We start from the raw sequence: 564,008 nt of genomic DNA, 5'->3' as shown, positions 1-564,008 counted from the left end.
GGGATATACGATAAGGGTAGCAAAGAAAAATAGACGAGTCATGTTTAATCAAGCTCCATATCACAATGGCCCAACAGAGTATGAAACTTTGACCAATGGGCATTAAAAAATGTCATCTAGAACCACTCATTCTCATTGCAAAACACAGTTAACTCTTTCTTTTCTTTTTTCCTCTCTGTCTTTCCTTCGATCTTCCCCTCCTTGCCCCCCACCACCTTCTCTTTCTTCCTGTGGTGTTGGGAATGGCACCTGGGGCCTTGCCCATGGTAGGCAAGCCCTTCACCACAGAGCCATGCCCTCTGCCCTATAGTTGCATGTGGGCACCTTCCCCTCTTCTTACCTGGCAGAAGGGAACGCTGGTGTCTCTCTTCCTATGAAGACACCAGTCCCATCATGACTTCATCTAACCCTAACCACCTGCCAAAGCCTCCCCCACCCTCCCCCCACCCTCCCACCACCCTCCCCCAAAAACCCAAACAGCACCACACTGGGGGTTAGGGGTTTGACAATGGAATTGGAAGTGGAGAGGGTACGACTCAGCCCCTCACAAATGCCCCACTGCATTTAGGCCCCGTATTTGGTACTGGAGATACAAACATAACCCTCCATTCTCCTTCTCCTTGGGGGAAAGGTAGACAGTAAATAAGTAGACAAATAAAGAAGATTTCTTCATTCCTGGACATGATGGAACTGAGCAAGGTTCTGAGACAGACGAAATCTGGACAAGAGAAGTGAAGACTACGGCCTGTTTCAGGACCAGCTTTAAGATCAGTGTGATTCAAGAGTCACAATTATAGGATGAGAGGCACAGGAAGAGACTGTAGTGGCACCCAAGGGCTGGATTATTTCTTTTTAAAATTTTTACTTATTTATTTATTTTTTTAATTACTGGAGATTGACCCAAAGGAACTGTCACTGAATTACGCTCCAGACCTTTTTATTTTGAAATCAAGAGTCTCACTACAATGCCCAAGCTGGCCTCACATTGTGATCCTCCTGCCACAGCCTCCCTAGTAGCTGGGATTACAGGTATGTGCCACCACACCTGGCTGGCATTTTCTTAGTGGTTAGTTAACACTTGGGTGGTGTTTGACAATGGTTACAGGTTAAGCTTAATTAGCTGGGTGAGGTGGTACACACCTGCAATCTTAGGAACTTGGGAGGCAAGACACAAAGATTGCAAATTTGAGGCCAGCTTCACCAGCTTAGTGAGATTTTCAGTTAACTTAGCAAATCCCTGTCTCAAAATAGAAAATAAAGAGTTGGGTTTGCAGCTCAGTGGTAGAGTGCCCCTGGGTTCAGTCCCCAGTACCAAAAATAAAACAAAAAAATAAGTTAAACTCAATCACCTTTAACACTGCATGGGGTTTGTTGATAGTTCAGCTTCCTTGATTCTTCTTGCCTACAGGAATGCCCTTTGAAGCCAAGACACCTCACTACCTATGACAATTTAGGAAGAGTCAGGGCAGATACTGCCACCTGCATGGGAGAAGTGACACCAAATCCATTCTCTACCTGAGGCAGGTTTTCATTCTTGTATTAATAACAAATTCTTAGACTGTTGGACACCATACTGACATCAGCAGGGGGTGACTGGCCATGCGCAGTGGTGTGAGCAATTGAAAACAGAAGCTGTTGGCCTGGAAACCAGACCCTGCAGGGTGAGATGCAGAAAGGCTCTCTAGCAGGGAGGCAGAGCCACTCACGTGGGTGGGGATGAAAACCCACGCTGCTTGCCTCCCACATGACCAAACCAACCCTCACCAGCAGGCGTGGTCATCCCTCGCCCAAAACAGAGGAGAGGAGGTCTTTGTACACATCTCCAGTGTCATACCAACAACATTCTTAAAAGGTAGAAAAATGTGCTTCATGGAGCTTTTGGGAAAATTCATGACCATGCCATCCCCAGGTGTTGAAGAACAGCATTCGATGTTCTCCTTACCCAGAGAGAAGCCCTGAGTCCACTCTGGGCCTCTGTGTGTTGCTATGAAAGGTTCCTAGAAAATAAGATCAAATGAAATGCAGGAGCAATGTATGGAATCGACAGTTGTGACCTTCCGGTATGCAGTTTGGAGGTTAAGGTTCAGTGACTTTAAGGACTTGGTATGTTGTATAGATCCCCAGGGAGTCAACCAGTTGATTATGGAAATGAGGAGTGTGTTGCAAAGCTAGTGGAACTGTGCAGTCTTCAAGGAGAGGAAGAATAACATTTCTTGCAAGGGTCTCATCTAAGGAAATGCAAAGGTGGCAAAAGAGAAGGGATACTCGAAAAATGTAAGAGGGGCAAGAAGAATCCAGCATTTCACAGGACAAGGCAGACCTGGTGTCCACTTACCTGCCAGACGGAATCCTGAGAAACACAGAAAAGATCTTTTCAGCTCTTGGACCTGGAGTGTTAAGTTCCTGGTGCCAATTCTCAGGAAACCCCATGATTGCCCAGGGAGCGTGTAGATATTTAGTGAATATGGTGACCATTTTAATTCTGGAAATAGGAAATGGGTTCTTTTGGCTGTTTATTCTTTCGTGAATGGGGCGATGACATAGAACTATTTTAATATCTGTTGCTTATAACAGAGTCTAATTAGATCAACTACCAAACAAACAAAACTTTATTGATTTTTTTGGTCTTTATTTTTATTATTTTTCCCATATTTTTATCAGTGCATTACAGATGTACATAATGATGGGATGCATTATAAAATATTTGTACATGTATACAATATAACAATATAATTTGGCCAATATCATTCAAAGCTTTGTTATATCATAGTACAGCATGTCACCTGAATGGACATGGTTATCACGCCAATGTAGTATTTAAAAGCCATATATTTTTACTATATTTATTTAGATTGTTTTTACCCTGAAGTATTTTCACTTCAAGAAAAAAGGAGGGGCCAAGACACTGAACCCCAGAGCATATTAAGTATCCCTGGACTGTGCCTCCATAAGCCCTTCACAATGATTCTTTTCATGGATTTAAAGAAACCAGAAGACAGAAAATGGGTGAGGGAAAGAAAGTGAGTTTGCAGAGTGTACACACTTTCTTGAACAGTTTGTTCTTTTTGCCCCACCCTGCTTTAGTCATTAACTCTTAAGATCAAACAGGACTTTATATTGGGAGGGACATTAATGAGGAGACTGTACAAATGGAAAATAGCCCCGACCTAAGCAGAACTTCCGGCTCAGCAAAGGGACTCTAGACAGAGGCTGGGGCCTCCCTGATTCCTATCAGTTGCTTCTTTGCCTCTTCTGGCTTCTCTTCTGTTCATTCATTCATTTGTTTGTTCTTGATTCATTCAACTTCTGGGTGCCAAACACCGGCCTAGTTGCTAGGGAACCCTCTGCTGACTTTCTCAGGCTCTCCCTGGTTTTCAAGAATAAAGGGGGTCGAGCTTTGAGCAGCTCCTTCTGGTGTGGGAAACAGACAAGTTCCACTTGGGCTTGCTTTCCTTGAACGGGTCTAATGGGCAGCCTCACCTGCTCAGAACACCAGCTAGGTCCCATAGCCTTTGGCCAGACCTTCGTGGAAGGCTCTGCCTCAGGGGCAGAGCCAGAAAGGGACACCACTCCAGAACCACTGTGAAATGAGAAAAGAGGATTTAGAAGCCAGCATCATGGTGCACACCTATCATCCCAGTGGCTCAGGCAGCAGGATCACAAGTTCAAGGACAGCCTCTGCAGCTTAGCAAGGCCCTGAGCAACTTAGTAAGAGCCTGTCTCTAATTTAAAAAAAAATAAATTAAAAGGGCTGGGGTGTGTACCTGGGTTCAATCTCTGGTACACCCTCACTCAAAAAAAAAAAAAAAAGATTCAGAAATGTAGCTACATATTGCAGAATGCTCCCCAAATCATTTATTTGGAACATTAGTTTCCTTAATGGTATGAGGTATTCTTTCTGGTCAGAGCCTGGGAGCAGGCAAGTGACATACTTAAGGTACAATTTTTTTGTATGTGTGGTACCGGAGATTGAACCCAGGGGGCTTTTACCACTGTGCTATACCCCCAGCCTGATTGATTGATTGATTGATTGGAGACAGGGTCTCACTAAGTTTCCTGTGCTTGCTTCAGATTTGCCATCCTTCTGCCAGCCTCTGAAGAAGCTTGGATTACAGGTGTGTACCATCATACCTGGCTATTGGGGTACTTTTTTTTTTTGGTAGTGAGTTTTGAATCCCTGGTCACTTTACCACCAAGCTACTTTGCAGGTCCTCGTTTTATTTTTTATTTTTTTGTTTTGAGACATGTCCTTGTTAAGTTGCTGCAGGTCTCACTAAATTGCTGAGTCTGGCAATCGTCCTATCTCATCTTCTCCAGTGGCTAACATGCTCAGCTGTTAGGGTACAAATGTGACTTGGTCTCAAGAGTTTACAAATGTTTTGCAAGTGGATATTTTCTTAAATAGGGGGCCCTGTAGGTCTCATTTGCCTTATTCTAGTTCTGGCTCTGGCCTCTGTTCCCTCCAATCCTGCCCTAAAGAGTCAAATAAATTTGGAAAATGATGTTTACCATCTATGGTAGATTACTAAATGCCCCACCTGCATCTTCTGGTTCATGCACTGTGCACATGCAGTCCAGTAAAGACTCTGAGAATTCCTGAAGTAAAGAAATTCTAAGACTCTATTTAATCCTGCATATCCCACATGGATTAGATTGTCAAATTCTTTTTTTTTAAAGTTTTATTTATTTATATGTGACAGTGGAATGCATTGCAATTCTTATTACACACATAGAGCACAATTTTTCATATCTCTGGTTGTATACACAGTATATTCACACCAATTCGTGTTTTCTTACGAGTACTTCGGATAATAATGTTCATCATATTCCACCATCATTAATAACCCCATGCCCCCTCCCTTCCCCTCCAACCCCTCTGCCCTACCTAGAGTTTATCTATTCCTCCCATACTCCCGCTCCCTATTCCACTATTAATCAGCCTCCTAATATCAAAGAAAACATTCAGCATTTTTTTTGGGGGGATTGGCTAACTTCACTTAGCATTATCTTCTCGAACTCCATCCATTTCCCTGCAAATGGCATGATTTTATTCTCTTTTATTGCTGAGTAATATTCCATTGTGTATATATATGCCACATTTTTTTTATTCATTCCTCTACTGAAGGGCATCTAGGTTGGTTCCACAGTTTAGCTATTGTGAATTGTGCTGCTATAAACATTGATGTGGCTGTGTCCCTGAGCACTAATCTCTAAGGTATATAAAGAACTCAAAAAGCTAAACACCAAAAAAACAAATAACCCAGTCAATAAATTGGTCAAGAACCTGAAGAGACACTTCTCAGAAGATGATGTACAATCAACAAATACATGAAAAATGTTCATCATCACTAGCAATTAGAGAAATTCAAATCAAAACCACTCTAAGATTTCATCTCACTCCACTCAGAATGGCAGCTATTATGCATACAAAATAAGTGTTGGTGAGGATGTGGGGGAAAAGGCACACTCATACATTGCTGATGGGGCTGCAAATTGGCACAGATAATATGGAAAGCAGTATGGAGATTTCTTGGAAAATTGGGAATGGAACCACCATTTGACCCAGCTATCCCTCTACTTGGTCTATACCCCAAGGTCTTAAAAACAGCATATTACAGGGACACAGGGACACAGCCACATCAATGTTTACAGCAACACAATTCACAATAGCTAAACCTAGATGCCCTTCAATAGATGAATGGGAAAATTATAAAATTTTCTTTTTAAAGAAATACTTATTAATGTCTCCTGAGACAGTCATAAATGCCAGGTGGGAAATACCCCAGGATATTTATCTATGGAATATACTCTTTATTTTGAAAAGTTTTCTTAGCTGCAAAATAGTTGGTTAATCAGCTTTGAGTTACTGTGACAAAATATCTGAGCAAATCAATTTAGTAGGAGGAAAGATTTATTTCGGCTCATAGCTTCAGAGGTTTCAGTCCATGGTCACTTGGACCTGTGGCCTTTGAGCCTGTGGCAAGGCAGCACACCAGGGCAGGAGTGTGTAACGGAGGAAGGTATTCACTGCATGGTGGACAGAAGTGAAAAGAGAGAACAGGGGCCAGGGTCCCCAGATCCCCTTCAGGACATGTCCCCAAATGATCCAACTTCCTTTCACTAGGTTCCACTTCCTAAAGGTTCTACCATGTCTAATAGCACCACAGGTGGGTTACGAGGCCTCTGATAGGGGTCTTTGGGGGGTATTTCAGATGCATGTGATAGCTAATAGCTATTTTCTTTGCTGGGTATAGATTCATTTGCAAATGGCACTAAATCCTTGGCATCTGAATAAGGAAAGGACTTGGATGTTGTTCATGCCTGTTATCTTCTAACTTACTGGTTCAGTGATTTAGCCAGCCCTGAGTAAGCACTTACTATGTGCTAGGAATGCAAAGACGAGTAAAATGGAATCTATGGAGTCTCACTCCGAGGGGCTCAGGAAGAGCAGAGACTTGCACAAGTCTAAGCCCAATTGCAGTTTGATAACTACTGCAAATGAATGTCAAAACTCTCCTTAGGTCATCCTTCCAAACCAAATTAGTTGCACCTTACAGAGAAGAGTTATTTGTGATATTTTAAAATCCTTTCTATAACATCTGGCAGGGACTATGCACATACTAGATGTGCAATATTTGTCAAATAAATGGCACACGAGGGGAAATCTTGCAACTTAATTGATGCATATTAATAATCACTTGCAAAAACATGTTAAAAAAAGAAAATCCCAAGGAGAACATTTGCCTGTGGCCCTGGGTTTGAACCTCAGAACTGGGGATGGGATGAAACCCAAAGATTGTACCCCCTAAGTTTGGTTCCCCATCTGTGGAATAAGGATAACAGTCCTACTTTCCCAGGGTTCTTAGAGGGTTAAATAAGAATGTACCTCAAGCAGTTATTACGTCCCCTGGCATGTAGCAGGTAGCCAGTGAACGATAGTCACAATGACTACAATACACTATGCTTTTTATCCACAAGGTTACTATAAATGGCACACTCTGATTTGACAAAAAGGTCACGTAGAGCTTTTTTCGGCTCCATCAAATGTTCTCTTGCTGGCTGAGAACACAGTTCTGAAAGGTTGGGCGAACACATGGGCTTTTACAAGAGAGCTGGGTAAAGACCTTGTAAGATTAGTGGAATGGCCTTCTCCTCCCCACTAATCTCAACGCACCCTGTGAAACCGATCGGAGCCACATTTACCTTGATACCTCTGCCTGCCCCTGCGCTGTTTCCTAAACCACAAGAGGCAGACATATTTCCTGGGTGACTTGTTAAGCACACTGCATCTCTTGCAAAAATCTCTGGGGACTGGGCCCAGAGAGCGGCATTTTTTGACTTTGGGGACATTTTAGGCAGCCAGTGTGACGTCGGAAAGCACTCTGCTATGGCACTTGGCTCGATGTCTTAGAGTTGACCTTCCATGTTTATGGAAAGAATGAATGACGGAAGAGAAGGCAGGGCCTTGAGCAGACATTTGGCAGAGGGCTTCATGCACACACGCATCTACACCATGGCCTACCAAGTGAAGTTCAGTCTGTGACATAAGATGGTGCCGTCACTTAGAACCAGGGGACCAGGAGCCAGAGATCTCTTAAAGGAGCTGACACCGAGGACCTGTGAAGCAAAGCAGACTGCTTCTCTTTTTGCCGGCAGTCGCCAGGCAGAACAGCACAGCTGCTCACTGTAATAATTTGGATTCTTGGTTGCTGGTTACAGACAGCTCCAGGTTTGCATCATTCTGCCCGGAGGATCCCAGGGGAAAGTAAGAGCATCCATAAATAAGTCAAATACCTCCCGGCAGCCATAAATAAAACAGGAGGGTAGGAGCCTGATTGGTCCAGCCTGGGCCTCCTGCCCTTCTGGGGGCTGAGCACTGTGACCAGGGAGTAGGGGACATTGTTGGCCCGTCGTGTGTTACTTGTCCATCCTTTGGCCAGGAGGCAGATTCTCATGATTGGCAACTACAGCAAACACCCATCGAGTGAGAGGAGGTAGTTCCTTGAGGTATGGTTGCTACTGCCAGAGAAGTGGGTCTGCTCCAGCCCTGCCCCTGACCTGCTCTAACCAACCTGGGCAGCTGGCCAGCCTTGAAGGCATGCATCCTTTGTCCAAGAACAGAGCTTCTCATGCCTCCTCGTTAAAGCACCTTTCATCTTGAAATAGCTTTGAAGATAATAAGTTTTTATTTCCTGTGACTCGAGGATCATAACTCAAAGTAGCCATAGTCAGTCTAAACATCTCCTTTACCCTCTTCCTCTTCTTTTTTATCAGTATTGGGGGTTCTATCAGGAGCTTACTACCTCTGAGCTACATCCCCAGCCCTTTTTATTTTTTGCAAAGTCATTGAGGCTGGCCTCAAACTTTTGATCCTCCTGCCTCGGCCTCCTGAGTTGCTGGGATTCACTGGAATTACAGGTGTACACTACCACATCCAGCTCCATCTAAACTTCTTTTAGAAGTTTCTTGTTTTAAATGAAAAACATTTTATGAATTCTGTAGTATCCATTTAGTGTTATAATAATGCTTTTCCCTCTATGTTTATTTTGGAAAAACTTCAAGCCTATAGAAAATTGAAAATAAAATTGTACCAGCAATACTCATTACCCTTCAGAGTCAACAGTCAGCATTTTACCATATTTACTTTCTTTCTCTCTTCCAAATGTGTATGAGTGTATAAATATTTATATATACGATAGGAATATATATATATATATATATATATATATATATATATATATATATATATGAAGAATCACACAAAACGTACATATTTACTTTTATATATATATATATATACTTTATGCATATATATGTATACATATATATGAAGAAATACACAAAACACATATTTACTTTTTTTTAAAAGAAAACTTTCCCCCATAGCTTTATTGAGGTAAAATTAAAATACAAAAAAATGCACATATTTGAAATATGCTGTTTGATCCATTTTTATATGTATACAAACAATACAATCAATATAAAATCAGCTATGCATCACCAAACAATATAAAAAACATTTCCATTACTTTTTTTAAATTTGAAGTCATGCAGTGTTTCCTGCATGATTTATTACATTTGAAGTCAATCACCTTAAGATTATAGAACCCACCCCCACATCAAGTATTTCAAAATTAAATGGCGCACTTATATCTCTGAGGTCAGGCTGAGGAGCACCCAGTAATTTTACTTTCTAAACCAGTTAAGAGTTAATTGTAGGACTGATGATAATGCACCCCTTAATATTCCAGCATGTATTTTGAGATAGCCATGTTGGTTCTTGCAGGTGTCCTTACTGTCCTTTTTTCTTTCTCTGCGATTGGGCCCTAAACCCAGGGCTTCATGCATACTAGGCAAGTGCTTGACCACTGAGCTACATCCCCAGCCATTTTTATTTTATTTTTGAGGTAGGGTCTTGCTGAGTCACCCAGGCTGACCTTGAACTTGTGATTCTCCTGCCTCAGCCTCCCCAGTCTCTTAGGTTACAAGCATATACTTCTATGCCTTGCCTCCAGCATATATTTTTGAAGAACAAGGACATTTTCCCACACACCCACAACATAATTAACAAAGCCAACGTTTTCAACAATAATGTAATATCATTCTCTAACATATAGCCCCTACTCAGATTTTCCCACGTCAGTAGGTCTTTGATGGTGTATGTGTTTTTTCCTCCTGCTCTTTTATTGATAGGTTGCATTTAGTTGTCTTATTTCTTTATTTCTTCTCTCTTGGTCTTCCATACCACTGATATTTTTGGAGCCCAAGTTCCAGTTGTTTTGCCAAATGTGCCTTTATTTGGAACTCAGTGATTCTTTCCTTGTGATTAGCATCAACATCTTTGGCTGGAATGCTCCGTACTCCTCAGTGCTTCCCCCGGGGGCACATGATATCAGTGTGCATGATCCTTTGGAGATGTTAGCTTTGATCACTTGGTTAGGACTGTGCTTGCCAAGCCCACCAATAACGCAGTACATTTTTCTTGTATAATTAATAAGAAATCTGCATGAGATCCTGTGAAAATTCTGTTGTCTCAAACCTTCTGCCCAATGGTGATTTTTGCTTGAATCAATTATTACTGTGGTGGTTGTAAAATGGTGATTTTCTATCATTTATTCTGCATTTATTCATTGGTAGTCTATTTAAAAAAAGCTTTCCCCAACATTTGCAATTTTAGTAACAATTAGCAACAATAACCCAACACACTGTAATATATTCCTGTCTATTCATTTTGGTGTTCATATTGACCAAAATGTGGCCAAGGGCCCTTGCAGATTGGCACCCCTGTCCTTTTGAGATAGCCATGTTGGTTCTTGCAGGTGTCCTTACTGTCTGAAGATGTTCCAGACTTATCCTGGTACCATCATCATCCCAAACCCTGGAATTACTCATTTGTTCAGGGAGCCTTGATTCTTTTTCATAGAGAATGGTATCTGGATACCAAGTGCTCTGTGTCTTTAAAATCTCACGTGTTGGAAACCTAATCCCTAAAGCCACATGCTGATGTTATTTGGAGGTAAGGTTTTTGGGAGGTACTCAGGATTAGATGAGGCCAGGGAGTGGAGCCCCCCTGAAGGCATTAATGGCTTTATAAGCAGAGGAAGAGAAACCTGAGCTAGCAGACTCGTGCTGACTCACTATGGGACACCCTCTGCCATTTGTGATTCAGCCAGACAGCCCTCACCAGCACCATGCTCTTGCACTTCTCAGCTCCAGAACCAGGAGCTAAATAAACCTCTTTTCTTTATAAATTACTGGCTCTCAAATATTTTTGTCATAGCAACAGAAACAGAGTAAGACACCAAGGTATAGGTGGTGGGTGTGCTCATTACTGTTGGAATGATGCTGCTCCCAAGCTATATCAGAAGACAGGATTAGGGAATAGATGTATATATGTACATACACACACAGAGATATATCTACAGCTACTCTATGTTAGAAACTATGAATTTGTATTGATTGCTACCATTCTAATCCAAAACCTCAGGATTCGTTCTATTTTTCTCCCTTTCCATATTTGCAGTTCAGTACTTCAACAGTAAGAAAATAAAAGAAGATAAAAATCAGTTTTGAAGACTGTATCTTCAGGGATCATTCCTTACCAGAGTAGTTTCTCAGAATGCAAAGAGCACAGTGAGCCTGAGGAGGGGGTGCAGTGTTCGCTCTCCAGGATGAAGCCTGCTCTTGGTGTTGCTTTGCTGCAGCTGCCATTTGTCACTGATGATTGTTCTTTCCTTCGTTTTGCGGGAGCAAGAAGAGGAGGGTGCTGCCTGAGTGGTCTCTGTGGAAAAAGAAAAAAAGGAAAGAATTAATTTTTGCAAGCATTGTATTATGTGCACAGAATGGAATTCTCCTTGGTAATAAAAAATGAAGGAGCTAATGCTCAACACACGACATAGGTGAGCCCTAAAAATTACGTTGAGCCAAAGAATTGGACGCACGAAATAATCAGCTACACATCTCCAAACAGTTCCTTTATACAAAGTCCAAGGACAAGTCAAACTAACCTGTGATATTAGAGCTCAGAAAGTGTCTGCTTGTGGAGCAGCTGGAGCTGGAAAGGAGCATACTGGGATTTCCTGGAATGGTGGAAATGTTCTAGATCTTGTCTCCAGGGTGGTTACACAGAGGTATTTGTCAAAATTCATTAAACCAAACATTTAAGATCTGTACATTTTATTATGTACAAACTGTATCTTAATAAAAGAAACACATAAAAATATATAAAAGACTTAAAAGTTATTAAGCTTCACTCATAATAAGAGAAAGCAAATTAAAACTTCACTAAGATACCAGTGTAGCTATTAAATAGGGGGAAAAAAAATCAAAAGCCTGACAACATATACCGTGGGTCAGACATTCTCATTTGCTGGTGGGAATGCAAGAGAGAACAGTCCCAATGGAGGGGAATTTGATACCATCTAAAAATAGCTACTTTTACCCTTTGTGCCCCCAACCTCACTTCTGGGAATTTATCCTGAGTATATAGTCTTATGCTGGATTTCCATGCACACTTAGGTCTATTTCTGGACTTCCTATTCTTTCCTACTAGACTTGTCTATTTATGTTTCAGCACTACACAGTTTTAATTATAGAGCCTTTAAAATATGTTTTAATGTTTTTAAAAATGAATTTATTAGTTCTAATCAGTCATACATGACAGTATAAAGCTCTTTGATTCATTGTACACAAATGGGACAGCATTTTTCACTTCTCTGACTTGGCATGAAGTAGATTCACACCCTTTGTGCAATCATACATGTACCTAGGGTAATGATGTCTGTCTCATTCCACATCTTTCCTACCTCTTTGCCCCCTCCCCCTACCTTTGCCCCATCCAAAGTTCTTCCTCTTATCCCATGCCCCCCTCCCCCATATGGACCAGCATCCACTTATCGGAGAAAACATTTGGCCCCTGGTTTTTTGAGATTGGCTTATTTCATTTAGCATGATATTCTCCAACTCCATCCATTTACCTGCAACTGCCATAATTTTATTCCCTTCTTTTTAAAATACTTTTTAGTTGTGGATGGACACATATCTTTATTTTATTTATTTATTTTTATGTGGTGCTGAGGATCGAATCCAGTGCCTCATGCGTGTGAGGCAAGTGCTCTACCACTGAGCCACAACCCCAGCCCTATTTAATTCTCTTTTAATGCTGAGTAATATTCCATTGTGTATATGTACCATAGTTTCTTGATCCATTCATCATGAAAGGCATCTAGGTTGCTTCCACAGTTTAACAATTGTGAATTGTGCTGCTATAAACATTGAAGTGGCTGCATTACTGAAGTATGCTGTTTTTAAGTCTTTAGAGTATAGACCAAGGAGTGGGATAGCTGGGTCAAATGATGGTTCCATTCTAAGTTTTCTAAGGAATCTCCATACTGCTTTCCAGATTGGTTGCACTAATTTGCAGTCCCACCAGCAATGTATGAGTGTGCCTTTTTCCCTACATCTTCATCAACACTAATTGTTGTTTGTATTCTTGATAACTGTCATTCTGACTGGAATGAGATGAAATCTTAGAGTGGTTTTGATTTGCATTTCTCTAATTGCTAGAGATGTTGAACATTTTTTCATGCACTTGTTGATCTATTGTATATCTTCTTCTGAGAAGTGTCTGTTCAGCTCCTTAGCCCATTTATTGATTGGGTTGTTTGTTTTGTTGATGTTAAGTTTTTTGAGTTCTTTATATATCCTGGAGATAAGGGCTCTATCTGACATATGTGAGGCAAAAATTTACTCCCATTCTCTAGGCTCTTTCTTCACCTCATTGATTATTTCCTATGCTGAGAAGAAGCTTTTTAGTTGGAATCCATCCCATTTATTGATTGATGATTTTATTTCTTGCACTTTAGTTTTCTTGTTAAGGAAGTCGGGGCCTAATCCGCCTCTATTAGGCACAGGGTTTCTGGTCTAATTCCTAGGTCCTTGATCCACTTTGAGTTTTGTGCGTGGTGAGAGAGAGGGGTTTAGTTTCATTTTGCTGCCTATGGATTTCCAGTTTTCCCAGCACCATTTGTTGATGAGGCTATCTTTTTCTCCAATGTGTGGTTTTGGCGCCTTTGTCTAGTGTGAGATAACTGTATTTACGTGGGTTTGTCTCTGTGTCTTTTCTGTACCATTGGTTTGTTTTAATGTTTATCAAGGTTAATTTTCCTCTCTTTGCCTTTCTTTCTTTGCTTTTTCTGCCTATTCTTGTGTGCTTTATTTTTTTAAAATGCAGTGTATTTGAAGGTTAGAATCAACTTTTCTAGATATAGAAACATAAGAGTGCCTTTTGCATATTGAAACTACAGTAAATTTATAATTTAGGGATAAGTGACATCTTTACGATGGTCCTACTTTCCAAAAACAGGGTATCTTTCCATCAAGTCTCCCCTTACATTTTTTTATGAAATCTAAAGATTTTCTCATGTAGTCTTTGCACATTTTTTTATTAGTACCTAAGTATTTCGTCTTTATTGTTCCTGTTGTAAATGTAGTTTTTGCTTTTATTACCCCTTCTGTTTATGTTTTGTATGAGGCTGTTGACTTCTGTTACTTTTATATCCTGCTCTATTATTGAATTATTTTATTGTTTTAGTCTTACCATTTACCCTCTTGTGTTTTGAATGCATGGTCTCATAGCATCGGTAAGGAAAGCTAATTTTACTTCTTCTTTTCTTATTCTTGTGCTTCAAATCACTTCTACTTGTCTAGTTGCTTTGGCTGATATGTCCAATATGGTGTTAAGTAGGAGGAGAGATAGTTGGCATCCTTTCCATATCATCTGACTTTAGTGGTAATTTCTCTAGTTTAAAAAAATAAAATAAAAAAGCAGCTTTTGGATGTAGGGTTTTTGTTTTGTTTTGTGCCAGGAATTGAACCCAGGGGCGCTTATTCACTGAAGCACATCCTTAGCTATTTCTATTTTTTATTTTGAACAGAGTCTTGCTAAGTTGCTTAGGGTCTCACTAAATTGCTAAGGCTGGCCTCAAATTTGTGATCCTCCAGCCCCAGCCTCCTGGGTTACTGGGATTACCGGTGTGTGCCACCATTCCCAGCAGCATTTTTCTTTTATTTTTTAATTTTTTATTGTTGGTTGTTCAAAACACTACAAATTTCTTGACATATCATATTCCACACTTTGATTCAAGTGGGTTATGAACTCCCACCTTCACCCCATACACAGATTGCAGAATCACATCAGTTACACATCCATTGATTTACATATTGCCATACTAGTGTCTGTTGTGCTCCGCTGCCTTTCCCATCCTCCACCCTTCCCCCTCCCCACCTCTCCCCTCCCCTCCCCTCCTCTCTCTCTACCCCCTCCACTGTATAACCCTGAGGGTCTCCTTCCATTTCCATGCAATTTCCCTTCTCTCTCCCTTTCCCTCCCACCTCTCATCCCTGTTAAATGTTAATCTTCTTCTCCTGCTCTTCGTCCCTACTCTGATCTTAGTTACTCTCCTTATATCAAAGAAGACATTTGGCATTTGTTTTTTAGGGATTGGCTAGCTTCACTTAGCATAATCTGCTCTAATGCCATCCATTTCCCTGCAAATTCTATGATTTTGTCATTTTTTAATGCAGAGTAATACTCCATTGTGTATAAATGCCACATTTTTTTTTTATCCATTCGTCTATTGAAGGGCATCTAGGTTGGTTCCACAGTCTTGCTATTGTGAATTGTGCTGCTATGAACATCGATGTAGCAGTGTCCCTGTAGCATGCTCTTTTTAGGTCTTTAGGGAATAGACCAAGAAGGGGAATAGCTGGGTCAAATGGTGGCTCCATTCCCAGCTTTCCATGAAATCTCCATACTGCTTTCCAAATTGGCTGCACCAATCTGCAGTCCCACCAGCAATGTACAAGTGTACCCTTTTCCCCACATCCTCGCCAGCACTTGTTGGTGTTTGACTTCATAATGGCTGCCAATCTTACTGGAGTGAGATGGTATCTTAGGGTGGTTTTGATTTGCATTTCTCTGACAGCTAGAGATGGTGAGCATTTTTTCTTTTAAATGTGCTGGGAAACATGAGCACCCATGTCTGAAAGAATTTGTTAGGCATGCAGGGCTTTGAAGTTTTCTCATCTGATTTATATTTGATTGGTTCTTTATTTATATTTATTTATTTATTTTTATTTATTTATATTTGATTGGTTCTCTCCTTCCCTCCATTTTACTCTAGCTACCACAAATGAGAGAAAACATTCAATCTTCAGGTTTCTGATTGACTATTTTCACTTAGCATGATATTGTTCATTTCTATCCATTTACTGGTAAATGTCATAATTTCATTCTTTTTAATGGATGAGTAGGACTCCATTGTATGTGTATACCACAATTTTTAATCCATTCATCTACTGATGGCATCTGGGTTGGTTCCATAATTTAGCTATTGTGAATTGTACTGTTATAAACATGGGCATGCCTGTATTGCTATAGTACAATGACTTTAATTCTTCAGGATAAATACCAAGGAGTGAGTGGTCTAGCTGGGTCATGTGGTAGTTCCATGCCTAGTCTTTTGAGGAACCTCCATATTGATTTCCTTAATAGTTATGCTAATTTACAGTCCTATCGATAGTGTAAGAATGTTCCTTTTTCTCCATATCCTCTCTAGCATTTATTATTATTTGTATTCTTGGTGACTGCCATTCTGACTGGTATGAGATAAAATATCCATGTGTTTTTTTTTAAACATATATTTTAGTTGTAAATGGACCTTTATTTTATTTATTTATGTGTGGTTCTTAGTCTTGAACCCAGGGCCTCACACATGCTAGGCCAGTGCTCTACCACTGAGCCACAGCCCCAGTCCCTCAGTGTGGTTTTGATCTACATTTCCCTTATTTCTAATGATGTTGAACATTTTTTCATATATTTGTTTTGCCAGTAAAGTATTATTAGAACTCAGGTATTCATATTCATTTATATAGTAATTATGGTTGGTTTCTTACATTTGTTAAATTGAATGGTCATGAGAGAGACTTTATGGCTCACAAAGCTTAACATATTTACCATTTGACCTTTTTTGTTTATTTTTTCTTGCAGTAATGGGAATTGAACCTAGGGTCTCCCACATGCTAGGCAAGCCCTGAGCTACATCCCCAGCTCCTTTTTAAAAATGTTTATCTTTGAGATAGGGTCTTGCTAAGTTGTCCAAGCTGGACTTGAACTTGTGATCCTCATGCCTTAGCCTCCTGAGTCACTGAGATTACATGTGTGTGCTACTGACTCCTTTTGGAAATTCTGCCCAATGCCTTTGTTAGAGTTCCTCAGAATTCTTTCTTAGATTTCAGTTAGCATTCAGCTGATCTGTCTTTTTTTTATTCCTTTGTTCTAATTAGTTATACATGACAGTGGAATGCATTTAACACAGTATATAGAAGTGGGGTCTAACTTCTCATTCTTCTGGTTGTACGTGATGTAGCATTACACCAGCCACATAATCATATATACACATAGGGTAATAATGTCCGATTCATTCTACTATCCTATACCCCCTCCCCCAGAGGATCTGTTTTGATCCTGCTAATTTCCAGGCACTGTTCTAGGTCCGTAGGATATATTAATGTAGAAAACAGATAAAGAAAATCATGCCTGCTCTTTGAGAAAAGTATAAATATACATATAACAACATGAAATTATTATAAAAGCTAGAAGCTCATAAATGCTTTAGAAAATAAAATAGAGTAGGGGGTAGCTTGAGGGAGAGGGAGAGTTTAAAGAAATATGCTCAGAATAGGGCTTTTTGAGATGGTGATATCTGAATAGAGCCTTAAAAAAGATAAGGCAGCAGACATGTGGACATCTAGAGGAAGAGCTTTTCAGGCAGAAAGAATGGCAGTTTGAAGACCCGATGGCAAGGATCCTGTCTGCAAAGCTGGAGAACCAGAAGAATGGAGGTCCTGTGGTGGGATGGAGTAGGGGTGGAGTGAACAGCAGGACTGAGGGCTCTGGATGCTGTCAGGCCTCGTGTGACCCAGTGGGAGGCCCTGGGAGTAAGTCAGACCAAGAGGGCACCAGTGGAAAGGAAGAGGAGTGATCATCTCTGTTAGGAACTTGTGCTCCGTGGCTGTAGTTACCACTCAGGTAACCACACCCTCCAGTTTGTTCTTTCCAGCCCAGATCTCTCTCCAGAGTTCCAGACATATGTGTCTAAACTCCTGCCATTCCTCCCCTCTTTTAATGTTCCATATGCACTTCAGCCTCTTCTTAATTTTTTTAGGTGGACACAATATCATTATTTTACATTTATGTGGTGCTGAGGATCGAACCCAGTGCCTCATGTATGCTAGGTGAGCCCTCTACCACTGAGCCACAACCCCAACCCCCTTAGAAAACTTTTTCTCCTCCCGTGTTACCTTTATGCCACTATGAAAGCCAGGCAGCCACATCTTCCTATTAAGGTGTTATCTTAAAAAAGCCACTGTCAACACATAGGTTAGTGGACACTCTATTGACCCATAAACACTCCCCCCACCTTAGCTCACCATGATGGTTTAATTTATTAGATTTTCTGTTTATAATGGTAGCTTAATGGATTGGGCATGGGATAAGGTAGGTTTCAGTTGGGGCAGGATGATGAAATGCTACCTTAGGACACAGCTCAGAGCAGGTTGCCACATGGGTGGGGCACTGGAATCCCTGAGAATAGACAAGGGGAATCATAGACTGAATTCCTTTCATTTTGTAGTTTTGTCCAATAGGGATTGCCATTGGGCCAGATAATTTTGAGATGGTCACTTTTGTTAAAAATGGTAAAATTATCATGTAGCTTGTATGCAAAAATTAAGGCTCTCCCTATATTTCAGAATCTTAATATGGAACTTCAATTTTCTTACATCAGGATTTTTTTTTTTTTTTTGGCACCAGGGATTAAACCCAGGGGACTGAACCACCAAGCCACATCCCCAGCCCTTTTTATTTTTTATTTGAGACAGGGTCTTGCTAAGTTGCTTAGGGCATTGCTAAATTGCTGAGGCTAGCCTTGAACTTGTGATCCTCCTGCCACAGTCTCCTGAGACCCTAGGATTACAGGTGTGTACCACCATGCCTGGCTTCCAGGGATTTTTTGTCTGTCCAGACCCATTATAATTCAGGGATTTATTATTCATTTATTTTTTTAACTTGTAGCAAAGGAGCTACTTTGCTCTGGAAACTATTTAGTCAGAAGTATGTGTAATTTCTTTTTCCATGATCCTTGTTTTTTCATCATTTTTGTGCAAAGGAACTTAAGAAATATCTTTGTCTTTTGTATCTAATTCTTCCAAGTGTTTAAAAAAATAATAATAAATACAAGGGAAATAAGTTCTCCTATATTATATTTTTACATTATACTTCTATGTGGGAAAGAGTCTTGTAAAAATCATTAATGTGAAACTAACTAGGGCAGTGAGAGCTATTATTTTTTATTAGAATATTAACTTCAAAATAAATGTTTAGATGCAAGGTTAACATAGTTAAAAATGCAATTAAGTCTGATTCCTTGACACTTGAAAGCTCTTTACATATTTATCATTTATTCAATAAATATTTATCAAAGGCTCACTCTGTACCACCAAGTATGCTTGTGCTCAGGGTGAACATAAACCAAGACAAGAAGCCACCATGGGGCTTGGTACTAGTGGGGAAGGCAGACAGTAAATATGTAAAAAATAATTACTGTTTGCAATAAGTGCTGGGAAGGAAATGAACACAGCAGCAGAGACAGAGACAAACAGACCTGGGGAGGCTGCTTGAAGGAGGATCTCTCTGAGAAGAGGGCTGTGGACTGAGACCTGAAGGCTGAGAGCATCAGCCAGAACTGGAAAATGCCCCCAGGAGAGGGAGGGAAAGGAACAAGGGAAAGGGGTCAGGAAAGGCCAGTGCTGAAGAACAGAAAGGAGGCTGCGTGCAGTCCCCCAAAACCCAGAGGCACAATTAGGCTGGAGAGAGGGGTGGAAGCCAGAGTGGCAGGGCTTTGTAGGCCTCGTTTGGTGGCAAATTCGGATTTTATTCTGAATATGATAGAAGGAATGAATGATGTGATTGATGCTGTCCTGTGCTTTTTTTCTTAAAGTTGCAAAAACAGATACACATTTTTAACCATTTTTAAATGAATAATTCAGTGATATTTAGTCCATATCATGGTACAATGTTCCATCCACGGATCCATCTCCAGAACTTTTTCATCTTCCCCGAATGAAACTCTGTCCTATTAAGTAATCATTTCCCATTCTCCCCTTCTCTTGTAATCTGTATTCTCCGTTCTGTCTTTCTGAATTGGCATGTTCTAGATACCTCTTATGAGTAGAATCATTCAATAACTGTTCTTTTGTCTGGCTTATTTCATGTCGCTTCATGTTTTTAATATTTATTCATGTTGTAGCATACATCAGAGTTTCATTCCTTTTAAGGCTAAAATAATATTCCATGGAATGTACATGGTACATTTTGTTTATTTGTTCATCCACTGATGGGCACTGTCCTCGGTTTTTTAGTGGAGGTTATCTCAGTACTTTTTATGGGAAGAAATAACAATGTTAAAAAAGAGTTGTTCAATAAGGGTGCATCTTGCAGGATTTAAACCCAAAATAACAATTGTTTAAGATGATACCAGTTTGTTTTAATCCCACATAGAGGTAGATAATTCAGGACTACTGTGAGATAGCTCTATAGTTACAAGACCCCAAATCCCTACTTGCTTTCTTCTCCATCATTAGCACAAGGCATTCATATTCAAGTCCATCTCATGGTCACATTATAACTACAACCATCTGCGCACTCAACAGCTCGCCCCACTGTCTGTGTTCTTACTCCAGGCATCAGGAAGAAGAAAGATGGGAAAACAAAATGGCGCCCTTCCAACTGAGTGATGTTCTGTAACAAGCTCTCCGGCAAGCTCACTGGCCACCCTTGCCTGCAATGTCTGTGGAGTCTAGCTGTGAACCTTGCCACACCCAACACTATCCCAAGATCTTCCAGAAAGGAAATAGAAAAGAAATTCTTGATTTCCTCCTAATGGAAGTGTTTCTAGTGTTTTAGACTGTTGGATACTTCTGATAGTTGAGTTTTAACATTATAACAGCTCAACAGCCTCTTTTCAGCAGGAACCAGTGTGTGAAAGTGAGCTGTCTGCCATTACCTGACTCATGAATTGGCCCATGAGCTATTTCCCTGACCTATCAATCATGTTTGGAATATACTTTTGAGTGATATAACTCAGAGATGTGTGGATTTATAGCAGAAAAAAAAATTTTTTTCTTTTAAATTTTTAAAAAATATTTTTAAATTGTTGATAGATATTTATTTAATTAATTTATTTATTTATATGTGGTGCTGAGAATCAAACCCAGTGCCTCACACATACCAGGCAACTGCGCTACTGCTGAGCCCCAGCCCCAGCCCCAGAAAAGTAATAATTCTTAAGCAGTTGCAGTGGTTTTTCTCTTCTTTGCTTTCTTCCTTCTTTTGTTTTTCTTTTTCCTTTTGGGTGCTGGGAATTGAACTTGGGGCCTCCCATATGATAGTCAAGGAATGTACCACCAAACTCTTTTTTTTTTTTTTTAATAAAATTAAAAAGAACTCCGGTAATTTTGGGAATTTTAGGAGTGGGCAGAGTTTAAAAATAAAAACAGCAGAAGAAATTAAAGGGAGAATCTCCAATCAGATGTCCTTTCCTCTTGTTAAAAATAAGTAACACTATTTTTTCATGTTTTCTTCAGCCCACTTAAGAAGCATAAGATGGATTTTCTTCCTCTTTTATTTTGTCTTGTGTGCTAAGGTGTGATTTATATAGAGCAAAGCCCCAAAATCTGAAATGTAAAACTAGTTGAATTTTTAAAATTTGCATTTACATTATGTACCTGTGTCACTGCCAGTTGGATCAAAATATAAGAAATTTCCTGCTTCTAGAAGTTTTCCTCAAATTATTTTCCTACCAGTTGATTTTCCCCTAAAATGCAACCACTCATCTGGTTCTTATTATTAAAAGTTAATTTTGTTTGCTCAGTAAAATACATCTTTTTAAACCTTTATATAGAAGCTTGCGGAGAGGTTGTAAGAAGAGTGTGAAGAACATTTTCACACCTTTTACCTAGGTTCAACTGTGGTGAGCAGTTTTGCCTTTGTTTCCCCCGTTCCTCTCCTTCCCTCTTCCTATCCCCCTTCTCTCTTCTTCCTTTTCTCTCCCTCCCTACCCCACGTGACTTTTTGCTGAAGCACTGGAGAGAAAGTTGCCTACATCATGCTTTTTTACACTAAATGAATCAACGTGTATTTCCTAAGAATAGGTTGTTCTCTTACGTAACCAAAACAGAGTTATCAGCTGTGTTAGTCAGCTCTCCATGGCTGTGACCAAAATACCTGAGAAAAACAACTTAGAGACTCACAGTTTGAGCAGTTTCAGTCTGAGGTTGGCTGCCTCCATTATTCTAGGTCTGAGGTGAGGCAGAACAACCTAGCAGGAGAGCGAGATGGAGGAGAGCCACTTGGCTGCTGGGAAGGAAGGGGGGGGGGAGAAAAAGGGGGGAGGAGAGATGGAGGGAGGGGGAGATGGAGGGAAGGGGAGATGGAGGGAAGGGGAGATGGAGGGAAGGGGAGGAAGGGACTGGGGTAAGAAATATCCTTCCAATGCATGCCTCCAGTGACCTACTTCCTCCAACCATGCCCTACTGCCTACGGTTGCCATCATCTTCCAGTGTCCATCCAGCTGTTGGTGGATTAATCGATCCACTGATGAGGTCAGAGCCCTCATGAGCTGGTCACTTCCCCAAAGACCCACCTCTGAATGCTGCTGCATGGGGGACCAAGCCTTAACACAGGAGTCTTCTGGGGACAGCTCATATCCAAACCATATATCAAAGGAAATTGAGTAACATAATAATATTTTTATTTAATCTACCATCCATATTCCAGCTTTGTTCATTGACTCAATTATGTTCCTAGTGTTTTATTTTCCTTGTTCAGTAGGCTATATAGTGTAGGATCCAGTATTGCTTTAGTCGTCAGATCTCTTCAGACACCACTCTGAACCAGTTTCTCAGCCTTTCTTTGTCTTTTAGGACAATGACATTTCAGGGTTGGGAATGTAGCTCAATGAGTGGTAGAGCTCTTGCCTAGTATGCACAAGGCCATAAGACCAAGGAAGCAATGCCTCCTCAGAGTCAAGTGCAGAGTACAGTCCCATGATGTCCATCTTTCCCTCACTGATGTTAATTTTGATCACCTGGTCAAAGCTTTGTCTGATTTTTCTACTGAATCCTTCTATTTTTTTCTTTACAATAAATCAGCAACTGTGGGTAGTGAACATTTAAAGATCATGCAAATATTCAGCTCTCATCAAACTCATCCCTTGTGTTAGTCACCTTTCCGCTACTATGACAAAATACCTGAGTAGTCAACTCACAGGAGTAAAGGTTTATTTTGGCTCTGGTTTCAAAGGTTGCTTGAACATGGTTGCTTGGCCCTGTTGCTCTGAGGCTGTGACAAGGTAGTGTGTCAAGGCAGTAGCACGTGGCAGAGGTGGCCTGTTCACTTCATGGTGGAGAGAAAGTAGAGAGACAGGGAGGAAGGGCCAGGGTCCCAATACGCCTTTCAGGGGTATACCCCCAATGACTTCACTTCCTAACTTCCTTCTATACTAGGCTTCAGCTCCTAAGGTTCACCACCTCCCAATGGCACCACAAGCTGGAGACCAAGCTTTTAATACATGGGCCTTTGGGGACACTTATTCAAACACCCCATAGATTTAATATCCATTGAAATTCTTAATGTCATCTGTATCTGTATTAATTCGATGATGGCAAAATTTATGATTTTCTAATTCTTGTATTCTTCCCCCCGACCCAATACTGGAAATTAAATCCAAGGGTATGCTACCACTGAGCTACATCTCCAGCCCCCCCCCCCTTTTTAAAAATTTATTTTTAGATGTAGATGGACACAATATCTTTATTTTATTTATTTATTTTTATGTAGGGCTGAGGATCAAAACCAGTGCCTCATGCGTGCAAGGCAAGTGCTCTACCACTAAGCCACAACCCCAGTTCCCCTAGCCCTTTGTGTGTGTGTGTGTGTGTGTGTGTGTGTATTTTAGTTGTCAATGGACTTTTATTTTATATATTTATATACAGTGCTCATAATTGAACCCAGTGCCTCACACATGCTAGGCAAGTGCTCTACCACTGAGCCATACTCCAGCCTCTCCCCAGTCCTGTTTTAGTTTTTATTTTGAGACAGGATCTTGCTAAACTTCCCAAGATGACCTTGATGACATTAGGATTTGAAACCTCCCAGAAAGACCAAGCCAATGTCCAATTCCTAATTTCTCTTAACCTGGCTCTTTATTTGGCTTGCTACAGAATTGCATTTCTTTCTTGGTTACTTTCACAGCCAGTTTTGGCCATGGAAAAAAATTTCCAGGAATCAGGCTTTTAAGTACATCTAGTACATAATACCCAGGTATTTGATATCCACTATTTTGACCATTAGAGGATGAAGCAACTTCAAGTTTGAGAAATAATCATACATGTATACTTGTGTAAGATAATTATTCTGAAGAAGAAAACTGCATTACTGACTTGTAGAGTCGTTCTTTGGGGGAAGGGGAAGATATAGTTACAATTTAATATGATGTTTCAGATAAACACTCTAAAGACCAGCATTAGAAGTCACCTGGGAAAAACTAGAAGCAATGGGGGAAATATGATGTTGATGTTATGAAATGGAAGCTGTCCTTCTTAGCAGCATGATACACAGATTGCCAGTAGACCATCACAAGAAACATTTCAGCTTTCTTATGTTACTATAGGAGGTTGCTTTATTTGAGAATAATTTTCTTTTTTTATTTTTAACAGAAGAGTTTTTTTAACATTTATTTTATCTGTTTATTTTTATGCAGTGCTGAGGATTGAACCCAGTGCCTCACACATACTAGGCAAATGCTCCACCGCTGAGCCCAAACCCCAGCCCCATTGAGAATCATTTTCTGTTCTTTAAAATTTTGTATACCCTGGCTGAGATATAGCTCAGTGATAGAGTGCTTAACTAGCATGCATGAGGCCCTAGGTTCAGTCCCCAGTTGCACCAAGCAACCAACCAACAAATTTTCCTAGCACCTGGCACGGTGGTACATGCCTGTAATTGCAGTGACTTGGAGGCTGAGGCAGGAGGCCAATTCCAGAAACTTAGCAAGACCCTGTTTCAAAATAAAAATTTTTAAAAAGAGCTATAATGTAGTTCAATCCCCAGTATTATTTTTTTAAAAAGATCCTATTAGGACCTTTCTTAGAAAGTCTCTCTAAATGGTTACCTTTCCACTCATGGAAAATTGTGATGGTAACTTCAGCAGTCATCCTTATTCTCACACCTATAACTCAGACTAGATCTTGAACCTGTTCTGAGACACTCCTTCCTCATCTCACAAATCAGCTATGCCAATTTAGAAAACAGTTTGACACTTATTCTTTTCTTTGTTTCTTTTCCTTTCTTCTTATTTATTTTTTGTACTGGGGATTGAAACTAGGGGTGCTCTACCACTGAGCCACATCCCCAGCCCTTTCTTTTTTTTTTTTTTTTTAATATTTATTTTTTAGTTGTATTTGAACACAATATCTCTATTTTATTTATTTAGTTGGTGCTGAGGATCGAACCCAGGGCCTCTCATGTGCGAGGCGAGCACTCTAACGTTGAGCCACAACCCCATCCCCAGCCCTTTCTATTTTTTATTTTGAGACAGGGTTTCACTGAATTGCTGAGGCTGGCTTCCAAATTGCAATCCTCCTGCCTCAGCCTCTTGAGTTGCTGGGATTATAGGCATGGGCCATTGTGTCCAGCAGTTTGGTAGTTTTGCAAAAAGTTCCATGTTCCAAAAAGTTCTGTGAAATGACCAACACTTCTCCTAGGGATCTCCCCAAGAGGAATGAAAATACGTGTCCACCCAAAGTGTTGCACTTGAATGTTCAAGGAAGCTTTAAGCGTGGTAGTCCCAGGCTGAAGGAACCCAGACATCCACGGCTGGTGAGCAGGCAGATGCCATGTGGTTTCTCCATGCGGTATTGGAAGAGTGCTGACCCATACCACATCCCAGATAAACCTCAGGAATATTATGCTAAGAGAAAAAAGCCAGAGACGAGTGAGCGCATACTGTATGACCCCGTTCACAGGAGACATCCAAAAGGCACATTTATAAGGACAGAAAGTAAATTCATGGGCTGGGGCTGCAGCTCAGTGGTAGAGCTCTTGCCTAACATGTGTGAGGCACTGGGTTCGATTCTCAGTACCACGTATAAATAAGTAAAATAAAGGTCCATTGACAACTAAAAAAAATGTTAAAAAGAAAAGAAAGTAAGATTCATGCCTTACTAGAGCAGAGCTGGGAACAGAGATTAACTAAAAATGGGCATCGAAATCTTATTGTAGGGATGGAGCTGTTCTAAAACTGACTTATGGTAATGGTTGTAGCATTCAGTAAAGTCACTAAAAAACATTGATTATACAGTTGAAGTGAGTGAGATTTATGCTGTATAAAGTATACTTTAATAAAACCGTGAAATCAGTCATGAGGTCAATATCTAGATCAGCAGCTTGGGTAAAGTGCTGTACTTACTGTATGTGTTTGGCTGGAGCAGCGTCAAAACACTGGCATCACAAAATAAATGAATGAAATATTTAATTTAGAACTAGAGAGAAAACTTATAATATTGTTGATATGTCTTGTGTGATCTGTGACAATTATATTTCAAAAGCCTCTCAATTTATTTTAAAGGGAGTTTAAAGTCCCTAAAAAACATTTGTTATTTTGAGACAGGGTCTCACTAAGTTGTTATGGCCTTGCTAAGTTGCTGAAGCTGGCTTTGAATTTGCAATCCTCCTGCCTCAGCCTCTGGAGTTGCAGGGATTATTGGCGTACACTATCACACCTGGCTGTCATACTTTTTAAAGGTCCTCTGAGTAGGCAGTTTAAAAATACACTTTCACCATCCATTAATTCTCAGACCTGATGTCTATTACCTTTTGTCAGTAAAACTGAAAGACCAGCAATTTTTAGTTTTTATCTTATTTTGTTTATCACAAATTTACATGGTACAAAATTCAAAATGAACAAACACTTATAGTGAAATATTTCCCTTTTATTCTTGTCCCTCAGCCATCTTGCTCCCTTCTCTGCATCTAGGTGTTTTGTTTTTTTTTTTTAATTTTGTTTTAATTGTAAAATGTGCAGAATGTAGAGTGCACCATTTTATTTTATTTTATTTTTGCAGTGCTAGGAATTGAACCCAGGGACTTCTGCATGCCAAGCAAGTGTTCTACCACTGAACTACATATCCAGACCCATTTCAGCCATTTAAAAGTATATAATTCAAAATACAAGAAAAAACAAAAAAATATATATAATTTATTTTTTCTTTTAATAAGTTCACAGTGTTTTGCAATCTTCATCTCTAATTCTGGAATATTTCCATTGCCCCCCAAAATGAAACTCTGTACCTCCCAACTCCCCTTCTTCCACCCCTTGGCAATCACTAATTTACTTTTTATCTCTATGGCTTTGTCTATTCCGGACATTTCATAGAAATGGACTCATACAATCTGTGCCCTTCTGTGCCTGACTTCTTTCACTTGGCCTAGTGTTTTCACGGTTCATCCAAATTACAGTGTGGATCATCCCTTTGTATGACAACAGTGTTTCAGTGTGTAGATGTGCTGCTTATTCTTTTTTTGGTACCTGGATTGAACTCAGGGGCACTCCATCATGGAGCCACATCCTCAGCCCAATTTTGTATTTTATTAGAGACAGGGTCTCACTGAGTTGTTTAGTGCCTCCTTTTGCTGAGGCTGGCTTTGAACTTGGGATCCTCCTGCCTCAGCCACCTGAGCCACTAGGATTACAGGCATGTACCACCATGCCCAGTTTGTGTCAAATATTCTTATCAAGTCATCCATTGATTGACATCTGTGCCTTTTGTTTCCTCTCTTGTGCTATTATGAATAATGCTTCTTTGAACTTCTGTGCACAAGTTTTTGTGTGGGCATAAGACATCAGTTCGTTTGAGTGCATTCCTGGGAGTGGAATTGCTAGATTATGTGATAACTTTATGCTTAACTTTTCAAGAAACTGCCAAAGTGTTTCCACAGTGGCTGCCCCATCTTATATTAGAAGTGTATGAGGGTTCTGATTTCACCACATCCTCACCTGCACCTGTTACTTTCTGGTTTTATTTTTGTGTTTTTCCTAGAAGATATGAAGTAGTTTCCTCTTGGTGATTTTTACTTGTATTTTCCTAATGACTAACTGGCCATTTCATGTACTTACTGGCCATTTGTACATCTTCTGTGGACAAAAGTTCTTCCAGTTCTTTTCCCATTTTTTGAATTGTATTTGTTTATTGTCAGGCAAGAAGAGCCATTAAGTATTCTGGATATTACACCCTTATCAAACATATGATGTGTAAATATTTTCTCCCATTTCATCAGTTTTCACATTCATGACAATGTCATTTGATGCCCAAAAGTTTTTAGATTTTGATGAAGTCCAAATTTATCCATTTTTTCTTTTGTTGATTGTATTTATGGTGTCATGTTTAAAAAACATCACCTGACCTAAAATCACATACATTTATAAACGTGTTTTCTCCTAACTGTAAACATAGTTCATAACTGTAGTAGTTTTACAGTATTTGTAACCCTGACATTTAGGTCCCTGATCTATGTTGAGTTCATTTTTGTACATGGAATGAGTTGGGGGTCAATATTCATTCTTCTTGCATGTAGATGTGCAGTTATCCCAGCACCATTTGTTGAAAAGGCTATCAATTTCCCCCCATTAGATTGTCTGAGCACCCTTGCCAAAAATCAATTGACCCTAGATCTATTGGTTTCTTTCTATTTCATTGATCTGTCTCTCTCTCCTTTGTTGGTATCACACTGTCTTGATTATCCTCATTCTGACATAAGTTTTGGAATTGGCAGTTGTGAATACTCCAAATTTATTCTTCTTTTTCAAGGATTCTTTTGGCTCTTCTTTGGAGTGCCTTCCATATGAGTTTAAAGCTCCAATTGTTGTTTGGGCAAATTGGAAAAAAGGCAAAAGATAATTGGAATTTTGATAGTGATGGCACTGATTCTGTAGATCAATTTGGGGAATATTGTCATCTCAACAATACTAAGCAGTCTAGTCTATCAACATGGAAGACTTTTCATTTATTTAGATCTTTAATTTCTTTCAATGATTTTTTTTTTTTATAGTTTTCAGTGTACAAGTCTTTCATGTACTTGGTTATATGTGTTCCTGAGTATTTTATTTTTAAGGCATTACAAATGGAATTGCTTTCTTAATTTCATTTTTGTTCATTGCTAGATACAAAAATATAATATTTTTTTATCTTAATCTTGTATTCTGTAACTTTGCTGAACTTATTAGCTCTAATAGGTTTTGTTTGTGGATTAAGGATTTCTATATATTATATCATGTTATATACAAATACAGATAGTTTCACTTTTTTTCTTTCCTTCTTTTTTATAGATTGTGTATTCTTCTAGAGAGAGTTTATTTACATATAATTGTTAACATAAATGTTAGCTAATTACACTGGTCTGCACCTTGCTTTTTAATCTAATATTTTTAGATTAAAAATAGCTTGGGGCTGGGGTTGTGGCTCAGGGTAGAGCACTTGCCTAGCATTCGTGAGGCACTGGGTTCGATTCTCAGCACCACATACAAAGAAATAAAATAAAGGTTCATCAACAACTAAAAAATATTAAAAATAAATAAATAAATAAAAATAGCTTGGAAATCATTAGATCAGTACTTTATTTCCTCATTTACAAAATAAAGTTGCTTAATTTTTTGTTGTATGAGGTACCATTATTTATTTAATCAATCTTCTATTGAAGGATAACCTGGTTATCTGCAGTATTATCATCTGAATTAAAAATCAACAAACGTTTATTTACTCCCTAATATTTAATTAACACTACTATTGTGCAGGCACAATGAGAATTATTAAAGAAAATAGGGCCTGCCTTTTATTTGCTTCATTTTCCCACTTTCATTTATGGAAATTCTGCAGCCAACTATGGTTAGTACCATTTCTTTCAACTTTCCAAATTTCAAACACAAAAAAGAATTGAGAGACTTGTATGAGGAAAATCAAATAACAATTACTTAGATTCAACAATAATTAACATTTTGCCATCTTTATCTGAAATGATAGGTATATTTGCTTTGTTTGCTGAACTACATGAAAGTAAGTTGCAAATTTCTTAACATTTTCTCCCCCCAATAAGGATATTCTCCTACATAACTACAATATTATTATCACCCAGAAATTTTACACATTCTTCCTAAATAGCATCACTTATCTCATCCGTATTAAAATTATCCTATTTGTCCCCCAAAATGTCTATTATAGCTATTTAAAACTAGGACTCTATCAAGGTTCCAAACATTGTCTTTTGGTGGTTACCTCTGTTAAGTGTCTTTTACCTACTAAAACAGTTGCCATATGTTTTTTTATTTTTAATGATACTGATTTTTGGGGCTTAATTTTTTTTTTTCAGTGCAGGAGACTGAACCCAGGGCCTCGCACATGCTAGGCAAACACTACCACTGAGCCACATCCCCAACCCTGATGCTGACATTTTGAAGAGACTAAGCTACTTGACTCCTAGAATGTTGTACATTCTGGATTTTTCTGATGGTTTCTCCAGGGTGTTATTTGCCTTACTCTTTTATTCCAGTATTTTCTGCAAATTTAGAGGTTAATTCTGAATTTTTAGATCAGATCCAGGTTAAATATTTTTGAAAAATTATTTAGTAACTGAAGATACATATACTCACTGCATTCTATCAGGAGGCATATAGTGCCAACTTTTCCCCTATTAATGATACTATTTATCTTTTTTTTTCCCCAGTACTGGAGATTAAACCAGGGGTACTCTACCACTGAAGCCATACCCCAAGCCCTTTTTATATTTTTATTTTGAGACAGGGTCTCACTAAATTGCTGATAACCGGGATTACAGGCATGCACTGTTACACAGGGCTATCTCTTGAGTCTAGTGGTGTCCACCAGAACTTTTTGTTGAAGAAACACATTTTCCCCTTTTAAGCTGTGAAATAGCCACTTCTTTAACCATGATCATATGTCAAAGATTTGGGGGAGTTGAGATGAGGGGAATCCATTGGTTTCTTTTATTCCTTATATATCTCAACTCCAATTAGTGGTTCAGAAGGCTTTTAGGTACAAATAGAAATTGCGAAGTGGGAATACATTGGATCATGGGGCTTTCTATAACCTGAAGTGGTAGGGTGTGATCGTGATGTCACCTTAGGGTCACTGGAAAGGTTACTGCATTGCAACTCAAGATGAGGGACCAAGCTTTCATTTGCTAATCCACCACTAATGGATCAGTCACCTTAACCCATGTAACTTCTCTGGGTAATAGTCCACTCCTCTAAGGCTTAAGATGGTCTTTATAGTTCCCTGAACCTTCAACATCAGCTGTGGAAAGCCCTAAGGGACTTGGTTACATAAAAAAAGGCCTCTGAAGAATATAGACCCCTAACACAAAGATTGATCTGCTAAAAATTTCTGTTCATCTCTTGATTTTGCTGTAATCTTAGAATGTGAAGCTCTCAACACATGTTATACTTCAATAAATAGTTTTTTAAAAACCACATATGCAAAAATGCATTTGGTTCAGGCGAATGGCTTCAGAGGACCATATGGATCTAGTGGTTTCATGGGAACGGCTTCATCTTTTATAAAAGGATAATTTGTTTATTCTGCTTTGGAAGATTTTCCTCACCAGTGCCCTGATGATCACCATAGTCCCTTCCATTTGTAAAATAAAATCAGGGCATATGAACTTTTCAAATATGATCCCTTTCAAGGGTGGCAATCTGACCTAGGTGTTTGTCCATTTTTAACAACACAATCATCTTGCAAACCTATCAAAGAAGTCTGGTTTTTGTTATCAGAAACTTAACCTTGTATATCTCTGGCTATGCACTGAGGTTAAGAACAAAATACTTAAGAGGGGATTGACAGATATCAATAAATGAGGGGTGATGAAGGCTGGGGATGTAGCTCAGTGGAGAGATTGCCTAGCATGCAAAAGGCCCTGTGTTCTATCCCCAGCACTTCCCAAAGAAGGGGGGACAATAATGAGTTTTTATACTTACTAATGAGTAGAATTCACATATATCTGCAACAAATGCCCTTTAAGGTTCAAACAAAATGCACTTATCTGTCTGAAATGAAGCTCATCTTGCACAAAATAAGAATTTAAATTAGTTCCATTTTGCAAAAGGTAAAGTGATTGGAGATAATGAGGACTTGCATTCATCCTGAATACTACTGTGGTTTCTCTAGTGGCCAGAGGGTCGCTGACAAAACTCTTCAGTGCCTGATGTTGAAATGGAAGTGTTTTGCTTCCCTGTGTCCTGGGGAGCGAAAAGTCATCATGCAGAACATCGAAGTTCTACAATGGCACAGAAAGACAGGGGAATTCAGATTTTCTTCTTCAGAGTCACACAGTGTTACAATGTCAAACAGAAATCAAAATGAGCTCCTTTGAGTCCAAAGCCTCAAAGACTGTCTTCACTTAGCTTCCAGGGAAATTCTTACAAACCCAGAGGAGGCATCATCAGGGCTAAAGTTTATCCCATAGAAACAATCTTTTCTTTAAGGATGCTTCTGGAACCATTAGCACTTATCTCTAAAATTATTCAGAAAATGACTCAATAGTCTGTAATTTATCTTTGCAAGTGTGCATTCTAAGAGCCAACTCCAGTAGTTCCAGTTTCAAACCAAAGAAATACAAGCAGGATTGTGATTTGTCACAATAATAAAGGCAATAATTGGTGACCAAGTTTCATCTAATTCCAGATTTTCTAATGACACTATGATGTTAACAGTGGTTTGGCTTCTAAAAATGATGTAATAAACACACTTTTAAAAAATGCAACTGTTTATATGATCTCATTTTAGGTTACTCGAGATATCTTTAATGCATATTGAACATTATACCCTTTATTTGATTATGTTTGGATGCATCTGTTTCTGTTAAACCTACACTGAGTTAGGTTCTTGAATTATGATAGTGAATTTCTTATTTTGATAGTTACTAATTCATTTCTTTTACTATTTTCTAGGCAGTCTGGGCTGCCAAACACAAGCTCTGCGGGGCTTTCTAAAGGCAGGGAAGGATTAACTCTTTAATATAGTCATTTGATTTCTGCTTTCTTCACAGGGACAATGTGTCCTTAAGACATGCCCCTAGTTTGGGGCCCTCTCTTCCCCTTCCTTTAAACTCCCCAGTGTTAGCAGATATGCAGAGATTCAGGGATATAATTGCTCATAAAGTACCAGCTAGTACTCGAAAAGATCCCAGGTTCATAGTCTCGGAGCAGCCCACAAGCACCATGCATCTCACCCTGCCATGGAGATGGCATGCAGAGTCCCATTTGCTCCCCAGGTCTGTGCTGACCACGCTTCCCTTTAAGGGCCAAGCCATGTTACATTCCATGTGTTCATGCACCCTCCTGCACCTGGAGACCCTCGTCCCAGTCCTCTGCCTTTCCTATCTTCAAAGCCCAACTGGAATCCCTTCTGCGGGGAAGCCTTCCTTGCCCAGCCTCAGGTGGGGTGTGGGCCAGGGCTGCCATGTTGCACACCTGTAGAGGGCGTCCTATACCTTGTGTTTTGAGTGGCTGTTGACCCCTCATGGAGGCAGGCAGTGAAGCAGCCCTCCCCTCCGGCCCCTCTTGGCTGCCCTCGCAGCACCCCTTGCGCACTAGTTCCACTGATTTCACGGTTGGATTACGTACTGGGGAATGAACCCAGGGGCACTCTACCGCTGAGCCAGATCCCCAGCCCTTTTTATTTTGAGACATGATCTTGCTCAGTTCTGCAGACTGACCTCAAACTTGTTCTCCTTCAGCCTCAGTATCCTGAGTAGCTGAGATTACAGGTGTGCCCTGCTGCACCAATTAAAACCTTAACATAGTGTGTGCCGAGTAAAGGTTCATAAAGGACTGACCTGCACTGTTCTGTCCGGTGGCCCTGCGTCCTGCACTCTTGAGTACAGTTTTCAACAGCCAACGCTGTGGTCTTGCTTTGGAAGTGGGGTGCTACTAAACCCCCTTATGAATGTCCTCTCCTGCCAGGCCTCAGTGCCTTGATGGCTTCTGAGAGAACAGGGCTACCCGAGGTGCTGGAGTGGGTGGGAGGGGTGAATAAATCCAGGAGCCCAGCCTTGCTTGGCCATGAGACCAAGTAAAAAAACAAAAAATAATAAATAAACTTAAAAAAATCATTCCCCCTTTCTATGACCCCCTTCTTTGAGGTTAACCTGTTGGTTCTAAGTTCAAATTTTAGTGACAGAGATTTATATAGTCAATAACATCAGGTTTAATATTTATTTTTTGAGTGTATAAGCATATATGGAATTATCAAAACCACTGAAATCAAAGGATTTTGATTCTGCTTTGTGGAAAACAAAGCCTTCTGCTGTAGTACATTTTTCCATTAAAAAAAAAAAAAAGCTGATTTTCAGAGTCCTGCCAACAACACTCTAAATGTAAGTGCTAGATTTGCAAATAGGCTTATATTCATATTTAGAGAATATGCATATTCAGAGACTTATTATTCAGGAAATATTTGGTTATCTTCAGACTAAGTAAAACTTATGGCTAAAAATAAGAGGGGTAAAATATAAATAGTGGGGAAAGATAGGGAGCAGGAACAGCAGCCACGACAAGAATAGGGTGGAGAGGAAGAGGAAAGGAAACCTGGGCGTTATTTTCTGTTTGGGTTTTAGATCTTCACCACTACCTGAAATGCAGTTCCATTCCATTTATCAGACATTAATTGTGCCTAGCACACAGAGGATCAGAAAACCGCGTCTGTCCCCATGTTCTCAGGCTGGGACAGGGAGAGCACCAGGGAACAACAGTGGGCCTCTCCAATGTCCTATGCTCTACCATTTCGTAGCTGCCACCTGGTAGGTAGAGAAAAGCTTGGGCAGCAGTTCCAGGAGTGGGCTCTGATTGGTCAAAGCCTGTCATGTAGCCCCACCCCATTTCCGTGATTGGTGCAGACACCCAGCCCTTAGCCCTTGCAGCATTCCTCTGCCCAAGGTGGTTGATTCAGGAATGGTTGTGTGACACCTTGCATTGATTTAAGCCAATGAGACCCAAAATGGGCTTTCCAGAAGGTTCCAGGCAAAGTTCATTGGCTCCTAAATCAGAATACACAGTAGGGTGTTTTTCCTATAACTCCCACTGGGCATGAAGAGTAGGCCCCCACTCTTCTTGCTTCCTGTCTCAGGATAAAAGTTGTGCACACAAACTGATAGTGTCAACAGAACCACAGAGAAGTGGATCAAGAACCCGAATCCCAGCTTACTTACACCCACCCTGCCTTTTAACTTTTAGTTATATGAATCAGTCAATCTTTTTTATGGTTAAGGCAGTTCGAGTTGACTTTTCTCTTTCTGATGCAGGCCCTAAGCACATTGATACCTGTGACACTTATCGATATGATGTATAGATTCCAAAGAAGAAAGCAGAGTTCAGCAGGGATAGGATCCTGTAACTAGTAATCATGGAGTGGAAATAATAATAAAAATATTACCAACTGAAAACTGAAGTGGCTTATGAAAATGAACTGAAATCCAACAGAGTAGCAAATATTGAATAAGAGAAACTTAAGCTGGAAATGAATCATAGAATTCGAGACTTAAAAGAGATCTCAAAGGTTAGACAGGAAAACCCCTGTATTTCCTGTACAAAAATAGGTCCATAGAGGTTAAGTAATTTGCCCAAAGTCATACAGCTGTGATGAGTATAAAGTTGGGGGCCCAGTTTTCTTGAATTCCGAATGAGGTTCTTTCTGCTACCTGATGTAGTTTCCTGTCTAAAGGTATGAAATGAAATAGGCAATTGGTATTTTGAAATGTCAGCATAGGAAAAAGAGTGAGGAAAATACTGCATTTTTATTTGATGGGAATTTGGGAAGCTCATAATAGAAAAATTTGGATATTTTGTTTTTAAATAAGACCGTGGCCTTTACTAAAAGGTTGGACATATGTTCCAGTTTGGAGCCACCTGGGGTAGCAGCATTGCTAAGCACTCCACCCAAAGAAAGGCAGTGCTGGTCGAACCCATCATCATCCAAACCGGAAACAGCCTCCTACAGCTGTCAGTCAACTGGCTCTCTCTCAAGTTGGACTCCATACATTCTTTGATGAGATCAAAGTTCAACCCACCAGAGTCAAACAAGTACTATATTCAGCCTGGTGTTCACCCCAGCAGTGGGACCGAGGAATGTTTTTCTCTTTTCTTCTACATATTCGGTGAGATAGGCGATTCCCATAGAACTATATTGTGCTAAAACTGCAATAAAACCCATCTCCAGAGTGAGAACTAGGCCCTGTCTCAGGTGCTCTGTTTTAATTGCTCTGAGATCTTAAACATGTCGTTGAATCTCTGCCTTCGTTTCCTATTCTGTTAAATAACTGCCCTGCCTGTCTTTAGGGTTGCAAGGCAGATCAAGAGCAGGATTGTGCAAGCAGGGGTGGATTCTACAGCTCTGTTGTCATGCTCTGCGTCAGGCCCCTCTGTTTGGGGATTGAGAGCCAGAAACCACTGGAGTCACCCAGTGCACCTGCCCCTTCCTGAGAATGGTGAAAGACAGGCCCCAGTACAGAGGAGCAGAGTCACATTCAAAACAGCCACAGGATCAGTTAGATTCATCCAGTAACTGCCCAAAGAAGTTGTATGCTGATGCTGGGTTCTGCCATTTCTTTTCAGACAATGCCCCAAATATAGTAAAACATAAAATACCAAGAGAGATCAGTGTGAACGGTTAAGGCTAATGAAACCCATTTCAAAAAAATAGTTTACAGCCCCATTTTTGCTTTTTAGCTAAAGAAAAAAAGATGTTCAGAGGACAATCAGTTTAACAAAGGAAACGGAACTCTTCTTTGTGGATTTGCATTAGTATTTCAGCCAGCCAATAAATCCTTCTCTTTTTTCAGACCTTTTGTGAATTCTTCTTTACTCTGAGTTCAAGAGCCCTGCAACTTAAGGGATTTGCTCACTCTCAGGGTCTCCTGGGTTCAACGAGCCATCTCTCTGCTTAGCCAAATAGATGTTTGCCATCTCACCATCTTTCATAGTAACCTCGTTTTTATACTATATTTTATGTATTTCTCTGTTTGCAGCCTTCTGCAGTGTATACAAATATATGTTCTGTCCAAGAATAGAATAAGATGGAGTGTGTTGAGGAGAGACAAAAATATCAATAAGGAAATAGGGTGTTCTGCCAGACATGTATATTCAATAGCCAAACTCAGATGCAGGGGGTGGGAGGCCAGGGAAGACTCAGCTTCCTAGCGGCCAGGGCAAAGATGAATCATTGCTAACTGGGGATTGCTGATTGGCTTGCAGTCAGCAGCCTGTGCTGAGCTGGAGAGAAGGGGTGGAAAAGAGTGTGGCTTATAGCCAGTGCTGTGTAGTTCTGTGGAGACATTGAAGAAAGCATGTAATTGCACCCTAAATTCTGAACATTTGCTTTAAAAATATCCATCCACTGAGCCCAGCAAAATGGAGGCTTCACCTTTCCCATAAGTAGCTGATGATGGACAAACTCAACTACTCAGAGCCTAGTGGGTCATATCTGAATTCAGAGGCTGCATTTGCTCCTACAGAAGCCACTTGGAGAGTCTGCTGCCCTCGGTAATTTACTGCCCTAGGCAACTGCTTTTTCTGACTTTCTTCTTCTCCCAGCTGGAATCATTGTTCCAACTTATTTGTATGATAAGTTGTTCCTTGGATACTCAGAAGTCTATTCCCAGAGCTCACTCATTAGTCAGATCTGTTTTTTCTTTTTTTTAACTAATCAATTATGTCCTCTTGTACACTAGCTAATCCCAAGAAAAGTGAGTGAATTTGGAGCAAAGTATTTAAATTGTCGTAATAGAACGTTTCCATGAACAGTGCTTTTGCAGACTAGAGTCTAGCTGTGTATGTGAATGAGGCGAATAGTTCTGGGAGCCCGGGAACAGGTGTTTATCCTAGACTTCCTTCTCTCTTCAGGTGTCCGTTTGGCCACTGTGCTGCAAAGACTCAGTCCTTGTTGGCAGTAGAGACTATGGCTGGGTGTGGTGGTTCACGCCTGTAATCCCAGCTATTTGGGAGGCTGAGGCAGGAGGATCAAAAGGCCAAGGTCAGCCTGGGCAATGTTGCAAGACCCTGTCTTAAAAAAGGGGAGGAGCAGGAGATGTAGCTCAGTGGTAGAAGGTCCCTGGGTATAATCCCCAGTACCACAAAAAAGAAAGAAAGAAAGAAAGAAAAGAAAAAAAACAGTAACTGTAAAATGGCAGGACAATAGATGTACAGGGTGGTAGGGTGGAGATATAGGAAGCAGCCAATGCCAGCCAGCCAGATTGATTGAACAGTGTCTACAATCATTACTTCGTGATAATTTATTTAGTTACCATCTGCTTACTAATAATGTTGTAAAAACCAGGACCTTAATTCAACCCCCACAGATTGTTTGTTTTAAATTATTTGGTCTATCTAACAACTGGTGAGAAATTACCAGAAGCTTTCAGAGAGAATTCTTTAATTCATTTACACAGACTTGAATGTTTAAATTAGATGAGCATATCATCACTTTTATTTTAAGTCACAGTTTTCTTCTCTTGTTTTGATCTGCTGTTTGACTTTTTGCCTTGCCAACCCAGATTCAACTGTCTTCAGAGATGTCTTTTGCTATCACTTAAAAAAAAAAAAATCAGCTCTCTTTTCTTTGGATAATTCTGGAACCCAAAGAATTAAAACAGTATTGTCTAGTTATGCTGTTCACTCATGTTCAAACTTCAGAAAGCCAAATCATTTTCACGTGGCTTATCAGGTTTTGTAGCAAGGTCGCCATAAACATATGTTCCTTGGAGAGTGGTAATAATTTTGTCTGTTTTTCTTTCCTGTTCTTTGTAATATAGAATGTGGAGGATATACAGGAAGGTATAAATGACTTAAGATTCCAAATACCTGTAAAATGCATCTTCTAGTCAAAAGATTTTTATTATTTTTGTTGAATTGTATCTTTTGGGAAAAGAAACTATTAATCTATAAAACCAATGTCTGTTTGTCATAGTGTGTTTGCTGTTGCTATAACAAAATATCAAAAGCTGGGTGATTTATAAAGAAAAGAGGTTTGTTTTTGTCTAATGATTCTAGAAGTCCAAGAGCATGGCACCAGCACCTATTCGGCTTCTGGTAGAGGTCATGAGCTAGCTATGAACAGTGGGAAAGAAGAAGGAACACATGTGCAAGGGGAAGTGAGGGGAGGTGCCAGGCTTCCTTTACTACAAACTGCTCTCATGAGAACAAACCAGCTCTTTTTATTTCCTCTTGGTATTGAGGATTGAACCTAGGGGTGCTTAACCACTGAGCCACATCCCTAGCCCTTTTTATTTTGAGGCAGGCTCTCCGTAAGTTGCTTAGGGACTTGCTAAGTTGCAGAAGCTGACCTCAAACTTGCAATCCTCCTGCCTCAGTCTCTCCAGCCACTGGGATTATAGGTGTGGGCCACTGCTCTCAGCAAAAACTAACCAACTTTTGAGGGAACCATATCTGTCCCTTTGTAAGGACAGAGCCCCTGCATGAACTGATTACCCTCTCTGAAGATTTCAGCAACTCTCAACACCATCATTATGGGAAGAAAAACTGAACATGAATTTTGTCAGGGGCAAACTAAAGCTCTATTAAAATGTGTTCTATGGATTCTTTTTATTTTTTTTCTTGTCCATCTGTTGCCACAAACTTACAAATGAGAAATAGCAATTATTATGACGGCAGAAGAACCAAAGCATGGTCCTTCCTACTTTTGAAATAGGCTATAGTGCTTTGTATTTCTGCCTCTGAAGAAGGAAAATCATTAGTAGAAATCTCCATGCCTCTAGGAAGTAGATAATTTTATATATTATTTTTATAGATAAAGATAATGAAATACTAAGAGGTTAATTAAGTCCTGGAGTCATATCACCCAACCCTGAATTAGGATTTCAAAGTTCAAATTCAAGGATCAGAGGTATGATTTGCCACTAAACCACATCAGTAGAGATTGCCACATGCTGACGCCAAGCTGCATTTATTTGACGTAATCATGGGCATGCAGGTGGGCCTGGCCCGAATTTTGATCCATCTTTCCCACCGCCCCTCCCTTTCATTAAACCCATGTAGATTCAAAAACAGGGTTTTAGCTGTCTTGCTCTCCCCAAAGTTTCATCTCTCAAATAAGGGTTATAATACTAGTTCTGAAGAAATATGAAAGTGGGAAGAACTTGGTAAGTGTTTAATAACTGTTAACTATCATTGTCATTATGATCCATCATAAAGGAAAGAAATGGAGGCCTTCAAATGGTGCAATTGGAATGAATCCTTGTCCTAGTATTTCTTCTGAAAAAGAGAAGGTTCTGGGCTGGGCGTACAGCTTAGCTGGTAGAGTGCCTGCCTCACATGCACAAGGCCCTGAGTTCAGTCCCCAGATCAAAAAGGAAAAAAAAAAAAGGAAGATTGGAAGGGATAAAAGACTTGTGTGGCTATACAATGCTTAGAGCAGAAATCTTATCCCTTATTACCTATTATCTGTTACTATCTATCTACTTCCCATCATCCACACGTCTATTATCTATCATTTTCTAGTTTCTGTCTGTTATCTATTATTATCTATTACCCAAGAATGAATTTTTTAATCCTGTAGCTGTCTATTTACCCCTGGCCAATTGACAAGGGTCAAGAAGAGTATGTCACAGGAAGGACAAAGAAGAAACACCCAACTGGTAGCTAGCAATCACTTGTGAAAGCACCAAAATTTGATGATATTTTACCTGAACAAAAGGCAATTTTGTGTGATTCAACCTAATAGACCCTGAATCCAGACATATCCAGACTAAGAGTTCAACACCGGAGCAGACAATACATTCTCTGGGTTTCTTCTTACCCTCTTTGAAAACACAAAACAAACCTGAAGCAAAAAATAAACAATAGAATGGGACATGGTGATTCACTAGAGTTGTTGGAAGCTTGGAAAGGATAATTAATTCAGTACAGTCTCAGTGTGTTACCTTTTCCATTTTCAAAAGCCATTTTAGCTGTAAAAAGTGGCATTTACTAAGTATATAAGTAAACCACAAGTGATATATAGATTTTCAAATTGTAGCGATTGCTAGTGTGAAAACTCACTGTCTTTTAATGAGACGAAGAGCTTTTAAAAGTTGAGCATAGATCAGCTTAACTTTTACAGGACCAGGTCATTTTTAATAAAACTCTCTGCTGCCTTATATTCAATTTTTTTGGCACCAGGGATTGAACCCAAGGATGCTTAACCCCTGAGTCGCATCCCCAGTCCCTTTTTAACTTTTTATTTTGGCACAGAGTCTTGCTAAGTTGCTGAGGCCAGCCTCAAACTTACAATCCTCCTGCCTCAGCCTCCTAAGTCACTGGCATTACAGGTGTGCACTGCCACACCTGGCCATGTATTCTCATTATGTACTAAATAACTCTAAGGAGTATTTTAATGACATAATTTTATGCCTTCCTTGTTGTGTTCTGCTTCCATGGCAGTCACTTAGCTAATGGAACTTTCTAGTGAAACTCTGGCTTCCCTGTCAAGAGGAAGAAACCAACATGCTGTAATTACTGCTATCTTCATGGCTTAGATTATTACACTCCTGTCCATCTGACTTTCATGTACACAGAGCATCCAACCATTATAATGTCTGTGTCCCACGCACCAAGACAGACCAGCCGACCGCCTGTTAATGACCTCACTGCCTGCCCTCCAACACACAAACACAGTACAGTGCAGATCAGGGCTCAGAGGTGACACCTTTCACACAATTCTAGCTGAAAAAGTTTCCCAAATCATATACTCTGGCAAATCATCAGCAATAACGAGTCAACACTATGTTCAGCTGGATCTCCTCTGGAAAACAGGCTGGAACATTAGCAGGAGGTTTTCTGAGCGGCTCCCTGTGGCACCTTTGCTGAAAAGATGTTAGACCAAACAGCTGCTGATATGGAAACCGGCTGTTTGAACTGTAACTCAGTTAGATATGTTAATGGGGGAAGGCTATGATACTGATATGGGAGGCAGGAAATGACTGAGCATTTAGTGCTTACGATTTGCAGCATTCCCGGAGTCAGGAAGATGGTGTGCATGGCATTGTGTGGGCACCTATGGTAGCAGAGTCAGTGAGACTTAGAAGGGACATTTTCTTTGTCCTTCTCTCTGGTGAGTCTGGCATTATAAATATCCACCTGTCCAAGATTCTGCCTGACAGCCATCATTGACAGGGACAGATGAAACATTTTGCAACACCTTAGGAAAACAATCCTATCAGCGTTTTAGAGCTTAGTTTTATTATCCCACTTCCTAAAAAAGCCACAAGACCTCATTAGCCCTGGAAGAATCTGGGTAAACCTGATGGAATTTGGCCCTTTAATGACGCAAAAGGATGCATGCATGGATTTTGCAAGTTCATAGTTCCATATATGTAAATACTGGGTTTCACCCCTGTTTTCCTTGTTTGGATTTTTGGAGACAAGACAAATGCACATATTATCCTGTGGAATTTCAGAGAAAAGCTCTCCAGAGAGCTTTAACAAAAAGTTGAGTTTAAAACAAGTATCTGGGGTTGGAGGTGTAGTTCTGTGGTGGGTGGAATGCCTCCTCAGCCAGCACGAGGCCCCAGCACCACACCCACACACACACACACACACACACACACACACACACACACACAGTATGTAATTGCACTATGTGTTGCAAGAAATCTAGCCCCCCCCCCAATTAATCCGGAAGTGAAGAAATGAATTTTATATTTTTAAAGAATTGCAAAAAAGAAAGAAGAAGCATAAGAGATCATTTATGTCTAAAATATTTATTAACTGGTCCCTTGTAGAAAAAAAAAATGTGCAACCCTCAGATTTCCCTACTGTATGAGGGAAACTGCCATCTCAGACTAGGCAAAGGTGAGTAAAACTGTCCCTGCCCTGAAGTAATTTATTATCTAAAGGAAAAGGCCAGTAAGCAAGAGGTAAAGAAAGATGGCGTTAGATAAGGGCTTCTAGGGAACAGAGGCCTGGGTTGGTGGAGAAATAGGGAGTGGCTTCTTAGGGAGGTGCTCTGCAGATCAACCTTGAAGATAAAAAGATGTTGTAGGATAAAGGTGGGTGGAGGGGGTGGGGGTCTGAGACCCAGAATGCAGAGGTGTGTTCTGGAGCCCTGAGAATTCCTTCTCAGTGGGGGACTGGAGGATGGCTGGGAGGTGGGAAGGTGAGTGAGGGTGATGGGATAGAGCCATGGTGGGCACCCCCTACAAGGGAGAGAGCCACTCCCTGAGAGGCCCAAAGGACCATCCCACCTCTCCTCTGGCAGTTACCCAGAAGCCTTTTATTGCAATCATTGAAAAATTAGGACAAGCATGGCTTGGTGGCACATGCCTGTGGCTGAGGCAGGAGGATCATGAGTTCAAGTTCAACCTCAGCAATTTAGCAAGGCCCTAAGCAAAGCTACGCAGTGAGATCCTGTCTCTAAATAAAAAGGCCTTGGCTTAGTGGTAAATGCCTCCGGGTTCAATCCCCAGTACCTAAATAAATAAATAGAGCTGGGATGTGACTTAGTGTACAAGGACCCCTGGGTGCAATCCCTGGTATCCCCCCCCCCCAAAAGTCACTAAGTGGTCCCTGTTGGTAAATGAATGGCTTTGGCTGTGTAAGTCCATGAATAACAATATATGCACTTACCAAATCATCACTAAGAAAGCCCTCAGGGTTTCAATCTATTCATCAGACTTCTTCAAAGTCCTATTTTGAGGCAGCTCAGACTGACAGAGACAGCCTAGCCTGGGGAGGCTGCCAGGAACGTGGAGTTCTGCCTCTGAATTCGCCCTGACTCAGGGATTGCTCTCCACTGCTCCCTGTCTCAGTTTCCTCCCCAATGAAGTGGGGTCCACAGACCTCAGCCACCTCCTAGGAGTGTGACGCAGAGTAATGATGTCTGGGGAAACTGCAGAGGGAGGGGGAGAAAGCTGTCTTTCGACAGTTTGAGGAGGAAATAATTCAATGGTCAACATTAAAATACGATTCCCTTTATGGCTTGGAAAAGCCAGGGCTTTTCAAAATAGAAATGATTATTGATGAATGATGAAAAGCCTACAGATTGCTACAGGTACCCAGAATCTACCAAATTCTCTGACAGTGTTTTCTGTAGAAAAATCAGGTCGCCTTTCATTTGTTCTTTCAGTTGGTTTATTGATGGGAGAGAAGATTCAAGATTCAATCTCAGCAGCTCTCTTGACCATGCGACCACGTGTCTTTTCTACCGGAGCTTACAACTTTTGGAATATTCTGCTCAATGCCCCTGAGTAATGTCTAGTTCTCAAGGAGCAGAGGGAAGACTTCCCTTCTGCACCTTCTTTTCAGATTTTCACAGTCTGTCCTGGAGCAGGACGGTGGCAGGGTCCGCACACCAAAGGGCAGCCTGGCTAGAAGGCTACGTCCAGCCTCTGCTGCTCGCCCTCCGAGGCTGCGGAAGATGCCAGAGTCTCTAAGAAAGTTGCACAAACTCTGACAAACACCCACACTGCACCTGGAACTGACTCCTGGCATCTGAGCCGTGCTCTGCTCTGGAAAGCTTGGGTGGGGAAAGATTTCTTAGGATCCTGACAGTAACCACTTGCCTGCCTCCCTGTTTCTTGTTCTCCCTCCTTTTCTTTCTCAAAGAAATCATTACTTAGGTGGCTAGAGAGGAGAGAGGGGCCAAAATACTTCCATTTGCTATTTTGCTGAGAGGACAGCAGCTCAAAACCACAGAGCCCTGAGTTTGACCCTAGAACTCTGTGGCTAATGATGACTCATCTTGATAATTATCAAATTGAATCTTCTCTGCTGGTTTGATAACAACTGATGAATGGGAAAAGAACCTCCATGGAGCGCACATGGCTGATAATTGGCCTCCCTTATTGCTCTGGGAAGTTTTCTTTGGATTACCTAAATTTCCCTATATGTTTAAGAAAGTTAGGTTATCCATGAGATCCTCCTGGACTGTTTAGTTAAAAAAAAAAAATTAAAAATCGGGGCTGAGGTTGTGGCTTAGTGGTAGAACCCTTGCCTAGCACGTGTGAGGCACTGGGTTTGATTCTCAGCACTGCATATAAATAAATGAATAAAATAAAGGTCCATCGACATCTAAAAAAAAAAATTAAAAATCAAACTGTTTGGAGGCCCTTGCAGAATGCTGCTTGTGTCGAGAAGGGAAAGAGGCAGAAGGAACAGTCAGAGGTGCCTGGAATAGGAGAAAGTGCCTGCCTATAAAATCTTGAATTTCTGTGGCTTTTCTTTGCAATAGAATTGCTAAATAGGGAAGTCACTAGAACTTGACTGCGGCATTTCTGCCTTGGGAGCTCAAGGTTACCAACGCCCCTGCTAACTGGTTGTCCATCCATCACTTTTCATCACTTTTTCTTCAAAGTAAGGCGCGTCTCCCAGAAAATCCGCCTTTGTGACTCAGCAACATTCCAGGTCCATGGGCACTTTCTCTGCATTCCAAAAGCAACACTGGTTTTGAATTCAGCTGCTTAAAAGAACCACCTCTCCAGGCAGCAGCTTGAAACGTCCTTAAAGTAATGATTTAGGTTATGGAGGGGAAATCAGCCTCTTTTTAATTGCTTTAACTTTTCATGTAATTAATTCTTCATCTGGTTGGGTGTGGTCTTTTCAACCCAACACTCTGCTAAATTAAATCTCAGCGTTAAAGTGGAAACAAGACAGAATTTCTCTCCACTTCAATCATGTGCCTTCTGACATTGGATCAGTCACAGATCCATAGTAAAAATCATGTGTGCAGGATCCATAGTTCTATTCCAACAGGAAGGTGTGTATGCATGCACCCCCAAATTAAATTGTTTACAGCAGCGCTATTCCTAATACTGAAAAACTGGAAACAACTCAAGCATCCATCAGCTGTAGAGCTGAGTAAATGAATTGTGATATATTCATGTAGTATGTAGGAACCACTCCTGTGCTTACAATGAATTTCACCAGTAGCATGCTGAGCTAAAGAAAGCAGCCACAAAGCCATGCACACTTATCAATGCATTTGTATGAATATCCTGAACAGACAAAATCTGTGGAGATCTATTTTGTTAGAAGCATGAACAGTGGGTATCTTTGGGGAGAGGGACATAATGAGTGAAAGGGGTAAGAGGAGTTTCTGGGGTTTGGTGGTAGCTAATCAAGTATATATTCACTTTGTGACAATCATTAATGATAATGACTTGTAAAATTTTTTCTATACATGATATACTTGAAGTAAGTTTTGCATATGTACATGTTTAGTCTTTTCAATGGTCTGAGTGTTTGTGCCCTGACCCAAATCATATATTGAAGTCTTAACCCTCAAGGTGCTGGTAGCAGGAGTTGAGGTCTTTGAAAGGTAATAAAGATGGTTAGGTCATGAAGGTAAGAATGAAGTCCTTATAAAAGAGGCCTGCGGGGCTGTTCCTCCCTTCTGCCATGGAGAACACAGTGAAAGATGGCTGTCTAATGAACCAGGAAGTGGGCCCTCACCAGACACCATATCTGGCAAAACCTTGATTTTAGACTTGCTAGCCTCCAGCACCACGAGAAAACAAACTTCTGTTTATAAGCCACCCAGTGTATGGTATTTTACTATAGCAGCAATTCTGGAATGAAATGAAATAATCATTATTACCAGTTATGTTTGGTGTTATTTTACTTTTCATGAAATGAGATCGTGCGAATGTTTTTAAGCTGCAAATAACAGGAGACTCTATTCGAAATAGCTTAACCCAGACAGGCACTGTGGCACACACATGTGATCCCAGTGTCTCAGGAGGCTGAGGCAGGAGGATTGCCATCTCGAGGACAGCCTCAGCAAATAGCAAGATGGTAAGCAACTGACTCAAAATAAAACATAGAAAATGGGCTGGAGCTGTGGATCAGTGGTTAAGCACCTCTGGGTTCAACTCCCAGTACCAAACAAAACCAAATAAAGTGACTTAAACCAGGAGCTGGCAAACTTTTCCTATAAAAAGACAAATAATAAAGATTGAGAGGCTGGGGTTGTAGCTCAATGGTAGAGCACTTGCCTAGTATGTGTGAGGCTCTGGGTTCAATCCTCAGCACCACATAAAAATAAATAAATAAAATAAAGGTATTGTGTCAAAAAAAAAAGATTGAGGTGCTTGGTGGCTCATACCTATAATCCCAGCCACCTGGGAAACTGAGGCAGGAGGATTCCAAGTTTGAGGTCAGCCTCAGCAATTTAGCCAGATCCTCAGCAATTTAATGAGATCCTGTCTCAAAGTAAAAAAAAAAAAAAAAAAAAAAAAAATTTAAAGAGTGTTGGGGATGTGCCCCTGGATATGAGAGAGAGAGAGAGAGAGAGAGAGAGAGAGAGAGAGAGAGAGAGAGAGAATATGGAAGGTTGATTTTGTGTTGGAGCAAGAAAGCAACAAACTTGTAAGCAAGTGAACAGCCCAGTGTTCTAATAAAACTTTATTCACAAAACAGGTGATGAGCTGGATTTGCAGTTTGCTGGCCTCTAGTTTAAACAGTAAGTGGACTTATTATCTTACATGCAAGAAGGAGTCCCAGGGGAGCGTTAGCTTGGGGGTTGGTTAATTCAGTGGCACCACAACATACTCTGGGATCTAAATTCTTTCCATCTGCTGCGCCTGGCTTTGTGCAGCTGTGTTCTCTTGGGCTCTCCCAGTGGTGAGAGGGCGATGGCCCTCCACGCTTATCTTCACACTGTCACCAATCAGTGTGGGTTTCTTTTGCTCAATTCAGCATAGAAATCAGAAAAAGGCACAGTACAGCTCATTTCAGTATTACCATCTTCTTTCGGTGTTTTCAGCTCTTATTGTTGCCAGTGCATCCAAGTGTTCTTTTGCTCCATTGGAGACAGAAATCAAGGAAAGGCAGCAAACGCACCCATCAAGGCTTTACTGGGGCTTTTCTCCGGTACCAGGCAAGCAGCGCATGGGGTCATGCTTCTGGACCCACCTTCTGAGGATGCAAGGAGCAAAGCTGATATTATAAAAGGGGGCGGGTGTGTGCAGATGCATAGTCAGCAGTTCACATGATCTCAGGACTCCTGCACAAGTTTTGTCAATTCTTTGCTTTTGGCTCCAGGGTCTGCAATGGACTTAAAATTTGTTCATGCGCAAATGGGTTCATTTGCATCATGCTCCTTAAAAATGAGGGAGGTGGTTCCTACAGTCTCCCTAGGAAGTTCATGTATCTGTCAAGTTCGGGCATCTTGTGCAGGTGGGGTTGTGGGAAAGCTTGGAGGAGGAGTCAGCAGCTCCTGAACCTGGTCATTGTTGGAAACTTTTTTGAAAGCAGCCTATGTTAGGAGGGAAACCTTAGTGGGGGAACCAGGGCACTCCCTGCTCTGTCACAAGGTATCCAAAGGTCACAAAGGTCTCTCACGGGTCTCCTTTTTAGGACCAAGGGGAAACTTTTTAGATGCCATCACAGAGACTCGGTTTACTTTCTAAGACTGGGAAAGGAGATGAGCTATGTGTTTAGACAGGCAATTCACATTATGAGTTTAGTTTCCTATTGCTTTGTAACAGATGACCACACATTTAGCAGCCTCACATAACATCCAAACCAGTTCACAGTTTCTGCGGGCCAGGAGAGCCGGCAAGGCGAAAAGGTGCTCTGCTCAGGGTCTCAAACGGCTGCAATCAAGAAGTCGGAAGCCTTTATTTCCTCCTGGAGCCAGGAATCCTCTTCCAAGCCTATGTGATTTTGGGCAGAATTCAGTTCCTTGCAGCTGTAGGACTGAGGTCTCTGTTCCTTGCTGGTGGTCAGCTGGGGGCCCTGGCAGCTCCCAGAAGCCACTCACTGTTCTGCGCCTTCCACAGGGCCCTTAGAATAAAACATCTCATTTCTCCAAGGTGGCAGGAGAACAACTCACTCCAGTCTGTAAACAAGGCCTCCCAGAATGTAACCTAACCAAGGGAATAGGCTCGCATTTTAGTCTCACCCTGCCCCATCCCCACTGCTGAGAGGAGGGACCTCAGGCATGTATTTTAGGAGACTCCACAGAGAAAGGCTGAAGCCAGGAGTGGGGAAACTCCCAAAAAGGGACAGATGTACTGTAGTGTTTTGTTTCTTTGAGGGGTTGGGGGGCTTATGGCTTCTTGTCTTAACTACTCAATGTTGAAGCTCAAAAGCAGCCATAAGTAATACATAAATAAATGAATATATCTGTGTTCTAATCAAGCCCATCCTGGAATTCTGCCCACCACCAGCTCTCCCCTGAAAAATGAAATCAGGGACCTCACTCTAGAAAACCACACATCTAGAAGAAATAGTCTTTATTTGGCACTCTCTAGGCTTAGTGGATGTGTGTGTGTATATATATACATACATATATATATATGTGTGTGTGTGTGTGTGTGTGTATATATATATGTATACACACGTATATATAAACATGACAGCTGGACAATTATATATATATATATATATATATATATATATATATATATATATATATATATATTCTATCTATCTATCTATCTATGTATCTATCTATCTATCTATCTATCTATCTATCTTGTTGTTGTTAGTAGGTGTTGAACCCCGCCATGCTGTATCACGAGCCACATCCCCAGAGCTTTTTAGTTTGTATTTTGAGATGGAGTCTCACTAAGTTGCTTAAAGTGTCACTAAGTTGCTGAGGCTGTCTTTGGACTTTCAATCCTCCTGCCTCAGCCTCCTGAGTCGCTGGATTACTGATGTGCACCACTGCACCTGGCACAGGATTTATATTTAAAGCACAAGATTGTAAATGTACCAAATGAACTACTGTACTCTGTACATAGACATAATTAGAGTGGAAAAGGCTTTTAATTATTTTAAATTTTATTTATGTTAGGGGTGGGTAGATCATTCAAAACCTTTAAATTTCTAAGGATAAATGGATGTACAGTGAAAATCTTCTTCCCCAATTGTCTTTGGGGATAGAAATGACTAGTTTCTTATTGACTTCTTACTTTGCATTAGATCATGGAAGTCATTTTACATTAATACATAAAGAGCTTCCTCATCCTTTTATCAGCTACATAAATAATATTCCATTGTACAGATACAGAACCTCTTACTTAACAAATCCCTATTAGTGGGAATTTAGATTGTTTCTCCTCTTTTGCTATTATAGACAAATATGTATTCAATAACATTGTACACACAGCATTCCATACATGATCAGGCCAGACCAGATGCAGGATAAATCTCTACATGTGGAATTTCTGTACCAAAATATATGTTCATTTATAATTAACATGATGGATTGTCCCAGTTTATATTGTCACAATGACGATGGAGCATCTGTTTGACAATGCTTTCTCCAACAGTGACTTTTACTTGTTTTTTTCCCCCACTCAGGGGAAATGGACTCTTGTTGTATTAGAAGTGAACTGTATCTTTTTTTTTTTTTTTTTAGTTCTGGGAATGTGACAGGGCCTCATGCATGCTAAGAACACACTCTGCCACAAAGCTACACTCTTTGCCTTCCATTTGTATTTCTTTTGCATAAAATTTTTAAGTTAAAATCTTGATATTTTCTAAATGATTTGTAGAGCTTCATAATCTGTTACATGAATGGCAGTTTGTTCCTTTAGTTTGTTGTTTTTCTTTCAGCTTTGTCTGTTTTTTGCTTAACTGGCTTGTTTTTGCCATGCAGAAATGTTTGAGTTTATGTGCAAATCAATCTTTTATGAGTACTGGCATGTATTTTCTACTTCTGAAGGCCTCAGGCCCCAAGATTATATTTAAAATTTAATATTTATCATGGCACTCCCAATTTTTTTTCTTTTTAAAGGTATCAATTCATCTGGAATTGATCACATGGACATGTGTGAGTTTGGATCCAATCTGATTTTTTTTTCTGCCTTTACAGGGCTGCCCAGTTGTTGAAGTGCTATTCTTGAGCAGTCCATATCTCTCCATCTGATAAAAGATGCCATTTCTTTTTTATTTTTAAAGATGCCATTTCATAATCAACCAAACTTCTTTTTATATTTGAGTCCATTTCTGGGCTTTGCATTTCTGATCCATCAAGCTACCTTTGTAGGGGCTGGGGATGTGGCTCAAGTGGTAGCGCATTTGCCTGGCATGCGTGCGGCCCGGGTTCGATCCTCATGCACCACATACAAACAAAGATGTTGTGTCCGCCGATACTTGAAAAATAAATATTAAAAAAAGCTACCTTTGTATTCACACATCATAAGCTTTTGATTGTTGTAGCTTGACTTATTTATTTATTTAACAGAATACTGGGGACTGAACCCATGGGTACTCTACCACAGAGCCATATCTCCAGCCCTTTTTATTTTATTTTGAGGCAGGGTCTCCTTAGTTGCTGAGGCTGGCCTTGAACTTGCAATTCTCCTGCCTCCCAAATTGCTGGGTTAGAGGTATGTACCACTATGCCTAGCTGTTGTAGCTTTATATCTTAATATCCTATATAGCTAAGAGACCCCTGTTTTTTCTTTTCAGAAGTCCTCTACATTGTCTTGTTTCTTTATTTTTCCAAAGTAACGTTATAATGAGCTTGTGTAATTTAACAAAAACTCCTTTTTAAATTGAGTATTTTGCATTTATACATTAATTTGGGAAGAATTGACACCTGTATATAGTTGTGTCTCTTTAACTAAAAGCACATAGGTTCTCCCATTTGTCAAGGTATGCTTTTTTAAAAAAATTTTAAAATTGTAGATGAACACAATGCCTTTATTTAATTAATTAATTTATTTTTATGTTCTGCTGAGGATCAAACCCAGTGCCTCATACATGCCAGATGAGTGCACTACCACTGAGCCACAGCCACAGCCCTGTTTCTTTTGTAAGCCCCAGTAGTGTTTTAAAGTCTTTCTCATTAGTTCCTATTCTTAAATTTATTTATAGGAATATAATCTTTTTGTTTTTAATTAAATAGGGTCTTTTCTCCTGTTTCTAGCCTAATATTGTTTCAAGGATTCTTCTTTTTTAAAAAAATATTTTTTTTAGTTGTAGTTGGACACAATACCTTTATTTCACTTATTTATTTTTATGTGGATCTCACAGGGTGAGGTGAGCACTCTACTGCTGAGCACAACCCCAGCCCCTCAACAACTCTTTTTTTTTTTTTTTTTGTAGTGGTGCTGGGGAATATGAACCCAAGGCCTTGTGCATGCAAGGCAGGCACTCTACCAATTGAGCTATATCTCCAGCACCCCTGCCCTCCACCCCAGCTCAAGGATTCTTAGGATAAATCCTATCTCAGTAAGTGATTTTTTTTTTTTTGGGGGTGCCAGTGATTGAACTCAGGGGCACTTAACTACTGAGGCTGGCTTTGAACCTGTGATCCTCCTGCCTCAGCCTCCTGAGCTTGCTGGGATAACAGATGTGAGCCATCACACCTGGCAGCAAGTGAAAGTTTCTAAAACCACCATTAGTAATAGCACTTGTAATTTAATTCTGTCCCATATAGTTCATTGGTAAGGAGGAAAACCCTTCCCCAAATTCATACAAGTAAAATGATTTTAGGAAGAACTTTAAAAAACTCTCTAAATTCTTTCTTGACTCTGTGTGTGTGTGTGTGTGTATGTGTGTGTGTGTGGTGCTGGGGATTGAACCCAGCGCCTTGTGCCTGTGAGGCAAGTACTCTACCAACTGAGCTCTATCCCCAGCCCTTCTTGAACTGAATTTTGAATCTTAAAATAGAAACCATATACTTTTCTTGTCCTCACAAGTCCCTCATGTCTGTCCTTTGCCTGGTTGGGTACTCATATTGTTTCTTGGGGTGGTCTTTCTGATGGCTTACTCTCCTCTCGGGGAAGGGGAACCACTCAGCTGTTCCGGTTCTTTCCGAGCTAGATCTTCAGAGACAAGCTGTTCTAGGAATTGGAGCTCCCAGCTTGAGCAGCAGAGGCAGCCGGCGCCTCCCCTTTCCCCCACCCTGATGAGAGAGCAGAGCCTGGGGAAGCAGCAGGTACCACAGCTCTGCCCAGAACCGAGAACATTTTCAGCATCAGCTGGGAACTGGAAGGTGGAGGCATTTTAGAAGACAGCCATATTTGTTACCTGGGAGGGTGCAGGAGTAGACTGTTATGGGAGGAGGGTCTAGACCCGGAAGGACACAGGGTGGCGTGGCCTGGTGGCCTGGGAGTTTTCCTTCAGTGAGTGGCCATGTTATCATGTCATTCTTAGGTACTGATAGCTTGGGTCTAACCATGGAAGAACCAACTGGTTCAGGAGAAGAACGAGTAGGGGTGACTTGCTACTCCTCCGTTTAGTCAGGGAGGGGACTAAAAGCTATAATTGCCTATTCCTATCACCTCCAAGCCCTCTCACAGGCCATAACTCCACTTCCCACATTTGCTTGGGCTACCTGGGGTGAGGGTCTCTGTACTTATTGGAAGGAATCAAGAGGCCTCTGCACATTATGCTGATAAGGAGTAGAAAGGCTGATGTCTTCGGAGTGCCCAGCCCTGCCCGACACCCTGTACATGCAGTCCTTGACCGTCATCCTCACAAGCCCTATAAGCTAAACATACTATTATTATTATTATTATTATTACTATTATTATTATTATTATTATTATTATTTTGAATCAGCAGATGAGAAATCTCAGGTCTGGGGAAATTAAATAACCTGCTCATGGTGACACAGAAAAAGACAGGGTCTGAAACCAGGTGTTTGACCTTGACCACACCTTTTTCCAACATGCTGAGTGAGCTCTTAGGAACATTATAGGTGGACTGGGATGTAACCCAGTGGTAGAAGTGTGCTTAGTGTGCAGGATGACCTAAGTTCAATCCCAGCAGCAAAGAAGAAGAAAAGAAAATTACACTCAATGGCAAACAGTTTAAAATAAAGAGGAACAAAGGGGGTTAAAGTATATACTAGGGGCTGGGGTTGTGGCTCAGAGGTAGAATGAACTCTCGCCTACCATAGGTGAGGCACTGGGTTCGATCCTCAACACCACATAAAAATAAAATAAATATATTGTGTCTACCTATAACTAAAAAATAAATATTAAAAAAGTATCTATATATGAAATACTTCCTCCTATAGTTTTAACTTGAGTTTCACTTATATTGATGAGGTTCAAGTCTACAAGGGTTGGTGTAAACTTATGGGCATGTTTTTGCCTTTGAGTGACAGATACACTCAAACAGACACTGAGACATAAATAATCAATCACCTAGAATGTTTATTCTACACTGCTTTAAAGAGCATTCTACTTGCGACAATAATTCTGTTCTTAGAGTTGATAACATTCTTCCAGAGCTGTCGGCATGTGTGTGTGTTTATGAATAATGTGATTTCCTTGTGGGTGTAAATTTCATCCTCTCTGTGATTCCTGTGCCCTAAACATATTGCTAGGCAACACCAAGCAACACACATCCCACATTTTCCTAATTCTGTTTGATGTTTCACAAATGGACTTTTGCTTTCATCTGCAAGCAGAATAGCACAAGTGAGTTTAGGAATTTGGCTTTTCAAATAATCAGGTGTCCCCTTGAATAGAAGCTAAGTGGCATAACTATCAGATGCTGGCAGAAAAGGGGACACGGTCTGCATAAGTCTTTGTTCTAAGACTTTGGCTGATCATTCCTTACTGATGCTTTGCATGACTCCTGCCTTCCTGACTCTCTAGATGACACAAGGACAGAGACAGGGCTGCTTTCTTTCCTAGGACTTGGGTTTCCTAAGACTTGGAAGGTAATTTTACATGGGGAATACTCTTTCTGATACTGGTGATGTTGTGCACATATAATTTTCCAGATGAGAATCTGAGGCACATCTTCTCTGTCAAAATCAAGAACAACATTTTCAGGTCAGGATCCAGAATGCAGCAGAGTATAACCAACAGATCCCACATCAGAAGCTAAAGGGCTTTGAAAGCCCCCCTGCCTTCTGTGTCTAAGGAAATGTCAAAGAGAGGCTTCAGTAGGCACGGAGAATGTCAGGTTTGGGGCTACAGTAGATAAGTGTAGGGCCCTTCATCACTACAAAAAAAGATCACAGAGAACTGATTGCCCCACCCCAAAATAGAGCAGTTTAAAACAACAAGAAACACTGACTACTTCATACAGTTTCAATGGGCCTGGACTCGAGGAGTGGCTTAGCAGGGTAGTTCTGTGTTGGGGTCTCTCATGAGGTTGGCTACTCAGCCTGCAGTCCTCAGAAGGCCAATCTGGGGCCAGAGGATCCATTTTCAAGATAGTTTATGCACTTAGCCAGCAAGGCACTGCTGGCTATTGGCAGGAGAGTTCAGTTGCTTACAGTGTCCTCACAACACTCTCCTTACAGTATTCTCCAGAGTGATCAGTCCAACAGAGAACAGGGCAGAAGCCATGGTATCTTTTCTAACAAGTGCTGGAAATCATACTCTATCATTTCCACAATATCCTGTTGGTTATAGGCGTCAGCTCTATTCACTGTGAGAATGGACGACATAGGATGGGAATCACTGGGGGCCTTCTGCGAGACTGACTACCACCAAAATTTTTGTGCATACAAGACTGAGAAGGGCTGGTTGTGGTGGCACACACCTGTAATTCCAATGACTCAGGAGGCTGACGCAGGAGGATTGTGAGTTCAGAGCCAGCCTTAGGAAATGAGCGAGGCTCTAAGCAACTTAGTGAGACCCTGACTCAAAATAAAAATCAATTAATAGGGCTGAGGTTGTGGCTCAGTGGTAGAGCGCTTGCCTAGCATGTGTGAGGCACTGGGTTCGATCCTCAGCACCACATAAAAATAAATAAATAAAAACAAAGGTATTGTGTCCATATACAACTAAAGAAATTTTTTAAAAAAATCAATTAATGAATCAAGGGCTGGGTATGTGGCTAAGAAGTTAAGTTCCCCTGGGTTCAATCCCTGGTACCAGAAAAACAAACAAACAAACAAACAAAACAAAAAACCCAAAAAACCAATCCCCAACATGATAGGAAATTCTACAAGGTATAAAAGAGTGTCACTAAAAAAAGTCTCTTTTCCTATTATGTCCTTCTAACATCTTAATTTACCTTCCTGGAGGTGATCAGTGTTAACTAGTTTTTTATTTATGCATTCCTTCAGCAACATATGGATATATAAAACATATAGGGGAAATATATATGTATTTTTAAGGCAAATTAAAAAGATATCTACCAAAAACCAAGTTGACTTCTGGTCTAATAGCCAGTTCTCCTGTGAAGATTTAAACACTTCACCAGTTGCTTATGTGTCTCTTTGAGAGATAGACTGTTGTTTTGACAAGTGGCTCAGGTGATTCACATAAGCTGGTGTGTTGTCCGGAATGCCCCTAATCTATAATAATAAGTTGAATCAGCTGGAAAACCTCACTTGGTCATGCACGTGCTGGTATCAGTCAGACACTGTTCTGGGTACCTTGCTTATATTGTGCACTTAGCCATTTGCAGAACCAGGCCCCTCAGTGGTGAGCCCAGAGCCTAGCACACAAGAGCTTGCTGTCCACTAGAGTCACCAGCCACTTTCAGCCGGTGTACCCAGGGTTTCACAGTCGCTCCCTGGCACCAGGGCTGAGAAGGTAGACATTTCCATACTGAGGAAAAAAGGATGAGGGGGTGGGAGCCAATGGAGAGAAAGGTGTTCCTGGCAGAGGGAAAAGGATACAGACAACACTCTCAAGTTTATATCCAGGACATGCTCTCAGACAACCAAACAGGACAGCATTTTGGTGTTTGGGTACAGAAGACCTTAATATGAAATTAGGGAGGCAAACAGATCAAAATAAGATGGGGGCAGGGCGTGGTGGCGCACACCTGTAATCCCAGTGGCTCGAGAGGCTGAGGCAGGAGGATCAGGAGTTCAAAGTCAGCCTCAGCAATTTATCAAGGCCCTCAGCAACTTAGTGAGAACCTGTCTCTAAATAAAATATTAAAAGGGTTGGGGATGTGACTCCGTGGTTAAGCACCCCTGGGTTTAATCCTAGATACCAAAAAAAAAAAAAAAGCAGGGTGGGGGGTGGAGGAGGCTGGTAAATTATCTCAGCAATAGAGCCCTTGCTAGCAAGCAAGAGGCCTTGAGTTCTATCCCTAGCTGCGCCTCCCCACCTAACCCCAAGCTTTAGAAGATGAGAAAACCATTATGGCTGTGAAGTCAGGTGTTCATTTTGGAATGGTGGTATCAGTGGGGGAACGGGTGTTGGTTTTTAAAAACGAATGGATTGGAAGTGGGTATGTCTGGGGGATAAAAAGAATTTTAGGAGGTTTTTGTTAAAATTCAATTAAGAGACCAGAGTAGCCTGAATTAGGTGGCCATTATAAAGACAGAGAAAACTGGAAACACTTGGAAGTCATTTAAAAGGTGGTTCTGCAGGAGTAGGCCATGGATTGAAAGGGGGCCTATCTAGGACCTCCCAGATTTCTAGCAGGGGTTTCAACTTTTTTTTCACTACAGTAGGAACCCCTAGCAGGAAAGCACTTTGTGGGGACTATGTAGGAGGGTGAAGGATGAGCCTGACATTTTGAAACTGGAGAGAACAAATTGAGTTCTGGAGGCTCACAGACAAGTAAGAGTCAGGTGGCAATAACTAGCCTCCTGATTTCTCTTTAAATCTTGTTGAGTTTGCATCCCGCCCCTCCCTGAGCTTTTCTTGCCTGAGACTCTCCTGCCCCTCATTAAGTGGGTTTATAATCTCAGTCCTTGCACCTTTCTGAACCTGTTGGCGTGACAGGCATGGGTACATGGGAGCTTCTGAATGCTAAGCTTCCGCACTTGGAAAATTTGGTAGTAAAGGTAATCTTTGTCCAGTGGTTATGACTGGTTTCATGTTGACCGGAATAGCTTACAAAAAACAGACTCATCATTGATTTCTGTTATTCATTTGTTCCAGATGGTGATGATACCTCCTTCGCGTTACACTGGCAAGCCGGGGCACAGTGGAGATGTTCTCAACCAGGTAAGCCTGCGGCAACCATTTTCCATGCCTTTTGGAGTTTGAGCTGATATTAATGGTGTTTAAGCAAATTCAATATATGAAAACACTCACCTTGGCTTTATGCCGTGAACCACCAGCCAGAGGCCTTTTAAATTGTGACAGTGACTAACAAAATAAGATCTTTGCTATTGTGGAGAGAAATCTGAAGAATTTTCTCCATTCTTTGGTTCTTGCTGAAAGGCTCATTGTATGCTCTCTGGACGGTGTGGGTCTAGGACAGATTTCTCTCTGAACTTCACAGCATGGGTGGAAGAGAGTAATTTGGCCTTTCGTTTTTCCTGGCAGCCGGTGCCAGTCCATTTATATGGTATGTTCACAGGAGAGCTGACAAGTGTTGAGAGGTTTTATTTGATATGCATTTTTTAAGTAGAAAAAACCTCCGTAAAAATAGGTACTTGTTAGCTAGTTTTCCTAGTTAGTCTTGCAATCATAACCAAATGCTTCATTAAGGAGTTTCACCTCAAATAGACGAGTTTGGTTGAATTATCTGGGCTGTATTTAATTTTCACAATGAAACCATACACTGCATGGACAGTTTTTAATGATATAACTGCAAAACCACTTTATTTTTCCTGTGTAACTTGTAAAAGTCGTTCCTTCTAAAATGGGGCTGCTTATGCTAATTTGTTATAGTTAGTGAATCGCAGGCAGCTCTGTGAATTTACTTTTCTTGGCAGTTCTAGAATATCCTGCCATAACACATACTGAAAAACTGTTTGACGGGTTATGAAAATCTGGATGTATTAAAGGTACATCTTGTGCAAACCATAAAATAAATAGATGATTACATTTTAAAAAATCTGTTATCTTATCAGGTTAAGGAAGTTACCATTATGCCAATTCAAAGAAAATTCAGTAGTTTTGAATGGAAGATAGCCTTTCTGTTTGTATATACTGTAAATATTTTTAGTATCCAACCCTAGTACAGTTCTGCTGGTCTTTCTGCAGATACTGGGCTATCAAATGGAGGTACACTGTGTTTTCTAAGTAGCCCACCTTGGAGATGGGTAGCTACTCCTTGCTCTAGTTGAGAGTCTTGATAAAGCTCAAAAAGTCTGGTTTTGGTGCATATTTGATGCAATATATTTTGTATCAATAATTGTCTGAATGATTTTGTGAAAAATATAGTTTGAGTTTTTTTTTCTTTTTTTTTACTTTCAATGTAACCATCCAAGTTCTATTTCTTTAAAGGTACTGACTTACTGGGCCTGTCCATATTCATTTTGTATGTGATTGCTTCATTAACGATAAATGAATTGGTTATAAAATTTGGTTCCACACTGTGTTACCTTTTTCTAACCAACCCTTTGGAAACAGTCACCTCTAGGAACGAGTAATTCTAACAGGAGGAAAGATCTTGGGAAGAAATAAATGCAATTCATTTGTTCAGCAAATAGATACTAGGAATCCACTATATACAGGGCCCTTGTTATGCTTACTTGGGCACGGGGAATACGCTGGTCTGAAGGGGAGAGATTTGATGTCTGTCCTTGCATTCTATCAGGGAGATAAACAGAAATAATATACAATTAATTATTTAATAATTATGATATTTATTGGGTGAGTTGAGGGTATATAACAAATAGGGTAGAGAAGTGAGCTTTTTCTTTAAGAGTGTGTGCATATGTGTGGGAAAACAAAGGGGCTTGAATCCAAGGGCACTTCACCACTGAGCCACATCCCCAGCCCTTTTATTTTTTACTTTGAGACAAGGTCTTTCTAAGTTTCTTAGGACCTTGCCAAGGTGCTAAGTCTGGCCTCAAACTCATGATCCTCCTGCTTCAGCCTCCCATGCTGGTGGCATTATAGGCATGCATCACTATGTTCAGTTTGCATCCAGCTTTGAAAACGGTTCTTGAAGTTTAAATTGTGTTTGAGATGAACTGGAATAAAATCTTAATCATGCCAATAAAAAAGTGCTTGTATTTAAATGTAAAGGGTCAAATATAATCTGGAAACAAACTATGCAGTGTGATGTGAATCTTATATGGGCAAGAAAATATCCTTTCGTACATTGAACACAGTATCTTAGAGTTTGAAGGAAAGATTTTTAACCTTAGGATAAAAGAAGGATTTTATATTCACTCTAGAAGGAGGAAAATAGATTTTTAAAAAATGCAGATGGTCAATTAACTTCAGGCAAATTTCATGCACGTGATGAAGATGTAACTTAAACATTAAAAAACTTTAAAATGGTGACGTGCTTATAAAAGCTTCAGACTGATTAAAATACTCTAGTGACAAGGTTGGCTCCTTGATCAGTGAATGTTCTCACTTGTTTCTAAGCAAAATGAAGCTGAAGTATAATGACAGAGTTAGACACAGCAAGTCGACATTGACTAAGAAAAGTCAAGTATATGATTAAAATAATTTTGCAAGTTTCTCTCAATAATGAATTCCAACCAAGCTGAATTACTTTCTTGTGGGAACTGAACCCAGATCCTCACACGTGCTAGGCAAGTGCTGGATCACTGAGCCACATCCCCAACCTGAAGTGTAATTAATTCTAAATGTCTAGTACAACATGCAGTTTTAGAAAATGTCTCACTAAAGAGATATATAATCAGTACTAAATGTAACTATTTTGTCTCAGATTAGGTAAAAATATTTGAACTTAGTTTGAAGTTTTATTTGTAGTGTATTACAGATACATTGTGTCTGCTATCTCCCAAACCCCCACTTATTTCTTGCTAGTAAATGGATGGAGTTGGAGAATATCATGCTAAGCAAATAAGCCAATCCCAAAGAACCAAAGGCTGGGGGTTGGGGTTGTAGTTCAGTGGTAGAGAGCTTGCCTTGTACGTGTGAGTTACTGGGTTCAATCTTCAGCACCACATAAAAATAAATAAAATAAAGATATTGTGTCCATTTACAGTTAAAAAAAAAAAAACAACAAACAAACAAAGGCTGAATGTTTTCTCCGATATGCAGATGCTAATTCACAATAAGGAAGGGGGCTAGAGAAGAATAGAGATACTCTGTATTAGAGGGGAGTGAAGAGAGGGGAGGAAGTATGGGGATAGGAATGATAATTATAATGATAATTAATAATGAATCGGCTATTATTACACTATGTGCATATATGATTACACAACCAGTGTAAAACTCTACATCATGTACAACCAGAAGAATGAGGAATTAAACTTTATGTATGATGTGTCAAAATGCATTCTACTGTCATGTATAAGTAATTGGAACAACAACAAAAAAAAAAGTAATTAGAACAGGGGCTGGGGCTCAGCGGTAGAGTGCTCGCCGAGCATGTGCCAGGCACTGGGTTCAATTTTCAGCACCACATTAAAAAAAATAAAGAAAGGTATTGTGTCCAACTACAACTTAAAAATATATTAAAAAAGTAATTAGAACAAATAAAAAAGCTTCTTTAATGTATAAACTTGTGATAGTAATATCACAAGTATATGCACAGAAGTAGAATCCTTAGCCAAAGGAGTAATCATTAATAATTTTGATAATGCCAAAATGTCCTACATAAAAGTTGTAGTGATTTATACTTTAATCAGAAATATGAGAGAATGTTTATTTTCCATGTGATGTTATCAAACGTCTAGAATTTTGTGTATGTGAACAACTGGAGAAATTGCCATCTCATTTTCTTATAAGATTTTCTATTCTGTTAGTCTGAATTTATAAGGCACTCTTTTATAGTAGGAAGATAAGCTTTTCATTGGTAATAAATTACAATCTTTTAAAAAAATCATCTTATTGCTTATGGTGACTTTTCTTCATTTTTAAATTTTTTTAAGTTTTTTATTTATATATGACATAGAATGCATTATAATTCTTACTACACATATAGAGCACAATTTTTCATATCTCTTATTGTATATAAAGTATATTCACACCAATTTGTATCTTTATACATGTACTTTGGATAATGATGTCCATCACATTCCACCATCATTTCTAACCCCCTGCCCCCTCACTTCCCCTCCCACCCCTTCGTCCTATCTAGAGTTCATCTATTCCTCCCATGCTCCCCCTCCCTACCCTTCTATGAATCATCCTCCTTATATCAGAGAAAACATTTGTTTTTTGGGGATTGGCTAACTTCACTTAGCATTATCTTCTCTAATTCCATTCCTTTACTTGCAAATGCCATGATTTTATTCTTTCATTGCTGAGTAATATTCCATTGTGTAGATGTGCCACATTTTTTTTTATCCATTCATCTATTGAAGGACATCTAGGTTGGTTCTACAGTTTAGCTATTGTGAATTGTGCTGCTGTAAACATTGAAGTGGCTGCATTACTGTAGTATGATGTTTTTAAGTCCTTTGGGTATAGATTAAGGAGAGGGACAACTGGGTCAAATGGTGGTTCCATTCCCAATTTTCCAAGAAATCTCCATACTGCTTTCCATATTGTCTGCACCAATTTGCAGGCCCACCAGCAGTGTATGAGTGTACCTTTTCCCCCACATCCTCACCAACACATATTGTTGTTTGTATTCATAATAGCTGCCATTCTGGCTTGTAGTGAGATGAAATCTTAAGAGTAGTTTTGATTCAGTAGACAAAGGCGCCAAAAACATGCATTGGAGAAGAGATAGCCTCTTCAACAAATGGTGCTAGAAATGAAATTAAACCCCTATCTCTCACCATGCATGAAACTCAACTCAAAATGGATCAAGGACCTAGGAATAAAACCAGAGACTCTGTATCTAATAGAAGAAAAAGTAGGCCCTAATCTCCATCATATGGGATTAGGCCCCAACTTCCTTAATAAGACTCCTGTGGCACAAGAATTAATATCAATAAATGGGATGGACTCAAACTATAAAGTTTCTTCTCAGCAAAAGAAACAATCTGTGAGGTGAATAGAGAGCCTATATCTTGGGAGCAAATCTTTACCTCTCACTCATCAGATAGAATAGTAATCTCTAGGGTATATAAAGAACTCAAAAAGCTAAGCACCAAAAAAAAAAAAAAAAATCCAAATTACCCAATCAATAAATGGGACAAGAACCTGAACAGACACTTCTCAGAAGATGATATACAATCAATCAACAAATATATGAAAAAATGTTCATCATCACTAGCAGAAGTTGTTTATGTAGTGGAATTCATAAAAATTTTCTTAAGATACTTCTTTATTGGTACATTATAATTGTACATAATAGTGAGCTTTGTCACATATTTGTACATGCATATAACATAATTTGGTCAAATTTATTCCCTGATACTTCCCTTTCTCTGCCTCCGATCTCTTTCCTTTGCTCTACTGGTCTTGCACATGTGAGAGAGAACACAGGACTCTTGACTGTCTGAACCTGGTTTATTTTGCTTAAGATAACGCTCAAGTTCTAACCATTCTCCTGCAAATGATTTGGTATCTTTGTGGCTGAGTAGAATTCCATGATATGTATATATACCACATTTCTTTACCCACATATCTGTTGATGGGCACCTGGGCTGGTTCCATAGCTTGGCTATTGCAAATTGTGGGGCTGTAAACATTGATGTGGCTGTGTCACTGTAGTATGCTAATTTTGGCTCTTTTAGATAAGTATTGAGGAGCAGGTCATATGGTAGTTTCATTCCTCATCTTTGGAGAACCCCAATACTGATTTTCATAGTAGTTATTCTGATTTACAATCTCACCAATGGTGTGTAAGTTTTGTTTTCTTTGAAGAATCTTCTTTTTATTTGATGTCATCCTATCTGTTAATAATTTGATATTATTTATTGAGCTTTAGGATTCCTGTTGAGGAAGTCACTGCCTGCACTTGTGTATTAGAGTGTTGAGCTCATATTTTCTAATAGTTGAAAAGTTTATGGTGTAATTGCAAAAAATTATAAAATTTTTTGATAGTTGTAGATGGACATTATGCCTTTATCTTTTTTTTTTATGTGGTGCTGAGAATTGAACCCAGTGCCTCACACATGCTAGGCAAGTGCTGTGCCACTGAGCTACAACCCAGCCCTCTTTGACCCATTCTGAGTTGACTTTTGTAGGGTGACAGAGATGGATCTAGTTTCATTGTTCTACTTATGAATATCCTGGTTTCCTAGCAGTATGTTACAAAGACTGTTTTTGGCACTTTTGTCAAGGATCAGATGAGATTGTATGTGTGGATTTGTCTCTATGTTGTCGTCGTCTTTTAAATAGTTGTAGATGGACACAATATCTTTTTTATTTATTTTTATGGGGTACAGATGGAACCCAGTGTCTCACATGTGCTAGGCAAGTGCTCTACCACTGAGCCACAACTCCAGTCCTGTCTCTGTTCTGTAGGTCTGCTTTTATGACTGTACCATGCCATTTTTGTTACTACAGCTCTGTAGTATAAGTTGAAATTGGGCATTATGATGCCTCCAGCCTGCCTGCCTGCCTGCCTGCCTGCCTGCCTGCCTTTCTTTCTTAGAATTGCTTTGGCTCTTTGAAGTCTTTTGTTCTTTCATATGAATTTTAGGACTGCTTTTTTTTTTTTTCTGGTTGTGTGAAGAATGGTATTTTAATTTCATTGAATCTGTAGGTTCCTTTTGGCAATATGGCCATTCAAATTTTTCTTTCATAGCTTTTGGATTGGTTGGAAAATAATAGTATATTCCAGGGTCATTCTTAATGAATATTCTATTTTATGGGGCTGAGGTTGTGGCTCAGTGGTAGAGTGCTTGCCTAGCATGTGTGAGGCACTGGGTTCGATTCTCAGCACCACTTATAAATAATATAAAGGTCCATTGACAATTAAAAATAAAAAAGAATACCCTATTTTTTTTTCTAGGGCTTGGATGCTTTTCTGTGTTTTTTTTTTTCCTCTCAATTCATTTGGAATCTGTCCTGGCAGATATAAGGGGCTTTTCCCTAGAGTTTTACCCTGTTATCTCGGCATCAAATACTAAACCGATCTCCCTCAACTCCAGGCTGATTTGTGATATAATTTTTAACTCCTATCTATTTGGATCTGTTTCTGAACTTTTATTTTTCTTTTCTACTTTTTACATACATATTTTTACATGTTTTAATTCTTAAAAGTGTTGCCATGTGGTTTCTGTTTTTAGGCTCCTTTTAGGTAACTGTGGTGTTTAACAGGAAAATCATCCTTAAGATACAAAATTAAAGGACTGGGGTTGTGGCTCAGTGGTAGAGCACTTGCCTGGCATGTGTGAGGCCCTGGGTTCAATCCTTAGCACCACATATAAATAAATAAAGTGAAAAATCCATTGGCACCAAAAAAAAATCTTTAAAAAAAGATACAAAATTAAAGTTCGCCTTACTTGCTTTCCTGAACAACATCTTTAGAATTTACATGGAATGAAAAAAACATGTTTGCAATTATGTGGAAAATATTATTCATATCAGAACCAATTCTGTCAAAGTTGAAATCTTGTGAGAAAGAAAAATCTCCTTCACCTGAAATCCCCTCCATGCAGAGGAACCTCCATATATTCACACCAGAAACATTTTTTGATGACACGTCATGTATTTTAAAAGTGAAAGATGGATCAATGGGGCAAAAGGTTGGAAGTATTTTCGATCTGTGTCAAAATACCCCAGTGTGGTGAGTTGGAGACTTAACTTTAAATGGCATTTGTTATAGGGTGGATTATAATGAAAACATGATGCTTGCAGGTTTCAGATAATCGTGTGCAAAGTCACGTATGAAAGTGGGAAAGAGAGGAGCAAAGAGATGTCCGTTCTATTTGCACTCCGTGGGGAATACACAGATTATTTCTGGTGCAATTTAATCTGGAAGATTATGTATCTTAAAAATGAGATCATGGGGCTGGGGTTGTGGCTAAGTGGTAGAGCACTTTCTTTGCACGTATGAGGCACTGGGTTTGATCCTCAGCACCATATAAAAAATAAACAAATAACAAATGAGGGTATTGTGTCCATCTGCAACTAAAAAATAATTAAAAAACAACTAACCATGAGATCAAATGGAAATCCCTGAGACACCAGAATCTTACATGTTAGTTGTAAGCATCAGGCACATAGATGGCATTTGATGCTGAATGATTTGTTCATGTTCTATTCCTGACTTTCCTTAATCAAGTAAGGTCTGTTGGAAAAGCTTGAAATTAGTATTCGTATAAACAGGGATGGATGTGCTGAAACCAGCTGGCATGCTGTAAATGAAATCAATGGAGCAGAAACTTGGAATTTTTTCCCTTGGTTACTTTGCTAGGTTATCACTATAAATGGCCCAGACCTAACGCAGTGCTGTCATTCTTCCTGGGGAAGACATTAACAGTAGCATTTTACAGGGCTTAATGTATGATCTCCCCAATGTATGATAAGTTTAATATAAACATGGATATTTATAAGAATAAAATGACTCTCTGATACTTGGGGGAAAATTACATAGAAACAATCATGACTGGTCATATAATTGTAATTTTCAGGATTATAGTGAAAATACGAGGCCTGCAGGATTTGAAGTCTTCCTGGAAGAAATAAACAATTTCATTAGTTTCAGAACATGCAGTTGAAGTTAGTCTTAGCTAGATTTTACATTTGGAATTTAAATTAAATAAAAATTTGGGAGGCTTAGGCACAAGTTCAAGGCCAGTCTCAGTGACTTAGCATAGCCCTAAGCAACTCAAGTGAGACCCCTTCTTGAAATACAAAATAAATTGGGCTCGGTGGCACAAGCCTGTAATCCCAGTGACTCTGGGAGGCTGAGGCAAGTTCAAAGCCATCCTGAGCAACTTAGTGAGGCCCTAAGCAACTCAGTGAGACCCTGTCTTTAAATAAAATACAAAAAAAGGCTGAGGATGTGGCTCAGTGGTTAAACACACCTGAGTTCAATCCCTGGTACAAAAAAATAAATAAAATAAAGCTACTCTTTAAATTATGGTCAGAATATCTTTATTCTTCAGAATATTGACCCTGAAATTAAAGAGAACACATAAAAAATATAGATCTGATTTCTTTGTTGTAGACACAATTTGATCATTTGAGGGGGGAGGAATCTCAATAACTATATACTGTATAGTTTTGCCCATAAGCAACAACACACATCAGTATAATTAAATGAAGTTAATTTTAAGCCCTTGCTCAGTAAATGTATATTACTGTCTTTTTCATATCTAAAAGGACAAAAAAATCACTTGAAAATGTTCAAACTTAAAAATGAATATGAGCACTGAGCCACTTTCTTATGTGAAAATTGACCAATGTGAATTTTTTTTTTTTTTTGAGTATATAGAAATAAGTGAGTCAAAATAGGCACTAGAAGGCTGGAAGATTGACATGCTATGCTCATTTAAATGTTCTATTGAACTCTAAAAAATAGCATATTGGGGGACTTGTCCATATAGTAGTGAAACGACCTATGTGAGGTAACAACTGCAGTAACTGGAGAGTTGGGAAATGCCTGGGCGGTTACCATTGGTGAAGAAATTACTGCAGTAAGGTGGGAGAGGGGAGGGCAGCTGCAGAGTTGCTGATATGAAGCACAAGAATGATTGAAATCGTGGGCAACAGGTGATTGTTTTGTGGGAAAACAACAAGGCAGGAATTTCAGCCTTTTTTTTTTTTTTAAATAGCTGTCAATCCTGATATAACTTTCATTATTAGCTGATTTTATTGCCTGAGCACCTTGGATCTCTATCCTGGTGGTTCTTCATTAAAACTGTATGTGAGAAATGAAAAGCTCTTTTTTAAAAAAGAAAAGAACATAGGCATGCCAGGCACACATGTAATCCCAGTGGCTTGGGAGGCAGGAGGATCACAAGTTTGAGGCCAGGTTCAGCACCTTTGAAAGGCCCTAAGCAACTTGGTGAGACCCTGTCTCAAAATAAAATAAAAAGGGCTGAGGATGTGGCTCAGTGGCTAAGAACCCCTGGATTCAATCCCTGGTTACCCCAGCCCCCATAAAAACAAAAACCCATAACTCACTGGCATAAGATAAAATTACTCTTTAGCTAGTGCATAACAGAATATAGTCATACTAATTTAAACCTCCTCTCCTAACTTATTACAGAAGTTCTAAGGTTTGTGTCCTTTTTAATGGATTTAGTGAGTGCTTCCTATGCTTAAGGGAAGAAGGCTTGGTCCCTTCTCTTTCAGCAAATTATTTTATTTGGGTGACAAAAATCTATGTTCCCTTATATGTAATATTTAAGTCTATATTAAATATCTAAGATGATTCAAGTCTCAGAATTTCAAAAAGAGACTATGTGAACTGTCAGCCCAGGCAAGTTTTCCTGAAAGAGATTAAAGTCAGGTCTTTTCTCAGAGAAGTGAATTATTTGTGCTTAGAAAAAAAATAAAGGGCAGGATTTATGGGACTCAGAAACTTCCTACATAATCTTGGAAACAAGTCTACCTGTCATGGAGGGCACTTTGAGGGTGTAGGGCGTGTGCTCCCCACCTCAATCTTTTTTTTTAAGCCCCCGGAAACTTAACTTTTTCTTGAGTTAGTGGCCAAACATGGCCTAGGTAGGGACAGAGGTGGTAAAGAGAAAGGCCAGGAAAAAGTGGTAATGCATATTTCTGGCTGCAATTCATTTCTAGGAATAATCTCCTCTTTTGAAGAGAACCCCTCATGGTCAGAGTCCAGTCTCCTGCTTTTCACTCTTAACTTCTGCCTCAGATGAACCTCTGAAGTCCAAAATGCAGCTCTGAATTCTAGGAATGTTCTGACCCCTTGCTCTGGTCCCAGAATGAACGTTTGCCTAGATCAATACTCAGGTCATTTTCAGTCACTCCGTACACACTATCAGACTGCTGGAATCTAGATCTGGATTTTCTAGAAAAGTATGCTTTTTTAGGGATGTTAGCAAATGCAGAGTCTCAGGATATCTGCCAGACCCTACCTCTGCTGAAGGTTTTATGGCAAAGTGGTCTATTCTTTTAATCTAATTACAATTGAAAAGCTAGGACAATTTACCGTGGTCAATACGTCATCCTAACCCTCATTTAACAAATATCAGTTCTAAGATACGCTTCTACTACAATGGTTTATTCTTCCTCTGAGGAAAGTGTTGTAATGCCTCACTTCTGTTTTCGGACATGTAGGCTGCTGCTTGTCTGGTGTACTTCTCTGCCATCACATTTTTTCTTTAACTTTTTTTTTTCTTTTTCTTGTGCTGGGGATTGAACCCAGGGACACTTTGTCACTGAGCTACATCCCCAGTCTCCCTTGCCTTTATTTAATATATTTATATATTTTTATAAATAAAATATATTTATATATTTTTAGTTGCAGGTGGACACAATACCTTGATTTAATTTTTTAAATTTATTTTTATGTGGTACTGAGGATAGAACTCAGTGTCTCACACATGCCAGGTGAGGGCCCTACCACTAAGTCCCAGGCCCATCCTCAGCCCTTTTTATTTTTTATCTTGAGACAGGGTCTTGCTAAGTTGCTAAGACTGGCCTAAAACTGGTGATCCTTCTGCCTCAGCCTCCAGAGACACTGGGATTACAGGTGTGCTCTACCACTCCCCGCCTACTATAACAAATCTTCTGAAAAAAAATATTATACCCTCCAAATGATACATGGAGACATACATACATAGAAAATATAATTTCAAAATAAGGTTTCATAGCTCAGAAGCTTTATTAGTAGTGACATCTGATGTTTTTCTAGCATTTCACCATACATGCTATACTGCAGGTGGACTAGCTTTAGTAGTTGGAAGTCACATAATTATGATCATGGCTCTGCCACTTACCAGACATGGCTTGGGCCAGCGTGGACCTCCTCTAAGCCCCAGTTTGACCTGTGTCCTATCTTGACATCATTATGGGTACTTGGTGGAACGACCTATGTAACTCACAGGGACTAGGTTATAGTAAATGTTCTCTTCACATTACTTATTGCACCACTTCTTTTTTTTTTTTCTCCCCAACACCCTTGTGAGAAAGTAGGGCATGTGGGATTATCATCATTTTACCAAAGGGAAATTGTGCTCAGAGAGATTAGTTGAAATGACAAGTGACTCTTTAGTTTTTAAACTGAGTTTCAGTTGCAGTCTTACTGCCAGGACTGGAAAAGGCAATCAGGTGAGTTTCCTGGGATCTTTCTCTAGGGTGGGGCAAACGGAACCAGAAACACCCGTCAAACCACTCCTGTGGGGTTAGCAGAAGCCCTCAAGATCTGATACTGTCAGCTCTTCTATACAGTCACATACATAGCCAATGGCCTCAACTTCAACTTGAGCTGAGCATTAACAGGACAGACCAAACTCATTCTTTACTTTTTTTTTTTTTTTTTGAATGCTGAGTTGGGGGGGTATGATGAATATAAATGGTAATAATTCCCATCACTTTCTCATCTCTAAATGAAAATTACTTGTCTGAGAACTTCTGAGAATGTGTAGCTATAAAAGCTACTTTCAAAACTCAGCTTCCTTGGTAATGTGGCTTTGAAAGGAGGCATACAGAAAAGCCTTCCCGCTGGAGGGCGATGGCCCTTGCCTTATTTGGCCAGGAGATATGTTGATCTAGTGGCTTTGTTTGACTGACAGCTCTCATCGGCTTGTAACAAAGATGTGCTCTGTGATTCCTCTTAGCTAATATATTTCTTGTTCAAGATTAAAGTTTCCTCTTCACAGAATTCTTTCACCATTCTCTGGCATTTAACCTAACACTTTTTTCCTGACAATTTGAAAACAAATTAATTACTTTTAGAATGAACCAGAATGTTAAAATGTTGCAGCCAGGAACCAACTCCACATGCTATTGTTGTGCTTTTTGCAAAAGCGTTCTGGGATTGCTCAGCTTTAAAAGTGATAAACTATGAAAATGAGAAATTCCCAATAAGCAATTATAAAAGGGGAAAGAGTTCTTTATTCATTGAGTTCTGTTAGCATTATTTTTGTCTATAGCTATGAAACATAAGGAGTTGACCAGCAAAATCTGAAATAAAATTGTTGAAGATGGTTTAAAATGCAAACATTTGATATATCCCAAAGTTTTCAATATCCAACTATTTGGCAAACATGAAAGTTTAATCAACAGTATTTGGAAAGCCAATGTTAAAATATTCATGAAATCATATTTTCAGGTTATGATGATAACATAGCTCAATTGTAGAGGAAAACAAGCTGTAAAAACAGGGTTAGAAATGATAACATAGAAGTCTTCAACAGAGGCAACATAATCTTCAAGGAATTTAGGGATATTTTTTACTGGACATTTATTTTTACTTTTAAATTTTAAGAAGCTGTCTCACAAAATGACTACAAGATGCCACAGAAGCATAACATCTTTCTGCAATTGGTATAAGTCCTGGGGCACATTTTTGCGGTTACAGAAATGTTAGTTCTGTTGTTCATACAAAATCTTCAGTTTGACTCATTAAACTTTAACCCTTGTGTGATTCCTGTTGGAATTAAAGTAAGATGCCACATACTTCCTGTCTTGACCATTTGAGTGTTACTGGGCAACAGTTAGAAAAGACACCATGTCCCTTTGGTATGGCATTGCTAGGGTTGAGAAAAAAGATGCCAATCAAGCTGTGCTGAGAGACTGGAAATCACTTAGGAATAAAAGATACTACATGACTCTGTGTGTGTGTGTGTGTGTGTGTGTGTACACCTGCATGCATGTCCATGTAAAACTATAAATTGTTCATATTCATCCAAATCCTGTTACAGAACATACATAACTAATTTTTAAGACGGTAGCAACCAGAACAGATTAAATTCCTAACATCTCTACTATGCTCTCAATATGCTATTTGTGTCGAATGTAAGCAATGATTTGAACAATTTTTTTTAAAGAGAGCAGTTTACAAAATAGCAGTAATGGTGTGGATTATTCATACTTTTCTTTATTTCTAATCCAAATCCTTAGGGGAGAGGGAGATTAAACTATAGCCCCACACCAAGTCATCTGTAAGGAAACTGAATTAACATTTAGAAATATTGCAACTAGCAATGTGTTCTTAAATACTCAAAGCTCTTAGAATTAGAATTTTTTTAATATCAAGGTTTATAGCCCTCACATGAAATTCATATGCAGAGTTTGGAATTTGAGTGAGGTAAGATTTTGCTATCCAAACATGGCAGACCCAACCTAGCCTCTCCAGAGCATTCTAACAATGTGATGATGTTCTCCTTCCTTGTTCGGTTCCTTGAATAGACCAACAGTAGAGCATAAGGTGTGCTGTATGACTTTCAAAGTTAAGGCATACCAAGTAACACAGATTCTGCTGGAATTGCTCTGTTGAGGGTCCTGGGCAGCATCTAAAGGCTCAGCCAACCTGAAGCCACCAGGTTGGAAGGCCATACGGAAAGGCTCCGTAGAAATACCCCAGGAACCCAGCCATCCTAGCCCTCGCTGTTCCAGTCTTTTCCCCCAACACCCTCCAGTTACCAGAGAGCCAGGCTTCAAGCCATCCCTTGCTGATGCTGAATGGAACAGGGATTATTTGATCCCATGGACCCCTTCCCAAACTGCAAAGTAGTCAACTAAATAAGGACAGCTGGCCCTCTGTGGTAGGTTATGTGCAAATATTACACCTTTTTATATAAGGAACTAGAGTGGGTTCTGGTATCTAGAAACAATCCCCTGTGGATACTAAGGAATGATTGTAATGTTTTCTGGGAGTCTTTGGCATACCATTAGATAGCTGGCATATAAGGATTTGAAGAAAATTTTGTTAAATGCTAAGCAGGAGGATCACAAGTTCAAAGCCAGCCTCAGCAACTTAGTAAGGCCCCAAGTACTTTAGCGAGACCCTGTCTGAAAAGTTTAAAAAAAAAAAAGGGTTGGGGTTGCAGCTCAATGGTAAAGCATTTGCCTAGCATATGTTGGGCATTAAGTTCGATCCTTAGCACCACATAAAAATAAATAAATAAAATAAAGGTATTGTGTCCATATACAACTAAAATATTTTTTAAAAATTAAAAGTGCCAGGGATGTGGCTCACTGGTTAAGTACCCCTGGATTCAATCCCTGGTAGGAGGAAAAAAAAAAACATTAACATTCTCAAAATATGGTTGGCTGATCATCAAATAAAGAAAATATAATTTATATTACAAATTAATTGTCTGAATTAAAGTAGAAAATCCTCTTAATAGGAGTTGTTGACATACATGGAAGCATTGGTTGTATAGGTCTCTTAATAAGACTTCTCAAACCTAACCATAGACATGTGTTCTGGTTTCTTATTCTGATGAGTTTATAAAGTAAGGCAGAGGTTGCAGCATTCTTTGAGTTGTCTACTTTTGGTGATTCTCTGGGTCAGGAACTGAGGTAGAACTTGGCTGCTTAGCTTAAGAAGACCTCCTTCCCTCTCATCTGCCACTCTACCCAGACCTCTCCCAGTCTATGCATTGGGGCTCATCACTCAGAGTAGACCAGCTCAAACCCTTTTTTTTTTTTTTTTAAATGTTATTAGAGATTGAACTTGGGCACTTTACCACTGAGCTATATCTCCAGTCTTTTTCTTATTTATTAACTTATTTTTGAGATAGGGTCTCATTAATTTGCCGAGGCCACACACTTGCAATTCTCCTGCCTCAGCCTTCCAAGTTGCTGGGATGACAGGAGTGTGCCACTGTGCCAGCTCTTAATGAACGGTGTGTCATGCACGCACTCGTAAGGTGGAAAGAAATTGACAAAGGCCATTTTGGAGACAAATGGGAAGAGCAATTGGCCCTAGATAGGGAGAAAGTAGTTCTAATCCTGATTCTCCCATTAAGTAGCTATGTGGTGTTGGCCAAATCAGATGGTACTTCATCTGCTTGTTCAAATGACAGGTGAGGAGAATGTGGAGCTGGACAGGATCTTGGAGCTTACGGCACAAGTTGTCATCATCTATATTAGAAGGTGTTGGGAGGGAGAGGATATAAACAGTCACTAAGACTTAATCATCCATTTGTGCTCTTCTGAGCTGTGAGCTTGGGCTATTAGCTGTGGACAAAAGTGACATCTCCCTCATAAGTCAGCAAATTACCTCTGTTTCTGAGGACTATTCTTTTATCTTCAGGATTTTGATCCTGTTAAACTTCTTATTCTTCAATGAATTCACAGGGTAGGAATTCAAAAGAGCGTTCAATTTTTCAGTAACTATGTAAGGAGTTCCAAGTTTTAGGATTTGGAAAGGAGTTGGGGAAAGGATCCTGGAAACCAAGGTATGGCATAGCCAACTCAACCCTTGAAGAACATTATGTCGGACACCTGCAACAAGATGAGACCCTCAGAGTGAACTGAAACAGAGTTTTTGTTAAGAATTTTCAACTATGTGCTTTATAATTTTTGAAATATACAATTCCTTCAGTTATTCTAAAATATAACTACATTTCATTTTAGGAAAACTACAAATTGTCACAAGGCCCTCCTGAATTAGATCTTTGATCAGTATTTAATGAGGTTTGTTATAATACCTATGCTGCGTACAAAGGGCTCACATCTTCAAGACCTCAGTAAATTACCTGGTAAATTAATTTTGTGGGCCTAAGTTTAGGGGTAGCATTTGAGCCCTAACTGGGTATGCCTGCTTCAAAAAGTTTAGCAACAAACCCCTGGTTGAGACAGAGTCCTGTGAACCTGGCTCCAGTTCCTGACTCCTGCATTATGGAGACACAAAAACAATGGAAACTCAGATCCACTTGAGCTTAGATTATTTTTCTGGCACTAAGCTACCAACTCCTCCCTATGCTGTTCCTATTCTATGGACAGGAACTCTCAGGCCCTATTTAACCAAAATGACTCCCCAAATGAGGTGTGGTAATTTTTTTTTTTTTTTTTTTTTGGTCACCATGAACAATATTCAAATCCTGGATGCTCAGAAATGTAGTTTATTATAAAACAGAATAATCTGGTAGATCTGCCTCCGACTCTATTTTTTTTTTTGTATTCTCTAAATTCTCATTGTATGTCCTTAAACCAAAATCTTTTCCTCCTTTCCCTACTACCTGACACTTCTTCCCACCTCATTTTAATTTTTTAAATATTTATTTTGGCACTGAGTATTGAACTCAGGAGGGCTTTTTCTCTGAGCTAAATCCCCAGAACTTTTAATTTTTAAAAAGTTGACATTCATCCTGCTAAATTGCTGAGGCTGGCCTTGAACTTGCAATTCTCCTGCATCGGATCTCCTGATAGCTGGGATTACAAGCACGTGCCCTCCCACCCCATTTCTACTGCATTTCCCCTGCCAAAATTTCACTATAGACCATACAAACCAAATATAGAAAAGATATTCTTTCATGTTATGAACAAAGATGTAAATAGAATCAGTTGGTGAGCAGTCATCCAGCAAGTTGGGGAACCAAAAATCAAATCAGTGAGGGTATTTGTTATTCAGTTCTCATTGTTCCTCAATCCTTGTACCATGCTCTTTTCTCCTTTTGGACATTAATCTTCTAGTACTCACCATAACAGAAGATGGAGGGAAAAAAGGGACTAGTAGCAAATCTATAGTATTAAAAGGGACACGAAATCCGGGAATGAGTAGCAGCTCTTCAGTGACTTCCCCATAATATCTGCACCCAGGTGTCAACCTAAAACACTGTCTACAGAAACTTATAATCAAGCCAAATTAACTGCTGCCAAATGTGATAAATGTGGGAAACATGTTCCCTTAAGCCCTATCCCAGGAATGCCCCCTGTTACCACATGTCACCAGGCCAGCTTCAAAGCACTGCTAGAAACATCAGTAAGGACACAGAACTCCCTGTTCTGAAAGACCTGTGGTATAAGCATATGCACAGCCCACCCAAGGTGTGTATTTCCGATTTTTAATATAGCAGTGCAGTCTGGATATAGTCTTATCCTCCCTGGATGAAAGCACCCGACATAAAACTGCATGAGAATCCATGTAATTGGGTTAAGTTCATGAATGAAATCTGAAAAGCAAAGTTTCTAAGAGCAGGTCACTGGCTAACAGGGTGGCTTCAAGTGAGAGAATCTCAAAGTCGTGAAGGCTAACAGGAGGCCTGAACACGTGGCCCACGGAGTAGATCAATGGGTGATGATGATGCTGCAGCGTGTGCAGTAGTAACTTTGAGCTGAGGAGTTGCTTATGTTCTCCCTAAGTGTCGGGGTAGTCAGAGGGAGAGTTCTAATGATTTGCATTTAGTCATAAAATGGAAAAATCTGGAGCTGCTCCTTCTGATTTCTTTCTCAAGATGCCAAATGGGCAGTATATACAACCTGGGAGACCCGCTTCTTTCCTTTTTGGGAGAACCGCCCCTGCCTCCAACGTTACAGGCCTCTCCTCCGCCTTCCTCCCAGATCTTGCGGCCTTAGCCTCAGCGTCCTCAGCCTCAGCGTCCTCAACCGCATCCCTCCCCTGGCCCAATCCCTGCATTGCCAGGGCACACATCTATGGAGGCGGAGGTGCCACCACCACGCGGAGCAGGGCCTGAGCAGCTGCAGGGGGCGTGGCGAGCACCTGCACATCTCTGGCGGCTGGGCCATGTGGAGGCCCACGTGAGCTGCCTCCCCCTGGCCCACAGCCAGCTCGCGCAGGCGCACAGCAGGGCTGGGGCTAGAGCGGAGGTGGCAAAGGGGTGAAGGCAGAGGAGGGAGTGCCTGGGAACCGGCTGTCTGAGTGTGGCGATTCCTTGCAGCTGGCGGCGGGTGGGGCTGCGGCTTTCACCGGCAGATGAAAGCGACTGATGGGGAAACGACAGGGAGGGGAGTGCCCAGGTCCTTTCCTCTCAAAGGCTGCGGGAGCTTAGGTCTACTGGGTAAGCGAGGCAGAGGTTTGAGGCAATATTCCTAAATGAGTTGCAAAGATCGGGCTTGAGCCCTTCTCTGTCTGACACCTCCCCGTGACCTTTGGCAAGTCACTTGGCCCGCGCCTCGGTTTCCCCAGTCTTCCTGAGGGCCTGCGGCCTGAGACTGGTTCAGAAAAGTCAAGTCGCTAGCTGAGTACTGAGTGTCCAGCCACCCCTTCACCCTGGGACCTGGGTGCCTCGTGTGGGCGCTGCCGTGCGCTGCGTGCCAGGGGTCCCTAGTGCAGGGCTCCGAGTTGGGGCGGAGGCGGGGCTTGGGGGTTGCTGCGAACTTGTCCTTAGTTTCCTCGCCAGGGCACAGAACCTGCTTCAGAGGTAATGAAAAGAGGTGATGTCTGTGACGTACTTCCTGCAGTCCCTGGCGCAGAGTGTGTTCCTAACCCAAGGTACAGGCTTTAAGCCACGCCAGGAGCTGGTAGATGCAATTGTTCTTTTCAGAGCAGCCGATGTCTGGGGAAGTGGAAATCCAGACCACGTGAGCTGGGTGTGCACACCGCAGAGCAGAGGTCAGTTTCCACTGTGTCGGCTAGCCAGGGCGAAGGAATGCAATTATCATTTATTAAGCACACTCCCATTGATCCCTACCAAAGAAAAGGCTTCCCAACCTTGCTTTTCTAATATCTCTAGTTCAAGCGCTGCTTTAGGAAAGTTAAAGGAAACGTTTCATTGACTCCCCCCACCCCAAATTCTCACATTTAGTCCTTTTCTAATGAACAGGAAGGAAATGTGATTGATCTTTGTGGCAGTTATTGTGTATTGGTAGAACTTGGGATACATTTATCAGGATTTAAGAGTTGGCAAAACCAGATGCTTTTCAACAGTTACTGTGACCCATGTTCAAAGCTTGAAAAATATTTGTATCAATGCCTATTGCACTATCAAAAATTCTTCTACCTCCTTCCATTTCTCAAGGTGGTCCTTGAAAGGTTTTATTACTTTTTTTGTAGGCATGTGTTTGACCTTAATTTCACCTTCTCCTACAAATAACCACTTTAAGATCCTGTTGCTACAAGAATTAAGGGAAAATCCATTTGCAATATTATTTAGAGAAGGATAACCACACCCTGTTTCTACAGAATGTTGAGTAAATCAAACTACTGTTCTTTCTGGAAAAAACCTGCAGTTGAAACTGGGATTAGGGATAAAGAAACCCAGCTGGATTGTACCCTTGATTGCTGGTTTCTGGTCTATTTATCATACAACATGTTTTGCTAGGATGTGACTAGGGTTTTTTTTTTTTTATATATATATTTTTAGTTGTAGGTGGACACAATGCCTTTATTTAATTAATTTATTTTTTATGTGGTGCTGAGGATCAAACCCAGTACCTCACACGTGCTAGGCAAGCACTCTACCACTGAGCCACACCCCCAGCTCTGTGACTAGCTTTTTGTGAGCCTACCTTGAGTACCCATGATATATGACGGTTTGCATCTAAAATATGTACAAGTAGCTGATTGATCCTGACAGTAACAAAAACTGCATAGTACTGGTATAAAACCAGACACAGAGATCCACGGTACCTAATAGAAGACATGGAGACAAACCCACACATCTATAGTCATGTGATCCTTGACAAGGATGCCAAAAACATACATTAGGGTAGGAGAAAACATACAATAGGCCTGGTTACTTACAATGTTTCATTAAGAAGTACTAGTTACCTCTTCCATTTTTGTTTTAAATGAGGTAAATAAATCTTCCAATGTTATTGGGGAAGGAGGGAGAAAGTACTGGGAAGTGATACTGGCCAAATTATATTGTTATATTGTGTGCATGTATAAATAAGTAACAACAAATCACACCAACTTTGTATGTATGCAACTATAATGCACCAATAAAAAAAATGGTGGGGGAAAAAGTAATCTATCAGACTTTGGGCACCAGGGATTATTTATGTGTGTGTATACATACATATGTATATATGTATGCATGTGTGTGTATACATATGTATACACATACCCATGTATACAATGTGGGCATCTTTGTTCAATTTACAAAACTCACTTTATCTCCTTTCATCTGTTTCTCCTTTATCACTTTGATATTGGTGTTGCTTAAACCATTAAGAAATGAGGAAAAAATTTCAGAGAGGGTAAAGGGAATTGCCTAAAGTCATCTGAGTCCAAGTCTTGCCTTTTATAGTTATAAGACACTGTAGGCACTAATTTTTTGATTGAGCCCCTGGTCAGCATAGTGGACTGAGAATCGGTATGCCTAGATGATGGTCCCCACTCTGCCGTCTACTCCTTTTGTTCTGTAACTGGTTCTGCTAATAAACTAAGAATTACAGAATCTAATAATAATGGTAGAGAGTGATGAATAGAAGGAAGAAGTGAAGCAGCCCAGTGCACATGGATGTATCCGTCTAGTGGCGGATTCAGCAAAATTGCTTCAGTTGTTAAGTGCTAAAGAACACACAACCCAGATTAAGGTTCTCGTACAACTTCCCAGGAGAAGAGTTACTTTAACTGAGACCTGGAGCATAAATCAAAGTATTATCAAGTGAAGTCTGGCGGAAATGGATTTCCTAAGGAACAGTAGGAGAAAAGACACAGGGCAAAAGAAAGCACCCATCGCTCCAAGGCCTGGAAAGTGTGTGTGTGTGTGTGTGTGTGTGTGTGTGTGTGTGTTGGGGACAGTGGCTTCCATGAAGGAGGAAGTGGTGAGAGATGAGGATAGATAAGGAAGGAGGAGTGAAAGGACTTCAAGTCTGTGAATAAAGGTTTTTGGAGAACGGGGTAGAGAATGAGCTCTATATATGAAATAAGAATTGTAATGCATTCCGCTGTTTATATATTATTTATATATATAAATAAAAAGAAAGACAAAAAGAGAATGCTTTAAGTAGGAGGAACAACTCTTCAGAGACAGTTGCATAATCCAGGTAGGGAATAAAGGTTACCTGAAAAAGAGTAGTAACATGACAGATGAGGTAGGTAAGGAAAAGGGGCAATATTTGAAAAAAATTTATTGGGAGAAAGTTAATGGGGTTCTTTGATAGGTTTCATGGAGGGGGGAAAGAGAGCAATGCCCAGGTTCTGGGCTGGAAACTAGGAGAATAGTACTACTGTTCTCTGAGAAATAGTACAACAAGGGTACAAATTTTAAAGAAAGAATGTGGGTGGGAAGATCAGTTCAGGTTTAGACATGTTGAGTAAGAGGTAACTGTGAAACATGCAACCAAAGCGGTTAAGTAGAGTTCTTAGTGGATCTGTGACTGGGAGGTTTGACTTGCAGGAAGATTTGGGAAGTTACTGAAAGGATAATATTTGCTTCTAGCTATCTCATTGGTGTTGGGAAAAGAATAGAAATGTCAAGTATTCAAGCTCTTTTTGAAGGAAACTATTGTTTAGTTTGCATAACAAGTCTATAAGCCACTTCTAGAACAAGAAAAAGTCATATCACATAGAATTAGAGCTAGTACCTTGAAGGGTTGCCTAATACATACAGACATATAAATTTAAAAATGAGAGAGAGGAGAGATGATTTGTTTTCAAAACTATGGCAGTGATTGTCAGTTTGGATTAAAAAATCAAGACCCAACCAGTTTGCTCTGTAAAAGAACCCTGCCTCATATATTAAGAAAAAAAAAAACAAACATAGATATGTTTAAAGTAAAAAGATAGAAAAAGTTATGCTATATGAAAGACGAATTAAAAGGAAGATGAAGTAGCCATCATCCACAAAGTAGACTTCAGAAAATATTATCAGGAAAAAAAGAATATTACACAATAATAGTCAATCAAGAATGCACAATAGTCATAAGTATTAGTGCTCTAAATCCCCAAACTGAAAGATCCAAAGGTAAAAAAAGATGAATTCAAAATTTTAGTTGGGAATATCAATGTTCCTTCAGTAATCTACAGAACCAGGAGGCAGAAAATCAGTAGGAATATAGAAAATCTAAATAGCCCTATCAGCCAACTTGATCTTATTGGGTTGTAGGGAATACTTTATATAAAAAATGGCAGAGCATGCAGCCTTTTCAAGTGCATATGGAAATTTACCCAGTTAGATCATATACTGGGACATAAAACAAACCTCAATAAATTTAAAAAGATAACTCCACATCATAAACAATCACAGTAATGAGATCCTAATTGGAACGAGTTATACTTATTCTATGTATATAATATGTATATATAAAATATACCCTACTGTCATGTATATCTAGAAAGAACAAATTAAAAATATTAAAAATCATATAAGATACATTTTCTAATCATAATAGAATCAAACTAGAAATTGATAATGATATATATGTATGATTCTCAAATATCTGGAAACTAACTTCTGAATGATTCATGAATCAAAGAGAAAGGCATAAAGAAAATTCAAGTGGAATTTGAATGGAGTGGCAGTAAAAGTGCAGCACATTAACATGTGTGGGACTAAACTACAGCAGTGCTCAGGACAATGCATAGCCTTAGATCCTTATGTTAGGAAACTAAAAGGCCCCAGTCAGGGTCCAGAGCTGGTATCTTAAAGAGAAGAGCAAATTCAGATCCCCAAAGAGCATAAACTAGGAAATAATAAGCAGAAATAATATTCAAAATAAAAATAGAAATAGTTAATGAAATCCAAAGCTAGTATTTGAAAGATAAAACAGATAAACGGTAGCCAGACTTGCTAGGACAAAAGAGAAGACATAAATTTCAGCATAAAGAATGAAGAGGGGAGATCCATCAGTGTGAATCTGAGAGTGGCTGCAGAAAAGGAGTTGGAGGTGCGGAGGAAGACAAGGCAAGTCCAGCTGCAGGGGAAACGGGGGCATTCCAGGAAGGCGTGCCACCTGGGAAAGTAAGGCACTGGGAAGCGGGAACGAGAATACCTCTGTTCAGGTTCTGGATCCGCCACCCAGGCCAGGGTAAGGTCTAGCATTTGTAACACCTGAAAAACGATAGCAATGGAGAATTACCTTATACAGAAATCAAGATATGGGCAACTAAGTGGGAAGCTATCGGAACAAGGTTTAATAAATTTTTGGAAAAGAAAGCCAACAAACAAAAATAACAGTTGAATTCAACAAAAGATAGTTAGTGGACTCTGAGGAATGTGATGATGATGACTGAACAAAAAATGTTTGGAGACTGGAACTTGATGGGAGAATTCTAGGACAGAAGTTGAGGTCAGATTTAATGTTAATTTTTATTGTCTGTCCACCTTTAAAAAACGTGTCATGAAAAAAGAGACATCATTATAGATCCTACAGTTGTTAAAATAGGGAATATTATGAGCATTTTTTTTTTCATGTCAATAGATTTGATAACTTAGTATTTGAAAGATAAAACAGATAAGTATTAGTGGACAAATTCCTTGAAAGAATTTAAGAAGGGATAGATTATATAAAATCTTTTCCATAAGAAAAGTCTTAGGGCTTCATGGGCCAATTCTACAAACATTTACCAGTTCTACACCAACTTTTCCAGATACAGAGAATGAGTGAACACTTCACAATTTTATGGAGACCACATTATTTTGATACCAAACCAGGCAAATATTTTATAAGAAAAGAAAATTATAGCCCCAATTCCTTCTTGAATATAGGCACAGAAATATTTTATTTTTTAAAATATTTTTTGTCAAGGGATCTTTTTATTTTATTTATTTATTTATATGTGACACTGAGAATCAAACCAAGGGCCTCACACATGCTAGGTAAGCGCTCTACCACTGAGCCACAACTCCAGTAATACAAAAATCTTAAACAAGTATGGTCAGCTTCCCATATCCATGGGTTTAACCAACTATGGATCAAAAATATTTGAAAAAAATGTTTTACCTGTACTGAGCATGTATGGGCTTTTTTTCCTTGTTATTCAAGATAACAATACAGTAAAACAATTAATTTTAAGCTAATGGGAGGATTGTGTAGGTTATATTGCAAATCCTATGCAATATATGGGACTTAAGCATATGCAGATTTTGGCATTAATGGGGTGTTCTGGGACCAGTTCCCCACTGGTACCAAGGAGTGATTGTTTTAGCAAATAAAATACAGTCTGTAAAAAGAACAGAAAAGCCTGGTAAGGTGGTGCACACCTGTAATCCCAGTTGAGGAGGGGCTGAGGCAGGAGGATCATGAGTTAAAAATCACACTCTGCAACTTAGTGAGGCCCTGAGCAACTTAGCGAGACCCTGTCTCAAAATAAAAAGCAGGATGGGAGATAGTTTAGTGGTTAAGTGGCTCTGGGTTCATGACAAAGTGGGTTTTATTGTGATAATGCAGGATGGTTCAATATTCATAAGTTGGTGATATGTTAATAAACTAAAAAAGAAAAATATAATCTCAATCGATGCAGAAAAAGCATTTAACAAAACTATCATCCATTTCTGATAAAACCTTCAGAAGACAAAGAATAAAAGGAAACAACTTCTACTTGATAAGGAGCATGTATGAAAAACCTAGTTAATATCATACTTAAAAATGAAATACTGAGGGGCTGGGGTTATAGGTCAGTGGAGAGCACTTGCCTAGCATGTGTGAGGCACTGGATTTGATCCTCAGCACCACATAAAAATAAATAAGTAAAATAAAAGTATTGTCTCCATCTAAAACTAAAAATATAAATATAAATGAAGTGCTGAATGTTTTCCCTAAGGTCATAACAAAGCAAGGGTGTTGGCTTTCATCATTCCTATTTAGAATTGTCTGAGAGGTTCTAGCTGATGCATTAAGGCCAGACAAGTAAAGAGGCATACAGAGTAGAAAGGAAAAAATAAAAATGTCTTTATTTGTACATAACATGGTTGTCTGTTACAGAAAAGTCTAAGAATCTATGAAAAGCTAGTTGGGTAACACTATTACTGGATTTAGTATATTGTTAAGGTCATAGGACACAGATTCAGTATATGAAAATTAATTATGATTTTGTATGCTACCGGCAAATGTTTTGACCTTTAAAACTTATGAAAGTACTATTAAAATAGCCTCCAAACAATGTGAATACTTATGGATATCTAACAAAATATGTACAAGAGTTATATGCTGAAATCTACAAAACAGATGAGCAACATAAAAAAAGACTATTCTATGGCTAGATATACTTTATTCATGGACTGGAAGGCTGAATATTATCAAAATGTTCTTCCCAAATTGATGTGTAGATTCATTGAAAATTCATTGAAAGACAATTTTTGTGGCAGTCTATGGCTATTTATAAAACTTCAATACAGAAGTGGGGAAGGTAGCCAAAACAAATTTAGAAAAGAAAAAGAACCCAATTCAATCAGATCTCAAGACTGCTTCTTAAAAACTACATTAATCAAGGCAAAATGAATATTTTAAAAATTGTGGTTAAATAACAACACGAAATCTACCCTTTTGACAAATTTAAATATATAGCACTGTTAATTACAAGCACAAAGTTGTACAGCAGGTGTCTAGAACTTTTTCATCTTGTATGAATAAAACTTTAGACCTAATGATCAGTAACTGACCACTGTCCCCCCACCCAGGCCCTGGCAGCCACCATTCAACTTTTTGCTTTAATGAGTTTGACTCCTTTGACACTTCATGGGAGTAGAATCGTGCAGTGTTTGTTCTTCTGTGATTAGCTTATTGCACCCACAATAATGCTCTCATGGTTCATCCATATTAAAGTACATGAAATAATTTCCTTTCATAAAAAAGAATAAATTATCTATTATCTCTATATTATAGATTCATATTATCTATATATGTCATAGATAAATCAAGATAGATAAATATATAAAATAGATAGGTCTTTATATTTATCACATTTTTTTAATGGTTAACCATCAGTGGATGACCAGGTTGTTTTTACGTCTTGTCTATCATGAAGAATGGTGCAAGGATTGTGGTGGTGCACATATCTCTTGCAGATCATGATTCCAATTCTTTCGGACAGATGAGCCAGAAGTCTGATTGCTGGATCATTCAGTGGTGCTATTTTTAGTTTTTTTTGAGGAACATTTATACTATTCTCCATAGTGGCTACATCATTTTATATCCCCACCTACAGTGCGCAAGGTTTCAAATTCTATACATCCTTGCCCACACTTATTTCCTGTTTACTTTGTTGTTGTTGTTTTTATAACGCCATCCCAACAGGCATAAAGTGACATCTTGTTGTGATTTGGATTTGCATTTCCATGATGATTAGTGATGATGAACATCTTTGCATATTCCTCTTGGCCATTTGTAGGTCTTCTAACGGAGAAATATCTATGTAAGTTTTTGCCCACTTTAAAATTATGCATAGTTTTGTTTAGCTGTTGAGTTGTTGGGTTTTTGGTTGGCAAATATTTTCTCCCATTTTGTAGGCTTGCAGTTTTATTACATTGTTTGTTGTGCCAAAGTTTTTTCAGTATGGAGACCCACTTGTGTAGTTTAGCTTGTGTTGCCTGTACTTTCGGTGTCATATTGACAAGTTTCTCCAAGGCCCTTACAGTTTCAGGTCTTATGTTTAAGTCTTTAATTCATTTTGAGTTGATTTTTTTTTTTTTTTTTTTGTGTGTGTGTGTGTGTGTGTTTGTGTGCGTGCGCACATGCACATGATGTATGATAAGGGCCCAGTGTCATTTTTTGCACGTTGGTATTGAGTATTACCTGCATCATTTGTTGAAGAAACTATCCTTTCCCCATTGTATCATCTTGGCACCATTGTTGAAGATGAATTAGACATATATGAAGACAACATAATATTGCTAAAAGGGTAGAAACACACAGGTCAATGGGACAGAGTAGGGTCCAGGAATAGAAGCATATTAACACAGACAATTAATTTTTGACAAAAGTACTGAAATGACTCAGAAAAGATCTTACTCATTTTTATCCATGGAGAAAAGATGGTTGTTCTACAAAATGGTGCTGGAATAAGTGGGTATTTATATTTTAAAGAACAAGACTTTACCCATACGTAGTACTCTCACAAATATTAACTAAAGACGTATCATAGACCAAAATGTCAAATCTAAAGCTATGACACTTCTAGAACTTACTGTTTCATATACTTTGTGTGTGTGTGTGGCCATGCTATTTAAACTAATTAAAACTAAATAAAACTTAAAGTTCGGTTCCTCACTTGTTCTGGCCAAGTGTTAAGGCCTCAGCAGCTACTCTGTGTGGCTCTAGTTAGTGCATTGGTTAGCACAGATTACAGAAGATCCCTATCAGCACAGAAGGTTCTTTTGTGTACTCTTCTTTGAGAAAATGTAGGGGGAAACTTTGGAATCTTAATTAGGCAAAGATTTCCTAGGACTCAAAAAATATAAACAATAAAAGATAAATTGGAACTTGGCAAAATTAAAAACTTTCTAGACTTCAGGGAACTTAAGAAAATAAGACATACCAGAATCAGGAAAAACATATTTGCAAAACATAATTAATAAAGAACTGGCAATCAAAACACAAGAAACTGAATTTTCAAAATTTAGTAATTCAAGAAATGTGACTAAAACATTTGAATAGACGTTTCACCAAACAAGAGAGATGGATGGCATATTATTTAAATTTTCTAATCTCATAATATGAGTATGCTTTAATATATATTTTTTTAATCAGTAAGGATTATCTTATGGAGAAGTTTTGGATTTTCCTTTTCTTTCTTTTTTAAGTGTAGGGGTTGGACCCCGACCCTTGCTAATGCTAGGCAAGTGATCTACCACTGAGCTAGACCCAAACCTGGATCTTACTCATTTTTAAAGTGCTAAGCCTCACAAAACCTGAGTAAAAAGATTTTAATGTATTTGTCCATGTATTTGTCTAAAAAAAAAAAAAGTAAGCATCTTTTTATGGTTGTTTTTGATGTGTCTTAGAGCAACAGGCTCTTAAGTAATCATATGTAGCTTTATTAGTTATATGATCTTTAATGAATTGACTCGTTCAGCCTGTTTGGACCATGAGAAAATGTGACCTTTCTGGTTGAATTTAAGTCACTCAGAGCTAGACAAAAACCCCAAACAACAACAAAAATATATATACACACACGTGTGTATATACACCTTCGAGCATTGTTTTTGTCTTAACCTGCCTAGGTTTTATATGGGTGAACACGGTACTCGGGATAGTGGCCACAGTAAACATGTGTCCTAACCACTAAGACCTATGCTACCAAACATGGCAAAAGGACTTTGTAGGTGTGATTAAGCATCCGGGATGGAAGATTTCCTGGATCATGCAGGTGGAAGCCAAGCCAGGTACTCCAGGGTTCTGGTGAGGGAGGGAGGGAGGCAGGAGGGTCAGAGTAAAGCAGGATGCAGGAGATTCACCTGGACACTTTTGGCTCTGGCAGGGAAGGCAGGCAGCCCCAAGAAGCTGCAAAAGACAAGGCAGTCTTTCTCCCTAGAGCCTCCAGAAGGAGCCTAGACAGAACTACATGATAATAAATTAGTGGCGGTGTCTTAAACTGCTAAGTTTTTGGTAACTTGTTATAGCATCAATAGGAAACTAGTGCAACATGACATTTACAAGTTCTAAAACACAGGCAATAAGTAAAAAAAAAATTTAAGTGGTAGCACACATTTAAAAAAAATTTCAAAGTCCCATTGCCAGCTCTACCAGGCTCCCTAGTGAGCAGATTTTTGGCCCTTATTCTTGTACCCAACTCTGTGAAATACGCTGTTCAAAATGTGTGTGCACTGAATGTGCTAAAAAGGCTGAGTGTTGTGAATCAACCCGAACATGAGGGGCGCTTCTCAGAAGGTGGGCTGTGGGCCACCTGCCTCACAATCGACATTGTAGGTTTCTACCACAGTGTATCCATTTACCAGTTGATGGACATATGGATTGTTTCCACTTGGGATAGTGTTAATAATTATCTGTCTTTATTTATTTGCTTGTGTACTAGGAATTGAACTCGGGGGCACTCTAGCACTAAGCTCCATCCCCAGCCTTTTTTTTTTTTTTCCTTTTTGAGAAGGAGGTCTTGCTAAGTTGTTGAGGTTGACTTTGAATTTGTGATTCTCCTGCCTCAACCTCCTGAATTGCTGGAATTACAGGTGTGTATCATTGCACCTGGCAACAAAGTTGTTTATAGTTTGCATAGAGGTTTTTGTGTAGCCATAAATTTTCATTTCTCTTGGGTAGCTGCTTGGTGGTTGGGTTTCAGGATCAAATAGTGTGGTCCCCAGCACTCAGATTGTAGTTACTGCCTGATCTTTAGTTCTATATGCCACTCCTTTTGGGGCCATTGCTAGCTATTCTTTCCTCAGTGGAATACTTCATTGTCCTTGACTCCAAGACCCTCAGACAGATTAAGGGAAGATCCCCTTCAAATGCATTGAGCTCCTTTCTGGGAGGAACTGTGCTAGGTCCTGAGGATACAGAAATGATCTTGTGGCCACTTTAGCCCTAAGAACCCCGACCTTCCTTGGCATCTTTTAGAACTCCAATCTGATACTTAAGAGATTTCCCCAGACAGGTGATCAGGGGAGGTGGAGGCATGGGACCCCAGCTGGGTGCACTCAGCTAGTGAAGCCCTAGAATGTGGAAGAATGGAGATGATTTGTGAAATCGGGTGATCTGGCTGTGAATCCCAGATTAGTTCTGTGTTGGCCGAGATTTCTTGTTTGGTAAGATAGGAATATATCAGGAAGGAAAAAAAAATGCTATTTTAAAGGCCAGTTTGCTCTGTGAGTTGGCAGCTAAGGACTGCAGAATTAGTCTTTTGGGCCAAGGTAAAGGGCTAATTTAGATGGGAGTGGGATCTACAGAGTAAATAGGAATTTCTGATTTACCTGAAACTGAAGGTTTGTTTTTGTTTGAGCAAGAAGAGTGGGAGAGAGAGAGTGGCCCCCAGCAGGCTGAGAGGTTGTCTGTCCAAAGGAAGGGGAGGGAGCCCTGATGGCTGTTTTAAATTGTTTCCTATTTCTTACTGCAATTTTCTTGCAGTAAAGGTCTTTTCTTCACAACATCCACATATTAATGATGCTTTGGGGGCAGAACAGAGAGAGGGCTGGACCCACCCTGGGGGTGAACTGCAATAAAGAGAATGGAGATGTAGCCAGGTTTGACAGCACACACCTGTAATCTCAGCAACTCTGGAAGCTGAGGCAGGAGGATTACAAGTTGGAGGCCAGCCTCAGCAATTTATCGAAATCCTGTCTCAAAAAATAACAAGGGCTGGGGTTGTAGCTCAGTGGTAAAGTGCCCATGGGTTCAGTCCCTAGTAGTTCTCCCTGCTCCCCACCAAGAGAGAGGGGGAGATGGTGAGAAGGAACAGAGATTTGGGTTGAAATCAGGATTTAGGATTAAAAAGAGGCAAGGTATCATTTGAAAGGTTTAAGTACCTTCTAGGGTCCTTGAAATTACTAAGGAAGGTTCTGGACCTTTGTAGTTCTGTGCAATATGGTGCAGAGTTTGTATTTGAATGTTAAATGAAAGATGGTGTCTCTGATATCTGAGTCACCCCAAGATACTACTTGCCAACGTTGGGAGGTTCCATAAACTAAGGAAATACATATCCCCAAGATAAAAATTCTTTCCTTGCAGATTCTTTAGAGAATTCAGATTCAAATTCCACATTGATCACAAATATGAGGAATAATTATCTGGAAGTCATGTGCTGTATGATTAGGTTTCATTCTTTATGAATTATTCAGTTCGAACCGATGGTTAAAATGGAATTTGGTTGAGATAAAATTTTAAAATGACTGGATGTGACCCAAACATGTCATGTGAAGACTACAGATATAGGATCCCACAGTAACAACATCAGAGCAATTCAGTAGGAACAGAAAGTAGCTTTTGGTCATGCAGTTGTTAGCTGGGGTTGTGGATAGGAGAGAAATAGGACATGGTTATGCTGCGAAGGAATGGGTGATAATGTGACTTGAGTACGTATTGGACATTTGGCATGTATTGTCTTAATGTTCATCATGTCCAAAGAACCAAATTCAAGTATTCTTTACTCTTTGGAAGGGGGGAATTGAAAATGGAAATAATTAAATAATTTGCTCAAGGTCATAACATGGAAGTGGTTGAGCTACTAAGGCTTCTCAAGTTCAAGGTCTATGTTCTTTCCACCCCACTGTGCTGCCCCTGGGCTGTGGTGCACTCAGCTCCTAAACCCTGGGTGGCTCAGGTCTCCAATGTCAAACCAAATCTTAAGCTTTCTTCTAGAGAGCTTTGACAGAGAATGCCCAGCTTTTCTGAGATGCTGTTGGTGATACATTTGTGAAAAAAGAAATAAATGTCTTGCATATGCTGAGGAGCGAATAGATTAAAATCCTGAATTTTCTTAAGTTTCATATACATGGGACCAGCTATAAATATAAGTGTGTGTGTGTGTGTGTAATTTTCTTTTTTTGCTGAGGTCAATTACAAAAAATGCTGGCAAACTCTTTCCATTTGCGGTTCTTGCATGCAGTGAGCACTGATGTTGTGGGACTCTTTGTGTTATTGTTCAGAACCCACCTTAGGGGTTTTCTCAAACTCTGCAATCTTATTCTATAGTGGTTTTTAGCTTTCTTTTTCTTTCCAGGCTGGGCGGATGAGGGAGTTTCACTTCTAGGTGTGAGGATTCTCTTTCACACTAGTTTGTCATGAACTTAAAGAATTGTTAGTTTCTCCCTTGTTTTTTTTTTTTTTTTCTTTCTTTCAAGTGGCACTCCAGTAGGCTAGAGATTTGTTGTACCGAATGAGTTTAAAATGCCACCATGGGGAGAGTCCATAGGCATTGTCTAAGCTGATCAAATAAATGTGAAACACGTGACAGTGGTCTACCTTTTAATTTTCTTTCTGTTGCTAGGTTTTTAGGTCCAGACCTGAAGGCTAGTGACGCTTCTGAGTTGGCCTTTAGGTTATGAGAGTTGGTCAATATGGCAGCTGGTGCTCAAGGTGGAAAAAGTATTTGTTAGGATCATAATTCTCCTAATTATAATTGCCATCATTGCTCTCTCCTGTCAGATAATTGATGAAGCCTAAGTCATTTTGAGTTGCAACCACCCACAAAAACCACACACATGGTGTTTTACTCTAAACTTGACTTAAACCACTACTTTGTGATGCAAAACTGGTGGAATTTTGGGTACTTTCTGTAAAATCGAAATCTTGATGGGGGTTTTCCAACATTCTAGTTGATTTTAGCAAGTTATCAGTGTAAAGAAGAGCAAAGAGTTTGCTAATAGATACCGACTTCTGCATTTGGACAGAATACCAGCAGACCTGAAACTTTTTGCTTAGAGGCAGCCATCCTGATTGGGTGGAGAATGATTCTCCTTTGGAAAAATGCAGCTAACTATGAGGTATTTACATATGCAATGTATAGTTGTCAGAAGTGTTAGAAGATCACCTGGTTCTTATCTCTGCCACAGAGTTTTCAGTCTTCATAAGGGATTCCTAGTCAATACTTTCTAATTCGTAGATTCTCTTATGAGAGACATTTGAAAAGAAAAGTGAGTCAATTTGTGTTGTCCCACATGTAGGAATCGGGGAGAACTGTTCTGGAAAGTAGTGACTGATAAAATAGTAGAGCTCTGTTCTGGAAGGAAGACAGCAATCGGAAGAGCTTCGTATTTGTCTAAGCCAGGATATCCTGTTTGTTTTGGAGCCAAGTCTCTGGGCAAGTTACCTATTTGGGGCTTAATTTCTTATCTTTAAAACAAGTTTCATTCCTGCTGGGTGCAGTGGAACACATCTCAGGAGGCTAAAGCAGGAGGATCTCAAGTTCAAGGCCAGCCTTACCAACTAAGCAAGATCTTAAGCAACTTAGTGAGAATCTGTCTCAAAAATAAAAAAAAAGGGATGGGGTTGTGGCATAGTAGTAAAGCACTTCAGGGTTAAATTCCCAGCCCCCCCCCCCCAAAAAAAAAGAACAAAAAGTTTCATTTCTGTAATGTGGCTTAGTAGATCATATTTTCTCAAAAGCCTCCAATAAGAGTCTATCTTTATATGCTTTCTTATGTAAGGTGAGTTCTATTATAAAGTCTTCTAATAAACACAAATTTTTTTCCCTTTCCTAATCTGTAAAAACATCATTTTGGCAAAAATCCAACTTCTTTCTAGAAGTATGTTATTATATTCTATATTGGTTTTGAGGATGGAACTCAGGGGTTCTTTACTATTGAGGAATAGCCCTTTTTATTATATTCTGAGACAGGGTCTTGCTAAGTTGCCCAGGGTGGCCTCAGACTTGTGATCCTCCTGCCTCGGCCTCCTGAGCCACTGGGATTACAGGTGTGTTCCACTGTGCCTGGCCTGCTCCTAATATTTTTAGAGGAGTACATTTTCCTAATTAATGGTCTTCTGATTAGACTTGAAATAACTATCAGAAACTTTTAGGCTATTTCCTATTAATGCTTTATCTAAAGTATCTACAGGAAAGGATTCAGAAATCAAGAATTGAATTTTTTGAAACAGGTTAATTACTTATTGAAAAGATCTTGATAGTTTTCCATTCGCTTATATGTAAAGCTTTGTTTGGTTAGCTGCTGCAAAGACTGAGTTGCTGATCAGCTTTTGCAAATAAAGTCAGCTTGCTTTATTATTTGATAGGAACTAGTAATTTAAACAGAGTGAAAGTGTGGGTTTTACTGGAGCAAAATCAAGTAGTCCGTTTTCAGAAAGTACAACCAAATTTTAAAAATGTCAAATGAAGAATAATGAATAAAGAACATGGACTTGGAAGGAAAACAAAACAAACAAACAAACAAAAGCAAGCATGTTTGAGAGGAGTAAAGATAGAGCGAAGAAAAAATAGAGCTAAGAAAAATCATACAGGAGGGGATATCATTTAGAGCTTTAGGACCATAGCCAGAATGGCAGCTTTCCTTACAGAGGGAAACAGGTTTATAACTGTACAATTTCAGGAACAGAAGAAGAAAAGGGTAAGACGCCATAAATGTTAAATGGAATGGAATTTCTAAGACCTGCTCTTTAGCCAGTGGTATTAGAGAAGGAAATCTGACAGTGTTTAAAACGTGAGCTGGTGTGTGGCAGCAGACTTTTGTTTTGGGTACTGCAAATTGAATCCAGGGGCACTTGACCACGGAGCCACATCCCCATCCCTTTATTATTTTTGAGATGGGGTCTCACTAAGTTGCTTAGGGCTGCAGTAAGTTGCTGAGGCTGGCCTTGAACTTGTGATACTCCTTCCTGAGCCTCCCAAGTTGCTGGGATTACAGGTGTGTGCCACCATACCTGGCTAGGTCAACTTTTAAAATCAAATAGAGGGAGGCAAAATGGCTTTCTTGCATGTTAGTCCCGTACCCCATTTTGATGCTGGGTCTGATAACACTCCTGTCTGGACAGGTGACTCTAAAGGCTAGGAAAGCCAAGAGAGGTGTTGGGAAGGTGGTGAGGGAGAAGATGGGCAGAGTGGCAGTTGCATAGCAGGGCCACAGCCTTGACCTTAAGACCTCGTTTTGGGGGCAGTCACTCCAGTGGTGGCACCCTGACTCCAAGGGCAGGACTTGCTGCATGCAGGGTGGAGTGACATTCCAATTTCAGTGATGCTGAAGCTGGCAAACCAAATGAAGATTTGTATCTTCAGTGACAGGATTCAAATTAAACATGACAAACCTGTAGAAGCTGCCACCTCGACATGTCACTGCAGAACTTTCCAGAGAACTGGCAGGGGCTTGGGAGACAAACCACACATGCTGCCACATTGTGTCGGGCAGCGGGAGACATCAAAGAGAAAGCCTCGGGGAGAGCAAGTCCTTGCTGGCTCAGGTTGAGCACTGAAGCCGTTCTGGGTTCAGATAAAAGCAGGCGTCTACTTTGGGCTGGTCTTATGATGGAAAAATTTGGTAGAGATACCAAAATCGTTCATTTTGTATCGAATTTATAAAGGAGAAGCACTGGTTATAAAAAGTCATCGTTTAGCTGTAACTTCATCCAGATCCAGTTCCCAGCGTTGGGTGGGAATTATTCATACTTATCAAAGTATAGCAAAAATCGGTGTCAAAAACAGCAGCCAGCGTGATCACTGCCTTGAGGAGGGACAAGTTCTTCTACATTTGTTTTCCCCCAAAGCCAACTCTGACATCCAAAACAAAAACATTTTAGACTCTCTGCTGGAGGACCCTGACCAGGTGGCCCGAAACCAGCTGTTAGTGATGCTTACACGGGTAGGTACCAAGAGAAAGATCCCCAGCAAAAGTCCAAACTAAGGGTGAAGGGAGAGAAAGGAGAGAAAAAAGGGAATCTCACTAAAATAGAGGAAAGGGCTTGCCTCGCACGCAAGAAGCCCTGGATTCGAGCCCCAGTTCCAAGAAAGAGGAGAGAGAAGTAGACAAAGGGGATTGAGGGGGAGGAAGGAGGGATCAGGAGAGGGAAGAACAGTGAAATGGGTCTGACTGAACGTTTGTATGTGCATGTGTGGGTATTCCACAGTGACGCTCAATACCAAGTACATCCACAGGATAGTAATTAAAAAAACTATAAATAAAGTACAGAAAGATCAGTGGGGGGGGGGGGGGCGAGGGCAGTGCTTGGGACTGCATTAGAGCAAATTATATTCCATGCTTTTGTGATTATGACAAATGTATCCCAATATTATAAATAATTTTTTAAAATGCAAAAAAAAAAAAAAAAAAATCCATGGGAAAAGCCTCTGAGACAGAACATGCCTGATTTTTGTCAAGAGTATCAGGGTACCCATGACAGCCAGACTGGCAGTCAGCATCCTAGATGAAAAAAGGAATAGTGTATCAGATACTCCCCAATACTTGTTCCAGTGGTTCTCAGTCACTGTCACTTTTTTTCAACATCCAGCTCAGCATTTTTGAATCATTTTGATAACCAAACCAGCTGGGGTTGAAGTTGGTCCTAAAGAAAGTAATTCACAAAGAAACACCCAATGAAAGCCACCAGTTACTGCATATGATTCTGCATCATTTATTAAATACTTTCATATATGCATTTACAAACTTGACTCATTTCAGAACTCTGCTTTCAATACATTTTTTAAAACATTTTTGCAGAGAGATTCTCTAGTAAAAGGAGACCCATGTACAAAACTAGGCAACAGGTATAAAAGTTTCCTTTCATACTTTCCATCCATCCCGAAAAGAAATTATGTGACACAGAAAGAAAATCACAACGTGGCTCTTCCAGAAGAATAACATGTCAGTGTCCAACTCTGGGTTCTAAGGGGCTAGTTCCCATTTCACCTTAATTTGGCTGTATATACTTTTAATTATTTTAGCTACAAGGGCATGTTGGTTTGGATGAAGGAAAAACCGTTTGGACTAATACTCTAGAAACCATCCAGTCCTTGTTTCTCTATCCCGTGACATCCAAACTCACCCAGGAGATGACGATGATTCCCAACGCTGTGTAAAAAGTTCCCTTTAAAAACATCATTCCTCACAAGCTACAGTAGTGAGCACCTACTGTGGCCTCTGATTTAAAGAAAGAGTTTAAGTGATCAATTTAGAAGCTTAAAGTATTCTTGAAACTAAAGTTGCGTTTCTTAAAATGAACGCCGGCTGAACAGCTGATAGACATGGAGCGTTGTCAGGCACGGATGCCACTAGCTACGACAAACAGCTTCACCGTAGGATAATTACATGGTACAAAATGCCCAGGGGCCTGAAACTCACTAGTAATATAATTTTGGCAGCAGCATCATTTGATATTTAACCATTTATTACATAGTATTAACAAACACACCAGCTTCAAAGATGTGCACTCCCTGTAGGACACTGGGGAGTTACAGACTTATTGTGATTGCATAATTCATATTGCACAGTTTTATAAAAAACATAAATACTGGCTATTCTAGTTTTAAATACAAAATACATGTCATATGCTTTTAAATCTATAATCTGGTTCAAGTGCAAATCAGGTGCTTTCTTTAGTCCTTCCAAAAAAGGCATTTTTAATATTTTTGGCACAAATGAAATGTCATCATGCCGTTCAACAAATCTAATTACAATACATATATCCAAACCTTTAGAGTAGCAATCATATACATACAGTATAAAACTGAGTTATTTACAAATATACTAAGCATAAATGTCACCTTAGTGGGTGAATCAGAACTAATTAGCCATACCCACGCTAATAATAATTAAAAAAGGTCAATACAGTTCCTCTCTCATTTGCTTATGCTGGTTGCTGTGGGTTGACATTCATGTGAGGCGGATGTCCTAGAAGACCAATTCTTTGTTTCTGCTTCCTTTGTTCTGTCATCTGGAAAGTTAAAAAGTTTCATCATTAGACCCAGACACTTCCTGTACGTCAAATCATATTCTGAACCATAGATTCACCTCTGTGGTTACGGTTTGTACTGAAACCCACTTTCTACAAATAGTGTACTGTCACCGTATCAAACACAGCTTCAAAAAGGGAATCTTCCGAGGCAGAATGGGGAATTCTATGACCTCGTCATGCAATGGTAACAGTCACAGGTACAGCTTGCTCCTTGTTTCACAAGGAAACAAAAAAACGGGAAAAGCATAGGATTCTTGATTGTTTCCCGAACCCATTTCCAAATGACTGAAGGACTCATTGGAAAATGGTGGCTCTGTACGACAGTGACAACACGCCATACGACCCAGAAAAGCAGCAAGGTCAGAATCCCAGGGTTGAGAGAGAATAAGTCCACGCTCTTAGCTGGGTTCCTCTCCCCACTGATGCTTGTTGAGGTTGGTTAGAGGGGGAAAAAAAAAAAAGTGACAGAGTCATCTGGGAAGATGAGTAATGTCCTCACAGCTCCCTGAGATCCAGAATAACCAAATACTGCCCAGAAGGCCCTGGCCACCAACAGCTGCTGAGTGTAACTGAAGGCCAGGAGAGACCACTTCCTAAGCCAAGCTCCAATGAAAAAGGGGCTTGCGCAACCCAAAGCAAAAAGGGAGGGTTTCCAGTCTGAAGTGCTCCTGAGGATGGGGCGCAGTCTCGGGAATAGGTAGGGTCTACTTAATCTTCTGCATTCTGATCTTTTCCCTTGACCCAGTTGGTGCTGGCTCTAGGAGGGCTGGGGATGTGGCTCAAGCGGTAGCACGCTCGCCTGGCATGCACATGGCACTGGGTTCGATCCTCAGCACCACAAACAAATAAAGATGTTGTGTCCGCCGAAAACTAAAAAATATTTAAAAAAATTCTGTCTTAAAAAAAAAAAGGCTCTAGGAAATACATATTAAATTGTTGTATGCAAGTGGCTTAAGGTCCTACTCCAACCTTTCTGGTTTCCTAAAACTGGACAGGAGTGAGGGCGGAGGAGTAAAAAGAGCGTAGAGGCTTTGGAACGAGAACTGTTTTTTTTTTTTCACATTTCCAGGTCATTTCTATCTATCTCAGAGGAGGATGGAGGCGGATAAGTCAGGTGTGTGGTGCCCACCTATAATCTCAGCTACTTGGAAGGCAGGAAGATGGCAAGTTGGAGGCCAGCCACAAAACCTGAGTGAGGCCATAAGCAACTTAGTGAGACCCTGTCTCAAAAATAAGTCGGTCTTTGTCATTTTTCCAGTATTAGGGGTTGAACCCAGGTGTGCCTTGCCACTGAGCTACATCTCTAGCCCTTTTTGTTTTATTTGGAGACAGGGTCTTGGTAAGTTGCTGCAAATGGCCTGGAATTTGGGATCCTCCTGCCTCAGCTTCCCAAGTCACTGGAATTACAGGCATGGCCACCATGCCTGGCTTAAATCTTAGTTTTTACTTGAACTGATTTTTGGTACAAAATATCCTGAAAGAACAGAACTTACCTAGCTTCAGTGTGAAATGGTTATTTTTTTTTCCTTTTTTAGAACATCAGTTATCCTCTCAAGTAATTATTTTTAGGCTCCTGTGGAAATGCTTTCTCTCCTGGTAAATCTTCTTGTCTAAATTATAATAGACTTTTCCAAAAGGAAGCTTTCAATAGAAGCTTTTTGTAGGGTACTGAATGAGGATGTTTCAGATGCCTCTAAAGTTTCCTTGGGTGAGTGACAACTCTTGAAGAGAAGTGTCACCCACTATACTACATTCACTGGTTCTGTTAGGTTAAGGACAGCTTTGCGTGCACAAGGAATACATTCCCCCATTGAATTCAAACACCAGCCATTCAATCCTTTCACTGCCTGATCCCTCAGACATTTAGCTTGGAGTCCCTCTACGCCAACTATGCCCTAGACAGGTAATCCTGAGAGGGAATCCAATAACCCTTAACTGGATAATCCCAAGCATTCAGATGGATTTAGTAAGCCTGACCGGCTCATCCCCTACAAAAAATACTTTTCTGAAATTTCTATTTAAAGCTGCTGAGCTCTTTTAATTCAAAGCTGGGTATTAAAACTTTTTCTGTCATTTTTCTTTCCATAATTATTGGTACTAGAGATAACCTTTCTTTTATGTATACATATTTACCTCCCGGTTGTTAAATCGGTGCTCCTTGACTCCTCAATTACTTGGTCATTCTTTCTCTTAAATTTACAACCTCTAAAACACTATGGCCTCCAGCAAGGGAGTCTTAAGTTGCCAGCCTGAGGTCCTGCTCAAGCTTTCTAGGTTTGCCCAAGTCATCACATCTGCCAACCCCTAATGCTCCCCACTGAGAGAGGTTAGTGGCCAATTCTTAGGTAATTCTAACGGATCATTTCAAATACCAAGTACATATCTATCCAAGATTGTTGTGTTGTCCTAAAAAAGAAAATTGTGGCTCATACTGAAGTTCAAGAGCAATCCCAGAGGCTTTGTTAGAAAACAGATCAAAGGGCGTGCAGAGACGGATGTAGTAGGTCCAAGGTGGGGCCCATGAATTTGCATTTCTAACAAGTTCCCAAGGGACAAAGACGCCACTGGCCTGGAATATGTTGTGAGAACCATTGTTCTAGAACAGCTTTTCATTAATAATTTTCAAAATCGGCCACAATCACTTTGGGTACACTTTCCTATACTTGAACAAGTTGAAAGAGCCCGGTATTTGGGGGTACATAATCTTTTTCTCATCTAAAAGGTGGCATGGGAGAAAATTCTTGATAGCTAGTGTATATAGCAAGCACACACAATGTCTAATCCTGTTTTGATCAATCTCATTGGCTTTTTAGGTAAGATGGCATTTAAGTCAATGCTATTGTCACTTAAGTGATAGAAGAGAAGGAAGTGGGCATTGCTAAAGCGTTTGGTCTTCTTGTCAGTGGTTATCATCCAATAACAATTAGAGGTCAGGTTTAGTCTTACAACCCTTCTAAGGAACCGGGCCAACACTGTTGACCATCCAGGTTTGCCCAGCCCAGTCCTGCACGGCTCACATAGCTTCTGGCTCTGTTATTTTCTCAATTCTGCCTATTCACACACATGCTCTATGTATCTATAGATCTTACTATAACAGCATTCTGATCTGTTACCTATATCAGAGCAAATAGTTGATCCTCTGCCTAACGTCACAGGGTTCTCTCTCTGGACATCTGAAACAAAGCTATCCATTAACATTCACATCTAAAGTAACCACAGTTGAGATTTTAACATCAAAACATATTTAGAAAAGTCCCACTTATAATACAGGTACACTCCTCAGAGTTCCCACGTAGTTGAGAATGCGCAGTGGAAGCAATGCTGACCTTGGTATATAAACTAGTTTGGAATGAAAAGGAGGAATAAAGAATTCTAGTCTAAACCAGAAGCAAAGAATACTGTAGCTGTACAAGTCAGATGCAGCCACACATAGGCCGAGGGCACAAATGAGCACAGCCTCTTGGTAGCAAAGGCTGGCACAGGAGGAAGGTTCGCCCATGACACTAAAACACCAGTCTGGTTTATAACTTTTTTTTTTTGTACTGGGGATTGAGCCAGGGTGCTTAACCACTGAGCCACATCCCCAGTCCATATATATATATATATATATATATATATAAATTTTTAGAGACAGGGTCTTTGGGGGTTGTGTAAGGCCTCACTAAGTTGCTTAAACTGGCTTTGAACTTTTGATCATCCTGCCTCAGCCTCCTGAGTTGCTGGGATTACAGGTGTGCACCACCATGCCTGGCTCTATAACAGATCTTAATAGTGTTTGAAGAACTGCTTTCAAGTTACAATAGGGTCCTTATTTCAATCATTCTAAACAGGAGATATTATCAGAGTTGCTTTTTACAGTCCTGAAAAATTATGCTCCGAAATGATGCGCCTGAAAAACTGAGACATTGAACTGAAGCGTTTCTTGAATACAAATATCTATTCAATAGAACTGTGTGGATGATGGCGTTCAGAATCTGGGAGTGGCTGCCTAGCACAGACTGCTCCTCTCCCTACCCTGGGCTAGGTTTCTGCGGTCTCGACCCCAGTCCTCTCCCTAGGCTCAGTCGTAGGCATCTCCCTGTTGCCTTATTCCCAGAGCGATCTGTGCAGACCTCTGGTGTACATTGCTTAGGTTTAAGCATAATTCATGCTGAACTTCCTTATCTCCCAATTTAGACTGTTGGTTCTGGAAGGCAGAGGCTAGACCTCTCATCTTTGTGTCCCTGTACCAACTGCTACACCTGACCACTCTGTGGTTTTCAATGTTGGTTGATGCGGCGATGTGGATTAACCAGAACATTCTGCCATTCCTGAGCGTGCCATGCATTGTCATGCTTTTGCTCATGCCAGTTCCCTTCCTGAGAAGCCCCTTACTGTGTTTCTCTGCCAGCTCAGAAGCCACCTGCTTAAGGCTGTGGAAGCTGAACTCTTCCCTTTCAGCCTCACTGTGGATCCGGGACCTGCTTCTCAGCTCCTCACACCACACCATAACTCTGAGAAATCTACTTCTCCATCTCGCTCGCTAATTATGGGACCCGAGAGGGCAGACGTTGTTTTAGTCCTCTTTTATGATCCCAGCATAATATAAGGAACATGAATGCATTCAGTAAGTTCTGTTCAATCCTCCATTCCACAACTTGGGACCATATTCTAATCTTTTTTTAAAAAATTATTATTCCTTAAGCAGTTAATGTTGGTAAGATAACCTTTTTGCATGAAAAATGCCAAATGCTGTAACATGCTAACATGATCCAGATTTCCAAGCACTTCTTATATTCCTAGCAACGATGGGTGAGTGTCCTACGGGAAGCCAGACGCATTTTCTAGAAAGTTAACCCTTTGTTCAATATAGGCTCTTTTGCATTATGAAGGAAACATGCAAAAAAGAAATATTAAGGTCTTACATTAGTTCTCCTCCTTGGAATAAGGATGTAAGAGAATCACATTTAGTATTCAGAATCTCTTGGGAGGGGAAACTTGAAGATGAGATGCATGATTAATACTTACTTAGCATAACAATCCTAACCAACCATTCTTGGCATAACAGAAAAAGGACCAACCACCTGTGGACTAATAACATTCTATAGGAGCAGTTCCTCCCCAAGTTGGTCATTTAAGACAACCACCACCAAAGAGGTCAGGGACAGTAAGGATTAAAACCAGAGCCAGCCACATTGAAACCACCCTTGTCCCATTACGCTGGTTTTGGGCTCAGAAGATCTACAAAATATCTAAGTGATGAAGCAGCTTCTGTTTTCCCACATTTTTCTCAGTGAATGGTGTTCTTTCATGGTTGTTTTAGAAAATATCTATTACAGAGTTTCTTGTTCGTTAATCATTCCAGGGGCTTAATTCAAAAATTTTCCCTTTTGAGGGCAAGAATTCTCACAATTATTTCAGATCCAGGAGCTCTCCAACATATATATCTGTGCGATTCTTTTTAAATGCAAAACGGTTTAAGAAATTTTGTTATAACAAACATTAAAATTCAAATCTACTCAACATGCAAATGCACTAAAGGTTTGTTAGAAATCATAGAATTGAAAGAAAACACTGACTGGTTCATTTTGAAGGAAGCAAGTGCCCTCCCTGCAGAAGCTATGCTGAATTTTTCTGCAATTCTGGGCACCTTAGAACTTAAGCAGAGCAATCCTGTGAAAAGTGCTGAAGAATGTGTTACTGATTCTTCATGTTTCTTTGTAGCTTTTGCTATCTTCTAAGAAAAAAAAATAGTTCAATCTCAAAATCTTTCTCAGGGAGGGGCGTGCTTTCAACTTTAAAACCAAAAATTGAAAAAGCCCTGGGATTAAGCAGTATAAAACCATTCTAGTTCTAACATCTATATTTAGTCAAATCTTAAGTTTAATAGGAATGATTCTACATTGTATTTAAAAAATGCAACCCCCATTCCACCAATGGGCAGGATGCAACTTGTGAAACGTTAGGCCTCTTTTTTAAAAAAATTAGAATTTAAACAGTGAACAAGAAAATGGAGTACAGCAACAAAACAAAGCAAATCAAAACAAACACATACACAACACAAAAACAAGCCCACGCTGGGGGGGTCAGGAGCTCCCACCCTGGCCCTGTCCCCTAAAGTTGCACAAGTTTCCTAAGAGCCTCCTGTGTTCCTGGGGTGAAATGACTTGGCTCAACTCTTGCACCACGCTCACTGGTGTGCAAAGCAGGCACAGAAGCGTCTGCCGAGTCGTCCTCGGTGCAGCAGCTTCTCAGCACCCAAAGGACTGGGAGAGGCTGGAGGGAAGGGCTTGCTTGGTTTTACCACAGCAAACCCCAAAATATAGCAGTTTTGTATGACAAATTTTAAGAGACTCTCTAGTAAACTGGAAATATCCAGTTCCTCATATTAAGATATGAGCCCTTGAAGAGCATCCAGGTGTGACAATGAGCATTAGTCACGAATGAGCAAGAACAAACTTGGGCTGCCGTGGGACTTAGGAGCCAGGATATCCCTATAGCTGTAGTTCTGGTGCCACGCACACCTAGCACACATGATGCGTGTCACCAGACTTTCTGGTGAGCCAGTTCCTTCATTTGTCTGTCCTAGATCAGTGTAAGCTTCTTTGGGAACCTAATTTAAAACATCTGATTAAATTGAATATCTCCAGAGGGAAAGGATGAGAACTCCAGCTTGGGAGGGTCTTTAAGAAATTGCCCTGCGGACGGGCAAGGACACAGCACCACAAGTCAGTTCAGTCTTGCCAAGATCTGTCAAATGTTGCACAGCAGGGCAAACAGTTAAGAAGCAAAGTAATCTAGTTAGATCTTGATTAGTCTTCAGGTATTATTCATTTTAGGATGCCACCAAGCTCAGGGCTGTAGGCAGCCTTCATCAATAAGGTCTGCTTTCTTCATTCGTCTTTTTAAAATTTATATCTGAATACATATGGAAAAAAATCAGACCTGAGGCCAGCTGGCATTGGGGGGCGCTTAGTTGGGAATAATTTAGTTTCAAAAGGAATGGAACTTAGTGCATAGAGCCTAATTAATAATCCTGCTTTATCTTGAAGAGTTGGTGGTAGATGAAGCCTTCGCCAGTTATGTACCCAATCACCTGGGGGGTGCACCCTGCAACTTACCTCCGGGGCCAAGTTGCCTGGACCAAAGTTGCCTGGACCAAATTCATCTAGTCTACAGAGAAAGCTTTCAGAAACTTAAAATGCTGAACGGTACCTGTCTGTACATGACTATCCCTGTCAGCTACAGAAATGCAAGATCAGTCTGCTAAGGAGCAGGGCACAGGCCATCCTATAACTAGGTAATCACCTGGTGACAGAGTGTTCAATTTAAGGGGTTACACAGGGTTTGGTTTAAATCTGCTCCCCTTACCTTAAAAGGTAAAGCATTTATCATAGGTGCAGGAAGGGCAGTACTTCTGTGGACTCCCACCCTCTGGGAGACCTGAGATTATGTCTCTGTCACTTTCTATCACATCCCCAGCACCTGGCAGCCACTTCATAAGCATTTGGCAAACGAATGAACCAAAACAGGCTTTTCCATGACTATAGTTTATCCCAGGATGCCGAATTTACATCTCTTGGATGAAGATTTGAGAAATCTGAGGGCTAAGTAGCCAAACAAGAAAGAGCTTTTCATTCTGTCTCCGCAAAGAGAATGTTTTTTTTTGGTCCAGTACCTGGGTAAAGTAGTTTGCATTTTGACTTTTTTTTTTTTCATATTAAAACCATGTCCTTAGCAGCACTGAAAGCAGTGGCCACTCCTACTGGCCTTATCTTGTGATGGTGCCGGGTCTGTCCTCTCCTGCCCAGTCCCCCACTTTCAGGCTAAGTACTTCAACATGGTAACATGACGACTGCAGAACTGTCCCCTCCAGTCCCATTTCAGGGGCATGTGTGTGTTGGGAAGTCGGGGTTTCCCTCCTTTACCTGGTCCTTTAATTCTGACAGCTGTCCAGAAAGATTAGTGACAAGCTTCATGGTGGATTCCAGCTTCTCCTGCAGGTTCCTCAGCTCGTTCTGTTCTCCTTCGGAATCGCTGCTGACCAAGGACATGGCTCTCATCCTGGGGAACCAGTCAAGGTTTCTTTCCTAGAATCCACATGAAGGAAAAAGAAAGAGTGGGAGTTAGTAGAGGGGCAAAAAGGCCGCCATACCATGCCGTTTGGACTACGTGGCGTCTCTATGTGATCTGTCCCTTGTGAAACAAATGTGCTATTATACTTTTTAACTATTCAGTAATGATCTTTTAAAGGGAACATAATGGACCTCTTAATTCCTAGAAAAGGAAGTTGTTTTAACATTTAACTCAGGGGAAAAGAAGGTTTCCAAATTAGAGTCCTGATCTGCAACTCTGAATACTGCTGCGGGGGCTCTGGTCTTTTCACAGGATATGGCTGGTGATGAGTTCTGTTTTAAATTGTGGTAAAATGTGCACAGCAGACTTGAGCCATTTTTGAAGTGTACAGCGCAGTGGTATGAAGTACATTCACACTGCTGTGCAAGTATCACCACAGCATTTTTCTTTCTTTTTTTTGTGGTACCAGGGATTGAACCAGGAGTAATCTACCACTGAGCTATAATCCAGTCCTTTTTATTTTGAAGCAGGGTGTTGCTAAATTGGTGAGGCTGGCCTCTACCTTGCCATCCTCCTGCTTCAGCCTCTGGAATTGCTGGGGTTACAGATATGCACCACCGTACCTGGAAACCAGAACATTTTTCAATCTTCCCAACTGAAATCCCAAACCACTGATGGCAGCCTCCATTTTATTTTCTGAATCTGAACTTGCCTACTCTAGGTAGCTCATAGTATGCTGCATATTCTTAAACTTTTTAAATTTTATTTTATTATGTGGTACTGAGGATTGAACCCAGGGTCTCACACATGCTAGGCAAGCATGAGCTGAGCTATACCCTCAACCCCCTATGCTGCATATTTTAAAAAAGTATTATATGGGCACAACTGTTTGCATACATTGTGGAAGTGAAACGGATTTTAACAGCCCACGGGTTCGGGCATTTCAACAGATAAGTGCAATATAATGTGCCTGGTAAAGGGATCGTTGAAGAGGCTGAAAAGAAGGCCTGGGGACTCCCCAATCATTTTCCCAGTTTCAGAGCTTATGGATACCACCCTACTGGTTTCCTGTTCTTCCCATGCTGAAAAGCTTAATGGGAGCTGTCCACTGTAGGAGGCCTCCTTCCCCGAGGGCACAGTGTTTCTCACTGCTGGTGAGAAACACTTCCTCCCCACCACATACGCCTTCTCCTCCACAGCTTTCTTCATACCTAGGCTCTATACAAAGAGGCAGGTATGAGCACAAGAGCAGCTCGAGCCAGAGGAAGAAAGCTGACTCATTCCAGATGTATCTGGTGTCCTCCTCACCTGGCCCATTTTGGTCTTGGCAGGCTGAGTTTAATAGACTTTCCAGAAGTAATCATGCTTCTACCTCCCCAAACACGCACAATGAGCATGCTATCTCTGCTTTGTGTACACCAGGGGTCAGGAACATTTTTTTTTTTTTTAATATAATGAGAATGTTGACAGTCCATGTTCCTGGCTTTGTGGACCACATGGTCTCTGAGGACTACAATACAGAGTAGTTGTAACAAACAACCACAGACCATATATATAAGTGGATGGTGTGGCTGTGTTCCCATAAAACTTTATTTTCAAATATTGACGATGGCAGGCTGGGTTTGGTCTGCTGGTCAGAGTTTCCAACCTCTGTTATACACAGAAGGCTTCAACTGGGTGTGGTGGTACATGTCTATGATCTCAGCAACTAGGGAGGCTGAGGCAGGAGGCGCTCAAGATCAGCCTGTTCAACTTAGCAAGACCCAGTCTCAAAATAAAAAATAGAAAGGACTGGAGATGTGGCTCAGAGGTGAAACATTTCTGGGTTAAATCCCCAGTAGCCCCCCGCCCAAAGAAAAGTAAAATCCATGAGGCATATCTAAATATTATGATTCAAGTGAAATGGTTAAACTGTGTCGTGACCTAAGGCAACCTCACAGGGTAGAAACCATATAAGAACTAGTTGGAAAATGTCACAACAGGCACAGCACACTGGTCACACGGCAGCACATCTACTTTAGAGTGTTTGCTCAAGACATCAGGAGAGTCTCGCAGGCAGGAACTCACTAGCCCGCCTGCATCATGAGGGCCAGGGCCACCTTTGGGAAAACACAGCAGACACTCTGCCCTGGTTTGTAGAAGGATGGAGCGACACTGTGTCCTGTGTGCACCCTTGATAAGACATGTGAAAACAGCACGTCGGAATCGCCTGCAATGACTGCAGGAGAGGAAAGAGATGATCTCTGCCTTCCCAGACTTTGACATAAGCACTTCATTCACAAGTGCCTTCACGTACCCCTCTGTTCATTTCCCACCACAGAGTAACAGACAAAAGATCATTTCACAAAATAACAGTTTTTAAGCTACCATGTTAGAAACATAAGTGTTTCTCCACTGGTAATCAGTTTTCCATGGTGTGGCCATCACTAATTAGATTCACTGCCCCAGTGTCCACCCTTCAGACCTGATAGCCCCATTTTCCCACCAAGGAAACAGCCCACATTCAATATTGGCGCAACTTGGAGGAATGGAGCTACCTTCTCAGAAGAGCTCCCTCCCCCTCCTGGGCCAGCTGTGGAGTGGGGATGGGGAGCACCCACCTGAAGAAGCCAGGAGCCCAACCCAGGCATAAGAGGTCCTGGACACCACAGTGACTGCTACTAATCCCAGAGGAGGAGACAAAAGTCTCACTTGCTTTGTCAAAGGCGGGAGCCCATAGTTAGCCCATCAACTGGGATGTGACAAAACGTACTGCCAGGAGGGAACTTAAGAGATCACCAGTCCCACCACTGTAAGTAAAGATGCGGAAATCCGAGGCTCTGAAAGGGAGAGTAGTTTGTCAGGGGCTGGGGAGGGTAGGGGTAGGCGGCAGCAAGAAACCAATCGCTATTTTTCAAAGCAGATCCTAAAAATTATCTAGTGCTTAGAAATCATAGACTGCTCCAACTGAGTATTTTTTTTTTGGGGGGGGGGTCGGATATTTGATAGTTATATGAATTTGAATAAGAAGTGTAAACACTGGAAAGTATTTAAAAAAAAAATACTTGTGGCAAACTCAACAAGCACTTCAGGAACCCTCAGTGCTCTGCTTCATGATGAGGATACAGCAGAGAGCAGTAGGAAGCCAGTCTGGCACCCTGGACCCTCTAGAAAGGAACAGACAGAGCAGACAAGAAGGCAGCCTCAACACATCGGAGAGGGCAGGAAGAGGTCCAGTCACTCTGCCTGACACGTGTGGCTGCCATTTCAGGGAACAGCCAGGACTTTAGCTGACTGAGGTGCAAGTGAATCTGACATCTCCTGGGTGCATTTGTTTAGCAAACCCTCCAGAAAAATAGAAAGTGAAGATTTCCAGAGTCCACATGAATGACATCTTCAAAAGTCTCTGGAAGATCCGTGCACAAGTCTGCATACAGAGAAAGCTCAGGGAGCCACGTCTCCTTATTCTAATGACAAATGATCAGACAACGACAGATGAAAATGAGAATTGTTCTGTGGCAGATTCCCACCTGCTTTCACAGTGTATGTGGTTCCCTGACCCCAGGAAGAACTTTAGAAAGGTGTTTAAACAAATTGGTGCAACGTGCACAGACTTCCTCCATTTAAGAGCTGTTTAGGGAACTTGCACAATTTCTGTGCCCAGCCCAGGCCTGAGAGCATGAGGAAGTACAGATGGGAAAGACGGGGTCTCTGCCCTGAAAATGTCAGCTCCCTAGCTGAACCACCTAGCTGGCACCAAGGCCTGAGTGCCTACAGGTGTTCTGGGGGGGAGGTGGGGACCCTGACACGAGGATGACTGCCACTCACCTCATTGTTGAAGCAGAGGCTCTCAGATCCTGTGATTTAATTTTTTTTTTTTAACTTGATTTGTGCTTTTGTCAGTAGGACACCTATAATCCTGGGGCAGGAAGGCACTGCCCAAGAAGACATATAAGCACACGCAGAAAAAAACATCTTTCTAGAGTGTCCATTTTAGTTGATGGCAGATGATTGAACATATTTTTATATTTAATTCAAAAAATGCCGTGCAACTGACTCCAACTTCAAAATCTACCCCTTCACAGGGAGGCTGTGCTTGCTGGGGACCACGTATGAGGGATAACCCTCTCTCCTCCATTTCCCAGCGTACCTTCAATGCACAGATAGGAAAGGAGTTTCCTGGTCTAGTTATTTACCAGCCCCCTGCTACAGGCTCCTCTCCAAAGCCTCCTTATGAAAAGCTGGGGTGGGTGGGACCCCTCCAATATCCCAGTCTGCACAAAACAAACTGCAGGGAATGGTACGCCCTGGACAGCACACACAGAAGTGGGTAGATCCCGGGTGTTGCCACTATTTTTTATATATATATCTTTTTAGTTGTAGTTGGACACAATACCTTTATTTTATTTTTGTGTGGTGCTGAGGATCGAACTCAGGGCTTCCCAAGTGCTAGGCAAGAGCTCTACCTCTGAGCCACAACCCTAGCATTTTAATTAAACATCCTGGGCTGTTGAGTCAAATCTCCAATTATCAAACAGTAGCCAGTAGTTAAATTAATTAGCGATTCTAGCCAAGCTGTCCTCTCCCTTTCCAGCTGGTTTTGCCTCCTGCTCAGGAAGAGAAACTCCACTGACCTGACCCACCTGAGCACAGGGAATCCCAATCCCACATGAAAACGTTTAGACTCTCCCAGTGCCTCGCACAGGAGCAGAGACAACGACCGAATCCAGGGACCTTCTCTTTAGCTAAGACTTTCAACATGGTGAGCTTGTGTGCTCCATCATTCCAGGGAGGCCTGTCACCCACAGCTCTCCAGCTAGCCGGTGTCCCAAGGTCCAGCATGTTTGCACAATCCCATGTCTCACTGTTCTGGCTTCTACTGCCTTTTTGGAAAGTGCTGTTCAACAAACTCTGTTTACACAGGGATTCACCTTGGGGCCAGTGCGTGTGGCTGCAGGGCTGGGAAAGGGTCTGTGGGTGGCATGCGTCTCTGCTCCCCTCCCTCTCCTCGCTGCTGGCATCTCACATGCCAGTGTGATGCAGCCTTGTCTGCACGGACCTCCTGGTCCAACCAGGGCAGTTCCTGTCACTGCTTCCTCTGTCAGAGCAGACAGACTAACTGAAGCCACAGCCGGAAGCAGGCTGACCACAAGCGCTGGGTTCTGGTTACTTCTTTTCTAGGTAAAGTTGGAAAAGTCCCTGCAAAGGCACACCCTGAAGTTAGGAGGTGGGGGCGGCACTGACCAGCCTCTTGAAACGTCCTTGACTGGAAGGAGGGAGGAGGAGGAGGCTGGACTGTAAGAAGCAAACACTCTGTTTGCCATTCTGAGAAGTTTTTTGTTTTTCCCCCTTTCCAGGTTCAACTGAGAGGCTATTCTAAGAAAGACTCCTGAGAATCCCTCACCTCCGTAGACCAACTCTGCCAGGTGGAGAACCCCGCCACCTGGACAGGGGAACACTAATGGTTGTAACGCTTTGTTCTTCTCTAGCCAGATGAGAGAATGAGGTGTTTTGGGGGGGGGGTGCTTGATGATGAAAGGGTCATGGAAGGAAGATGGTTTCTAGGAAAAGGGAGAAGTTGCTTCTTTACTCCTGAGAAGCCCCTCTGGGAAGATTCTAGAGGAAAGACTGTCTTTTCAGCGGAGGTGGCAGCTGCGTTTCTGACTACCTTACAAACAGGAAGAGGGATAGGAATGACTGTGGGGGGTGGTGTGGAAATAGGTTCAGTCTCCCCACGTGTTCACACACACAGAGGATCCCTGGGGGGCGGCTGAACTTCGCAAAGACAGGAATACAGAACACTTGGTACATGTTAAGCCCCTTTGGTGAGTTAGGATTGTTATTACCACTGAAATAATTACCAGTTAGAGCTAATTTTTCTAAGATCACAGTAAAAGAAAAAGCCACAATCTACCACTCTCAGTAACAAACTAGGGTTGATCTCTATGCTCAATGAATAAAATTAATCCATGAAAAAATAGATCCCAGCTCTTGGCACAGCAAGATAGTGGGGGCGACTAGGTGGAGCACCGAGGCCTTTTCAGCACACTGTAACTATTCTGTGTGATGCCCTGATGGTGGGTCCATGTCATCACACATTTGTAGCCTGTGTACCACCAAGAGCGAGACTGAATGGAAAATCTGGACTTACAGTGAGCTGTAATCCCAGAGACTCCAAGGTCTGGGGCAGGAGGATTGCAAGTTGGAACTTCAGCATCAGAAAGACCCTGTCTCAAAAAAGACTAGGGGTGTAGCTCACTGGTAGAACGCCCCTAGATTCAATCATCAGTACCAAAACAGTACATAAAACAGTGCAGAATTCTAGTCTAGCAATGTATACCACAGGGATATGAAATAGGGAAACTGGGGGGGGAATAGAAAGAGAAGGGGGCATATAGGAAATCCGTACTTCCTTCTCCATCCTTCTGTTATTCTGAAAGTCTATTAAGAAAGGTTTCACACCTGGGGATTTGTTGTCTACCCCCAAATTCAGGTACCAAAAAGACAGTTGACTCAAACCACATACAATATCCCTGTCACACAGTCCCTATATTTCTACAGCAGCCTGCGACAGGATAAGGATTAGTGCCTGGAATTTCTAGAAGCCAAGTGGATTCTGAGGTGTGGTTCTCCCAAGTGTGTACCAGAGAGTGAAAGGGGCAGCTCATTTAGCTCTTGGGTTTTTGGTTTTGTTTTTTGAAAGCGATCACCAGCTACTGCACTGAGATCACACGGCTGTGTCCCATAACCTGGAAAGCATTGTGCAAAAGTGTCAGTCAATAATGTCCCCAGCCCATGGTCACAAAGCCAGCATCGAGGGAGCACTGCACTCCAGGTATGAAGTCGAGTTTCAATGCTTCTCTTCTGTACAGCTTCTATCTCTGGGATTTCAGAGACACCAGTTTCTCTTTTACCAACTAAGCCCCAGAAAGGCTGTCCAGGGTACTCACAAGGTGAGGTGTCAGTACAGTTCTGTTTTGAGCTCTGAGTGACATTACCAAAACAGGCCACATTATATAATCTTCAGCTAGGCAGTAATGACCAATTACCCTTCCCAGACTCGGTTAATAGCTGTTCTTGGACGACAGAGGTAACAAAGCCGAGCTCCTGCCAGCAGGGAGAGCCACACCCACTTCTGATGAAATCCCCAGAAAAGCCAGCTGCAAAATCATTCTTTGAAGTCATTCTGGGGCCACAGGTGCACTGTCCCCTGGGCACCTGTGAAAAGGCAGGGCTCACCACCTTGCGTGGCACAGCTGGGTCTTAGGCACCTGGGGCTGCCATGTGAGGAAACCAGAACTCACAGAGGGGGACAGAAAGGTGGAGGGCAGGGCTGGCCCGTTGGAGATGCCTAACAACAACCAGGCTGACTCGCCCCTCCCCAGTCAGCATCCCAGCTGGCCCTGGAGATTCCATTTGTGCAACTTCCCGGCCTTCTCAATTAACTAAGAAACTTACCAGAACATTCTCAGTGGTGAGATGGGGGATTTTAGCAATCTTCATTGGTTTTCTCCTATTCTTTTCTGGTTTCCATTTGTTTCTAATCTTGCTCTTATTAATTTGGTACAAAATACAGTTTTTAAGCCCACCTAGACAGCTTTCCGAAGTTCTTTACTCTTATTTCAGGGGAACGCACTTAGGTTTATCTTTGAAGGTACACAAAGATAAGCAGTCACGAGCCTCGCTAACAAGCTGTTCCACAGGACAGAGCCTTGCATCTGATGGGTTCATAGATGGGACAACTGAGGACTGCAATGGTTTTACTCAAGGTCAGCCCTGCTGGACACACTGAGAAACAAGTGCTAGGCAGGTGTGATCTTGATCACCGTCCACAGGACTTCATAAGGAATCAAAGCAGCTGTCTGCTGCCCTGAGAGTGGTTTGCCAAGTAAGGCCATGCTATGCCATCTCCGAAGGGTGACAGCTCATCCTCCAGGGACCATTTCTCCAAATCCGCCCTGTGCATTCTGACCACAGTATTTACTAGGTCACCCAGGCCTACCTTCTCCTCCTGGATACCTTGCTCCAGTTCCAGACCCTGAGGCCTGTGCTGCCCTCTGTGCTATTTCAGGAACTCCTGACTCAACTTCGAAAGTTGCATCATGGAATTTCAGAGCTCACACGGGGACTGCAGCCTCTTTGGTTCAGCTTCCTCACTGGACCCACGGAAGCACGAAGGTCTATGTAAGGTGAAAGCTCAAGTCTGTCCTCCTCACGTTCCCCGGGGACATGCTAGGAGGCTTCATTTCAGAGAGAATTTTTACAGAATTCTGAATCTATGTATTTGATAAAGACAGTCAAATCCAGAACATTTTCCCAGATGAAGTATTTTTATGGATGCGAACCTCTCAGTAGCAGAGGACCCTGCGGTCTAGCTCTGTCAAAGTCAATTTTAGAATAAAAAGGAAATGCAGGCAGTAAAAGTGATTAGGATGCCTGGAATCCAAGGGGCCAGTGGGCCAACTCTGAGCTTCCAGTAGAGGAAGCCTCAAGGTATGGAGGAAAGAAAGAAAGAAAAGAGCATTTTTAGAGTTATCAAACCTGCCAAGTTGAGGACAGTTCATGTTGTGTATGCATTTACAGACAGGCGTGGCTGAACCTGCGTTCCCACTCATATCCTTGGATGAAACAATCAATGGGGAGAAACCAATTCTTTTCCATTGCCAGATCTAACCCTTGCTGTGCACAGGCCCCTGACCAGTAACCTGGCCCTCTGTGCTCTGCCTTAGTGCTTTGCGCTTCTGCTCCTGTCACGGTTACAAGCCGGATGTCAATGCCTAGGAGCTGGGGTCAGGTGCTAAGTGCTTCATGATAAAAAGAAAGGTGTTCAGAGTGTGGAGGGTGAGGCGACTGCATCCCCTCTGGACTAGAGGGTAGGACATGTTACGAGGCTGGGTGGGGACAGTTAAGCTCAGCAACTGCTCTGTGCAGCTGCCACCAGCAGGAACCCCAGCTCAAGTGCAGAGGGTGGGGCGAGGGCCTGGCTGGAGGGGAGGCAGCTCCAAGGATGCTGACACACTCTTTCCAGCCACGGTGAAGCGGGTGCCAAGTTGCTCTCCATCTCTCTCTCCTGTGATAGTCCTGCACTGCTGTGGTGTCAGCTAACTTCAGCAGGCATTCTGAGAATTGTATTTAGAGGGCGGCACAGGGTGCCGCACATGGCTCTCGGAGCCCAGATGACATTTCAACCAAGGCTCATGGCCTCCTAGGTTAGTAACGAAGCTGTTGATTGATACAGCACTTGCCAACACCCAAACATCCAGATCCACAGTCCCAGAACTAAACTCCCGTCCCCCCAGCATCCTCTCTGGAATTCTAGAATAAAAGTCCAAACCCTTTATTGTCATCTACATGAAGCAAAGGTGTCAGTGTCACCTGCTGGCCTGACAAAGCATAGAGGAGGTGCCACCCGGGGCATGGGAACGTCTAGAGAGTGAGGCACACAGCCTGCAGGGCTCGCCCTCCTCTCCCCTGAACTTTACACCATCTGGCAGGGACTCTGATTTCTAATTTCCTTGAACTGAGACCCCTCAGGATGGCGGTGCCAAGTTTCATGTGCACTTCCTTACAGTGGCCACCCCTGTCGCCAACCTTTCCCTCCGACATCAAGGGCCCCACTCCCATCTCGTCACGATCCATGAACTCTGAGTCTCTTTTCCCCCCGTGGGTCACCTGGACTACCCCTCTCAGCAAAGCCATGTCCCCACCGTGCATAGTGCCAGTCTGCAGATTTTTATAGCACCAGGCTCCCTCTCAGGTCAAGAAAAGGGCAAGACTTTGGCCAGTTCTGCTTTCAAACAGAAAGGAGTGTCATGTAGGTGCTCAGTTCCCATTTTGATCCCCTGCCCTTGTTAATGCACTGCCTTCTCTGAGCTTGCTTCCTGTGTCTTCTCATCAAACAGATTAACACAGTGCCAGGGCCAGCTGTCCCACTGCATCCTCACAGATGTTCAGTGGCACTTAATTTGCTAAAAGAATTTAGTTGCTTGGAAAACTGACCCAGGAGATGTTTTGATGCATAAAGACCCGCATATTGCTTTTCTCATGCGAACTGTGCCAGGCTTTTAGGAAAGTTCTTTTCCAGGAATGCTGGCTTCTTCCTGCCATGCCTGAGCACCCCACGACCTGAGAAAAGATGGAGTAGGGAACCCTCTGCCACTGTGAGAAAGAGTCAGCCCTGGGATTAAAGGCTGAAGGACCAGACGCTGTTTAGTGACTAGGGAGTCCTGCTCATGGGGATGAGTCACCTGGGCGTGGAGCTCGTCTGGCTGTGGTTCTGATGAGTCGTCTTTCCCTGGGACTCAGACACCACTCTGCCCTCCAGATCTGGCCACCAGAAGACACATATTCCCTGTCTCAAATTCAAGGGAGGCAGTGGAGCTTATGATAATTTAACCAGTCAAAATTCCCCTATATTCTAGATCCATCTGTGGCAAGAGCCACATGCTCCCCTTTCCCGCGACTCCTGTCCTTCAGCAACCCCTCTGGTGCTTGATTGAGGTGGTCGCCTGAGGAGCTGTGCAGGGGGAGTGGCTCTGAGAATGAAACCAGTCCAACTAGAAGCTCCTGTGGCGTCAGCCAGCATCCCCAGGAGATCCTCTTTCACACCCTCCTCCCTCTCCCCACAGGGCCTTTTCTGCCTCTTTAGAGGCTAATTCAGCCCCAACAGTCTGGGAGTTAGGCCAGTCTGGGTCAGAAAAAACAGGTGCAGCCAGGCAACCAATGCCGCAGGCTGTTGACACATGGGGCCTTGTGTGCAGGTATAGGGGTGGTCTCGCCTGCAGGCACACTGGATGTGTGGGTCTGCACACCCCAGGGCTGAGTTCTGACTCCAGCTCTGATCCAGCCGAGTGGCCCTAGAGAAGCTGCCCAGTCAACCTTCTGGAACTTGATGTTCCCATCTGAAAAGTGGCCGTAGCGCCACCTGCTACATCAAGGGGAGGATTACACAAGATCTTATATTATCTATTTTGCACATGAAGATTAAAGATGACCTGTTAGTGGGCTGGGGACATTGTGCAGTGGTAGATCTCAGGATGTACTAGGTGCTTGGTCCCCAGCGCAGCAAAACACAAAAATAAAACCCTATCATCTTTTGTTATCCAATCAGCCCTAGCAGTAGCAAAGCAGAGCCGGCTCTCCCAGCAGCCGCAGGGTTCCCAGCCACTCATGGGGAGGTGGCTTCTCCCCAGTGGTCTTACTGCCCTCATTCGTGGTGATTGAACATGCCCTCCTGGACAGCAGTGGCCGCAGCAGCCCAAGATACCAGCAGAGGAACAATACTCTGTCTCTAATGCAATTCCCTCAAAAACATGACTGAAAGAATAAGACGTGTTACTGGGGGAGAATCCCAAAATACAGAAGTGAAATCGACAGAGGTCTCCTTTTTCACTTTTCTTTACATTATCCTCTAAAAGCCAAGTTGGGAGTCTCCAGCATCTGACTTTTAGTAGGAAAAAGGGACTGCTCCCTCTTTCCTGGGAATCATGTTCTTTTTCCTATAAAACTGCCATTTGTGCAGAATTTCAACACTCTTGGGCAAAGTGCTCATAACGAATTTCTCATCCAATAGCACTGCCTTCCCAATGACCATCTGCAGATTGACCAGCACAAATTCTGTTCTACTGGCACAAAAGGTGCTAAAATAATAGGAAAAAGGGGGGTGTGTCACCTAAATAATCATGAACGTTTATTTATTAAGATAAGGCACCACCCAAACTCTACAATAGCATCAAAATCCACCTTCCCCTGTGGAAAGGGAACTTGGCAGTCTTCTCTTTCTCTGGCTGGCCAGGGGTTGTGTGAGGTCACTCCACAAGCCCTCTCCTCCTGAGTGGTGCTGTAAGAAACAGCGGAGGAGCATGAGCCTGAGCCGGCCTGGCCTTTGAGTCACAGCAGCACCTGCCATCAGGTGCTTAAGTCAAGGAACAAGTCTACCAGTGAACCAGGTGGCACCTCACAGCACACCACCCCAAGAACCTGAGACCACTTCTCCAATCAAGTGCAGCTCAGATGCCCGGCAGGGAAAGCACGAGGAGACCACCAGACACAAGGACAGAATCCATAGGTATCCTTATTGGGGTCCAAGAGGAAAGTGACATTGGCAACTATGCCCTGCCTCACAGTTCAGGGACAGTTAGAGGAAGACACGGGTTTTCATGGGAGCAGGTTCTGAGAGACAGATGCCCATTCTGATCTCTGTGAGCAACAGCTAACCAAGGTGTCTCACACAGTCCTGGAACTACAAGAAACAAAGCTTCCGGTACCTCTTCTGTCACCCACGGCCCTCTGCTTCCATGATCTGAGGCCTCCCTCATGAGTGCCCACCACCCACCAGGTTCTGACGGTTCATCTCACTGCCACCCTCAACAGATGTGAGGAGAGATCAACCTTGATTTACAGACAGGACGCTCAGGTCAGTACTGGCCCAAGTTCACATGGCTAAGGAGCAGCAGGACTGAAACTGAAAGCTTGAACCTCCTGCCTCCAGTCCAGTCCCTGGGGAGGAAGAAGTTGGTCATGTCCATCAGCCTGGCCCTGGTTTGGTCAGGGACATTCCCATCTTCCATCAAACACAAGAGGAGATGATGGGAAGAAGACAACATTCCATCTCCTGTTAATTTCTGGGTATGTAGCTGCCACAAGGTTCTTAACTAAGACACAGGTCCTCCTTTCCCTCCCTCCAGGGATGGCATGAAATACACTCTTTCCAGCTCTAGCGAGCAGCAATCCTGCCCCCGACTAGGAGTTAGTGAGGGTGACCCATGTGACCTGGCCAGCCTGTCTGTTTTGATACAGCCAGACAGTGAGCAAAGGAGGAAGTGCACCTTGGGACCTGGGTCTAGGCTGGAGGGGTCCGTCCTCTCCTCCCCTTCCATCCGTGGTTAGTCGTCAGTTATGCCCCTAGAGCGAGCCTGGGTTTCCCAGAACCCATCTCAACACAGTCTAGGCAGATTCTACCAGCTGGATGAAACCTATCTGCCAATCCTGATGCCACTGTCTGCAAGGGGCTGTTCTGAGGGCACGGGACCTCCCACGCAGCACTGCCCCAGGCCCTGGCGGCTGGCCTCTGGCAGAACTGAACTTCCCTGCCTCTCACATTAGGCAAAGGGTGGCTTTCCTGAGGGCCACATACTCCAAAAGGACCTGTCTCAAAGATTTGTTTTGGGACACGAGGCCAGGAGAAGGGTGGCACCCCCCCACACACTTTTGTTTCCTCTGCCCTCAGTGATGGTGAACTGTCCCTTCTCTCCGATCCAGGACGCACTCCTGGCAGGCTTGAGGGTGGCTCTAGGAATAGATCACTTGATTTTTTTTTTTCTTCCCAGGACCAGTGCAGAACAGGCACACTTCCTCAGAGAGAGGCTCCTGGGGACTTCAGGGTGTGACTGACTTGGGTCCACCAGGGGGCAGGCAGCCTGCTCTACTGCAGCTCTGAGGGCCCCAGGACTCCCGACCCTGCCAAACAATTCAACGGAGCACCTTAGCTCCTACCTTCATTTGTCTAATGCCCTTTCGGATTCATGAGGCATCGAGATCAGACACCACTGAAATCAGTGCTGCCCTGAGCGGCACTTCCTGTCAGCTGGTGGTTCCAATACTGACTGTGCCATTGCTTAGCGCACAAAACACCTGGCTGCTCAGCAGCTTTGACATTCACACATAAGAATTCTTTGATGCCACAGATCCTGAGGCTTTCTGTCAGGACGTCTCATACAATCAAAGAATGGTGCTGGCAGAGCAGTGCTCCCAAGACCAGGAGCCTCAGAGCATCCCGTGCAGAAGGCTCTGATGGCGGGTGGCAGGCAGGGTCACCCTGGCTCTTAATCCTCATCAAGTGACTGCTCACAAGACTCATTTAAGTCTGCACAATTGAGACAGAAGCCCACAAGGGCACGAGAGTTTCCTGTGACCGTAAACTAAGGTGATTAACAGAAAACATCAGTACTGGTCCTGGAGGGATTTTTTTTTTCCTTCGGTAGCAGGGACTGAACCTGGGGTGCTCTACCACTGAGCCACAACCTCAGCCCCTTTAGAGATGGGGTCTTGATAAGTTGTTTAGGGCCTCACTAACTTGCCGAGTCTGGCCTTGAACTGCACCACCCCACCCAGCGCCAGAGACATTTTTAAAACATGGGGCACATTCAGACACTGAGAGAAGGTGACAGAGTAAGGAGAGAGAAGAGACATGTGACAACAGTGGCTTTTCCATGCAGGTGCACAGATTGGTGTTGGGCTGAGGACATGGTTTGATTTGCCAGTGTCACCAAGTAGAGGAGGAAAAAGCACCTGAGGGCGTCTCAGAGAAAGTCTCCTATGGAGGTGGCACCAGCTCCCCTCCACAGTCCCAACATCCCGACACACCCTCCGGCTGCCTCCCACGACACGGACCTCAAGTGTCTTCTCTGAATCCTGGCTCAGGACCTTCGGGGCAGTTAACACTCAAGTCACCTACCCAATGCTGGGCTTTCATGTGTAAAAGGAGACACCATACCCTTGTTCTCGGACGTTTCTCTCCCCTTCCTTCTCTTGGTTCATTTTTTCCTCCTCCTCTTTTTCAAGTCGTCTTTGCTGTGAACCCTCATCCATTTCTCCTCAACCCCAAAGTCCCCTGCTCCTCGATGCCCACTTAGGGTCATCTTAATAACTGAATACAGTTATTACAGGAAGTAAAAGAACCAGGCACATGGAAGCGGGCTGGATGCAGGCACACGACGAAGGATGCTTCCCTTCACCATCCAGGCTGGACCAGGACCCATCCTGCCTCTTCTGTGGGCTTCAGAGCCCCCCACGGAAGTAGATGGAAATGGCCAAGCCCTGGCACTGACTGCCTAGTCACAACTGGAGTTTTAGTGAGATCGCAGGTGATTCATATATACAAGGAACTGGACCCTGAGGACCTCCAGGGTACAGACAGCACAGGACTCCTACATTGTGGACACCCCCAGAAAGCCCTCCAGAACCTGGGGGTTCCAGCCATACTACCAAGTGACTGCTGCCTGCACCACACACACCAGTGGTGCTCACAACCCCCGAGGTGCATGCCGCATTGTGACAAGACAAGCTTCACAGTACATCGTGCACGAGAAGCTCAGTTCCGGGTGGTTCCCTAGTCCTTGGGATAGGAAGGAAGGCAGTGGGACGCCAGTCCCCCCGCCCCACCCCACTGAGAGAGCGAGTGCACAGACCCCTGACTTCACAGCTCTGCCACCTCACGTCACCACACACCCCTGCACATTGTAATGACTTTGGAAAGCACAGGTCTGAAAGCACAGCTGGCCTGGGACCCCCACAGCACGCATCTGGTGCTACCACCAAGCTCTGTGGGCGAGAGCTCTCAAGCCCTGCAGCAGCCTGCCCTCTTCCTGGGATGAAGTGGCCCATGTCCCATCAGCAAGAAGACCGAGTGGGGACACAGATTACTCCAGCCTGTGTCCCTGCCTGCTGAAGAACAGCGCTCAGCCCACGCCGGCCAACTGTGCCCCACTGCACGGAGTGAGCGTTTTGCTTTTACAATGTCTCAGGGAGGCCAGGTCTTATGGAGGGGCGGGGCATTACCAAGAGGAGGGCCGCCTTAACAGGGATGGAGAGTTGGGCCTGGCCCCAGCCCTAGCCCCGCAGAAATGGTCCTGTGCTGACGTTTCTGAGTCTCAGCGCCTCCTCCTTGGATGTGGGCTGAGAGCCACCTTCTGGGAGAGCACTCGGCCTCCATGGTGAGAAGGGCTCTCAGTCAACAGCTGTATGAGCCTCTGCTGCACAGCTCACCCTCGGGCTGGGCGGCCAGCCCTGCCTCCCATGTGGCCGGCTTACCTTGATCATCTCTGCCACATAGCTCTCGGGCCCAGTGTACTCGGTGGAGTCCTTCACCTTGACTAGCACGATGAAGCACAGATAGTGCCACATGTTGTGCTCTTCCTTGATGTGCTCCTCAAAGGTGACCGTCTTGTTGTCAAACTTGTCTCTCTCCAGGCCTAGAAGAGACACAGGAAAACCCACTGAGCAACTTTGAAAGATCCATCGTCTCATGCCAACCTTTACAACACATTCACTTTATGATGGGAAAACACAGGCGGTGAGGTCTGACCCAGCTGGGCGTGAATCCCACCTCTGATGCTCAGTCTCTTCAATGGGCCTTAGTTGCTTTGTCAGCAAAGGGGAAGAAGACTGCCATCTAGGTTCCAGGGGTGTTCAGGGTTGAATGAGAACGTGTGAGGTGCTCCTGCCTGCACAGGCAACCAGGTAAATACCAAGGTACAGACACATTACAAGATTTTGGAGGTCAGGGACCTTGGCACATGCCTATAATCCCAGTGATTCAGGAGGCTGAAGATCACAAGTTCAAGACCATCCTCAGCAAGAAATAAAAGGACTGGCGAGGTGGCTCAGTGGTAGAGCACTGAGAGGTTCATTCCCCAGTACCAAAACAAAAAACCCAAAATATACCAAAAATAAGAAAATTATCCCTCAGTCACCATTGTGATAACAGATTCAGACAGGAATCATCAGCGATGCCAAAACTAGTGGTTGAAAGTTTCCTTTAAGAAATAAGAGGATATTTACTAGTGTCAAAGTATCTCCCCATAAAGATAAGCTTCATAGTGGAGAGAACTTGGCAGTTACCATGTTAACCAGGTGATCAAAGTGAACAACACCAGCTATGAGACGAACCCATGTCATATGTTCCTGGTATGACACGCTGACAAGAACACATCTTTGATATTCCTGTAAAAAATGTATAATCTTGACTCTACTGTCAGGAAACACTAGAGAGACCCAAATCAAAAAATGCCAAAGGAGGCACAAGAAAACAGGGCGACCACATGCTACACATGACCTGGATCTTAGAAGGGTAAAATTCGAAGAGGGTCTACAGATTAGATGATAGTTTTAAATCTGTTTTGATTTCCTTATTTTGGTAATTTATATTGTAGATAGGAGAATGTTCTAGTTGTTAGGAAATATGTAACTGAGACATTTGGGAATAAGAGGACATGTGTCAGCCACAGACACTCACATGGTTCAGAAAAATAGTGTGTGTGAAGCAAATGAAAAACAATAAGATCTGGAGGATCTGGGTGAAGAGTATTTAGAAGTTCTTTGCACTAGTCTTATGACTTTTTCATAACAAATTATGTCAAAAAGAAAAGCTTTAAAAAAGTTTTAAGTGGGGGCAAAAAACAAGAACTAAAAAAATTCTTTCAAAAAGAAATTTAAATCTTTAAAGGGGAAATACTCATTTGGTTTTTTTTTTTTTTTTTTTTTTTAGTGTCCCTACCAGGGAACAATATACATACTTTATGACTATATTATGAATAATCCTGCAGTGATTACTCAGTTCCTATGTTTATAGGATTAGTTTTCATTTGCATATATTTTCCTGTTGTTATACCGAAAATGATTTTTTTTCAGTAGCCAAAGCCCTCTGTGTGCACAGCTCGCTACCTGGCCTCGGATGCCTAAGCCAGGGTCTGTGCTAGGTGCTCACCTGAGCGCTCTCCCACCCTCAGTAATGCAAGCAGCACACATGGCTGCACCCATATCACAGACGAGGAGAACAGGCTCAGAGCAGCTCAGTGACTGCACCATGCTTCATGCTGGTGAGTGGCAGATGCTTAATCAGAGTCCAGGTCTGGGGCCCGAGCCCTGAACTCTTCCACGCACAGTTTGATTCCAACAGCAGTGAAGATGCCTGCGGGCTGGAGGGGACACAGGATCTCCCTTCTAGTTCACTATGATGGGAAGCTCAGGCAGCCTGACCCCAAAAGACCCTGAGATGCTTTTATTTAAATAATGTGCAGTCAGGTTTCTGCTTCCCAGAACTTCATTCCTAAAGATAAAGGAGCAATGGCTGCATAGAATTTGTAGGCACTCTGAATACTTCCCAGAACAGAGGTGAAGCACAGCCCTGTTCCTTGGGGAACACAGTCATTGTCACTGTCCCACAGAGCACCCAGCACAGCCCGCCATGTCCCCACCTGGCTGTCCAGAGCCCAGGAGGCCACTCACCACAGATGAAGCATGTAGTCTTTAAGATCTCTTCTTTCTTCTGCTTCTCACTTCTCAGGTCAGCAAAGGTGTCAATGATGACACCAAAAATGAGGTTCAGGACGATGATGATGACCATGAAGAAGAACAAGAGGTCATAGATCACTCTTGCAGCAAAGAGAGGTTCCTGGAGAAGAGAGGCATGGCAGTTAAGTGCTTCCCTCACTGTCTCCTGCAGGGCTTGGGGCCCAGCACCAACTGGACTGGTGTCCACTTGAGTGGAGGTTACACTGTCTCTTTTCATACGCTGGGTCTGTCTATACTGTGAATTCTCCAGGTATTGTCTGGTACACCCAGGAGGGTTCTGGAAATGTCTCCTTTGGGCCAGACTCGAGCCTGAAGGAGACAACCATTAATTCTAGGGTATGGGGCAACGTGGCAGGCCCTTCCCACGCAGCGTGGCCCCAACATGAGAAAAGAAGGAGGGAGCAGGGAAGCCTTGCCTAGCTACTTCTGCAAGGCTGCTCCTCCCCCTTCCCAGCTCTTCCTCTGTGCCTTCAGTTGACACCACCACCTGCCCCCACACGCCCCCTCTGCCCTTCCTTCCCCTGGGGATCCACCTACCTCTTTGGATGGCTTCCTGAGCACATCTCCTACTCCGCCCCCACTCCGCAGCCCATGACTCAGGACAGTGACAATGCACATCAGCAGCGTCTCGCACGTGTGCTCCTTATCCTGTTCTGTTTCTTCCACAGGGACCAGCTCTGTCAGTGGGGCAAGTCATGACACAGTTAAAACATGAGGGGAACAGCGGTGCTGTGATTCTGAAATGACGCTCCCGAATGTTGTCTGAGCAGCCAGCAGGTGCCAGGAAGAACCAGATGAAGGAATCAAGAGTCAAAGACCTGTTTTACAAAGGGGCCACTCTGTTCTCACCCCTTAACTGCCTGCTAACTTCTCAAGCCAGGTCAGGATGGCCCTCCTTCTATGTCCTGCCTATGAACAGAGAAGTCTTTTGAGGTCTGGTAAGTTGTTTACCACTCTGGGTTACAGGTATCTTGCTTCTCAGATGAGGGTCTGTCACAGGATCCAGGTTTCCCTATTATGGTTCAGCATGTGAGGTGTCCCAACTGAAGCTCAGGTGTGGTACAATGCAAGAAGGTTCAGAGGTGAAACAACTGGTATGAGAGCCTTAACATAACCAGTGCATTAATCCCACTAGGGATTACCTGGGTGGCAACTGTAGGTGGATGGGATGTGGCTGGAGGAGGTGGGTCCTTGGGGGGGGGTGCCTTCAGGGTTTATATTCTGTATCTGGTGAGTGGAGCAGCTCTCCCTCCTTCCTGGTACCATGCCCTTCCGCCTTGCCTCACCTCAGTCCAGAGCTATGGAGTTGGCTGTCTGGGGACTGACACCATAAGCCAAAATAAACTTCCTCTCCTCTGCATTGTTCTTGTCAGGTCCTTTGGTCACAGTAAAACATTGGGAATGCTGTGGGCAGGGCTTAGTGAGATTGCACAGCAGGTCCACTGGCTTTACCCTGGGTTGTTCTCTCTCACTGTTTATGGAGAATGCTGCCCACCTCGTCCCCTTCTCCAGCTGCACCAAGGACGGTCTTGTTAAAACACAGACCTCATCTCCTCCTGCCCCTTTCAGCAACTCCTAGCCCGACTAGACCCTTCCTGACCTGGCCCTTTGCTTCTATTGTTGCTTGCTGCTCTTGTTCTGCATAATCATTTCCCCAAGTTTGCTGGATTCCACCATTATGCCTTTCCATAGACTACGCCCGCCACCAGGAGCACCTGTCCCCCTCTGCTCAAGAGTCCCCTATTTTAGTAGATGACACTGGTCCTGATGGTGTGAGTGTGGGAGCCTGTCTTCTGTATTCTGTCCTGACTCCCAGCACTCGGCATTCTCTCTAGTGATCCCTATTGACCTGCTCCCCCTACTCCTCTGCTGGCTCTCAGAACAACACAGGACAGGAAGATAGTGGGTGCTGGGATCAGGTGAGCACGGGCCTGCCTTCCCCTTGAGCCCCCTACAGCTGTCACCAGCCTTCCTCTGGGCAGCATGTTTACTGCACTCTGCCTACAAAATCGCCCACATCATCTCAGCATCTGAGATTCACATGGGGCCCTACCTTGCTTGGGTCCAGGAGAGGAACAGTTCTCCCCCGTCTCCACCCTGCACACATCAGAGTACAGAAACTCGCCTGCCAAACTCTCGCCGGTTTCTGGGAAAGAGAAGGAAATTTCATGATGAAAAATCTGGCAGCATACAGTTAAAATGTTTGAAGTCCCCAATTCACGGCTGATTAAACAATTCTTTACATAAATAACACCCTTCAGTCCTGCATATAAATTCAAAGCAAGAGATGCGATTTACACTTTCATTTGGTGATCTGGATGGGAAAAAAGCCAAAAATGTCAATTCCTGTAGGCTTACTAGAAATATCGCACTTAAATAGCACCTCTCTGACTTTAAAGACAAACAGCTGAGACTTTCAGACAAACACTACAGTATGTACAGATTCCAGCAAGATTTAGACCAAGACTGCAGGGGAGGTTTCAGCGGGCACCAATGGAGAGCCAAGGTCCAGCCCAGGTTGGTTCAGAACCCAGAGATGGCCAACAGTAAGTGCCACAAAATGTCAACTGGAGGCTGAATGACATGCCAAGAAAAGCTTCTGGAAGGGAGGAAACCAGGCTCCTGCCTTCGCGGGTCACCGTCAGTTTGTTCCCGAGATCAAGGAGCTTGATCCAACGCCTGTCATAGTTCACTAACCAGTGGCAGCTCTGTTAAGAGGGAGAAGAGAGCACTCAGGCACCGAGTACTGTTCCTCACTCTCAAAACTGGAAACCTCTTCTGTTTTTGCTATACATAAAAATAATATCAGCTCACTATAAAACCTGCATACAATAAAAAAAAAAAAAAAAGGCCCAGGATAGCCACTGCTAGCAATCTGATAGTATATCTGTCTACATTTTAAAAGATACATATAAATTTTTTAACTTAAAGAAAAAAAAAAGGCTAGGCATGGTGGTACAATCCTATAATCCCAGTGACCCAGGAGACTGAGGCAGGAGGATTGCAAGCTTGAGGCCAGCCTCAGTGATTTAGTGTAGCCCTAAGCAACATAGACCCTGTCTCAAAATAAAAACTAAAAAGGGCTGGGATGTGGCTCAGTGCAGGGGTAAAGTGCCTCTGGCTTCAATCTCCAGTACCAAAAAAAAAGAAAAGAAAAAGTCCTACCCTTGTTATCCCATAATTTCTCATGGCATCTTCTGTGATATTTTTCTAAGATGCCTTATAAAAATGGACCCTCAGTGCAGGAGACTCCACCCAGTGGATGGACCATAATCTAAGAAAACGCTCCCTGACACTTAGGTTGTTTCCAGTTTCGCACTGCAGAGAACCTTCTCCCAGGTTTTCACATGCACCATCAGCAGGGGTTTTCCTTAGCCTAAATTCTCAGAAGTAGGTTTATTAAGTCAAGAGGCTGCATATCTCGATGTTTTCAACATACATGCTCCAACTGCTTTATGGAAAAAGCTGTGCTGGTTTAAAACAGGACGTTATTGAGCGATCGTAACGTCTGGTCACTTGTCCTCAGCATGTGACACACAACATCCCCCTTCCGGCAAAGGGAGAACCAAGTTCTGTATTCATGACTCACACTCTGGGCATTAGAGAGGCCTACGATGCCAATGGCACTGTTCTCTAGCTGAGCTATAACCAGGACATATCCTTGTAACGATAAAGAGAGAGAAGATCCCAGACCTACCTGGAACAGCTGTTTCATTGGGCAATCTGTCTACTTCCAAGATAAAATCGTCCTTGAAGAAAAGATAGCCCACGATCGAGAACAGGTAAACCAGGATCAGAGCCAGAACCGCAGTCAGGATGATGGACCGTCCATTGCGGGTGACACTTTTAATGACATTAAGCAAAGTCTCTTCTCTGTACACTAAATCGAACAGCTTCCAAAACAAACACAGAGATGGCACGTCAATTTTTAAGAAGCCTCTATATTACGCACACATTACTACCCCATGGTGAAAGCAAGGCTTACAGACCATTTACACTCTTGGACACTGAAAAGCATTATCTTAACATTTCACATCTTTTTTAGATGGGCATAATACCTTTGTTTCTTTCTTTCTTTCTTTATATGGTGCTGGGGATCGAACCCAGTGCCTCACATGTGTTAGGCAAGTGCTCCACCACTAAGTTACAATTTCAGCCCAACATTTCACATCTTGCCTATTTTCACAGCAAGAACTGAGATGGTAAAAAAAAAGGAAAAATAAGCATGCAAGAGGGGGCAAGGACGTAGGAACAATTTCCAGTGCACATGGAGCAGGCTAGGGGTCCTGGAAATCCAGCACGTATGATGCAGAGAGTAAAGGGATACATTTGTTCAGGACATAATTACTGCTTCTATTAAGGACCAGCCAGCGTAGTCCCGGCCCTCCGGAAGCCGAGTGTCTGCTGGGGAAGGCAGACATCATACAAGCTGCTGCAAGCAGTGAGGACCTTGGGCCTCCATAATAGGTTTGGATCTTAGCTCCTCACTGCCATCTTGGGCTAGATACTGTCCCCATCCCTTTTGCAGAGCAGAGGATGCAGTTTACAGACAGTAAACAGGCAATGTGTATCCAGGGCTCAGCATTCATGCCAAGTAAGACAATACATGGTAATTATCAGTTTCCTGAAGAAGAGACTGGGGCAAGGTCACATAATCAGTAGACGGCGGGGACAGTCATGGTGTTGACCTACCGGGAGGCCTCAGCCCTTCTGTCCTCCCCAGGGTGGGGGAGACCCCTGCAGTTTACAGTCTGGGCCTGGCCTTTGCCAAGGGAGCTACCGTTTGCAAGAAGCTGGCTTCCTGACAAGTGCAGGATCCTGTTGAACCATGGAGGTCTGAGAGGCCCTGGCTAGATTTCCAAGAGCTGCGCTATAGCTCTGCAGCAGGGGAATGATGGGGAGTTACAAGAGGAGAGCTCTATGGGGTTGCTCTTAGACGTGAAATCTAGTGGGTTATATGGTTATTATTTTTAGTTTTAAATTCTGGGTTTCCCTTTGTTGCCCTCAGCATGTGACACACAACATCCCCCTTCAAATTTGTGATCCTCCTGCCCCAGCCTCCTGGATAGCTGGGATCACAGGTGTGCACCACCGGGCCTGGCTGGAGTCTAGTTTTCAGCACAGCCTCTGAGCTGACGCTGAAACCTCTCTCAGAGCTCCAGCCTTTGCTGCGGTTGTTGGTCACCATGAAGCCATTCAGTGGAAAGGGTCTGGCTCCTGACTCTGCTTCCCATTTGTTACGAGATGTTGATTAAGCCATCTAGCGTCTCTGGACCTCAGTTTCCCACCTGTAAAAATACGTGGACTGAACTAACTGATCTCTGAGTCCCTTCCAATTTAGAATTGTATCATCTGAGGTCATTTTCTGGTCAATTAGCCTTTCTGCTGCTCTAACACCAATCTGTGCTCTAAATACTAGCTCTGCCAAGAGAACTGGGCAAAGTTGGGTCCTTAAAAAGAAGCGAGGAAGATGCACTTAGTCAACAGGAGGGAACAAAAGGCTGAGCGTTACTGTTAATGCTGGTTAAATATTTTCTAGCAACTCAATCCTAAGAGGCCAGTAAAAACACTGTCACACCATAACAAAAGAGACTTGTTTTCCATGGTCAAAAGCAATGGCAATTACACAGCTCCCAATCACAGAAAGCACAAGTGACTTTTCAACCTCCCCCCTTTTTTAACTTCTTGAACTTCTGATTTTAAAACAATGAACATTTACTATTTATATAAAGGAGAACCTGATTATCTTCATTTGCCAAGTTACTTCCTGCTCACATTTTAAAAAATATAATAGATGCATATTTTTTTAGAAAAATATTATACCATAATATTTTTGGTACATAGCCAAAATCCCGTATGCCCAGCAGTAATGAGCATTTTCATGTCAAAAATGATCTCCTAGTATTTGTATGGAAAAAAAAATAACCAGTATCTTTTTTTTTTTTAAGTCGTCAATATTTTAAAAATTATGTGTTGTTGTAAACAATGCTGTATCTGCCTCTATACAAACTTGTCTATTTCTCTTTGGTTCATTTCCAGAAACGAAAACTTGGAGTCACATATTCTAACATAAGCACATAGCCTACCACCGTCCAGGCAGGCAGGATCCATGCATACTCACACCAGCAAAGAATCATCCCCATGTCATCCCCAGCGTCACCAGTACTAACCACAATAGTGTTTTTTAACTTCCCCTGACAGACATCACAGGTAAGATCTATGGTGGGACCTGCAGTCATTTTAACCATCATGTCTTGGTTTAGCAGTAAAGGTGAACGTCTCCCTGTGTTTGCTGCCCATCTGGACTGCTCCTCTGGCTAATTACCTACTTATGAACTTTGTACATTTCTTCTTCAATGTTAATATTTTTCTAAGGACTTAGCTTGAATGGAGGCCCAAGGTCACAATCAGACAGTCTCTTGGGGGCTCCTGGCACTTTACTTGGCCACCGGATTCCCCTCCCTTCCAGTCTGCTGGGTTTTCTGTACTGCAGGTCTCTCTCCCTTTACAGAAGCCCAGCTTCTGTGGGCGCCTGGCTTTCCTTATTTGGGGAATCATGTGAACAGTTCCACTCTTCTGTTTGTGGTTCTTACCAGGTATGTCCACCAGGTCTGATTTCAACACCAAAAGGGACAGACATATCACTTGAGGCCACTGACACGTCAAGGTTCAGAGGGCTTAGAGAGGTCCCAAAGCACACAGAGAGCCATCTGTCACCATCTGGACCAACCAAGTTCCATTTTTCTAAAGGTGAACTGAGCTCAGGCAATACGGTCTCAAGCTCAAGTCTCTCTGTAACTTTCTGTGACCAGTGAGATTTGATAACACGAGCAAAATGGAACACGGAATTCCAGTGTCACTGAGGCGGGGACCTTTTCACATGTTCCAAATGAAAGGGGAATAGACTTGGGGATCTACAGTGTTGAGGTGCCATCCTGTGTCTGCCACTGACTGACTGGGTGACAAAATCCACCTGATCTTGTCAAGCCTCAATTTCTTTTCTCCTATATTTTAAGACTGGTTCATTCGGGTTTACGTACTGGTGGGATCTGTATTTATATATCCATACATGCACACAGTATGATGATACGATTTGACCAACATCATTCCCCAGAATTTCCTAAAGGGGATCTCTTGCCTCTCGGGAGAGACCCCTTAGCAGGGACATGAGACACGACCAGCTGTGCTCCTGCCACTGGCAGGCAGGACAGGATGATTTTTGGATTGGCAGATGTGGGTCTCCTTGACACACAAGCTGAATCTCCCTCCAGAAACATTACTGCATGATACAAAAAGGCTCAGAAATGGACACAAGGCTCTAAATATTTTTGATACAGACCAGGTAATGGCAATAACAAGGGCAGCCTGAGACCTCTTTGCCCAAAACCTGATCACAGCCAGACCTGTTTTAAAATGAGAAAAAAAGGATCCACTCCATTTAGCCCACCAACATCCACCACTAATGGAGTAAGCTAATCCTGGCGAACTCTTCATGGCGCTGTGGATGGGAAGGGGACAGAGCAGGACAAGCAGGACAGAGCCATCTGTGGCTAGTGACCCTCGGGCTGTGCTGTTCTATGACGTGGACATGAACAGTGGCACATAATCCCTGCCATGGTCCTATGAGATGTATGCTTCTCACACCTAGGTGGAGAATCTGAGGCACAGAGTCCCATGGGTAGCACCTCCCTGCAGAGCTTTCCTTCTGTTCATCAGTACGAGGCCTTGATCATTTTTATATACATGTTCCTAGTCCTGGTGTGTATAATAGTCATTTTACAGTGACACAGGCCCAAGGAGATGGTTCTCTTCCCCAATTCTACAGATCTAGGTTACTCTTAACTACAGGACAGGAAGCAGTTACGTGATCTGTAATTTTAAAAAACCTGCTCAGAAGAAAGGAGTCAGAACCACTCATGTGATAGACCTTAACCACGTGGTGCAGTTGGAACAAAAAGAATTTCTACTGAAAATATCTCCTGGGCCTTGGCAAGTCATTCCTACTCTTATGGTCACTGCATAGTTCATTGAGAAATGGATCCCACAAAGACTGCACAGGACAGGCTCATGAATATTGTCCTCAGTAGGTGCTGGCTCATCCTGAGAAACCAAGATGGATGTTGAGGGGACAGCTCCTGAATCAGACAGTAACCCTCGTACATTGGTGCCAGGTGACAGGTGTGCCGTGCCTGGAGCACAGTGTGACTCTGCACCTCAGATTCCCCAAAGGCTGGGTATAAGGGGGCTTGACCTTGCAGGACCAGGCATATCAGTCGCCATTACAAGGAAGGGTCTCTGACGAGAGGAGGCATAGGACACGTAAACATCTTAACACCTGGTACTCACCAGCAAACTGTAGAAGAATTCATGGACGAAGAGTCCCATGGCACAGATCAACAGATACAGCAAGTGATATAGGAACTCGACATCTAGAACCATGGCTCGGTAGCCTCTGGTGAACGTCCCACAGTTGCCCACGAAGCTCATTAGAAAGATGATTTTATTGCAGACCTGAGAACCAGGACAGAAGAGTTAGATGGCACAGACCATGCCAAAGTGTGTGCGTGAGCCCAGGGAGATTCTCACGCAAATGCAGTTAGGTTCCACCGCCTGACAAGAGCTTGCTTTGGTGCCAAGTGCCCACCGTGTCCAAGAACCATTCTGTAGTTCCAAGTCACTTCACTACTTTGCTTTTTCAGGCATATTACAAATTGCACAGTAGTCAAACGATGTCATGTGCAATGGTAATCAAGTAGCATTTGTATATGGCAAAAACAAAATTAACACATACTGAGATTATGATTTTCAAAATGAGATATGAATCATTTCTAACATTCTTACGTGAGTTAGTCAAACACAGAAGTCACCTCTACCCACGAACTTCATGATCAGCATGATTAGAAGTGTTTTCTGAATCTGTTACATTCTAGGCATTATAGGGTTGCAATTTAATGAGAAGCAGGCAATTCTTGTCTTTCAGTGCTTCTAAATTTATAGGGAAAATAAGAACTTTGGGGGGAAAGCAAATAAGTAATGTCAAGATGAGTTCAGTTTCCCGGCCCCTTCTTCTGGGAATCACTTCTAATTTCCCTGGGGGATCCATCCCTTTCCAGGAATCGGTTCTTGAAGTCTGGGTGGGGCTCCACCCTGAGCAATCAGAGTACTGGAATCTTCTGGGATTGTGCACTGCATTGTTCAGGGATAGGCACGTGACCAAAGGGAGCCAATAAAGTCTACTGAGCCCTTCCCGGGCATAGCAGTACAAGACAATTTTGTCTCTCCCCTTGATCTTAACAAGACAAAATAACCTCTGGAGCTTTTGGCAGCCTCTTACCATACCACAGATCCAGAGAGCACAACCAGTACACAGGACACACAGATCTGAAAGAAGGGACATAGCAACAGGCCCTGATGCCACTGTCTGAGCTCCTATAATCAGCTATGCCTGAAGCCAGGCTCTTGATTTTTTTTTTTGGTCAAGATCAACCAATCCATTGTCTCCTCTGCATAGACTTTCTGGTACCTGTAACTGAAGGAGTCCTAACTGATCTGCTCTGTACAACAGTCCCACCTTTGCTAGAAACTCCGCTACTAAAAGTCCATCGCTTCAACAGGTTGATAGAAAAACTTGAATCGGAGGAGGCTGGACAGAAAGCACCTTGGACACCCTTGGTAAAGCCACTTTCTGCTACCCCAGCTCCCCTGGCCTCAGGTGCTGGGAAAATTCTGCCAGTTAACCTGGCAGGTCAGTGTAACAGAGCCTCTCAGCAATCAGAGAGGCAGTACCCAAAGAGAACTTCTGGCTTTCTGGGGCTCCGATGTGCAATCTGCGTTTTTTTTTTTCCCCCCCAATATTTTCATCTTTGCTGATGAGGGTCTTCCCTAGGGTGGGCACACATTGCCGACTCTGGATGATGCATATTGATGGGGTTTTGGGGAAGGTCCAAGGAGGCAGGGAGGGTACCAGGATACTGGTTAATATCACTGGATGCAACAGCTCCTGTCATCGCAACAGGAAGGAAAGCAATCCACTTCCCCCGAATCCACTTGATCCTTTAACTTCCATTGCTACCCAGCAAACATCTCCTGTACATGGGTGGTCTCGTGCTGTCTACTCCCTACCCACTCTGCCTGGCTGGCCTTCTGTTTGCTTCCAGCTCCACCCTGCTACAGAAGCAGCCCTTGTCAAGTCCCCCAGGGAGGCTGCCATCTTCTATCTGCATCTTCCCCTGTCTGCTCTGAGCATCTGTCTGAGCTCCCCACAGCACAACAGGGCTCACCACCCCGTCCCTCTCAGGACAACGGCACGCTCAACGTGCAGGACACCAGCCCGGCCTCCCCCAGCTCTCAGACCTCCAGCGTTCCCTCCTCTCTTTATCTACGACCATCTTCCTTCTCCCATATGCTTTTGGTGGTTGGTCTGTCTCTCAGATCTCCTCTAAATATTAATAACTGTCTGGCTCTTTCCCCCTCTAGCAATTATTATTACACAAGAAAATTGTCTAGTTTGAGACTTTCCCATAAGCGATTTACGTTACAGAAGTGATGACCACAGGATGATTAAAGTCTGGAGTAAGAGAGAATGAGGCAGTCCAGAGAAGACGACCTCTAAGACACTGAGGTCTTCCTTTCCATCCGCCTATCGACGCACCCACCCATCCAGTATTTCTTCATCAATAGCTTCCTCTTGCTGTTGGTGATCCCCCTCCCCACCAACATCTCTCTGCCACTTCTGGCCAGGCTTTTCCATATGTGACAGTTGACAGGATTAGCACATCTTGTCATCTCAAGCCCAATAAGTCACCAATGTGAATGTGTTTTCACCACGAAAACTCAATATTTTCATGACTTCCTTTTAGCTTTTAGCCAGTGTTATTCTTCTCTCAGTCACCCTTGACTGGAAACCTGAAGTCCTATTGGTCTCCTCCGTCACACAATGCCTTCTTGTCCTGAAGAAGAGGACCCAGCTGCACCTCGGTCGGGGAATGCCCTGACTCTGAAGCCCCACCCAGGACTCTTTCCTTCCCATCAGTGTATACTGTACACTACGACCTGGGCTCAGGCTGGCCACACCTGATCAAAATCACCCCAGGGCCTCCCTGCCTCCGGAGTCCACACACCAATGATGACCTTTCTGAAAAATACCTTCGTGTGTACCAATGGCTTGGCTCAAAAACACTTCTCACCAATAGGAACAGAGTTTCCCAACATCTACTCAATGCAAAACCAGTCCCCAGTAATACTTAAAACAACAACAACAGAAACAATCACAGGCAAACATGGGAAACACAAATATGTGAGTTCCCTTTCCTGGAGACTCAAAATCCATATAAGTATATTAAAGTCTCTGAAAAGTCCTCTGGTCAGAGATACCCTTCAATTTTATTTAATTTCTCACAATGACTTGACTACTTTTTTGTTGTTGTTTTGACCCAACATTTATCAAGTCGGGTCATACTTTAGAAATGTGGACCTGAGGATGAAGTCTAAAAGCTTCTTCCTAAAGGCGACTTATACACACAACCACGAATGAGGTCCACCTCAATCTCTAACGATCTCTGGCTCACACCCAGGTGTCCTCGCTGCTCTGCGCTGGCCAACGAGGCCTACGACAACCAGAATGCTCTTCTCGGTTCCTGTTCTCTGGCTGTGCCCTTCAAGACACAACTTAACCCTGATTCCTCCCGCTAAGCTTATCTTCTCGACATGGTCTCCTCTCCAGAGTTCTTGCTGCCCGCGCCATAAAAAGACCCAGTTGGGGACATGGTTACCTTATTTGGTAAAACCACCTCCACTGTTGCACAGGGACCTCAGCTTCCTTATACACTTGGGATACAAAACTCTGGACGGTACTTTCAGACACCGATAGTATCTCACATGGCCAAATTTCATCTTTCCCCTCACCAGACACCCTGTCCCATGAATGGATTGACGTCACTTACCTCCACCTCCCGATTGCTCCTGAAGAGGCACCGGACTTCTCTCCAGCGTACCAAAGCAGCATTTCCCCCAGCACCACCGACTCACTAACTGTCCCTGGTGCTCTTCTTACCTCTCCAGCTGCTCCACCAGCTCTGGACACTCCCATTCACCTCTCTCCTCTTTTCTACATGGCTCCCACCAGAAATGGTGCGGGGTTAATATCTGCTTGTTTGACTTATGGGCAAACCTTTGGCCAGATTGTCGAAGCTACCTGAAATCTCAGCATGTATCACCCTATCTGCCTCACTCCCGGGAGGGATAGTCCCTAAAGTTGAGCCTGTCGACGCCTGGATGATGCACCAGGAGGCTCGAATGCCCCAAGAAGGCCGAAAGGGAGTGTGCGGCCGTGACCATCTCTTCCTTTTGTTGTTTTATTTTTGATAATGGGGGACTGAACCCAGAGGCGTTTTACTACTGAGCCACATCCCCAATCCCCCCACCCCACTTTTTTTTTTTTTTTTTTTTTTTGAGATTGGGTCTTGCCTATTTGCTGAGGCTGGTTCTGAACTTATGATCCTCCTGCCTCAGCCTCCGGAGTCACTGGGATGACAGGTGTGCTCCACTGTACCCAGTCCTTCTGCTCTTTTAGCAGCTGACATAGGCAAAATCTTTCTTTTTCTTGGATTGAAAGCTGAGGCTAAGATGCCAGGCACCCGAACGGAAGGCGTTAACCCATAAACAGCAGCAACCAGGACACTCATACTTACGTTGAACGCTCCCAGCAGAAACAACGTGGGTTGCAGCCCAACCGAAAATATCAATCGTAGAATTGTGGAAGCAATCAAGGCCCGGATGCCATGGGGCTTGGGTAGGGCAATGACGATGGCCAGGGAGATTAGCATTGCTGTCCACAGGAGGCCTGACCAGTGTGGCTCCAGCGTCCCTGGAAGGCAGAGCAGGGCTCTCAGGGATCAGTGCTTTCCTGGAGTGTGGGCAAAGGTCAAGGCAGCTCTGCTAACGTTTTCTTCAGTCCCCGCCTAGCCTTGTCTGTTCCAACTGTCGCCTCAAACTCTCTGCCACAGATACATGCGGTCACATCTGTGTTTTCAGACTTCCCAGCCACCACCACACGTTTTTCCCCACGTGGGGAACTCTTTCTTCCTATGCATGGTAGGTTTAGCTGAGAGGTGACCCCTTCTGGGAAGTCTCCCCCACCCCTTCCTCCTTGCAGAATTTACAATCCAGCTGTTCCCTCCAGCTCCACATCCCCCCCCCCCCATTCTGGTCATCCCTGCAGACGCTACGTTCTAATGATCAATGTGTGTTTCTCTCACTCTCCAGACTCTAAATTCCCCGAAGGAAGTGTCTGGTGCCAGGAGGCCCTCACCAAAGGCTTGTTCAGTGACTACAACTCATACCTGGGTCCCGACTCAACTCTCAGGCAGGACCAACAGGAAGCCTGAGCTTACTTTCTATTAAAAGTGATGCAAAGGAACACTGCAGGTCCCCTGCCTGAATCGGATTTCTTCAAGGGAAAGAGGAAGACAATTTCCGTATCATGAGCATCATCCTACAATTAGATTATCCCTGCAGTCAAAGAGACTCTACCACTTTTTGTCATCTCTTGCTATTGCAAGTTCTATTTAGAGTGTCCCACGAGATGGCTTGGTTATATAACACAAGCCAATGTGGCTAAAAATACAGTTCTGTAAAACACTCATTAAAAAAAATAAAACACCCCTATTGCAAATGCTGTCACATCTTGAGTCTCCTTCGGATGTAAACAAGTAGCAATACACGATTAAGGCCACTTATATAAAGGGGTTTCACATCGTCAGGACGGCTGGGATTGCAGCACCGTCCAGGGAGAGACCAGTACACAGACTCCGGCTCTTGCACAAGCTGCTGGCCGCCCTCTGCACTGAGGCCACAGATGCCTGCACAGATGCACTGTCTCCCCCCACAACTCTTCCCCCAGATCCAGCCACTTCGCTCCCAGCCCCTTAACATTCTTCAAAAGGAAAAGCTGATTAGAAATGAGCACGAAGAGTCACAAGCTCTTCAGAAATCCAAAGTGTCACTTTGTGCACATTTAACAATTACTGAACATCTTATTGGACCCTTGTTGTTAACTGTCATTTAATCTGTCTTCTCGACTATGCTGTGAGGTTGCTACTGGTAGCTCTACTTTTTTTTTTTTTGCAGTGCTGGGGATGGAACCCAGGGCTTTGCGTGTGCTAGACAAGAGCTCCGCTGTTGAGCCACATCTCTAGCTCTCCACTTTACTCTGAAGGAAACTGAATCTTGGGTTACATATTTTGTCCAAAGAGAGAGTGTGAATGGCTGGAGTTTACATGTCTCTAAAGTTCATGGTGTGTAATCATCATTTAAATAAAAAAATCTACCCATACCAGGTACAGTGGCACATGCCTGTGGTCCCAGCAACTTCGGAGGCTAAGGCAGAAGGATTGCAAGTTTAAGGCCAGCTGAGCAACTTAGTGAGGCCCTAGGCAACTTAGCGAGACCCTTTCTCAAAATTAAAAAAATAAAAATTGCTGGGGATGTGGTTCAGTGGTTAAGCACCCCTGGGTTCAAGCCCCAGTGTCAAAAGAAAAAAAAAAAATCGCCTAATTTAAAGGTTGGATTTGGTGAGTCTTGGCAGTGTATGTAGCCATGCCAGTTGAAACTGGGCCCACAATTGAGATACAAAATATCATCATCCTAAAGTTTCCTTGTACCTCTCTGCTTTCCATGTTTTGCCCCAACCCCTCCCACTGATGTGCTCTTCTGCTATGCTAGTCTTTCATTTTCTAAAATTTTATAAAAATGGGGGGAAGTACACAAGTAGGTAGTCTTATGCACCTGAATTCTTTCACCTATCAAACTTTTTTGAGTCAGTCAGGTGACTCTACTGATATTTCATTATTTTTATTGCTCAGTAATATTCCATAGAATGGATACACTATAACTTACCTATCCATCCATCCAACAATGAAAGGATATGTGGGTTACTTCCAGCTTGGAGCTGTTATGAATAATGTAACCAGAACACTCAAGTGAAAATCTTGGAGCAGATATGTTTCCATTTCTCTTGGACTAAGGTGAGGAAGGAGACTGCTGGGTTTTAAGTATAGGTGTAATTTTATAAGATACTATCATACTGCTTTCCCAAGTGACCGTGCATATCAGCATATGGCATATGAGTGTTCTTCTGGTCCCACACCATCACCGGTACTTGGTATTGTTGGTCTTTTTAGTTCACCCATTCTAGTAGATTTGCAGTGATGTGTCATTGTGTGTGTGTGTGCGTGTGTGTGTGTGTGTGTTTAAATGTCTTTTTTCTTTAATATTTATTTTTTAGTTAGGTGGACACAATATCTTTATTCTACATTTATGTGGTTCTGAGGATGGAACCCAGTGCCTCATGCATGCTAGGCAAGCACTCTACCGCTGAGCCACAAACCCAGCCCCTGTGTTTTCTTTTGTTTTTAATATTTTCACTAATCATTGATGGATCTTTATTTGTTTATTTATTTACATGCAGGGCTAAGAATTGAACCTAGTGCCTCACACATACTAGGCAAGCACTCCACCACTGAGCCACAACCCCAGCCCTCATTGGTTTTAATTTGCATTTCCCTAACAACTAGTAATGATGAATGTCTTTTCACGTGCTTATTTGTATGTATGTGTGTTGATGTTGTTGTTATTATTATTTACAGTGCTGAGGATCAAGTCCAGGGCCCTGCACTTGGATAGGAAAGAGTCCTGCCACTGAGCTATGCACCCCCGGTCCTATGTATCTTCTTTTATGAACTCTCTGACCAGATACTTTGCCCATTTATTGTAAATGGGGCAGGCTTTATATTATTAAGTTTTAAGGATTCTTCATATGTTGTGGATATAAGTCTCTAATTAGATACCTGTTTTCTAAGTATTTTTCTCCCAGTGTCTGGCTTACCTTGCATTTTCTTAAGCACATGAACACCACTTAATATCTCAGTCTAATACATATAACCATATATGCAGATCCTGAAGAGGCCAATGTAAAAACCTGTCTCCCCACTATAAAAGCCGTGTTAAAAAAGAGTGCTGGATTCCAAAAAGCAACTCTAGAATTTCTAGACATCTTTGAGACAGCTGGAGAAATCTGAATTTGGACAGACTATTACAGGATTTACTGTTAGTTCTGTTAGATATGATAATGACATGGTGATTATACAGATTTTAAAATATGCTTATAAGTTAGAGAGGCACACTGAAATATTTATGGTCAAAACAACAAGATGTCTAAACTTCTTTAAAATGTTTCAGAAAATATAGCAGGGGGATAGATGAAACAAGACTGGCAAAATGTTTATTTTTAAAGCTGGGCTGATAGGTACATGTGGGTCATTATATTGTGCTGCCTACTCATGTGTGTATAAGAAAACTTCCATATAAAAAAGTTTAAAAAGTAGTACTGCATTTGCTTTAATCATGATGGCATGCCTACAAATTCAGGAAGCATCTGAGCCTGCCCAAGTGTCACGCTTTTTAAAGACTTAGCTACTCACCAATTCTGATTTTTGTTGTTGTTGTTTTGTGGTGTTGGGGATTGAACCCAGGGCCTTGTGCATACGAGGCAAGCACTCTAACAACTGAGGTACATCCCCAGCCCCGACAACTCACCAATTCTGAAATGAAAGGGGATGGAGGGGGCTGGGGAGATGATACTTTTGAAAAGGAGCTTTTAAGGCCACTGCTGTTCTTGGCAGCCATGTCTGATGAGCCACAGAATCACATGGCACACACTATAAGGTCATTATTCACAACCAAGAGGGACATTTTGGAAATTCTGTTCTTAAGATGCCAAAAATCCTTGTGTGTGTGTATGTGTGTGTGTGTGTGTGTGTGTGTGTCTTGTGGCAGTGGGGATAGAAACAGAGACCTGTGCATGTGGGCAAGTGGTCTACACTGAGCTGTAACTCCAGCCCCTAACAGATATGGATCTCAAAAAAATATTTTCAGGTCAATGGACCAGATGTTATTTCTAGTCAGGGTTAATACAAGCCTTCTCCTCCAGAGGTTTACTGGTTAAGTATAGCAAATGCCTTCAACACATGTTACAAAAGGAAAAAATAACCTGAGGGTGAACTGATGTGCTTTAGGTAACTTCAGTCACTATATGGTGGAAGGACAGAAAGGGCCCCCTTAGGTCACACTGACCTCCCTTCCCTCCCAGGAGATCTGGTCCTGCTGTCCCACATGCCCACCCCATGAAATCCTGAAGCCCATGTTTTCCAAACAGGAAGCCTTGTCTCCCATGGGTTTTTAAGATGCCAACTCAGAGGGCACCATGTTAGAGTTAGAAGGACCCTCAGCAATTAGCTCATCCAGTGGGTCTCAAATTTGATGGGAAAGAAGCAGGAGGCTCCAGGGAACCATGACTAGGTTACTAGTTTTCCCTGAATTCTGCAGGAAGTTCAACAGCCACACTCCCAGCCTCTAGCTTGGTGTCAGTATCCAGAAATGCAGAGGCACGTGACCAGGAGCCAAGGAAGTGGCCTGCCCGGAGGTGGAATGGCAGGGCCAGGCCTGGGCGCTAAGTCTCTGGACTTCTTTGACCACGAATTCCACTGTAGAAAGCTTAACACTGAAAGGTGAGGCCTGTCAACCCACTGTCCCCAGATGCTGGCCTGAGTGCTGCCACAAATAACCAGAGAAGAAAATGGTTACAGTGAGTAATAAAAATCTCTTTGAAACATTTTTTTTTTTTTAAATCAAAGGTAAATACAAACATAATCAAGGCAGTGGCTAAATAACCTGTTTTGACGAGCAGGAGTCGGTGCCTCCATCACAGCCAATGGAGTTCTCCACTGAACCCTCTCCTGTTCACACCCCTGCCACCTGGCAGCTTAGTGAGGGCAGACACCCCTCAGAAAATAGCTTGCAGCCCTGTGTTTCTGTCAGACCTTTTCAGACATGGGTGCTCATGCTTCCTGAAATAGCATTTAAAAGAAAAATGCTGCTCGGCTCAGTGGCCACACCTGTAATCCCAGCAACTCGGGAGGCTGAAGTAGGAGGATTGCCAGTTAGAGGCCAATCTCAGCACCTGAGCAAGGCCACGTCTCAAAATAATAAATAAAAAGGACTAGGGATGTGGTTCAGTGGTGGAGTGCCTCTGGGTTCAATTCTCAGTACCCCAAACCAAAAGATAACAACAAAAAAATGGGGTTAAGATGATATTTCAAGTTCAATAACTCCTTCTCTTTCTTTCTTGGCTAAAATACACATACATAGTAATAGATTATTTAAATTATTTTAAGTTAGACTTAAAACTAAAAGCTACCATCTCATTCTTGCCTGAAAATGGGGACCTGCGATCCTAAACGTGGCATAAATGCTTCCAGGGACAGTACTAAGGGTGTAGGTCACAGCTGTCCAGTTGCATCTACTCATTTTTCAAAATTTAAGCCATCGGTACCTCCTCGCACTCCTTTAAACGGGTAGAAGAAGGCCACGAGCAGGTTCATCAGGACGGCCAGGTTGAAGGAGATGCTGCTCCAGAAGGACATGTTGCGGGCACACCAGTAGAGGACAGGCTGGGCTGTGGGAGGGCAGAGGCCATGTCAGAGAGCTGGAACTCCACAGCCCCTCCTCCCCTCCGTCCCCTCCAGTCCACTTGTGCCACTGGTTTCCTTCTCAACAGTAAAAATGATCATTTGTTTCCAAATTGGCACGCAGTGACATCTCATCGGTTTATTTCTGTTTGGAGAACTTGGGAACAGAAGGCCTATTGGGGGACACTGAAGAGGAGGAGGAGACAAGTTGGGACATCTGAAAGCCCTGCGTGCCCCAGTCAACAGCACCAGCTGCAGGGGCTGGGGGTCATCCAGGGTTCATGCACGGAGGGCCTAGTTCCCCTCGGGCTGCTGGGACCGGATGAGATGCCCAGAGAGACCCAAGAATTCAATTAGGTCTCTAGAAATGTCGGGGAGACACAGCACTCAGAGTTGGTCCAGTTGGGCCTCAAACAAGGACTGGTCCCCTTTTCACATCCCTCCTGGCTCTTAATGACCCACAGCAGAACAACAATCCCCTTCCCAACACTGAGTCACTTGCCGCTTCCCTGAAGCCTGATGGTCACTCTCAGGGGGCCGGGGAAGCAGGAACACAGGCTGCCGACTAGGTGGTCAGCTTGGAGTCCACGTTCCCAGCGGCTCCAGGAGAGAAAGGGTGTGGCACCATGTGTCACACAGGGGCAAGGCACCCTGTGGAAACCACTGCCTTCTCAATCCATTGTGCCCTACGGTGACACCATGTGGGCTGGATATTCTCAGAATAACAAGGCTGTGTCCATGCTCGGCGGCTCCAGGGCACCTTTTCCATTGGTGCCAGGGTAGAGCTGATTTCAGTGTAGCACTAGCATCTCACTCAACATCAGCCTCCCCAGAGACAATGGAGCATGTGGGCAGGGGTCCCTCGCATGCTTTTTTTTTTTTTTCCCCTCCTTCCCCAGTGAAGTCATCATTTAACTTCAGCACAGAGGCCAATGACAAACCCTATGGCCCTATAATGATACTTGCAGCTGCCAAGCCTTTGGAAGCTTCCCTTCTGAACTAAGTTAGGGTCCAACCAGACAGATCCCTGGGTGCTTAACAATCGCTCACAGCAGGTCTGTACTTGGTAAGAGGCGCTGTTTCCTAACTGCAGAGCCGCAACCCAGCCTTCAGATTAAGAGGCCTCATTTTACACACAAGGGAATGCCCAGCAATGCGTGGAGGGTGTGGCAATGCCATCACCCAGGGGATCGATGCTCTGGGGTCAGTGCCGGGGATCAAGGTAAATGGCTTGTGTGACCACTCCAGAAAGGCCGACCAGGATCCGGCCAATCACTGGGTAATACTTCATCTTGAGGAAGCGAACTTGAGAAGAAAGATCATCTGGCTTTGAAAACAAAAGCAACTGCGATTCTTTTGGGGCTGATGTCCCCTTTCTGATCTAGATACGAAAACTCCAGAACTAGAGGGAAGAGATGAACGGTAAGGAGGTGCTGAGGCTAAGGAACAGGCACAGAGTCGCAGCATCTCTCCCCATCATGGATGTACCAAAAGCAGGTGGTAAGTTGCGGGGTTGGGGAAGGAGCCGGCAAAGCCCAGGATGGTCAGAGAGCCAATGTGAGTGTCCATCGTAGGATACCTCAGTACAACCTCGAGAAATGTGCAGTTCACAAGTACATCTTATTTTTATAAAACTAGCATTCTACTTAAATTGTACTACCATTTTGAAACTGAACAAACATTCAGCCCTTTAAACCAAGTGGCATTAATCCAAGAGCAAGAAGGTACATCGAGACCCACCTGGAGGTGCCATCTCTTATTTCCTGGGGCACGTGGAACAGTATTCCATCCACCTGCCTGGACCCTCTCCTTCTTCCCTTCCCTGTCCTTTGCATCCCAGTCTGGTGATGGTTCTGTCTATACAGGTGCTGTCCCTCAGGGCTCCCTGTGCTCTCTGTGAGGATCTAAAACCATGTCCACAAGGTCTCTGATGCTCCTCCCTTCACAAGGTGTGGCTAAATTCCCCTCCCCTGAGTGTGTGTGGGGCCAGCAACTCACTTCTAATAAACAGCACACAGCACAACTGCTGGCACCTGACTTCTAAGGGTAGTCACGAAGGGCTCTGTGGCCTTCCTCACTCTCTGGACTCGGCCATTGGCTCTGCTGGGTTGTGAGAACTTGCAGCAGATTCACCCAGAGGCCCATGTGCAGGGGAACTGAGGCCCCTGCCAACAGCCACCTGAGTGAGCTAACAACAGGTGGATGTTCCAGTCCAGGCAAGTGCACAGATGGTGGCCCTGGCTGGGGTCTCAGTTGAAACACTCTGAGTCAGAACCATCCCCCTAAGCTACTCCCAAATTCCTGACCCCAGAAAGAGGTGAGAAAAATCAATATTTATTTTTTCAAGCCACTAAAATTTGGTGGGTAACTTGGTACACAGTGAGGAAATGCAATGAACATGCATTCTACAGTAGGCAAAATGATGGGCCCTAAATGTCCCTATCCTAATCCTCAGAGCCTGTGACTGTCTTACCTTACATGACAGAAAGGACTTGTAAGTCCTTGCATGTGAAAGACGGAAGCAGGAGACTCAGAGCCAAAGCCATGCAGCACAAGAAGGGTTCTGCTAGACACTCTGGGCTTTGGGGAGGGAGGGGACAAAAGCCCAGGACCTCAGGCAGCCATGGCTCTACCAATTTGATATCAGGCTCGTGAGAATGGTGTTGTAGGCACCAGAGTTCGTGGCCACTGGTTTCAGCAGCAAGAGGAGACAGATACATCTCCCCTTCCTGCAGGCTCTCTGGCTGTGCTAAGTCCCCACTTCCCATCTAGATGCTATTCCGGTCCCACCTGTCCTCCCAAGTCTTCCTTTCCCATATTCACATAACCTGCCACTGCCTGATTACAGGCCTAATCGTAATCAGCTTGGTATGGAAGCCACTTAAAATATGCCTGTGTTCTCTGCCCCCTTCCAGAGGAAGGAGCCATGACCTTCGCATGCTGGGTTCTCCACTGTAACCTGCAGCATGTTTTCTATGTCCTTGGGGGCTAAAAGTTGCCTGGATCAACAACATCCTGCCACGTACAGCAAGACAGTGGGATGCCGTGACCCCAGATGGGCGAGTGATTTGACTCACTATACCTAGGACACGTTTTGGTGACACTCTTTCCTAGCCTTTTGCTTAAAGGAACTGGGCTTTGCTAGCTGACCTGGATTCCACATATATGCGTATAAGCAGCATTTCCCAGCTCTGTGCCCATCAGAGTGACAGTCACAGGGCACAGGCGTCAGCATGTGCAACTCTATCTCAGTTTCCTCTTCTAGTTTTCACAGCCCAGTCTGGACTTCACCAGAGCTGTGACCTTCAGGAAAGGATGTCAGAGCGGGAGGCAGAGGCAGGATGCAGGTGGGAAAAGGGTGTGTGTGTGTGTGTGTGTGCCTGCGTGCCTGCTGTGTGTGCTGGGTAAGCAAAGCAGAGAACAGGGTTTCTACAGGGCAGAGCAACTAACTGGGTGTCTCAGTTGTTGCAGAAGAAAACACTAAGCAATGTTAACAGTGGAGTCTCGGCTACAGATGTCCCAAAGCACAGGTGACGTTCAGTAAAAGGTAAAGCTGAGCTGCTATGTGAGTAAGCCAGAAAAGACCTCTTCTGCAGAATTACTAGAAGAGAAGACAGACCCTTGGAAGGGGAGAATGCATTTCAACTTCACTGCACTTCTAATGAGTATACTTCTCCCCTCCCTAGATACGCAAATCATGTTTAATTCAGTTATTATTTTCAATTTCTCTCTTACCAGCGGATAGCTTTGAAGCCAATTAAAATCTTCCAGTTGACAACTATACTTGTGTTTAAGCTTCACAGAAACAAAAACTGTTTTCCAAAAACAGAAAGACTGAAAATAAAGGAAGGCAGGAGTGACACTGTGATATGAATCTGGGAATGCCGAGATGGCCATTCTGGAATAAAAGGAGTCCAAGAGGTCATCCTGCTCCTCGCCTTATGGATGAAGGTCTGGGAGCAGTTAACCCACCTGCTGGGGGCCACAGAGCTGGTGGGTGGCAGAGAGAGAATGGAACTGGACATCCTCCTCCTTGGGGCTGAGGTCCCCCCAATCCCCCCAGCTGGAGACACCTTAACAGAAAGGTCTCTGTTGGTTTACCAGATTTTTAGAGAGACTAACACACACATACACCCCCTATATATATATGGATTGACGAACAATTCTGGGAGAAGAAATATATCTGATCCACTCAGCAGCCACATTCACTGATAAGTATGAAATTAATCGATAAGGTTTGGAGGCATGAAATCGGGACCATTCCCTAAAGCTGCGACTGTGGAACATCGCGCTGACAGGCAGAAGCCACAAAGCAGTTCTCTCCTCTCTCTAGCACAGAACCAGAAAGGTGAGCCCGAGGCAGGTGGGGCTTTTCTCCTCCTCGTGGCAGGGGCATCTCTTTCTTACAGCCCAGCATGGTGCTATCAGGAGCGCCAGTGTTCACCGTGATGCCCGAATTGGAAGAGTGTCGGAGGAATCCACAGGAGGCTCCAAGGACAGGCTGACAGCGGTAGAATCGCGCCTGTATCCTCTGAGGTCTGTACCAAGGAGGATACCCATGCTCGCTGCTGTGAGCCCTTGCTCCCTGGGTCAGGCTCGAGACATGTGGGTACAGGATGGTGTGGCCCAGAATGTTTTAAGATGCCCCTTAGAGACGGGGGAGAATGGAATAGGGATGAGGTGAGGTGGGAATAGGACCTTTTGGCCAATCTGCTTGGACAACCTTCTTTGTCACTAGCAAAGCTAAGGATGCAGGTGGGTGAGGAGAAAAGCAAAGCAGCAGCAGAGGAGGCATGTCTGGTCCTCAGATTAGCAGGGATCAGGGAGAGGACGAGAGTTCCCCGAAACTGACCTATGACACATCTCTCCCCAACCCCAGTCGCACCCCATAGAAAGAGCCAAGAAGATCACAGTGGTAGCTGGACTTCAGCGTTTCAAATGAAAGCCTGGCTCCTGACAGACAGAAATAAAACAGGATCCTTTTTGAGTTGGCCACAACAGCTGGTGCCAAGCTTGTCGTTGGGGCTGAAGGACCACATTAAACCCCTAATGGAAACCAGGAGCAGGGGAGCCCCCTGCGGAAGCCCTATAAAGGTGCCTACCATGAGTCATTTCAGCCAGGCCTGCCTGGGCCTCTCCACGGAACTCGCTGGAGGGCAACGATGTGTCGTACATAAAAAGTTATTCTACTGCTCATAAAATGATTGAGAGCCTCAAACCTGAGCTCCTCGGTATGAGGGGAAACAGGGGAGTCTCCAGAGCAGGTGTGCTAGTAAATGAGCAATCAGGCCGAGTGCACTTCCTGCCCACTGAACCATCCTGGGCGCTCAAGGGCCTGGTCTTTCATCGCTCTCTTTATTTATTTATTTGGTGCCAGGGATTGAACCCAGGGATGCTTGAATCACTGAGCAACATCCCCAGCTCCTTTTTAATTTTGACACAGGGTCTCGCTGAGTGGTTTAGGGCCTCCCTAAGTTGCTGCAGCTGGCCTCAAACTTGCAATCCTCCTGCCTGAGCCTCTTGAGTTTCTGGGATTACACCATGCCCCACCTCTATTTCTGACATGGACATTACAACAAAAAAGGGCATTCTAAGTCATCCATGGAACTTCCACACATCCAGTCAGGACAGATGCTACATGAAGGAAGCCTCTCTGGGGGAACTGCCACACTGAGGCTTGGCCCCATTTATCAGCAACTGAAGGGCCACTGGCCTCTGGGAAAGCACATAGATGACCCCCACGTGGCTTCTCTTGGGAGGCAGAGGCACCCCCCAGCTCGAGTCCATGAGACGCCCAGGACCACAGCTCTTAGGAACAAGTCCCCCGCGCTGGGACCCACCTCGCAGCTTCTTCTGCCAGTTCATTTCGTTGAAGAGGTCTTCCGAGCGCAGAAAGAAGTCGTTGATCTTGCTACCCTGCTCGTCCCGCTCCGTGGTGTAGTATATTCGCAGTTTTGACTCCTTGGTTAGGAATTCACATATGCTGGGTACTGGGAAGACAATCTGTTCCATCGTTCGGTCTAATCGGACAATCTGGGGTAAAAACAAAGGAGAGACTCAGCGGTCGCCTCCGACACCTTGTGCAGGCTGCAGGCTGCTGGAGGACTTGGGGTTCGAGGTTCAGAACAATAAAGAACAAACTTTTCAGATTCCATGACTTTGGCTGGGCCGTCTCTCTCAGACTAATGTAAAAACCAGTTCTGGTTAACTCTGCTTTTCTAACCTCAGATCCCATTCGTTTTAATGTGACCAGCTTTTACCTGAAACTCACATTGCGTTTCACATACATATTCACATGAGGCTGCTATTGCCCGACAGAACTTTCTCTAAGATGGGATGGTTCTCCATCTATGCTGCCCAGGAGGACGGTGGGCTACAGGTGGCCTCTGGGCATTAGCGTGCATGCTTACTGCAACTGAGGAGCTGAATATTCCGTTATATTTCATTTTCTTCTCAGCAGCCACACAGAACTCTCACACTGGACGGAGCACTGATGGGCCACGGTGTAACCTAAGATCCTTTCTCAGATAGCAAAGCTGAGTTATTCTGCCAGAGGAACTTTATGCAGAGACCTTTGGTTTACATCCCACTACAGTGACCTCCTACCTCTTACCTGTCAGGGCATCTAAAACATATGGTATGTGAGCCAAGGTGTCCACGTGATCTGGGATGGCCTCATTGTCTTCTAAGCTAGCTTTGTTGGGCCCCTGGGGTGCCAGTTACCTTAGACAGGTTCAGGGAGCAGAGAGGACAGTCTGTTCTGATTGTCCAAATTCTAGGACACTGTATAGTCCCGGGCAGGTGTAGAAATTTCAAAAGGACAATGGGCCACAGGACAGAGGAGGCATGACCTCTCTTCAGTTTTCCTGCTCAGAAGGTGGAGAAGTCAGGTGAGGCCCAGGGCCAAGGCCCTATAATAAGAGCTGGTTCTTATTCTCCCAATTACTTTGCAGCAAGAGACACGACTCAGGTCACGGCGTGGTGCTGTTGTGGTATGGGTGCAAGGTGCCCCCTAAAAGCTCTTATGTTCACGCAGGAATCCGCAGGGTGAAATGACTGGACTGAGAGCTGCAGCCTCAGCAGTCCATCCTAATGGGCTGATGGGGTCCCAGTGACTGCAGGCAGGTAGGGTGTGGCTGGAAGAGGTGGGTCACTGGGGGTGTGCCCTGGAAGGGTGCATCGTCCCTGTGGCCCCTTGGTCCCCTCTCTCCTCCTCTGCCTTCCTCCTCCCTGTCTGCTTCCTGGCTGCCATGAGCTGAGCAGTTTCCCTTAGCTGGGACCTGGTGTCATGATGTCCTGCTTTGCCATGGGCCCAGAGCAATGAAACTTTCTAACCATGAACTGAGATCTCTGAAACTGAGCTCCAAATAAACTTTTCCTCCTCTAAATTTTTCCTATCAGGTATTTTGGTCACAGTGACGAAAAGCTGACTAACACAAGTGGGAAAGTGTCCCAGAGGTGGGACGGGTTCCCAAGCCCTGGCTCCATATTCTCTTAGGGACGTGGTCTGTAGACCAGTGCTTCCCAAATCTAGCTGGAACTCAGGTTTCGAAAGCCTTTGTTCTCACACTAGTTCTGCCCACGACCTAACCTCATAGAACTAGAATCACAATGTGAGGGGTTAGTGACCAGAACCTGCCTGGGATCCAGCTCTCCAGGTAATTCTGATGCAAACAGGGGGCAGGGACCATTCTGCAGTGTCCTGCTATGGAGAACCTGTCTGCTCCACACAGTCAAGCCACTGGGAATCAGTCCTGCCTTCTTCTGAAGGACACCATGAGAGACGTGCATCTGGGCTCAGGAGGAAAAGGAGCAGGAGGAGTTCCCGAGCCCGGGGCCACCTAGCCTGACTCCAAGTGAGGACACTGGGGCTGTAAAGAAAGCCCCAGGAGGTGAGGAACTGTTCCCTGGTTCCCTCAGGTAACCCCAGGGAAAACCTGAGGGAAGGGGAGGGTGTTGGCCAAAGGCAGGGACATCTAGGCATTTCTGTCCTTTTTTAAAAAAGCCACTTAGAAGTGGGAGGCGGGAGAACTTCTCTAGTGTTTCTCCAGCCTCTAGTGGTCTTCTCCCCAATAAACAAGGAGCTCAACAAAATGACCTCTAAGGTTCCGGTCTCCTCTGACATTCTACGGCACCAACACCTAACACGTGTCTTCCAAGGGTTCCAGAGGACAGAACTGGCCCTGTGGCCAAGCTTCTTGACATGCATGATGAATCAAGAATATGTGCTCACCTACTCTGGCACATGAGTGAAATGATACATTACATTAGGATGGCCTCGAAACCTGATTCATCAGAGAAGAACACATGAAAAATCTCCATCTTGAACATGCTCACTGCTCAAAGGAATGTGCTGCTAGTCCTTGTGAATGTGAACCCTCCTTTCAATGCTGATGCTGAGCTTGGACATTTCCTTGTTGGCAAAACGTGACACATCATCCCTTACTGCCGCAGGCCTGGAGATGGAAGCCCGTGTTCCCTGGGATGCTAAGAGACAATTCAGGGGACATAAAACGCATCCCCAGCCTCGGGGGTCAGACAGACGGGGATTAAAATTCCAGCTCTGTCACTGAGAGTTGGAGAAGGAACAAGACTCCCCTGAGCCTTACGGCAGTGGTTCTCCATGTGAAAAATGGGGACATTACCAACCAGTTCAAGGAGGATTATTAGTAAGACCTTTTTTGTTTGGTTTAACATGCAGATGTGACTGTAGTGTCGCTGAGTGAGGCTCCCCAGTGGTCCCATCGCCCTGGGGTCCAGTCTGGACTTCTCCCAGGGATGGTGCACCAGATCTGCAGGCTCGGGGCTGCCCCCTCCCTTCAGCTCCCTGAACTGCAGCCTCTGGGCCTTGCTCATCTCCACCCTCCGGAGAATCTCCCCTCCCCGGGTCTGAGAAGCTCCTCGCCGGTTCATGAGGATCTGCACTCAGAGGCCACTTCTTTAGAACAGGCCTCCTGGGCATTGCAGTCTGCAGCATGTCCCCTCTGCTGGGCTTTCATTTATGCCACGTTCTTGTGGCCTGGCCACAATCTGTCATGAGATGTCTCTGTACGGCTCTGCTCAGAGCCCACCTCCTCTCCAGCCCTCAAGCGACACGACCGTGGGCCATCACTGGTTAATCCACACCTTACGCAAGACCTGGTATAGAGGAGGCGCTCACAGCACCTTCACTGCTCAGATAAAGAATGTGCACAGGCCCGGCACAGGGCATTGCTCAGTGGAGGCCTCAGCATTGAAGGTCGGCGCCAGGCTGACCGTGCTTACCTCGATCTGCGCCGTGTGCTTGGCATAGAACTCCAGAGCTTCGTCTCCATCCACCTGGCCGCCAGGCTTCAGCATGGTCTGAAGTTCTTTGTTGTGCCGAGCCAACTAGAACGCAAGTACAGAAACACAGGGGCGACGTCTCCACAACAGGAATGCATGAGCTCTTTCTAGCTACGAGTTTCAAACAGTGCATTGCAACCAGCAGCAAGCAGAGGGCAAAGGAGCTGGGAGGCTTGCTACCTTCTCTCTAGGTGCCTCTGCACAGGGGTCATTTGGAGAGCCTGGTAGAAAAGTCCTAGAAGCTCATACAGGGTCCTTGCTTCCCCTTGATTTCATTTCTTTTCTTTTTTTCAGGGGGTGGGGGTAGCAGAGATTTAACCCAAAGGGACTTGGCCTCTGAGTCAGATCCCCAGCCCTTTTCATTTGTTATTTTGAGACAGGGTCTCGCTAATTGCTGAGGCTGGCTTTGAACTGGTGATCCTCCTGCCTTGGCCTCTGGAGCCGCTGGGATTACAGGCCGTGCCACTGCATGAGGGTCCCCTGATTTCTATTTAGACAGGAGGGTTTTCTGGACAGTCCTGCAGAGCCTCCATGTGGAATGTTCAGAAGCCCTTTTGGAGGTCAGATGCTAATCATGGGGTAGAAATGGGGTGGGGACCTACCAACCTCGGGCCCAACCCCATCATTGCTTATAGCCAGGTCTCTGCTCGAGGGACAAAGGGGACAGGAAACAGGAGCTGAGTTATGGCCTGCCCAGACCCCCCCCAAAAATCCAAGAGACATCAGCACCCAGAAAGAGGAGGATTAAGAACCTCCTACAGGGAACAGGATTAAGAAAGGAGACACTGGGATGCCAGGGCACGGGGCATCACCCTATCCCCCAAGGCAGAAGGAAGTCCTAATGACAAGTTCCCACGGACCTCACATACGGCTGGGGGGGAAGCTGGAGTTTACTCCTTTAGGTTGTTGAGAAACCTGGCTGTATTTATAAGAAAGGCTGGGACGCCTTTCACAGGACTCCAGACGACATCATAAACCACCGACTGTTACTGCCCAGGGGTGGGTGCTTATAAGGGGGATTTCCAAGTCTGTGACCCCAGCACAGAAAAGTCCTGGGCCTCAGATCAGATGCCAAAACTCCCGGGAGCCACACTCTCATGAGTGCAGCCGGCCCTCAGAGAAGGCTGTCAAGGAGTGCCAGTCCCAGGCCCACAGCCCTCAGGGAAGGCCCTTGGGCTTGGAGTGGTGGCCTTGGGCGCAGAGTCTGCAGGGGCGTAGGAGCTCATACCTGGTGGGCTAATATGTAGATGTTGTGCCCCACGTTCCTGGGGGAGGCAGCTCCATCCTCACCGTTTTCTCCATCCTCAAATTCGACTTCGCCTTGCATGTAGGCCTTCTTGATCACTTCCACCTGCAAGAAGGGCCGAGGGGACCCTCTGAAGACTGGCGTCTGTAGCACCCAGGTGGTAATCTCCCCTCCCGGGCAGATGCTGCTCACCCAGTGCAGCAGCATTTCCTAGCGGGCTTGGAACTCAGCCTCAGAATCCTTCCTAACACTGCTGCAAGCAATCGAGACCTTTACCCTCCACAGACAAGGAAGCAAATTCATTCACTCTACTTGGAGCAAGAGATATTCTATGGCTCCTAATTTAAAAGGGGGCAATGGCTATAAAAGCACTTTGAAAAGGCAAATATGATACAAATGTAAGTTAGAAGCCTGAATTTTCCTATCTCCACATTTCTTTCCATCAACTCTCCCTAATCCCAATTTTGTCCTTTTAGGAAAAATCTGCTAAGAAATCCATTTGTTTTTAGAACAGCTTGTTTTCTTTTCTTTTTTTTTTTTTTGGTGCTGGGGATTGAACCCAGGGTCACTCCACCACTGAGCTACACCTCCGGCCCTTTTTGCAACAGGTCTTGCTAAATTGCTGAGGCTGGCCTCAAACTTGTGATCCTCCTGAGTCACTGGAATGTGCATAACCGTGCCTGGCTGTGAAATATTTTTCTTATTCAGTTCCCTTCCCCCACAAGCCTACACTATGTGAAAATAATAGACAACTAGTAACATCTATTGACCGCTTCTCCTTGGTGCCAGGCACCGTGCTTACTATTTTCATGTTCTTTTTAAAAATGTAATGCTCATAGGGCTGAGGCTCTAGTTCACTCGGTAGAGTGCTTGCCTCGCATGCGCAAGGCCCTGGGTTCAATCCCCAGCACCACCAAAAAAAAAAAAAAAATTTAATGCTCACAAACATTTTATAAAGTTATCAGAGGTTTCATTTCTTTATGGACAAAGACAGTAAGAGAAAAGAACACTGATGAAGTACAGTTAATGAGCTCAGACGCCTTCACAGTGCCACAGCTCTGTCCCTGGTTCTATGCACCTGGCTTGGCTCATGCCCCCAGCATCCTGGAGCCTTTCTGTCCCTATCTTGCTATTTCCACTCACCTCATCTCCCAGGGAGCAGGAGCTGAGTCTGCCTGTATCCAGACCCTGCCCTAGTGCCCAGCACGGTGCCCTGGCTGATGGAGGGCCTGGCCAGGATTTATTAAATGAACAAATTGTTCAGGATTTCATCATTTAAAGAGTAAGAACACCTCCACCCCCTAAGTCGTACGAAAGATTCATTTTTTTTGTTTGCTGGTGTTTTGGCTTTTTTGATGGTTCAGAAGGCAGTTTAGCCACAAGGCAGAAATCTGGAATTATTTCTCATTACCCAAAATCAAGCATGTGGAGAGCCACCCATTTCTGCACCGAGGCCAGTTCAGGCACTGGGTTGAACTTTGGAGACAAAGCCTCCTTCTCTGAGCTTTGATTCCTGCCAAGTTCCTTCCAATATCCAATCAGGCAGACAGCATATTGTGTAGGATGCAGGGCCACAACACGCACAGTGCACACATGCACACACACTCTGGATATCTGAGCGTCCCTCTATCTAGACACTTAGAGCCATGTTTGTTCCAGGAAGTCCGACTCCTCCCGTGAGCCAGAATGATGTTCTCCAAGCACAACGGGGCCAACCAGGAACTAGAGGCAGCCACAGCATGGGGTGCTGACATTTCCCCACCCAGGACAGGCCAGAAGAGCCGGGTGCTTTCTTAGTTCAGGAACGGGATCTCTGCAAGGTCATGCTGACCCTACTCAAGAAAGATAACCCCAAGTCCCCAGCACTCCCAGTTATACAAGCTGTTACGCAAACGCACAGAGGACTCCCAGCTCGGGCTGAGACCTTACTCCCTGACCTCGGAGATCAAAGAACTGGGCTGCTCTTAACTTTATTTAAAGAAATACATGAAGGGACTTTGGCCTGTGCACATCTAGGTCAGCAGGAGGCAGAGCTGTTTTAATGCCCTCATTTAAGTCTGTCAGCTGCAGTTTGTTTGTATGGGGAAAAGTCCAAAAAGAGAGCTCTGCCCTCTGCTCATGTCACCATCTCTGAACGCTCCTCGTCTGACAGTCTGCAGCCCCAACTCCAACCTCGAAGTCACAGCCCCCTGTGAATATCACCCCTCAAAAATAAACCAGATCGTATTTTCTCCAAAGAAAACTCAAGCCAAGAAAGCACGCCAGCCATCCAAGAAACTTCTCTTCCATTGTCCAGACCACTGGCAACAAGAACGGATGTGATCTCGTCACCCCCAAAGACGTGGCAAAAACATCAGCAAAGAATAGGAGTGAGCAGAAAAGGAGCTTCGATTCACAGAGGACTATCATGTGTCAGGCACTGCACTAGGTTAGATGTGAACCTTCTCATCTAGTCTTCAAAACAACGCTTTGGCCCAGGTGACTTCATCTTTCTTTTATGAATCAGGGAAGTGTGAGGTCGGAGAGGTCAAATGGCTGCCAAAACCTCACAGTAATGCATCTGAACTTGGCCAGTGAACTTGACCATGCTCTGCACCCAGTCCTCCATGAGTGGAAAACAGAGAGGGTGGCTTCTGGATGCTCCAGGGACAGGGAACACATGTCCAGTGCCCTACGCTTCACCTCCCCACCCGCTCAGGGGCCTGAATTGCGAGTTTTCTTCATCCTTCTGGTTTGAGGAATCTTGAAGAAAGCTTCCTTGAGCAGGTCCCAGGTGCTGCTTTGATGTTCCCAACTCACCAGCTCCTTCGGCCGCATGTTGTAGAGGATCCTCTCGGCATTCTCACTGTCGTGCCTGCTCTCCATGATGGCCAGCAGCAACTTGGAAGCATTGTTCTAGTTGGAGAAAAGCCAGGGTGAGAGGCAGGGGAGATGTGAGGGCGGGGGACTCAGGTGTGCAGCCTGGCTAGACAGACAGGCATCCACCTGGTGGGGAGAGGACAGCACAGACGCTCTGCACCAGGCAGAGGAGGTGCTACCTTCAGACCCTGCGACATGCACACAATCCGATTCAGGTCAAAGAGATGCAGGTGTCAGCTAATGGAAGACTAGCAAGTATTGGAATTCTAAACCTGGGTGCTGGCGGGTGCCAGTCACCCCCTAGTCTCCATGGGGGATCAGTCCCAGGACCCCTGGGGAACCAAAACCCAGGGATGCTCAGGTCCCTTATAGAAAATGGCATGGTCTGTGCCTATAACTGAGAACATCCTTCCAAATACTTCTTCTCTGGACTATTTATGATAATACATAACACAACGTAAAGTATAAGGTCAATAATTGTTGCTGTGCTCTATTTTTTTTAGGAAATAATAACAAAAAAAGACTGTACATTTTCAGCACAGGTCCATTTATTTTTCCTCAAATATTTTTGATCCTGTGGTTGGCTGACCCTGCAGATATTGAGAGGCACACGTGGAGGCCTGACTGGGCTGTCACTCTTGGTGACAGGGCTGTGCACAGGCCCATGCCGACTTGATGCTCCTGAGGAGTGGAGTGGCAAGTTCTCTGCAGGGGCAGATGAGTGTAGAGACACTGCTGCTCAGCCCTGCAGGCCAGAGAAGATAGGCAACCAGGATAGTTCTTCGTGGTCTGAAAATATTTCCATCAGTACCCATAACTCCAAATACCATGAGAGTATAACTAACACACTTAACCAGAGTGACCCAGAGGAACACTGCCTGCCTGCCAAGCTCTGTGTTCCCATCCTGTTAACAGTGCCCATGTGGCTGCACCCTGTGGATCTTGGCTTGACCTCACTTGAGGTCCTGGGCCACAAGGATTTGTATGCTTTTTGTTTATAGGACTCCAAAGATCTTGGCTTTTTTTTTGGGGGGGGGTGTTCCTCCCCAAGCTTCACAGCAGCTCAGTTAGGTTGCTGTGCTGTCATAGGACAGAACTTTCTATAATTATCCTCAGATCCTCAGACTGTTGAATTAGTGGAACAGGTCACTGAAATGCTGCCCTGGAGCACATGAATGTCTCAGGGTAGTCCAGTGGCTGATAAACGGTGTGTTTGCACGATGCTCAAATCAGGTGTAAAGCAAAATTTCTCAAAAGGAGATAAAAGCACTGCCCCCACCCCCCAAAAAATCCATATACCCAAATCAACTAATTACACTCTCCACTGAAGTACTAAAGAAAAAATAAAAATAACTGTGCCTTCCATGCAGCAAACACAGAGCAGTTTTCCAGTGAACGCTGTAGTTCTGGGCCCTTCCATGATAATGATGAAGTGCTCAGTGCTGTATGTGGCTGTAAGCAAGGGTACAGATCTCAACTCGCCCCAACATGGGGACAGCTAGGAGGAAATGTGCTCAGTGACAATAACACCTTTGCACACACCACGGTGGGTTTCAAGTATAAGTTTCAGAAGTGAACCTCTGGATTTTTTGGGGGGGTGGGGGGTGGGTAGGGTGCTAGGAATGGAACCCAGGGTCTCGTGCATGCTAGGCAAGTGGTCTACTGCTGCTCTACACCCCAAGTCCTAATTCTTTGGATTCTGTGAGAACCTTTGGAACCTCAAAGCAAGGGGAGAGTTTGGGGGCTCACTCAAGAAGTCACTTTCTGGGATGGTATATGAGTTGTTCACATATTTCAAAACCAGATTATAAACCCTGCAGCTTAGGGACCTTGAAAGCACTGCTTTTACTCTGAAAAGCTATTTCAGTGTTTACAGAGAGTCAAAAGCTGGTGGTGCTTTCGTATCAACTACGTGAAGGCTTCCATCCACACATGGGTCATCATGGGCCTGAAGGCACATTCTCAGTGTACTGTCCTTACTTTAAACATTACTAGCCACCCTTCTGCTAATTCAGGACTCAATTTTTAAAAAAATGTATTATCCTGATTAAGTAAAAATGGATTTTTTGAGGTACTAGATTGGTTGAAGCTTAGTACAACCAAACCTATCCTTTTTCCTCAAAGGGGGAAAAATCTAGAAACCCCAGAGAGAAGAATCTTTCCATCGTCTCCCAGCCTGTAGCTTTTGGAATGCGGGCTTCTGGTTCTTGGATGCCAGGTTCGCTTCTCATCTCTGAGTGACATGTGACCCAACAATTGAAAAGCTGGTACCTGTCCCAAGGCCCTTATTTGGATAGTGCCACATTTCAGTGAGTACATGTGACTTGGCTCTTTCATGCAGCTCAACAGAACCGCCACTACTACCTAGCTCAGGACCCTGATTGTGTCACGACGCAGCACCAGCACCCCTCCTCTCTCAGGGCTCTCAAACTTGCCTTCAGTTCTAACACGAGGTCCATGCGCTTCTTCCCCAGAGGGTTGATGTCGTTGAGGATCAGGGCTGTGATGATGTCGATGCCATTGGACTCGTGGGTGGCGATGCAGTTCTGGGCAGAGAGACACACAGACATTCACACAAATGCCGGACGTAAATCAGAGGTCAAAGGCCAACAGGCTCAGCGGCTATTTCAACACAATGTCTGCTGCTCCCAGCAATGTCTCTAGGGGAGGGCTGCAATTTTCCGTGAGAAAGTGGTAAAAATAAAAGACAGATGAAAATCTCTAGTTTCAGAATTAACAGTAAACAGCAGGAAAGTCCCCATGCATGCTAACTGATAAATTGGTCTCATCTGATCCAAATAGTGCCGTGCAGTAAGCTTTTGTTCTTAAAAGGAAAATACAGTGCGTGACTGATACCAGGGTTTGAGCCCTTTTTCCCCTTTTAAAGTGTATTCCATTCCCCCTGACGTCACTCATTTTGTTTTGGTGTCTTTGCTTAAGGCGTAAGTTTGGAAAGCAAACTTCTGGTTTAATTCACACAATATCAAAATTAATCATCTTGCCAAAGCACAACCCCCTGCAGCCTCTTGCTTTCCAGGCCTCTGTTTGGCAGAAAGGCAAACCCAAGGTTTTAAGGAAATTCCCTGCAATGTCAAAGACAGCCTTTCCCTGAAGCCAGGGGCATTTCTGTGCTCCTTCTCCTAGCTAGGACTGCACCATCGGCTCCATCAGGACACCAGGAGGGGAAAGCAGACCTAGCAAAACACTATTCTCACATTCCCAGGCGACCAAGGCCAGGTTTTATGCAGGCCACGAGACGTCTGTGGAAAACTATTCTCCTTGGAGTGAAGGTCCTGTCTCTCCAGGTAACCAGCACTGCACGCCTTCCCGGCCACCTGAAGACTTGCTCTGCCCACCCCAGCCAGAAAGGAGCTCCAGCATGGAGTTGTGAATCACACTCGGTCCCGCACCAAGGCTCAAACTCACCCCCTCTTCAAGATGCCACCTACAAGCCACGACCCTACCAGGAAGAGAAGTTCCGGGCTCCATTCCACAGCACACCTCCAGGGGCCAGAGACCCATCTGCTTTGCCTCAATATCCACAGCGTTATCATGGCAACTAGAAATGTCCTCATGTTGCTTTCAAGCTGTTTTGTGTGGAGACCTTGTCTCTAAGTTCACATCCCCTTCAAATAGCCTCTTTTTAATCTTTCCTGGTATTTACAATAAATCACCATTTTTCTGGTGCTAATGTAGCCCCCCTCTTCCACTTTATCACACCGACCCCTAAAAAGTCAAGTTAGAGCTGAATGTCCAACCAAACCAAACCAACCCAAGAGGCCAAGGTCAAGCCCTCCAGAGTCTATCATTAGGTGAAGTTCTGAAGGCTGACAAAGTGGGAGCAGTCTTTCCACCTCCAGTCCCACCGACTCCCTAGGGCAGCAGACAGATGTGAGGTGACTTCTGAACCAGCTTCTTTTTTTCCCCCGTATTTCTATCGGTGTGTTTTAACCATATCTAATGGCAAGACTTGTTGTTACCTATCTGTACATGCACAAAACAAAACCATATAATTTGGCCAACATCATTTCCCAGCATTTCCCATTTCCTCTCCTCCACTGATCTCCCTTCCGTTTTCATGAGACCTGAACTAGTCTCATCAACACTTCCAAAATGATAAAGCAATTGCAGATGGAATCACCTGGTTTTCATGGCAAGGTCCCTGACAGTATTCAGTCAGACTTTCCAGGGTTTGGTTGATAAGCGCGACATTCTTCTCGTTGATGTACAGTCCAAGGAGCCCAAGGCCACCAGTCGTGCTCCCACAAATACAGTCCAGAAACTGCAGCGTCTCACACACCAAATTGTAGTTGGTCTTGTTATTTTGGCAACGAAGGAAGTTCTGCAGGTGGAGGTGGGGGAGAGAAGAGGGTCAGGGTCATTGCCATGCTGACAATCTGTAACAGGTTGTGCCCTGGACTGGTCAGCAATTAGGCAGCCAGATGCAGCATGGGATAGAAGAGTCTGTATGATTCCCATGATGGTCCACTAACCATGATGGACTTAGTGAGTGGCAATGGCCACGAATGGTGTGGCTTGCTCTCCAGGGTATCTGCTTGGGATACAGTGGAGGAGGGCTTCTCCTTGTAGTCCAGTTCCAACTCTTCCAATCTTTTCGAGTTCTCATTTCTCCATTTAATTCTTACCCCTCTGTACCCCTCCCTCTACCAACCTCCCACTCAGTGACGTCTGACATTTTAAAGGTGGTTCAAAACTACACTAGGATTTCATCTCCCTCTAGTCAGAATTCCAACCATCAAGAACACAAACAGTAATAAGCATTGGTGAGCACTGGGGAAAAAGGTACACGTGTACATTGTTGGTGGGACTGCGAATTAGTACAACCACCCTGGAAAGCCATACGGAGACTCCTCAAAAAACCAGGAATGGAACTACCACATGACCCAGCTATCCCACTCCTCTCTCTATACCTAAAAGAAGTAAAACCAACAGACCATGGTGACACACAACACGTGCGTGAGGGCTTACAGGAGCACAATTCCCACCAGCCAAGCTAGAACCAGCCCAGATGCCCATCAACAGATGCATGGGTCAAGACAATGTGGTGTATGTACACAATACACAATGGAGTTTTAGTCAGCCATAGAGAAGAATGAAATTATGGCATTTGGAAAAAAAAGAAAAAAGGGATGGCAATGTAGAACATCATGTTAAGTGAAATAAGCCAGATTCAGAATGTCAAGGGCTGAATGTTTTCTATCATCTGTGGAAGCCAGAGAGAAATAAGGGAAAAAAGTGTGTATGCGTGTGTGTGTGTGTGTGTGTGTGTGTGTGTGTGTGTAAAGATATCAAGACAGGGAAGATAAGAGGAGCAGAAGAAGGAAATTGGGGGGAAGGGAAGAAAGGTGGGAAAAGCAGAATGAAGGTAGGAAAATGACACTGTGTGTGTATATAAATCTACCACAGTGAATTCCACCTTTGTGCATCTGTATCACTACCAAGAGCCAATCAAAATAAATTTAGATAAAGGAGTGAAAGGAAGACCAAGAGGGTAGAGGAAGGAGAATATCAAGGGAGGGAGGAGGGAGAAGGAAAGGTAGAGGACTTGGGAATGAAATGGAGTATATCAAATACCCTGCACGTATTATTTTTTTTTTCCAAAATGAACCCAACTCTTATATATAACTGTAATGCACTAAGAAAAGAAAAAAAAGAGTTGATGGTGCGGCCTGGGTGCTGAACCCGCAGAGCCTAGCAGTGGGGACAGTTCCCCACGGTACTAGATGTTACAGGTGGTTTATGGGCCATGGAGGGAGCCTGGATTTCCTGCTTGGCCATTCCCATTCTTAAAGCACGGGGAAATAATAAGCGTGATATTCTTCATCTCACGGTTATAAAAGTGACACCTTATTTACTGCAGAAAATGAAAAACAGAAAAAGATTAAAATCACAAGATGACATGAACATAACCTCTGACTTGGTAATTCCACGTTTGTGAAATGCTCATTTTTACTAACAAAGTATGTGCATGGGGTGCTCACCACAGCACTGTTGATAATGGTGAAGAACTATAAGTAACCTCAAGGAGCCGGGTGTGGTGGCACACGCCTCTACTCCCCCCAGCTTGGGAGGCTGAGGCAGGAGGATCACGAATTCAAAGCCAGCCTCAGCGACTTAGTGAGACCCTGTCTCAAAATGAAAAATCATAATTTTCAAAAGACACTGGGGATGTGGCCCCCGAGTTCAATTCCTGCTATAAAAAACAGAACAAACAAACAAAAACCTCAATGCCTACCAACTGAGGTGTAGTTAAAAATAAGTCAGGGGCTGGGGTTGTGGCTCAGTGGTAGAGTGCTTGCTTGGCTTGTATGAAGCCCTGGGTTCAATTCTCAGCATCACATACAAATAAATAAATAAATAGAGGTCCATCTATGACTTAAAATAAATAAATAAAGACACACTACCCATATCATTCATGGTTGTAAACTAGAAAGACCAAGTCGATCAATGTGTGTCATAAGGAAAGATCTAGGGCACACTGTTAAGTTAAAAAGAAATTGGCAAATAGGTTAATTGGTGACACAAACACATTTGTATTAAATGTTTCCTTTTAAATATAAAGAAAAAAGACTGAGATGATGCTTCTTGGATAGGAGAAAGAGAAGTCTGAACTAAAACTATTTTTTTATTCCTTCTATGCACTTTTTATTTTTTTATGATTGTAATGCATTCCACTATTGTCATGTATGTAAGAAATAAAAAAAAAAAAAACAACTAAACGTGTATTTTTGTTTGAACATTTATAAAGAGGATATATTCACATATTCCTGAAGTCAAGGATTGTTTTTCTCAGGACCACAGGCAGCCAGAGGAGGGTTTCAGACCCATTTTACCCACTCCTCTGGGAGGGTGCTGTTGCCTCAGGGCCTGGAGGAGCCCCTGGCCAGGTCTGGTGGAGGAGCGATGGGTGGAGAGGGCCTCCTTCTCAGCAGCTCCTTCAAATTCCAGTCACTGTTCCCACCACACCCTGCTCTGCTCAGTGGGGCCACCTGAATGACCACACCTTCTCTGCTTGGTGACAGCAGGGTTCCCACCACGCCCCTCTCTGCATTGAGCTTGCTGCTCATCAAGCACTCTGTTCTTTTGCTTCTGGGGCTCCAACTGAGCCATCCCCCTGCCTCCTCCTCCTCTAGGATGTGGCCAGCTCCCAGATGCTACAGCCCCACCTCTGTGACATAGCTCTAGACGGCTCTCCCCAGAACCATATTGACAGCACTGAGTCCCCAGGCAGCTGGCACGGGGGCTGGTGCCTCCTGGGCACTTTACAAATGCTGGCTGAATCTCTGCATTCCATGGGACAGAGGAAGGAAAGGGCCCTGGGGAAGCCGCCTGCTAATATTTCACCCATGTTTCCAGCTCCCCATGGAGGCCAGCTAGCTGCCCTTTCTCCAAAGCCTGTCCCATTTCCCAGGGTTTCTGAGGTGACTTGCTGGAACCTCCCATTCCCTAATTCAGACCCCTGTCCTCTTGTCCTCTACAAACACAGAGGGATGCTGTCAGTGCACCCAGGGGCTGCTCCCACGTGCTGCCAGTACCAGCCACCTGCTGTGCTGGAGAAGTCTTCCCATCAGCCAGGCCAGGCAGAGAGAGAGTAAGCAGGGAAGGGCAGGGAAAGAAGCGAAGGCCCCAAGCCCAGGCTTAAGTCTACCCAGAGATCTGGACCTGCTTTCCTTAGAGCAGCAACTGCCACTTGGCACAAACTCCGCAGCTGCCTCTCTACTGCACATTTACCAACAGCAAAGTTAAGGTTGTACACAGGACAAGAGGCCCTGGGCAGGAGCCCAGGGGCTGCCACTTCAGAAGGCCCATTCCTTCTCTCAAGTCAATCTGCGCTTCTCAAACCAGGGAGCCAGAAACCCCTCCAGAGACAACTCCACCTCCCTGGGACCCACTGCCCGGACGGAATGCTACAAACAGGTGTCAGTCACAAGAGTGGATCCCCACGGAAAACCATCACAGGGGAACTGGACTCCTGAAAATCTGATTTCACTGGGGCAAGTTCACCACCTGAAGGATTTCGTGGAAGGTGTTTTTGTTTGTTTGGTGGCCCTGGGAAATGAACCCGGGCACTCTCCCACTGAGCCACATCCTTGGTCCTTGTCATCCTCCTGCCTCAGTCTCTCCAGTAGCTGGGTTTACGGGTGTGTGCCACCACACCCAGCCTGACTTTGTGGGAGTTTTGACCTACATCCTTGTGAACCCTGGGTCCAGTTCACTGGCTTTCTCAGTGGGCCTGTGGAACCTTGGGAGAGGTCCCTGGAATGCCCCCACCTTCCAGGGCTCTTACAGATGGAGGGGGGAACTCTAGCACTCTCTGGTTTCCACTCTGAACAGAGCAGCTTTACTCTCATCTGCTCAGTGCATTTCTGCATAAATGTTCTTCATACAAAGGATTCTATGGCTTAAAAAAAAAAAGGAATTTGAAAGCACCAAATTGGATCATCTTTATATACCTTGAAATTAAATTACCAGGTCTTTTTTTTCCCCAATATATGAAAATATCTTTTACCCCCTCCCCACAGCACCGTATCCCACAGAGCTGCAGACAGGAGAATCAAGTTCTGGAAAGACTTCATTAGGAGGAGCTTCTGCCTGTGGGCTTCCTGGGGCGCTAGTCTGAAGGACAGTTGTGGGAAGAGCTACAGTATGAAACTACAATTCTGAAGACTTCCAAATAAGAAATAATGAATTTTAGGCCTCACTCTACCCCCACTGCGGAGGAGGGCGAATGTGCTGGTGAGGGAGAGCTCGGGAGGCGGAGAGCAGGGCAGGGGCACCACCCAGGACCATACTGGGGAGGCTTGCGGCTCTGCCCTTGGGTGGCAGGAGGGTCCACCTGGGCAGCCCTGGGCGTGGTGAGCGCAGAACTCCCACATCAGCACCTCTGAGAAGCCTTCCTGGGCTGCGCACACGGGGTGGCCCCCTTCCTCTGACCCAGCGAATGCCCTATGATGAATTCGTGTAACACCCAGCACTGGCTGCCATCTCTGGTGGGCCCAGGGGCTCCCGACCAGACGAGGTCCCGTCACCAGGTACCCCATAACTGTTCACTGGCACAATCATCCCATCCCTGCTTCCCTACTGGTGCCCACTGGTGATGTCACACAGAGGAGCAGCACAGGGAACTGTCACTATGCTTAGTCTAGAAATGGCCCCAGAAGCAGGGTGGGCCCTTTACCCACAAAGATGCCACACCCAGCCACCTTGGCTCTCCAGGGCACTAACTCCACCTTCACAGGCCTCCTTCAGAATTAACGGGGTCCCTTATAAGACAGAGGGGCAGATGACATCTGGGCACAGTCACTTTTCAGACAGTGGGACCAGCTAACTAGGCGACAGTCACACCTGGGCCTCGGGGCAGGAGCGTCTTGCTCCACTTGACTGAGCCACGCAGGTCCAACCAGGACTAAGGTGCTCTCGGCCACAGGAAGGGAGCTTGCAGAGGGGCTAGAAAACTGACAGGCGGGATCCCACACGCAGGGGTTGACAGAGAGCACGAAGGTCAATGGCTGACATCAACCAGCAGCAGGAGAAAGACCCCGGCCCCGTCTGGAGGGCCTCTGCCTCAGCCACTCACACCCCCTGGCCCTGCGGGTTCAGCATGGCCACCTGCGGAGTCTGTGGGCAACCTCTTCCTTTTAAGTCGTGGGTCAGACTTGGCCAGACAATGACCTCAGATCTGAGATGCTTTTTCCAAATTCTGGCTCTTCCTTCACTCCTCTGCCTTCCTCCATAACAACAGTCCTTCCTACCTGGCTGATCCCCACGGAGATTGGGTGGCAGCAACTCACAGTGGCAACACCAAATGATCTGCCACAGTCAATGTGTGACAGGCCATTGCGTCACCTGTGGGAAAGCTAGCGATGGCAGTACTTATAGGTGACACCTTGCCCTTGCCAGATGTGACTAGTGTCATTTCAGCCTCCTACTGTTTTTTCCCCTTTTATATTCTAAGCTCAGAAACTCCCAGTGCTGACTGTGATCCTGGGAGGAAGCATTCCACGTGGGAGGAGCTGTCCAACACCTTTTCCTTATTCATCCTCCCTCCATTCAGGCAAACGCAGGTGGTGTCCTTGGGCTCAAGAGTTGGCAGCCAACCCAGGCAGTGGCCATGGGCCCAGGGCTCCAGGATGCTCTCCTGGGCGGGACTGGGCCTCCACGTACCTGGGCCCATTTGGAAGAAAAAGGCCAGTCTCTGGAACCCAGCTGTGGCACTTTGGCTGGGAAACTCTGCAAGGGAGTTAGCGAGCCTCTGATGCAGCGTGTGGTCAGCAGCTCCGGCCTTGGGACACCTGGGTCCAAGCCCCTGTCCTGCCCTCCCTCCCGCATCCTCTCTCTGAAGTACGACAAAGTATGTAGTTACCCAAAGCATGGCACCCAGGGCACTCAGAAGACCCAATAAACCTTGGCTATGGTTATCATCCCCAAACAAGAAATGAACAAAGGATTTCCAAGAGCAACGATTCCTGACTATCTGTGGAAACTCTGGAAGGCAACTACTCCATTCAACTGGCAGCCATGCTTTGCTTGAGGATGGGGATAAGTGCTGAGAAACAAGATGTTAGGCAATCACTTGGTGCCAGCGTCACAGAATACACTCATGTAAACCCAGATGGCACAGTCTACTACCCTCCCGGGGCAGATGGCACCTACCATCGCGGGTATGGTCTGCCACTGACCGAGGTAACGTTGTGCAGCGTGCGACTGAGTTCATGAGAACTTTCTATGCACCTGATTTTGTAAGGCTAACATCTTCGATTTTTACTTGAGACCCTAGATGCTGCACGGCGACAGGCTACAAGATCCCCTCACCCACAGGCACCTCCCCTGGATGGGGACCGAGGCCTGGAGACTCCAAAGTCAGCCATCCACGCTGCAGCTCAAGCTAGCTATCCGCACGAGAGGTGCTTAAGTGTGGGAGGAGGGTGGCTGATGTCCCTCACCTGCCTGGGCCCTCACCTGCAGGTCTCGGTTGTGGTTTTCGCAGAGTAGCTGCAGGAAGCGCAGGATGGGCTGCATGATGGTAATGACCGCGCTCATCTCCAGCTCATCCTTGGTCTTGTCGGTGGTGGTCTGGGTGCCCTCCCCGGACTGGTAGTGGTCGTCGGGGTCGGCCTCCCTCCGGAAGGTGGTGAAGGCTTTCCTGGTGGCAGCAGAGGCCTCCAGGAGCTGATCCCGGACCTCTTCTGTTATCTGCGTCGTGGGCTCTTTGGCTGGAAGGCAAGCATGAGATGGTCAGTACTGGACATCCTCAGGAGCGCCATTCTCCTTTCCAAAGGGACCTCAGAAACCTGGGTCTCCACTGGAGACCTGTGAGGCTGGCACAACACCCTGGGAAGCCACAGACTCCTCTCAGTCCTTAGGCAGGATGAGGGTGGAGTGGACCCTGGCCAGCTGCTCCTGGTCCCCGTGTCCCGTCTAGGCTAGGCCCATGTCTAGAGAAGAGCTTGGTACAGCTCTGTGGACCTCACGACCAAGGCTCTGGGTCTCGGGTCCTCCTTTGCACCCTGGTGAGCACCAGTGAACTCTATCTCAGGCAGCTGGGAGAGGCTCACCATGACGCCAAGTGATCACCTAACACTGGTGGTCCTTTGTGTGGCTTGTCCGACCCAGTCCTCAGGATCCCTGAGCTAACTGTGGCATCGTCGTTAGGAGCACAGACGGCAGTCGGATCGCCTGGGCTCAGATGCCAGCTCCACACCTTCCAGCTGCATGTCCCTAACAAGTCAAGGACCATGTCTGCGCCTCTGCTTCCTCATTGGTAAAATGGAGACAGCGTTCTACCTAGTTTGCAAGGTTGGCTTGAGCTTTAGATGAACTGAACAGGAAGAGAGGCTCTGCTATGCTTTGGATCTGCAAAGTTCCCCAGTGGGTTAAAGGCTGGATCCCCATCCCAATGTGCCATTGGAAGGTGATGGAACCTGTAAGAAGCACAGCCTCTTGGGACATCTTAGATTCACTGGGGGGATATCCTAGAGGGGGACTGGAGGGCCTTGGTCTTTTCTGTTTTTCTGCTTCTTGGCCACGAGGTAGGTGCTTCTGCTCTGTCACATGCTCCTGTCTGACATGCTGCCTTAGGACTGGACCAAAAACAAAGAGGCCAATTGGTTATGGACCAAAACTTCCAAGTTAACCTTTTATCTTTATAACCTGATTATCTAAGGTATTTGTTATAGTGACAGAAAGCTGGCTAATATATGACTAATTCATTTCAGTCTTTAGGCATCCTTCATGTTTCTTCCATTTATCCCCATTCTAGACTAGTTGTTCTCAATCAAGGGAGATGCCTTCCCCAATCCCACTCAGGGAATAACGACATTGTATCTGGAGACACATTTGGCTGAGGGTGGGGATGTGCTACTGGTATCTAATTGAGCAAAGGTCACATATGCTAATAAATACCTTATATAGCTGGGCATGGAGGCACATGCCCATAATCCCAGCAACTGGGGAGGCTAAGGAAGGAGGACCACAAGTTTAAGGCCAGCCTCAACAATTTAGCAAGACCCTGTCTGAAAATAAAAAAAATAAAAAAGGGCTGGGGATGTAGCTCAGTGGTAAAGCATTCTTGGGTTCAAGCCCTAATACACTAAGAATTTTAAATAAATAAATACCCTATAATGCACAAGACAGCCCCTAAAACAAAGAAGCTTCCAAAGGTCAACAGTGCTATGGTTGAGAAATCTAGCTCTAAACTTGAAAAGCAAGACTCACAGTGGTTAATTTATTCAAGGTTGTCTGACTCCCAAAACTGTGGGTCTTCCACTCCGTGTAGCACTACTGGGAGATGACAGACAAAAAGCTCTGTCCTTTAGAAAATAAGGAGAGATCACCTGACCAAGGACAGACACTGGTAGCTTTGCTTACTTGTTTGTTTGTGTGGCACTGGGGATTGAACTCTGAGCCACATTCCCAGCACCCCCTCCCTACCCACATCTTTTTAAAATTTTGGGACAGGGCCTTGCTAAATTGCTAAGAGTCTCACTAAGTTGCTGAGGCTAGCCTCAAACTTGTGATCCTCCTGCTTCAGCCTCTGGAGTCACTGGAATTTCAGGTGTGCACCACTGTGCCCAGCTCCCTAAGACACCAGTTTTAGAGTATGCATTACTCTAAGACTGCATGGAAATGACAGGAAAAGAATATCCACAGATTCTCTACCAATAAAACCCTCAGCTTGACCAAAAAGAATGACCACAAATTTATTAAACAAGAGTAATTATGACTAGTGTCACAGGACTTCAGCTCATGTCAACTAGGGAGAATTACTTCAAAACCAGAGCAGTTGTTTTCTTCGGAGAATTTGGGTGGTGATGCATCCTAGAGTCTAAAAATGATGGAAAAAACTTACAGGAAACCAAGCCTCCTCTCCCTTTCCTAGGCCAGCAGATGGAAGATGGGGAGCATTACCTTTTTTCCGGGACGGGGCCTCCCTGTCCGCCTCGTCATCTTTCTTTTTGTTTCCCAAGTCACTGGTGTTCACAGTCACAGTTGCCTTGATTTCCTGCTGGGCCATCTTCATTCGGTCATAAAAGACCTTGAAGAATCTCTCGGACTTCTTATCTTCTGTCAACCGGCAGAAAAAGGAGTGCTGGAGGGGCAAACACACAGAGTTTCAACACTAACAGGCCCCCGTGAGCCCCACTGGCCGCCACACTGACTGGAGACCAGAGCCAGCCCCAAGCCTTGCAGAGGACCCAGGGTCGGCCCAAGGTTAAACATGGTGGCCCAACTCTCACTCTCTGGGTTGAGCATCAGAGATCGTCAACACAGAGTTCTAAACCTGTGGTGGTGGAGGAGGCACATGGGCTTTGGAAGCCTGCCCGGGGGTGGTGGGAAGACTGCAGCCTGCTGAGAGCCGCTCCTCTACTGCAAGCACACAAAACAAGGCTGTTAACAATGGAGACGGAAAATGGTTTTGGAGACGACTGCAGGGCCATCATTTGCTCGAGGAGTCCCCTGGGCTCCTCCCCAGCACAGAGCCCCGTGAACAATGCACGGATGACTCAGATGGGCCACCTGCCCCACAGGCCTCCATAACAGGTAAGGATGACACATTCTTAAGTCAGACTGAGTCAAAAGCACCCGGGGAAGGCCTGTGAGCGTAGATGCTTAGAGCTGGAGGGGCCGACGCTGGGCTGCAGCCATCTCAGAACCTTCATGGAAACAGTGGATTTTCCAGTAAGTGTCGAAGGGCAGGGAAGAGTGGTTAGAGGAAGAAGCTCCAAATGCACAGGTAGCCCGCCTCTTGGAAACGCATTTGCTTTTGGACCCACTGCAAGCAATAGTATACACTGTTGATATGAAAACACAATATGGTATTTCAACTTCATTTATGAGTATTCTCTTTTCACCCCCTTGCAAGTTCCACACTGTTGTGAGTTATTTACATAAAAATACAATACGGTCATTTCCAGCGGAATAAAACAAAGCTCCAAACAATGTATTTGCTTCTCCAGGTCGATCTTCCTGCCAGTTTTGCATCTTCCCGTTTGGAAAGATGGCGCTCCCCTGCATGGTGGTCTTTGGCTTCCAATCTTGGAAAAAAACTCAAGCCTTACCAGCCCCTCGATCCCCTCAGGCTCCCCCACTGTAGCCTATATCCACCTGCCAAGGGCTGATTCAGTCACCACCTGACTACCACACCTTCGTCTGCCACCATACAACCGCAGCCACTCTGGCCCTCTGACCCTCAGGCCACATTGACTGACATCTGTCCCATGAGCACTTCTCCATCAGGTCCCTGCTTCTCCCCTCCCTGGTGTTGACTCTGATGCTTCTTATACAGGACCAACTTCCTACCTGTGTTCTCTGGTCCTCCTGCCTGCCAATCCCTCCCGAATGCTCCCCCAGGCTCCATGTCTGCAGCTACTTAGCCTTGAACCAAGCAGAAGTCTCGAGTGTCCTCCACTGTCTTTTACTGCCTTATTTCCTGCTAAGTTTCCTACTGTTCCTTCCACCCACCATCACGGGGTAGGCATCATGAGTGGTGCATGGTGTCAGACACAAGAGAGAAAACAGTGAGTGCAAAAAGAAAACCATGAAGCCAGAAGCCTGGTGAGGAACGGACACAGTACTGCCAGTCACCCTAAGGACCACTGACCACGTTATAACACAGCCTTCTGTCCCCATGAAAGTGACCCAAGAATGTGCTAGTGAATGGTCCTGTGGCAGACACGTGATGCCACTGCCCTAGTGTCTTGCTCTCCCTGGGTCCTCATCTTCTGGTCTCACCACAAATGTCACTTTCTCAGTGAAGCCACTATGAATGTCACTTTCTCAGTGAAGCCATCTCTAATGCTCCCAGGCCAACTGCTGTGTTCTATTCTCTTCACTGCAGAACACTGTTGAGTCGCACGGCTGCTATATTTATCGTTCAACTGCTCACATCTGTCTCACACAGGGCAGGTGCTTCACCTGTGATTGACAGCTGCCTCCAGAGCACCCTGAAGGGGCCCGGCACACGCAGCACTCCTTAAATGTCTCATTAAATAGCGACTCTAATAACCCAGAACGTGGTGGCTCCTCCTAAGTGGATCCCCCTGCTCAGATCTGTATACGGAGTGGACATGACACAAATAAGTGCCACCAAATAAATTAATTCTGGGAAATTGCTCAAATACCCGAAACCAAGTTTCCAACCCTTCATCTCTTTTAGAGCCAACACACCCACAGACACAAGATGATGTACATGAGGGCAGAGAAAGCAACCTAAAGCTGCCTAATCTCAGGGACCCAACTTCTGCACCAAGACCCATCTTCCCACACCCAGGGTCACAGGAGGCTGCTCACTAATGTGGTGGGCCACCAGAGGGCTGCCGCCTCAGGACACACCAGTCACCTCTCCAGCATGGAGGCTGCTTGACAAGCGGGTGGGGACGATCTGGTCATTCAAGAAAACAAAAGCACTTTCAATAAGAAACTAAATACGACAAATGAAGCCGGCCACCTGTCATCTACAATCGCTCAACCCGGCTGCAAACCACGCTGCTTAGCATCCAGCCAGCCCAGCCAGCCCACGTCAGCTGACACCTTCAGGGTAAGGGAAGCGCCTCTGAAATGGGAGAAGGGCAGGGGACGGAGGATTTTGTGCTTCTATATATGTTTCTGCAATGGACAGTATGTTTATTCTGTATTATTTATACCGGTCCTCAGTAATCCCTTAAGGACTGGAAACAGTTTTACCAACAGAAGGTGCTCAACAAAACAATCCAATGGATAACAGGCTCCAGAAGACACGGAGAAGATTAGAAAAGCAAAATTAGAAAAGGATGGGGATGGGCAGAGTCTCGATTCAGGGGAGTCTCGGTTTGGCTTGAATCCCTGGCCACAATCAGGCGGAACCGAGAGGCGTATCAGTTATGCCACTGGAGAAATGCAATCAGCACTTCAAGGGGAGGTCAGCAGGAGTGAGCAGGATAACAGGGCCCTCCACATGGTTCCTGGACCTGTTCAAATCTGTTCTGTAGTAGCCTATTTGCAGGACTTAGGGAGAGGGGGTGCTCTGCTCAGGACTTGCATGCTAGGTGGGACCTAAGACCAGAGCAAGTGGGTACGTGGACTCCCAGCTTTGGTCTGCCTGGCCACATGCCCACTTTTCTTCCTATTGAACCTATTTCAACTCATCTTCCCTTCCCCAAACCAAGAGCTTATAGTCACAAGGAGGTTTTACCTCTCCAAATCTTTCCCTCCATCCCACCGGGCAGGGGTGGGGCAGCCCTTTAGCATAAATACGGCCTGGAGCAGGCAAGGTGGGAAGATAGTGAAAGAAATCAAAATTGCGGTTGCCTCAAGGGGCATGCATGGGAAGGGACTACAAAGGCAGCAATGGAAACTTCCAGAACAAATCATCTGGATGTGAGTGAAGGTTACACAGATAACCACCAGAATAATGTCCCCTCTAAGGCATCCACATGCTCATCCCTGGAATCTGCGAAAGAGTCACCTTACAGGGCCCAGTGGCTTGACCCAGCAGAGGGCACAAAGGCTGCTCACCCACCTCACCACGAGGAGCGGATCCCGGATTACTCAGGGGGCCCAACGTCATCACCAGGGCCCTTCAGAGTGGAAGAGGGACAGATGCATCATGAGAAGGACCCAACTCTCTGCTGCTGAATTGGAAACAGGGGGAAGAGGCCATAAGCCAAGGACCGTGGGTGGCCTCCAGAGCTGCAGGCGCCTCCAAAAATGAGGACAGCCCTGCAGCACTCTGGTTTCAGTCTAGTGAGATTCATGTCCAACTTGCAAAACAAAAAATCCAAGAACTCAAAGCCACTACATTTGTGGTCATCTATTGCTGCAGCCATAGCCAATGACACAACAGGCATAAAACAGCTGTCAACTGTAACTGAGCTCTACCCTGAGCTGGCTATTAATCGTAAACCATATTACAATAAAAAGAGAGGGAAGAGATACTTTGCTTTGCTTCTGGAAAGCTAGGGAACTACAAAAAGATGTGCAGACAAGGAGCCGCCTTCAGAGACCCCCTGACCCCCAGGGGAACAGCATGCACCGGCCCCACGGCCAACCTGTCCTCAACCTGCCGTTTATCTCCAAATCACATTTTATTCCAAAGCCCTTCTAATAGGTGCTGCCTCATCTGAGCCCGAAGAGATTGCCAAGCCAGATAGCATCATTCATAAACCCGTCAGAGTGCAGAGCAGAGCACCGGGGTCAGGAGAGGCCGGTGGCTTGTGGCGTGGCCCGACATACTCTCCACCTCCTGTCTGCATTCTCAACCCACATGAGCCGCCCGGCCCCTGCCAGACAGGAGCAGAAGGTTGGGAAAGCAGAGGAAGGGGAGCTGGTGGGGGGCAGATGCTCAGCGCCAAGGCCAGACACCACAGACAGCAGGCCTGCCCGGGACATGCTCAGGGGAAGGAAGTGGGGTCAGGGGCAGGGCGAGGAAGTGACCAGTGGCCCAGGGCATCTCCACAGCAGCGGTGGGAGAGGAAGCAGGCATGGCTGCGGTCAGCCGAGCTTCAAAATAAAACAAAAGAGCAGGCGAATGCAGATCACGGAATGTGGAAGCCGGAAGCCCTCTGCTCTAGCAGTTTCCAAATGGTTTTCCCAGCAGGGAAACTCCTCGCTCCCCTTCCCAGATACATCCTCTATAAGGACGCCAGCTGGGCAGGAGAGAGACAAGGCAGAGTGACTCCCTTGAAACAGAGGGAGGACCCTCCGTCACGACATGGGAACTAACTCTGGACTCCGCTCTGCAAACCACCACTGGAGACCATCCTTCCACTTTTCAAGATAAGGAAACTGAGACCCAGGCAGGAAAAGGGCCTTGCTGAGGCTGCAGAGAGATCAACTCCTCAACTTCCCAAGCGACCCTCTCCACCCGCCTGGATGGGGGTAGTTTAAAAAAGCCTGCGCTGACCTTCTTGCCCTCTGGTAACTGTCACCAGCACTCAGGTGTCCCTCCTTGGGCTGACTAAGCTGGATAGGGACCAAGGAACAGAGGTCTTAGATTAAAAGGATAATCAACTAGCTCTTCATATCAAGTCTTGAAATAATAAGATATTGGTTAATTAGCCTAGCAGACACCCACTACCGATGCTCAAGTCCTTTGCAAAGAAATGAAGCCTGCTTTCGGGCAAGAAGACCCCTGGGATTAGGGCCTAGCACTCTATAGACAGCAAGAAGGCAGTGGACAGTGGGTGGGGTGGACACTGCTTTCTTTAGCACAAGGAGGTCACAGCTTCAAGTAAACTAATCGGGTAAGGGATCCTGGGGAGAAGACTAACAGGAGCTAAGAGACTGGACACAGACCCTGGAACATAAACCAACAACGGGCAACATCCTCTGCATCAAAAAGAAGGAACTTCAGGGGAAAGACCAGCTTTGATCTCTAAGGACCATGGTGCTCCCTAGCAGACCAGGCAGCCTGCCCACACCTGCCCAGGCAGAGGCCACTCTGATGGCAGGAGTCCCTCTGTGGGTATCTCAGCTAGGGGATGGGGCAGTGGCAGGAAGCAGACATAGAAGTGATCAGAAAGTCACCTGGCAGGAGAGGGAGGGCTTGAGGACAGCAGCCAGAGCCAGTCTAGCCGCGGGACTTCGTTCCTACCATAAAGGAAGGCGTTTCTCCCTGCGGCTGGTCCACCTTCTGGAAACACTTGCTCTGGGCCTTGGGAGAATCCAGAGAATGAGATTTTCCATCTGACTGCCTTCCAAGACCTGACCCTGGCCAGCACAGCCTGTGGCACTCGCTGCCCTTGCGTGCTTATCTGCTGGGACATGAATTAAGTCTTTAGGCTAAGTCCAAGAATTCAGAAAATGTGGCTGCCGGGCAGGGAGCCAGCACCCAAGTGTCCAAGGGCTGATGGAAATTCTTCCCTAGAGTCTTTGCTTGCTCTTTTCACACCAGCTCTGGGACTTGAGAGGACATCTCCACTAGAACAACGTGTCCCTGCCCTGCTGGAACCAAGTGATGTCAGTGGCCACCAAGATGTGGGTTAGGCCTTGGCTCTCCACCCGTGATGAACTGAGAATGCACCACATCCCAGGGACCCTCTGTCACCCTATTACAGTGATAGCAACTGAATGTCTCCAATTGGGCAGGCACTGCCTGAGGGCTTGACACAAACAACATCCCAGGAGTAAGTGCCCTTATTATCTCTGCTCTACAGATGAGGAAACTGAGGCACCCAGAAGTTATGGAACTTGCCAAGTTCTACATCTACAAAGTGGGGTCATGCACCTGACCCTCAGCCCAAACCCTCGACCACCTTCTTCGTGCAACAGTTCTCAGCTGAGCACACATCTCTGTCATACCGTGAACACCTTTTGGGTTTTATAATCCCCCTCATCCTCACCCTCCAAGTCCCTCCAAGAGGCACAGTCACCCACTGCTCTCTTAGGGAACAACTGCTGGGACAGGTTCTCATGCCAATGCTCGACTCACCCAGGACAGATGACACATCTGTTCATAGGGACTCCCAACAACCCATCTGCTATTTGAAGGTTTGCCGAGGTTGGGGGCAATGAATTGTTAACAAAGCCACTGTCACACCGTGACTGCTGTAGGTCTTGAGTCTTAGAAACTAAGGAAAATATCCAAAACTTAAAGATCAGGAATCACAAACTAAGTAATAAAACAGCTGGTCAGGCCCAGAGCACATGGAGAACCGGAGGTGAGCAACCCTACATTTCAGCCTTGATTCCTCACTGGCCAAGATTCTGATCTTGGGAAATTTACTTGTTCTCATTTGTGCCCTGGAGGCTCCTTATCTGAAAAAAAATGAGGGTCAGACCACCTTCCTTGTCTGAAGCTGAGGGTCCATCAAGGTTGAGGTTATGAACAGTAAGTATAATATTGTTACCTAACAATAATACCCTGTTCAAAGGAAAGGCTCAGGGAAAAAAAAAAAAAGATGGATCTATGAATGAGCTAGTGTGTTGGAAACACCAAAATCTGATACTAAACAACATCCATTGATAAACAATTCCAACTGGGCCTGGTAGGTCAAAATGGCTTCCAAATTGACAGTGAAACACAAGGAACAGCAATTCATTGCAGCTTTCGCAATATAGGAAGTTCACAGAGAAATCTGGCTGGAATTTCTCTAGCTACAGAGACCATCCAGACTTCCGTAGATGGACAGGCAAACATTTTTTTGCTTCTATTCTCAACATTCTCACCCAAGGACAGAATTTAAGATCTTCCTCTTAGATAGTCCCCAGTCTTTCAAGGTGAACTTTCCCCTGGTATTTGCAACGACTGTGGTCTTCAGGGTCTGATAATGAATAAAATGGTCATTCAGAATTGAACGTTCCCTAGGAAAAAATTATGGCACACTTCAGAAGTCAAGTTTTCCAAGGTTTGATGGGCTTTGACCAGTGAACATCTGGAGCTCTCGCTTTACCAACAACTTCTCTGAGGATGCCTCCAGCTTTGACGAGTCCAGAAATAAAATGGACTTCAAAGTGGAAAGGGAGGAGGTGAGCAGGGAACCAAGCATGCATTGGAAAGGCTTTGGCATTTCAACATCGTCGTCCTGAAGCAAGGCCCTCCTTCACCCAATGGAGCCACCTCTTGACAGCTTAGAGGCAAGCACTGTTTCTATGACTCGGCCAGGCAAGACTGGAACAGATGTCCTGGCCCATGCCTGAGAGATGGGATGAGGAACAAGGAGACCTTCAATCAGGATTAACAGGGACACTGGACCTCAGGGTCAAGGCCAAAGCAGTGGACCTTCATGATAGCTCTCTGTGTAGATCAGAACACAGATGCTCTCACACACATTCATCAGCACCTCAGTCAATAAAATTAAAAAGGCATATCTTAAGGCTGGGGTTGTGGCTCAGCGGTAGAGCACTTGCCTAGCACATCTGAGGAACTGGGCTCGATCCTCAGCACCACATAAAAACAAATAAATAAAGGTATGGTGTTCCTCTCCAACAAAAATATTTTTTTTAAAAAAGGCATATCTTAAAAAGCCCCCAACTGCATAGGTAAAGTGTTAGCGATCGCTAATATTTAACAGTCAAACCAAATACATTTCAGATAGGAGGCTTAGCCACATTGCTCTGGAGGACCCTGCCCCAGAAACAGGAAGTTAAGGAGACTCCAAACTTTCTCTAGGTTCAATTATCAACACTTGTATGTTTCATGGGGATCCCCTGGTATAACTGTCTCCATGAAGAGAAAAATTGAAATCTTCCAAGGGAAAACAGAGACAACCCATGGAATGCAACATACATGTAACCCCCGCCACCCGCCACCCCCAAATAGACGCAATCCAAAAATTTGCAGGAAATGGAAAAAGCGACAGTAGGGGCCGCTCTGGTAATCTTCCATAAATGCAAGAAGGATTTTGGTGGCTCTTTGAATGAACACAAGGCTTGTTCTTAAAAGGTACTTTAAATCTTTTAAAGGTACTAGCCTTCAGGAAGGACTTCTATTACAACTACTCAAGGAGGCTTCAGAATCTTGGTCCATGGACATCCCAGAGGTGAAGAGAATGAACCACCATCTGAATTGTGTGTCTGGGGCTGCAGGAGTCACTGGCCAGAGGCTAGGGCTGATTCTACAATCCATCGGGCAAGTCTCTTAGCAGTTTGGGTGAAACCCTCAGGTCCCCAGCAGCTTGCCCACAGCCCTGCCACAGGCGGTGCTCTGGGGACACACAGAGGCCTCTTCTCATGAGGCCTCCAATCTATACCATGAGTCCCTGAAAGATGCCTGTGGTGCTTGGACATCCCTCTCCTCACCCAAGAAATGCATCCTGCACCTCAGCCCAGGAGGGTGCTGGGGAGCCAGGAGCAGGGAGCAGGGCCCAGTACTGGGGCCTGGCTGCCACCAGACCCTGTTCTTTCCCACATCCCATGGTGGGGGCGGGAAGGGGAGGTGTCCCAAACCATCAAAAACAGGACTGAAGCAGAAGCTGGAGGGTCTGAGGAGTTGGGGGATGAATCCTCTGGATCACATTTCCATTTTCTGTACCCGAGGGATGACGCATTAGCACTAATCCATGTTTCCTGCCCTCAAAGCTCCAAGGTTCCCAGGGAGTTTGACTTGAGATCTACACCAAGGTCAAGAATCATCCTGACCCACACATTTTCTACATTTGTGCAGAGTCACAGGCCTGAGAGAGCACCAAGCCTCTCTCCTAGAGGCAGAGACCCTATATCCTCACAAGGGGTGGCTGAAGAACTGAAGGAGGAGGATCAGGACTGTAGGAGAGGCCTGTTGAGAGGAGTCAAGGACAAAGCACAGGTGAGAGCCCCTCTAGCACCTGACACCTGGCAGGTGTTCACACCAGCCACACTCCTTCCCTGCTCTCAACACACCCAACCGCACAGCAAGGCCACTGGACCATAAAATGCAAAGAAAAATAAACACACCCCGGCCTGCCAGAGGCAAGGACACTGGTTCACGAACAAAAAAGGATCAGCTGAAATGACTGCCTCTTTGACCAGGACCTGTAGTCACCCTGTCAACATGCTCCCAGCCCCAACAGACCTCTCCCAGCCCCGCAGGCCCATTTCACAGTGCGCCAGCCCATCAGGACACGGCCTGGTGGCTGCAGAGGCATCGGGCAGTAACACATGCTGATGGCAAAACGGACGGGGGCGCAGGATGGAATTACACAGCACTCATCCGTGTATGCACTGCTCTGTATATTATGGCCCTGGCAGGGGTAGTGTGTATCCCAGCAGGTGACGGGCCTGAGCCAACCTGGTGCCCTTTAGAAGCACTGACTTAGGGATGGCCGGGATCACCTAATTGAGCCTCCCACCTGATGACAGGCGTATTACTGTGGCCTACAGTCACTTCGTGTCCCACCACCTTGGCCTCCTTGGCTCCACCTGTGTGCCAAACCCACGGCAACCCAGCTGTCCAAAACACTCATGCTCTCTGCTCCTCTCATCTGCAAGGGCTCTGCTGAGAAGGAGCCTCCCTAGAGAAACCTTCCTGACCTTCCTAAGTGAACCCTGTGTGCTCGCCCATCGAGGGCTCCCAACCTGCTATCCACTCGATGAACTGATTCCCAGCTCTCTGCCGCGCCCCCGAGTAAACTCCTGGAGAAGCTGCCTCATGTGGAGCCAGTCCCCAGCTGTATCACAGCCACCTCCCACGGTGCTCAATAAGTACCAGATTACCTCCTATGATGCTCAATAAATATTTACTATATGAGCAAATGAACAATAATCCTAAGGGTGGTGTCATTTCAAAAATGTCAAGCTTCACGTCTCCGTCTCGGGAAGCTGAAGTTTAACTCAGTGACCAGAAGATTCCTCTATGTGAAAGCTGAAAGTCCTGCTAAACGGGGACAACACAGAACACCAGGGACCAGCTGAAGGCGTCGGATGTGGTACTGGCACCTCTCAGAGGCTTATCAGGTTTTTGTTCATAACTCTGGCTGGGGAGCCTTAATCCACCTAGTTAGTGGTTCACTACTGTGGCCCCACTGACATAAGTGCCCACATCGTTAACAAGGGAGCAGGTAGGACAATCATCCATGGATCTCCCACCTCAGAACCTGGCTTCCTCCCAGGATGGATAGCTACAAGCTCCTGACTGAACAGGTAGTGGGCTTGGGCTGCAGGCAAACAAAAACATGCTTCTCAAATGCTGGATGGTGAGGGCAGCTCAAACACATCCTCCATGAATAGCAACAGAATTTTTGAAAACCCTGAATTCAGAGGAAGACGCGTCCTCATATTAGGAGTCAAGCAGGTGGTAGTTTGTAATGAGAAAACCACCGGCCGTCACTCATCGGTAGAGCACTCGCCTAGCATGCACAAGGCCGGAGTTCCATCCCAGCCCTTCAAAATAAATTAAAAAATTAAATGAATTAAAAGTTGCAACCATAAATTTAACCCTGCTGTTGCTGGAAGAAGTCCAAAGGGAAAGTCCCTCCAGTTACTCAGAGCAAGGCAAAAAATTACCTACGAGGTCTGGAATCTGGGGCTATTTTATGCAGATGTCTGTAGCACAAGTTAATAAGGGGAAGTCAACCTGCCTTTGATTATTCCAACAGGCTATTGCTGAGGATTGCAAAACTCTTAAGCAAGGCAGGGGTGGGTTTGGCTTTGCAGATTTTTTTAAGTTTTCTTTAAGTCTGTCATCATGGAACTACTTGTTCTTTTGTAAGGATCTTTCATTACAGAATCTATTCTGGTGGGACAATATGAAGCCTCCTCAGAAGGCTCTCTGATCCCCAGCAGCCACAGTTTTGCAAGTTCAATAGGACGGTGCGTTTGGCTTTCCTGAAGAGGATCTGATGGAATAGTCATTGTCTTCATTCTTTCTTCTTTTTTATTTTTTTGCAGTGCTCAGGATCAAATTCAGGCCTTGCACATGCTAAGTGTGTGTTACCACTGAGCTACACCCCTAGCCCACCCACTACTTTTTCTTTTCCTTTAAATATGGGTTGAGTAATTTCAACTCACAACCTTCAGGCAACAGTTGCCCAAACTCCAGGAATTATCAAACCCACTCTCTTGTTTTCATGTGGTTCTATTTTATGCGGGAGGAGACCGGAGAGGTCACTCTGCCTGAGGCGAGAGCACAGAGAAGGACATACTGAAACACAGCAGCTCTCCTCCTCCAGGGCATAAGCACGGTGGAATGAGCCACGGAATCCACCTGGTTCCAGAGCAATCCAGCATGGGAGAGAGGGAAGATGGCCAGGACAGGCCCCTCTAATGGAGTGAGTGACCTTAAAGAATCAAGGAAGAAGAAATAAGGGATGGTGGGAAAAATATACTTTACAGGGGGGAAAAAGAAAACCCCAAACTCTTGTGATGTCCTGGAGCTCCACAACTGGGGAGCTCTTGGGAGGGAAAGGGAAAAATATTCTGTTTCCGGAGGCAGCTCCAAGAAATCATGAGTAGGTGCAAGAAACAAGGAAGCTTATGGATTAAAAAGAAAGGAAAGAGAAGAAAAGGAAGGGAGGGGGGAGGAAGGAGTCAGGGAAGGGGGAAGTGAGACTTTTGAGAGACAGGGGAATTAAAAAATACCATGGCAACAACTCAGTCCACCTACCCTGGCCGCCCACCCACAGCCGGATTCTTTACTGACGCATTTGAGAACAAGCTGGTTCGTACCAGCTCAGGAAGGTGAGCAAACCCATAGAGCTCATTAAATCCCTGTGCAGCCACTCTTGTCTGCCTGCAGATAGTGAGCAAGGAGGATATAAATAGAAGTTATATAACATCTCTTTGTTGATTCCTGTGCTCACCGAAAACATGCGGCATGACCCGGTTTTCCTTTCCAGTTTGCCGTGGCCTGCTGCTTGAGGACTGTGAGCCACTGAGGAATCCTCTTAGAGTTCCAACAGCAGGATGCTCCTGGCCAGCTTAGAGGAGCTCAGGGTGGGTGCCCAAGTTAGAAACCCTCAGGGCCAAGTCCTCCTCGGATTAAAAAAAAAAAAAAATCCACTAGGTATCCTTAAAAAAAAAATAAGTAAAAAGGTAAGGAATCTTGGGGCCACCTCTTAGAACATCTCCTCATGAAAATAAAGGAATACCAACTTAGCACCCTGGGTCCAAGAAAACCATAAAAAACGGCACTGGGGTTTTTCTAAAGGAGGCCGAGATCCAGCTCTGCAGAGCTGAGGGTTTCTAAATACGCCCGACAGAAATAGTTGTCTTTTCCTCTTTAATAGGCAGGACAGGTAAGAGTCCAGGGGACTGAACGTGTCTGCTCCCCAAGATGCTGAAACAGAAGACAGCTGCACTCAACGCTCAGACCAAGGGCCCCCAGGTCCAGTCCAACCTGGCCAGACCCTCCAGGCCTGTCGAGCTCCCTCTGTTTCTTCCCCCGGGTGGTTTCAGAGGAGCCTGCACTCATCAGATAGGCTGAGGAGCCCCAGGATGGACTCCTTATCTAACCTGTTGATGCCACCAGACTGCTTCAGAATCGGTTACCATGGGAACGCTTCCCTCATGCGCATTCCTTAAGACACTTTGCAGGTGCTGCAGAATTTGCTGCCCTTGGTCTCAGTTGGCTTTCTGTGAGTCCTCGGATGTGTGTCTCTAACCGGGAAGACGTTCAAAGCTGTCACCAAAGGATTTCAGAGGCAGCTGTCTTTAAGGGTTAGGCAGGTAGGCCGAGGCCAAATGGGACAGGGGAGCTATGCTGACCCCTCACCCCCAAGTATGTGGAAGCCCCCTTTAGCATTCAAATCTATCTGTGAACCAAAAGATCCTGCAGGACTCTAATCAGCTCAGACTGTGACCTTAGCAAGCCATAGTGTGGCTGTCATTCCTACTGTGGGATGTACTTTCCCATCAGAACTAGTGGGTGGCCAAAAAACACAACAGTGCACGCTCTCAGGCGGGGAACTGGGTATCAGAGGCGAGCAATCAGAACATCAGGGAGCTGCCATTATAGTATTAGGTGTCTAGATGATTCATACAATGACCAGAGCTAGGGTTTGTTTTTGTTTTTAGTTGAAGGAGATAAAGAATCAGCAAAAAAGGGCTGCCGCTCAGTGGCAGAGAGCTTGCCTAACGTGTGAGGTCCTAGGTTTAATCCCTAGCACCGCAAAAAAAGAAAAAAATCAGCAGAACGTACCCAGTGTTACCTAATTACAAACCCTCTGTTATAGTGTGAGGAACCAGACACAGAATTCAAGGGAGGTGTTGCCAGACAGGACAGGAGGCCATACTAGCTGCCCAAACCATGGTCTGAGGTCACCGAAGCACCTCAGCCCATCTCGCCTGAGCCCCTGTGCCTTCCCCTATTCTGCATCCCGCAGAGAGCACATGTTCTCCCTTCTCCAGGCTGAAGAGTAAGGATCTGGCAAGAACCACTACGTCTTCATGTGCCGACAGAGCAATGTTGCCAGGTAACAAATGTAGAAATGTACTCTGAAAACTGTATGTGACAATATACAACCTCCGCTCTGCAACTGATAACCGAGGGAGTGTTAAAACACCATGTTCTCTTAACACTTGGGCTTTTGGTGTGAAAATAAAATTAAATGGGATACTTCCTCTTGTAAATATGACACAGGCACACAACTGACACATGCATCCACTAGCTGGGAAGAGAAGAGCCGCCTGAGCAGCCATCTGCAGTGCACCCCTCTGTGTCCACGACGGATTCCAGAAAACCAAGAACTAATGGATCAAGAGCCTTTCTGAGGGACAAGTTCACCTCTGACCAAAGAAAGCTGCTTCCCTCGTGCAGGTTCACGACTACCTTTAAAACTCACTGGGTAACTGGGCAGCACCGACTTGCCTCGAAGATCTATTAACCCACACAAACCCTCAACGACGAGAGACACTGCTCCCCAGCAACAGGGCACCACAGTGACTACAGACCACACGCTGGTGTCCTCACAAGGGACCCATGCAAATGAAAGCTTGTGTAGCATGAGAGGCAGTCCAGACAGACCTGTGTTCAAATCCCTGCTCTGCAACTGGGTGATCGTGGATAAGACACAAGCTCTTCTGAGACTCAGTTTCCTCCCCTGTAACTGGGACCATCCCATGTAGCTCAAATAAAGCACATACCAGCACCACAAAAGTTATGGGCACAAGATAGAGACAAGAAGTACGTCCTTCCTTTGCCTTCCCCCAACGTGAATATTCCTCAACCAGCAAAGGCTCAGATTTGGGGAGAATCTGGTACATTTAGCATCGCTGAGCAAAACGGGCAAACGCTGAGATCTGATAAGCCTCACATTATGCCAATGAACATATGCTTCTTTAGATGCAAATAAAAAACAAAACTCGTTGGTAATATAATCTAACTTTTCACAAGAGCCCTCATTAAATGAGCTGCCCTTAATCTCCATGGAGCGAAAGTTACGCAGGAGAGTCTTCTCATTAACTTTCATAGACCCAGAACCCGGAACTCGCAGGAGGGGAAGCAGCGAGCACGGCATGTATAATTTTTAGGTGGCAAACGAGAGACACCTGGTCTGAAAGAAAAAGCGTTTCGGTTTCCTCCTCTCATTCACAGCCAAGTTTATAAACAAAGTCAACACATGGGCCGTCAGAACTGTCTTCTGATGTATCAGGAGGAGAGGGCGTCCTCCACAGAGGGCCCACCACCCAGGGGAACACAGTCAGGAAGCCTCAAACGCCACTTTGCCAGGTGAAGAGGAGCAAGGTCCTTGAAGAAGCCACATCAGAAATGGTGGCGTCTTTAAAAATAGGGAAGCAGGGGTCAGACCTCAGGCTTCAGAAGGAAACACCCCTGAGGCAGCTACTGGCTAGCTCGGAATTCTGAGCTAACAGCGTCACCTCTCAGGTCCTGTATCCTCATTAGCAAAAATGGGTCAGATCAGCACCAACCTCAAAAGGCCACCTAGAAGAGGACGTGAGCTCAGGTAGAGAACACTTCTTAGCCTGGCTCCTCAGATTCTGGGACCCATCATTAGGATCTATAATTATGATTAAGAAGAAGAGGAAATGAGCCCAGAGAGGTGTCTCTGACCTTGCAAGGGTATTTCTCCAAATTGACATTATGTATTTATTTCCCCTGGGCTCACATTAACTTACTTCTCTCCCACTCCTGAAGAAGTCCCCTGTCAAAATGGTAACAAGCATTAAGACACATCTTCATGTTGACATTCAGGATGGATAAGGAGAGCTAAAGTAGCACTGACCTCACAGGGTCAGACTGACCTCTCCTCCTTCAGGGAGTGCTAAGAGCCACAGCCAAGTAATATGATGCATGGCATTTTTGGTTGAAAGGTGAAGCCAGCAAGCCATTGAGATGATATGATTATGTTAAGATCTGCATTCATATGGATATTGGACTCCTGCTGTCCACCTCGGCCTGCTACGGGACTCCTGGAGAGTTCCCATTGGTTGGGGAAGTGCGGTAGGAGGGAATTCCGGAGGAGGGACTTCCTGTTGGGGTCCGGGAGAACACCAAGTGGGTCCGTCGGCAATCTTGCCGGGAGCGTAAGGGGCATTGGCGGCAGTTTCAAAAATAAAGTTTGTTCCTGCTTGAGTGGCTTGTGATTTTGTGCCCAGCCAGACTGCAGCAAGGGAGCACCCACCAAAGCCCATGTGCTGGGAAGTCAGATGGGGAATAATTCTGGAAGGAATTACAGTCTTGGGTAAGTAAGTGGGAGAAGGAAGATACACAACCCAAAAGTAACCAGAGCTGTTATTCACAAGCAATGACTATGTGTCAAGCACCAAGCTGAGCCAAGCTTTCTGCGTATGATCTCACTGGGTTCCCAGAAGAAGCGACAGGATAGGAATGTGCACACTGATCAGTCACACGCAGGCTGAGCACCCTTCAGCCACCACTTGTGGAGACATCTCCAGGGCACTTGGAGGTGAAGACAGACTTGGACTTTGCTTGGTGTGGTTGGACCATCAACCCGGAGTGGAGAAGCTGTCACTGCTATAGTTAAAAAAATAAATAACAAAAAAGCACTGTCCAGAGGTGGAGACCATTACCTCTGCCTCAGGGGGTCAGGAGGAAGTTTTAGGGAAGGAGACATTTCAACCAGGACTTGGGGAGCCTGCCAGGCAAAGGGGAAACAGGCATGTCTCACTGGGATGCAGAGAGGCACCCCAGTGCATGGCCAGGCCTGGGATGGAAAGGAGGCAGGCACAGTGGAAGGACCAAGTGGGGGGATTAAGTGCAGGATCCCAGGCAGTGCCAGATCCTGCAGGATGCCATGATTTCACCAAGGTGGCAATGCATTCCATCCACTAGGGAAGCTACTGAGACAGGGAATGAGGTGGTCAGGTGTCCCTGGGGGGACTCACTGAAAATATTGATCAGAGAGAAACACCCAGAGGCAGTGGAGCTGAGGGAGTCTGTTTCAGTCCCTAGGTGAAGGGCCATCAGCCCCAGGACTCAGATGGTCCTGCTGGCAATTGGTATGCAAGGTGGTGTAGAGGACAGGCTCAGAAGCCACAGGGTCTTGTTCCTAATCCTGCTTCTTCCATCCCCACCTTGGGTACTTCAGGCATGATATTTACTTCACAGTGCTGATGGTCACTGAATGCTCTAACCGGGTGCTGGCTGTCACACCACCGGAAGGCAGAATGGGCACAAAATTGGTTCCTAGAGAGAGAGGTAGCTAGCTGGGATGACTGGGGCCCACTGACAGAGACATGGCATCAGGAGTGGCAATGAGCTGAGAAGAAGGTACACTGGGGGTCAGGCCAACTTTAAATTCACAGGTGGAGACACCCAACAGGGACTGGAACAGAAATCGAGAAAGTGGCAGAGAAGTGGGGCCAGGAGCTAGATCTTTGGGAACTGCTGGCATGAATGTTATCTGGAAGGCTTGGGAGCAAATGAGATCACGAAAGAAGTATGCAGAGAAAAGCCAAAAGGGCTGCAGGTGAGATTCCCACGTTTCAGATATTTTAAGGGTATTTGTCTGGGGGAGCCTGGTGTTAACCACCGAGAAAACCTGTGTGGAGGCTCAGAAATAGAATGTGAGGCCAACAGGAAGTGACTAACCTTAAAATGAGATGCATTGGGTAGGACAGTGGGGAGGGCTTGGAATATCACAAGCCTGGAATCTCAGGTATCTCCACTCAAGCTGTGTGTAGGACGATTCCCGGAGGATGACCGCCTTGCCTGCCTCCCAATCCCTGTCGAAAGGCGGCAAGCAGGGGCGGGGCACCGTGAAGGGAAAGGGAGGACCAGCCTTAGGAGGACACGGTCCTCTGAAAATGAACCCCATCTGACCCACCCCACTCCCTCAAAAAAAAAAGGAAAGAAAAAGAAGAGATTTCTCTTTCCCTTAATTCCCACTTAGCTAAATGACCAAAATATCTTGGGACTAAGGACATGGCTCTTCTAAAGAATATTTACCTAAAACCTGTCATCGCCATCCCCGGGGCGAGGAAGACCACAGACCAGAGGGGTGAAAGTTCTTTCCCTTAAGCAGCTTAATATGGAGGTAATAAATTGAGCAAACCCAGGAGCTGAAGGACTAAATGGCAAATCTCTTAGGTGTCGTCAGCCACATGGTTGCTGTCACAACTGCCTAACTCTGTCCTTGAGGCACAAATGCAGCTGCAGATAATCCTCAAGGGCCAGCCCTTGCTGTGTTCCAATAAAGCTTCATACAACTCAGTCACCGGCTGGATCTGGCCCTGGGGCCACCGCTGCCCATCCCTGGACATGTCACAGAGAGGACATAGTGGGGTCAGCTTGGCAGTTCCTAAGAGGTGTCCCCTACTCAGAAGTCATTAGAGAAAGTTAGGAGGGGCACAGAACTCTTGCTGTACCTGCAGGACAAGAAAGAGAGGGCTGGGGCTCAGTGGTAGAGCGCTTGCCTCGCACATGTGAGGCACTGGGTTTGATGCTCGGCACCACATAAAAAAATGAATAAGACAAAATAAAGATATTGTATGTGGGACACCACCCATAAAGCTACTTGAGTGGTCTTTAAAAAAAAAAAAGAAGAAGAAGAAAAAGAAAAAATGGCAAGCAACCTAGACCCAGTGTGGACCCAGGCACATAAAATGAAACGCCAGCTTAGTAGCTTAGTTTACTGCGGATAGTTTTTTTTTTTTTTTCTCCCTGCTGCTTATTCAAATTTTGGAGACCACAGAAAACAAGAGGGCTCTTTTGAAGACATCTCCCCTTAGAAACTCCTTCCTGATTATAGGTTTCCCAGGAAGGCAGGAAGATTAGAATTCTGCTTCCAAAGATCTCCTCCTCCCCCACAACTGCAGTCCTCAGGGAAGATGTACATCGAGGTCCCCTCCTGTTCATGTGGTTGGCTTGCCACTCACGAAGGAAGAGTTGCTCTATGAACGCAAAAAGGGTGAACTCGTCCACCTCCAAGGGACAAAGGGACTACACTTCTTCTAACCCAGGTGAAGCAGGCTGCTCACTGCTGCAGTAACATCCTTCCTTGAAATGCAAAACCGAGGGTCAGTAGGTTCAGGCGTCACTGCGTGTGTGCTGACACTTCAAGAGTCAACATTCATGACAACCAGGGCTGGGCTGAGCCGCTCAGTGCCCAAGAACGGTAACTACTTTTGGAATTTGGAGCTTCCATCTCAAGACCTGAATTAGACTGATAATCCTAAAGAACTTGTTCAAGGACCCTCTGGTTTCCTGGGGATGGAGAAGATGGTAAAGTGCTTATGTCCAAAACACCAGAGGGAAGGTACGGGGCCAGGGAGCCCTGGGCACCACAGAGAAGCCAGGGCACTGTCTTCCTGCCTTCTGCTTCATCCGGAAGGAACGCAGGTCTAAGCCACTTGTACTAAAGGCAACCAAGTTTCCCAACCCTCTGGGTCTCCAAACTCATTTAAAATATACAGACAACGGGAGGGAGTTAGGGAAAATGAGTGTACAAACAACAGGAAAGACAGCATCCTGCAGGCTCACTAATGATAAGCCACTTCACAACACAAAACAAAAACCAGAAGTAGAATTTTTTTTTTTTTTGTACCAGGGACTGAACCTAGGGGCACTTAACCACTCATCCACATCCCCTGCCCTTTGTTATATTTTATTTAGAGATCTCACTAAGTTGCTAAGGCTGACTTTGAACTCAGGATCCTCCTGCCTCAACCTCCAGAGCTGCTGGGATTACAGGCATGTGCCAACACACCAGCCAGAAGTAGGATTTTTTGACAGAAAACAAATGTCATAAAATGAAGACTGCCTCTGAATAACAAAATGTCACTTATCAATAAAAAAATAAGCACCATGGATCTTGGGTGTGCTGCAGGAGTCGGCACATGGGAAGTCCTCTCCGAGATCACTTGTCCACTAGCTCCCTGAGGTAGGCGCTGCCACCAGCCTGCTCTCCAAGAACCAGACAAGGAGAGGTCAAGGACTCTGCCCAGAGGCCTAGGGTAGAACTGGGGGCAGAGGCAGGGACTTGGCCTTCCCACTCCACGGAACTTAGACCAGCAGCAGCCACTCTGCAGGGTCCCCTGAGCCATTCAGTTGACCCCTAAGTTCTTTCATTACTCTTCTCAATCACCCTGTGATGGGAGGACCAGGTCTTTCTAACCCTCATTTTAGAGGATAAAGAGTTCCAAAGGGGTACTGGGAACAGCCAGGGTCATCCGAGGCTGGCAGGACAGAGCAGGACAGGCTGGCGAGGGCCCTGCCTGGGAGGCCGAGGTCCTCTCCCCAGACTCCCAAGCTTCAGGCCACCATTTCTCAAAGGAGGGCCAGCACCCCAAGTGGGGCCCCCACACCCATCCTGGGGCAGACCCCTCCTGGCTTCCACGCAGGGGCTCAGCCTCCAGGGGAGTCTGCAGGAGACGGCCAGCTGCCTTCCTCCCTCCCTCCTCATTGCCAGCAGCTCCCTAACCCCCGCATGCTGGGAAGAGAGCTGCTGACTCCCCTGCTGGCCAACTCCTTTCCCACATGGATAAAACCTGAGGTTAGAAAACACCACTCACACTGACTCATCTCTGACTTCCCTGCCAAAAACAACACCCATTTACGTAACTCGCTCACACACCAATCTTTTCCTCCTTCTCAGGGTGACCGCCCTGTCCAACCAAGGCCAATCTCCTCCCAAGCTGGCCTTCCGCTGCCATAGAGGCAAATCAAACCACCCTCTCCACCCTCATCTCCCTGCTCTGTGGGGTCAGGGGCAGCCCAACCCACGTCCCTCCCACGCTGGGCTCCGGAGACGTAGCTCTTGGAAGGGGTGCGAGATGTCATCTCTAATACCCACTCTTGGGCTGATTTCTTAAGTCAGTCTCAGAAAGCAAAAGAGTGATTGGGGGAAGGCCCCGGAGAACCAGGGATCCCTCTCCCAGGACCCAATTTGCAGGCCAGCTTCCTGAAGGAGAGCCTCTCACATTTTCCATCTCTGGTTGCCTACGTGCAGAAAGGAAAACTCTGTTGGGGTGTGTCTGGAGCTTAGACCTTGGCAGAGAAAGAGCTGTGGGCAGCCACTCGATACATAAAATTCACTGAGCTTCTGTAAACCGGAAGCGAGTCGTCCAAGAAAAAAATTTAAAAAATATGTACTCCCTCAGTCGGCTCTGAAGTCCTCCACAGCGGGGCTGGCTCACACGTCTCACAACATCTGTATTTGCTTTGAAAAAGAAAAAAAAAAAAAAGCCACACATGTGCAACCACAGACTCTCCTCCTCTGGGTTCCAGGTAAGGACAGCCCTGTCCTCCTGCAGGCAAGAGGAAGCAAGGGGAACTTCCTCTGGGTGCTGGTGGGAACATCTTAGGAGGAAGGAACAGAGAAATTGGCAGGGACTCGAAGGACGGATATAAAGTGCTGTGAGGCTTGCGGAGCCCTGTGTGTGCCAGAAATTAATTCATAAGCAAATGCTTATTTTATAGTTTCCCACTTGCTACAAAACATCAAGCAGAAAGGAAATATTTCTTCTGGGGGTTGGCAGGAAGGGGGTGGCATCACAGTGGGGACAAAGAATCAGGAAGCATGCTGGGAGATGAGCTTCATCCCACGGCTTGATAACTGTGTCCCTGTTTCCGGAGAAACCAAGGTCTCCTCCAAGCAGAGGGCTCAGTGTGACACCTGAGCCACTTGGACGGCACCAGGTAGGAGGTCTAGAGGTGAGATCCATCCTCAGATGTTCCCTCCATTAGAGAAGCAGGGGCAGGCAGAGAAGATGCTGGAAGCCTTGGAGGCACTGTCCCTAGGGACCCATTCTGCCAGACTGGGAAACCACCTACATTTGCCCTCCAGGCATCCCAGGGCTTTGGGTGGTGAGGGCAGAGATGACTGGGTTTCAGAAGAAGGGAGTGGACTGCAGGGAGGCTGAGCAAGCCCTGCTTCATCATTATTTTTGGTTTCCCACAAACTGAATCCTTCAGGTTCTGGGCAATGAGATTCACAATATCTAAAGAGCTGTGTCCCAAGGACCTTACCCTTAAGACAGGACTGAATTTTTCACACACCTTCCAAAAGGGGACGATGAGTCAACACTTTTGCAAAGGAGGAAGTGAACTCCCAAGGAAAACCAAACTCCTCAGTTCCCCTGACGATGGTATCCCCCTACTCTGGAGCTGCAGCACCATGCTCGGGGGCTTGAGGGACCCGTGATGGGTGCTCCCTCAGTCGCAATCAGCCCCCTTTCCCACAGGGTGACAAGGAGACCCAATTGCCTCCCTCCTGCTCTGCATGTCCTCCTCACAACCTGAGGCCCAAGTGTGCTTCCCCACCCTTGAAACGGGACTCGCCTCACCACCAGCTTTGATCCACATCATGCGTGGGGCAGAAGTGACATTCTAGGAATTCCAAACCCAGGCCAAACTCAGGCTTTAAAATGACTGAGCGCTTCCACTTCCTGTTTCTTGAAGCTCTGCTCTCAGAACCAGACTACCATGCTCTAGGAAGCCCAAAGCACACCAAGAATCAAGTCACAGCACCAAGTGCTCCCCCAGCTTTCCAGCTGGATAGAGCCCTGGCAACCCTGGCCCAGCCACCCGGAGCCTAAGAACCGCCCAGCTGAGCCTGAGCACAAGAATCACACTGTTATGACTTAAGTTTTGAGGTGGTTTCTCAGATAACAAAAATGGACATGGTGGGTGGGGAGGAAAGAGGCTTAAGACCCTTGGGGTGGGGTCTTATCTAGTCGGTAGCTCTAAGTCAAAGCCTCCTTGAACTTCTCAACCACAAGGACGCTGCATGCCCAGCACATCTCACAGTGGCCCAGGGGCACTCAAATGAGCTGCCTTGAATACAAGGGCTTCCTAAATGGTAAACCACCAACAGAATGAAGCTGGCCACTAGTCCTATTGATCTTCTCTACTGAACTCTCCAACTCGGACTTCATCCCCCATGAAGTCTGTCTGTCTCTGGAGGTGACAACTCTGACCCTTCCGGGAGGAGCCACACCATCCTCCTTTGTAGGGCACCTGCCATTCTTGCTCAGATCATGCTGAAGAATGAAGCCACAGAGTGATGGAGGAGATTGGGATGTCAAGAGCCTTGGTTCAAATCTTAGCTCCGCTTCTTCCTGCTCATATCAATTGCCGGCAAATTCCTTAATTATTTTGAGTTTTACTTTCCTCATCTATAAAAAGGGATCATCATGGCTTCTACCTCTGAGGGAGACTGTAAGGATCAAATGAGATGCTCTATCCAACGCAGCTGCATTTAATTCTTACTTCTTTATAAGCACTTAATGAATGTTGGTTATAATTACATCCTCAAATTTTTACTTTTTTTGGTACCAGGGACTGAACCCCTAGCCATTCAACCACATCCCCAGCCCTTTTTGAGTCAAGGTCTCACTAGATTGCTTACAGCCTTGCTAAACTGCTGAGGCTGGCTTTGAACCCGCAATCCTCCTGCCTCAGCCTCCTGAGCCGCTGGGATTACAGGGGTGTGCCACTACACCCAGAAAACTTTTACTTTTCTTAATTTCTAAAACTATCATATGGTAATAATTGACTTTTTGTTTTTTGATTATATCAATTCTCATACCTGTGTAGATTTATGTGCTCCCCCTCACCTCCTCAAAAGGCAAACACACAGCAAGTTCTCTCTCGCCAGATACTTTTTGGTGATATTCCTTTATAGCTAAATTCTCCTCTTACCCCAAACCCTGGTGAGTGTTGTTCTGTTCTTTTTTCACTAGACTCTTAGAACCACTGTGTGTCACCTTCTGTGATGACTTCTTTCACTCAGCCTACTAATACTGCTTAGATACATCCAAATTACTGCATTTATCAACAATGTGCTCCTTTTTAATTGCTGGATAGTATTTTGCCACATGGCTATACTGTGGTTGACTTGCTGAATTGTCACTTTTTAAATAATTATTTCCACAAGCCAAGGAAGGATTCAGCTGCACTTCACTCCTAGGTTCTAAGACTCCCTGGGGAAATTTTGATGATTGCTGAATAGTGTCCTGACTCAAAGCATGCAAAGGACCCAGAAGTCCACGCATTCCTCATACTCGAAAGACATGGGAACCGAAGCCCAAGGATAAATTGCCTAACCTCACACAAAACTGAATCTGAAAGCTGGTCTCTTTTTCTCCTGCCCATGGGAAACCAGGTCCTGGGAGGAGTTCTTGCTAGACATATGCACCTTTTGCAGATGACGCTTGGACAGGCAAGAGCTAATCCTGCCTGCCTGCCTCCTGGTGATTGCCCTTTCTGCCACCTGTCACTGGGAACACTGGGAGCCCACCAGACCAGAGGCCAGTTTCCCTTCCTGGGGCTGCGCACGTCATCACATCATGCAGAACAGGAAGTGATAATGTGCACGGAGTTCAGCTGGAGCAGCCCTGCCCTTAATGGATGACAGCACTTCAGCAATCATTAACAGCCACCGCCACAGGCTGAGCCAAAGCCAGACTGGCCTCCCAGCTGCTCATTTACTACTTTGAACCAGCTTTGCTCCAGCAAGATGAAACTGTGAATCACCCTCCCTGGGGCTTCAGGGTTCCTGTCCTCAACTGGCCCCAGACACAACCCTAGTTCCACATTAATTTCTCAGAGAAAGAGAATCCTGGGGCCAAGGGGAGCTCACAGAGTCAACTCCAGGCTGGAAGAAATTTTCCTATGAGGCACTCTGTCAGAACGGGGCCCCCAGAAGTCACAGTGGGGGCAGAGCCACGCCCTCCCATCCTGGCCGGGGGCCTGCGGACCACCACCCCAGGCCCCCCACTCCTGAGCACCGGTTCCCTGGAGGGACGGCAGCTCCACTTTCCAAGAGGCTCAACTTCTGCCGCTCCATTGCGGGGTTTCATCTGGATCCCAAGCAAGTGAGTCATGAATGTGTGAAAACATGAACTAATATTCATAATCACTGTACAAGATAAAGAACTCGAAGGAAAACCAGCTTCTGTGTGCCTCGCCATTGCCGTCAGGGGTGTACTGTGGAAAACACAGCTTCTCACCGGAATCCCAGACTTCATCTCCCCAGCCAGCCCCAGCCCTGGCAGCCCTCAGCCCCATGAATCCTTCATCCATGGCGTCTCGGGCACCTACCCATCCCCAGGATGGGCAGCCTCCAGAGACCCTGGGACCTCTGACTCCACTGCTTGCCTCCCATCAGGTGCCACTTCAGTCAACATCCACTGGTGCCCAGGTTGGACCTCAGGAGGGAATATCATAGTGTCCCTGTCCCTCCTCCCTCCCCCATTGGTCCCAAGAAGGCCCAGGTTCTCTCTTCCTCCACCACAGTTTTCTGAAGTATCACTAGGTGCAGCGAAGCACGCCAACTTCAAATGTACACGCCATACGTCAACCCGGGTGCGCTGGTGCAACCGCCACTCAAACACATAGGTTGTGTTTCCAGCACCCGAGGAGCTCCCTCATGTCCCTCCTAGAGAATGCCCTCTCCTGAGCTGTGGCCTGAGATTCATCTGGAGTTCAGGCTCTTATTACCTCTCCCCTAACTTACTAAGTAATTTCAATAGATAAATTTTATTGTGTATACTTAAGATCTACAACATGCTATTATGAAATGCACGCAGACAGTAAGAGGTTGCTATAGGGAAGCAAATTAACCATTCATCGCAGCTACGTGTGTGTGTGTGTGTGTGTGTGTGTGTGTGTGTGTGAGTGACAACAGCAGTTAAAGTCTTCTCATTCAGAACGAAGTCCACACCCGGTGTGACTTCATTACCCAGAGTCCTCACAGTGCTCATCAGATCTCTACACCTGTTGATCCCACACACCTGCCACTTGGCAAATTAAGTTTGCAATTACTGACTGTCTCTTTCAGTCAGTAATTGCAAACTTAACTCTGGGTCCCTGAGCTGACCTGTGCTGTGCTGCTGGATTCCTGAGGTACAGCTCCGAGGCCCATGGAGGCTTCAGGGTAGGGCACACACCTCCAGCCTCCATCCCTCAGCCCTTCCCCTCTCCTGCACATCGTCCCCTGGTTTCTCTGGGCCTTGTCTTTCATGGAGTGTGACCAAATCTCCCTGGGCTGCAAGCTCCAATCCCAGTTTCTGTCTTGAAGACCCACGGACTCCTCACCCGGGTGTTGCTGGTACCTCTTAGATGCACACTATCGATCCTACTCTGTGGCTCACGCTGCATAATGTGCCAGCCACAGTCTCCTGTGTCTATATGCACTCTCACATCCTTACTGTTCCAGTTCTTGAGATAGCTTCTGGAACTCTGGAATTTCTCAAATTAGCATTTTTAGAAAGTGGGGAAGGGAGGAAATGACCTAGGATTTCTTATTTAGCCCAATATGGGGGGAAAAATCATCACCCACTATCAATAGTATTTCATCCATGTAAAGATCCCGGAGTGAAAAATGAACATTGCAGAGAGGTAACTTCAGAATAAAATGATCTGGCATTCCGTCAACACGATGGCCTATGAAAAACCCACATTGCCCTCATTTTTTTACACTTGCTCTAAAGAAAATTCTCGTAGACCAACTGGCTCCAGGGCCTAGAGACCCCACTGCCCTGCACCCCCAAGTAGAGAGACACCAACACAGGAAACACTCAATGGATGCTCAGTGCAGCTGCTCTGGGCACAGAAAACCATGGGGTTCACAGACAAGCTACTTTTCAGCACTCCAACACGTGAACCCAACACCACGAGGTTTGGGGGGGGTGACACCTCAAAGACCAGGAGGACAGAGGAACTGGCCATTCTCAGTGGCAGAATCGAGCGGCAATCCCAATGTGTTATGTGTCCACAGGACAACTCAAGACAAGCTGCAGGCTCTGTTGTTGGCACAGGTGACTGTCATTATCACTAATCTCAAGCCTGCATGGTGCATAATAACTGATCCTGAAGTGCTTATGGGGGCAAGTGGAGGCCAGAGGGCCAGGAGGTAGGGCCACCACAGCCAGCTATGCACGGCTAAAGAGTGAGCCAGGCTGAAAGCTCACCTGTGCCGCACCCGCCGTGCCAGTGCCCTGGCCTGGGGTCCTTCTATCCCCTGGAGGAAACGCCCTTTTCTGATTTGCACAAAGAACCAAGATTCTAGTGACCCAGACCCTGGATTTCAATTCAAGGCTCACAATACCTCTGGTCAAATATACACATACACGTACACGTACACACACACACACACATCCAGTGAATCCAGTGAACCCTTGTTCAGAGAGCCAACAAAGGATGCATGCAGAAGAGGATATTAAAAGTATTTAAGGGAACCATCTTAAATGACATTTCTAGCTCAGCATGGAGGTGTGGCACACAAAGCCACTCTGGAGGCTTAGGCAGGAGGATCACTGGAGCCCAGGAGTTCAGGGCCAGCCTGGGCAACACAAGGGACTCCCATTTCTCCAAAAAAAAAAAAAAAAAGCCATATTTTTCTTAAAAGTTGTATTATTTACATGTTATTAAAATTCATTAAATTGTCTCTTGAATGACTTCTACCAAGGTTCTAGCTTTAAACATTAATTTTTAATAAATATCACACCCCGTTAATAAAAACTCATCTACTCATATTTGACTATTCTGGTTCTTCCCTATTTGTTCCTATTAGTTTAAAATAGTTTTATTTAACTTTAGTGAAAAGGTAGAGAAATCTATACTAAGCAGCATCTGCAGTGTCTACAGATATTAAAAAAAAAAAAAAAAGAAAGAAAGAAAAAGAAGATTTAGTTAACTAGGGATTGAACCAGTGCAGTGTTTAACCACTGAGTCACAGTCCAGCCCTTTTTGTTTTATTTTGAGATAGGGTCTCACTAAGTTGCTTATGGCCTTGCTAACTTGCAGATGCTGACTTCCAACTTGCAATTCTCCTGCCTCAGCCTCCTGATCTGCTGGGATTACAGGCACTTGGCTAAAATTTAAATCTTCTATATAGTACACAGAGCCCAAACACTCTTAGGGTCATCTGGTGATGAACTCATCCCCATTGTTGGATGAAAACTATAAATAAAATTCATTTAACGGTTCATTCAACAAACCTGGGTCAGATTTGTTTGTATACCCTCAGTGTTTTCTCAGTTCTCAAATGAAACTCATGTTTTGGAACGATAAGTGAAATGACGAAACATTCGCAGCGAGGTATCAATGTGGGCGGTCCCTCATACAAGGCCTGGCCCCTCCCAGGCATGAGGACCCAGAAGATGCTCCTCCCGCTCGGCAGACATGTCCCAGCAGCTGCCTTCTTACCTGGATGGTGGTGTTGCCTCCTTCCAGAAGGGCTATGGCCAGGAGGATGCTTTCATGGAACACCCGGTCACTGGACGCGTTCATTATGAGGTCGATGACCAGATTGGAGGCTCCCTCCTTGTCAAGGTGACACTGAACCTCGGCCAGGCTCATCTCACCCCTGCTCATGGAGCTGGATCCCGAACCTCCCCCTGAGAAGACAGAACATTGCTCTCACCAAACGAGTCAGGGTAGTGAATGAACACTTCTGCATGCTCACACTGATGGACACATCAGACACTCATATTTTCCCTGAACGAGCTCTCCTTACCCTCTCAACACCCCCCGAAAGGAAGTGCTGCTTACTAACACAGAGAGAAGAAGTGGGGTGCTCAAGGATGCCCAGCTTCCAGTAAGTGGCAGAGATGGTGCTGAACTCAGGTAAATAAGATGAAGGAAAAATGACATTTCCTTCAAAGTCCTCTAGCCAGGACTAGTACATTAAAATACAATCACTTGGGGCAGAATTATCAAGAACTGGTTTGAGAGATGAACCATACTGACTGTGAAACACTCCTAAGGAAGCATGACTGTAATGATCACTACAGCCTTCTTTCTCCAAACCCACCATAGCCCCAGACTCATCTGGTCCATTCATTCAACATTGATGCAGGGCTTGGCATGGAGCCAAGCACTGGGGACAGGGAGAGTGGGCTGCTGAACTGACAGAAAGACCGTCCCTGTCACATAATGGGCAACTTGGAAGCTCTGTTTTCATACAGCTTCAGACCAAATGGATACATCTAAGAAAATGAACCTGTGCCGTTCATTGGAAAGGATTCTGCATGGTTGCGAAGTATTTAAGAACATGCCTTGTATGACCATGGGCAATGCCACAAATGATAGTGCACATGGATAAAGGGGCTGATCGGAATCAGGAAACAGAAAACTGTCCATCAGCCCTTCCCTGCCAAGGTCAAGTAAAATGCCCTTCCTTTGCACTGCTTGCCCTTGGCTGTGACCTCAAGTCCACAGTGAGTACAAGGTGGAAATGGCTTGCACTGTCTTCTCTGCTACAGCTTCTTACAGCTGAATATGTCTCCTGGCATTCCCCCATGATGCCTCCCAATGGCCTCACCTATTGTCAAAGGACCCTACTATAAAAGGTAAAGGGAAAACACTTTCAGATGTTGCCCAAGGAACTTGTGCATGAGAACGACATGGGATTTTAAGGTTTGAAGAGCTGAGCTAAGGGATGTGCCAAGTGAACCCCACTGTTCCCAAAGTGCACACAGCTCCAGGAACTGAGCAGATACACTTGAAGTTCCAGCTGGTAAGGAATCCCCACTCCCTCCCTAGGAGCTGCTAGGATAAATGTATTCAACCTGAAGCACTAAGTATCTCTGTGCTTTGCTTGGGACCCACCAAGCATCTGAAGCTGACTTAAAATCACCAGGCAATCAGACAATTCTCATTGGTGCTCTGGGCACTGAGCTCCCAGATCACCCCAATCTCAAAACTATGTAGGACCCAGCATGGAGTCAATGTTTTTAAAAATTTTCACTTTGATTGTGCTTACGCTGATTTGGAACATCTTCAAAGATCTGATCTTAAGCCCTTTTGAATAGGAACCCTTAGTTATCTTGTCAACTCCCACAGGAGTTTGGGGGTGCACATGGCATGCGCATTGGAACTATATATGCCAGGTTCAAATTACAAATGAGCCCACATGAGCTTCCATTTCCTCTGCTGAAGTGACATAAAGACAGTACCCCTCACATGATGGGCAACTTGAAAGACAAAATGAGACGAAGGATACAGAGCGCTTGGGAAAGCCCCTGGCACTCAGTAAGTACATAATACATGGCACTTTTCACCCTCCTGGCTACCAACATCCTCCTCATTTTATGGGAAAACATGAGTCCTAATGGTCACAGGGAAATGTACAATAAAATCTAGTTCCTTGAGTCGTTCAAACATCACCAAGAGGGCTATCACTTGGGAAAGAGGGACAAAGCCTTCATCAATACCTAACTGCGAGGCAGGGCTATTTTTCAGGCAAACAGGTTTAGACCTCAGTTTGACAGCAGATCACAGACCAAACACGTTGCTAAGAAAACACAAATCCATCTAGGTTCAACCTGTGGAGCAGCAGTATACATGCAGCTACTCATCAGCACGGTATGCAGCCTACCTCCTCCCCCAGGCTTGCTGGGTCCTCCTGGTGACAGTGGGCCATTGCCAAAGCTGGTCAGGCTCTCTCTTCTTCCTGAAGGTCTGATGTTTCCATAGTAACGGTTGACCAGAATTTGCCTGAGTGCCTCACCCTTGATTCAAACAGGATAATGAAATCAGGTTCTAGATTTAATGCATAACTGAGCAACTAATACTCAAAAAAGAAAACAACAACAACAACAAGGGGGTATTTGGGTATAATTGGCCCAGTTTCACTCCATGAACATAAATAAATGATTAATAAAAGCATTTGAAAACTCTGACGTTAACTTCATTATTTTCTCCAGAAAAATGTTTTTTTAAAGGACAGCAATCTAGAATATGACATACCTGAAGTGATAATCACACATCGATAAAGAATGCTAATTTTGAAGAGCTACTAACAATAATAAAGACGTACGGAAAATGTGAAAACACTGAAAATTCTACAGGTCAGCTTCCATATGCTGGTATAAATATGCTACTCCAACCACAGGGCTTCCTACCAAGGTCCCGAGAAAATATTAAGATACCAGAGTAAGAGAGAATAAGCCAGTATAATGACATAAGCCCAAAATAAGCCTTTCTTACAATGATAGTCGATAGGCCAAACGGTAAAGAGAAAATAACAATATAGGGGATAAATTAGTGGCAGGTGTCAAATATGTCAATCAAAAATAATCATCATAGGTAAAATGACTTTGTGGTCTGGAATTTGCTTTAAAATAATATGGGAGGAGAACCTGGGAAGAATGTAAATATGGTAAGTGGATCTGATTTGGCATCTTGGTGAAGGTGAGTTAACCACAGGGCTTGTCAAAACAGTATCCATATTTCAACTTCTTCGTCATAAAAAGTTTTGACAATATAAACATGCAAGGAATACTGGACCAGGAGGACAATAACTCTCATAACTCTAATAAAAAATAGATGATTGACTTTTTCATTAACACTAGGATGCTGAGCTAGCAGGGACCTATATTCTGATTATTCTGATTTTCAGGCATTTTCCCCCAGGGACTCCCATTCTACCTCCCGATCTTTCTAAAATTCAAAGGCTTGGTGGCTTTCCTCTGGATTATTCCCCAGGGACAAAGCAGGAAGGTGTGGAGATCCTGCAGTGTGTCATGGAGAGAGGTGAGTGAGAAGTCTAGCAGAGAAAGGTGCTGAAATCTAGCAGGTCTCTAAAATAGGGACGCCAGAGCTCCCCAGAAGGGACCTGCAACTGTAACAGGAGCCAGTCGGATTTTTAGAGACCTGTTAATAAGCTCTGAGAAGACCTGGGTCTGGAGACTCCAAGGGAGGGCATTGTCTGGGGAGGTGGGGCCAGGGAGGGAGGAAAGGGCAGAGGACGCTCCCACCCTATTGGCTGACAAAATCACCTGGAGTACCTGGCCACAGGTAGGTCCTCTCCCTGGTTCACTCACATGTTGCTAATCAAAGATTTTCTCAGGGACAAAAAGAATGAGGTAAACAGGTGTGGTGAGGGACAAGCCAGGGAAGGGGAATGCTGAGTTTTAAACGAATGTGAAGAAAATGAAAAAAATAAATCCCAATTTTCCCTTCTCCATTCTGACCTGTATGTTTCTAAAAGTCAAAGCCTTTTTTTTTTTTTTTTTTTTTGCAAATGAGGGAAACAGCTCATAAAACTCATTTCCCACCTGTACTATCAATTCAAAATTTCAAGACCAGATCCAATGAGGAAGTTCCTTGTAATGTCTTATGCACTTTATTAAAAAGAAACTGTTTGCCCCGGTGGGGGAAAAAGCTTTCCTTACAAGATTCTTTGATGGCTGAGAAAACCCCATTTGGATATTGAGAGACCTTTTCTGGTATTGCCTGCCATCTCAGGCACCAGGAGAAACACAACAAAATTCTCCAAAGTGGTCACTGGGAAGTGGGGGATTTAAAAGCTGGTCTTCCTAAAGAGAAACAGATATTAAAGAACATTCAAAGAAAGGAACGGGGAAAAGAAAAAATCAGCCACATGTTAAATACCAGAGATGAAATGTGATTTCCCCTTTTAAATATATCCCGGGGCATCCAGCTGATGTTCTTGGAGGAAGAATACAGACTTTAAGTTCCCAAGAGAGAGGTGACTAGCCGGACACCCTCCCCAGTCGCTGGCTGGATCCCCGGGCACCCTGAGGAGGCTGTTTGGCAGGCAGATGGCTGTGATGACAGCTGGAGGCCAGAGTCGGGAAGACCACAGGGCCGGATGGTCTGATGAATGAAGTCTGCTGGGCACCTGCCCTGAGCCTCCCGCCACCATGACACGCATGGGCCAGAGTGACTCAGTTAGGTTTCCACCTCCTGGTGGATGTTTTTCTCTTCCTTCCACATAGTGAGGAGGGGAAACAGCAAGACCTTGGGCAACGGCATGTAGTCCGACAGGCGGGAGGGAAAGACAGGAGCACGTGGACACCAAACAGAAAGTCCACGTTTATGAGGACTGGATGCCAGGCTGCAGCTATGGAGGGACTGCACATTACCATTCAGCCTCTCCTCTATCAGAAAAGCCCCAGCAGTTGCCATGGCAACGGATGCATCAAATGGTACATCTCCCCCAGAAGAGAATATCATGAAACATTCTCATTATGGGGGGGGGGAAGGGGCAAATAAAAAAAGGAGCACATTCCCTGCAAACTTTGCCCCCCTCTTAATTATAAGGTCTTAGGCGCATAGTCATCTCACCTGCTCTCTGCACACACGCAAAATTTAAATGTACAGAAGAAAAAAACCCAAACAAACTAGCAAGGGGGACTTATTTTTTTTTTTTTTAAATAACAAACGAGATGCTTTTATTTTCCTGAAAGAATAAAGATGGAAAATTTGAGGTAAGGAGGAGACTTGGAAGAGAAAAAAATGGCTAAGCATCATTATTAAAAGTTATGCAAATCCCTGGTGTGAACACTTAGGTTCAAGGAAAATTTCTGTGGTTGTTTTTCCTTTCCCTGAGCCATTGGTTTTATTTAAGAAAAATTAAAATCTGCCGAGAAAAGCCCTTCCAATCATCTTGATAAACATCACTCAAAAGGAATGACCTTATCACAATCTACCAGGCTAAGAAATCTGATGGCAGAGGAGGGGGAAAAGTCTTCCCAAATAGTATCACCTCTACAGCTTTAGCATTTGGTTGTGCATTTAAAAAAAAAAAAAAAAAATGGGGCTGGGGATGTGGCTCAAGCGCTCGCCTGGCATGCATGCGGCCCGGATTTGATCCTCAGCACCACATACAAACAAAGATGTTGTGTCCGCAGAAAACTAAAAACAAATAAATATTAAAAATTCTCTTTTTTTTAAAAAAGAATTTGGGGCTGGGGTTGTAGCTCAACAGTGGAAGGGAGGGAGGGAGGGAGGGAGGAAGGAAGGAAGGAAGGAAGGAAGGAAGGAAGGAAGGAAGGAAGGAAGGAAGGAAGGAAGGATTTTTTAAAATGCCAGTTTTTCCCCTCCCAAGTAATTTACATGTACAGTATGCAAACAAATATCAGTTTTGTCTCCACTAAGAAATTCCACACATATTGTTACCTAAGACTTAGAAAAAGGAAAAGTTACAGAGAGTTTCATTTGGGATAAATCAGTGACAAAAACCACCCTGCTATCCCCCTGAGTTTTTATTTCTATCAACTAAACCAGAGGCTATGAACCGTGTGGAAATAAAGCCACTGAGTTCATACAGCCATGTGCAAAGAAGAGGGAAAGCCATCTTTTGGGTTCCCAGGTCCCAGCCACGTGCCTGCTGCAAAATGGGTCTTCTCAGGTGAGCTGTGAGTCTCTCACACCCTGGTCAGTGCTAAGGTGGCATCTGAATTTAAAAATACTTTGTTTTTTCTACTTCTGCTGTGAACAAGACAACCTAAGCATTTCAAAATACAAGGCTGACTACAATCCGATAGATTCTCCTTCCCTGGATGCCAGATTCTGTGCTCAGTGCTTTGTGGATCAATCCGTATGACTGTCCAAAGGGATGGAGACTAGTGTCCCCTCCGTTTTGCACAGAAGAAACTGAAGCACAGGGAGGTTAACTAACTTGCTCCACAGCACACAGCAAGTACCTGGCAAACAGAGACTGGCATCTGTTTCTAATGCCAAGGGTTTTCAATACTGAGTCTCCTGAGCGCTCAGACCTCAAGGGACAGCTGGGTGCCTTTGCCAGCTACTTCTAAGACCTAGGATAGGACGTCAGTGGCAGCCAGGATGGAAACTATGAGAGTTCAAGGTGCCCCTGGTTGATGAGCTGCAGGAGACACAGGAGGCTGGAGGGGCTACAGGACTGTGCCCTGAATTCTGCAAAATGCAAACTTCCCGGGAGCTCCTCTCAAGCCACAGTCTGAGAAACGATAAAGTTTGTTTCTCCATCAGAGCAACAGAACAAAAAGCGATGTGGTAGGGCTGGCCAGCAGATCAGTGCGTGAGCATCAGGCTGCCCATTTATCGAAGGTGTGAACTCTCCGGGACACGGAGGCCCCCAATTCTTTACCGTGGCTGTTCATTTCCTGACCCCATGACCTTGGGCAAGGTATTGAACCCATCTGAGTCTCAGTTTCTTAATTTGTGAAATGGGGATGAAGGTCATGTCATCGGGTCAGGGCAAGCATTAACGTATGACGCCAATCTTAGTATGGTCATCGGCAGATGAAAAAGCTCTCACAAAACTGATTATCTTCCCAAAATGGATATTATGAAGATTGATGCTGGTCCAGATGCCGGTGGATACAGATGACTTTTTAGAAAATAGTTCTGCAGGGTGGAGTCAGCACTGTAAGAAAGTAACCACCCTTTGGCCAAGACTGTCCCCTCCTAGGAATCCACTCAGATATACGCCTGCTTGCCTCCTTGTCAAATGAAAATCTCACAAGCCGCACATGAACCTGAGGACCTGTGTGCAGCTGTTAACTTTCGAAGACTTTCAAAAGAGAACTCAGATGCAACAGTAAATGATAAAAGCCAGGAACAGAAGCGACATGCTTAGAATAATCTCAGAGAGAACGTGCCCATGTTTATTGGAAGACGTGGTCCCATGGTTGAAGGAAAAGCCATCAGCATTTACAGCTGGGTAGTGTCACTATGAACTACCTTCGTTATAGTTTTGTGTTTATTGTTATCTATAAAATCATCAGTTGCTATAGGGGAAAAAAACTTGTTTAGACTCCACCTAAGTAGAAAGGAAAAGCTTACGTGGTCCTTATTTAGAGCCCGGCTGGTTACAGTGCCCTGATTGGGTAGATAATAGGTAGAACTACCAGTTACTTTCACTTACACCAAAGGCCACAATTGGTCCAAGGAATGTTTTAACCATAGTAACAACAAAAGCTGACTTTAAATCTCAGGGTATGGCTGAGAGGGCAGTAAGGGTCAGTCAAGAGCTCCCAACGCAGAGGACTCGCGGCTACCTACCCTTTTATGGTCTTCCAGTTGTCTCAGGGGTGGACTTGATTCAAGCTCCTGCTAAGTGTGCAGAAATTTCTTTTTAAGTATCACACTGAGAAGACTACCATCTTCACCAACACACAGCAGGCTCATACACAGCCACAGTCAGACAGACAGCAGGCCTCTGTGCATTTCTCCAAATACAATACCAATGCTAAATTACGTTAGGCCCAACCTTCCCAACCCTACTGCATGTTTTAATAAGACTTTCTAGAAAACTAAGTCGGCGTCGTCATCATCATCATCATCACCACCACTGGTATTGACCTCAGAGGTGCTTAACCACTGAGCCACATCCCCAGATTCTTTTTTTTTTTTTTTTGGAGACAGGGTCTCACTAAATTAATTACTGAGACAGGCCTTCAACTTGCAATCCTTCTACCTCAGCCTCCCAAGTGGCTGAGATTACAGGCGTGCACCACCATGCTGGGCTGGGCCATCATTTTTTTGCATTATGTTTTGCAGATGTTATAAAATGTAAGTTCTGTAAGCTACGGTATCATATTAACCCCAAAGGGGGCTGACAAGCAAGACTCAATCAGGCAGGCCTCAGTATTCAGACATGCATTAAGGCACGGTTCATGCAGTACACATGCTTCTGAGTAGACGCGCACACAGACCACAGCTCCCTGCGAGCCCCAGACAGACAAGTAAGTATTCTAATCAAAACTGAGTGCAGAGCTGATTAGAATACGATGAACTGATCATTAGAACAATTCACACTCAACACAGCCATCTACGTCTGTGCTTCATTTTTAACATCTTCCGTACGCGACTTTCCAACAAAGTGCATCTCATTCTAGCTAGAGCTCCTGTGATCTTCAGTTTCTGAAAGCAAATTCTGATACCAGTAAACACGGCTCCCCCCAGAGCTTCCCTTTGATCTTGCACACTTCAACACATTCTAGCCCCTCATCTAGTGCGCAGCGTTGGTGGCAGGAAGGACAGAACAGAAAGGAGGTATTGGTTGTGAAACTACAACTTTCTCCGCGGTTTCGACTCCGACTATTAATCAATATCCAGAATTTCAAAACCGGATCATCTTTGTACAGCATCCAAAGTCAATTCTGTGTGACAAGAGAAAGATCTCATCATCCCAGAATTTCTCAATGGAACACCTCAACGGAGGCGGTTCTGTGTGAAGACCTTCCAAGAGGCACATTCATTCCCCACCTGGAGGACACTTGGCATAAGGTCCATCTCTGGGGGCCTTTCTTTCCACACTGAGAGTCCCATCCAGCACAGTCATGATCAGTTCCCTCCCACGCCTACCACGGAGACAGACATCCCCCTTGCAATTCAGACACGCAGCCAGGACAACCCAGAAGCACCCGTATTTGCTGGCACAACCAATACAGGTGAGTGACACACCTCTGTGGCGTTCTCGGATTCCGGGGCTTGTGGCAGCTGGTTGGGAAGAAAAGGCAGTGTGTTAGTCAGGGCGCCTGCATCTCATGGGCCGCAGAGAAGGGCAGAGACAACATTGCAGGACGAGACACATGGCGAAGACCAAAGATGAGGTGTTCCCGCTGCATGGCCCACCCCAGTCACTCGGGTCACTTGCTCTTTTCAACTGAACGTGGTTGTGCTGGAATAGATGACCAGCCCGAGAGGGGGAACATGTTCAAAATAAGAAATAAAGAAATGTGTACTGCTGACCAAGAAGGAACGAGTCTTAAAAGGCCCCTGAAGAAGAACCACACACATCAGGGCTCAAAGGGGACAAGGCAAGCCATGCTGTGCACACCCACAGTGGCTCGTGGAAGAGAGGAACAGGCGGGTGACAGGCGGCCAAGAGCTTGCAACAGTGGTCACTGCTGCTGTGGGCACTGCTGGTCTGTGGAGGGCTTCTGCTCTCTGCCCTCTCCCCTTTCCCACCTACATGCGGTGGAATATGTTGCCCGGGCTCAGGGCACAGAGAGTCCCCTGAAGTGTCTCTGGGAGAAGGAGGGGAGGCTGGGATCCGGGGTACTTCGTACATCCCATCCCCTCTGCCTGATTTCCTTGGGGGCCTCATGGGCTGGGTTCCTCGGCCCCTTGCCTGCCTTACCACCGAGACAGCCACCCCGCTTCCACCGCCGCCTCCTTATCACAATTTCTAACCCACAGAGGAGAGAAGGTGCTGGCAGGGACCTGCAAGTGACCTCGGAGGAGCATCTGGTGGCTCTAAGAAAAACGTCCACCACTGCATGTTGGGACAGCGCCACGAGTCTGGCCAAAGGACATGTGCCCAGGGAAGGAGCTGATGTAGGGTGTGACTGATGTGACTGCCACACTGTGCAGGGGCTGCCCCAGACCCAAGCCATGCACCAGGGGCATGGCTGGAGCAAGGTGCAGGCTGGGGCTCTGGACGGCAGCCAGGGCGATCACGCTCACTGCAGGACCTTGGCCTCCGGCATCCCTCCCGCAGTGCAGCGCAGCCCTCAGAGGCCAGGAGGTGGCTGCAGGGGACAGGCCAGGGCATGTGTGGAGAGCAGCAGGAACTGCAGTGTCACAATCCGCTGGCATTGTCTTCCAGCTCAGGGCAACCCCAAGGTGCAAAAAACCCTCTTAATCTAAGATCACTGTCACGTGACCTAAGAATTTCTGGTTTGTTTTTATTTTTCAACAGGTAAAATGCAAAGAGAGAGAAAAAAAAAAAAAACGGGGATCAAAATTGCTTCAACAAAGGCAACAGGATGTTCTTGAGAGCTGCTCACTTAATTCTCCACAGAAGACCTTTCCTGCCAGAGCCCAGATCAGGAGTCTCAGGGAGAAGAGTCTCCCTTGGAAGACCCAGCCTCCTGCTAGGGGGTGGGACCCAGGACACCAGTGTTGGAGGGAAACCGAGAACAGCCCAGGGGTCAGTATCTCCTAAATACTACAAATAACAACAAATCCAATTCTTCACACTTTAGGGTGAAGAATTAAAATTGCCAACGTTTGTGCTTTCTGCAAAAAAATAATAAATAAATAAATGGCTGGTAAGAGGAAGCAGAATGAAAGCCAGGGTCAGTGCGTTTGAGAAAACGGTATTATCTTCTGTATTACATCAGCACACTCCTGCCGCCATAGGGATGGGGTTCCACGGACTCGCCTGCCTAGTCCCCTGTCAATCAAAACCAAAGCTAAATAAAAGAGCTGGAAGTGGAACAGTGTCGCTCCTGTTTGCTTTAGTTCTCTTCTTGCCTGGGCTTTCTCAGTCCAAAGAAGCATCTAGAATTCTTTCACAATGACCACAGGTAATATATTCTTTATTTCCTAAACACTCTGAGAGTAGGGGCTTCTGATTTTTTTTTTTTTTTTTTTTTTTATGATTGTGATCGTGTTCTATTTCCTTCCAAATGATTGTTGGGCTTGCTTTAAAATGAGTTTAATTGATTGTTGACATAAACAGTAAAAATAACTGCATTTTTTTCCTCCACCTTAAAAACTTCATAAAGTGGTTTGAGAGAGCAGGGGATGCTTTGCAGCCTCAGGAATCATTATCTAACCAGAAGGGTGATTTTCTTTTCTTTTTGATTATTTTTTTGATACCAGGGATTGAACCCAGGGGTGTTTAACCCCTAAGCCACATCCTCAGTCCCTTTTTTATATTTTATTTAAGAGACAAGGTCTCATTAAGTTGCTTAGGGCCTCATGTAGTTGCTGAGGCTGGCCTCAAATTTGGGATCCTCCTGCCTCAGCCACCCAAGCTGCTGGGATTACAGGTGTGCACCCCTGTGCCTGGCAGGCAGGCAATTTTTAATGTGCTTCATTTGGGACACTGAATGGAAAAATCAAGAGCACCGGTAGGTGTCCATTGACTGAGGACCACCCAGGGTTCGGCTCTGGATCTGTGAGACCCTGTGCCATTAGTGAACATCTCTGGGCTTCCACTCGTCACCTGTTCAAGGAGATGGGGGCAGGTACTCTCTTGGGATTCTTTCCAGCTAAAATATGAAGTCACGCTTGGTGTATTTTCAGTAAACTTCATAAAAATCTAACAGGCAAGTTCCCTAAATAACACAACCTGCTAAAACAGAAAATGCTCTAGGCATGGGTAAGACCAGATCAAACCTAATTTATATTTTGGTAAAGTAACCAACAGTCTGTCAGCATTTCCTCTTCAGAGGATTTTAGCCTTTGAGGAACTATCCTTGAGGATAAAGTGATTTTTAAGGCAGGAAGGTGTTATTTCAGTAAATAGAAGCACATTGATCAGCTATACATGTTCAAAGAAGACAGAGGCACCTGAATATAATACATAATACCCAAAGTAATAAATTAATTGAACTTCTCAGCACAGTCTTATTATCAAAGGGTTTTTTTTTTTCTTTTTTATATGAAAGGTAAAGGCTTCAGTAAACATGTTAAGGAAGACTGAGGGTATGGGCATGTATGAATCTCCTCTGTCCTGTATTGTCCCCACAGGGAGTGCCAGAGCCAGCCACGGTAGTCAAGCCAGCACCGCCTGTCAAGGGAGCATCTCCCAGATTATGAGTGATCAGCACCGAGCTGATCCTGCCCAGCTCTGACCCTGGAGACCTGGCATGGTCCCCGACTGCCTCTTCATGTTCATGCTCTTGGGTTTTAAGTCTTCCCCATGTTTTCAGACAAGGTCAGCAAAATCTTACTTCATAGGAAAAAAAAAAAAAAAAAAACAGTTCAAATGACTGGCACACCTGAAGTCACCAAATCCTAAGTGTCATCTCTGGATAAGGCCGGTAATCAGGGCCTCCAAACTAGGGTACCAGAGGAGGACCCAGATCTGTTCCAATAAGATGCGGCTACATTTGTTTTCACCATATAACACACCTAATATTTTATCAAAGGATGCATTTCTACCGCACTTTGTAATTCTCAAATGAAAGCGAGCCCACAGACTTTCTGAATAACTATTTCTTGGTGTTTACAAAACATTGCCCTCCCTCACCTGTCCGTCCTTCCATCCATCATTTCAGGTATGTCATAAACCGGCACAGAGCACCGTCTGCAGGTACCCTTTGTTCTCTGCTGGCCTCAACAGGAACCCCTTTACGGTCCCCGGACTCCTACAATGTTCCTTCAAATGGAACATCTCTGCATGGACTCTCCTGGCACCAAGTGTGACACAAGTCAAGAAATTTAACTGTGACAGGGCCAGATATGAGCACGTCACAGAGAATTTACCACCTCTAACCCTTGAATAAGTCTTCAGCTCCTTTTTTATCCACTTACAACCTCAGGAGAGGGAGATCAACAACAGTGGATGAGTTTGCAGGTAGATTTAACAGGACCTGCCCTTCGCTAGCCTTTGAAAACCCTTTATTAAGAGAACAGAAAGCTTTCAAAGCAAATTGAACCAAACTAGCATTTTACTTGAACAATTTCAAATCTTCACACCTACTAACACGATTCTCTTTAACCCTATTTGCTTTAAGTCGCTCTGTTCTAACAACGTGGCCCTACCTACGTTAGCTAACACAAGTTTCAGAGCTCGATGGTGCTGTTCGTATTTTTTTTTTTAAGGCATTGATTTGACTAAATGAGACAACTTGGGTTATGATGGGATAATCTCAGCGTTAAGACAAAAAGTCATGCTCGCAAGGCCTGTGCGGGCTCTGCGGCCGCTTCTGTGTGCTCCGAGGTGAGCTTTCTCTGTGGTTGCCAGTGTCTGACAGTAAACAGCTCACTGCATTTATTGGCAATTACTGCTGAAGGTCACACATCAGCAGTGAGCCTAAATTCCAGGAAAAAAAGCAGCTCTTATGTAACTGCCACCCGAGTGTTGGCAGGTGCCCAACTCAGCAGTTCACAGCGATGTAAAAAAGTAGGGCACCTCCACCAGGGTAGGACGTCATGAGAACGCCCCCTGAAGGTGGAAATTCACAATTCTTATGGCACTCTCCTTTTTACTCCAGGCTCTGAGTTTGACCAAGTTCAGTGGCATCTTTGCAGAAGCAGCTGGGGGCGGCAGAAGTTGAGGGCTCAGTTGAAGCTGGCGGCCACCTCTCTGGATAACTGGGAATGTCAGTCTAGCTTTTTTGTTGTGCAGTAGGCAGCCCAAGTTGCTAGTTGTCCCCAGAAGCTCCAAGGGACCACGATTCAATGGAGAGGATACCTCAAATGCACAGAAACGGACACATGCACCAAGCGACAGCCCACACTTTCTAAACTGCCCATACCTTTCCAAGGACACACAGGTGACACCTAGGTGTAGCCTCTCATCACAGGTTAGAAAAGTGGCTCCTGCCATCATCTCCTGGGGCTAACGTCCTACCCGACCTCCTGCGTAGGAGTCCCCAGACAACATGTTCTCACGGTTCCACAGACTACTCTTTTTCGACATTTCTCCTGACTGACAGCTGTCATTTTACACTAATTTGTATCATTGTCTCTCTCTCCAATGAAAGTGCAGGCTCCAGGGTGGCAGCTACTGCATTCCCTGGGGACATTGTTGTATCCGAGTTCTCCAGCATCTGCCTCAAATGTAACAGGCCCTCAGGACCTCAGTCCTAGAGATGCATGTCTTCACCATCAGCTGGGGTGGTTCTGGGCAGGTGGACACATTATACACCTTGGCCTGGGGAATGGCGACCCAGGGGTGTGCCCACAGCACAATCCATCAAGACTCAAACCTAAGGAGGAGCTGAAGGAACACAAGGCAAGCAGTTTCCTTCCCCAGCCCCTCTCCCCACTGTCCCCCAGGGCCCCAGTGGAAAGGTCAAGTCAGAGGGTGAGGGGACTCTGCCCCTTTATTTGCCAGGAAACCAAACCCCAAACCCCTCTTCCCGGTCAGATGGAATTTTATTCTAGAAGACAGCTGCAAAGGGCCCATCGCATGCACGTTTCTTGCAGAGTCCCCGCCTCTGTCCCCACTTCACCCTGTCTTCTCGGAGCCTGGACGGGGATGCAGCAGGCACTGGGCCTTTTTATAGGCTCTCTTGGCATGCCCCCCTGGCCTTTATCATCAAAGGGCAGGGCCTGTCCTCACTGAGGGCTGCTGGGGTGCCAGGCAGGCCCTCCTCTGTCCTCGGGGCCGTCCCCCACCTCAGGCTCTGCAGTGTGGCCACCCCAACGCTGGCCCAGCCTGAGCTCTCATTAACTGCCTGCAGAGACGTGGCTGTGACTGCAGGCTTCCAGCAGAACACGCCGACTAAAGGACCAGTTGGGGGAGAAACCACAGGAGCCGCGGTCGTGTCCAGAACAGCATCGATGATAAAGGCCAATCCGTCATCTCTGCCTAGAGGGCCAGATTCAACAGCCTGAGGGACTGGGGACAGGGTGCTGGTGTCCTGGGGCTCTGACGGTTACCAGGGGTAACAACGCAGAGGGGATCCACAGTTGCCTCCTCAGGGAATTTTCAAAGAATCCCAGTGCCTGCCAGAACATTCTTCTTTTATAAACAGACAGTATTCTATTTCCTAGAGTATAATTATAAACACACCTGCTCCAACTGTGGAATCTTTCCATAAGCAAGCCATAAACTCCCAGCCAGGAGGACCAAGTTGTATCTTGAGCAAGCAAACACAACAACTCATTACTACAGTGCAAAACAAGAGTATTAATAACACCGCGGGCTCCGACCCGCCAGGGAAGGGCTTCTTTCCTTGACTTTACGTGCACTTCAGCAGAGAGAAACGCAACCTCCATATTTCAGGGAAAAAATGCAAATCAGCGAGGCATTTACGTTAGGTAGAGACAAGATTGTGAAGGCTGCCAACGTAGAAATCAGCATAGGGTATTTTTCAGTGCAGTTAAAAAAAATTAATACCACGGAACCCCTTTTTTTCTTCACTTTCTGTTCTTTCCAGAAGGCACCGCCTCCTCCCCTGCCCATGTCTGTGATCTCTGTGCTTCAAGGATTCACTGTGCTGACCCGCCAGGAGCTAATAAGCCCGCTACGTGCTAGTTTGCCACTTTCTTGCTGTGTGGGCTGAGACCTCCCACTTAGCCTCTCTGTGCTCCATTCCCAAAGCAACCGGACCAAATTCACAACCACTTGTCTTGCTTTTGATTTTAAGTCTCTGATTCCAACTCTCCATTGGTGATCTGAACTATTTCTTAATACCTCTGCCATTAAGGCGAATTAATTAAAATACATATCATGGTAGACAACATGTTCTGTCTGATAGCACTCTCTCTCTCTCACTCAAAATAAGGTATTAATTAGTCTACCAAGAGAGGAAGTAGATCATTAAAACAGACCAGAAAAATCACTACAATATGTCAAATGAAATTCTATTCCAGTGTGCTCAATGTGCAGATCAATTAAACCATCTCAATCACACACATTAAGTCCTCAAATTAATTTTTTACCAGTACCATTGACTCACCAGCCTAAAAACATGACAAGAAATGTTGGGGAAAAATGCACAAAACAGACAATATGCAAGGAGCCCCCAAGTCCCACACAAAATGGCCACCCCACTCTTCCGTCTCCAAGATAATTTTGGGCAAATGCAACGAATGTGACACATCCCTACAGAAGCCACTGGGTGACCTCTCAATTTCTGGATGTACAGATAAGAGAAGCCATGGGTACAGGGCATTCCTCATTTCAGGACTAACCACCACTTCCAAATTCACAAGGCCTCTCAGAGCCGTCTACGTGGGCCCCCAACTCAATACTTATCACCAGACACCCAGAAAGCAGTGTTCCTTTTTGTTGTTGTTGTTGTTTAAAAACCACTTTTAAACTATTTTTTTTAAAAAATTCTCATTGCATCAGAAGCTTTACAGGGCAGAAAGGTTCCTTAGGCTAACACAGAGATGGAGTTTCAGAGATAAGTTAACGGCAATGTCAACCACAAATTCAGTTTAGATTCTAGACGGTGAATGAATGGAATCTTATCAGAGTTTTGAGAATCTTTGTCCAGACTCAGATGGGATCTTCAGCGACAAATGGCAAACAAACTCATGGGAAATGCTCACAGAGACAGGACAGATTCTATTTACTCCCCAAAGGGCGCTACACAGAGTCAGGTACTTAGACGCATGGAGACCAGAAGACAAAGGCACGGGGCTAACTGGAAGAGCGTCATGGAAACGCCACCATGGGACATTCAGAACAAAAAAGCAACCAAATTAGGACCTCAGCATTATCCAACTCATCAATGGAAATTTGCTGGAAAAGAAAAAAAGGGGAGAAAAAGAAAGAGAGGTTAGAAAAAGAAACATAGCCTGCTAAGTGTTAGAGACTCTGTAAATGTATTCTTGTGGGTCACCTTAAAGGGCTGTTAGATGGTGATGGTTTTTAGGGTCTGGGGCATTGTGGACCACAGCTTGCAGCAACATCTGTGGATATCTGGATCAAAGGGGGCAGGATGCTGCCACAGTTCATTCGCATCCAGGTATCAAACCTCCCGAGTCACTAGGCCACGCATCCAGAGGGCCCTGCACTCCCTGACGGGGACATGAGGTGGAACCGGGTGGGAACAAGGGCCAATTCCCCAAGCAACGCTTCTTTTGGCAGAGGACAGAAAGAACAGAGAGGAAGTCTAGAGTAGGACTGACTCAATTTAGAAGGAAGTTGTTGCCTGAGACTTATTTCATGGTTTCAGTGGGGTCAGGAGCTCACCCTGCTGATGAGCCCAATGAGACCCAGCAGTCCTAGGCTCATACTGCTGATGACCGAGGGACAGGGACAGCACAGTTGGCGCTGACCCAAGTCACACCCGTAACACAGCACGTATTAACTCAAATACTAGGGAAAGGAAAGACTCACGAGAGAATGATCACAATGATCCCTGTTTCAGGACAGAGGGAAGACTCTCATGTGATTTTACCACATTTTGTATTTAGTATGTTCTGCAAATTGAAGTGGCTATCGGAAAGATTACTGGCTTGAAATATCAATGCTTTACTCACCTAGGACAAAGCAGCTTTGGTAATTAACAAGGATTACAGGAAAAGGAGACCCCCCGCCTTACCTGGGATCCTGGGCTCTCTAGTACCAAACAGCTAAGACTATTCAGAAGGAAAAATGGAATTCTAAGTAAATTCTGAGCTATCCTTTTACACAAATTCCTGGACTCCAAATTCCTTCCCAGAGCTCTTTAATAATTTAAGTCAACAGTAGCTGAATAAAAACCTAGTCAACTACAGTAGCCAATTCACTAACTGTAGTCCCCTTTTCCAGCATGGCCCAGGGGCCTGAAGATTTTTGTGTGTGTGTGTTAGAGAGAGAGATTTGAATTAAATTTTAGAGATGCTTAGCCATGGAGGGTTTTTTAATTTTATTTGGTTGTTCCTTAAATATGGACTTGGTTTTAATCTGTAGATTAAAAGCAGAGTTTAGTAGGAATCCCCCAAAGTGTTTGCAAAGTCCTGAGATAAACTCAAATAAATTGGAAGTTTGCTTTGAATAGACAGGTTATACAGTTACTATAAGCATCGTACAAAAATGTATTCCACCATCATTTCAGTGATGATTTTTAATATTTCTTTATCTCATATTCCACTCTGAGAACACTCATTTCTGGTCATTTGCACTTTAGAGTCTTAATAACTAATGATATTTTTGTTCCTAAGTGATTGCTAGGGTTTGGGTATGTGTCCCCCCAACGGTCACACGTGGGAGGTTGGACCTCAGTACAGAGATGCCGGGAGGTGGTAGGACCTAGCAGGATGCATTGACGTCACTGGCAGTCCTCCCTGAAAGAAATGAAGGTTCTTCTTGTAGGATTTTGAGTTACTTGCCAAAGTGAGTTCCCTCTCCATCAAGAAGCTGGCTCAGAATGTGATTTCTGGCTCCCCCAGAGGCTCCACCTGGTGCCAATCCCCATCTGGCCCTTACCAGAGGGCAAATTAATGAGGTTGCCTCATCTTGGACTTTAAGTCTTCCAAACTGGAAGCTAAATAAACTTCTTTGCTTTATAACATCACCAGCTCCTGGTAGTTTATTATAGTAAGAGAAAAATGCACCAGCACAGGGATCAGAAGTAAGCTAAAGCCTAGTGTTTAAGCTCTGCTATACTTGGTGCTACTGGGGCCAGTGCCCCCGTTGACACTATCATGTAACATGATGAAAACTTAGATATTAAACCTGTAGGTGGACTTAAAACACTCAAATGGTGTCTGTTCACTTAGGTGGGATCCAGTTGTGCAGAGCTGGTCTCTGGAATCAGCCTGCCTGTCTGGGTTTAAGTTCCTGTCTTGCTGGTTATCAGATGTGTGACCCCAGGCAAGTTTCCGAACCTCTCTGAACTGGAATCTTGTAACTCATGTTTAAAAATAGTAACAATAATGATACCTATCACTGAGGCTGATCTGAGATAAGGTAGGAGACGTGCTCAGTGTAGTCTGTGGCACCCAACAAGAAGCCAATAAAAGTTACCATTGTTATTAAAGACATCCTCTACCAAACTGGTGGGTACACATAACAGTTACAGTCTGACGGGGACTCTGGTATATTTTAATCGATTTTTAATACAGGTAACAGTTCTCAATGGCTTCTTCTTCTTTTTAAATTTTGTTTCCAGGCAAGTAGACTCATCTAAGCACACCACCGTTTTTGAACAGGAACATACAGGATGATTTCCAGTTTATTATTTATGTGTGACCCTGACTATCCTAAGGTTGAATAAAATGTAGAGATGAGGGAAGGCTACCTAAGCCTCGTCACTTATAATGATGACAGATTAGAAAAGACAAGACGACATGGTCCATGCCGGTGGATGACCCTTGGGGAGGCTGGAGACCTGGGTTCCAGCCCTGACCCCACCACAGACACTTCATGCGACTGTGGACTCTCGTCTTAGCCCTCAGCTTGGGCTCCTTGAATGCAGGGGGAGGGCAGGGAAGCCAAACAGCCCTGGCACCCACAGGAAGGTGATGGTCATGGGACAAGCTGCCCGTCAGAGGTAGCTGAGATGGGAGGAGGAAAACGCCTCAGCTCCCAGGCCAAAGAATACCTCTTTGATTTCACCAATGAGAGCCAACTGGTTTGCTTGAGAAAGGTTAGTTCTTTGGCTCCGGGTGACTTCCACCCTTGACGAAGTTGGCCTGCCTTGTGGATCACGCTTCTTCTGTCAATGGGAACAGTTAGTAAGGTGTCAAAAATATCTTCAGAAAGCCTGGAGGGAGCGGAGTTAATACCAAAGACCAGAGGGGGAGAAGCAGAGTGCTTTAGTGTCCTCAGTCCCCTCTAGAGTGGCACTCATAGGAATGGCTGGTTGGCATTTTGCAGCCACCAAAACATGGGGATGAGAGCTGCAGCTCTGTGCTGGTAGCTGCTAGACAAACAGAGGTTTCTAGAATGCCTTCCTCAGCTTCATGACCATCCTCATCCACAGGATTTTCCTTTTGGTGATGGGGGATGACAGGCCCAACCTCTGGAAAGAAAGCTCTCTCCTCCCAGCCTCTCTGCTTGGGTGTGATGAATTTCTTCACCATATTAAGAAACTTGAGTTAAGGGGCTGGGTACAGGGATGCATGCCCCCTACAATCCCGCAACTCAGGAGGCTGAGGCAGGAGGATGGCAAGTTCAAGGGCAGCCTCGGTAACTTAGCGAGACCCAGCCTCAAGATAAAACATAAAAGAGCTGGGAATGTGGCTCAGTGGTTAAGCACCCCTGGGTTCAATCCCCAATGCCAGGAAAAAGGAGTGGGGGGGAAGACCTGCCTAGGTGTCTAGGCAACAGCTGTTTGAATAGACCCTCTCATATTTCTCCAATGTACTAGGGTTCTTTGCTTTTATTTATATTTATAAACTCTTGCCGGGCATGATGTCTCCAAAAATTCCTACTGAGTTACAGAAAACTGTTTTCTAATTAGTCAATATTTGTTCACCTTTTAATTTATGTATTTTAAACATTAAGAGTAACACTTAAAAGCCTTGTGATTGGGGGGCAGTGGAGGAAGGCTGAGCACTCGGAGGATCAGATGTTTTCTTATGTAAGGACCCTCTTGTCTGAAGCTGTTCTAATATGAATGAGAGGAGTCGTGGAGCTCAGAAAGCAAGGTTCCTGCAGTTGGTGGGATGGCCTGGTGGGCACCACCTATTCTGACAAGGAAGGCTGTCATTTAATTATCAAGGCTTCTTTGTAGAGCTGAAAAAAATCAGTTCCTGGGAATTTTGAAAGGCCACCAAGCTCTGTATATTGATCTATCACAAATCACTGCCAAAGGGCCCAGCAGACATTGAGCAGACTTCGCACCTGCCAAGGCAACCAGGTGTGACTGGAGCGCAGGCCTGAGATGCTGTGTTGGGGACTGAAGTGACAGTGGGGTTGGAAACGCCCACGTGGCCCAACATGGGAGATGAGGAGGACATCTGGGCCGATGCCTGCTCACTGTGTGTCCTCAGCAGCAGCAGGTCACGGGGACTGTCCCTTTCACAATCCCACTCAGAAATGGTGATGTATCTGCCTGCTGCTGAGTTTCCAGTTAGAACTGGATGGTGTTCCTTCATGCTCTGGAGGGGTTGTGCAACCCCTCGTTGGAAAGAAGCAAGCCACCCCACAGGTGCACTTAGCTGGAGCCCCAGTCCAGGAACACTCAGAGGTATGTACTTCTCACTGGGAACTTAAATGAGGAAAACCTCTGACATTACATGGCGAGCAGCCCATTAGAGACAACCAAGTACATTCTAGCTTTCTGGGCCTCAGACACCCTAGGCAAAAGCTCTACCACTGAGCTACATCCCAGCCCAGCACATCTGACTTTTAAGGAGACACTCATATGATTCAGCTACCTTTAGCAACAGGTTAAACAGCTTAAAAAATGCCTGAATTAAGATTATTTCTAAGAAATAATTAAGATTATTTCTAAGCACACTCATCCCTTCAATTTAATAGCAAGGCATGTTTTTCACAGGAAAATAAAACACGGTACCTTTTCTCCGTAGCCTCTATCTTTGGTCATCATTTCTCTGAGGGTCTGTAGGACTTTAATGCAAAGTTTCTCCTCATTTTCTTCTAGTAGCTGTTTAGTATGCTTTATTAACCTGAATGAGGGAAAACCACAGATTACAACCCTAGAACTATCTTTCCATTAAAAACACTTTACAAGAAACTTATTGTAACTAGTCGATTAAAGAACCAATATTTATTAAAGTTAAACCGACTTGAGGACACGGTCACTGCGCCCAGAAGAGACCCAGACTGTGGCTCCACAGCGACACCTGCTGGCCGTTAACAGCCCACGGGCTCAGCAGGTAGAAAGTGACCATGTACAATGGAGAGATTAAATATGCAGCTGAGAAACCAGGAGGTCCACTCATGAAGTGAGGCTCTTTATCCACTGAGGACTGCCGCTGGGATATGCCAACAGGGTATAAAAAAATAACCTCAACAGGATAAAGTTCCCTAATCCACAGCCTTTGAGGGGTTCTCCAAAGGAAGAAACTCATAGGCAGGGGCCACCCCCAAGGTAGACAAACTCAGGGTAAAAATCAAACAGAGCTCCCTAGTCATGGGACCACTTGCCTCTTTCAGATTATGCCCCACGGCACAAACTAAGAACTACCCAACTGTTAGGAAAAGATCTGAGGTCATGTGGGCCTGAGATTTGTAAAGGCTGAGAAGTCATGATTGTTTTACATCTGAGCTGCTGAGCGTGGAGGGTGCTCTGTCGAGACTTGCTGGAGGGCGAATGAATGGGCATGCAATGAAAAGGAGAGAGTCTCACCAAAAAAGAAAGAACAAGGAAAAAGAAAAACAAGTTGTCAGTTAAGTAGGATTTAATAGACGAACCACATTGGGAAGGTCAGAACAGGACTCTAGCACATGACCTTGCATCCATCAAAGTCAAACACCAGGACAGCGTCTCCTTCTGCGGAAACAAAGGCTCAGTCTGGTCATCAGACTTCTGGCCACTGACTACCACCGAGAAAGGGGCCACTTACTTGCAAATGAAACCACCACTTTCGCATTTCCGTCGGGCATCTGTGTTCTCCGGAAAAAGCAGCTCGGGCCTGTGCAGGACATCGACGAGCACAGACAGCTCTGCTTGCACCAGTGGCCTGAGGCGGTCCTCCAGGGCTGAGACAATGTCCTGCAATGGAAGCAGGGCTTGGTTGCCAGCTCTGGCCAGGGCTGGTGGCAGCAGGGCCCGAGCCCACTGCGGCCCTAAGCCACAATGCACAGGCTAGGCTGGGTTAGGGTGACTTCAGTACTGTGTGGCATTGATCTCACAGGCTCAGACCCTGTGCGATGGTCACCTGAAGCATTGCCTCCTGATGCAGAAGATGCCGACCCGACAAATCACGCCCCACCTCCCCTTCCTCTGAGATGGTTTTGTGCTACTCGGGGGATCATTCCACATATTTTAAGATAGGATGCAAAAATGCAGTTACAGTATGGAAAGATGTCTACAATACAAGTGTAAAAATGGTCAAGCAACACCATGGACCATGATGCTATTTTTATAAGCAAAATCCCAAACTAAAGGATACATATGGACTACTTTGAAAACATCACTACTGCTTTTCTCTGGGTGGTGGCATTACAGGTGATGCAGATTCTCCTCTATCGAGTGTCAGTGTCATGTATTTTCAATGAGCATGGATTACTCACACAATCAAGTCATATGAACATGAAAACACACACATGAATGAACATGCTGTATCAACATGCTAAATACATGTACCCTGATAGCATGATGGTCTTCAAATGCAAAACACACAGCTGCAGGAAAGGAAAACAGAGAGAAGTTGAAAGAGCAGCAAAACCAACACAACAAACACCATTTAAAGGCAAATGATAGAAAAACAGATGAGAAGTCATCTTCAAAAGATGCTAAGCCTGTTCTGCGGCTCGCCGACTTGGAATTTAACTGGAAGCATGCTAAGATGGGCAGAGCACGCTAGATCATCGGTGGGGGGTGGAGGGGGGTGTTTAAACAAGATTTGCAATGGCAGAAGCTGCTTAAATTGGCATTCACCTCCACTGGGGACCCAGCTAGGACCAAGAAAGAATTGACAGGTCTTTTAACCAGAAACTAAAATTAAACCACTTGGAGAGAATTTTACCTTATATTTAACAAAATTAGGTGATAATTTTAACCATTCAATAATGTTTAGGTTACGTAAAGAATAGATAAATGAATCAAATAAGGTCCTTTTTTTTTTTTTTTTTTTTGGCATGGAGCAGGGAGTGGTAATTTTCCCAGTAAGAACTGGAAGACAATAGATCGCAATATCTATTAATTCGTGTGATTTTCATAGCAGTCAAAAAGAGGGGTCATTTCTGCAACATTCTCTGGGGGTCTTTTTCCCTAATAGCTTCCCCTTGAGAAGCACTCAACTTTCTCTTCTTCACTAGCTACTGGCCCTAAGTCTGGCAAATCTTTGTTTAAGGCACTGGCATGGGACGGACTGAAGTAGCTCTTTCACATGACATCCATGATATTTCATGAAATCTTACATCATTTGCAAAATCTGAACTTGACAGCAATTGATCTACATTGCATTGCCAAACGCAGGACATCCGGCAATCAGGAGGGGCCAGCAAAGACAGCAAAGCAATGGGTAGGGGAAGATGCTCAGGGAAGAGTGTCTAAACAGGATTTAATCATACAAGGGGTCAGTTTCCCAGCGAAAGTTCTTATATCCTGAAAGTTCTTGTTGGATCATGGCAAGGCTTGGATAATAATTTGCAGAATGAGGATCCTGTAAGTCCCTGAGCAAGGCTTTTTAGCTAGTATTACCTACAAACGTGTTCTAATTCATCCCAAAAATATGCATAATAGATTGAAGAAAAGCATAAGAAATGGGTGTGTTTGACTGCAGGTAAATGATGTAGATTGTGTGAGAAGATTCTGTGCATTCAGAGTCGAGAGTATATATTACACGCCCCCTTTCTAAAAAAGCACAGCGAAGTTAGGAAGCATTTCCATTCGGAATTCAGCTACCTTTGCTCACGAATGGGTTCTATCATGATACAGGATATAATTCTTTTTTTTTTTTTTTTTTTTGGTAACAGGGATTTAACCACTGAGCCACACCTCCCACCCCTCAGGTTTTTTGTTTTGTTTTGTTTTGTTTTTGAGACAGGGTCTCATTAAGTTGCTTAGGGCCTCGCTATATTGCTGAGGCTGGCTTTGAACCTGTGATCCTCCTGCCTCACCCTCCCAAGACACTGGGATTACAGATGTGCGCCACCGTGACGGCTAAGGATGGAGTTCTTGGCTGGATGTGTGAAGCCTGCCAGCCGCTCTGGTCCCCAGATCGCCAGCCGCACTGACCTCCCTTATATCTCTGGATGCTTCCTATTCTTCTCTGTATAATGGTCTTCCCACGTGCTGTTTGCCTGCCTAGTTCTTTAAATCCTACTGTTTTCTGGCCTGGTTCAAAAGTTATTCCCTCAGCAAAGCCTTCCTTGTCCCCACCCCTAACCAGCCCAGCAAGATCGGCTCCTCGTCTGAGTCCTGCAAGAGCTGCTCACTTCTCCACAGGATTTGTGCCTCTGTCATTTTATGTTTACCTGCACAATTAGCTGATTAATGTCTGCCTCCTCTCCAAAACGTGAGACTCTAGGAGGCAAAGATCATTTCTGGGTTTTCTCCTCACTTTATATTCCCAGTATGCAGCAAGGGGCTGGTGGATGCATCTGCAAACTTGGCTGCCTAACCTCACAGAGGCTCAGTTACTTCACCTAATAATAGTAATTATTATAGTCGCAGCAGTAACAACAGTTGTAATAATAATAATTACATTGGCAGCTCTTAATAGAGTGCTCAGGACGTGCCAGGGACTGTTCCACTAGCTTAATGGGTTCTGAATTTTCCAAGGATGGCTACACGGTATCCCATTTTCCATGTTGTTCTCACATGTGACACTGACATCTCTCTCATTCCATGGTGGTCCATGTTTCCTCTCCTCGAAACAGAGTGGACCTCTGAGGCTACTTTGACCAACAGAGCACAGCCCAAGTGATGCTGTGTGCTTTCTGACAAACAGGTGATAAGACAATCAGCCTTCCCTGTCTCCTTCCAGAAATGCTCATCTTGGGCCCCAGCTGCCATGTTGTGAGGAAGCCCAGGCCACATGGGGAGGCTCCATGTGGATGTTTCAGACTCTAGCCCAAGACCCAGGTGACCACCAAATCCAGTGATCAATACGAGATAGAACAAGGTTTAAAGGTGATTCTAGCCATGGCCACAACCTGACTGAAAGACCTCATGAAAGACCTTGAACAAGACACTTCGCTGGCCCAGTCAACCTCATAACAGTCAAAGAGAATAATGTAACTATTGATCTTCGTTTCACAAGATGTAGAAATCTGGGACATGCTATCAACTCTCTTAATGCTCACATCACCCCCAGGAGGCAGGGGCTACCATCATTCTATTTTACAAATGAGGAGAGGGAGCACAGAGGAGTTAAGTACCTTTCCCAAGGTGGTACCACTTCTGAGCAGTGGTGCCAGAATCTGAATTCAGGCACTTGCCTGAGACCATGCTTTAATGGAGGAAGGACAGAAACAGAGAATGTAGTCCAGCTAGATTCTAAGAATACTTCTGTTTTCACGTTCTCATTCTGAAGTTTCATTTCTCACAACTTCCCTCAGGAATCAGCTATACTCAATTGTCCACTGGTTCAAGAGCCTAGATATTCTGGAGTGTTGGGAAAAATGGAACCTCGATGCCCTTATTCTGAGCATCCCTTTGTCATAATTAAACACGCCTTGCACATGAGGCAGAGTCCCCAGTGTTCAGAGAGAGAGCTGCACTTCTGTGTATGACCTTGGAAGACCTTGACCTCATCAGGAGCAGTAGGCTTCCTAAGCAGCTCTGTGTTCCTGCTGCTCATCTATGGCCACCCGTGACTCTTCACAAACCTCATGGACGTCTCCCTGTGCCTGAGCGTGGACGCTCCTAGGCTTGAGGAAGCACAGGGGCATGTGGGAACACCTCAGCCAGGTGAAGCACCACTTCCCTCAGCACTAGGCATTACCTGTAGTCTCTCGATGATATTCCGGTAGTCTCTGGAAGCTGCCAGAACAGAGTCTCTGCGAGCAGCATTGCGGGCTGACAGGCGCCAGTTCATGGCCGTTTTCTGCACAATGTTGTGTGACTTCAGGAAGAGGTTGTTGACTTGGCTGTCCAGGTCCACAGGAATGGCAATGGCCCGGCTCTTGGCTGCACAGGAGAGAGGACTTGTGAAGGCCTTACCCCTCATCCCCCGTCAGGCAGATTGTCCATGCCAACCACCTGCCAGCTTGCATGGTATCGAGGGTGAAGACTGAACATCCTGACACTACCCCACCATCTTTGTGGCACTGTGGATGGAATCCAGGGGTGCTCTACCACTGAGCTACATTCTCAGCTTTTGGCACCAGAGATTGAACCCAGGGGCACTTAACCACTGAACCACATCCCCAGCCCTTTTTTATATTTTATTTGGAGACAGAGTCTCACTAGGTTGTTGAGACTGACTTTGAACTTGAGATCCTCCTGCCTCAGCCTCCCAAGTCGCTGGAATTTCAGGCATGTGCCACTGTGCCCGAATCCACTTCACTATCTTTTAGATTGGGGCTTCCCAAGGTTTGGGGACGGGAGCTCTTCAGAACACTAAAATGATCTCAGGTCATCAAGTTTTGACAAGTTAGGGTTGACAGATTCATGGGTTCCCTCCATACATGGCTTCTTCAGGGCACTAACGTGTTCTTTTAAGAATCAAAACAGGGAACTCTTTTGGCCAGTGGATTATTTTTCTAAAGATTCTCTTTCAAGTTTGTTGTTTTACACAGCGATCCACATAATGCTGATGTGAGATGAACATCACACAGGCGGCATTCGCGATGACACAAAAAACTCTTTTGAGATAGTATTTTTTTAAGAAGGGAAGAGAAGAGTAACTTAGACTGAGGTAGCTCAGTGGTAGAGTGCTTGCCTAGCACATATGAGGCACTGAGTTCAATCCTCAGCATCACATAAAAATAAAGAAAAAAAATATAGGGATTGTGTCCAATCTACAATTTGGAAAAAAAAAAAAAAAAGACAAACTTCATGCTAGGCATAAGGGTGCACACCTACAATCCCGGAGGCTTAGGAGGCTGAGGCAGGAGGATGGCAAATTCAAGGTCAGCCTCAGCAATTTAGTGAGATCTAATCAACAAGACCCTTGTCTGAAAAAATATAAAAAGGGCTGGGGACGTGGCTCAGTGGTTAAGCACCCCTGGATTCAATCCCTGATACAACAAAAAAGCAAACTCCAATCTAATCATGAGAAAAACATCCGTTGAACAGCCACGGGCCAGAGGAGATCTGGAGAAATGACAACCGTGTGCAAGGTGGCAGCCGGGACTCACCCCTGGCATGAAAGGACATTCGTGGAAAAAACTGGTGAAATCCAAACCAAGTCTACAGCTCAACTAAGAGCCATGCCAGTTCCTTGGTTTAGACCAACGTCCCCTAGGAGGTGCTGCCCCTGGGAGAACTGGGTGAAGGGTACATAGGAGCTCCCTGCACCATCTCTGTAACTTTCCTATAAATCTAAAAATATTCCTAAATTAAAAGTTTATTTAAAAAAAGGAAACCGAGACAGACAATCCTGGCTGCTCTATGGGAAAACCTCCAACATCAAAACAGTGATTTCCTGTCGTCAGGGCTTCCAAATGTCAGAAGGAAAGAAGGTGCTCTACTACCTGCATCTAAACCAAGGAACAACTTTAACATCCTGGAAGAAGAATCACAGAAACAACTGTTTAAATTCTCATAAAAAATACACCACCTAGGGCAAGAACCGTTAGCCTTTCAAGAATTTCCTAATAGTTGAATCAGAAAATGAGAAGGTTGGAAGCAAGATACAAGTGATATAAAAATTAAGAAGCAGGACAGGACACGGGATTCACTCATCTCAGCTAGAAATCCCGTGCTTCATCACGAACATGTAGCATCTAGACTTTCAAATCCTCGTCTCTTACTGTGAAACACTGCCATGTAAGTAAGAAGGCATCAGTACCTACCATGAGGGAACAAAAGAAATCAGGCTTGGACCACTGAAACCAGGCAACGGGTCCTAATAAACACAATCTATCCTTGCTGAACAGGCTCTTAACAGTGCCAAGACTCCTTTGCAGGGAGTAGCTACTCCGAGGTGACATCCTTCTCAAGAAGAGGAAGGCTTACCCCCTGCACACGGCACTTATAGGGTGGGAAGTGGGTACACAGCAGGCTATGTGCTTAAGCAGATCTCACAGGAGGTGGAGGACAGCGGTCACTAGGGGCTGGCGGTGGCAAAGGGGAGAAAGGGGAATGACAGGTTGGATGCTGGGTACCAAAGTAGAGTCAGATGGGAGGAAGAAGTTCTAGAATGTGCTCTACCACACAGCGGGGTGTCTACGACTTACAACAGTTAACTGTCTCAAATTAACTAGAAGAGGGTCATCTGAAGCTCCTACCAGAAAGAAAGCCTCATTCTGCCCACGGGATCAGTACACACTGTGTGCATGTATCAAACAGTAACCCTGTATCCCAGAAACATGTGGGGTATCAGGTGGAAATGAAGGTTTATTTATTTATTTAATTATTATTATTATTATTTTTGGTACTTGGGATTGAACCCAAGGCCGCTTAACCACTGAGCCACATCTCCAGACCTTTTTTATATTTTATCTAGAGTCAGGGTCTCACTGAGTTACTTAGGGCCTCGCTAAGTTGCTGAGGCTGGCTTTGAACTCAGGATCCTCCTCCCTCAGCCTCTGGAGCTGCTGGGATTTTATATATATGGGAAGGGGGTGTTGCTTGTGTCACATATGGAGGCCCTGTGTTCTGTCCCCAGTACTGGAGGGGAGGGGACCACTAATAATGTCAAGAGAAGTAATTGTCCTAACTTTTTTCTTAACTTCCTTCAAACCACCCATGAAAGGTGACAGGAGAATGGAGAGGGGACAGAGGGCCACTTATCAGAGAAGGGCTGGTGGGAAGGAGCGTCACTTCTGAAAAGGGATGTTCCTGGGGTTCTGTCCAGTGCTTTCCAGGAAGAAGGGCTAGGACGTGGTCAATGTTTCTGTTGGACTAAACACGCGAGGGACTTCCCAGGGGCTTCAAGAACCCGCCTACCCTGAGACTTGCCAAGAACCACCCCACACTTGACCACGGAATCTTTCTCAAGACCTAGCTTACTTCTGGACGTGTGGCTCTCACTGCAGGAAGTGCTGGCCTGGCAGATGAAAGGGAGGCCGAGGGAGGCCGAGGACCTGGGAGACCTTTTCAGGGAGGCTCTGCAATGTCAGTCTGTGCAGCCTTAGGGGAGGGCCCAGCGCAGCGGGCGACGCCCATCACCCCATCGTCCACACGGACATCTCACCTATGTCCAGAGCACCGGGATCCCATCACCCCAGACATCTCACCTACGTCGGAGAGCACCCGGATGCAGCTCTCCACGGAGGCCTTCTGGCTGGGCATCAGCCAGTTGCAGTGGTAGACCCGGAACACGCCCTGCAGCAGCTGCACGAAGACAGGCTGGCGAGTCTGCAAGAAAGGACAGGACCGGGGGGCACGGGGACAGGGTGACTCTTTGGAGGTCTCCAACAACCTGACTGGAAAGAGACACTGCCTCAAGCAAGTTACCAGGCCCCAAGGAGGATTGGGAGGTTCTGGGGCCGAAGCCCAGAGTCCCTGCTCTAGTGTGGATGTCCAACCTCTCCCAAAAGCCCACACGTCTTGGTCCCCAGAATGGTGCTGCCTAGTGAGGCCCTTAGGTCACTGGGGACACTCCCTTGAAGGGGACTGGGGGAATCTGGCCTTTTCCTTGCTCTCTTTTGCACCCTGGCTTGCGATGAGATGGGTGGTTCTGCTGGACCACACACTCCTGCTATGGCCTGCTGCTCCCCCAGGCCCAACCACTCACACACTGCAACTTCCAGGACAACGAGCCCAAATAAACCTTTTCTCTTTATAATTACCTCAGGTGTTTCATTATAGTGACAGAGAGCTGACCAGCAGTGCCTATCTGAGAAGAAACACTGAGAAGCATTTGAAGGCAGTGATAAATGTGATGTCATCTAATGGAGTCTGACCACAGAAATGGACAGTGGAATCAAAGTCCCAAACCTTGTCCAGTTACCAGCTAGCTGTGTGACCTGAGGCCAATGACTACATCTCCCTGAGCTTTAGCTTCATCCCATACAAAAAGCAAGCGGATGGGGGCAAGTTAACTCCAAAGTTAACTTACACTCATTATATCCTGTGAGCAGAACATATATATTTTAATTGGTAAAAAACAAACTGAGAAGAGGGTTCGAGCCTGAATGACAAGTCTCTATTTCTGACAACATCTTCAATGTATAAAGACAAGAGAAGTCTGATGGGTAGTCTTCACTTACTAGGGAAGAATATTCGGAAGTTAACTGCATGGGAGGATTTATCCCACTAGGAAGGAATAAATTTGTGCTCATTCTAAAGTACAAGACCCCAAACATCTACTTATTCCACCTGACACTGATTTTTCTGAATGTATAGAAAGGCTGTAAATTTTGGTCTCCATCCAAAGGAGGCTTTGGGCCTTCAAGGAGAAGACCACTATAAATGGTGAGCTGCTCTGCTGGTCTTTGGTTTGGGGGAAAGGACTCACAGAGCCCCTCCGGAAAACACTACAATTGAATATAACAAAGAAAAAAAAAAAAACATTGGAAACTCTGAGCTAAAAGAAAAACAATGGAAGGCTGGGGCTGAGGCTCAGCAGTAGAGTGTGTGTCTAGAATGCACGAGGCCCTGGGTTTGATCTTCAGCACCACATTAAAAAAATAAATAAATAAAATAAATGTGTTATTTAAAAAAAAGAAAAAGAAAAACAATGAAAAGTGCTAGGAGGAACAAAGGCAGTCTATTGTGCTGGGTGTGGGGGTGCCACAAGCTTGTGATCCCAGCAATTCAGGAGGCTGTGGCAAGTTTGAGGCCAGCCTCAGCAACTTTAAGGAGATCCTGTTTCAAATTAAAAAAAAAAAAAGGGTCCAGACGTAGCTCAGTGGTATGGTGCTCCTGCTTTAAAAAAAAAAAAAAAGTATATTGCAAGAAAATGGAACATTAATAAAATATTCAGAATCTCCCCCATACCTCAAGCCATCCAAGACAGCAAACTGTGTTCCTAACAGAAGACAGGAACACAGGGAGGCTGGGAAATTGGCCAAGAACCCTAGTTTTATCCCCCGAGTTTTGTGGCTGCTCCCGAGAACTCCAAGGGCCCAAGGAGAGCGGCGCTGGGCTGCACTCCTGTCCCACCGAACCTTGCCAGGACCCTGAGGAGGTGAGTGGTCCCACAGGTGCTAGACGTGGGATGAGAGCCTGGCAGCCTGACTCGGAGAGAAGCATCCCCTGACCAGTTCACTCGAGTAAGCCAACATTTACTGCACATCTGCTTGGTTTCCTTTGACATCTGAGTAGAGAAGAGACGAACAGATGGCTCTGAGGACCTGCCTCCTCATTGCTCAAAAGCCATGGGCACTCTGGGGGCATCAGCTCACTTGACCTCTTATGCAGAAGGGCATGACTGCTGCTATGATTTGTTGAGAGTCCAGTAGGGGCTAAATGTAATTGAAGGCTTTGTCCACAAGGTGGTGCTATTGGAGAGGTTGGAACCTTTGAGAGGTGAGGCCTAGTGAGAGGTCTTTAGATCATGGGGTCTGTCCTTGGCAGAGATTGTAGGACTCCAGTTCCCCCGGCCCTTGCAACTCAAGTTCAGTTCATTTTGCTCCTAAATACTCCCAGCATCCTTACCAAAACTGAGCTAATCCAAATACCGTGTCTTTGAACCTCTGAAACTGTGAGCTAAAGAAACCTTTTCTCTTTATAAGTCAGTTGTCTCCACCATTTCACTGTAGTAACTTGGAGCTGACTAATACAGCAGCCCATCATCTTCTTCCAGGCTTTAACAAGGGACATAACACTGAGAATCACTGTGGAAGGGTGCAGGGTTATGCATTGCACAAATCCAAGAAGCACCATTGGTAAAGAATCCATGGGAACAGTGCATGTGGACCTGGGCAACGCAGCAGACCTGATGTTATGGCTCATCAACTTCTCACTCCAGCCACACAGCGCTTCCAAGGAACTCTCCATGTACACTCCAGCTTACCAGGGAGAGTTCCAGTGTTTGTGTTGTTTTAAAAAGAGGTGATAAGCTAGCAGCTATTAAAGAGGTTCTTCTCTAAGACTGGAGGGAGGGAGGGGAAGACTGAAAAGGGGAGAAGGGATTTTAAGAAAAATCAAAAAATAACCAGGCCTGGAGACAGAGCTCAATGGCGCTACACCACGCACGAGGCCCTGGTCTAATTCCCAGTTCAAAAAAAAACATCCCAAACAACAACAAAACCTACAGCCAAGAGAACCGTTTGGGATAAGGAAACCTCCCCCAGGTACCGTCAGTCCTGACTACAGGTTCCCGCTCTGCAGGCTCCTCCCATCGAGGATGGGAACTCTGGGATGAAAACATTGCACCTGCACCAATCCCATGTCCGCTTTATCTTCCTGTCATTGTTCCCTAAACAATATCTTTTAACCACTATTTTCCCAGCCCTGACGTTGCAGTAAGTACTACGAGCAAGGAAGAGATGAGTTAGGATTCGTGGGAGGTGTGCGTGCAAGGCTGTGCCATTCTATAGAAGGGGCGTAGCAGCCATGGGTGTTGGAATCGGGATGGCCGGCCAGCCCTGGGACCAGCCCCTACTGCTGCTGAGGGGTGGGTCCCCTGTCTAGCCCAGGGCACCTGTGACGCTGGCCTTCAGGGAGAGTCTGATCAGTGCTCTGCCAAGTGGCTCACTGGCAGCTGCAGGCTCCCACGTCTGCATCACCTCCGCCCTGAGGGGCTCCTGCGCAGGCCCGGCCCTCGCCCACGCTCCTCACCTGCAAAGTGGTGCTCTGGTCCGAGAAGGGCGAGCTGAAGAAGGTGGTCACGATGCTCATCACGATCTCCGTGACGTACTTCTCCAGGATGGAGTCCGCGTGCTTCCTGTCGCTCGTGTTGTTGCAGGCCTGGAAGACGAGCAGGCACTCAGAGCTGACCCCAGGACCTACCTTAGGTCCTTCCCGCTGACCACCCATGACAAAGACAAGGGCAGAGGTACTCATCCCTCTAAGAGGTCACGACAATACAAAGTAAGTTCTGCAGAGTGGAAAAGGAAGATAGCGGGGCACAGAATCAGAACGTTCAGAGTGGGAAGGGTCAGCAAGGCCATCATCAGTCACTTCCTAGCTGTGCCCAGGGAGCCTAAGACCCCTACGAGCAGGAGGCGGCAGGGGACCCACCGGAGTCTCCATGGCCCCCGTAGTGAACTGCTCTCCCGAGAAAGGCCTTCAGCTAGGGTAGGCCACACTGTTCCCACCTGGGGTCACCGTGGGGCTCTGGTCCCACCAAATTCTTTCATTCTATTAGAGTTTTACTGAAATTCACTGTTCAAATGGGTCCTGGGGGCTGGGCTGTGGCTCCATGGTGGAGTGCTTGCCTAGCACGTGTGAGGCACTGGGTTTGATTCTCAGCACCACATGACTATAAATAAATAAAAGAAAGGGATTGTGTCCATCGGCAAGTAAAAAAAAAAAAATATTAAAAAACCAGTGTGCCACAGGTCAGCACCACCGACCACGTAGGTTTTAGAGTGAGTAGACACCTGAGGTTTCCCCTGTAGCCTACTTAAATTTTGCTGCTTAGAGTAAGATTAGCCATTTATAGGACTGGAGACTACGTCTGATTATTGGATTTATTAGTCCTATAATTTCAGATATAGCATTGGTTAGAATTTTAAAATAATGGATTAAAAAAAATCAAGCTTCATTCTCAGACGGTCATGCTACAATCTTAACACGAGGCGGTGTCAGAACCCATTTGTCGAATCAGGTAAAGAAATGGTTTTACACGTTTCTCAACAATTTAACGGAGGGCTCTGCAGATCGAGGACCAGCGGCCATCTGAATAAATGATGTTCACTGGAACACCAGCCACCCCCCTGGTTCTCAGGACACGGACACAACCCACAAGACTGACTGGCCTTTTACAGAAGAGCTAAAAGGCCTGGTTTAAAGAAACCCAGGAGACCCCCAAGTCTAAGCCCGAACCCTGGACTGGTGGGATTCAAACTGGGAGATATTGAGAATAAATACTAAGGTCGTTGTCAAAACCACGTAAGTGTCCTGAGATCGACCCTGCCCCTGGGTGGGGAAGGCCAGAGACAGGTGACAGGCTCTGCGGGACCCTCAAAACCAGGCTGGGCTCAAGTTCAGGGAGGTGTCCCCAAGCACAGACGGATGTTCAAGGAAAGGGCTTTATCTTGATGTGTCCCAGGCCATCATCACAAACCCAGCTGTGAGGGGCAGGGCAACCCATCTTCCCGGAGGTTGACCACTCACATCCATTCTCAGTTAAAAGGACAGGAAGGAAAGAGACGTGAGAGAAGAGCCGCAGGCATCTCTTCCCTACAAATGTCTGCACAGGGCTGCGGCCAGTGGGACACACGCTCACTACCCCGCCTCCTGGGTTCCGGAAAGACTCACCCTGCAGATGTCCACGAGGAAGTTCTCAAACAGCTTCCACATGTGGTTGCTGGTGTAGATCTCCTTCATCTCCACCTCCGTGTCCACATAGCAGTGGTTGAGGAAGTTAATGTAGGCGATTTTAACCTGCAGGCAGAAACACGCCTCTGGGGGACTGTCCTGGGGGATGGAGAGAATCAGCTTCCAAGTGAGGAGCTGGGGCCAGGATCCGTCCATTTTTTTAAGACCCCCAGTGTATGATTATAAAATTCAAAAGCACAAGCTTTAGGAAGCGAGGTTGTTCATGACCTCCAGGTAAAGAACCGAGCAGACACCCTGACCATAGGAGGGGCGACAAGTCTGACCACATCAAAATTAAGAACTTCTCATTGAGATTGAAATGGAGCCAATTTTGTCATGTGCAATGATGAACATGTCAAAATTAACCCACCTATCATGGATCGTTATGATGCACTAATAAAGACATTAAGAACATGTGTTCGTGACAAGGTACCATTGAAGAGGTGGCCTGGGTTGGGAGGTGATTGCAATGCTTGAATCAAAGAAGAATATCTAGAGCAGCAGCTATGAGATGGACACCCCAAAAGAGCAAACACGAAAAATGTGATAGAATGTTTTCTTAAAGGAATATTCTACATCTCAGGGCTGGGGTTGTAGCTCAGTGGTAGAGCACTTGCCCAGCATGTGAGAGGCACTGGGTTCAATCCTCAGCACTGAATAAAAGCAGATATGTGTTTGACATCTAAAAACATACTAGTATAAATATCTCGTATGCATCATATGCTACACATGATTTTAGTTTACAATATAAACTAAGAATCTATCTTTTCAAATATACAAAGAGAAGATATATACAGTGTGATCCACTTTTCTGTTACCAATATATGTGAAAAGGAAAAAAAAAAAAAAGAAAGAGGTCTGGGAGGATTAACTTCAAATTTTAACAGTTACTAGTGATAAGGGGTGGGATTCTGGGTCACTTTGATTTTCTGATTACCTGCTGTTTCTAAGTTTCTCATAATGGTCGTTCATTATTTCTATCATGAGTTTTAAAGCATTCCCTCCTGGACAGAGCTCAGGGACACTCATGTGACCTGTATCTCACTCTATTCCCCACCCATGTACAAGGTGGTGGCCCAGGGCACAGCCTCTTTGCACACTGATTGAACTAGTTCCACAGAGCTGAGGCTGTCTCCTCCCGGGAAGGGGACAGAGAGAAAGTGACTTTCCCTGTGTTCCGATCACACCAACCTCACGCCCAGGAAGTGGCTGTCCCAGCAGAACAGTATCCTTCTGAAAAATGAGTGCAGGTCTGAACACCACCAATGGCCCACCACACCACGGCCCCAGGTGCCACATGGAGGCAGCTGGGGAGGTCCCTCAGGGCTGGGCTGGCTCACCTCAGGGATGCAGTCCTCGTGGGTGACCACGCGGACGATGTCGTCCAGCGGGAGCAGGGAGTTGCACTTGATCTCTGTGTACACGTTCTTGCCCTCGGTGCACACAGCAAGCAGCTCCACCAGGTGGATGTGGTACATGAGAGGGCTGTTCTCGTCCATCCGGTCCCGCTCAGACCGCATCATCTGGATCAGAGTCTGGAAGGAGGCTCTGTCGTTGTAGAACACGAGCACGTCTTCTCCAGAGTTGACCAGCTGTGGAAAGGGCAGGGGTCAGGCAGCCTTACCAGATTCCATGTGCCCAGAAAGAGGCATGTTGTCTTGGCCTTTACCTTCCCAAACCCGTGGGACCTGTATTCCTAGACTCGTCTGGATCTTTCATTCATTCACATAACTGATCAACTAAAAATCTCCTAAATGATCCTTTTACTCCCAGGATACAGAAACACCACAGTGCTCTTAAAAAAAAAAAAAAAAAATTAGGGGACAAGAAGGTCTCTACACCACGTACACATCAGGCAGAAAGAAAGACTGCAAGTTAGCACCTGTATTCCCAAACCTAATGAGACTGTGGTTTTTTTGTTTTAAATGTTTCATCTCCTTGTTTTACTGAACCAGTATCTTTACAAGTCTTTCATCTAATGTCTTAACTCTTCGATCACAGATTATGCACTTCCAATTCAGATATGTGGTGCACACCTGTCAGATACCTTTCCTTTCAACATTCATCAAAGAGCCTGAGGACCCCTGTTCATAACGTGCCCCCAGGACACGGTTCCTCGTAAATCTAAGACAAGACATTGCCTCAGCACGAGATGAGTTACAGAAGATCCCAGGGGTCAAAATAAAGAAGGTCCATGTTACTTATTTATCCACAGCTAACCTTCATGCTCTATGGGCCAGATATCAAGATAAACTCCTCAGATGGTGTGACGGTTTGGATGTGAGGTGTCCCCCAAAAGCTCATGTGAGAGACAAGGCAAGAAAGTTCAGAGGTGAAATGACTGGGTTGCAAGAGCCTTAATCCACCAACAGGAATTAACTGACCTGTGCTTGTGGCTACGTAAGATGTGGGACTTTGGGGAATGTATCTTGTGAGCTTAGTCTTTCTCTCTGCTTCCTGGTGCCACGTCCTGAGCTCCTCTCCTCCACCACACCTTTCCACCATGATGCCCTAACCTCGGGCCCCAAAGAATGGAGTCGGCCGTCTATAGATCAAGACCTCTGAAACCCTGAGCCCCCCAAATAAACTTTTCCTCTTCTAATTGTTCTTGTCAGGTCTTTTAGTCTCAGCAACGAAAAAGCTGACTAAAATAGATGGATTACCTAACCTTGCTGTGCCTCCGTTTCTTCATAAATAAAAATGGGAACAAATACAATCTCTAACTCAGGGTGCTGTTGTGTAGAATAAGTAGATTACTGCCTATTCCAGAATATGGCAGGCTTCTAGTAGATGTTAGCTATTATTGTCATTTTATTTCATTTAATCCACATACTGACTCTTTCAAGTGAACACCGCTTGGGAACGCTCATTGAGGTGCCAAGTAACACGACCAAGTCACTCAGCCAGGACAGCGCCTCAGCCAGCTTTCCTATCCTCTCCTGAGCCCACTCTCCTGACCACACCATTCTGCTGCCACCGGAATCACAAAAGTAGAAATCTAAGCATTACCAAGTTGAGTCGGCATCATCAGAGATTTTATTTTAAAGGATTCCCTTCTGGACAGACCTTTTTTCTAAGGTGAAAAGATTAAATATGCTGCAGTCATGGTTCGACAGGATGATATAAGACAGCCAGGAGTGGTGGCACACACCTGTCATCCCAGCAGCTCAGGAGGCTGAGGCAGGAGGATCTTGAGTTCAAAGGCAGCCTCAGCAAGTTAGGGAGGCCCTAAGCAACTCAGCAAGACCCTGTCTCTAAATAAAATACAAAAACAGAGCTGGGGATATGGCTCAGTGGTTAAGCACTCCTGGTACCAAAAAGAAAAAATTCAAGCTAATGATTCAGGTAACTGTAGATAAAAGTCATCATCCGTGAGCAGGAAAGCTCCACTGGCTTCCTGGCCCCTAACCACACTGAAGCCTCATGCACCACGTTCTTGGTTCACTGTTCCTCTTCCTTTGTCCTCTCAGAGGAATGCAAGTCAAATGTTCTTAGAGTTAACAGCTTCCCTGAAATGAAAACCTGGATCCGACTCCTGCCGGGGCCCCAGACATAAAACCACACGCACACCATCATCACAAGCTACCCTCCCGCAGGACTCCTGCCAAGGATGCAGACCACGTGGCAAAGACCAAACCCGTTTTACATCCCTATGGATGGAGCTTCCCAGAAATGTGTGATCATCACCTCGGCCATGACCATGTCTTGGCACTTCTTAATAAATTTCCCTTCGGCCTTGACGATCGTCTGCAGGAACTTGATGTACTGGACATTGCGGCCGTGGGTCTCGATGCAGTGGACGAAGTGCTGGACCACCCTCTCGTTGATCTCACTGCAGAGCTGGAAGTTGTTCATGAAGATGTGCTGCATGGTCACGGCTTCCAGGATCTGCCGCAGGGAGGGACGAGAGCATGGGGACGGTCAGGAGGAGGCAGGTGCAGGTCAGTGAGAACAGCCAGAGGGAGGCCTGTGACCCCCAGGGAGGCTTCCTGTTCCATTGTCTCACCCTGTGCTTTTTTTTTTTTTTGTATGAGGGATTGAACCCAGTGGCACTTAACCACTGAGCCACACCCCCAGATCCCCGACCTTTTTTTTCTGGAGACAGGGTCTCACTGAGTTACTTAGGGCCTTGCTAAGTTGCTGAGGCTGGCTTTTGGCTTGGAACTAATGATCCTCCTGCCTCAGCCTCCCAAGTCAATGGGATTACAGGGGTGCACCATTGCACCTGGCTAGTCAACTTTTCCTAAGATAAATAAGTGCACAGAAAAATGAATCACCCAAGAGCACCCACCTCAATGGACGACAGAGAGAAACAGGCCTTCTCCACACCCACCCCATGATCTGACTGCCACACATTTGTTTTGGGTTCATGCCCAAGAGTAGAATTCAAGTCACAGGATATGAATATGTTTGGTTTTAGAAGCTTTGGAAAAGGTGTTACCATCTATGCTGTACAATACTGCTACTCCACATTCCTGTGGGTGCTTAGTATCGTCAGACTTTTAAATCGTAGTCTTTTCTTACAGTACACAGATGCATCAGATAAATTTGCATTTGATGACTCAACTCATGATATGGAGCATGCCGTCCTATCTATTGGCCATTTCAACATTTTCTACTAACAAGACCCTGTTCGAGAGCTTTGCCAGTCTTTACAAGTGGGTTGTCTATTTTTTTTCCCTCATTGACCTTTTTGAATTGGTTATGCATGTTCTGCATATGAATTCTTTGTTGAACAAGTGCAATGTGATGTCTTGTCTCGTCCTCTGGCTTGCCACTAGGAATGATGACCAGAAGTTAAATTTTAACTCCAATTTATTAGTATTTTCCTTTATAATCAGTGATCTTTGCACACTGTTTAAGAAAACTTTACTTTTCCTACAGTCATGAGTTATTCTCATGTTATCTTTCAGTAGCATTATCTGGGACCCTTTATACAGAGTTACTGAGTTTTATGTTTGGTGTGAGGAAGGGACTTCAATCTTTTTATTATTTCTTTTTCTTTCTTTGGTACCAGGGATTGAACTCAGGAGGCACTTAAGCACTGAACCACATGCCCAGTCCTTTTTTATTTTTTATTTTGAGATAGAGTCTCACTAAATTGCTGAGGCTGGCTTTGACCTTGTGATCCTCCTGTCTCAGCCCCCTGAGCCACTGGGATTACAGGAGTGCACCTCCACACTCAATCTTTCCATCTTTTGCCTTTTCTTTTTCTTAACAAGGCAAACAAGTAATATTATCCTACAATCCAGCAAACATTTTTTTTTTCTGGAAACCTCTAGCAATACTCTGTTTATGTTCATGTACAAAGATGTCCTTCCACAGTATTATTTACAAAGCCCAAAACTATAAATTGCCTCATTACCCGTTAATATAGAAATGGTTTTTAAAAAGCTATAGCCATATAATGGAATTCTGCTTAGCCATAAAAAGAATGAGAAAAAATAAGGATAAAATTCTGCCATTTGCCAGTAAATGGATGCTAAGCAAAATAAGCCAATCTCAAAAAACTAAAGGTCGAATGTTTTCTCTAATATGCAGATGCTAATTTACAATAAGGCAGGGGGCACTAGAGAAGAACAGAGCTACCTTAGATTAGGTAGAAGGGAGTGATGGGAGGAGAGGAGAAGGGAATGTGGGGATAGGAAGGGTAGTAGAAGGAAACAGACATTATCACTGTATGTATCTATGTGACTGCATGACCAATGTGATTCTGAAACATGAACACTCAGAAAAATGAGAAATACATCCCATCTATGTAAGATATATCAGTGCATAAATGTATTCTACTGTCATGTATAACTAATTTAAAAAGTTTAAAAATTAAAAAGATTAAGGAAAAAAGAATGAGAAAAATATATAGAGTTGATTTCCAAAGGGAGCCATTGTGTGTTAAATTTAAAAAAGGAAATGCAAGATAAAGTACTATTTAAAAATATGTAATACATATGTCATATATTTATATTTTTAAATGTGTAACACATATTTAATATTTCTTTAAATATGAACAAAATCACATGGAATACAGATGTTTTTTGTAGATATATTATGCATTTGGCTAGGTAGTAAGACTTGGCATTTCCATATTGCTAGGTCTGATACAATAAGAGAGATGATTAGGAAAAACAGAGAAACCTATCTTCCTCTGCATCTGTGGTTTCCTCCCTTCTCCCCTCCCATGTACCCCCCTTTCCTAACCTCAAAATAGGGGGAATATTTATGTCCTCCTGACAGCTGGTCACAATGTTCCCCTTTGGAATGAATACTGCATTACAAGTCCCAGAAGTCACAACAGTGAAAGGACAAGCTGTTCCAGCCCCCTCCCCAACAGCTTTGCAGACGGGCCTCCAGCCTTACCCCTGGGTTGAGGAACAGGTTTATGTGTTTATGCAGCAATGCTTGATTCTGCTGGTTGCCTGCACAGAAATTCTGCAAAAATTCATGAGCCAGCCTCATTATCTCCTGCATCTTGGTATCTTCAGCCTGTGGCGGGGACAGACACAGAAAGCACTGATCACCAGGCCAGGCAGGACACCAGCTTCCACGCCAACACTTCCCAAGAAGGCAGAATTCAGGCCCCCGCTGAGGGCTGGCTGTGGGTAAATGCTGAGGCGCTGCATGGTCTGCCCCAAGAGGCAGCCAGTCACTTATCTAAGCCTCATCATAAGTCGAATTCTCTCCCAGTAGCCTTAGGGCACAATCAGAAAAGACTTTATTCAGGAAAAAGGCAATGGGGTGAAAGCTCCCGGGATTCCGCTGCCCAGCAACCTTCTGAACCCCATTTCTGAAAACGGCTGAGAGCAGGCCAGGCCGACCTCCTCCCAGCTGGTGAGCGCTCCTCTCCACAGCTCCTGGTCTCATCTGTTTAAGTTCCCAACCTACAGTGGCATGTTAATCTCCAGAGGCAGGTAACAGGGCAGGGTGCATCAAAAACGGGAGTGGGTACGTCAAAAACGGGAGTAAGTGCACCTGTCACACCTCCTGGTAACCTCAGGCATGCTGTTTAAACCCAGGAGTTAGCAGTCCCCTCTGCAAAATGGGGACAGTACCTTCCCTGAGCATTGCACATGCATCATGATGTGACTCTCCACAGACAAGATGATGGGGTTCTCATTCTATATAACAAAAGTATTTCCTGCATTTAAAACATCAGTTTGCAAAAAGTTAAATATCCTGTAATAAGACAATTATATAAAACCAATGGTCATTCTGCCCAATTCTAAGTTAGAAAACATTTGAGAGAGCAAAAACAGAAAGTCCCTCAGTGGAAATCGTCCTTCAGATTCCTACAGCCCCCAAGAGTCTCCCCAAGGCATGTCACATCCATCGTCCCATCGCAGAGGCAGGAGAGTGGGGAGTGCAGGATGCAGGCCTGGAAAACAACTCCTCAGTTCTTATCCCAGCTTGATAACTTCCTTGCTATGTGACCTGGAGCAAGTTACATAACCTCTCTGGGCCCATTTCCTTATCTGTAAAACAAATACTAAAAGCACGTCATGTTGGCCATTGGTTCTGGACTAGATTGGGGTCAGCCAAGTTTTTCTGAAAGGGCAAGACAGTAAATATTTCAGGCTTAGTGGGTCCAGGAGCAAAATCAAGTACAGAGAGTACTCAGGTAACAATTCCAAAATGTGGCCATCATTCTGACGTGTCCTACAGAAACAGTGGGCTGCATCTGGCCCATGTTTATGGCTTTGTCACCTCTGGTCTAAAAAAATAACCCTGGGAGAAAACAGGACATACCTGCCAGGAACAAGTGACAGAAGGAATCTGAGTGACCAGCTCTGATCATGGAACAACAACAGGAGAATGATAAGGGATCCGAATCACAAGTCCCAGCATGACAGAGCGGGTATTACATTTGTCTCTTGCCAGTGGGAATGGAGAGGCGGCAAACCTTCCAGCTGGAAGAGATCGGAGGGCTCGGGACAGAGAGCTGCTGCCGCGGGAACCTTCAATAGTACCACGCTTGCCTCTGCCCACTGAAAAGCAATCTCCAGGTGCTCAAGGCACCAAAGAGCCTACCGGGCTTGAATTCAGATTTTTATAAGGCGAATAAGCTTTGAAGACATCACATCTCACAGGGTTCCTTGTTGGTGGGCTCCCTGTACACCACTCATGCACAGGGATTTCTGTGCCCATCCCAAAGTGAACAAGCGCACGCACACACACCTTTAAACCACAGACTGCAACCTTGTCTGGGTACATGGAGACTGATGCTGTTCTGAAGATGTCCACTGCTCATTAGGGAAACCAATGATATTAGGAGACCCAGCTGTGGTTGGCAAAATCCCACACGGGGAGGCAGAAGTACCCTTCTGGTCCTCCTGGCAGCCAGACTTTGAGTGACACATGACCCATGTTAACTGCAAGTTAAACTTTCCAGGCTGCACTGTCCTATTGGGGCACTGAGCTTACATTGGACTTGTGGCTGTTGAAAGCTGGGCCCAACCTGGCTGATTCTCAAGGTCCCTGTGACTGAGGGGGAGGCTTTCTGGATCCCCCTGAACCTCCTCATCTAAAGTGGGCCAATGACACCACGTCTCACCTGCAGGACCACAAGAACTAAGGAGAGCCTGTGAGCACTCGGTGGACAGCGAGCCCTCTTCAGAGGCCTCTTCACCAGCAAGCTAGCCTCTCTGAAGCCACTGGTGAACTTGACACACCTGAGTTGTGGCCCTTGGACTCTGAACCTGCACAAGCCTCAGTTTCTGCTGTCAAATGGGCATAGCACAAAGCCCCACTGGCTCTTGCAGAATGGAGTGAATACTTTCACAAGGGCCTGAGCAGCAGCAAACCAGATGCCAAGGAGTTAGGCTCCTGCTTCCCTAAACCCAGTCTCCATCCACTGCAAGGACCATCTATAGCAACCAAACAGAAGACCTCAATCCAAGTGTCTTCACTTCAAACACGCACCCAGAAGATGACAAGGATGGGCAAGTCCCATGTTCCCATCAGCATTCAGCAACCTGTGACACTTACATTGCTACTGCAGTATTGTAAATGAAACCATAGAGGCCCAGCCCATTGTAGGTGTAGGGCTGACCCCTGATAGACACACGTCTATGCAATGTGGCTTGGGAATCAGAATAAATGGACTCTTCTTCCATCAGAGAATCTTAAAAATGGTGCAGGATGATTCCCAAACCTGAAGGGCTGGAGGAATCCCCCTGGGAGTGCAGCCGCGAGCCAGGGGCCTGCTCACCTTCTCGTAGGGGATCTGCAGCAGCTCCAGCACCACGGCGTGGGCACCCATGTTCCGCAGCAGCCTCTGCTGCTGCTTCCTACTCTTCTTCACGGAGGCGCTCTCCTGCACACACAGCTTGCTGAGCCGAATCAGAATCTGGGAGAAAAGAAGCAACCTCAGAAAACCAGAAATTAGAAAAAGACCACAGGACAGGCAGGCGGAAGGGACCACAATACATTAAAAACCTCAAATAGCCGGGCGCGATGGTGCACGCCTGCGATCCCAGAGGCTCGGGAGGCTGAGACAGGAGGATCCCGAGTTTAAAGTCAGCCTCAGCTAAAAGTGAGGTGCCAAGCAACTCAGTGAGACCCTGTCTCTAAATAAAATACAAAATAGGGCTGGGGATGCGGCTTGACGGGTGAGTGCCCTAGAGTTCAATCCCTGGTACCACTCTTGTCCCCCACCAACCCCCCCAAAAAAACAAGGTAAATCCAGCCTAGAGCATCCCTGTCAATTGCATTAAACCAAACCCATGCAAGATCAAGAATGTGCCTTCCAGAATTAGCCGATTATGGCTTCAAGAACAAGCGGGACAGTTTCAAAGGGATCACTGCAAATCCTACAAGCAGGCCTCAACTGCTGAGAACGGAGGAAGAGTTTGCTCTGGGGTGCAAAAACACAAAGCTCCCAACCTGCCAACTCTGAACCACCTCATGTAAAGATTTCCAAAGAGCTGTGGCTGTCACTGGTGGGTACCATGGTGTGGAGACACACACCTGACCATCACACCAGCTAATCCTGCATCTGACTGCAAAGTTTCAGGAACACGGGGTGCCTATAAAAAGGCTGCACCTCTCAGAGGTGAGGAACGGACCACACAAGAAAGAAATGGCAGGGCATGTTCAAACTCAGATGCTGAAAGCCACAGGCATTCGGCCCATGAGCTCTACTTTCTTCCTGCTAAATTTTACATGAAAAAGAAAGCGCAGGCGTTCCTGCCTTCAACTGACCACCACTAACTAGAGCTCCCTAGAGAATGTTTTTTTTTTTTTTTGTTAACCTGACAGTAGAGTGTACTTTGACATATTATACATACATGGCAGATAACTTCCCATTCTGGTGTTGAACGTGATATGGAGCTTCACTGGTCATGTATTCACGTATGAACACAGGAAAGTTAAGGCCATTCATTCTACTGTCGTCCCTATTCCCATCCCCCTTCCTGCCCTTCCTTCCCCTCTGTCTAATCCAGTGAACATCTGTTCTCCCCTCCTCCCCACTTATTGTGTGTTAGTACCCACTTATCAAAGAGAACGTTCTGGGGCTGGGGTCGTGGCTCAGTGGTAGAGGGCTTGTCTAGCATGTGTGAAGCACTAGGTTTGATTCTCAGCACCACATATACATAAATGAAGGCCCACTGACAGCTTAAAAAAAATTAAAAATAATAAAAGAGACCATTCTGCCTTTATTTTGCGGGATTAAAGAAGGGAGAAGGCTGAGGGCTTACCTCTTTCACCACTCTGTAGTTGTAGCTGCTGGTGCTTTCTTGCTTTTCTGACTTATTCCCCTCCTAGGGACCAAAAGGAACACAACTCTGGTTTGCACAGCTCTCGGGCGAGTGTGGGATTGCTAGGGCGAGCACAACCTTTCATCAAAGAATAGGAGTTCTGTGCTATTTTCCAACAGCCATGGTGGGTCTGCTCCTAAGACATCTACATTCAACAGGAAGAGGATGCCAGGCCTTGGCTGCAGAACACGTTTATTCCTGGGGCGTCAGGAAGAGACATTCCCTCCACATCCGGGTCTCCCTACATGGCTCTGGGTGGCCTAGAGATGCAGCTCACCTTTGATTTTGTACCTTTTTTTCCTAGGAGAATAGTTGCCACCCTCGTGTCTTAACAAGGAAAACTTTTACAAATAAAGCCCAGCTATAATCTGCATTTGTATCTATAGATAGAACAGGGAGTGTCCTTGTTTTGAGAGGCCCGTCCTACTGCCGGGTGCCCTAACCCATGCTTCTCTCACCTCGGTTTTCTTATGTTCGTTTTCACCAGACGCACCATCCATGGTCTCGTCGGGGCCTTGCCCTTTGTAAACCCACAGCTCAGACTTTTCCACGATGGACCGCAGCTGATCCAGGTCTTGTTTGATCTGTTTGTAGTTGTCCACATCTTGGCTGGTGACCAGCAGTTGAACCTTGAGGAGTTTAGTGTGTTAGCGGCATGGGCCTTAATGGACACAGTCCACTAGTCACACACCACACACCCACCGGCCACGCAAGGTACCTGCTTGAAGGCCTGGAGGACCTCCTGCCTCTGACTGAAGTGCCGAAAGAGGAGCTGCAGGGCCCCGGACACCAGGGGTGGGTAGTCGTGCATGGTCAGGTGGAGCAGCACGCGGAGGAAGGTGCGGCCGCCATGATCGTCCAGGTCCAGTGGGGTGTTCTCCTCACTGCAGGAGCACACAGGAGAGGAGAGGCCTAGTGAGCCTCGGAGGCCTCACTCACACCCGGCCTGGACAGGTTTCCAACCCTCTATTCCATTTCACAGGACTTAGCTCCTTCAGTGCTAAAAAACTTACTTCACCTTCAACTATTCCATGAGGGGAGGGGACAGTAGGCTGTTTAACTGTCAAACTTTTTTTTTTTTTTAAACCCCTGAGCCACACAAAACTCTAAGCTTTTTAATCCTCAAGGCTTTGGGAGGAGGCTATTACGCATCAACAAATAATCCCCCCAATGTGGGTTACTATAAGAATGATGGAATGGGGTATTTATGCTAAATTCTAAGCTGGCAGGTGTACGCGTTTACAACAACAATAATAATATTTTCATTCAAAACTGAGTACTGTGATATTTTAGGAGGGATTCAACAATAGGAACAAGGAACAGACAGTGTTTCCTTGCTGCATTGCTAACACCACGGCCCACCAGTGAAGAAGCTCGTGGTGGTCAGAAGCTCTGTTTTGAGTCCCCTGTTTCTTTTGCTTCTATTTTCTCACTTAAACATAGTTTTCTCATTTAAACATGATTTTGCAATGTATGCATTTGGGGGGACACCTCCTTAAATCCTTTCTCTCCTGGGCAAGAAACACACACAGGCCACCTCATAGTGTGTGAGAACTAAGAACACAGAGATCAGCAAAGCAGGCAGAGCCCAGAGATTAAGTAGCTATTAATGTGGCCGAGGACAAGCCGTTTGGAGCTGAAGAAGAGTGGCCTTCCACCTCCCGGTCCCACCTACGACACAGCAACTGAAAGTGCACTTTCCTTCCTCCAAAGATGCCCTCCGCTTGCTCCTCGATGTGTTCAAAGTCAAGAGCCCCTGAAAAGTTAAGGAATGTAACTTGAGACACGTGCGTGGCTGGTGAACCTCTCAAAAGGTGAGCGGGGCAAAGCTGCGGGGCTAACCCACATCTTCCGGAATCACCCACTGCCCAGGTGGGGGGCCACGCTAACCCAGGGGACACCCTCTAGAGCCTCACTGCTGCCACTTCTCTTTGTGCTGAAGGGGAGTGTGGTGACCTCACCCAAGGAAGCGTGGGATTGGCAGGGGATTTTTTCCTACCACAACCTTCTGCCTAACCTGTCTCCACTACTTCCTGGGCAGGAAAAAACTTCCAACATGAGTAAAACTGCTCATAACACTGACATTTCTTCGGAAATTTATTTTTTTCATTATTCTGTTTTATGGGGACTTTGTAGGTAACCACAACACCAAAACCTCGGCTCTCAAGTCCCCAAGACAGGAGGAGATAAGATCCTTCAGTGAAGCAATGTGGGGTCTTTCCATTATTTCTCTTGTCCCAAAAGAATCAGTCTCAGGTCCATGTATCTGAAGTACAGTTGTCCTCAAAAACACTCCCACTGAACACTCCTTTCTAGAAGACACCGTTTGCATCTCTAGTTTTCCCAGGTCCCATTCTATGGCCGAAACCCACTCTGGGATCACCAACCTGGCACGTTACTGGGCCCTTCTTGGCTGCTGTTTCCGGAGGATGTTTCTGAGGTCTGGGAGTTGCTTTCATCAAACTCGCGCTTAAATATACACAAGAGGCAGGAGATCCTATAATCCAGCCTCACGTTCAAAATGAACTAAAGATGGAAGTGGAAACGGAAACAGGTTGGTTACATGAACAAGCCACCTTCAGCCCCTCGCCAAGCCACTGTGCTCGGGCAGAGCCTAGCATTACCTGCACCAATTCCCTTAAGCACTAAGCGAGGCAAATACTTGGCCTAGATTTCAAGTCACGTTAACAACAGCAGAACTTCCACGGGACACACCAAGTGGGCCCACATCACCTTAGTTTCTAGGGAGATTCAGCATCCGGCAACTCACTCAGCTACATCACCCTCTCCCTGCTCCGCCCTGTGAAGCAGGACTTCTCAGCCACTGCTAACCGCCATCTCTGGGCCGAACACAGGGGAAAGTAAAGTTGGCTGCTTTGGAGCCCTGACAGCAGTTTTCTTTTTACTACTGAGTATGAGCTTGGTTTATATTTTCAACATGTTTCTGGCTGTTTCCCCTGATTTGGGGAACAGACCCCTGGGCTCCCTCTTCTTTGACGTCCTGTGTTCCCTCACCCTCTACGCCAGCAGAGTCACTGTTCCCAGGATGGCTGCTCAGGTCAAAAAAGAAAGATCAGCCTGCTGGCTCTGCTGAAGGAGCTCACGTTCTTCCTTCCGTACAGTCTTTGTTTCTGGGTAGCCCTCTTGGCAACCTGACCCCATTTCAGAGCTGTCACCTCTCCAAGAGACAGCTGTTTGGCCTACCTCCCGACTCCCTAAGTTTCCAAACGACTGCTGTACACTCCACTTGGTATCTTCCCAGAGCTTCAAAACTCACTACGATGGTAACTTGTAGGTGTCGGCATGAATGGGTTACGGGGTACCCGGGCGGCTGACAGGAGGAGTGAACACACTGAACTCTTGTGGGTGAGCTGGCTGTAAAGACGCAGAGAGGCAGGAAGACGGGCAAGAGCAACTGCTGGTAACAGAAGGATTTCATTTTTGCTGTAATCTTTTTTAAGTTGTGACACTGTAGCAAGTTTGCATGGCACATGGAAACCATCACAGAATGAGGGAGAACTTGTTGACAAATGGCCGGGAACCATTCCAAGAGCAAGGTCCTTGAAGAGGCAAAAGCCAGAGACTTCGTGCACAGGGGAGGGTTTGTCCTGGGTTTGTGACCCTCTTGGCCTCACTACAGCTCAAAACCCCTGCGCCTGTGCTCCCCCTTTCTGCTCCTTGTAGGTGATTTTCATTCCTGAACAAAGTCATCTTCCAAATGGAAAGACTCTGAGCAGGTTCGGGTTAGAGCAGGCGCACAGAAGGCATCCTGAGTCGCTCACTGTTGAACTCATAACATCCAAAAGCATTTCGGGCATTTCCTCCACCTGATCCACCCTCTCCTGTCTGCCTCTGAACAACCTGTTCCCCAATTTGCCCCCACTTCAGGATCTTTGAATTTGCTCTTTGTCTTGAGACTCTTCCTGGATATCTGCAAGGCCAGCTCCTCATTTCATTGAAGTCTCTGATGGTGACATCTCACTGGAGAAGCCTTCTCTGATAATGCCATCGAAAACAATGTCCCCCAAAGCCCGGCTCCCCACAATTCTGAACACCACCCTGACCCTCCTTTATATTTTAACATCTGAGCACTGATTTTTTAAAAAATAATGCCTACACTTGCTATCCAAATGAGCCCCTTAGGAGCAGAAATTTAATCTACTTGGTTCATTGTTGGCTTCCCAGTGCATAAAGGGACTTGGCACTGGCTTGGGCTCGAATATTTTTCAAATGAATGAATGAACGAATATAAGAAAAATGGAGGGAATAAAGAAAAGAGGAAAGTTTGCAAAATCAGTGGAACCCCGAACGGATTTAGGATCCCCGACAGGGAGCTCAGGCACCTGGAGCAGGAAGATCAGTGAATTCCAAGGAAAGGGGATAGAAAAGGCAGAGACAGGGAGGCAGTGACCTTGGGAAGTTAAGGGGACTCCAGCAAGTACTGGTTTGGCTGGAGGGACAAGGCTGTGCTGGGCAGGGGCAGGAGATGGCAGTGAAGGAATCAAGAGGAGTCAGCTCCAAGCAAGGGAGAGCTAAGAGTCTTTCCCGTTTCTTCTCAGAACGCCTTGACTCCATCAGAGCAGAGAGCAGTGAACAGTGCCTCTGGGTGCACCTTCCCGCCCCTCCTCCCATACCTGCAGGATCTCGATGATCTTCAACTTGGTGTCCATCACCATGATATCCTCCTTCTCTGGCTCCGCCTGCTTCACGTTGCCTTCGGGGGCAGCGGCCATGGGGGTCATGGGCAAAAATCCACCTCCCCGGAGCACCACCTGGGTCATCAGCTCCCCAACTCCGTGGATGGACCTCATCACGTTACTGCCTGGGAAGGGCCAGGACAGACCTGGGTCAGACCTCTGCAGAGTTCCCTGAGCACCTGGCAAGGGGCAGGAGCGCTCTTAACAGGTCCTTTAACCTGGCCCCTTCCAAAACACTCTCGGGACCCCAGGAAACCGAAAAGGTGGGTGCCCACCCCAAAGCTGAGGACTTCTGAGAATAATGGAAAAAACTTGGGTTTTGTTGGCCCCCCCGTGGGTGACATGGATTCACCCCCAAGTTTTATTCCTCAGCAACATATGTGCCTGTTAATGTGCAAAGTACGTAAGATCTCAGCACGAACCAGGCACGAAACCTGGCACTGCTCCCAAAGGCTGCTTGATCATGGGGACGTCATATCATCCCTCAGTTTTCTCACATATAAATGAGAAGTCTTTTTGTGTGTGTGTGTGGTGCTGAGAATCAAACCCAGGACCTCGTGCAAGCTAGGAATTCTACCCCTAAGGTATACCCCAATCCTTAAAGCAGAATAAGAACTAACAACAGAATTAAACAGCATTATTATGCATGCAAAACGGCAACAGCACAGGGCTTAGCAAATAGCATGAGACATCTACAGAAAACCAGATGAAAAATGAGACTATGTGCTCACTATGTTTCTTCCTACAACAGAGGAAGAAATAAGCATATAAAGGGGGTTTTCCTATTCACAAAGTGGAAACAGATACCAAGACACAAGCCTGATCATGTTTCATGCGTGACTATTATCATCCAGGGTCCAAGAACAAATGAGGACACGTATGTTTTTGAGAGCTAAACACTGAAAATGCCAGGTGACTTTCTAATGGTTCCACAAAGTGGACACAGACTCTCACAGGTGAATGCACAGGAGAGCCTCAAAACACTAATCATGAGACTCGACACCAGGGGTGTGGGAATTCACACAACATTCCCTGGGACTTTTCTTAACATTTGAGAATGTTCATGATGAAGAGTGGAAGGAATGGAGGGGGGAAGGACGTGATGTCACAAGGCGAGGCAGAGCATGATGGGGACAGGGAAGGCTGGGAGGGCATCTCAGATGTACGGGCACCATCAGATACTCACTCTTCAGCTTCTCCACATCATCGTTACCTTTATTCTCTTCTCCTTTCGCCATCTTGCTGATGGGGAAGATGGTCGTCACATGCACACAGTCTAAGATGGCGAGGAGGATCTTGGTCAGCCGCAGGAGGTCAGAGAAGTTGTAGAAACCAAAGTATATGAGGTTCCTGGCTAAGTTGACAACCTACCATGGGAAAAAGAAGGTGGCGTTAGAGGAATGGCACCTTCCTGCTCCACCTGAGGTTGACTAGTTAGTAATAGACGAGACACCTGACCTTCCTCATGGTAAGAGAAGGCAGGTATTTCCCTTACGGTCTCTGTTAATGAGTAAATGAGAAACAAAACGCTGCAAATCTGCTCTGATGACTAGTTAATAAAATTGGTCTAATCACCAAGTGTGTGCAGCTGCCCCAGGCTAACACCGAGCAAGCCAAGTAATACCAACAAGGACACGAATACCACCACTGCAATCCTCAGAAATACAACCCCAAAAGGCGGAAGTGGTCCCAGAGACATTTTAAGTCAAAGGTAATAAGGATTTATGCTCCTCAAATGATTAATCTATGGCAGCCCAGGGTGCTTCTCCCTGACATTTTTAACACGAATACAGAATCACGTTCTGTCATTTTGCATGACCCGGTTCCCTTCCTTCATTTCTTCCAAGACCCTTCTTGAGCCACGTGGCTGGTGTTGGTTCTGTTTTAGGCTGGAACAAAACTGAGTGGAAATTCTTTTTGATGACACCAATCAGAGCACCGTGACAAAAATCACCACTTACTAACATATTTTATATCTGCCCCATTGCCGTAAAACGTTCTTCATGACCACTGAAAAAGGAACTAAAACACACAGGTCACATCGTGCGTTACCTCAAACGTAAGCTTATTCTTCTCCTTATCAGAAAACGGAAACCTCTGGCAAACCACGTCCCGTAAATACTCCTCCACAAACTCCATGGTCTGAGCAAACCTCTCCTTGATTTCATCTCGGGATGCTCCACTACTGTCATAGCTGCAGGAGGGACAGGGGAAGGGAACACTGTGTCACGCTGTGCCCAGGCCACTCGGCCCCAAAGTCAACGTCCCTGATACTTTCTATCCCTGCACCCTGGTTCACCTCTTCCTCCTCAGCACACGTCACCACATACACATCAGTCACTGACCTTGTTCTCCCGTCCTCCCCACTAGCATAGAAATAAGGTTTCCAACTTCTTCACTAATATTCCTTGATCTTAGCACACAGTACACATTCAAATGTAGAGACTATTAGAGATACACGAAAGGTATAAAACACAATCATGCCATCTCTTTCAGGGGACTAAACCCAGGGACACTTAACCACTGAGCCACATCCCTAGTCTTTTTTATTTTTTGAGACAGGGTTTCACGAAGTTGCTTAGAATCTGCTAAGTTGTTGAGGCTGGCCTTGAACTCAAGATCCTCCTTCCTCAGCCTCCTGAACTGCTGGGATTTATAGGCATGTAGCATTGCACCTGGACATCTCTTACTTTAAGGAATGAAATAATATTTGCCAAGCAAATTATTTCACTTTAAACTGAACAATGCCAAAAAATAGATAAATAAAAACTTCATCTTTCTTCCATGATTCAGTAGAAATCACACGTGGCTTAGCTATTGCTTCACCGAACATTATAAACACGAGGTTTTGGGGTCTCCACAGGAAGGAGCCAGACTTACTCGTCAATGGCAATCTCCGAGGGGATCTCGGACCAGAGGCGGGCGTATTTCACAGGAGTGACCTGCTCCTGGGGGTCTCTGTCCACGTGCATATGGAGCATGAGACGGCAGAAGGAGGCTCGCAGGTCGTAGGGCAGGTTCTCGTCAGACATGCAGCGCAGGATGAGGTCCACATCCAGCTGGCCTGATATCTCGTTGATGGCCAGGTACTGGCGGTCCAGACACATCCTAGCAAAGAGGTTCAGCTGATACCTGAGGAAAGAAAAGGGGCGTCGGGTTGGCACTCTAGGTATCCAGGCAGGCCCTGTTTCCCTGGGGGCACATTTGGCCATCTGAACTCACACCCACACCCCTATGTGACTCTTCTACACCCAACTTTGGCTCCTGTAATAAAACAAAGTTCATGCTACGCCAGAGAGCGAAGGGAGACACCACTGTCTCACGCGTCCAGCCGTGCTAGGGCAATCACATTGTAACTTGATTCCATTTTACCCTCAAGTGTTTTATAAAATAATCAGAGGAACATGGCTAGGCCTTCAGTGGTTCTCTTGGATGGTACATTAATAAAAGAGAATATCTCCCAAGTCAAAATTAAATTGTCTGCCTCTATTAACACCGATATACGTTTCAGAAACAATATTGAATAATCAAGGCCAGTTTTAGAAGGGTATCTGGCATAGGGTATAATTTATATGAAATTTTAATAAGGGAAAACTATGTGATTTATGGGGCATATGCATGTAGTAGAAATTGAAGGGATGAATATCATATAATGGGAGGGAAGAAACTGGAATGCTTGAGGTACGAAAAGACATTTTAATTGCTAAGTTTTAGTTATTTCATTAGAAAAATACTAGAAGCACTACTTTCTTCCCTCTTCCTCTTAGAAGTATCTATGAGTTACTTCCCTCCTTTTTCCTTCCTTTCCCTTCAGGAAGCAGGGCTAGAAGCCTCAGAGCTGGGGGCAGGGTGACACTAAGGACCAGGGAGGTGACACAAAGGTGGAGATTGGTGGCAGTGAGCATGTGCCAACAGGAAACATCCCAGGAATGACGAGAGTATGGGGGAGTTATGATCACAAGAAGGGTGACGGCTAGAATAGACCCCACAGTGTTGTAAGAATTTGGAAGCAAAGGTCACACATCCCTTCTTGGAAATGCTCAGGAGCAGAGTTTCAGACCTTGGAGTTTTCTAGACTTGGGAAGACCTGCAGTCTATACTGATCTGAAAGTCTGAGAGGCTCTGAAATCTGAAACCTTTTGAGCGTCATGTCAGGGTTTGAAGTTTCCGATTTTAATTTCAGATTCAGGAGTAGGAATGTTCACAGTTCTCATTCCATATTCGCACAGAGGTGTACAAATAAATATAGTAATGCAGAGATATGTGCACACATGGGGACATTGTCTTCCTCGGTCTGTAATCATTCCAAAAGGTGGGTACAATCACCACTATTCTGCAGATAAAGAAACTGGAGCATGAAGTCAATCTTGGTCAATGTCAGAAAACTAGTAAGAACATATGTCAGGATCTGAACCCACACAGACTGACGCTCAACTACCACAATACATGCAGGCTGCGCCAACAAATGGTGATGAAGGGTGATCCCAGGCCCTGACAGGCCCTCACAAGCCTTCCTCCTACTTGTGACCCCGGCATGCCCCGCTGTCAATGAATTACGTATTCAGGAGATCATATGCTTGCAAATTGATTTTTTTTTTTTTTTTGTACCAGGGACTGAACCTAGGGACACTTAACCACTGAGCCACATCCCCAGCTCTTTTTGTGTTTTACATAGAGACAGGGTCTTGCTAAGTTGTTTAGAGCCTTGCTAAGTTGCTGAGGCTAGTTTTGAACTTGTGATCCTCCTGCCTCAGCCTCCCAAGCTGCTGGGATATCAGGGTGTACCACCAGGCCCAGCTTATGCTCTTAAATTGAACACACCACCTTTGTCTTTCTGCTGGGCGATCTTCCAGAGCGAGCAGCCTGGTGACTCCTGGGAGCAACCAACAAGCAAGTAGCATATTCCTAACCGCCAGCCGAGCCCCCCATGTCTCCCTCGCACCTGTAGTAGCTGAGGACATCGCGATCCTCCTTCTGCCCTTCCTTGGCATCCTGCGCCAACTCCCTGACGCTCTTACTGCGAATCTCTTTGTTGCTGTCTCTCCAGAACAGCCACACCTCCTCCTCGTCCTCCCCGGCCTCCAGAGCATTTTCCCCAGTGGAGACGCCTTCGAATTCAAAACGAGAGAGAACCAGCCTAGAGATGGGGAGAAGGGGAAGGTGTTATTTCTGAAATCCTTTGAAATCCAGCTCCATTACACACATGAAGCAGTTTCGTATTTTATCCTCCCTCCAGCAGAGCCACATGGAACAGAACCTCCACCTCTTTCTCAACTAGGTGGTTCTGCTTCTCCAGTGGACCCCTGTAAATGTCTGGAGACTATCTGGGTTGTCACACTGAAAGAGAAAGGTTGTACTGACATCTAATGGGTAGAAGCCAGGAACGCTGCTAAACATCCCACAACACACTAGAAATCCCCCACCGCAAAGAATTACCCAGCCCCAGAGAAGCTAAAAAACTGCATTAATCCAAGCCCCATGATAAGTTATGCATAAGAAACAAAAAATACACAGTTTTTAAGACTACCCATGCTGGGCACGGTGCTGCATACCTGTAATCCCAATGACTCAGGAGGCTGAGACAGGAGGATTGCAAGTTAGAGCTAGCCTGAGAAACTTAGTAAGGCCCTAAGTCACTTAGCAAGGCCCTGCCTCAAATTAAAAAAAAAAAAAAGGGAGGGTTGAGGGTATAGCTCAGAGGATGCCTGAGTTCAATCCCTGGTACCATAAATAAATAAAAGACTATCCACACAGTTGCATTATACTTACCAGAAAAACTGCTTCTTAAAATATAGGGAAAAGACGAAAAAAAAAAGCCTGCTTTCTTCCTAAAGACAAACTACTGCCATACTCAGAACATCTATGGACCAGTGAACACTTGTGAATAGTGATCATTTAAAACTCTTCTCAATACTGATTTCATGTTTACACTGAATATTAATGATATCCTTTAAAATTTTTAATTGCTCATCCCACTTCAAAAATTTTCACCTCTTAAAATTAAACTAGCATCTGTCTAGTGCTCCCCAATGAGCTTACGTGATGTTTAAGCCAGGATGCTTCGAAATCTACCGAGAGGCCACCCCACAAACCCCCACCACCACCCAGAGAAGAGCTGAAAAGTGAAGAGTGAAAGGCGGCCAGCCTGACTCGGACTGACTCAAGAAATGAAGGGGCACAAACCTCCATGGAGCCTCCCCGTCTCCACCCACACCCCTTCCTTTGCTTGACCCTAAGCCCCCAGCTCGGACTCACTTGGTCTCAATCAGGATGTCGGCGTTGGTGGGATTCAGCACAGCTTTGCAGATCAGCTCCTGGGTCACCGGGATGGATTTGTTCATGGACACGCAGAGGTCAGAGAGGTAATCCAGGAACCTAACCAGAGATGGAAAACAGAACTGGAGAGAGAGCAGAGGCTTGGCGGGCGGAGTCGGATTCCTCCTCAGGTAGGCAGTTCCCACACGGAGGCCAGGGTGCCTGTAACCACAGCACCACTAGAACCCCGGATGAAGGAACAAAGGAGTCATAGAAGAGAGATGGCAGTGATTGTGGCCAAGGAAGAGCTGATCAGGCCAAAATGAGGAGGAGGAGGAGAGCAGGAGAAAGAGTCCACATCAGGAAGAGGTGGTGGAGAGCCTGAGTGGTCGGGGCCAGGCTCTGAGGCTCAACTGCCCAGGGAAGCCTGGCCAGGGTGCTGACTCATTGTGCTGATAGGGACTGTCATTTGGAGAAATCACTTAACCTCATTATACTTCAGTTTTCTCATCTACAGAAAAGGAGGTTTAATTCCAGAGCTCCATCCTGTGGGTACGGGAAGTGCCTCCTTGGCTCCCCTCCTGGCCCCCAGCAGGCCCTGTGAGATGCGGGTTGTTTTTATGGGTGCAGTCATGTCCTCTAGCAGCCCTAAGCAGCTCTCCAGTGGGGGCACTCGTAATGGCCATGCTGGGACCTGCTGTTGCCTTTAGCTGAAACAGTGTGGATCTTAGTGACGTGGAGAGAGGAAGAAGGGAAGGGGGACAGCTCTACATGAATGACATGGAATGGGCAGGAATCACTAGTGTATAATAAAACACCCCAGCAACGGCTACGTCTGCAAAAGACTTACTGATGATATCCTGGGGGTGGGATCTGCCTGGTATTCACGGGGTGCCAAAAAGGGAATGAGTGGCCAACCGTAATTACAGTTTACTCTGCATCCATTACAGGCTAACCTCTTCACGAATAGTTACTCGTGTCTGATTTTCATAACTACCTGTTGAGCAGGTGAGGGAATTAAAACTGGGGAGGAAAGCTATTGCCCCCCAACAGGGAAAGATGTGGGAGCTAGGATCCCACCTGGCACCTCATCTACTACTGCATCCCTGCCAATCATCCACAGCCACCTGAGACTTGCCTAACTAAAACCTGCCACTGGCAGCCCCAAGGACAGCGAGCCTGGTAAAAGCACCAACCCGTACCTGAGATGCTCAGACACCTCCCCATGCACCCCGCTAGCACCTCACCTGGGCTCCCTATTCTTTCGCACCAGACTGACGAACGTGTCGATCTCGGCCGCTGTGATGTGCTTCTCCAGGAGTTTCCGGTTATTGTGGAGCAGGGCAGTAATGGTGTCCTCGGCCAATACATCGTAGCCGATCTGCTTCTGCATAAAGCCAAACTGCTTGGCTATATACTCCTGCAAGGGGCAGAAAAGAAAGGTCAGCTGAATGACTGACAGTGTGGCTCCCGTGTAACAGGACAGCAGCAGCACCCCCGGAAGAGACGTACCCCTTAGCAGGCAGATCCCAAGGGTCACCTTCCCCAGCTTTCTGTCCTGGGGCAACAGCTGTCAACTCCCTGGCACCTCTTATTTTACTAAACCTGCCCCACAGATGTCATTAATCAAAACTCCTTGTACTTACATGTGGATTTTTGAAGTATATGGTATAAATTTTAATCAGATGACTTATTTTTCCACAAGGTCAAAAGTTATTACTCAGCTCTGTGTTCAGTACTAATTCAACAGGACTTAACTGTGCCTTGTTCCTCTGTGTGCTGTTGAATTAATACCGACAAAGCCTATCTGGACATTTGGAACAGTGTTACCACATTTTGCTTACATGGGGCGGGAGGGCAGAGATAATAATTATTATTATTATGGTACCAGGGATTGAACCCAGGGGTACTTAACCACTGAGCCACATCCCCAGCTCTTTTATATTTTTCATTTAGAGACAGGGTCTCACTGAGTTTCTTAGGGCCTTGCTAAATTGCTGAGGCTGGCTTTGAACTTGCAATCCTCCTGCTTTAGCCTCCTGAGTCACTGGGATTACAGGTGTGTGCAACCATGTCTGGCAAGAAATTCAATTTTAAAGTCAATGAATAGAAGAAAGTTGGGAATATCTAAGCCAATCGATCATATTAATAGGCTACTTCCTATTAATAAATAAACAAGCCCATCTTTGGCCTTCTTTCTTTGGGCTCACACATCACATTCCATAAAAATATCTGTGAACTCAAGGAAGCCTCTTACAAATAGTTGTTTGCTTTTATTCAAAAACAGCTCCATGCCCAAAAAAGACTGTTTGCTATGGTACAATTTGCTTCAAATCCATTCCAAGTTGTATATTTGTTTTCCAATTAAAAAATTACAATTAAAAAAGATTGCATGCTCAAAGTTCAAGTGACTCTTGAAACTGGCTTTATTTTTTATTAGTTCTTACATTTTGGGGGCAATTCAGGATTAGCATGGTGCCTGTGGGCCACATATACTCAATAAGAGTACATGTTTGGGAATTCACTGGCCTTCAGAGATACAGCTCTGCCAACTTGCACAGGATCCATAAACCACTAAGAAAAGACATCCACTCCAGCAGCAGCAAGAGGGACTGGTTTACTTTCCTCACAAACAAGCAACATGGCCTGGCAGACACGATGGGGCCTGCAGAATCCTCCTTCCAAGAATGCAAAGAGGAGCAGAGTAAGATCTCCATCTATAGTATTGTACGCAGAGCAGGCTTTCTTAATCTCAGTGTTATTATTATTACTACTGCTATTATTCTGGTTTTGGTACTAGGGATTGAACCCCAAGGATCTTTACCACTGAGCTACACCTTGTGTTTAGTTTTGAGACAGGGTCTTGCAAAGTGTTGGAGGCTGACCTCGAATTCACTATCCTCTTGCCTCAGCTCCCAAATCACTGGGATTACAGGCATCTGTTACTGCACCAGGCTTTAATCTCAGCACTGTCAACATTTGGGGCTAGATAACTTGTTACTGCAGAGGGTTGTCCTGAATATCTTATACCATCCTGACCTCTACCAACTGGGTGACTGTAACACTCCCCAGCTATAACTGTCAAAAGTGTCTCTAGGCATTGCCAGCTGCTTCTTGGGCACACAATGACCCCTGGTTTAGAACCCATGACGTAGCCACAGAGTTCTCAGTTTCCTTGGATGTCAGTATTGTTTGGAATGCCACTCCAAGAAGTCACCCCATTTATTTCATGGGGAGAATATATTGTATTATGTGTGCATAGACACATACACACACACACACACACACACGGTTATAGTTATAGTTAATAGCTTAGGATATCACAAAATATGAGCTGGCACCAAACTAAAGAAAAGTTATTAACAGAGATACAGGATCTCGAAGGCAGTAGGAAGGCAAGACTCCATTTACTTGTAACATAAACATAATCATTTTACCACTCAACCTTCAGGGAAGGGAATACGCCATAAAAAAAAAAAAATCATAATGTCCTATCAGTTTCAAAATCAGAAATCTCACTGAAAGGGGAATTTCTGGTATTTCTTTATTTTTCTTATTTTTTAAATTCTTATTTTTTTAATTTGATTTTTATAGTTGGACCTATCTTGGGGGCACCATGTGATGTTTCCCCAGTGTGTTTCTTAAGGATTCTATATCACATCTTCTCCCCAGGCTTGTGAACCACCTGTGCTGCTGAGCAAAGCACATGAACTCCAGGGAGGAGACAGTGGCTTCCCATCACCCTTGACCCCCACCTGGTTCTTCCTGTAGTCTTGCTGCGAATGTCGCAGGACCCGGTAGCAAAGCCGGCAGATGTGTCTGAAAGGAGCATGCCGCTGGTCCCCCAGTTCCTCCAGGCGAAGCATGGGGCCATCCCCACAGTCTGTGAATGGGGCCTGCAGCAGCTTGAAGATCTGCGAGTGAAAATCAAGAGTACAGACTGCCGTCACTGGATGCTTGGCAGGAGCAAGCCCTCCGTCTGGAAGAGACACAACCTCGGGACACCTGCATCCATCCCATCAGAGAGCTTTCCCACCCCAGCGAGTCAACAGCCTGAGACCTGCATTCAGTCCACCAACTGACATCAGGGGCTCAGTCAGCATTCCTTCCAGGTCCTCACAGGCATGACGGGACACTGCTGAGAGCAAGGTAGTGAAGGGCAGAGCTGCCCATATAGATTTCAGATGCACCCCCAGGTCGGCTTCTGAACCCAGGTGTCTGCAGGTCTCCACCCAGGTACATGCTGATCTTGGGAACCAGCTGACCTGTACCTTCTGGGAAATTCACTAGCCTTTGTAACTATCTGTGACGCCATTGCCCTTGCTTCCTGAGACTCTGTCTGGTCCCTTTCTTACAAGACAGGTTGACCTTTGCTGCACCAATCAGAATTCCAGATGAGATGTAATTAATAAACCCCCTCACAGTTCAGGCTATAAACAGATACCATCTTGTAAAACCTCAGAGCACTTTTTCAAAGATACTTCATTTGGGTGCCTCCATAATTGTACTCAACATGACCAAGGTAAACATCATCTTTCTTTATTCTTAATTTGATCTAGGTGGATACTTCTTAGCAGTACAGATCATGGTCAAATAAGATTCTGTCTTCTTATCGGTAAAAGGCAAAGATTAATCCCTGCATCCCAAGGGTGCTAGAGGGAAGAGAGCAGATAACTGTCCATCTGTAAGCCCAGTGGCCTACGTAGAGATTGCTGAAATGTCCTGCCACTGAATCCCACTGCCTTGGCCTCTCAAGAAACTGCTGTGGTGGAACTGAGTGTTGGCAGTAAGCCAGATGTCTAATTTGTCTACTCAACACTTGGAACAGCTGGATATAATTTATTCTTGGATTGAAAATCCTTGTTTAAACATGAATTTTGTCTATCACAGACCCAAAGGAAAAGCACTTCCAAATGCCTGATTCCCAAGAAGAACTTTGGGGCTTGTAACTAGTGCATTTCTCTTTTGGCTCTGTACGCCAGCAACACCCGAGACAAGACTGTAAGCAAATCTCCAACCACTTTAGAGAACTGGTATGTATTCCCACATATTTATTCTATCCTGGATTCACGACTTTCCTGCCTCAAATTTGTCTTTACACGTACGTTTAAGTTGATACCATCTCCGTATTTCCTGCAATCACCGCTCACTCTATGGAAAGCAGACAGCTAATCCCCGCTACACCACAGCTCACCCACCTGCTTCAGAATATTCTGTTCTCTCATCAGCTTCTGCCGTTCTCTGTTGGGCTTGGAGAAGACCACTTCAAGCACATCTTGGCCAGAGTTGGTTCCACCAGTGACAAAGTAGACCAAGTCCTCCAGCAGCTTGGTTACAGACCTTAGGAGGAAAGAGGACAGGAGAGACAGTGTTTACCCTCTAACAGGCTGGAAGCTTTCCTGGGCCTCCTCAACCACCTGGACAGGAGACATCCACTCCAGCAGCAGCAGTTTTCTTAAAATCCACAACCAAGGGCTGGGGTCGTGGCTCACTGGTAGAGCATTTGCCTGACACTTGTGAAGCACTAGATTCGGTCCTCAGCACCACATAGAAACATAAATAAAATAAAGGTATTGTGTCCACCACAACTAAAAAAATATTTTAAAAAATTCACAGCCAGGTCCACTTACTCGAATGAATGACACCGAAACCAGGCAGTGTTTTCCGTAAGAGGATGACCATCTTCACAAAACTTCAGCCATGAGAGTAAGTGCAACCCCTGACATTTAGTAAAGTAATCCCAGGATGGAAGGAGGTGGAGGGAAGAAAGAGTGGGAGGAGGGCGCTCTTCACATCTGTGGAAGCTCTCAAGAAACCAAATGCAAAATGACCGATTCCTGGGAATCACAAATGGAAGCCACCCAGGGACACTCAGAGTCGCCACCGCAGACATGGCTGTTTGAAGCCACCATCCTCTCACTCCCCAGGGGATTTCTGGGATCCACAGCGGGTGAGGATACGCAGGGGCCCTCACCTCCGCTCATTCTGGGTGATGGTGCCCTTCTCCAGCTTCCCAGCAATGGAGCCCAGCACTTTGCTGGCGTCGTTGGCAAAGTCCAGGTCCCGAACTTCAGCAGGAGAAACTGGGACTATGGCAAACGCCTCCTTGTCCTCCTTCACGGGAGAGGTGCCAATCTGAAAGTCAAGATGGTCTTTGTAGGACAATCTTGGGTGGAGAAGGTAAGGCATTAAGTGGACAACCCATCGAGCAGGTATCGGGCAATCCAAGCAACTTGGAGCTATCTTGCAATTAAAATGAGATTCAGGAGCACATCTTGAAGGATGCACTTCAAATGTCTAATAGCTGTCTAAAAGCTCGTACCGTAGGGACCACTCAGGTAGGAAAGGGGCACTATTATCAGTTTACAGTTTCACTTGTCAAAGGAAGCCTATGAGATTCTTGTATTTTAAAAAAAAAATGTTTATTATCACAGAAAAAAAAGACAGAAAATACAAAGCCATCAACAAATAAATAAATAAATAAAAGATTCTGATTATTTCAAAAGCCCTGACTTTGCTTCATCCAGGTGCTTTAGAGAAAATTTTTTCATCGTATTCAAGTTTGGCTATAATCATGCTTTTGTCAAAGCTTAAAAAAAAAAAAAAAAAAAGAGCCCACTTCACAGCTCTGTATATTTCCTTCCATCTGTGCTCAAAGGAGCCCTTTCAGGAGGGAGCATGGGGCTGAGGGGAGGCAGCTGAGCACAGGTCTGACCTTCAGCATCACGGGCTTTTCCTCCTCCTTGTCAATGGGAATGTTTGTGCTGTGGACCCAGGTATTTGTGCACAGGTGTCTGAGCCGGACATAGGAGTTCCTAAAGGGTAATAAAAGAGAAGGGTTTAGGGACAACTCCACAGTCCTGGGTCTGGCATACATTCTCTGAAGAGAAAAAGGGATACCCAGGTTTTCTCCCTGCATACCACACAGTTGGGACTCAGGAGCCCCTGGCTCTGGTCCAAGTCACACATGGTCTGATGTACTTACAAGAGAAAATAATTCATAAGGACTCTAGGGTTACCGTAACAGTCTATATTTCTAAATGTAAGATTGTACCCTGTGAATAAACATCTCAGTACAAATGGAACATGAGACAGAGCAACAAGAAGTTCTTACTTAGTATCTATTAGTGCTTGTCACAACAGGTAATAAGGCAATAACTGAGATTTCCATATACACCAATAAAGAAATGAAATCACAAAATTCCTGGAATTATGAATACTATTTGCTAATCTTGATGAAGGAAAGCTTTCTGAAGTGTGTAATAAAGTATAAAGCCTTTTTAAAAGAAGGATAAATTTTATATCTTCTGTAGATGGCTGTGTGTGCGCGCATGCGCGCATGTGTATTTTGAATAAAGAAAAATAACACATAACATAGAAAGGCAATTAACTAATCCACACATATAAAGAATTCCTACAAATCAATAAGAAAAACCTGAAGTAAATGGGAAAAGGACACAAACTTGTAATTCAAAAGTAAAATAGAAATGGCTGATAAACATGACAGTTCTATATTAAACCTTCGCAGTATATAATTTTCTCAAATTAAGACACACGTACCATTTTATTCCATCACATTTCAAAGATCTTAAAGACAGATAAAAGTTAGTATCAAAAATTGCTTAGGGGAATAAGTTCTCTTGTATATGTTTTTTGTTTGGTGCTGGGGGTGGAACCTCATACCTCTAAGCCTGAGCTCTACCACTGAGCCACACCCCATTCCTGTGCACTGTTGGTGAGTTGGTAAGAGTATAACCAGGTAAAACTGGGGAAGAATCTGACCCTTTGTGTAACATGTACCTGTCCTTTCATCTAACAATGGCAATTTTACATGTCTCCCTTAAGAAATAATAGCTAAGATGCAAAATGTGGCACAAAGATGTTCAACAAAGCATTATATATCATAGCAAAAATCTATAAACAATCTCATGCCTCAGTAAAGGAGGATTTAATTATAGTACAGCAAAAGAATATTACACAATTAAAATGATGATAATTTACTTGGAAACATGTGCAAAACATGTTATTTATAAGTTTAAACAAAGTTAAGTGTTGGTGCAGTGGTCCATGCCTGTAATCCCAATGACTTGGAGGCTGAGGCAGGAGGATTGCAAGTCAGAGTCCAGTCTTAGCAACTCAGCAAGATTTTCATGTATCTCAATATAAAAAATAGAAAGGGCTGGGGGTGTTGCTCAGTGGTAGAGCACCCCTGGGTTCAACTCCTAGTATCCCTCAAAGTTAAAATTAGCTTATTTTATGATAAATCACAATCATCTCTGTGTGCCCAGGAACCTGCCTAAAACTACCTAAACCAAAATTTTAAGTCATAAATTCTGAATGGTTGAGTTGTATGTAATTTTTACTTGCTTCTGTGTTCTCCACAGGGTTTACAAAACTGTTGTTGTTGTTCCTACAGCGAGTATAACTTGTGTTTACCATGCTTTTCCTCTGAAGATGTAGCAGAAAATATACGACATAATTCTTGACTTCAAGAGCCTATCATCGTCCCCTTAGGGAGACAAAGTGAACGTACACCAAGTGATTAGAAGTTAGAGGACTGGACAGTCAGAGGCACGGAGAGGACCCAGAGAACCACACAAGTTCTCTGTACCAGCTGGAGGTGGGATGGGGCAGAGAGGGAGAATGGAAAACATTTATACCCAGAGGAGTTTAGAACAATGACAGGGGACAGGGGAGCAGATAAACCAGACATACACCTGTGCACACCCTCTGCCTGCCGTCAGACTTGCCCTGAACCCTGCAAGCCAGGCCAGAAGGAGCAACCGGGGTGGCATTTACTCTGATGAGCATGAATATAAATTCAACGACAGGAACAAGATGTTTAACAAAGAGATCTGCATTTATTTATGTTTTGTTGTTGTTCTGAGTGACTTGGATTCATTTTCTTTATTTTTAAGGCAAAACCAGAGAACAGCGCTTAGCTTTTAGCTGGTAACATTCTACACAGTTCTAGATCACATTTCATTGAAGACCCAAAGGGCATGCTATCGATTCTTCTAAAATCTAAAATCTCATTCCCAATCCTTAACTCAAAAACCAGGAAAGAGGGCTGGGGTTGTGGCTCAGCAATAGAGCACTTGCCTAGCCAATGTGAGGCCCTGGGTTCGATCCTCAGGACCACAAATTAAGATAAAGGTATTGTGTCCAAGTACAACTAACAAATGAATATTTTAAAAAATATGAAAGAGCCAGGACAAAAAAGCCCAAGCAGATGCTCTCATGAATGCATCTGATTTATGCATGCTGCAATTTTATCATCTTGCTTAGTATATCCAGGGTTGGCCATTAACCCTCTCACTTTGGCTCAGAAGGATTCTTTCAATCGGTGACTACCACCAAAATGCTCTTCCCACTAACAGCTCTCATATGTTCATGCATTTAACCTGATACTTTCTGATCCTCAAGCAAAATTTAGCATGACTTTAAGATGGAGAGAAATAAATGTGCTCCTCCTAAAGGTCTTTCTTGGAATCAATGAATAAGAGGCCTTGTTCTCCTCTGGCTCTGAAGTAGGAGGCCAAGGGCAAGAATGAAGAAAAAAATGTAAAAGCCAAGACCCAGTCCAAGACCACAGGTGAACAGACCGTGCCAGACGCTTCCCCTGTGGGGCTGAACACAAGCCTTCCTTGGCTTCTGAGTCAAGAATCAGTCTAAGGACATCTGCCTACAAAGAAAGTCGGCCAACAGGCAAAAAAGAATGGAGGGAACGCAGAGGCTGGGGACTCCAACCAGCCAAGGCTGCTCCGTCAGCTGATCCAGACACTCGCGCTCTCCCCATCAAGGAGATTCCCCGCCCCCAGCGGGACAGGCCAACCAGTTCCCCATTGCCTGCGCCAAAGGAACCCCTGAAGAAGGTTCCCATGGAACACAAACCCTTCTGTTCTTCTCTGCCCTCACAAACTTCCACATTTAGCATAAAATAAGAACATCTTTGTCCTGTCTTCTGAGATGCTAAGAAAAACTCCTTAAAGAACTTTCAGAACTGAAGATACATGTAGAAAGTCACTTAAACTGAAATGCAGGTGGGTTCTCCAGACCGATACCCATCCAGGTGTGACAAGGAGGCCATCAATGAGAAAGGAAGCTTTTGAAAAGCAATAAACCCTACATCCAAGACACTTTAAAGGACCTAAAAATGAAGAATCAAAGACCTACGTGCAAAGAATGAAAACTCAAAACCGTTACAAGAAAACGCTACCATCGATTTTTGAGAGCTTAGATCAAAAACAAAACCATGAGCTCAGTAAAACAGATACATTGGACTTCTACAAAATTTATAACTCTCGTGCATCAGGGAAATAAAAAGACAAAATGGGAGAAAATATCTGCAAGTCATTTATCTGATGAGGTATTTACAGCTGAATAAAGAATGCTTATCACTCAATGATAAAGACATAAAACTTGAAGTTGTTAAATATCAAAGAACAGCAAAGGGCCAGGCACGGTGGTGCATACCTGTAATCCCAGCACCTCGAGAGGCTGAGGCAGGAGGATTGCAGGTTCAAAGCCAGCCTCAGCAACAGTGAGGTGCTAAGCCACTTGGTGAGACCCTGTCTCTTAATAAAATACAAAACAGGGCCGGAGATGGGGCTCAGTGGTTAAGTGCCCCTGAGTTGAATCCCTAGTACCTGCTCCCCCCACAAAAAAAGCAAAAAATACAAACAGATATTACTTCAAAGAAGACAGACCAGTAGTCAAACACATGGAAAGATCATCAACCATCAGAGAAATGCAAATCAAACCCACAATGAGCTAGCTTCATTGAGCAGGAAAGCTACAATGCCTCCATGAGGAAGGAAACACCAAGAACTACTGAGAGAGCCCGACATTGAGCCCACCAGCACCAGGGACATTCCCACCCACCAATCTTGTGCTGAAGACTTAGAGGCGCTGCCCCCACGACCCTGACATAGACATGTGAGATCTGGGTTCTCCTGAGACACTCTGATGTGCAACAAGTTGCTTTGACTCTGAGCCCATATAGATAAAGTGTGGATACTACATCTGGCAGAATTTCTTGCAGTGACAAAATTATATAAGTACATACTCAGCATTGTGCCAGCCATATAGTTAGTGTTCAATAAATGTTAGCTATGAGTAATAATATTGCTGTTCACCTTAAGAATAGGCTTTTGTCCCATCTAGAGTCCAGTTATTTAAAAATGCATTCTCACCAAACTGTGCCATGTGCATGCATGATTGTATCATAATGAATCCCATTTTATGTGTAATTATAATGCACCAATTAAAAATAAATAACTAGGAGGGAGACCAGGAGAATAGAGGAAGGGGGCAGGGTGGGGGGAAGAAAAGGGGAGTATTCGGGCATGAAATGGAACAAATTATGTTACATACAAGTATGAATGGGTCACAATGAGACCTGCTATTATACCTAGTTAAAATGCCCCAGTAAGAAACATAATTAAAAATGCATTCTTAGGCAACAAAGACAAGAGTTAAATCGAAGAGTTAAAGAATGCTGATCTAACTTCTCATTACTTTGGGTAAAACTTAACGACACACAGAGTGAATTTCAGTAGTTAGTCTTCTAAAATTTCAAGTTTTTATTCAGTTGATCAAGAGGTGGTCCAGGTTTGGGGAAGGAGGGAGAGAGGAACTCGGGCAATAATGTGCCACTAAGGGTTAAGGTCTGGCTTGTTACCTACAGATGGTAAACTTATCCAACTGTAGAGAACTTACCACTGCTGACCATTTGAAAATCAGGTGCCCTGTTGGGCGGCCAGTTCGAATCCTTTATAAAGGCTTAAAGAAAAGGCCATTAGGATTTGGATTCCAAGAAGCATGACCAGGTTGCCTTGACGCCCCCCCCCCCATCCTCTTGTTCGATTAACCAACACTTAAATCATACCTTGGGACAAGGCTGTCACCTCCACGGAGCGTGGTGGGGTCGAGCTCAAAAATGGAGGAGATGTCATTGCCTTCGGGCACAGAGACCAGGGAATAGACCATCTTTTCCTGGGCGTTTCGCAACCTGCTTCGAGAGGCGTCCTGATCGGGGTCCACCTGTGGTCAAAGTCATCCAATGAAGACCTGTGTATGCCAAAGCCCTCACCATAACCATTCCTAGGTCCACAGGAGCAGGAGGGACACAGTGAATGGAACGGTGGCAGCCGGCAGGAGGACCAGGTTCAGAGCAGTCCTGAAAGGTGATCATCGGCCACCTGAGCGGAGAACACTGGCTCTCTACCTCGTGGCATTGCAATAAAGATGTTCACGTGAAGGGGGTGACAATAATCTCCATGGAAAGAGGGAGGTAAAGACCTTGAGAGAGCTGCCCACCTGCAGCAGCTGGGGACAGGGAATGCACTTTGAGGAAATTATCTGGTGGATTTAGTTATTCTCAGTTGCTGATCTACAATGACAGGTGTCTCCCAACTACACAGAAGAGCTGCTTTCCCAGGAGAGAAAATACAATGAAACCTGAATCCAAGTGTTCATAAGCAGCAATCCCAGTGTGGTTTAATCACAGCAAAAAATTATATACACATGAAGTCACTAGCCCCGAAAAATATTATGTGCAATTAACTGGGGGACTGCTGGGACTGCTGATGGCAGTGCAGGGAGAAAGGGCTTTCTCAGTACACTAAACTGTGGCTAAGGTAGAAGAAAATCCCTAATAAGCAGGCTGAGGAGCAATGACGAAAGCTTCCCTGGGAAAACGGAGCCCATGGGCCCAAGGACGTGGAAGAGCGAGCTCAGTGTGGGTACTTGCTCTATGTGAGCTTTGCAAGCTCCCCCTCAGCATGGTGACTGTGCATGGGACCATTTTAATGCCCGACATCCCTGCAAGATGACAACATCCACCCACATCTACTGGGAAAACCACATTCCCCCCAGCAGCAGTTTGCTTCTCTCGGACTGAAGCGATATCTCCTTCCCACTCAGAGGAAGGGGACCCAAGAAGACAAGAGAATGGAGAAAACCCAGTCCAATTAAAGGCAAAGGGGGGAGAGGCGTGAGAGAGTTGAACTCCACGGGCCTGAGACCCAGGATTGTAGGCAGCGGCCTGCTTATTCCTTTCATTGGCAGCCCCGATTTCTGTCCGTTAGAACCAAAAAGTTCTTACAGCAGGGTAGACAGGCCTGGTGGCATGCACCTGAGGCTCCAGTTGCTTAGCAAGCCAAGACAGGAAGATCCCATGTGCCCAGAAGCTGGAGGCCAGGCTGGGCAACATAGCCAGACCCCTTCTCAAAAACAAACAAATAAAAGCTCTTTTAATACCCCCAACCTCTGTTCCTTTCCTCCCTCCTGCTTTGCCCTCTAGTAAACTACACCTCTTCCTAAAGGAACCCAAGCTTCTTTATTCTTTCTATGCTCAATTAACAGCTGGAATGCGGCTGGGCCACCTCTGCACCCTTAGCTCAGGATAAAGGACCTGGGGCCTCTGTTCTCTCTTCACTGCCATCACCTGTCAATCACTCCACACACCACCTTCAAAATCAAGTCAGATCCGATTTTATGGTTTGAGACAAGCGGCTGGTGGCATCTCAGAGACCTGCAGCAGCTCTCCAGGAAAATGTGTGTGGAATTCCATTGGCGTGTGTGGAAATTCCCCGAGCTCACGCTGCAGGTGCAGTCAACGCCTGCCACCTAGTGGGGAGAGAGTGCTTGTGCAAAAAGAGAGCAGAATAAGCCTCGGTGCCCTTTTCCTCGCCCTGGGAGCAAGTAAGTAGCCTGGGGGTGCCACTGAATTCAGAATGAGCCTAAGAAAGCTGAGTGTTGTTTGAAGCAAAAAACCAGAGGCAGGGGAGGCCAGCCTCGGGGACAAGAAGGAGCAGAGGAGAGTGAGATGCTTCCTCGTCCGACTGTACAACCCTAGCTTTTCCCTCTAAGTTTCCAAGCCAAGAAGAGGGTTCAGGGTGCAGGATCCTCCCCAAACTAAAGCCCTGCCCACAGATGCAGAAGAAGGTGTGGCACTGGTCTGAGGGGAGCAGGTAAGGCCCTCTTACACTCCTGCCCATGGGACCGCAGCCTGAGCCGTCTCAGACTAGCTAGCAATGCAGTTCCGACCTGCACCCCACCCTGCAGCTTGTCCCACCTCCCTGGCACAGAGAAGCATGAGACATAGAAAGACTGCTGAACCCTGAAATGCATGAAGAGTCGGGATAACTCAAAACAGCAGCTTCCTCCTCTGTCAGATGAACATCTTAAGACCTGTCCTAACCCCCTTCATGCCTCTGCCCATGACCTGGTGGATGTGAAGATACTAAAAATGCTAATAATCTCAGACAGCTTTTTAAAATGTCCTTGTAGAGAGCAAAGAATTGAGGCTCAGAGAGGGAAAGTACCTGGTTTAAGGGGGCACAGCTTCTAAGTGGTAGGACTGGTATTTAAACTCAGGTCTGTCTTACTCCCCTGCCCCCTGCTTGTCATTGCTAGGCACTTCTTCCTGCACCAGAAATGCCTGTCCCCCCTTGAACACCAAGAGCCCAGGAGGGCAGCCCTTCTCCCCCCAGCACCCAGGGGTCACTAGGATAGCAGCGCCCACTGCAGGAAGCCAAGGCTTGCCTAATCTCAGAGGTGACGCTCCGTATTACCTGATGGCACCACATACAAATTGAGAGAGACAGTCCCTGCTTTTGACATTAAGAAGGTGCTAGATAGAAGTGGAAGTGACATACGAAAAAGAAAGCCCTGTCAGTCCAAGCTGCCCCATAGTGCCCACGTGTCCCAAAACCTGCTGAGGGCTTTTAGGATGGGTTTCCTCACATGGCGCCAGAAAGCTGGATGAGGCCAGGGCTTTCCAAGTCACAGCAACTGTGCAAGGTGAGCTTTCCAAATGCCTCCAATGTGAGGGTGACAAGCACAAAAAGCAGCAAGGGGAACCCCTGGGGCTCCACCTTGCAACAGGAAAAGGAACAGAAGACCCAGCAAGACCGTGTATTCACAAGCAGAGGCCCTGAGAGACAGCTCCTGAACTTCCTTCAGAGCCAATCTCCCACCTGAATACAACTAGAAGGTAAGCCATTAGTGCAGAATTCACAATTCCCACTCCACCTCTACTCCCTTCATTCATGTGCTATTTTAAAGTCCTTCCGATGTTCACCAAAATTTTTCTAGAAAAAGAAACACCCCCAAGATCGCCTACCATATGCACAGAACGTCACATGAGCAGCCACTGTTGGTTTTGTTTTGTTGTTTTTCAATCCTAGACCAGAACCAAGCACTCCACAAGAGAACTATTTTATACCATAAAACACAGCCACTGCCTTCTTCAGCCATGACCATGGACTCCTGGACCCCACGCGCCTACGTATCAGCATGACCTGGCAGATGATGGTCTTCAGAGAAAACTCCATCTCCTGTTGCTATTCCAAATCACACTGTAAATCACTTTATACCTTGAAGCTTTTTCCTGACCATGCACAAAGCAGGACAGGGGGTCAGACAATTATCCCTCAGACACAATGCCCGTCAGGCCTCATGGGCTACTTCTACTATCCATTTAGCCTCATTTCTTGAAAAATAGAGTCACAGATTGAGGTTTACGGCAGTAAGACAACTGCTTGCCACAGCACTATCTCCAGGCTAGGAGGACTCCAAAAGATGCCACGTGTTTCTCCAGTCTAAGTGGGACACTGGACTGAGCACACAGCCCAGCAATCCCTTGGACGAATCAGGACATAAGAGGACATGGTTTCCTTTAACAGAAGCATAGAATGAGACCCTCTTTCCCCTTTCCCAGTGCTGCATGGCCACCCTGGTAGCTTCTGAAACGGAGTTCCAGATCATTTGGCCTCACCCTACCGCACGGACACAAGAAGGCTCTTTCCCATACTTACTGAGGGCTGAAACTCCAGGCACTCTTCCTCAAAGTCAGGGTCTACCTGATGAAAAAGAATCATGAGGATATTAAAACATCCGTTCCGGCTTTCACAAGGACTGGGACCCATCTGCAGGAAATGTCCACACCTGCAGCCATCCTGGGACAGCTGGGCAGCTGTCCCCCCTCTATCCACGAAACCAGCATGCCACAACACCACCACATGCCACACAGGTGCGACACACACGAACAATCCACCAGCCACCAGAGGACGCTCTTGAGTACACACAAGGAACACACCACCAGGTCACTGGCAAAGCAACAGGGAGAAGCCTGCAGTGAGTAAAAGATCAATACACGGTCACTGACAGTCCCGCTGATTGTTAGTTAAAAAGAAAAAGAAGGCCTCTAAGAAGAGCTACATTCACCTCAAGACATACAAAGCAAACACCATTGATCTTCAGCAAACCAGGTAATCAAAGTTTCTCACGATGGATTAGCTGTGTCTGTAACTCCCTGAGGCTCCATTATGAATTTCAACTTAGCCTTCTTGGTCTTTGGTTAAATATTTTGAAATCAATGGTCCATTCCAGTCTCTGGTGCCCCAGGGAGTCACAGGTTAGAGTCCCCATTCCGGGGGTGAGGGGTGAGCGGTGGGGTGGGGGGTGGTCAGCCACACAAGCAATACTAACACCCTTATGCCCCCTGGGAAATCTCTGGGCAGTCCTGCTGGGTGGACCAGGTAACAGGAGGGGTCATTTGAGGCACAAGTAGAATCTGACATGAATCTGCATCATACATGATCCAGCAGGACCAAAGACAGATTCAACATCTGCCATGCAGTAGGACAGCTCCTTCATTTAATATAAAAATTAAAAGGCAAATTCCTCCTATCCTTGTATCAGAGGCCCTTTATAGACACATAAGGTCAAGTTAATTTCTCTGATTTCTGACATTCTATTTCACTAAGGCTCTGAATAATCAGACTTTTTTCCTAAAACTGTCCATTTCTTGATGCATTTTAATGCTTCTGACTTTATATACCACGTTTCCACTATGGCTTAGTCTCAGGACAGGAGTGGGGCTGACAGATGAGATGTGAGGACAGGGAAATATCCCAGGGCAAATACAAAGATCATCGTCCAAACACAGAAGAGCCTTATTCTCTAACTTGCTTTCTCCCCACATCTTGATCAAAACCCCTGCCAAGTTCTTAAACATGTGAGTCAGTTTTGTATCTTTTCTTCTAGGGAAATGAGGCAGAAGGATGCAGAAAAGCAAGTTGACCGAACAGAACCCGGAGCCTCCATCTACTAGGTGAGTCGGGAACGTAAACCGGATGCCTCAGCTTCAAAGCGAACAACCCAGGGCTGCCACTTACCTCCGCTGCTAGGTAGTGCCCTGTGGCCAGGTGCTTGAAGCGGAAGAGGCTGTTCCAGTACCCGGCTCCGCCTCGGCACGGGTCATGTTGGACTACCTGAGAGAGTTAGAAAATATCAGTGAGTCGGAGAAATGCCAGCTCACACCAAGTTGGTGTGATCTGTGACATCACAAGTTGAGTTCAGAAAGGGGCATTTTCGAGTTGGAAAAAAAAAATATCAGTATCTTCCAACAAACCTACTGCAAGTGTCACATGTAACATTCAAATTCAAACACCTGAAAGTATTAAAATGATACTTTTCCAGAGAAGGTGTAAAGTCTCCCAGTTAACATGCAGTGTTTGGGGTAAAAGCTTCAATGGATTTCAGATTCTTTACCTCAATGCTCATGAAATAAAAGATTCTGAAACTCATCCACAAAACACACAGCTGATAAAAAGGATTTTCATGGGGAAATTTCAAAGCAATCTGCATATCCTCCTGTGCCAGAACACACGGTCAGGCCTGTGCTCAGAAACACAAATCTCTGTCTGGGCCAATTGATTGAGTAAATACGTGTAACTTCAGTTTCTAGCCACAATACAACAATCAGCATCGACAGGTGGCACTGTGACAATTAGATACCACACAAAGTAGTGAAAATCTCCATTCAGAAGTAGAAAACTGGGCAAATCATCTCAGATTCCCCCTCCCCACCCCCCCTATACTGGGGATCGAACCCAGAGTATCATGCATGCTAGGCAAGTGTGTTACCACTGAGCTACATCCCATGCCCAAATATCTGGGTAAAATGTATGAAACAACTCTGTCGGACAACAGGTGACACACATGTGATCTCTGAGAATAGAGGCACAAACAATGCAAGCTCCAGGATGTCTCTGGTTTTCTCACTAGGGAATTCAAGCTGAGAGCCCCGGGTTCATGGAGTTGAGGAGATGAAGTGGACTTTAGGGAAACCGAGGCAGCTGGAATTTGTGGGATAGAGCTCTGAAGAATATGGAGTTACATCCAGAATGAGCTCCAGAAATGTGCAGAGAGGTCTCCTTTGAGTTGTGGGCTGAGTATTCAACAGTGTATTTGCAAGACAAGACCCCACGAGGCCAAATCAAAAACAAGAAGGGGGACTGAGGGTGTAGCTCAGTGGTAGAGCACCTGCCTGGCATGTGCCAGCCCCTGGGTTTAATGCCCAACACCACAAAAAGTCAGAATGATAAGAAAATGCAAAACCCCAAAGTCCCAGAGCTCATGCATTTGGAGGTCTCCTCACTCGGAAAGCCAAGGCAGAGAGATTCTATGGACCACCTCGAGCACTAACAGAGACAGCAAAAGGGTCCCCTTTAGTCATAGGGCTAATCCAGTCCCAGGATAAAGGCTGCACTCTTCTGACCTAATATAGCATGAAAATGATCCTCCAAAACACCATACTGATCCACCATGGTGACTTGACTGTCAAACAAACTCTCTAGACTCTTTAAAAGAACAACAGATTCCAGACACCCAATAAAACAGTGGTACCATGTTCAACAAAGAATCACAAAGTACTGGACAAACAATCAGGAAAACATGACCCATAAACTCAATCAGATAATATCAAGTGATATAATTTATGTCTGGGTTTATGTCTGAGTGGATTGGTGAGGGCAGGAAAAGTATTTGAGAAATCATGACCACAAGTTTGCCCATTTTGTGACATACCCACAGATTTAGGAAAATTAAGGGACTCTAGCAAGAGAATCATGCATGTACATACATCCCAAGTCACATCATGAACCTATTCATGCAAAACAGAAATTAAAAAAAAAAAAGAATCTATAAAGTAACTGATGAGAAAGGGAAGAGAAAGAGACTACATGTTAGGAATAAAGATTTTAAAAATCACTGAATTCACATCAAAAACAACAGAAGCTGAAAGCCAATGGATCAAAATCTTGGAAGTAGAGAAAGAAAAAAACTATCCAACCAGAATTCTATTCCTAACAAAAATATCCTTCTGAATTCAAGGCCACATGGAGAAATTGCAACTGAGATACACTCCTGCTGGGAGAATAACATGGCGTAGACCTTTGGGGGCCCCTCCAACACGCATTTACACGTCACCCATGATTCCTCTCCCAAAGGCCTGGAAACATGCACACCCAAAGTCTTATATGGGATCCTTCACAGCTCCCTCTTCACAACAGCAATGATCCAAACACAGTCACATGATAAAAGGATAAAAAGTGGTATACCCACACAAGAGAATGCTATTTGGCAAGGAAAAGAAATGAAGCATGGATACATGAGGCAATATGGATAAACTCTGAAAATACCATCTGTGGGGCTGGGGTTGTGGCTCAGTGGTAGAGTTCTTGTCTGGCAAGCACGAGGTTCCTCCTCTGTTATGGAAACCTCCAGGGCACAGGGAACAAGCCTCCTACTACCCTGACCATCTGCTGACCATCACCCTGACCATCCTGCTGTGTGCTCCAGGTATCTGAGTGCTTGTGTGCTCCTTTGCCAATGGAGAATCACCTATCATGTCATTTGGCTAAGGCTTGTGGTGGCAGATAAACGAGCAAGGGAAACGAAAAGAAATAGAAGAGATGATTCTATGGCCCAGACAAAGAGTATTTCCAGTCTGTCTGAATCCTTCCCAAGTGGATACACTGTTTCCACACAAGGACACACAGCACCTCACTGCTAGGTCAGGGTGCGCTTCTTTTGCTAGAACACCCCAACCCGTTTTTAGAATGAGGTAGGTGGTTTGAGGACCTGGGTGTGATTTACAACCATATGAGGTCAAGTCCTATGGGCCCCCGTATCCTTTCTCCTGTCCTCCCATCCCACTCCTTACCTCCACTTCCCACAGGGCTTTTGAACTGGTGGCAGATGTGGCCGACTGCCGGCCTGTGGTCCTCAGAAAGACGTGCTGCTTCTTCCTGTGCTCGTCACAGGTGAGAAACTTCTCTTGCTCAGCGTGGAACAGCCTCACCACGTCGCCCTAAGAATCAACACAAGGAGGAATGAAAATCTGCATACTATAGGCCTGCACCTGCGTCAGTGTTCACAGCAGCACAAGCCATAGTTGCCAAGTGAAGGAACAGCCCAGGAGCCCGTCCACAGATGAATGGATCCAGAAAATGCAGCGTATTTACACAGTGGAGTTGGACTCGGCCAGAAGAAGGATGTAATCATGGCACTGGCTGGTGGAGGATGTCACTGGACATCACCATGGTAAGTGAAATAAGTCAGACTTAAAAATCAAGGGTTGGGTGTTTTCTCTCACATGTGCAAGCTACAGTGAAGTGAGGGAAAAACTTGGGGTGAGGTTGGATATCGTAAAGATACAGGGAGGATACCAGTGGAGTAGTAGGAGGAAATCAGAGTAAGGAGGGATGGGAAAGGCAGGAATAAGGAATCAATTCTGCTTTGTGGATTCACACACGTAGCACAGTGAGTTCGACCCTTATGTACACCTACACAGCCCCAATCAAACACACACAGAGGAACAGGGGAAAGGAGACCTGCAAGGTCAAGGAAGGACCATAAGGGGACGGAGGTAAGGAGGGAAAGGGGATGGCTACTGGAAACGGAAATGAAGTCCATGAAACTCCCTGCATGTGCTGCATTGTAAAAATGAACCCGAATATTATGCATAACTATCGTGTACCAATAAAAGAGAAAAAAAGAATTCAGGAAAAATGAGTTTAAAAAGAAAATGACCCTGGCTACCCCAAGAAAAACCAAGTATCAAAAAGCTGCCAAGCACATAAAGTAGCAAACTAACCCCTTTTTTCTATTTTTTTTTTTTTAAAGTAAGAACATTTGGTTTCACTAAATCATGACCCTTGGGTACACTTTTAAAAATGCTCCATGGGGAGCATAGTCTGTAGTCGTTAATTTCATCTTGCCCAAAGAGAGGTCTGGTGTTTCTCCTGGGCTCAGGGGAAACTCACCCCCTTTAAAATGTCATCTTTGTTGTCACTCCATTTCATGAAAAGGACTATTTTCCAGCTTGTGTTGCAGTTGACGGAATTGACCTAGAAAACAGATTAGTTATCACACTCCTCACCACGATGTGTCACACAGCCCCGACATTCCAGGATCAAGGGTGTGCCTCAGCCCCAAACCCCTACAGTCTTAACTATATCGAGAACCCAGCATCGGCAGAGTCAACTGGCCGGTGAGAAGTATTTCATCATAAATGGCTCATCTGCACCCGACCTTACCTATGCTCTCAATAGGACCAAAGGAACACCATGGTAAGTGAAATAAGCCAGACTTAAAAATCAAGAGTTGGATGTTTTCTCTCACATGTGCAAGGTACAGTAAAATGAGGGAAAAACTTCCCCCCACCCCTTCTGCAATGATCTTTTCCTTTTCTTCCAAGTCTCTTGTTCTGTAGCCAGAAAAGTAAAGGCCAAACAAAAACAAAGACTGATCAAATAGAATGAGCCTCAAAGCCAAGAAATGAATCCAGTGTATACAGATGAAAATGTTAATGACCATCATTATCAGAAGTGCCATTACTTGTGCACTCAGCTGAGTACGAACACTGTGTCATTTAACACTCAGCAATACCCTAAAGAGCAGGTACACCCATCACACCCATTTCAGAGACAGGGAAACCTTGAGATGAGGTAACTAATACGCAGTACCAGGGCCAGGGAATGACAGACTTGAGATTTGAATCCCTATCTGACCCACCCCAGAGCCTGGGTCCTTATCCATTAAACAGATACTCATGTCACCAACTAGTTACTGTCCTGTGTCTTGTACCTGTCAATTTAGAGTCTAAACATCTATACTGCAAAAGCAAGACAGCCTTGCAGGGCCACTCATGTGTTATAATGGACCCTTCTTGGGAATTAGAAAAAGGCACCCTATTCTTTAGAGAAGCAAATTAGAAAGAGGTGTCCCTGTGGTCAGGTCAAACATACTGGCAACAAAAGTCCTTGCAGACTGAACATATGAGCACACGGTGCCTCCACGGGGAAGGCTGGGCACTGGGGTGAACTACCCGCCCCCACTCACTGCGCAGAGACGTGCACACCTAGTGTGGCAGCTCTGACTCTGGGCCTCGAGTTCTTCACCTGCAGGATGTCACAGTGCTTGAAGTCCCTTTCAGCATGCACAAGCTCCAGCCCCAGGAAGGCCTGCCGCTTCCCACGAGCCGTGACTCGGTCTCCCTTACCTCGTTGCAGCCAGGGTTGTCCACCAGCTGATGGCTGCTGGCATGCAGGGGCTGGCCAGCATTGACGGGGTTTAGAACAACCTTGTCACCTATGACCACCTGGAAAGGAAGGAGCAACAGGTTTTCAAGGACGGATCTGGACTACAGACTGAAGGCTGGGCTGGTCTGGTCTGGGAGTGGCCAGATGGGCAGCTTTAAAACCTGGCTCTGGGCAGGGGGTGGGGTGGGGTCATGCCCAGAGGCTAAGGCCAAATTCTGGTACAGGACTGTCAATAATTATACAGTGCTATCTTCCAAGTTGGTCCAGAGCAGCAAGAAAAATCTCCTATCTCCATTCCATTCAGTTAAGATACGTGTATAAAAATAAGTGCTTGACTAAATTTTAGGAAAAGTAGGCTACTAAGTCTTTTACTTTGCAAACAACAAAACCATACTTATGTGTTTCTAAAGCAATGACCTTCATACTTTGGTGACTGCAATAGATTTCCTAGTATGACTCATTCACATATACAGCAACACACACTCTAGCGTGTGTGTGTGTGTGTGGCAAAAGTTATTCCTAAAACAATATTTGCCTTCATGCGTATCACACTCTGGTATTTTTTATTGTATCCTACTTCCCAAAATTATTGCTACACCCCAGTAAATTGATTCTGCAGCTTAGGGATAGGTTATAACCTGCCGTATGAGAAGGACTTTTCCAATAGTATAACTATTCAAGTCATCTTCTCAGCTAAGTCACAGCTAAATGGAATAAAGAATAGGAAAAGCAAAGAACTGGCTGAAAATGAAATTCAGAACAAGGCACATTTGTTTTTCATTGGAGGGGTGGAAGAAAAGGGAGTGGAGGAGATGATTTCCTTAGACTTAAACCCCATCTATTTTTGGTTCGATACTTTTGGGGATCATGCATTCCTAAATTTTCTCTAACTCCAGAAGAATAAACAAATATTCAATAAAACCATCACTAGTGGTGAAACCTAGATTTTTTTTTCTCCTATTCCCAGTCTGGGTTCAATATTCACTGTACACCAATGGTGAGGGGATGCTTTCCTCTATCTTATGACACACACACACACTCTTAAACTGCTTACAGCTTATAAACTGAAATGGCAGTATAAAAAAAATGTTGAAACCTAGTTTTAGATTAAGGCTAGTTGAGTATTTTGAGAACACTTCATGCTGTTTAAGGCACAAATTTCTTTTTAGCAAAAATGCAACTATTTTAGAACCTTAACAAGGTCAAGAATACAGCTAATAGCTTTCAAACATATTCATTGTTAAGTGTGTGCCCACGTAATGGCTCACTAATTTAACTAACAAATATTGGGACTATTCTAAGCAGCCCTGAAAAGAGGCCCCTGTGGCTTCCTATTCTGTAGAGACCTCAGGACTGGGGCCAGCTCAGGACCAACCATGTCGGCGGAGCACCTGGCTGCTAATCTACACGGAAACCTCAAGTCCACTCTCCTTCCCCGCTGCCGTCATTTCTTCTCCATGCTCCCTCCTTACTAGGTTTATTTCCAAAACAGACATTGCTATCCCGCTGATGGATCTGGAATGACGGGGATCCTCCCCGGGACGTTAACACGGGGTGGTTGTTTTCGTGGTAAAATGAATGAGGTAATGGACCCTCCATAGGAGTGTTTCAGAGGCCCAGTAGGAAAAACATAGCGACCGTATTTAGGTCACATTCTCTACACATTTCCTTGTTTCCCAAACACTCGTTTCCATAGTGATTCCAACTTCTCTGGTTCCAACTTTAAAGTTCTCCGAGTGGAGTTCCGTATCCAGGGATGGCGGGAGGCCTGGCGTCCAGGCCTGGAGTGTGCAACACTTACGCTGTCTCCGATGGACCGAAGCTTGTAGAAGGGCTGAATGTAAAACCAGGACCCCTCATTCCCGGCTTCGTCCAAGGTCACCCTCATAGCGTTCTTTTCCAGCAGAGCTGGAAGCCTCTTGTTCACAGTGAGGTATTTATTACTCTTCAAATGCAGGAGCTAAAAACCCAACAAGAGAAAACCAGGAGTGTCAGTCCACCTCTGAATTCCCTGACATTTCTCTCTCAGATGTATAGAATATGCATTAGACGTTCGTCCAACTACTGAACGGCTTGTGAAGCAGGAGGCCCACAAAGTACCGGAGGCTGGGAATGATGCGAAAAGAAGGAATAGTAAAGGGAGCATAGGGCAAAATAGAAGACAAAATTTGTTTTCTTTCTCGGCACGGCCTTGGACAATATGGATTCTGCTCAGGTCAACTGTTCTGTCACCAGCTAGCTGTCGGAGGGGAGCAGCCTTACCCTGTGCAAAGGAGCTGACGAACTGCAGTCCGAGTATGCCCTGCCACCAACGTGGAGCTAAGCAGGACAATTCTGAGAACAAGAAACAGTGTCCTTTAAAGGGCAACCCCATTAGGGGACTGTCACTTCACATGGAAGAACATGGTAACCATGGACTTCCACCTTGAAGGCTCCAACACTTGAGTCTTGGAGGATGGTGACATGAAGGGATGGAAAGACTGGAGATGGAGTGGAAGACAGCTCTCCTGCAAGCTGGTCAAGACCAGGAAGAGCTGACCATGGTTTCCCAGGTCATGAGTCCAGAGAAACACTGGAGGGGGACATGAAGGACTGCCCAGTTCCTAAACAAATGGCAGGACCCCCCCCCCCTGGAATTCCAATGCCAACTCCCATACCCTGTTCACCTGCTAACAGAAACCACTGCCAGGGCACTCTCAGGGGGTCCCCAGGTATTCTAACAGGGTCGTCAAGGGAGGGTCTGAGCCCCAGGCAACCTCTGGCCAAGATAAACACAGGGAGGCAATGTCCTTCCAAATCCTCACTACTCAGGTGAGTGGCCTCTGATCCCCCATGAAGAGGACAAACCAGTATTACCAAGAGGTGGATCCTAGCTGCAGGTTTGGGGGCAGTAATAAAAACCACTAGTTGCTAAGTCTCAGACTCACTCTCCGACAGGCTCCTCTCAAGTACCCAAGAAAGCAGATACCATTACCATTTCCATTTTGCTGGACAGCAAGGTGAAATATAGCAAGATTTCTTGCCCAAAATCTCACAGGAAGTCCCAGAACCTTCACTGAAATGCATTTAGGAGTTTAGGTGCTTGGTCTCTGAATGCCTCTTTCATTCTCAGTTCAAGCCATGATCTCCAGTCTAACCAAACCAGGGACCCTGTGCTGTGAGTTTCAGGACACTAGCTTTGCTCAGCAAGAGAGCTCATGTTGAATTCCAAGCTCACGTGGCCCCTGTGGCCATTCTCAATCAGATGGAACTTAAAGAGGAGTGGGACCAACAGGACTTAACCTCCAAACATATTTTGGGAGCTACTTTCACTAATTCAGAAAGCCATCTAAATAACCCATTTAACTATGACAGCTTCCTTTTAAGTTTTGGGTTTTCTTTTTAACTACTTTTCCCATGCTCCTGATTAAAACTATTAGCAATAAGAATGGGAAGGAATTCCTTTGTAACAAGTAAGGTTCAGGGTAAGCAAAATCTTTCCAAAAGAGAAATAATGAAGGAAACCTAACATGCCAGGTATTCAATAGTTGGTAATCACTATCCTGTGTGCCTGGGTCAAAATGATATGCTAACTGGACAAAGGGAGAAGGTCCCCAGGCATTGGGATTCCTCACATTCTCTTCTGCAAGACTAGGATCCACTCAGATGGATTTTCTGAGCCAGACCTGCAGAAGCTGTTTCCTGGCTTGGGTTTTATCCTGGTGATGAATTGAAAAGCCAAGTAAGCCTCCCAACCCATAAGATTTAGGAATGATCTAATATTTTTCATTAATAAAAAGTGCATCAAAATAACTGCTTCTGACTTTTAAAATTTGGAAGGTACAGAATTGCTTATATTATTATCTCTGGGCAAACAGCTCTTGAATAAAAGATAGAAGTTATAGGGAAGCCAAAGAGAAAGAACTTCCAAGCTCCTGCAAGTTCTGCAGAACTGTGTCAGGCTCCTTCTCAGGTAGGAAGGTTCCCACTTGAACTATCTGGACAGATCTTAAATTGTCAGGTGGGGGTAGCCAAAGCAGATGCTCAGACTGGAGAGATGGCCAGCCACAAAGCCCAAGAGTGCATCACTGGTAACCAACACTAGGCTTTTGTAACAAACTGCCTTACTCCGTGGAGTCCTTCTGCACAGGCAGAGTGTCCAAATTCTGTTCCGCGTGTTTACTTTCTCAGTGTCATTCTTTGTCATGCGTCACCTCCAGAAGAGAAGAGCAGCCTTGACCTACCTGGATCACGTTGCCATACTGAATCACGGTCCCCAGCAACTTCCTGTTTTCTGTCTCGTTCTGTTTCTTTTCCAAGTCCGCGGCATGCTATGCGGGAGAAGGGGGGGGGGGGAGATGGTCACAAAGAGGCATCTGTGGGTTCTGCTGCTCTGCAACACTGAACCCATGCCCGCAACACAAGAACCACACAGGCAAACCCCTCCATGCACCCTAGGCTGTGGCCAAGGAGCGTCCACCACACCTTGGCCCTGTTGGTCTCTCTGACTTCTCTAAAATGAGCTTTTTCTTGACAGAATGCATGGACATTTGCTAAGGGAGAGACTTCTTCAAAGTTTGCGTATTTTTAAAGAAAAGAGAGTGAGGGTAACAGCACTGGTGCACCCTTTTGTGACTGGCAAAAGTCCTCTTTTAAAACTTCTAGAATAAAATAAAACTGGATTTGAATGCTGGGTTTGGGGGTAGTTTGTAGTTTTGTGACCTTGAGTTTGTTATTTAATAACTCCTTCTTTTGTAAAATGAGAACAAAAATGATACCTACACCTCACATTGCATGTGAACTGCTAGCTAGTCTTGTCAGACATTAATTATAATCTAACCAACTTATGTAGTAGTTTTTTGAGGGGAGATCATTACCCCAATTTACAAAGAAAATAATAAAATAAGTCACCAGGGTTGTTTAGTAGAATGTGGACTTGGTATATACAAGTTTCAGAATTTGAGCTTTAGCAGAGAGAAAGAGAAAGAAGAGAGAGAGAAAGAAAAGAGACACAGAAGGGCTGGGTTGTGGCTAAGGGATAGAGCACTCACCTAGCAAATGTGAGGCCCTGGGTTTGATTCTCAGCACCACATATAATAAAAATAAAGTTCTATCAACAACTTAAAGAAAGAAAGATCAGACACAGAGAGCTTAAGCAGTGTGGTCCACATCCCACAGCCAGAGTTGGGTTTGTTAAACCGTTTTCTCTACTGAGGACAGTAGAAATTTTGCTGAAATTTTTAGACTCGCCCATTTATGAAGTAGCTGAGAGAATTTTCAAATTCACAACTGGGTTCGTTCCAAATCTGTGCTGTTACAGTGAGGCCGGGAGACAGGACCAGTCCAACACTGCATACAAGGAAATGTGCTCAGGCTGAATAGAGTGTTCTAGAACACTGCCAGGGCCTGCATCCTGAACAGCTGTCTCTCATGCATCCTCCTGTGCCACTCTGAGGGCACTGCTATCATTTTACAGTGATGCTGAAGGAGGAATACTTAGGTCCAGGCAGTTAGCAAACTGCTGTCCCCACCCCCGACTCCAACCCTGAACTGAATGAATGAAAGAGAAGTCAAATAACGGGGTGGGGGTGGGGTCAGGATGGATCTGTATGGAAGGAAACCCTGATGACCACAGTGTGCTTCAAGAACCTTCCAAACACTCTCCCCTTCCCTGGGGGCTATGGAAGTCAGTGGGTCCCTCTCCCAGGAAACCTGTCTTCATTTTGCCCTTCTGGACTTCGTCATGGGTTGCTCTGTGCCACCTGTGTCCTCTTGTCCTGGTCACTTAATCTCACTCAGTGTAGTTATCAGAAAATGGGGACCCATGCTAGGCTTTGAGACAGTGCCTGCCAGGGACATCATAGGCTTTTGGTAATATTTTATTAATTTATTTTGGGGGCCATGCTGGAGACAGAACCCAGGACCTCAGATGAGCCAGGCAAACAAACCGTCTACCACTGGGCCCCCCTTCAATGACTTTGCACTATTATCATGACGCACAGATTTCTAAAACTAAGAACGTTCTAATGATCAAAATTTCCAAAGGGTTGGACCCAAGTCAGCTGGGTCAAGGATCTTCCTGTTCCCTTCAAATTCAGCATCCACTCCAGCTCCACCTGAGGGGTAAGTGTTTTTAGAAAGGCACATCTTTTGAGAAAAGTGGTAGGTCAGGAGGCAATCCAGACCCCCAACAGAACCGTACCCCAGGAAGGAAATGATCTGCCCACGTGCGTGGCGGTCACTGCAACTCAACGGAGCCACTGGGTTCAAGACAGGTCCGGAAACAATACCAGGGCAGACAACGTGGCATTGCCCGGGGCCACAATTCTGCCCTCTCTCCTTCCCCTCCATAAACCCTCCCTCGGTCTCCCTGTTTTCCTGCCTGGGCTTCATTCCTTCCAGAGAGCTCCACAATACCCACAGATTCTGAAGCCGTTTTCCAAACAAAACACTGGAGTGGATCCATTTGGAATGGGAGTTTGTACTGTACACAGAGTGATTTGTTCTTTCTGCCGAGTGGTTCTCAGCAAGCACTGACTGGAAACTCAAGAGGGAGAAAAAGTCAAAGGAAGAAAAATGAAATCAATGGATTCTGTGTAACTAAACCTAACATTTTTCAAGAAGCAAATAAGGATCTTCCTCTGTTCCAAACATCACCCTGGAAGGGCTCTTAACCACTGAGCCACATCCCCAGCCCTTTTTATATTTTATTTCAAGACATGGTCTCCCTAAGTTGCTCAGAGTCTCACTAAATTGCTGAGGCTGGCCTTGAACTTTCGATCCTCCTGCCTCAGCCTCCTAAATCGCTGGGATTACAGTTGTGAATCAATCATTGCATCAGCTAGAGAATTCTTAAGTAGCATTTCTTGGACTCAAATTATTTAAGGGGAAAAATTCTTGTGGACATTCCCCTTACTCTTAAGAAATTTCCAAAGATCTCAATTTAAGATACTTTAATCTACAATATTAAGTTCCTACCTATTAAACTAAGTGTAAAAGTAGCAACTCATTGGACACTACTATAACTGAAAAATGTCAAATAAGCATTAGAAAGGTGCCTGTGTCACATTAAAGATTAATTAAATGCCAGCTCCTCTACGGAGCAAGTGCAGTTGTCTAAAAACACATAGAAAATAAACAGAAAAATCAAAATTGGAGAAGGACCAATTCATCAAAGATATTCTTGAATATGGCACCTAAAATTCAGTTAAGGCTCTCTGTTACAATAAAAGCTAAGACTCTCTTCATCTCTATGAATAACTTTAGTGGTAACCGAGTCTACATGTCACTATTGAAGAAATGCTAAAGGCATTCAACTTACGGACCATTCTAAGAATTCACTTTTCCTAGCTCTTTGTTTAGGGAGAAAAATCTGTAATTTGCTAAATACATAAACATCAAATGCATTCACCGGTGAAGGCTGGTTCTTTGGAAGGAACACATGCTATGTTATACCCCATAAACGTATTCCACATGCTGACCCACACTGCCAAAGACTGACAATACCCTTCTAAAGGGGAGTCCAGCAATACTGACCAATGCGACCCTTCAGTGGGTCTAATTTGACCTAGCAATTCTACTTCTAGGAGTTTCTCCTGCTTACATAAACTGGCATGCACACAACATTTTTTTTTTCAAAGTGGCAAAAACTGCCAGGATCCTGAATGTCACTTCCTACCCTGTCACAAGGACTAGTTATCCAAAACTATAATCTTGCCACACAATGGAGTAATCATGTAGCTATTAAAAATAAGGATGTAACCAGGTTTGGTAGCGCACACCTGCAATCCCAGCTACTGAGGCAAGAAGATCTCACATTCAAGGCCGGCTTGGGCGACTTAGGAAGACCCTCCCTCAAAATTAAATTAAATTAATAAATAGATGTATTGCTGACAATGTAGTCCAGTAAGCATTTGCCTGGATATGTAAGACCCTGGATTCCATCCCCAGTACTGGGGTGGGAGGGTAGATACAGATTCCTGTTTAACCATGTCAGAGTGAAAGAAATAAGTTAAAGGAAAGTTAAAAAGTATGTTTCCACTAACTATATAAAAATCTCCCTGTGGGCAAGCAGGGCACATACCAAAATAAAAATCAAGGTTATCACTAAGGAGTTTTGTCTTTTTTAGGGGGTAGGCATGCTGGGGATTGAACCCAGGGGGCACTTAATCACTGAGCCACATCCCCAGCCCTAATTTTTTTTTTTTTTTTAATTTTGAGGCAGAGTCTCACTAAGTTGCTGTGGCTATCTTTGAACTTGTGATCCTCCTGCCTCAGCCTCTTGAGCTGCTGGGATTACAGGTGTACACCATAGTGCGTGACCAAGGAATGAGATTTAAGGATCCTATCAATTAAGTTTTTATTTTTTCCTTCTCTTACTCATACCTACTTTGCAATTGTTCTCCTACAGAACTCATGTATGTAAACTCTAAAAACATCTTGGTTGTGTGTCTGTGGCAAATAACCTGGATGATGATGATGATGATTTTACCTTTTCAGTCTTTAAAAATCCTGACAATGGAATCCCCGGGACTCCCTTCCTTTCACACGGGTTGGGGGCTGTTTTTTCATGGGGAAGGAAGAGAAGAGTCCATGCTAGGGTTTCTGCCACACTATCCACCTCCTGTGTTCCGTAAACAACATCAAGGTCAACCCCATCATAGTCACCTGCTCGTTTATTTTAGAAACACAGAAACCATTACTGAATCACCATAGAAAGGTCACTGGAACAGTGAGGAAAGGTTAGTTAAGGTCAGCGAGCTCTGATCACATCATGTGATAATGGATCCAGGCTCCTGAAAATAAACAACCAAGCTTTAAAAGACAGTGAAGATCTGTCGCTCCTCTGGTTCTTCCTATCAAAGGTATGGCTTAATCTAAGTGATCATTTGTCCTAATCCAAACAACGTAGGTGCCTGTTCATGGGGACAGGTGGACAGCTTCAGGGAGCTCCTGCTTCAGGAGGAATTAGGTGATGCAAGGGCCGGGGAAGCTCATTTTCCCAAGAGTCTTCTGGGAAATCATGACCCAAAGACTCAACATCCAGTTCTTTCTGCAGAGGGAGCAAATGCCGGGACCAGCCACTAGATGTCATTCTCCTTCAAAGGGCTGTTGGTGTTGCTTTTCCTGGTCAAAAGGAAGTCAAGTGGTCTAGACAACCAATTCCTTAAATGGCATTAATTTAAAATAATCTGACCTCTGACTGGGGTACTGCACGGCAGTGGACAAAAATAAAAATGAAGGCCGAAGGCAAGTGGCTGACCCCAAACACAGCCCTTTTAATGGCTGTACCGAAACGTAATGACTTTCAGACAACAGGAGGGCAGTTCCAGGGACCTACACAAAGTCCAGCACAGACCAACACGCAGGGCCTGGAAAAGTCACACGGGTAACCCTCAGTCGGGGGAAGACGTGGTCTTCTTTGACTTTAAGATACAAACTTCATGAAAGATCATTCCACTCTCTCTCATAAGGAATTCAAAGTTCCTGATCACCTGAAGAACCAGATAGTTTCTTTTTCCTATCTGTACTGCTTACTTCACGATCCACTGGCAGAAAAGGAACATCAAAAGGAATTGCTAATAAAACACAACCTGAAGATGACAGGCTGGTAGAGCATATGTGAAGCACCGAGTTCGATCCTCAGCACCCCATAAAAATAAATAAATAAAATAAAGGTATTATGTCCACCTACAACCAAAAAGTATATTAAAAAAAAAAAAGAAGATCACCGGTGGCAAATGAGACTCCACCATCCCATTCGGCCTGAGCCATTTTGGGATTGGTGTTGAGTGCACATTTCCAGCTTTAATTGAATCAGCTGCCAACATGTTTTCTAAATGGAGGTCTTACACGTAAAAGCATGGATTCTTATCTTCTCTTGAAAAAGCAGAAGACACTGTGTGGCTCTCAGCCTGGCTTCCCACACAGTCCCCGCAGGGAGAGAGAACTGCCCCCTCCAGACCCGCACACAGGCTCCCTCCGTGGGCAACACTGCCACCCAACCCCCTTTCTCCCCACTAGTCTCCTGCTTGACCAAGAGCAACAGGAATCTGCACCCCTGCTATAAAAAGAGTAGGAGATAAAGAGTTGGAGGTACACGAATGAGACCTCGTGGAATAGAACGATCTTTAGAGCAGAAAAGCAAACGCTCAAGACACGCAGACCTTCTACAGAGACGCCTTCCACACCCGACAGCTCTCTCCTGAGTGACATGCAGAACCCTTCCCTACCCACATTCCCAGCATAGACTTCAGGGGGATTCTGCACAGGCACAAGGACTGCAAGAGGAGAAGGATGCTACTCCTACAACAGAAGCCAGGCACGCTGCCCGCCATCAGAGGCCAGCCGAGGCTCAGATCTATCCAAGGAATTGCCACTCATGCCGTTTAAGTGCAGGGCTGGCTGGACATTCACTTAAGTTAAAAGGTGTCTGACTGTCTTAATCTAGCACCTCACTCCACTTTACACAAAGATAAATGTGTGGTTTGATTAACACTATTAATAGATTTTACAAAAGGGCAAGTACTATTGGACAAAGGAAAATGTCACTTTGCATTCTTTGTAGTACTTCCGAGAGCTGCTGGCCCTTTTGGAAAAATCACAACACAGGTAACATGCTTTCTGCATAACTAAGACTGGGTACCTGCAGCGTGCAGAAATAGACGCAGGGCCTGATTCCCTCCCATCTTCTAGAATCGTTGTCCTGAGCATTAGGTATCCAACTTTTTAGGCAATTTATTATTTTCCTTTTACTTATCCTTTGTAACTGATTTTTTTAAAGTTTAGCATTATGAACTCTATCACAGATTCAGAAAGTTATCTATTTGCTATGGATAGGGAGCAATGGGTGTGTGGAAATTAAGTTCACGAACTACTATTACTGCTACAAGGAAGATGCTGCTCTTGAAGTGCACAGAGCAGTCTCCAGCCTCCTGGGCCTCACCCCCCATGTCTTCTTCTCCCCTCTCACTCCCACAGTCACCTCAGGCTCAGGTTCACGAGTCCCTTCTCTGTCCCCCTAGGAAGCCCTCCCTGACCAATGAACCGTACCTCCTCATCCAGCAAAGCCAGACTGTGGTACCTTTCTGTGTGCTTCCCCTCCCTCGGGTGGTCTGCCCTGAAGTATGGCCTCTGTCACACTGTCATTACCTGTTTTCCCCGTTTTGGGGCTGGGGATGGGGCCAGGGGCCTGGTGCCTCCTCGGACGGTGCTCTACCACTGAGCTATACCCACAGCCCACCCCTTGACCCCTTCTCCTCTAAGGAGCTCCTAGAGGGCTGAGACTGTTCTGTCACCAGCACCCAGCACAGTGCTCACCCACTCAACAACTGCTTCCAAAGCTCTGACTATGCGCCAGGCAGGGTGACAGGAGCTGGGGAAGTGACCGTCCACAAGAGGGACAATGCCCATGACCTTGTAGAGCTGGTGTTCTAATGAGTGACAGATAATTAAGAAATGACTAAAAATAACCACAGCCTATGATCAGCGCTGGGGATGGTATATACAGGGAGGAAAACAGGCAGGACAGATCTTAGACTGGTGGAGGTGGCTTGTCAAGATGACAGGCACAGTGAGATAAGAAGGATGCAAGGTCCCCGCTCAAGAGAAGCCAGGAGATGCTTTCTGCCAACAGGACACACCGTGGGTGCAAAGGTCAAGCGACTGGTACAATCCTGGGGTGCTCAAAAAAAAGAAATGAACTAAATCTCATCTGTCTGTAACTCAGCAAGGCCCTAAGCAACTTAGCAAGGCTGTGTCTCAAAACTTAAAAAAGTAAAAGGGGCTGGGGATGGGGCTCAGTGGTTCAGCATCCCTGGGTTCAAATCAATCAATCAAGTCTGGCTGGAGGGCAGTTCAGAAGCTTTGGAGGGTCAAGCAGGGTCTGGGCATGTGGTCTTGCAAATCACAAGAAGTTGCACTTATCTTTGGTGCAACGCATGTCCTCAGGAAGGGGCCTCAGCTCACTGAGCCTAGGAACCTGGGCTCTCACCCCTCCTGGTTGAGCGCCTCGTGAGACAGCAGGTGCTGAATGAAGAGGACAAACCTCCACCCAGCCCCTACGTTAGCGAACGCCGCTGGCTAGGCCACTGTCCTATCAAGTCACAAACAGGGCAGGCGGACCTGGGGGACCTGGCAAGGTCCTTGGTGCTCACAGCTACTCTTGCAAGGTGCATCACCACTCTTCACTCACCTATTTGAAGGCCTACTATGCGCTACTATGCTGTAGGCACAAGGGACACACAGCAACAAGCAAAATGCCACATGCTGGTTACTTCCTGGGCAGGGATGGACCGGGGAGAGAACATGGGATGGACCACAGGGACGTGGAGGAGAACATGATGGCAGATGACAAGCAGGAGCTGGGTGGCAATTTCAACTCCACAACGATAGATGTCCATTCGACCCGCCTTCTAAACTTCTAGAACTTCCACACAGATTACCCTCTGAGTGCAGGGTACTAAAGGAATTATGTCAAGAGAAACGGGTTCAGAGAGTTACAGAAACTTGCTGGAGTCACACAGCACATCAGCAGTGGCATGAGCACATTGCTTAGGTGACAAATTGGACAAATACAATCATAAAAGCCAAAGTTTAGTAAGCATCATTCATGTGCCTTTTATGTCACTTTTCATATAATCCTCAGGTCAACCTCCTGAGGCACACATTACCATCATCCCCAGTTTACAGGTAAGGAACAGAGTTGGAAGATAGCTGAGGGACTTGCTCAAGATCACATTCATAATCTTGTGCTGGTAGCCATTCTGCTGCCCAAAACTGCCCGTGAAAGGGGCAGAGGCCAGAGTGGCTCCCAGACATCTCAAGAGGGCTACAATGAGCCTCTTCTCGGGGTCCTCTCCCTCGTATTCCTTTAACAAAGGAGCATAAGAAAGCCAGCAGCTGGAGAGGAGGGTTGAGCCAGGCGCCAGGCCTCATGCTCAGGCACCACCCAGGGACCAGTCACGGCCACCATGCCCACTGCCCACAGCCCACCGCGGCCGTCCCGATACCTACGTGCAGTTTGTTCAGCAGCACCGCGTCGGTCGTGCTGTTGGCCCCTGGCTTGGCAGCTTTCCAGAACTGCTTCTGGGCCGAGTAGCGATTCATAGGACACAGCTTGAAGAGGCAGTCTAGGATCAAAGTGACAAAGGGCAATGGTTACCATGGAGGCCCACAGGTGACCCAAGGACCCAGGCTTCCCACCTGCACTGACATACGGTATTCACTTATGCTGCACTTCAGGAATGCTGCAAAACCCTTCTACATAGCTCTCTTTTAAATTCTCCCCACCACCAGTGAGGTCACAGATAAGGAAACTGAAGTTCACAGAGAGGGAGTCAATCGTCCCTTGTCACAGAGCCACTGGCACAGCTGGGCTCCATGTCCAAACCCAGTGCTCTTAATAACCACCCCCAATCTGCTTCACTTCTTAGTGGACAAACAGAAGGACAGCCAGTCCTCACTGTGGATGGCTATTCCCTTGCAGAAACCCAGTCTCTTTGGTGTCCCTAGATTTTAAAGGATGCAATGGTAACAGCTTCACTTGGCCTAGGTGGAGGCACCTCCTGGGGCAGAGTATCAGGTTAAGAAGACCCCTGGGGTGCAGAGCGAAAACACCTCCCTCGCCTTGAGACAGCGTGTACCCTTGCTGACCCTCATTAACAATACCCCTATGTGCTTCTGCTCAGGGTGCCTGGGCTCATGTGACTTTGTACAATGTCTTAGGCAGCATATCCAACCCCTGCAACACAGACCAGTGGCTTCGTGAAGATTTACATGAAGAAAGCGAAACATCAGGGCTGGGGTCGTGGCTCAGTGGTAAAGCACTTGCCTAGCATGTGTGAGGCCCTGGGTTCCATCCTCAGCACCACGTACAAATTGATAAAATAAAGGTCCATTGACAACTACAAAAATATTTAAAAAAAAAACAAACAGTAAAACATCAAAGATAGGAGGGGTACAAGCCCAAGAAACAAGAAAAAGGCAGAATGGAGCCCAGTTTTCTGCAGCCACTCAAAAGGTAAAAATGATGATAATCTAATCAGATCTGAGTAGAAGTCACTCAGAAATTAAAAATCACCATTTAAGACCCTTTTTTTTTTTTTTTTGAGAGAGAGAGAGAGAGAGAGGGAATTTTTTAATATTTATTTTTTAGTTTTCAATGAACACAACATCTTTATTTTTACGTGGTGCTAAGGATTGAACCCAGCGGGGCCCCGCACATGCCAGGCGAGCGTGTTACCACTTGAGTCACATCCCCAGCCCAAGACCCTGTCTTTAATGATGAACTCTATCCATCTTAAAGCATCCGTGTGAAGTATCAATGGGCATGTGGTCTTGCAAATCACCATGGTGAACCCCACTCTGTCTCACTAGTTTTATAATGTGTACAATATACTAGTGCAGTAATATGGATATGTAGCTTTAAAAGTACATACACACACATACACACAAAGTTGAGGACTATGTTCACCCAAATTTGGGATAGAGATGTTATTAAAAAAAAAAAATTCAGTGGGTTGGGGGTTTAGCCCAGTGGACCAGCAATGCTCAGCATGCATGAGGCTCTGGCTCAATCCCTAGCACAGAATAAAACAAAGCACAACAAAAATACGTTCAGAAATAATTTCCCAAGGAAACTAATATTCAAAATTGACACTTGCCTCCTGAAGAGCGTACATTTTGACATCCTGGGTTTTTGAATGGTTAAGTATTTGTAGATTAAAATTAATAAATTTCAAGCAAATACTCAGATTTGGAAAAACTGCACCTTGAAAACAGGTCAGAACTACCCACAAGACTTCTCTGCTATTTATGAAAGATTCCCCTTGAGGACCTTTCACAGCCTACCTAGCTATTGTTCCCGCCAAATAAATATCTCAGAATTAGAGAAATCCATTTGCTGTCAAGTTCGTAAACACTAAGACTTTCCTTCTACTCCAGATGGCTCCTCCTTCCAGTCAGGATCAATGAACTGTTAACCACATGCTCCACGACCAGATTCTCAACAGTATTCAGGAAAACAGTGAAACAGCACTTAATTGTAGCAGCAAAAGGTACTTTCTCTATTGCTATCATTTCCTTCAACAACTCAGGATTTCCACCTAGTCAGGGGCAGTCATAAAATATAGGAACCCTGATATTCATCTTTATCAGAAATCTGATCCATCTACTCCAAGTAATTTTCAATGCATATGAAAGATATTGGCTAGTTCTTGGGAAAACAAAAAATATGGAAGAAAACCAGTTTAAAAGATGGGCTGCTCCCTCTGTCTCTTCTGAAAACCACAGATCATGGTCATTTACTGTCTCAACTTGACAGTTTTTCTACCAACCCGATGTATATGAACCTCCAGAATAACCACAAACCATGAGACCACTGGCCAGAATCGAATGCCCCATCTTTGACACGGGGCCCAGGGTGTCATCTGGACTAGACCAGGATAACTTCTTTAATAACTAGATAACTTTGTTTAAAAGATGTCGCCAGCCCTGTTATTTGACATATAGCTTACTTTGTGGACCAAATGGGGCTAACGATGTCAATCTTCATCAATAGTAAGTCATGGAGAATACAATGACCTATTTTTCCCCTTCTAACATATTCTCAGACTGATAGATAACTGCTTTGCATTCCAACAAGGAAAAAAAAAAATCGACTTAAGTGGATTTGGGGAAGAGGCAGGCTGGATCCACATGGGTGAGGGGAACATGGTCCGGGAAGCACTACTTTCCAACTGTGCATGTCACTCCTAAGCTGGGCCCCCCGTTTAACAACGGGTGACAATACAGGTGAAGAACTTCAGGTAACTCCATGGTCGCTTAAGGTAAGCGAGTGGATTGAAAGCATCGTCAATCCAAACAAAGCCTCGCTATAGCTTCTGCACCAACTATTTTCCTTGAACAGAACAGAGACCTGCATTGGCTAAAGTGTATTTACAACCAACTGTCTATGTAAATATAAGAGATGCTAACATACTAGTAACAGAACCAAATTAGCCTTGCTGATTTTGCCCTGTCTTCCTGGTTGCTTAGCAACAGATTCAAAGTGAAAATTAAATTAAGCAATTCAAATGTAATGTTAAAGTAACCTTCCGAAATTCTGCAATTCAGCGGCTCCATGTTGCCCTTTGCTATTTGGATGGTACAGTGGGGCAAAATTAAAAGTTTGGCTGGGTCCTAATAGTGCACTAGATACAAAAACGCACAAAGAGAGGAAATCCAGAAGAATACATACACTATCTCTGTGGAAGAAGGTGAACACATACATGTATGTGTGTGAGCGTGCACACGGTGATTTGGTCTCATCCCAAAAAAATGCCACAAAGAAAATCTTATGTGACAGGTGTTATTTTGGGGCCTTTGAGGAATAAACTAAACTTAGCTTTCAAGAAACTACTTTGGAATGTTCTGAAGCTTTAGCGTATGCCGCATTCAGTGAGCAAATAGAATTCAGCTGAATAGAGGGGCCAGGCTGCATGTTCAAGGGGCCACAGGCAATCTGCCATGGTGAAAGTTGCATTCTAGAACTCTCTTAGCTGCTAAGAGAGGAGTTAACTATCAAATAGGGGCTGGTGTGCACAGTGAGAAGCAGATGAGAGCAAGAGGAGCCACAGGTGTGCCTCAAGCCCCTGGGATGGAACACAGGAGAGGCAAGAACACAGAACGTGAGCGGCCCTTGAGAGGCATCCAGGTGTGAGACTCTCAGAGAGTGAGGTTGCCCCGGGTGAACCCTGCAATTCCACACCATCCTCTCTCTCTCTACCACTCTGCACTCCTGAGCCCAGGTTCCTGGGGCCAGGGTCTCAGGGGTTAGGCAGACAGCAGGAACCCAACCAAGGTGCTGAACTCATGATCCCTGGGGCCCCTGAAGCAATGGTAGACAGATCCTCTGGAGCCAGTTCTGGCTCTCAGCTTCCAGGATTCTCTTCACAGATTTGATTTCTACTTATCGAAATGCCTTGTGTGTGCAAGCACGGTCCTGAGTGCTCAAGGTAGAATGCTGAACCGTCGCACAAACTTCTTAACACAATCCTAGTGACACACGAGTCCAATAGACAGCTGAATTGGGGCAAGTTCAAAGTTCGACGGAGGCACGAGCTGTCTCTGGATGCAGTATGCCTGGGGTGGAGGCAGCCCGCAGGGGCACTAGGGGAGGCATCTGGGACTGAATGCAGAGCTGAAGGATAGCAAGGAGGAGTCAGTCTGGAGGAAAATCAGGGGGCAAAGCCTTCCAGGTAGAGAGCACAGCAAATGCAAAGTTCCTGGGCTGGTGGAGGGGGTGGGATTCCTGCAATGGCAAAATAGAAATTAGAGGCTGGAGGATAATGAGGGAAAGCTGTGGCTGCAGAAGCAGGTGGATAAAGCCTCATGCAGGGTGCGCAGGCCTGAAAAGCCACCTGAGTCATTCAAAGCAGAGGGATGCCACTCAAGGGTTCTAAGCAAAGGACGGACTTGCTCTGGCTCATGTTTCCAAAGGAGCTTTCTCATCGCTGACGGCGCCCAGCAAGGAAGGGAAGGCTGGGGAGGAGCAGGGCTGGGGGAGAGCGACAGAAGCCAATCATTTCATTTTGGCTCTGCTCAGTTGGCGCTGCTCATGAAGCATTCATGCTGAGTGAGGACCAGGCCAACCATCCAGAGACAGGCCGAAAACACAGAACAGCCAGGTATCAAAAGGTGCCAGGGGGCCAGGCACGGTGGTGCACACCCGTGATCCCTGCGACTCAGGAGGCTGAAGCAAGGGGATCACAAGTTCAAAGCCAGCCTCAGCAATTAGCAAGGCCCTATCTCAAAATAAAAAATAAAAAGGACAGAGGGTTTGGCTCAGCAGTTGAGTATCCTGGGTACTCCCTGCCCCCTAAAAGGTCAGGAGACTGAGGCAGGAGGATCACAAGTTTGAGAGTAGAAATTAAAGAAAAATACAATAAAATTTCCTGGAACCAGAGGAGATGACTCTCCTAGGTAGGAAAAAACAAACAAACATACAAAAATAAATAAATAAATAAATAAAAATCACTAAATCTCCAGAACTGAATGAAGTTAATTCTCCACTTGGAATTCTGAGCTGTGTTCAACGGGTGACCTCGTGTGGGAGAAGAATCAAGTCGAGTCTGCAGTCAGGAAGCAGATAAAGGCCGCCCTCCACCAAACAGAGAAGACATTTTTTCAGTCCTTTGGTCAACAAAGAGGTAGCCCTGGCCTAGTACTGCTCTGCGGCAGAGACAGGAGGCTAAATTCTGGTCATCAATGTCACAATTGAGGGAAGTCCTACGATGATGCTGGGCAGGGCCTCTGGATGCCACAACCTTGAGCACAGGTAGAAAAGTCTCCAGGAACAGAGGACCACGGTAAGGGGCAGGTCATGGGACCTAGTGCCACATGGAAAATATACTAAGGCTTTTAAAGAGAAGACTCAGCAAATGCTGCAAACAAGCTATGCAAAGAAAGAAAATAAGATTATTATTCACTTCAGGGGAGAGTTGCATATTAAAACCCCGTGCTCAATGGTGAACTGTATTTACATAGTCATAAAAATATGAAGACTGAGTATTAGTTTAGTGCGAGAAAAAAAAAAGTGGGGGAGGGTAAAGAGGAGACAGAGTCCCAGAGCCAAGCTCATCTATAATAATAGTAAACCGACAAATGATATTTAAAATAGATTAATCTACAGACATGTAGATTACACACACACCCCATCTAGAACTACAGTGGTAAATGCTAGAAGGAATGTTAAAATATTTGCAGTGCTGATCCTGGGAAGTGGGAAGGGGTGAGGGGTGGGGCACAGGCCTGTTACTTTTATTCTTTTTTGATGATTTTTGACCTTTTGGGGGTGACTCTCATGTTACATAAAATCAACCATTTGATTTAACACATTTGCAATGTTGTGTGACCATCACCTCTACCAACTTCCAAAACATTTTCATCACCCCAAGAGCAAACCTGGTACCTATTAAATGAACACCCATTCTCAGACTTGATTTTTTAAAGGATGTGCTGTCTCATTGACAATATTTAAATTTTTAAACTGCCTTCTGGTACTCACCTGTTATTCAGTTTTTACTGAGACATTACTTTGTGACAACAGATGCTACCCTCTGAATGTCCTGCTACCCTCTGAATGTCCTACGCCTACAACACTCACAACAACTGACAATGGAATGGCCTTGAAACCTGGGGCCCTTGGAAAGTGGTGAGGCCATGAGGATGGATTTAATGCGCAAATAAAAGGAGTTGGGATGTAGGCTCTTGCTCACGGACTGTCCTGCCATGTGGGGAACAGCGCCTCCCCTTTGGGGTGCCATGCTCAAGGTGCCATCTTGGCAGCGAAGGTTGGGTCCTCACCAGACACTTCCAGCCTCCAGAACTGTCAGTCAATACGCTTCTGTTCATTATGAACAGAGTCGCCCAGTCTGTGACACTGTGCTGCAGCAGCACAAATGAACTGAGATCCAAGTCTCAGCACAGAGAAGACCGTTGATGGGTGCACAGACGTGGGGCAGCCGCTGTGGCTTGAGTCAGAGAAGGAACACACATGGCCTCGGATGTACCATGGGCAATTCTGCTACTGGGCACACATTCCGAAGAAATTCTTCCACAGGCCTCGGGCTCGCACACCCCATGCAGGAGCATAGAGTGGGAAAGAGAGCAGCAAGGAGGCACCCGGCTCTAACTGCCCTGGATAGGACATCAGGTGACAGCTGCATTCACACAGCATCCCTGACCATCAATCCCAGGACCCCACCAGGGTACACAAAGTGCATCTGTGTGCCCAGCCAGCCTCAGCCACCATAACCTCCTTCAGGGTGACCACACCTTTCCCTTCTCTCACCACCCACCTCCTGCCCCACCCACCATGGGAGTGGAAGCCCCCAAACAGTGTCTTCTCTCCAGAATTTCAACTCTTCAAAACATCACGTGACCAAAAAGGAATCAACAGAGGCTCAGTGGTGGAGCGCTTGCCTGCTATGTGTGAGGCCTGGGTTCAATCCTCAGCACCACACAAAATAGACGAATAAAATTAAGGTCTTGTGTCCATCTACAACTAAAAATATTTTTTAAAAAGGCATCAACAAGGGCTGGAGATGTGGCTCAAGCGGTAGCGCGCTCGCCTGGCATGCGTGCGGCCCGGGTTCGATCCTCAGCACCACATACAAACAAAGATGTTGTATCTGCCGAAAACTAAAAAATAAATATTAAAAAAAAAAAGGCATCAACAAGCTGCCACTGTTTAAAAATTCTTCAGTCAGCACATATAAATTCAGTTTTATATAGGAAGAGATCAAGGGAAATAAACATACATTAAAATAATACCAATAAATGAGTATTATATAATACATAAACATGACTAAATTTTGGTAATATATATTTACACATTATACATATAATTGTATATTATATATGCTATGTATAATTTACATATTACTATAATACATGCACAATATATGTATAATTTACACATAATATATAAATTATGTGTATATATTTACATATGTATCTGTAGTCTATAGTGTATAGATACATAACATTTAATTTACAAATGTTTATAAATATGCTGCTATATACTTAATATATATAATTATACATATAATTGTGTACAAATTATGTATTATTGTAATATTACAACTATGATACATATAAATATATTGTAATATAAGATATTACACTTAATTGGTATATATACAAATATATATGTAATATATATTAAATGTAATACAATTACATTTATAATATATAATGTAATGTATAAATGTTTTACAGTTACATATTTATACATGATGTGTTACATATATATCGTATATCTGTATTATATACATATAGTATATTTTATGTATATGTAAGCTATAAATATGAAGCATTTCAGTGCTGATTGTTCACAGCTTGCCTATTTTGAAAAGGACAGAGTTGATGGAACAAAAATTATACAAGACGACATGACTGACATCTAACATGGAGAAACAGGGGCATCCTTCCCCACTCAGGTGATTCATTACCTCCAAACCAATGGTCGGGACATAGTGAGATAATCCACGCTTGAACTCTGTCCCAACCACTCTCAGTCTCACAAGGTCAGGACTTGCCTGCTCTCTTGCCCTTCTGTGCCCCAGGCGCTCAGTGCACAGGGGGACAGTGGACGTGTGGATAAAGGCGCCAGGGGAAGGGCAGTCTGAAGTGGCAGTGAGCGAGGGGAGGACCCACCCCTACTTCAAAAGGTGCCTCCAGAGCAAGCGCTCCACTCCAGTCACAGTGAGCGGAAGCCTGTCACCCCCTCCTGTGTCTGTACGGCACCCTAACCCTGTTTCCAAGACGTGACAAAAGCTTTTTGAAGTTAAGTGACATTTACCGATTGGGATTGCCAAAGAAACCTTCCATTACCTTCTGCAAAAAACATAAACATTGTTTTTAAGAGACAAAGGGTGATGCAGTAATCTTTTTCCACTTGAGAGGAGCGAAGGCTTTCTCTGAATAGAATCCCCAAGCTGACAACACCCACGGTTATCACCTTTCCTGTGCGGGACCATGGCTCACAGGCTCTTATGAGCTGGAAACGTGGGCAGCGACTTCCTTTCCGACCTCCTCTGGCTCAGGCAATTACATTTTGATTTACCTTTTTGCAAGGATTATGGAACAAGGATGGGCTCTAGCCCAGCCACCGATTAGCTGGCAAGGCAGCTCCCCTTTCTGCTGTAGGAAACAGCAGGGGCCAGAAGTGGCTTCCAACCAACAGCCTAAACATAGGCATCGCTTACCTTGGGACAATCAGACTTTCCTCCCCGGCCTTTGTGCCTGCAGAGATAGCTACAGAGTTCCAGGGCCAGTGAGAGACCACCTGTGGACATGGGGTGACATGGCCAGGGGCAGTGAGGGTAGTAGCATCTGGAGGGCTCAGAGGTCACGGAAAGCCGGGTGGTACCCCTTTCAAAGGGTTCCTAAGCATTCACCTGGCTGCACAACACCACCACCCTCAGCACTAGGGCCCGGCTCCCAGCCTCCCTACTGATTCCGAGTTACCCAATATCCTGCCGCAGTTTCCTTTGGGGGCTTCTGTTAGTTGCTACTATTTGAAATAAAAAAATCCTAGGAAAGCCAGGCATGGTGGCGCATGCCTGTAATCTTAGCGGCTCGGGACGTTGCGGCAGGAGGATTGTGAGTTCAAAGCCAGATTCAGCAACTTAGGGAGGCCCTAAGCAACATAGTGAGATCCTGTCTCTAAATAAAATATAAAAAGGGATATGGGGGTGTGACTTAGTGGTTAAGTACCCACAAATTAAATCCCCGGTTCCCCCCACACCCTAAAAAAAATCCTAGGGCAATCTGCAGAGTGATAGAAAATATTTGACCCTATTTGACTCTGCTGGCAATGAAATAAACAAAGGCTTTTACCATCACCAAAGAGAATGCCAAAAAGATGAGACAGGGAATCTGCATACTCAGCTTCCAGCTGCAGCCCGAGCAACCTGGTCTGGGTGACCAGACCTTTCTGTGTCTGTGTGTCTCCCTCTAAAGGACAGATCACTCCTTGGGTCTGCAGGTCCCTAGGATCCAATCGAGGATGTGCAAGCTCACGTTCCACACCATGCAACGGAGAGACCTAGATGGGCAGGTGCTAAAGCGTATGCTGGTCTGGAACCGGCCAACGGGTCTAAGCCAGCTCCAACATGTGTGAGTGGTATGATTTCAGGGACAATTATTGAATCAAAGTTTTAGGTTCTTGCCCATAAAGGGAATAATTAATCACAATGGCCAACTCACTCACTAACTTAGAAGACTAAATTAACTACTTCACTTAAAGCCCTTGAAGCAGATCTCGGCGCAGAGGAAACACTCAATAAATACGGCTGCAGTGACCGAACTGGAAAACAAGCGGCAGATCATGTGGCACTGCACCACTGGAAACCGCTGCCTCGGAAAACAAAGATGGTTTCACAAGACATGAGTAAATATCACCGACATTATTTTGAGTGAAAGATGCCAAAGCAAACAAAGAGTCCATTTGTACTCAATGAATCCACTTTTAGAAGTTTCAAGAAGAGGCAAAACTCATTGATGGCATCCAAAGAGTGGCGCCCTTTGTTCAGGGATGAGGTGGGAATTCTTGAGAAGTGCTTTCTGGGGACCTGGAAATGTTCTCCACCTGGGCAGGGGTCTTATGGTGCAATCTACAAATATAAAATTCCATCGAGTAACACACCGCAGCTCTGTGCATCCACACATATAAGTAGGCATGCACGCACACATGTGTGAAATACCTTAATCAGAGAGGAAATGAAATACCTTTCATGTTGTCATGAAAAGAAGCATGATTTTGCTGACAATGAAAAACTCATCTTTCCCTTTGTGGAAAAGGTTAAGAGGGTCTGATTTCCATCACTAGAAAAGCATACTCTGTTCTAACAGGGTTTGGGTTGGGGGTTCATCACCCAGTCCCCCCATGGCCTCCATCACAGGACACTGGCCCAACTGCTAGTGCCCAGAGGGACTGTGCCCGAGGGGGCTTTCTGCAGATTCCCTGATCTTTGCAAACAGCTTTATACTTTCAAAGGCAATGGTTGGAAAAGGTAATCTCCAACGAAATGATATTCTGATATCTGCTTCAAAATAATCGGGGGGGGGGGGGGAATAGAAAAATCAACATAAGCACAGGTAGGTTATTGTCAAAGGTGGGCATAAGAACATGCAGATTCATTACATTACCATCCTCTCCAACCTGCCTAGGGACATAAATGTTTGCATAATAGCATGTTTTAAAAATCACCTTTGAAATTTACTTTTGAATATAATTTCTTTCCTTTTTAAGTTTTTTACAAAAACTAAGCAAAAAGTATTCACTGAGTTCATTCAAAGCTGATTAAAGTTTATTTTTCTTTGAGTCCTGACTTAACACCAAGTAGGCGAGGGGTGGCCTTCCACTTGAAAACTAGCATATTCTAGGAAAGAGAACTGGGCTGGATGGATCCGTCCTGTAAGAGTCTCACAGACAGGAATGCAGGGAAAGAAAGAGGAGACGCCTGGCTGTACGTCAAGACCTGCACACAGCGAACACTACTGTGGCCTTAGGTTGAAAACTCTTGCTGTGTGGAAGGTGCTGAGGATCCAAAGAGTGCTCAGCACATCCTCAGCACCTCTCAGAGTTTAAGGCATATGACAGCCCCCAGCCACTGCCCTCACTATTTCAAATCTCACAGCCCTGAGAACCTCTAGAGATAGGTCCCTTCCACACAAGTGCACTTGGGAGGCCTGGAGCAGGAGTCAGGATGGGGGTTGCATAAGCTGCCAGGCTGGACATCTGGAGACCCTCCTGGAAAAGCGCTTTTCCATCAGCAAGTCCCGCTACACAAAGGAAAGGGGGCTGCTTTCCCTGGCAAGAATTTTGATTTCTCCCTCATTCTACAAACACAGATCGAGTGTCCGTGTGCTGGGGAGACAGAGTCAGTGAAACCTGGTGCCCAACAATCACAGGGGGACAGAGGGGCTAACTGGTAAGCCCAGGGTGTTTGAGCCCAGAGGCGCACCTAACCCAACCCACGTGGAGATGTGGGAGACTGCTGACGTGAACTTTGCAGGATCTACTGGACAAGCCAATGGACAGGGCAGGAAGAGGAACGGGCACTATACAAAGGATGAGAAGTCACAGAAACGGGTTGTACGGTAGCCAGCACAGCACTGGAGAATGAACTTACTCTTCCACATGGCAGGCTGGGCCCCCTGATGTGGCCCACTGTCCAGTCGTGGGAAGGTGGAGTCCGACCCACCTGCAGGTCCTCGTTCCTCCCACACCTGCACCGTGCACGCTGTTAGACCACAGCATCACCTTTCCCTCCAGTTCTCCACGTGCAGGTCAAGGCAACATGGTGGCTGGGCTGAGCTGCCACTGCTGGTTTGGACCCATTTCTCCCCAGACAGACACAAAGGACCACAGGAAGACACTGCCCACCCGTTTTCCTCTGTTTCTCTGGTTCCTGCTCCACTAAAGACCTGGTGACCCAACCCTGAGCACCTCGTTTCTTCCCCGCCATCCCAGCATTTCCCAGGCAGCCCCTGCCAGGTGTGAGCGGAGATATTCCCTCACATATTTTTGACATTTCTACATATTAATCTTTCCATCAATGAAACAGACTCCTCACAAACAGAGCCTTTACCAACCCTAAATGCAAAACAAAACAAAAAAAAAGGACTAATTTTAAAAATCAGGAACCACTCCAAGACATCATGTATGTATCTCAAAAAAAAAAAAAAAAAAGAGAAAAGTCACTTTCTTAATTTATTTCATGACCTATGCTTCATTTGCTTACACTTTATTTTTATCCTAGCAAACACAGCCCACCACCAAACTGCCTTTCTAAGTCAATGTATCTGCCAAAAAAGAATGACTGTCAAGCCTTTTCTCTCCCCAGAACGCCTACCTGAAAGACTTTGCATTCACATTCCTAATAGTGGCTCATTATCCTCAAAATTCTCCAGGAAGGCACTTCAGGAATGATTCCCACCCTCCACGAGGTGCTTGGATTAGCACAAGCTGTCCCAATGCCGACATTTACATCCTCAGCATCATCTGTAATTCTTGGCTGTGAAGAACTGCCCCGGTACATTGTAGGATACTGCTGTCATGTGGATACAGTTTGTCCCCTAAAGGTCTGTGTATCAGAAACTTGGCCCCAGTGTGGGGGTGCTGAGGTGGCAGAAGCTTTAATGGGTGGGGCTCAATGGGAGGTGATGGGGTTACAGGGCTCCATGCTCATGAATGGATCCATGTTGTCTGGTAGGAGAGGATGGGTACCTTCCTGCTAGAGAAGGTGGTTATGGCTTCTCCCCAGCCTCTCACTTCCTAGTTCCCTTCTGCAAGCAGCCTTGATCCTTCAGGAACAAGAATCATGAGCTAAATAAACTTCTTACTTTTTAAGTTACCCAGCCTCGGGTATTTTCATAAAGCAACACAAGAGCAACCATGAGATGCTGAGCAGCATCCTCGGGCTTCCCAGGTAAGTGGTCTGTAGCGCCCCACCTCCAGTTAACAATCCAGAGTCACTGCAGATTTTGCCAAATGTCCTCTGGAGGCTAAAATCATCCCCTTTCAGAATCACAGGATTAAACCTTCCTCCCCATTCATTTTGTGAACCAATGCCAAAAAAGAAGATGAGAAAACCCCACTGAGAAACAAAAAAAGAGAGTGGCAAAGTGCACAAAGCTGCTTTTAAATCATGTCTCAAAAGTTCTTTGCTGGCTGTTTTCAGGATTCTACCTGATGGCTGAAATTATCTCTCCAAAACTGACTTCCTGCCTAAAATCCTGCAGGGCTGTGACTGTCGATCCAGTCTGCTCCTGACAGTCACACGGGGGAGTCCTTAACTGAATACCATGCTGCAGCCCCTTCCTCCGAGATCCTAATGCACTGATCTGGAGGTGGAGGGGACATGAACAAGGGCCCCATGACCTTTACCAGTGATTTCAATTAGAAACCACTTCTTTCTTCATGATTCCATATCACAGCCACCAAGCTCAGTCCTGGGAGTCGATCATAATTTGCAAGAGATTTTACCAAAATACAGACGTCTGCGTGGCAAGAATGGACCTAGGAAATCCTCATTTTTAACAAGTGGTCTAGGTGACTCTAGTGCAGGTACCCTCTAACCACGCTGCTCTGAGAAACAGTCACCTACAAGATAACTCAATTCTAAAAACAGCACTTCTCAAATGACAGATCATTTGAGGATCTTGTTAAAATGCAGGCTGATTCAGAAGGCCTGGGAGACGCCTGAGATTCTACATTTCCAGCCGGTTCCAGGTAATACCAAAACCTCTAGTCTAGGGTTCAACTTGGGTAGCAAGGCTCTAACAGTCACATGTCACTGCCAGCCATCACGGTGGACCCCCAAGCGCTGTCCAGACATAGAAGCAACCATGTTCACAGCAGCGCCATTTCACAATAGCCAAACGATGGAAACCAGCCCAGGTGTCTACCCACAGACAAAGAAAATGTGGTATGCATACCATGATGGAGTATTATACAATCAAAGAAAAATGAAAGTCTGTCATTTGCAGGAAAATGGTGGGAACTTGAGACCATTCTGTTAAGCAAAATAAGCCAAACTCAGAAGGTCAGGTGGCATGTTTTCTCTCATATGTGGAAGCTAGAGAGGAAAAGGCAAAATAAGGTGGGGGGTGGGGGGTGTCTAATAAAAATGAAAGGGAGATCAGCAGGGGAAAGGAACCCAGGAGAGGAGGAGGGGAGGGAGGGGGCAGTGCTAGGGAAGAGATTTGGCCAAGTTCTATGGTTACATTGTGTGCATGTACAAAATGTAACAATAAGTCCCACTGTCATGTACATCCATAAAACACCAATATTTTAAAAAAGTGTATCAAAGTGATACCATGGGTCCAATATTAACCACTGTCCACTGTGGGAAGAAGTTCAGTCAGGAACACAAGGGTCTTCATTTGACTCATCCACGTCTCCAGTTCCAATTCTTTAAAATGCCCCGACCCCCATGAATCCCCTACTCGGCTCTTCCAAAGTCACAAGGCTCACAAATAGGCCATACAGCACTCTTCTGGTCCTTTACCAAGCTGTCCTCCTCCTGTGCCAGAAATCATACTCCATGCCAACGCCTCAGCCAGCGTCGCTGCCACACCCACCGAGGACGTTCTCCATCTATCCTGCATTAAGTTCACCTCAAAGTTCAGCCCCCCAGGGAAGGCTGACCTGCCCTCTACCCACCTGGCCCCACCCCACAGTGCCCACCGTTTCTTCCCCCAGCACCTCAAAGTGCCTTTATGCTAGGAGCGCCTTAGAATGTGTCCACCTAATGGGTCTGTCAACCATTCAAGACTGCTTAGGTGACACGGTGACAAAACATCTCTGTCTCCCACCTTTCCCTGTTATTGTAAAACATTCAGCGGGGAAAGTTCTTTCCCCTGTTGCTGGATAAAAGAACAAAGAAAAGTGGGTCAAGCCTCTGGTCACAGGAGAAACTGCAAAGAGCAAGGCAGAAACTACAAGTACCCAGACCTGAGAGAGACCAGAGCTGCCAGCACAGTCTCCACTTGAGATTCTGTCCCCACCCCTCCTCTCCTGTCTGCCCCATATCCGCCCCTGTTCTCAGGGCCACCTGCACTTTCTGGTCCCACCTGAGAGGATGCAGAGGATGAGAGAGGTGACCACCAGCAGACCAGGACAGGCTCCAGGAGCAAGCTGGCCCCACATTCCCAGCCTCGAGGACGGAGGCTCCAAGCTGACTTCTTCACTCATGGGCACTCTTTCTCGGGTTTTTGATTGGAAACTTCAGAAAAGTTAGGAGAGTAACAGTATTTGGATGGCCCCATGCCCTGAGTCACAGTTCTTATCCACTTGCTTTGTCATACATATTCTTTTTTAAAAAATTTATATATGACAGGGAAATGCTTTATAATTCTTATTACACAGAGCAGTCTTTCATATCTCTGTATATAAAGTATGTTGACACCAATTCATGTCTTCATACATGTACTTTGGACAATGATGTCCATCACATTCCACCATCATTAATAACCCCCTGCCTCCTCCCTTTCCCTCCCACCCCTCTGCCCTATCTAGAATTCATCTATTCCTCCCATGCTCCCCCTCCCTACCCCACTATGTATCAGCCTCCTTATATCAGAGAAAACATTCAGCATTTGGTTTTGGGGGGGGTTGGCTAACTTCACTTAGCATTATCTTCTCTAACTCCATGCATTTACCTGCAAATGCCATGATTCATTCTCTTTTATTGCTGAGTAATATTCCATTGTATGTATATATGCCACATTTTCTTTATCCATTCATCCACTGAAGGGCATTTAGGTTGATTCCACAATTTAGCTATTGTGAATTGTGCTGCTATAAACACTGATGTGGCTGTGTCCCTGTAGTATGCTGTTTTTAAGTCCTTTGGGTATAAACTGAGGAGAGGGATAGCTGGGTCCAATGGTGGTTCCATTCCCAATTTTCCAATATTTCTACTACACACAGAACATAATTTCTTGAGCCGTCTGAAAGCAAGATGCACATATCATGTCCTTATTTCAGTGTCCATTTGGTAAGAACGTGCATATTCTAGGACCTGGCCACATTTACCAACTTCAGCCCATGGAACATTGATGGCATAATTTTATCTTCTTTATGGTTCATATTCCTAGTTTGTCATTTAACCCCACAGTCTCCGTTCTACTGCGCTCCTCCACCCCCGGTTCAGGATCCAACCTCGGACAGTACTGCATTTAGTTGTGATCTTTCCACAGCAGTTTTCTGTCTTTTATGGCTGTGACATTTTTGAGGAGCACAGCACTCTGTCTACATAATGGGTCTGTAAACCACGAAAGACTTAAGTGACACTATGAGAAATCATCTTTGCCTTCCATCTTTTGCAGTTGTTTTAAAATGCATTTGGTTGGGAAGTTTCTCTCCCCTATTCCTGGATTTTATTTTACTTTATTTTTTTAATAGAATGTTCCTTGTCTGGGTTTGTCCAGGGTTCCCTCATGGGAAGATTCGGCTGGAACACTTCAGAGGAGAGCGTGTCTTTAGCAGGACATCCCATCCAAAGACTCGCAGGGTCCATCTGCTCTCGCTGGCACTTGAAAAGGCTTCTTGGAGACTGGCCCGGCATTGCCAGAGGTCCCTTCTCTGCACTATGCAGGGGAAAGACATACTCTTGCGGTGGCAGCCAGTCCCTCCTCAGCCCTGAAGTTCCCACACCCCAAGAGCGCACCACCTCCATCCATGGCGACCCCTACACCAGCTGGTTCACATGACCCCCATGTGGCCAGTAGAGAAATCGTAGATTCCCTGCTCAGGCCCACTGACGCCAATTTTGCTCTGTTTGTCAACACAGCCTGGTCACTCTTGTCATAATCCTGTCCCCAAATGCAGGAGACACACAAGCATCTCTCCTAGAAACCCACTTGGAACTTCTTTCTCAGCTCATGTCTCTCCAAGGATCCACAGAGGCATCACCCATGGTGTCCTGGGGCTTCTTCCTCCTCAACTCCCAAAGCCCAGATCCTGGGGCTTGTTCATCACTGTGTCCCTTGAGGCCTTTAATGACCTTTGTTAACCGGATGTATGGTCCCCCTAAAATATAGCCTCAGGTGCACTCAAAAACCATCATCCGAAAAAAGGGCCTTGCCCTATTTCTTTCCCTTTCACCTCTTCTTTTACTTGTTTTGTAGCAAAAATTTGATCCTTTATTATTTTATGTCTTGTTGAACATTTAGTGTGACCAGTAAACGTGAACGTTTTACATGTAGCCATTTTCATTGAAATTTCCTTCACCTTCAATAAAACTCAGAGCATAAGTTAGCAGTTTTTAGAAAATGCATAGTTGGTACCACTGTGACTACAATCCAGTTCCAGAATGTCTGCATTACCAGCCACAAACCCTATGCCTATTAGTAGTCTTTCCTTATTCTCTCCTCCCCTCAGACCCTAGCAACTAGTAATCTACTTTCTGCCTCTATAGATTCTGAGCATTTCATGTAAATGGAATCATGAAATATGTAGCCTTTTGCAACGGGCTGCTTTTACTAGGCATAAAGTTTGCACGGTTCATCCTTGTTGTAGCATGTATCAGTACCTCACTCCTTTTCAACACAGAATAACATTCTATTATGTTGCTATACCACATTTCGTTTATCCAATTATCAGTTTGCTGCTATAAACATTCAAATATGAGTTTTTATGCATATATAAGTTTTTTGTTCTCTTGGGTATACACCTAGGAGAGGAAGTGCTAGGTTGTAGGGATACTTTTTGTTTGACCTCTGAGCAACTGTCAATGTTTTCACAAAGTTGTTGCATTATTTTACAATCCCACCAGCAATGTATTTCTCGACATCTTCACCAATACTTACTATAGTCTTATCTTTTTTATTATAGCTACTCTAGTGATTTCTCATTTTTTGTTTATTTTTTTAGTTGTTAATGGACCTTTATTGATCATCTATAGATATTCTTTGAAGAAATATCCATTCACACCTTTCCCTTTTTTAAAACTGAGTTGTCTTTTTATTGTTGAATGATGAGAACTCTCTATATATTCTGAATCTAGTCCCTCATCAAAAAACTGATCTACAAATATTTTCTCCCCTCCTGGGAGTTGTGTTGTGCCTTTCTTGACAGAATCCCTGGAATCACAAAAGTTTTTGATTTCTATGTGGAAATTCAGTTGTCCCAACATCACTTGCCACAAAAGAACATTTTTGCACTCCTTTATTTTGGCACCTATCTTAAAAATCAACTTATGAAAGTCAACTTCTTCCATCCAAACTATCCAACATGCAACCACCAACACCAAAAGAGAATTTTCTCCATCATTAACTTTAAAAAATATTCTAGGGCTTGGGGTATAACTCAGTGGCAGCCCCTAGCTTAGCATGGCCTTGGGATCAATTCTTACTACCAAAAAGTTAGCTTCTAGAAACTAAGGAAGCCTATACATATAAATTAAGGACACTTGAAAATGTAAAATTAGTATAATTCCTCTGAAAATTAAACATAATATATAATAACAAAACACCCCTATGTACTGTAAAAAGTGAGGTGGAAGATCTGGAAAATCCAGGTTTTCAAAGACAAGAAGAAGAAGAAAGGTCTTCAAAGTAAATCCAGTTGTCAGATAAGACTGACATCCATAATGTTCCTAGGCCACTCTTCTTGGCAATCAACCAGAGACTGTGTTTGGTAAAGTTACCTTTGATCAAGTTCTCTTCCAGGAACAAATACAACTTGTAACACTGCACTGATTTCCCCGAGGACCACAAAAATCATGATGTGGTTCCAAGTGCTCTACGCCACACAGTTAGGAAATGAAGTGGTACTCGGATCTTCATGTCTCCATTCCTGAGCTGTGAGGGCCAGCGATGTTCTACCGGGCTCATTCTTGGAAAGCAAATCAATCTTAGAGGGACAACCACAGAACTTAGCTCTTAGGACCCAATCTTGATGTCCTTCCAAGGAATAGTTAATGATGTCCACCCTCATTAACTTTACATTCCCAAGATACCACGCTTCACAGCAGGATCTCCCTGAAATTCCTCAACAGTCCACAACTGTTACGTGAAAGACTCAAAACACGTATATTTGATGAATGCCAGGAAGGTGTTCTCAACTTAGGAGCTAAAAATTAGAGCCCTTTAAATTCTTCTTTTAAAAAAAAAAAAAATACAAAATGGCAGGTCCAAAGAGATGGTATTCTTTCTGAGCTTAACCTGTGGCCCTTCAAAGAGCCCACCCACATGCTCCCCAATAAGGTCATTATTATGGTTGGAATGTTCCCTCCAAAATTCTTGTTGAAGTTTGGTTGACAGTGTGATGGTTGGAATGTTCCCTCCAAAATTCTTGTTGAAGTTTGGTTGACAGTGTGATGGTATGAAGAGGTGGAACCCCCGGCTGGGGTTGTGGCTCAGCGGGAGAGCGCTCACCTAGCACGCGCAAGGCCCTGGGTTCAATCCTCAGCACCACGTAAAATAAATATATAAAAATAAAGGTATTGTGTCTAATTACAACTAAAAAATAATAATAAATAAAAGAATCTTTAAAAAGTGATAGGTCATGACATCTCCATCCACATGAATGGACTAATACCATGCTGTTATCTCAGGAATAAATTCCCAATAAGAAGAATGAGTCATTGGCTGGGGTTGTAGCTCAGTGGCTGAGCACTTGCATAGCATGTGTGAGGCACTGGGTTTGATCCTCAGCACCACATAAAAAATAAATAAATAAAGGCATGCTGTCCATCTACAACTATAAAAATATATATATATAACGAGTCAGGTCCAAAATTCTCTCTCTCGCACAAGGTTGCTTGCTGTTCTGCTAAGTTATGGCTTTTCCCATGCCTGCACCAGATTCTTGCAATTCCCAGCTTTTGAAACTATGAGGAATAAATTTCTTTATAAATTACTAGTCTGTGGCCACCTGTTGTATCAGCAGAAAAGAGACTAAGATAGTATGTGAGTCAGTTTTCCATTACTACAACAGATATCTGAGATAGTCATGTTATGAAGAGAAAAGGTTTATTTGGGGTCATAGTTTTGGAGGTTTCAGTCCTTGACTGGTTGAACCCTTTGATTTTGAACCTGTATCCTATCATGGTGGGAACATATGCTGCAGGACACCTGTTCACCTCACGGCTGGGAATGGGGGAAAAGAAATGCAAGAGATCACAGTCCCATCATCCCCTTTGAGGGCACATCTCCAGTAACCAGAAGTCCTCCCGACCTCTCAAAAGGCTTCCACCACCTCTCAACAGCACCAAACCTGGGAACATTGCAGGTCCAAATGACAGTAGAAAGGCACTCCAAATAAAACCTGAGCATTGGGCATCTCCTTTGAATTACTGTGAGAACTTGGAAACCTCAATACGGATTCTAACCCACTGTGCGCAGCGAATGGCTGTGTGGACCAGAAGCCAGGCGCCAAGGTGTCCCAGATGAAGCACACAACAGTTTGGCTATTTATTTATTTATTTTTGAGGGACTGGATTATTGATACTCAGGACACTTCAATGGACCTTACAGTCACGCTGACAGTCCAGATGACAGTGTGCGTGCTGACAGTGCATCTATCTGCAAGTTCCTCAGCTCTGCCGTAAGTTCCTACCACCTGGCACTGCCCTGCCACAGACCCAAAAGCAACAGGGCCAATTGATTGTGGCCTGAAACCTTCAAAATGGTGAGCCCCAATAAACCTTTCCTCTTCATAACACGGTTCTCTTGGGTATGAGTCACAGTAACGGAAGGCTGACTATCACAGGCCCCTGTTGCCCTGTCTCCTTCACAACCGAAGTCAAATGCCCTCTTTCCTTGGTGACACTGGCTGGAAGTCACCCCTCCAGATTGGCAACTCCCACAGCACAGGTCTGCCCTCTACAGCAGATGGCCCTGGGTTACTGCCTCATCTCTCTACTACGTGGAGCTCCACCGTGGCTCCAGTGACACCGTCACCACCAAGCCCACAGAACTTCCCTCACTGCTCTTTGCACCAATGCACACACTGAATTCACCATGACTTCGTCTAAAACATAAACTATCTAAAGCAAAATCTGCCAGCTGGTGGACTTCGGTACAGCCTGGCTCTCGGACAGTGCGCCTGCGGGATGTTTTGAATGGACTGCCGTCTACTTCAACTGCCACCCTGCAGAAGCTGGGCGAATTCCCATTTCAGGCAGCGGCAGTGGCTGGAGGTGAGGGGACCCCTGAGACAGGCTATGCGCTCAACCTTCCCGTCCACCCAGCCAGCGCTCCCTGAGTCACCAACCGGCTTACTGCTCTGCAGTCCTAACTCATGTTTGCTGGATGCCACACGCCCTAAGCCACAAAGTCCCCGCTGACTTCTCAACACACTGAGGAGATTAGCCTCTGAAACCTTGCGCAATTTTATTGACCCAGAGAAACAACATAAAATCAATGTGTCATAATGTAAATTACACCCCTTCCTAGTGGGCTGGAGAGGTACAGCCGTGTAACAAAGCTCCCTGGGCTTCCTTCCGGGGAAGGTGACTGTGGGGAGACAGGCCGCTCAGGAGCATTTTCAATCACAAGAAGCTGCCTGGGATTTTAGGAAAGGGACAGATTTCCATCATCATCATCGTTAGGAAAAGGGTTTCCGCACAGGGGCAGCCGTTGGATCCACCCAACACCGAACTACCGAGGGAACACTTGACACCTTTATTAGGATGGTCACCTGGTTCTGACACCGGAAGTCCCATCTGTGAGCAGTTCCTAAGCCATTCCGAACATAAATAACCCCAGGTCCCAATCTTGGCTCCTGTAAACAAGAGTCTTCCTGCACAAGACCTCTCCAGGGAATCACAAACTACTACTGTTTCACTCCCCTACTAAGTTCCAGATTTGCAAACAAAGATGATACAAATGTTGCTAAAAACTAACACTTTAGAAGCAGGAAAGCAAAACTCGGGGAAAGCTCTTATCAGTTGGCATAAGGACCTGGCTTTCCACTCTCAAGGCAGACACTCCATGGCAAACTGTTCACGTAGGTATGTATGTGCATAATATGAACTGGGATTGAACCCTGGGGCACTTTATCACTGGGGCACCTCCCAGCCCTTTTTTAAAATTTACTTTTGAGACAGGGAGTTGTCGCTAAGTTGCTTAGGGCCTCACTAATTGCTGAGGCTGGCCTTGCACTTGAAATCCTCCCGCCTCAGCCTCCTGACTCGCTAGGATTACAGGTGTGCGCTGCACTTAGCCTGCCGTAACAAACTCTAATGGACTTGTTCTCCATCTTGGCTCCTAGAGGAAATTTACTGTAGACACTTGCCTGAGAGAGACACACCGACTTCAATCTGGGAGCTTTCTGAAACATAGGCCTTTTCAGAACAACACTCCTCTGTAACTGGGCTGATCACCATATGGTTAACGCCCCTGGTGTTCAAGAATGGAGCTGGACCCAAAGTCTGCTATTGCTGGCGGGTGTGGTGGGACAGGGAAACACTCAACAAATCTCAAAGAAAAACAAACAGAACAGAGCTCCTCGTCTAGGAAACCAGGCATACCTGGTCTTTCTGGTTTCAAAAGAACATCCTGCCCCAGCCATGCGCCCAGAATTCTTTCAAAGGTCATCGATGACCTAGATCCTACAGATCCATATCGGTACCATTTGGGCCCTCTTCATCAACTCCCCATGAGGCACCCCCCTCCCCTGCAAATCCCAAGCCCCTACCCTCTGGCTCAATCTTCGCTTTTAGGCATCGTCTCTATCTTCTGTTTCTCTGCCCTTAAAAATGCTCCTGCACCCTTATTTATAACATGGCCCCTAGTAACTACATTCCACAGGCTACACCGGGTCCTAGGCTGAGAGCTCTGCCTGACATCTGCCCCCAGGAACCCTCACAAGTACCTCTTGAGCTAGGTTCCCCTGTTACCACCAGCCTCACTGTTTTCAGATGAGGAAACTGAGACTTAGCAATTAGCCCAAAGGTATGCATCTGAGAAAGAGCAGCCCGGGGGCGGGGTTTCCATGTCAGGTCTGAAGGCAGGAGGACACTCCTGACCCCTCTGCTCTCCTGCCCCACCCCTCCGAGGCTCCTGTGAGCAGTACCACCTGTGATCTGTTTCCATTCTGACGTCTGAGGCTACTTACTCAGTGCCCGGTCCCCTCTTTTCCTTACCACCAGTCCACTTTATCATGGAGATGGCCAAGGGTCCAGATTTGAAAACACAGAACAGCACACATTTCACAATCCCTTGTACAGGGACCAGTGGCCAGGTGGCCAGCGGGGAGAGGCTTTTGGTGGAGGGTTGGAAAGGAGGCCCTCTCAGTAGACAGGGGATGCTTGTGCCCTTTCTTCTTTCCTGGAATGTGGACATGATGGCTGGGGCTAGAGTAGCCATCTGATGATACAGAGACAAACTGAGGATAGGCACACACCCTAAGGACAGGAGGTTAGAAAGAGACAAAGGCCTAGCTCTTGCTAACCATGCAGCTGCCACACTAGACCTGGACTTCACCTACCTGAGATAAAAATGAACCTCTATCTCGGGTTACATCCTGCAGAAGGGGATCCTGGAATAAAGATTCACATACAGGTACCTTATTAAGGAAGAGTTACAAGATAAATCCACAAGGGGGTGGAAGGAGCAAAACCAGGAAGGGGTCACGGCCCACCAGGGTGGAAACCTGTGCAGTGATCACGGAGGATGACTTCAGCCTGACCCGACAAGGATCTCTAGAGTAAATGATGCCTCCTGGAGTTCTGAGCCACATGAGGCAGGGTCACTGGGCGTTCAGCACAGCTAGTCCCTGCGGAGGGTGGGGAACAGCCAAGATTCCCCAGCACTCTGGGCTCTCAGAGTCTGAAGACACTCCTCTGAGCCAGCAGCTCATGCTAGAGCTGCCGAGTGACCCCCCAAACCCGGGGGAAACACACAGGACCCCAGGGCTCCCAGGCAGAGCCCTGGCAGCCCCGGACCACCCGTCTTGTGATCTGTGCATCTGTCCCAGGGGGCCTCAGGGCCACAGCTTCTTGGCTGGAGACATTCAGGTCCGAACTCCACACCAGAACTCAAGGGCACCTCTCCATGTTTGCTCGGGGCTCAGCTGGACCCCTCAAGGACCTGGGTGGCCGATACATGCCTGTGGCCATGGCCGCATGAACCAGTGTCAGATCACCTCCTGTCCCTGTCCCCATTCCAAATCTAGTCCTCCTCCCAACCACGTGTCCTGACTGATGGTGGCTGTCTCCTCTTGGAGAGACAGGAAGGACTACTCCCATTCCCTTGGACCTCTCCCCCACTCCCATGTCTCCCAAAGCCAACAAACAAGCCCAACAGAGTCCACCTCCTACCCATGACCACCCCCTCCTTTCCTGCTGCTTCTACAGGGGTTCGAGACTGACTGTCCCTGCAGGCCCCTCCTGGCCATCGCCCCGGCTCCATTCTCTCAGTCACTGGCCAGGTGGGCTCTTGGAAACACTTGCTGGTGACATCCTTCCCCACCCAGCAGTCTTCAGAGGTCCTCACTGCCAGTGATTAAGGCCTGCGCTCCTGCCAGGCATCGTGAGTGTCCAGCCTCGCCTCCTCCCCATCCTGCCTGAGGACACTGGTCTGCAGCGGTCACTTCTGAGCTGAATCCGTGTCTTGCCCTTCCTCTCTCTTTGAGCTGTCCTGATGTGTTACCCAAGTGTGCTCAGTGTATATTTTTACCATCCTTATGCTACCACGATCACAGGACACAGATGCTGTGATGGTTTGGATATGAGCTGCCCCCCGAAAAGCTCATGTGACAGACCACACTAGACAGTTTGGAGGTGAAATGATTGGGTTGTGACAGCCTTAACCTAGTCAGTGGATTAATCCACTTTAATGGATGAACTGGGTGGTAACTGTAGGAATGTAGGTGTGGCTGGAAGAGGTGGGTCCCTGAAGTGGAGCACGGCTCTCTCTGCTTCCCGAGCTGCTTTCCTCCTCCAACTCTTCCACCACGATGTTCTGCCTCAGCTTGGGTCTACATCAATGGAGTCGGCCATCTATGGACTGAGTCCTCTGAAACCATGAGACTCAAATAAACCTTCCTCCTCGACAATTGTTCTCGTCTGGTCTTTTGGCCACAGTGACTAAAAAAACTGACTAAAACAGCTGTCCTGTGTCTTCTACAATATTCTATATGCCCAAACGACAGTGTAGCTCCATCTTTTTGGATTTCCCAAGAAAACAGCATCTGATGTCAACAAATGGGCCAAGGAACTGAACAGACATTTCACAGAAGATGATATACAATCAATCAACAAATATATAAAAAAAGTGTTCAACATCTCTAGCAATTAGACAAATGCAAATCAAAACTACTCTAACATTTCATCTCACTCCTGTCAGGATGGCAATCCTCAAGAATACAGGCAATGATAAATGTTGGCAAGGATGTGGGGGAAAAAGTACATTCATACATTGCTGGTGGGACAGCAAATTGGTACGACCCCTATAGAAAGCAGTGTGGAGATTCCTCAGAAAACTTGGAAAGGAACCACCATTTGACCCAGTTATCCCACTCCTTGGTTTATACCCAAAGGACGTAAAGTCAGCATACTACAGGGACACAGCCACATCAATGTTTATGGCAAATCATTTCACAATAGCTAAACTATGGAATCAACCTAGGTGTCCTTCAACAGATGAATGGATAAAGAAAAGGTGGTTTATATATTCAGTGGAATATTACTCCTCCTTCAAGAAGAATGAAATTACGGCATTTGCCAATAAATGGATGGAGCTGAAGAATATCATGCTATGAGAGATAAGCCAATCCCAAAAAACCAAAGGCTAAATGTTTTCTCTAATATGCAGATGCTAATTCACAATAAAGGGGGGGGGAGAACAGAGTTACCTTAGATTAGGTAGAGGGAGTGCAGGGAGGGGAGGGGATGTGGGGCTAGGAAGGATATAGAATGAAACAGACATTTTTGCTTTATGTATTTATGCGAGTGCATGACCAATGTGATTCTATAACATGTATACTCAGAAAAGTGAGAAATTACATCCCATCTAAGTATGAATCAAAGTGACTGAATGCATTCTACTGTCATGTATAACTAATTTAAACAAATGAAAAATTAAGAAAGTAGCATCTGAAATTTATACATAATTATTTGATGTATGTTTCTGAGTCAAAGACTATCAGAAAAAAAATAGGTCACTAGCCTCCTTGAAGTTGTGTTCAATCTTTTGTAATCTCAGCCCTTAGATAAAACACGAGAAACCACCAGACTCTACTCTTAGATAAATCATAAAAGCCAACCGACTCTGGTCACTTGTCCTCTTGGGTGTCACACAGCTTCTCTGAAAGCAGAGGTAGAGACCTAAATGACAGTATCAAGTTTGGGGGCTAAAAGTGATCTCGCCCAAGGCTCCCGTTTACAAAATGTAACAGCTACTCAGAGAAGAGAAATATAAGTCCATATTCACAAAACGTGACAGGTATCCCACGTGGATTCTATATGACATTTATCACATGAAACACCAAATATCGTCAGGCATGGCACCAGGCACCAAAGCAGCCATCAGAAGAGCCCAAGTCTCCCTTAACGCAATGCCACATCTTGTCATTCAGTGGATTCATAAAGATGGACTTCAATTTCTACATCCCAGTGAGAGAGGTGAACCTCCTGGTTTTGAGCAGGTTCTCTTGTAGAACACAGCATGTTCCGAGCCAGGAGAGCATGGACCACTTTCCCGTGATCACACCAGAGAAGATGACTATCCCCAGCTCACCCAGCCAAGGGCAACCCCTACTCTCTGAATAACACTACTCTTGTTTTCCAAGGGAACTGGTCCTCGGCCACTCAGAACCCACGGTGCTTGGATGGAGCTCACTCAATTCCCTGTTCCAAAAGTGGGCCTGTGACCTAGTCCTGGTCAAAGAGGGACGGTGACCCTGGACTCAGCGCTGGGAGCCCATGGCCCCAGAGCCTGCAGATCTCACAGGTGGATGAAGTGGGAGGAGCCACTCTCCTGGGTCCAGCACAGCTGGGGGCACCTGAGTTATGGACAGGAGGGACTGGGCTGGGAAGGCAGCCCACAGTAGACAAAAGACCGTTCGTGTTATAGGGAATGAGCAAAACCTAATGCAATGTTTACGGTGCATCCATTAACACGACCCATGTGCTAGAACTAAAAGCATCACAGAGCCCAGCTGAGATTCAACACCCTACACAAAGCAGGACTGTGGGCGTGAGGACAGCACCATCTCCCACCAGAGCAACAGGTGCTCCAACGAGTTCCTGGCCTTCTCAGGAACGGCAGGTGGGCACCAGGGGGAAATCATCCAGAATAAAACTGACGCAGTCCCCTGCCCTCCCCCAAAGTCTGTTATTGCATGTGGACTTTCTTCTCTCTTTTAAGTTGAGAAATCCCTCAGAACCCTAGTTTGGAATTAACCTCCCAAAGAAGGAAGCATCGGTGGTGAAAGATGAAAAGCAGGAGGACCAATCCTCAAAGCAGACCAAATAAAAGAAATTCAAAAGCCTAGCTGCAAAGCCTTTTCATTTGCATCCTGAAAATGTCTGGTTATGTAATCTAGTTACATCAGACCCAACTGTTCAACCGACGTTGCTCCAAATGAAGACTTTAAAAAGATCAGCCAAGTCTGAAGGGAGCCGTCACGCTCTATACGTCACCTCCAAAGCCAGCCCAGGACCACATCTGACATTAACACTCAGATATCAACCCCTAGCTGCTGTGGGGATTCAGAAGATGGAGGAAGAAAAGATACCAGCCAGCCCAGGTAAATGAAAAAGTCTTCCAATCCCTATCCAAAAAGCAAGCCCAATTCAAGCCAAAGTTCTGGTGATTTAAAGAGAGTCAGGTTCCATTAAGAAAACAATCACATTATCCTGCCATATTTTTCTTTCTCCTCTTTACATTCTTCCCCTAAAAGCAAACCAGGAAACACTGCCCTGAATCAGAAAACATGGACAGGACCCATGTCATAAATTAGCAGGGACCATTCTTCCTCCCTCTGTGCAAACCAGGAAGATTTGGTGGTAAAGATCAGGATGACCACAACTGGATCAACCCCCGACTCTGGTCTCCTTCATCCACAAATATGCGATTCAGAGCCTCCTTTGGGCTGGACACTAAGGACTAGTGGACACAGTCCACCAGGCACTAAGGACAGTGGTAGGCAAGACAGGAATGGTCTCTGTCTTCATGTCACCTGAATTCTACATAGGGACAAGAAGTCAAGTCAGGAAGCAACATAAAATCTAGTGGGAGTAATAAGTGCTCTGAAGATACCAAAAAACTCCCCCTGAGGCAGCTAAAGGGATAAAGAGGATAAGACGGGAGAGTCAGGAGGTCTCTCTGAGGTGCTGACATCTGCACAGAGAAAAGCAGGAAAGTGATGGGACAAGCCCTGCAAGGGCCACAGAGGCAGCAAATTGCAGCCAAGAGGAATGGTAAATGCAAAGGCCCAGGGGCAGAAAGGAGCCAGCTGTGTGCAAGGAACAGAAAGGTGGCCACTATGGTTGGAGCCTTAGGGAGGTCCATTCTGAGAGGCGGGAAGGGGCCAGCTCTTGTCAAACCGCTGTTCTCAATCCTGGCTGCATAGACAGAGATTCTAGGCCAGCTGTGTGATGCATCCTATCATTTGGTTTTTGTGTATTTTTAATTCTTCAGGTGATCTTTATGTATAGCCACCCTGGGGCGAGACCCTGACTTCATAGGGGGTCCTACAGGGTTCTGCTCTAAGTGAAGGGGAGAGGCTGTTTACACAGGGACATAGCATGACGTGAATGGTTCTTTGAGGAGCATTCCAGCTCCACACTCTCAATGGAGAAGACGCTAAGCCAGGGGGACTGCAGGCCAAGGGACCTATGGCAGGACCACAGTGGACATTCCAACCTGCCAGCCACTTGGGCACGTCCTTCAATGCAGGTTCTGATTCCACAGACCCACAGCGGGGCTGAGAGTTGCATTTCTAAAAAGCTCCCAGTTAATGCCCATGATGCTGGCTTTCATGGGTCACCTTAAACAGGATTCAGAGCTGTGTTTCTCAAACTATAGATTGTGCCTGAATGAATGAGGTGGGTCTCAACCAACAACTTTTTTTTGGGAGGGGTGGTCATGGAATAACAGAATGGAGTGTCAGGGTCTGCTCCAAACAGGAAAGACTAAGTGCTGCTTTATAAACCTTTGGGTGAGATATACGGAGATTATAATGTGAAATATGTTTCTCGCTAAGAGGTCCCCCTGAAGCCTGAGAACAAATGATGGTGGCTTAGAGCAGAGTAGGGCAGCTGGCCAGACTGGGAAGTGGGTAGACCAGAACTGTCACCCAAAGCTGAGTAGACAGGCCTCAGATGGCTCAGATGTGAGGAGAGGAACTGGACACCACATACAAAGGTCACCACCTGAGCCAAGAGTCACCCTACGTGGAGACGGGGAAGACATGGTGGAACAGGCGTGGGGCAGGGAAAACCTGTCGCTCTGAGGCAGATCATGAATTTAAGATGTCTGTGAGGTCCATCAAGTGGAGGTGTCAGCTGGATATGCAGGTTCAGCTCTTGGGAGACAGATGAGGACCAGGAGAAACCCATTATCTTCGTCATTAGCACATTTGACTTCCAGGACTAGATGAGATTGACCACAGAGTGAATGTAAATGAAGAGATGAGGAGCCAGGGTGAAGCCCCAGAGGTAAGGGACAGGCAGGCAGGGAGACCCGGAAGGAAGATCGGGGAGATTCTGGAGAACAGCATACAACAATGTGAACAAAGCTTCCCCAGCGACAGGACTTACCTGCTGCTTTGACACAAGTTTAAAGGCCCCGTGTAATGTCAAGATGTTCCCTGAGTAGGAGGCTCTTTTATAGACACATGACCATGTGTAAAGACAGAAGTCTGGAAGGTAACTGAGTCATCTCGTCACAGTGGCTAACTCTAGGGTCAGCAAGGAACGCACACATTTACCGCATTTAAGTCTTTACTGCAGCACGGTAATGTCTATGAGGAGACTGTACATGCCTGCTTCTTGGATAATGATAAAGACCAAGTCTTTTTAAACCCTAAATGACTCTGATAAGCAGCCAGGTCCAGCGATCACTGGGTGGAGATGCTCCAGGTCGCGGACCAGCATCAAGTGTCAGATGGAAGCAGATGTCTCTGAGGGCTTTGTGGTTTTCTGTGATTGATGGCATCCCCAGGGGTACAAATTGATACAACCCTCAACGAGCAGGCTTGGCAGTTGGAAGAGGCTCAGGGAGGATCTCCCTACACAGCTTCTATTTTGGATTCCAGCAGGCTATTTAACAAAAGTCAGATGAGAGGTGTTAACAACCTCTGCAGCTAAAAGCTGTCTTCGGGAAGACTCCAGGCATCATGATTTGCAGGCTTCAGTGAGAAAGATTAGACACCAAGCTACCAATTAACAATGCTGCCTTTTGAACAAGTCCTTTCCAAATGGAGGCGGTTTCTCCTTCCATTCTCTGCCCACCTCTCTCCCCTTTACCTGGGAGGCGAGAACCTCCAAGAAAGTTGCTGGAAACCATTCCAGCCCCCAGGGCCTTGTAGAATGCAGGATCTTCCTCCCCCATGGACAGGACAATAGGTTGGCCACTTAAGACTCTGTCTTTGAAGATGTCTGTGTAGAAACACTGCCTTAAATTGATGCCAGATGGTCACTAAAATCTCCAGGGAAATGTAAAACAAAATCATTCCTATGTTGGGGCAGAATATAATTTCTTTGGTCTCCCAGGTCATTCCTGGAAATCAAGGCCTTCACAGACCTGCAGATCAGAGACAGACCTGCGTGGTAAATGAACAAGACAAAAAGCAAAACAAGAGCCGGACGTGGCGGCGCACACCTATAATTCCAGAGATTTGGGAGGCCTGTGCAGGAGGACCATACGTTCAAGGCCAGCCTCAATAACATAGCCAGATATTCTGTCTCAAATATTAAAAATAAATAAATAAAAAGGACTGGGCCAGGCATGGTGGCACATGACTGTAATCCCGGCAGCTTGGGAGGCTAAGGCTGGAGTTCAAAACCAGCCTCAGCAATTTAGCAAGACCCTAAGCAACTCAGCAAGACCCTGTCTCTAAATAAATTTTATATAAGGACCGGGGGTGGGGTGGTGGTGGTGGTGCTGGAGATGTGGCTCAGTGGTTAAGTGTGCTGGGTTCAATCCTTAGCACTGCCTAAAAATAAACAAAATAAAGGTATAAAAAATAATAATTTGTGGTCATTCAACCAGGGAGTCCTTGAAGTCCAAGTTCCAGAGACTAGTTAAAATAAGAAAAAGCACTCAGACTATCTGGGTCCAGAAGGTGACTTATTACACATTGTTAAGAGGCGTGTGGCACAGAGGCTGGGGGGGCCATCTCCAGAGTCTGGCTGCCAGGGCCGACATTTCTAGCTGGCTGCGGCTCTGGGCATGCTATTCTCTAAGCACGTTTCCTCAAGGGGAAAACTAGGATCTGCGCAGCCCCAGCCTCACGGGAGACACAGAAATACGTGGGTTAGCATCTCAGTGCAGGTGAGTGCTCAGTACCTACTGGTAGCAGCAGCAACCCTTAGTAGAATGACCCATAGCAATGGACACCTGGACAGATCAGTTTGTTCAGAAGAACCAAGGAATAAACCAAAAGATCGTCTTCTCCAGTGCAGAAAGGACTTCGGGCAGTTAAATCAGAACACTCTTACTCAGCCTGTAGGATAACTGGCTGGTTGTACACAGCTGCCCCAGCATCAGGCACACATGGCCGTAACGTCCCTAGCATACTGCTTTGGGTCTCCTCATTTTTGGAAACAAAATGCCAAAGATACACAGGACCAATCAGTATTCAGATGCCATAATGCCTGATGGGCAGGAGTAGCACCCGTGAGTCCCTCTGGGGAGGGCCACAGCAGCGCACCTCCCCCTGGCTTGGGTGGCTGAGCACTGCGTTCTGACAGTGTCTTCTGCTTCCTGGTAGCAATGACGTCCTCTCTCTCCACCCCAGCAAACTGCTCGGCATCCCTGTGCCTCTTCATGAGCCTTCCGGGGCATCTCTGAGGATGCTGGCATCCCTCGACTTCATGTGCCACCACAGGGAAGGATGAGGTGCGGTGGCGAGAAGAGCAGGGGCTGCTTCTGCCAGGGGTGGGGCTCAGGGGGGAGAAAGGGAGGTAGGACAGAAAAAGCTTCCACCAACAGGTTCCTGAAAATGAAAGTGAGTGCAAGAGCTTGGCTTCTTCTCCCACTGAGCGGCAGCCTCCGCGTTCCCAGAGGGAAAGACACTTCCTTCAGCTCTCTCCCTCCAAAGAACGCTGCACAAACTCGACTTCCTTCTACAAGGGGAAGAAAAAAAGTGCTTTGTGGGCCAGAGTGGAGGGTTGGTTCACACCAGCTCCACTCCCTCTCCTTCCCCTTCTCCATCCACCTTTCCATCAGGAGGACATAACTATCATCCAGAGGGTCTAGAAACTTCCTTTTTAGGCTAAAACACAAAACAAATAAAGGCTCCAAGAAATAAGCCACACCTCATCTTCATATCACTTATGGTGTTTTAAAAATTACTTCTTTTAAAGCAATGCTACTTAAGATACCCCAAAGGGGTGTGCCATCAGGATTCTAGGTTCCGTGTGGTTAAGGATTTGGGACTGGTCAGGAGTTTAGAATGTGACTTTGTATATCATGAATAGGGTACGAAGAAGTTTTCCTAAAAATGACATCCAAAGAGGTACTTAAGGGGCTGGGGTTGTGGCTCAGTGGTAGAGCACTTGCATAGAAAGTGTGAGGCCCTGGGTTCGATTCTCAGCACTGCATATAAATAAATGAATGAAATAATTTATCAATATCTGAACAACAAGTAAAAGAGGTACTTAAGAGAATCAGAGACTAAAATCAAAACACTGGTATTCCCCAGGAGTCCCTAATTGGAAAAGCAAGTTTCCACTGAAGTATGTGGATCACGAGGAAACATCTCTTCAGTGAGGGGGCATCCCCAGCAGCCCTGTGTATCATGGGGATGCGTAAGGATACCCCAACCAGAAACAGACGCCCCAGCGGGGCAAGCAAGCTCTAGGTCCCAGCTCAGGAGGAGATGGAAGTGGGATGCAGCCCTCAAAACTGGTGCAACAGTCCTTTCCAGGAATCCAGAACCCCACAGCTTTACCAAATAAGGCAAGTGAAAGCTAAAATCCAAGGGGACCAGCTCAGGCGGCATCTTTGCTAAAACCAGCCAGCTGGCTGATAGAAATGCGAGGACCCCAAGCCCACCAGCCTGGATCACACACAGGAAGAGAAAATGCTAGGAAACTACCAACAGAAGAGAACTTTGCCAAGGAGAGGCCTGGGACTCGCTGAGCCCAGCCCAGCCACAATCTTGAAGAAATTTCAGAACCACTGAGTTCCATGTTGCCTCATGAAATGCAGAAGGCCAACGGGGGGGACAGGGGTTTGTGCCAAGATTCAAACACTAGCTATTTCCCCAACTCCACATTTGTCCAGGTTCATATTATAAAGTTCAGATATAACATAGTAAGATGTTGTTGTGGATGAAGTCATACAAGGAATTTCCATTTTTCAAAGTGAAAATATTTACGAGACTACTTCCGTTTAAACATTTATTTCACTGTTTTTTTTTTCTTTCAAATTAGGTCCAAATTTCCTGTTTCAGCAATCTCCCTTATAAGAGAAACGGCTTGATTAAAAAAAAAAAAATCATTTCCTCCCTACATACACTAAATTCCTTGATACGCTGAGAAATTTTTAAATAAATATTGGAAAGACAGTTAAAGGCTGACAGTGTTAAAAACAAACAAAACAAAACAAACCGCTCCCTCTAGGGTTCTGACTTACATTTCGCCCCTGTCCTTTGCAGGTTTTGAGAAGTGCCATCGGCCCCAAAGCCAGACACTTTAAGAGTCACACACACATAGCTGGGAGAAGAAGAACACATTCCACAGATTTTTCCAGAAAGTCTAGCATTGCTTTCACTTCCCCTGAGTCACTTGGGTTTCTGAAAGCAAATCATCTCACACAGAAATCTAAGAGATGCCAAAGAAACTTTCATTGCTACAAAGGGATGCCTGCAAAGTGTTAAACAGCCTAGGAGAAACCACACCGCCGCCCCTGTCAATTGCCAGTGCCTTCCACAAAGCGAGTCCTCTGCATTTGCCTCCTTTTCATATCACACAGTCACTCACTTATCAGCTTCAGTTTTTTTTTTTTTTTTTTTTTTTTTTTAAGTTTAGAGATAACACGGATCTCAGCTAAGAATAGAGAGGCGCACAGAACTCTGTCCACCTTCACCCACGCTGCAGAACAGGCTGAATCCTTGCACGCGGGTGGGCGGGCAGAGGAGGAGGTGCTACCCATCTCCTCCCAGCTCGCTGAGAACTGGGTCAACTGGCTCATCCTGAGGTACTCAGACTGGGGCTAGAGCATTTTCCTACACCAGCAGCAGGAACACAGCCTTTAGGCATTAAATTAACCAGCTGTTCCTTTGGCATGCACGGACATTTTCGGGTCCAAAAGCTTGTTTATCTCCTAGGAGGAGAGGGAAATTGCCTATTTGATAAAATGAGAGGCGTCGAGCCTCTTGAATGCAGGGCTCGATCTCTGAGGTCAGTTTTGTGATTTGACAACACATGTTGGATTCGGGGATACCCTTCCTGGTCGGGAGCACTGGTCTGTTCAAGTTGCCTGCACAGCATAGCCTAAGAGCTATCAGGAAATGTGCTGAGTATCAGAAAAGGCAGCACAACCTTGTCTTTAGATGACTCTAGCCTCTCATCTATTTATCTCTATCCCTGCCCATCTTCTATTTTTTCCAAAAATAATCTGAAAAAAAAAAAAAAATCACAAAATCTTCAATACCCAAATCGAATAGGACACTTCTTTTAGACAACTTTTTTAAAAAATTGTTTAAATTATTTTAAGTGTCTTTGACAGTCTGTGTGGGCACTGTGATGTTTCAAGCCCACGGGGAAAAATGTGTAGGTCCCTCTGACACCGGAAGAGCCTTGGACTGACCCTGCAGTGGTAGCTCTAGAGGACACAAGTTCTGGCCTGCAGGGTTTAGTTATAACCAGGGCAGAAAACAACACAGTCCCCCCCCCCCACAGTCATTTTTTGCATCACAAATGATTTCTGAGCATTTAGTTATTTTTAGCCCTTCATACAGTGGAGACTGCACAATGCAAAAATAGATGTTTGCTTCACATAAAACTTGTAATGGGGTGGGCGTTGCTTGTTGTCCCAGACTTCTTTAATACTGAATTGTGAGATGGTCCCAATATAGATTACCACTATCATCCCAAATTTTCCCAAAAGAGGTTTATATAGAACGTGGCAAGCCAGGGCACCTGTGTGAGCAGCCAACATCTACCGTGCCGGGCTGGGAACAACAGAGACACGTCTGGCTGGGAGTTTTTAACCCTACACTGGGGACATGCTTTGTGGCTACAGGCAGCCCTCTTGGACAAGAGTCTTGGGGGCTCACGGGAGTGTATGAGCCGCCGCCATTTCACAAGGCTCCTCTGCCCTGCTCCGGCTGTCTCTGCAAAAACCCATCCAAGCTGGCTGGGCGGTAGGGACCAATCTGGACCCCTGTGAAAAGGTTCTTGGAAAAAATTACTTGAAAAATTTTTTCAGTATTTGGAAAAGGTAGTATTTGAGCTCTGAGTTTGGCACAGAAGAGTGAGAACTGGTTTCCATCTTAGGGCCCAGGCAGTGAAGTCGTAAGGGTTATGGAGTCTAGTGTTAATTAATCAACTTCTCTGGGCTTAATTAGCTGCACCTAATTAATGCATGGTATTTGTAGGAAAAAAAAAAAAAAAAAAGTTCTGTCTGGTCTGAGGTGGGTACTTTCAGTCCTCTTGCTTGACGTGTCCCATGAGAGGAGAGTCTGCCCAGGTGTGGCCTCTCTCTGCCCCTTCAATCCCTCTTTTCCCAGGGAGAGGTGGCCCCACTCAGTGATGGGCAGGCTGAGCGAGTTTGTCCAACCCTGCAGCTTGCCACACAGAGGGGCGGTTCTGATGAGCTCTGCAGTGGGAACTCTGCTTCTACGTGGGGTAAGAGGACAAGGACAGCTGAGAGGGACTTTTAACGAGTCTGCGAGACAACCGGGTGAAAGCCACTTCCTTCACACACCCTAACAGTGAGCTGGGGAGCCCAGGCCTGGCACACTCCCCACCCTCTGCTCACCCATCTCCTCCCTGAAATACTTTCTCCCCACCAGCCACATTTGGAGATTAGATCACTATGCTAATGGGAACAATTACAGAATAAAACTGGGGGAGTCTGTGGGGTTCTCCTGTTTCCCGTGGGCAAGGGCAGAAGGGAGAGCAAGATATGTCCTTTGAAACACCACTGGCCTAGACTGTTGACCACAGCTTCGTGTTTAACCTGGAACTAAACTTCCTCTGCAGCTCCAAGTGTTTCATCATGTTAATGTTCTCCATGAGGAGCTCTGTGAAACATATCATTTGGCTAAAAAAAATGTCTTCAAGGCTTAATTCGATTTAGCCATTCAAAAATGCAGTTAGAGCTAATTGTCCAATCCAGATAAAATGTGCCTGTAATCTGCAGGGAATGGGGAATGGCTTTTAAGAAAGAGGAGGATCACCATTCCCCCATAAAGTCCACCTCCAACCTCAAGGCATACAGCACCAGAAAAATCTGAGCACCGTCATTCCATCAGAGAATGCCAGCTTTCATTTCTCTCTCATTAAAACCAAAAGGCTAGCTCAATACACTCATGTGAACCTTGCTGTAGAAAGGAACCTGGATCGGTAACAGGCTTTCGATTTAAAGGGACCCCACTGAAGATGGACACACTGGATTGATGATCAGTATTTCCCTCCTCCAAGCACACCTGAGCCAGCATGTACATGTGTATTTATATCCTACACATATTAAGGTGTTTGATGTAGACAGCACTGAGCCCTCTATCAACGATGGTTCCACATCTATGGATTCAACCTAGCATGAGGACCAAAATATTCAGGAGTGAGCATGTACCAACTCATTTCTTGTCACCGTTCCCTGAACAATGCAGTAACACAACCATTTACATAGCATTTACACTGGATTAGGTATTGTAAATTCTCTAGAGATGATTTACAGTATACAGAAAGACTTGCTTAAGTTATAGGCGAATACTGCACCACTCCATCTAAGGGACTTGAGCTTCGTTAATTTTGGTACCTCTGGGAGTCCTGAACTCAATCCCCCATAGATGCTAAAGGATGACAATTTTAGAAATATTTACTGATATTAAGATGTAATCATATCATTGTGTGATCGATATTTACAGAGCTCAACTGACGTTCAAGTTCAAGGGTTCTAGTTATCATACTGGGGGTCGATGATGGGCTGTGCACACACTTTACAGGATCATCTCATCTCACCATCAGAACACGTGTCTTTTAGTCTTTGGAAACTTGGGCTGAAAGAGGGTCAGCGCGATTCCCAATATCACACAGCCAACGAGCCATAGGGCTCGAAACCAAGCCCAGGCCATCTGACCCCAAGCCCAGCACAAGAAGCCCATGGCCAAATGTTACTTCTTTGAATCAGGATGTTAAAGGACAACCACAGAATAGCCACAGGACAGCTACACCCGAGTGCAATATTTTGATAGCCTGAAATCAGTAATATCACATGGGTCAAATTGTTTGTTTCAGTCAGAATTACAGAAACCTCTGAATGACATGATAAAAACCAAAGATGGCCTAACCCCTGGAGCCCCACTCTCTCGATGACAATTACCTTCTTCATTTGGTGTCTGCCTACGCAGACCAGTGTAAGGATCCAGGGCTCACAGCGAAGACAAAGTACACAGAAAATCCACGGTAAGGAAAACCTGTGGCTTTAATTCTTTTTCCGTTCTTTGGAAACCCTAACATTTCATTATGGCAATCACGGGGGTCCCCGCCAACATATCAATCTCAGGTACAAATGTTGGCTGGAGCATATATGGCACTGTGACTGGTGACAACTAAAACCCTCAAGAAGCCCACCACAGAATACGGGACCACGGGGCTGGGTCAACACCAAAGCCCCTGCTTGCTCTGGGAACATCAGGAATCCCACAGTTCTCACTGGCAAAACCACCTGGAAGAACAACTTGATTAGCACCGCTGTGGTCCGAGGTGGAGCTTCTCACCTGAACACTGAGGCCAATATACAACGGGAGGAAATTAATGGAGAGGGTCAACTGAGCCGTTCCCTCCAATAGCTTTGCATTCTCTGGCACTCAAAAGAAAAGAAGAAGAAATGTCTCCAGAAATTAAAAAAAAACTAAAAAGAATCTGTTTATAGAATTTTATGTAATTATATTTTTAACCTCATATCAGACAATTTAAAAAAAGAAACTCGCCTACACAAAAGCTCAACTTATTCACTTATGACCTTTAAAGAGCCCAATAGTGCCGAGCATTGTATTAATATGAAAGTAATATTTTTTTCCTCATTCTTCTTGCTCTATACGAACTATGGTCTAGAAGGACAAGTATTTCAAAATGCATATGGAATATGTAGTCTTTATTGTCACTGGTTGTCAGATAAGCTTCAGATAAAAATTGCTAATACTCTTCAAGATTTTCTGTGCCAGCATATGCTATTTTATGCATTAAGATGGGGGGGGGTGGATACCAAGATGGCACCACTCAAATGTACTGCAGTGATAGTACCCCAATACTCACCCCCTCTAGCAACCATCTCATTTCCTTTATAACATCTGTTATTCTTGTGATTTCAGTAGGTTCCGTTATAATGTGACAATGAGTGAACTCAAAATCTTATTTGATTGAAAATGATATAATAATTTTTTTTCCATGAGGTCCAAAGAGATTGGAGGTGAGAGGACTTTCCATCATAAAGTCATTTTCCTGGACAAATCTCAATAGCAAAAGTACTTTTTGTAGTTACTGAGCACCTTGTTATAATAAGCTATTATTATAGGGTACCTTGTGGTCACAGAGGTGAAAAAATACAATGCAGTTGATCAAAACTAAGGAAAATCAAAATATCATTCAGGAGCTTATGAGTGATCCAAGGGGGTCTCTCCAACCTCCTGGTTTCTGGACTCTTGCTAGTCAGCGTGATTGTTGAGGTTTGGATATGAGATGTCTGTCCCCTAAAAGTTCATGTGTGAGACAATGCAAGAAGGTTCAGAGAGGAAATGACTGGGTTATGGCATAAGCCTTAACCCAATCAGTGAATCAATCCTGTGATGGGATTAACTGAGTGGTGGCTGAAGGTGGGTAGGGTGTGGCTAGAGGAGGTAGGCATCGGGAGTTTGCCTTTGGGGCCTCTATTTTGTATTTGGTGAGTGGAGTCTCTCTCTCTCTCTCTGCTTTCTGATCATCATGTAATCCGGTTCCCTTCACTACACTCTCCCACCATGATGGTCTGCCTCACCTGGAGCCCCTAGGAACAGAGCTGGCCTTCTATGGATAAGACCTCGGAAACCCTGAGCCCCCACGTAAACTCTTCCTCCTACGCAATTGTTCTGATCAGGTCTTTGAGTCACAGCAGCAAAAAAGCTAAGACAGTATTCTACCTATTAGCAGCATCAGTATTCCTGGGGGCTTGGAGGAAATGCAGGGCCTCAGCCCTCCCTGCAACCCACAGAATCTGCATTCCTAACAAGACCCTTGAGTGACAGCCTTGTACATTAAAGCCCAAGAAACGCTGCTGTACACCATGCACAAAACCCAAGCAGACTGCATTCAACGAAGGGACCCAAGGCCAACTAGCAACCTGTGACTCCAACAGTGCAGCTATAGAGAGAGTTCCAAGTGTCTTTCTTTGTGTACTTAAGTCCCCAATCTAATACTGTAACCAGTGGGGATCTATGGAATGCAAAGCTTTTCCCCAAACAACCTGCAACTTCCCCACCTCACCACAGGAGAAATTCCTGTACTTGCTCTACAGTCACCTTCATTAGACTGCAAACTCCCCGAGGGCAAAGATTTTTTTGTTCATTCCTTTGTTTTTATACAGGAGGATCCCTGAGCACACAGTAGGGACACACTCCATAGTGAAGAAATAGGAGAAACAATGATTCATCAAGAAATTCCTGATTTTTAGCCAAATCTCTGCGGATCCCTTAGCAAATGACTTCCCTGGCTCTGGGTGCCCCAGTGTCTCCTAAATGACAGGGTGGGACGAGCAGAGCTTATCTAGAAGGTTCTTTACAGCTCTGATGCATGCCGAGGAAAGTTCCTTCAGAGCCATAGCTCCACTGAAATGTCAACCTCACTCTCAAGCCATCTTCAAATCAAACATCAAGCACACAGCGCAGCAGCCCACGTGTGACAGTGCCCAACGGCCGGGACCTGTCCCACCACCAATCCCTCCAGTGGCAGAGGCTGCCTACCACCTTCACTCCTTCTAGTTCAAATTTTCTTTTCCTGTCTCAGAAACTCGCCTGCCTCCTCACAGAATGATGGTTTCCTCCTTCTAAACATTTGCCTTCCACGGATGCTGCCGTCTCTCCCTACCGAAATTCCCCTGTTATCCCTTCTCACAGCTCCGTGTGTGAACCGCCTACACCTGCCTCTGAGCAGGCATGGCTCTGGGCCCTGCCCACACCCACAGGATCCAGGGGCGGAACTCAGGAACCTACATCTTCAACTTATCACTGGGTATTTCCTTGTTAGACACCCTCAAGTCGCGAATCTAACAATCCAAAGACCAGTTTGGGGCCTCTCTACTCCAATGACGCTAATGGCCCAAGGATCCATGCCCTGTCTATCTTTTTTTTTTTTTTTTTTTTTGTAGTTGGACTCAATACCTTTATTTTATTTATTTATTTTTATGGGGTGCTGAGGATCAAACCCACATGCTAGGCGAGTGCTCTATCGCGGAGCTTCAACCCCAGCCCCTCTATCAGTATCTTTTATGAGCCAAATGTTGTTTCCAGTAATTTATTTTCTACCACCTTGCAAGGCTGGCTGATTACTATTATAATTTTGTTCATTCACCAGGAAGAACAGAAGCAACTGAGACTATTTGGGGTCTAATTAAACTAGGAACCTCTTGCAGAGCCAGCGTAACATTTTTTAAAGAGAGAGGTCAATATTTTTAGCCACTACTACCCTCACCACTCTTACACACACACACACACACACAATCTCTCTCTCTCTCTCGTCTCCTTCCTCTAATGCAAGGTCACTGTAAGCTCTTGATATTAAATACGTCAAAACAACAAAACAGATCAGCGGGAGGTTACCCAGTCTTGAGTTTCAGTTATTATTCACCCAGGCAGAAAAGTATATACAAATCCCAAGTAGAGGACTGAATTTTCCCAATGAACACACTTATGTAAGTACCCAGACGAAAGCACTGGACGTCACGTGCATGTCAGGGGTGCTCCTCCCGTGGCACCTGCAAGTCATCTCTGACTCTCGTGCACAGACAGACCCCTGACTACCTACCCAAAGACCCTGGGTCCCACAGGCCCACTGTAAATACCACTTCTTCTAACAGATCAGTAAGACCAAAATCACCCACTGAAGGCCATAAGGTGGCGTGAATAGGCAAAGGCAATCTCCCCATCCTCTAACATTGCTACTGTGCCTGACGCATCCGAAGTGCTCCTGGGTGGCAGGGAAGACCATTTAAGGCAGAAGGACACCGGTCACAAGGGTGTGCAGCTCTGCTGGCATTCACTTCATCATAAACCCAGCAGGGAAAAAACAAAGCTATTACACATGATTCGAATCCAAGAGCTCCCCAAGTTCAGGGAAACAGGTAGGAGGATGCCAGGGACATCCCAAACAAACTGGGAAGAAAAGCCCATTGTTTGATACTTTGGCATCTTTTACGAGAAGGATAAGAGGATTTTGCTGCATAATTCACAGACTTGTCCGCAGACCATCTCCCCTGCAGCAGGAATGCCTGGCTTTGAGCTGGGATGCCCACTTCCAGCATTCATTGTGCAAATGAGGCGCCGTCCTCCCAGTGCAATAGGAAATGTGATCGCAGGTGAGGAAGAGCAGCCAAGACTCGGCCAGGAAGGGGGAGCTGGGGCCAGGCGAACAGAGACAAGCAATGCCCTCCCTCCCTCCGAGGCATCTGCGCCTTCCCACTCAGATGTTGTGAGGGACGGCCCACAGAGGAACCAGGGCTGAAGAAGCCAGACACGGAGATGACAGGCATTTCCCTGGAAATAACCCCCACCTAAAGCACCACGTCCACACGCGGTATCTGTCACGATGTCCTGTGCGGTTTAGATGCAAGGACACAAAGCGTTCTTTTACTAGGTACCTTCTAAATGCTACTCACTCTTTCAGATACTGAGATGCAGAGATACTCTTTTATGCAGTTTACATGCTCTTGGGGGAGGCCACCAGTAAGAAAGTCACAAATAAATGCAGGATGGGGCCAGGCAGGCGCAAGTGCTCAAGTGAAGAGAGCAGGGTAAGAGAAGAGGGATCTGGGTGAGTGTTTTTAGAGCAGGGATTTTGTGATGGTCTCTTCGGAGAGGTCACCGCTGAGCAGATCCTGAATTTAGGGAAGGTGTGAATCAAGCAAGAGTCAGTGAATAAAGCCCCTCGGGTTGCAGTATATCGAGTGCAAAGGCCCTGAGGCAAAAACGATCTTAGTGTTTAATGCCCAGTGGGAAACTAGGATGTCTTAAATCAAGTAAACTAAGGGATCAGAACATTTTAGGACATTATTAACTGAAAGGATAGCTTTGGATTTTCTCCTCAGTGTGATGGAAATCACTGGAAGGTTTTATGCAAACAAGTGACAAGATATAGCTTAGTTTTTAAAGTATCAATCTGGTTGTTCTGTGGAGTACAGACTGTGAGGCAGGGGGGCTGGCAGGGACACCAGGTAGGAGACTAGTGGCAAGGTCCAGGCAAGAGCCAATGGTGATTAGGACAACATTGGCATTGATGGACAAGAAGAGATGCAGTCAGAAGTGGGACATAATCTGAATATAAACCAGCAGGATTTGCTGATGGATTAGATCCGGGGTGGGAAAGAGAAGAGAAGCCAGGACAGTCATGAGCAGAAACATGTCACAACACAGATAAACTCAGTGAAGTTACCTGGTGAAACACCCCAACGACAGAAATGCAAATATGACATGACTCCTCTTAGGTGAGGTAGCTCTAGGAAGCAAAATCCTAGAAACAGAGGGCAGGCTTCCTGTACCTACCCGGGGCCAGGAAGTGGTAAGAGGGGAACTGTTTATTGGATTTGGAGTTTCAGATCTGCAAGATCAGAGAGTTCTAGAGAAATTCTTTCCTGACAATGTGAAAATAGTTGACACTACTAAACTGTAGACCTAAAAATGCTTCAGCTGGGGCTGGGGGTGTAGCTCGGTGGCCGAGCACTTGCCAATCAAGTGCAATGCCTGGTTCCATGTCCAGCACCGGACAAAAGAAAATGCTCAGGACTGGTGGTAACTTTTGTGATATTTGTTAAACTTTTGTGATATTTGTTAAACCATAATTTTTAAAAAGTCAAATAGCCACTGCATTTAAGACATTAAAAAAATTTTTTTAAAAGACTTTAAAGATCTACTTTATCTCATCACATTATCACATTATATTCTCCAAGGTACTTTCCTTTATAATGTACATAATGTATTAGAAATATAGTGTGTGAATATAATTAAAAATTATTTAGCCAAGGGTTTTTTTTTTTTTTTTTTGGAGACAGGGTCTCGCTAAGGTGTTTAGGACCTTACTAAGTGGCTGAGGCTGGCTTTGAACATCCTTCTGCCTCAGCCTCCCGAGCCACTGGGATTACACGTGTATGTCACCATGCTTGGCAAGCCAAGTATTTTTTAAAAAGACTCTAAGGCTTGAACAACTGAAATTGCTATTTACTGAGAGAAGATTGGGAGATGCAGGCTCCGGAGGAGGAAATCAAGTGGTCCATTTGGGTAGAAGTCTGAGAAGCCCCCAAGATACACCCAGGATCTCTTATATGAGAGCCTGCAGCTCAGGGAGAAGTCTAGGTGGAAGACAGGAACTCGATCATCAGCGTCAAGATGGCACTTAAAGTCATGGGTTGGAGCAGATCAGGAATGGAAAAGGAAAATTCAGCCCTATCCAAGAGCACACCCAAAAATAACCAGTCCACGCGCCAGGATTTTGAGACCGGAATCAGACACAGACCGTGAGATCAGGGTGGGGGTTCAAGCCACAGACTGAGAAGAATTGGGATTGAGGTGGCCGCAATGAGTCAGGAGAGGAGGGACGAGACAGAGGATCACAGATAGACAGAGGTACACAGACTCTCACAGAATAAAGAAAACATCTCCAAAGTCCCCGTTCTGGTGAGACCAGCGCAATCTTGCTCTCCTGTTCTCCTCTGCCTGGTGCCTGTACAGTCATCCTGAAGCTACCTGAGCAGGTTTCTGTTCTTTACCACCAAGCAACGCTCCCTGATGAACCCCTATGGAAAGCAGATCATGTGTATGGGATTTACGTAAAATCAACTGTTCTCAGTAAAAACTCCAACTCTGCTGAGATGCGCTGCATCATCCGGCCTAGGTTTCCACTCCCCGCTGCATCCAGGGCCTTTGCATGTGACTTGGCAGTGCCTTGCCAGCATGGGGGGGAGGGGGCTGCTCTGCCCCTTGACTTTGGACTTGGCCCCACGTGACCAGCTGAGGTCAGCAAAAACACGAGCAGAGGCTTCACAGGCTTGTGCACCGGGACTCGCTCTCTGGAACCACTGGCTTTGCCGTGGACTAGGAGACCAGAGCCATGTGGAGCACAGCCAAGTCACCCAGTCACCTCGCCCTGTCCAGTGTCCAGCCAGCCAGCTCCCAGGCACGTGGACAGGCTCATGCAGGATCAGCAAAGTCTCTGTGACCCAGATGCTCGAGCAGTGAAAGCCTGCAGTGTGTGCCCATGAAGTTGTGTAACGGCTTCCTGGCAAAGACGATGGATCCATCACAAATACACAGATTAGATACGGTCAACTGTTTGCCTATCCACAACTATGACCCTTAATAAGGGAAGACAATTTGACCCCCCCAAAATGGCCAAGTATGGACAAAAAGTCAATGATAACGCAAATGTTGGAGCTTTGAAAAGATCGAAATGACCCAGGCTGATCTGCTCCATGCTGAAAAGATCGAAATGACCCAGGCTGATCTGCCCCATGCTGATCATGCCTACACTGGGTGCAGCTCAGTGGTAACATGCAGTGCTCCAAATCCAGGAGACACCCAAGAGACGGGAGAAGAGATGAAGTGAATAGCAATATAACCCTTTACGTGTTATACCAGGGACTCATTAACACAAAAATATAAATAAATATCAGTTGTGATTAGCCAACAGTTCAAAAATATTAAATCCCCACAGAAAGGTCTTGAGCCTGAATATAATTATCTTCAGATCTTTCCTAGACATTCAAAAATACCTAATTAAACATGCATGAAGTGGTATTTATACACAATGGAATATTACTCAGCCATAAAGAAAAAGAAATTATGGCATTTGCCAAAAAATGGATGGAACTGGAGACTATCATGCTAAGTGAAATAAGCCAATCCCCAAAAAACAAAGGCTGAATGTTCTCTCTGATATGTGAATATTAACATACAACAAGGGATGGGAGGAGTGCAGGTTCACCAGATTGGAGGGGCAGTGGGGTGGGGGGATGGGAGGGGGAATGGAAGGGGAAACTCAGTAGAATGAATGGGACATAACTTTCCTACGTTCATATATAAATACACGACCATTGCTAACTCCACATCGTTTACAACCACACGAAGGGGAAGTTGTACTGCATGTTCGATATGTCAAACTACATCCTACTGTCAAGTACAACTAAGAAGAACAAGAAAAACATGCATGAAGGCACAGCGAGAGCTTGTTTTCAGAAGCCACAGCTGGAGTTCAATGTGAACAAAGTTTAAGGCTGAGAACTGAGTTCCAAAACTCTGCAGCTCCCAGGACAAGCTCAAAGCCCTATTCCCAAATACCAAAATATCCACGCGCCCTTTCAAAGACATCCATGGAACAGCTGCGTTACCAAGGCTGGCAGATGCACGGACTCAGGGCTTCCTGGCTTGGGGACCGTGGATGTCATGATTCTTCTTAATACACAAAAAGAATGGAGCATGTTTTAAAAGGCAGCCACCGGAGGTCTGAGTTTCAGAGGCCACGAGTGATGATCAGCAAGGCAAAAACCTCTCACACGCCGAGCCTTTGACGAAATCCACTTTACAGAGAAAGTGTGGTCACGAAAATGATTTCACTGATTAAAAAAATAACCCTTAACTACGATTTGTTCATAAAAGTAGTTGCAGGGTTATACTATACTGTTTGAAATACCCAGACGCATGTATATACTATTATAATGTCAGAAATCATAGAGTAAGCGAATAAATAACCAAATCTCCAAAAAAAAGCCAACTTTACTCGGCTTGATAAGGAAGGTCCTCTGCTCTCCTTACCCAAAAGTAACTGGAAGTTACGTGATGTTACTTTCTTTTCTCTCCTGTTATCCTGTCTCCCTGCTCACTTGACAATACCCACTGTTCGGCTACTGCCCCCGCCTCCCAGGAAAACGCCTTCTGTTTTGTAGAATGGAGCCGCTCCACTCACAAATCATAAAAAAGCCAATTCGGGCTGGGGATGTGGCTCAAGCGGTAGCGTGCTCGCTTGGCATGCGTGCGGCCCGGGTTCGATCCTCAGCACCACATACAAACAAAGATGTTGTGTCCTCCAAAAAACTAAAAAATAAATATTAAAATTTTCTCTTTCTCTTTAAAAAAAAATTAATCCATAAAAAATTCAATTCAATCAACAACTAAATTTGCTGTCATTTTGCCTGTTGACTTGAGCCTTCGAGAACCAGCTCAGGCGCCACCTCCCCTGTGAAGCCCTCCTAGACCTGGCCACAAACGCACGCCACACGGTGGACTACTGTCTTCCTTTCCAGCTCCACTCTCGGTTTCCACTGGTGTCTACCATGTTGTTTTCCTGCAACAAGTTCCAAGAGGAAAGGAATGTACCTTCTCATGCTGTATCCAACCTACAGCTTCAGGAATTCAACCAGGAATCAACCTATTAGCAATCAGGACTTTCCTCCTTAATTGTTACTATCACAGGAAGAGATTAAAGAGAGAGGAGTAACTAAAGAAAACCAGTGATAATAAAGAATGAGACTGTCCGATGTTACCTATGAAACAGGTATTATTAATAGCCCCACTTTACATGTGAAGAAATTGAGGCAGAGAGGTGGAAGGACTTTCTCAAGGTCATATGGGTTGTTAAGTGGAAAGGCAGGGTTCCACGGCCAGCTTCCCCTTTCCTCCCGCTCCAGATGTGCACCCAGAGGAAAGGCTGGGACAGGAGGAAGACAGGTTGCCCAAGCTTCTAACCTCCAGAAGGCCCTACAAATGCCTTCCCCTCACCTTCCCTGTCCTTCCACCTGTCCAACCTGTGTGACACTGGACAGTAACCAACTCACCCTGGGCCTTGGCCACTTCTAGATTTCCTTCTGGCACCAAGAGCAGTAGAGACCAGTTTTGCTTCTCTTAATTTTCTCCCTGGGAGGTTAGAAGCTTGGGAAACCTCTGCTTTTGCAGTGAGTTTAATTGAGAGTGTGGCAAGGGGTCTGTCTATCCGTCTGTCCTGGGCCAAACAGTGCTGGCTATTACTCCCCCCCGCCCCCGCATCCCCCACTCTGACCTGGCTGCAAACTCTGACCTTACCTGGCCTCCACTGACCCCCCAACCCATGACTTGACTTTAAGCTCTCTATTTACTCAGAGCTGAGGTTCTAGAAGCTGATTCAACAGATAGAGGCTTGCTCATAGGGGAGACTGGAATAAAGGTCAATAAATTCCGGGGAAAACAAGTCCTATGCAACAAAATACTGCTCATATAGACAGGCAGGGTTCCTTAACTGCTCATTTGAAAAGCAATGGTTAGACACGGGTGTTGAGGGCTGCGTTTTCAGAACCTACCCAACAGGCATAGGAGAGAGTACAGTCTAAAAAATATTTAACATTTGGTTCCCAATGTGGCTTACAAATTCTTACAAGTCACTGACTTTTTTTTTTAATATTTATTTTTTAGTTGTAGTTGGACACAGTACCTTTATTTTACTTATTTATTTTTATGTGGTGCTGAGGATCAAACCCAGGGCCTCGCACGTGCCAGGTGAGCGCTCTACCACTGAGCCACAATCCAGCCTCCAAGTCACTGACTTTTAATTTTTTTTTTTTTTTGGGGGGGGGTCCTATGAATTTAAGGATTTGTCTTCCCATCCCCAACATACTCTTCTGCAGTTCATTTGAGGATAGGTAGCAGTTCATCCTGTAGCGATTTGGCTACCAGGAAGGACTGTGAGCAAGACAGAGCCAATATTACGCCACTGTTTTAGTCGGCTTTTTTTGCTGCTGTGACTAAAGGACCCAGCCAGCACAATTATAGAGGAGGAACAGTGTATTTGAGGGACCAGGGTTTGGGCTCGAGTTGACACAGAACAACATGGTAGAATAATGTGGTGGAAAGAAGCAGTTTGTATGACAATCAGGAAGCAGAAAGAGGTCTCCACTTGCCAGATACAAATATATACCCAAGGCCACGCCCACAATGCCCACCTTCTCCAGTTACCACTCAATTAATCCCTTGGGGGAGTAATTCACAGATTAGGTTAAGACTCTCACAATTGAATCATGTCCTCTCAGAAGTTTCCTGCATTGTCTCACATGGGAGCTTTTGGGGAACACCTCACATCCAAATCATAACACGCCACCCAGATTCACCATGAGCCAATCTGCACTTCCTGGCACAAGCCTGTGCCAACCTGGTAATGGATGAAAAGGCTAAGGGGCACCCCTGCCCCCTAATGTGCTGAAACATCGATATCAATTTTGGTGCTGATCTCCATAAGAATTTGCTTTTCCAACTATTTGGATATTCATCTCCAAATTTCAGGGATTGCACTCGATTTAATTCCCTAGAAGTTCTTATTTAAAATCTGTTTCAATATCAATCCTACTTCCATTTAGCAGAGTGTCCACTATTTACTAGTTTGCAGACCCCAAAGCAGTTCAAAAGTGAATCTGCAACCACTTGTATGCTCCTCTTGGGAAGATCATCAATAAGCCCGCTCACCTTGAGAACACTCTCTCCTACATGCAGAGAGGTGTTTCTGGCCCCAAGCAGGAATGAGGAAGGCTGTTTATTTCTTGGCATCAAGAGGCAAAATTTAATTTAAGTGTTCATGAGCTTTTCATCTTCAAAGTGCCTCACAAATATTAACTAATTAATCTTTGCAGTCCTGGTATATATTATGTAAGATCTTTCAGGGATACAGACCAAGGGAGGCATGGACAAGACCAGAGGGTAGAAATGGGAAGCTCAGAAACATTAAGAAATCACTGGGGACTAGGGCTGGGGCTCAGTGGTAGAGCGCTTGCCTAGCTCATGTGAGGCACCAGGTTCGATCCTCAGCACCACATAAAAATAAATAACTAAAGGTATCGTGTCCACCTACAACTCAAAAGAAAAATTAAAAAGAAAGAAAGAAAGAAATGCCTTTCACCTGGAGGGTTAGTGGGTGCAGTGCGCACCTATGTTAGAGGTCAGGGCCAGTCCCGCAGACACAATTTTAAAATCAATAGGAAAGACAGAAACAAACACCAGCACTGACGAGATCATGAAGCCAAAGATTCTTGGGTTCCCCCAAATGTAAAGTAAGGACAAGGGCAGAGTCATGTCTGGGGGTGCTTCTGTGGGAGGCATGGGAGGTGCCTGCTGCCCAGCAGAGCTCAGTAAATACGGGCTGCTAGTCACCGGAAGCGGGTCTTGGCTTCAGGGTTCAACAGCTTCAGGAAATTTGCAGGCAATGTCCATTTTACACTTGTGAGTGCCAATGAGTTTAGCCAACTTACATGCAGCTGTTCAGGGTTGAAATGTGCCACCCTACAAAGCCTGAGGTGAAGCCCGAGCACCCAGGAATTCAGATAGTTCCCTATTCCGCTCAGACTGCCCAACAAAACACTGGCTGATCAACAGCAAGCATGCATTTCTCACAATTCAATGCCTGCCAATTCAGAGTCTTGCAAAGATCTATTGCATCTTCTTGCTAGGTCCTCACACGACGGGATGAGTGGACACTAATAATACCAGGGATGGGGGTCAGAGCCCCCAAGGCCCATCACCTCCCAGAGACTCCACTTTCTAATGCCATTACATTGCAGATCAGGTCTCAGGCTTTCACTATTTGATTTTTTTAGGGGGGTACTGGGGAATGAACCCCGGGGGTGCTTAATGACTGAGCCACATCCCCAGCCCTTTTAAATATGTTATTTGGAGACAAGGTCTTGCTGACTTGCTTAGGGACTCGCTAAGTTGCTGAGGCTGGCTTCGAACTCACGATCCTCCTGCCTCAGCCTCCCAAACTACTGGGATTGGGAGGTGTGTGCCACCATGCCTGGCCTCACTATATGAATTTTGAGGGCACAAACCGCAGCAGAATGTGACATCTGGTAAGAGATTCATTGCAGAAGTAAGTAGTGAAGATGAGGTCACACTGGAGCAGGGTGGCCCCTGCTCTAATATAGCTGGTGCCCTTAGAAAGTGGTGAACTGGGAGAATGACACTCGCTCAGGAAGAACAAGAAGGTAGAAGCAGAGATCAGGGCCTCATAGCAGCAGAATGGTGCCCAGTACCCTGGAGGCACGGAATGTTTTTCTGAATGAACAAATGAGTCCCACCTTCAAAGGTGAGCTATTTTCAGCAAAGTGCAAAGTCCTGCAGTTTATTCAAGGAGGAACCACCAGCAGCTGCCATTGTAAGATTCTGGAAAATCTCAACATACAGAGCTGGTGAAAGGAAAACCCGAGATATTGGTAATGCACATTTAAATGATCTCTACTATAAACAATTTGTTCAGTGTAATATAAACATGTCAGCTATCCTTTCCTAAGTGATCTCAGTTTAAACAATTAGGCCAACTGCTTCACCCACTCAGTACTTTTTTTTTTTTCTGCACACTATCAGAAAAATAAAAATTAAAAAACCTATGGTGATCACAAGCCAAACTTTTAGTAAAACTGGGGACTAGTAAAATCCAAAATGCAAGACTACTCGTTGTAACTTGACATCACGGTCTAACAGTTTTTCTTATACAAATGTAAGAATTAATAATTTTTTTAAATACCAAGATATTTTATTGAGATGCATCTAAATTCCAATCTTTTATATGGTTCAGAAAGTAAACAAGGGTTAAAGACAAGGTGAATGTTAACCACCAAGGAACTGTTCAATTCACCTTGTCTAAAACGCTTCTCTAAGAAAAGCAAGAATCCTGAAGGTTATGAACTCTAATTTTTTTTTAAGTTATAGATGAACACAACACCTTTATTTTATTTATTTATATTTATGTGGTGCTGAGGACCAAATCCAGTGCCTCACACATGCTAGGCAAGCACTCCACCACTGAGCCACAACCCCAGCCCATGAACTCTAAATCTTTTAAATGCGACTTTTATAGAAAACAAAAAATAAACACCAACTACAACATAATAAAAGGTTCTCTGTTTAATTTTTAAATAGCTATGGGGAGGTCTATTGCCATGTTCTTTTTTTTTTTTTAGAAGTTTATTAAAGGACAGCAGAAAAGACTTCTCCCGGAGGAAGAAGGGGACCCAAGAGGTGGAATCCCCCATGTTCTTTTAATATGCATTAAATTTTTTAAAAATCCTTTACATTATTCAAACTAAACCATTAATATTACAAGCCAATGCCAAGACAAAAGTAAATAAAAACTTTAAAAAAAAAAAAAAAAGCCAGGTGTGGTGGCTCACACCTGTAATCCCAACCGCTCAGGAGGCTGAGGCAGGAGGATCACAAGTTCAAAGCCAGTCTCAGCAAAAGCGAGGCCCTAAGCAACTCAGTGAGACCCTGTCTCAAAATAAAATACAAAATAGGACTGGGGATGTTGCTCAGTGGTCAATTGCTCCTGAGTTCAATCCCCAGTATGAAAAAAAAAAACATCAAATAAATAAATAAAAATAAAAAAGCAGCTCCTAGGCAAATTTAACACTGTCCAAAGCCATCCCAGATCCAAAAAGTATCAGAGATAAAATTAGCTTAATTTTTTTTTTCAGACTGTACATCACTCCGGATCTCTCCCCCCAAAAGTCATTAAGTGTGAATCCAGAAATGTATTTTAATGACTTTTGCTTCTTAGTACCCAAATTCTAAATACAGATTACATATCTGTAAGGTTGAAAAGATTTTTTTTTAAAAAAAGCCACTCAAATACACCCAGGATTTCTTGAGCTCACATTAACCATTCTGTCACATTATCATTATCATCATCAGTCCCTAGAATTGGTCATGCGTCTTTGGTTCAGTGACGGAAGACGAGGTGAAACTCCACGTGGTCCTTCTCACTTTGGGAGTTGTTAGAGAAGACCGGATTTCACTCCTGTGGTCACCAACTACAGGCTGAATCAACTGCCACCCCAAGGAGATGATCTCCCTATCCAAGACTCCTTTATCCAAAACCAACTGGCCCTTACAAACACACAGGACACTGGAGTAATCAGAAGATCACAGCGAGCCAGGTGAGCTGCTGAAAATGGACCAAGAGACACTAAATACAAGGTTCTAGACTTCATCCTGTGTACATGTCCAGAAGGATCTATGAATGCCAGAGTGAAGGTAACAGCCCGAGTCCTCCAAGCGTCCACCTGCAAACCTGCAAGCAATTCACTGGTCTCCCAGGGTCCATTTCCTGGACTCTAGCAATTGTGTAGTAGTAAAATTCAAAATATTAAAAAACAAAAAAGTCAAACCACAATAGGAGTTCTCAAGAATGGGCTAACCACATGAGTCACTTTATCACAACCCACTATCACCTCTCCCTCTCTTCATGAGACCTTGGGGACAGATTATGTGGCAAAGGCCAAATGACTGCATCTACAACCCACTAGATGCTCCTCTAGAACCTTTCAAGAAGATTTTTGAAAGCTGTAATAAGACTTGAGATTTTTTTCTCTTTCTCCTTGAGAGAGAAGCCCAAACCCAGTTCTGTTTCGCTCCACGTTGAAAAGTGATCACAAAACCGATATGAACATTGATCATTAAGAAATCTAGCCCAGGGGCTGGGGTTGTGGCTCAGCAGTAGAGCACTCGCCTAGCATGTGCAAGGCCCTGGGTTCAATCCTCGGCACCACATAAAAATAAATAAAATAAAAGGTATTGTGTCCAACTACAACTAAAAAATATTTTTTTTAAAAGAAATCTAGCCCAGCACAGTAATGCATATCTATAATCCCAGCAACTCAGGAGGCTGAGGCAGGAGAATCAGAAGATCAAAGCCAGCTTCAGCAACTTAGCAAGACCCCATCTCTAAACAAAAAAATAAAATAAAAAAGGATTGGGGATGTGGCTCAGTGGTTAAGAGTCCCTGGGTTCAATCCCTGGTACCAAAAAAAAAAAGAGCAAGCTACAAAATTCATCATGTGCATGTATGAATAAATATGTAACAACGAATTCCACCATTATGTAAAATCATAATGCACCAGTAAAATACAGAAAACAAAACGTTTTAAAAGTAAACTACATGGGGTTGGGATTATAGCTCAGTGGTAGAGCGCTTGTCTCGCACGTGCAGGGCCCTGGGTTCGATCCTCAGCACCACATACAATAAATAAGTAAAATAAAGTTTAAAAAACAGTAAACTACAAAATAATTCATAAATAATATTGGTAATAAAATTTTATTACGATTTTTTAAAAAAATCTATGAAATCATCTGGATCTGATGGAAAAATCTTGTCAATCCCTCCATTGATAAAATAGAGAGAAAAGTGGCCTAAAACTTGCTTCTCGTTTTTTCTAATTTATCCACCCATCCCATTTGTCCATCCTTCCATAGATCTGCCAGGTACAGTATTTCTAGGCTACCGTTACTTAAGCAATTTTAAAACTTATTTATATGCCAGGAACTGTTCTCAGGTCTGTGAAAATGTGAAGTCATTAAATATTCATAATAATCCTATGAATCAGGACCTTTATTTCCATTTTACATATGGGAAAAACTGAGATACCTCAAGGTCAGATGACTCATCCAAAGCCTCAGAACTACCCTGAGAGCCAGGGTCAAACCAAGCAGTCAGGGGCAGAGCTTACGCTGGGAACCCATAGGGGATGATGTCTATTATGCAGGGAGGGGAGCCTGTCTCAGGGGTGGGAAGTTCTGTCCAACTTGGGGATGCAGATCAGCAGGACTGTTCCTAGGCGGAGTCACTTACGGGCTTGAACATTACTTAACCTGCCTTGGCTTCGGTGGAGTCTCCTGTAGTCTGTGGTTAGGATTCAACAACACACTTAAAGCACTTGGAGCAGTGGCTTGGCCCCTGATAAGCTTTAAACACAACTATGACTCCCCATGGCAGAATGCTTTGGGAGTTCTCAGCTTGTCCTTGTTAACTAGGCTGAATATCCTAGAGAACAATTATATATACAGTTAGTTGTGGATGGACCTTTATTTTATATGTGGTTCTGAGATTCGAACCCAGTGCCTCACACATACCAGGCAAGTGCTCTACCAGTAAATCCCAGCCCCAGCCCTGAGAACAATCATTTATTTATTCAACTTTATAGGTGAAGAATCCTGCCTAAATAATCGATGAGTAAATGTTCCTGCATTAGAGATGGTAAATTTAGTCACCAAAAAGAAATTTTTAATAAAATAGAGTTCAAGTTAAGAAGAACACAATTAGGATTTTATTTTTTTTTAATAGTAATCTCTTTACTCATTCATCTATGATTTTGTTTAGAATAAATCTACATTTAAAGTATTTTACTCATGAAATGGACACGCCACTACAATAAAAATATTCTTTAACATGAAATATTTTATACAGTAGGTGCATTGTCATTTAGGATTTTAAATATATATATGTCTTCTATACTCTTTAATTTTTTAATCTAATTAAAGGTTCTTAAAATTATAAGTGTATAATCAAATTAATATAGGTGTACATTTTACAATCAAATATTACTCAGTAAGTCAATGACATGATAAAAAGCAAGAGTCCTTTTCCTGTTGCTTCACTACACCAGCTCTCGACCTTGAGACTGTTTGTGGCCCTCTCCATCTTTGTCTTCCATATTTTTCTTTTTATATCATGCAGGCCGAATTAGCATTGTTTTCTAACCATGAGCTTCTTGCTTTGTCTCTAAATTGCGTCTATATTACTTATGGCCATATAAATATTGTCCAATACATATCAAGTACACATTTCCTCCTGAGCTCAGTTTTCGATTTTTCCTGGAGTTCCTAAGTGCTTTTCTTTTTCCTTGTACTTTAATGAATCCTCAACTTTTTCCCCCCATTTTTTTTTTATCATATAATGTATTCGACTGGAATAAGTTGACTTCCAATGAAACCTCCTCCTCCATTTTACACAAACTAAACCTGTCAACTGACAGAAAAATTCCCACTTAGAACATCTGTTCCAAAGCATGTTTTTCCAGCTATTAAAATGAATTGAGATGCTGGCCAGTTTGAGGATGGTCCAAATACTATTCTAAACTTATCCAGAAGGAGTGGAGGATGTTCTGGTAAGAAACGAAAAAGATGGTTAACAAGGGTACAGCCGCTTATCTGACTACAATACAGCTTACTCGGTGGATTTGCATCACGAGTTGATTGTCACTCTCAGTAAATTTACCATAAGTTGCTGAAATAACCACACGAAATCCTTAATTTACATTTACATTTAGAACTGGGAATACCCCTACCCCTATATCTGGGCTTTGAGTCATATCATTATATGATAACTAACACAGAGGGAAAAAAATACAAAATCTCCAAAAATAATCAGAGAGGAAAAAGGAGACTGAAACAGAATCACTTAACTTTTCAAACTTAACTCCAAATGCTAAAGAAATATAATATGATCTAAGCTACAAAGTCACAGCTCACTATTTAGAAGTCCAAAATTTTAACCAATATATTTCATCATAAGAAGGCCCAAGCCAGGTGTGGAGATGCATGCCTGTAATCCCAGTGCCTCCAGAGGCTGAGGCAGGAGGATGGCAAGGTCAAGGCCAGCCTCCACAACTAAGCAAGAGCCTATTGCAAAATTATTTATGAAGGTGTAGCTCCATGGTAAAGGGTCACTGGGCTCAACCCCTGGTATCCCCACCCCTCAAAAAGGAGGCCCTGCCGGGCATGGTGGCACATGCCTGTAATCCCAGCAGCTTTGGAGTCTGAGGCGGGAGGGTTACGGTTCAAAGCCACCCTCAGCAAAAGTGAGGTGCTCAGCAACTCAGTGAGACCCTGTCTCTAAATAAAATACAAAACACGGCTGGGGATGTGGCTCAGTGGTTGAGTGCCCCTGAGTTCAATCCCCAGTACAACCCACCCCCCAAAAAAAGAAGGCCTAACTAAACACCATCAAAAAGGATGCTGAACAGTGATCTAGAGATGAGGCTCCAGGTCCAAGACATCAACTGATCTGGGACCACAAAGATCTTACTACAATGTTGTTTAAGAATTTCTGTCTGACCAGATGTCTTAAGAACCAAATGAGGCAAAGCATTGAGCACATGTCAAGTGAAGGTAGGTCACTGACATTACTGTAGATGCTCAGAAGTGACCTTGGTTTGGACATTTGGCCACTTTTCCATTAAAAAGTTTCCTTGAAGATCTATGATATTTACCATAGATGATATGCACATAGGTCTCCTCTGCTAAATAAATTGGGAATGTTGTTCACGATAGTAAAAAAAATAAACAACTGAAATGTGTATGATTAAGAAATAAGTATAATCTGGTGTATGCATACTATGGAGTAATCCTGAACAACGAAAAAGAACCAAAGGGTAGGTATATAGGCACTGACAACGCCCTCCCCTCATACCCCACAATAAAGCTATAGAGAAGTTCTCCCAGGCAAAAACAGCAAGTTGCAGAAAGCAATCACAGGTTTATTAAGAAAACTCATAAAATTGTGCCTTTGTATAGATTTCTGCATGTCTTGCACTGAAGAGGAAATGTTTCGGAAAGATCCACGCCAAACCCCTCACAGTGGAGACCCAGGCGTACCCTGGTCTCTGTAGTCACTGGCTGCACATCCTCACCAGGGACACGTACCTTAGGGACACTCAGGGCCGTTTCCCCATCTTCAAGGAGGAAGGGAAGAGTGGCTTCAGTCATCCCTGTGACTGCTTCCACTCCTGCAAATGCCCTGACTCGGATGATGGGATGCTGGTGCTTTCTATAAATAAAAAATACCAAATTCTTCAATGCTCTCACCCTGCTAAGTATTTACCAGGAACCCCATGGAACAGGGCACATCGTTTCAAAAGCACAGCCAGTGCCAGATGGAAGCGCATTCGGCGTGGGTACAGTCCCATCCCCCAACATCATGCTCTCAGAAACAGAATCCTCCTCCCCTCCCAGCCTCCACGTGCTCTCACAGAAGAGAACTGCTTTACCCATTGACGCGTGAGCAACGGTTCCTTGTTTCACTACCATTTCTGCTTCTCTTCTGGATTGTCATCAGAAACATATAGATACCATCAATTCATAAACAAATGGAACCCAGTTCACCCATCACAAGCAGGAAGACAAGAAACTGCTGTTTTAACACCAGGGTCACGTCCTCTTCATCCTCCCAGTGGCCAGGGAGAGGATGCTTCTGTCACTTGTCCCCATCATGACTGTGGGTCACCATAGGGTGAACTGAAACTCAGGGTTCCGTCTCCTCTGCTGTCCATCTCTTCTCCCTCCCATGGATGCAACTGTCAATCTCATCCTTCCTCCTTCCTGACTGGCCTTCCTGCTGTTCCCAAACCTCTTTCCCTCGAGCCCCACCCACTCCTGAACTGAACCACTGTGGTGGGTCCCCAACACCTACAACTGCACATGGCACCCAGCTAGTACCAGAAAATATTAACTAATTCATGCCGCACACACACACAAAAATAGATATTAATCCTGTGCTAATACAAAGGATTACCATACTGATTACACTGTGACTGGGCAAGAATTCCTCATCTCAAAACCTGGAGCACCCATCATGTGCCAAGCACTGAGCTCATTTCTGACAATATCAAGAAAGGTACGCTGCTTCCAATCTTGCAGAAAAATGCTAGGCTCATGGAAACTAGCGGGCCTCTGCTCCTACCAAGTGGACCCGAATCTATCACCAACTCTGCCACTTGCTGAGTGTAATACTGGGAAGTTACTTAAACTGGTTAAGCCTTCATTTCCTCATTTAGAAGATGGAGACACCTCCACTATATTTTATGGGACTGCCTTGTTTGCTAGATGAGATAATGTACATAACTCATTTAGTGTAGTGAGGCATTATGAAATGCTCTTTTTTCAATGAATAATAGTAGTAACAACAAGACCCAAATGTCTCAGTCAAGATCTTCAAAATCTGATGCCAATCAACCACTCAGTATCACATACACTGTCCACCTGGAAAAGAAGATACCTCTGGACTCTTGAGGATTGGGGCTTGTAATTTGATGTTTAAGAATGTCCCTCTCCTTTCTACCCCAAGTCCTCTCGCTCCATTCTTCTTTAATTCCCACCCATCCTCATCACCTAGCTCACCATCTCACCTACTCCTAACAGCACCCATCCCCAACAGACTATCAATCAGTAACAGCACCTGGTGTACTTTCTCATAGTACACTCATTCATTAAGTTTTGATTGATGACCTTTTTTGGGAGGGTGGGGGGTACTAAGGATTGAACTCGGGGGCACTCCACCACTGAGACACCTCCCCAGCCCTATTTTATATTTTATTTAGAGACAGGGTCTCATTAAGTTGCTTAGCGCCTTGCTTTTGCTGAGGCTGGCTTTGAACTTGCAATCCTCCCATCTCAGTGTACTGAGTCTCTGAGATTATAGGTGTGCTTGATGACCTTTTTTTTTTTTTTTTTGGTGACTGATATTTAATTTTGTGTGAGGATGCTGGGGTCAACAAGAAAGGTAGAGTCACTCTGCCCACAATTTACCAGGGGAAGCAGGCAAGAAATAAATCATTTCCCAAAAAACTATTCTTCCTTCAAATTTAATAAGCACCCTAATCAAAACAGATATACATGCAAACAGGACAACTTCTGCTGTTGTGAGACCCAGATGAGAAGCAAGCCTGCTTCAACAACCCAGAGGTTACTTAACCTTTTCTACTAAAAGTTCAGTTGTTTAGGAGCAGAGACCTTGTCTCAGGAAACACAGAAGCAGCAAGAAGAAAAAGGTTAGTTGCAACTTTAGATGATGCACAAAGGGTAAGGTGGGTAGAGGCTCTTGCTCTCCGCCTTGACCTGACCCCCCGGATTTTTAGATTCCTCACTGGAGTAAGAGAAGGAGCCTTTACAACCTGTTGGTGCTCCCTCTGCATCCACTGCACTACGTTAGCACATGCAAGAAATATGGCAAGAGTCTGGTAAATGTTTCTGAATGAGTGCTCAGTCCTAGACCAAAGCCAAGGGGCAGTTCTGTCATGACCTTGTCTCACGAGCAAGGACCCATGTCAACCCTGAAACATCTACTTAACTCTTTAGAATTAAAACATGAAATAAATTCTCTGAGTAAGAAGCATGGACGATTTCTTGGCCACGCTGAGGCGATGAGAAAGATCTGTCCTCAAAAAGTTCCGTGCACCGAAGCTATCAGCAGGTTGTTTTCATAAGGGAACATTCTGGAATAGCTCCACGGGCTGCACCTCTCTCGCTCTTAGCCTCAAAAGTGGGATGCAAATATACAAGAGCTCACCCTGTAACGACAGTGATCCCAGCACCCTCTCTGCATTCCTGTTATGTTCCCCTTGCAGACACCAGAGGGTCTTTTTTCTTGTTACATGTACAATGGGACCAGAATGGGGACCATTGAAACACAAATGCTGTGGAGAGTCATTTCCCTGCAGCTCTGTCCTTGGCCTCCAAACCTCCACTGTGAGAAGCCACAGCTGGCTGCTTCTCCACGTGGCCGCACCCTGCCATATGCACCCTGGAGCATTCGGCCACATCCACTCTGCACAGAGGGGAGGCCACTCTGCAGAACACGTAAACCAGAGCCAGGTGGCGCTACCTCAGCCAGCCCTCCTCCCTCTCTTCAGCCATTTGGGGTTCTAGCAGAGTCAACTGCAACTTGAACAAGTCAGTGTGGCCTATTTACTTCTACAGCCAGGGCTGTCACTTGCCTCGTGGATGAGCTCCAACTTGAAGACAATTGGTCTCATTATTCTTTTAAGGATCTTTGGTTCATTTAGTGGCTTAAGAACATTTACCATGTGCCAGGCGCCAGGATACCCGTAGTTTGCCATCATTTATTATGGAGGGGGCACTACGCAATTTTCATGAAGCACTCTGTAAAATCATCACCACGACCCCGTCAGGTAGATGCCAGTGGATCTGTGTGCTCTGCGGGTGCCGTGTGCTCTGGGGTACATGCACCTTCAGTGCTCCCGCTGTGGGGAGCAGCCACACACGTGTTGGAAACTCCCATCCGGCCCTGCTCAGAGGGATCGGGGGTCTCGGGGAACTTTTAAAGGCCAGCAGTTCGCCTGGCCAAGAAGGGCTTTCTTTTGGGAATGTGCCAAGTTCTTGGCAGATTCACTGACAGGTGAATGTTGTAACTATAAAGAAAGATTGAAAGCACAGGAAATGCTGCAGACATGGATTTCATAAGCAAAAAACAGTCTTCCAAAGAAAACAGGGGCACTGAGAGGTTTTCTCAAGAAGAAAAATCTTGCTTTGTTTTCCTGAGGCTAAAGCAAAAAAACCAGCCACCTTGGCTCTCAGGTGGTAAAAATACCCCCTCCTTTCCTTCTACCTTGGGCTCACACAACATGGGGCATTTTCTAACTGAAAATCATCCCCTTCCCAGAGAGGAAATGCAAAGAAATGGCCAGGAGAAACAAAATGATAGCTAACTCTTGACAGTTTGTTGCTTCTCAGCATCTAAGTCACAGTTTCAGGCAAGAAGGAGCCAGAAGGTTCTGACGAAAACCCAGGATCAAAGACTTCAACTGCACCAGAATCCAATTCTGTCTCCCATTCAGAGTTCTCTACCCCCCAAAATGGAGAGGGAGCAGCCCCACATCTCATATGAAAGATGGTATCTAATATGCTTGGGAAAAATCTGTGCAGAAATACCAAAGTCTTTCAGGTTAAAAAACATAACAACTTCAAACTTCAGATTCATGTTGGTAAGAAATTAACAAAAGAGTTGGGTGTGGTGGCACACGCCTGTAATCCCAGGGGCTCAGGAGGCAGAGACAGGAGGATGGCGAGCTCAAGGCCAGCCTCAGCAACGGCGAGGCATGAAGCAACTCAGTGAGAACTTGTCTCTAAATAAAATACAAAACAGGGCTGGGGATGTGGGTCAGTGGTGGAGTGCCGCTCAGTTCAATCCTCAGTACCCAAAAAAGAAAAAAAAAGAAATGAACAAAAGAATTTAATGGTTCATGCATGCTGGAGCTTCCAGTATATTAGAAGCACAGAAATCCCTTGATTATTTGATTTATTTTTGTCAGAGAAAAATAATTTCAAGTCCCTCTGCTTACACAGACCTGGTATGTTTTTAAGTTATTGTGATTTCAAATATTTTAAATATAAATATTCTGGTGACAAAGGGGTAAGAATGATTACTAAATACTCCTGTCAGTGCATCTTTCTATTGAGAAAAACATCATATTTAGGGGCTGGACACGGTGGCACATGCCTATAATCCCAGCTGCTCCAAGGGTTGCAGTAGGAGGATCCCAAGTTCAAAGACAGCCTCAGCATCTTTTCAAGGCCCTCAGCAACTTAGTGAGACCCTGTCTTGAAATCAGAAAATAAAAAGGGTTGGGGATGTGGCTCAGTGGTAAAGAGCCCCTCAATTCAATCCCCAGGACCCCCTCCCTACCAAAAAAAAAAAATCATGCTTATTTAAGTTAGTTATTGCAAATTGGTATTTACAAGGTTTTTATAAAACACTTGCAAACTACAACCCTCATATAACTTCTAAAAGTTAAAAAAAAATCAAGAGGGCTAGGATTTTTTTCCTGCTACCTTGCCTAGTATTATCTGTGAAGTGACTAAGAAGAAAAACAGGTCCAACCCTACTGACGAGTGAGTCCTCTGTAACATGAGAACACACACCCGGCTTCAAGAAGTCATTTTTTGTTGAGAAGGGAGAGTTAACAACCCACACTGTCTTAATCGGGTTTAAGGATTAGGTGAGAATGAGAATAGTCCCACTCTAAGTGTCAACTCCAGACTCCCTCTTGAAACTTGTTTCTGTGACAGTAAGAATGTGGGGTTTTCAATTCTAATAGATTAAACGGTCACGTGGCCCTAGCCCTAAAATGGAATGCAGGATCCGAGAGAGACTCTCTCTCTATAAAATGCCTTTCATGTCACCTTGAAAAAAACACTGAAGGTGGCCACTGGCACAACTCCGGTCAACAGGACGAAGGGTTCATTCATCGCTACCTCTACGGTTCATAAAGACATACGGGCTGCGGGGAAAGGTGCTGAAAGCCACTTTCTGCATGAGGGAGATTAAAGCTGCTGAACTCAATGGGCTCAATTAAAGCTCAATGCCATCAGAGAAATGAGACAAAATAACTTCTTACTACAAAGACAAGAATATGCTGCTTTCGCCCACATGCATATACCTCTATTTTACAAGTTTTTGAGTGCCACTGAAAAAAAAAAATGGGGAAAAGTTAATCCAAATATGTAACCAACCCAAACTTGGTGTTTGACCACAGCACAAAGGTGAAAAATGAAAATGAATGCTCAGTCGCTATTCAGCATTAATTAACCAGATTCAGTTCGCCTGGTTTTAATTCAACTGAAACCTAATCTTGGCAGTGTCTCTCTGCTTACAGTCAGATTAAAGTCTTATTCACTTTATCCTGTACTAAGAACAAACCTGAGCTGAGCTGGGGAGAAGACTCCATCCAGAGGAATACAAATAAATGGTGTTTTCCAATAACCTCTCGGCCTGTCCTTTTCAGTCCCCTGTATAATGATGACCAGAGTTATTAAAGAGGATGGAGTTAGGAGAGGACTGGATTATTAACCCAACAAGAGGGAGGAAAAAAAATTAGGATGGTTTAGTCCCAGAAAAGAACACAGAGTGAGCTCAGTTTGTAGCTGTGCTTCACAAGTAGATAAGTAAGTAACCTGAAATCAACAGAGTAAAATAATCTAAGTGATAGTCTTCAAGGCCATCTTCCAACAATGTGTATGTGCAGGGAATGTGGCTCAGAATAGGGTACTTGTTTTTTATGTGCAAGGCCCTGGGTTCCATCCCCAGCTCTGAAAGAAAAAAAGAAAAGATGGAAAAAGAGCTCAGGGGGTATCCCGTTTCATATCCTGCCTACCATCCTGCCTCAGGAGGAAATGGAGAGTTTTCTGATGCAGTTGAGGCACATAAATAACTCAGATGCCTGGGTACCTGGGTAGGAAAAGGGTATAGGTCATACTTACTGCATGCATAACAGACTGTCTTCTTTGATGGGATGCTATACAGTACCTTAGGCAGCATTCAAAGGCATGAGGCTGTAGTAAATGGCAATGCTGAACAAAATCAGACCATCAAGCTGGGCAGGTGGTGCACACCTGTAACCCAACAGCTCAGAAAGCTGAGCCAGGAAGATCACAAATTCAAACCCAGCCTCAGCAACTTAGCAAGGCCCTAAGCAACTCGGCAAGATCCTATCTCTAAATAAAATATAAAAAGGTGCTGGGGATGTGACTCAGTGGGTAAGCGCCCTGGGTTCAATCCCAGGTACAAAAAATAAAAAAAATCAAACCATCAACTCTAGTTCCATTTGGTCTCTCTACATGCCAGAGTCCTTTGAAGCTAAACTGCACTGAGAAACAAGCAAAAAAAGGCAAATCCATGACATCTAGAGGGAAATGGAATTAGGGCATAGCATTAACAAAAGGGGCTTAGTCTTTTCATTATTTATGTTAGAATTTTCCATTGTAACTAAGTTTAGAAAAATACAATTTCTTGGCTAAAGCGGTTTAATAAATGCACATATGTATTATTTATTCATATAAATGAATATGAGTAATAAATCTGATGGATTATTATGTGCTACTTAAAACTATGATGCAAGAACAAAATGTTAGAGCTAATCTTTCATAAAACAGAGATTAAAATTTATCCGGAACATAAAGAACTATGAAGAGACCGCAGGTACAATTGTAAAATGAAATCGTAAAACAGTGCTTGACCCAGGCCCAGCGTGGCGAATACGCACAACAAAAGCATCCTGTTTCCTTTTCTAGTCCAGCAAACTCACATCACAGATGAAGAATAAAAGGCCCAGAACAGGTTGAGGGTATTGCTGGGGGTCAAGTTGCTAGTCCCAGCAAAGGCTGGACCTCCAGCTCCTCAGGCCGGGCTGCTTTCTGACTGCTGGGAGTCAGCCCTCAGGTCCCCTGTCCTTTCTTATATGCCCACACTTCTCTGCACAGCATGTCCTCCAGGGAGATACGTCAAGATTCATATCGGAATGCAGCGCCCAGCAATTCTAATGGGAAGAAGAGCCACAGTTCTCTCAACACCTTTCTCTTTTTCCCCACTGAGTTATAAGCATCCTACACCTCTGCCGTTCAATTATCTGTCCATTCTGAAGACAGAACCTTGTTTTAATAGATGATCCTTACAAGGAGACAACAAAAAGCACCCTACTGCCTGCAGATTCATGAGGGAAGGCAGAGAACACACTTGCTTCTGAGAGGCCAGAGGAGTGTGAATTCTGAGGCAAGCATTTCTACAGAGCAGGGAAGATTCAGGAACTATTCCTTAGCTTCAGTTCAAGTGCAGGCTCTACCTGTTGCTAGAATTTTTTTTTTTTTGGGGGGGGGGCGGGTTGGGCAGATTCTATCACCTAGGAGGCCATGAGCTTCCCTCCGCTAGAAAAATGGGTGTATTCCAACTTTATCAAGGTGAGAGGAGGGAAAAAAAACAAAGATGAATGAGAAGTCTGTGTACACACACACATTCCCATGCACCCTCAGTCCTGGGTCTTCTTCCAGTGTCTGGGCAAGATCCTTTCTGCTCTCCTCCTCTATCCTTCCAAAGAAGAGAAGACGGAAAGAAAACTCTTCATCCTTATCATCATGAGACTGTTGAACAGGAACCGCACATTCAAAATGTGCTTCACATTGTTCTAAGAACATTCCTCATACCCATAGTCTCCCAGGCTCTCAAAAGGTATTCGTGCTGTTGTTACCACTTACTTAAATGTAAGTACAGACAGAAAGGTATTTTGCACAAGGGAGCACACCAGTCAGGATTGGAACCCAATAAAAGATGCTTCCAGAACCAAAGTCACTCATACAATATATGCATCCACTTACACATAAGTATAGATAGAAAAAAAGAAAGGCTTCTCTACCAATCACCAGCAAAAAAAAAAAAAAACTACCTCCTGGTCAGGAAGACAGGGAAAAGACAGTGAATTAGAAATAGATCATCTCATTTACTTGGAGTTTTTCTGTCATTTTTTTTTTTTTGAGGATGAAAATTATTAACCGAACTGTTTGGATATGGCAAGTGAGGCTTTGGTTCTTAACAAAGCAGCTCCAGGGCAAGCAAACCTACAGGCAAGCTGAAGAATGACCCCCCGGGAAGGACCATCACATCAAAGGGACAAGAGGCCAAGAGGAGATTTGGTCTATCCATTTCCCTTTGCAAACGTGGTAGTGTCTTCCAAAATTATTGAGATGAATGGTTCCCAGACTTGATGGATGGAAACTCAGTCACTTACATGAAAGGCTTCCCTTTACCTAGCCCGACTCATTTAACCCAATTAAGGAGTCACAAACAAAAAGCAGAAATTATTAGCTTAGGGCACACTTCTCCAATGTCGATCAATGAAACAAAGAAAATGGCCATTACTCACTAAATTCAACGTTGTCACAAACAGTCACACTACTAATGGTATATGCCAGCAACTGGCGAACACACTGTTTGCTTGTGTCCATTTAAGAGGACTTCTCAGGGGTAACTTGAGCTAGAGAAAGATCTGTTGTTCTTATGCATATTGCTGACTGACAGAGGCCAGTTATCTTCAATCACCAACACTCTGAAATAGACAGAAACTCAGGAGGAACCCTCGGTGTACAATCAATACATCACCATACGGAAACTGTTGTCTGTGCAAACAATTTCCAATACCTCTCTCTTTGGTTGCTTCCTTACATGGAGCCTAAGAAAACAGAACCCTGCTCCCGCTCAAACTCTTGGCAGCCTGCAATGAGATGATACACAGCTCTGATGGATGACGTGAAAGGAGACTTCCGGAGCATGAAGGTAGTTTTTTTACTAAGGGCTATCCAGGCATCACGGCACACACCTGCAATCCCAGCTATTTAGGAAGTTAAGGCAGCAGGATCACAAGTTAGGGGCCAGCTTGGGCAACTTAGTGAAACCCTATCTTAAAATATAATTTAAAAGGGCTGGGGATGCAGCCCAGTCCTGCTATTGCCTGTCTCTGAATTGCTAATGCATAGTAATGTCCTTTTGCTTTAAACCACTGTGAGGTAGATTCGTCTCTCACCTGCAGTCAGAATCATTCCTGACAATACTCAAATATTATTCCTAATTCTCTGATTACCATCACAGGGGACATCTGGGCCATACCTTCTTTTGTTAGAAACCAAATCTGCCCAGATGGTTTTCATGGGAACTTCCATATTAACACAGGTAACCCTAAGACAACTGATCCCAACGAGGATATCTGACCCAAGCTCAACTCTGAAGTCCCTTTCTTACAATATCCTATCATTTAAATTTTCAAATGAAAGAGCTCTGTCTCTCTCTCATGATTGTAACTATAAAACAATAAACCTCAACAGCTACTAGCCGCCATGTTTCCTATCACCCAGAAAATGAGAGTTTTCAGTGAGACGGAGTAGAAGGTATACACTTCCATTTTTTTTCTAGTGCAACAGAAGATATCCAGAATGAGCCTCTCAATTAAAATGCAAAAAGCTCAGGGAGTGGGGTTGTGGCTCAGTGGTAGAGCGCTTGCCTGGCATGTGTGAGGCCCTGGGTTCGATCCTCAGCACCACATATAAATAAATAAGTAAAAAATCCATTGGGTAACTAAAAAATATTTTTAAAAATACAAAAAGCTCGATGAACTATTACAACATGTTTTAAAAAGATCTGTTGAAGGAGTGAGCCAGTAAGGAATTTGGAGAGGCCAGTACTGAAGCAGAATTTCTAATGCATAGTACTGAATTTCTAATGCATAGTAAAGTCCTTTTGCTTTAAACCACTGACACCCTGGGAGGGTGTCAGTCCTAGAGCTAGCACTGACTCTGGGGGCATGTGGAAAACCTAAGGACCCTCAGCTTCCATTGTGATATTATGCCGAGCAGAAAAGATGAGGCTCTGAACCCATTCAAGATCAGAGTTCTCTAAGAGAACCTTGTATCTATCTCAGACCCCCAGGAAACTACACCTCCAAGTCAATGGTGAATAACACCCCAATTCACCCTGAACAATGGAAGGGAAAGGTAGTTTTCTCTTTCTGAATGTGGCACTGGGTTTAGGAGAGAAAAATCAACAATTTATAACCCGGGCGGGCCCCCATATTGGGCTGTAACCATGGCTCACATGCTGTCGGAAATCCTCGAAAGTTCAAGAAGAAAATAAGCACAACAAAACTTCAAAAACTTAGGCTGAGAATTCAACTTAAAGAAATCCTGAATTGGCAGAACCTCAGGCGACCAGCAAAAGAAAACAATTTTCTGTGAAGGAGCATAGCTTTAACCCAGGCCTCAAAGAATTAAGAATTCCCACAGATGAAATTCCCAAAAACAACATGAGCTGATAATCAAAATCACAAAACATGAAAGGAAATAAAAAATCATTTTTAGAAACAGTCAAGATAGAAAATAGAATGATATCTACAGAGATTTCACCCACTGGAATTTATAGACACAGAACATTTTTGAAAGTATGCCTTTTATGTAGCAAGAAATAAAAGAGGCTTGAAAATATAGAGGAATAAGAGTGACGGAACATCTTCAGAAGATTCAAATGGAATGTTTAGAAATGAAAAATATAATTCAAATTAAACTCTCAAAGAATAAAGAGCAGATTAGAACAAAGTTAATAAATAAGAATAGATTCTTATTATTATGGGGGCTGGGGCTGTAGCTCAGTGGTAGAGGACTTGCCTAGCATGTGTGAGGCCCTGAGTTTGGTCCTTAGCACCACATAAAAAATAAATAAATAAACTAAAGGTATAAAAAAAATAGATTATCAAAGATTCTTGAAAGTCCATCCTAGAGAGCAAAGGAAAAAAAGAAAAGAAAAAACAGCCTAAAATTCCTGAAGGTAATAGAGTACAGAAAAAGGCTGAATTTGCACAATGGTTCAGAATTCTCCATGGTTGTTAACAAAAAAACAACCTCAAATCTAGAAATCTAACAAATATTATGCAGGAGAAATGAAAACACCACCTCAACTCATACTCATAAAATTGCAAAAAAAATTAAAGATAGAGAAAAGATCCTGAGAAAAAAATACAGAGTACATATTCTGTCTATTGCTCTTAACAGGTACAATGGTAGCCAAAAAAAAAAAACAAAAAACAAACATACGAACAAAGTAATACTGAGAGAAAGCACCCATTTTTAATTCTATACCAAGCAAAATTAATTTAACTCTAAATTAATTCAAAATTTAATTCTATACCAACCAAGGCAGAGTGCTTGCCTTGCATGCGTGAGGCCCTGGATTCAATCCCCAGCACCAAAAAAGAAGAAAGGAAAAAAAATTTATCCAAGGAAAAAGCTCTTAGTAAACACTAATATGTAGGTCGATTTTCAAAAATGATATTAAGCATCATATAAAAGTTTAAATTAATAAGCAATTCTACTATGAACAACCAGAGTTTTATACCAAGAGAGGGTGACATGAGTATAAATGTGTTCATTCCTGATGCTGCAGGAGAGAATGATAGTTATCAATCTCAGACTTAATCAAATAACAAATTCAAACATGTGGGATAACTGCTAAAATAAACAGATACAGTATGACTTCCAAGCTAAGAGAGGGGAAAAAATGGAGAGCAGTAATAATAATTTTGTTTTCATTTTTGTTTGTTTTGTTTAGTGGCAAGACAATACAATCTTTTATCAAACTAGTTCTATGGTCTCCTGATCATAGAGACAAACTATTTTTTATTTCTTAATTTTTTTTTTAATATTTATTTTTTAGTTGTAGGTGGACACAGTATCTTTATTTCATTTTTATGTGGTGCTGAGGATCGAACCCAGTGCCTCATGTGTGCTAGATAAGCACTCTACCACTGAGCCACAAACCCAGCCCCAGCCATAACCCCAGCCCCTTAAATTATTTTTAATATTTCTGAGTTGTAAATGAACACAATACTTCCTTTCTTTATATGTGATGCTGAGGATCGAACCCAGTGCCTCACACGTGCTAAGCAAGTGTTCTACCGCTGAGCCACGACCCCAGCCCCAAAACAACCTTTGATGAAACTTATTTCAGGCAAAAAAAAAAAAGGGGGGGGGGAATCCAAAACAAACTAAGATTATAAATCCAAATACATTAGTAATTACAACAAATATAAAAGAACTAAATATTCGAATCAATAGACAAAGACAGCCAGGATGGTTTTTAAAGATCTGGTTACATACAGTTTATGTATGTAACTAAAATATGACATACTTTATACATATACATATTGTAAAATATAATGATAACTGAAAAGTTATATATAAAAACAAATACTAACTAAAAATATTCTAATTTTAATATCAGACAAAGCAGACTTCAAGACATTAGACATTAGAGATAAAAATTCCCTACATAATAATAAACATTTGCTTCACGGGAAGTTAAAACAATTTTCTAAGTCTAAGCCAATACTAACATAACCTTATTATACATTAAAAAAAAAAAAACTTTAAAACTACAAGGCAAAATAGCAAATCCACTGTCATGGTGGAAAACTTTTTAATATTTTTCAACATTTTACTTACGGTAAAATTTACTTTTTTCCCTCCGAACACAGTTCCATGAGTTTTAAAGCAAACATAAATTCATGTAATCACTCCCATAATCAGGATATAGAGCAGCCTCGCAACAACAAATGTTAACAGCAGAAAATCTTAGCAAATGTCTTTCAACAACTGATAAATCAAGCCGACCAAAAAAAAAAAAAAAGTGAAATCACATAGAGGATACTGCACCCCAGATCATAAATAAATACTGCCAAGCACAGTGGAATTGTATAAAAACTGATTACACGCGACTATAAAGCCAGTCCCTTATGCTTTAAAGGACTAATAAAACAATGATCCTACTATCTAACATACAAATAAGTTATAAAGCACCTTTTTATATACAATTTTTTTAGTTGTAGTTGGACACAATACCTTTATTCTGTGTATTTTCTTTTTATGTGGTGCTGAGGGTCGAACCCAGTGCCTCCCTCGTGCGAGGCAAGTGCTCTACCACTGAGCTACAACCCCAGCCCCATATAAAGCACTTTCTTAAAGTGAAAAAAGTCAGAGAGTCCTGACTAGTTCGCCATGCCACCAACCAGCCTGGCACATGTAACCTCTCCAATCATATATACTAAATGGCACCGACTCCACCTCTGATCAGGAACGTGAGGCCTGAGAATGCATGGGTAAGGAGACAAGAAGTACTTCAAAATGCAGGCTGTCACTTTTCCTGTGAGCTCTCTAACTGCATCCTCTTAAGCTATCGTTTAGATGAATTCAAATTATTTGGGCACAGGGACCTGGTGGAACAGATGAAAACAGCAAACATCAGGGGAGTAAAATCGTGTCTGGAATTCAACGTTTCCCAAGAATCATCTGCAAAGAACTTCTCACTCATCTCCTCTCCTAAGATTGCAAATTCCTCAAGGGCAGGGAACATTTCTGTTCCGTCAGGTGGATGAGCATGTACACAGTCAACAAGTTTGCACAACAACGACCTCTGGGGCTGCATTTCGGAGAGTCTTGCCAAGGACATACTTCCCATGGCCATAGTTAAGATGTCGCCACAGAAACATGCAAAATGGTACAAGAGTCGAAGAGAAAAAGTTTAGCCTTCTTTAAATATACCTCACCCTTCCAAATTCCACTAAGTTACCATCTTAAGGCAAAACAAGAAGCCACATTATCAAAATAAAACTGGAGAGAAACATTCATCAATATGTCATTGAGATGGAGCTATAGCAATGACGATTCCAGAAAAGCCAGGGCCACATTTCCCATCCATGATAAACCAGGAAAACTGATGAACACATCTGCGCCTTCGCGGCATTCATGGCATGGGATGAACCCGTAGACCAGAATGTCAATCAAGGACCAGAAACCTCACTGTCCTACAGCCACGAGTTTGAAAGCCACTTCACTCCAAGAACAAACAGTACTACGGCTTCCAAGCTGACACAAGACTGGTGACACTTTCGGCCAGCATCAGAAGGACAAACTCTTGCAAGTGTTCTTAATAGGTAGTTGACAAGAGATGCCAAGTTTTACATAATTGACACAGAGCTCGTTGTCTGAGGCTACATCAGCGCTCGATGACAAATGGGCCGTGGAGCTGGAAGGGGCAGAGCCCAGCTGCTTTCACGACACAGAGATGCTGGCTCTGCTTAATGACACACTAAGCATTCAAAGGATCAAGAGTCTACAAACACTTTGCTCAAACAACGCCCAGACTTCAGCTAGGAAAGAACTTCCCTTCTCACCAAGCGGCCTGCAAGTCACCAAGAACTGCCCTTGGTCAGAACGCTGGCCCCACATCATCTCCACGTCTTGCACTCGATACTCTGTACCCTGTGGGGGACAACTGGAAATAATGTTGAAGGTTCTGTTTTGCACTCTCTCTCTCTGGGAAAGCTGTAATACATTCATTCCTGACAGATTTGAAAATAAAATTAATGCTAACATCAAATTTAAAAAAGTAAAGTTCTTCAGGCTCGAAAAACACCAGCCCAAAAGGATTATGGGTTTCTTCCCTCCCCCTGCCCGGACCAGGGCGCTGCATTCCCTTGGGCTTTTGTATTCTTGTATAATATTTAATTAAATACTCTGTTCCTACTGGTTTATGTACTAGAGAACACTAATTTTAGAAAACCGATTAGCTGGTTCTTTCTAACTGTATGTTATTGTAGCGAAGGTCAAATTTTTCACTGAAACTATGGCAACAAAACCCCGGTATTCTTTGCTGACAAGACTCAAGTTCTCAAGAGCGTGCTCCGCATAATGCCTAAACCTGGGCTGGATTATTCCACTTCCTACCTTTACCTCAAATGCCACATTGGTGGGGATGGTGAGGGGAGGGAGGAGGAAACCTTGGTGGCAGAGATTTTGCTAGCACAAGTCCAAGTGGGATCCATGTGTCATCACTGATAACATTTTTAGACACACATAATTTTAGCAGCACAAAACATCCAGACATTTCAGAGGCACCCAAATTGGAACTCAGATGTACCCGGAAAAATACCAGACGGGAAAAGGGAACTTTTAAATCTCGGAAAGAGGAATAATTACCCAACTTATTTTCCCAACTATTACAACTGCTCAAACTGGAGGTTTTCCTTACGGATCTCCAGCTATTTATTGCTTTGGAAAGGAAAAAGGTTTGGCTCTTGGACGAGATGCCTTCTTTTCTCCATACCTGTGGCTCCTTCCTCCCCACTCATCTCCCCAGCTTCTCTAGTGTCAATCACACGAACACAATTTCTGCCTCCTAATGGAGCCTTGCTGACCTCTCACCTTGGAGAGACATTGCCATCCTCAAATGCCAATGAAGTTGTAACCACTGGACATCACTTCTTGGAGCACAGCTGTCCTCAGAGTCAGGTGGAGAATAGCATCCTGCCTGGCAGGAACCTCTCCAAACTTGCAAAAAGGAGGGGGGGAAATCACCCCATGTGGTGAGCAGAGATGGGCGGCTCTAAGGGAAGAGCAGACTGGCAGTATCTTCAGTGTGTGTCAGGAGTCTCTGGAATGCCTGCTGTTTGGGTAAGATAAACACAACTTCCTAACTCTGGGCTTGCAGCTCTACACAGAAGGCAGCCTCACCGTCAGTCACTTACTCAGACTGACAAGGCTCGTGGGAGGACAGCAAAGGTTTGATGGCTTCTCTTCCAAAAGCCACAAGGCCTAGCATGTCCTGATTTCCAGCCACACTGGAGAAAATCGAAGAAATTCAGAAATCCAGTTAGCCTGCCCATGAATACCTTTAGCTACCTCCAAGAACTGAATTCTTAGACATAACCAATGTTTGACGAGATAACAGGATCCCTAATGGGTCTTCTTGAGAGATGTCTTAAAAGCTGCTAATTGCAAATTCAGTCACAATAGCTACTACTCAGTAAATGCTTAGGCTGTGCTACCTGTGTTGGTGGGTGACACATGCACCCTCTCATCTTGAAATAATGCCCACCGGTTCCCTGCTATTGTAAACCATTACCACTACCAGGTGAAGAAACTCAGACTTTGCAAGATTCAGTGACATGTGCTTGGCCACGTATTTAGTCAACAGAAGACAGGGCAGAGACCTGGATCTGTGTCTGACCCCAGGGCCAGTGTGTCTTACCACTGTGCCCTGTGTCCCCAAAGCATCCCACCTAATCATTAAAACCAGACTTGGCAGGACCTCAACTTGGAAAGACCCTTGTTTTTTCTATTTGCTCATCTTCTCAAGCACTCAATAACTTCATCTTTCCACTGCTTTGCAATGCTCTCCACCTACTGCACAGAACGCATTTGGTTTCCTGAGAGCTGCTCATATAGTGCTGGATCTGCACTCCCCCAGCTGTTTGGTGACCCAAAGGCCCAACCATAGGGCTTCCTCCGGAAACCAGAACAGAAGAACAGCTGGGTCCTGTGGTGGGAATACACAGACACTTACAGTCAAATGGGATCATCCACCTAACCTCTGCCCCAGAACAGAAATTCCCTCCTTAAAATCCCCAACAGATGGTCAGTCCCATGCAAACCAGGAGAAAACTTGGGGAAACTCAATAATTTGATGCAGGATTCTTTCTTGGGTCACCAATCAGCACTTATAGTCAGAATCAAGTTCCTGACACCTATATCAACTCTGGTCACTTTTATCCACTGGCCCTCATTTTCTATTGCTCTGGACTCAGAACATCTATCTTCTATATGACAGACCTAAAATAAGGGAACACAAATGTCAGTGGTTCTCTGTGAGACTTCCAGGAGCAGGAGGCTGTTTGGATTAGGTCTACTAAATTAGACCCAAAGTGAGACCTGCATTTTAACAAGCCCCCTTCAAGAGCACATCCCCCCAATGACATGAAGACCTTCCACTTGGCCCAACCTCTTAAAGGTTCTACCACCTTCCAAGAGCACTACCCTGGTGACAAATCCTTTAACACACAGGTCTTTGGGGGCCATCCAAGACCCAACCTATAGGCCAGGATGAAGCCAATCAGAATCCACTTTGTTTTTTCTTTCTCACTTCCAACCTTCAGTTACTAGGGATCCAACCCAGGGCCCTGTGCACACTAGGCAATTGCTTGTTACACCCACAGCCTTCTCAGAACTGCCAGGCTCCACTAGTTTGGACAGAGATTACGGTAAAGTGTTAGATAGCCAAGTAAAAAACTTAGTGCCCCCAAAAACATGTCTAAGAACCAGGAACCATGAAAAATGACATCGAAAAGACACAGATTCCTCTTCCACTGACTTTTAACTAGGTACCACCATGATGCCAGGCACCGGGCCAGAAGTGCAGGGCAAGGTGTGATCCCTCCAGGTACTCAAAATCTAGCCCACGAGACAAAAATAGAAGCCAGCTGTGATAAGTGCTATGCTCTGGGTTAAACTAGCAGTAAGCATGCATCTCTAGCATAGGGATGTCTGCTCCCCGCAAGCTCAGAATGACAAGTTCGGGGGTTTTATAGGAGAGAATGATTAAGAAACCCAGTAATTTTGTTTAGGTTTTTCTTGAAGCCAGTTCCCTTCTAAAGTTTAGAACAGGTGTGAAGAGGAGGGCTTCTAGGTTCCCATCCCAACTTGGCCACTGCTTAGCTGTGCAGTCTTGGACCCAATGCTCAGCATCTTGTATGTTTCCCCATCCATAAAATGGTCCCTTCCTTACAGGGTTATAATGAGCTTAAATAGACTAATATACATAAAGGGAACTACTCAGGGCTTGTGGTTCAGTTCAGTGGTCCAGAGCTTGTCTAGCATCTGTGAAGCCCTGGGTTCTATCCTCAGCACAGCAAAAAAAAAAACAAACCCCGCAACAAAAGAAAAAAGAAACAAATTATGCAAATTAAGTAACTAAATTAAGTAATGCTTGTAAGGACTTGGATAGTCAGTATTATATGCATTTATAGGAAACAGATTATCATAGATTATCATAAGTTACACAGAGAGATGGGGCCAAGAAATATTTGTTTTAACCCATGATCCAAAAGTGTGTGAGGGGGCTGGGGATGTGGCTCAAGCGGTAGCGCGCTCGCCTGGCATGCGTGCGGCCCGGGTTCGATCCTCAGCACCACATACAAAGATGTGTCGGCCAAATATTAAAAATAAATATTAAAATTAAAAAAAAAAAAAGTCAAAAGTGTGTGAGGAAACTTGAAGTATGACCCAACCCCAGCTTTGACCCAGCGTTGCTCTTTGACTCCAGTAGACTTCCTAAATCTTTCTAATTTCCTCACTTGTCAAATGAGGAAGGGAAAGAGTTATCATGAGTGCAAGCCATTCACCGCACGACTTCGTCAATGCTCAGCAGACCTTAAGAACCCTCTGCCAAAAGAAAAGTCCTTCATCAACCACTACACGCTGCTGTCAGGAGAACCGTGTAGCAATATGACCATGGGACCCAATGACGCTGGGATTTCCAAATCCATTTTTGCCTTGGAAGAAGGCACAACAGCAATTCTGAGATATAATCAGATGACAAGATAAATGTGTTTGTTGCACTGCAGGTACTTTATGCAAACAGAGCTGAAACCTGATCTTCATTCGCCACTGAGTTAAGCAGAGAATAAATCAACATAAGACAGAGGTCTGAGGTCAATTTTCTAAGGGTATCACAGGAAGTGAAAAAATATGTGGATCAGGGTATAGTGGCTCATGCATGTAATCCCAGTAATTCAGGAGGCTGAGGCAGGAGGATCACAAGTTCAAAGTCAGCCTCAGCAGTTTATTGAGACCCTCAGGAACTCTGCAAGACACTGTCTCTAAATAAAAAAATAAATAGGGTGGTGGATGTGGTTCAGTGGAATAGCACCTCTGGGTTCAATCCCCAGTGCCAAAACCAAAAATGAATGGACCCACGCATAAAGCCCACGCTCAGCATGCCCAGAGCCCCAGCCGTGCATCTCAGCTTTGAGCAAGTGGGTGGCACTCTATCAAGGGACGCACTGCGTGTGTGGGACTCCTGAATAATCAAGCAACATCCCTAGTGACTGTGTAACATGCTGTGAGCGTTCCATGCTGCCCAGGGAATCAATTTAAATTACAGTTTTGTTCCCTTTAAACAGAGTCTGTTGGTGCAAGATCGAGATACGCTAGTAAGTCTGAAATGAAGATCATAAAAAAACCTACTAATCTTTTTATTAAATTTGAAGTGATTTTGTGAATACAGAAGAAGTTGCAGAAGACTCTCCTGTGAGGCAACTTCCTGCATGCACAAAAACCTTAAATATGCCTCGAGGCATCCGCTTGACAGGCACCTTAAATAGCTGATTTTTCTGCCTTATTTAACAAGACTGGCAGAAATGAAGTCCTGTACCCCTGCTGTGAAAGGCCCCTCAAGGATTTAGAATCCAAAGAGCAAACAACATTTAAGTTAGGCCCTCCTCTTTGCATGTGGGTATTTAAAAACTAAATAAGATATGGGTTCATTCCTTCTAGGCCTTGCCAAAAGAAAGAAAGAAAGAAAAAAAAAAGAAAGAAAATGTTGCTTAGCAACAATTAAAACAATGTGAAGCCAAGGAGGATGGTCTGAAAGCAAGCTAAGCCAGCAATTTGGTTATGGCCACCCTCGGCGACCTGCATGATCCAAGATCCTGGCTGTGTCCCCATGTGGCCTCTGGTAGGGCCTGTTTCCTTCACTTTCATCTTGACAGAGACAACCTGTAATCCCAAAGAAATAAAACCTACTTCTGGACAGCAAGAGGCTCCTGAATTCCAGTGCTTTCTTGTGCAAGGTCAACCTGCCTGATTTTTGCCACCGACTGCAAAGTATCAAGCCAGAGGTCACTTCACATAAACTCAAGTGAATAGATAGGCAAACTGAGGCCCAGAGAGAGGAAATGACTCCCCCAAGGTATGAGAACTGTTGGCAGCAGTCACTGGGCTCGACTCTGACTTCTTCACCAGTCTTGGCAGTTTTCTTACATATGCCAAGAAGTATTCCCTGCCTTCAACTAAACTGAAGGCAGCACCATGATCAGACAAGTAGGTTACTGACACTCCAATATTTCCTCTTGCTGCACCCTGAAAAAGGTCACTTTTAGTTAGGCTCATCTCGGAGCTGTCAGGAGGTTTTAAGGCCAATTACACAGCACTCTCATGAGATGTGAAACGCTTCTCTGTTTCCATCAAGACATCCTACTAAATCCAAAAGTCCCCTCACAGATGGGCTGACATCATGCTAGTTCTCTGGGACCGGAGGAAGAAAGGTCCAGTAAAAATAAATAAAAAGGCCACGAATCTGAGCCTCTGAGCCTCTGAAACCTCTTCTCCCAGCATCATCCTGACCAGGTGGCTCCTGGGCTCTCTCTGCTTCATACAGGGCACATGCTGGGGAACCAGAGGCTTTAAACCAACCTCTGCTTCTGGACAGGCCCAGGCTGGACCCTCGCTGGCACTACAAACAGAACTCAAACCACGCAACAGGCTACACATTGGGCATCCTATAGTGTGTCCTCGCAGTGGCTAAAGATACCTGAAGAGGAAAGGGTCCGAGATCTCAGTCTTTCCACCTGGTATTCTTCCTCATTTAACTGCTCCTAACTTAGAGCTAGGAAGCAGATGAGAGCAGAAAAGTCGGCTCTTGCTCTTCCTCACTTAGAGACTTTAGAGGTGACCAGAGAAACTGTCTCTATGAGCTTTTTAATCAACATTAAAAATGGGAGCTACTGTTACTTACAACACAGACCTCTCCCTAAGATTCCTGAAAGTCAGAGGGTTATATTTCACTCATCTTGTGCCTGCCCCTCTCACCAAGGCAAGCTGCTGGCACACAGTAGGGCCTCAACAATATACCAGCTGTGACTGGGTAACTGTGCTTGAAGCCTGTTTCACTGGAAGAGAGCAGGAACCCAGGTGACCAGGCAGGCGCTTACCGAGAAGACGCGCACTATCAGTCCGATGCCAGGTCCTCCCCATTCATGAGACCACTTGGTGATGGAACATGCTTCCTGTCACCTCGCCTGTCTCTCCCCAACTTAAAAGTCAGCTTCCCTTCAAACAGCTTTTCTTCTGAACATGAATATGGTAACACCTCTCCTAAGTCAACAATTTGGGGCCAGAGATGGTCTCTTGAAGTAAATTGGAAAGATCAACTTTTGAGGGCAAAAAAATCTGAAAAAGGAGATCATGCAACAAATGGCTTGAGCAACTCTGAAGCCAATTTTATTTCCCCTTAGTCCCTCATTTCTACTCTCACACCCCTGGCAGTTCTGCATAAAATAGCAGAGACTCTGGGATCAACATGGAGACAGCTGTCAGTTTCCATCTTTCCCTTGCGGGAGATGCCTTTTATATTTAGCATCTTGGTGGGGGGAGGGGTGGGCAGGAGTGGGAAGAAAGAAAAATAATGTAGAGAAGAGAGTTCGCTAACCACCGAGTTTCTATTCCTAATTTCAATCTGTCTGCGTTCCCTGTTCATGTAAGATCATGGGCAAAGCTGATGCAAATCAGGGAGAGCAGAGATTCTGCCTCATCTTCCACGACACCTTAACGAAGGAACCAAAGTAAATGAATTAGTGTACATCTCAGCTCTCCTTGTCACTTGGAGGGCAATGACACTGTCCAAAATTCATTCAGATGATGAAAAAGATTTGGCTTATGTGAAAACAGATGTGCAGCCAATCTTTCTTCCTACAAAGTTAGGGACAGGAGATATATTCAAAGAAATCAGGAAAAAAAAGAACCAATTCATTCTAGATATGCACTTTAAACCATGAAAGAAAAGCCAGCGTGTTCCATTGTCACCCTTCTCCATTTACTGTGAAAGACGACAGCTGCCCATCACTGAGAAATACCACATCCCCAGGACTCTATGAGGTTTGTAATCAATATTATCTTTAACCCTATTATCTTTGTAAGGAAGCAATTGTTTCTTCCCATTCTACAGACGGGAAAAACAAGCTCAGAAAACTTACACCACCTCTTAATGGTCATTCAGCTTGTATAGGGGAGCACTGGTCCTCAAATCCAGTCCCCTGGGGTCTATGTGCACATCCTTACCCACAAACCATTTAAAGACAACAAGAATAACACCATATCATTACAGGATTCACATACGGTTCCCTTCCTTCTGCTCCCATTTATGAGTACCAGGCACTGTTGTAAGTACTGGGAATGAAAAGATAAGAAAAACTATGGCTTACTGAGTCCTTAACAAGGGCCAAGGCTTACTCAGCACTCATTTTTTTTTTTTTTACCTTTAATCATTTTTATTTTTCATTGACATAGTAATTGTATGTGATTGGGATGCAATGTGATGTTTCAGTTCATCTATACATTTGTGAATGTTCAAGTCAGAATGATTAACCTATCACCTTAAATGATACTTACCATTTCTTTCCTTTTTTTTTTTTAATTTTTCTTTTTTCAGTAGCAGGGATTATATCTGGAGTGTATAACTACTGAGCAACATCCCAGCCCTTTTCATTTTTCTATTTTGAGGCAAGGTCTTACTAAGTTGCACAGGCTGACCTTGAACTTGCTATCCTCCTGCCTCAACCTCCCAAGTAGCTGGGATTACAGGTGTGTGCCTCTGTACCTAGCTCTTCTGCTGTTTTTGTAGAGCTGGAGATCAAACCCAAGGACTCATGCGTGCCAGCCAAGTGCCCTCTCACTGAGCTACATCCCCAGCACCTTATCATTTCTTCCTTGTGAGAATATTCAAAATCCTCTCTTATAGCTATTTTGGATTACCATTAACTAGAGTTCCCCTACTGTGCCCGAGAACCTCAGAACTTACTTCTCCTAACAGTGACACTGTACCTGTTGACCACTCTCTCTCCATCTCCCAGTATTTTACTCTCAACTTCGAAGAGATCAACTTAGGATTCCCCACACAAGTTGAGATCATGCAGTATTTGTGTTTTTGTGCCTGGTTTGTTTCACTTAGCTCAAGGTCCTTTGGGTTTATCCTCGTTGTCACCAACGACAGGATTTCGTCAGTTCTTACACATTTAACCTTCACAGTAAGTCTATGAGGCGGGGACAATTCTCTTCTGTTTCACAGAGGAGAAAACCAAGGTGGGCAGATGCCACTAGTCCAGGGCCACATGGGTCAGCAGTAGTGGGACCTGGACTTGAACCCAGAAAGCCCGGGCCGAGGACTTGTGTTATTAACCATGGCACTGCAGACCTCAGGAGGAGCTGCCAAAGTCAGGGCCCTAGAGTGAGGCCAGGGGAGCACGGCATAAACAGGACCCTGATTCCCATCAACTTAAGTACAGAGTACGCTGATTCTCCGTACAGAAAATGATTTGACAAGGAAACAGTAAAATGGGTGGGGGGGACCCCAATGATTAAAGGCAGTTCCTTCGACTGCTGACCTAAGGGCTCCATCATCCCATTGGGCTGTGGCCAGCGTCTCTCTTTTCCATGTGTTTGTTAAACTCCAGGGAGCAACAGCACTGCACAGAAATGGTCTAGAAATGCCTCCAAATTGCCCAACTGCCCTCTGTGACATTTCTAAACATCAAAATGACTTCAACCTCAAAATATGCTTATATTTGAAAGGGCAGCATTCTCATCCAAAAGAGACATGGTTTTCCCTCATTTTAGGGAAAAAAAAAAAAAAAAGTTTTAAGTCTGCTACACCACAGCCGAAGGGATACTGCGAAATCCTCAATGCTCACGTCGCACCTGGAAGAGACGATCCTCCCAGCAACCGCAGCAGCTGCAAAGGCAGGTGTGCCCAGGGCTCTCACCTAGGTTCAGGGGCCTCTGGTCTAGCACGTGGCATCAGGACATCCTGACCCACATTCACAAAGCCCGCTGCACAGCTAGCTTGGAACCACATTTTCCCACCAGAACAAAACAGCTCACAACCTTGAAACCTTTATTTTAATTTATGGAGAAAGGCGGTCAACAAGTCGAGCCACTGCCATGTGACACCTGTAGAAACAGGCCAGGCCATGAAAGGAGTTTGGTTCTTCTAAATGACCTCTATCAGACTGCTGCCTTCATCTCAAAACGGTCCCTTCAAGTCAGCCACCAGAAAAAGACATCCAAGCAAGAGGACTTTTACCCCCCAGAACCAGGAAAACATCTCTCTTCTCACTTCCCCTACAATGGTCCTATTTCTTTGTTTTGGGTACCAGGGATTGAACTCATGGGCACTCAACCACTGAGCCACATCCCTAGCCCTATTTTTTGTATTTTATTTAGAGACAGGTCTCACTTAGTTGCTTAGCACCTCACTAAGTTGCTGAGATTGGCTGTGAACTCACAATCCTCCTGCCTCAGCCTCCTGAGCCACTGGAATTATAGGCGTGGGCCAGCGCGCCCAGCTACATGCGGAATCTTAAAAAGCCGAGCTCATAGAATCCAGGGCAGAGTGGTGGCTACCAGAGGCCGTGGAAGGGCTAAAGGACTGGGGAGATGTTGGTCCAAAATACCAAATCTCATTTAGAAGGATTCTATCAAGAGGTTGACTGTAAGGGCTGAGGTTGTGGCTCAGTGGGAGAGTGCTCGCCCAGCACACCTGAGGCACTGGGTTCAAACCTCAGCAATGCATAAAAATGAAATAAAGATACTGTGTCCACCTACAATTAAAAAAAGAGGTCCACTGTATAACAGGGTGACTATAGATAACAATAATACAACAGCATCTACTTGAAAAAATCTTTCATGCAAAGATTTTAAATGCTCTCACTAAAAAAAAAAAAAAAGGCATGGGAAGAAATGTGTATGTTAATTAGCTGAATTTAGCCATTTAGCCATTCCACAATGTACACATATTTCAAAATATCATAATTAGACACAATTTTTATTTCTCAATTAGAAAAGAAACAGTATTCTCCACTATTTTTACAAACAGAAACAAACAGCCTCGCTGCACTGCCATCTCTCCCAGGGTCACTTCCCCACCCCCGAGGCCTGCGTGGAAAGGGATAAGAACCCACAGTGGAGCCCGGCTCCTGATGCACATCACTCCACGGAGTCCCCAACACAAAAGCTGAGCCTGGATGAGCTCTTCCCCCAAGCAATAAAGCTGGCAGCTTACAGCTCAAGCGCCATTAGCAGTGGTTCTTAACCTTGGCTGCACATGAGAATCACCTCAGGAGCTTTTAAAAATCCCAAGGCCCATGAAAACAGGATCCTTGGGAGTGTAATTCACACACACTGTATTTTTGAAAAGTTCTCCTGGTGCTTTCTCTGTGCAGCCAAAGTTGAGAGTCACCCATCTCCATCCACATGACCCAGACAAGGTATGTGCACCTGAGGACACCAATCCCCTCCCCAGGGTGCAGGGTGGACTCCCTGGGCTAACGCAGGCAGCATCCTCAGCACTGCCATGCACTGTCAATCAATCTTGGAGCAGGGAATTAATTCTCTAAGTGGCTGTATCACGATCATGGGATCAAATCTCTCCCTTCTGCACTCAAGGTCTTGTTTTGGAAGGAAACACGGAGCAGAGATTAAGGCTGAACAGGCAGCCAAGGCAACAGCCACCTCTGGCTCCTGTTACTGAGGGCCTGCATCAACAACTCTTTTTTCAAAGTACCCCTGTCCCCCCGCCCCCTGCATCTTCAGATGAAAACATTCTCCTGACAGCCTCGTGCCAACTGGATACAGGTCAATACCAGTGGCCTCAAATGGCTTCTTTCCATCTGAATGTCTGCCTTCTTAGGCTCCTCTCTTTAGCCTTCAACCAAAAAGCCAGTTTCTAAATCACTCAGCAATAAGGACCTATAACTTAAAGGATCTAATCTGCAAATGGCAAGATTTCAGTCCTTTGAAAAGGAGGCCCTAAGTTAATGCTTAACCCAGGGGTTCCTCAACACCATCTGCATAAAACAATCACTTAAGAAAGCCTCAAAGAATGCCAGTACCCCAGTCCCCAACCTCTGGAGATTAACTTAATTGATCTAGAGGGGGGCCCTGAGCATCTACTGAATTTGAAAGTTTCCCCAGATAATTCCAGTAGGTGGTTATAACGAACCCCACCACATCAAAAAATAAAGTGCTTTTTATGGGAGATTGCAACTGTATTTTATACACCTTCTTCAATCAACTAAGCTACCTTTCAAGACACCGACACCAAGAGGCAAAAAAAAGAAAAGAAAATCCAACATTGGTGGGAAAGCTTCCTGGCTTTATCTTTTCACTTTAAAAGCAAGCGCAATAATTAAGAGTGGCTCATTCCAGGTCAGGTATCTAAAACTATCAGGGCCCCCCCAAAAGGGACAATGAGATCTACTGAAATAACCCATGTTCCTGTAACTGGATCCATACATCCTATTCGGCTGGAGGAATACATGTACAAATGAAAAGCTTTAAACTGAATCAGCACCAACATTTTTTAATAGGCACGTGAAAGCCCTAGGAGAACCCATCCAAATCTTGACAATAAATTTATTTATGTCTTATTCAAGAAGCTGTAATGCCTCACACTGTAGAAGAAATATGTAAGTAAATAAACCTATCATTGCTTTACCACCTTCCACCCTCCAGCCCCCACAAAGCCAATGCCCTTCAAGCAAGTCAAGGTGACTCCTCGGGAAGGCCACCACCTTACCTCTGAATTTCTTAGGTGGGTTGTTAAGGTCTCCAGCTTCTGGCTGTACAACACAACGATCATCAACCAGGCTGCAAAGAAAACAGAGATGAGTGCCAGATCAAACCAAGTCTAGGAAAATAAAACTCTCGGCAAAAAATTAAATATCCCAGGGCTTTTCCTGCACAAAATGTAGACTTCGTGTTCTTCTGCCAGGGAGCTGTTTGCAATAAAGGAAATGGAATTCCATCTAATCCAAAAGCCCAAGGTTCTGCTTCTATGCTGGATGCATTAGGCGACTGTTCTCTGCCCTGAACCATATTCGTGATAGATGTGGGCACAATCTGCTACACTGCCAAGGTCAGAAGACATCAAAAAAAGGGCGAGTGCAATCCAACGAATGGTTAGCTGAGGTGCCAACTTTGTGCCAGGCACTATACTAGGCCTTGAGATGTGAGGGTGAAAACGAGCCAGGCCCCAGCCCTTAGTGAGCTTAAGGCTACTGCAGAAGCCACAAAAGCAAACTGATAAGGACAGTGTAACTGAAAAGGCTGTAAGAGAAGAAAGAAAACACAGCCAGAAACCCAATGTGGCTGAGGCCACGAGAGTGGGAGGCAGAGGAAGTCACACTGGAATTAGTGGGAGAGTTGAAATAGAGGTGGGAGGACAAGGAGGGTACCGTCTCTAGGTGCCGGAAGCCCAGAGAAAACCCACAGAGATCGGGAGGGAAGGATTTGGAGCTTCAAACGTGATGAGTGGACAAAGCAGGAAAATAAATCACCAATAAACAACCTCCCAACCTCCCCGGCAGAAAGCAAAGATGCTCTAGGCTACAAGCTCCATGGAGGTCGTGGGAGCCTAGTGTGCAGCCCAGAAGATGCCCAAGGCTGGAAGTCAGTGTCCATTTGGTGAGTGAACCAGTGTCCAGAGTAGCCATGGGCATCTGGCCTCCTCAGGCTTCAGAGCATAAGACCTCACTGTGCATCAACAGGAGCGCCAACATGGTCCAGGGTCTGAGGCTTTCGTTTCTTTTTCTATCATTTATTTTTTTATTATTTCTATTTATTTATTTATTTATTCATTCATTCATTCATTTACTTATTTTTGCAAAAACTCAAAAGAGTATAAAGGGCTATAAAAACTCCACCCTGGGGTGTAATCACATGAAAAGCAAATGGAGATCAGCAGAAGAGAGGAAACTGACCCGGGGGTGGAAGGAGGGGCAGGAGGGAGGGAGGAAGTGCAAGGAGGGATATTGACCAAATTATATTGTTACACTGTGTGCATGGACTAAAATGCAACCGCAAATCCCATCATTAGGTAACAGCATAATGCACCAATAAAACAAACCCACCCTCAATCCTGTTAGTGGTAATACCACCAAAGCCAACAAAAGACTTGAAAAGGTGGGCGCAGAACCCCAGGCAGGGCTGTCATTCATCCAATTCTCAAACCAGGAGGAAGGAGGAGGACAAAAGGCCCTGTTCAGGTCTAGACTGCTGAAGGCTCTCTGCCACCTGCAGATGTGACTGTCCTTCTCACCCTTTCTGATCTCAGTCTCTTCATCTGTAAAACGGAAGAATTGGTCTCAAAGATTCTCACCTTCGCTCATCAGTCTTTCTCTGTCTAAATAACACTCATCCCAGGACCCTGTCATCCCCCCAGGCTTACTGAAGGGAAGGGACCCAAGAACCTTCATTTCTAACAGGATCTGGAGGTGACTCAGAAGCACGTCACTAGTTAGCATCTGTGAACACACTGGCTCTCTCTCTTCTGAGCTGTGACTCCTTGGGCTGGAGTTCTAAAGCTCAAGGAGCAGATGAAGCCACTTGGAGGTGAGCACACCCATCTCCACCAACAAGAGGGGGCCAAGGAGCCAGATACCAAGTCCCACTGAGCCCCATGACTGGTCCTCCATAAAATAACATTAAACATATCAAAAAAGAAGAAGGGGGGCGCAAACTTAGTTTTCCAAATCAATTTTGATGCCAACTATCCTCCAATATGTGCAGATAAAAAGGTGAACACAGTATTCATCCAAAGCAAGTACCAGAGCTGGGCACATTGACACATGCCTGCAATCCCACAGACTCAGGAGGCTAAGGCAAGAGGATCACAAGCCTCAGTAACTTAGTGAGACCCTGTCTCAAAATGAAAAAAATAAAAGGGTCTGGGGATGTGACTCAGTGATAAAGTGCCCCTAGGTTCAATCCCCAGGTTAAAAAAAAAAAAAAGTATTAGAGATCCAAATTTTAAAGAACAGCCACCCTCTCTTGATTGCTTTTTAATTTTTTTAAACATTTTTGCAGGGTTGGGGTTGTGGCTCAGTGGTAAAGCGCTTGCCTAGCGTATGTGAAGCGCTGGGTTCAATTATCAACACCACATTAAGTAAATAAATAAATAAAATAAAGATATCGTGTCTAACTACAACTAGGAATATTTTTTAAAGACTAATTTTGCAGTGCTAGGGATCAATCCATATCTTTACTTTATGTGTGTGCAGGGGGTGAGGGGGGCTCATTTATTAATTTGTTTGTAATACTTTTTAATAGGAAAAAATAAAGCAAAGAGTTCAAACCTTGGAGGAGTTTTAAGAGGTAGGACCCTAAAAGGAGGTACAATCTCAGGGGCTGACTGGGACTCTGCATCTGACCCGCATGCATGTGAGCCTGGATGGCTCGGTGGGACAAGGGACCCCGAGGAATGGTGAGCATTCAGTGGGGCAGAAGTCTGACAGCCCTGACATCCAGACCAGAGCTGTGGGCAGACAGTGAGGAGGGGTGCTCTGGGAAGCTGGGAAGGGAAAGGCTGCCCTACAGAAGGTAACTGTCAGGACCCCTGGCCTTGGGGACGAGAGCCTTCCAAACTATGAATCCTTGGACAAGCATCTGCACCTCTCTGAAGTGCAGAGGTGTTGCCTCCATGAACCATGGTGACACCGTGAAGAAGTGGGTGCTGAGGATTAAGAGGAGGGTGTGGGCACGGGACCTAGTACAGCACCTGGCACACAGTGAACACCCACGGGGCTCACGCAGGGCTTACCGCTGCTGTACATTACTGTCGCCATTGCTGAAAAATAAGAGGGTGAAAAATTCAACCATGGCAGATGGAAAGGAGGAGGAGGCAGCCGAGATGAAAGAAGGGGCGGTCAGAGAGGAAGAAGAGGTCCACCAGGTAGGGACATCCAATATAGAAGCAGTCACTAGACTGGTGACCAGGCAGACCCAGTGACTTCTTTTTTATCAGATGACTGGAAACCAAACTTTCTGTACAGTGAGAACCCAGGTCTAATTGAGCTGCAATTCTGTATTTGAAATACTTTCCTCCTTGAGGGTGGAGTAAGCTGAATGAGGCCTTGGGAATACCCATAGCACCAGTACCAGAAAACAAGCCTGATTTCCATAATAGCTATAATTAAAAGAAAGATTCCGGCTGCTGTAAAATAGAGGTTTTTAGAGACACTATGGACCTGCCTTCTCCCCATATACTTGAGATCAGCTCTTGCCAAATTCAACAAAGCCTCCCCAAGCCTAAGTACTCCTCCGTACAGAGTACACACCATTCCTGACTGTCTGGAGTTCACCATGTTGATCCTCCATTCTGCTCTTGTCTGCCTTGGGGGCCACTTGGCTTCTCATTTCCTCTTTTAGACAATAGGAGTAAGAGGAAAGGGGAGAAGATAATCCAATGAGGGCATAATGGCATATATTTATATCCTTAAAAGTGGAATCAAGGGCTGGGGCCATGGCTTAGAAGCAGAGCACTTGCCTAGCATGCGTGAGGCACTGGGTTCGATCCTCAGCACCACATAAAAATTAAACAAAATAAAGGCATTCTGTCCATCTACAACTACAAAAAAAAAATTTAAAAAGAAAAAAAGTGGAATCGAGACTGAAGAAAGCACAAACAGAAAAACCTGATTGACACAACTTGGTGCCATTTGTAACTTTCAAATGCATTCGGCAATTTTAGGTAGGAAAGTTAAGGAAGGTTCTGCTTCAAAGAGACCTAAGTATCCAAGAAGTTCTGAATTCATAGAGTCCTAACTAATGAGGGGTTTGTTCTTTCAAAACAGATGGAAAACAGTATTCTTGTGTAAGAGGTTAAACTTGGCTAACTTGGGATTTGGAATCTGATTTCAACCGCCCTTGGAAAAGCCGAGTAAAACAGTAACATGCTTATCTTAGGAAAAAAAAATCATGTTTTTTTTTTTTTTAAGCAGATGTTATGATGTCTTAAACAAGATCCTGCCACACAAGAAACTGTGTGCTCTTACCCCAAGGTGCTGATAAATCCATTTGTAGATCCCTCGGCGTACAGAGAACAAATGTCTCCAATATGTAGGAAACTGGCCATTTTGTCAGACATGGCTTCCTTGAAAATCCTAGACAAAATAAAATATGCAACATGGTTAGAAGCCATGCCAGGTGGTGGGAGTAGCGGGGGTCACCGAGAGCTGGCTTAGTTCAATGTTCCAAAGCGCCTTACTTAAAAGCCAAATTTAAATAGGACTTTGACAGGCAGGAGATTCCATGAGCCAAGAAAGGACATAGGCACCACAGTTTTGCTCATAGATTATTTAATCTCAGGACATTCCAACCACAGTAACATTCATCTCTAGCAAAACCAGCCTGAATCCGATTCTACAAGTTATGGACCCTCAATAATAAACAGTGACTATTAAAGACTGCACGGGAACTTGGCCAAGAACTTGCAGCAATTAAGGGGCTGGAAAGTCTGACTTATGAAACATTAACATAGTCAACGCGCCTCAGGGAATGTTAAGTTAGAAGGAAACACCTGGTATAAAACTTGAATCTGGCAGGGCTATTAGCCCAGGGCCAAGGTACCAAAGAACAAAATGATATTAACAAAAGGAAACCCGGTGTCATAAATACCCCCAAACCCTAGCTGCCTTATTAAAAATTCAACTGTACACCCTTCACCCAAATGTTACTTAAATGGTTTGTTGTTGGTGGTGGTGGTGCATCCTTCACCAAAAATACTTCCAGAGAGAGAAAGGCGGTAGGACAGCACCTGGCTCCAAACCCTTCCGTATTCTGGTGAAAATAATAAGGTTCCCAGGCCAGTGACAGAGCTAGTCAGAGGCAGTCTTTGAAAATACTCGTAAGTTCCACGAAACCTTTACAAAGCCCAGAAATCATTAAACACACACACACACACACACACACAAATATCAACAAAACATTGAAGTGATTCATAAAAACAGCTTTTCATCAGGGCCATGAATACTGAGGAGTGGGAGCCAATTTTAAAAAGCTGAACTGACACTGACCAAACAAACTCCTTCGCATGGGAGGAGGGCGGGCTGCTATGGACAGCAGCTCATTCCCCGCAGACACCTGGCGGGTAGATGCGCAGAGAAACAGTGGGCTCCCCCAAGCCCAGACCCCTTTAAACACCTTTACCACCTGCCCCCTTCCTAGGAGTCATTTATCTGGCAAAGCCCAGGGACTTGCAATGGTGTGGAAAAGTGCTCTCTCCCCTTCAACTGCTTTCTGGGTGCCAAGTTTTCTTTTAGGAACAATCAGGCAGCAGTGATCACCATGGAACTTGGGGAAGCTCTCTCCTCCCTTAGCAGGAATGCCAGCTGCTGAGAGCAAACACTTTCAGCTCAAACCCTGCAGCTTCTTGCAAGCAGGGGAGGACTCATTTTTTCCCCCTCCACACAATGCAGACCTTGCAAGAGAGATAAAGAGCATTTCACCAGATACAAACTTATTAATAGAGGGAGAGAGCAACTGAGAATACAGAATAAACTCAAACCAAAGAGCCAGCATCTGTGAACCTGAAGGAAAGACACAGAGAGGGCTGGCCAAGGGCAGCCCTCTAGAATCCTGTCAATCACTGGTTGTTTCCTCTTAACTAGATACTACACCGAAGGGCAAGGCAACTTTTAAGAATTTTTAATTAATTAATTTATTTATTTTTACAGTACTGGAAATTGAACCAGGGGTGCTCTATCTCTGAGCTACGTGCTCAGCCCTTTTTGAACTTTATTTTGAGACAGGATCTTACTAAGTTGCCCAGACTGGCCTCTAATTTGCAATCCTCCTGCCTCGGCTTCTCCAGTAGCTGTAGTAATAACCTCCCCAGGAAGGTTTTAAACAATATTCCTGCTGGTGGCACTAGTGACAAACACCAACGGACATTAATATTTCCCCCGTGAGTTTATATTTAAAAGTTTTATCTTTAAAGGACCAGAAAGTCAGCCTATTTCTGGGACCAATTTTTCCCCCTGCTGTGGTACTAGGGATCAAACCCAGAGCCCTGCACGTGAAAGGCAAGACTTTACCAGTGGGGGACACCACTAGTCAATTCTGATATATTTTAAGGAAAACAAAAACAGGGTATCATGTATCATGAAGGCACAAAATGATTTTTCTTTCCAGCACTGAGGAATGAACTCAGGACTGCACATGCTAGGCAAGTGCTCTGTCCCCGAGTTACATTCCCAGCCCTGGGACCAATTACTGGAAAATGATTTGCTTGAATTTTGAGTCAGACCAAATCTGTGTCTACACACACCAGCCTCCCAGAAGGACAAGGGGGAACTGCCAAATGCAAAAGAGCAGGTATGTGCTTGGGCAAGACGACCAGGGCCTTCCTTGTCCAGGGTGACCAACACTCTCCTCTGGGCCTGCCTTTCAAATGGGCATTGGGTCCCAGTGAGGACCAGGTCAGGAAAGAGCAGTGAGACTGCTGGGTTAGGAACGTTCATCACCATCTGGGTACCCTACTGAAAGGTTCCAGGCCCATAACGCGAAGCAGCAGACACAATCCAGGATTCTGGAATTACAAAGTGTGACGTCACCAATGTCGCCTGCAGCTGATAATGGCAACAGATGCTTAGATACTGAATTTCGACAGCAAGATTCTGCCTGACTTGCATTCCTGATCGCAAGAGCTAACCATAGCCAACCAAGCACTCTCATGCCCAAAAATGTTCTCTCGCTGAATCTTCACCACCATAGCCCGGGAGAGGCACTGCCATTATTCTCATCTTTTGCTGGGCAAATGACCTCCAAAGAGGTTAAGATGCCCAAAGCATATAAAATTAGCGAGCAGGTGGACCAGGGTTTTTAACCCGAGTCTGACTCTTAAATGAAGTCTTCATCAACAATCCCTAGAACACAGGCCAAACTGTTCACTATTCTTCCCTGGATGGTGAGATTATGGGGGACCAATTTTCTTCTTTATGCACAATTCGGTTTCCTGATTTTTCTACTGTGACATTTCCTAACTTTTCAATGTAACATTTCCATAGGTCACAGGGAAAAAATTAAGCAGATTCTCGCTCACCAATATGCTTATTAAGTTGACAAGATAATTGAACAAGTAACCTTTAGCCACATTTTACATTTTCCCCTGAAAACACAGGCCCCTGCCTGCCCCACAGTCCTCAACCGGGCAAGCAGCCAGTAGGAGACAGATTCTTCCCCAAGGGAATCGGCAACAATCCCCCTTGCTGAGGACCAGAAAGAAGGCTCCGGTCTCTCTGGAAACCTCTGGAGGTCTCCCCTGGCCTACCTTTAATAAAGGGCACGGGACGGAGGGGGCTGGTGCAATTATCAGTGAAGTCCGGGAAGGAAAAACAAAGGCCGGGGAAAGTCAAGAGAACAGGCCGCTGGGGTTGAGGGGAAGAGGTGGGAAGCAGGGCCCTGAGAGCAATCTTTAGGAAGACTTCCTGTTGTTGGGAAGCTGGGTGGGCGAGCCTGACTCTTTATCAGATTCTGGACCATTTGTGTCTGCAAGCCTGGAGCAGCTGCATTCAGGGCTGGGTGTCACTCACACAATGGCTGGGGACCACACGGGAGAAAAACAGAGACAGCCTGCCATGGAGCTGCATTATTGTGGTGCCTCCAACTCTGGGGACACACCCGAGGCTCTTGGCTAACAAACTCTGACATACAGGAGAACAGGCCTGGTGGTCAGTCTGGGAGGGCCAGCCTAGTGCTCTATAGGTAAGCTGCTGCTATTAGCTCTCCTCCGCCTTGGGGATAATGCTAACTTCAAGGGGGTGTCTCAGCAAAAGAGGAGAGCATGCTTGCAAAGGGCCCGGGACAGTGGCCCTTTGCACTGCTCAACACTACCTATTTTCTCTTCAGTGAGGGAAAAAAAAAAGTAAAATTGTGGAAGACTCCAGGGTTTAAAATATTCTTCATAAAGGTGAGGATCTGCTGTATACAGAGTCAGCTGGGTATTTTAACAAATCATCTCCTGTCTGACCCATGACATGTATTTTACTTCAGGGAAGATAATCATCCTCCTTAATTTCCCTGTAGGGAAAAAGCTGAACAACACAGAATTATATGCAGCTCCCTACCAGAGGATGCTGGCCTTGCAAAATACACAGACTTGCAGAACAAATGCTGGTATGAAGCATGCAGTGAATCTCTCGTCCAGCAAGGCAATCCCCCCACGGCATCCCTTCTGGTTGGACTCAAGTTCTGGCTCAGCATCTGACCTTGATAGGAATACCTCTACTGTCCCCTGGCCACACACACACCCACAAGGACAGGCGTCTCCTGGAACTCTGGCTACTCATCTATCCTTTGACACACCCCTTGCCCCAAGGAGCCAATGGTACGGCTTCAAAGTGACTGCATCCAACCCAACTCTGCCACTTACCCACCATCACATTCACCAAGCACTCAGCAAAGGACCCTGCATGCAGTGGACATGCTATCTACAAAAGCTTCGACTATGAGACCGCAGCTACCACCAGCCACTACCACTGGGAAGGCTGAAGCCCCTGGTAAAATAGGTTTATTCCCAAGGGGCATGGCCAGGGCAGCGGAAGGTGGAGTGCTGCCCCTGGGAGGGGATCCCACAGATGTAGCCCCAGCAGCCATCCTGCCCACTGGCTGAGCTCCCCTTTGCCCTGGGAGAAATGTCTCCCTGGGCAATGTTTGAGAAAAAGGGAAATGGGAGTCCGTTCCTAAGCAGGGAGCAAGAACAACACAGTCACAGATCTCCTGGGCAAACAGAAGCCAGGGTGGGTAGGCTTCCCCTCTGTGTCACTCTCTGCCCTCTCTGTACCTTCCCTGCATCTCCTGGTGCACTCTGCCGGCCCCAGCCACCTCCGCGTGTCCAGGGTTCCCAGGTCTACATCTCACAGCTTGTAGATACCAGGGTTCTGCTACTGGATGCCCACAGCATCTCAACTGCAAAAAAGCACCCACCTGCCTGCCCAGCTGCTCCTCTTCCTCCGCCTGTGCACTATCTCAGCTGCCAACACCAAGGCCAAGTGACACCTCCAGTCTCACTTCTCTCCTTATGGCTACTGCAGGGCCTTTGTCCATGTTTTGAGCCCAGAGCATTCTCAACCCTGCCCCTACCCTTGGCTCTAGTGAAGGCTGAGTCTCCCTTCAGATCTCCATCAATTGCCATTTCCACCAGAAACGCTCCCCCAGCCCACCCCACCCCCCCGCCCCATTAAGACAAACCCCACTCTTACACTCTCTCTGCCCTGGGAATCACTCCAGCCCAGCTTCAGTTCCAGGTTCATATTTGTGATACTTCGGCCTGACACCCTCAATGCCCACGTCTCATTTTAGAGATTCACTGTAGGATCTGTTTTGTACAAAAATCACATCCCCAACACCAATTCCTAGCATGCAGTAGGTGCTCAGTCAATATCTGTCCAATGGGGGAAAAAAATGAAGAAGCTGAACTGACCATCAGATCTCACCGATTTTAATCTTTCAAATATTGCTGAACCTTCCAATTCTTTGTAACCCCTTCTCACCTCCCCCTGAGTCTACCATTTCTTAACTGGACACTCACTATACAGCCTTCCTATTCATCTCTTTGAAGCTATCAAAATCTATTCTGCATATAAGAGCCAGAATGATCTTTTAGAAACATGAATCAGACCACATCACTCCACCCCTGCCCACCTCCCCCGCGATCGCTGGGCTTTGCAGGACCCGGCTCTGGCTCCTCATCTCTCTCTACCCTCCTTCGCCCTCTAAACTCCAAGACCCCCCCCCCCACAAGCTGGATGCATCTCTGTTCCCTGGGCTTTGTATACGCTGTCCCCAAGGCATTAGAGCTTTCTCTCCCTCCTATGCCAACACGACTTGTCCCTAACTCCCGCTCATCTTTATAGCCCCAGTTTGAAGTCACCACCTCTAGGAAGCCCACTCTGTCTCCCTACCTGGGCTCACTACCACTGTCCCAGCGTGGCTTATTCACTTCTTTGCTGACCTACTTCTCTTCTCCACTGACTACAAACCCGCGAGGGCAGGGACTGGCGTCATCTTCCTAGCACCTGCGCCAAGCCAGCCCCCAAGCTTGGTTTCAATGGAACAGTAGTACCAGCCTATCTACCGCCTAAGTGAGTTGAGACTTTTTTTTAGGAGTCTGTTTTCTAAAGCAAATTAAAAGCCAAGTTGTACGTCACTGAATCGAGGACAGAGAACGGAAGCCTACAGGCCTTTTTTTAGCAAATTTCTGAGAAATATGGGAGCAAGAAACAAAAATTCTTAAATTTCACCCCTGGAAAGCTACTCCAACTTCTGTCCTTGTTATGATTCGGATCTGGGTTGTGCTCGAAAGGCACCTGTTGATGCAGGAATAGTCACCAGAGAAGTGACGGGACTGGGAGAGCTGTGACCTCAGCAGTCCATCCAAGTCTGAATACATGGACTGGTGGGGACGGTAGGTGGGCAGGGCGGGGTGGAGGAGGTGGGTCACTGGGGGCCGAGCCCTGGAAGGGTGCATCTTCCCTGTGGCCCCGTCCCTTCTCCTCTCCTCCCTCTCCACTTCCAGCTGCCATGAGCAGAGCTTCACTTCTGTACCACAATCTTCCGCCATTTTGCTCTGCTCCACCTTGGCCCAGAACAATGGAGTTGGCCTACCATGGATTAAACTTCTGAAACTCATGATCCAAAAGAAAACTTTCCTTCCTTTAAGTTGTTCTCATGGGGTATTTTAGTCACAGCAAGGAAAAGCTGACTAACACCGTCCCCATCAGTGGAGAAGAGAAGCTGACTAACACCATTGGCCATCCCCTCCATCCTTCTAAAATGGCTTATGAATGCTGACAAGTGTGCATACATAGAGAGACAGACTCAGAACCCTGAGTTCGACTCTCAGCTTCATCATCTACCAGCTGCGTGTCCTTAAACAACTTCAAGAGCCTCTCTGAACCTTACCTCCCTTATATGTAGGGTGGAGTGGGGGCGATCCTTCACCTCTCCTGAGTTTATTATGAGGTATCAACCACCACCATCATGTGCTCAATGCCATGCTTGAACCTTACTAAGAGCTCATTTTTGTACTCACGAATGAGACTGAAATGAAAACATTTACTCTGTTGCTTCAAAGTTTTCACTCACCTCTGCCTTTACCTTGTGATTCCTATGCTTGATCTACATTTCTTACTTGCTAGAAATTGACCCTAAGACAACATGGACCCCAGAAACCTCTAGATCTTCTGGACACCTATGAGGTAGCTAGTCTTGGGACAGCATGGCCCAGGTCCTATAGTTTTCTGGTACCGGAATTCACAACCCAACTCCCTCTTTTAACATCAAACTGGGTCCCCTGCAGGGGGTGGGGAGGGTGGGAACATTTTCAAAGGGATGATAATTCAATTATTTAGACTCTTTCCCATTGTGGTGTTATAAATGGGCAGAAGCATAGCTTTGCTGAAAAAGAAATGCTTCATTTAATTTTTAAACAGCTCAAAATAGGTTTTGGAATTTTTTTTTTCCCCTAAAAGCTTTGACTGTGGCAGAAAACTCACTTATTGTACTTTTTCTCATCTTTTATTTCTCCTGCACACACTTTAATTACATTATATTCATTTTCCTAAGGAAAAAAAAAAAACTTTTTAACTTTCGCCTACACACCATGCAGCATTTAAGAGTTTAGGAACTCCTGAAACTGAGACTAAATTAGAACACTTTCATTAACTAAGACATTACCTAAGGTAACACGTGTCACTTCATCTTTAAAGGTGGACAGATGAGGGAGAAATGGTAAGATGACTTAGAGCCAGCTCTAGGACCTCAAAGCCACAGACCTGCAGAAACCCACCAAGAGGCAAGCTTCCTTCCTTCAATTCAGATGAAGGCACCTAGCCATTGTGGATGAGCAGTCTGGCTTTCAGAAATGGGGCAGGCCTGGGAGTCAGGTACTGAGGACTCTCTGACCACATCTGCACCCTTTCCTGACTACCAAGCTTTTCATGGGTGCTTTAGGGCCCAATGACCAGAGAAAGTCGTATCTCAGCCAAGACATAGTCTCCAGAGGCCCGAATGGGAATCACTGACCCCTCTTAAACAGTCAAGCTGGCTCGTGTGGCTATGTCCTCTGTTACAGAGTTTTCACCTGGATTCCTACCACACCGGTTGTAACAGACACCCAAGTGCAAAGCAGCTGTGAGATGACCTCATTTCAGAAGAAGGACCCACCTCACCTGAGACCAAAAGCTCTAAGAAGAACTTTGGAGAGACAGCAGAGTAACAGCCGTCAAGGAATTTACACTTGAAGCTGCTATTCTCACAGCGAGGAACCCATGCTCTATCATTTTCTCGTGTCCCCTCCCACTGCAGAATGTCTAGGCTGCTTGGTATGATCATGCTATGGGAAAGAGATGAACATGAGACCAGTATCATCGGTATTCAAGTTCTCTGTGTTCCTTTATATTTTAGGGGAGATTTAGCTGGGATGTCTTTTTTTTTTTTTTTAATTTTTCAAAAATAGCTAAAAAGCATTGCTTGTACATTTATTCCTGAACAGAAAGATCTGATACAATATCCAGACACAGGGACATTCAGCTGCACCCTGCCACTAAAGCCTTCAGCTTCTCCCTCTCACCCGTTCCATGCTGCCACCCAGCCTTCTAATGACCCATGGACCCCAAGAGCCAGTGGCTCTCCATGAGCTTCCTGGGACTCCTTCAGGGGAATTTCAAGGTCAAAACTCTTTTCCTAAAAACACCAAGAAGGTATCTGCCTTTTTATTCAGTGTCTTACACACATACAGTGGAGTTTTTTCCAGGGGTTGCAAGACTATGTCATGACACACAGAAAGCAGTTCAGATATGCACTGGGCGAATCCTTGATTCAGCCAGACCTTACGACTATTTGCAAAAATGTAAAACGATGTCATTCATCTCAAAACTTTCTTTAAATATTATTTTTCATGAGAAATGTTACTAAGTTAACCGGTCAGGGGTTTTCTCAGTTACAGTGTTGTTAATTTCTAATGTAAAAATTAACATTTTTTTTGAGGTTCCTCAATAGTTTTTAATTATGTGAAGAGATCCTGAGATTCAAACGTTTGAAAAACACTACTATGTACTTTCCTCTGGGATTTGCTCTAGCAATGGCCGAGTGCTTAGGACTCATACTGTTCAAATAGGAAAAATTAGCTATAGGAAAATACAAAACATAAAACTAAACAGCCAGGGGTTTAGAGAGTATGACCCTCAATATGAAACTTACATCTTCTGTTTTATCCAACACACGAACTGATCTCTGCCAAGTGCTGTCACTGTTGCAGTAGCTGGGGATACAGGACAAAACCAGAAAAGGTCCCTGCCCTCCTGATACTATGGAAGGCAGACAGACAGCAAATAGACCAGCTAAAACAAGCAAGGCAGATCAGATATGAGAAGTAGATACAAAAAATTAAAACAGGGTGATACGATTGAGCACCAACTTAATTTTGGTTGGTCAGGAGGAAGAAACAAAAACTAGATGAGACATTTAGGCTAAGATCTGAAGGTCAAAACAAAGAAAGTTATGCAAAAAAATTTAAAAAAAAAAATCAGGCAAAAGAGCATTGTGAACAGAAGATACAGCTAGTCCAAAGACCCAAAGGCAGAGGCTTTGCAAGATCTTGGCAAGTTCAAGAAAGAGGGCTGGTCACAGAGTCTGCATAATTGATGAAGAAAGCAAGAAGGTACAAGTAAGGTCAGAGAAGAGGGAAGCCGGGGCCAGAGGACTTCACCAGGCAACTTAAAAAGGCCTGAAATGTTTGCCGCCTTATTTTATTGCTTTGTGTTGGAGATGGTGTCCAGTGCCTTGTGCATGCTGAACACAGGTTTCCTTTTATTCTAAGAGAGAGATGGACAGTTCGTAGCCTTGACCAAGGTACTTCCTTTCTGGCCTGCAACTTCTCTGCTATGAAATGGAGATGACGAGGGGCTGCCTCCTGGAGTTATGCTGAGGGTTAAATGAGAGAAGGTGACGTGCACATTCAGCACACAGGAAGTCCAAGAGAGCAAGTTCCTCCTGGTCGCCGTCACTCTACCTTCTCACCTGCTCTGTCTTCTGTTCTCATAAACTACTCTTTCCAAACATCTCTGGGTTCACAGTCAGCTGAGGATCATCCCTACCCACCAGCCAGTCCAAGTGGGTGCAAGTAGAAAAGGGACCCATTATAAGATGCATTAAGCTGGAATGTTCTCCTAACAGAACCAGAGCCACCAAAGCACAGCCAGGTGAGGAACAGGAGCCTGCATCCCACTCAGGGAGCACTGCTCTGCCGCCTGGCCCCAAGCACCCTGCAGGTGGACGGTCTTTCTTCTATGGAAACATGGAGCTAGTAAAAGTCCATCCTGTTCTATCTTGGCTTCTCCATTCTAACACATCCTCTGAAACACTAAGGGCCCCTGGCAAAGTCCTTTAGTGCTGGTTTTGATTACTGCTTGCTTTAAAAATAACAAAATCAAAAAGGTTCTTTAACATTAGCGATCACAGACAGGGGCTCAGGCGTGAAGGCTTAAAAGTACCTGGGGATCCGAAGGCTGTCAGGCAGCTGGCCCCTGAGAACTGCGGATAAGGACCCACACTGAAAGGTGCCACTTCACTTTGGGGTGGAGCATCTGCCACTGGGGCGGGTTCCTGACGGGCAGAGCAGACAAACCATGATGTCTTTCAAAGAGAAAATAAAAGCATGCCCAAGAGAAGGAAGAGCCACTGGCGTCTGACCAACCTCCGGGGAAGGGGCCAAGGAAGCTCACTCTGGAGGAGCACAAGTCTTCTTAAGTCGCCCTCGCCCAGGTACATATATGGGCATAAGCTGTAAATACAGGGTAGCTCAAACCCAACACATTTATGCTGGACTCGTTCAAGAGGGAGAAAAAGGTTTTCCTTTTGATAGCATTGGCTTCTGCTGCTAGGCTCCCTCGGGGTTAATTTCAGAACTTCCTTTTGAGTAGAGATGCTTGGGTGATATCATCTGCTTTATGAAATGAGGATCAGCAGCAGGACGTTTTTGGGCTGGACACGGTGCCACCCTCTTCCCACCAAACACACCCACACTCAACCCCCTCCTGGGCCTTCTCGTCCCATTAGCTGCCAATCAGACCATCCTGAGAAACACAGCCTGTCCCCACCACGACATAACTGGTTCTGTGGTGAAAAACCGCTTCTCTCGGAGCACACATCATATTCTGCTTTCGTTTTCAGCCAGTCGGAAAGGAAGTCAGAAGTTTCGGCTTCAAGCAGGGCCCTTTATGACAATCTCAGAAACAGCCGCTGTAAATCTCAAGTTCAGAGCGATTCTCTACCTTCAGTGTTGCTCCTTATAAACACACACACATGCTCACACACCCAGACACACAAAGCTACTTTTATTCACATACACATCTGCTAAGTAGTCTGTTCTCATAACAAATGCACCTCCTGCCAGAAGTTATTCCTTGAAAAAGATGCCCAAACCGACATCTGCTCTTAACTTCTCAGAACCAAAGTAAGAGAAGTCAATCAAAAGCTCAAAACTAGCCACTAAGACAACCTTAAGATTTGGTGGGTAGATAGCATTGAGCCAAAATTCCTCATTTTATAGGTGGAAAAACCAACTAACCAACCAAGTTGAGGTCCAGTGATTTCTTACAGGTCACACGGTCCATTAGTGGTGAGAGCTAGTCCAATACCACAGGGCTCCACACACCAAGGCCAGTGCTTGTGGGAGGTGGGAAGAGGATGTTTATTTTTTTGTTTAAAAAGCAAGGTACAGGGAGCTGGGGCTGGGGCTCAGTGGTAGAGTGCTTGCCTAGCATGTGTGAGGCACTGGGTTCGATTCTCAGCACCACATATAAATAAATAAACAAATGTCCATCAACAAAAAAAATTTTTTTAAAATAGAGATAGACAGCTTCTTTAAAAAAAAAGCGAGGTACAGTGGCTCATGTCTACAGTCTCAGCTATTTGGGAGGCTGAAGAGGGAGGATGGCAAGTTTGAGGCCAGCCTCGGGAACTTAGTGAGAGACCATCTCAAAACAAAAAAAAAAATAAAAAGGGTCAGGGATGTTGCTCAGTGGTAGAGCACTCCTGGGTTTAATCCCCAAAACCACAAAAAAGAGAAAGGAAAGAAAGTTTAAGTCCACCTCAGCCTAAGAAGATACCCTTCTGCCTAAACCACAAAAAGCCAGTAAATCCAATTAGGTCAATGTCCTCAGAAAGATAAAAATCGACTCCAGGACAGTTTCTCAACCCTGCCACTATTGACACTTTGGAGCCCTAGTTCTTGGTCATGGGGAAACTTCTATTTACTGAAGTGTGTAGAGCAGCCTCCCTGGCCTCTACCTACTGGATGCCAGCAGCACTCCACCTAGTTCCCCGGATAGGGCCACAGAAAGTCCCCCGACAATGCCAAACGTCCCCTGGAGGGCAGAACCACCGCCCTGGTGGAGAGCCACTGATGTGGCGCACAGATTTAGCTTTCTTTGTTTTTTTCCTCTAAGATCTTTTGCAAACATTTATCACTATACATCTTGGCACCAATGACCCGAAGCAGGTATTTCTGTACCTCTTCTACAGAAAAGGAAACAGGCACACAGATCTTCTCGTTTTGCCTGTACCCACAAAGCAGTCGACGATGGGGGCCCAGGAGTCTGCATCCTGCAGCCCGGAACTCATTCCCTCCCCTGTTATTAACACTGACAATTCCCCAAAGCCACACATGCCCTAGAGAGTGGTACTGAGCAACATCTCAAAACACATCAAAAAGAACAGCTTAACACCACTCTACCTGGTCCCCACGTTGCTATCCATAGCAAAGGGGCTTTTGAAAGCCAAATGCCAACAAAAGAAACATTTCATCAGCAGAGAGAGAGAAAAAATTAGATTCTTCTGAGAAACAGCCTACAATCTTCAAAAGGAGAAAAAACATGTATATAGATGACTTCATTGTCCAGCAGTGGAGGCTGAGGCAGGAGGATAGCATGTTCAAGGCCAGCGTGAGAAACTTAGCAAGGTCCTGAGCAACTTAGTGAGGCCCTGTCTCAAAATTTAAGAAAGGGCTGAGGATGTAGCTCAGTAACTAAGTACCCCTGAGTTCAATCCTCAGTATTAAAAAAAAAAATACTTCTTTCAACAAATATTTTATGAGTACTTTCTATGTACGAGGTACACTTGTGGATTTTTTTGAAGGTCCATGAGAAAAACAGAGATCAAGTGCAAGTGCTGTGGAATTCCAAATAATAGAGTTTCAAGTATCAGGAAACTTCTTAGAGGAGAAATCATTTGGGCTGCATCCTAAGGAACAGAATGACATGGCAAAGGGCACCCAGGGAAGGTGTGGAAGAACACAGCAGGCAGAGAGTAACAGGCAGAATGTGCACAGCCACACCACAAGGCAAAGAGATGGACCTCCCTCAGTCTGGGTGTCCTATCAGGTTTTTCTGTTCAGAAAATAGGTGCCTGGGATGCTTCTTGGCTGTTTTTGCAAAACAAAAATTACTTCCTAGATAAAAAGCTCTTCTTGAAATGCAAATAACCAATAACCACCAAGGAACTTGGAGGCTAGTGATCATTTTCTCGTATGTTCAGATTTTCCTGATGAGTAGTAATTAACAGTACTGAGTCCATGAATCTGGCTGACAAGACGGGTCCTAAAACATAACTTGTCCATTCCTCACAGTATCTGAAAACAGCAGGTTGAAATGCAGCTGTTTTGCTGTTGTTGTTGTTGTTGTGTGTGAGAGAGAGAGAGATCTTGCAGCCCTCGTAGGTTCCCCAGGTGGCCGTGTCTTTCCACAGCTTACCTGAACAGCCAATGAAAGCATCACTAAACATATGAAGTTTCCATTTTGGTCAGGGAGGAACCTGACCACCCTGCTCAGTCTCCTCTAGGGGCTGTGCTTTGGGCTCCCTTTCCACTTCACTGAAAAGGAGAAGGCTGCTGGGGAAGTTCAAAGGTCAGTCTCAACAGGTTTGAGGCAGCCCCGAAAAAAACAAGGGAACTATAAAAAGACAAGTGCTTAAAAAGCACCCGCCAAGCAAGCAAGCATCCCCCGGCACAGCATCTCAAGGGTGAGCTCATCACCTGGAGATAGCACAGAAACCTCCAGTTCTGACTCAGTGGGGCCTGAAGAGTCTGCAGCTGCTGACAAGTTCCTAGGTGAAAGCCAGGAATGGTGGCCTGGGATTGCACAGTGGGGAGCACAGATGCAGCACAGTGTTGTTGGAACTCTTGGTTGCAACCCACAGTAAGAAAAAAATATTGAAATCACAACCCCATGTTCACTGTGGGTGAGAGAGAAGAGGGAGGGGGGAGAATATTTTGTTGCAACATATACCATTCTTTTTTTTTTCCCCAAAGGTAAAGCATTCCTTTTTTTTTTTTTTTAACCTTTATTTTATTTATTTACTTTTATGTGGTGCTGAGGATCAAACCCAGTGCCTCACACGTGCTAGGCAAGCACTCTACCACTGAGCCACAACCCCAGCCCCACATACACCATTCTTTTTAAGTATGGGTTGAGCACGCTTAAGCCCGAATCTGAAATGCTACAGAATTCAAAGTTGTTCAAGCAATGATGTGATGCCGGGACTGGAAAATTCCACACCGTTGTAACAAAGATTCACGCCCAAAATTATTTAAAATATTGTATAAAATTACCTTCAGGCTGTGTGTATAAGGAGCACGTGAAATTAAATGAATTTCATTTTAAGACATAGGTCCCATCCCAATACATCTCATTACACGTATTCGAGTATTCCAGAATCAGAAATCTAAAACACTTCGGGTTCCAAGCATTTCAGGTAAAGAATATTCAACTTGTATCAACATAACACTCTTTGATACTTTCTATTCTACTTAATCCACTTTAAAAAGTCAATCAAGGCCCATGAAATGGATTTCCCTACTTCTTAGCAAAGTGTCACACAACTAGAAAAACAAGCATGTGGAACAAGGTAACATTCCTACTAAAACTCAGGCCAATTAATAAGGAAGTTGAGATTATGTCAGAATTCTAACAGGCAAAGGTGTACCAAATGTTCTGTGGAAATGCTTTCATTAAAAATGTTTAGGTGGGGCTGGGGTTTAGCTCAGTGGTAGAGCACTTGCCTAGCATGTGTGAGGCACTGGACTCGATCCTGAGCACCACATAAAAATAAAGGTATCATGTTCATCTACAACTAAAAAGATATTAAAGAAAAAAAAAACTGTTTAGGTGTTTGACAGAGTATTGGAACACGCTAATAGTCCCCATTACCTGGGAGGCTAAGGAAAGAGGATCACTTGAGCCCGGGAGTTACAAAGAAAAACAATTCAGGTTTTTCTTCAATTATTAATTAATTTATTTTCAGAGTCTAAGTTACTTAGGGCCTCATTAAGTTGCTGAGGCTGGCCTCAAACTTGGGATCCTCCTGCCTTAGTCTCCTGAGCCACCAGGATTCCATGTATACACCACATGCCCAGTCAGAGTTTTGTTTTGTTTTTTTAATGTATAACATAATATTTTAAGAGTCTCTGCCTTATAACCTCGTCAGTGAACCACTACTAGGTGTATACTTCTTTGAGTCTGCACTCTTGGATAAGCAGAAGTCTCTAAATACCATTTCTCTCTTAAAAAATGAGGGCCCCTTAATGAAATGGCTGGTTTGAGAAATACAGAATATGAACTTGGAATATCTTGTCATATACAACGCAAGAATGATACTGAAGACCTTTAGGGCTGTATCCAAAGTCTCAGGAACCAATTTGAGTGACATCCCTCTCCTTAAGCAAGGACAAATAATGTGAACTTCAATCAAGATAATGACACAAGGGGCTGGGGATGTGGCTCAAGCGGTAGCGCGCTCACCTGGCATGCGTGCGGCCCAGGTTCGATCCTCAGCACCACATACAAACAAAGATGTTGTGTCCACCAAAAACTAAAAAATAAATATTAAAAATCTCTCTCAAAAAAAAAAAAAAAAAAAAAGATAATGACACAGTGTAATCCCAGCCGCTTGGGAGGCTGAGGCTAGACAATCGGAAGTTGGAGGCCAGCCTCAGCAACTTACCAAGGCCCTAAGCCACTTAGTGAGACCCTGTCTCAAAATAATAAATAAAAAGGGCTGGGATGTGGCTCAGTGGTTAACCGAGTTCAACCCTGGTACCCGGAAGGGGGGTGGGGGGGGAACTACACAAAGTAAAGCATAGAACACATGTTTAAATGCATGGATCACAACGATGTTCACAAATAACCACGCGCATTGGCTACCTCAGTGCAGGGTTCTCAACGGTGGCACTACTGATCCTGTGGAATGGGAAACGCTGACCAGTCTGCTATCCAATAGCTACCCAGGCCTCTAAACATAAAATGCCAGCAGCATCCTCGGCCTAGATCTTCTGTGACTACCAAATATCTTCCCAGATATTGCCAGATGAGCCTCAGTTGGGAACCAGAGTCATGAAGATGCTACGGATTCATTATGGGTCCATGCTACAGTTTCCATTAAAAATTAACGGTATCCAACTGGGTGTGGTGGTGCATACCTATAATCCCAGAGACTCGGGAAGTGAGGCAAGAGGATCACAAGTTCAGAGACAGCCTGGGCAACTTAGTGAGATGCTATCTCAAAATAAAAAGGTTCAGGGATGTAGCTCAGTGGTAAAGCACCCCTGGGTTCAACTGCCGGTACCAAAAAAAGGGGGGGGGCGGTTTCCAGTATCTTTCAAATTGTTAAAATAAAGAGATTCAGCAGGGCTAGGGTTGTGGCTCAGTGATAGAGCACTTGCCTGGCATGTGTGAGGCACTGGGTTCGATTCTCAGCACCACATATAAATAAATTAATAAAATAAAAGTCCATGGACAATTAAAAAATATATATATTAAAAAAAAGTGGCTGGGGTTGTGGCTCAATGGTAGAGTGCCCGCCTAGCACCTGCGAGGCCCGGGATTCGATCCTCAGCAACACATAAAAATAAAGATATATATTTTAAAAAAAGAGATTTAGCAGTGGTCTTATCTTTCCTATATGAACTCTATCCTGGAATAACCAAAAACACAGTGGAAAATTTTTTTTAAATTTATTATTATTATTATTTTTGTTGTTAGCAGGGATTGAATCCAAGGAGTGTTTAAACAATGAGCCACATCCCCAGCCCTTTTAAAAAATATTTTCTTTAGAGACAGGGTCTTCCTGAGTTGCTAAGACTGCCTTTGAACTCACAATCCTCCTACTTCAGCCTCCTAAGCTGCTGTGATCACAGGTGTGTGCCATTGTACCCATGAAAATTTATTCTTATAAAACCTTTTTTAAATGCCTCAGGGGCACTATTTTGCATTTTATTTAGAGACAGGGTCTCACTGAGTTGTATAGCGCCTAGCTTTTGCTGAGGCTGGCTTTGATCCTCCTGCCTCAGCCTGGGATTACAGGCATGCACCAGCATGCCAGGCAAAGTATTTTAACTAATAAAGAAAACAGGAAAAGTAAGAATGAGGAGTTTTATAAGTTGAAACAAACTGGTGGATTAAGGCAATGAGCAGTCACCAACATCAAAATAGGAGACATCCATTATGAGTGAATGTGACATCATTCCCGAGTAAACCTCACCAAGCAGACTTAGAAAGAAACAAGACCTGACTCTGATTAGGACTACACATCTAACTACCAAATGACGACAAACACAGGGAACAGAGAAACACAGCTAAATCATACTAATGAAGTCGGCAAAATCTAAACCATAGGGAAATACAAAACCCAGTCTATTCATCCACAACCACAAACTGCATAGGAAAAAAGAGGTGCAGTGGAAACACATGAACTGAGATAACCATTTGAAGTGTATTTACTTAGATATTAATTCAAACTGCTATGTGCTTAAATTATATGCATTCTTACTATTCGTGTGTGTTTTATACCTATGTGCATATAATCTCAAGAAGTCTGATTTAAAATTAAATGTGGCTTTAACTAAATTACAAGTAAAGTTAAAATTGGTTTTGAAATCTAGGAAGCTAAGCAAGGCGGGGCCTGGTTAGCATTTGGATGAGAGAACAACTGTAGGTTTGTTAAGTATTTCTTTCTGTCTACATAAAGAATCTCAAAGTTACCTACTAAAATACAGATGAACTGCTGTGTCTGGGGTGTGCTTCAAAGCAATCCAAGACTCAAGAGAAGTCTGAAGATAACAAGACGGGTCATCCATTGATCATGGCTGAGGGTACAAGATGCATAATGAATAAAAAGGGTTCATTATACTGAGACCACTCGCTACTGGCACATGTCTTAAAATTTCCTATGGTCAAGTTTTTCTTTTAGTTGCAAGCAAACAGTAAAGAGTCCCTGGTATCACCTCACAGAATTAATTTACTTGAACAAACGAGAAATGTGATACTTAATACAGCCTTGACCTCTGTGATAAGATAGTAACATGAGTAATGTTTTATCTTCCAATTATTTTTCTGAAAAGAACAGAATAAAGCAAGTGAGAAAAGCTGCACTCGGTGGTGATGGATCTGAATGATGTATTTTTTTTCACCGTAGGGATTTCATACCTGCCATCACCCAGATGAAATCCCATCAGCAGGACAGACAACTTTCAGAAAAATGAAGTCACAGATGTCTATTAAGAAGGTATTCAAGATGTTCTGGGTGCAGAAAATAAGTTTCCATATGGAAGCTACTGAATGAGTCCCTTGTTATGAAATTTAAATACACACATAATTTTTAAATGTGTATAATAAGGGGAAAGCCAGGAACCTAGTCTTGGATGGTTGGAACTGTTGCTATCCCATTGCTTATCTTCCTAACGTTTCACTACAATAAATACGTGTGTGTGTCTCTTCCCTAATAACTCAGTTTGAGGTTTGCACCAATGAAGATGTCCACTTGGGTTACAAGCAAGAGTCACTGATATGGGGTTTCTTATTCCCCAGGAATGTTGGAGAGCACAATGGTGGTCTTCATTCTGTAACCTTAAAATGAGCCTGGACAGAAGACAGGGTGGCAGGAGGGCAGAGAAGGCTTGTGCCAAACCCCCCATGTTACCATGAGATCCTTAGAATCTGAGGTGCAAGGGCTGGGGTTGTGGCTCAGTGGTAGAGCACTTGCCTAGCATGTGTGAGGCACTGGGTTCGATCCTCAGCACCACATAAAAATAAACAAATAAAATAAAGGCATCTGTCTATCGACAACTACAAAAAAATTTTTTTAATAAAAAAATTAAAAAGTAAAAAAAAAAAAAATTTGAAGTGCAAACCAAATTCAGGTTTCCCTATGTATCGACAAAGATTCCTTTCCTACTAAACTGAATTTCAATCCCAGGTAAGTCATGTGAGTAACCAGACAGTCTTGAAGTCTGGGTTTCCCACCTAGAGTTTTCCCATCTGATACGGGATCTTGCTGCCCTCTCCAGAGGCTCTTTGGAAAAGATGATGGAATCCAGTCATGTTGAAAACCACACTGAGAATTCTGTCAGGGGCTAGAAATCCTCAGGAAATCACTGGTGGCCTGAGGAATCTGGCCCTCTCACCAGGGGACCTCGACTCTCCTGCCTAACCCGACTCCTGTCACTATCCCTGAGCTGTGGTCACCCTGGCCCCCTTGCACTGCCTTCAACAGGTCCCACTTGCTCCCACTGCAGGGCCTTTGCACAGGCTGCCTAGACTTAACAAGTATCCTTTTTCCAAGATAGCTCCGCGGCTAACTGGTTGACCTTCTTCAACAAATCTCTCGCTCACGCATCACCAAAGTAGCCCTTTCTGATCTCAACCCCTACCTAAGTACTCCCTTAGCTGGCCCCACCATTCCCTGTGTTGTTGCTATTATTATTTTTATTGTGGTAAAGCACACATAATTTTCCACTTTTAAGGATCACAATTCTGTGGTGCATTCACCTCACTGCCACTCACTTCCACAACTGTATCTTTTTTCCAAACTGAAACTCTGTATCCACTGAACAAACTCCCTCCTTCCTTCTAACCCTCCCACCCCCTGGCCCAATCAGCACACTATATTCTGGCTCTGTGATTCCTACCTTACTAGGTACCCCAGGTAAGCAGGATCATAGAGTATGTGTCTGGGTCCTTGTGTGTCTGGCTGAATTCATCAAAGCATCATGTCTTAAGTTACATCCATGTTGTAGCACGTGTCAGAATTTGCTTCTTTTTTAAGGTTAAATAATCTTCCACTGCACCCACACACGCTTTGTTTATCCGTTTATCCATTCATCCATCAAGAGACTCTTTGGTTGTTCCAACCTTTGACTACTACGAATAAGACTCCTGATAACAAGGGTGTGCAGATACCTGCTCAACTCCCTGATTTTCAATTCTTTTAGATACATACCTATGAGTAGAAATGCCACATTCCATGGTGGTGATCTATGTTCAGCTTTTTTGAGGACCCACCATTCCATTTTCCACGGAAGCTGTGCCACTTTGCATCCCCCTCATTCTTGTTGACGCTTGTTATTTTCTGCTCCCCTAACCCTCTCTTATTTTTCTCCATAGCACTTAACAACCCGTCATACTCGATTACCTGCTTATTTAAATTGACTCCCCCCTCCCTAAAACTTAACCTCTTAGGGACAGGACTGTTTTCTCACTGCTCTATCCTAACAACGGGATTTGCACATAGCAGCTGCACAAGAAAATCTGCTGAACAAATAAAATGCTTGAACCGCAACCACTTTAACAGGCTTTTGAATCTGCTAAATAGATTCGCCACACCACGTTCATTAAACTCTACCGGGTTTTGGGACTCTCAAAGTCTAACAGGTGATGATGATGATGATGATGATGGCTCTATATTCAGCTGATCCTCATTAGCAATCATCCGGGAACCACAGACACGGTGACCATTGGAAGGAATCATAAAAACTGTCATTCGTGTCATTAACTTCAAGCTTAATCACACAGTCACCAAAAGAGCCACAGCAAAACTTAAAACAGCAAAAGTGGGACAAAAAAAAAGCACTTTTAGTTCATAGAAAGCCTGCAAATGCAATATGTTTTAAAAGATCAAACCAACAGCAAAAGACATGGGACAGTGGCCTTGTGTAGACTCCTTAATTAGATGTATCCAAGGACAGCTTGACCCAGAAACCTAACTTTAGGCCTACTTTTAAATTTTTTCCCCTGTAGTTCATATTTGGTGTTTGTTGTTTCATTTGGTTTGTTTTTTAAGAGCTGCATGTAAAAAAAAAAAAAAAATCAGAATTTCCATGAGCTCATCATAAATGAGCTAAAAAGCCACGTGAGTTTTTTCTCTGGAAGTCAGTGGGTTGTATTCCATGGATCAGAGGCAGAGTCCGTCTCTCCCCCAGATCTACCTCAGCTGAAAATACTTCAAGGGAAAAGGCCACAGATCTTTCTTGTAGAACTAGTCTATTCTCCTCTAAGCAACCATCCCATCTCTCAGTCTTCAACAGAAGATGCTCAGGCTGGAGATTTCGTGCAACAGTAGAGCACTTACTTACCCGCCTACACCTGAGGCCCTGGGTTCGATTCCCCAGCACCAAGAAAAAAAAAATAGAAATCCATCTCCCTCCAAAAAAACACCCATTCTATTTCAAATGGATGACACTATTGTCAAGCTTTAAAGACTTTCATGGGACTTGATGTGAAGACTAATAGTAATTAATCTGGAACATGACGATCTTTCCCAGCACGATAAAGAAAATCTTGATGAGATTTTATGTACTGAACTGAATTAGTCAAAGAACTTCAATGTGCGCACTCACATGCGCAAATACGCACACTTGAAAGAGAGATGAAAAACTGAAATATTCTGCGCAGCCGGTGACGAGATAAACAGGAGGGTAGATGAGAAACAACCAGTATTTAACAGATCGGACTAAATGCGGTTTAAACTTTTAAATTCTCCGCTTGGAGAAACACCTGACCCTTTCAACCTGCGTGGACAACTTGATGTAAATGATCAATATGTAGTTCAGGTGGGCACAGTGGCGCACTCTGTATTCCCAGTAACTAGGGAGGCTAGAGGATTTCAAGTTCCAGGCCAGACTGGGCAACTTAGTGAGACCCTATCTTTAAATAAAAAGGGTTGAGCTGCTCACGCCTGTAATTCCAGCAGCTCAGGAGGCTGAGGCAGGAGGATCATGAGTTCAAAGCCAGCCTCAGCAATGGCAAGGCACTTAGCAACTCAGTGAGACCCTGTCTCTAAATAAAATACAAAATAGGGCTGGGGGTGTGACTCAGTGGTTCAGTGCTCCCGAGTTCAAATTCCCAGTACCTAAATAAATAAATAAAAATAAAATAAAATAAAAAGGTTGGAGATGTAGCTCAGTACTTGCCTAGCATGAGAAAGGCCTTAGGTTCAATTTCAGCACCCTCACAAAAACAAAAAATGTCTACGTCAGGTACACATCGACCTCAGAGGAGCCTAATGCTGAATGTGGACAATATTCCTGGTGATTTTGTGTGGTACTCTGATTCAGACTTTCGACATATAGTTTTCCAAATGAACTTGTCCACTATTAAAGGCCTCCTCAAATATCCACTCTTTTATCCCCATCTATGACTATGTCATCTCCTCCTTCTACCAAGTATAGTTAGCTCATCATCGGTACGACATAAGAATCATTTCATTAACAGCAGTTTACTCCCGCAATACTGCTCCAATGTTTGAGGTCACATGTGCTTCCGAGCAATGTCACACTCTATACCTTTTATTTACATACCTGGCTCAAAGGTGTGTGTATGTGTTATGTGTGTTGTGTGTGTGTGTGTGTGTGTGTGTGTATATATATAAATAAATAAATAAATAAATAAATAAATAAATAAAATAGAGCCACATGACATATGGCTGTGCATCTAGGTTACAAGAACGTAAAGTGCCAGTCTTGATATTTTAGCAATCCAGTAGTGGACAGTCTTTGGACCAGTTTCTCCTCGTCTGCACCTCACTCTGAAGGGAAGAACTCTACCTTGTCTTTGGCCCTATGAGCTCTCACACAGTCATGAGTCAATTAAACTCCAAGAATGAACTAGACCTTACACATCCAAATGCTTCTCACTCCACCAGCACTCCTGAGGATCTTATCAACAGGAAACAAAAGCACTATACTGCTATAATGAAGCGTCTGGCTTTTATTTTCTAATTAGAAAAGCCCAAAGATTGTAGCCCAGGGAACAGCTAAATATTTAGAATGTTAAAGAAGTTACCAAGACCCAGGCGCCCTCTGCCCCCCCACCCCCATGGCCCTGTTGTTTACCCTGCTCTAGACCATTTCAGAAGAAAAAACTTTTGTCAGCCAAATCTGCAGCAATGGGGATGTACATGCACCCGTTGAGACCTCCCTCGCCTGAAGTGCAGTCTGACCATTTTGGGGAAAAAAAATAGGAGCTGTTGTGTTTACAGATAAACGCTGCCCTGGCTCCTATCCCACAAGAAGCACCAAAACAGTAGAGACACATCAGATTCCTTGACATGCAGGTAGTTTCAGTCAGGGTATTCTTCAAGAACTAACTTCCCATTTTAAAGTTCTAATTCTTTCAACTTGCCAGCAACCACTTTCATTTCTTGGAATTCAACCTACTCTAATTAAACACATGTTCACACTAACAAGAAAAAAAATTGACTGTTTTTGAAAGAGAGAGGCATTAAATTTTTGCTTACATATCTTGGCAGATGAAACACACTGCAATCATCAGAATCTAAAACATCAGCTTGCTTCTCAGGTCAGCGGTGTCCCCCGCCCCCTTTACAGCTCCATTTAATGCTTTACATCCTCAAAAGCCTTCATGCTGTTTCACTTTTACACGCCTGTAATCCCAGCCATTTGGAGGCCGAGGCAGGAGGTTTGCAAGTTTGAGGCCAGTCTCAGCCACTTAGCAAGACCCTAAGCAACTTCGTGAGACCCTGCCTCAAAACAAAGAATAAAAAGAAAAGCCTGAGGATATGGCTCAATAGTGAAGTCACCCCTGGGTTCAATCCCCAGTACAAATAAATAAATAGTGCAAAGCAGGGCTATCCACCAGCTCTCTGCTCCCTAAAGCCCTCATTAAAGGCAGTGACAAATTTTGAAGACCCAGCCATGGAGTTACCTTTCTTTCCTACTCCCCACTCCCATGATTGCTTAGAGAAAACTAAACAGATTAACAACAAAAACTCATTATTGACTACAGCACTCAGGCTTCCACACTCACCTGACCCCGGGTCAGGCACTCTGTTACCAAAGTACGCCCAGCCAGGAATGCGAATCCTGCTCCTCAGTAGTCAGCGCCTAGATATTTAGAAAGAAAGACCACTGAGTATGAAACTCTCTGGGTCTCTTAACAGAAATGCTCCTCCTAATTTCACCTGTTTTCCCTCTTTAGACCCCTTCCCTGGAGGGACACTCTCCCCTCCAAATTTGGCAGAAAGGTTGGTGGGATCACCTGGCAAAGATTACAGGTAACTTCGCTTGTTTATTTCCAGGGCATAACTGACAAGTGAGACCGGGCACGCACAAACTTCGAACGAGCATGAAGCTGGGTCTAAGCGAAGTGTTTGGCAGATCCCAAAGCACTCGATTCCCCGCGCGGACGATAAGTATCTGAAACCCGCATCCTCATTGGGCAGGAGCTCAGTCCAGACTTCTGCCCTCATCGCTCCCCCAGTTTTCCTCCGTTTAAAAAAAAAACCCTCCCCGCGGGGGCCCCCACGCATGCATTATTCTCCTAACCTTGCAGCGCGAGGGCTACATTTTTAGAAAGATTGCTTCCTTGAGCAGACTCACTTATGACACCCCCTCAACCCCCCTCCAAAAAAAAAAAAAAACTATTTCCTGCAGCTGCTCCAACAGTTTCCAACTTGGGGGAATGCCATTTCGGTGCAGAATGGGGAGCCCTCAAAAGCCAGGCACAGGAGTCCAGGGAGGATATCTGGGTTTGTTTGTTTTTTTTTTTTAAAGCCTGAAAGGAGACCTCCAAATAAACTGCCGGCAGTAAAAGAACCCCCACATACATGCCAAGTGCATGCAAGAACTCCCAGAAAGCGGGGCAAAAACTTCTGCGCCCGGGGAGCCGATGCCAACTCCCCGCGCCCTCTGCCCGGCCCCAGCCTCTACCTTGGTGCCCAGGGAGCCACTCCGACTTGGGGGAGCAGGACGAGGAGAGGGGTTAGCAGCCGCTAGGTAATCCCATGTCCGCGAAGAGGGAGCTCGTTCCGTTAGGATGGAAGCGGAACACCCACACCTCCTCTCGGCGTGCGCTCTCTCTCTCTCTCTCCACCCCCTGCCTCCTCCTTCTCCACCACCACCTCCTCCTCCTCCGCTCCTCCCACCCCAGCAAGCTTGAGGAAACGCTTCAGCAGAACATCCACATGGTTACTGCACTTTGTAGCGGCTCCCGGCGCTTTATATAGGCCGGGAAGCTCCCTGGGCAATGTAGTCCGAGTCCCTGGTCGTGCCGGCGCCCGGGGCTCCTGGGAGGAACTACAAGTCCCAGAATCCCCTGGGCTCCCGGGCTGGGCTCTAAATAGATGCGCGCGGGGACGGGGGAGGGGCGTCCTGCGGGGCGGCCCCGCTGCAAAGTCGGCTCCGCTCCGGGGCCCGCCGGACTTGCAGCTCGCGATCCCCCAGGACAGCCGGCCCGGGGCGCCCCCCACCCCTGGGGACTTTTCTCCTGTGGCTGTGTCCCTTACCCTGAATCCAGGTGACACAGGGGACCGGGAAGCGGGGAGGGGCTTGAATTTCTGCTTTGGGAAGTTTTGTTTTTTTTTTTTACAAGCTGTTGTCCACCCTTCCACCCTTCCACCCCCACCACCCCCTCTTTGGGTCCCTGAGCCAAGAATTTCAGAAATCCGGGGCACAAAAACGCCAGTGTTTGCGGTCAAGGATTAAAGGCGCGAGGTTGTCTTTATTCAATCTGCTCTGCCCTGCTAGTCTTTCTTGAAAAAACAAAACACAAAAACTAACTCTGGAAGCGACGGTCCACGCAACCAGGAACAGAGGCGGGTCGCCTGAGAGCACTTTTCTGAACTGCGTGCGTCTTTCGTCGCCCGGCAGGAGGTAAAGGAACGCAAACCTCTCTGGTGCGCAAATAAAGGAACCGTGTTGTGACTTGCCAGCGCAGCGATTGAGACGCAGAAAATAAATAGAAACGGCAATCTCGTTTCTGAGCCTGCTTCTAGCAGACCCCCTGCTCCTGGAAGCTGTAAATGCTTAAGTAAATAAACCGCAAACCAGAAAAATAAGGGCTTTGAACAGAGCCGCTTGCACAGAGATGCGCGTCCAGGCGAGGCGCCCTCCCAGCATCTCCAAAAGGGGCGAAATGGATTTCAGCCCACTGCCAACTAGTGCTTGAGGTCTCAGGCTATGCGATGGCGTGGGTTCTGGGTTTTGGAAGGAGAGGAAGGGCTTTGCTTCCTACCTCAGATGACGTGTATTCATTCCACAAACGTTTCCTGAGTGTCTACTGGGTGCCAGGAGCTGGGGCACAGTGGTGAGCCAAAACGCAACACAGCATCCCAGACAGGCGCTGCCTGCTGCTGCGTAAGACCTGCTAATAACAACAGTAATAATAATGATTAAAAAGCGGCTATTTTATCGAGCCCCAGACCACGTGCGCTTTCCATGCATCTTGCAAGAAAGTTTTACCATCTCTAAGTGTATTTTATTATCTTTGTCTGGCAGGTGCACAACTGAGGGCTCAGAAAAATCGGGTAACGTCCCAAGATGTCACTCACAGAGAGCTAAATCCTTGCATGCTTGCCCCCTAGAGTCTAGCTCCATCACCACTTCCTTAAACGGTCTCCCTCCACATTTTAGCAGCCGTCTTTGAGACCTTAAGCAAGTCATTTTCATCTGTTTGCTCCTGTTCTGCCACCAGAGAGAGGCAATTACTCATTAGAATTTGCCTACTTTCTATCTGGATCACTTGACAGAAGAGCCTTGTGAAGCTTTAGGTACAGATTAGAGATGCACCACCGGTAACAAATTATTACTGTGATAATAATGCCCAAACTAATAATTACTGGCATTTATTGGGTGCATGCCACGTGCCACTCATTGTTTTAAATTGTTTATGTATATCATCTCACCAAATCCTATTAGTGACCTTTTTTTTCCCCTTTTTCTTTTTCTTTTTTTAATCCGTGAGAAAACAGGCACAGAGAAGTTACATCACGTTCCCAAAGTCACACAGGTGGCTGAGCTGGACTCCCAAAACCTTGACCTTTATTACTGCCCTCTACTGGCTCAGAGAGTTTAAACATATGCAATGTATTATTTAAGGCAAAGCTCTTAAATTGACCAATTTAGGTTCATTATGTTTCCTTCCGCCCCTCCTCTCAGCACAATCCCCCAGTTATTGGGCACAAGAGTCTAATGCCAATGTCTCCCCTATCCTTCCCCATCATCAAGAACACCTCCCAACTGGCCACAACAAAGGAGTACAGAGCTTTATGTGTTCTAGTGAAAAGCACCTGTTCCATTTTCAAAGGGTTGTCAATTCTACTTTGCTAGCAAAGAAAACAAGTCTATGAAAATGTAACAAGTAAATCAAGAAGGGTATTCATTTCACATGCTTCTAACTCAGAAATGCAATGAAATTCGTGTGTGAGTTTTCCAAAGAATATTCCCATACATTTAAGAGCTGGAGTTAGATAGCTTTCATCTTCGCTGTACAGTGGACATTTGTCCCCTGTTTGCTTTACCACTGTTTTCCCTCCCAGTTCACAAGTTTCATTAAAGTCCGGGACCTTGTCTCATTTATGCTCACATATCCCACTTTCCCCCACCCAGCAATACTTAGTCTTCTAAAAAAAATTGTTGAAGCCTTTAAAGGAAAGGTGTGTCAGGCGTATGGCAGGTAGCACGACTGTATTTTTGAGCAATGGAAATCTCCCAGCCCACTCATATCATGGCCTGCTTTCTCTGCCTGTTTGTGCATGCAGTTCTTTTCATCATTTTGCAAGTTCTGGAAGCTGCTAAGTCACTAGAAGGTAATTTTACTAATTTTGCTGTGATGAAAGAGATTCTCTGTGACGTCGTATGATTGATGAATGTCAGAATAAAAGGGTCATTTGCACAGTAATTCAACGTGGAAAGTACATATTAAATTTCAAAGATAGTGTCAAAAAGAGCAACATATCTCAATAATTTATATATTGATTACATGTTGAAATTATAATATTTTGATTATATTGGGTTAAATAAAATAGATTATTCAAGTCAATTTTGCCCATTTCTTTTTACTTTTTTTTTTTTACCATGGCTACTAGAAAATTTAAAATTACATATGAAGTTCATATTCTATGCTATTGGAACATAAAGATCTAGAAAACTAAAAACCTGATTCTCAAGATTAAAATTTAAGATGATGAGCAGCCATGAAAATTGCTGTTCATGACTCTGCCCTTGAAATGCCCATTCAGGGAAGTAGAGGGCTTCGCAGAGTCAGTATAGTGTTATAGAGTGAGCCAAAGTCTGAAGAAGGCTCAAAACTAGCACACCAGCCTACCCCCAGGGAAGCCCTACAAATAGAAACAGGTTTCGTTAGCAGTCTATGGCTGAAAACTGCGGCTGAATTCATCTGCCAAGACGCCCACCCTCAAGTGTTGCCCTGATTAAAAGGGCAAGATGTGCTGGAAAAAGGGGGACTCAGGGGGAAAAAAATGGACTTAACACATAGTAGCACTCTTAATATCCAGGTTTATGTTGCTGAGTTGATTGACAGGGTGATACCTCTAATCCTTCCCCTGCAAACCCAATGAATCAATGCGTTATAGGACAGGAAAGGACTCTCAAAGTTCACCTGAGCTGCACAAGAATAAGAGAATTATCAACTAGTACAGAGAAACTGATGTGTTCTGATTCATTACTCCCCTCCAAACTAAACCTCAGCTTCTCAGGACAGCACTATTCCCAATTTTTTCCCAGGCAGGAGACTTCCATTGCCTATGAATGTCACAATAAGCCTCACTTGCTTTCGTTAATAGCTTCTCTAAGTCACTCTTAAATGGCAAGACAGAACTTCTAATACTCAAGTCATAACAGTCTATCTATTTTTTGGTGCTAACTTATCACCTGGTGTGATAGATTGCCATTGACCGTGAGAAGTGTCAGCAAAGAGAAATAGATACTATAGAGCCAATACCAATATGGTCTTTCTTGGTAACTTTACCCATTTCCTGTGGTGGTGGGGTGGAGTCAGTCTAGCTTGAGAATTTTATAAAATTCATGAACGTTTGTCCCAGCACAACACAGACACTCAAAATTTTAGCCACTCTGAGTTTTTTTCCTAAACACCCACAAGAGTAGATTATCTTCTAGCTCCATCTTTATATATATATATATATATATATATATATAGTAATAAGTGGACTCAATATTTTATTTTTATGTGGTGCTGAGGATTGAACCCAGTGTTTCACGCATGGTAGGCGAGTGCTCTACCTCCGAGCCACAACCCCAGCCCTGGCTCCATCTTTCTGTGATTTTATCTTGCCAACCTGATAAGATCTTTGAAGACAGGGACTTGGTTCTATATTTATGTGTCTTTTATAGCACCTATGTCAGATCTGGATAGAGAGTGTGTGTTCAGCTTTAGCAGCTAATTAACTGTTAGGGCTACAAGAGTTCACGGGAGAAATGAGCTACAAACACATTGCAGTCCTACTTGAGATGGGAAGAATGTAGTTGGTATTCAAACAAGAGCAGGAGAGAGAATCATGTGGTATGGAGCTAGGAAGAGGAAAACATTTTCTCAGTCTAGTTTCCTGGCATCCTATGATGCTGGGACAGGTCATATTTGTGTTGTGCTATCTCTGGAGTGCAGAAAAGGTTGCTTCTTCAATCACCTTGTGAGTGGTGGGAACTTGGATAAATTATCAACAACTTAACATCTGGAAAGCAGCCTTGTAGCTACAAATGAATGCAAACCTGGGGCTGGGGATATAGTTCAGTGGGTAGAGCATTGCCTAGCATGGTGTGAATGGCCCAGGGGTTGATCCTTAGAACTGGAAAAGAAAGAGCTACACTTTTTACCATCTCTGATGATAACATTGTCAATCTTGTCTACAGTCACCTAAGCAAAAAAAGAGAGCTGCTAATTTTTTTGCACATTATTTTCTTGTGAAATAGGCAGAATCCAGGGTTTATGATCAACTCTGTCACTTTTCCCAATCTCCTGCTTCCCCTCTGTAAGACTGTCGTTATTAATTGCTCTAGTGGACAAACTGGATCTAGAGCTTTGGAATGTCTTATTGTCTTATCCTACTGTTCGAACTGAAATGAAATCTGTGTGTCAAAAGAAAAACATGAAGTTCTTCATTACAGAAGAATTCAGCTAGTAGATGTAGGAGAAGTAATAAAATTAAAAATCACCATTCTGTAGCTTCCCGTGGAATACTTTATTTAGACTAAGATTTCACAAAGTATAATCTCATGTTATCTAAAACTCACTCTCCCCAAAAATGCCTATTTAATTTATAGAATATAGAGCATTTAATAATTTTCTACGTTTTTTCCTAAATTCTCTACAGAATTTACAGAATATAGAATATTACTTCTTTTTATATTTACACTTGTCTGTCTTCCTCAAAAAAGCTATGTAGCTTTTGATGATGGTGCACACCTATAGCCCCAGCTACTGAGAAGGCTTAGGCAAGATGATCAAAAGTTTGAGGCCAGCCTCAGCAACTTAGAGATATCCAGTTTCGAAATAAAATGGAAAGGGCGGGAGTGTGTAGCTCAGTGTTAGAGAGCTTGTCTAGCATATACAAGGCCCTAGTACTAAAGAAGAGGAAAAAATAAATGAATTTTGTGAAATTAGTAGATATTTCTACCCCCTTTTGTGAGAGTTTCACAGGTAGGCTGTAAGAATAATTATTTAGCTTTTGGGGTTTTGTATGTAAGAAATAAATTTAAAAAGAAAGAAAAAAAAAGCAAGCTAGTTACTCTAACTAAGCAATTTTTATATCAATAGCCTCCAAGTTATGAATAATTCTATTACTGTAATACATCTTTCTTAAGGTCTTTTCAAATCAACCAGAAGAGCAAAGGGAATTATGTATCCGAAAGGGTTAATGGAAAACCTGAGAACTTTTGCTGGCTTCTTAATGATCAACAGACTCAGTCACTAACCCAGGAACTGAATTCTACCTAATTCAGTTACCAATCAAGGGGAACCTGTCACTTCTTTCACTTCCCATCCTGTACCAATTACGCAGATTCAAAAAATAATTAACTGCTTCCTTTTGTTCCCTATTAATTCTGTTCCCAGATTTTAGGTAGTATTTCCCTCTAGTTGTATTTTTAGGATACGAGCAATTCATGAGGCTAGCCCAGGTGAAGAGCTGGAGGCCTGTGAAACAGATCTTTAAGGTAGGTCCAACCCCGGGAAGTGAGATTGGATGGGTGGAGGGTCAGGAGGAAGCATCCAGGGACATTTTATTGCTTGAGTGCTGGGCTGTCACTATTAGATTGATATTTAATGGGTAGCTACCTACTCTAGCAGGTGCTACTCTGGGTACTGGGGAAGATGGAAAGAAGGAGTAGAATGCAAATTATTATTATTTTTTTAATGCAAATTATTTTTGCTGTCATTACTTTCCTTGCAAAAAAATTTCAGACAGGATGCTTAGAGGATGACAAACAGGATTCAGAGACAGAAGATGGCAGGTTCAAGGCCAGCCTCAGCAAGGTAGCAAGGCCCTAAGCAACTTAGCAAGACCCTGTCTCAAAATAAAAACAAAAAACTGTGGCTCAGAGTTAGCATATTCCTGGGTTCAATCCCTAGTACCACAAAAACAAAGCAAAACAAAACAAAAAACTGTACCTGTGACAAAGATGATTCTTTGTCATTGAAACATTTATATTGAGCAAAGAAAGTTGCTTCTGAGTAGCTTCTCTAATCAACAGTCCACTTGACCTTTTTTTTTTTTTTTTTTGAGAGAGAGAGAGAGAGAGAGAGAATTTTTTTAATATTTATTTTTTCAGTTCTTGGCAGACACAACATCTTTGTTTGTATGTGGTGCTGAGGATCGAACCCAGGCCGCACACATGCCAGGCGAGCAAGATACCTCTTGAGCCACATCCCCAGCCCCCTATCTTTTTTTTTTTACATTGATAATTGTGATACCTTTTAGGAGGAGGAGAAGGATGAGGAAGTAGAAAGTGAATGTATTTTAAAGGTAGTCTAGGTCTGAGTCAACATCTGAAATACCTTAAGAAACAGAAAAAACTGACTATCCTTGAAGCCATTCTGTAAAGATCAGTTTTCATTAGGAAAAAAAAATGTTGGGCTGGGGATGTGGCTCAAGCAGTAGCCCGCTCGCTTGGCATGCGTGCGGCCAGGGTTCGATCCTCAGCACCACATACAAACAAAGATGTTATGTCCGCCGAAAACTAAAAAATAAGTATTAAAAAAAATTCTCTCTCTCTCTCTCTCTCTTTAAAAAAAATGTTTTTAACTCTATAAATTTTATCATCAAAAATCAATAAAGGGGGCTGGGGTTGTGGCTCAGTGGTAGAATGCTCACCTAGCATGTGTGAGGCCCTGAGTTTGATCCTCAGCACCACCTATAAATAAATAAATAAAATAAAGTTAAAAAAAATCAATAAAGGTATTCAATCCAAGTGCAGTGGTGCACACCTATAATCCCAGCGGCTCAGGAGGATGACACAGGAGGATTGCAAGTTCAAAGCAGCCTCAGCAACTTAGTGAGGTCCTGTCTCAAAATAAAAAGGTCATAGCTCAGTGGTAGAGCACTTACTTAGCACATGTGAGGCACTGGGTTCAATCCTCAGAACCACTTAAGAACAGATAACTAAAAAACAAAAGGTATTGTGTCCACCTTCAACTAAAAATAATAATAATAATTAAAAATAAATAAATAGAGCTGAGGATGTGGTTCAGTAGCTAAGTGGCCGTGGGTACACAAGAAAAAAAAAAAGAAGAAGAAGAAGAAGAAGGTATTCAAAAGAAAATAGTTAATGCTTCTTAAAGAGTCCTTCTCATAGGAAAAGCTAGTCCCTTCTTTCTAAGATTCTGAATACAATGTCTTGTACCCAAGGAAAGAAACATTGAAACAAGGCTCAATGAAAGAATTTTTATGTAGTAGCAACTAAATACATTTGTTTTTTTTTTTCCAAAAAAATGATTCTGGTAAGAATTCACTAATTATTTTTAACTTGTGCATCACTGAACAATTATTTGGCTTTCAGAAAAAGCAAAGTTGTAAAGGCCATCTGGTTTTGGTTAGAGAATTGGGATGAGAAGTGACTATTAGAATAATCTTTGTATTACAACACTCGTCCTGGCTTTTCTTTTCTTTCTTTTTTTAAGAAGTTGTACATTCTGACCCCAAATCACTATTAGAAACTAGGTTCTCAGATTAAATGGGCTTTTATTTCCCTCCACATATTTTCAGAGCATATCACAAGGGAAGAGACACCAATGCTAAAAAGAAAATGGGATTTCTTAAAATGCTAACCTATTTGGGAACAATGTTTTGAAGCAATAGTGGTACTGGTGATGTGTTAATCCACAACGCAAGGTAAAATAAATAGAAAAAAAAAAAAAAAAACCTTTTCATGTGTTCTATGGAATAACTTTTCATCAGCAAGTAAAGTTGATGAATTGCAGCCATTAAATTTTGAATCTTGTTTTGTGTCCTTCCAGTTAAAATGTGGTAGAGTTGGGTGTGGTGGTACACACAGGTAATGCCAAGTCCTTGGACGGCGGAGGCAGGAGGATTGCAACTTTGAGGCCAGCCTGGGCAACTTAGCAAAATTCTGTCTCAAAATTTAAAAGAAATAAAAAATAAAAAGGGCTGGGTATGTGGTCCAAAAAAAAAAAAAAAAAAATTACAGTGTAAGAGACTCTTGAGGAAATGAGAAAATGAATCGTAAAGTTTGCCTTAAAAGTCGACTTCCATCATGCCCCCAGAAAGAAGCCCGCTCAGGAAGAGAAGAAAATTTTTTTGCATATAGAATGGGATACCCTTTAGACACATGTATTTGGCAAATATCAACATCCATCAAACACTCGATAATAAGGAGGTTTGGGTAGATCTGATAATGAATTTTAAATTAATTTCTGATCTTGGGTCCTTTTTCCAAATTAATTTCTGATCTTGGGTCCCTGTTTCTACCACATGCTTGGCACATAGCAGATACTGAGTATTTGTGGGGCAGAATGTGTTGATTTGATACATGCACATACTATATAATCATCAAATCAGGGCAAGTAGAATATTTGTTGTCTTATGTATTTATCATTTCTTTGTGGTAAGGGCATGAAAAAAATCTCTCTTCTAGCTATTTTGGAACATACTGTCATTAATAATGGTCTCCTCCTGTTCCATAGAACACCTGAATTTACCCTCCTATCTAACTTTGTAACTGTTATCAAGCCCTTTCCATCCTCCCCTCCCCAATCTCTGGTAACTACTCTTGTACTCTCCTTTTATGTGGTCAGCTTTTATAAAATTGACATATGAGAAAGATAATTCAGAATATTTCTTTTCTTTTCTTTTTGAGATAGAATCTAGGGCTGGGGATGTGGCTCAAGCGGTAGCGCGCTCGCCTGGCATGCGTGCGGCCCGGGTTCGATCCTCAGCACCACATACAAACAAAGATGTTGTGTCCGCCAAAAACCAAAAAAAAGTAAAAAAAAAAAAAAGAGAGAGAGATAGAATCTCACCACATTGCCCAGGCTGGTCTTAAACTCATTAGTTCAATGATTCTCCTGCCTCAGTCTCCCCAATGCCGGTCTCAGAATTTGTCTTTTGAGTCTGGCTTATTTTGTTTAACATAATGTCCTCTAGGTCCATTCATTTTGTTGCAAATGACAGGATTTCATCATTTTTATGACTGAATAGTATTCCATTTTACATGTGTATACCACATTTTCTTTATCCAATCATATGGTTGTTTTTTTTTATCCAATCATACGTTATTGGACATTTAGGCCTATTCCAAATCTCCACTATTATGAATAGTGTTGAGATAAACATACGAGTCCAGGTATCTTTTCAATATACCGATTTCATTTTCCTTTGGATATATGGCCAGTAGAGGATTTGCTTGATCATTAATATTTATACTTTTAAGTTTTTTGAGGAACCTCCACAGTTTTCCAAAATGGCCAAGCTATTATTACATTTCCACTAACAGTGTGTAAGAGTTCCTCTTTCTCCACAAACTTAACAGCATTTATTGTTTCTTCTCTTTATGATCATAGCCATTGTAACTGGGGGGAGGTGACATCTCATTGTGGGTTTGACTTGTATTACCTTGATGATCAATGATTGAAAAGCAATTTCTACAAAAGGATACTTAATAGTGAGATGTTTTAGAAATTGGAGCAACTTGCTCAATCCCTTCTTTGGCTGATGAAGAATATAAAAACTGACTCTTAAAGAATCAATGATCCTAGGCCAGATGTGGTGGCGCATGTCTGTAATCCCAGCTGCTTGGGTGGCCGAGACAGGAGGATCTCGAGTCAAAGTCAGCCTCAGCAATGGTGAGGTGCTAAGCAACTCAGTGAGACCCTATCTCTAAATAAAATACAAAATAGGGTTGGGGATGTGGCTTAGTGGTTGAGTGACCCTGAGTTCAATCCCTGGTACCAAAAAAAAAAAAAAAATCAATGATCCTTCCAGATTACACTATGCTGAGATGAGAAGATCAAACTTCCTGATCCCAGAATCCAACTCAGTCCACTGACTCTCAAGTCAGTGCAATTCAAACTACTAATTTAGCAAACTTTCCTACCTATTCTCTTGACCAGTTCTTTCATATTTTTTAAGCATTTATTGTCTTCAATGTGTTGGTGCTGAGTCCACCCCAGGTGCAGATATATATTTATTTATTTATTTTAATGTGGTGCTGGGGATTAAAACCTAGGTCCTTGTGCATGTGAGATAAGCACTCTACCAACTGAGCTATATCCCCAGCCCTCTTTCATATTTTTGAAACAGAAGGTATGATTGAAGTTCTAATGCTACTTGCTTTATTACATAAATTTTATTATATAACAAGTTGAAGTTGGAGGTATGGCTCACAGGTGGAGCACCTGGTTACCATGCACAAGGCCCTGGGTTTTATCCCAACACCTACAGCCATGTACGCTCAAAAATAAGTTATAATAAATCCACCTTTGATTATAGTGAGCTTCATTCCACTGAGTTTTGGGCTTGTCCATTAATAGGACTAATTTCCCCCAGGCACATTTTTCCACAGGGAACTCATAGAAACATCCCACTTTCCCAATGACCTAACCTGTTCTGTTCCTGTGACCCACAGAATGAATTCCTCATAATGGAAAGAAAAGGGTGTCCTTCCAGGGGTGACCTCTTTTGTTCATACAATGGTAATATCAATTATCCTAGAATGGGAAGAGAGAGAGAAAAAAATATATATATCCAAACCCTTTCTTTCTTGTTAAATTTCCCAGAGGAGAGAGCCTGGCATAGTTTCTTTTTATTCTCTTCAATTATTTGCAAATTAATTTGCTCCTGGTCCAGTTTACTTCTATTCATTTCTACAGCTATTGCATCACACCTAAATGAATTTCCTCTTTCTATTGTTAGACACATTTTTTTTCCACAAAATATGTGAAAACTTTCTGCTTCCTCTTCATTCTGCTTTGGGGGCTAAACATTTTATTCAGACTCTTTCCTCCCAGAGTGCTCTAGAGTAAAAGAAGTAAGGTGATAATCCATGGGTGGAAAATTTGAGTGTTGTGGGGGAGCAGTTTGTGAGGGCACACTTATTGTCTACAAATGGCTTGTCCATGGGTGTTCTTCTGGTGCCTTGTAGGTTTATTACACTCAGTAGCTTGTCTTTTAATCATCATAATAATGGTAAATGTATTATAATAGAAACTACTTATTAAAATCTTACTATGTGCTCAGTGCTTTGCCTAGACCAACCCTTTTTTAAAAATATTTTTTCTAGTGGTAGGTGGACACAATACCTTTATTTTATTTATATGTAGTGCTGAGGATAGAACCCAGTGCCTCACATACACTAGGTGAGCGCTCCACCGCTGAGCCACAACCCCAGCCCCTAGACCAACCTTTTGAATCCTCATTATAAGCTTAAGAGATGGGTTTTATTTGACTCTATTTGTAGGAAGAAGAAAGGTAAAAATTCCAAAATTTACTTATATTGCCCAAGAGCATTTAATGGGAAGGAGCACGGGTTGCTTGATGAGCTAAGCCAAATCGATCGTCAAGACACATCAACCAGGGCTTCTTTGCAGAGCTGGAGTCGGTCACCAAGCTGTCTGTACTCATGTGATCACATGCAATCAGATAATAAGTAACCTCATGGAAACTCAGAGCAGGTTTGAAGGAAAGTCATTTGTCCCGAGAGCAAATCAGAAGCAGAGATGGGACTCGCAGGGGTTGCTTGAATCCTGAGCTTTCTTTTCTTTTTCTTTTGAACCCTGAGCTTTATTTTTTCTTTCTTCGTCGTCTTCTTCCTTTTTTTTTTTTTTTTTTTTTTTTTTGATGATACTGGGGATTGAACCCCAGAGCACTTTATCACTGAACTACATCCCCAGCCCTTTTAATTTATCTTGAGACAGGGTCATGCTAAACTGTTGAAGCTGGCCTCAAACTTGTGATCCTCCTGCTTCAGCCTCTTGAGTCACTGCACCAAGTCCTGAGCTTTCACTCACTCTGGATTCTCACACTATGGTTTTTAACATCTGCAGCAGCAGCAACATTACCTGGGAAGTTGTTAGAAATACAAATTCTCAAGCTACACCTCAGATCCACTGAGTATGAAATTCCAGGGGTTGGGGGCAGGGACAGGTAGGCAGCAATCTGTGTTTTAACTAGCCCTCCAGGTCATTCTGATGGACCCTGAAGAAATAGCAGCACCTGGCTATGCGTTCTACATACCATGCTTGTAATTAGGGAAATAGAGTCTGTCTGGAAAATGACTCCAGAGCTCTGACTTGCCTGGCCAGGAACAGGCAGGGGCTCATGACTTCCTGTTTCTCAGTGGGAGGCTGCAGAATTTCCATGGTTTCAGAGACCACCTCAAGAACCCCAGGGGCTGGGCAGTTTGGCAATCTTCTGAATTCCCTTAAACAGGGAGCTCAGACTGTTCTAAGCACCATGCAGATCAATTACTCTCCTCTCCTAGCAAAAAAAAATAGCAAGGGGAAGAGGCTGAGGGGATAGACAGAGTCCTTCCAGTGGCACACAGCTCCTCTGTGATCCAGCTGTGTCCCCGCCGAAGCACATCACCTCCCTCTTCCAAGTTTGCCAAGAAAATGGAGACTCATGCATCTGCTGGCCCTTCTGCCCACAAGTTCCAACCTTCACCGCGTGAAATTGCTGGAACTGAAATATATATTTGGACTAGTTTCCTCTTGCTGCTGTACAATATGCACAAACTTGCTTTCAATGATACAAATGTATGGCCTTACAGTGCTGTAGGATCAGAATCCCACGTGGGTTCCACTAAGCTAAGATTCACGTTAGCAAGGCTGTTTCTCTCTGCATGTGGGGGGGCTCTCAAGGAATCTCGCCTTGTCTTTCCCAACTTCTAGAGCCCTCACACATTCCTGGCCTTGGCTCCCTTCCTCCACCTTCAAAATCCACACTGTGGCACACCTGACCATTCTTCCACAGCTGCATGTCACTCTAGGCACCACCAGGGCTGGTTTGCCTGCTTAGGAGGACCCTTGTGGTGGGACATTGGGTAATACGAGTTAATCCCCCCCATCTCAGGGAATCTAATCTGACCACATCTCCAAAGTCCTTTTTCGCCATGTAAAGTAATACATTTGTAAGTCCTAGAAAAGAGGATATGGACATCTTTGGAGGCAATTTGTCTGCTTGCCAGAATTTTCTCTTATAGTATAGGGCAGTCTTCTCTTTTAGAGATTACATTTGCAAAATTCGGTAGGAACAAGAAGAGAAGATGAACTCACATTTTATTTGTCAATTAGCAAAGTGTGGAAAGGAATTTTCCCTTATTCCATTTACTGAAATACAAACCTCTAATTTTATTTTTTTATTTTTTGGGGGTACTAGGGATTGAACTCAGGGGCATTTAACCACTGAGCCATTTCTCCAGCCCCATTTTATATTTTTTTTAGAGGCAGGGTTTTACTGAGTTGCTTAGCACCTCACTTTTGCTGAGGCTGACTTTGATCCTCCTGCCTCAGCCTCTGGAGCCATAGGGATTATAGCTGTATGCCACTGTGCCCAGCAATACCTCTACTTTTAAAAGGAGGGAAATGGAACTGTATCAAATTATAGGTATTGACAGCTCATAAAATATATCCAGATTTCAGAAACCATAAAATGGGAAAGAAGCATCTCTTAGAAGCACCGTGATGCCACAGAATTATCTTCTAGTGTTCATGTGTCTCTTCTTATACTTGCACACTTGATCTCAGTAAGGCACTGTTAGGAAACAAAGAAACTCAGGCTCATGGAAGTTTAATGTATATAATGAGTCAAAGTCCAGTTTTCAACTCAACTCCGTGGCAAGTTCCACCACATTAGGCGAGGCTGCTCCACATAGGGATGATGGTTTTCATCTGCCTAGAAAGAAGGTATTCTGCACGCCTGTAATCCCAGCGGCTCAGGAGGATCCCAAGTTCAAAGCCAACCTCAGCAATGGCAAGGCACTAAGTAACTTGGTGAGACCCTGTCTCTAAATAAAAAAACAAAATAGGGCTGGGGATGTGGCTTCGTGGTTGAGTGCCTGTGTTCAATTCCCAGTACTAAAAAAAAAAAAAAAAAAAAGATCATGAGTTCAAAGCTAGCCTCAGCAACTTAGCGACTCCCTAAGCAACTCAGGGAGACCCAGTCTAGACAAAATATAAAAAAGGGCTGGGGGTATGGGGCTCAGTGGCTAAGTGCCCCTAGTACCAAAAAAAAAAAATTTTCTTTTGTCATTGATCTTCCAAGTTTTGGTCACAGACTCACAGGAAACCAAATGACAAGAATTTGTGCATATACTCAGCATTGGTGGAAGCTTGGAAGAGTGTGACGCATATTTGTGACTCTTAAAGATATACAGGTGGCGATGTGATTTACTCTGCAGTTTCCTTTGCTCGTTCACTGGCTCCATGGCAGCATCTTGACATTTCGTTTTCTTAATAAATGGATACGAATAAAAATGCTGTTATAGAAGCATCTGGAATATCCATTGATCTTGCCTTTACAATTGAGCTCTGATTCTTGAAAAACCTGGGACTCCCTTCTCCCTTGTGTTACTTGACTTCGAACAGTGTGAAAGCTAGGATGTTACAGGGACCCAGGATGGGGATTTCTGATAATATTCCTTCCTGTTTCTTTCCAAAGTTACATAAAGCATGTTTTGCTTGATCTAAATTTCTTTTGGTCCCATTCTGGCTTCTTCTCATCTTTCTTTCCAATTACTACTGTCCAGGAATATCCGGAAGATAAACATATGGTAAGTTTGGAGAAGGGTAATTTAAAGCTGTATTAGAGTTGTTAATTACAGAGCCTACCACACCCCCAGCATTGCTAAGAGGTGGTTGGGGGGAGCCTTACCCAGCACAGGTACTGAGGGCTATTGCGGGTGGCTTACTTTAAGAAAGTGGCAGTTATAAAATATCCAGATCAGCAGAATCAGCATCATCAGAGGACATGATAGACATGCAAATTCTTGTGACCCATCTCAAGCATTTGGGGACAAGCCCAGCAATCATTGCTTTCAAAAGACTTTCTAGTGCCAGGTGAGGTGGGGGTGGCTCAAGCCTACAATCTTAGCTACCAGGTAGCCCTAGGCAGGAGGATTTACAAGTTCAAAGCTAGCCTGGGCAGCTTAGTGAGACACTGCCTCAAAAGAAAAACTAGGGACTGGGGTTGTGGCTCAGAGTGCTTGCCTAGCATATGCGAGTCCCTGGGTTCGATCCTCAGCACCACATAAAAACAAATAAAATAAAGGTACTGTGTCCAACTACTCCTAAAACGTAAATAAATACACAAATAGGAAAAAATAAAAATGGTAGGGCACCCCTGGGCTCATTCCCCAGTACTGTGAAAAAATAAAGAAGCCTCTCTGTGATTCTGGTGCAAGCGCCCTGTCTGCATGACCTACTGATTGGATAGAAGATGGCTAACCTGACTCCTCTGAGGGAGGTGGTGTGAGGAGGAGGAGCAAGGCAACCCAGGGTTCCCCACAGTGGCAGCTGCATGGGGAAACAGACACCCAAGTTAGCAGCAGCTGAAGGAGGCTGCGTGGTAGTGTTGAGGCCACCAAGGTCAAGAGCATGCTAGAACAGGAACTGTGACTAAGCAGAAGCTGTAAAGCCAACAAAACAAAACAAATTATTAAAAGGAGAGGGTGAGGAAGGCGGGCCAACCGGAAGAGAAGAAGTAAGCATGCAGGGAGAAGCAGATCTTGGAGAGGTGGGAAGTAAGTTCAAGTGCTTCTGTCTCTGAGGTCCCCGGAGCTGCCGTGGCATTGAGACCAGGCAAGTGCTTTGCTCTGAGTAATACCCCTATCCACTGAAGCCTGACAGGTTTTTTTTTTTAAATATTTTTTTAGTTGTAGATAGACCCAATATCTTTACTTTTATTTATTTATTTTTACGTGGCTCTGAGGATTGAACCCAGGGCCTCATGCATGCGAGGCAAGCGCTGGACCACTGAGCTACAGCCCCAACCTGACAATTTTGGATTTTTATAGATCCTGTCTTAGATGTTTTTGTTTTGTTTTTGGTTAATGGGGAACTGAACCCAGGCAAAGGCGCTTTACCACTGAGCCACATCCCCAGCCCTTTTTATTTTTTTGAGTCAGGGTCTCACTAAGTTGTTTAGAGCCTCACTTAGTTGCTGATGCTGGCCTCCTCCTGGGATCCTCCTGCCTCAGCTACTGAAATCCCTGGAATTACAGGCATATGCCAGCATGCCAGGCTTAGGTTTCTTTTTTTGTCTTAAATTTTTTAAAAATGTTTTTTAGTTGTAGATGGACCCAACACCTTTATTTTATTTATTTTTATGTGATGCTGAGGATTGAACCCAGTGCCTCACATGTGCTAACCAAGTGCTCTACCACTGAGCTACAACCCAGACCCTTATTATTATTATTATTTTTTATTATTATTCTCTTTGTGGTGCTGGGGATTAAACCCAGTGCCTCATGTGCCCTAGGCAAGCACTCTACCACTGAGTTACAGCCCCTGCCCCATGGGTCTTTGAAATGTATTTCTTTGTATTTTAAGAACATGTGGGCACACATATGCTTTCCAGGAGGGAGAGAAGACAAAAAGTATCTGAAAGACAAAAGCGGAAACAAATACTAACACAACATTCTCTGAATACCACCTTCTCTCTGGCTATACCACAAATTAGCAAAACTGAAAAGCCTAAAGCTAGCCCTGGTAAAGGGTGTGTATAGACTTAGCTAACTGGAAGGGGACACAGGAACCATGTGGGCTGAGTCGCACGGGAGCCAAATTCTCTATCATTAACACACAACCTGGCCCTCTGACCCTCTTTCCCATAGTCTAACCCTTGCTGATGCCACTGTCACCACACCAGTCTCTTAGCTGTTCAGTGAATACACAAGGCACTTCCAGACCCAGGGTCCTTCAACTAACTTCATTAGAGAGAAGTGGCAGCAAGGGCTATAGACATGGAGAAGGGGATGTAGCTTAGAGGTAAGACATTTGACTCGCATGAGAGAAGCCCTGCGTGTGATCCCCAGTACTGAAGCCAGAATTAGACAGTCAGTCAGTCTAGACAGGTAAATCGAGTCAGGTAGATCAAGGAGGCCAATTTTGACTGAGTCCAGGAAGTTGGAGACTGTCCCCTGAGGGATTGAAATGTTAATTCCTTCAGAGCCCTTCCTCCACCCTGATCAAGAACCTGCCCCTGCTCCAACCTGTTGCTAAGGTAACCTGTCCCAGGAATAGCCCCTCCCAACAGGAAGCTATAAGGTTGTTAATTAAAGTGTCCAGGGCTGCTCCATCCCGCCCTTCCCCCTTCCACCCACCTGTTTCCCATCTTTTGGCCATCCCACTGAGCATTCCCGGGCCTAGTCACATAGGGAAGGAGAAAGATAAGGGGGGAAAGGCAGGAGAACAAAGGAATCCTAGGACATATAAAAAGGGCAGAACAGCTCGCCTCTTGGAATACCAGGATACCAGCTATGGTCCCCTTCTTCCTCCTGGGAGAAATCTATGTTACCCCCTTTTAAATAAACCCTGCTTTATCTGCTTGCCTCCATGTGCTTCTCTAACATTCAAATTTCAACGTGTGAGAGAGAAGGACTCAGTGACCAATAACTGGCAGTACCAGTAGCACCCAAACCAAACACATATGCACATATTAACCAAAGGAAACAAAAGACTATCTAAAAGTTATAGAAACAGATAAGAATTTTTGGGTTGGGGATGTGGCTCTGTGGTAGAGGACTTGCCTTTATGCATGAGGCCCTGGGTTCCATCCCCAGCCCTGAGAAAGGGAAAACAAAGCTTGCATAAGGACCTCAGTGGGAGACAAGGCAGGAAAACACCTAGAGAATCACCCTAATTTATACAGAGCTAACTGCGCAGAGGCCTCTTCACCTAAGCATTTCTCAGTTAATATTTTTCACTTAGTGACCACAAAGAAGTTCTATGATGGACAAAGAATGTTTTTCCTGGGGAACCCACAAAGCTCCATCTTTGACAGTGATTCCTAAAAACAGCAAATGTTTTTGGAGATATGTTAAATGTCAGGCATCAGGCTAAGCCTTACATACTTGATCTCTTTTAAGCCTCATAAAACCTCTAAGGAGGGTCTGTTTGTTTGTTTGCAGAGCTAGGGATTAAACTAGGACCCTGGGCTCTGATTGTGGCTCAGCAGTAAAGCACTTGCCTAGCAAGTGCAAGACACTGGGTTTGATCCTTAACACCACATAAAGATAAAGAAATAAAATAAAGGTATTGTGTCCAACTTTCAATTAACAAAACAAAACATAAACCAGGACTTCTACCATGGAGTTGCACTCCTAGCCCAAGAAGGAGGTATTATCATTCTGAAGCACACATATTTCTAGTAAGTGGCCATTTTGTGTGTGTGTGTGTGTGTGTGTGTTTGTGTTGAGGGTTGAGCCAAGGAGCACCTTACTGGTTTATCCCTGAGCTACACCCCCGGTCCTTTTTAATTTTTATTTTGATACAGGGTCTCCCTAAGTTGCTCAGGGCCTCACTAAATTGCTGAGGCTGGCCTGGAACTTGCCATCCTCCTGCCTCAGCCTCCTAAATGGCTGGAACTACAGATATGCAACACAGTACGATGCCTAATTTTGCTTGGTTTTGCTGAGACATAACCTGTTAAAAATGAGATTATTTGGACACTGCTCATCGTTTACCTAATCGTAAAGTTAGTTTATCTTCTATAATGGCTTACCTGAAGTTACGTCAGAGCCACTGCGCCCAGCTAAGTGAGCAGCTTTAAACACAGCTCTGTGCTAGTCTGCAGCCTGTATCATTTTCTTAAGAATTGTCTTCCTCTTCGGAGAAAGATAATGATTTCTGTCATTTACTCATATATATCCATTAATTCAAGAAATGTGCACCCTGAGGGCCCATCATGGGGCCGACCTTTGCCACGTTGTTCCTGAAGGGCGCGTGACTCACCTGAGGTGGAGATTCAAACAAGAGATTTATTGGGGGGCTGCCTGAAGGGAAAGAAAAGGAGAGGCAGAGAGAGAACAGGAGGGCAGAGAGAAAGAGAGAAGAGAACAAAGAGAGGAGAGAAAGAAGACCAAGAGGGCAGACAGCGTGAGCTTGCAAGCTTCCGCTTAAGAAGGCTTGCGTAAGCCACGTGGCGGATGCTGATTGGCAGGGTGACGCTCTTCCGGTTGGCGCCTTTTGGAGACGTCTAAGGGATTCCGTGATGTTCTCGCGAGATGGAATCTCGTCTTGCGAGACGGAAGCTATACTTCAGCACGGAGTCTCCCACACACCCAACATTGCCGATACACCGATCAACAAAATATCGGGGTGCTCACCTTTATGGAGCCTCTAGCTTAATGCTGTCACAGGACTAGAACAAAGACCTTCAGGTCTCTGATGAGCAGTTGACCCAGCGTGTGCTGAGACTGACCATTTGAAAGAGATGAATAAAGATGACCTTTGACCTAGACTGTGGAATATAGATTGTGCACAGTAAATACGTAAAAATTTGGTTCAGACACGGAACTTGCAGCCTCATCAATGATGAAATGGGCAGAGTACAGCTCGCTCTTGTCAATTGTTTGCAATCGAATGAGAAAATGTGTAAAAGCTGTTATAAAATAGTCAACAAGGAGGAAAGGACTTTTCTTTCTTTTTTTTTTTTTATTTTTTTTAGTTGTAGAAGGGCACAATACGTTTATTTTATTTATTTACTTTTATGTGGTGCTAAGGTTTGAACCCAGTGCCTCACACATGCTAGGCAAGCGCTCTACAACTGAGCCATAACCCCAGACCAGGAAAGGACTTTTCTTAAAAAAAAAAAAAAAAAAAAAAAAAAAAAATCATGTTAAAGCCAAGAGAGAATAATAAAATAAACACCCGGATACTCATCAAGCGGCTATAACAGTCATCAACTGATGGCCAATTATACTTTTCCTTAGCTACTCATCTCATTGCCCATTTTTGGGGACACAAATTCTCAGTGACATATCTTTTGCTCCACATATCTTTTGCTCCACTCTAAGAAAGGGACTTTTTTTTTCCTTAAAATTTTATTTATTTATTTATTTTTATGTGGTGCTGAGAATCGAACCCAGGGTCTCACACATGTGAGGCATGTGCTCTACCACTGAGCCACAACCCCAGGACCCCCTTTTTTTTCTGAAAAAGTAATTTTTAAGGAAACACAGTCACAAATACTATTGTTACTCTTAAAAACCTAAAATAAATTTACAGTAATTTTGTTTTCAAATATCATAATTCGATTCAGCGATCACATTTCCATTCTTATAGGCTGAATGTCATTTTTAAAATCCATTCAAAAATCCAAAATTTAGGGCTAAGGATGTAGCATGCTTGAGGCTCTTGCTTTGATCTTCAGCAGTGCAGGAAAAAATTTTTTTTCTAAGATTGTGAAATTGGAAGATTTTTGAGTGCTAATGTTATGGTCAAAAAGTTTGGGAGTTTGGACCATTTTGGATTTTGCATTTTTAGATTAAAAATGCTTTACCTGTGAAGTCTATGCCAGAACTCCAAAACTGGAAAAAATCTGACATTTGAAATACTTTTAGTTCAACTAGGTGTGGTGATGCAAACCTGTAATCCCAGTGGCTCAGGACGCTGAGACAGGAGGATCAGGAGTTCAAAGTCAGACTCAGCAATTTAGTGAGTTGCTAAGCAGCTCAGGGAGGCCATGTCTCTAAATAAAATACAAAACAGGGCTGGGGATGTGGCTCAGTGATCAAGTGCCTCTGAGTTCAATCCCTGGTGCCAAAAACAAAAAGTGAAAAACAAAAACTTTTAGTTCCAAGCATTCCATATAAGAATAGACAATATTCCAGATAAAAATAGACAATGTTTCTATTGATTCACCAGGTGGTACAGATACTGTTGGTGTGGGATAAAACTTTGGGAGGTACGATTTGGCACGTCCTGCAGCCTGGATTTCTCTAACTCTATCCCTTATTCAAACTATCTCAAAAAACTTTATATCAGTAGGGCTGGGGTTTTAGCTCAGAGATAAAGCGCTTGTCTAGCATGTGTAAGGCACTAGTTTTGATTCTCAGAACCACATATAAGTAAAATAATGGTCCATAATTAAATAAAACAAAGGTCCATCAGCGACTAAAAATATATACAGATAAATAAATTTTATGTCTTCAGTTTGAATCATTATTTAGATAAGGCTCGCGTGTTGCATCTGGGTGCTGTTTTTGGTTTTGTCTGTTTTTTGAAATAGGGTCTAGCTATATTGCCCAAGCTAGTCTCCAACTCCTGGGACTGAAGGAATCCTCCCACTTCAGCAGGCTAAGTAGCTGAGACATTGCCACCAGGGCAGAAGATTGCTAGGTCAATTTTAATCAGTAAATTCTCTTTTCATCTTTTAATTTTGCATTTTGTTGCTCCTAAAACTGAACAGTGCTTTTTAAAACTGATGTACATTAGAATCATCTGGAGATTTTGTTAAACCACCCATTACTGTTTCCGGAGATTCAGTCAAGGCTACATTTCTTTGCTTATTTATTTATTTACTTTTTGGTGAGGGGTAAAAGAGATTGAACCCAGGGGCACTCAACCACTGAGCCACATCCCCAGCCCGCTTTTGTATTTCATTTAGAGACAGGGTCTCACTGAGTGGCTTAGTGCCTCGCTTTGAACTCATGATCCTCCTGCCTCAGCCTCCTGAGCTTTTGGGATTACAGGCCTGAGCCACTGCGCGTGGGAAAACTACATTTCTAGGGCTGGGGTTGTGGCTCAGTGGTAGAGCGCTTGCCTGGCATATGTGAGGCAATGGGTTCCATTCTCAGCACTGCATATAAATAAATAAAATAAAGGTCCATTGAGAACTAAAAAATATTAAAAAAAAAAAAAAAGACAATATTGATTCACCAGGTAGTACAGATACTGTTGGGGTGGGATAAAACTTTGGGAGGTACCCTTTGGCACGTCCGGCAGCCTGGATTTCCCTAACTCTATCCCTTACAGTGGTATCTTTCAACATCTCTATTTCCTGTCAAGGGAAATTTATTGAATTCCATGAAGGAGAGGATAACAGTTTAAAACTCAGAGTTTGAAGTTAGATTCCCTAAGTTTAAATTTCGCTTTTGACACTTCGCTGCCATGTGACTTTGGGCAAAAAACCACTCCACGGCTCTGTGAGACCCATACCACAGGAGAAACTTGAGGATGAAGGGAGACGATTTTGAGAAATAAAGGGCTGTCCCTTTAACGAGAGCGTGGCCACGTGACCCACGGGGTCACATGGCTCGTGGAACAACATGGCTGCGCCCGCGCGAGGGCCGGCTGGTGAACGCCGCGCCGCGCCCTCTCCCGAGCTCCTGCTGCCGCTGCTTTTGCTGATGTGCGGGGCGGCGCGGGGCGAAGAGGCCGGGGCCGGTGCGGGCGCGGCGTCCCTCGCAGGCTCCTGCGGCTGCGGCACGCCTCAGCGACCCGGGGCCCCCGGCAGCTCCTCAGCCGCGCACCGGTACTCGCGGGAGGCGAACGCCCCGAGCGCGCTCCCAGGAGAGCGGCCGCTCGCTCCCGCCAAGGTGCGCCCTCGACTCCCCTCTGGCGGGTGGGGGGGCTGCAGGGCTCTAGGACCCGGTCGCAATGGGCGCGGTCAGGGGAAGGTTACCGGAAGGCAAGTCGAGGCTAGAGCCACACCCACGCCACGCACCTGCGGCTCCCGTTCGACCGGCGCTCCTCCTGCCCGCCCTTCCCCGGCGGGCTGCGTCCTGGGGCTCCCGGGTTGTGAGCCCTGGACTTAGTTCCCCGCCTTCCTCCTAATCCCCGTCCCGTGGTCCACACGTGAATTTTAAGTCGGATAAGTTCAGGTTAAAATCCCCAATTCTTCTCTCACTAACTATAGGAAATTAGGATCAGGATCTCCAACTTTGCACTGCACTGATTTGCAATCGCCTGCCTACCTGAGGACAAGGACTTGGACAGTTTATTCTGTCACGTTGAACACAAGGAAGGTCTCAGCCAACTGGTTGCTTTATTATTTCTTACTTATCTGTTATGTTTTGCACAGTGGCTGGTTGTGGAGGGGCTAGGATTTGTACAGAATAAGCAGCAATAACAACTGGTGGTACCGATCCTACCTGCCAGGGACTTTGCATTCTGGTACATCTGAGGCAAACCTAATGCCCCTTCTTGTATACCTCGTGTACCCTATTCTTTTTCCATCCCAGTTTTCTCCTTTGGGATTTTTTTTTTTTTCTGGACAATATTCAGGACTTGGGTGAGAGGTAGCATCCACTGCTGGTTTACCTGACCTCCTCCGCTTCCCTCCCCTTCATTATTTCCATATCCTGTCCCAGTAGTATGTGTTTTTTTTTTTTTTTTTTTTAACATAACAATTACTAAGAATATTTGTCTCTTCCTGCAACTGGACACTGAGGGTGGTGGAGGTTAGGACAATGATTTGGTCTTTGAGGTATGGAGTATAGGAGGTTGACAACTGGGCTTCTCATTATTTCTGTACACTTTTTGGCCTTTAAAGTTTTTTTTTTTTTTTTTAAAGATAATGTGGGCAAGGGCCTCATTATTGGTGTTTACCTTTTATGGAGGTCCTGATTAATTTTTTTAGTTGATATTGACCATACTTAATTTTAACCTCTAAGTTACATGCTAACTGGTAATCTCTCCCTTTTTCTAAGAGAAAACTCCTTTATTAATCTATTTTGTAACTAACAGGACAGCTTTCTTATTTGCATATGCATATTGATCTTTCTCAAAATTTTGTCTTGAAACTTGTGGCCAGTGTTGAACATTTCTCATCTTTATATGCTCTGCCTTTCTGTGGGTTCCAGAATGGAATGTGAGTCACCATCATCTTTTGAATTAAATTTACAAGATACATATCTTTTGTCCCTGTAGAGTGGTTCTGTGCCCTTACTGAATATTGCCTGGGTCATCTTTAACCAGTCTTGTATTCACTTTCTATAATATTTGGAGGCATTCCAAACCGTTCATAAAATTAGCAGTTGATGAGAACACAGCTTACAAACTTTCAACCCAATCATTGATCCTAAGGTAACCTTGTTATCAAGGCCAATGTCTTCATGGGAGGTAGTTCTTCACCTGTTTTCCTTGGTTTTAAATGATGTAGTTTATATGCAAATGACTAGTTTAATTCTGGCAGCATTTGTTCTAAATTTTAGGAAGTACAGTCTTGCAGGAGAGTCTAATGATCATAGTGGTAGTTCTATTCCTCTTGGTTTTCTGTGTATTTGGTTTGGTTCAACCAATGTTTGTATAACTCTGTTGTGTGTGCTGGGCGTACAGAACAGAAAGAGAACTGTTCTCCACCTTCATAGCATTTCCACTTTGGTAAGTTCTGTCTCTCATTCTTTCAGATACACAAACACATTTGCACACACACACACACACACAACTACACATAAGTATAATTTTGTGAATAGTAACAGTATAATTTTGTATATAATGATAGGCAGAGTAATGTACAGAGTACATAGAGAGGAAAAAGGGTTTCCTGCTTCTTGAATATGTCAAGAGGTGCCTTTTAAAAAGGTCATTTGAGCTAGGTCTTGGAGGAGATATTTTCAGGAGCTGAGGATTGAGGGTCAGATTGAAGGACATTCCAAGGAGAATAGCTTTGGCCCAAAGCACTATGTAGGAAGCATTTTGTGTTCTGGGACATGTAAATGATTTAAGGTTTCCTGGGAGTGACATTTTTCACACTTTTTTTTTTTTCTGGGTACCAGGAATTGAACTCAGGGGCACTTGGCCACTGAGCCCCATCCCAACCCTATTTTGTATTTTATTTAGAGACAGGATCTCACTGAGCTGCTAGGCACCTTGCCATTGCCAAGGCTGGCTTTGAACTCGCAATCCTCCTGCCTCAATCTCCCAAGCCGCTGGGATTACACCTTTCTTAGATGCAATTTCTTTTTTTTTTTTTCTCTTTTGCATTAAAACAACTTTTTTTTTTTAGTTGTAGATGAACACATACCTTTATTTTATTTCTTTGTTTTTATTTGGTGCTGAGGATTGAACACAGTGTCTCATGCGGCGAGGGCTCTACCAATGAGTTACACTCCCAGCCCTCTCTTTTGCATTTTAATTGATTTAATGAGCACTTGGTAAAGTGGGGACACAAAGAAGCAAGTAATACTAGGCTTTCAAGAAATTTGCACTTTCACTGAAAAGTATGGTAGTAAGAATCTCCGGGAAACACCATGCATTATAAATTTGACTTAAATTCTCTCTGATTAAGAAATACAGTTCTTACTGAGAAAATTATCCTAACAATGTTTCATATCACTTATTCTTTTGTAACAAAGTGACAGGATGTTTTAGTCTCCATGGATCATTTAGAAGAGGAACGTATAAGGCATTTAGGGTCATGAGGTGCCGAAAGTGTGTATGGTGCTTCTGTGCATAAAGTCAGTTAATGGCTTGTCTGAGGATGTTTCTGATGGTGTGACACTGCCTTGGCATAAAAGCACAATTGATGGCCATCTCTTCTGTGAAACCTTTCTTCCAAAAAGTAGGGTTTCTTTCCTCTGAATTTCCGTAGCATATTTTGTGGTTGTTGTTTTCTGATGGCAACTTATCTATTTAGTTTATTGGCGGAGTTGTCTATCTCCGCCAATAAACTAAATAGATAAAATGAAGGCATTTTTAGACCCGTTGTAGTCTCTGTGTCCAAGGTACCTCACATATCTTAAGCATTCTGTAACAATTCCTCCAATGATCTGTTGCCTTTTATGTGGATACAATATTGAAAGATTACCTGAGGAATAAAGGATATCAGATACTTTTGAAAGACATCTTTATAATATAAACTTTTGCTGTACTTATCTTCCCCAGAACCCTGTGAGACTTATCGAATCTCCCACTTTACAGATGAGGCAACTAAGGCTTCATCGGGATGGAAGAAACTTTGAATGTCATTCCATGTATGATTAATGTCTGCGGAGGCAGGAGGGTGAGAGAATGGTAAAAATAAATAAGCTCTGTATGGGTGGATAAGGCCGCAGTTTGTAGACAGATCTGGAGAGCTTATTTCTTTTCTTTTTTTACCAGACTTTCTGCTTAGCCTTTAGCATTTGATTTAAGTTTGAGGAGTGGAAAGAAGGAAAAGGAAGCAGACCTACACAAAACGAGTTGGGTATGATATTCTTTTTGTGTATAAGACAAAAATCTTATAGGAATAACTAAAAAAAATGATAATTAAAACTGGTGTAAGCCAGGTGTGGTGGCCCATGCCTGTAATGTCAGCCACTTGGGAGGCTAAGGTAGAAGGATCACAAGTTTGAGGCCAGCCTTAGCAACTTAGTGAGGCCCTAAGCAACTTACTGAGACCCTGTCTCAAAATGAAAAATAAAAAAGAGCTGGGGATGTGGCTAAGTGGTAAAGTGCCACTGGGTTTCATCCCCAATACCAAACCAAACCAGGCAACCAAACAAAAAATGAAAGCAAAAAGCCAAACTGATATAAGCAGATTAAAAAAAAAAATTGGCTGGACCTCTTATGGACTCTTCTTATGCTTGTGAAGTTCAAGAGTTTCTGTGGCCCCAGACATAGTGAGATTTCAGGCATCAGGAACTTCTGCAAGTCTCTCTGTCTCTTGGCTCTTCTTTCTTTTGTGTTATCTTTGCCTTCAGGTAATCTCTTTTCCTACTGATAAACTAGTTGGAGGAGAAAGAATTCCTCTTTCCTGGTAGCTCCAGCAAACATTCTAAGGTGAACTTTCTCTGGGTCATGGGCTTATTACCAGTTTCATCTGTGTGGTCAAAGAATGCCACAAGTCATGTGCAGTGGTACACGCCAGCAACTCAGGAGGCTGAGGCAGGAGGATTGTGAGTTTGAGGCCAGTCTGAGCACCTTAGTGAGACCCTAAGCAACTTAGTGAAACCCTGTCTCAAAGTAAAAAATAAAAAGGAGTGGGGAGGTAACTCAATGGTAAACTGACTAAAGTACTTCTGGGTTCAGTCTCCAGTATCCATCACCCCAAAAAAATAAAAAGAAAAAAGAATGCTATGATTGGCCAGGCCTGAGTCACAGGAGGTGGAGTCGGGCCATCCAGTGCCACTTGGGCCACATGTACTTAGTTTAAAAGGTGATTTTCTTTTTTTTCTTTCTCTGTCCTTTCTTGGTGGTGGTGGTTTTGCAGCACTAGGGATTGAGCACAGGGTTGATCCTATTGCTAATTTATATCCCCAGTCCCTTGATTTATATCCTCAACTCCCTTTTATCTTGAGGCAGGGTATCATTAAGTTGCCTAGGTTGGCCTTGAACTGAGATCCTCCCACCTCAGCCTCCTGAGTAGCTGGTATTACAATCATGTGCCTGGCAAAAAGTGGTTTTCAAAAAGGACTTTGGGTACTTTCACAAGAAGTAGAGGAACTGGCAAAAATAGTAGGGACGAGGGGCGTAACTCAGTGATGAGGTCAGGTCGTGGGCTCAGTCCCTAGCACTGAAAAAAAAAAAATTATAAAGATAGATGCCCACTGCTCTTGGCCTGAGTGTGTGGCCCATTCACGGTGATAACAGAGTCACTCTTGACCTCAGGTAGGCTTCTGGCTTGAGTGGCAGTGGCAGATGCTGTGCGGTGGCTGAAGAGGTAATTCACCTTTAGACTCAAGGAGGAATGAATTCCTTGACTCTGGACCTTCCATAAAGACTCAGTTCAAAGGGCCTTTTTATTTGGAATGGGGTCCTCTGCTACGGGTTTTACTAGAGGGACATTTTATATTTGTAGGACAGAAAACTTGACTTTATCAGTATAAGTTAGAAATTTCAGCAGTGCAGAACTATTTTGTGTATCGCCTCCAGAATGGAAACTTAGTCTGCTCAGTGCTGTGGCGGTTAATGAAAGAAGAAAAAGAAACTAGGCCAGTAGTCCACAGTGGAGGTCGCGATGGTATTAGCTTTGTTGGTATTCACCTTGAGGCAGAAGGGGATGAAAAAAAATTAGGTAATTGTAAAAATCCATTAGGCACAACAGGCAGAGCTTCCTGTGGGCCTTGTCTGAGCCCAGGGGTGGACAAGTGTTCTCATTCCGGGCCCCACTTCCCTGCTTCTGGAAAGCGTGATTTTTTTCTCTTAAGTCCTTTATGGAACCTTTTATTAGATCCTCTTAATAATCATTTTAAGACTACTCTGGAAACTTTTGCCTCAAGTCTAAGTTTTCCTCCTTCTTTGTAGAGCTGCTTAAAATTCTGACTTCTAAGGGCTGAGGAATCTTGTGTCCCAGACACTTAGACAACAATGAGAATAATGGGGCCGCCCAGTTCAGTCCCTGAGCTGAGGCTGTTACCCAGGTTTCACTGAGACACAGACATGTCACCCATGTCTGGCACTGTGTTATAAATGAAATCGAATTTCTATAATTATAGTTATGAATAATTCAAATAATAAATCCTCATTATATTCATGATCTCACTCATTCAGTCAGTCAAGATTTTTTGCATGTCTACCAAGAACTGCACGCCATGCTAGGTGCTGGGGAATATAGAAATGAGAATATTAACTTCCAGTTCCCAGTGAGCCTAGGATCTAGGGGGGGATGAAAACGGGTAACTAAGATACCGAGAGAGAGAGAATTGTTAGGATAGATAGAGGCTTGGATCAGAGGAACCTAAATGGGGCACCCATAACCCAGGCAGCCAGGGATGTGTAGGCAGGAAAGTCTTCCTGGGGGTAATCCTTGAACAATGACACCATCTACAGAGGCAGAGTGGTTCAAGAAGTGCAGCTGAAGTACAGAGTAGGAAAGGTGGAGAGAACTTAGACTCTGATGTTTAGATATTTTACCCTGAATGGTCATGGGAATTCCTGAATAACTTAAGTAGGAAAATGATGTGATCAGGTTGACACTTATATTTCAAATAGATGGTACTTTGAAAATTTTAAAAAATATATGTGCGAATACTGAGAAATTTCCCCCTTATCTATTAACCTTCCTCTCCAACAACCACCCCATGCATTTCTTTTTTTTTTTTTTTCCCATGCATTTCTTGTGTATTTTTTTTCAGAGCTGTGTTCTACAAATGGGAGCAAATACAAAAAATATACGAGTCTTATATTCTCTCTCAGTCTCTTTCCACAACCTCTCTTTACAAATGACAGCACTTCCTGTGTAGGATTGTGCAATGTGCTTTGTTCACGTAGCTCTTTATCTTGGTCAGATCGCTTCCTATCAGAATGTTAGATATTTCCTTTTTTTTCTTTTTCTGTGGTACTAGGGATTCAACCCAGGATTGCTCTACCACTGAGCCACATCCCTAGCCCTTTTCATTTTATTTATTTTGAGATAGGGTCTCCCTAAGTTGCAGAGGCTGACCTCAAACTTGTAATCCACCTGCCTCAGCCTCCAAGTCCTTGGGGTTACAAGTGTGCACCACTGTGGCTGGTTTTCTTCTTTCTTAAGTCTGCTTAATTTCCCATTTTCTAGCCCACAATTAATGAACATTTAGGTTGTGGAAAGAGGCTGAGAGAGAATATTCCAGCCTGTTTCTGTTATGGAGCTGTTATAAATTGTGCTGGACATAGAAGGCTTGAGTTTTGCAGAAAGCCCTGCAGGATTTTTTTTTTTTTTTAATGATCTTTTTACCTTTATTTTATTTATTTATTTTTATGTGGTATTGAGGATCGAACCCAGTTCTTCACATCTGCTAGGCAGGTGCTCTACCACTGAGCCCCAACACCCCAGCCATCTGTGGGAATTTGATACTTGCTGAATGAACGATTGAATGGAAGGTGGATGATTTAGAAGTAAGGAGGGATATGAACCTGTACAGTTACCTGGGAGTAGAAAAGAGGGAGAGATGTGAGGGAGATATTTGTAGCAGCTTCAGAAAGGCTGGGTGACATATATATGCTGGGATTAGGGAACAGAAGTAGCCAAGGATGATTTCTTGGAATAGTAAAACACATTGGGCAAACGCTATGTTTATTACTCACATAGATGAGAATAGTACCATTTTTATCAGGAAATGCATGCACAGAATTGTAGCAACCACCAGCAAAGAGAGTCAATTGGAATGGAAAGTAGAATCAAGATAATCATTCATTTCCTGATTTCTGTTTCTCCAATCTTGTTTTTGTGATTCTTCCACTCCTATTGCTAAGCTGTATTCTTTCTTTTTATCTCAACTAATTATCTCTTTGACTTCTTTGTTTTTTCCTCTTTGATTTGAAGTCCTGTTTGTAGAGACTGACAATTCCTAAGCTGCCAAGCAGTCTCTGAGGTGACTTGGACTCATGATTTTAAAGTTAGACATTGCATCTGCAGAGTACGCTTCTGACAGATGGTATGGTTGAGAGTCTGCTTTTTATTGAGATATAATTGACCCATCATACAATTCACTCTTAAACTGCACCAATCACTGCTTTTTTTAGTGTAGTCACACCATTATTACTATCTAATTCTAGAATATGTCATCACCCCTGAAAGAGGCCCCATACTCATTAGCAATCATTTCCCATTTCTATCTCCCCCAGCCCCTGGCTGTCACCAACTCCTTTCTGTTTGTGTTTTCATTCTGGATATTTCACATGAATCAGTTCACACAATATGTGACCTTTGAGAAATGGATTCTTGCATCTCGAGTCTCATTGGCGAGGTCCATCCATGTTGGAACATGAATCAGCACTTCATTCTTTTTATGACTGAGCATTATTTCCAATTAAGGTACACCACGTTTGCTACATATGCATCAGAGGATGGATATTTGAGTTGTTCCCACTTTTGCCCATTATGAATAACGCTACTGTGAATGCTTTTGTGTGGACGTAGTTTCATTTCTCTTGGATAAATATCTGGGGGTGCAAGGGGGCGTCCTATGTTAACTCTTTGTTAATTTCTTGAGGACCTGCTGAATTTTTTGTATTGCCTGCACCATTTTACATTCTTTTTTTGTGGGGGGTGGGTACCAGGGATTGAACCCAGGGATACTTAACCACTGAATCACATCTGCAGCCCTTTTCATGTTTTATGTTGAGACAGGGTCTCACTAAGTTGCTTAGGGCCTTGCTAAGTTGGCAAGGCTAGCCTCAAACTTGAGATCCTCCTGCCTCAACCTCCAGAGCCTCTGGTATTACAGGCATGAACCACCATACCCAGCTCCTGGACTTGCATTTTTTAACTGAAAACTTTCTGTACCATCCTCAGACCCTGTGCTCAGTGCTAGAAATACAGCTAGGAACTGGTGAACATGACAGTCCCAGTCTCTTCCCCCTGGGAGTTTAAGTTCATGTGTGAAGGTAGATAGGAAGAAAGTAATTGCAATTTGGTAAGGAATTATACAAAACATAATCCCTTAGTAAACTTTTCAGATTTTTCTGTTTCAGTGATTTAAGCCCTTCCCATTATCTTTAATGGGGAAAATTCATGCAGAGATGCCTCTGAGTTCAATCCCCGGTGCCCACCCCCCCCACAAAAAAAGTCTTTGCTAATCTGACTTCTTCATAAGAAGAGGAAATTAGGACACACAAAAGAGATACCAGTGATATGCACACACAGAAAAAAGGCCATGTGAGCTCATGGTAAGAAGGTGGGCATCTAAAATCTCAGGAGAGAGGCCTCGGAAGAAACCAAAGCTGCTGACACCTTGATCTTGGACTTCTAGTCTCTAGAACCCTAAGAAATAAATTTCCATTGTTTAAACCAAAAAAGAAAAAAAAAATTCATGCAGTGAGTATTTGGAGATATTATATATGGCATTTTTATGTTTGTTTTTAAAATTAATTCAAAAGAAATGAAAATATTGAAGAAAATATGTACACATGTATCTAGTGAAAAAACGTGGCATGCTCTCCCGGCACCTGTGGCTCCCCATTAGACGATTTGGTTTCTATTAATCCTGTTTGCATCCTGTGCACAAATTTAGGACATGTAGAATTTGGACTAAACAAATTACTCTCCTAAAGAATTTTCACTTTTTTTTTTTTAGTTCATGGTTCACCTTCATTGGGGCGTGGAGTGATTTTGCTAATTTTATGGTGATTTCCTGGTGGTGGTTACTAAGCATATGTGCTTACTGTGGACTGAGAACTATACGCCTTGCCCAGGTACAGTTTGTCTGCGATGCATGACTTCTGTGTCTCCCTATTCACTGCAGATGGTCCCCATCCCTGCTGGAGTGTTTACAATGGGCACAGATGATCCTCAGATAAAGCAGGACGGGGAAGCCCCTGCAAGGAGAGTCACTGTTGATGCCTTTTATATGGATGTCTATGAAGTCAGTAATGCCGAATTCGAGAAGTTTGTGAACTCCACTGGCTATTTGACAGAGGTAATGTGGTGGGGACAAGAGGGAAAACTTAATTCTTTTCCATCGCTCTGAGAAATGCTTTAAATCACAGTGAACATAAGCCCTTTATTTATGTATTTCACTTAATTTCTCCAGAAACCCTGTGCAGGGGGTTTTTCTTCAGGTAGCAACTGAGGGTTAGAAAAGTGATTTGCTCTAAGTTGTGTGGCTAGTTACTGATGGAACTGGGATTCCAACCTGCACAGTGGGACCCCAGAGCCTGTGTCCTTAACCATAAAGGTATGTTGTGTTAATGCTCAAGCATGCCAGAGATGGTGACTGTTCACTCAACTTTTTGAGATAACAGACGTCACATAAAGTAAGGCCACTCTTCCCTGTCAATAACGTGCAACTTGGATGTTCCAGAAGCATTACATGTTTTAGGAATGATAGATGCAGGAGTGCAGGTTTTCATTTTTGTGGCTTTATTCCAGTGCCTCGACGGTTCACAGGATCCTCTGTGGCAGTTCCTGGCATTATCCCGTGGTCACTGAAACACCAAGCAGGGCTCTGGAATTGGATGTTTGCCCTAAATCAGAACAGGAAGGGGAAGCTTTGGAGTTTATGAGCGTTTCTATGAGGCTCTGAAATAGACTTGTTTTCTAAAACGCATCCCATTTTCTCTTGCCAAAAACTTTCCCCTTGTCTTGAGTATGTGGAGTTCCTGTTTTCTTTTCTTTTTTTTCATTTTTTAAGCACCAACTATCTTTTTTTTTTTTTTTAATTTAAAAGCATTAATTTGAGAGTGCATATGAAAAGCAAACTAATGTCTAGATAGGATTTTGCATTCTCACATTTCTTTGAAATTTCCCCAAATATACAAAGTGGTTGTAAATCTTTTTTATAATATTTGTCATAAGCAAACTTCCGTGTTCTTTTTGTTTGAAAAGAATATTCCAAGGTCAAGTTGCCAGTACTCTGCTAAAGTTAGAAGAAGATTTCGTGGGAAGAAGGCTTCCCTTAGACCAGGGTTCTCCATGAAGATTAGATAGAATAAGCAGAATTTAGGCATCCATGAGCACAGAGGAGGAAAATTTTCAGCTGGATATTTCTACCTGAAATTTAGCATGCCCTTCAATTATGACACAGACAACACACCATGGTAAACTTAGTACCTGTGACTTTGTTACCAATAGAAATCACAGACTTCATCAGGTACGGTGGTGCACACCTGTAATCCCAGTGGCTCAGGAGACTGAGGTAGGAGGATTGTGAGTTCAAAGCCAGCCTCAGCAACTTAGCCCTAAGCAACTCGGCAGCACCCTTTCTTTGAATAAAATATTTTAAAAGGCTGGGGATGTGGCTCAGTGGTTAAGCGCCCTTGGGTTCAATCCCTGGTACAAAAAAAAAAAAAAAAAAGACAAAGAAATCACAGGTTTACTTTCTTATTGTTATTATTCCAGATATTTTGATATTATTCTAGATATTTTGAAATACTGTTTGCATTCATCCCACTTTGAAGTAGGATAATTATGAACATCAGATCTTACTTAATATGTTAATAAAAAGCATACAGGTGGGACTCCGGTTGTGGCTCCGTGGTAGAGCACTTGGCTGGCAGGTGTGAGGCAGTGGGTTTGATTCTCAGCACCACATAAAAATAAAAGAATAAAGTAAAGGCCCATCAACAACTAAAGAAAATATTTTTTTAAAAAAGCCTACAGGTGACTTTAACAGCCATTTGTTTTATTAATATTTGGATGTAACGATTGTTTTAGTAGTCTTATTGATTTTATTTTATACATTTAAATGTTTCATTCTGAGAAGGAAGTTTCTAAGCTTCAGTATGATGCCAGAGGGTGTAGGGCACAGGGACTTAGAAGCCCTACCTTGGACAAAATGCTTCATTTTTTTGTAGCACTTTACAGATTCCCCACCCCCCCTTCAACTTTACTTTACATCCCACGCCCCTTGCCAGCCCCACTGGTCTTGTTTTTATTCTTTGAGAACCAGACCTTCTTTCCCAGCCTGGGAGCTTGGTTCGTAGTTTTCCTCTGCTTGGAATCCACAGCTGCTTTACTTATCCTCTTTTTATAGGTCTGTCTCCTTCTCCTTATTTTCCTTTTTTGATTTTTTGGGAGTCAGGGTTTTGCTAAGTTGCTGAGGCTGACCTTGAACTTTCGATCCTCCTGCTTCCTTCTCCTGAGTGGCTGGAATTGCAGATGTGTCCACTGTGCCTGGCTGCTGCTTGTTCTTGTCATCTCAGCTTGATTGTCACTTTTTCAAGGAGACTACCTCTGTTCACTCTGTCAGAAGGAGGCTTTTGTTGAACTTTTTTTTTTTCTTTTTTTTAACCTTACAAGGTTAAATGAAGTTATAATCATTTTTTTCTTTCCTCATTGGGCATGATTTTTTTCTGTATCAGCACACTTAAGCACAATGAAGACAGGGATCATGCCTTTCTGATATTGACCTTGTGTCCCCTCATTTAGTTCCAAATCCAGCGCATAGTGGGTGTTGGGTAGATAGTGTTTGTGGAATGAATAAATGGCTTGGGTTCTTAGGCATGGTGATGTCACCAGCAAATACAGTAAGAACATCTGGGCTGAGGAAAGGATGATAAGCGCCACTCGGAAGGGGAGCTTGAGGTGCCAGGGTAAGGCCTAAAATGCAAGGATGCAGTGCTCAGTCAGTCTCATCAGGTGAGGACAGCATGGGACCGGGGCAGAGCTCTGGAGTCATGGGAAGTGCTGGCTGTAATTAAAGTAACAACATGGGAAGTTGCCCAGCGGTTGACCACTGTGTTTATCTGGACCCACTAGTGTCAGGACTATAGGTGTGACCTAGGCAGAGTTTTTGAGCCTTGCCACAGCCCCCAGAATCAGAATCCCCAGGGATGGGGAGCAGCAGCCTCTGGTTTTCACAGGCCAAGGTATGATCACAGAGCTGGAGGCTGCTGGCCCAGTGTGAGAAGTGCAGAAAGCAGGGACAGCGCTCTGAGAAGCCGCAGCATCTTAGGAACAGTAGGAAGAGCCCGTGTATTTCAGGGGATGAGGATGAATAGGATATATGGAGGAAAACCAGAGGAGGAGTAGAGTCACGGATGACAAGGGACAGAGTACCCGGTTTTCAGAACCAGATCTCACGCAAGGAAGAGAACCAGGTCTGTGAAGAATTGAGACGTTCATATTAAGTAGAACTATTAAAGTTCAGGTTTCCATCTAGTGCTTAAATTAACCACTTGATATTTATAAACACATTTAATACCTTGGTGGAGCCAGAATGTGTCAGAATATCAGCAGTGGCATTTAGTTATTTTTGCTGAATTCCAGGAGGAGGACAAAGGACAAGGCTGGGTTACACAGTCTCATATGTATAGATTTCTATTATTTCCCTGGGCTATTTGTAAACTTGGGTAAATGTGAACAGTTTGTTCTGAAAAGCTAATCTCAGCACCCTGTGCAGGGGTATATACCTGTAGTTCCAGAGACTGGGGAGGCTGAGGCAGGAGGATTGCAAGTTTGAGTCTAGCCTGGGTAACTTAGCAAGACTCTGTCTCAGAATTGGAAAAAGGGCTGGGGACATAGCTCAGTGGTAAAGCACTCTTAACAACTAAATGAAAACAGGTTCAAAGAGCAACATTAACCTGTTTTAAGAGGGAGCCAGATGACTATAAGTCATTTCTGGGTCTTCTGGGAAGATGTAGGAAAAACTCAGGTTCATTGGGAGAAGAATCCCGTTAGCAGTGTGCAAAGAAGATGGCCTGCGTGCACCACATCACTGCAACCTTCTCTGGGTTTCTATTTCTTACCTTCCCTGTAGGCTGAGAAGTTTGGCGACTCCTTTGTCTTTGAAGGCATGTTGAGCGAGCAGGTGAAGACTGGCATCCAGCAGGCAGTAAGTAACCTTTAACAGGCTCTCCTACTGCTCATGGCTCCTTGGAAAAGGTCTGGGGGAGAAATCCAAACTCAAGGACCCCCTTCCTCTCCCTCCTAACACCTGGCCATTCTGTGGCTACAGATTTGCCCAGAGTGCCAGGCCCACAGACGGATGGTATCTGAGGAAGTGTCTGTCTGCCTTCTGTCCTGGGCGTCTCAGTTATGCATTGTGTTCCTAAGTGCAGCTCCAAACACTGGTGGGTGTCCCTTATCATAGGTGTGTGGAGAATGGAGAGCCAACTGAATGTTCCATTTCCATGCTCTTGATATCATCAGGGACCAGGTGGAGACGGAGCTTCCTGTTCTGACATTCATGAACTCACATGGTCAGAGCAGTTTCCACAGAGGGCCCCTTTGCTGCAAATGTTCATAATGAAGGCTGGGGACTGGTCCTTACAGGCAGGGGTGTACTGTGTCATAGGAGGACCCATGGGATTTGAACTAGGTGTGTTTCTCTTAGACTGGAAACGGTGCAGTGTGCTTCCATAATAATAGAAGTATTTCATACATTGGGTGGACGAGTGAATTCACAGCACTATTTAAATAATTACCTCCTTGTTCTTTTGAATGTTGATCAAAATTAGGGAAGATTCAATTTTATGTTAGCTGTACTATTGCAGTGTATATATAGAGATTATGTATGTAATTATATTATGATTAATTTAGATTCCTGTACCAGCCATTTCAGCAGGGTCGTGACGTTTATGCATTTGCTTGTGTACATATCTCACAAAAATTTAAGAACAAGGGAAGGTGTGAGGCCAGGCTGGAAAGTCACACAGCAAAGGGGGCAGAGAATGCAGAGGCAACAGGAGACAGAGGGGGAGGGGTTAATCTACTCAAGGGAGGCTGACTAAGATGCAGATGTGTTGGGTATGGTGGCATGGGCCTGTAATCCCAGCAGCTCCAGAGGCTGAGGCAGGAGTATCGCAAATTTGAGGCTAGCCTCAGCAACTTAGGGAGGCCCTAAGCAACTTAGAGCCTGTCTCAGAATAAGAAGGAAACAAGACTGGGAGTGTGCTCAGTGGTTAAGCACCCCTGGGTTCAATCCATAGTACCAAACAAACAAACAAACAGATCTGAAGATGAATCTAGTTCCAACCTCCCTATAGTTTCCTTTGAATTATTGCCTGCATTTCATCTTTTTATTATTCTCAGTGCTGGGGATGGAGCCCAGCATCTTGTGCATGCTAGACAAGCGCTCTACCACTGAGCTCCACAGTCCCACTCCTGAACTTCATGTGTTGGCGGCATTATGTCCTCTCTGGAGAGTAGCACTACCCGAAAAATTGAGCTATCCTGGCTCACATTTTCTTTCTTTCTTTTTTTTTTTTTTTGAGCTAGTGCATTCCACATTTTCTTTCATTTCAAACTAATGTAGCAAGACTTGATGTGGGAGGGGAATAAAGTAAAACAAGACTTAGTCTCAAACCATGTTTTAGTGAGTCAGGTCACTTTTTCTGTATTTGAGATAAGTGTTTGAAAAATGTGATTTGGCTCCATTTGAATTTCACATTTTCTTTGCTCTTTGCAAGTTTGTATTACAGGTCTGTTATGTAATCTGATCTCCCCATCTTTTTTTTTTTTTTTTTCCAAGGGCTTGGTGGTCAATTCTGGCTGGTGTTGATGACCCAGCAGCTTGGGATATGGTGTCTTGTTTTAAGATACAGAGTTGGGGCGAGGGAGGGCATATGTGCTTATTTCTGTTCTTTGTGCGTTCAGATACAGGACATCTTGTCCCTGGAGAACCTACAAACACATTGGGCATGAAGGCAGAGGTGAATTATTGCTGGGCTCCAAAGGTGCCCTTGTAAGTGCATAGGGAAGTGTGTGTACCTGTAACCAGGACGAGGACAAGTACCTCTTACTGGGTCTCAGTGTTGTCACTTGCTTAAATGCTCATAATGGAAAAGCAAACCTTTTAAGCTTGTTTGGAGAAGGCTGAATGAATACAATCTGTGGGTGATAGAAGAGCTCAGGTTTGTTTTCTTCATCTCCTGAGGCCTGACTTAGTTTGATGCATCAGATCTCTCCCCATCTCAGTAGTGGGGTTGAACCCAAGGGCTGTACCACTGAGCTACACTCCAGCCCTTTTCTAAAATTTTGAGACAGAGTCTCCCTAAGTTTCTTAAGGTCTCATTGAGTTGCTGAGGCTGGCTTTGAACTTGTAGTTCTCCTGCCTCAGCCTCCCCAGTCGCTGGAATTGTAGGTATGCCCCATCATGCCTGGCACTAGATCTTTTTTAAATTCAGTGTTTCTAGAAGCATAGGACATGAAATGATTCATAAGATAAATTTAAGATGATATTAGGTGGTATATGGGAAAGCATAAAATCACCTTGAATCATATGATGAGCAGTATCTTCCCTTTTCAGATGTGTCTCAAGATTTGATTAAGTCATAGAGTCTCATTTGAATGCTGTCATGTCCTTACCATTTAAAAAAATTTAAAAATATATTTATTTATTTATTCTAATTAGGTATATATGACAGCAGAATGCATTTTGATTCATTGTCCACAATTGCAGCACAGCTTTTCATTTCTCTAGCTGTACAGGATGTAGCGTCGCACCATATGTGCAGTCATGCATGCACCTAGGGTAATGATATGTATCTCATTCTGCCATCTTTCCTGCCTCCATACCCCCTCCCCTTCCCCCTCCCCTTTGCCCGATCACAGTTCCTCTATTCTTCCCCTGTCTCTGTCCCTGCTGTTATGGATCAGTGTCCACTTATGAAAGAACATTCAGTCTTTGGATTTTCGGGATTGGCTTACTTTGCTTAGCATGATATTCTCCAACTGCATCCATTTACCTGCAAATGTCATAATTTTATTCTCTTTTAATGCTGAGTAATATTCCATTGTGTATATATACTATAGTTTCTTTATCCATTCATCAACTGAAGGGCATCTAGATTGGTTCCACAGTTCAGCTATTGTGAATTGAGCTGGTATGAACATTGATGTAGCTGTCTCACTATAATATGCTGATTTTAAGTCCTTTGAGTATAGACCCAGGAGTGGGATAGCTGGGTCCAATGGTGGTTCCATTCTAAGTTTTCTAAGGAATCTCCATACTGCATTCTAGATTGCTTGCATTAATTTGCAGTCCCATCAGCAATGTATGAGTGTGCCTTTTTCCCCACATCCTCACCAACACTTATTGTTGTTTGTGTTCTTGATAACTGCCATTCTGACTGGTGTGAGATAAAATCTTAGAGTAGTTTTGATTTTCATTTCTCTAATTACTAGAGATGTTGTGTTGAGAGCCGGTCAGAATGACGCCTGGCATTTGTTGATCGATTGTATGTCTTCTTCTGAGAAGTGTCTGTTCAGTTCCTTGGCCCATTTATTGATTGGGTTTGTTTTTTTTTTTTGATGGTAAGATTTTTGAGTTCTTTATATATCCCGGAGATGAAAACAGGGCTTGGAATCTTTCTCAGCTAAAAATTAAATAGTATTACTTATTTTCATTATTTATTTTAAATGTTGCCTTGCATTTATGCAGGTTATGCTAGTGATACAATGCTCCCCCCCAACTTTTGAAGACCTTTTTATTGCAAAATAAAATACAAATGGAGAAAGGTGACATAACAGAGGGGTAGCTTTCTGAGTTATTCTAGGGCACATGTCTGTGACCATCACACAGGTCAGGGATTAGAATTTGGCTACCTAGTCCAGCAGCCCCAACTGTCCCTAAGGTAGCCCCTATCTTGCTTTTTAAAGCAGATGCACCCTTAAGTTTCTTTCTAGTATTATCACCCAGGTTATGTCCCAAGTTTAACCTTACCCATTTTAAGGAAACCTATGTCTTTTGAGACTCTTATAATCTGTAGGTTTCCTTTCCGTTGCCCCATCCCCATGTCTTCCCTCCTGGTTTATCCCTTGAAGAATACAGGACCTGCAGACTGGCCCACATCTGAATTTTGCTGATTGTGCTCTGACAGTGCAGTTCAGCTCTTCTGTCTGTCATCGGTGACCTGCTAATTGGTAACCACATCCTCAGGTCTGATCAGACCCATGTTCGCTCCATGGCAAGACATTAAAGTGGTGTCTTCCCCCATAGGAGGCATCAGATACGTGCTCTTTCAGCTTCCCTTCATGCTAGCTATTGTTAATGCCTGGTGGCTAACTCCAGGAATTTATTGGGGGTTGTAAGAGTGATTATCTAAATAGCTCTTTTTCGTTTATTTATCTACTCTTTTCATTTATTAATGGGGATATTTTCATAAAAAGGTCAGTTCTCAGGCTGGGGCTGTACCTCACTGAGGCACTGGGTTCGATCCTTAGCACCACATAAAAATAAATATATAAAAAGATATTGTGTCCATTTACAACTAAAAATAATAATAATAATAATAATAAAGAGGTAAGCTTGCTCCTCTTACTATTTTCTTAACCATTCATATGGGTCATAGAAGAAAAATAGGTAAATGAATCTTTACTAGCTTTTAAAATAATGAGTTGATTTCCCATTACTCTGTATAGGTGATGGGTTTTTTTCTTTTTTTTTTTTTAAATTGAACTTTTCATTTTTCAGGTAATTATAGATGCACATGCAGTTGCAAAGAAATGATACAGGGAGATCCTGTATACCCCTTACTATGTTTCCTCTATTGTTCTCATAGTAAATAATTATACTATATTTTCACAACCAGAAAATTGGAAATTAGTCCAACCCACTTGTCTTCATCTGATTTCACCAGTTTTATATGTATTCATTCATTCTCTGTGTGTATACAGTTCTGTGCAGTTTTATCATAAATGTAGATTTATGTACTTGGAACCAGATTTTTAAAATCATCTTTATGAACTCAGAATTTAAACACATGTTGTGGGTTTGATTCACTTGGAATCATGATCCCTTGACTTTTGAGCACTGGATGCCATTTCAAGTTCTTGGGAATCCTTTTTTTTTTTCTCTCTCTCTCTTTTTTAACAGCTATACTGAGATATAATCTACTTGCTATGAAATATAACTTTTAAAGCAAACAGTTCCCCGGTTGTTTTACCATGTATGTATGGAGTTGTTTTGCCATGTATGTACCATCATCACAGAATGGAATAGGACATTTTCATCAGCCAAGAAAGAAACCCTTTGTCCACTTGCACTTTACTCCCCATTCTGACTTTCTGCTTTGGACAGCTGATCCTGATCCCTTTTGAACTGACCCTAGGAACCCTTTGTAGCTTCTTTGCTTTTTCTAAGGCAGGATATATCACCCTCCCCTGCCTGGAATTGTCCATTACTCTAAGCAGACATTACTTTTTGTAGAGAATAGTGTTTCTAGAACCTTCTCCAGGGTCCCGGTGAACTTGCTGCTGTTAGGTTTATAGTTGTTTCTAGATCTCCCAATGGACAGAGCTAAGATACAATGCCCTGTGAGTCCACATTGATACTTCAGGTTTTTAAACCTGTTCTGCATGTCATCTTTTTCTCCTTTTTTTTTTTTCCTTTTCTTGTCCCGACACCGGTAATCCAGATTCCCAAGGACATAGGGGATAGAATTAGAGTAGTCCATAATTACTCATTTGTTTTATCCCAGATTACATACATAACAGTCTCAAAATAACAACACCAATGCTATCATCACCAGTGTAATTACCGAGAACAGGTTTAAAAAAAACCCAGACTTTTATATATGCTTTTCCTGTTTCTCCCCAGTTTTAAAATAGTCACACTAGTTCTGTATTATTGGAACATATGTCCATGCATAGAGTACTCTCTGCTTTTTAGCTCCTGTTGAAGCTTAGCTATCCAAGGATCCACATGGTTGGTGCTTTGTGACAGTGTTGCCCCAGTCATTTGACTTGGCAAAGCTCTTCTCCACCAGGTTCTTCAGGGAGCGGCCAGGGGACATTCATCTCCAGACTTTCACATGGTGACAGTGCTTTGTTAGTACTCTTTCTACTTCACAGTCACTTTTGTTGGACATGAAATCTTTAGTTCACATATATTTTCCTTCAGTGTTTTACATACTTATTTTTCTTTTGGATTGAAGTGCTGTTCTTCGAAGGGCCGCTGATAATCTCATTTTCTTCATCTTTGGAGTTACTCATTACTTTTGCTTGACAACCCAAGGATTTATTTTTCTTTATTATCTAGTATCTTGCTGTTGGTCCTTGTGGTTAGTGTTTTTCACTTACAGTTTGCTTTTTCTATGTGTCGTACTTTCACAATTTTTTAAACATAAAGAGAATTTTAAATAAATTACTATTTTCGTGTCCTATCTTCAGGAATCTGTAGGATTTTTTTTTTAGATTTTTTTTAATTGTAGGTGGACACAATGCCTTTATTTTTATTTATTTGTTTTTACGTGATGCTGAGGATTGAAACCAGTGCCTCACCCTCGCTAGGCGAGTGCTCTACCACTGAGCCCCAGCCCCAGCCCACGTAGGATTCTTTTTACCCGTTTTTAGTGTTCATTCTTTCTTTTAAACAATTTTTATCTTTTTCTTTAACATATTCTTCCTTTTTGTCTTTTGCCTCTTAAGCAATATTTCTGAAAAGACTTTTTGTTTTATTTTCATTTGTATTTTTTTTTTAATTTCCGTACCTCATCTGAGTTCACAGATTAGGATTTATTTTATTATTCACATATCATTTTCTTAATGCCATTCCCATCATTTTGAAACCGTGTGCTGGATTTTTTTTTTTTAATTTGAACACATCTTCTGCTCTGGTTTGGATATGGTTTGTCCCCAAAGTTTCATGTGCTAGGAACTTGGTCCCCAGAGTGGCAGTATAGACAGGTGGTAGACCTTTTGGCAGCAGATCCTAGCCAGCTCCCTTGCGCAGGCCTGTAATGCCAGCCTCAGCGACTAAACAGGGTCCTAAGCAATTTAGTGAGATCCTGTCTCAAAAATATAAAGGGCTGGGGATGTGGCTCAGTGGGTCAGCTGCCCTGGGTTCAATCCCTAGTATGAAAATAAATAAATAAATATAAAATTGATAAATAAAATAAGAGGTGGAGCCTATTGGGAGGTCATTAGGTCATTGCAGGTGCTGCCACTAAAAGGTTTGCTGCTGGTCTCACCAAGGTGAACTGTGAGGAACGAGCAGGCCTCACCTCTGAACCCCCCTCTGGCTTCCCGTCTTGCCACATAATTCCTTCCTCTTGAGTGTGCTCCCACCATGATCCCATCTGCCATGACATGGTGTATCCAAGGAGCCCTCCCCAGTGTCAGCACATAGTGGTGCCGAGTTCTGGGGCCTCCGGCACCGTGAGGGGGTTCCTGGGGCAGGACTATTGAAGCGTGTTCACTCCTTCTTCCTGTGGGCTCCCCCTCACTTGTTATTGGTGGGCACAGTTCCTCTGGTTGTGCTGTTCTTCTCAAACTGTCCTGTGCTTTTCTGTGACACCTGTTGACTGCTGGGGATTTTCCAAGCTTATTGCTCTGGAAAGGTCTGAGTGAGGAAGAGGTATTTGAAGGGACCCTTGCAGATGAGGAAGAACTCATTTTGGAAACCACAGGGCAGAGCCTGCAGCAGAGGGTCTCCCGCGCCCATCACTAACTCCCCCCTTCAGCCCTGTGTGGTCAGGTCTCAGCTGACCCGCCCTGGGCTGTCATTCAGAACACCCTCCTGACATCCACATTCCTGTGGCTCCTCGTGCCTTCCTTTCATAGTGTTCATCCACTTATTTGTGATGACACTTATTTGTGTAGATATTTCTTGAATACTTTACCCTCTCTTAGATTCATTCTGTGAGGGTAGGTGGGAATTCACGTATTGTCCTCAGCACAATAACTGTCTCTTAATAAGCACTTAATATGTATTTGTCAAAAAAAAAAAAACTGAAATCATGCCATTGGGTATCATCTGTCAGGCATTTAGTTTTTGAAAGCCGCAGGACTCAGACCTGATGTGACCTGTGTCGGTTACACAGTCAGCTTTTCCTTGGTGAGAGACACTGGTCTGTCATCAGGGTTAAGGTGGGTTCACGGTAACTGAGTTCTGGGAGAGGCAGTCCAGGCCTGGCCAATTGGATAAGATAAGAAGGTAACACTGTCTCTTGTGCCTTTCTGAAGAGAGCATTTGTTCACTTGACTGAGCAGTCAGTGTGGCATGAGCTCAGGAAGTGAACCATGATAAGGCTAGAGGAAGAGAGCCCCATACAAGAGGATAACAGACACAGCTTCTTTTTTTCCCCCAACCCATTCCAAGGCACTTGATCACAATTAATATATCTGAGACATGCTGAGCCCCAGAGGTTCAGATTAGAAATGCCTGTGTAAGGTGTCCATAAATTTCTTTTCAAGTCATGGGTCTTTTGATGCTTAACTGGGATTAAGAAATAAAAATGGTGGGCTGGGGTTGTGTGCCTAGTGTGGTGAGGCACTGGGTTTGATCTTCAGCACTACATAAAAACAAATAAAAAATGAAAGCTTAAATTTTTAAAAGTTAAGGAAAAAAAAAAAAAAAGAAAGAAAAATGGTGCTGATATCTCCTGGCCCCAAATGTCAGGGTTTCACCATCCACCTCCCTAGAGAAACAGGTAGACTGTTGATCAGAAAGCCTGGCCAGCTTCAAGATCAACTTAAGAATAAATAAGAATTTAGAATGAATAGAACTTCCAAAATGACCCAGCAGAAAAGCCTTCCTCTTATAGGTGAGCCATGGCCCAGGAAGGGGAAATGGTTTTAGTCAGTTCTAGATCTGCTGGAGGGGGCACCTGTTGCCTGCCACTCTTCCCACCACAGACTTCTGCTTCAACCCTTCAGCCAGGAGTTGATTCTCTCACTACAAAAGGATATTTCACTGAAAAAACTGTATTTAAATTGGTGTTTATCCAGAAGAGGGCCACCCAAGATGAGGTGGGGCTTGAGCCAGGTAGTGGGTTACAGAGGGATCTGAATGTCATCTTAACATCAGTTAGAAGCCATTGGATCTAACTAACATTTTAGAGAGACTACTCTGGCTTTGTGATAGTCCAGGGGAGAGGTGATGGTGCTGGGAGGCAGGGTGGTTGGAGTAGAGATGCTAAAAAGTGGTCTGATATTTGAAAATAACTTCTGAGAACCTAGAAAAGGAAAGAGGAATCTAATGGCTTTTGGATTTTGGCTTGAGGAAACTGGGGAGAGATGGGGATGCCCTTAACTTTGAGATGGGAGAGCTTAGAGAAGGTTGAATGGGCTCCCAAACCTAAAGAAGACCTAAGAGGTGAATGAGTGTAGCTTATTCTACAGATGTTTGAAAGGCGAATGAAAGAGGAATTTGATTCATGCTATGTGGCCCCTGGAAACCTAATCAGGGCAGCAGGTGGGAGGTCTCTGGGAGGGATATCAGTTTAGCTGTAAATCAGAACTCGGTTTCTTAGAAGGATCTGCATGTGATGGGCTGCCCATCAGAAAGTGATGTCTGACAGATTGTTCATACTGAGACTGCGGGGGACCAACTGTTGGTTGCATTATATGGCTTTCTGCAGATGCCTGTCTCTAACCATGGGACAGAAGTAGGTCATCTCAAAATGTGAGCCTGGGTTGCCTTTGCAACAAGAGCGCCTGTCCTTTTATTATAGTGCTGTGTGGGGTGAGGATGCTTTTCTTTTTTCATTGTTTTTCAAATAATAGGTGCTGCTATGGTTTGGATATGGTTTACTAGGAAAGTTCACCTAGTGGAAGCTTGTGCCCAGTGGTATTAAGGTGTTGGAATCTTTAAGAGATGGGTCCTAGTAGGTGATCAGATCATGATGGCACTGCCCTTGGAAGGGTTTAGTGCCCATCTTTTAGGAAGTGGGTGAGATCTCATGTGCCTGGATTGGTTCCCAAGAGAGCTGGTTGTTACTGTGTGAGGCTACCACACGTGCTTGGCCCCTTCTGCATGCATCCAGTTTCCTTTCCACTTACCTACCATGTTGTGATGCAGCCCAGTGACCGTCATTACACTCAGAGCCATGCCACTTGGACTTTCTAGCCACAGAATCAAGAGCTCAGTAAGCTTCTTTATTTATTATCCAGCGTCGGGTGGTCTGTTATAGCAACACAACAATGGACTAAGACAGCTGGGATTATTTATTTGGTCGATTACTCCAAAGGCAACCTGTGTAGGAGAATCTTTTCTTCTTAGATCGCCTTGTCTAAGTTTCGTTTTCTGTTTGGCCCTTCTTCTCAGAAGCTTCGGCGTTTGTAAAACATCAAGAAATAACTCAGATGCAATCAAATGGCATTCAGACTGTCTTTAATTCCCCTATCTCATACATTGGAAAAAAATGTACAAGTAAGCCATTAGCAATTTAAATATCCTAAATAGATCCCCCTTCTAAAGAGTTCTAATAAATGCCTTCATCTGGGATGCCATGATTAATACATATATACTCAGTTCTCTTTCCAGAGGGAAATTACCTATGCCATAAATTAATGTGATGACACCTCTATCACCACTGGACAGATCTTCCAAACAAAAGTTGAATAAGGAAACTATAGAACTCAATAACACAATTAATAACCTAGACTTAATTGACATATATAGAATATACCACCCAACATCAAGCAGTTACACTTTTTTCTCAGCAGCACATGGATCCTTCTCAAAAATAGATCATATATTATGTCACAGGGAAACTCTTAGACAATACAAAGGAGTAGAGATAATACCATGCATCCTATCTGATCATAATGGAATGGAACTGAAAATCAACGATAAAAGAAGGAAGGAGAAAGAATACATCACTTGGAGAATGAACAATAGGTTACTGAATGATCAGTGGGTTATAGAAGACATCAAGGAGGAAATTAAAAAATTCTTAGAGATTAATGAAAACACAGACACAACATATCGGAATCTATGGGACACATTGAAAGCAGTTCTAAGAGGAAAATTCATTGCTTGGAGTTCATTCCTTAAAAAAAGAAAAAACCAACAAATAAATGATCTCATACTTCATCTCAAAATCCTAGAAAAAGAAGAGCAAAACAACAGCAAAAGAAGTAGAAGGCAAGAAATAATTAAAATCAGAGCTGAAATTAATGAAATCGAAACAAAAGAAACAATTGAAAAAATTGACAAAACTAAAAGTTGGTTCTTTGAAAAAATAAACAAAATCGACAGACCCTTAGCCATGCTAGCGAAGAGAAGAAGAGAGAGAACTCAAATCACTAACATACGGGATGAAAGAGGCAATATCACAACAGACACTTCAGAAATACAGAAGATAATCAAAAATTATTTTGAATCCTTATACTCCAATAAATTAGAAGATAGTGAAGGCATAGATAAATTTCTTAAGTCATATGATCTGCCCAGATTGAGTCAGGAGGATATAGACAACCTAAACAGACCAATATCAATTGAGGAAATAGAAGAAACCATCAAAAGACTACCAACTAAGAAAAGCCCAGGACCGGATGGGTATACAGCAGAGTTTTACAAAACCTTTAAAGAGGAACTAATACCAATACTTTTCAAGCTACTTCGGGAAATAGAAAAAGAGGGAGAACTTCCAAATTCATTCTACGAGGCCAACATCACCCTGATACCTAAACCAGACAAAGACACTTCAAAGAAAGAAAACTACAGACCAATATCTCTAATGAACCTAGATGCAAAAATCCTCAATAAAATTCTGGCCACTCGGATACAAAAACATATCAAAAAAATTGTGCACCATGATCAAGTAGGATTCATCCCTGGGATGCAAGGCTGGTTCAATATACGGAAATCAATAAATGTTATTCACCACATCAATAGACTTAAAAATAAGAACCATATGATCATCTCGATAGATGCGGAAAAAGCATTCGACAAAGTACAGCATCCCTTTATGTTCAAAACTCTAGAAAAACTAGGGATAACAGGAACATACCTCAATATTGTAAAAGCAATCTATGCTAAGCCTCAGGCTAGCATCATACTGAATGGAGAAAAATCGAAGGCATTCCCTCTAAAATCTGGAACAAGACAGGGATGCCCTCTATCACCACTTCTGTTCAACATAGTTCTCGAAACACTGGCCAGAGCAATTAGACAGACGAAAGAAATTAAAGGTATCAAAATAGGAAAAGAAGAACTTAAATTATCACTATTTGCAGATGACATGATTCTATACCTAGCAGACCCAAAAGGCTCTACAAAGAAACTATTAGAGCTAATAAATGAATTCAGCAAAGTGGCAGGATATAAAATCAACACGCATAAATCAAAGGCATTCCTGTATATCAGCGACAAATCCTCTGAAATGGAAATGAGGACAACCACTCCATTCACAATATCTTCAAAAAAAATAAAATACTTGGGAATCAACCTAACAAAAGAGGTGAAAGACTTATACAATGAAAACTACAGAACCCTAAAGAGAGAAATAGAAGAAGATCTTAGAAGATGGAAAAATATACCCTGTTCATGGATAGACAGAACTAACATCATCAAAATGGCGATATTACCAAAAGTTCTCTATAGGTTTAATGCAATGCCAATCAAAATCCCAACGGCATTTCTTGTAGAAATAGAGAAAGCAATCATGAAATTCATATGGAAAAATAAAAGACCCAGAATAGCAAAAACAATGCTAAGCAGGAAATGTGAGTCAGGCGGTATAGCGATACCAGACTTCAAACTATATTACAGAGCAATAGTAACAAAAACAGCATGGTACTGGTACCAAAACAGGCGGGTGGACCAATGGTACAGAATAGAGGACACAGAAACCAATCCACAAAACTACAACTATCTTATATTTGATAAAGGGTCTAAAAGCATGCAATGGAGGAAGGATAGCATCTTCAACAAATGGTGCTGGGAAAACTGGAAATCCATATGCAACAAAATGAAACTGAATCCCTTTCTCTCGCCATGCACAAAAGTTAATTCAAAATGGATCAAGGAGCTTGATATCAAATCAGAGACACGCTGTCTGATAGAAGAAAAAGTTGGCTACGATCTACATACTGTGGGGTCGGGCTCCAAATTCCTCAATAGGACACCCATAGCACAAAAGTTAATAACTAGAATCAACAAATGGGACTTACTCAAACTAAAAAGGTTTTTCTCAGCAAAAGATACAATAAGAGAGGTAAATAGAGAGCCTACATCCTGGGAACAAATCTTTACTCCTCACACTTCAGATAGAGCCCTAATATCCAGAGTATACAAAGAACTCAAAAAATTAGACAATAAGAGAACAAACAACCCAATCAACAAATGGGCCAAGGACCTGAACAGACACTTCTCAGAGGAGGACATACAATCAATCAACAAGTACATGGAAAAATGCTCACCATCTCTAGCAGTCAGAGAAATGCAAATCAAAACCACCCTAAGATACCATCTCACTCCAGTTAGATTGGCAGCCATTATGAAGTCAAACAACAACAAGTGCTGGCGAGGATGTGGGGAAAAGGGTACACTTGTACATTGCTGGTGGGACTGCAAATTGGTGCAGCCAATTTGGAAAGCAGTATGGAGATTTCTTGGAAAGCTGGGAATGGAGCCACCATTTGACCCAGCTATTCCCCTTCTCGGTCTATTCCCTAAAGACCTAAAAAGAGCATGCTACAGGGACACTGCTACATCGATGTTCATAGCAGCACAATTCACAATAGCTAGACTGTGGAACCAACCTAGATGCCCTTCAATGGATGAATGGATAAAAAAAATGTGGCATTTATACACAATGGAGTATTACTCTGCATTAAAAAATGACAAAATCATAGAATTTACAGGGAAATGGATGGCATTAGAGCAGATTATGCTAAGTGAAGCTAGCCAATCCCTAAAAAACAAATGCCAAATGTCTTCTTTGATATAAGGAGAGTAACTAAGAACAGAGTAGGGTCGAAGAGCATGAGTAGAAGATTAACATTAAACAGGGATGAGAGGTGGGAGGGAAAGGGAGAGAGAAGGGAAAATGCATGGAAACGGAAGGAGACCCTCAGAGTTATACAAAAGTACATACAAGAGGAAGTGAGGGGAAGGGGAAAAATAATACAAGGGGGACAAACGAATGTCAGTAGAGGGGGCAGAGAGAGAAGAGGGGAGGGGAGGGGAGGGGAGGGGAGCGGTGATAGTAGAGGATAGGAAAGGCAGCAGAATACAACAGACACTAGTATGGCAATATGTAAATCAATGGATGTGTAACTGATGTGATTCTGCAATCTGTATATGGGGTAAAAATGGGAGCTCATAACCCACTTGAATCAAATTGTGAAATATGATATATCAAGAACTATGTAATGTTTTGAACAGCCAACAATAAAAAAAAAAAAAAAAAGAAGATCAGAGGAGGAAAAAAAAAAAAAAAAAAATTAATGTGATGAGTTTTTAAAGATGATGATTTTTTTTAGCAAGAGTTATAAAGACACACTCTTAGGTATAGTCATGCTGCTGCCTTTTTAAAAAGTATTTATTTTTTAGTTGTAGTTGGACACAATACCTTTATTTTATTTATTTATTTATTTTTATATGGTGCTGAGGATTGAACCCAGGGCCTCGTACATGCTAGACAAGCACTCTGCCGCTGAGCCACAACCCCAGTCCTCATGCTGCTTCTTTAAATTTTTTCTTTTAATTTTCTTTTTTTTTTTTTTTAGTTGTAGCTGTACACAATACCTTCATTTTGTTTATTTATTTTTATGTGGTGCTGAGGATCAAAGCCAGTGCCTCACATGTGCGAGGCAAGTGCTCTACCACTGAGCCACAACCTCAGTCCCTGCTTCTTTAAATTTAGCAGAAGTAAATGAAGACATTTGAAGATGTTCACTGTCATGTTATTGATAAAGCAAAAAGGCGAGGACAAACTTGAATATAACTGAGTGGTTCGATGTTTAGAGATTGGTAATTTGTGACAGATTGTCTTCAGAAATACTATGAAATCACTAAAAAATGATTGTTGTGAGTCCACTTAAAACCTAGAGAAATATTTAGTAAGACCAATGAAAATGATCCATATATAATTTGAGAAAACTGTGTAAAACGTATATGCTTATTGGTGAAACTGGAAGGTGAATATAAAAGTGAAATGTGTAGTTCAATGGTAAATTAGTAATTTTTAATGAACATTTAATATTGCCTGCTTTTGTTTTTCAATGTTAATTCTCACTTCTGTTAAAAAGAAAAACTGTAATTACTTGTATAAATCTTCACCATTTACTAAAAGTAAAATAGCCAATTATAAAAATGTCTGTATGGTAAAAGTTCAGTAAAAGATATGTCAACATGTAGAGAGAGACACATCAAAAAATTATTAGTAGCATATATATGGAAATGTTTGTAATCATTATTTCTGGGTGGTGAGATTGGAGATGATGTCTAATGGAATTTTTTAGGCCATTTTAAGTATCTGAATTATTTTGAGTTAGCATATTTTTATATGGGTATTTAAGTTTTCCTTTTTTAATACTTTTTAAAATATTTTTTTAAATTATATATGTATATGACACCTTTATTTTATTTATTTATTTTTATGTGATGCTGAGGGTCGAACCCAGTGCCTCACATGTATGAGGCAGACACTCTGCCACTGAGCCACAACCCCAGCCCTAGAAATGTTTTTCTGCATATAATTTTAATGACTGTGTTGGCCTATCTGAAAAAGCATGCATTTTTCTTTCCATAGAGTATAACAAGTTGTCAAGGTACCCAATTTAAGATTTAATTTGAAATAAGCTGTCAGACTCAACTACCTATCTGTTTTGATGACGAATTCACTCTTTCCCTTTATTTAAGGCTCCTCTCCAACCTTCTGCATTGTATTGGGTGTTCACTGTTCCATTTGATTCTTTCAGTTGTTAGATTCCCCTCCAGTTTTATTTATACTTCATGAATTTGAATGGATCTGTAATTTCTCATTGTTCACTGGTGCCAGTTGAAAAATTCTCGCAGGCTGTTTTTATAGGGGTAACTGTCATGTTTATACTACATTTCAAGAAACGTCCATCTTTTTAATTTGCTTGTCTAAAAGCATTAAATTTTTAAGAGAGCAGTTGTAAAGTTGTGAACTTGACATCTTTACACTCGACGTTGCATAATTACACCACGCTCTGTCTTTTTCCAGTGCCATTTTTATTCTGGGCTGTGTGTGTTTAAGAAGCATAATTTATCACCTCTGGCAAGAATAAAGGCACCTTTGCTATCTTCCCCTTTCCTTTTCTTTAAGCTGTTACTACAGATCTGGGTATATCTCTTGGGAGAGGTGGGAAAGGATGTCTTTGCTCTCTCAAGTCCATGTCTCAAGGGGACATCAGTGCCCACGCAGATCCCATTTACACTGTAATTGGTCACTGGCTGGCTGGTACAGCTGTTTCAACTTAAAACCCAAGACAGTTGCTATGGAGATTTGACTAGAAATAGGTCATGTTAAAGTCCTTTTCCCCCTGGATATAAGGGAGTCTGTAACTCTGGAAGTTGTCTCAGTCGAGCAGAAAATGTGTAGGTGGACAATCACATCACACACACACACACACACAAAAAAAAAAAACCCCACAAAAAATACTTCTCTTTTTAGGATGCATTGGAGCAAATATGTCAGTCTACTCATGTTGCTTCTGCTCTGTAAAGAACACACCTGGAGATCATTCCTGAAAAAGGAAAAGGAATGGAAAATGTCATTATTTGCATGTAATCTTGATAAACTAGCTAATATACAACTCAAAAGTTGTTCACAAGTTCCTAAATGTACTAGAATAACATTCATTTTTCAAGACAGAACCAGATGTTCAAGAACAATTTATTTTTTTTTTAATGCTGAGTTAAGAAACAGTGATATTAGGAAAAGAAAGATGTCTGGTGTCATCAGATGGGAGTTGCATGAATTTGACCAGAAAATTCCTTGGCTCTTCCAGGGCCTGCTGGTAAGGATGAGGGAGGCCCTGCCTCTGTTCCCACCAGTCCTTCCGGTCAGATTCTGATTACTTGACTTCCTTTCTTTATGTGTCAGAGGGGACTGGGATTCTGCATCTGACCGTTCCAGTGGTGACTTGTGGTCTGTCTCACAGACGGTGAGGTGTGTCGTTTGGTGCCCATATCGGTGCCCAAGCATCACCGACACCCTCATTGTGCATTTTGTTTCAGGGAGTGGGTCAGTTTCCCTGAACATGGCTCTCACATCGTGAGTTCGGTGGAAGACACCACTCCATACTCTTCCCGAGAGTTCTTCAGCGTGTCTTTGACCACCTCCTCTTCTCTGGCACTTTTCTTAGCCTGTCAATATTCTGAAAGGGTGAAGTGGTGGGTGGGTGAGCCTCGCTGAAGAACTACTGGGGTAGGTTTTTGACTAGTTAGGATCTTGTTCATTGAGAGCTCCAAGAGAATGTTGCACCCTGTACTAGTATAAACGAAAAATACCAGTAATGACAGCTGACACTGCTGCGATTCTTCCTCTTTACCTGGCCAAGTGCTTTACATAGGTTTCCTTATTTAGTCTTCACAGCGAGCCTAGGAAGTAGATGGTAGTATTTTTATATCTGTTTCACAGATGAGTGAGGTGGGGCCTGGAGAGGGCAAAGAGCCAGAGGAGCCTGTGTCTTGTAAATGAACTACTGTGCTTAAACCCCAGGCAGATGACTCTGGGTAAGATGCTTTTACCCTCTGTTACTATGAACTATATGTTAACACTTAAGAAGAGTAATCTCTTCCCGATTATTGGTCCAGCTGGTGATTTGCTCCTTTCAGGGAACATCTGGCAACAGTGGAGATATTTTTTGTGTTCTGCAGTTTTGTGCTACAACTGGTATCTAGTGGGTGGAGGTCAGAGATGCTGCTGACCTTCCTAGAGTGCACAGGCACCCCTCTGCACCAAGGGAGTATGTGGCCTAAAATGTGTGCCATCATGCCCTGTAGTACTGTGGATGCCTGTAACCCTAGTGACTTGGGAGGTTGAAGCAGGAGTATCACAAGGTCAAGGTCAACCAGGGTGATTCAGACAGGGGGCTACCCTGTCTCAAAATGAAATAAAAACGGGGATGGGGATGTCACTCAGTGGTGGAACACCACTGGGTTCAGACCCAGTACCAGAAAAACAAACAAATAAACCAAAGTTGGTAAATGCCAAGGTTGAGAAAACCTTTTGGTGTTGAATGTTCATTCCTAAAAAGTATTCCTCTCCCAGTCCTTCACCCCTGCAAAATGCATGTATATTCTTCTAGAATCTTTTTCTTCTGGTCATGCCAGTATCATTTTATGTATGTATTTGTAGAAACAGAATCAGTCTGTATGGTACATGTCACCTTTAATACACAATATGTGTATTCCCATGTCAGAGCATTCTTGGGTGACTAGCTGCGCAGTATGTTTGGTATGGATGAACACCAGGGACAGTTGGGTTATTTTGTAATTTTTGTTTAGAACAGTGTCATATGCTATGCACATGTCTCTGCATACTTGCTTCAGATCTCAGTGTTTTGAACCAAAGAACTAGGTTTTGATACTTGGTCAGGCACAGTGGTATCCTGGCTTCTCCATGCCTGAGCCAAGCTGTGCCCTGTTTCTCTGTGCACATCACTGAGATTGCCAAGGATCTCATGGCTCTATGACTGTATGACTTGCGAGCTAACAGTCTGTTTCAGATGGGTTGCTAGATAATTTCAGAAAAGAAATATTCTTTTTTTGCAATGGAAAGCAAACGTCTAGAATGAGAGAGAGGTGAGAGAGACCTACCGATTTGAATCTTGGACATGTTTTTGAAGGAAAAAGAGATGATTAGGTTCACACTTGTATTCCACTTTTTGCAATCACAGAATTAATTATTTTATGTAAAACAAATAATTGTAAAAATTGTGACTATGCCAACTGTCCTGAGTGGTACTCTGAGGTTTTCTGGGACTTTGAGATCCCCTTCAGGGATTAGGCTCTGGGACTGGCATACAGTGGCACTCAATAAGTATTTGTGACCAGTTGGATTTAGGGGAAAAAGAATGGCCTGACTGGCCCCTGGAGCACACGCCCAGGCCTTCTGTTGGTAAGCCACCGTGGGAGCTCCCCTTTTAAAAAGGTCCTGAAACCCTGGGGGGCTTCTGCCTGGAAGGCTTGTGTTTGTCTCTGCTGAAGCTGGGTGTGGGTGTCATGATCCAGCAGTTGCTCTCCACAGTGTACAGAGCATGGAAAGGCATGCGCATGTTTATTAAAGGTCACAGACTCCTTGAAGAATATTCATGGAAGCAGCAGAATTCAAAATAGCTCCAAACTGGAAATGCCCAAGTGCCTATTAGTAGTAGGAAAGATAAACCCATTGAGATTTTTTTTTTCCTCTTCTGTGTACTGGGGATTGAACCAGACGGGTGTTCTGTCACTGCAACTATAATCTCAGCCCTTTTAAAAAACCTTTTTAGTTAATGACAGGGTTTCACTAAGTTGCGAGGGCTGGCCTAGAACTTGCGATCCTCCTGCTTGAGCCTCTGGAGTAGCTCTGCTTACAGACTTGGGCCACCACACCCAGCTGTGAGTTGTTTTTTTTTTTTTTTTTAATTGCTAATGAGGAAATATTTCAAAACACAAAAGGGTCTGAGGAGAAAAGCTACCCCAAATTTAACAAAGGTTTACATGTTTCTGTATTTTGCCATTTTTATTTATGCTAGCCTTTTTTCTTTTTCTTTTTTAAACTTAAGAACTAGAACTTCCTGTGGGGTGCTTAGTGCTGGGGGTGGAGTTGGGTCGGGTGAGTGATCTGAAGGTCGCATTGAAACACAAGAGTGGAGTGACTGCGGCTCTCTGTGCACATCTTCCCTTGATATGTGGCAAACTGTCTGTCACTGGCACCTGAACATGGAGTGGTCCTGTCAAGGAGGATGTCTCAGATGAGTTTCTGCAGTGCCACAAATGAAACAGAAAGAAACCCTGCCTTTGCACCCTGTGCTCTCTGGGGTGAGATCCCGTGCAGAAGTGCTGTTTAGGGACAAAATGCCTTCTGTGTTGAAATGGACTTTGCCATCACATTGTGATCGAGACCTTGCATGTTCTGAGCTTGTTGATGTTGTTAGGGATCAGACCGATGAGGATAGAGGGAACATGAGATGAAGAGAATAATTCTATAGAATGGGCCCATGTGCTTTGTTTTCCAAGAAGCCATTCACCTGCAGCCCTGACTGGCCTAGGTGGACAAGCTATGTTACATTCCTCAGCAAACTACCTGTTCACTGCAAGAGAAATGCAGGCCCAAGATACTGCTGATGGGAGGAACCCAGGAGACTCTTGTGACCAGATCCTGAAACTCTGGGACGTAAGGATAGTTCCTCATAACCATAAAATCTACAATAATGTATAGTCAAGAATCCAATTAGAACTGGTCAGCATGCGCCAAGGTGACTGACTTACAATTGCCATGACAGTGGGGACTTGAAAGTCTGAAGTCACCCTGTTGTGTCAAGAGGTGGACCTAGGTGGAACTGTCTGGAAACTTCTCTGGGATCACCAATAAAACTGGTGTGCAGGAGAGGTACATTGTACCTCTCTGAGAGAACCCACTCTCTCCCTTGAGAGTGTCCCCTTTCCCTTTTGCTTTCCCTCAATAAGCTCATTCCTCTTACTCTGAGTGACATGTCTGAAATCTTTCTGACTTGGTCTCAAGAATCGGGGTTTGAAGGGGGTCTTCATGTTGCCTCGGTTTCTTGGAAGATTCCAGCTCTGAGAAAGGATGAGTGAGAACGGAGTCTGGGGCTTCCAGTTATAGCTATTGCTGGTAGCAGGGACACAGCTCCCTGTCACTTCCACTCAGCCATGCTCAGCAGGATGCTGTGGATGGAGAGTACCATTGTCATGGAGATGACCTTGAGTCCCATGGAGTTTATATTAGAAGACTCCTTTGCAAACTTCTGTTCTTCACTTACTATCTTTTGAGCCTGTCCTTGTTACTGATTGTCATGGGGAAGATCATGTGAGAATGGTTCCCTTTACTGACTGCTCCTTGAGTCATTAGCCTAAGCTGCTAAGAGCTGAGGTCCTAAGCCCTTTGTGCTGCATTTCTTCTTTGCTAAAACTCAAGATGTAGGTGCTGTTGCTGTCTCAAGCTTAAAGATGTTGCCAAGGGTCACAATGTAAACTGCAAAGCCAAGATTCAAATCTAGTTTTGATGGCTTCAAAGACTTGTTCTTCACCACTCACTGAGGACCTTGCTGTTATTATTTTTGTTAAGAAGATGAACAGAGGGCTGGGGATGTGGCTCAAGCGGTAGCGCGCTCGCCTGGTACGCGTGCGGCCCGGGTTCGATCCTCAGCACCACATACCAACAAAAATGTTGTGCCCGCCGATAACTAAAAAAATAAATAAATAAATATTTAAAAAATTCTTTCTTTACACTCTCTCTCTCTCTCTGTCTCTGTCTCTCACTCTCTCTCTTTAAAAAAAAAAAAAAAAAAAGAAGATGAACAGAACCTTAAAGGTCCAAGTAACAGTTTACTGAGCCTTTCCAAGATCTGGCCTCCTCTGGTATTCTGCGTTAGGGGAAGCATTTCACAGATGAGGCTCTCAGGGGCTGGCTAGCTAAGTAGTGAACTTACCCCAGCTCACACAGCCCATGTGGGGCTAGAAATCGAACCAAGGTCTTTTAAAAACATACTCCATTTTTCCTCAGTGATTCAACTTGATTTCTGACCACCTTGGTTCACTTTTGGCCCCACACTTAATTTTAAGGTTAACTGTTTCCCCATGTGTTAAAAAGGAGAAGTACAGTCTGTCTTCATTTGTCAGAGATCACAGAGGGTTAGTCAGCAGTGCATCTTTTTTTTTTTTTTTTTTTTAAGAGAGAGAGAGAGAGAGAGAGAATTTTTTAATATTTATTTTTTAGTTTTCGGTGGACATAACATCTTTATTTTTATTTTCATGTGGTGCTGAGATCGAACCCAGCACCCCACGCATGCCAGGCGAGCGCGCTACTGCTTGAGCCACATCCCCAGCCCCAGTAGTGCATCTTTTAAAAATTCTTAGAAGCTGGGCACTGTGGCGCACACCTGTAATCCCAACAACTTGGGAGGCTGAGGCAGGAGAATCACAAGTTTGAGGATAGTCTCGCAACTTAGCAAGACCCTGTCCCAAACAAACAAACAAACAAAAAAAGCTGGGCATATAGCTCAGTGGTACAGTGCCCCTGGGTTCATGCCTGATATATATAATCTTAGAGCCACGCATCAATTAAATTCATACTTATTTCACCACTGTGACATTTTATAATATCAATTGATACTTTCATTGAAGACTTATTTACAAACCAATCTTATGATGTTTTGGTAGAGGTATATGTTTGGTAACCCAGATGGGGCTTTGGTGCTGAGTGCAGTGTTCGACCGTCACAGTGGCTAACATCAGCCTCTTCTGGGTTGCTTCGAGGTTGCAGCCGCTCCCTGGTGGTTACCTGTTAAAGGCGCTAACTGGAGACACCCAGAGGGGCCCGACTCTACTGTTCTGCACAGGTGAGTCAGGTGAGGCCCAGGTGACACGCTTCGTTCCATACAGATTCTTGTGCTCTTGAGAAAGAACCCAGTGGCCATCTTCAGCTATAAGATTATAGCAAGAGTGACAAACCATCAGTGATTGGTAGGAACATGAGATGACAGGAAATAATGTCTGTGAAGACCTAAACACTGCGGCCTCCCAGAAGGCTCTTAATAGATGGCCTCTTTCCTTCCTCATTTGGCCTGTCAAAGAGTATCTTCTTGCAGATTTCCCCCTTTGACAGGCCTGTTATAGATCTCATGTCATGTTTAATCTTTCCAGTCTGTCCATTTGTTCTGCCTCGTGAGTGCATCTTTATGAGGAGGGACTGACTGTCTCATGGATGGGCACTTGTGTCCTGCCAGGTGGCCCTTGAGTGAAGGATCCATGTGCTCTGTAGTCCCGGGCTGACATACTTTGGAGCTACCATCTGACTCCAAAACCACAGAGCAGCAAGTCGGTCAGCAAGTCTCCAGGGTGGCAAGGAAGTAATTATCTCGAGCAAAAATAGAGTCGACTTTAAGCCCGGAGGTGGAGCGGGTTTGGGTTAGGATCCGTCCCTCCACAGCCCAAGCAGACTGCTCTCCTAACCTCATTTTTCAGGTGGCATTTTCAAGTCTCTATCTTCACAGCATTCCTGGTTGCTCCCCTGATTGTCGGAAGCTGGGAGGACATGAGTTCAGCTTTAGGGATAGGCCCCTGTGACAAAAGTCAGAAATCTTTCAGGAGGGCCGGCCCCTGAGCTCCCTATTCATAACTTCTTTCCTGAGTTTATGGGGAGAGGAAAAAGCAAGCAGAAGGGAGGCAGAAAAATCCGAAGAGGATTATTTTTTGCAGTGTTGGGGATCAAAGCCAGGGCCTCGTGCATACTAAGTACGTGCTCTACCGTGGTGCTGCCTCCCCATGGGATGTATTTTTAAATTCATGTAGTAAACTGAATGGCTGGCTGAGTCAGTCTTCTGAGAAAAGTGCATCTTTTATCAGTGCTGGGAATAGTATCTGGCACATAATAGCTACTCAGCAAACATTCGTTGAAAGAATACACGAAAGTCCTGGAGTAATTACTGTAGAAAACTCAAAGATGTATGTGGAAGGAACTCAGAATGTGTAGACCACTTAAAGACAAAGTGAGCAGGGGATTCAATCCAAGATGCCTTCCCCATCCCTCTGTCCCTTGGGGAAAAGGGAGAACGAGTTGGGATCTGCTCCAGCCAGGCAAATATGACGAGTCAGTCCTTTGTGGAAACATAGAAAAGATGCAGGGTTTGAAGCTGGGTGTCCTAGGTTGGGTTCTCCGGAAACTGAGGCTGAGATAGAGTTGACCTGCAGAATATCCATTGTGGGTCCCCCTGTGGAGGGGACAGAAACTCTAATGCAGGCCCAATAAATGGCATGGAGCTCTGGGCTGTGCATGGCCATGGTTTTCATCACGGGGTCACCCACCAAACCCAGATGAGTAGACAGGCTTTGCTGGAGCCAGTTCCTGTTTCCTGTTCCGGTCGGAGCCTCTGTTCACTCTGCTCTCCCTCCTCCCCAGGCCGAATCATCCGGTGCTCCACGTCTCCTGGAATGACGCAGTGGCCTACTGCACGTGGGCAGGGAAGCGGCTGCCCACGGAGGCTGAGTGGGAGTACAGCTGTCGAGGAGGGCTGCAGAATAGGTACTGACGGCCTCATGTTGCCCAGCCCTTTTTTGTTTAACTCCATGGAACTTTCTTTGCTCAGAAAGTTGAACACAGGCAGCTCTTGTTCTTCCAGGGTTTTCCTCTTCCCTGTGAGGTGACCTAGGTGACACTGGTGAGCGACCCCCTGACCTTTGGCAGTCCCCAAAGCCAGGTTTCTGGCCAACAGGGCTCCCTGCAGCCCTGAAGCAAGTTCCAGTGGTTCGCGTGCTGCTTGTTAGCCCCTGGAGCGGCTTGGCAGGCCGCCTCGCTGTTAGCACTTTCTTATTTTAGGCATCTTCTGAAGCGGTGCTATTTCTTCGCTTCTAGAGCTATGAGACAGAAAACTCATGTTTGGGTCACATCTTCTAGGAAAAGCTCCTTAAAATAGCCACGGCTTTATAAAAAAGTGTGGTGTGGCGCTGCCTGATCACGCTACCAAATAAGTCCAGGATGAGGCCTCCTTCCCCAGCTGTCACAAGTCCTGCTGTTAGTGATGGGACTGGTCTCCAGCCTTCCGAGTGCTCAGGAAGGACTGAGGTTGTTGGTAACTGGACATGAGCTGTTACAAGGAAACTAGGAAAAACCGATTAAAAGCTCTTCTTTCTCTCTGTATATGTATATTTTAAAAGCTCACTCAGAGCAAGAGTGTCGTTCCCTCATCCCTTGACTTTAACCCAGAAGCCCGTTCCCTTTGGCAGGCTGATGCCCGTGTCTCTTCCAACAGACTTTTCCCCTGGGGCAACAAGCTGCAGCCGAGAGGCCAACATTATGCCAACATTTGGCAGGGCGAGTTCCCAGTGACCAACACTGCCGAGGACGGCTTCCAAGGAACTGCACCCGTGAGTAGTGACCCTGTGAAGGAGGGTGGCCGCGGCTGCGTTCATCACTGTCACAGGGGGACCCACAATGGATATTCTACAGGCCAACATCAGTATTTAACCTGATGTTCTCTCTCTCTCTCTCTTTTGTACTGGGGATTGAACCCAGGCGTGCTTTACCACTGAGCTACATCCTCAGACCCTTCAATTTAATTTTGAGACAGGGACTTGCTAAGTTGCTGAGTTTTCTTTTAGTTGCTGAGGCTGGGCTTGAACTTACAATCCTCCTGCCTCAGCCTCCCTAGTAGTGGGGACTATTGGCGATTGGCCACCAATCGCCAATAGCCCCCACTTTTATAGTGTATTTTTTCCCCTGATCCCTTAATAAGGTAGACTTGTACAAATTTTAGAAAAACAAGACCACCGTAAAGAGAAAGCTAAATTGATCTCGTATTGTGCCACCCAGACAGAATCCTTGGTAGCATTTTAGTGCATTTCCTTTCTGTTCATTCTTGGCTAGTGGATGTTGAGTGCTTTCAGTGTGCCAGGCATAGTGCTTAGCCATTTGCATGAATTGTCTCTTTTACTGTTGATTCAATTCTGTAAGGTAGGTACTATTTTCCCCATTTTCCAGGTGAGCATTCTGAGGCACAGAGAGGTTAACTAACTTGCCCAGGGTTACACAGCAGGAAAGTGGCACAGCTGGGATTTGAACCAGGTCGGTTTGTTTCCAAAGCTCGTGCTCTGAACTACCATATTGGCTGGCATACGTGTTTCTGGTGTATGTACATCATAGATTTTTTTTACATATAGCATTTGGATCACACTGGACACAATATTTAAAATCCTATTTTTACCTCCTTAATATAGGGAACATTTTTTTCTTCCTTTCTTTCTTTTTTTTTTACATGAATAGTTTTCACCAATACATTTCTTTCAGCAGCTGGATAAACAGTCAAAGGAATAAATTTTATTTACCTCTGATTGTTGCAGATTTAAGTTATTACTGTTTTTTTTTTTTTTTTTTGACGGGGTAAAACATACAGTGAGTATCTCATACATAAATATGGAGCTGCATTGCTGTCTCTGATTTTTAAAAGACAGATGCGTAAGGCTGGGGTGTGGCTCAGTGGCAGAGCGCTTGCCTAGCACGCCCCAGGCACTGGGTTTGATCCTCAGCACCACTAAGAAAACTAAATAAACAAAACAAAGGTATTAAAAAAAAAAAAAAAAAGATCCCCAGCAGTGAAATTGAAGAGTCAAAGGTTAGAATATATTCTTTTTTTTTTTTTTTCCTTTTTCTGGTGCTGGGGATTGAATCCAGTGCTTTGTGCATGGCTAAGCACTTGCTCGACCGAGCTACATCCCTAGCCCTACAAAACTTCCTTGGATATAACTTTGGAATATATGGCCCTGTGGTTTTCCAGAAGGCCTGCAAGAGTTCCTTTCTCCCTGCTCTTCTGCTGCATAATCATACACTAATGAAACTGTGTTAAAAAACTGTCTTAGTCCATTTGTGCTGCTATAACAAAACACCACTGGCAGGCCAGTTTATAAACAGAAATGTATTTCTCCCAGTTCTGGCAGCTGGAAAGTCAAAGATCAAGGTACCAGCAGCTGTGGTGTTTGCTACGTCCTCTAGAGGGGTCTACTGCTGTGCCCTCACCTGTCTGGGAGGCAGAAGGAGCACTTCCTTCAATCCCCAGCCGTTTTGTAAGGGTGCTAATCCCATGCAGATTCACTCAGCATCTCTTAGTCACCCTCCCCCAGAGACCACCCTTCTTAACACTGTTGCTTTGGAGATTAAATTTTAACATAAGGGCTGGAGTTGTGGCTCAGTGGGAGAGCACTTGCCCAGCATGTGTGAGGCACTGGGTTCAATTCTTAGAACCCATATAAATAAGTGAATAAAACAAAGGTCCATCAACATCTAAAAAAATATATAAAAAAAAAAATTTAGCATGAATTTTGAGGAAGACGCCATCAATGAGAGTAGAGCCAAAACATTTTCATTTTCTCTTAACACACTGAGGAAATAAATCTTGTGGGAAAATAGCCCTAAATTAAATTTGTTGTTTAGAAAATTATTTTTTTTTCCAACAATCTTTCAAATAATTGTCATGTTTTGAAAGCATTTGTATTTTTGTTGGACACAAAAATAATGCTTCCCAAATCGATTTGTGTTTATTTGGTACATGATCAAAGGATTACAAAATTGCTGCTAAAAAATAAAATAAGTGAACAACCAAGTCATTTTTGGAAAAGATGAAGGACAGAGAAGCTCGTGACCTACCAGAAATTGAAAATTAATGTGACCTATCCTGATTTCAGCATTGTATTTTTTTTTTTTTAAGATTTAAGAGCAGTGAGTTTCTATACCTAACAGTACAGCTTCAAAATATCTAAAACAAAAGCTGATCAAAGTATAAAAAATGGTTTATGATCCAGCTTACTTGGTTTAGAAGACATGACACGAACATATGCTTATTATAGTTGTACACTGGAAACCACACGTGAAAACCAGCGCCTTTTCCAAATTCATTGAACAAACCTGAATGTGGGGGATACATGTGACCACACTTCACCCAGCAGGTGGACAGCTGTCTGCAGGGTGTGGAGGAGCTGGATCTTCACAGGGGCTCGTGGGAATGTAAGAAACTGCAGCCATTGTGGACCACAGATAGGCATATCTTCAGAAGGCTGAACATTAGAGTTACTTAACACCTCGTAATTCCACTCCTAGGTGTGTACCCTTTCACTTGTCAGAACCAATGACATCCTCATCATTTAAGTGGCACTTGAACTCTGGAGGCATACCTTTTACTCAAAGTACTCTTCTATTTCCCAGGACAATAAAATTCACCACCTGAGCTGGGGAGCTAGCTCCACAGTTTTCCCAGCAGCTGGGCTGGGTGGGGAGAGGGGGAATCAGCGTGGTGCCCAAAGAGCCAGGCTGGAGAGGAGGCCACGGCGCCCACCTCCTTGGCTACTTTGCCCCACTCCTCAGCATTGTAGTTTTCAGAGCAGAAATGAAATAAAAAAGAAATTGCATGAGAATAGCCCTTCAGTAAGTGCGTGCATTTATGTGTGTGCATCAAATTCCTAGTGTGTGAGTTATGCATATGATTAATTAACACAAACCCATGGGAAATGCATGATTGCACAGGGGCAAAGACTAATCAAACCATGTGGTGCCAGTTCCTCCCTAGTTTCCTTCAGGGCGACTGCTGCCCTCCCAGGATATAGTTTTATTCAGTGAAGTCCATGACTGGAGGTCTTGAGGAAGAGATGATCTCAGCCCTTTTCTCCACTTCAAATGGGAGAGGAGCCCAGCTTGCTGCATGGAGCACTGCGCTAAGGGCGCCTAGTGGGCCACTTTGGGGCAGCAGAAGTAGCACTGTGGGGTGAACAGAGTGCCATTGGAGGTGCTGATGTGGGAGCTGTCCTCCGAGTTGGAATCTGCCAGGGAGTGTGTGACATCTCATCTGAACACACAGCAATCCCTAAAAATGGATGGCACTGCAGTGTAGAGCTGGCACCTGGCCTTCTTGGCTGTGGATCCACGAGAGACTGTCAGGAAAAGGGCTTCAGCAGCTGGGTCCACTCAAGGATGGCATGCTGTGACAAGGAAGGCCACTGCTGTAAACCTCGAAGCCAAGAGGGTGCGCCTGGGCGGGGTGGTAGGTGCAGGTCTCAGTAGTCGATATGCACATGAGAGCTTTGAAGGCCAGAGTGTGGAAGCAGCCACGTGATCAGCAGCTGGGCAGGATCACGTGGTCCCCAGATGGGCCAGCCCCATTTGAGAGGCATGGGTAATGGCCTTCATCCCTGCCCTCATTTGGATCGGTCTGTGATAACTGTTTCTGATGGATGGGACAAATGATGGAAGTGCCTGTTTTAGCAAAAGGCCATGATACGGCTGTCTTGGGCCATTGTGCACTTGTACTGCACAGCACTTGCCATTACAGCAGCGCCTAGCTCTGTTTACCTGGCTGCCGAGGAAAATCGAGCTAGGTCCTCTCAAGTCTGTGCACCTTTGCAGAAAAACACGAAATTTGAGGCAGAATAAGGACATTCTTCTGATATTTAGAGCTGGAACATTGGATGGGGGAGATTAGCACATCTTCCTACCTGAAGAAGTTGCCATGGAAGCTACTAAGACAAAGTTAGAACAGTTACCAGGAGCCTGGAAAGAACTAATTTGAGATGCAGGTGTGGTGGTCCATGCCTGTAATCCCACTGGCTCAGGAGGCTGAGGCAGGAGGATCACCAAATTGAAAGCCAGCCTCAGCAACTTAGTGAGACCCTAAGCAACTTAGGAGAACCAATCTCAAAATAAAAAATATAAAGAACTGGGGATGTGGCTCAGTGATTGAGTGCCCTTGGGTTCCATCCCCAGTACCAAAAAATAAAAAAAAGGACCAATTGGAGAAACCAGACCTGAGGAGAAAGCAAGAAAGCCAGGGAGAGGTGACCCCCACCTGTGTTTGGAGACTTATTGTGACTCAGTCTTTCAATTGAGGCTTTTCATGAATCCCCCTGAGCTGCTCTGCTGCTGTTCATGTGCTCTGGACAGTTGAGAGCACATATGTACTATCGTAAAGTGGCTTCCTCACTGGATCATACATTTAATTATTTCATATCTGACTTGAAACCAAGGAAAATACGTGGACCACGGTGAGCCTAAAGAATTGAATGTAGGGGCTGAGGTTGTGGCTCAGTGGTAGAGCACTTGCCTACCATGTGTGAGGCCCTGGGTTCGCTTCTCAGCACTGCATATAAATAAATAAAATAAAGGTCCATGAACAACTGAAAAAGTGTGTATATATATATAAAAGAAAGAATTGAGTTTATATTTTGCTGGGTCACCCTCGTACCATTATGAGTTCCTTCTGGTTTTAATGGGTATCGCCTTGTTCACTTGAAGGTTAGCTTGTCAGAAGCCCTTGCCTTGTACATCTGTTTTCTTTTGAGGCTCCTGAGGGTAAGCTCTGGTTAATATGATTAATTTAACTTTGAGTAGTTGAAATTTTCACTTTTCCTACAGAAATACATACAGTAATTTAGGGGCTGGTGACCTTCTGATTTTACCTCAGTTAAACATCAGATTATTTAAAGGGGGGAGAAAAACACCCAGATCTTTGGGTAGGTCCCATTATTTTTCCATTTATGGATCAGCAGCACCCAGAGAGGCTGAAGTACTTGCCTGATGTTAACTGGTAAGTTGGGACCTCAGCCTGGCTCTTGAGAGTGGCTCTGTCTGTTCTTTCTAGAAGCACCCCGGCCCCCCAGTAAATGCTTCCTCCAGAATGTTTAATTTTAAAATTGTGCTTATTCTCCTGCTTCTCCCCTTTCCTTACTGAAGCACATGAATTTCTTCTTTCTGACCCTCTCCAGATTTTTTTAAAAAACAGCTCGTGTTGTGGCCTCTCCCCGTCTCTGATCTGTCTTCCAGTGTCTGCTGAGACACCTCCACCTCTGTGGGAGACAATACCTTGGGCCAGAAATGTTTTCCTCTTGGAATTTCTGTGGCATTTTCTTTCCCTCTGTTACCCCGCTTGTCCCTTCTGCCTTTCAGAACTGGATTTTTAGCTTGTGGAAATTTCTTCTCTCCTCCCTCATTACGCTCTTGGGATCTTAGTCACCACTGAACCTCTCCCTGCCTGTAGTTGCTGGGCTTGGAGTAACTGAATGAAGCAGTGCCCAAGCACTGCTGTTTCCAGAATGAATGGTGATTGTGGAGGCAGAGCGTCAACAGTGTTCAACTTTCCAACTCATCAGATGAGCTTCTTTTCAGAGTAGCTTCCTAACTTTGATTGAAATGCTCTGAATTGCCCAAGCAGCAGATGCTTCCATATTCATGTGTACATGTGAAACCATCTGAAGCCACATAGAAATGAATGTTATTTTATTCATTCTTTCAGTCCTACTTCGTTAGCTTGGAAAAAGCACACATTTACCAAAAGATAAAAAGCTCCAAGGATAACCTGATTTTTTTTTCATTGAAAAAATGAAATTTTCCTTTCCATTAACAATTTCTTTTAAAATATTGGAGGGGAGGGAAGGAGAAGGTACTGGGGAATGAGATCTATCAAATTAAATGCATACAAAAATATGGTATAATGAATCCTATTGCGTGTAATTATAATGCACCAATAAAAATTTTAAAAAAAGATTGGGAGAAATTTTAAGTTATGAAACTAGCGAATCTGTTCTACATTTACTGTTATTTAGTTAAAGATTTTTTTTCTTGCCCTCCTTTTTTGGATGCTTTTAGGCTATGACTGTGACAATTGTATGCGTCACTGTCTGACCTGCCTTTCAAATGTGGTATAATTCCGACCTGAATATGTAATTTGCTTCAGACTTCCATATGCCAGAGACTGTAAACCCACTATTTCAGGTACACTCAATAAGGAGTTCACATTTTCCATAAAAACAAATCCTCTCAGTTTTTAATGGTCATGGCTCAGGCAGGTCGGAGGGGGCTGATGGAGAAGACAGAGTGGACCTGGGGTCTGTCAGTGCTGAAAGACACTGTGGCCGGGGAGCTGAGCTCTGGGGACAAGACTCACAGTGAGTCCAGTGTGCTATTCCTCTTAATGATCTTGAAGGTCTCACTGTCATCCGTGAACACGTGTGTGCACAACACACACAAACACACACCATTGGAGATTTGACTTAGGATCAGCACTAGTCAGTCTATCAGAAATAACTGCACAGGCTTCCATGCTATTTAATGTAAACTCCTCTTAGATTTCTACAATCCCTTTGAGGACTCAAAGTAAAATAAAAAATGCCTTTTTCTTTGTTTTCGTGTTGGTCAAATTGTATTTTGACTGTTGGGAATGAAAATTAGTATTTCTACTCTGAAATTATAGCTCTTAGCACATTTCTGCCCCAGAGAGGTTCTTTTGAATGAGGGCAGTGCTTTGACAGCATTTCCCTTCTCTGCCTTTAGGTGGACGCCTTTCCTCCCAATGGTTATGGCTTATACAACATAGTGGGGAACGCGTGGGAGTGGACTTCCGACTGGTGGACCGTCCACCACTCTGCTGAAGAAGTGCTCAACCCAGTGAGTATCTTCCACTGAGCTGGTATCCTGGAAGGTAGCTCTGTCCTCTGGACAGACGAGAGCAAGGATTTCTGTTCTCACGACATCAATCTTGAATTTCTCTAAAGGGACACTAAGCATACCTCTCTTGAAGACTTCAAGTATCATATAAAGTGTCTGTGAACGTTTTTTTCCCTTTTTTGGTGTCAAGGATGAACCTAGGATCTCATGCGTGCTGGGCATATGTACCACTGAGCTACATCCCCAGCCCCTATGATCTTCAATTAGCTGCTGGATGGTAATGGTCATTAATATTTGAGAAATTATACTCAATCTCATAAATTTGATCAAAGAATGATATATAAATAACTGTGCAGAATTCATTAATGTTTTAGTATTAACTCCTAAGATCTGTTAGATGGTATTTTTCATGTAGCTACTTGGCTGAATTTTGATGGGTTAAAGTTTTTGATTCAGCAAATTATTTTGACAAAATGAGAATGTTGAGTAAATGTTGAGCCAGAAAGTTGAGTCCTTCAGTGATTATTTATTTCTTGAACCTCTTCATATATCAGACTTTGTATGACATTATTCACTAATTTGTCCCTTTTTTGTATTCTGGTATAGGGATTGTTGAATGCAAGCTAGTATATTTCCCTATCTCTGAAACCACATTCTTCTACAAGATACATAAAAATTAAAATACTAAATGGGCATATGTTTGGAAAGCTCTTCCTTTAAAAAGAACATCTTTGAATATTTTTTGTTGTGTGAACAGATTGGGGGAAATTTTATGTAAAATTCCATATCTAGAAAACTAGGCATTCATAAGTCAGCTCAAAGGACAACAGTAAGCTGGCCACGCTGGGAACTGGGTGTGCTTGGTGTATGCTTTTGGACAAGCACAAAACACAATGATAAGGAAAATGAATTCTTCCAGCCTCTCCCCATTGGAGGGTCAAAAAGCTCAGAGTTATTGAAGAACTTGTCAGACTCTGTGACTCAGTTCATTTTTCAGAAAGTGCAGATAAGTTTCTGTTGGATATGCTTAATTTGTCCTCACAGAAAAAAAATGTGCATAATCTAGAGACATAGATCTACTTTTTTGGGTATGAAGGCAGCAGCTGAGTTCTTCAGAAATTGTTGTTCTCCCTCCTTTTCTTTTACTTTCTTGGGGGACCTATGGAAGTAGCACTGAAAGACAGCCTGTCTCTTCAAAATGAGAATAAGATTGTGAAATTCTCAGGGAGTTTGTGGATGCCATTCTCTACTGGCAAAATGTGACTTGGCATTTGCTATCAGAATCAGAAATAGGTTTTTTTTTCCCTCTCAGATAAAAAGCATCTGCATGTTTGGAAGGGTGCACAAGGCTTCAGAAATCCTGGCAAGTTGTGAATGTATCTATCTGGCCATCTGGTGTTGAGCTGAGTGCTTATTAGCTTTCAGTCTTATAACTGCTGGGGCTTCTTCTAAGGATTTGCAGAAAAATTCAGATTTTTTTTTTTTTTAAATTTTTATTTTATCAGTCCCAGGCTGTGTCCTGGAAGTTGCCCTTGTTCTAATGAAATTGCTCATACTTTAGATTTGTGTTTGTCACAGTGGCCTTGATTTGACCGGGCAGCAGTTGTAAGGACTGAAGAAAACTCACTCCATCCTTCGGATCTTTACAGCTTTCCTTCATTTCCATTGCACGAGGTGTCATCATCTTTCACCTGGCTTATTGTACCAGGTTTCCTGGCAGTTGGGCTTCCTACCCTCACCCTGTTTGCTGCCTTGCTACTAGAGTGATCTTCATGGAGCAGGTCAAATGCTGTCACCTCCCTGTTTAAAATCATAAGGGGTTTCTTACTGTCTGCAGAATGAAGATTTCTGAATATGACTTCTGAAGCCTAAAATAATCTGGCCCTTGCTCATCTCTCTTTAGCCACACCTTTTTCTTTTTTAAACATTTAATTATGAAATGTCACACAAATCCAGAAGAGTACAGAAAATAGTATAATAGATACCTATGTACTTACCACTTAGATTGAAGATGTGTTAACAGTTTGCTATATTTACCTCGATCTTAACCAAAGAAAAGGAACAAAACTGTTCTTTTCAACACTTGGTGAACTTCCAGTTATCCGTTACCTTGGAGTCCTGCTCCCCTGAATGCTGAAATGTAACATCAGACAAGCACCTGAGGCAAGTGGAGAGTAGAAAGGAAGAAGCTTTATTTAAACGGTAGTAGAACAGACTTCTCCCCAAAGGAAGAAGGGGACCCAAAAGGTGGAATCCCTGGGATGAGGAAGTTCCATTTTATACATCTAAAGTTTTCTTTGTTCTTTTACATTCTTGCCCCTTGTTCATTTCCCTTCTCTGCATCCTGTACAAGTGACTGGGAGATGCAGGTGGGAAAGGAAGAAGTGGTAAACAGGTGGGCTGAAGGGGTGGGAGGTGGGGAGGGGGGGAGTGATCCCAGCAGGAATCCGGGTGCAGGGTGAATTAATTAGCAGTTCCCTGTCTGCTCAGGGGTTGCTTTATTAATAGTTCTTTGGGAAGGGCAGTATCCACCAGGCTTTTGGGGACATTAACATTTCAATCTCCCACAGCAGAGTCTTGAACCTTTTGGACCCAACCCGGTTTGGTCTGTTTCTCTCACCTTGGCTCCATTCTTCCATCTATACTGACTACCTATTTTTAATTCTGGCTTCATTGGTATTATCTTTTCAAAAATTTCATCTGTTGTGTTCAGGGTGTACTATTATTTCACTGTGGTTTTTAAGTTATCATTTTTTAAAAAAAATATTTTTTGATTGTAGTTGGACACAATACCTTTATTTTATTTATTTAGTTTTATGTGGTGCTGAGGATCAATCCCAGGGCCTCCCACATGTTAGACAAGCGCCCTATCGCTTAGCCACAACCCCAGCCCCTTAGTTATCATTGTTTAATGTCTTCCTCTGATAAGGAATGTCAGTTGTTGTTTTTGGGTTTTGGTCACATCTTGTTTTCTCACGTGTTTAGTTATTTTTGATTGAATTCCAGACATTGTATGTGAAAAATTATAGAAGTTATTTGAGATCTAGGTAGTTTGATTCTTCTCTAGAGCATATTTACCTTTGTCTCTGGATACTTCTATTTCATCTTAGTTCAGTGCAGTCAGGAATTGAGATCTGAAGTTGAGCTTTAGTCCCTTGAGGACTGGTCTATTTTCAGTTCAGCCTGGGAAGAGTTCTTCAAAGTGCCAGCCACTTTGTCTGGGGGGTTTTACCATGGTTTCTCCTCCTTTCAGGGCCTGAACTCCATTTCCCCCCTTAGGCTGTGAGTCTATTGAAAGTCCTCTTTCACATCTACTGCTGTTTGAATCAGTTGACCTCTAGGGAAAATAAGGTCACCTTTCTGGGTTTCCCTTCTCTCTGGGATTTGAGCTCAAATTATTCCAGCTCTAGTAGTTCTTGTCTGGTCTGATTAATTCCTATTTTTCTTTTAGGTCTTAATTTATTTGCCTTTCTTCCCTAATGGCTGCGTATCTCTAGTGCTTAGCAAAGAACCTAGTTTGTAGTCATTGATTCTTCAATATTCCAATTCCAGATATGTAGAACTGGTGGGAGACTCCAGGCATTTCACTGTTCAGACTCCAGGCATTTCAAAAGCAAACGCTGGGGCTGGGGATGTGGCTCAAGTGGTAGCGCGCTTGCCTGGTATGCGTGTGGCCCGGGTTCGATCCTCAGCACCACATACCAACAAAAATGTTGTGTCCGCCGAGAACTAAAAATAAATAAATATTAAAAAAAAAAAAGCAAACGCTGGTTAGGAGCTTGCATTTTTAAGGAAAGTTTTGACCCCAAATACACCTATGATTAGTAAGCATTTCAACCCACGATCTGACCTCTTCAGGTGTCACATATTTATGTTAGCTCCAAGACTAAGTCCTGGTGGCAAATAATTATAAAGGTTTCTATAGAGCTTGGGAAAAGTCAGTTCCCTCTATGCAAAGGCTATTCAGGAAACACCTGTTTTCTTCTTCAGTGGCTTTCAGGGAGCAAAAGTTAATCATTAATTTTTATTTTATTGGGCAGTCGTTTATGGCAAAAGCAGTTTATGGAAGCAGCCTTGTGTGCTGTGTACACAGAGTCCTGAGAGGATGCGGTATCTGACCATATGAAGTGAGGGTTGGTTTGGTGCTGGGATGTGTGTGTGTGTGTGTGTCCCTGTGTCTGTCCTTTTCTGGTGGTTTCAGAGCTCCCATGTTAAAATGGTATTGCGTCCTTCCACACAGGCGCTGCCCACAATGTGGCCATCACTGTGATATATTTTAACCCAATAATGTTTTATTTTATTTTTTTTGGTACCAGGGATTGAACCCAGAGGCACTTTACTACTAAGCCATACCCCAACTCTTTTAATATTCTTTTTCTATTTTATTTAGAGACAGGGTCTCACCAAGTTGCTTGGGGTCTCACTAAGTTGCTGAGGCTGGCTTTGAACTTGTGATCCTCCTGCCTCAGCCTCCTGAGTTGCTGGGATTTCAGGCATGCACCACCATGTCCTGCTAATGTTGTTTTTTTTTTGTTTGTTTTTTTTGGTAAATGTGGTCTGTATTTTTTTTTCAGTTGCCTAAATGCAAAATCCATACAATCTGTGACAGCACGTAGTGCTTTCTAAAAAAAAAAAAAAAGAAAAAGTAGACCTTATGTAACATCCTAGTTTCTCAACATCTGCCTTCTCGCCCTCAGTAGACAAGTCCCAGGCTGGTTTCTGAGGAAGACAGAGATGTGATAGGACAGAGTGATCTAAAATATTTTCTTCCCGCTCTGAGAAAACACTGCTGCACTTAAAGGGCTTCTCTTCCCCGTGACCCCTGCCCCCAGGAAAAGAACTCTAGTCTTGGAATCAGTCAAAATATCAGTTTTTTTAAAAAAATTTTTTTGTTGTTGATGGACCTTTATTATTATATATTTATTTTTATGTGGTACTGAGAATCGAACCCAGTGCCTCACATGTTCTAGGCAAGCACTCTACCACTGAGCTACAATCCCAGCCCCCAAATATTAGTTTTAAATAATAAAATTAACCACTTAATAGTAAAGTTTTGTTTCTAAACTTAAAAATATAAAAATATTTCTTAAACTTCCTTATGTACAAATTGGGAATAATGATACCCCTCCCATGAAACTGTTGTGGAATCAAGTTTGTTAGTGTGTGGGAAAATACTTTGTATACTTTGAAGGCACTGCTGTTGGTGTTTTCCTTGTTTTGTTTATGTTATGTTTTGGCTGTTTTATTGATATATTACATGCTTGTAAGGGAGTTAATGAGAAATGTTGGCCCGTGGAAGCAAAGGAAAGAAAATTATAAATAATGATTTCTGGTTGTTTTTTTTTTTTTGTACTGGGGATTGAACCCAGGGGCTTTCCCACTGAGCCACATCCCCAGCCCTTTTTCTTTTTTTATTTTGAGCCAGGGCCTCACTAAGTTGCTGAGGCTGGCCTTGAACTCTTGATCCTCCTTCCTCAGTCTCCCGAGCCACTGGGATTCTAGGCATGCGCCACGGTACCTGGCTCTGTAAGTGGTGATTTCTTGGAATTCCTCCAACCTGTGCCTTTTGTTGGCATATCAGTCGTGCTAACATCGGAGCCCGGGAAACAAAGTGTTCCACAGTGTGTTCCTCCTCACCCCTGCAGCTTGCCACATGTTAGCTAGAGATCTGTTTTGTTTCTGTCAACAGAAATGATATGAATCTGTTACACAATGGATTTGGATTTGGTTGTACAGTAGATTATATTAATGCTGGACATTTTGGAAATGTGCACCTTTTCTCAGAGCTGTTTCCATTTGGCGTAGAATTTATGAGAGAAGCTGTAAACCTCCCTTCTGTGCCCTGGTGGTGTACAGTTTGATCTTCACTTGTTTTGAAGTTCACCTATCCACATGTGGCATGTTAAAGGAACTCTGGGCATGTGCCAGTCCTCTGACTGAGATCCACATGTGGGCAGGTGCCAGACTTGTTAACCCTTCTTAGATACTTTGCCGTCCCATGATTGGCCTTGGCTTACGCGTGCATTCCTTTTTTGTGTCTCAGACCACCATGCTTGAATCGCTCCTCTTCCCTACATCCCTGCCTCTGGCCTCCCACTGATGCATGTCTCAGTGTATAAGAAAACACTGAAGAGCTCCGCAGACTGTCTTCTAGTCCTCCTCTCCCTGTGGCACTAGATGGCCCTTGATAAGACAAAGCCTGGCACCAAAGGTAAAATGTCAAAGTCATGCCATCCTCTGCCTTTGCTGGGACTGCCCCGCCCACCCACAGGCTCACCTGCTCAGCAAGCACCCTCCAGTGTCCAGTAGGTGCTGGGAAGGAGCCCATGAGGAATCCTTACCTCCTCTGAGGCCTTCACTCACTGTTTTCAATGAGGACATTCCTGGGGCAGGCACAGTCAGTCAGATGAAGGAGTAGCCTCTTGTTCAAAATGCAAACCAGCTTGGAAATGTTAATGGCATTCACTTCATAAAATATTAATGTGGCTGCAAATTATAGTTAAGAAGGGCTAAGGGGAGGGCTTAGTTGTGCCTCAGTGGTAGAGCGCTTGCCTAGCAAGTGTGAGGCACTGGGTTCAATCCTCAGCACCACATAAAAATAAAATAAATAAAATAAAGGCATTGTGTACATCCACAACTAAAAAAAGTATATATATAAAATATTATTTTTTAATGTGGTGCTGGGGGTCAAACCCAGTCCTCACGCATGCTAGGCAAGCACTCTACCACTAAGCCACAACCCCAGCCCTAAAAAAATATATATATTGGGCTGGGGATGTGGCTCAAGCAGTAACCCGCTCACCTGGCATGCGCGGGGTGCTGGGTTTGATCTTCAGCACCACATAAAAATAAAATAAAGATGTTGTGTCCACCGAAAACTAAAAAGTAAATATTAAGAATTTCTCTTTAAAAAAAAATATATATATATATACACACACACACACATACATATATATATATATATATATATATATATATATATATATATTTTTTTTTTTTTTTTTTAAGATTTTTTAAGAAGGGCTAAAGGAAAAGCAAGAGGATCAAAATGTCAGCCTCTTGGGACTGTGTTTCAGAAAATAATTTCATCTTTTTCTCCTTAGAGGAAGATGAAAATCTTCCAGAAGAAATACTATGTTTCTCCTTTGCACTTTTTTCTTCATCTAGAAAAACAAAAACTAAAAGAAAAACCAAAAAACTATTGAGAAATAGAAATAACCATGAATGTAGATAGCTTAGATATTTACATCCTGTACACACATTTTCCAAATACATTTTTCTTGAAAATGGTGTTAATTCTTTCTAGTCTATTATTATAGAAATAGTCTTTGTTTCTACTTCATAATAAAATTGCCTTCAGAACCTCTTGTTATAACTGTTGATTCTCCTTGAGCAAGGAGAACAGGACACCAAAGTACACCCTGTCCTCCTTAGTTTGGGGGAGCAGTGGATACAGGAATCCCTTCTTTGATGTCCTGGGCAGCTGTGGTCCTGCAGCCTGGGGGTAAAACCTTCCCGGGGAGCAGGAACTTTCTAACACCTGGCAGGTTTTTGGGTTAGCAGATGTCTCACCTTTTGAAGGTGCCTGTGGGCAGCCGAGGCAGTCCCCCTGGAGTATTGACTCACTGGTCCTCATCCTGCCCTAGGTGAGCAGGGGAACATGTCTTCCCTCTGTCCTGAGCACAGAAGTTCCCAGATGCCTGAATGCAATTGTAGCATTTATTTGTTCTCTTACTAGATGAGTCTCTCCATTTCTTCTGCTGCACCTGGGTTAACTTACTGTTCAGGGCAACATAGTTACAATCCTCTGAATATCATGAGTGAGAAATAAAGCCCCCCCCCCCCCCCCCCCCCCCCGCCTTTTTGTAGTTGTGTACGCCTTTATTTTATTTGTTTATTTTTATGTGGTGCTGAGGATCGAACCCAGTGCCTCACATGTGCAAGCCTAGAGCTCTGCCGATGAGCTACAGCCCCATCCCTAAAGTCCCTTTCTATGAATGGCACTCTAGATTACTTGGAACAAGAAGAGTTTCAGATTTGGGATGTTTTGGGATTGTTGAATATTGCACATATGTAATGCAGTATCCCACAGATGGAACCCAAGTTTGAACAAGAAATCCATCTGGTTCATATACACCTTAAACACATAGCCTTCAGGGAATTGTATATAACACTTTGAATAATACTGGGAGGAAATAACGTTTGTGGACATTGAACTATCAGAGTTGGAGTATCATTTCAGTGCTCAAAATGTTACGGATTTTGGAGCACTTTGGATCTTCAGATTAGGGATGTTTGATTTATAGTAGCTTTACCTTCAAACTTGTTATAACTAACAGACTGGGCTGTTTTTAAGTCGCTGATACACTGTGCATAGGACAGGGTTCAAGACAGAGTCTACTAGGGTTGGGGATGTGGGTCAGGCGGTAGCGCGCTCACCTGGCATGCCTGCGGCCCAGGTTCGATCCTCAGCACCACATACAAACAAAGATGTTGTGTCCGCCAAAAACTAAAAAATAAATATTAAAAAATTCTCCCTCTCTCTCTCTCTCTTAAAAAAAAAAAAAAAAAAGACAGAGTCTACTAGAGTCAGCCCACATTCCTGAGCACTTGATGTGTGTTGGGCTACACCTGCTTTGGGGGATACAGGCATGCATGACAGGTCCCACTGTAAGGCCCCTGGGCAAGAGATTGGATGCTGAGCACAAGGATCAAAAGGTCCATCAGGTTAACATTTTCTTTTTTTTTTTTTTTTAATATTTTTATTTGTTGTTTTTTTTTTTAATTTTTTATTGTTGGCTGTTCAAAACATTACATAGTTCTTGATATATCATATTTCACAATTTGATTCAAGTGGGTTATGAGCTCCCATTTTTACCCCATATACAGATTGCAGAATCACATCAGTTACACATCCATTGATTTACATATTGCCATACTAGTGTCTGTTGTATTCTGCTGCCTTTCCTATCTTCTACTATCACCCCTCCCCTCCCCTCCCCTCCCCTCCCCTCTTCTCTCTCTGCCCCCTCTACTGACATTCGTTTGTCCCCCTTGTATTATTTTTCCCCTTCCCCTCACTTCCTGTTAGGTTAACATTTTCTGTGGGTAACACTGAGGCGGAGCCTTGGTGAAATATTTGTTCTCTGCAGTGGGACCTGAAGGCTTCTCAGCAAGATCCTCTTAGAACACTGGCAGCAATCACCACGTCACTTTGCTAGGTTAGGGGGCTCCAAAGATAAGAAAGACAATGCCTGACCTTTTGGTGACTTCAGGACAAGCAGTTCCTTCAGTGAGTGCCTTGCCTTCTGCACCCTGAACCATTGCGGGGCCCTTCAACCTTGAGCGGGCCCCTCCTCCGTGCTCAAAGTGGCTATACAAGAAGTCGGTGTGCTTTGCGGGTGCATGTTGTGTATAGTGTGTGCGCTGAGTTATTTCTTTCTGTCTTTCTGCAGTGTGTTCCCCACTCCTTGTGGGAACATGGAGCTGTTTATGGAATTTCTGTGGGCTAACCAACTAGGGGTGTTGCAGTGACTTGTAAATCGTCTTCCTTGCTTCAGTATGTGCAATAAAAGACTTTTGGTTCTGTTTTTCACAGCACATCACCCTCCTGGGAAGGGAGAGCCATATGCTCTGTGAATGAGGTGGCAGAAGGTCAGCATGATGGGTTGGGTTGTAACAGAATCGGTCAGTGACAAGAGCAGAGAGCTTGCTAATGTGGCTGCTTGTTGTGCTTCCTCGTGTGGGCTGTGCTGAGCCTGGGCAGGCCCTTCCGGGGTTCAGCTGCCCTTCCAGGGTCTGTGGCTGCTTTGGAGAGTAGGCCGTCTGTGAGCATGCCAAGCCAAGGGTAATACGGTTTTAAAATGATTCACACCTCGGTCCACATCCTAGCTCTGCCTCTGTTGGCATGGTGACCGGGACAGCATGGTGAAGTCCTTTGATTCTGTTTCCTCATCTATACAACAGAAGTAAGAATAAAATTCACCAACACTGCGTTGTTCTGAGTATTAAAAAAAGTGATTAATGCTCTTAGCATTATGCCTGCACGTAGTAAGTGCTCAATAAACGAGAATTAATGGTTATTTCCAGCATCTCTCAGTTGGGACATTGCCTTTAAATTCTTCCTCTGTCAGCACCACCTCTTGTTGTTTAATAGACTAGATTATGTTGTCTTCCTTTCCTCTGTTTAACAGCATTTTTAAGTACTTACTCTGTGCTGGCGGCAGACACAGACATCCCCTGGCCCTTGCCCACAGAGTTTGAATTTCAGATTCCTAATTGCAGTTACCATTTGCACAGTAATAGGCAGTTTTGGTCCACTGATGCTCAGGAAGCTGGAACCAAAGTCCAGGTTTATGGCTTCTTTTCAAAGGTGGTTTACTCCTTCGCTGCACCTTTCTTTATATGGAATGGACTGGGGCAACAGGGCCAAGGGTTTGCAGAGCCTCTGTCTGTTGGCTCCCTTAGTTATGCCCACAGCTGATAAAAAATCAGGTGTGAACAGTTTTTCTGTGCTGAGCCAGAGACTCTGAATTCTAGGTGGAGTCAGGCCTCCATTTTGAGTGAATTCTCTCTTTCTTTCTTCTAATTAGGTGTATATGACAGCAGGATGCATTTCTATTCATTGTCCACAATAGCAGCACAACTTTTCATTTCTCTGGTCGTACAGTATGTAGCGTCCAGGCATATGTGCAGTCATGGATCTAGGATAATGATGTCCATCTCATTCTACCATCTTGGATTTTTTTTTTTTTTTTAATACACTAGAAACTGAAACCAGGAGCACTTTGCCACTGAGCTATATCCCCAGAACTTTTTATTTTTTAAAATTTTAAGACAGGGTCTTGCCAAGTTGCTGAGGGTCTTGGTGAATTCTTGAAGCTGGCCTCTAATTAGTGATCCTCCTGTCTCAGCCTCCCAAGTCTCTGGGATTACAGTCTTGTACTGCCGGGCCTGGCTTTGCTTGAGTTTTTTTTTTTTTTTTTTTTTTTAACTTCTTGTGTTGGTGTGCTTTGGGGAGGAACTGACAGCTTAACACTCATCTAGGGCCAGACCTCCCCTTCCAGTCTTAGCTTCCTATCTTCCACCTCTGTGAGCTTCTTTCCCATTACTTCATATCTGGGACCTCCCTAGACTGATTGTGTTTTGTTGACACTACAATTTATCCTTCATTATTCCTGCGGTATTTCTGCCCTGATTTTTTTTTTTTTGCTTTGCATTTTCATGTAAGTCTCTTTCATTACATTTGGTGTTCAAGAGTTTAACGTGCATCTGTATTGTGATCCACAGAATAATTCTTCTTCATGGTCCATATACGTGAATGATTTTCAGTTCTCCATAGTCGTGGACAATTTTCCCATGGTGTTCCTGAGCCAGAGATGGAATTATTACAAATGGATTGGGAAGGAGGAGAGTGGTCTCTTCCCACTTGAAGATGCTTCCTCAAGCCCTTCTCCATTCATTAATAATCTAGATTATTAATGTAAAATGTAGACTGGATTAAATGAAGGGACATGCCTAGGACTCTGCATCCTGGTGTAGTCGTTCAGACTGTTCCCCAGACTGCCTTGTGCCTTTGTGAGAAGTAAAGTCAAAGTGCATTTATGTAGTTTTTTTCCCCTTCTAAATTGTGCAAAATGCTTTCCTGTGTACCTCTGTGCCCCCCACCCTTCATTTACGCTCAAAATGTTACTATATGTGAAAGAAGGCCCACGCTATCACACTCATTTCTTTTTTTTTTTTTCACATTTAATGAACATTTATTTTTTTGTTATTGGTTGTTCAAAACATTACAAAGCTCTTGACATATCACACTCATTTCTGATGTTAATTCAGGGAGGGGAAAGAGGTTTTTTTTTTTTTTTTTTTCTGGTTGGGAAGGGTACTCGGATGCACTCGACCGCTGAGCCCCATCCCCAGCCCTATTTTGAATTTTATTTAGAGACAGAGTCTCACTGAGTTGCTTAGTGCCTTGCTTTTGCTGAGGCTGGCTTTGAACTCGTGATCCTCCTGCCTCAGCCTCCTGAGCTGCTGGGATTACAGGCATGTGCCACTGTGCCCCATAGGAGAGAGGTTTGACTTTGTTCCAGATTCTGAGCTTCCTTTACCATCAGGATTTAATCCCAGCTCTTATGATCCCCAAACCTGTCCATGTTTACTGGGCTCCAGATATTATTTCAAATACAAAATGGAAAGGGATGCTCCTTCCATGTACTAATATTTCACCATTAACCTTGTATGTTAGATCAAGAGTTTCAAGAAATGTTATAAATATGAGAGATAATTTAAGAACCGTGGACTGCTCTGTCATGCTGTGACTTTCCAAAACCAAGTGGGAGGCAGAGAATCACACCGACAGCTTTCAAGATCTTGAGACTCTAAGTCAGTTTCTTTTGTTTCTTACCTTCATCTCTTATTTCCATTAAATTTTTCTTAAAAAGTGTTGACTTGCCAAGTTGTTGTTTTTATATCTGGCATCTAGCTTATTAATGAATTGAAGAATAATGTAGTGTCATTTCCCATTCCTGTAGCTTACCTGTAGTGACTTCCCTGTATCTCAGCGTGACTCATTTGTTCTTTCCCTAAGGCTCTGGAAATAAAACCAGAAGAGAAAAATAGAACAGTTAAATTATCTATTTTTTTCTTAATCAGGTTATGCTGTGATTTTTTAAAAACGTGGACTCATTTTTAATATAGTGACGTGCATATCCACATGTCATTCTTTGCATAAGTGAATGCGGCCAGGTTTTCATATCCTTGACTTCTTCATTCAAGGATTCTACCAAGTGCAGGTTGAAAATATTCAGGAAAAAAAATTGTGTCTCTACTGAACATGTGTCAACTTCTTCCCCTGTCAATATTCCCTAAACAATATAATATGACAGCTATTTATGTGGTATTTACATTATATCATGTATTGTAAGTAATCCAGAGATCATTTAAAGTACAGGGGAGGATGTGCACAGGTTATGGGCAGACACTTCACCATTTTATACAGGGGACTTGGGGGGCAGGAACCCGGCCCCTGGGGACTCTGAGGGATGACTCTACTTTTCTCTATTTAGCAAAAATTATCAGCAATGTGCTAAGTGTCGGATTTGTGTGCTGGGTTCAGGGAATCTACAGACATGATCCCTTTCCCTCATGGAGTTCGTAAATGATAAGGAAGCCAGCAAATACACCAAATCCATAGAAATGCAAGCGTATTTAATTTCATGCAAGGAGGAAACGTAGTAGGAGTGTGGAGAGCCTGTAGTTTGGAAATGGACCCGTGTTTAAGTCCCAGCTGAGTCATCCATGAGCGCAATAAGCCAAGGCAGGTTTCTTAGAATCAGCTTGCTCATTTGTAAGAAAGGAAATGGTGGTCTCCCTTGGGGATTATCAAGAACTTGCAATGTGATACTGTAAAGAAAATGTTCAGCGGAGAAGACAGTGTGTAGCAAGCTCTTGATAAATGCCAATTATGACTACTGTGTTTTAAATGTAAGGGAAATTTAAATGAAATAAGCTAGAAAGCTATGAAATTATACCTTACTCTGAATCTAATCCATGGAAGACATTTATTCTGGGCCTTGTTAGGGATGTGGAAAGAGAGATGCCATCTGGTAGCATGCAATTATAAATTACAACACTTCTTTCTGTGGACAGTCTCCACATTATACTCAGCACAGGAAGTAAACACTGCATGTAATCAAGTGCCAGAACATACAGAATTGGGCTTTAAACACTTATGCGCTTTTGAAATGTCCAAGTAAAAGCATGGAAGTTGTCAAGTGGTTCTTTGAAAATAATGTTTAACTAAGAATATCATTTGATACAAGCTACTTGCTTTATTCTCTCCTAACTTGCTAATGAATTGTCCCTGAAAACAGAACACAGAAGACAGAGAGCCTAAGAGAATGTGATAAAGCCTTAGTGTATGTAACTGGTTATTTTTCTCACTTCAAGTGATGGTTAAAGCTATATTTGGCCTTCATAGGACTGAGCAGTTTCACAGTCAATCTGAGAAGTAGAAGTGACTGACGAGTCTGGAGCAGATCTCTCAGCGAGTGTAATCTGGATGTTGGTGTCATGTTGATGGTTTGGTCCAAGTTGACCTAGAAGTTGTCTTTGTGTCAGATGATGCCACTGTACACTCCTGTTCAGGATGCAGCAGACTGAAGAGTCTAGAAGGAATCCCTCTGGGATTGGACAGACCGTAAATGTTCTTTTCTGTTGTACATGAGCATTATAAACTTTCTGGGATTAGAGAACCACTTGTAGTAGTAGGAGAGACATTTCATCCAGTTGCTCATAGATGATAATAAAGTTTCTTTTTGCAGGGTTCACACATGACATTCTTTCTCTTAACAGTGGGTTTTCTGTGTGTAGGTAGACTGGTTTTCAGCACCTAGATGTTTCTTTTTCTTTTTTGTTCTAATCAGTTTTACATAACAGCCAAATGCTCTTGGATTCATTATACACAAATGGAGCACAATTTTTTACTTCTCTGGTTGTACATGAAGTAGAATCACACCATTTGTGATCTAAATGCTTCTTATCCTTGCATTGAGAAACTACCATTGATTTTCTACAGTTGTACTAATGTAAGCCTCTTAAGCATACGTATCTGCCATTGCACAGGGGAGCACATGTCACCATTTTCCTGGGGCCTTGTTCCACTTTGTCTTCTCTCCTTCCTGCCCGCCAGCTGGGGAGAGTAGCCAGGAGAGCTGAAGCCTTTGAATGAGGCATCTTACAGAAGGTTGCAGTTGTTTATCTCACATCTCTGCAAAAATCTGAGGAAAGGTCCCCAGAGTATGTGAAACAGCTTGATTTGAAAAGGTGCCAAGATGCAAGGATCTGGGGATCCAAAGATCCAGCTCTTGGCAAATGGCAGTTGAGGAAAGACTTCATGGGGTCTCTCGGGCAGCACTTGCCTTTGACAAAGGAGGGAACTCAGTGGAGTGGAGGGACCAAACTAGACACTGGTTCTCCTAGTACTTGTCCTGGGTGGCAGCACCCTGGTGATGCCTCTTGCCTGGGGTCTTCCTGTGGGGTCTCTGTAGGTTTTGTGGTCACTTTCTACTTGCAGTCTGTCTTAAGACTTTTTATTTTGTGCTTTTATAATGATGAATCATGGGGGCCTCTTAACATATTTTTCTTCTTTCTTCCCTTGTTTGCTGAATCTCTGCTTTCTGGCCAAGAGTCATTACATAGAAACTTAAGTGTACGCTGACGGTTTTAGTCAGTTTTCTCATTTCAAAAAACCTGACAAGAAGAGTTTTAAGAAGGAAATATTTATCTGGCCCTCATGGTTTCAGAGGTCTCAGTGCATAGACGGCTGGCTCCTTTCCTTGGTGCTCAAGTTGAGGCAGAGCACCATGGCAGAAGGATCAGTTATATGTGACAGCAGAATGCTCTTGGATTCATTGTACACAAATGGAGCACAATGAGATGAGAGAGAGGGTGCTCTGCTCAAAAAGAACCAAATAAAAACCCCAAAGGCCCAGCCCCAGTGACCCACGTCCTCCAGCCACGCCCTACCTGACTAGTTACCATCCAGTTAATAATTCCTATCAGTGGATTCAGAGACTGATTAGATTAAGGCTTTCATAATCCAATCCTCTTACCTCTAAACCCTTTGCATTGCCTCACTCATGAGCTTTTGGGGATACCTCCTATCTAAACCATAACAGAGTGGTCATCCACTATCGCTTCTCGGCCTTTTGGCTAAGATCAAGTGAGTGGTCATCCACTGATTGAGCAAGTAGCTACACATCACTAATCTCAGACACTGTTGAAGTTCTAATGATAAAGCATGCTGTCAAGCTATCTGCCTTGTAGTAGAAGAAAGATAAATTTATTATTTTTCAGGAAGTGGTAAGAGCTAGTATGTTTTGTTTGTTTGTTTGTTTCTTTTTTTTTTTTTTTGCATCAGGGATTGAACCCAGAGATTCGTAACCACTGAGCTATATCCCCAGCTCTTTTTTATATTTTATTTAGAGACAGGGTCTCATGAGTTGCCTAGGGCCTTGATAAGTTGCTGAGGCTGGCTTTGAACTTGAGATTCTCCTGCCTCAGCCTCCTGAGCCACTGGAATTACAGGCAAGCATCACCATGCTTAGTTACGTTTTTTGTTTTTTCTGATACCACTTCTGACACCAAATGTGTGGGTATTTCTCCAACAGGGAATGCATATTTTTTTTCTTACACCTGTTCCCCAATTCTCCAGTGACACTGGGTGTCCAACAGTTAATTCAGTTCTGACATTAACTCCTCGGCTCAATCCTCTAAGGTTTCCCTATTTCAGATGCTAGCTGCAAATGGGGTTCCCAGGATACCTACACTTCTGCCTCACTGAGTGCAAATTTGGGAGTTCCCACATCCCCCTCTTTAGGTTTCATAATTTGTAGAACAACTCATAGAACTCAGAAAAGCACTTTGTTTGTGGTTACTGGCTTATTACAAAGGATACAACCCAGGTAGAACCAAATGGGAAGATGCGTAGGGCAAGGTAAGGGTGGCACAGGGCTTCTGTGCCCTCTCCAGGTGAGGCCCTGTCCCAGCACGTGCACATGTTCACTGCCTCAGGAGCTTGCTCTTGTTAGAGGATTTATGGGAGCTCAACTGATTAGAAATCATAGGCCATGGGGGATTTAAACCCGTGTCCAGTCGGGTGGGGCCAGAAGTGCCATCCCTCCAATCCTGGCCCTGCCTTTGTGGCACCCAGCTCTATCCTGACACTTGCTGGGCCTCTCTGTCCACTCTCCCCTCTTGCCCTGAGTCATCTCATTAGCATACTGAAGAAAGGTGCTTTCCATTCTAGAGTTGCCAAAGGTTTCAGCAACTCTGTGCCAGGAACTGGGAAAAGACCAAATATTTATTTTTGGTTACACCACAACTGGGATAAAAGGAGAGAGAGATGTGGTACACACAGGAAGGAGGGATTGGGTGAGGTGTCATTTAACAGAGACCCTGGGTGGAGTAGCAAATCAAGTCCTGTGTCATGTGAGGACAGATAGAACAGTAAGGGCAAAGCACAGTGGATGTCACCTGTATGGGGGGGTATAATGTGAATGTGCACTACAACATTGCTTAAACCGCATGTCTGTTAGCAGTCTCAAAACACTGCCCACACGAATTCTGGCTCATTGAAATTTTAGGGCAATTGTCATTTATTTTTTAAAGAAAGGAAAATGTCAAACTCCTCTGTATTTATTACTTTATTATTCCTGTCCATGGAAGTGTTTGAAAACCATTCCAGTCATACGTAAGGGCTGATGAAACTCGACCAAGCATTTTGTGAAGTGGAGCAGTGGCGTCCATGGTGTGGGAGAAAAACCCAGGTGGCCTGAGTCAGTGAACCACCCATGACACGAGTGGTGTCGCCCTAAGTACGGATGTCCGAGTGGTAGGTGTTGCTGCTTTTGGTGTGTATAACCCTGAGTGGAAGGAGCAGGAGAGCCTGAGAGTTGCTCACTGAGCCAGGGGCAATGTTGGCTCCATCCACAGGCTAATGAATAGAAACAAATATGGAGGCTGGGATTATGGCTCAGTGGCTTGCCAGGCACGTATGAGGCACTGGGTTTGATCCTCAGCACCACATAAAAATAAATAAATAAAACAAAGGTATTGTGTATATCAGCAACTAAAAATATTTTAAAATAAAAACAAATATGAACTCTTGACTCACATTTCCCTTGGATTTAAGCTGTTTTCTCGAAAGGGGTTCATAAATATAGAAATGTTCATGCACTACAATTTGAAACACTTGAGAGACTTACTTAAAAAGTATGGTACTCTATGAGGCAGCTCACAGGGTGCACTTCACCGAGGGGTGAGTCTGACCTTGGAGCCGAAGCCTGGACTGGAGCCCTGCTCCTCCACCTACTAGTTGAGTGACCTTGGCAGGCTGTTCAGTTCCTCATTTGTAAAATGGGACAAAAGACTCAATACCCAGACATTCATGGTTTCTGTCTGTGCCTGGCACGATTGTTGATAGCTTCCCTTTCACTCCTTGAAAGTATTCTTATCTGAATAATAAATTACGTGATTTTACACAACTTATAGAAGTTGTGTCTAAGGTTGTTTTGCAGATTGAAAACAAAAAAAACAATACCCAGGTAGAACATGTGCTCAGTAAATATCAGCTACTGTTATTTATGTAGGTGCCACTTATTCTACCATTAGAATTAGTATTTTAAGTACCAAGTTTTATGCATATTACTCTGAAACTGGCAAGAATTGTTACCATAGACCTTGGACTATGAAAGGTATGTACTTTCTTGGGAAATGAAGAGCCATCATGGTGTGGTGTTAGTTAGTTTTGAGAATTCTTTTCCTTTTAAACCTAGCATGGAGGAAACGACTGTTTTCATTCATTTCACTAACAGAGTCATTGCTGTGACAGTGCGTGCTAGCTTCACAGAGAAAATAGCGTGGGGGTTGTTAATTTGGTTTATGTGTTTAATGTGCGATTCTTTTGTCTGATCTCTGATTTTCTATCTTTGACCTTTCTTTAGGCTTCACCTTCCTCTTTTTTCTCTTCATGCAATAACTGAAGCTAATTGCAGTTTCTTTTTTGTTAGTCCTTATCCTAGAGGATAAATAAAATTCCACATGATTCAAAAAGCTTTATTTGAACTAATGATTTTATCTGCCCACTCCTAAAATCCTTTGTCATGTTGACATTGGATATAAAAAAAATGAAATTATTGGGATATTTTACTTTATTATTTCACATATTCACCTCCATTACAGGTGCTGCCAAGCCTAGAAGGCAGTTGGTCTGGTTAGGCTCTATTATGGTTTGGATATGAGATGGCTCCCAGAAACTCATGTGTGAGACTATGCAAGAGTATTCAGAGGTGGGATAATTATATTTTGAGAGCTGTAACCTAATTGTTGGATTAATCCAGTTGAATTGAATAGATTTAACTAGATGGTAACTATATCTAGGTAGTGGGTGGCTGGAGGAGGTAGGTCACTGGGGGCATGTCCTTTTGGGTTTATATTTTGCCCTTGGTGAGCAGAGCTCTCTGTTTGCTGGTGGTCCTGTTCTGAGCTGCTTTCCTCCACTATGCCCTTCCACCATGATGTTCTGTCTTATGTTGGGCCTAGAGCAATGGAGTTGGCCAACCACGGACTGAACCTCTGTGAACCAAAATAAACTTTTCCTATTCTAAGCTGTTCTTGTCAGGTCTTTTGGTCACAGCGATGAAAACCTGACTAGAATCGGCCAGGTGGGGTGGGTAAGTTTGAAGGTGTGTGGTGTGATAGTCTTTGATTGATGGTTCTCTGTTACCAGCCGTGTGACCTGACACACCAGTTATTTCATCTTGCCAAGCTTCAGTATTCCTCATCTCTAAAACAGGCATAATGATACTTCCTGCTTTCTGGGGTTATTGTGAGAATCAGATGAGATGATAAGGGTTGGGATGCTTCCAGTGAATATCAGGTAGCATAATTAACAGAGTTGCCAGTCATTTTAAATTCTGGGATGCTTGAAACAAAGTATTTCTGAAAAGATGGTGGAGATAATTGAAAAGAGAACTCCTTTTCAAGGTAGGTGAGCCAAAGCTGTCTCTGTTGATACAAACACTGCTCCTGTTTGCGGGTTTCTGAGCTGCTTATTGTTGTAGTGCCTGGTAACTTAACAGTGATGCTGCTTCAATGTGCATGGAATCTTTCAAATAGACAGCAAGATGACTTTTCTGTTACCCTAAACTTCAGGCTGCTGTAACCAGACCTGTGGGAGCCCGTGTGATCTGCTGGCTTGAAGGCTTGCCTGGAAGCCAAGTGTGCCAGGGAGCCCCTCTTCAGCCAACCAGGGCAAGGGCAGCTTAACTCTCCAAGGATCACACCCACCTCTCAAGGTTACAGAGTGGAGAATAAAATCTGTCCTTATAAACTCTGAAGTTTTTTGCACTTGAACTTCTAAGGAAGTCTTTGATTGCTAATATTTTGGGGTCCTGGAAAGCATAGTCTTTTCTTCTTTTCATTTATCCTGGTTTATAATTTTATATCTTTAACTTAAAAAATTTTTTTTTACAGAAAATAACATGCCAAAGTAGAAAAAGAAATAGTATATTAAACCCCAGTGTCCTTAATATTCAGCTTTAATAATTATCAACTCATGACTAATTTTGTTTTATTTGTGTTTTCAACTTCCTTGTTCCTGGTAACTTCTTCTTCAGGATTATTTGAAACAAATCCTAGACTTCATATTTTATTTAAAAATGTCATCTTCTTGGGGCTGGGGCTGTGGCTCAGGGGTAGAGTGCTCACCTAGCACGTGCAAGGCCCTGGGTTCAATCCTCAGCACCACATAAAAATAAATAAATAAAGCATTGTGTCCAACTAAAAACTTAAAAAAGTCATCTTCTTTATTTTCATTTTCAAACATCTTTATATTTAAATACTTTAAAGTAACATGCCCAATATGTTAACATAAGTACACACTGTCTTTATAATAGGAGTCATTAAAGAATTTTTTTAAAGAACAAATTTTGTTTTAATATTTATTTTTTTACATGTAGATGGACACAACACAATACCTTTATTTATTTATTTTTTTTTTAGAGAATGTTAATATTTATTTTTTAGTTTTCGGCGGACACAACATCTTTGTTTGTATGTGGTGCTGAGGATCGAACCCGGGCCGAATGCATGCCAGGCGAGCGCGCTACCGCTTGAGCCACATCCTCAGCCCAATACCTTTATTTTTATGTGGTGCTGAGGATCGAACCCGGCCCTGCCTGTGCTATGCGAGTGCTCTACCACTGAACCACAATCCCAGCCCCTAAAGAATTATTAATACTGATAAACTTTGATGGAGAGAGGGAAATACATCTATGAAATCACCATTTAGGACACTAAAAAAAGTTTTCTTGTGCCACTTTGTAATCCCTTGGTCTGCCCTTCTCTGCCTGCTATACCCACACAACTCCTGATCTGCTTTCTTTCTGTCATAGTAGAGGTACCATTTTAGAAGCCTCAAGACCTGTTAGGAGGCTATTGTAGTTGGTCCAGATGAGAAATGCTGGTGATCTGGACCAGGCAGGTTACCATGGAGATGATGGACTGTAATCCTTTAGAGATCTTCTTTGGAGGCAAAGCTCATCACACCAGTCGGATGTTGGGATGAGGGTAAGGGAGGAATCTAAAATTACTCCCCAGGATTCAAACACTTATAAGGTAACAATAGGATTGCTGGATTTTCTCACAAATATTTTAAATAAAGGACAGTTGCCCTTGTCAAATTGAAAATAATGAGCTTTAGTTTTCCTCTCAGATGTTCATGGTATAATTTGAGCTGGGTGAGGGAAAAGAAAGTAGTGCAAAGGCAAATAACATCTTCAGAGTTTTAAAAGTGCCTCGAGGTTGAAGTTCACTCTGCTGTGTCTAATGGCCACAGGATATTTGTGCGCAGGTATAGAGGTGACTGCCTCTGTACCTTGCTAAGTACTTTCAGTGTAATATAAAACTCTGTCTTTATCCTATAAATTATTAATATCATATATTTTATTAGAAACTTGGAGGCCATTTGGGAATTTGACCTTTATAAAACTAGGCCAAGTGGTCTTTGAGGGTTTAGAATTTGAAGAGTTAATTATATGCCACCAAGATTACTAAATTTATGGTTACCTTCGGGAAACCTGAGTTAGTTATTAACTAATAACGTGTAAAAGTAACATCAGTGTGACATTTATTCTTCATTATTTGCTATGTGCTTCCTATATATTATTTAATCCACATATTAATACAGTAAGTAGGCTCAAACATTATCTTCATTTTACACAGGAGGAGCCTGGGAGATAGAGAGGTTCTAACTGGCCCACAATCTCATAGTCAGTATTAGAGTTAGGATTTGAACCCAGGCAGGTTGTCTCATAAAAGAGCCAATGCCCTCATAAAAGAGAACATTTGAGGCCAGGCAGGGATGGTAGACATCTTCAATCTCAGCTACTCAGGAGGTTGGGGCAGGAGCATTGCATGTTTGAGGTCAGCCTCAGAAACTTAGACCTTATCACAAAGTAAAAATTAAAGAGGGCTGGGTATGTAGCTCAGTAGTAGAGCATTTGCCTAGCATGCACAAGGCCCTGGGTTCAATCCCCAGATCCACCCTCTTTCACACAAAAGATAACATTTTAACATTTGGATGGATAATGCAAGATGAATTGGAATTTAATGAACAAGTGCAGATGAGCATATTAGGCAGAAATAATCAAGTATCACTGCAAGAACAGGAGAAATTCATTGTCCCAGGGCTTGAAGATAAATGGTAGTGATGTTGGTAAGGTAGGAAGAATGTAGGATTTGTAGACCATCTGTTTTGGCTAACCTGAGTAGATATTTCATCAATAAATGTTAAAAGGTCTTTTAACATTCTCTTGGAAACTTGAAAAATTTCAAGGTCCAAGTTTTATTTTATTGTATGCAGGGAATTTGCACTTTTTGCTTCCCAAAGGCGTTTTCTAATTTCTGTTACCTGGACCTTACCCTCCAGAAGTAAATCATTTGCTCCCACCTTTTCTGTGAAGCTCTGATTCCCATTAGGGGTACAGGAAGGATCCAAATGGTTGTAATCTGCATCGTCTTTCCAACCTGCCCACTGTCCACCAGTAGCTGACGGGCTATCAGCCAGCATCTGATGTTTCAAGAGGTGACGGGTGTAAAGGGAAAGTCTGTGTGGTGGATGCTTCTTCCCGAGCTACCCTGATGCATGCCAGAGCATTTTGGATTTTATTCCACTGAATGTGTTCCTATTTTTTTTTCATTAAAAAACAAATAAGTAGGGCTGGTGTTGTGGCTCAGTGGCAGAGCCCTTGCCTCGCACGTGTGAGGCACTGGGTTCAATCCCCAGCACCACATAAAATGAATAAATAAAATAAAGGTATTATACCATCCATAACTTAAAAAAATAAAATAACCCCAAATAATTCATGAATGCAAATTTTCAAAGGTATGAAATTTACACCCTGTCGCTGAATCTCTTCTTCTTTTTTTTTCTCTTCAGGTAGCAGTAGTAAGAGTTCTTTAATGGCTGCATTTATAAGGAGAGTATGTGCTAATGTTAACATATTGGGTCTATGTTACCTTTTTGGCTTTTTGTTTTAAAAAATATTAGAATATAACTGAAAATAGAATATGCCCATAAATCAGCTTAATGACTGTTCACTCTGCCAGCCATGATTCAGTCACATAGGTGTCTGAAACGCAGAATCTGTTACAGAGTGGTCATCTTATACAGTGACTGTACTCTAGTGCAGGGACTTGAGGTCTGGGCAGAAAACAGTTGGAAAGAAAGGTGATGTCCAGTGGGGGAGCAGAGGTGAACTGAACTTTGTAAACATGCCCTCGAGTCCATCCAGGTGGATTGGAACCAAGGCTTTAGCCTTGATGATGTGGGTTCATGTACACGAAGCTGCTGTTCTTCATCCCAGGGCTCAGACTACACCTGCCCCAGAGTCACAAAAGCCAAAGGAGGAGCCAGAGCAGGGTAGCAGGAGCTGTAGGACAGCCTGGTGTCCTCATATCAGTCTCCTGAGCATAAAAACACCATGGCTGCTACTTTTCTTCTCTCCCAGCTTTTCCAGTAAATGTTTCCTGTAGGTCACCCTCATCAGAAACAGAAACAAACGAGAGAGAATTCGGGGATATGAGGTTCATTCTAGCCAAGGTGACACATTGTAAAGCTGTCACATTAATAATTATCCACTTTAGTTTAATCTAACACCTTTGGGTTATTTTAAAACAAATCCCAAATGTCGTTTGAAATTTTTTCCTAAAAAAACTTCATTATGCTTTTTAAAAAAGTAAACAGCTCTTGTGGCATTATCAAATCTCAAAAAAGTTTAACAGTAATTCTTTAATATTACCAAATGCTCAGTCAGCATTCAAATTTCCTTAATATCTGATGAATGTTTTTCTCTAATTGGCATGTCGAAAATGAGGATTTCAACAAGTTCCATACTTGTTGGGGGATCTGGATATTTTTGGTTGGGTCCTTATTTCAGTAACTACAATATGAAGAGGTCAAGTGATTCCTAATACAGAAAACAAACATGGCACTGGAAATCTACTAAAGAGAGAAAAAATTGAGATGTGTTTATTCTTTAGAAACTTGTAGAACTTTGGGCAAGAATGGATGGGAGTACCTGACATTCTTGCCTGGGACTAATCTCAAATCCTCTGTCTGCAAAAATAAATTGTAGCTTTGCCAGTTTGGGATGGTGGTAAAAACCATTTGCCTTACAGCCAAGGGTGGTAGTGTTGACTTGGGATGGAGGGAGTGGGCACTGAAAATGTGTGGCTTTGTTAGCTAAAGTCATCAGCTTCACCTCAGAATATTCTCTGAAATCCTGCAGCATGACTCACCCAAGTTAGCAGTTCTGACGTGGAATGGGTAGAGGACCAACCAGATATTTAAAAGGGAGATCATGGAAGTAAGAGACCTTAAAGGGATAAGCTTTGCTAGGATCAGCCATCCATCTTCAGTTATTGCTAAATGTAAGGTGGGGAAGTCCCAGGAGAGTCAAGCAAGGTGAAGGCAGGGGGGACTTGAGATGACTCACATTTTGAATGCTATTCCTTATGAGTTGACAAATGGTGGGAGCCTCATGGGCTCAAGGAGTTTTAGCAGAACCTGTGCCTAAGTAATTGGCCAAACATTAAAGTATGCAGCACGGGTATGGCCTCAAGGGAGCCAGGTTGGAAAATAAAAAATTTGAGCGGAGCCACCAATGGTTGCAGGATGATGAAAAAACAGACTACACAGTTTATATTCAGGTAAGTTATTAAAACAACATCCTGGGCTAGGGATGTGGCTCAAGCGGTAGCGCGCTCACCTGGCATGCGTGCGGCCCGGGTTCAATCCTCAGCACCACATACAAAACAAAGATGTTGTGTCGGCCGATAACTAAAAAACAAAATAAATATTAAAAAAAAAAAAAAAACAACATCCTTCGGAAAAATTCAGGAAAAAAAAACAGTCCAAAGTTGCTGTTATATGTATTGATCTACACATACACACACACACCACACTGTATTTTATATGTAGGAACGTCATAAATACTCACTTTTCAGCTAATATGTGATGAACATGCAGACTGTCACTTAAGTGTGACTTGTACTAAGGAAAAAGATTATTAAAATGGAAGCTGACTCTCGGTAGTCCCAGATGTTGGATCTAACAAAGACTTAAAAGCAGCTAACACAAGGCCAGTCTGAATCATGTGCTTGTAGTCCCAGTGACTTGGGAGTGTAAGGCAGCAGGATTGCTTGAGCCCCAGGAGTTTGAGGTCATTCTGGGCAATATAGCATACCTTATCTCCAAAAAAGGAAAAAAAAAGCAACTAATATATTTAAAGAACTAAAGAAGAATATATCTGTTGGGAGATAGAGAAAATCTTGAATGTAATAAGAAAAAAAATAATTATATATAGAGCAATAATAAGGTGATTAATTATTATTTTTTATCAGAAACAATAGAGACCAGAAGTTAGTAGTGTGACATAATCAAAGGGCTGAAAAAAAAAAAACCATCCATTAACTGTGTCATTTTACCAGTTATATCTGTGGTATGATGCGTGCATCCAGATTCCTAGAGTAACTGTTAAAAATGCTATACAAGGGCTGGGGTGGTAGCTTAGCGGTACAGCAGTTGCCTTGCATGCGGGAGGCACTGGGTTTGATCCTCAGCAATACATAAAAACAAACAAATAAAGGCATGTTGTCCATCTACAACTACAAAAAAAAAAAAAAAGCTATACAAAGGGATGCACTGAAAAGCCCTATAGTAAAAAAAAAATTGGAATTCTTGAACAAAATATTGTTTGAAGATACCCAAAGGAAGGCAGGAGAAAGAATAGGTAACAGATGGGAAGCAAAAAATAAAATAAAATCACAAATGTAAGTCTTAACATCAATAATTATATTAAAAGTACATGGTCTAAATACATTAAAAGACAAGTCCAATAATACACTATTTACAAAAAAAAAAACTCACTTCATTTATAGAGATAGAAACAAATTGAAAACGAAATGATGGAATAAGATATTATGCAAACATTACTCATAGGAAAGCAGAAATGGCTATATTAATAGCATTTAAAGAAGACTTCAAAGCAAAGAAAATTACTAGTCAGAGAAGGACATTATCTAATGACAAAATGGTTATTCCACCAAGAGGACATAGTAATATTATGGCCTAATGAATATAACTGAAACATGAGAAGCAAAGACAAAATAGGAAAAGTAGAATAATCCACAAGAATAGTTGGAGACTTTAGTTCCCCTTTCTCAACAATTAATGGTACAATTAGAAAATTAGCAAGTATATAGAAGAATTCAAAAATACTATCAACCAACAGGATCTATTTATTTGACATTTCTAGAACAGTTTACCCTACAATAGTATAATACCCATTCTTTTTAAGTGCTTATGGGATGTGTACCAGGATAGATCATATCATATACCATAAAATGAACTCACTAAGAAAAGTTTTAAAAATGGAAGTCACATAGGATGTGTTTTCTAACCACAATAAAATCCAACTAGAAATCAATAACAAATGCAATAGGAAACTCTCCCAACACATGGAAACTAAGCAATGTACTTCTAATCCTTGGGTCGTAAAGGAAGTTCAAGGCAAATCAAGCCATAGATTGAGTGGAAGGAAAAGGGAAATACAACATGAGAATTTGCAAGACTTGATAAAAGCAGCACTAATCAGGAAATTTGTAGCAGTGCATGTATACATTACAAAAGAGGAAAGGTCACCAGGTGCTTAGCCGTGGTTCAGTGCCCAGCACCAAAAGAGGAAAAAAAAAGAAAGGAAAAGAGGAAAAGCTTTGAAAGAAGAGCAAACTAAGCCCAAAATAAGCAAAAAGAAGGAAATAATAAAAGAGCAGAAATCAACGAAATTGAAAACACAAGAATCAGGGGAGAATCAGTGACACAAAGAGCTGGTTCTTTGAAAAGATTAATGAAGATTAGAAAAATCTTCATTAGTAGAGTAGTAAAATAATTCACAACTTTTAAGGCTCTGAGTGACCCTGAATTTTTGGAACTCTGATCAATCTAGTCCATCCTCCTAGTAATTTTTCTGCCTTTTGGCAAAGTGGTAAGCATTTCCGACAGTTGTGGCTAATCTTACGTCATGTCGTTTTCCAGCAAAAATAGTCTTATTTATAGCAACCAGCTGAATAGTGTTAACTGCTGCTATCAAATCAACATGGGATGACTCTCAGTAGTGCTGTCACTGAGATGAGTGTCTCATTGATCGATTGCAGCCTTGGGTTATTGGAATATGTTCTCAGATCTTCCTGTTGGCAAATCAGCTCCTTGTTCTTAGATGTATCTTGACGGAAGAATTTAATTTTGCATACTAGTAGATATGGTGAGGCTTCAATCAGAATTAATCTGTCATTCAGTACATGGTCACAGCATCTGGAGAACCAGCTGAAGTAGTGTGATTCAAAAATTTCCAATCAAGGGTTGGTGTTATGGCTCAGTGGTAGAGCGCTCGCCTAGCATGTGTGAGGCACTGGGCGCAATCCTCTGCACCACATAAAAATAAATAAATAAAATAAAGATATTATGTTCATCTACAACTAAAAAAAAAGAATTTGCAATCAAGTTTAATCCAAGAGAGTGTGATCATTTTATGGGACAGATACACGGGTGTGAATACTTCCATTTATGCTCTGGTGTATGTCTTGCTTTTATATAGTAAACTCACCAGAGGATTCTGCTGTGATGTCTGTCAGGTTTGGGATATTCCTGGAAAGAAAGCTGTGATGCTAGTCCTTATTTTTGCATGTAGCTTTCTATATTTTCCACTTGCCTATTATAATCAATAAAGTTTATTAATTTAACATTAAGCCCTTAATGCCTTGGAAATACCGTGACCCGGTAGATGAATAATGAAGAGCCAGTGACTTTGCCTGCGACAGTTTCTGAGTGTCTGGAAATACTTAGAAGAAAACATGCACTTCTGCCCACACGTTACATTCACAGGACAGCTACGTCAGCCATACTTGGAGAAAATGTGGTTCTTGTAACTTTTGCCACTTATGCAATGGCCCTTGACAATAGGTTGTTGACAAGAAATAGGGAGATCAAGACAGGAAGAGGGTTGTCCAGCTTCTCTTGTTTTCAATAAACAGAACAGAAGGCTGTGCTATTAGTTGTCTTTTTGAAGATCAAAGCAAAAGCAAAGATATCCTTACCCCAGCCTGCTCCCCTGAGGGGCTCTGGCTCAGGAGCTTGTTGGTACTTCTCAGATGTCCTTTGCACAGCTTTCCTGGTGCTGAGGCGTTTAATCTGGCAGTGGAAGCTGCCGGATCTTCATTTGCCTTGCCCTGTTATCAGACGCTCTTTCTAGAATCTGGATCCTAATTTAGTGATAGTCACTTCTCCTTCTTGCCTCCTTTTACGCTGTCCCCAATTTGCTTCAGTTTGGGTTGCTAACTGGGAGCAAGGCAGAGTGATTGGGAGCATGGACCCTGGAGCAGGGTTGTCTGGGTGTGAATCCCACTCTGCCACTTACCTAACCTACCTGCAGAGTGGTTGTGGGGCCACGTGAGTTAATATTTGCAAAGTGCTCAGAACTGTGCCTCATTCAGAGTTGACACTCTACAAATCTATTTTTTAAAGATACTATATTCTTTATTTTTGATTATGTTATGTGGCTGTATATAGTTGTCAAAACTCATTGATACTGTGTTTTAAAAGGAGTGATTTTAACTGGGTGTGTTGGTGTATGCCTGTAATCCCAGTGATTTGGTGTAGGCTGAGGCAGCAGGATCACAAGTTCAAGACTAGCCTCAGCAATTTAGCAAGGCTATAAGCAACTTAGTGAGACCCTATCTGAAAATAAAAATAAAAAGGCCTGGGGTTGTGGCTCAGTAGTTAAGTGCCCCTGGGTTCAATCTCTGGTCTAAAAAAAAAAAAAAGTGTTTTTTACTCTTTATAAGTTAGGCCTCAATAATAAAAAATTTATTAAATTGGCAATGGGTTTATTGGGTATTGCAGAGTGGAATTATAACAACATATAATGCAAAAAATCTTGCCTTCTGGTTGAACAAACCAATTATAATGCAGGATAAATTTGCATGTCAGTATTGAGAAGGCAAGAGATGTTTCCAAAGGGCTTTGTATCCAGGCATCTAGGCTAGAAATGGGATTAGAGAGGGGATTGCTCCCTATAGTCACAAAGACTTCTCAAAGAGTGGGAACTTGACATGCAATTTAGAAGACAGTGGGAGGGCATTTGGGATTGTGAGCATTTGGGAAGGTGCGAGGATACAGGTGCAATGCCCAGGTAGAAATAAATGCATATGAAGAGTTGAAGTAAACTCAAGATGGCCAGATGAACCCAAATGGACTCTCCACTGTGTGAGGGGCACCCATGTTGTCTGGACTAACGGAGTTTTTTTCTCTTTATCCTTAGAAAGGCCCTCCTTCTGGGAAAGACCGAGTGAAGAAAGGTGGTTCCTACATGTGCCATAAGGTAAGTATGTCACTAAGTTTTGTTTTGGCAGTTTATGGATCCATTATAGAAATAGCCCCAAACTCACTTCTGCTCATACATACCTATCTCCACTGAAACCAGAACACAAGTAGGAGAGTTGTGTCAAGTTTGGTCACAGGCATGGAGAGAAGTGGCAGAAGCAGAGGTAGAGGTTTTGAGTGCCTATTAACCAAATTCTATAGGAGGCCTTTGATGTCTCACGTGTCAAGGTGGGCTTAGTATATTTTCTCACCTGCAAGTTCTACAACTACATCCTTAATATTTGAGCCTTCTATAAATTTCTCTGATAAGATTTGGGTGAGAGTTTTAAGTGGGTGGTGTTCGAGGTATACCAGAATGGAAGCACTCCAGATGTAAAGATGTGCCTTGTGAGATAAGTGTCATTCTGTCATTTTGTTTGAGAGCACATCTGCTGGTTGGGCTTAATTTCATAGTCCAAGCTGACAGTTCTTGGTTAGTCTGAGTGACTTTGTGTTTTCTTGGGTAAACTCGGTGAAGCATTTTGAAATTGAATCCTATCTCCTCCCTTTTTTCTTCAAGTCATAGAATTTTAGCTTCTATCTCTGTCCCTATAAGAAGATGGTTATTGCTAAGAAGCTTTGCACAGTAAGTTACTCAAGACAGGCTGTTAGAGACTTAAAACTAAGTATAATGGCTCTAAATTAAGTTACTAATTTGATAATGGAAGCACTAGCAAACTTTGCCCTGAAGTCTTAGTGCTCAAACTTTATTTCACTTTGGAATCACCTGAGATCTATTAAAAAGTGATGATGCCTGCCCCCAACCCCACAGACCCCGTCTAATTTGATTTTTCTGGGGTGTTACATGGATATCAGGATTTTTTAAAGCTTTCTAGGCATTGAAAATCTACAGTGAAGGTTGGGAACTGCTGTCCTAAAGAGAATCTATCTAGATTATGTACAGGTGTGAGTTTGCAGTAAATGTGCCTTCTGCATTTTAACTTAGAATTTTTTTTAATATTTATTTTTTAGTTTTTTAGGTGGACACAATATCTTTATTTTATTTTTTATATAGTGCTGAGAATCAAACCTAGTGCCTCATGCATGCTAGGCAAGTACACTACCACTTGAGTCACATCCCCAGCCCATAACTTAGAATTTTAATCCATTGATTCAGGTGGAAGTTCATAGAATTGACTTCAATATATTATTTACACCTACAATTATAACAAGAAGCAGACATTTTTAGCTTCATAAAAGCCTTTTTATTTTATTTGTTTATTTATTTTTGAGATAGATGTTCCTCTATATAGCCCAGGCTGGCCTCAAATTTCTGGGCTCAAGTGATCCTCCTGCCTTAGCCTTCTGAATAGCTGGGTCTATCGGTGTGTCCACCTTAAAATCCTGTTTTTAATTTAAAATTAAAAGCATCACCACATGTGTTCTAATATATTTATTTGTTCATATACATATCACAGTCTTTAGTTCCATATTGTTTATCTTATTAAAATTGTTACTACAAGTATATTTCAGTCTTCTTGTTGGGGAATCAGACTTTCATGGAAAATAGGTGAATGTCTCTTTGTAGTCTTAAAACCCGAAAACCACCAGTTATGTCTCTGACATCTGGCACTTTTCTTAATTGAGAGTCTATTTAATCTGAATAATTAGGAACCAGATTATTCTATCAAGAATCAGTAGGGAAGATTAAGATTATAAAACAAGCAAACATTTTAAATAAGTAAAGAACAGTAAAATATATCAGTTCCATGTTCTTCCACTGAATTACATCCCCAGCCCCCCAGTTGACTTTTAAAAATATCTTTTAACTTAATATATACTTTTATAAAATGTACTTATGTGGTATAACTGTTTTTTGTGTATTCATCTTGAGTTCTCCTCAACCTTGCTAAACTCTGTTAGTTCTAGTAATGTTTTTATGGATTTTATTAGATTTTTTACAAAAGCGATCATATGATTAGTGAATAGACAGTTTTCATTTTTAATCTGGATGCCTATTATAATTTTTTCTTGTATATTACATCATCTAGAATTTCCAGGATAATATTGAATAGATATGGTAAAGCAGACATTTATACACATCTCATTCTTGATCTTGGGAAATAAATTTCAGTTTTTTTTTTTTAAATAAGGCATGGTATTAGCTCCAGTTTTTTCATGATGTTCTTTATTGGAGTGAGAATGCTTGTTTCTATACCTAGTTTATTTGTGTTGTTTTGTTTTTGTTTTAAATTAGCAATAGATGTGAATTAGCAATGGATGCTTTTTCTGCATCTATTGAGGTAACTGTCTGGGCTTTTCATTATGTTAATATGATGACTTATACTAACTGATTTTTACTTATTAAACTCTACTTACATTCCTAGGATACATCCCACTTTGTCATGGTGTGTTATCCTTTTTACGTAGTTTGGACTCAGTTTGCTAACATGTTGACCATTTTTGCATCTAGTTTGTGGTTTGTATAGGTCTATTGTTTTCTTCTGATATCCTTATCTGGTTTTAGTACAAGGAATTGCTGTGTTCATAGAGTGAATGAACTCTTTTAATTTTCAGAAAGAGTTCATATAAAATAATATTTTTTCTTCTTGAAATGTTTGATGAAATTCCCCAGTGAAGATATTTGGGCTTGGAGTTGTGTATCAGTCTTTTTTTTTTTTTTTTTTTCATTATGATAATGAAATACCTGAGGCAGACTAACTTTTAAAGAAAAGATGTTTATTTTGCTTTATGGTTCTGGAGGTCCAAGGTCAAGGGGCCATATCTGGTGAAGGCCTTCTTACTGGCCCAGTTCTGAGTGGTGCAGGGCATCCAAAGGCAAGATATGGGGGTCTGTATGTGGGGCATATATGTGTGTGTGCTGGTCTTTCTCCTCCTTCTTATAAAACCCCCAAGATTTAAACATGAGGTCTTTACCTAATGACATTATCTAATCCTAATCACTCTCAAAGGCCCCACCTCTAAATACTAGTGGGGTTACATTTCCATCTTCTTAATACCTTACAATGGGGATTAAATTTCAACACATGAAGTCTTGAGGGACACTGAAACCACGTTCAAACCATAACAAGTTGTTACTATAAATTTAATTTATTTAATAGATGGGTTATATAGGGTGTTTCTACTCAATTAAGTTCTGATAAGTTGTAACTGTAAAGAAATTTGTCCATTTTATTCAAGTTATTGAATTAATTGGCACAATATGCCTTTTAATTGTGGTATTTAGGTCAGTTATATTTATTGTGATTATTGATATGGGTGATTTAAATGCGCTTTCTTGATATTTGTTTTTCTCTTTGTCTCATCTGTTTTTTGTTACTTTTTTTGTTCTTGTTTGTCTTTTTTGGGGCTAATTAATTTGTATCACTCTCCTTTGATTTATTATCTAGAAGTCTTTGTTTAAAATTAGTGGTAAGCCAGGTGTGATCTGTAATCCCAGTGGCTTGGGAGGTTGAGGCAGGAGGTGCACAAATTTAAAGCTAGCCTCAGCAACTTAGCAAGACTCTAAGCAACATAGCAAGACCCTGTCTCAAAATAAAATATAAAAAGGGCTGGGGATGTGGCTCAATGGTTAAGTGCCCCTAGGTTCAGTCCCAGTACCAAAAATAAATAAATTAAATAAAAATAGTGGTGGATTTAAAGTTTTTATTTATATAACTTAAACTTTTCTTAGTCCACCTGAAGTGTAAGTTTTAATTTAGTCAGGCTCAGAGTGATGGGAGTATCCTCAGAAGAAGAGAATAGAGAATAACAAAACTTATTGGAATCACAGCCTTTTCCAGAGAAAAATGGCAATACCATGATCTTGGCCAGTAAATCGTACATAATATAGGTTTTTGTGGTTATTTCAATGAATTTAGGAAAACAGCAGTGTTAGCCTTTCTACCAGATTAAGAGTGGCAGCTTTTACAAAATGATTAAGAAGTGAATTATGGAATTAGATCTGGGTTGGAGATCCACAATGGTTGCTTGCTAGGTATGTGACCTCGGGCAAATTCCAATCTTCTGTTTTCATATTTGGAAGAGGCATATTATAATCACCGTCACTCTGAGGTTTTATGAGGAATAAATGGGACAGCATATCTAAGTACTTGGTAAAAGTTTAGTAATGTTTAGTGCCAGAGGAAACCAAACACATGCTGGGAAGTGGGTTGGCAGAGCTCCTTCTGCAGAAGGGTGCCCTCCCAAGGGGAAACCAGGGAGCAAGCACGCCTGCGCAAGCAGTCCACCAGGGTTTACCCTAATAAGGTACTGCCCCTTGCTCCTGATAGGAAGAGTTTGGGGGTACAGAATACACAATTAGCCAACTTTAAAATTGGGGTGGGCATGGACCAGGGCCTAGTTGTGATTAGGTACCTGTTAGAGAATTTTTTAAATGGTTCCATTCTGATCACATGATTCCCTAATTTAAGATGGCTCCATCTGACATTTCCCTAACTTAAGATGACTCCATTATACACGGGAAACAGTAAATATGACTTTGTTGCATTGCAGGTTTAACTTTGATAAAAAAGAAAACATAAATCTTAACAGTCTTAGCTACTTGGGAGGCTGAAGCAGGAGTATCTCAAGTTTAAGCCCAGCCTAGGCAATTTAGTGAGACCCTGTGTTGAATTAAAAAACAAAGAGGGTTGAGGATTCAGTTCAGTGGTAGAGTGGTTGCCCTCCATGTTCAAGACCTTGGGTTCAGTCTCCAGTAAACACACACACGCACGCACACACACGTTACTCCTCTCATCTTTATCCTGAATCATTATCTTTATTATAATTAAATTGTTTTACCTCTTCTGTTTTGAAGAAGGAACCAAAACCAAACTCCTAAATAGTTAGAATTCTAGAAATATTGTCATGACATAGCGGACAAATCAATAAAAGAAAGGAATTCAATAAGAAGGAAGAAAAATATAATTTACTTTTTATTATTACCTTGCTTAGAGCCAGGCTCTGTGATGGGCTTCTAATCCCAGCTGCTTGACTGGGACTCAAGGCCAGCTTGGGCAACATAGTCTCAAAAAGCAAAGCAAAAGAGAAAGAGGGGAAAAATTACCTTTCACAGAAGATAGCTTACTTTTGATCCTGGGCCACAGCTAGTTTGCCTGGGAAAGTGAACTCTGATGACCTCCATAACTTTCTGAAAATCTGTCTAAAGTACAACTTTAGTGAGGAGATGAGGGCATAGAAGCCGTGATACAGCAGAATGTGAGTTAGGAGCAGAGGTGGGGATGGGATACAGTTGGCTAGAATCCTGGATCCATGCTTGTGAAGCAGTGTGACCATAGGGGGACACTGTTAACATCTCAACCTCCATTTTTCCTCTTGTATATAATGCAGATACAAATAATTCCTTCCTCATAGGATCATTGAGAGGATTAATTGAGTGAATACATTTGAGGTTATTAGAACAGTTTTCATAGTAGGTATTTGAGAAATACTAGTTTTGTGATTGTTGGTGGTGTTAGATTGAACCTCCGGGGTCTTCAGAGCAGTCCATGAGGAAATGCTTACCCACCCACCCACCCACCAAGATGGTGAGCAAAGGAGCTGGTCTGGTGTCAATTAGAAGAGCTGTAGGTGGGAAATCCAGAGACCTGGGTGGTGGGGCATGGTTCCCTAGAAGGTTTTATTCCAGACGTGCTGCAATTACCTTAAAAATAACCTTTCCCTCCTAAGAGCAATATTCTGGTCCCACTTGACTGCAGAGCCCCAAGGCTGCTAAGTCATTATCTTAAAGGGATTGATTTTCTGAGTCCCGGGTCAAATTCTTAGCACAGATATGGAGATCAATTTCACAGAGTAATTAGCTATTTTGATGAAATGGGGCTGAAACAGGCCCTTCCTACTACTCCTGTTCTTAATTAATAGAATGACCCATTTTTCAGCCACATTTTAAAAGTGAAAGTGCTAAAAGTAGAGTTAGGAAAAACAAGAAAGAGCAGTGAGGGCATTTATAATCAGGCCATTTACTCTTCTAATTGTCTGCTCTATTAGTTGCTTGTTATTAACATTTAAAATGAGCAGCGTATTAATAAATATTTGCAGAGTGAATGAGTGCATTTGAAATGGAATGATGGTGGGAATTGACTCTTCACAGGTAATGAACCTGGGCTCTCAAGGTTTATTGCAGTGAGACTTGTTTTTAGGATTAAGTTCGTTACTGTCCTTTTTTTAAGCTTTTCTTTGTATTAGCAAAAATTTTTTTGCATAAACATGAGAAAATGAATATAAAGATAAAAGTGAAAATAACAAAAATCATCCATCTTCTTCCTAAAGAAATCTATTGATAGTTTTCTACTATTGATGGTATTCTTTTCTTTTTATTTTTGTAATGGGAATTGAACCCACGGGTGCCTAACCACTGAGCCATATCCCGAGCCATTTTTATTTTTCATTTTGAGACAGGGTCTTGCTAAGTTGCTTAGGGCTTTGTTAAGTTGCTGAGGCTGGCTTCGAACTTTCGATTCTCCTGCCTCAGCCTTCAGAGCCTCTGGGATCACAGGTGTGTGCCACTGTGCCCTGCCATTTGATGGTTTTCTGTCAAACTTTTTATGTACTTTTTTTTTTTTTTAAATAATAAGCCAACTTGGCCTTTTTCATTTATTTATTTATTTTAGTTTTCGGCAGACACAACATCTTTGTTTGTATGTGGTGCTGAGGATCGAACCCGGGCCGCACGCATGCCAGGCCAGCGCGCTACTGCTTGAGCCACATCCCCAGCCCTATGTACTTTTTTTTTTTTTAAAAAAGAAGGAATTATTTTTCCTTCAAATATGGCCATGGTAGAAGTTTTTTTTTTTTTATCTATCACAGATTTCTTTTTTTCTTCCGCACGGCTGGAAAATCTTTCTCAACACAGTGCTCTGGATGAGTACTAATAGTTCTTCAAAGTTCTCAAATCTTGGATTTTGTAGTACATGGAAATAGACCCATTCAACAGAAATCACAGTCTTATATCATAGCATTGGAGATACCACTCAGCTTTGCCATTGATGGAAAAATAAAACTTTCCCACAGTCAAACACAGTATCTCTAAGGGCTGACGAAGAAAAGCTGGCCAGTGCTTCCCTTGTCTTAGCGAGGAGGAGGTGACCCAAGAAGTCAGATAAGACAAGCAAAGTGAGTTTGTGTGATCAAGAGTGTTAGTAACAGTTATAAGGACTTCATTTGCCTAGTGCTTTACATGATTTTGTAAAGGTAAAGGTGAGGTGTGTTAACAATTCTGGAAATAGCTCCATTTTATCAGTGAGGGAACCGATCCTGAAAGGCTCTGCCTAAGGTTAAATATTAAGGAGCTTTGGATTTTGCCCCTGCTGATGAGTAAATCAGCAAAATATAAGTTCACCACAGTTTTCATTTCTACCAAGTCCAAACTCCTCTCTGTGCTGAGAGTAGTGTAAGGTGACTCTGTCCTTTTTATCCACCTGCATTTCCTGCCTCTTATCATTACCTATCTTTGTACCAGTCATGGCTATCCCCATTCTCCAAGCCTTTGGGCAACTCAGCTCACATGCCACAGCCTCAGCACTCTTTCCAGAACACCAGGTCAAGCTGCCCCCGTCACTCTCAGTCCTCTCTCCCTGTTTCTCTTTCTTTCTTTTTAGTTCAAGATGGACACAATACCTTTATTTTATTTATTTATTTTTATGTGGTGCTGAGGATCAAACCCAATGCCTCACACGGGCGAGGCAAGTGCTCTACCACTGAGCCACAGCCCAGCCTCCGCCTCACTTTCTTCAGAGATGACATCTGCCAGAAATAGTCTTTGGTTTATCAGTGTTTTATTGTCCAGCCACTCCCTGTGGAAGGTCCCTGATAACAGGTATCTTGTTTGTCTTACTCTGATTATATGCCTCATGCCTAAAATAGCATCCAGCATATTAGAAGCTGTCATATATTTAATGAATAAATAAAGCATGCTGTGACTTGGCCAGGTTATGGTCTTGCTGTCATCTTCTTAATTTGCCTGACATTTTTCGTTTTCATGCTTCTGACGTCATTGTTGATTCCACTTACTCTTTCTTCCTTCCTCCTTTCTAAATCCTATAAATCAGGGCCACTCACAGTGTGCCCCATGAGGAAGCTTGTTACAAACGCAGATTCTTGGGCCCCACACCAGACTTAGGAAATCAGAATCTCCTGGTGTGTGGCGTAGGAACCTCTATGTTAAACGAGTGCTCTGGGCTGTTCTTGTGTGTCCCAAAGTCAGAAAACTGTTGCTGCAATCATATATGTCCCACCTCGGTCAAGTACTGCCTTCCACAAAATATTGTAGTATTGCCTCTCCTGACTTCTGCAAGGCCAGTTCTTTCACCTCTGTGATGAGGTGGTGTAACCCGAGCGTGTTTGGTAGCTGTTTGATGTGTGCTCTTTGTTTCCTAACCAGCCTGTGCCCTCTAGGAGACTGGACTGGGCCTTGGCTTGGATCTCATCTCTCGGTGCATACAGTAGGCGATCAGGAAATGCTGGATTGTTTCTCAACACATGTGACACAGTCACGGGGAAGGAATGTCAGAGTTGACTGCCTGCCTGTCTCCCCTGGAACTTGATCCTTGACGCAGTGTGGCTGCTGGCACCCTGGGGTATCTGTGGGAGCTGTTGTGTCCCCGCAGCCCATGGGTAGAGCCCGTGTGGAGTGAGGTTTCTGCTGTGTCCCCTCATGTGGCCACCTCTCAATGTCTGAGAGCTTCCATGCTGCTGGGGTCAAATAGTGATAGATGCCTTTCATTTTTTATTATTTCAAGTACTTTTTAAAATTCATTGTCCCTTTGTCTACCTGAGGTAATATGTCATATTCCTCTCTGGCCACAAAGAACATGAAAAGATTAGTCACTATTGTTTTTCTGTCTCTAGAACAGAAAGCAAATGTCTTTCTTTTTATGGTGGAAGTGCTCTCAATAATTGCTCTGTCAACTTCAGAGATAATTTTTATGAAGATGAGAAGCCTTTGACTTTTGTAAGAGAAGAGAGAATAATAGAGATTTTTTTTTTAACTATGCATGCCGACCTATTTTCCTTTCCATAAATTATCTCTTTTGCATGAGTTCCATGGTTCTTGTGCAGAGTCTTGACCCAGCTGGCAGGGACCCGAGATTGACCCCATCAGCTCAGAATTTGTGCTCATGATGTGCAGGATGGCTAGTTTATTTTTACTGTTATGTTGGATCACAGAACAATCCTAGTTTTATGTCTAGTTATATTTGGAATCGGGGAGCTTTTGAAGTGTTTGTATCAAGTGATCTATCCTCATTCCCTGAATACCTACTGTGTGCTGTCCTGAATGTGTGTGTGTGTGTGTGTGTGGGGGGGGTGTACATTGCAGGACCTGTGTGTTGTATTGTGGGAAAAGAGGGTGGTACCCTTCCTTCCAGGGGTGCAGAATCTTGCTGGGGAGGCAAGCACCCGAGTTGGAATCTTACTTCCTTTGTCAACTCTGTCTTCTTGAATAACTTGTTCAGTGTCTCCAGACTTTGTAATCAAATGAAATAACAGAGGAATACACCCAGCACCTTGCCTGGCATGTACTCGGTGCTCAGTGAGTTTGTGTGTCTTTATGTACTTGTACCTTGCTCTTCACAATTTATACATAAACGAAACACACAGAAAACTGTATCGCTCCATGAGTTACTGTAATTTCAATTTCACAAGGATTTTTTTTAAAGCAATGTTTCCCCACAGCCTTGCTTGTCTGTGTTATTCCTAAGCTTGCTAATTTTTGGCAGTCTGTTGGCTTGTAAGTGATGTTGTCATGTTGTTCTTAATGTTTTCTTGATTGCCATTTGTCTTTATTATTATAATGTCAAAACTAATATATGCATACTATAGGAAATTTGAAACCCCATTGCTCAAATGTAGGGACCTCACATATAGTAGTGTGTTCTAAGTCTTCCAGTTGCCCTACACTTTGGCTTCTGTGTTTATACAGATGGGGGGTCAAACCATATATACTGTTTAGTGTTCTTTTTCATTTAACATCACAGCATGAGAATTGCAGTGTGATTAAATAATTGCATAAGAACACATTTTCAGTGGCTGCTGACTCTCATATCAGTGTGCTATAAGTTACCAAGGGTGTACAGTTTTCTTTTTTTGCTGTTATGAGTAATGATGACACCAGCTTCTTTGTTTGATGTGTGTGTCACAAGGTCAATGACACTGGTGGATGAGGTTAACTGGAGCAGGCTGCCCTTTGCAGAGCATGCCTGGCAAGCATCGTGAGGAAGCTTTGTGGGGAAATCCAGCTGCGGGTGGCATTGCTTGTCCACAGCTGGTGCCTCTGTGTAGTTCAGAGCCCTGAGCCCTAAGTTGAGGGTTCCAGAAGCACTTATGTCACCTCTCCTCTCTGCACAGACCTACTGCTATAGGTATCGCTGTGCCGCGCGGAGCCAGAACACACCCGACAGCTCTGCCTCCAATCTGGGATTCCGCTGTGCTGCCGACCGCTTGCCCACCAGGGACTGACAGCCAAGAGGAGCCTTCCCAAATCCAGGAAGTCAGTTTCTCACCTGCACTCGGCTTCCCTCAGAACTTTGAACAGTCTTGTGCAAAGAATTCCCACCCCGAGATGGAGGTGGGTGACATATCTGCCCAGTGGCCAAAGGAACTGTTTTGCAAGACCAAATCGCTGGCTTGTGTCAGCACATGCGCTTTATAGTGTGGTGCATCTTGACAGATCATCGCTGTATGTTACTCTTGAGAGCCTTTTAAATAAGAGGAAGGGGAGAGCAGGGGCCTTGCACTGGGCTTCTGGAGGCTGTGTCCTACCCTGGCTCCATTACAGGGTTAGATCCCGGGGCCAACAGTGCACGCCTGGGCCTGCGTTTCCTCATGTATTGAAGGAGAGGATGGACAACATCATCTCTGAGGTTCTCAGATTCTGTGAGTGGTATCAGATTCTACCATTACTGCATAGTGAAAATTTATGACAGATTATTTTTTAGCTATTTTTTTCCTGTGTGTGAACCTGGGGTGATACTAATCATGTAAAGTGAGAGTTCTAAGTATTATTTTCAGAAGAGGGTGAGGGGGGTGAGTTGTTTATATTCACACTGCACTTTGTTTTTCCAAGGAAATCGGTGTCTTTTACATTGTTATGATGAATCCCACGTAGACCAACGATGGTATGTTACTGTTCAGTACTCTGAACCAGGAATGTCCATGGGTGACTCTACTGTGCTTTATCTTTTAATATTAAGTGCCTTTGGCTCAGAGGGGCAGTTATAAGCCCTATTAACCCCTCTCCCCAAAGCCTGTGGTGAATGTGAAATATGTATTAAATGGGGAAACCTGTTTAACTCTGTGTATAGAAGAAAGAGACCTTGGATTAACCATATCCAGGGCATGCTGTATTTTGTAACAGAGACCTGGGAAATCCTGGTGGTTATGGAATATCAGATGCTCGAATCATGTTCTGTGTCAAATAAACTGGTGTCCACCACGTCAGAGTTCACTCTCCTTGGTTCCTTTTCTCATTCCCTACTTTCTGTTTTTCTTTAAAGAAACAACTTTGTGATCTTTGTGTATTTTATTTGCTAGAAAACTTTCCCACCTGCATATATTTCTTGCATCATTATATTTATAGTGAGTATATTTTGACTTTTTCTCTTGTTAATAAATATATTTTGACTTCTTCTCTTGTCCATTAGCTAGTTGTTAACTTTGATATATGGGCAGTCGATGACAATTTTTATTCCAAAAAGCAAGGCTGTTCTGCCAGGAGCCATACTATGATCTTACTTCTTAATGCCACTGTAGATAGTGCAAATCCAAGGCCAATGCCTCAGTCGGTCGTCCTGTCAAACCCAGCAGCTGCTTCACTTCCAGGACAGCTCCTTGTCTTAGAGGGATGGCTTCCAACCTCAGGTCCCTGTTGTTAGAACCCATCCAAGTCCCTTAGTCCTAGGGATCCTGGAGAGCTCATCACTTGAAGGAAAAGCTTGTTTTTATGTCAAGTTTTTCAAAAGTAACTCAAGTCACATTCCTAAGTGTTTACATGTGGTTGCTACCTTGTGCATAACCTTGTAAGGCATTGAAACTTTTGTCTTGAACAATCTTGAACAATGTCTGTTTAGCTACATTTGTTGGTCACTTGTTTTGTGGATATAAAGTGTTTCTCTGTGAACTTCCAGGAATCGATGATTAATCCCAGGCAAAAAGAAGAAACAAAGAAACCTTGGTAAAAAGTAGCTAATGTAGGAGTGAAGGTATTTTATTCTCAAAGTCACCACTACGATTGTACAGTTTCTGTTTTTACTTGTTACCTCCCACCTGCATTCATTTCTTACAGTATTATATTTATAGTGAGCATATTTTGACTTCTTGTCTTGTTAATTAATGTTGTGTAGCATAAATATTTTTGGGTGCTTTTGGGCACAGCCTTTTAGAATTGCATGTTTTAGCAGCAGCATAAAAATCAGAGCACATTTACATAAAATCCTAACAAGCCCTTTATTTCAGAACCACAAGTGTAGGTTACCAACTGAAGAGCACCCCGATGACAGCAGTAGTCACTACACTTTATAATACTGATATATGAGCAGACTGATGTTTTTGTCAGTATGATTATTTTGGTTTTAGTGCCATAGAAGTATTCCTGAAGAACCTCATCTCCTGCAAGATTGTGCACAAATAGCATAAGGAAAAAAGAGGGGCAAAGGCAGACCACTCAGAACTTAAGGAACTTCGTTCATTGTGCCAGAGCACTAGCAAAACAATTATCTGAATGAAACCAGCACTTTAATTAAATCTCCACTGGCATTTGCAGCCAGCGTTGTAGCTGGCCAGTCCTTTGCAGCACTACCCTCAAGCCTCCTTCCTCCGCCTCCAAGACATAAGCTCCTGTAGGCATGTGCTCCTCAAGGAGGCTGCTTCCATCAAAAGGTAAAAAAATCTGGGCTTGGGGATTTGGCTCAAGGGAGTATAGGCTCTTTTTTTTTTTTGTACCAGGGAATGAAATTAAGGGCGGTTAGCCTCTGAACCACATCCCCACCCCTTTTTAATTATTCTTTATTTTTGCTTAGGGCCTCGCTGAGTTGCTGAGACTGGCGTCTTACTTGCAATCCTCCTGCCTCAGCCTCCTGAGTTGCTGGGATTGCAGGTGGGCCTCACCATGCCTACCCAGTGAGTATAGACGTGGTTACATGATTTTTTTATTGGGGGGGGGGGCAGTGTCTTAGCATCTTTATCTTCTTTTCAGTCCATCAGAAAGCTTAGCCTGGTGGAAAGTGTTGTAATTCTAGAAGCCACAAAGGTGCAGTGCTTCCAAACAATTTTTAACTTTTTTTCTTAAAAGGTTTTATATATTGCTAAGATTTTCTCTTAAATTACAAGGAAATTGCTCTTAAATTGTGCCTCTTTGTTCCAAAACATTTTTCGGATCATCTGTGATCCAGCCCGACTTCTACATCCTACTGTCCTCCATCTTTAGTTTTCTAGTCACTTAGAAGGGTATTTAAAATTTTTTTTTCTAGTTATTGATAGGCATTTTTATGTGGTGCTGAGGATCAAACCCAGTGCCTCACACTTGGTAGGCAAGTGCTCTACCACTGAGCCACAACCCCAGCCCAGGAGGGTTTTTTTTTGTTGTTGTTGTTTGGAAATTGAACCTAGGGGTGCTTTATTACTGAGCCACATCCTCAGCTCTTTTTATTTTTTGAGACAGTCTCACTGAGTTGCTTTAGGGCCCCATCAAGTTTCCAAAACTGGCCTCAAACTTGCAGTCCTCCTGCCTCAGCCTTCCCCGTAGCTGGAATTATAGGCGTGCGACTATGCCTGGTTTCTTACTTGCATTAAAGAAACACATGTAAAGTGGGTGTAGTGGCACATGCCCATAATCTCAGTGACTCCAGAGAGTGAGGCAGGAGGATCCCCCAAGTCTAAGGCCAGTCTAGGTAATTTATGGAGAACTTGTCTCAAAAAGGATTGGGATTGGGGATATAGCTTAGTGAGCAAGGCCCTGGGTTCAATTCCTAGTACTGCAAAACCAAAACCAAAAAAAAAAAAAAGTTATAGCAGAACAAATCATTTGTTTGATGGGTGAATTTCATTATTGAAAACTTTGGTAGCTCTCATATTAGGTTGGTTTCTAACTCTCATTTCTCACCCCCATGGAAGCATGGAAGGAATCTGAAGCTTGTTCTCCGGTCTGTTTTGGTCCGGAGTCCTGGACAATCTTTCCTTATTTTCAGGGTGTTAGTTGAGTGGGATGTAGGCGTATCTTCCTTCTTGTCTTGTAAACATGATTAGAAGGGGTGGGGGCGGGGGAGATGATGGTGGTGGTAATCAAGAGTGACATTTCCTTCTTGGAAAACATCAAATGGCATAGATGTCTCAAACTTCGCACGGTTCATTCCACAGCTTAGAATAGAATGCAGATCTACATCATTAAAGACATTTCCCTCCTCCCTGTTCCCCACCCCTTTTGGACAAAGCAGTTCAATTGTCCATATGACCCTTCAGGAAAAATAGAAATGGAAAGGAACATTTATTTACGTAAGTGTTGATTGGTGCAAGGGTGTGGGAGAATAGTGTGTTGCTCATTTCTATTTTCCAGGGACTATCTTTCTGATAATTCTGTTGCTAACATAATAAAGTAGTGGCCTTTCATCCATGAGAATTCTAGAATTAGTTCTTTTTAATCACCTTTTCAAAAGAGATCATGTTTTTATCCTGAGTTGTCAAGTTGCAATTTAAAACTTTGTGTGTGTAGTAAATCTGTAGTTGACTTAGCAAAGGGAATATTTTGGGAGAAAAAAATACCTTCAACAGTTTATGGTGCTTTCTGTTCTATAACCTCAGGAATTTTATACAAGGGACCAGTATGGGTTTTCTTTCTTTCTTTTTTTTTTTTTTTTTGTACTGGGGATTGAACCCAAGGGCACTTTACCACTAAGCTACATCCCCAGCCCTTTTTATTTTTTATTTTGAGACAGGGTCTCGCTAAGTTGCTGAGGCTGGCCTTGAACTTGGAATTCATCTACCTTAGCCTCCCAAGCCACTGGGATCAGCCACCGTGTCTGGCATCATTTTAAATATTTAAGGGATATTGTGCTTGTGATTCTTTCTCTTTGCTTCCTTCAACAGATATTAACTTTGCCATGAGTGGTGTGTCTTGTGAGAGAATTGACGTGCAGGCTGGCTCTCAGGAGGCTGAAAGGAGGTGCAGAGCCAGGCAAGAAACGTCACCAGGTAAAGCAGGCTTCGTGGAGTTGCTTGATGATGGGACTCCTGGGAGGAGCAGGATATTAAAAACTCATCAAGTCTTCTGAGTTTTTAATGTTGGCAGCCAATTCAGATTTTAAAAACACTGTGAAAGCTTAATAAATTGCTTCTGTAGCCAGATTCAGCCTGTGGGGTACCAGTTTACAACGTAGGTTATAAAGAGATGATTCATTCCATGGAGCACAGAATCTCGTGTAATGTACAAAAAATAAACAAGAGTAAGGAAGAGGTGGTGATTTTCCAGGGAGCTCATTTTACTAGAAATTTTACAAGACTCTGTTCCCCTGTCCCCGATGGGTGATCTCAACAGAGCCACTCATGACTCATTTTCATTAATGCCAGTGGTTATTACAAAGTTTGCAGATTAATATCAGAAAATAGAAGAAAGGCCAGTTTCTTGATGGTTTCATTTTACTTATGAAAACTTCATTCTCTGTAATACAAACTACCCCCAAAGCAGGCCTCGTTTTTATGGGTTTGCCAGGATTGGTTGTGCTATTAGTGAAATCTGGCCTTTGTTGTTTTTCATGCTTAAAATGCCATGGAAATTATTAACTCCAGGAGCCTCAGCTGGAGCCTTGGCAGCTAGCCAGCACTCCTTCCTTCCTGTGACTCCTGTTTAGACCATTAGGGCAGGAGTTTAATTAATTTTTTGATTAAGCAAAATCGTTACAGACGATATTCAGGTAGGAGATGAAATGAGAAATGCTATTTTCTGAAACTTGTCCTCTTTAGGATTGGAAAGTTCAAGGGATTAGCACCGATGAAGGGTGGAATTTTTCAGCTTCAGATCAGATTCTAATCTGCCCCCAAATGGTAATTGACCCCAAAGTCATCATGGTGAGAATGCCGGTAGGACTTTGGAATTAGTCACAGTTGTCAGGCAACAAGGTGATTCCGTTTCAGAATAATTGAAGTTGGGATAGGATTGCTCTCCCTGCCCTGGATCTGGGCCATGTTTGACAAACCCCTTGTTTTCTTTGCTGAGGGAAATGGAAGACTGATCAGAGGGACTCTCCCCCAACATGTCAGTTTGGCACCTCATCAGGGTAACTTTATACGCTCTGAATTAATGCTTAGGGGAAAAGTAAAACCAGCTAACAGGCCATCAGGGGAAAAGAGATAAGCCTTTCCTTGCCAGGTGGCACTGATAAAAAGTGCACCTACACTTCCTTTGTGCCTGTGGGAAGGCCCCTTGTTGATTGCTTTTTCAAAGTCCACAATTTTTCTCTACTCCAAAACTTGCCAAGTATGATTTTACCTATTTAACTTTAGATGACATAGAAAGGATGCCTTTTAATTTCTTCAGTTGCTTTTTTTTTTGAACAGGCAGTTGGGCATCTTGCAACAAGAGCATTGGTGTGAGGTTGCCTGGAATCGTATCTCGGATGGATTCCATACGTGACCACCTACTTACCTGGGCCACGTTTAGGGAGATAATGTTCTCTAGAGTAAAATGTAATTAATTAATACTTGCCTTAAATTGTTTTGCACAACACACTTGGGTAGGTGCAGGAGTTGACCAGATGAGTCTGGTCAGCTACAGAGATGCAGCCGTCAACAGACAACCAAATGGATTTAGAGCAAAGAAAAAAAAAAAAAAAAAGACTGCACTCGAACGTGTGAATTTGACCCCCATTAAAAAAAATAAAAATAAATGCTGGCATTCAGACCTCTGAGTTTGGAAATCCCCCTATACTACACGGCCTATCCATCCCATAAAATTATCTTCCTAAGGGAAAGTTGGATCTGGTCATTAATATATTGTGAAATTATGAGGCTACTCCTCTTGAATCTACCTCATAACTGATGAAAATGCCATTTGTGGGCATAACAGTGATTAAAAAGAAGGAGAACAGAAAAGGAGGGCAGTGTGTTGGCCATGAGATGTTGATCAGCCTGTGAGATGTTTTCTGTGTTGTTTTCAGAGCTGATTTGCATTTTAGTTTTAGAGAGTACTTGTTCAGGTACTTCTGCCTTGTTTTTTCAATTCTACATTCTCATTTTATTCTTCCCTGGATCCAGATTCTAACTTCATCAGTTACCTGATTTAAACATCAAGATGATGTCTAAAGGACAATAGTTTAGGAGACTGATGGGAATTGGTGTAGTGGGTTTTTTCTAACTTGGCAGTTCTTACAGTGTGGTTTAGGGACTCTGGCCTCCTTTCAGGGGGGTCTGTGCATCAGCATTATTTCTTTAATAATATTTAGATGATGTTACTTACCTTTTTCACTCATATTATCTCATGAATATACAGCGGAATTTTCCAGAGACTACATGGTGTGTAGCCTGAGAGCTCCTGGAATGGGTTTATAAGTTTTTATGTTTAAAAAAATTCCCAGTCTTAATTGTTAATATGTTAGATGTCTCCAAATATAATCCACATTAAAAATGTTCTTCAGAGTATTATAAAGGAATCCTGAGACCCCCAAATTTGATACCCGCCAATCTAGGGAAAAAAACAAGACTAGGTCTTTTCTGGGAGAAAATGACCAGCCCTTCTCCAGCTCTTCAGAGGACAGTGATGAAGAAGTGGGTTCCAGTGACTATAAGAGCAAGTTAAGAAGCTGACTTGGGCTGTCATATTTTTCACAGAGACTGTGATAATGGATCCAGTTTCTCCAAAAGAAAATTCTGTGCATGGCCTACCCTACCTGGTTCTGCAAATGCAATCACTTTGCTATAGGATTCCCAAAAAGTGCTTCACAAAGTATTAGGTACATGTCATGCAAGATTCTTGGAGTGGGGCTGGGGTTGTGGGTCTGTGGTAGAGCGCTTGCCTAGCATATGTGAGGTACTGAGTTTGATCCCCAGCACCACATAAAAAAACTAAATACACAAAATAAAGGTAGTGTGTCCATCTGCATCTACAGATATTTAAAATGGGTGGAGTAGAATTGGTAGAATGCTTGCCTCAAATGTACTGGGTTCAATTCCCAGCCCCATCAAAAAAAAAAAAAATTCTTGGACTATTACAGCCTCCACCCAATGTTACATGGTGGGTTACATGGTGGTGGGACTCTGCATTTATGCCCTTCCAGTGGTGACTGTGTTATAAAGCCAAAAAAGGTCAAAGTGTTTCTTTCTGAAATAGTTTGCTTTTGCATACTGGATCCTGTCTTCATTGTGCTGGAAACTGTTGTCTCCTTGACATCTTCTCTGGTTTACCTTCCAGCTAACAATTTGGGACATCTCTTAGGTGCCAGGCACTGTGCTGGATGCCTTAAGTCCATGATCTGATTTAATACAAAGCACAGTAATAGAGGGAAGTAGTTATTCTTAGTTTGAATTCCCAGTGTACACATAGGAAAGAAAGTAGGACTCTAAGTGTTTGCAGGTGCCTGGGTGACAGGGCTGAATGAGGCAGAATCAGGACTCATGCCATTTTTGTAATTTCTGTCCTGTTGTTTTACTGAATCTGCAGTTTTATTCTGCATGTGGGGTGGGAAGAGATGGGTCAACTAGAGAATTACTAGGACAAGAGATAGCCTCAGGGAGAAAACAAAGGAAAGAGTGAGGAGGTGGAATGGATTAGTGGTTAAGAACATGGGCTCTGGAGCTGGAGTGTCTAGGTTTAAAGTTTTATCCTGCCACTTACAGATTTGTGACTTTGGTCACAAGTTGCTAAGCCTATTTTTTCTTCAGATTTTGAGAATTAAGTGCAAGTACTTCTAGGAAAGGTAGTTGAGGCAGGAGGGTTGAAATAGTTTAGGGTAATTTACACGTGAATCTCTGGCCTGCTTTAAATCCATAGCAAACTCTCAAGGTTGGTGCTTAGTCACACTGCAGCATCTCACTGTGGCCATGAGACATCCAAGTTAGGGCCCCACATTTTCAAAAGAAATGTTTTCATCACATCTTTTTCCCCCTGAAAGTACTACTTTTTTTTTTTTTTTAACTAAAGGATTTGTTTTAGGGGTGGAGTGGGAGAAGGATGAGTATATGGGACACATTCATTCCTGGAAGTAATGACGATCAAATGGTCCATTATCAGCTTATTTGTGCCGGGCTCAAATCTGAGAGGAGTGCAGCTGATGAAGGGCTGAGATCAGGGAGTGGAGGATGGAGTGGAAAGTGTGCTGCATCCTGCTCCATCGGAAAAAGTACGTGGCAGGACATCTCCTGCAAGATTGAGTCCCCGGTCTTTGGGAAAAGATGCTGGAGTTTCTTAGTCGCTTCTCCTAACTCTGCCAGTGGCTTCAACATCCGTCATTGTTTCTTAAAGACAGTTTCAGGGCAGCTTCCAACTGCACATTTGCTTCTGTTCAGGAACATGTGTTGATTTCCAATTCAGCAGGGGGAGCTTTGCTAAGATGCAACCACATTCACAGTGGGAATTTGATATTTATTAATGAAACCTCTGCTTCAGGACATATTAGGCAAGCTACAGGCTGAATCATTGGTTATTGGCTTGTGGGCTTTCAGCCTGGAACAGTCTCTTTGGGAGCCCATTGTTGTGCTGCCATCTGTGGGAATGTTTCTGTGAAATGTCAGTTTAAAGATGTTTTATGTGTAATGTTCCCCCTCTAGTGGCAAGATTGTTTTCTTGATTGTATTTTTGTAGGTTTTGTTTTTTTAAATCAATGATCTCCAAAGTTGGGGGACCTTTTATTTAGGGGAGCTGTGGATTTGGGAGGGTTGGGAGGAGAAGGGAAGAGATACCTAGAATGAATTCTCATCTTTTCACTATTTTCTAAAATTCTTCTACCGCCTTTATTGGTACCAGTGATTGAACCCAAGGGCGCTTAACAACTGAGCCACAACCTCAGCCCTTTTTTAATATTTTATTTAGATACAGGGTCTTGTTGAGTTGTTTAGGGCCTTGCTAAGTAGCTGAGGCTGCTGTGAACACATGGTCCTCCTGTCTCCGCCTCTTGAGCCACTGAGATTATAGGCATGTGCTACTGCACTGGGTTCTACTATCTTTATTAGGAATTAATCCTAAACATCAAGTTTCTTTAGACAAAAGTTTGTATAATTATTTTTAAATTATCAGAACAATAAAATGCATAAAACCAGAAACTAAACAATTTTTTAAAAAAGTAAAGTAGTGTAGGAGTCATTTATCACTTGACTTCTGTTCTTCTCTCAACCCCATGCCAGTAGGTTACTACTATCAATAGTTAGTCCATCTTTCCAGACTTTTTTTCTATGCATTTATAAATATATATAATACATATATTGATATATAGTGAATACTGATGATTTGTAAACATATATACATATAGTCACACATAGAAATCATACATAAATGTGTATATTTTGCATATAGTTTTTATAAAACAAAATCGAACCAGGCCTGGGATATACTCAGTGGGAGGGTGCCTGCTTAGCATGTGTGCTCCCCTGGGTTCAATTTCCAGCATCCTAAAAAACCAAGTCACATACTATGAATATTATTCACTCAATATTTTGTACACCTCATGAAAGTATTATATAGGTGCAGCACATTTTATTTACTTTAAATTTTTGCATTATAGTTGTACATAATGGTGGAATTTTTTGTTACATTTTCAGACATGCACACAATATAACTACATAATTTGGCCAATATCACTTGCCAGCACTTCTCCCCCTCTCTTCCTGTGTCCTACCCTCTGGTCCCCTTCCTCTACTATCTCCCTTTGATTTTCATGTGGTCCCCTCCCAACGTTTCTTTTCCTGTTTCCTCTCTAGCTAGTTGTAGCTCTGGCTGAATTGGGGTTGAAGGGATAGCTCAGTGATTGATCCTGTGCCCAGCTAGAACATATGAGGCACTAGCAAGGAAAAAAAAAATGAGTTAATTTATTTAAGCATTCCCCAATTGATGAATATTTGGCTTATATACAGTTTTCATTGTTAAAATATGTTCCAAGAAACCTCATGGTATCTGTTAGTTAGCCAATTTGTGCAAATATTGCTATGGTATGCAAACACCTGGGAGTCTTAATTACTGTATCAAAGCATATGGTTGCCTTTTTTATTATTATTTTATGGTGCTGGGGATCAAACTCATGGCCTCACATGTGCTACCAGTAGTGTACCACTGAGCTACACCCTCTGCCCCTGTGGGTATTTTAAATAGTGACTGATATTGACAGCCCTCTGAAAAGACAGTAGGAATTTATATTCCCACCACAGGGAATCTGCAGCATTGCAATGGTTCTTTATCTTAAAAGGAATGAGGATAGCTAAGGTAACTCAGCAAAGGGGATATTCTTCTGTGGGGTTCAGAAACAGTTTTTGGGGGAATGAATGAAATCAAACAGGTCCTCATGTGGCCCAGTGCTGCAGCCTGCCTGCTTTCTGTGGCTGACATTCAACCCTAGGCATCAGAGCAGTTCAGTCTTGGTTGCAAATGACTCCAGTCTGCAAAAGTGATTCAGGGTTAATGAAATCAGTCTTCAGGAGTAAACTGCTTCAACTCTTTCTGCCTACAGTTTACAGTGATCTCTTAACTGGCTGAAGTTACTCTTTTGCTTCTCTCCCTGTTGGTTGGTGATCTGGAGCCCCTCACGGGGTTCATAATTCCAACCTTTCCTACATATGGCTTGATTGGTCTCCTTCTGACCTCATATGCCCCAAAGAGGTTTTTTAAAATCTGGTTTGAAAATCTGGGACCTGATATACCTCGTATCAGCTTCTTCCCCTAACCCTCCCTCTTCCCACTCTATGTGATGGTTCTCAGAGCTGGTCCCTGGACCAGGCCTGGCTTGTTGTGTTACAAGTAACTGGGGGAGGTAGGGGAGGGCTGAGGATATAGCTCAGTAGGTAAAGTACTTGTCTTGTATGCAGAAAGCCCTGGGTTCCAGTAAAGTACATGCAGAAAGATGTACTTTCTTGTGCAAGGCTTCCCTCTTGAAAGCTAAGTATACTGTATAAAAACGAGGCCTGGGATTATATAATTTCATATTTCCCTTGTCACTCCTAAGCTGTGGGGACTCTTTGTTTCTTGGGAGCTTTAGTTGAATTATCTGTAAAATGAGGGCTGTGGAGCTCTCCTGTAGGGGAAGGAAAGAAGGGTTGTGAGATGAGGAGACTTGCTCTTGGTGGGCTCTACCGAGTCCATCTTGATGGCCCTGTTACTGGAAACGTCCTTATTTCTCTTCTGAATAACAGAAAACCAGTCAGGAGGAAGGCAAGGCTGGAAGAACGTGCCACCCGCCTTGGCATGGCCCTGATGCAGAGCCTTCATTCATATTCTTTAAGGATCCTTCCGTTCTCGGATTCTGTAAATAGGGCCTAGGGCTGATGTAAACCCTGATGCCAGTCACATATGACTAAGGAGTGATTCTTATTTTATAGTACTTTTGAACAATGAGGACAGAAGGCTTCATCATAGGATTGAATGCAGGACCTTGACAATAGCTGGTATGTGGTGGGCACTTAAATGTGAGCTTATGACCTCAGCTTTTGGCATTTGTTGAATTGAGAACCTGAAGCCAGCCTTCTGGCAACTTCTTGATGCTATACGGACTTTAGGATCTGCTTGACACATGCTTTCTTGGTTGGAACCTGTGGATTTTGCAAAATGAACTTGGAGCTTTCTTGGTTAGAACCTGTGGATCTGTAATATGAATTTGGAGCTTTGGGACTTTTATATCCCTATGAGACTCTCATAATTAAGTTGGGTTTGTGAAAAGGGATAAATGATTTACTAACCTGTAATGTTCCCCAGAGTGGTATTACTTATAAATGAGCAAGGTGAAACTGGAATTGGAGTATTCCTAGTGATTTTTTTCTTAGTTTAAAAAAATAGTGCAAAGAGTACTTATTATATATTTTGTAGCAGTGTCCAGGGAAGAAGGCAAGAAGTTTAACCAGTCACAGAAATATATTGGCAAAAAGAAATATTTAAATGAAAGTAAAAAAAAAATAAAAAGTGTTTAAAATGGAAAATGAATCCATTTGATTTTTGGCCAGTGGGAGATGACTAATGAATACTTGTCATAACTTAACCCATTGCAAATAACAAATGCCCAGGTCTCCCTTGCTTGTAGCTTACAGGTCTTCCAAGATTCTGATATATTTTAAAACCTATTTTTGTCTGATCTAACACTTCGTGTTCTGAAAACACTTTTTGTTCATTTGGTGGAATTTTTTAAAAAGTATATGTGTGTGTGTGTGTGTATCTACCTTTATCTATCTATAAATATATCGTTATCAGAACTAGAGAAATACTCCTAACTCTTAAATCTAAGTTTAAAGCCTGGCATTCCATATTCCTTTTATTTTTTAAATTGGTTTTTTCCATATTCCTTTTAAATCACCAAGATATTCTTCATCTCCCGGGGGCATCATTATTCTAAGCACCTCTGCTTCAGGTGGGAGGCATGCTTGAACTGATCACTGTGTCTGCACTGTTTGATCAGACTGTCCTTTGTGTCATCTCTCTTCTTTTCTCTTTCTTTAATGTTGCCATCACAGTGGCCAGAGCCGTGTCTGAGGTGAACAGATTTGGTGAGATTCTTGTGCACTTTCTGGCAATAGTGCCAGCCCCGGTGTTCTTTTTTCTTTTTGGTGCAACCAGTTCGGAACGAGATGTTTCTTTCATGAACAGTAAATCAGTTTTTGACAGTCAAATATTCAAAGAGGCGTTCCCTGAAGACACGAGAGCATATACATCTCCTTATGTGGGGGGAAAAGTCAATGTGTGTACAGAAAGAACAGAAATGAAGCAATTAAGGAGTTTTTTTTTTTTAACATTTGCAATTTGACTTTTGAGAAGAAAGAATCAAAGTTGTAAATGCTCTGTGTCTGAGGCTGTCATGTCCTACCAGAAGTTTCTCTTCTGTGTTTGGGAAATGCTCAGTTCATCCAGTTACATAAGCAGAATCTGTAGAGCCTTCTTCCACTCAGATATTTTCTTATCCTCCATGTGTAGTGCGTCTGTTGCCGCTTAAATAATTACTGTTTTTCTCCATCTTTAGTAGTTCAAGGTGCTACCTATCTTGGTCAGCTTTTTCACTGTTATGACCCAAAGACCTGACAGGAACAACATGGAGGAGGAAAAGTTCATTTGGGGCTCTTGGTTTCAGAGGTCTCAGTCCATACAGACGCTGGCTCCACAGCTCTGGGCCAGGGGTGAGGCAGAACATCAAGGCGGAAGGGCATGGCACCCAGAAGTAGAGTGCTTCACTCACTAGGGACAAAATATTTACCCCGAAGACACAACCCCAGTACCCACCTCCTCCAGCTACACCCTACCTGCTTACAATTACTACCCAGTTAATCCTTATCATGGATTAATCTCTCATGCTCAAGTCATTTCATCTCTGAAAGTTCTTGCATTGTTCTACACATGAGCTTTTGGGGACACTTCATACCCAAACCACAACACTATCAACTCTTACTGCACTACTCTAAACAGCCTCCTAACTGCTCTACCTGAATCCTCTCTGGCCACTTCCCTCTGCTCCCCCCTGCTCAAGTCCTTCTCCCCACTGTAGCCGTATTTTAAAATATGAATATGGTGATGTCCTCATTCTGCTCAGATTCCTTAGTGGCTCTCCATGTACTCACTGAAGAACATAAGCCATAACATGCGCTCCTAAAAGGATGCCTAGGGCAGCAAGTGGTGAGCTCCATGTGAAGGGGCAGAAATGAGTGGCTGAGCTTTCTGTGCTTCCAGCATGCAGAGCAGTCGAGCTCCAGGGGTGCTCCTCAGCCCAGCATCACCTGGACACTAGCTGGAAATGCACAGTCCCAGGCACCTCCCCATCTACAAAATCAAGGCCTGTGTGAGTCTGGGCCAAGTAGGCTGTTTTAGTAGTAAGCCTCCTGGGAGATTTGGGTGGGGTGTTGTGTGCACTGCCAGATCCCCCTGAAAGATTTCTTCTTGTAACTGCTGAGAGTGCTTCAGCCCTCATAGGCAGCCCTCTTCCAGGGGCAGACTACAGCAGATGGCTGGTCGGTGCAGGAATGTGAAGGCCACACTCCAGGCTACAATATGGAGCAACCCTGAAGGGCCAGCCTCGTTCAGAGCTCCTTGGGGGTAGCCTGAGGTCTTGGATGAGAGTCTACCTCACCCTTGTCCACTCTTCTTCCCTCCGTTCCATTCCACAGGTGTTAGTCCTAGCAGCACCCCATGTTAATATCTTCTGTGCTCCAGTCTTAAGAGTCTGCTTCCCCTGCGGGCCTGTTTAGGAACAGGAGGGCCACCCACATGGGCCAGGTTCTAAAGGAAGGAAGGAGAGACTGGGTAGTAGGAGAGATGGCTGGCTCTCTTGTTGTTTTAGCTGCCTCTTAGCCATGTAAACAAGCCTGGAGATGGAGCTTTAAGAAATTCCAGCAATATCCAAAAAAAAAAAAGACGTCAGAATGAGGAAAACATAGAGTAGTCTGCAAATAAGGCAAAGATAAGTGCAGCACTAAGTAAAGCTACACACACACTGCAAGGCCTCTGAAGGCCAAGTTAAGACACTTGCTCCTTGAAGCTTCCTCCAGAAAGTATCGCTGTTGTCAAGGTTAAGGGCAAGGCTTGGGTGAAGGGCAAGGTGAAGGGCAAGGTGAGGGAAGGCTCATTTTTTCCTCAGAGAAATGAAGGAAAAGAGGGAGAGGTGAGGTGCAGAGGTAGGCAGGGACCTTCTGGTCAGGTTTAGAAGTTCGGTTGTCATCCTGAGCGATGAGCAGTCATCAAAAGTTTGAGAGTCCAGAATGCACTGTGGGGAACGGATGGACAGGAGAATGTCAAAGCTGGAGGCCGAGCGGCTGTGGCAGGGAACAGTTGATAGGGGCTTGAAATATGATAATGGGGGTGTAAAGTAGCCTCTGTGTAATAATTTGACACTTTGTTACTTTGACTCTGATAACAGGGAAGTGGATTCCTTCCCTCCCACAGAGCATCAAGGCCAGGAGAGTCCGGGAGAAGCACATGCAATATGTGGGAACATTTAAAAGTTTCAAACAAGTTATTTTCCTCCTCAGTGAGAGTATCCTCATAACTACAAGGATGAAAACCACATAGAGAGCCTTGGTTTTATGTGACTTAAAGTTGGCAAAAGTGTGGAAAATGTCTAAATTTAATTATCTTTGCTCATGCCTGGGCACGCAGCTCACCCAGTGGTGTTTGGATTGGCAATAAAATAATGACCTGATTCATAAGTCATTTTATATTTTCCCATAAAATTTGTTTTTCTGGCCTTTTAATGCAATTATACATTGTATTGTTATAAATGAGATTTTCACATAGCTATTCTGTTCATGATCACAAACAAGACCCATTTTTTTGGAAGCACTGTAGCTCTTTGATTTTTTTTTTAAACGTCAATTTGAAAAAGCTTTACTCTACTGAGACAGAGTTGACAACTAACCATGAAAAAAAATTTTTTTTTGTACTGAGGCTTGAATCCAGGGGCACTTTACCACTGAGCTATGCCTTCAGTCCTTTTTATTTTGAAACAGGGTCTTGCTGAGTTGCTTGGGACCTTGCTAAGTTGTTGAGGCTGGCCTTGAACTTCCAATCCTTTTGCCTCAGCCTCTGGAGTTCCTGTAATTACAGGTATGCACCACCATGCTAGGCTGAGTGCATGAATTTTATATATCATGCTCAAATCTTGTAACAGGGTCATATATGATAAATTATTATTCGGTAGGGTATGGTAGTGCACGTCTGTAATTCCAGTGACTGAGGAGGCTGAGGCAGGAGGATTGCAAATTCATGACCAGCCTCAGTAAGGCCTTAAGCAACTTAGCAAGCACTCTCTCAAAATAAAAAGGGCTCAGGATGTAGTTCAGTGGTAAAGCATTCCTGAGTTAAATCCCCAGTACCCATGATGCTGGAATGTGATGATCATTATTATCCAAAGTACATGTATGAAGACACGAATTGGTGTGAATATACTGTGTATATAACCAGAGATATGAAAAATTGTGCTCTGTGTGTGTAATAAGAATTGTAATGCATTCTGCTGTCATATATAAATTAAAAATAAATAAAATGAAAAGAAAAACAAAGATTTCAGAAAACAGAAACATTTTAATTTCATCATATAAACTACTACCACTTTATTGTAATTTTCTCCAGCTCTTAAACACAGGTAATAATAAAAAGAGCCAGTATCAAACTTCTAAATTCATAAATATGTAAATATAAATGTAATATGAATTGTCAAAAATTGCAAAATATTTCTCAGCCTCCTCATGCGACTATAATGAATACTTTGCTAGTTTGTGAAGACCTTTGAAATTACAAACTGGAAGAGGAAGAAAAGCAAGAAAAATGATACCCTACCACAGCCCCAGCCCTAGCCCCCTATAGCAGTATTCTTTTTTTTTTTTTAGTCGAGCACTTGCCTTGCAGGTATGAGGCCCTGGGTTTGATCCTCAGCACCGCATAAAAATAGATAAATAAATAAATAAATAATTTGTGTTCATCTACAACTAAATATACACACATATATATATATATATATATATATACACACACATATATGTATACATATACATATATATATAAAATAAAAGTATTGTGTCCAACTACAAAAAAAAAAAGAAAGAAAAATGATACCCTACACTATAAGAAAAACAAACACAATTATTCAAGGATCAAGTGTATTCCTAAGAAAATGGATCTAAGTTAATGGACTTACTTCTTTTCTTATCAAACCAAGCACGTCTGTTCTTTCCGTTCTGCCTGCACCCAAAGCAGTGTCCAGCTCTGAAAGCAAATGGCCCAGTCCCCAAACATCACCCAGCATTAGGCACAGTTAGGTTTCATTTTGTGACAAGCAGGTGGAGAAGCATTTTCATGGGGCATAACGTGTGTTAATACTGAGACAAACCTTCAGAGTTACAGACTACCAGTTTCCAAGTGAAAGGCACCCATGTGGGACATTATCCTCCTCCTTCTCCTACACCCCCTCCTCTTCTTCTTATAATAGCTTTAGAGATATAATTCACAGAACATAAAATCCACCCCTTTAAATTATCATAAGTTGTATAATTATGATCACTAAATTCTAAATCCTTCAAAGATGCTAATTTACCTATTCACAATTAGCAGAGTCACTCCCTATATCCCCACTCCCATACCCTAAAAACCACTGGTCTCTTCTATCAATCAAATTGCCTATTCTGGGTTTTTCATATGAACAGAATCATAATGTTTATGACATTTTGTGTCTGGAATCTTTCATTTAGAATAATGTTTTCAATTTATCCAAAATATTTCAATTTCAATAATGTCTCCAACTTATCCATCACGATCCATACCAGTATTTCATTCCTTTTTATGGCCACATAATATTCCCCCACATTTTGTTTATTCATTCATCAGTTACTGGCCATTTGGGTACTGTTCACTTTTTTGCTATCATGAATGATATTGCTCTGAACATTCATGCACAAATTTTTTATGTTGTTGTTTTGTACTGGGGATTGAACTCAGGGGCACTCAACCACTGAGCCACATCCCCAGCCCTTTTTTGTATTTTATTTAGAAACAGGGTCTCACTGAGTTGCTTAGGACCTTGCTAAGTTGCTGAGGATGACATTGAACTTGTGACCCTCCTGCCTCAGCCTCCTGAGCCACTGGGTTTACAGGTGTGTACATCACACTTGGCCATGCAGAAGTTTTGTTTTTAATATATTTTTTAGTTGTCAATGGGTATGTTATTTTATTTATTTACATGTGTTGCTGAGGATCCAACCGAGGGCCTCACACATGCCAGCCAGTGCTCTACCATTGAGCCACAACCCCAGCTCCATGCACAAGTTTTTTGTGGACATGTTTTCAGTTTTCTTGGCTGTAGATACTGCAGTAGTAACTATTTGTTTTGATAAAGGGTTGAACTGCTTTATAAAGTAGTTGTACCATTATGTGACCCCACCAGCAATATGTGAGGGTTCCAGTTTCCACATTCTTGTCAACAGTAGTTATTTTATTTTCAGTTAGCCTGGTGGGAGTGAAGTCTATCTGATAGTGGCTTTGATTTGCAAAATTCTTATCCCTAATAACTGATGTGCTTACTGGCTGTGTGTGCATTTCTTTGGAGACATAGTTATTTAACCTTGTACATTTCCTTTTATAACAGACTTTAAGGAACAGTTTCAGATTGACAGGAACACTGAGGGGATAGCTCAGAGCTCCCATATACCCAGACCCAGCTCACCCTATTATTAACATTAATTATGCACATTGACATTCCATTCCATCTTTGTGCGCTGCGTTTGCTGTAATTATCCAGCCAATATTGATACATCATTATTATTAAAGTCCATAGTTCATTCCTTAGTTTCACCTGCACCTATACCAGCCCCAGCACCCCAGCCAGGGCACCACAGGACATTTTTGATGTCATGTCTCTTGGTTTATCTTGGCTAGGGCAGTTCTCAGACCTTCCTTGTTTCTGATAATGATAAATTTTGTTGGATGCCTATCTTAATTTATCAGTATTTTTCTTATGATTAGGTGGGGATAATAGGCTTTAGGAATTACGGGTTTATATATGTATGTATATATTTAGTTTAGTTGGACACAATACCTTTATTTATGTTTATGCAGTGCTGAGGATTGAACCCAGTGCCTCACACATGTAAGGCAAGCGCTCCACCACTGAGCTACAACCCCACCCCAGAAGTGAATTTTCTAATGTTTTCTCTCAAAAATGTTGACATTTTAAAGAATATGTCAATAATCCAAATGCAGTTAGCTTGCTGTTTAGAAAAGACTTGGAGTAAAAAGGTCTTTGAACTTAACCTTAGGAACTGGAATTCCAGGCCTAGGAATAAACTAGTGCAGGAGGACAAAAAACAAAAAAAATTCCTTTCTCTGGCTGAAGCATCAAGACGGCTGGTGGTGTTTGTGTCCACTTCTCTTGACTGGAAGATTGTCCTCTGTGAATATCCCTGGATCATAGATGGTGATATTCCCACCATATATGAGGGTGAGAGGAAGTAGGAAACAGGCAGACATTTTCCTTCTGACCATCTCCTTATTGTTTCTGAAGTACTCAGTCATGAGAAGAATTTCTGAGGAGAAAGGCCATTTTGGAGGAAAGGTTACGAGTTGACTTATAAAAAATTGGACTGCTTCACAGAAATCAAAGGAAGCTCTGCAGGTTGGAAGGAAGGCTCTTAGTTCGGAGGAAGACTGACATTATACATTTGTAGTTGGGGGCATTTTATGGAGATTTGCTGTCTCATTCTACGGGGAATCACTCCTGATAATGCTATGAGAGCATGTTAACTACTGGAAAAAAACAGCTTTACTGAAATAGGATTCACATATCATTTCATTGTAAGTTAAAGCACACAGGTAACATGATATTACGCAGGAATAGGGCGTTCTACCTCAGATGGATACCTGTGATTTCCCTTTTAAATTTAAGTGCAGGGCCTCCTCCTGGCAAGAGGTAGGGTTGAAATGTTCCACAGAAGAAACCAAGTTATTTATTAAATAATACTGTAGGGCCTCAAATAATTGTCTTTCAAAATGTCTAATGTCCATAGTAATTTTTTAAAATATTTATTGTTTTAGTTGTACACAATACCTTTGTTTATTTATTTTTATGTGGTGCTGAGGATCAAACCCAGGGCCTCGCACTTGGTAGGCAAGCATTCTACCGCTGAGCCATATCCCCAGCCCCTCCATAGTAACTTTATTTTTGCAATATTCTTGTTGGAAGGAAGGCAAAGATCTTTGTTTCCCCAAAAGCTTACAAGAGATGAAACCTCCATGGCCTTTTGTGGTGGTGACAAAGTTATTTTTGTGTTACTGATACATGAAGAAGTGAGGCTGACAAGCTCTAGAGTACAGCCAACTGTAGAGTGAAAATTTTACAGTGTGCTTCCTTTTCTGACTTTTAGGTATGACACGACGTCACCTTCATGGTTACTTTTTTTTTTGTCATTGGTGATTATTATTAGGGTTTAAACGGGTGATAATTAATAATGCCTTTTCCTTAATCCATGTTTAAAAACAAATGAGATATAAGATGCAGGTGTCAGACAGAAAAAAATTAGCTTTATTACTGATAAAATCTGTTGAAAAGGACCAACTTTAGATCCTAGGGCAAGGTGTGCACCCTGAATAATGATTAGGTTCTTGCAAGTGCAGAATAAGAGTAGCTTAAATAAGGGAGAGACTATTTCTCACCTACAAGTCTCCAAAGGGGTCTGATCATAACCGGTGGCATTTTCTACATTACCAGACATCCATGCTCCTCTATCGATTTGCTATTTGTGACCCTTTCCTGGGGTCATTTTGGAGTTCAGGATGGCTGCCCTGGCTCCAGCCTTCATGTATACATTCCAGCTTACAGGATGAAAGAGGGGGAAGGACAGGATATCTCCATTTAAGGACACACCATTTTTGCTTCTATCCTGTAAGCTTTAACACAATCACCTAGCCACAGCTAACTAGGAAGACAAGTACTCTGGTTAGTCATGTAACTAGGTAAAAATGAGGATTCTATTATAAAAGTAGGGCGGGGAGGGGGGAGGATATTGGTGGACAACTTGCAGTCTCTGCCACATTCCTGAATTTAACTTACTACAGCCAGGCAGACAACCACTGCCCTCCTGGCAAGCTGCTGGGCACCGAGCAGACCTGCTTAGAGTGGAAGCTGCTTACGGAGGGGAAAGTAGAAGTGAGTTGAGCCCCATGTGCCCACTGCCCTTGGACTCCTGCCCCTGGAGGGAGGCATTGGGTGGCAACTGCCTTCCTAATTGCTGTCCGGCTTTTCCAAGGGACAGTACAGTGAACTGTCGTAGGGCAGGAAGGCGAGGCATGACTTGGCGCCACAGTGACACGGTTTTCTCAGTTTCTCATCATGTGGCCTTTCCTTGGCTTCCCTGTCCATTAGATTCAGAAATCTTCCCGAATAATCATAGGAGAGTTCTTCTCCTGGCCAAATGTCTTTGGCTGCAAAAAGTGCCAACTTGGGTACCATGGAGTCTATTCGGACAGGAATCATCAACAGGTTGGGCTCACAAGAATGATTCAGGAACCTTCCTGCATTCCCCACATAGGTGGGGTCAACAAAGGTCTCCATCACCTGCCCGTCACAAACATGTTCCCTGATGGCTATGATGTAATTTGAGTCCTGTGCTGTCTGTAAGTGAACTCTCCTCTGTACTTCAGAGAATCCCAGAACCTCCCCGGCATATTCACAGACGAACCTTCCCTTTGGTATGAATTCCAGGGTGCGAAGTCCCCAGCCCTTCTTCTCCGTCTTGAACACCTGGAGGTGGAACTGCAGACCCCTCTGCACCACTCGGTTTCTGCAGTGCTCGCCACACTGGCACAGGATGTTACATTCGAAGACAGGCCGGGCATACGTGGCTTCCGATGATCCCATGTCTCTAAGGCACTGACTGCCATCGTAGTTCTCTTCGTGGCGGAGACAGGAGCAAGTGCCAGGGACGCAGGAGGTGGTGACACATGTGCACCCAGGAAAGGTTATTTCAGTGGGATCGATGTCTGCTCCAGGTCCCACGACATGATCAGGAGTATACTGCAAAAAAACACTGCAAGTCGATCTGGCAGGTCATGTGCACACTCACACATACACATGTCACATCAGGTAGTGAAAAGCTACCTGACATGTCATATACCTATGACATCATATAGCTTTTGGCTTGGATACTTCCTATTTCTAGCCTACATAAAATTGAGGGCAGAACAAAACAAAGCTAACAAAACACAATACACCAAAATACTGCCCCAAAAGCTGTCTCTCCAATTTAAAAGATATCGAGTTTTAGATTTAAATGTGTGTGGTTTTATTTTAGGATTAAGGATAACAACAAGAAAAATCTGCTTTCTCTGAATTTAATGTCTACATACATGCACTTCAGTGTTTTAGCTTAGATTTTGCTGTTACCTTTATCAGACAGTGCATGTACATATTTTTATTGTCATTTACTTCAGATCCTTTTCAGGGGGATAAATGAGAAGTCAATTGCAGACAAAATTTCAAAAAATGGTATTTTTCACATAGATAATAGATAAATTCATTATAAATGGAATATATATGTAAATTCTGTTCTTATTAAATGAGAAAGGGATAAAGGGATAAATACTTCTTGGTCTTTAAAAAGTACTTGTACTTTCAAAACATGTTTATAAAATGTTATGGAGAAAGAAGGAAACCCTAAAGCTAGAATCTGTGTGAGTGCTGGTCTCTGGTTACTTCCTCACCGTCACCATGAAGCCTGTTTTCGAACCCTGAAGACTGGAGTACCCCCCAGGAGCCCAGCACATTTATTTACATGTAGAATAATTCTTATATGGAATTTAACTCATTTATTTATACTGCTTCTTCCTAAAAGGACTTAATGAGATTCACAAAGGTAAGATAAATGAACAACAATTGAGAAGATGAGGTATGCTATGGGCTTGATAAATGTACCCGAGACGCCCGTGTGTTCAATGCTTGGTCCCAGCCTGCTGTGCTATTGGGAGGTGGTGGGACCTCTAAGAGGTGGGGCCTACTGGGAGGTCATAGGGGTACGTGTGGGAGTTATTGGGACTCCAGTCTCTTCTTGTCCCTCTTTTGTCACTGCCATGAAGTGAGTACCCTCCTCTATGATGTGCTCCCACCATGATGTTCTGCCTTGTTACAGGCCAAAAAGCAATGGAGCCACTGAAGCACACACCAAAACCTCCAAAACTGTGAGCCAAAATTAACCTTTCTTTTTAAAAAGTTTATTATCTTAGGTATTTTTTAACAGTAGCAGAAAGCTAATACAAAGTGAGAGGGGAAATAAAACCAAGCCAATCCATTGATCTTAGACATAACAATGTGTGTAATAGAAGCAGGCTCTCAGCTCTACCTGAGTGCAGCAATTTCCAAGATGGACATTTGATCAGACATAAGGCTTGTTCTCTGTGTAAGGAATAATCTCACTGTTCAGATACAGCACTGACCTCCCAGTATTGGCACCAGAGAAAACTTTCACCCATGTTCTTCCAAACCATTCTTTTCCAGGAAGTGGTTTCCAGGGATGATTTTTCTTCTGACCCTTAATAAAGTCCACTGGCATGCTGTCCTATGTAGCTGAGTAAGGGCAGTTCCGAAAGGCACCGGCAGCACGGCCTTTCCTTTGAGGACAGGCTTTGGAGCTCCTAGAGGAATGTTCCTGCTGCACATCCTTCATTTATGGAGCCAGCTCTCCATTGACACTATGTCTCCCAGCCAGGATTTTGAAAGGCACTGAACAGCATGTAGCTACACTCTGTGGAGGCCTCAGCGGAGCTATGCAGTTAAGTGCAGAACCCTATGCTTAAGAAAAAATGCTGAGCTGGGGGTGGGGGAGGATTGACATCTCTGGTGAGAGATGAGGAGGTGATGCGTGGGAGAACCTGTGGGGGCAGGCCAACACTCTGCTTAAAAAGTGATTTGGGGGTGCAGAGTGAAAGACCTGTTGGTGTTTCTTACAGTTTTAGCTCAGCAGGGATGTTCCAAAGGGATGAACGAAGGCTTGGGAAAAGATGCCTCTATCAGTCAAATTCAATGAGTGCCTTCTCATGCAGAAGTTACCTCTGGCTTTTTAAAGTTCAATGTTGAAATGTAAAAGGTTACCCAGGCATCTCCCCCCCCCTCATCTTTGCATTACTAAGGATTAAACCTAGGGAGCTTTGACACTGACCTATTTCCCTAGCCTTTTATTTATTTATTAATTTTGAGTCAAGGTCTTGCTAAGTTGCTGAGGCTGGCTTTGAACTTGGCAATCCTCCTGCCTCAGCTTCCTGAGTCACTGGGATTAGAGGTGCACATCACATTTGACAAGAGGTACTTGTGAAATGAAGATTTCACCATCTCTTTGTAAAGTTTTCACAAGGAATTATTTTAAATTGATTTGTTCTTCAAGGTGTACACATTTTTAATGTACTACATAAATCACTAAAATATTTTTGACATAGATAATGCCTTTTAAAATAAAGTTTGACTTACTGCAGTGTTCTAACTAGAAGACCATATTATTTCTTGCTGAAAAAAAATAGTTTCATTTGCTTATTTTTACTTACAAATTAAAAAAAATAAGAATCTAAAAAATTTTTGAAAATCTTAGATTAAAATCTTAATTTAAAAGACTCTAAAATGTGGTGGCTGAGGTTGTGGCTTAGTGGTAGAGTGCTTGCCTAGCACATGTGAGGTACTGGGTTAGATCCTCAGTACCATATAAAAATAAATAAAATAAAGGCATTGTGTCCATCTACAACTAAAATGTTATATTTTTAAGGGATGGGGGTGTATAGTTCAGTGGTAGAGTACCTGTAGCCTGTGAGGCCCTGTTAAACTTGATGCATAATCTAACATGCTTTAGGGGCTTAGGTTACAAATGACAGTTAATGCTAAATGAGTCACAGATACCTTCAGGAGGATAAGACAGACTTCTGGGTAAATTTCCTGTTTAAAAAGAATAAATTTTTTTGATGGATGTAGTCATTTATCCTGCTATCTATGGTCATTGAAAATCATTTTTATCTTTATTCATCTCCATTTTCTCCTCCATCGTGTGGGGAGAGCACAGCTTGGGCCTGGTAGCCATACAGACATGTTCCCACCCACCCAGCTCCATTCTTTTGATAACACAGCCCCAACTCTTCCCAGCAGACCCCTCACTGCTCTGGCCTCCGTGGTTTGGATGAGGGTCCTTGTTGGACAGGGATCTGGACCTGGTTAAAGGGAACACTGCTTGGTTGATGATGGACGCGTGACCTAAGCTGGATCCATGCCGTGCAGCCCTGGGACTTGTTCCTGAACAGTAGAGGAGTGGCATTCTCTTTCCATTGGAGTTGCTAAACCGCAGATGTCTGCCTGGCATCCCCCAGTTTGCCACATAGACAGACATGTGAATGGACAGCCAGCTCTAGCAAGGGGAAGCAGGAGGAAGAGGGAATGTGGTGGAAGGAGCATTTGATGGCACTGTCAGAGTCTTGGATCCAGGCATGCCTATCCACTTTTGGACTTTTCTGTTATGTGAGGCAATTTGTTCCCTCTTTTGCTTGAGGCAGTTTGTGTTGTTTCTTGCAAACAAATGCGTCCTGACTGATGCAGTAGGGGGAAAGCTGAGGATGGTCTAGGCAATGGCTGTAGTCAAAGATGGTGTCCAGATGGAGGGTGAGACTAGACCAGAGTGTGCAGGAGGCCACACAGAAAACTAGTGACTTCCAGTTGTGATAGCACATGCCTGTAATCCCGGCAGCTCAGGAGGCTGAGGCAGGAGGATAGCAAATTCAAGGCCAACCTCAGCAACTTAGTGAGGCCCTGTCTAAAAATAAAAAATAAAAGGGGCTGGGTGTGGGGAGCTACTCTGAATGATTCGCGCCTTCCATCCTGGAGCAGAAAGGCTTTGTTTGACCGGTCACTACATTTCATAGTGACCTGGACATTGCCCCGGTCCAGGAAGTTTGAGGGTGTGTCTTCAGATGTAGGCATGTCACCCATGGAGTTGAGCTACATTCACCTATTCCTTTGTAATACTACCCTTTGCCCTGTTGGGATAGAACGTCCATGGAAACGCCCTTTGTGTGTCTCCTTCTCTTGCTCTGCCTTTGGGTGTGGCCTTCCTAGATGTCATTCAACCTGCTGACAGCAGACATCATGAAGCTAGACTCAACCCCCTGAAACCTGACCCCTTGCCTCATTTGAATGGCTTCTCTTCAAAAAAAAAGGGTTCAGCACATGCTCTGTCTCTCTCTCTCTCTTTCTCTCTCTCTTTCTGCAGAACCTTCAGGTCAGAGGAGCCATCACAGGATCCCAAAGAAAAAGGTATCTCTCTCTTATAGGGTTATTTTGTGCAGCCCAGTTCACCTGGAGTGACCCTGAGTGTTTTTGTTGCATGGAATGTAACAGCTGGAGATGCAGCTTGCGATAAAGCACCTTTAGGTTCAATCCCCAGTTCCAAAAGAAAAAAGAAATAAAAAGAAAACCCATGACAGTGGTTGGGAATACTGTTCAAGTGGTGGAAAGCTTCTAGTGCAGAACATGGCCTGTCCTAAAGGAGACGTACATAGAACCAGGCTCATCAGCATGGTGAGTAGGCAGATGACTTGCTAAGCTTTGGATGGATGAGCAATGATAAGATGGGATGATACTCATTCTTGGGGTGGTTATCATGAACTGGAAATAAAACACTGTATTCAGTGCCAAGCACTTCTTTTAAAATTTTAGCTTCTCCTAATTCTTCTTGATACTATATTTAGATGTAATATTTATAACATTTCTGGTAAATTACTTAACCCCTCTAAACACTTTGATCTGTTTCATAGGTTGCTGTAAAGCAAAATAAAGTGAAAGATTCCATGTAAAAAGTTTACTCTAGTGGCTGTCACATCAGTGTTCAATAAAAAACACACAGGCAGTTTAGTAGGATGGTAAAGGAGAAAGTTCTGGAGTTATACTCTCCAGCTTCAGACATATTCAAGCCAAAACTGTGTCTGGGAATTAGTTTTCTATTGCTTATACATTAGGAGTGTTGAAAAACCAAGAGCTGACCCAGCCCAGACTTCTTTCATTCATCAACAAATACTGCTTTAATACCTCTCATATACATGTGCTGGGATGTGGGACCACCCAGAAAAATATAAATGAGAACATGAAGAATGCAACTTTTATCATTTTTGCATTGTCACAATTTTTTTTTTTTTTTTCTTTTTATGTATCAGAGAACTGAACTGCTCAGGAAAGAGTAGGGAACATGCAAAATGGTCAGTACAAAATGATGCCCTAGAAACCAGATCCTTGAAGCACTGGGTGGAGATTTCAAGTTTTTTTTTTTTTAAGAAAATTGAAGAGAATTTAAAAAAAAAATAAAACAATAATTACCCAAGAAGCCAAAATGGAAACAGGATACAGCAAGTTGAAGAGCAAATATACTTTGGCTACTCTTGTCCACATTATTTCTTCCTTCTCTGAAGTAGATCAGCATTTTTTAACAGCATGAACTTCAGGGTTTGAGTGTCACAGACTGTAGGGCCCTCTAGTTGTGCTTAGTGTGAAGGTCTTGTCTTTTAAACAAATAGGACAGGCATGGTCATCAGGTTTGGGATATGGCCTGGTGATGGAGGGGGTACCTATCCAGAGTCCTGGGCACAGAGCAGGAGCTGCAGAGCTATTTCATGATTGTTTGATTGCAGCTCTTGATAAAACCTTTAACTGGAAGTTTGGCTTTTTGAGTCACATTCTGTATCAAAGCCCTAGAAACTGAAATATGACACTGCATGATATCCTGGGCTTAAAACCTGTGCCTCCATTCTGAATCTCAAAAAGTGTTGTGCAAATCTTCTTTCCTTTTTTGGTTGTGTTGAAACCCCAGCTACAAGAATCTTTGTACTTGGCCTCTAGCCTCAAAAGTTTGTTTTTGCTCCAAGCAGTTATTAGGAGACTGTGTGCCAGATAATTCTCATCAAGGTCCAGTTGAGATCTTAAAAATAATGTTTGAAGCTGGTTTCAGAGACCTAAAAAATGATTACATCTGACTCTTAGCTTAAGAAAATCAATTAATTTATTTTCTACTTGGCTTTCAACACCAATGACATTATGATGTGCTTGTTTCCAATGTGAATATTTGAATGTTCTTTTTGCCTTTTTGCACAATACCCAACAGCAAACCAGACACAAAGTTATTTTTACCTTGCATTTTTCATGCCTTAATTCTTTTGTGTGCATACTTTTGTGAAGAAAGGGTTTGGCAAAAGTAAGCTGTTTTGACCTTTTATAAGACTAGTTTTTGTTCCCTGAATATATGGAAAAAAAAATTAGCTGAGGTGGGCTGGGCTGGAGCTCAGAGGTGGAGTACTTGCCTAGCATGTGCCAGGTCCTGGGTTCCATCCCTAGAATCACATGCAAAACCATTAGTTGAACATACTGTAAGGCTTGTCTTTCAAATGTATCAAGCATGTTTTAGCTTCTTGGTAAGACTATATTCCTTGAGGAAAGTATCCTATCTTCTTGTAATACTCCCTGCCAAGAGTTGTGCACAAACACAAGTAGCTACAACTGCTGGAGTGTGTTTCAGTCTCTTGATTTTCATTTTTGCTGTCAGCTGCAGGTCTGAGATCAATCATAAGGCTTCCCTTTGTCTCCTTCCTCCCCCATTTGAAAACAGACAAGTATTTATTTTAATGTGCATTTTGAAAACTATATCTAGCATGTCAAACCCCATGATTTATGAACATTAATGATTATGAGGATTCTAAGAAGATACATGAATTAATTTATTCTTGTGTTAATTTCATCCTTAAGTGAATTATTTTATTTTTTGAGATGAGGTCTTGCTATGTTGCCCAGGTTGAACTTATCAATCTCCTGCCTCAGCCTCCTGAGCTGCTTGGGATTATAGAAACACCACCCCCACACTCAGTTTGAAGTTGCAGAAATACTAATAAAATAAAATACTAATAACCTAATAAAAGATTACTCAGTTGTTAGATCTTTGAGGGCCAGAAATACATTTCTTTGCTCATTGTGTTCTCTGAGGTTCAACTCACCACCTTACATACATTTAGTTTTCAATAACTATTTGCTATAATAATTAATGGAATACAACTGCATTTATCATGTTAGAAGCTCTAAGTAAAATGCATAAACCATAAAGGCACCCAAGAACTTTCTATAGCCCTAGGGTGGAAACTGATCCAGCATCTCAGCTTCTGGGCCTGGCCTAACAGTACATGGCACACTACAGGCACTCCCTTATTGTTGAATGAAGAAACACACATCAGTGTTCTGACCAGAACTGCATTCAGCAATGTTTGGTCTTCAATAATCTTTCAGGAATTAGTGTTTCATATAGCACCAGCCACTTGTATTATTAACCATAACCTGCCACTACAAATATTGACAGTTGTATTATTAGCCATAAACTATTGTTTGAGAGAATAATAAACATTTCTGACATTAATATCCTACGTGCTCTTTGAAAATTGCCATTGAATTTGTCATCTCATTTGAAATTCACAACAACTCCAGGAAGAAGAAAAGGCACATAGGACTCAATGTTAATACTGGATGTGAAAGGGCTATAAATATTTAAATTATTGCAGATGAAGAAACTAAGGCTCTTAAATAACTAAGATGGCTAAGCTCTATCTGAACCTAGATCTCCCAATATCAATCTCTTGACTTTGACATACTTTGGTTTCTTTTTAAACTTTTTGTCATTCTGAATTCCTCAGGCAACTTTTATGCCAAGATCAGAGTGGTGTGAAAGTTAGACAGAGGTCTTCAGGATAGCAATAGTAGTGAGCATTATTGAGTAGCAAACCAGGAATTTTACTGTTAATTCTCAAAGCCATTGGGAACAGAGGTGCTATTATTTAAACTGAACATTGGAGGGTTTTGAGGTTTCAAAAGGTAATTTGTATTTGCTCAAGACCTCACAGCATGAGGGATCCCTCAGCCAAGACTCTAGGGGCTGTTTTCAACTTGGGGCTGAGATCCTTTACTAGGCCTTAAGCCTTATCTTACACATGAGGCACCTGAGACCAGAGAGGTAACTGATTTTATCTTCTCCGGATGTCTCACTGCATTCTGAGGACAGGTCTGAACAAAAAGCCAGACTGTAAGGGAGCTTTCCAAGGGACCTCAAGAAGCCTCTGGTATTTCACGCCAGGCAATTACCAGTCTAGGGACAGAGGGACAGAAGAGGACAAAATCCTTCCTAAGGTCTTAACGACAGGTTTATAGAAAAAGACCCAAGCCTGTGCATTTCTGAACTTTTCCCAGGAGCCAATAACTGTGTGGCTAGGTAAGAAAAAAGGTCCACACTGCCGGCAATTCCAGTAAGTTTGAGAAGTGCCACCAGGTGGGGGAGCTGCGCGACTACCTGTGGAAGACACCTAGCCCCGCCCCTACGTGGAAGGGCACCGGCCCCGCCCCCGAGACTGCCCTCAGCGCTAGACCGTTTAGCCCCGCCCCTCCTCCACTCCATCAGCCGTCTAGCCCCGCCCCTGCCCTCAGCGCTAGGCCGTTTAGCCCCGCCCCTTCTCCCCTCAACCGTGTAGCCCCGCCTTTGCCCTGAGCTCTCTCGGCTGCCTAGCCCCGCCCCTGCCCTCAGCGCTAGGCCGTTTAGCCCCGCCCCTTCTCCCCTCAACCGTGTAGCCCCGCCTTTACCCTGAGCTCTCTCGGCTGCCTAGCCCCGCCCCTGCCCTCAGCTCTCTCGGCCGTCTGGCTCCGCCCTTGCCACCAGCTTTCTCGGCCGCCTAGGTCCGCCCCTGCCCTCAGCTCTAGGCCGTCTAGCCCCGCCCCTGCCTCAGCTCTCTCACGGCCGTCTAGCCCCGCTCCTACCTGGAAGGGCGCCGGCCTCGCCCCCGGGGGCCAGGCGCTCACTGGCAAGTTCTCCAGGCCCCGCGCCACATCCAGCAGTCCTGTCAGGGCCTCAGTCTCTTCCTCAGACGCTGCCATCCCGAAAGGCCGCTTCTTCGCCATAACTTCCGCGAACACTTAGCCTCCTCACGCGGCGCCACCGGCGGTGCCGGGCTGGAGCCCCGCGGAGGATGCCGGGAGCGTGGTTCCAGCGCCCCCACTGCCTCATGGGAGTTGTGGTTTTCCCGCCTCTTCTCTCAGCTTTCCTCCAAGGCTTTGGTCTGGCTCCCCCTTGTTCTGAGCCCAAAGCCTAGCCGCTAGTAACCAAACCGTGTGAGGTACGGGCAAAACTTGGGGAGCACGGAAGGACGTGTTGAGTTTCTCCTGAGCGCGGGAGGGGCCTGGCCGGGGCGCGGGCGTGGACGAGGGCTGAGGAGACGGGGTGAGGCGGGAGACCCGCGCGCCGGGTTTGAAGACCCGGGACTGGCTGGGAAGTGGGAAGACGGCAGCTAGTGTTTGCGCCCAGGGGTCCGAATAGACTTTTGGGGTCCCTTGAGGAATTTGTGAGGATTCCGCCCTCTCTGGTGGGGGTGTCCGCTCCCTGACCGGCGCAGAAAGGTAGCGAAGGACCCGGGGAGCCTCCAAATTTCTGCCTCCAGTGGACTATTTGAAGCCTTAGCTTATCTTTTCTGATATCCTGCTTCTCCTGGACACTTTTTTTTGGGGGGGGGGGGGTACCAGGGATGGAACCCAGAGCCTCTTAACTACTGAGCCACGTCCCCAGCCCTTTTAAATTCATTATTATTATTATTTTTTTTTAAATTTCTATTTTGAGACCGGGTCTTACTAGGTTGCTTAGGACCTCGCTAAATTGCCGAGGCTGCCTTCGAACCTTCAATCCTCCTGCCTCAGCCTCCTGAGTCGCTGGGATGGCAGGTATGCGCCACCTCGCCCAGCTTCTCCTGGAAACCTTCCCTGGCCATTGCTGTAGGACCAGCGACTTGAGTGCGATTGGGTCTTGCTGGCATTATTTATTTATTTATTTATTAGTTTATTTTTTTTTACTTGTATATGGACACAGTGCCTTTATTTATTTTTATGTGGGGCTGAGGATGAAACCCAGTGCCCCACTGGTGCTAGGCAAGCGCTGTACTGCTGAGCTACAACTCCAGTCCCTCTTGCTGGCTTTTTCATCTTAGTTTTGTCAAAAGACACAATTACAGCAGGTTGAAGATCTTTGTGAGTTTTATTTTTATTTTATTTATTTTTTGATCCCAGAATCGGGCCACACTTCATTCCATACAATAGAATAAACATAAGCATTCTGATGGGCTGAGCAGAAGAGATTGTTTTTACAGAGGAGGGCTGGGAAAAGGAAACAATGAGCAAAAACCAATTGGTTATTCAAAGTTACTTTGGCTACAAGAGCAATAGAAAAGTAACCAGTTAGTTAAATCAGGTTACTTTGTATGTGTTGTAAAGATTAAGGAAAAGGAAAGTCCTTGTAGATATTTGGCTGTTATCTCCCATCCTTGTTTTCTCCAGAAAATGAGATAAGCAGCTTAGTTTCAGCTGAGTGACATGCACCTTTAGGGTGACTGACTCCATTTTATTTTTATCTTTTTACTGGAGATTGAACCTCAGACTCTCTGTACATGCATTGCACCACTGACCTACATCCCCAACCCTTCTTAGTTTATTTGGAGACAGGGTCTTGTTAAGTTGCCAAGTCTGGTCCTGAACTTGCCATCCTCCTGTTTCAGCCCCCAGGGTAGCTGGCATTACAGAGAGGAGCCACTGCCACTGGCTCCATTTTTATTTATAGTCTAGTCCCTTGTGGCCCAGTGCAGAAGCTTAGTCCAAAACATCCGACTCCTAAAATTTTTATCAACAGCATCCTTTTATCATTTTCACGCCTGTCTCTCTCAAATGTGGATGTCATTCAGATTTGGTCATTTTCTCACCGTCCTTGTAAAAACATCTATTCACATACCTTCAGATATAAAGGATTAGGAGATCAGTCTTCAATCCCCATGTGTTTTTCTCCCAGTTACACATTTCCTCCTAATACGGGGCATTCCTACTTTCTCTCCTGTAGGCTCCTCAAGCTCAAAACTCCCTGAGTTCTTTCACTTTCTATGCCATTTCTCATAGTCCCTGCAACTCCTTAATATACTCATAGGCAAAGCCCTCTTATTGAACAACAGAGTGGGTAGTGGAGAAAAAATTATTTTGTTTCACCGTAAGCAGTTTCGGTACATATATTTGCTAGTCTTTTGATATTTGGTCATGAGTTTGTATGTGAGTTTGTATATGGTTACTGATTAGAATTCAATGGTATGCTTATTCAGGGATCTAGTTTTTATCTTTAATGGGGAAAGAGCTGGGAGTAGCTCAATAGTGGAGCCTAACGTATTCAAGGACCTAGGTCTAATTCCTAGCACTGAAAAAACCAACCCCCCCCCAAAAAAAAAAAAAAAAAAACAGTAAAAAGTGAGGCAGGAAGTAAAAGGTAACGAAGCAATCTGAGGTCACGACCCTCACTGCATCTTTTGTGCTTTTCTCACCCACAGTCACTTCAATAGCATAATATTTTTGGTGACTTGCTTTTTTCCTAAATCTTTTCAGAGTGTTCCAGTTTAGTTTTCCTAAAAGACAGAACTCTTTCACTCACAAGTCATCATTATTTCCTCAGGTAATTGTAATAATGGTTATACCTGACATTAATAGGTTTGGGAGAATACAATAAGATCAGACTCATAAGCCAGATGTGGTGAGACAGGAAGATCGAGAGAGTTCAAAGCCAATCTCAGCAACAGCAATACACTAAGCAAGTCAGTGAGACCCTCTCTCTAAATACAAAATAGGGCTGGGGATGTGGTTCAATCCTGGGTACCAAAAAAGGTCAGACTTCTAGGGATGGGGTTGTAGTCAGTGGTGGAGCACTCTCCTAGCACATGTGAGGCACTGGGTTTGATCGTTAGCACACATTTAAAAAATAAATAAAATAAAGGTATTGTGTGCATCTGCAACTAAAAAAAAAATGATCAGGCTTATAAAGATGGGTGTCTATGGGCAGGTAATACAGTCACTTAATTTTGCACTGAAGTTCACATCTGAATAAAAACTCCTTTTTTAAAGAGTAAATGTAGAGAGGAAGATGGGGAGTCAATCCTATAAGAAAAGAACCAGAGTGTAATGATGAGGATCACAGGATCTGGACTCAGACATGCCTAACTCCATAGTCTACTACTTTGTCAGTTTCTGATCATGGATAACAGCTAAAATTTATTGAGTTATTATTATGTGCTAGAAACTGTTTAAGAATGTTATACACATACTAGCCCACCTAATTACCTTAGTGTCCTTGAAACACCTACCATATAGTCATTTTAGATTCAACTAAATGTTCAGACTAGCAGGACTATCATTGGCCATGTTTGGCATTAGGTTACTCTAAGTTTATAGGGCAGGAGCTACAGCCTAGCAGCAGAGAGGCCTCAGATGTCCCTTTTCTGTGAGAATACTGCTTGGAGCTATCCACACAGTAGATCACAGAGCTACCTGAGGGCTTTTTTCTTTATCCTTTTAGCAGGTGGTTCAATTGCAAGGAGAAAAGATCCTCATTAATGGGATCTGAGCATGAGAGAACTCTGAATGAGAAGCCTGACTGTAAAGGAGGCACAGATTTCAGGTGTCACCTAGTAATTATTTTATCAGACAGAGTTGTGCAATTGCTTTTCATTGAAAGGGGAGATGGTCACTTACAGAATACAATTTTCTGCTTTAGAGTCAGAGAGAGGTTTTGGTAAAGTGTTATGGAACCTCAGAAATGGTAAATATTCTAACTTGGGAGATCCGTGAAAGCTTCACGGGGAAGAGGCTATCTGTCATAGGCTTGAAGGCTGGTTAGGATTTGGGTCAGTTAGGAAAGGACATTCCAGGTCGAAGGAACTGCAGGAGCAAAGGAATGAAGAGAGAAGTGTGTATAGGAAAGAGGAACTTCTGATTGACTGAAGATACTGTTCATTTCATTTTTCAGGAATTATGAACCACAGAGAATGTTGCATATATTCAAAGAAGATGCTGTTGTTTCATTTTAGGAAAAGCTTCTGCACACTGATTATATGCACAGTGCTGTTTACCAGTTTGGGGAATACACACATGAAAAAGACATGGGGAATTAGGAAAGCCTGCAATCTAACAAATAACTACATACATATAGAAAGTATTAAGGACAGTAAGAACATTATAGAAAGAATTATAGGAACAGTGAGGAGAACCTCACTCTGGTATTTGTAGTCCATTATGCTGCTTTTATTTTTTATTTTTTTGTCTCTTTTCTTGGTAATACTGTCTGCTGTTTGGAAAAATATTTAGAAGGATCCATTTTATTTTTTTTTATGAAGCTGTCAGTGATGGTGCTATCACAATAAGATATTCAGTTCATGTTGGTCCTTCAGTTTAATTTGTTTTTATCTTGCTGGCGAAGAATCCAAACGTATTTTATAGAGTGTGAGATTAAAATAATGAGAGGCTGTTTGCAGGCTGATATAACCAATCTTCGGAATGCCATGCAGAATGTCTTTCATCTTTTCCAGGTCTAAAAACCTATCTTGTTTTCTCTGGACACCTGCTCTTTACTGACCTGAAGCCTTGATCATCAGAATTTGTTCTGAAAACCATTAGAGCTGGATGGTGAAAAACCTGTATCCCTCTACATTAATCAGTTTTCCAAATTGATTGCTATAAATGGGCCTTGGACTTGAATATCACATCGGCTATCCAAATTGCTTTTCACTGGCAGAACAGAAACTAATCTGCTCAGTAATAGAGAAAAATAAATAAATAAAAAGAAAGCAATGCAATATAGTAAAACTAACCTCTTATAGGTCAAATTATCTTTGAGGAATTATCTAGATTATGGGATGTAACTGTCTGACCTGTTGTTATTTTTTTCAACAAAAGTAGCCTTTGAGATGTTTTAGCCATTGCTTTTTAGAGGGCAGGGCACGGGCTTTTATGAAGTTCTGCAGAACTATATTCAGAAGCCATTCTTTCATCAAAATGTCATAAGAATTATCTGAAGTTAATCTTCTGGAATATGCTGTATGGCTAGTAATAAAAGGACTAAAGTTAGCAGAAGTTATATATCAGTGTCGATGACAGCAGGAATAGTATAGTGTGGAACATCAGCTTTCCAATAGGAACTAGTATAACTACATATTAAGTGGGCATAGATAGGCACTGCATCCTTTTATCAAATAAAATTGTGTAAATGAGATCATTAGGAATAGAACAATGCAAAATAGATGATACTTTGGGGGATTTCTCTCCAACTTTGTGCCTATTTCCCTATGAGAATGTGCAAGTCCCCTCCCAACCCATCTCACAGAGGTGTGTTACCCGGCAGTTATGTTTATATAATATGATTAACTCCTAACCCCTGGCCCATGAGTTTGGCCTCTAGGTGCACACATGATTCTTTTTATGAGGTGAGACCAAATAAGAGCTAACACTGATTTGGTAGCTGAGAAGTAGCTTTATGTGTATGGAGAAGTAGATGAAAATCCTTTTTTCGAAAGGAAATTTTTTAGTCGTTGGCAGCTGTCTCAAATTCCAGCCCCTTTTTGATTCACATGGTATACTTGGATTCTTTTTTTGTGTGTGTGCCAGGGATTGAACTCAGGGGCACTCAACCACTGCCACATCCCCAGCCCTATTTTGAATTTTGTCTAGAGACAGAGTCTCACTGAGTTGCTTAGTGCCTCATTTTGTGCTGAGGCTAGCTTTGAACTTGTTGATCCCCCTGTCTCAGCCTCCCAAGCTGCTGGGATTACAGGAATGCACCTGGCTGTATTTGTTTTTTATTGGTTCTTTTTGTTATATGTGACATTAGAATCAATTTTGATATAATTATATAAGCGTGGAATATATCTTATTCTAGTTAGGACCCCATTCTGTGGATATACATGATGATGGGATTCACTACGATGTTTTCATAAATGTACATAGGGAAATTATATCAGATTAATTCAACTGTCTTTCTTTTCCTATCCCCCCCTTCCCTCCATTTCCCATTGTCTAATTTACTGAACTTCTTTTCTTCCCCTTATTGTGGGTTAGCTTCCATCAGAGAAAACATTTGACTTTGGCTTTTGGGGACTGGCTTATTTCACTTAGCACGATACTCTCCAGATTCATCCATTTACTGGTTATTGTCATAAAGTAATTCTTTGTGCCTGAGTAATATTCTCTTGGGTATATATACCACACTTTTCTTTATCCATTCATCTGATGAAGGGCACCTAGGTTGGTTCCATAGCTTAGCTATTGTAAATTGAGCTGCTATAAACATTGATGTGGCTGTGTCACTGTAGCATGCTGATTTTAAGTCCTTTGGGTGCATACTAAGGAGTGGGATAATTGGATCAAATGGTGGTTCAATTCCAAATTTTTTGAGGAATTTCAATACTGCTTTTCATAGTGGTTGAATTTGCAGTACCACCAACAATATCTGAGAGTGCCTTTTCCCCACATCTTTGTCAACATTTATTGTTACTTGTATTCTTGATAATTGCCATTCTGACTGTGCAGTTTTAATTTGCATTTCTCTGATTGCTAGAGATGTTGAACATTTTTTTCACATTTGTTGTCTATTTGTATTTCTTTTTCTTTGAAGTGTCTGTTTATCATCCTTATATTCTTACAACAAAATTTTCCTTTAAGTTTAGGTGAAGTCAGTGATTATTCATACTTTACTTAAAGAATTTTGACCAGTAAAGGTATTATGTACACTTATGATGACATTTTTACCATTATTATTATTGTTATTTAAGAGCAGGGTCTAGATAATTAGCTTTTTAAAAAACTTTTAATTTGATGATTTATCTTTTTTATTAGTTGCTCAAAACATTACAATGATCTTGACATATCATATATCATACATTTGATTCTTGATGATCTTGACATATCATATATCATACATTTGATTCAAATGGGGTATGAATTTTTGTTTTTCCCACATGTACAGATTGCAGGATCACATTGGTTATACAGCCACGTTTATACGTACTGCCATACTAGTGTCTGTTAGCTTTTAAGCTCTTTAGAGAAGTTAGTTATGTCTATGAATTTTTGTTCACTGTAATGGTGAGCTATGCTTTTAAAAAAATCACTTTGCCTTTCTCATGTGTTTTTATCAAAGAACCCCCCCCCAAATAATATGGAAAGAAATTTACAACATCAAAAAGTAGTAAAAACTATGAAATTTGTATCTAGTGGAAAATATAATTATATAGTAATGACAGTTAATAGTTACATTGCACATAATTTGTGCCCAGTATTGTTGAAAACTAGCAAAAGTGTAAAATAAATTGTTCAGAAAATAATGTCTTTTTAGTAACTGAAACTTTTTTTCAGAGTGTAGGGTATATGGATCATTTTACCATAAGAAAAAAATATGGCAACTTATTAAAATAACTTGAGAATTGTGTCTTCCAAAATTATGATCCTATGTAATTTATGCTTTCCAAAATGTAGTACTTTATGTTTAGGCTGCTAGTAAATACGCTTTTAGCAGAATAAAAAACTCTTGCATCTTGTCCTGTGTTTTTATCTTGCATTATGGTTTTATGAAATCCATAATTTTCCATGACAATATAACAGCAAAAACATAAAGATAAAATCATGGCCAGAATATTGTTAGTGTGAGTACATTAGCTGTCATATCCAGGGTTGATGATTATAGAATATTCCATAATGGTGTGCTGTCAAGTGGAGATTGTTTGATAGTTGGTGAAGGGGTAAAAGAAGGGAATTATGTATTTATTTAACCTCAAATGGCATCAGCAAGGAATTAATTTCACTCATGAGAAACCTATGAACAAATTTATATTCAGACTCTGCCAAGGCTCTGAGAATGGAGTTGCCCTGTTTACAACTTGACCTTGAAAAGCACAGCTTGGAGTTATTTTCACTTTCATTTCATAGTCTAGATAGTAAGCTTTTCATAATACCTGATCATTTTCAACTATAAAGAGAACTTTTGAATTTTTAAAATTGGATCTTCCAACTTATAATTGGCTCTTCCTTCTCATCTATAATAAGATACCCAGACAGCCTCCTCTACATATAGTCATGTAGTTTTTTGTTGCTGTTGTTGTTGTTTTGGTGGGGGGCAGTACCAGGGATCGAACTCAAGGGCACTTGGCCACTGACCCACATCCCCAGCCCTATTTTGTATTTTATTTAGAGACAGGATCTCACTGAGTTGCTTAGTGCCTCACTGTTGTTGAGGCTGGCTTTGAACTCGTGATTCTCCTGCCTCAGCCTCCCCAGCCGCTGGAATTATAGGCGTGTGCCACCCAGCTTACATGTAGTTTTTTTGTTGTGGTTGTTGTTTTTTGTTTTTTGGTACCAGGGATTGAATCCAGGGGTGCTTAACCACTGAGCCACAATCCCAGCTCTTTTTATATTTTATTTAGAGACAGGGTCTTGCTGAGTTGCTTAGGGCCTTGCTGAATTGCTAAGGTTGGGTTTGAACTTGCAATCCACTTGCTTCAGCCTCTGGAGTCACTGGGATTACAGGTGTGCACCACCACACCTGGCTTACATGTAATTTTGAAAGCAAAGATAATGTGTATCTTTTGAAGTTTGGGGTGTGTGTGTGTGTGTGTGTGTGTATTTAAATTTTATTTTTTAGTCATGTTACAAAGAAATTCACCCAAACATCTAACCTACATCTATAAGTGCCTATACAATTATTTCAGAAGATACCTCCAAGTATCATCTGAGAATATATTCTTTCTTATACTCAAAGAGTCTCTTAACTTATAGATTTCTAGCATCCTTTGCATTCTGGTAGCTTCCCAGCTACAGTTTTGGCATTTGGAACTGTAAAGAAACACACACAGTACATTCGCCCCTTGTTGAGCATAGAGGCAATAAGCACAACGAAGAGATAAAAAGTGAAGGAAGGTTTGTTACTTTGCAGCCAGATAGCTCCCACAGTAGCCGTCTCCCTCAACACAGGTGGCAAGGGGATTTTATTAGGGAAATGTATGCATATTCATATTGGAGAGACTCCCATCACACATAGGGGTGGGCACATTTCTGAGTATGCTCTGTTGGAGATTGTACTACTTTATGCATCCCATGTTCAAAAATGGCAGACAGAATGCCTCCTGGATGGAGAATTCAGCATTATGAGATTATAATGAGCAGAAATCACTCTAGGCCACCTAGAAGAATGCCTTGGAGTGCCTCCAGGATTTGGCTGGTTCCTTGTGGTTAAGTCTGGAAGGCTTTATCTGAAACAAACAAAACAGCTTGAAGGGATGTTAAAAGTCATGGAAAGGGGCAGCCGCCAACCACCAAGCATAGGCATTTGCTTCTAGAAGTTCCTGCCTAGCAGGTGACACTAAGTAAAAGGGAATGAAACCAACCAACCAAGTGAACAAACAAATAAGAAACAAATGCAAAGCATTTTGCTCAAGTTTCCAAGACTAACTTGGTGAAAATATCTCTGGAAAAGAGATTTTTTTTTCCAGATTTTTCAAGCAGGAAAAAGTATGGTGTAAAGCAAACCAGGAAAAAATTTGGTATGAAAATAATTGTACAGTGGAAAGGCCCTTTGCTTTTTTTGGTATCTTAGTAAGTGTTAATGTGTTGAAGTCAACATCCCTGCTGTAAGTAGGTGGATCTTTACATATGAAGACTTTTTTTTTCCCTATCCCTAGACTCACAGTCCAATAAGTATATAGACAGTTCCATAAATTAGGCAGGCAGTCTTATTACCTCATTGCACAAGATCTTTAGTGTCTGACTACAAGTTCTAAAATCCCTATCAAATGGGGAAAGTTCTATTTGATAGATTTTGAGGTAAGTACTGCTTTCTCCATCCCATGTTCTTTTAGAACTCCAGTATTCTTGGGAGTGAAAAAATAACAATAAATATACTTCTATTTTATCATTGGTTTCCTTTTGACACAGTAACACCTGGGGCAAGCATGAGAACTTAGAGAAATCGATTAGGAGGAAAAAACATGATCATCATATCAAATTTATTGAGCACTTGCCCCATTTTTTAGTTTTATCCAAAAGATTTCTCTGAGGATAAAATTGTTTTGTATCCATGTTGTTCAACGCAATAGCCACCATCCATACTGACTATTGGATACGTAAAATGTGGCTAGTATAACAGAGAAATCAATTTTAATTAATTTAAATAGCTACATATAGCTAGTAGCTTCTGTATAAGACAACACACTTCTAGATACTGTACAAAACATTACATATATTTTAAATTTAATCCTCACCACAGTTCCATCAAGTAGGCAGTATTATCACCTTATTGCACAATATCTGGGAACTGAAACTCAGATAAATTTAAGTAATTTTTTTTTTTAAGCATCCCATGTACATGAGTGGTAGAGTGGGGTTTGGGCCCAGATCTGAAACTCTGGCTTTCTAAAGATAAAGTTGCTCTCTGTTTGTATTGCTAAGCCTCAGCCATATTCAGAGGCTGCCTTCTGGTTGCTGTGGAGGAAGTAAGGGATTAGAAGTCATAAAATTAAAAAAATACATGCAATTTTTTCTATCTTATTTGAATGTACAGTAATTTTATGTAGTGAAAGGCATTATGTAACTTGAGAGATGCTTTTCTTAAGGGCTTGCCCTTGGGCTTTGAAAAATACAATCAGGTTCATCGCCTCAAAGGCAACATTGATCTCACTACTTAATATTCTAGCTTTGGAGCCTGACTACTGAGAACAGTCCATTAACCAACTGAGGTTTCTGCCTTGTGACATTCGACTGTTATTAACTATGATTTAACTAATTGAGAGCCAAGGGGGCTGAATGGTGTAAATCTACTGAATGCATGATTATGTCTCTCTTGGCAGTAGTAAAAATGCTGAGAAAATCATCAATTTATGAATGGCCGTGGAAATGATTTCTAATTCTATTCTCTTTATCGTTTTGTCCTTTTAAAATAAGTAGATGGAGGTAATACTGCTCTGTGACTATGTCACTCAGCTAACATAGGTGGCTCTTCGAACTCCAGAACCCTTCAGCTTTAGTGTAGAAGGCCAGGAGGTTATTTTTATGGGAAAGTGAACTTCAGGATGGATTTTTTTTTTTTAAACTCTTCCACTTTCTGTTATATATTATAGCTATATTATGTGGCTAATCAATGACTGATCATATCATTCAGCACTGAATTCTCTCTTCTAATTCTGATTCTGGTTTAATCCCTTGTTGGAAACTCTCACTTTTCATTTAGCTCTAAATTTTAACTTGCAGTGATTTGTTTTAAAAAAACCAAATATTTTCAAATATATTTGCTGTAGTGAAGTTTCAGCTCTGGAGGATTAAATTTCATGTTCTGGAATTCATCCATGCGCTCAGCTTTGGAGAACGTTGAATATAATGTGTTTTTTACACAGCCTGGAAATTACAGGGTTGATGACACAGGAAACCAGTTCTCACTGTAAACGAAATATATGAGTTTTTCTTTATCTCTTTGCCAATTAGAGAAAAATTTTCCCCAAAGAAGGTTTTTGTTTCTAGTTGGTGAATTAAGAGAAGTTCAGATAGTGCTTGCTAAACCCTTGATTTTTATAGGTATTTGTTGCTGGGACTTTCGCCTTAATCAAATCTGGCAGCACCTGTTCAGGTGAGACAGCCAGTTTTACCTTTTCTCTGGCACTGAGTCCAGCCATCTGTTGTAGGTTTGGCTTTCAGACACAAAAGAGAAAGTTACAGAGTATAGCCAACTTGGTGGTGACAGTTGGTGGGGAATAGAATCATTGTGTTTGACAGGGTCCTTGGGGACAGAACAAGAGATGAATCAAATACCATGTTACCTAATCTTCTAGATGCCTGTGTATTAGTTGGAATTTTAATATCTGACTCACCTATCTTATTTCTGCTTCTTGGGTGAAGCCTCTTCCTCTGATGCACTGCATCATCTACATTTTCTGGGGTCTGGCATTCTGTAAATCAGCACTGAAGTAGATATTCCACCAAACAAAATGCCTAATATTTGACCAATGCCTTGATGACATGTTCTTTGTTTCAGCCTGTCTAAATGAGAAGTAACTGGACAGTATTCTATATTCCAGGGCAAGTGATCATCTTAGAGAAAAATCTATACTTGATTTTTTTCCCCCTGAATTAAAACATCTCTGTACCAATTCATAATAATTAAGAAATTTTATTTTAGATGAATACATTTACATTTGAACAATTGTAATTTTATTCTAAGCCATCTGGAGTAAATCATATTCTAGGCCTGTTTTTGCAACTAATGAGTTCTTTCAATTTTCAGTTTTGTTTTTTAGCAAGCAAATGAAGCTACTGGAAGGTTCTTAAACATAGTTAGCTATTGGAAGCCATCTGGTAGCTAAAGAAATACCATGTTAGGAGTGGGGTGAGGTAGGTGAAGAGAGGTGAGAGGGAGCAGGGAGAGAAGTCCCAGAGGAGGGCGTGCAAGAGACCTTTGGTAGAAATGGAACATACAAACCATTTTAATCCAGATCAGAGAAGCAGGGAGACAGCATGCACTTGGGAATGAGGCTTATACAACCTTAAAAGACAAGGATATTTTTTGTTTTCTTTTTTTAAAAAGTATCTGGAATTCAGGCAATTAAGTTTTCAGCTTTGCACTTGGAAACTTAATTTTGCCTGTCCCCAAAGGTCAATACCAAGAACCCATTTTCTGCCAAGGACCAAGCAAGAACATGGAATCAATGCAAAAGTGGTAAAAAACTACTTCATTTTCTTTCCTTGGAGAAATATAAAATGCTTACTCACTAAACATAAAACCAAGTTATCTATTATTCACTGCAAAACTTTTATGGAGCAAAATGAGGCATAAATTATTTATTTTGCATTATGAATGACAGTGGTAAAAAGAAAGAAAGAGGAAGGCACTTGGGAGTGAATTAGAATGGGAGAGAAATGCAGAAGGTTATCTGGAGCTAGTTAGAGCTAAAAGGGGGTGAAGAAGGAGTGGGGGAGAGCATGAGAGCAGGGATAGGATGAGAGGATGGGGAAGAGCAAAATGTCTGAATGATTTCTAAGTAAACAGCTTACATCCCTTGTAATGATTTAGCCTGTTGTTAATCTGAAACTACCATCAGTGTTAACATATCTTAAAATTCTCCCTTGAAATTCCTGATTTTATCTATACTTAATAATTAAGCATTTGAGATGCACTACTTGCAAATCACTAGGCTAGGGTTATGGGGATTGTTTTATTATACTTACTTGGCACAAGCTATATGCTAGTCACTAGACAAAGCCTTTTATGTGGACTGTTTTTTTAAAGAATCTTCACAACAATCCTGTGAGGTATACAATATCACCTCCTCTCCCCACTGCATGTTACATGTAGAAAAAGTGAGTTTGTGGAGAAGTTAAAGTTGGTAAACAAATTTTTAATGTTCTCATTGGCAATATTTTCTGATTTCCAATGTGTAAATCCACATGGTTTATTTCAAGCCTACAACGGTTTAACAACAGACTTGCAAAATTTTCTGAATATTAAACCTTAGCATTAATCTTAGCATTAGTACATATGACTGGAGTGCCTTCTGCACACTTCTGAAGGTGGTTGTCCACATGCCCTCAAAATACTTGGAATCTAGTAGAGGAGGTAAGACTATTATAATATGAAGAAAATAAGAGGAACCAGATAAAGTGGCATGGATGTTTTGAGCATAGTTTCTTTTAGTCATTTCTTGGCCATTTTCATTTGCTATTAGAGAAGGTTCTGTGATGGGGCTATTTAAGTATGTTTTGAGGAATGGGTGAGATTTGGAGATGTAGAAATGGGGGCAGACAAATTGGAAGGTGTGGGGAAAACATGAACAACCAACCTTCAGTGTTCATCTTATTCTTAAAATATGCCTTGGCTCTGTACGGGAATACCCTACTGAACCACAAGGTGGTGCAATAACCCCATTTTTTTCTCCTTTTAGCTGCAAATGATAAAATACCCATTTTATGTGAAACAGGACGTTTTTTCCTTATTGGAAATGAGGAAAGAGTTAAAAAAATGATTGTAGGAATTGTGATGAGAAATTTCAGGGAAATTATTTCTTCTGCTGTGGTATGTTTAGAGAATTTACACATTTACACAATCTAAGAGAAATATGTGATAGCTTGATAATGTATGAAATTCTAAGATGACCGAGTGAATGAGTTTGACAAAGATATAAGATGCTGTACAGAGATATGAAACTAGGTAATAGGTTTTATTTGAGAATAAATAAGAATCAGGAATGTCGTTAAGTTTCCCTGTGATTTAAAAACTCAAACCAGCATAATTTAAATTCGTTCACTAGATTTGAATGGCCACAGGGTGTCTGTCACTATACCACATGTGATTTGCTCATCATGACTTATATCTGGATTTCTTTATGTTTACATCTTCCAGTAGTTGCAAAAATACATCTTAAACAGTTGTGATACAAGTTAAGTCTTTTTATGTGTCACACATTTAATTTGATGCTAAAGTCATTTACAATAAGAAAGTTTTCCTTTATCAATTGTTCATTTGGTTATTCAACACATGTTTATTAAACATCTGCTGTGTGTTGGCCGTTGTCCTCAGTGATATTTTGAGTGGTCATTTAACTCTCAAAGTGCTCTAGTTAGAACTTTACAATCACACATTTTACCCCATGGAGATAATAGTAACAAAGAAAATGGGTTTGAATTAAGACAGATGGTAGGTCACAAGAAGGATTGGAATGGGAGGTGGAAGGGGTGATTTCCCAGCACAGCTTCAAGAACAGAAGTGATAGAATTGAGACACATTTGCTTGAGGATAAGAGCGAAAGCCCTGACTCTTAGGTTCCTTTCCTTTCTTCAAGTTTCTAAATGTTGGTGCGGTTATGTCAGAACAGCCCTCAAGGTATCCTGAGTTTCCAGTTTGCATCACAGGGGCCCAGTGTAGTCCTGGCTCTTATAGAGCCTGCTTCCTCACCCGTAAAATGGGATTGATAAATAATGCCAGTCTCCTACAATAGACCTGAACACTTAATTAGGCAGGCAATGCAGGACATGCTCTGGGAATGGTAAACAACTTTTTAAGTGCCAAGACAGAGGGGAGATCTGTGGATTCCTGCCCAGCCCCAAGGGAGAGTGTTCTGCCTCCAGCTGCTCCTTCACCTCCGGTTTCTTTCTCAGGCTTCCTTTCTGTCACTGCCCATCTCTCCATCTCCTCCTCCACCCCCCACTTGTTTTTAACGTATTGGTTTGGATTCGTTGAGCCTGGGATACAGTTTAAAATAGCCCTCACTCTGAATGCAGTGACATTATATCCCACCAGGAGCAAATTACGCTGTGGACTAGAGTGGAAAAAGCTGCAAGATAACGAATGATGAGTGCAGTTGGTAGAAAGAGGAGTGACACCCTTATGGCCCGAGGTCCTTCTTAATTCTCATAGAAAAACAGTAAATAAGGAGGGAGTCAATAACGGGAACTTTGCAAAGTCCCCAAACCATCTTCCTTGGAGGGTGGAAATTAGATTTCATTTAGAAATACAGGGCTTCACAGCTTCTCGACTTTGAATGAGGCCACTGTGTTGTGATACTGACCTAGGTCAGGGGCACTAATTAGATGTTAACCTTAGGGAAACAGCTGGTTGGGGGATGGAGGCCAATCACAGTAATTCTTTTAGAATGCTTCTATATCCACTCAAAAGCTTTATCGTATTTATTTTTTTAAGTGAAGAAGTACACAAAAATAATAATTTCCAGTTCTTAATTCTTTGCCTAAAGCTGAAGTTATTTTTATACTCTGCCAAGAGGAATATTCAGTCTATGCATAATTCTCCCCCTTGTCAGTACTATTTGCTTACTGCTTAGATATATGCACTGAAATTAGGAAACTGGTATTTATGCATCAGTGATGAAGCAATCAGGAACTTGGTTAATATTATTAAATATTCCTCACCTTTCCTAGGTGTTTTCTTGTGACCTGGTGCTAAATAGTCATAGATGTGAACTGAAGATAACAGATGCCTGAGCTCTCAGGAGTTGTGATTTTACTTTTACTTAGAATCACTATAAAATATTTCATGCCACTGTAGAGTGAAGAAGAGAGAGCTCAAAGACAAGGGTGGGGGCGGGGAGGAATTGTGGATGCCAGAAGAGCATCATGAATTATCCAAATCTGTTAATTATCAGAGAGGCTTAAAAAGCATCCTATTTCCCTGTACTTCAAGGTTTGGTAGTTTATTTTACTCTTTGCTTAGTTGATGTGGTAGAATTTTCTTTTTCTTTTTTTGGCACCAGGAATTGGACATAGGGACACTTAACCACTGAGTCATCCCCAACATTTTTTGTTTTGATATAGGGTCTTCCTAAGTTGCCCAGGGACTCACTAAGTTTCTGAGACTGGCTTTGAATTTGTGATCCTCCTTCCTCAGCCTCCAGAGTTGCTAGAATTATAGGTGTGCACCACCACACTTTCCATATAGTAGAATTTTCTTTTTCTTTTTTTTTTTTACTTTTCGTACCAGGGATTGAACTCAGGGGTGCTTTACCACTGAGCCCTTTTTTATATTTTATTTAGAGACGGGGTCTCACTGAGTTGCTAAGTACCTTGATAAATTTCTGAGGCTAGATTTGAATTTGAGATCCTCCTGCCTTAGCTTCCCCAGCTGCTGGGATTACTAGCTCATATAGTCAAATTTTCTAAGCATAAATAAGTGGCTAAAGTAGAACCAACAAGGTGACAGGGAAGACCATTCTATGCTGTAAGAATCCATTGTTCCCAAGTTGCACTTAGGTCTCTTGGGCCTCAGAAGGAGACTTACAGGTATTCTGTAGGATATTTTAAATATTCAAGGGAAACACATAAGTACTTAGTATCTGTGCAAATTGCTAGCTGTAGATAGTTCACAGTTTCAACACTGATCTTACTTTCAGTGAGGTCATATCTTTGGGCGGCTGGGTTTTGGTGATTGCTATGACACAAAGCAAGTACCACTAAAAATCAATGTGGCATAGGAAATGAGTGACAACATCCAACCTGATTCCAAGGTTAGAGAAGTTGTCAATTGACTAATAAACACACACATCCCATTAGTAAGTAAATGTGGTTAAGAATAATTTTTGTACTTTATGCAAATTATCCTTCCAAATGGGTATTCTTGCTTAGGACAAACATGGTTATTAAGTTGCTTGGGACTAATAACACTCAGGTATTTCTTTGGGCCTCTGGACATCATGACATCAGTTGCTAAGAGTCATCATGAACAAAAAAACTTTCTCATTCTATAATTTAAATCAATTTTAAATGCAGTTTTTGGTGGCTTTTTTCCTTCTTAAAAGCTTTTTTATTTTTCTTTATTATTTTATCTAATAAATAGATATTTTACACATGTGATCACAAACCTGTTTTAAAAAGTATTTTTTCCATTTCCTCAAGCCCTGTAACTTCTCTTTTCCCTCCCCTTCCAGGGAAGGCAGTGGCTACCTAACGTGTCTCCTTGCGTTTTTTTCAAGGACATGTAGCATGATGATTTATTAATATACAAGTCTGGGGGTGGGCCCTGCTTTAGGAAAATGAGGTCATATTATTGTAATGTACCTTGTCTTTTCAGTCAGCTTATCTGGGAGACCTCTAATTTTTTCACTGAAATTTTTATTTAGTAATTTTAATGCTTTCTGATTTTATAGATATGCCATGTATGTTGTGGAAAGAAGGGTTAACAGAGAGGAAAAGTTGAAATCATTCATAATTCTATCCCATTTCCCCAAGTTAATTTTATCACTAATATTTGAACTTCTTATGCGTAGTGTACAAAAAGGTCTTAGTGGCTTACACACATGTATATATGCTTTATGAATGAAAGATTAGTATATGGTTATAAAAATTTGATTAATGCTCCAGGCATGGTGGTGCACACCTGTAATTCCAGTGGCTGGAGAGGCTGAGGTAGGAGGATGGCAAGTTCGAAGCCAGCCTTAGCAACTTATCAAGGCCCTAAGCAACTTAGTGAGACTCTGTCTCAAAATAAAAAAATTAAAAAAGGACTGGGATGTGGTTCAGTGGTTAAATGCCCCTAGGTTTAATCCCTGGTACCAGAAAAAAACAAAAAACAAACCCAAAACAAAACAAAACCCCACAATTCTATTAATGCAAAAATACCTAAAGTCCTCTTATGTTCATCCCATGTCTCCAAGTTAATATCTAGAACTTTGTTTTTGTACTGGGGATTGAACTCAGAGACACTCGACCACTGAGCCACACCCTCAGCCCTATTTTGTATTTTATTTAGAGAAAGGTTCTCACTGAGTTGATGAGGCTGGCTCTGAACTTTTGATCCTCCTGTCTTCCGAACCTCTGGGGTTACAGGTGTGTGCCACAGCGCCTAGCTAAGAACTTTATAATTTTATGTATAAATATATGTAAGTACTTTTTCCTTCCCCAAATGGAATTACTTCATGTCAATACAACCTTTAAACTATCTCATTCTTTTTAATGGTTGCACAGAATTCCATTAGACATTTCTATTGTCATTTATTTGAACTTATTTTCCTTTAGGTAGATTTTAGGATGTTTGTGGCTTTTCATAGTCCAAATAAGGTCTTAATGAATATCCTTATATTTGTATCTTATATGTAAATAAGAGGATTTGGTTGGTCAGAATCCTAGAAATAGAATCGTTAGACCAAAAAATATTGTACATTTTATATTTTTGGTGACTATAACTGGTTGTTTTCTAAAAAGGTGAATTGATTTATAGTTTAAATAAGTAGGAGATTTTATTTATGTCAGTGATCTTGTTCATTTTTCTAAATCTTTTCCTGGCTTCTGTTAAACTAACAGAATTTTTTTTCCTGGCCCTTATAAATACCATTTGAAATTTCTCTCTATATATTTGGGCCATAGTTTTTGAAGTTGACATTCTAATACTGTGAAAGTCAGACACGTTCAGTAGAAACAGCACTTTAAATTCTGAATTTTGATCTTTTCTGGGGCCAGCGATATGTAGTACAATCCTCTCTCAGGACGCTGGGTGGTAGCCAAGTACAGTTCTGTATCAGTCCAGGGATCACAGGGCACACAATTGCTACTCTGCGGTGTACTGTCTTCAGCTGTGATGTTCAGGAAATGAGATGTGTCAAATGCATTTTCAACTCTTGTGGTGTTTCCAATTTTCAATGGGTTTGTTTGTGTATAACAACATCATAAATTGAGGAGCATCTATATTCCATGTCTATGGTTCAAGTAAATTGTGAAAATCACCTTTTTGGAATATTATATTTAAAAGTTAAGTTTTGACCATTTTTTTTAGACCATTGAGCTTAGCAAATATCACTTGATGAAGTTTTAGGGTTTGGTACATTGAAAGAACTGAAAAAAAATTATATTATCACCAGATATGATGTCATGTACCTATAATACCAGCTGCTTGGGAGCAAGGCAGGAGGACTGCAAGTTCAAAGCCAACCTCAAGCAACTCAGTGAGACTCTGTCTTTAAATAAAATGCAAAAAAGAGCTGGGGATGTGGCTTAGTGGTTGAGCGCCCCTGGGTTCAATCCCTGGTACCAAAATAAATAAACAAATAGTTTTTCATTATAACCTTTATTTTTATTGTCAGAAAGTGCTTGGTGACTCTTATTTGCAGTCAACAGTGTTATAAATGAATATTAAGTATTATGTTAATGATAGGTATGATGGATCTTAAGGAGTCTTACAAAGAAGGTATAATATATTCTTGTTGTATACTATATTGTGGGCCAGAGAGGTGGATATTTTTGCAGTTATTTCTTATTTTTCACTAGTATAGGTGGACAATTTTAGACTTATTTTCATGATATGCTCTGATAATCAACTTGAATTTTTTGCATTTTGGAAATGTCATGTATTTCTCAAATAACTACTGACCACTTACCAAATATGAGGCACTATGAGGTACTGTGGGAGGGTATGAATATGAATAAGGGCCAGCATGTATCCTTAGAGAGCTTATAATCCATGACATATCTACACAAGCATGTAGGATATGTGAAAGAAAGTACTGAGTACTAGAAAAGAAGTATTAATAACATACATTTCGCACTCATGTAAAGATACTAATTTTGCTTGGGAAATTTCATTGTCAGGATTAAAAATAGCCATATGTATTTTTTTCTTATTATAATCATGTATCCTCATTGTGAAAAATTCATAAACTCTAGAGAGTCACAAAGAAGAAAAATCAGGGGGCTGGGGATGTGGCTCAAGTGGTGGTGTGCTCGCCTAGCATGCATGAGGCACTGGGTTCTATTCTCAGCACCACATACAAATAAAATAAAGATATTGTGTCTACCTTAAAAAAAAAGAAGAAGAAGAAAAATCAGTTGTAATTTCACATAAAAAATTACCACTATTAGTATTTTGATGTTTGGTCTTAGCCACTTCATTATTTTAAGTAGCTTTATTTGAAACGTAGTATGTAGAGGTACTCATTCTGGGCACAATTCTAGGAATAATGTAAAAAATAATGTAAAGCCCTTGCTATTAGTGATCTTGGGGAAGGAAATACTATTAGGTTACTGTAAGCACAAGTTATTTTATGAATAGTAATGGTTTGGCTATGCTTTTGGGGGTAACTTTACAGTTGTGCCCCAAATATGAAACAACATCACTTGATCGCTTAGGAACAGGAGACTCTCATCCACATAGAGTTCTACAAATGTGATAAATTCAGTTCAGAAACAGAAGTTAACCTCATTTTACTTGAGAGGACTATCAGTTGCTTCTTAGAGTATTTTACAGAGGATTGCAAGTTTAGCAAATCAATCACGTTCATATAAAAGTCACGTAAATCTTTATATTTTTAAGAAATTACATTGACAGTCAAAGTAATATATTTCTTTCCCTTATCTTTTCTCATTTAAAAGTGCACATAACCCCAAAGAGCAAATGCTTCTTCACATTTTTTGTTGGAATCTGTGGTACCTCTTTTCCCCCTAGGAGATTTATCTGCAACCCGTCTTCCTCTAATTTGAAGTAATTACTGATACTAGTACAAATTCCTTGGAGGAACCTACTTTAAGACATTTTTGGTGGCAAGAAAATATTTCACAGGAGTGAACGATATGTGAAGGATCGTATGTAACTTGGATTATTGACATGCAGGTAACGGGAAGTGGACGGCAGGGCAGGGCTGGCTATGTGTCAAACAGAAAAGCAGAGCAAGCCTTCTCCCATTCTTAGCTTCCCTGGTATTTTTCCTAGAGTTCCTGCTACGATTGGAATGTTTGTGTCTTCCCCTTCCCCAACTGACATGTAGAAATCGTAATTCCCAAAGTGATGGTATAGGGGAGATGGTTGAAAGGAGATTAGGTCAGGAGGGCAGAGGGCTCCTGAATGGGGGGATTAATGCACCTATAAAAAAGGCCCAAGAGAGATGCCTTATCCTTCCTCCATGTGAGGACACAGCAAGAAGCCACTGCCTCTGAACTAGCAAGTGGCCCTCGCCCAATATCATGTCTACTAGCATCTTGATCTTGTTTTCCCGGCTTCTAAAACTATGAGCAATAATTTCTTGTTATTTATAAGCCATCAGTTTATGACATTCTGTATGGCATCTTGAATAGACCAAGCCAGTTCCTTTCTAGTAGTAACACTTACCCCTGCCTTCTCTAGATGGTGTTGAATGCTTGTACTTTTTCCCTTAATCAAAATTTACCCACACTGTTGGCCACTTTCTTTCTTTCTTTTTAAAAATATTTGTTTTAGTTGTAGTTGGACACAATAACCTTTATTTTATTTTTTATGTAGTGCCAAGGATCAAACCCAGTGCCTCACGTGTGTGAGGCGAACGCTCTACCACTGAGCCACAACTTTAGCCCCTGTTGGCTACTTTCTTTATTGCTACGTTGGAAAATAAACCAATGATCCATCTAAAGACATTAGTTACTTAGAATATTTTAACTTGTTAACATTTCACTTTTATTTGAAATTTAACAGACAATTTCTACAGATGCAGAGCTCTATCCAAGAAAACACAAGTACATGAGGTTGACATTTTTGGCGAGTTGGAGACAGGGCCAACATTTAAGGCCCTTCAGTTTGTCCTATCAACAGCCAGTCAGAAAACAAACCAACAAACCCAGCCAGTTGGTTCTAGTTGAACATATACTTCTGTTTTGACAGTAATAGAAGAGGGAATGCTGTTGGTGTCTTTGAACACACCTAAGCACTTGGAACCTTTCGTGAGGTTTTGTGTACTCTATTGATGCCTTCAGAAGTTGAACATGGAGGCAGTTTTCTTAAGAGATTTACACTAAGAGGAACAAACTGGGTCCACATGTTTACAGACTTCTTCTCCTATCACTAATAGTCTAAAGATGCTCAGGGGAAAGGCACCCAATTCAGAGTATCCATACCTTTTGGGCCCACAGTCTGAGCTCTCAAAATGACAAAATATGTAATCTGAACAAAAGAGGCAGTTATCTAATTCATTTTGTTCTCGGAGTAGAGAAGTGTAGTACATGATCACAGATTGAGCCTTTAGGAGAGCAATAAAAATAGCTTGACAGCCATTTCCAATAAGAAAATAATTTTTCATTGGATAGAGCATCCAATCATTGAAGACATTTTTGGATTTCTTATTGGGCAGGGTGTTTGGAGATATTAAGTCTTGAAAGGCAGTCACGGGGAAAGGAATATATGATTAATCGATGCAGGACAAAAATCAGACACCTTATTTTAAGAGAAGAGTTTTATGACCATAGTTTCAAAATAAGATTTTCTTTCAGAATCTTCTTCTAGGTACAAATTGGCTGAGAGACATTTCTCCCACCTCCCACTCTTGTGAGGGTATCATTATTTTCACTGAAAAGTGCCATTTAGTATGAAAGGGTTGAAATTTAGTGAAAAGGGTCTAAGAGATATTCATGTTGCCATAAGGATTTTTTTTTCCTACTCTCAGTTCCATTTTTTTTCTTTGCTCTGATAAAGCAGGAATTGGGGAGTAGAGAAATTGTGGAAAGTTTAGGTGAATCGATTTTGATTTTAATTAATGACTGTAGAAATTAAATGGGAATAGCCATGCATTAACTCCACATTCATTCCCCCTTTACATTTCTTTGCCTTAAAAAATAACATTTTAAAGTCTTAGTATTATATCTCATTGTGGCCAGGCATTCTTTCTGGTAAAACTGCAATAAAGCCTTTTTTTTTTTTCCTCCTATTCATTTGAATGTGATTTCTTTCCAGGGCTGGATAAGTACATTGATTTTATGTTTCATGGAGATTAGTGGTTTAACAAAATGATAATAGGGATTACTGATTCTAATTTTTCTACATTGTTATTGGATTTAGCTGTCTTTTTTTTAACCCATGCTAAGTCTTTAAAGATGTTTTCTCTAAACAACGTTAAATAAAACGTGTAATGATAATGACAAATCAGTCATGTTAAGAAAACAGAATTAAGGTTGTAGATTTTTGCCAAAAGATTAAAGCCCGTTTCTAAGTACCTATATAATCTTCTGTATTCTGGCTTGTCTTTGCTATTCTACTGAATTGCTCTTCCTTTACAAAATGTTTTATATTGTTGTTTGAAAGGGAAGAATGTTCAAATGGATAAAAACTTAAAAGAATATAGAAAGTATGTGTTAAGGAGTCTCATCCAACCCTCTTCCACTGGCCCAATTCCTGCTTCTCTTCCTTCTCTATTCTCAACACTTTATCCTCTGGGCAGCAACTTTTAATAGTTTCTTGTAAATCCTTCGAATTTTTCTTTATGTAAATACATGTATTTATTCTCCTTTCCACCCTCACTTTTAATACACCGAGTTCACTTAACATACAGATTTCTCTGAACAGTTGTAGTTGTTATTTCTTCCAATTATTTCTCTCACCCTTGACTTGTAACTATTGTCCCGATATTTATTTTGACTCTTTTGGAGAAGCCTTTTTTGTTTTCATTGCTGGCCCTGCTACTTACTAAGTATGTAAGTAAGTAAATATCCTGTTCTTCTGGCTTTTTCTCTCTCCCACAGTGAAATCAACACCTTCTGTCATCCTTTCTCAGAATCAAAAGTGCAGTATCCTCACAGATAGTGTCCTTATTTATAATAGAGCTCCTGTACGTCTGTCTGTCCCTCACACTGCAGGTCTAGGTCTTTCTGTGTCTTGCATCTCCTGCATGAAGGATAGGCTTCATGGGCGGGTGAGGTTCTTAATGATGGAGGCTCTTCCTAC

General features: G+C 43.6%; 3 protein-coding genes, 2 long non-coding RNA genes and 1 other non-coding gene across 9 annotated transcripts; 4 read left to right on the top strand and 2 right to left on the bottom strand.

Moving 5' to 3' along the window:
- The first annotated feature begins 11,072 nt into the window (after positions 1 to 11,072).
- On the top strand, positions 11,073 to 11,279 carry LOC114089981 (small nucleolar RNA U3). The gene has a single exon (XR_003582281.1). It is a non-coding gene; the product is annotated as a small nucleolar RNA U3 (small nucleolar RNA).
- Positions 11,280 to 94,009: 82,730 nt separating this feature from the next.
- On the bottom strand, positions 94,010 to 400,408 carry Itpr1 (inositol 1,4,5-trisphosphate receptor type 1). The gene is made up of 59 exons (XM_071605917.1): positions 400,219 to 400,408; positions 399,317 to 399,393; positions 375,218 to 375,325; positions 370,963 to 371,033; positions 287,045 to 287,160; positions 278,275 to 278,361; positions 275,853 to 276,011; positions 274,012 to 274,110; positions 272,774 to 272,857; positions 271,672 to 271,818; positions 268,841 to 268,936; positions 267,479 to 267,523; positions 263,545 to 263,699; positions 258,370 to 258,469; positions 257,629 to 257,789; positions 256,853 to 256,994; positions 255,410 to 255,568; positions 252,902 to 253,074; positions 251,655 to 251,774; positions 250,342 to 250,536; positions 248,280 to 248,531; positions 247,452 to 247,593; positions 246,586 to 246,766; positions 245,337 to 245,524; positions 243,090 to 243,228; positions 242,400 to 242,458; positions 241,421 to 241,582; positions 241,161 to 241,331; positions 240,643 to 240,705; positions 239,154 to 239,291; positions 236,306 to 236,431; positions 233,636 to 233,836; positions 231,289 to 231,540; positions 229,889 to 230,014; positions 228,245 to 228,373; positions 224,755 to 224,875; positions 221,355 to 221,539; positions 217,305 to 217,453; positions 216,293 to 216,404; positions 197,068 to 197,200; positions 194,895 to 195,085; positions 166,841 to 167,021; positions 164,399 to 164,646; positions 157,554 to 157,760; positions 155,848 to 155,958; positions 153,353 to 153,448; positions 150,536 to 150,658; positions 149,248 to 149,352; positions 145,824 to 146,016; positions 139,848 to 139,970; positions 134,149 to 134,324; positions 129,806 to 129,970; positions 125,157 to 125,352; positions 123,513 to 123,605; positions 121,997 to 122,136; positions 121,394 to 121,559; positions 119,198 to 119,358; positions 103,261 to 103,422; positions 94,010 to 95,332 (listed from the first exon to the last, which is right to left on the bottom strand). Exons 3-59 carry the CDS (start codon positions 375,307 to 375,309, stop codon positions 95,246 to 95,248), a joined length of 8,154 nt encoding a protein of 2,717 aa, XP_071462018.1. The 5' UTR covers positions 375,310 to 375,325; positions 399,317 to 399,393; positions 400,219 to 400,408; the 3' UTR covers positions 94,010 to 95,245.
- LOC114089885 (uncharacterized) lies at positions 122,134 to 135,114 on the top strand. The gene is made up of 3 exons (XR_003582262.3): positions 122,134 to 122,397; positions 127,499 to 127,669; positions 134,723 to 135,114. It is a non-coding gene; the product is annotated as an uncharacterized lncRNA (long non-coding RNA).
- Positions 400,409 to 423,029: 22,621 nt separating the features above from the next.
- On the top strand, positions 423,030 to 509,774 carry Sumf1 (sulfatase modifying factor 1). Of its 3 annotated transcripts, XM_027931912.2 has the most exons (9): positions 423,030 to 423,312; positions 432,859 to 433,032; positions 436,813 to 436,887; positions 459,178 to 459,260; positions 460,820 to 460,942; positions 461,670 to 461,784; positions 468,725 to 468,838; positions 498,277 to 498,336; positions 508,683 to 509,774. In XM_027931912.2, exons 1-9 carry the CDS (start codon positions 423,043 to 423,045, stop codon positions 508,791 to 508,793), a joined length of 1,125 nt encoding a protein of 374 aa, XP_027787713.1. In that variant the 5' UTR covers positions 423,030 to 423,042; the 3' UTR covers positions 508,794 to 509,774. The 3 variants fall into 3 exon arrangements, with proteins under 3 accessions (XP_027787713.1, XP_071462020.1, XP_027787714.1); XM_071605919.1 differs by lacking the exon at positions 468,725 to 468,838; XM_027931913.2 differs by lacking the exons at positions 498,277 to 498,336; positions 508,683 to 509,774 and adding an exon at positions 474,882 to 475,028.
- LOC114089957 (histone-lysine N-methyltransferase SETMAR) lies at positions 470,882 to 539,962 on the bottom strand. 2 transcript variants are annotated; one of them, XR_011705559.1, is made up of 5 exons: positions 539,771 to 539,853; positions 481,374 to 481,427; positions 474,357 to 474,517; positions 471,917 to 472,567; positions 470,882 to 470,996 (listed from the first exon to the last, which is right to left on the bottom strand). XR_011705559.1 is itself a non-coding variant. In XM_027931967.2 (2 exons), the coding sequence occupies exons 1-2, from the start codon at positions 539,909 to 539,911 to the stop codon at positions 530,198 to 530,200; spliced, it is 933 nt and encodes a 310-aa protein (XP_027787768.2). In that variant the 5' UTR covers positions 539,912 to 539,962; the 3' UTR covers positions 529,478 to 530,197. The 2 variants fall into 2 exon arrangements, 1 of the variants encoding a protein (XP_027787768.2); XM_027931967.2 differs by lacking the exons at positions 470,882 to 470,996; positions 471,917 to 472,567; positions 474,357 to 474,517; positions 481,374 to 481,427 and adding an exon at positions 529,478 to 530,989 and having other exon boundaries at positions 539,771 to 539,962.
- Positions 510,903 to 517,968, top strand: LOC114089954 (uncharacterized). The gene is made up of 4 exons (XR_003582277.2): positions 510,903 to 511,211; positions 511,352 to 511,451; positions 513,414 to 513,518; positions 514,881 to 517,968. It is a non-coding gene; the product is annotated as an uncharacterized lncRNA (long non-coding RNA).
- Positions 539,963 to 564,008: the final 24,046 nt, after the last annotated feature.

This window comes from Marmota flaviventris, chromosome 20 (genome assembly GCF_047511675.1).
Source record: "Marmota flaviventris isolate mMarFla1 chromosome 20, mMarFla1.hap1, whole genome shotgun sequence".
Taxonomy (NCBI): Eukaryota; Metazoa; Chordata; class Mammalia; order Rodentia; family Sciuridae; genus Marmota; species Marmota flaviventris.
The sequence above is the reverse complement of the archived record's forward strand: the minus strand, read 5'-3'. Positions and strand labels throughout refer to the sequence as shown.

Coding starts and splice junctions, on each gene's coding strand:
- Itpr1 (XM_071605917.1), bottom strand. CDS start 375,309: ATGTCTGACAAAATGGCCAGTTTCCTACATATTGGAGACATTTGTTCT. Junction 272,858..274,011: donor ACAACCCTGGCTGCAACGAG/GTAAGGGAGACC, acceptor TCTGTTTTCTAG/GTCAATTCCGTCAACTGCAA. Junction 240,706..241,160: donor ACGAACATAAGAAAACCGAG/GTGAGAGAAGCA, acceptor TTTGGTCCCTAG/GAGGGGAATAAGTCAGAAAA.
- LOC114089957 (XM_027931967.2), bottom strand. CDS start 539,911: ATGGCGAAGAAGCGGCCTTTCGGGATGGCAGCGTCTGAGGAAGAGACT. Junction 530,990..539,770: donor CGAGGCCGGCGCCCTTCCAG/GTAGGAGCGGGG, acceptor GTTTTTTTGCAG/TATACTCCTGATCATGTCGT.
- Sumf1 (XM_027931912.2), top strand. CDS start 423,043: ATGGCTGCGCCCGCGCGAGGGCCGGCTGGTGAACGCCGCGCCGCGCCC. Junction 460,943..461,669: donor CGAGGAGGGCTGCAGAATAG/GTACTGACGGCC, acceptor CTCTTCCAACAG/ACTTTTCCCCTGGGGCAACA. Junction 498,337..508,682: donor GTTCCTACATGTGCCATAAG/GTAAGTATGTCA, acceptor CTCTCTGCACAG/ACCTACTGCTATAGGTATCG.